The 576,716-nt window shown below is 42.4% G+C and overlaps 6 protein-coding genes across 9 annotated transcripts; 3 read left to right on the top strand and 3 right to left on the bottom strand.

Annotated features, from left to right (window-relative positions):
• Positions 1-54,423: 54,423 nt before the first annotated feature.
• Positions 54,424-156,123, top strand: RXFP1 (relaxin family peptide receptor 1). 3 transcript variants are annotated; one of them, XM_056119016.1, is made up of 19 exons: positions 54,448-54,531; positions 57,634-57,658; positions 99,225-99,362; positions 116,888-116,986; positions 121,191-121,296; positions 126,178-126,249; positions 128,507-128,578; positions 130,146-130,217; positions 130,304-130,375; positions 131,118-131,192; positions 139,648-139,719; positions 141,158-141,229; positions 144,431-144,502; positions 145,510-145,581; positions 147,068-147,139; positions 149,802-150,031; positions 152,259-152,669; positions 153,386-153,604; positions 155,545-156,122. In XM_056119016.1, exons 1-19 carry the CDS (start codon positions 54,529-54,531, stop codon positions 155,844-155,846), a joined length of 2,256 nt encoding a protein of 751 aa, XP_055974991.1. In that variant the 5' UTR covers positions 54,448-54,528; the 3' UTR covers positions 155,847-156,122. The 3 variants fall into 3 exon arrangements, with proteins under 3 accessions (XP_055974990.1, XP_055974989.1, XP_055974991.1); XM_056119015.1 differs by lacking the exon at positions 57,634-57,658 and having other exon boundaries at positions 54,424-54,531; positions 147,071-147,139; positions 155,545-156,123; XM_056119014.1 differs by lacking the exon at positions 57,634-57,658 and having other exon boundaries at positions 54,424-54,531.
• Positions 156,124-162,787: 6,664 nt separating this feature from the next.
• CUNH4orf46 (chromosome unknown C4orf46 homolog) lies at positions 162,788-168,538 on the bottom strand. Its single transcript, XM_056119019.1, has 2 exons — positions 168,261-168,538; positions 162,788-164,524 (listed from the first exon to the last, which is right to left on the bottom strand). The coding sequence occupies exons 1-2, from the start codon at positions 168,450-168,452 to the stop codon at positions 164,369-164,371; spliced, it is 348 nt and encodes a 115-aa protein (XP_055974994.1). The 5' UTR covers positions 168,453-168,538; the 3' UTR covers positions 162,788-164,368.
• Positions 168,539-168,992: 454 nt separating this feature from the next.
• ETFDH (electron transfer flavoprotein dehydrogenase) lies at positions 168,993-193,581 on the top strand. Its single transcript, XM_056119018.1, has 13 exons — positions 168,993-169,208; positions 175,143-175,283; positions 175,694-175,923; positions 177,575-177,656; positions 179,082-179,200; positions 179,921-179,998; positions 182,863-183,009; positions 184,141-184,281; positions 186,999-187,142; positions 188,824-188,992; positions 191,433-191,615; positions 192,109-192,330; positions 193,227-193,581. Exons 1-13 carry the CDS (start codon positions 169,175-169,177, stop codon positions 193,388-193,390), a joined length of 1,854 nt encoding a protein of 617 aa, XP_055974993.1. The 5' UTR covers positions 168,993-169,174; the 3' UTR covers positions 193,391-193,581.
• A 290-nt stretch (positions 193,582-193,871) lies between these two features.
• On the bottom strand, positions 193,872-206,437 carry PPID (peptidylprolyl isomerase D). The gene is made up of 10 exons (XM_056118962.1): positions 206,266-206,437; positions 204,528-204,668; positions 202,534-202,640; positions 200,604-200,792; positions 198,852-198,974; positions 198,594-198,700; positions 196,702-196,843; positions 195,117-195,203; positions 194,982-195,024; positions 193,872-194,379 (listed from the first exon to the last, which is right to left on the bottom strand). Exons 1-10 carry the CDS (start codon positions 206,348-206,350, stop codon positions 194,291-194,293), a joined length of 1,113 nt encoding a protein of 370 aa, XP_055974937.1. The 5' UTR covers positions 206,351-206,437; the 3' UTR covers positions 193,872-194,290.
• Positions 206,438-247,250: 40,813 nt separating this feature from the next.
• FNIP2 (folliculin interacting protein 2) lies at positions 247,251-383,446 on the top strand. Of its 2 annotated transcripts, XM_056118964.1 has the most exons (18): positions 247,251-247,381; positions 318,931-319,045; positions 322,722-322,841; positions 324,606-324,706; positions 324,810-324,881; positions 326,663-326,763; positions 326,946-327,035; positions 328,507-328,578; positions 338,171-338,300; positions 342,037-342,238; positions 342,735-342,823; positions 344,284-344,430; positions 344,537-344,706; positions 350,849-352,058; positions 353,604-353,760; positions 373,659-373,859; positions 377,509-377,624; positions 379,518-383,446. In XM_056118964.1, exons 1-18 carry the CDS (start codon positions 247,251-247,253, stop codon positions 379,594-379,596), a joined length of 3,303 nt encoding a protein of 1,100 aa, XP_055974939.1. In that variant the 3' UTR covers positions 379,597-383,446. The 2 variants fall into 2 exon arrangements, with proteins under 2 accessions (XP_055974939.1, XP_055974940.1); XM_056118965.1 differs by lacking the exon at positions 326,946-327,035.
• On the bottom strand, positions 382,398-546,638 carry SPMIP2 (sperm microtubule inner protein 2). Its single transcript, XM_056119022.1, has 5 exons — positions 546,566-546,638; positions 448,385-448,617; positions 421,696-421,754; positions 384,906-385,069; positions 382,398-382,456 (listed from the first exon to the last, which is right to left on the bottom strand). The coding sequence occupies exons 1-5, from the start codon at positions 546,636-546,638 to the stop codon at positions 382,398-382,400; spliced, it is 588 nt and encodes a 195-aa protein (XP_055974997.1).
• Positions 546,639-576,716: the final 30,078 nt, after the last annotated feature.

The raw sequence follows: 576,716 nt of genomic DNA, 5'->3' as shown, positions 1-576,716 counted from the left end.
CCGTGCATTTATGTATCCACACATATGAGCACATAGAAAATCACCTTGGGCCATGTAAATTAATATCCTTTATGGGGCTAAGGACCCAGGCAAGTAATGTAGTAATTACAGTGGAAACTTCAGATGTACTAAGTTGTTAAGGATCACTTCTTATCACATTGGTATTTTAAGCTTTGAATGGATCATAGATCAAGAATAGTCTACATAAAAGTAGAAACACCTAATAATGTGAAATGAAATTGTTCTGGTTATGAGAATCCTGAATGTCAGTATGAAATAGTCAAGGAACACAGGGTGCAACTTGTGGTGGACGGTTAATGATAAAAATGAGAAGAACTGGATCTCAGCACCCACAGCCTTCCTGTGCCCTGATTCTTGTGTCTCCCCACCCCCCTCCCCAAAAAGGAATTTTCGTGGAGAGCATAAAATAGTTAAAGAAAGCATTCATTCTTTAAGGTAGAGGAGACAAGTGAAGAAAGCTAGAACCCAGGTGGGGATGAAGTGTTTATTTAAGGAAGAGAGAAAGTACCAAAGGTACTCTCACGAGTACAGGGGACTGGGTTCCAGAGGAGCATGGAAGCTGTCTGTGTTTTGCCTCTTTATTGCTTCAGACTTCCCATCTTTCCTAATCCTCCATATTCTTTTTCCAAGTACCTAGAATTTAAGGTCCAGAACATGACTGGTCACGTTCATGGCTACCCATGATAACTATAAACTATTGAAAGAGAAAGCCTCAGTTTACCCTTGCCAGCTGCTGAGAGCAGTCCTGTTTTTGTTTTTTGGGTTTTTTTTTTTGTTTGTTTGGTTGGTTGGTTGGTTGGTTGTTGGTTTTTGCTGGCTCATCCTACGTTTTTAACCTCCTGCAAATTCCTGTGTTTTTTTTTTCTGATAAATAGGGATTTAACAATTATCCATGATAATATTCTACCCTGAGATTAGGCTCACAGGGAGACTAAAATAACGAACAATACCTGAAGGAGATGACCTGAAAGACTCAAAGGAGCCCGACATCCCTGAACATTCCCTGCATTCTCTCTAATGCTTATTGATTGATTGGTAAGAAATGCAAGGTCTTTTTAAAGACCTACACAACTTTTATTTTTAACTTTGTCCTATACTAAGTTCCTCCCCACCTAGGAAGTTCCTTTTCCTTTCTCATGTATTTGCCAATAAGCTTTTACTTTCTAACTCTGAGTCTGAGCATACTTAGTACATGCTTGTACTAAATACTAAATATTTAGTGCTCAACATTTTTATTCTTGAAAATTTCGAAGAACCTGGGAATCGCCAGCAAACGCAAAAACCTGCCACCAAGTCTGCATCATCTGCAGCACCATCATGGCACCAGTGTGCATGATTTTCATATGGTAATAATTACACAGATAAATAATGAGCTAGTGTTTACTTAGAGATCACCTGGGATCAACCTATGCTTCCTGGCAGTTTATTATTGTTGCTTGCCCTTCTCTGTCCTATTTTCCATTGTCTTGACATACCATTTGCTCTTTAACACCCTACCAAAATTACAGAAGTGCTTAAGAACAAACTAGGGGAAAAGACAGCTTTTGGGGGATACAGTAACTGCAAATTGTGTTCTGACTGTGGTTGAGTTCACCATTTCTCATACCAATTCTAATCATCATCCTGTTGTTCGTTGATTGCCTTGAGCAGACACCAGTAACGTCTCCTTCTTCCTAGCCCTGAGATTTTTAAAAAGCCATATTCAATACTCTTTCAGGGTTAGGAGAATGAGACCCATCATTGTTACTGGTATTTGGCATATTGAGTTCAAGACGGGAAGTTTGCCAGACTCTGTCAATTCTAATAACAAAGGAATCTTCCTTATCATGACCACATTCTAAAGTTAGATGGACCTACATAAAATTCCAAGCTTTTCTTAAATGCCATTTAAACTCTGACTTTAAGCAAGTTGTTTAGCTTCTAGATCTTAATTTCATTGTCTGAAAAATAGGGATACCATCTTAAATGTAAAGCCCTTGGCTCTAGTATTTGGCATAGAGTGGGGGCTCAGTAAATGTCAGCTAAAGTAATTAACATTAATAAATTTATATTTTTTGTATGGGAGGTTTTGGCTTAGGGGTCACAACCAACAGTGCTCAGAGCTCACTCCTGGATGTGTGCTCAGGGATCACATCTAGTGGTACACAGGGGACCATATGTGATGCTAGAGATGAAACCAGGTTTGGATGCATGCAAGGAAAGAGCCTTAACTGCTGTGCTCTCTCCAGCCCCAATAAACTTATATTTATAAGTATTCTACTTTTCTTTCACAAGGTTTCCTTTTATTCTACAATGAGCTAAACTGGTCTAGGCAGTTTTCAGTCAGTTGAGGGTTGGGGGTGGTCACTTTACTCTAACCCCCTGAACAAATGCAAATGCCAAACTCTTTAACTCTTAAATGCTGAACTCTTAACAATTTGAATGCAATCTGCATTTTGGCATTTAATTATGCAAACATCACTTCAATGTATACAGTCTACAGTATGTCTAGCAATTAGTTTGGTCCACTGAGAGTGACAAAATAAATAAGACCTTGCACACATAGACCTTACTCTAGACTGAATCTGTGGAAAGGACTTGAGCTAGCAGCATTATCAAGAGTAGAGGCAAAAAGATAGATATAAATCTATTCTAGAACAAGAGTCTACCAAACATATGTTGGTTTGGTTAGGAAAGTAAAGGCATGACTTAGTGAGTAGTTGAATAGAGATAGGCATCTTCCTATCTCTGGGTAGTTGTATGGCTAATTTTGTATGTCAACTTGACTGGGCCAAGGAATATCCAGATATCATACCTAGAAATAATCAACATTATTTGTAGGTATGTCTGTGAAGGTGTACACAGAAGAGGTTAACATTTGAATTGAAAGTCTCCATGCAATGTGCATCATCCAATAAGTATATATAATTTGTATGTATATATAATCTGTTAATGTAGCTATATCCCATTGTTTGTTTATCTAGAACATCTCAACTAACCCAATATCATAGTATATCTTCCCTATGCCCTGTGTTAGGGATAGATTTTGATGATACTACAAGTTCTACTGAATACATTTAGATAACATTTCTTAATCAGACACTGTATAAACCCCTATGGGTCCTCAGGATATTCCAAGAAGACCACAGGAAGACCACAGTTGAAAATCTTATATATAGGGGTCACAACACTAGAATAGGAGACCAACAGTAGGATGGCAGCACAGGAAGTAAATGTTGAAAGAGGGCCACAGTTGGGAAAAAAAGGTTGAGATACACTGGTTTAGAAGACATCCTAAATCAGGCAGACCATATTAACTACCTGCAGCAACATAAGAAGTGGCATGTTAACTTGAAAATTTTTTCATAGAATTTCTACCTTGAAGGTTCATGAGTCTACCATAAAAAATGAACACTGGTTTTCCATATTATCTCTCTAGACAAGTGTTAATTGTGTGTCTTTATGGTATATATTTTTAAATTTAGTATAATGAATGTCATGTGTTTATAATGGTGTTGACATTTATATAATGGTGTCTCTATACACAGTTACTTCAGCTCACCACCACCAAAGTGTTCAAGAACCACCCTGCTCCCCCACCAACCTCATGCATCCTTGTCCCATCTTAACCACCAAGAGAAAATTGTTTAAGTTTTCTCTAGGACACTAGAAGAGCAGCAATGACAATGTCCATTGATGTGGAAATTACGAAGCCTTTGTCAGTAAGAAGAATGCAAGCACAATTAAGGGCAGCGCCTTTGAGTCATTAGGAATTTAGCCTGAGGACTTCAAAAGCTTAATGAGCATTAAGCTGCAGGATAGACTGACATTTCCAAGATAGTAAAGACACCCAAAAAACCTTTTCCAGCAGGTTATAATCACTGCATCGACTCTCACAAAACCAACATTATTTTGTAAGTGTTTTCCTGTCAGGGAAAATGCAAATATAACCTAGAATACACTTACAATCTCTTGCCTTAGATCTTAATAGCTCATTGTTTTTCAAAGGTCAGGCAGTCCATTCTCATTGGTTATTCATTTACAGACTGAATTATACATCACTTCAGATATGGCCTGTAAGATTTATCATTTTATTTTAAGCATACTGACTAAATTCTCACCTTTATTCTCTAAAATGTGCTTGCATTTTCCTCTTCTACAGAATACCACATGTGCATAAAGCATCTAAAGAGATATGAATAAAATATCTGAAACATGCCGTTGATTTTAATCAAAGCTGATAATAGGAAAATGTCCACAGCACCCATTCAAACAGAATTTCAAGAGGTACCTGGGTTCAGTCAATGCAAGGCATGTGCTCTACCACTTGAACCACATACCCTGTCCCTCCCCCCAGGGAATATTGATCATGAAGACATATAAATTTTGGAGGGAAGGGAGTGAAATAGAAACAGAAGTATGTATATATACATATATGCATATATTTATGTATATATACATATATATATACTTACATGCACGCACACTCATATGTGAACTTTTTTCCACTTTTATGTTTCTATTTTCATGTAAAGTAGTGTTTCCCTTGGAGGGCAGGGACCTGACTGCACACCTCGATACCACAGATGCTACCCTGGATGGAGAACCATAGATTAACAGCTCATGGATGCTTAAAGGCTGTTACAGAGGCTACTGATGTGTGGAAGGGGAGTTTCTCTTCTCTCTTCTCTGGGGGCCCTTTAATGACTTCCCTCTAGTCTCATTGTCTCTTGCTATCTCAAATTAGGCAGTTAAAAAAAAAAAAAGATCAAATTCTAGGTACCCACATCATTAGATACCTGTCTTGACATGCAAAACAGCTTTGTAGATTCTGATGGTCTAAAAAAAAAAATCTATCAGGACAAATAGTACAATGAAGAGTGCTTGCCTTGCATGTGTGGCCTCCCCACAAAACAAACAAACAAACAAAAAAAATCAGCCTGAATATTTTCAGTGAACATGAGACCTGGTATAGCTAATGCAATGAGGGTTTCTATAACACATCCCCAGATGATCATTTTGTTAAACATTCACTTTTCCCAATTACTCTTTAATTTGATGGGATCAGAAAAATGGCTTTCTTCTTTTGTTTTGTTTTGTTTGAGGGCTACACCAGGAAGTACTCAAGCTCTGCTCTCAGAGAAGACTCCTTACTGTGCTTTAGGAACCTATAGGATGCCCGGGATTAAACCCAGGTCAGCCACCTGCAAGGCAATATTCCTACCTGCTGTACTATCTCACCAGTCCAAAAGGGTTTATTCTTGCTTTGCTCCATCTTATCACTTCTAAGCCTTTCATTCATCACTGTTCTTCCAGTTATCTTCATGTGAATTTTGTATTTATTATTTTCTTCATTCTAATTTTACCAGTTGAATTCTGAAATTTCAATTATCTGGGATAACTTAACAACTAGATTTAATATTTCTTGTTCTCCTCTACCCCGAGTCATTTCCCCTACTTACCCATGCATTTATTTATTCATCCATCCCTTCAATCTGCCAAGCACTGACTTTCTGCCATGGAGGTCAGTATATTTGCTTGCTAGGATTGCCATGACAAAGTATCATGGAATGGGCAGTTTAAACAACAGAAGCTCATTATCTTATAATTCCAAATTCTAAAATCACAATCTCAGCATCATCAGAGTTCAGTTCTCGGAGAGGTGAAGAAGGATCTGTTCTAGGTCTTTCTTCTTGACTTGCAGATAACTATCTTTTCATTATGCCTCTTTAGACCGCCTTCCTTCTGTGTCCAAATTTCCTCTTTGTTTAAGGACACCAGTCATATTAGGACTAGGGCTCACCAACCTTCTTCAATGATATCTCTCTTAACTGTTTGCATCTATTTCCAAATAAAGTCACATTCTGAGGGATATGGGATGTAAACTTTAAGATACCAATCAAATTGATATCTTCTTTAGTTCTCTGTTATATATAATTTCTCACAGGTACTTTATCCTTCTATCCTTCTCTAATGTAAGTCCCTCTCATCTCCTAGATTCTAAACTTCTACACTATTCAGGGTCTTGTCTAACATTTTTACATTACATTGACTCATCTCCCTGTGCTTATAAAGAAGCAAAGATTTTCTCATTCTGAAAATCCATTTTGAAGCACCTTTGAATATACCTAGGTGACAAGACATAAATCTCACTCAGCAGTAGATTCTGAGTAATATGGTTAGCAATCCCATTTTTTTCCATAAACAGCATTTAATTATTTGCTTCATATTCTGCTATCTTAGTTTCATCGCCTCAAAACTTGAAAAATTTTTTGACATGGATTGACAAATACAGGGAAAGGAACATGAATTTGATTTATATTTCACATGCACAGAAGTTTCAAGACATAAACAAAACTCAAATAAGTACTTAGACTAGGGGACCTGTCTACCATTTTAGTAAAAGAAAGGAACTTGGGTTTTGAGAGACAATAAATTGTAGGACCAAGTGAGTAAGAAATAGATGGATGAGACTAATGAAAATACGTATTACTGAGAAAAGTTTATTTTTGAATTTTTGTTCTGTTGGCCAACCCTTCATTCTGGTTATCCGCTTCATGGTATAGGACAATGTGATATAGGCAGTTAGACAGCGAAGTGTCCATGATAAAGCCCAACACTGCAGTGAGCCCAGGCCTAATAAAACTTTCATCAATAACAGACCCAGAGAAGGCTGGACCTCGCTCTGAGAGAAACTCCAGCAGGAACAAAAGGCTGGTAAAGGAATTTCAAAGAAGACCATTGACCACTTCCAACTCTATCCCCCTTGGCAACCACCCTAATGATGGATTTTTACCTAGGTAGAAGCCCTGCATGAAGGTAATTTAGAGAATCCCTTATAAAAGACACCTTGAATAAAGGAAGGGTGCATATATGCTGCCCAATCCCATGCGCTGCTTGTGCCCACGTGGCCAAACATTTGTGGCACCTGAGCACATGTGTCACCTGCATCTCCCTTCTTGAGAGATGTACTTTCATGCTTTCTTATCTAACTCTGGGATGTATGTAGGGGCTCTCTCTGCCTTTGGAGAAGCCTGTGTTCTCTCTTGAATGTGGTTCTCATTCTCACTTTCTCTCCCTCCTTCTCCTTCCCAAAACCTCCAAATAAAATCTGTTTTTACTTCAGTGCTGAATTCCTTTTTGAGAGAAAGACAAAGAACCTGTAAGGTCCAGTTTCCAGAAAAGTCCTAACCTTCCCAGCCAGTCCCTGGGTGACAGAGAGGAATCTGGAGAAAGCGACCATCTCCTCCCCTCCTCACGTAAGTCACTTAAGTTGGTGGGGGCCCACTGACTTCAAAGGGGCCCCCAACACAAAGGGATATTTGTGCTCAGATTTTAGGCAGAAAAAAGGAGAGACTTCCTACATATACAAATTTTCAACTGCTATCAATTCAAAATAATCCCTATAGAAATGTAGCATGTTAGGGGAGGTGGCATATTCTGATACCCTCTAGTTTTGATACATTAAATTTTGAAAAAAATTACTTTACATATTGTTTTTGTGTACTCATACTTCCATAGCTTGAGTGAAGTAATTTTCACTGTGCCCAGTATACAATTTTTCTAACCTATGTAAAGACTCATTAGATGACCTAGCAATTATGTCATCATATATTGTTCATCTATATATTAAATTCATAGCTGAGGCAATTTCAACTTTTAGAATTTAATGATATTTAAAATATGCTTGGGGGCTGGAGTGATAGCACAGCAGGTAGGACATTTGCCTTGCACGCGGCCAATCCGGGTTTGATTCCCAGCATCCCCTATGGTCCCCTGAGCACTGCCAGGAGTAATTCCTGAGTGAAGAGCCAGGAGTAACCCCTGTGCATTGCTGGGTGTGACCCCCCCAAAAAAATATATGCTTAAGATAATTATAGGATCAACAATATTCTAAGTATACATCAGTTATATTTTCAAGTTATTTATCTATATACTATCGCTCCAGCATAGTATATAGATAAATAACTTGAAAATATAACTGATGTATACTTAGAATATTGTTGATCACCTTACAAGCGGCCAACATGGCCAACCCGAGTTCGATTCCTCCGCCCCTCTCGGAGAGCCCGGCAAGCTACCGAGAGTATTCGATATGCCAAACACAGTAACAACAAAGTCTCCAATGGAGACGTTACTGGGCCTGCTCGAGCAAATCGACGATCAACGGGAGGGCCTTTACCTTTACCTTTACCTATCTATATACAATCATTTTCTCTTTGAAAATAAAATTCTCTACTTCAGATTTTAACTGCATAATTTTTACCAAAGAATACTGAGAAAGCAGGATCTCCCAGAGAACAACAAATAATACACATTCAGAGCCTTGGAAACTGGGAAGTAGAAAAAAAATGAAGAGAATTGCTTTTGCAGATAACTAAAGAGAAACTCATTTATGAGTGGTATTCAGCATAAAAGGTATTTAATTAACCCATTGAACCCTATATTTTTTCAGAGCTATCTCTTTGGATATGATTGACCTAATTTGATATTTAATCAGTAAGAAGATCAAAATGGGAAATGAGCTCCCAAAAGAACACAAGATTCATTCATTTATTCAACACTCAAAAATAGATATTAAGTCTCTGTTACATTGCAGACATTGTTCTAAGTACCAGCACACAACATTGAGTAAGACAGACCTCATTTTCATCAATCAAAAGAATAGGCTAACAAAGGAAGAATATACTTTAAGTATACTTTAAATTTATATGCTGTTACAGATACAAGAAGCTTAAGGTCACACGGAAATACTTGGAAAGAGTATCAATTACCATATATTGAGTTCTTTCCTGTATTAACAAAAAAATGCTTAAAATAATTCAGAGATTAATATGGGAAGACAATGGGACAATGGTGGAGAGACATTATAATGGAGAGTATGGGACTAAAATGGAATGATCTATGCAAGAAACCATCCCATCAATAGTATTGTAAACCACGGTGCCTAAAATAAAATTAGATTTAAAAATATTTTTTAAATGTGTCTGTTGTGGAAACAGGTTGCTAAGTGGGAGGGAACCTGGGGGACATTCATAAAGGGAAGTTGACACTGATGCTGGGATGGGTCTTGAAACATTGTATACCTGAAATTCGAGTATGAACAACTTTACTAGATCCTGGTTCCTAAATAAAAAAATTTTCTTATTTAAGTAAAATAAATTGAGATAAGATCTACAGAAGCATCTTGTAATTTGAATTTTTTTTTCAAAAACACTTGCATTTAAAGAGGTGGGTCAGGATAAGGGTTGGATAGAAAATTAGTATTTCATTCCTAACAAGTTTAAGGGGACAAAAAAAATCCAAAAAAAAAAAAAGCTAGCTTAGAATTAACTTCCAATAAGCACCTTTCTACTTCAGTAAATGTCAAAGAATAACAAAGGTCAAATGGAAGGTATACTTCCTTTTTCCACAAGTTATCATTGCATTTTATTAAGAATCTTAAGAACTATTATGAAAGAATGAAAGTCAGAAACTCAGTATAAATTGTGTAGCAAAAAATACAAAGTTCTAGGACGAAGCTACTTTTAAAAAATTTATAAACTAGGGGCTGGAGCGATAGCACAGCAGGTAGGGCATTTGCCTTGCACGCGGCCGACCCGGGTTCAATTCCCAGCATCCCATATGATCCCCTGAGCACCGCCAGGGGTAATTCCTGAGCGCAGAGTCAGAAGTGACCCCTATACATTGCTGGGTGTGACCCAAATAGCCAAAAAAAAATGTAAACTAGATATTCATCTTGAACAGTTTTTTTAATGTTTTATTGAATCCTGTAGATACACAGTTACAAAGCTGTTGTGATTGGGTTTCAGTCATATAATTCCAACACCCATCCTCCCGCAGGTGTACATTTCTCACCACCAATGTCCAGTTTCCCTCCCACTCCCCACAACCCAGCCTGCCTCTCTGGTAGGTATGATTCTTCCCTCTCATTCTTTCTCTGTCTTTCTGTGTCTCTGTCTGTCTCTCTGTCTCTGTCTCTGTCTCTGTCTCCCTTTTTCTCATATTAACTAAGAACTTCAGAATATGATAAGAACACACATGGAAGCAAATTCAAAGTAAACAAGTGGGAAAATGTTTCAGGAAAGAAACAGAATCAGAGGCTGAAGAGATAGTTCAGCAGGTATGGTAATTACTCTGCACACAGGCTTCTTTCCTGGGCACCACATATGGTCAGTCCCTCAAGCTTTACCAGGAGTGACCCCTGAGTGCAGATCCAAGAATTATTCTTAAACACTCTAAGCACTACCAGGTATAGTCTAAAAAAGAAAAAAATCAGAATAATCAAAAAATACTGGTAGCTAACAAAGAATTATATTAAGAATTTTATATTAATATAGTTTATATCTTATGACAATATAAAGTGAAAGCAAAGTGCCAGGACTTTGGCAAAGGAGGAAAATCAGGGTTGAAGGAATTCAGGGAATCAAGATTTATCACAATAGTTTATGAGTTAATATTTTCAAAATAAGTATATTGTTTGAATTCATCATAAGGAATAAGGTAGCCTAAATATTAACATGATATAAAAAAATTAATTGAAATAACTAACTTGAGAAGGCTGAAGTGAAAGTACAGAAGGAAGACTCTTGCCTTGCATATGGCTGACCTGGGTTCAATTCTGGCCACTCCATAAGGTCCCTCAATTCCCATCCAGACTCACCAGCAGTGACCTCTGAGCACAAAGTCAGGAGTAAGTCCTGAGCACCACTGGATGTGACCCTCCTCAAAAAAAATAAATTAAAATAGAGTATGTTTGTAAATGAGCTAAATTTGCCCTATCATGGCAGAAAGCTGAAAACTGATGTATAAAATTAATAAAGCAAGTAATGATGGTAGATGTTTTCTCTACGTCAAGTTGAGGCTGTAAGAAATAAAAAACAATGGAAAAAGTATCCTCTTAAGAGGAGGAAGAAGTAAAAAATGGAAGGAGGTATGACTAAAGTGTCATCACAGTTTCTTACCAACCATACATGTGTTTGTTTTTTTTTCCTTTTTTGGGGGGTCACACCCAGCGATGCTCAGGGGTTACTCCTGGCTCTGCACTCAGGAGTTACTCCTGGCAGTGTTGGGGGACCATATGGGATGCTGGGAATAGAACCTGGGTCGGCCGTGTGCAAGGCAAACGCCCTACCCGCTGTGCTATCACTCCGACCCCGGGTTTTTTTTTTTTTAATTAAAAAGATTTTGGATGCAGGAATTGGGATCGTTGCTCTCTTAATGCCTGGAAGATATTTCTGTGTCTACAAGCATACGAACTAGATGGTATGCCAACATCAACCCTCTTTCATAGGCATCAAGGGTCTCAAGAGTAACAAAGAGCTTTCTCCTTGTCAACAAAAAGCAAGCCATAGGCTATTGGGGAAATATTCTCTAGGACCAGGAAAGAGGCTGAAGAAGCAAACTGGAAAAGGAAGAGAAGTGGCACTGTAAACCACCCTCAGCACTTCAGAAGGGGAGCTCTCTGGCTGTTTGAAAGCAGCAGGATAGAAGCTAGTTCTGGAAGAATCTGACATGGGTGCACATCCCAGCACAGCAGTGGAGAGGTCAGGTACAGAAGTGCCACCCTGCAGAAGACCAAGTGGTTCTGCTTCTGGGGCTGAAGAATGGGCATTTAAGGAGGGTTGGATCACCTTTTGAGAACGACTTGGTCCCCAGTCTCCTCTCATCGAGGTTGAGGATCTTAAAGACTCAACAGAAAGTGGAGAGAAATGGAATCCTGGGAGAATCCAGGCATGAAGTTGGAAAACCTCAAACTGTAAAACTACAAACATTCCGATTAAATTAGACTCAATGTAATGTTTCGCTGAATAGGTTTAAAAGGGTATTTGAGAAAGATGAAGCTGGGTTGGAGTGATAGTACAGCGGGTAGGGTGGTTTCCTTGCATGCAGCCATCCAGGGTTCGATCCCTAGCATCCCAGATGGTCCCCTGGGCACCGCCAAGAGTGATTCCTGGGCACTGCCAGGAGTGATTCCTGAGTGCAGAGCCAGGAGGAACCCCTGTGCAACACCGGATGTGACCATAAAAGCAAAAAGAGAGAGAGAGACAGAGAGAGAGAGAAAGAAAGAAAGAAAGAAAGAAAGAAAGAAAGAAAGAAAGAAAGAAAGAAAAAGATAAAGATGAAGCCACTCAAAGCAAAATGTCTGACTCCAAGCAGGCGGAAGGGGTTCTGAAAGAAACTCTTCTGCCAATGGCTGGGAAAGAGAAAAGTTGTCACCTTCCACACTCGACTCAGAAGTGAGAATAGGTGACATTTGGAGCTGCCATACCTGTCAGAAACCATAAAAGGCTCAAGTGGCCACCACCAGGCAGCGGGAGCCAAACAGAGCACTGCCACCAGCTAAGTGAACCAGTTGAGAGCTCACAGTGGTGAGGTTGAAACTGATAAATTCGAGGAAAAGGAGGATGTTCCCAGATCCTCAGGGCTCCATCTCCAATAAGAATTAAAAAAAAAAAATAAAAACTTTTCTGCACCAGATGCAGCCGACCACTCTGTTCTACAGTGCTGAGAGGGCCAAGGGCCTGCAAGGAACTCTGAGTGCGCCAGGGCACGCTTTCAGGAGGGAAGACCAGGCTTCATCCTCACCAGTCAGGGTCCCCCAAGACCTGACCCAAGAGTTGCCCTTGAGCACCTTTGCTTGGTTGTGCCCCCAAAACCAAAAACAACAAGAGTGAAGAAAAGCTGCCTGTCCATACCTTCAGACCAAGCCATTTAGTCAAAACAACAAAGAACTGCTGTCTTTCTCAAAGTTCTCTTCCCAAAGCAGTGAGAGAGAGAGACAAGAGGGAGAGAGAGAAGAGGGAGAGAGAGAAGGAGGAGGAGGAGGAGGAGGAGGAGGAGGAGGAGGAGGAGGAGGAGGAGGAGGAGGAGGAGGAGGAGGAGGAGGAGGAGGAAGAGGAAGGAGGAGGAGGGGGAGGGGGAGGAGGGGGAGGGGAGAGAGAGAGGAAGAGGAAGGAGGGGGGAGAGAGAGAGAGAGAGAGTACAAAGTTGGCTTAGGAACATGGTAATCTTTACCTGGGACATCTATTACTTCAATCAGTTCCTGCCATCTAAAGGGACAGACCCCTACAAGCACCTGCGGGCAAGACAAACAAAAATGAAAAAGGTTTGAGAGAGTCAAGTCTGGCCTCCACGTGCAGAGAGACCCTCTGAGGCCGGGATGAGAGAGGCCGGTGTTTCTGGACCGGGGTACTGACCGCAGGAGGATAGCCAAGCCCTCTCTCAGACAAACCAGCGACACCAGGAAGCTGAGGCTGCCCACAAGCCTGCCACTGCACCTGCCATTCAGCAAGTGGCTCAAAGGAACATAAGAAAGTATCCAGTCCCCAGAACCCCTGGAGCAAGAAACCCAGAAGCTGGAGACTCCCAGTCTAGCTCTTCAGAGGAAAGGGGGAAACTGCACGTTCAGTGCAGCAGCGTCCTCTGAGCCGTTTCCATGAAGAAGAACATTGCCAGGCCACCCCCTCCCCGCCGCAACCCAAACCCTGATCCCTGCCTGTCAGGGACAGCTGGGGTGTGTGGCCGTGCAGGAGGCGTGAGAAGGAGCAACTGCGGCAGAATGGAAACAAGTGGAAACTGCCAGTGCCGCTGAGAAGGATTTGGGGAAACCTGGCAAAACTGGGAATCTAAAGGCAGGAGGCGGAGAGAAGATGGCAAGGGCGTGGTTTAAAGTAGTGAGTGAAATTTTTATATACAGGAAGTGATGCAAACTTAGGGACCAATAAGAACAGTAGGTGGGGACTTTGCCTTCAAGGAGCGGACCCGGTTCGATTCCCAGCATCCCATGTGGTCCCCAGAGCAGCGCCAGGAGTAATTCCTGAGTGCAGAGCCAGGAGTAACCCCTGAGCATCGCCGGGAGTGCCCGTCTCCGACCCCCACCTCTCACCACCACCACTAAAATAAATAAATAAAGTGGTGAAAACTTTAATGAAGATGAGAGAAGCCGCCTCAAATCTTAATTAGAAGCATCTAATTCTATAAATTAATTTAGCGTTGCATACAAACACCTCCAGTACATAATTTACTACTCGGAATTAGAAACTCCAGCATGTGGGATTCTGGAAGAAGAAGAAGTTGTATGGGGGACTGTCTGGGAAGAACTGATAAAGAGCAATCAGGAGCACTTGAAAGAGAATAAAGCTGGGGCATGACAGATTGCCAAGGTGCTGGGCCTAAAATTCATGCTACTGTCAGTGAGGCACTGTCCTTTATCAAAGTGATTCACACCAACGGGTACTCGGGCATAAACTATAAATTATGTAGAAGTCATTATAGAAAAGAGTTCCGACTTCCAAAGAAATTCCATAATGCAGCTTAAGTAAACCAATTCTAGACAATAAGAGATCACATAACTTTAATTCTCAATTTTAACAATGAAGATATATAGAAGTACTCTCGGATTGTATAAAGAAGGAAATATGCTAACTGACCTAATTCCCATTCCACTACATTTTCGAAGGACAGAAAATAGATAAATGATTGGTAGTACATTGTTACATTATGAATTCTGCTGTGGAATTCGGAAAAATATACAGAAATTTCAGGGCCTAAAGATATAAACTTTACTACAAAGAACTGTTTGTAATTTTTTTAAATAATACCAATATGATATCATTTACTATTCACATCTAAGAGAGCAAATACTGAGTCACTTTTAAAGGTTAATTTTCTTACCTTGTACTTATGGGGAATCTATTGCTTTGCATCTAATTCACATCCTGCACTGGATTATTGAACTACTAATCTCAGGGGCATCTATTGAACACTGTTGGCATTTAGAGAAATCCACTCTTCCCAAAATAGTCTACATATATACCAAAAAGCTGGACTACAACTGATAGCTTCTTTCTCTACTGGGATCTGTTTTTCTTATGATTTACTGAACGTTGTAGTATTTTAATGAGACATTTTGCATTGTTATTTGCCACATGGCAGATTACAGCAAAGTAAGCAGTTTTGAAAGAATAATAAGGGTGAAATATAAGTCCCTAAACAACCCTACTATATTCCATATCTTATGCTCCCTTTCCCAGACACGAGTTTTCAAATATTCATAAGCTCGGAATTGTATTAATTTTTATTGAAGACAGTACTCTAAAGTACAATTAAACCAGCGTTTTGGATGATGCACAGTTTTCTAGTACTAGGGTGTTTGAAAATAATAAATATGATTATAATTTAGTAATTTGAACATAATTGAAATTCCAAATTTTACTTAAGGGAAAGAAATTTCATATTAAAGGCTTTTTAAATGCATTTTAAAAAGATTTGTCTCTAGTATCTCTTGGAGATGCAAAGTATTTTGCTTTCTATACTCTTGTATTTCCTTCAACATGTGTATTCAATAATGCTTTTTAACTTACAGAATAAACACAAAGTCATGAACTCTCAAACTCTACTTCCAGCTTCCTGATCTTAACTTGATTTTTTTCCTTTCTTCTTTCTTTTTTTTTTCATTGAACTGCTATGAGATACAGAGTCACCAAGTTGTTCATGATTGGGTTTCAGTCAGAGTTCCAACACCCATTGCTCCACCAATGTACATTTCCCACCACCAATGTCCCCAACTTCCTCCTTCTCCTTCTCTGTCCCCTTCTAAGGATAATGAAAATTAATTAGTCCACAGAAGGTAGTCAGATTGTTTCCTCCGGTATGGAAGAAATGCACCATGTGATGCTAGGGACAATTAAGGCAACTTCTTTATATTCAAATAGAAGTTAGCAGTTCTTCTTGCTTATAAATATAAGTATGCATGTGCCACCAGCCTTCCTGTCTGTAAGGGCACATTCATAAATATTGGTTTGCTCTCTGACTTAGTTTACAATTAATTTGCTCTCTGACTTAGTTTACAATTATAACTTTTGAAACTTTGCTTCTCTTGGGCTATCTATTGAGTTCCTGCTATTCAGCTATGTGTAGTTGTCTTTTCCACTTTGGTACTGTTCTTTTCTGTTAATTTAACAATGCACTTCACACTATCATTTGCTACCAACACACATTTCACATATATATCATCAACTGACTTGCTGACATCTTCCCCATCTGCCAGAATCTTACACATCCTTTAATCTACACATCAAATACCAAGTCCTCAAATGCCAAACTACCATATCTTCTATATGTTCAACAGAATTTTGCTCCTCTCTATAACAGCAGAGGTCACTGTGACTTGATTAAAATTTTATTGTCAAGTTGTTTATACATATTTTATGATTCTTTCCATTTTAAACTCTGTAGTGTCAAAATATATCTTGTTCATATCTTATGATACTAAGCTGAATAATTTAATGCATAGAATGCTCATGAGATGAATATTTAAGTACAATTAAGTTTAGTGAGTCGTTTAATCACAGTTTCAAAGCAATTAGTAATTAGCAGTTATTTGACTACATGATAGGACATTTACTTCATACAGCATTTACTGTAGGTCACATAGTTTTATAGTGTGAATTTTTAAAAATAACAAAGTAGTAACACATTAATGAGACATTGAAATAGAAAAAGAATATTTGAGTGAGGGGAAAACACATACATGCATCACATATTTTCTGTAAGTTTTGATTGTTGGCTTTTATTATAACTTTATAATGTCACTGTCTCTGTCCTCCCATTGTTCATCGATTTGCTCGAGCAGGCCCAGTAACGTCTCCATTGGAGACTTTTGTTGTTACTGTGTTTGGCATATCAAATACATCATGGGTAGCTTGCCAGGCTCTGCCGTGCCGGCGAGATACTCTCGGTAGCTTGCCGGGCTCTCCGAGAGGGGTGGAGGAATCGAACTTGGGTTGGCCATGTTGGCTGCGTGCAAGGCAAACGCTCTACCGCTGTGCTATCACTCCAGCCCAGCTTTATAATATCTAGCTTTATAATATCTAGTATAAAAAGGAAATATTAATATCAACTTTTGTTACCAGATAAGCTTTAATTTGGTTTTTTCTTGTTTAAATTTTTTCATATTTAATTTTTCAAATAAAAATATTTCTAAAGTGGGTCACACCCACCACCTGGCCCCCTGGCGCCGTGTAATCCCATCAGCGGCCAAGACTCAGAGACTATAAAATCCAGATCCCGGACGAGAACAGCGCAGTCTTCTGCCCCCGCGCCTGGGTGTTCCTTCCCGGGGCCTCTTGGAGGGGAGTGGGTTGAGCTTTCCTCCCCGCCCCGACCAGGGCTCCGGCAGCCGAAGACCTCCAGGACCAGCCACCACCATGCTGAGACCACTCTCCGCACACATGAAGGTACTGGCAGAGGGACAAAGCCACGCGGGTTCCGGGGCCGAGACCTCCAAGCCTACTCGGATTGGAGTCTAGCATCTTCCACCCAGATCCTCCAAATTCCAGTAGGCGGGGGTCACACCCACCACCTGGCCCCCTGGCGCCGTGTAATCCCATCAGCGGCCAAGACTCAGAGACTATAAAATCCAGATCCCGGAACCGCGCGGACGCATTCGAGTCCTTGTGACATCTTTTCAGAACTTTTTTTTTATGACATCTTATTGTCTCATTCCTACTTTGGACAAACTTGCAGGCTATCGAATGTAGCCTGCCCACAGGGCAGAGTCTGGCAAACTCCCCGTGGCATACCAAATATGCCAAATACCAGTAACAATGATGGGTCTCATTCTCCTAAAGAGCCTTGAATATAATCTCAGGGCTAGGATGAAAGAGACGTTACTGGGGACTGCTCGAGGCAATCGATGAATAACAGGATGATGAAATAAAATGAAATGAAATGAATTTCAAAAGTAAAAGTTATAATACTCTTTTATGAGATCTATAGTGTAGATGGATGCAATACATATGACAATTTAACATAATTGACAGGAGGTAGTAAATTTTCCTAAAGAACCGCAAATGTTGACATTTTACATAAAGTCATTCAATATGAACACCAGGGAGGCTGTGAAAGTTTGGAAAGTATATTAGAATTCCAAGAGCAGCCACTAACATTAAAGTGACCTAACTGCAAATTCAATAGATGAAAGGAACTCTCAAATTATATTTAATTCACCTAAAAGAAAAAAGAGGAGCAGAAAGAAGAGGGGACAGAGAACAAATAGTAAAATTGTAGACTTAAATTTAACCACAATAATTTGATTAAATATTATTGAACTAGATATCCTACATGTAATAACATGGATGAATATAACGGGTACTATGTTGGTAGGTGATAGGTCCGTGACCTCAGCCAGCACAGACAGAGAGAGAGAAAAATGAAGTGAAGGAAGTAGGAGAAGTTTATTGGGGGGCGTTCCCGGCTAGACTGTATGGGGGTGAGGAAGGGGCATGCCCCTTGTCCAAAGTGGGGCATTTGATTTTAATTTTTAATTTGATTTTAATTAGAAGTTGTAGCAATACTTGATGATTTCCTATATATGACCTTGGAAGACAAACTGAAGTAAAAAGTAAGGTCAGTTTGATGTAGGAAGGTAGAGAGGGAAGGCCCTCCTCCCAAGGCAATGGCAAAAGGCAGCCCTGCAAAAATAGCAGGTAAAACAGGAACTAAGATCTGATAAGACCCTCACCTATCTACAGTAACAGACCCAGAGTAGCTCCTGCAGAAAGAAAAGGCCAGGAAAGGAATTTCAAGGAAGACCATCACCTTTCCCAACACCCCGGTAACCTCCTTAGCAAAGGACTTTGACCTAGGTAGAAGACGAACGTGAGGGCAGGTTGGAGAAACCCTATAAAGGCTACCTTGAACAAAGGAGGGGTGTGCATATGCTGCCTGAGCCCATGTGCTGCTTACGCCCATGTGGCCGAGCACATGTGTTGCCTGAGCACATGTGTCTCCCGTATCTTCCCTCTGAGATGTGGACTTTCATGCTTTTGTGTCTAATGCTAGTATGTGGATAAGGGTCTCTCCGCTCTTGGAGAGAGCCTGTTCCGCTCTTGGAGAGCGCCTGTTTCCCTCTTGTGTGTGTTTCTCTCCTTTTCTCACTCACTCCCCCTCCACACCTTAAAAACCCTCCAAATAAAATCTATTTATTTCACTGCTTGTCTACTCCTGAAATTCCTTTCTGCGAGGTGAGACAAGAATCCAGTATCCCTGGGTTCCGGGTGGCAGGGGCGGTTGGGGAGAAAGTGATCATCTTTTTCCTCCCTATTTCACATAAGTCACCCGTGGGGCCCATTGACATCAAGTTGAGGTGAAAATGCCATGAATATCTCAAAAAAAAAATAATGTTTATGTGAACTTGAGAGAAATAATGGCATGAATTAGAGTGGAGAGAAAGACAATTATATGGTGAAATAGACCTCTCTGAAGGAAAGGAAAGATTTGGGAAGATGGTAAATGTCTGCAACACAGGAGGGCAGAGAGAGGCAAGTGAGAGAATAAGGCTCTGAAGAGCAGAAATAAGATTTAAACAAGAAGTGTCAAGGGCTAGAGTGACAGTACAGTGGATAGGGAGTTTGCATTGCACAGGGCCAACCCAGCTTTCATTCATAACACTCCATATGGTCCCTCAAGCTTACTATGAGTGATCCCTGAGTTCAGAGCCAGGAGCACTGCCTGGTATGGCCCAAAACCATAAAGAAAAAGGAAAAAAAAAACTAAGTGTTATGACTAGTGAATAGCATTGTCACCCCATTGTTCATCAATTTGTTCTAGTGGGCATCAGCAACGTCTCCATTGTGAGACTTGTTACTGTTTTTGGCTTATTGAATATGCCATGGGGAGCTTGCGAGACTCTGCCATGTGGGCGGGATATTCTCAGTAGCTTGCCGGGCTCTCCAAGAGGGATGGAGAAATCGAACCCAGGTCAGCCGCATGGAAGGCAAATGCCCTACCTGCTGTGCTATTGCTCCAGCCCAACTAGTGAGTGGTACCGTGAAAAAAGAAACAGGATGGACTTCCTGTGCTTCTCAGACTGAGAAAGCATATAGGTAATTGAAAGGGAGTCATAACTATCAACTGGGAACCAGTTTATCTTAAGAGGAATGAAAAATATTCATTAAAGAAATAAAAATTCATGACAGAAATTAAGTAACATATGAGCCCCACTAAAATTGTGAAATGTAATCTACTGATTGATTTACATTTCCTGGAGATTTATTATTCAGTAGTTTTCAAGATGTGACTATTCAACCATGTTTAATGCAAAATATATACAAACTCGCTTAAAAGATCTCATTTTCACTGGCACTCATTTTCATAAGATGTCTTTCATAAACTGTCCCTTTTATGAGATCCAGATAAAGATCCATCAAAAGTAAACAACTCTAACTTACTCGCAAAGACCGCAGACCAAGTACTACTGCCTTGAGTTGTTTTTTTGTTTTCACTGATAAAGTCTTATATTCCACACAATTAGTCCTAGGAACGCCTGGACTTGGGAATCATGTATGCAGGACACCAGCAAAATCCTTACAGAAGGGACCAGAAAACACGTGTTCGCGCAAAGTGGGAAGCTAGCACTAGGTGAATGCCCCGGAACTTAGTGATATGGGTGGCAACTGAAGCCCTCTCCCACTGGGCTGGCAGGAAGCTCAGTTCGCAAAAACCTACCCTGAAGTAGTGATGCAGGGGCGGGGAAGAGGTGGTCACTGTGTCCGCCCACGACGCCCAGGTTCTTCAACATTTTCAAAAGTGAAAATATAGAGTAATAAAGATGCTCAGACTCAGAGTTGGAAGTAGAAAAGTTTGTTGGAAAGTAGGAGAGAAAAGGAAAGGAACACCTCGCCTAGGGAGGAATTTAGCATAGGACTAAATTCACTTTGGCTAGATTTTTGTGGAGGTTTTACAGGAAAACTGGGCCTTTGTGTTACTGAATGCAGGGAAGTTAAAGATTCTGCGTAGGCCCTTTTGAATGAAAATTGAGCTCTTTGCATAAGTATTGCCATTTAATTTAGCCATTGGGTGAGCCTGAGCTCTGGAGGGTAATTTTTTGTTGCTGGACATACAGGAATTCCCAGGAATGTTAAAAATGTAAGATGGGTCAATCAAAATGAGACTGTTCGTAGCAGCTGGCAAGGAAAATCTGAGGCTTCCTTTTTCAGAAGTTTAGCCCAGCAGAGAACTGACATAGTTCAGTAGAAGCTGAATCTTTCTATCACTAATAGAAACCTAAGTAAGATAGTTTTCACAGTAAACCACTAATGTCAACAGATTCTATTCTCACCTAGGGGAAAACTCAAAACCATAACCACTGAGCTCAGATGCAAACAGGTGAGATCTCCCGAGAGGAAAGGAGACAGCAAGGAATTTTATATTCTGGTGACTCCAGAATTTTATATTCTGGATCCTTGACCCAGGTCAACGATCAAAGGAAATCCAGCTGATACATCAATGTCACTCATTCCAGAACTCTTAAAAACAAAGAATTCCAAATCAAGAACTATAGTGCCTCCTATTGGAAAAATAAAACAAATACAAATAAAAAGATAAAATTCTTCAACAGAACAAATGGTAAAGAAAATACCTTAGAAATAAAACTTAATATTGTGAGTCTACCAGACATTTTTTAAATAACTGTTATAAATAAAATCGCTGAGATACATCAGGGCTGGAGTGATGGCACAGTGGGTAGGGCGTTTGCCTTGCCCGCGGCCGACCTGGGTTCGATTCCCAGCATCCCATATGGTCACCCGAGCACTGCCAGAAGTGATTCCTGAGTGCAGAGCCAGGAATAACTCCTGAGCATTGCTGGGTGTGACTCCAAAAAAATGAGATATATCAAAGGTACACATTAATATTGGAGAGAGAGTGCAGTGAGTAAGGTACTTACCTTAGGAGTGCATAGTGCTGAGCACAGCTGAGTGTGACCTTTAGCCCCCCAGAAAAGTACATATTAATAGAATAGGAAAAGAAATTCAGAAGTAGAGGGAGTTTTACCACAGACATTGAAGTTATAGGAGAAAAAGAATTCAAGCAGAGATGCTGGATATGGGGGGAAAAAACCCGAAGAGTGAGATGAACACATCAATGGAATTATAACAAATATATTCAATCTAGCAGAGGAAAGTTTAAGTAAAATTTATGATAAAATTCCTGTAATGATTCAAATGGAAGGGGATAAACAATAAGATATAGAATAAGTAAACCCTTTGAATAATATTCAATTTTATTAAAGGAGAAATATAAAAATAAGTCAGAACTCCTTCTGACTAGGAAAATACTAGATGATCTCACTCACATGTGATACATAAAGAAATAAAGGAAAGGAACAATGTTCAATGAAAACAAACCCATAAACTTTGATAACAGAATTAAGGCTACTAGGAGAGGGGTGGGGATAGTTGGGAATGGACCAATGGTCAGTGGTAGAGATATTACACTCTGGTGTCATAGTAGATGATACATCATAAATTTTTGCATTCTTATTAATTGTTACCTCAATTTTTACATGAATCAAAAAATTAAGTTCTGTATATCAATAATCTTAAATAAGAGTGTTATGAGCTTCCCAATCAAAAACGAAAAAAAAAACAGAGTGGCTATATAGATAAAAATTCATCTGACTCAGAAAAATAATGCAAGTTCTTGCCTTGCACATAGCCACCTGGCTAATTCCCTGACACCACACATGGTTCCCCAAGCCCCCTAGGAATGATCCTTGAGTGCAGAGCCACCCCTCTAACTCAGCAATGGAAGTGTTGCAGACAGGTAGATAGAAAGGGTGGTGGGAAGGGTGGACTTGGTGGTGGGTTTTTCAGGATATAATAAAAGTAAAATGCGATTTAAAGAAATTGCCTAGTCACCATCCCTGAAGCATTCGGACCACCAGAAAAGAATCTTCAAGAAAAACAAAGGCCATAATCAGTTGCAAAAGACCACCAGGAACCCAAGGCTCTTCTGTAGATAATGTTTCAGCAATGGAATCTTACCTACATAAAAATCCCCAAGTAGAGGTCGTTAGGGAAAAGACATATAAAATCTCTTCTGCAAGTGGATTCATTCCCCGTCTTGGGGATGTCCTCACATTTCAACTTAGAGTTTGTATTCTAGACTTCTCTCTGCTGGGAAAGCTAGCGTTCTTTATTGCACAGATAATTTGGCCTCTTTCCCTTGTATTTCTTGAAATAAAACTCTATTAGTTCAAAACCAAATTCACTTGGTTCATTCTTTATTAATATATGTAAGCAATTCACATCAGATATTGAGACAGATATTCATACTGAAAGTTTGGGAAAGCTATGGGAAGCAAATAATACAGAAAAGGCAGGAACTTTATAAAGAATACTATATTTCTTAATACAGTATTTTTAACTGTATAAAGAATACAGTATACTTTATGCTGTATAAAGAAGTTTGGAGAAAGATATAAACATACCATATAATGAAGTTTGGAGAAAGGCATGGAAAGCAAATAACACAGCAAAGACAGGAACTACATAAAGGATACTATATTTATACAGTATATTTTCTATTGTATAATGAAGTGGTATAATGCTTTCTAAAGTGCTAGCTATACTAAGTGTATAAAAGGTATAAAAACTCTGAAATGGTCCTCAACTACTACAATTGATGAAAATTTGCCTTTTGAGAAAACACGAATGGAAGCTGAACTGATTGAACTAATTGAAAAAAATGCGAAAGTGAAAGAGACTAGATGATTTTACACATATATGGATAATAGATAATCAACACAGATAGGCAAAAGTCACTCAGATTCTGTGAAACACAGTGGTCACCAGGGGGAAACAGATCAGGAGCAGAGGTGATGGTAGAGATCCTCTTGGTAGTGTGATGTTGATGTAGGCAGGCAGATAGGGAAGGCCCCTTCCCAAGGCAATGGCAGTAAATCTCCTAGGAAGTAATATCCCTGACCTCATGGAGAACTGGTGCCAGTCTGTAACAGACCCTGAGGAGGCTGAACCAACCCCCTCCAACAGAAGCTCCAGCAGAAACAAAAGTCTGGAAAGGAATTGCAAAGAAGACCATCACCACTCCCAAATCCCTTGGTAACCTCCCTAACAACGGACTTTGACCTAGGTAGAAGCCCTACTTGGGGGCAGGTTGGAGAAACCCTATAGAGGCCACCTTGAACAAAGGAAGTGTGCACATATGCTGCCTGAGCCCTTGTGCTGCCTGCGTCCATGCGGCCGAGCATGTGTGGTGCCCGAGCACATGTGTCACCCGAGCACGTGTCGCCCGCATCTCCTCTCTTGATATGTGGACTTTCATGCTTCATGTCTAATGCTGGATGTGTGTAGGGGCTCTCTCCACCCTCGGAGAAGCCCGGGCTCTCTCTTGAGATGTTACTCTCCACTCTCCCACTTTCTCTCCCTCTTTCCCTTCAAAACCTCCAAATAAAAACTGCAATTTCACTGCTCATCTACTCCTGAATTTCTTTCTGTGAGGCGAGATAAGAATCCAGCAATCCTGGGTCCTGGGTGGCAGAGACGGATCAGGAGATAGTGACGGTCTTTCTTCTCGCTTCACATAAGTCACCCATGGGGCCCACCAACATCAATGTCACTGGTGGTTGCATAAACACACACAATCAGGGATGTGGGTGTGTGTGACGCTGTGTCCTCATTGGACACATCCTCATCCTATTACTATAAGCCAATAGTAAAATTAATTAAATTTGATTGAAAAAAATGAACAAGTACAATCTTATGGAGAAAAGCGAATGAAGTCAGAGATGCCCCTGTGGAAGTGAGAAGCCGGAGGCCAACTCTGTGGGAACTCTTTCTCCTGGCGCTGCCTCAGAGCAGAGGTGAAAACAAAACACAGTGGGGAATGCCCCAGGAAAGGATTCTCCTGTGGCAGCGACCATCTCTCTGATGGCCGTAATAAATTCCCCTAAAGTTTCCCTTAAATTTCCAGCATCACTTCTCTGCTTATCTCATATAAAAGGTAAAGGTAAAGGCCCTCCCGTTCATCGTCGATTTGCTCGAGCGGGCCCAGTAACGTCTCCATTGGAGACTTTGTTGTTACTGTGTCTGGCATATCGAATACTCTCGGTAGCTTGCCGGGCTCTCCGAGAGGGGCGGAGGAACCGAACTCGGGTCGGCCATGTTGGCCGCTTATAAGGCCAACGCCCTACCGCTGTGCTATCGCTCACCCTTATCTCATATAATCATTGTTTAATCATTCTACATGATTAGCATTTCGTTTGTCCCTTCTTTGGGTGTATTAGGGACCTGATCCAGGGCCTCACACACTAGCAAGGCAAGTGCTCTACTTCCGAGCTACATCCAACCTCCTACCATCACTGTTTTCTATTCAACACTATATCACATATATTGATGTTTATGCATATATTTTTTCAGCTTTTTCTGCTCATGTTTTTATTATATTGCCTTAATAAGTTTATGGCCTAATTATATCATGTGTGAAACTAATCAGGATTCCCCAACTCCCTTCTACCATAATATTTTCAATATTTTAGGAGATACATGTGCGTGTATTTATGTACATATATTTATAATTGTTCAGTGGGCTAGGTTACCAAAATCAATATCCAGTTCTTCTGTATGCATTAATATGCAGGAGAAAAAGCTTGAACGGCTTCAAAAGATAGGCATACAGGCCTAAAATAAAGGAAGTGAACTGCTTAACTATCAATGAAAAAGCAATGAGAATCTCAACTCTCTCCGAATTAGGGAGGGTAAATCCATATTTTGTAACTGTTTTTTGGGAGGAAATCCCAATCCATTTTCGGGGGTCTAGGGTATACTTCCAGCAGTACTTAGCCAGCTGACCCACACACCTAATGCAAGGGCCAGAGGCTAAAGTCCTGCTCGGGCCAGGTTCCACCAGGGCTGTGCCTAATGGTGCCAGGGCAAGAGGGTGAAGAAGTCTCGAGCTACACCAAATGGTGTTGGTGAGGACTGTGTCACGAAGGAAATCACCTAGGATCAGCCATATGCCCCTGTGCTATATTAGCAATTTTTCTTGCTATTGATTTTATTGATTTCTCGGAGAGCCCGGCAAGCTACCGAGAGTATTCGATATGCCAGACACAGTAACAACAAAGTCTCCAATGGAGACATTACTGGGCCCGCTCGAGCAAATCGACGATCAACGGGAGGGCCTTTACCTTTACCTTTACCTTATTGATTTTGTTTTGGGCACACCTGGTCATGCTCAGGGCTAGATCCAAGGATCACTTCCAGCAGTGCTCAGGGGACCATATATTAATAACTTTTTAAGCTCTTACATCATTGTGAGGGGTTTGAATCAAGAAAGACAGGCATCTTAGTAAGCTAGTTTCTTAGTAAAAACCAATTTAGAACCGTAATCCATACAAAAATCCCAAATTAGCCAACTTGTTTCTCTGAATGGCTTCTAGTCTACTCCCAACCCCAATGCGAATAAAACCAAGGGGTGGGGAAGGTGAGGCAAGGCGAACCACCACCGTATTTACCCCCCCATCAAAAAAATAATCACACTGTTATCCTGTTGTTCATCGATTTCCTCGAACAGGCACCAGTAACGTCTCCATTTGTCCTAGCCCTGAGTTTAGCAGGTGTCAACAAATTAATAATGAAATAAAATATTATAGAGAATGGCAGCAAATCTGCAAATCTGGGCTGTGCAGCAGTAAATGGCATTTCTTGATTTGATCCACAGCAGAAGAAAGCAAATGGGAAATAAATGTTCCCCCGTGCTAGGTGTCCATGGAAATACATGGAAGGCAGTAGCTACACACATGTGCAACTGAACCGTTTGTAGATTTCAGTGTTTAGGGGAGCCTGTGAAATCATAAATTTGGTGGAAATTGACCAGGAAGACAGAACAGGAGACTCACTTTGGTGTTCATGTGTTCCCCGTAGTTTCCCTAAAGTGCCAAGGATTCCTTTAATCCCCTGTAAATTGTCTGAGATTTGTGGAGCACTTTCATTTTTTCTGAGATTTGTACAAGTCTCCATTTAGACCTCACCTTAACTTCTTTTAGAGGTAATGCATTCTCAAGAAAAATATGAACCTCATTCCCAGATAAATGCCTTTCTTTTCATTTTCAGAAATCTTTCATTTCAGAAATCCACGTCTGGACTGAGAAAAGATTACATCCCACGAAGCAAAATTTACACCTGTCTACAGAGAACCATGAGTCAAAGGTGGAGTCTAAAGGGGAGCTGACTGCAATAAGCTCCAGGCACGAGCAGCGGTGGCACCAAACGCCAGGCCTCATGGCACAGGGTAGGAGTGGGCACTCCTCCTTTCCCCCACCCCGATGAGACTGTGAGATGATGCAACACCCGGCCACCATCTACTCAAGCTCCCACATGGCCACGATCCAGAGACACACAAACGAACCTCTCACCTGAGCAACTTGCTGCAACAATCTCTTCAGACCCTCACAGTCACGGTCACGGTCACGGTCCTCCCATTGTTCATCGATTTGCTCTAGCGGGCCCAGTAACATCTCCATAGTGAGACTTGTTGTTACTGTGTTTGGCATATTGAATACGTCACAGGTAGCTTGCCAGGCTTTGCCGTGCTGGCGAGATATTCTCGGTAGCTTGCCCGGCTCTCCTGGAGGGGCGGAGAAATTGAACCTGGCTTGGCCGGGCCGGCTCTGCACAAGGCAAACGCACTACTGTTGTGCTATTGCTCCAGCCCCTTCAGATCCTAATTATTAAAATTTTAGAATTCCTAGAGTGCATGGCCACTCTCATGGCTGCATGACATTATATTGCATCCGAAACAAACAATACAAAACACATTGTCTGGCATTGCCTTTTCGGCAGGTATGAGTGGCAGTGGGTTTGATCTCAAAATATTGAAGGTAACTGAAGTAAAGAGAGCATTGTGCAAATTGTCTGCCACACAGGCAGGGGGAGCTGTGGAATTGAGGGCGGGGATGGGGCAGGGAGGCGATACTGGGGATTTTGGTGGTGGATAATGTGAACTGGTGAAGGGATGGGTGTTGGATGACTGTATGATCGAAACTCAACCATGAAAGCTTTGTTACTGTACCTCATGGTGGTGGTGGAGGATGGGCGGAGGGATGGGTACTTGATCACTGTATAACTGAAACCCAATCACAAAAATTTGTAAGTCTATAACTGTACCTCATGGTGTTTCACTAATAAAAAACAATAAAAATGTAAAAAAAATTTAAATAAAGAAAACAATAAATAAATAAATGGAAGCTGACTGCAAAAGAGAAGAGAGTAGAAGCAGCAGAAAGCCCCAGCTAGTTCTCAGAGAAGTGGAGTTTCATGTTTAAGAACATCTCATCCTATCACACAGGGCATAGCTCAAAAGTTAGTTCTCAGCAAGGCCTTCTCTTACCACTTGCCTCCAGCTCCCAGATTGATTTATCAAGTCTCTCACCACCAAAATAGAAAATTGCTTCCTAGTGGGCAGAACTCTTGGGTCTCCTATGACTGGACTACAAAGAATATAACACAATTACTGAGTGATCATTTGAGTGGCATTAGAAACAGGCTTCTTTTTACTTTATTTAATTTTTATTTTTGCTTGTTCTAAAAATAGATTAGATCCAGGTGGTCCAAAAACATTTTTTGATTAATGACGAAATGAACAGGTAAGCCAATCTTCCCATTTATTTTCTCAAATAATATGGCAGAGAGCCATCAAACCACAAAAAAGCGAGCAAATAACAGAACAGAATAACTAAAATAAGCAACTAAAAGATTAGTCACTGAGATTCAGGCTCATTGCCTTTCCCTTTAATAAAAATTATTACTTATGTGGTATACATATTTTATTCTACAGTGTAGTGTTCGATAGGAATAGATTTAGCAGTTTTTAGAAGTTGCTAAACTTTCTCCCTGCCAAAAAGGCAGCTGAAAGAGACAATTCAAATGGCCTCTTATAATACAAATGCAGCAAGTTACTTAATATTTGTGTTTTTAATGAGGGAAAAGGTAGCTGCTTTGTCAGCTAACATAGTGCTGCCACTAATTCCAACAAAATGTTATTTGCTGAGAATTAAAAATAATTACACTAGTGACTATGTACATAGTGCACATTTTTTAATATCCCACCAGCTTAATGCCTGCTATAATTAAGTTACAAAACAAGAAATCCAACCTCTTGCAAATTATTTTTCACAATTCTACTCAGATATTCAGAGGAACATTTGAGATATAAAAACATTGATTTTTACCTTCTGAGATACAGGTATAACAATATGATGGGAGGAAGCGAATTCAAATGGATTCACCAGAGCTTGGAGACAATGTGTTCTGCATTTGAATTGATGGTAAACTGATACATATTTTAAAGACTCATGCATGCCTCTGTGTGTGTGTGTGTGTGTGTGTGTGTGTGTGTGTGTGTGTACATGGTCACACGTATAGCCCAGGATTAGAAACAGCAGGGCTGCCAGGCTCAGATAGCAGAACACCTAGACTCTTGCTCAGTTCCTATGGGGCACTGGAGATTTGAGCTCATAACTGTACTGAGTTCAAGTTCAAGGTCACAACACAGCATGCTATGGCACCATGCCTCCAAGCCCCAAAGATTGACTTTAAATGGACACTTGGGAGAATTGCAACATTTTAAAATTGATCACCAGGTTCTCATTCCTGTACAGGTTCATAGAACCAAGAAAGGAAAAAGGAAAGTTTAATGTCTGTACAAGCAGAGGTCAGCAACGTGATTTGCAAAATGAAAATGTAAGCAGGCAGGTGCCATTTATGGTAAATTTTTTGCTTGCTCACACTCTTCCTCTCTCTCTTATCACACTATTTTCAAATTTTACATTATTGGCATGAATTTCATCATCCACCATCCTATTGTATAGCGCTGGATTTAAGTCAAGCATAAAAGCATTTTCTATTCTTAGAAAACAATGGAAAATCTCTCTCTTTCTCTCTCTTTATCTCTCTGTCTGTCTCTGTCTGTCTGTCTCTCTTTGTCTGTCCCTGTCTCTGTCTATCTCTCTGTCTCTGTCTGTCTGTCTGTCTCTGTCTATCTCTCTCTCTCTGTCTCTCTCTGTCCTGTCCATTGGTGGCACCTGTACCCAGTTCATAATCCACACCTAGGAGGGAAGATTTTTGAGTCTCACCCAGCAACACTCAGGGATTACTTCTGGCTCTGTTCTCAGGAATTACTCCCGATGGTGCTCTGGGGACCATAGGAGTGATGCTTGGGGGTTACTCCTAGTTTTGCACTCAGGAAATACTCCTGGCAATGCCTGGGGCACCATATGGATGCCAGGGATCTAACCTGAAGGCATATGCCCTAAGTGCTTTGCTATCACTCCAGCCCCCAGATTTAATTTTTTAGAAAATATAAAATTAAAGAATGTAACAGTGCTTACATTGTTCTTAAAATTGTTGATTTGGACTCAGAAAAGATCCACCTCCACCTATTTATTGTTTTTTTCTTAAAAGAAAAATAGTGGTATAATTTACCTATAACAGCATTGGTGTTGATTTGATACAATTAGATATTGCAATATAATTAACACTGTAGCTTTAGCTAACACTTTCCATTTCTTTTCTATAGTGAGAATAATTAAGATCCAGTCTCTTAGCAACTTTGAAGTTTATAATACAGTACTGTTAACTGTAATCACTATGTTGAAGATTAGATTTCTGGGATTTCTTCATTTTGCAGTTGAGCATTTGTATCCTTAAACATGTCCCTAATTGCCTGTTTTTCTGGATTTCCAAAAGTTCTAGCTTATGGATAGGATAGCTAAATGGACTGAGTGCCCATAAGTAGAACAAGCAGAACACGCTTTTCACATGGGAGTCCTCGACTTAGACCTTGGCATTTTATACCCCCCAAACCTCCGAGCAATGCCAGGTATAGCCCCCAAACCAATTAGAATAAGAGAAAGAAAAATGAACTGTTTTAGTTTCATTGGTGATATCTTATAGTACTTATCTTTATTTATTTCTACCTTTTAAATAAGTGATTTTGAATTAAATCCCAAGTCACACAATTTGTTTTAACTGCGAAGTTCTAAATGTCTTTTTTTTTTAAATAACAGCATATGCAAGTGCTTAAATTAAAATTATGATCACGGTGAAAAAAAACATCTTTATACACTGGACATGGAGTAACTACGGCAATGCCATTTGCTTCTGAACAAAGAAAATATATTCATCAAGAAAATCTAACCAGGGCTGGAGCGATAGCACAGTGGGTAGGGCTTTGCCTTGCGTGCGGCTGACCAGGATTTGACTCCCAACATCCCATATGGTCCCCCGAGCACTGCCAGAAGTAATTCCTGAGTGCAAAGCCAGGAGTAAACACTGAGCATCACTGGGTATGACCCGAAAAGAAAAAAAAAATCTAACCATAGTCTTTTTGTATCATTGGAAAGTAGTTGAATGGAGGAAACTACACATTAATTCAGAGGTTTGTTGAGTAGTGTGTTTATTTTTTTAATAAATCTGCACATTTATTTGATAATGTATATTGATATATGCATTATATATGTATATTGATAATGAAGTTTCTGCCAGGATGCAACATGACACTTGGTAATATTCCTTGCTCCTGCAACTATTAGAGTCCTTCTACAAGAGACCTTCATAGCTCCATATGCTTCACTGTATTCAAAATGGCAATGTGATATAAGAACAGGTGTTTAGCTCGGCATGAAGATGCAAAAAGGCCCAGGTTTGGATCCAACATTAAAGCTTGGCTCTAGGTCTTCATGACAGAACTTACTAAAATTCACTGGGCCTAAAATGTTCTATACAAATTATGGGATTATTTTTGATCCTACCCAAAAATAGTCAGTGTAGCTTCTTGTACACATTGATATTTTTCTCCTGTCCTCCCAATGTTTCTGACTTAAAGGAAAATTTAACGTGAGCCCGGCAAGCTACCGAGAGTATTCGATATGCCAGACACAGTAACAACAAAGTCTCCAATGGAGACGTTACTGGGCCCGCTCGAGCAAATCGACGATCAACGGGAGGGCCTTTACCTTTACCTTTACCAAAGTCTCTCACAAATTGTTAAGATACATGTTCCCAAAACAAGCAATTAAAAGGATAGAAATTTCTTTAATTTTAGGTCACTGATCCTTCTAGAGCAGTAGTTTATAACCTTGCTTGGACTGTGGCCCCTTCCAAAGTTATTTCTTTCCCATATCCACCTTCCTTCCCCAGGCCAGTCCTATGGGTTGGCCCTCAAGTCTCAGGCCATAATACAATCCCCAACCTCATCCATGGCTTTTTTGGTATATTCCCCCACAGGGAACCATATAACCTGGTCGAGAAACACTGTTCTTAACCATGCTTATTTCTTCCTAGTTCAAGAAATAAAGTCCAGGGACAATTTTTAAAAAGTCACCTTCATCACGGCCCCGGAAGCACAAGGACTTAGCACAGAAAGCCACCCGCTTGGAGCAGAAAAGCAAATGGACTATGTGTTAAACCGCGCCAGCATGCCTGCCCGGAGGGGAAAGGGTGTTGACCCGCTCACCAGCTCCTCTCTGGAAAGAAAGATGGCGGCCGCACAGGAGCCTTGTGGACAGCAGGTTTGAGCCGGGGGTGGGGGCGGCAGGGACCTCATGGGAAGGGGGGCATTCTGGGCCGTCCTTCACGACCGACCGAGGTCACCAGCTGCCCCCACAAGCGGCTCTCCGGCACGGCCACAACTCCAGAGCACAGAAACCAATCTCTTAACTATCTAGCTTTTAATAGAAATACTTCCAGGGTTAATAAGTAACATAGCAGAAATCCAAAACCGCGCAGCCGCAATAGCGGCCGTGGGACGTCATTTTATTCTTAAACCCAGCTGTAGAAAGCAAATCATTTCACAACGCTGTTTCAGCATGTCTGATTGGGGGGGGGGGGGGTCGTAAACTCTAAACAATAATGGTGCATCTTCTATCGAAACAATGTATCTAGTCAAAGTAGATAGAGTATTAACTAGAACTCATCTGCCTCACAGGAATTGGGAGGGGTGGGAGGTGGGGTTCTATTGGGGTTCGCGGTTAAAAGTATTAGTAAAGGGAAATGTGTTTGATATTTACATGACTGAGACCTAAACCCGAAAGCTCTGTAACTTTTCCCACAGTGATTCAATAAAGAAATAAATTATATATATAAAAAAAAAAGTCACCTTCAAATTTAAATTTTCCTGAATTTTCCTGAATTTTTTTTCTGAGGCTTTTTTACATTTTGACTGTGGTTTGTTTCCTAAATCACAAACTTGAAAAGCCATCTTAAGCAAAACTCTCATTGCTTTTGTCCAATGAACAGTACTGATGAGAATTCTTTAGCAACATCGATTAGCAACATTCTACACAATGCACTGATCAAAGATGCACTAGAACCTAAAGTAAGAACATTTCTCTTCATTATATTTTCATGCTTTGGGTTGGAGCGATAGCACAGCAGGTGGAGCATTTTCCTTGCACGTGATTGACCTGGCCGATCCATGTTCGATTCCTCTGCCCTTCTCGGAGAGCCCAGCAAGCTACCCAGAGTATCTCGCCCACACGGCAAAGCCTGACAAGCTATCCGTGATGTATTCGATATGCCAAACACAGTAACAAGTGTCACAATGGAGATATTACTGGGCCCGCTCGAACAAATTGATGAACAACAGGAGGACAGTGACAGTGACAGTGACAGTGATATTTTCATGCTTTAATTTTATAAAAAGCCAAATAGCTCAGCCCAACCTTTGAGTAGAGGAAGTGAGGATTCAATCCCTGGCATCACGTGGTTTCTCATGCACTGATAGAAGTGACCCTTAAACACAAAACAGTAGTCCCAAAGCCACTACCAGCTGTGGCCCCAAAAAATCTCAAAACAATGATAGAGCTTATAAAAATTTATTCTTTCTTGAACCAGTAGCTATCAAACATAAGCTTATATTAGAATTACTGGTAAGACTTATTAAAGTTCTTAGAGATCTAGTAAGAAACAAACACTGACAGAGAAAATAAATTTTTGTGACTAGTAAGGAAAATTAAAGCAATCACACATCTACCACTAAAACGTATCTCATGATTTCACAATACTTCTCAAAGGCTTTTTAATAAGTAAATTAACAGTATCCATGTTATAATTTGCCAAACAATCTAGCATTATCCTAAAACTGAAATTATAAGACTATTTTATTATAGCATAGTGGGTAGGGCGCTTGTCTTGCGGCCCACCCAGGTTCAATTCCTTCATCCCTCTCAGAGAGCCCGGGAAACTACTGAGAGTATCCTGCCTGCATGGCAGAACCTGGCAAGCTCCCTGTGGCATACTTGATATGCCAAAAACAGTAACAACAAGTCTCACAATGGAGACATTACTGGTGCCCACTCCAGCAAATCGAACAACAGGAGGACAGTGCTACAGTGCTATTTTATTTTAACTTATAGACAATTTTCTAAAACATATGGGTATTTCATTCAAGAACAACATGACATTGAAGAAACTATTCCCTTTTTAAGATAACTAATTCAAAATTGACTTCATGTATGTTTATAGATTTTCAAAAATTATAAAGCAGGTCAGAAAATACTCAAAGAGCAAAAATAGATTCTTTGGCTGTGGAAGACCCCAGTTTGATCACTGTCACCTTGTGCCCCCCCCAGACAGAGCCAAGGAAAACATCTGAGCCCTGAGAATAGCCCCTAAGCACCAGTAGCTGTGGCCCAGAAACCAAAACCAAAATAAAACAAAATCCAAACACACCAAACTTGCAAAGTAAAACTGTGACTATATAAAGCTAATTTTTTTTCTAAAATGAGATGTGAGCATTTAGGTGTGCTGGTTACCAATGATTTATAACTCTTATTTGGTTTTATTGATTTCTCTGCAGAGACCTATGCCAAACAGGCACTACACTCATCCCTCCACCCCCTATTAATCAACAGTCCTATTGATTCTTTAAAACAAAAAATCATGTTTTTTTTAAATTTCCAATTTGCACCATCTTATATGGTAATGTAATAAGCAGCATTTCATTCAAAAAATCGATTTACCTTAGGGTACTCAGTACAAATATTACATTCAAAAGTTAAACTAACTCTTGTAATAGACCAGAGCTCCACAATAGCTTCCTAAATTATATTGTAGTGAAAACAATTTTTTCATTCATTAAATATTTTAAACTATAAATTATTAAATATGTGTATATTTGATTATCACTGTCACTGTCATTGTCCTTCCATTGTTCATCAATTTGCTCGAGCCATCCCAGTAATGTCTCCATTGTGACACTTGGTACTGTGTTTGGCATATCGAATACATCATGGGAGGCTTTCCAGGCTTTGCCGTGTGGGCGAGATACTCTCAGTAGCTTCCTGGCTCTCTGAGAGGAGCGGAAGAATGGAACCTAGGTCCGCCAGGTCGGCCGCGTGCAAGACAAATGCCCTACCCACTGTGCTATCTCTCCAACCCTTAATATTTGATTATATATATATGAATGAATTTTAACTTATTTTAGACACATTTTTATATCTATGACTTTTTTTAGTTCTTTTTTTGTGTTTACTTACTTTTTTAAATTAACAGGATGTTTGCTTACTTGTAGGATGACATTGCTTTGTCCTTTCTCCCTTCTCCACAAGGAGCTTAGGTTTATCAGGTTACACCAATTACAGTGCTCCTGAGGCACTTCCATTCCATTGTGTTTATCTGTAAATTCTTCCCTATGCTCTCCTCCCCAACCAGTTAATCAGCTTTCCCCCTAACCAGACTCCGTTAACTTGTAAGGTTAGATCCCTCAGAAGTATGAATGAAATATTGCCTTTCTCCTCTCCTTATGTCTTTTGAATAGTTTACTTTATGCAATGTCCTTTTTGTATAGATACAGGAAGACCATTAATATTATGCTTTGTAGCTTAGGATTTAATTGGTTTTGAATATTATTCACTTCCAGGCATCTGATTTCTCAACTTAAGCCTCAGTTGCCCTTGGTTCCTAATACCCTAAAAGCAGGGTCCTGACGAGGGACTGAATGGACCCAAGGCAAGCCGTGAGCTACCCTGGCATCGATATGGGTCGGGCCAAAGTGCCACGATTCTTAACTATAAGAGCTTGATCATAGATAAATGCTGTCATGATCCAAAAGTAACAACGAGAGTAGGACCCTGCTAGGGGTAGAAAAGACTATCTGGCCTGAGCACTTTAGTCTGAGATTGAGATGGCCCTAGGAAGGCAATTCTATAAGTTTAAGGTATTTCTTACTCTATCCATACAAAATGATTTATATTATATATGCTTATATGTTTGTTGGACAAGGAGAGAAGAAACAAACCCATGAGATTCCGCTCTAGGATGGGTCGTCCTGCTGAGAGAGTATTTTTCCTAGAAGTAGCTTTCCTGAAGGGAAAGAATTCTCCCCCTATTGATTGTGACCACACGTATGTGTAATTGTTACCCCAACCCCTCATGCTTTGGGAATTAACTAGACTGTAAGAGTGGGCTGAGGGATCAGAATCAGAATCCAGACTCCAGAGAAGGAGAATGAAGGAGGATTGAGAAGGAGAATGAAGTAGCATGGGGGAGGAAGAAGCAGGAGGAAAGGCAGAGGAGAGAGACAGGAGTGGATGGAGAGAGGATTGGAATAAACTGCAACTGACATCAACCAGTCTGGCCCTCGTTCCTTCCCTTGCCTGCCCATCGCCATCGACCTCCCCGGGGTCGGGGAAGCGGCGTGAGACTACCAAACGCTGGCAGCAGCAGAGATAGACCGCAGCCGCTGCTGTGCTGTCTTATTTGAGTTTACACACTTACTGTTTGGATCTCCGAAAGCGTCTGAGGCATACTAACTAGTACAAATAAGCAGATTGTCACAATGACAAAAATTTTCTCAGAGGAGGTTACTTTTCAGAAATTTCCATTTTTTTATTGTATCATTAATTCACTAATCAAGTACAGTGTTAATTACTTGGCTCAGAAATTCATTTTAATGGTGGGACTAACACCCAGCTCTCCTAGCTTTCAAAAGGATACAAATTACTAGCATTATGTGAATGCTTAGCATTTTGGCAAAAATTAATAAAGAAAAATAAATTGTTGGAGTTTTTTTTTAAATGTTATTATTTATCCGAAGGGGTGGATGGGTTAAATCCAATAATAGCCATTAAGGATACGAAAGCTTGCTGTCAAATGACTAATTTGACATAATATAGCTGAACTCATCATCTCTCCATCCCTGTTCTTCTAACTCTTTAATGCACCTTCATCCAGAAAATCACTTGTTGCCAAGTATCAGAGCATGAAGTCATCCTGTAATTCGATTTTTAATCTGAGAGAAGAGGTCCACCATGTTAGATTGCCTCTGGTTCCATCCTCTTTCTAAGCCTCAATCTCCTTCTGGTTGTTCTTTTAGTCTCTTTTATGATCTCTAGTTCTTAAATAATCTGCTAAATTTTTATTTTTATGATTGTTAATTCATCAATAGTCTGCTGAATTTTTATTCAGTGACTTACTTTCATTCCTGGTGCTTCTAGTTTGAATCTTCATGACACTATTTGCCTTCTGTTTATAATTTGTCTCCCTGTGCCAGGTTTAAAGCAGAGAGAAGCATACATGACTCTTTGATATGCTTTCAGATTAAAGCATTGACAAAACTCGACTTCACATTTTAAAAAGTAAATTGCAGCCTATACACATAATGAGATACAGGAGTTGCCAAAAATCTGTCTTCATTCACTTTCTATACTCAGATTCAATTAAGTGCTGAGTTTTTTAATCTCTGGAAGATACAGGAGCTAAGAAATTCCCTCTAGTGATTTCATGATACGCTAACATGAGCAAGAGACTGGGATATGATTTATAAATCCCAGGAACTCCGAGTTGAACTCTAGTCAACCAAAAGAAGATTAATGTGAAATAGGAGACACATTTTTGTTTTCACAACTCAGATTTTTTAATTTCAACACCTTTTTCCTGCAGTAGCAGAGCCTGAAGAGTGTTATCTCACCAGGAGGAAAGTAAAATGACAAAACTGTTCTATTCAGACAGTAAATCATAAAGTTAATTGCATAATTGCAAATTTTAAATATTTGCATTGTGACTACTACAATAGCAGTTAATTTTCATGTTCTTCCACAAGTTCCATATACACTAATTCAGAGTCAGCAGAGACAGAGAAAGAGAATATTGTCAGACTATGTTTCGTTAATAGATTCATTTATTTACTCTAGTGATGAAGAGTATTATGGTTATTGTCACTAATATTACTTTTCCTTCATCACCAATCTTTCTTTTCTTTCATCCCTAAGTGTCCAGTGTCTCTCCTGTTACTTATGCTCATTAACTCTGAATTGCTATGAAGATGTCTTCAATCTTCCTTTTATTGCAGGCTTCTGGGTTGTGGTGGCTTGTGGATTAGCAAACAATCCTTCCCATCTTTCATTTTCTGGTAATGTGCCCAGTACTAGCTTAAATTATCAAGAAAACTATATGGCAGATCTTGTAGTCATGACTCACTCCCCTAGACATACAGGTAACTTCAGAGCAAACATAATACATAAGATCAGAGACTGGTATCAATAGTTCGCCAACAGAATAAGATGAACTTCCTAGCTTTGGTAACCAGAGGTTACCAATAGTCATTAGCTATTACATCAGCCACTTAATCACTTAATCACTTAACTTCCCGTTAGTCGTCAATTTGCTCGAGCGGGCGCCAGTAACGTCTCCATTTGTCCCTGTCGCGTGCTAGTGTAGTCCAATGGCATCTGTTCGCTCTGGGAACATGAAGAGCCTCAAACCAATTGTTCATGATCTTGATGAAGAAGTCTGACCATCTGGTAGGTGGGCGGCCACACGGTCTTTTGACATCCCGTGGAATCCAGTCGGTAACAGCTCTAGTCCAGCAGTCGTCTTTAAATCTCATTACGTGACCAACCCATCTGATTTTTGACACCTTGGCAAATGAGACAGCGTCCCTGATTCTTGATCTCGACGGATGTCGGAACTCCGGATTCTTTCTCTCATTTGAATGAAATGTGATATTCCAAGCATAGCTCTTTCTATTCTTCTTTGGGAGACCTGAATAGCGTTCTCATCCTGTTTGTGTAGGGCCCAGGTCTCTGAGGCATATGTTAATGAAGGAAGAACAGTGGAATCAAAGAGATGTGCCTGGAACCAGAGGTTCTTCATCCTCTTAGCTATTTCTTCGACATTCTTGAAGGCGTTCCAAGCCGCTCTCTTCCTCCTGCGCAGCTCGGGTGCTAGGTCATTTGTCATGTTGACTTCTCGACCTAGGTACACATAGCTGTTGCATTCGGAGATGGTCATTCCGTTGAGAGCAAATGGGGCATCAGGAACGAGGCTGTTTCTCATGAACATTGTCTTCATAAGATTCAGCTGTAGTCCTACCTTTCCACACTCACGGTCAAAGTCGGCCAGCATTTGTGCCGCTTGGCTGATGTTTGGTGTTATTAAAACAATGTCATCAGCAAAGCGGAGGTGGTGTAGTTGCCGACCATCTATCTTCACTCCTATTCCTTCCCATTCCAGTCGTCGCATGATGTTCTCGAGGGTGACACTGAAGAGTTTTGGTGAAATGGCATCACCCTGCCGAACCTCCACTACCCAGCCACCGCACACTCCAGGACGCTTTCCAGATCCGCATGGCAGTTCTGGTCAAGACTCACACACGACTGGAGACCCACAGAACAAGATAAGCGGAACTCTCTGAGACCTTGGACTCCAGGCTCAGCGGACCCAGGGACAGAGATTCTCTGCTTGCTCCCACCAACCACAGGTGACAAAGGGATTCTAATCAGGAGCCCCACCCTACCCTGCCCTGTCTGCTCCTACCAACCACTAGAGATCCAGGGATCGGATTGCACACAGAAGACCCACCCTACCCCTACCGGGACCAGATAAATACCCCACTGGCAGACCTCCACTACCGACACTACCTCCACTATCCAGCCGTTGCCACACTCCAGGATGCTCTCCGGACCACATCATAAGACACTAAATACCCATCTTCCGGAATTGTCATACCATATTTGATAGGGTTGAAATACGGTAACACCTACGAGGGTGATTAGAGGTCTCCCCAAAAGCCTCTATCCCTCTCGGAAAGACTGGCAAGCTACCGAGAGTATTCCACCCGCACGGAAGAGCCTGGCAAGCTATCCGTTGTGTATTCGATATGCCAAAACCAGTAACTACAACTGGTCTCCTCCACCTGACCCTGAAGTCTTCACCGACATGGCAGCACTGAGAAGGATGAGAAAGGAGAGGCTGATAAAATCTCAAGGCCGAACTAGGCTGCCACAACGAAGGAAGACAAAAATTATCGTCTGTACTTTCAATTCACGTATGCTAGCATCAGATGCATCCATCGAGGACCTGATGGTACAAGCGCGAATGATCAAGTACGACATCATTGGTCTGACCGAGACAAGAAGGCACGAATCTCACCATGCCGTTTTCGACACTGGAGAAGAATTGTTCCTCGGAACATGCGATAAAAGAGGTGTTGGAGGCGTCGGTGTCCTTGTCAACACAAACTTGGCCATGAGCATTGATTCATTTGAATGCCTAACAAACCGAATCGGACGTTTACATTTGAATAGATGTGGCTCACTGCCGGCAGTTTCTATCTTCGATGTCTACGCACCAACATCTCATTATGATGAAAGAGAAATCGAGAAGTTCTACATGGAGCTGGAGAAGTTCTATAAAGAAGACCACACCTTCTACAAGATCATTGTCAGTGATTTTAATGTCAAGATAGGACCGAGAAGATCAGCAGAAGAACTTCATATCGGGACCCATGGCCTAGAATGGAACGAACAGGGTGAGAGACTGTCTGAATTCATCATGTCGACCAAGACCATTCATGGTAATTCACAGTTCCAAAAGGCAGAATCTAAACGTAGGACATGGGAGTCTCCCGGTGGACAATTCCACAACGAAATAGACCACATCATATTCAATCGACGGTTTTGCCTGACCAATGTCACTGTTGTCCCAAAATTCTGAACGGGATCGGACCACTGTCTCCTTCGTGCAAAATTCTACTTCACAGAGTGGGGAGAAAGGGCTGCAAAGTTCAAAAAGAGAACTCCCAGAACGACCACCAACTGGGAGCTCTTTGGCACTATTGCGGCAACATGGGAAGATGCCATTGTTGACAACATTGACGAGGAATATGACTGGTTCAGCACCTCCATGAATGTGTGAGGAACGCCAAGAGAGAGATAGCCACAAAAAAACGCCTGTCTTCGAAAACTCTTGAGCTTATTCGCCAACGTGGTTTGGCGCATGCCTCAGGCAACTGCAAGCTAATGTCCCAGCTCGCAAAACAGTGCAGAGATGCGATCAAGGAAGACCTCAAAGAGAGAAGAGCAGAAGTGCTGGTAGATGTGGCAGAAGCCGGGAAAAGTATTCGTAACACCCGCCTGTCCTTCGCCAACTACAAGACCAAGATGACTGCCCTCCAACGTCCTGATGGATCCATCACATCCTCCAGAATGGCAATGGAGAAGATTATCCATGACTTCTACTCAAATCTCTTCAATAGCCATGTCCACTTGCCGACATACCAAATTCCACAGGATGGATATATCGTCCCCAACGTTCTCCCTTCCAAAATCCGACACGCCATTTCGTCAGTAAAGAAACGAACAGCACCCGGCCTAGACAAGGTCAGACCTGAACACCTGAAGAACCTGCCGTCAGTACTCATCAATACACATCAACCATGAAAGGAAATGTATTTAAAGTAATAACCAAAATAAGTAAAGACAGACCAAGAGAAGGACAGAGACAGAGAGAGAAGGTGAGAGAGAGGGAGAGAGAGGCGCTAGGGAGGCGATTCAAGTGGTAGATCACAGACCTTGCTTCTACAAGGTCTGGGACTCAATCTTTGACAGTGCATGGCCCCCAAAACACAGTCTGGAGTGACCCAAATAACCCCAAGCATCAGAAGATCTGACCTCAATAAATAATGGAGGTGGAAATAGAAATAGATACAGAGAAATGATGACCTCTACTGAATTAGATTTCTGTTACATTCACCCCCAATGAATCCTGGCTAATATAAAATGAGAAGAGGGTTTTCATATGTAAGAAATGCTATAATGTAGACATTACTGAGTAAAGAAGAAGCAAAGGGAATAGAGATTCTTTCATTCCTGATTAGGAAGTTGACCGCAATCATTTAATGTCTATATGTGTGTGTATCAATATATACTTATTAAACTACTCCCTCATGTATTTTAGGAATAGGGTACAGTGTCCTACTTTTCTTTTCTCCTCATAGTTGTAGAAATGTATATTAAGAGAGGATATTATCCATTTGTATCACTGGGTGATGATATTGTGAGAAATAAACCTTGGGAGGTTTTTTTATGCTACATAGCACAACCAGCTAGCATATACCAGCTGACCATAAACTCATACATAGATATGGTGTACTGTCCTACCACCTAAAAGAAAACATGTGTCAGTGGTGTAGAGGTCAGATGGAAGAAGGAAAGAAAGGAAACTGTTGTCCAACTAAACAAATAGTTATTCAGTAGTGACACAAAGCATTTGGTAATTTATTACCAATGATATCCTGGCAAGCAGACAGCATACTTAATGAATTTATAATCTAGAAAAACAAATCCTAGAAATGTAGTAGCACGTGATGGCTGTTGTCTGTTTCACAAGATTTTACAAAAAACAGATGAACCTTAAATAATTGGCCAACTTGCAAAAAGAATTTTTTAATAAGAAAGAAAACAAAGTCCAGAAAGTTAGGACTTAGAAGATCACAAGAAATGTGTGCTTCTCAAACACAATTAGGAAGAGATAATGACAAATTCTCCTAGCAACAAATTTTTTTTAAAAAGCCCTTATCTTTCTAACTAGTTCTTGTAGTAAAGATTACATTAAGGTTTTAGTCATTAAGTCTATTGCTAAAGTCTGTGAAGGCCAGTGCTCAGAAATATTACAAGGGTTTAGACGCTTGCAAGCATTTGACCTCAGCTAGATCCAGCATTATGTATAGTTCCCTGAGCAGTGCCAACAGTGGTCCTGGACCCCTCTCAAAAAATAAGATAAAATAAATCAAATAATAGGCCCACTAAAAATATGATTTAATCCTTGTAAAGAAAAAGCCCTTAAAATATAATATCATCAGCTGTGCCAAATGGCTCAGGAAAAAAAAGACAGGTGACTGTCCTGATAAAATTTAATATATTAAAGTTATCTTTACTGTTATTAAATAGAGAAAATAAAGGCATGGGAGGGGAGTGGGGCATAGCAAGTCAGAAATCATGTCCACCAAATTTCTCCATGAACAGAACTATCAAGTTATCTATTGATGTATAAAACTGATTCAAATAAGTAAGAATCCAAATAAGTTCTTGGAAAAATTGTACTTCTCTAAGGATTATGAGACTGTTTTTCTTTAAAGACATGGATTGTCCCAATTATGAAACAACATTGGCCACCAATCCAAATAAAAGCCAAACAGGGGCATTGAACTTTCCACAGGACCTAATGCTAGACATTATCTCTGATGCCCACCTTAGTTAGAAAAATATATAGATAGTGTAAAGGAATGTTGCACCTTCTTAATGCAGGCCAAACGCCACTGTGGGTGGGGGATGAACAGTCCTTCCCAGAAACAAAACTATGAAGGAGCTAATTAAGGAACATTCTCCATCTTCAGGATGAAAATCCTCATCTCATTTACCCAGCAGAATTTGAGAATTATCACACACTATCATTGGGGGTTCTCTTAATCTACCTCTTTTTATTGAGAATGTATATTATTCTTATCTTGTCCCTACTCTATCACTGCATGTTAAAGCTAGATTGCTTGTTTTTTTAGCCAAGAGAACTCACAGCTAGAAGTGACTTATATGACTGGATTTAACTTCTGAAATGTTTCCCTTAGGAGAGAGATCAGTGTGAGATGTCCACAGGTGACCAGAAAATCAGATGGAAATGTTATTAGTGTTGTTCAGATTACTGCTCTCTTTATAGGCACAAGGCTAGATTTTCTTTCCCTTACCATTTTGAAGATGCACTAATAAAATATTAACATATATGATAAGCATCACTTCTGGGTAGGAGAGTTGGTGTGAGACTTGTCCTGTTCCCTCTTCACTCCTTGGCACATGTCAATATGGCACCTTCACCAGCCTGATCATGAGAGTCTGTGGTCACTAATGTCTGTTGATGGCCATGCAAAATGAGAAACAATGTGTAATTGATTTAAACAATTGATATTTTGCGGTTGCATTTTATTATAGCATGATGGAAGTAATACTACTGAAGGATTTCCTAAAAGCAGAAGGAAAATAAAATAAGGGGCCTTTTTGGGAGACCTTTTCTACAAAGGTCATCGTAGGTCAGAAAATGATAACGTTTATAACACAGCAAAAATCTAACTCTGTAACTAAACCAAAAGTTAGTAGTAGAGAAAGAAGAACCCTGAAAGGAACCAGAGAAATGTAGAAACGCTGCATTCACAACTTTCCACTGAGATGTCTCACTGGAGAACCCCTGAGTTACAAAGGCAGCATAAAATCCATCAACCAGTGCCAGTCACTGGGATGTGGCTGACAGTGGGTGGAGGTTAGCTCAGCACAAGAATCCACCTAGTATCTTCATTGCCTTAAAGGAAAAAAACAGAGATAGCATCTTTGCCTGGATTCATTGACCAAGAGTCTAAAAATTTTGGTTAATAATTTGGGGACCCCTGAAGTTAGGATACTGAATGACCCACAGTTGCTGTCTGGTAGATGTGTTAAAGACTTGTGTTGCCAAGACCTTTTGTTTGGTTTAGATCAAGTCATAATGTGTAAGTGGTCACTTGATCACTTGACATCCTGTTACTCATCGATTTGCTGGAGCGGGCACCAGCAACATCTCCATTCATCCCTGTTGCATGCTGGTGTAGCCCAATGGTGTCTGCTCATTCTAGGAACACGAAGAGCTTCAAACCAATCGTTCAGGGTCTTGATGAAGAAGTCTGACCATTTCGTAGGTGGGCAGCCATGCGGTCTTTTGACGTCCCGTGGAATCCAGTCAGTAATGGCTATAGTCTAGTGTTCATCTCCAAATCTCCTTACATGTCCAGCCCATCTGATTTTCGATGCCTTGGCAAATGAGACAAAGTCCCTGGTTCTTGACTAGTGACAGAGGTCGGAACTCCCATTTTTTTCTCTCATTTGAGTGAAGCATGATACGCCAAGCATAGTTTTTTCGATTCCTCTTTGGGAGACCCCAAATAGTGTTCTCATCCTGTTTTTGTAGGGCCCAGGTCTCTGAGGCGTATGTTAATGCAGGAAGAACAGTGAAGCCGAAGAACTGTGCCCAGAGCCGGAGGTTCTTCATCCTCTTAGCTATTTCTTCTACGCTCTTGAAGGCATTCCAACCCGCTCTCTTCCTCCTGGGCAACTCAGGTGCCAGGTCATTCATCATGTTGACCTCTCGATCTACATAACTGTGTACACATAACCATCTCCCTAGTGCAAAATTCTACTTCATGAAGCAGGGAGAAAGGGCTGCAAAGTTTAAGAAGAGAACTCCCAGAACGATCACCTACTGGGAGCTCTTTGGCACTATTGCGGCAACATGGGAAGATGCCGTCATTGACAACATTAACAACGAATACGATCAACTGGTTCAGCACCCTCATAATTGTGTGAGGAATGCCAAGAGGGAGATAGCCACAAAAAAAAATGCCTGTCTTCGAAAACTCTTGAGTTTATTCACCAATGTGGCTTGGCGCAAGCCCCAGGCAACCACAAGTGAATGTTCGAGCTCACAAAGCCGTGCAGAGAAGCGATAAAGGAAGACCTCAAAGAAAGAAGAGCAGCAGTGCTGGCCGATGCGGCAGAAGCCTGGAAAAGCATTCACAACACCCACCTGTCCTTCGCCAACTACAAGACCAAGATGACTGCCCACCAACATCCGGATCACATCTTCCAGAAGGGCAATGGAGAAGATTATCCATGACTTCTACTCAGATCTCTTCAATAGCCATGCCCACCTGGCCCACATACCAAATTCCACAGGATGGATATGTTGTTCCCAATGTTCTCCCTTCTGAAATCTGACATGCCATTTCATTGGTAAGAAACAAACAGCACCTGGCTCAGACAAAATCAGACCCAAACACCTGAAGAATCTGCCGTCGGTACTCATCAATACACTGGCTTGGCTCTTCACACGCTACCTGTCTGAATGCAAGGTTCCGTCCCAATAGGAAAACAGCAGGACTGTACTACTGTACAAGAAGGGAGACATCCACGACATTGGCAACTATTGCACGATCTGCCTGTTGTCTGTCGTCTACAAGCTGTTCACTCAAGTCATCCTGAATAGGATTGGCAGAACACTAGATGAAGGACAACCATGTGAGCAAGCCGGGTTCCGCAAAGGATTCAGCACGATCGACCATATCCATACAATAACGAAGCTCATTGAACTTTCTCAGGAGTTCAAGATGCCATTCTGTCTAACGTTCATTGATTTAAAGAAGGCCTTTGATTCTGTCGAGACTGGAGTAGTCATTGAAGCCCTAGCCAAACAGGGCGTTGAAACTCAATACATCAGAATCCTCCATGAGCTGTATAATGGATTCACTACCAGGATCTCACCATTCTACAAGGAAGTGATTATCCATGTCAAGAGAGGGGTTCGGCAGGGTAATACCATTTCACCGAAACTCTTCAATGACACCCTCTGGAACGTCATGCGGCGACTGGAATGGTAAGGAATGGGACTGGAAATAGACAGTTGGCAACTACACCACCTCTGCTTTGCTGATGACATTGTTCTAATAACACCGAATATTAGCCAAGAGGCACAAATGCTAGCCGACTTCGATCATGAGTGTGGAAAGGTCAGACTACAGCTGAATTTCATGAAGACAATGTTTATGAGAAATAGTCTCGTTCCTGATGTTCCATTCACTCTCAACGGAATGAACATCTCTGAACGCAACAGTTATGTGTATAAGTGGTATCTGGAAAAATTTTTAAAAATGAGATAGTACAGTGGGTAGAGCACCTGCTATGCATGCAGCTGACCAGGATTCAATCCCTGGCATCCCATATGGTACCCTGAGCTCTGCCGGGAGTAATTCCTGAGTTCAGAGTCAGGAGTAAGCCCTGAGCATCATCAGGTATGCTCCAAACACAAACAAAAAAAGGATAAAAGCAGTATCATCCCCTTCACAAATTCTTTTTATCGCAGTAACATGGTTTACATGTTTATTTATTCTTATTTTATGTTTGCACTTCAACTTCACCATATTCACAACTAGAATGTCTATAATCTTTCACCACTGTCCTTTCCCTTCCCCCTTTGCAGTCTCAGTTTAATGTTATTGTTTTTAATGAAATAAAACGGATTCAGTTTAGAGGAATGTTCTGTGTTTGAACATTACATCTCCTGTAACCTTGTGGTATTCAGATGCCCTCACATTTATGAAATGGTGGTCTAAGATAGCGGAAACTAAGGCTTTCCTTGTTGTTAGTAATCTTTGAACTTGATAAATTTAAGGTTGGTAGCCTTATGTTATCTCCACTTTTATCAATTAAAGTTTTACTTAATAATAAAATTTTTATCTGTGTTTGACCAACAGATCCAAAAATTACTGATGGATAATAAACCTTTTTATAAGACTCTGTAGCTATGTTTAACATAATAAAATTTAACATTAGAATAGAATCCTAAAAAAAATTAAAAAATTTTTAAAAATTTTAAAAAAGAATAGAATCCTTTGTTTTGCTGCTATTTGGGGGGACACTCCTGGTGGTGCGAGGGGGCTGCGAGCGCCATGTATAGTAGTGCTTGAGGACACTTGAGGTCATGAGCTCGCTGACATGTGAGCCATATCTCTAACCCAACCTTATGGATTTTTAGGGAAATCTCTTTCACCATTCTCTGGATCTACCACTCAGTAATATGGCAGTCACTAGCCACATGTAGTCATTAAAAGCTTAAAATAAGACTAGTTAAAATTGAGATATGCTATGTGTGCAATGCACATGCTGAAAAATAGGTATTTCTGTCTATTGAGTTAAATAAGATATATTATTAATATTAACCTTACCTGTTTCTTTTTACTTTTTCCAATGTGACCACTAGAAAAAATTAACGGCAGAAGTGGCCTGCATTTTAATTAAACCAGACATCATTACTACAAAGTCAAAGTGTGTTCATGATTAACCGTGATTAAGATTGTGTTCTTTCTGGCAAGAATTTGCATGCTTTTGCAATCACACCAAACCACAATAGTTGACTTACATCTCTTACACAATAACCTCATCTCCATGACTAAAGTCTCTGCTCTTTCTCATCTTTTGCATCACATGGTATAAAAAGTCTTCTTTTATTAGTCTTTTTCTGTTTATATAAGTTTATTGCTCAGAAATTATTGCTTTTAAAAAAAGAAATTATTAGCTTTAATATCTTACATTCTTTCACCTAAATTTATTTAATGTTCAACATCCTCCAACAACTGCTAATACAGAACTCCCCAAGCCCACAGTACCATTTCTTGTATTTTCTGACATAAATCTGTCTTGGTGCACAGTTTTCACATTCTTATCTTTGCACTCACTTGTTTTTGAAGTAAAATGTTATTTCTTTCACTCTTTGTTGGTTTATGATCTCTTCCATCTCTCATACTGACAACAGATTTTATCCCTAAACAAACTATTCCTGATTCCCTTAAGCACTCTACATTAATATCCTTCTTGCTCTCTCATATCTCCTTTACTCTGTTATGCTTGTGGCATACATTCATTCACTGAGAATTGGTAAAAATATTTAAGGCCATTCCTATATGTTTATTCTGTTTCTAAATTAATTTGTATACTATTTGAAAATAGAATACTGAATTTTATAAAAGAGTAGAGCTGTAACACATTCGTGTTTTTTTTAACAAGGGAAGCAGCAGGAAATGTAAGAGTGCCAACCCAGTACTGAATTCGCTTTTTCTACTGACTCTATTGGAAAAGTCGTTTTGCTTTGTTTACTCAGGCATCCTTCTAGCTCATAGGAGATACCCCTTATATAAATCAGGAAGCCTCAAGTGACCCATTTAGAGGCACCAGTTGTGGACTGATGGAGCCTCAAAAAGAGATCTCTGGGATTGTCGAGCTCAAACTAAGAGTACTAAATCTCCTGTAGGTCTGACCTCATGGAATGAAGAGCAAACTAAATCATAAGCAAGTGAGCTGGGGTTAGAGACAAGACTGTGGCAGGGGAGTTGAAATGCAATCTTCAAATCTGAAGCAGCTGAATCCTAACTCTAATGACAGCACAGTGAGTTGGTGGAGAGAAAAAGAAAGAAGATGACTGACTGCTATAAGAGCACACAGGCTACCGGACATGAAACAAAAGCTTAGTGTCCAGCGACAATCACTGGCTCAATCAATAGATTATATTATTTCTTTCATATGCCACCTATATACAATAAGCCTGTGATGTGTCTCTCCTCAATTGTAGGAGTTCAGGGAAGCTAAATAAGCTAAATAAGATAAGGTTTGCTCGAGCGGGCCCAGTAACGTCTCCATTGGAGACTTTGTTGTTACTGTGTCTGGCATATCGGATACTCTCGGTAGCTTGCCGGGCTCTCCGAGAGGGGCGGAGGAATCGAACTCGGGTCGGCCATGTTGGCCACTTGTAAGGCGAACGCCCTACCCGCTGTGCTATCGCGATAAGGTTAATAATACTAAAATAATACTAAAAATACTATACCTAGTTAGCATGTAACAAATGTCACCAACCAGTTATACTGCATATAATGATGACTATGATGAGAGAGATGATAGAAGAAAGATAGGAAAATAGATATATACCAAGTAACTATTAAAGCTGTTCTCATCTTCAAACTATCGATGTCGCAAAGGATCACCAAATTCTGTTATGGACCGATTACAACTCTAAAAGGTGGCATACAAATTCACATGGGATTCGATCCACATTCAATAGTTGATTTTCAGCCAAAATGGCAAAATAGCTTCCAGTCAGTCATGTCTAAGACTTGTTTTTATTTTGCAAAAATCTGCATCTTTTGAAACACCTGTGTCATTGACTACTCTGCTCTAGATGCGCATTTTGCTTGCTATCATTCCCCAGAAGTCATTTTATTTCGTAACTGGTTAATTAATATTAAGTCAAGTTGCTCAAATTCTCTTTCACATGGCTTGAGACAATGAGTGTCTCAAATATGTTTCCCGACAGATGTTGATTAGAAATGAATCCACAAGGCTCACTCTTCAAGCCCCTGTTCTCCCTTGAACATGTATCTCACTTGCTTGCCTCTGTTTCTTTGCTTGCCTATTTCCACTCTGGAGAAGCTGGTGTTCTCTCTTGAACATGTACTTATCTCTTTCTCTCCCCTCATATCTTTCTATTTCAATAAAGACTATCTTGCTTCAAAACAAATAATTAAACAAACAGGAAAGAAAGAAGTGGATTATAGGATGAATCATTTGACAGGAATGCATTTCAGTCCCAAAATTATGCTTATTTTATTTTTCATTTGTTTATTTACCATAGGTTTATAGTATTATAAAAGTTAAGAATGCAGCCTTATACCTCTGTAAGTATATGTTTCACCATAATTGCCACCAAAGTCTGCACTTATTCTTTTTTTTATTGATTGAATCACAATGAAATACAGTTACAAAGCTTTCATGTTTGATTTTTAGTCATACAATGATAGAATACCCATCCTTCCACCAGTGCATATTCTCCACCACCGATGTCCCCATTATATCCCCCCTTTCCAACCCTCCCCCTGCCTCTATGGCAGACAATTTCCCCCATACTCTCTCTCTAGTTTGGGGCATTATGGTTTGTAATATAGATTCTAAGAAACTATCACGTTTGGTCCTTTACATTCAGCACACTTCTCCCATCCCCAACAATTCCTCCAACCATCATTGACTTAGTGATACCCTCTCTATTCCAGCTGTCTTCACTCCCAGCTCATGAGACAGGTTTCCAATATGGGGCCCTATGTCTACCGTCTTTGGGTGTCAATTCCTGGCCCTTATGTCTACTGCTCTTGAGTGTCAATCTCATATTATGTTATTTATATTCACAAATGAGTCTGCACTCATTCTTAATTTTGGTTTGAACTTGATTGGTTCTACTTTTTAAATATTTTTAATTTTTCATTTGAAGCACCACGGGTTACAATACTGTTAGTGACAGGGTTTTATGAATACATAACATAGATGGTTCCTGCTCTATGCCCACCACTAGAGTTTTTCCTCCATCAGTGACCCAAGAACCTCTCCCACCCAACCCACCCTCTAGGTAAACTTTCCGTTCCATTGACTTTGGTCACTTGTTGCTTCTTTACTCTTTATCTTTGTATCCCACATATGATTTGCTCTCTTCTAAGAAGTAAGACTCTGTTGGAAATTTTACTGACCTTTTTGACTGGCTGTTCACAGGTCTACAATCAAACATTGAATAAAATGGCTAATCCACTACTAGAAAGAATGATGGCAAATAGGCTTGATACATAGACAAAAGTCACTGTGTTTCAATTAGTTAATTTTTAAGGTAGGGTTTTAAAGAATGCATCAGGGTATTTCAGTGAAATTGAAATGGAAAAAATCACAAGTTATAAATTTGAATCTATGTGGATTTATATAGGTGATGGCTTTTTTGATTTCACTAAGTTGCTCTTAAAAGTAATTTTCAAATTGATTTTACTATTACTCAAAGAGCCTCAGAAAGATTTTAGGGAGAGGATTCATGATAAGAAAGGTGTCGACCTCTTTCAGTTTGTATGAGCACGAAACCTAAGGTGAAAAACCTTGATGAGCTCAGCCCTGTAGAGGCAATGATGCAATGATATCACTGATTGATTCTGTTGGGCCCTTAGTGCAAGTTTATAATTGAATAATGTGGGTAGGAAGAGGAGGATAAGAACATATATACCATCTGTTTGTTTTTCATCTTCAATATATGTCCTTAAACTGCAAAACAAGAAAGTAAAAAGCACATTTGAATTTAACTTTTAGGTAAAAAGAGTTCCATTTTAATTACAACTGATGAAAAGCAATAATTAACCATTGCCTGAGGAAATCCTTTACTACAATGCATTTATACACCACAAGGAACAAGTTTGTACACACTCCACCACCACCACCACCCACCCCTCCTCTGGCCCTTTAGTATTATCTAGAGAAAGGATTTACTTAGTTTACCATATTAAACTGTGAACTGCTATCTATCAGCATCTAGTAGATAAAGACTAGGGATGCAACACTCTACAATGCAATGGACAAAATCATTCTCTGGCAGTGCCAGGTACAAGGTATGTAGCCGTATACTTTGTTCACCCTTGTGATTTATCCACCAATATATCTAAACACATCTCATTGTTTGTGTCTGTGATAACAGCTCTTACAGCATGTTCAAAGCTAACGAAATAGCATCAGGCTAACCTTTAAAAACCTATCTATAAATATATATTAACGTTATTTCAGGCTATATCCACAACAATTTCCTTATATCTTTAACTCTAAGATCTCTGAGAAGGTTTTTATAGGTCCCCCATCCATAATGCTCTTGACTTTTAACATATGCACTGTAGCACTGTCCTCCTGTTTGTTGTTCATCGATTTGCTCAAGCGGGCACCAGTAACTTCTCCATTGTGAGACTTGTTGCCTGACTTTAATATATGTAACGTAAAATATGAAACAGAAATGATATAACTGTATAAACCTCTCTTGCTTTGGACCAGGGAGATAGTTCAAGTAGAATGCCTGTCACTGAAAAGGCCTTGGATTCAATTTCAGGTACCACAAGGCCCTTCCAAGTACCACTGGGTGCATTGCTATGTGTGACCTCAAAAAGAGAAGGAGGAGAAAGGGGTGTAGGGGGAGGAGGGAGAAGAGAGGGAGAAGGAGAGTGAAAAAAGAAAAGGAGAAGGAAAGGAGGAGGAAGAGGAAAGGAGGAGGAAGAGGAAGAGCAAGAAGAGAAGAAGAAAGAAAAAGCACTTCATGAAAATGTTTTTTGTATTTTACTTACCCTATTGCCCCACTTATTAAAAAAATCAGTACCAGGAGGATTACTCCATGGCTTAGAGGCCAGCTGGGCACTCTAGGGGAAAGGGCAGCTCAGATAGAGAAGGGAGCACCAAATAAAGGGTGTTTGGAGGATCCTCCCAGGAGGGGAGATACATGTTGAAAGTAGACTATGGACTGAACATGTTTGCCACTCAGTGCCTCTTTTGCAGACCACAACACCCAAAAGGAGAGAGAGAACAAAAGGGAATGTCCTGCCACAGAGGCAGGGTAGGATGGGGGGAATGGGGGTGGGAGGGATATTATCCATGGTGGTGGAAAATGGGCACTGGTGGAGGGATGGGTATTTGATCATTGTATAATCGAAACCCAAGCACAAAAAATTGTAAATCTACAACTGTACCTCATGATGTTCCACTAATAAAAATTTTTTTAAAAATTTTTAAAAAATCATCATCATATGAATAGCTGCATTTTAAGAATCACTTATAATGCAACAGGAGTTATTCCAGACATTCAACATGCATCCTGCTCATTGTCACATCTGCATTGTCGAGTAGATCATTTCCTCCAGAATGCCAAAGCTCCTTCACAGATCAACAATTCAAATCCAGAAAGACATTATTCTACCACACAACACAGTCTCTACTGGAGTAAAAGTCAAGAACTTAAGAAAAATTCCCATCTTTCTTCATACCCTTATGCTTTTCTTCTTTATCCCCTTTCCCTTCCTTTTGTTGTGATTGTAATAATAAGGGGTGGGGTTGCATATTTGGCTGTGGTACTCACTAAGGTGATAACACACTTGGTTGCAGCGCCTTCATACCTCAGCTGTGATGCTTTATAAACAACACCTAGTTGTGGTCATTCGGAGATCACACGCTTTACTGTAGGGTTGGGAGAACATATGACAGTGCCTTTACAGTCCCATTCAGCATGTGAGACAGTGTCAGGGATCAAACTTGTGACCTGATGCTTACAAGGCAGGTGATCCACAACTGAGCTTTCCCTGGGACCCCTTTTTATTTTTCTTTGAGCAATATACAATTATTCAAATGCCTAAATGATTACTATAGCGACACTTCAATTCTTGCCTTGTGCTTAATTGCATCAAAGTACTCTGCCCTGTTTAGCTCTGTTCTTTTTCTAGCTCTGATTCATAGGAGAAGATGGCTTTTTGTTTGTAATATATCTCTGGCTCACTTTCTTCTAGTAGCATCACTCTGATGAGTTCAGGCGTTTGTCAGTGCTCATACACACCCTCATTTGCAGACTGTCTCAGGAATAGGAACAAATTGTTTTGAGTCCGTAGAAAAGCCTGTGTGTTCTCTCTGAAACTTTTCTTTGCTTTTCTGTTTTGCCTGGCTGGTGTGTGTGTTCACACATGCATGCATGCGTGTGTGTGTGAGAGAGAGAGAGAGAGGATCTTAAGACTTAGAGGAGGAGGTGTGGATAAGAGATTCTGAGAGAGAAAGGAAGAAAAGAGGGGATGGAAAGGGAGAGGGAGAGGAAACGAGAGAGGGAGAAGGGAGGACTGCTTTTGAGCTTCTAAGACTGCAGACAGAAATAGCACACCACCATCGTGAGCTGTACAAGACTCAGAAACACGACCAAATTGTATTCACTTGTATTGATCAGTTGCTCAGAAAGGAGGAAATGACACCTGGACCTGTCTTCTTCTACATCTTGATTTTTGGAAAATATGGTAAGTATCTCTATTTCATTTTCTGTATCTTACTACTTTACAGAACAACCCTAAGTGCAAATGTTTATTACTTACCTCTCTGTTTTGAAAGGGGGGAAATCCATTTTATGATAAAATTTTAATCTCACTTTGGAATTTTTCTGCTTAATTCATTTCTGCTGTTTGTGTTTAAAGCAGAAATAGCTGGTCAGAGTCAACAGTTAAGCAAGACTAGCCTAACAGGCTGTGCTTTCTAACTAATTATTTTGTCAGTAATTTTATTTCCCAAGGGGTAGTCCTTACAGAGACTGTATTTAAGAAATAAGCTGTGAAAAAATCTTGAGGAATTCCTTACATTGGTTCTAGTTTCTGTGTAGTTGTACACTTGTCATCCTAATCGTCTGTGATTTGAAACATAGGTGTGTTCTTCATAGACACATTCAGAAAACTCCGTTTTTATTTGCAAGGGGGTTTTTTTCCTTCAAGGAAAAGCAAAGGAAAACACAAAGCAATGAAAACCATTGTCAGACAAGGAACCAAATGAACATTTTACTTTTGCTGTAATCACTGTCTTTGCCCTCTGGGTGCCAGTGTTTATATTTCTGAAAATCGTACTTTTTTTAATCAAGGGAAAGTGTCATTTGCATTAAAATTTATTTAAATTGCGCTGTGTAAACAGAATATTTTTTATTTCCTATATGCAATAAACGATGAAAAAATCAAAGTAAATCAAAAAACCTTTGGGGATACCTTCAGCACATGCACGACAGAGTCAAACTGAAATTTTTAAAACTTACAAAATGTTTACAATCCCCTATATCTTAAAACTTTGCAAAAGTTTGCTTCTGTATTAAGATAGTCTACTGAGGAGACTATCTAAATTGCCCAATTCTGGGGATGTGAACAATAATATTATTTTTCTTTCTCTCCTTCTGCCCATTTCATCTAAATTGTCAAACAGAGGAGACAGCCACACAACCAAGAAACAACTGAAAATCCTAAAGCAATATTCTAATTCTCAGTTTTCTCCATCTCTGTTTTTGATCACTGACATTCCTATTTTTTAACTAGAGGTGAGAAAGCCAAATTGTGATCACCACCAAAAAAGTGAACATTTCTCATTTTAATCCAAGTTTTTCACATTTTTGCTGAACAGTCTCACCTCCTACAGCAATAAGATATTTTTCCATCCCCTATTCTATTTCAGTGAGCTAAATTAATTGAATAAACAAAAAAAAACTTCCACAATAGACATGCTAGCATGTAGATTCTGGGGTATGTAAAAGGTGTTCAGTGCAGGCTGAGAAACATATTTGGCTAATGTATTACCAGTTGTTTAGATTAATACAAAAGTTCTGTTTAAATATTCTCATTTGTTAATAAAAAAATTTTTTCTTGTGCAGAAAATAAATGATAGGAATTATGATGACATATCAGAATCCTTCATCTTTTAAAAGGTATCCTGTGGTTTTTGTTTTTTAATGTCTTATAATGCTTTGTGAGTACTTGAGAGCTACAATTTCTCACTCATTCATGCCTTTCTCAGAGAAATAGGGAATGAAAGCAAAATTCTTTGAGGCAGAATGTGGCAAACAAGATTCTAGGCAACAAGTGCCAGTTATGTAGGTGAGATAGAGGCACATTTAACAAAAAGTTCCCTAAAATAGCAGCCTGTATCTTCGACTTAACTTTTGATTTGGTTTGTCACCTAGGAGAGAATTTCTTATGCATAGATAAAGAAAAACAATCAACAGCAGCTTAAGGATAAAGTGATTGTTATTTTGTTTGTTTGTTTGGTTGGTTGGTTGTTTTTAAATCAACTTTCCTGTTACCTTGAAAAGGCTATGTGACATCTGGAAAACAGCTAATCTGCTGATCTGCCATGTACTAGCTCTATGATTTTTTAACAATGAGCCTTAGTTTGTAAATGGTAATCGATATGTTATATTCTATCAGAATCCCTATGTTTGTTCCTTATTGCATATATTAAGGATCCTTGAATCTCACTAGAGTATACATGCAATGAAGCACACAGGAAGGAGAGACTGGCCGTTCAGTACCTTGTCCCTAGACTCGAGACAGCAAATGCCAAGATTTGAATGCTTTCAACATCGTTGCCCTTTCTAAAAGCCCATCAACATTCTTGGCCAAGATAATGTGAATAATTGGGTCTTGAAGAGCTGAAAGCTCTTTATCAACATAAGCAATTACTAGTCACCAAAACTTCTTGGTTTTTAATAATATTACACTGTTATTTTATGGTGATTTTACTATCAGAGGAAGCTGAGTAAAGGGTAGAAAGGACCTCTCTGTACTATTTTTGCAACTTGATGTGAGTCTAGAATTACCTCAATATTCAAAGTTAAAAACAATCCCCGGGAATAGTTGTACCGTAAATTCTTGTCAGCAAATGTTAGATGTTTAATACCATGAAGCAAAAATAATCACTGTGCTTGATAGTTTGTGTAGGCATGGAACAAATGAAGAAATAGGAAACAGAAGGGACCCACACATAAACTTGGATCACTTCAGTATTTGCTAAGAACCACCACTGCTGAGAAAGCCTTTGCCTTTAGATTCCAAAGAAATATTTATGAGCAAGCCTAGTCTTTGCATGGGCAGTGACAGTCATATCTTCTAGACATTCTCTCCTCTATCAATGAGAAGAAGGGAAATGGCTTTTCTAGAACAGACAATTAGTGTCTGAAAAATGAAGAATATTGGCATCTTTATCCTTTTCCAAAAGATGGGAAAATAAACTTCCCAGTCTACGGACCTCAAAATTACCTGATACTCCAACTTATAGTTTTGAAGGTCACCAAATAGTTCTGTACTATTCCTATAATAAATTTGAAATCCTGTTGCAAGTTTCAAATAGACAGCCAATACATGTACAGAAGGAAATCTGAAGGAAAGGAAAGGATTGCATTTGGTTTCACAAATTTTCTTTTACGTGCTAACACATAACTGAATTGCCTGGATTCTGTTCAATTGAATTGCTTGGTATCCTAGTTAGAGCTTTATTTTGCCTTAAAAAAAAGTGTAAGCATTCATACTATTTGATTTCCAGTCCTCTGATTATGATTATGAGAATCTTTGTTTTTATATTTACCATTTACTGAGAGCTTTCCATGGACCACCAACTGTGGTAAGTGCTTTACAAACGTTATCTGACTTTTATCCCTGCAATAACCTTACGAGATATTCTCGCTTGGCAAAATAAGGAGCAGAAAATGAGAAACATTAAGTGGCATGGCTGGTATCATCTCCAGTAGCTGATGCAAAAGGGAACGCAATCCTTGAAAAACCTCTGCTAGTACAACATGATTCAGCTTTAACACTTTCTAAAGCGATTCTATCTTAAACAGGACCTTAATAGATCATCTGATCCAGCCCACTACTCTTTCTGATAGTTAGATATTTTCCTATTTTAGAGATAAGCAATAAAGAAATATTGACTAGCCCAAGGTCACAAAACTGATAAACCCAAACAAAAGAAAATTTTCCACAGGGTAAAGTCAAGTCCTTCCTGGGAAGTGTGTGAAAACCATGCTTGGCATTTAAGGATCGCTTCTGTGAGCTCTTACCATCTGTTTTACATACATGTTTGCTTCTACACTGACAACAAATTAATTAGGGTATTATGTAAGTAACTCCAGATATGGGAAATAAGACTCAGCTTGAATGAACCCAAGAATCTTGCTTACAAAGCACTTTTGTCGGCACCTTACGCAGAGCTATCTTTATATCTAGGAAGTGAAAATAAATATTGACTTGACTCCCATATTAACTTACCTCTCCCTCCTCCTGGATATTTTCTCCCCTAACTAGCTCCACAACTCCAATTGCTCTGTTCCCAGGTATTCAACTGATCCAATGAAGACTTACTTTAGGGATAAGCAGGGGCAAATACTAAATATGAACACTTTAAGTTTTGCTCTCTAACACAGCAAAGATAAAAATTAGATATCATGTTAGAAGTTAACCTTTTCTTATTAAGTACCTTTGTTTTATATTAACCTGGACATTTGGTTTGAGGTTGAATAGATTCATTTTATAATTATGTCCATGTTCATACAATTAACAAGACTCACCTTATTGCTTAAACTTCTCTATTAATGAATGATCCTTTCCAAATAATCAGTGCTCTTAAAAATTTCTGGGGGCTGGAGCAATAGCACAGCGGGTAGGGTATTTGCCTTGCATGCGTTGGACCCAGGTTTGATTCCCAGCGTCCCATATGGTCCTCTGAGCACCACGAGGGGGTAATTCCTGAATGCAGAGCCAGGAGTAACCCCTGTGCATTGCTGGATGTGACCCAAAAAGAAAAAAAACCCTGGTAATTCTTAGAAAGGAGACCCACGGGGGAGGGGGGTGTTCACATGCTTCTCTGACCCACTGGGAGGGCTTGCTTCTGATCATCAAACCAGCTCTTCTCTCTACTGCTCTCAGCTTCCGTTATTCCTCAATTTCTCTTCCAGTTTGCCCCCAGGACCTCAACTTCTCATTCTGTAATGAACAACACAACTCTCCCTCCTGAGCTAGTTTTCAAATTCAATTCCATGCCCAGGAGCTAAATTTTACCAAGGGGCTGGTTCATTTCAATGTCACCCACATAATTAGCTATAAAAAGGTGAAGAGGAGCAGGGAAAGCAGCAGATAATCTGATATAAGATTCACTCTTTTATTAAAAGCAGGTAAGACTTTTATTTTTTTCCAGGTACGATTTTAAAGCAACTTTTTTTCTTAGAAGATAAAAATGCACTTGATTGAGAGGCCATACACATACATACCAAATTACGTGAGATAATTCCTTGATTAAAACATCTAATTATGTTATTGCACCCTAATAAATTTGTCTCCTGATCCTTATCTAATTCATTGAAAGAACAATAACATGGTTTCTTTTCCTGCATCCAGCAGCCTGGGTCTCAAAGGAATCACAATCTACTTAGTTTCCTCTTATGTCTCTCAAGTACCCTTTTAATATATTTTATAAAATTAGATGGCTTTGTGCTGAAAGGAAACTTAAAGTTTATCTAGAATACAGTGCCCTTGTTTTTCCTCATTAGTAGCGCTGTAACACTGTCCTCCCCTTGATCATCAATTTGCTGGAGAGGGCACCATTAACGTCTCCATTGTGAGACTTTTTGTTACTCTTTTTGGCATATCAAATACACCATGGGGAGCTTGCCAGGCTCTGCCATGCGGGTGGGATACTCTCCGTAGCTTGCTGGGCTCTCCGAGAGGGACAGAGCAATCAAACCCAGGTCAGCCACATGCAAGGCAAACTCCCTACCCACTGCGCTATCTCTCCTCATTGGTTAAAAAAAAAAAAATTGGAGCTTGATAGCTGAGTTCCCTTTTGTTTTCAGCTCTATTATCTTTTATTTGCCTTTCAAGGTGGGTGCTAAACTTCATATCTTTATGAAGAGAAGAAAATATCAGAAAAGTACAAGCATTGGCCTAAGATGGGGGAAAAAAGGAACTGGGATAAGATTATTAAAAATATATTTATTACCCACCAAAATTCTAGCACAAAGATGAAGGCATTACAGGTGAAGCAAGCAGATAAGGAGCTTATCTGTTTATGGCTGATTCAGGCACAAGCTCAGCACTGTGTATGGTCCCCTGAGCACTGCCAGGAGTGACCCTGAGTACAGAGCCGGGAGTAACTCCTGAACGAAGTTAGTTGTGGCCCAAAAATTAACCCCCAGCCCCTTGATTTTTTGTGGGTGCTTTTTTATTTTTTTAAGGTGAAGACTTTTCAAGTCCATTAGGTATGTTCATTCGTCATATAATTGCCAGACAGATAAACTTTTCAAATCATTCTCACAACCAAGGATAGAATAGTGTAGGGGAGGGAAAAGCGATTCTCATGACCTACGTCCAAGTCCATGCTTGTGGCAAAGAGGAATTTGAATGAAAAGGAATTTTTAAGTTCTCAAAACTAATGAAGACTCTGTAGACTTTTCCTTCTCCAGTCCATGTTCCCATGATATTCCTTGATAACTAAATCTCCTTTAAATATTACCCTGACCATCATATGTCATGCAAAGATGAAAACCATTCCAGGGCCATCCTTAGGATAGTGCAGCTCCTTTATACTGAATGTTGAAATTTAAGATTATGTAGTGGCACCAGGGTCCAATAGAATTCAAAGAAGTACTGACAACTTTTCAGGAGGAATTTATAAACTATACTTCAAGTGTCCAGAAAGATTCGTTCTTCCTCTAGACATACCCAGAGTGCTAGCACACCAAATACCTATGGTGCTAAACCTACCCTTTAGATTCTCTCAAAAGAATATTGTGTCTTCCTTATGGAGGCAATGCAATGGAGCCCCACTGCTATGTAAAGCAACCCAAAGGTATTAGCAATTCTACAGATGTGAGTAGATTCCACGCTGGAAGTAGATATTACCATATCCCTCTGATTCCCTGCATTTTCTGTGAGATGAGTCAGTCCTTGCCAGGTGTGCCCCTTCTCCCCCCAAAATGCTGTCATAAAGGCAAGTTGGCAGATAGGAGGAAACTGGGGAAAATGGTAGAGGAAAGAGGACACTGGGGAATGGATTTGTATTGAAACAATGTAGGTCAATTTATACTCCACAAATGAGTGTAGTCTGTCCCTTTCTTTCTGACTCATTTCACTAAGCATGATATGTGTGCCACACTAGGAGATATGGCGATCTTTAAAAAAATTATTTAGTCACCATGGATTATAAAGTTATTCACAATTGGGCTTCAGGCATACACTCATTTGTGGAGTATAAATTGACATAATATGAGACTGACACCCAAGAACAGTAGAGACAAGGGCCAGGAATATTACTCCATAGTTGGAAGCCTGCCTCATGAACTGGGGGAGAAGGTAGCTGGAATAGGAGGTGATCACTAAGTCAATGATAGTTGAAGGAATCGTTCGAGATAGGAGATGTGTGCTGAAACCAAACATGATAGCCTCTCAGTATCTATATGGCAAACCATAGTGCCCAAAAGTAGAGAGAGAGAGTATGGGGAACAGTGTCTGCCATAGAAGCAGGGGGAGGGGTGGGATGGTGGAGGGGGATACTGGGGATATTGGTGGTGGAAAATGTGCACTGATGGATGGATATTCAATCATTGTATGACTGAAACTCAAACATGAAAGCTTTGTAAAAAAAAAAAAGAATTAGGACTTTTGTAGAGGATAGTTGCTTCCGCAGTATACTAGAAACATATTACACAATATTTTTGTCATCATTGGGTTTATGAATACTTTGGGCTAATTTTGTAGTGTTGTAGTAAGATGGTTCTAACACCTGTTTTTCCCTGCTGGTCTCTATAGTTTGGCCACTTAGATATATCTTAATGTACATGTTTGCAATTGAAATGCTATCTAATAAAACATGGGAAAGGCCCTACATTGGCTAATTCTGAACAAAATGCCTAAGTGTATACAACTGAATTTACTAAAAGAAACTTAAAAAGCTTTCAGCAAAGTTTTTTTTCCAGACCCAATTGATATTACAAGTGAATGAACCTAACTGATTAAATTCTCAGGAATTGGCTTCCAAGATAAAATACAACTTAAGGGGTCAGAGAGAGAGTACAGTAGTAAGGTGCTTTTCTGGGAATCAAATATGGCCTCCTGAGCATCTTCAGGAGTGATCCCTGAGCTAGTAATAAGCCCTGAGCACAGCACGGTGTGGCCCTGAAAACAAACAAATAAAACTCACACAATTTAAGTTGTAAACTGTGACCCAACCTGGGTTCACAGAAACCTTGGTCTGTATCTTGTCCTTACATCCTCTGTTTCTCACCCCAGACTTTTGGCATTTTTAAAGGATTTTCCCTGAGTGAACTAAAACTGTTGGAATCATTTCAGTAGTCCTGAAGATTTGTGTTTTTTCATTTCATAACTGTAGATAAATTGTGGAAATTTCAAAACTGCCTCATGGCTGTTTCTACTTTAACGCTTTTCAAATGCTGATAAGAAGACACCATCCATCATGCTTCCTCTTAGAATCTCTTCACCTCGACTTAACCTTCCTTTTTGTGTTAAGATCAAGAGAGCTGGCTAGTTTGGTTTAGTTAAATTTAGATTTTTTTTTATTCCTGGCTTCTCATTGCAGTTCTTACCTTCGATCTGGTGAATTCACAGTGTTCAGTGTCAGTTCCCTGCAAAAAAGTTTTCTCTTTGTCTGTTGAAATACAAAAACTTTTCTCAGCAACTGAGAGCTCATATGCTGACCTGAAATAATATGGCAAATCATTTCTACATTAAATCCATTTTCTGGGGGAGGAGAGTCAAAATATCTCAAATAATGAGAGTGATGAAGCGGGGAAAAAAAATCGACGAATATTTCTATAGTCCTGACCTGCCTCTTTTCATCATCTTTTCTCAGTTTCTTTGCATATCATATAGCTAAGTCTTATTATGAAGGGACAGGTAGAGAGGCGAATATCTAGAGTAACTTTATCAGCTTCTTTTCCTTTTATTTATTTATTTATTTATTTATTTTTGCATTTTTGGCCTAATGGCAGTTCTCAGGACCTACTCCAGACTCAATGCTCAAAGGTCATTCTGGCAGAGTTCAGGGCACCACATGGAGTGGCAGCCGTACCAGCTACTATCACTGGAGACCTTTCGCCAGCTTCTTATGAGGTTTAACTCATTCTCTTCCACTTTGGCATCAATACCTTCTAAGGCATGATGTCATCACTTGCATATTCTTCAGCTTCCAGGGCCAGATAATCTACATGCCTCTCACCCAAACAGCACGGTTGGTTTACTTAATCATCAGTTCATAAGCATTCAGAGTTCACAACACAAGATTGATAGGTATAAACAGAGAAAGGCTGGGGTTATTGAATTAAAATGTGAACAGATAGGTCAAAACCAAATGTTTTAACATTATTATGTCTCCTCAACATTTTGCCTATGACATAATGATAATGAATGTGTAAGAGATGAATGAAGAATGAGTGACTATGGCACTGATCAAAAAGAATTGCAGTAACAAGGTATGCATTATGGAGGAATCAAAGAAAGAATGATTCTAGGCGGTGTTGTATAAAAATAATACTTGTGAACAAATAACACATCTTCGGATATCAGATAATTCAGTGAAATCACAGAAGGCTACAATATCAGAGTAAGAAACACTGATATGGGCTAATGATGATATTAGTATAATGTTTACACATTGTCTAGTTCTAGAATAGATTCATTTTTTAAGAAACTCATCACAAACAAGAGTAGTCCTCTTCATTCATCCTTCTAAAAAGATGCAAGACTAGTTTATTATCCATAACCTACCAAGTGTTAGTTAAACGTGACTCACTCTCTTTTCCATCACTCTTGTTACCTGAGAAATTTTGTCTCTCCTTCCCTGTATTTCTTTGTCTCAAGAGCCCAGGCCCATAGATTTTCTGTCTGCCTCTTATTTCTCCCCTCACTTATCTCTGGCTCCTAATTCACCAATATGCTCCTCTGCTGAATCAGTTCTTCCTAGACCTAAAATTTGTTTTCTATTCTAATTTTTTTCAAATGTCATATCTCAGCTTTCTAGACAACGGTGGTGGTGGTTTTTGCTGTTTTTTTTTTTTACCTCAAAGAGCAAGGAAAGAATCAGAGAAGGTTAAAAAAAAAAAGCAATACCAACTTTCCCTGTGAAGGAATATAAGGGTGAAGAGAAATGTTATTAGCTTGGTCTATCATTAATGTTAAGTCTATCAAGACAAGGTCTCATATGCAGTATTAAATTTTTCATATTTTTATGCCACAAATCTCATATTTAAAAAAACAAAATGTTATGACTTCATGAGTACATTCAAGGTTCATGACTACAATACAAAATGAAAGGCATATAAATTTCTAATTCAAAGTTGCTTATTTTAAATTTAGCCAATTTTCTGAAAAAGACGTTCTTTGGGTTAATTTTTTTTTTTGCTTCAGGGCCACACCAGCAGTGCTCAGGGCTTTCTCCAGGCTCTGCACTCAGAGATCACTCCAGGCAGTGCTCAGGAGACCATATGGGCAGTCGGGGACCAAATCCAGATCGACCTTGGGCAAGACAAGCACCTTACCCTCTGCACTATCACTCTGGCTTTAAAACACATTCTTTATATCACAATCATTTTTTTCTCATTTCACCCTTTGCCCTTACTGCCAACAAGAGTCCAGGTTTAGTGGCAGCTGCTGCAATGTCAAACGGAAAGAGCAGGTAGGAAGTTCAACGTTTACAGTTAAGTTCATGGGGTTCTCACTGCTCTTGGTGTCAGCCTCAGCAACTACCAAAGCATGAAAACTCTCTTCTACATTCCAGCTCCCAGGGCCAGATAATCCACGAGTTTCTCACCCAAATACCACTGCTTCACAGGACAGTTTGCTGGTAACCAGTGTTCTGATAGCACAGGAAACCCTCCACTCTCTCTTCAGCTTGGTGGAAGCCAAGAGAGACCAGGCTAATCAATCCTCATCTCCCGCTCACCCTCCATGAGAGCTACCAGGCTCTTCACATCAGTTGTGGCAGATGTCTGCCCCTCCCCCAGGCTGCATATTAGGATTAAGAACAAGAATCCCCAGGGGCCAAAATGATAGTACAGAAGAAGGTAGGGCACTGGTCTTGTAAGTGGCTGACTTGGGTTCAATCCGCAGCACCATATGTGGTTCCCTGAGGATTGCCAGCAGGCATCCTTGAGAACAGAGCCAGAAGTAAGCCTTGAGCACCACCAAATGTGGTCAAGAAAACCTTAAAATAAAAGTCTCCTTTGCTTAACAATCTTTCAAACTCTCTTGGTGATTTTTGCCTCCTCCTTTCATCCCCAAAAGAGGTTTGAGCAGGATGCTTTGTTCTCTTATTTAGACATCACCAAATTCAGGGAAACTGCTTTGAAGGCATCACACAAGCTTCTCCCTTGTAGGAATTGTCAATGCTCTGTGTTCTGTATTCGGTCTTGATATTCAAAACCAAGTTGGTACAATTCATAAAGGAAATAAAATTTTAAATTTTCTCTCTTTTCCAGCCACTGGCTTTTTCAATTCACTATCTTTTATTTTTTTCTTTTTTTGAATTGATTACTCTAGAAACATTCTCTTGTGCCCATTCTTCCCTAGACAATAAATATAGTCCAGCTAACCAGTTATAGCAAAAGTTTTAAAAGTGGAGGATGAAAAAGAATAAAAATTACTTGTGTATATGATAAAAACATGTAATGCTTGGCAGGCAGGAATTATAAACACATGGCACAGTAATCTGAATTTAGTAACAACTAAAATGGCATGTCTTAGTAAGATTTGAACTATTCTAACTTGGAAAATATAGACCATTACATACTTAAGCTTATTTGCCAATAATTTTAAATAACATAAGGAAAGATACACATGTGCCTTCACTTTTAAGAAATTTTATAAGGAAAATGTGAATTTTCAAAGATTAGACAATAGTAGACAGGGTGATTGACTTTTTCAAAAAGTGTGTCATCATAAGTTACCTTTTATTCATAATATATTTGAGTCACACAGAGCATTTTCCCTATTTTTTTTTTTAGATTTTTCTGTTGTTGTTGTTTGTTTTTTTTTTTGTTTTGATTTTTTTTTTTTTTTGCTTTTTGGGTCACACCTGGTGGTGCTCAGGGGTTACTCCTGGCTTTGCACTCAGGAATTACACCTGGAAATGCTCAGGGGACTATATGGGATGCTGGGATTAGAACCCAGGTTGGCCACGTGCAAGGCAAACACCCTACCCGCTGTGCTATCACTCTAGCCCCTCCCCTAATTTTTTTCTAATTTAAACATCATGACCTAAACTCCTATACCCTGTCAAGTATTTCCCTCCCACCTAAACCACTTTTATGTTGTTTTTTTACTTTTAATTTTTGCTATATTTTGCTACGTTTTCTTACCTCCTGTCTAGTCTAATCAACACTAATCACACTATTACAAATGAAAACATCCAACCAATAAATGTCATTCAAGTTGTGAAAAATTCCACATTCTTGTGTTTATATATTAACTTGCTTGCACAAATCCTTCCTCATAGAATGTCCAAAACAATCATTTGTGACAAATCGTAGGAAGAGACAAAGAAAAGAATGTTCTTCATAATGCTGTCACCCCACCTAGCAAATGCACTCTAACAACTGAAATTAATTGGTCGCAGGAAACTCTACTACTTCTAATTGTATTCTGAGTAAATAACTGTACATTTTAAATAATATCATAATATCATAATATTCTACATACTGAGATATACAAAGTTTGCTAGACCAAAGTGACTATTTTCTGATTATTGGTAAAAATGATCAATCTTGCTAAAGTTGTCATGAATTGGCTACATTACTGAAGTTCTGATTATATGATGAACACTTGAAAGTTTTATTTAATTAAATTCCTACCATGAACCCTAAAACGGAATGTGTTTTTTATCTCTAGATAAGGAACTAAATTTCAGAAAGGCTCATAAGTGACTAATCCAGGATTTGGACTGAGATTTATCCAGTTCCCAAATCTGGGTCTCTTCTTCCCACCTTACAAACCAAAATCATGATATGTAACAATATACATAATCTCCCATTTTATGATAAACATTTATATTTCTTTTAACAGATGAGCAAACTGACCAATTAAGTTAAATAAGGACAAAGGAGCTGCAGTGCAGGAACAAGTGGAGCTAAGGCAAAACCACAGAACCAAGAGGGGCTAAGGGGTGACCTGATGTTCTGGGGTGGTTTAAGCAGGGGCCTAATCAAATGCTTCAAAATAAGAGAAAATCCTTCGAGCCAGTTCATGGTGCCTTTGTGGGCCAAACTCAAGAATTCAGATGGTAGTGGTTAAGTAGAATAAATATTTTTCCACAGAATAGTACAAAAAAGATTTTTAAGGAAATAACTCTGACATCTTACCCAAAATAAGCTAAATTGCATGAAATTGTGTATGTATGTGTGTATGTGTGTGTGTTTGTGTGAGAGAGAGACAGAGATAAAGAGAGAGAGAGAGAGAGAGAGAGAGAGAGAGAGAGAGAGAGAGACCATGTATCAGTAAACAAGCCTGCTGTCTACTGGTTTACAGTCGTTTTAGGAGGATCTTTTCTCCCTGAAAAGTGCATAAAATAAAACATACTCTTTTATAAAATACACAAAATCTGTGTGGGTAACAATACATTGTGTTTGTTTAATACTCTTTTTCTGTTTATTGATATCACATTCCAACACCCATGAAAACTTATTCCTGAATGTGTTTTCCTCTCTCTGTGCCTATTTTTTTTACCACCCTTTTACTTCTCTTATATTATTTTCTAATTCACCAGTTTAACTGCATAAAGGTTTTAGGTGTGATTTGCAAATAAACAATAGGAAAAACTGAAAGCATCGAAAGGAAGGTGCGTACTATAGTGGACAACAGAGGGAAAAAAAGTGTTTATACACAGTCACTTGGTTCACATTGAATTCAGGAACTATGTAGGACAATACGTACTCTGATCAATCAGTAACTTTGAAATACAAAGCTATTACTAAGTATATGTCAACAAACTGAAGGGATTTTGTTCAGCAATAGCAAACTCACTACAAGGGAAAACAGCATTTATATAATTAATTTAAAACATTACAGTCATAGGGCCGAAGCCTAAGATTTTGTAAGAGTATAATTTTACTTTGTTTTATTTATTTTATTCAATAACGTTGCCCCTGATAGCTTTTATATACACATGCATGTTCATGACATTTTACTTGGATTTCATGGTAAGAAGGTCACAATAATAGTGGGAAGAGATGGTTCTGAACGGTAAGATACATCACTGAAAATGCACCAGAGATATTTCTTTCTTTTAGGTGAAGCAGGATGGTATCTGCTGAATAAAACTTGGATATGAACAGCGTAGAAGGAAAGAAATACGTGTTCAAGAGAGAACAGGGCTTGAATGAGTAAGCAAGCAAGTAAAGAGACATAGAAAGATGCATACTCAAGGGAGAGCATGGGCTTGAAAGAGACACAACAGACATGTTTTAAAGCTCAGCACTTTTTAATCTCCCTAAAATTTCTAGAAGCATAGTCATGCTCTCTAGAAAATTATCTTTTCCAGCACACCTTTAAAATAAAAACACCTTTAAAATAAAATCCTATCTTTTTGTTTGCTTTTGTCTTTGTTGGAGGGTAACACCGAACAGTGCTCAGGAATTACTCCTGGCTCCACAGTTAGGAATCACTTCTGACAGAGCCTGCAGGGCCATATGATATGAGATGTCAGGCTAAATCAGGTTAGCTACATGCAAACCAAGTGCTTTACCCACTACACTATCTTTCCAGCTCCAATCCTATCATTTTTATAAATAACTATAACTCAGGTACTGAAATAATAGTGATGTATAACTGAAAATGGTCTCTTTTTTTGCAAATACTATAGATTTTATATTAAAAACTGTTGCTAATAGTTTCTATGTGCTAGAAATGTCATAAGTCACAGAAAATTTTTAATTGTTTTAATCCACTGATGAAGATGCAGCTGATTCGCCTCTAGCTATAATAATTCAAATTCTTCCAATAGGTCAATTTCATTCTCATATGAATTAAATGCAGTTTGGAAATATGCCCTAACTCTTCAATAATCACAGTCTTGGAATCATATGCATTATGCAGCTGTACTGGTATACAACATAGGACTTATACTGATGGCTAAGAAATTCCAAACCTACAAAAGCTATGGTGTATAAGAACATAGCTGTCACTGTCACTGTCCTCCCATTGTTCATCGATTTGCTCAAGCGGGTCTGGAGTGATAGCACAGCAGGTAGGGCGTTTGCCTTGCACGAGGCCAACACAGCTGACCCAAGTTTGATTCCTCTGCCCCTAGGAGAGCCCGGCAAGCTACCAAGAGTATCTTGCCCGCACGGCAAAGCCTGGTAAGCTACCCATGATGTATTCAATATGCCAAATATAGTAACAAGTCTCACAATGTTACTGGGCCCGCTCAAGAAAGAAAAGCAGGTTTTGTTCATTAACTGAACTTAATCCAGATATAAATTCTGGATTTGAAATATAAAATACTAGTTCTCTTTGTGGTTTTTTTTTCTATCATTTGACACTTACAATCCTGGCAAACATGGTACTGTTCTACCACTAGCATTACAAGTGAGCTGCTAGTCCACATTTTGAAATATTTTATTTTTAATTTTATTCCCTTAAGTTTCTTTCTTTTTTCTCCTTTCTTTTTCATGTCCCCAAAAGATTTAAGGCCCTAGTATAGCTGTTTTATAGACCAACTGATAAAACTAGGGTCAGGTCTAGGATGCCAATTGGGCCCCAGATAGCTAAAGGAAAAATATGGACAGGTCACTGGCCGTAGCCATTAAAAAGATAGCCTCAGCTCCACTTAAAATACTACTCTTAAGTGTTTCAAATACATGGAGGATTACTCATTTTGTTAACTAATTTTTAAACTCCTAACTATGCCTAGAATCAATTGGCATTAGAAATTAATAGTGATGGAGTCAGGGACAAGACTTAAAGACTGAAGTGCATGCTTTCCAGTAGGAAGTCCCAGGACCTATCCCCAGCACAGCATGGGTCCTTGAATACCCCCCCTAAGTACCACACTGCCATAATAGCCTTTTTTTGTTATCAAAAAAAAAGGAAAACTAAAACTACAGATAGACCCCCCAACGCACACACAAAAAGCAATTTACAATCTAGTTATGATATTTTAAAATTCTTTATAATGTTGCAAAAAAAAGAAATCAAGAACAGTGTAATAGAATAGTAATTAGCAAGGAATGTGGAGGCACTTTAGATAAAGTGATCACAGCATTCTTTCTAAGGGAGAGATATTTATCCCAAGACCAGTGGAATGAGGAAAAATTCAGCTGTGACGCAGAAAGAAACAAACTAGACACCCAAGTATAGGCAACAGCTAATAGTATAGGCAGAGACCCAGAGACCAGCAAGTAAGACCAAAGAAGACAATCGATGTGGTGCAAATTGAGAACAGAAAAATAATGGAAAGAAAGAGCACCAATGAAGGAAGATAGCTTATTTGTGGTAAAAGCCAAAGGTGAAAGTTTGGATTATTTTTCACACAGCAGTGAAGAAGACCAACTGGTAAGCTCCAGAACTCCCGGAGAATTCTCCGGGCCCCATTCGGAGCCAATATCACCAGGAGGTCCCAGATGGGATAGGTGCTGTCTCCCCACCTTCTCCCGATGGAATCCTGGTGACCATGAGCTTCTACAAGCATGGCTCTGGTATGCACCAGGACTATTTTCCGAACCATGCAGCCGCTTATGTGGCCGCGCGACATTTCCTGATATACAAAGTGATCAATGGAAAGTAAACGACCTAGCATTTGTCCCTGAAAAACAGGCTAATGTTGGTGGGAAAATCTGAGCAAAAAAAAGAAAGTTTGGATTTTTTTCTAAGAACAATGAGATGACACTAGGAAATCTCAAAGAAGATATTTTCATGATCAAACTTTGCTTGGGAGTGCGCACACTCTGCATAATCTGGCATTATTTTTGGCTCTCTACTTAGGAGTGACCCCTGATGGTTCTCTGGACCACCTGTGATACTGGGGAGAAAACTGGGTCATTCACATGCAAAGCAGTTGCCTTGCCTCCTGTCCTATCTTTCTGGCCCCCTAACTCATTTTTTAAAGAATCCTCTGTCTGTTGTATGGAAACTAGGCTGCAAAGAGGCAGAGTGGAAGCAGGTTGTTCAAGTGTGGGACAATTGCAACTAGGAAATGACATTGATTCACACTGTGAGATAAGAGAAATGATCACTCAGAGTAACTGTAAAAAAATAAATAAATCAGCATTTGCTATGAGGAAAGCAAGGGACTAAGAGAATCCATTCTTGCTTAGAAGATGAGAGAATGTAGAAAGAATTGAAAAGGTTGGAGAGAAACTGAAGGAACTTGCTCTTTTTTTAACCTTTTTTAATATTAGTGTTTATTTTAATTGAATTCGCATAAGATAGAGCATTCCAAAGCTGTTCGTGATTGGGTTTCAGTCATACAATGTTCCGACACCCATCCCTCCACCAGTGTAATTTTCCAGCACTAACATCTCCAGTTTCCCTCCCACCTCCCTAAATCACCCCACCCAGCCTGCCTCTATGGCAGACATAAAGGAACTTTCTTTTGAAGGAGAGAACATATAGGAAAGTCATCCTATAGTCTATGATTTCTCCGCTAAATAATTCAATCTCAGAGGAATTGTTCTTCCTCTTAGCTGCCACAGATGAGTTTCCAACCCATTTGTTGGTCTATTAAGCTGAGTACAGATGGCAACTATTCAGTGAGCCCAGGTGGCAAGAGAGTATGACCAAAGAAGAGAAAATAATTTCCTCCTCACTACTTAACCTGTTGGCCTGAATTAACAATCTCCCCCCATCACAGGCTTCACTCTTAATTGGAAATGGCAGCCAGGACGGAAATAGAGAAGCAAGTAGTCAGCAGCAAAAGCTATATCCTCTGGGTAGCTATGCTCATAGGAAGTTAACTGTGAAAAGTTTAAAGATAGAGGTGCTCTGTTAAAGAGTAAGAAAAGTATGCATTAGTCCCAGCAAAATAGTAAGAAGGCATAAGCAATGTTTACTCAACTCCAGAAGGTCCAAGCATCAAAGAGAGCCACATGGAATCTTGCCTCTCAGTCAGTGTACAGCCCTCTTACAGACTGATGTTTGATTGGATAGCAAAGACTCTTCACACATCATTAAAACATAGATACATCTTGCATTAGAAATAACCTCGAAACTAGTACCAGGGAGCTGTAGTGATGGCACAGCGGGTAGGGCATTTGCCTTGCACGTGGCCAACCTCAGTTCTATTCCCAACATCCCATATGGTCCCCCAAGCTCTACCAGGAGTGATTCCTGAGTGCAAACCAGGAGTAACCCCTGAGTATCGCTGAGTGTGACCCAAAACAAAACAAAAAAAAACTAGTACCAATGGATGTAGACAGGAAAGTCATATTTTGTAGGTGTGATTTCTGTGAACAATAGTGAGGATTTCTCACATCCCTTCATCTTCATCCAATCGGGTTAAAAACAAAAGAAAACAAGAAACACGAAAGTCAGAGTATTTGCTGATTCTTGTCTTCTAGAAACAGAAGTTCAGAAACCTACACAAAAATCCACACTGGCAACAGCTGAAAATTTCAGGGAGTCGCTTCTTAACCGCCCATCAGCCACAGAAATGCAGTACAGATGTGGAGGGTGGTGGGAATTTCAGAAAAAAGCAAAAGCAGGGAAGCACAGCGTCCAGTTTTAAACATGCTTCTTTGATTTTCCTGAGTTATAGACACTTTATGTTGAAAGCATTCAAATGAAGCTCCTGGTAGTTGTCAGCAAAATGATAACCACCACAGGAATTCTTCAAAGAAAACAGGCTGTTTAGCTGGTGACCTTCGGGCATGCAGTCAACTGCCCATGCCCCGAGTTGCCCCTTAAAGGCATTCAGCCTTTTTATACTGTATTTCATCATAAATTGCTGCAGATTTTAGGCCAAAGAAAATTTTTGTCAAAACATGAGATGCAACCATTATGGGAAGTTTTTTTTTTAATTATTGTGTCAGTGTTACTTAAAAATTATCTTTTATTGGACTGTCTTTGGTACATTAGCATGTAGAATATTTGCCACTATTCATTAAAAACAAGGCAAAGATTATGTGATGAAAAACGTTCTTGTGTTTCCCATCCTAAAAGATTTTATTTCCACCATGCATCAAGAGGTCTTTTTGTCACAGCCTTTAAAGCCTGTCCTCTCCTAACCTGTGAGATACCTTTGTAATTATCCTTTAAAAGATAGAGAAAGGGGTTGAAGTGATAGCACAGCAGGTAGGGCGTTTGTCTTGCACGTGGCCGACCCTGGTTCAATTCCCAGCATCCCATATTGCCCCCTGAGCACCGCCAGGAGTAATTCCTGAGTGCAAAATCCCTGTGCATTGTTGGGTGTGTCCCAAAAAGCAAATTAAAAAAAAGGTGGGGAAAAGCTCAGCCTGGCAGTCGTAAATACAGAAGTGATACAAAACAATATGTCTTACAAATATGATTCCTAGCATTTAAAATATTCTTTTCCACCTGGTTATACCTTTCAGGTTAAAACACAGACACATCATACACATACACACAAGTATGGAGTCTAAGCAATATAATATTTTATTCAAAAACTGAGTTCAGATACACTCAAATATTAGCCCAGTGAGCTAAATTATCTTCAAATAATTTAAAAATTGTAATTATACTTGGAACCTTTAGAAACTGGTTTAGCACAATGATTAAAAGAGATAAAAATATTTACCAAATTTATTTGTTAAATAGCAATGCCCATTGTTACTCTTTTTCCTATATTTACTTCCTATCTCTTGCTAACATACACACAGGCACATTTTTTTTCTAGCTGAATGATGAGTATAAGCTGCAGACATAATGGACCTTCACCCATAAACATTTTAACACATATCTGCTAAAAATGATGTTTAACCTCCAGAGCATCACCAAATTCAGGAAACTATAGTAATCAAGAAAGATTCTCTATGAATATATTTATTATTCATCATTTGTCCTAATTATGTGCTTTATACATATTTTTAAATACTTTGTTTTTTAATCCTGGATCAGTTCACACACCTTGAATTCCACAGTCACAGTTCTGTCTTCTCCTTTTATCTGAAAACAGATTAAACAGATTAATATTGTGAATTTAGAAGAATATGAGCCTGTTTGTTGTTCCGATAGATTATTCCTCAACTTAGATTTGTTTGATCCAAGAACACTCCTTTATGAATAGCCAACAGTACAATATTTAGGCAAAAGGCAGTTATGAAGGTGTCCATAAAGATATATGGGAGGAAGGCGTCCTGCTGGGCTCAGAGGTTTTATCTATTAAAGAATCTCTTCGAATTTGCATCAATTTCTAGTGAAATTGATGACTCACAGGACTTCCTGTTTTTCACATCTCACTGTTGTTTTCATTGTTCTTAGTCAATTTTCAAACAAAATAGCTCGTTTATCTATCATGACTGATTTTCAAAATCACTGTGAAGACTTCTTGCTAAGTTCACGCCCTCATGTGTTGATAATCATTTCCAGGCTCCTTTCCTTGATATGCCTGTTGTTTTGAGGCTTGCTCCAGGGTTGGACTGCAACAAAGAGACAACCAAGTCATGGTGGCTTAAATAATAAAAAGTTTTTCTCCCATCAGTACAGTCTAGAAGAAGCGAGTGCTCTCTGGCATTAGATCAGCAGTTCCAACATACCCCCTTCCACCTTGTTGGGTGCATTAGCTATTGTGTTAAACACTTATCTCCTATCATGAAATGAAGACCACTGAAGTTCCAGATATGAATGAAGTTCTTCTTCAAGGGAAGAAAAAGGAGAGTCCTAGCCAAACTCCATCTTTCACCTTTCATCAGGAAATCAATGCTTTTCCAGAAATTACCCAAGACATACTTCTTAGATTCCCTCTGTCAGAATTTGGTTCTTCCTTAATCATGCCTTACCGCCAAGGTAGTAGAAGTCACAAATGGAACTATTGAATGAGCAGTTCATCATATCTTCTGGTGTGGAATATATTGTCACCACAAACAAAATGGAGATTTCATTAGTAAAGAGAAAAATGTATAATGGCTCTAGCCTTTATACAGTTTCTCCTACACCTACCATCTACTATGTGAATATAATCATTTCCTACTTTGCAATTCTATTTCAATTTTTTCTCAATTTTTCTTTATTTTTCTTCTCCCCCAGAACTTCCCTTTGAAGTAAACTCCGCTCTGTACTGAAAATTTAAGGACTTTTTTTTTCGATTTAGATTTGTCTCTTTCTTTGTTTCATTTTTTTATATCCCCCATATGCGTCAAATTGCCCCATATTTGTCTTGCTTTTTCTGATATTTCTCTTAGCAAAACATTTTTAATCACTGAATAGTATTCTATTATTTTTGCATGCAACATTTTTATGTAACCATGTGTCCTCAGGTTATTTCCAAATCTTGTTATTAACAATGCAGCATTAATGAACAACAGAGTGCATATATCTTTTTTAATTGGTGTTTTTATATTCATATAGATACCTAGAAGTGGAATTGCTGAACCATGTGGTAGGTTTATTTTAATTATATTGAGAAATATCCATACTGTTTTTCATAAAGGGTAGACCAATTACATTCCCTCCAATACAGAATTAGAGTTTCTTTTTTTTTCCTACACTCTTTCCAGCCCTTGCTCTTTCTGGACTTTTAGAAAGAGGTCACTCTCACAAATGTGAGGTGATAGTTACCTAAAGTTTGGAACTTGCATTTCCCTTATGATAAGTAATAATGAGCATTTTTTTCATATACCTGTTAGTCATCGTATGTCTTTTTAGGAGCATTTATCTATTTATCCATTTATCTATTTACCCATTTCTGCCCATTTTAAAAATCCAGTCCTTTGCTTTTGTTCAGTGGCATGAGTTCTTTATAAATGTTGGATATTATTCACTGTCAGGTGTATGTTGTGCAAATATTTCTTCCATCCTCCAGGATGCATTCTTATGAGGGTTGTTTAAATCATACAGAAGTTTCTGGTTTTATGTAGTCCCATTGTTGATTTGGTGCTTTTGCTTTCCTTGCTGGGAGAGTGAAGACCTGAAGTCATTACTGAGACCAAAGCAATGGAAAGTATAATCTGTGTTTTCTTCTATACATTTTATCGTTTGCAGTCTTATAGCCAAGACCTTAGTAATATAAATTAGTTTTTTCAAAATTTTATTATATAGTAGCCTCATTTCACTCTGTTTTTATGTGACTGTCCAGTTCTTTCAGTGTTATTTGTTGAGAAGAATTTCCATGCTTCATTGTATGCTCATGGTTCCTTAGCTATAAATTATCTGTGAATTTATTTTGGGACTCAATTCTACTTTGTTTATATTTTTGCTCCAATGTAATAATATTTTGATTACTGTTGTTTTGCAATATATTTGAAGTGAGGGAGTATAATTCCTCCATTCTTATTTTCTTTCTCTAGATTGTTTTGACTATTCAAGGTCTTCTGTGATTCCATACAATTTTTGTAATATTTATTCTATTTCCTTAAAGATTGTCATAGGAAGTTTATGGGAATTGCATTGAACCTGTATATTACTTTGATAAGATGTCCATTTTAATAATATTAAGTTTTCTCCATTAAGTAGGTGTTTCTATTTTGACGCTATTTTTTTTCACAGAGCAAAAACCTTTTTTGAAACAGTCCCATTTATTTATTTATTTATGTTTTTTTTGACAATGAATTCAACTCATTGAAAACATCTCTGACAAATATATTCTAGGCAGTTTTCTTAGATCTCTTTACGGATTCTGGCATAATCTTGTGGCCATTAATCCATTTTGTTAACTTTTGTGTATGGTATGAGATAAGGTACAATTTCAGTTTTTCACATGTGGTTATTCAGTTTTCTCAGCACCGCTTATTAAAGAGGCTTTCCTTCCTCAAGTTAAAGCATTTAAATTCTTTGTTATTAACTATCCATACATCTGGAGGTTTACTTCTAGGTTCTTTTATTCCACTCATTTGAACATCTACTTTTATTCCAGTGCCATACTGCTTTATCACTATTACTTTATAGTAAAATTTGAAACCAGGGTATCCCCTACCTTTTTTTATGTTGCTATTTGTATGGAGAGAAAGGGGTAGAGAGTTGGTTCCATACAAACTTTAATAGTAGTTGTTCTGTATTCTTGAATAAAGTTACCGGAATTTTGATAAGGCATACACTGAATCAGAAAAGTGCTTCTGGTAGTGTGGTCATTTTGACAATCTTAATTATTCCTATAGATGAAAACAGAGTGCTCTTTCATTTCTTTGAGTTATACTCCATTTATTTTAACAGTAATTTATAGTTTTAGATGTGTAAGCCTTTCATATTCTTTGTTAGGTTGATTCCTTGGTACTTGACATTTGGGGACACTATTCTACTTTTTAAAGTTTCTTTCTCTACTGAACATTTGCATATAGAAATGCAAGGGAATTTGGCATATTCACTTTGTCATTTGCCACTTTATTTTATTTATTATTTCTAATGTATTTTTGGTGAAGTCTTTAAGGTTTTCAAATGCATCCTATGCAAATAATAATAACTTATTCTCTCTTCAGCTCAAATGCTCTTCTTTTTTCTTCCCTAACTTTTGTAACGAGGATATCCAATACTCTGATGAATGACAGTGAAGAAAGTGGATATACTTGCCTTTTGCCAGATCTTAGAGGAGAAGTTCTACAGGCCTTTCACCCACTTTATAAATTTTATTTTCTTTTGGGTCACACCCGGAGATGTTCAGGAGTTACTACTGACTTTGCACTCAGGAATTACTCCTGGTGGTGCTCAGGGGACCATATGGGATGCTGGGAATAGAACCCAGGTAGGCCATGTGCAAGGCAAATGCCCCGCCTGCTGTGCTATCATTCCAACCCCTATAAATGTTGTTTATTGTAAATAGGATTCTTTATTTCTTTAAATCATATTTTTTGCATATACAAACTCATCAGATGGTTCCTATATGAAAAATTAACATCAAACTTTTTATCATTGATTTCTTTTGTCGGTGGGGGGCAAGAAGGTTGGGGGCAGGAAATCCTGTAGAACCTTTCAACCTTTCCTCGTAGTGTGCAAGAACTTGGTACGGACCACTCCCAACACTACTTGGACTAATGATTTAGTGTTCAGGTCCAGCAATAAATGAAGTCCATACCCAGTGGTTCTGTGGGTCACAGTGCTCAGGGGCCACCAGGGTTACACGTGGCAGATTTGGGACTCATGCAGTCCTACATATCAACTCAGGGGCTTGTACATGCAAGGCATGCAGTCCACCCCTTTCCCTTCTCTCCCCAGCTTATATCAAACATTGTTAACTCTTCTTCTTCCATCTAGTATCAAGTAATATTACAAGTTAAGAGTGCCTCTTCATTTGACATGTGAAGAAATTTGACATTCAGTGAAGAAACTTGTCTGACTTGGGCCATCAGTATCACTGTACACCCAAGAATGAAATATACCTCTACTAAATAGTCTAGTCTGCCACTCAGACTAGGTGTATTTTTTTTATTCTCTTCTGTTCGACCCACGTATTGTGCATTTAAATATAAAGTTTTCCATGAGATGTCATTGATTCATCGCTTATTCCTGGGATCTTATCTAAAGAGGAAAAATAATGAGAGAATTCTATTTCTCCTTTATGTCTTTGATTTACTCTTTAAATATGAAGGAAAGGAAAGTGAAGCTAGTGCAATAAGCTACTGTCTTCATCAGAAATTATTGCTCCATATGAATCATAAATTTGAACTTACAAAGCTGCTGTTTCAAATATGTCTGCCAAGAAGCAGTAGAAAAAGCACTATTTAGATGCATCATGCAAGGTATCTGACCTTGAGGGGAAGTACGTTGGAACAGATGGGACAATTCAAGCAATGGATACTCCAGTGAGAGGCAGGAGAGGCAGGAGTGATAGCCAGCTGGTAGGGAGCTTGTGTACAAAGGAGGTGGAACCCAGGACATTCCCTGCATGTGCAAGGTCCCTGGTTCAATCCATTCTTTATATGAAACACTGTAGCACTGTCCTCCGGTTGTTCATGGATTTGCATGAGCGGGCACCAGTAAGGACTCCATTGTGATACTTGTTGTTACTGTTTTTGGCATATGGAATAGCCACGGAGAACTTGCCAGTCTTCGCCATGTAGGCGGGATACTCTGGTAGCCTGCCAGGCTCTCCGAGAAGGACAGAGGAATCGAACCCGGGTCAGCCTTGTGCAAGGCAAACACCCTACCCACTGTGCTATCACTCCAGCCCCTTTATATGAAACTGAGAAAAAAAAATATTACCCAGACATGAGATAATACATACAGAAATCACATTTGAGAAAGTAGGATTGAAAATGAGTTCCTAAGTGAAAATCTCTTCAGAAGAAATTAATTTCCCTTCATGTATGGCTATGCACAGGGCTTCCTTCTGGCTCTGTGTTCAGGCATCACTCCTGGAGGTGCTTAGGAACCAGATACAGTCCCGGGTACCAAACTCAGGTCAGTCATGTGCAAAGCAAGTGCCCTACCTATTGTACCATCTCTCTGGCACAATTCAAAATGTTTTCAACCTGCCAGTTTATGTAGGACTAAAATGTACAGACAGTCAAGAAAGAGTTTTGTCTTCATTTAAAACATATAGTAAGGGGGCTGGAGCAATAGCACAGGGGGTAGGGTGTTTGCCTTGCACGCAGCCGACCCAGGTTCGATTCCCAGCATCCCATATGGTCCCCCGAGCACCGCCAGGAGAGATTCCTGAGTGCATGAACCAGGAGTAACTCCTGTGCATCACTGGGTGTGACCCAAAAAAGCAAAAGAAAAAAATCAAATAAATAAAACATATAGTAAGTATATGGAAATATAAAAGTAGAAAATATATAAATTTATTAAATAAATGCTTACTATAATGCTTATTATGGCCCAAAACTAAGCCCTATGCAAGTTTTCAATAACATCTCACAAGTTGAGATCATTTATGCTGGAACTTGAAAAACTTTTAACAAACCCAGGCCTTTAAAAAAGAAAGAAATCTTGTCTATTTCTGAACCCCTATTTATACTTATTTGCTCTCTTTTTACACAAAAGGCCACCATGTCTGAGTATATGCATTTTCAATTTCAACAGATTCAAGTGATAAATCACAAATTCTAATTAGAGTGCTGAGATTACAGACAAATTAATGATCGTTCCTGTGACAGCTGGTGAAAAATTGGGGAGAAAAGCTATAGAGTTGAAAGAACTCTAAACTGACTGGTTAAAGAAACTTTGGTACATCTACACAATGGAGTACTATGTAGCTCTTAGAAAAGATGAAGTCATGAAATTTACATACAAGTGGTACAATATGGAAAGTATCATGCTAAGCGAAATGAGTCAGAAAGAGAGGGATAGACATAGAAAGATTGCATTCATCTGGGGGATATAAAGTAACAAAGTATGAGATTAATACCCAAGAATAGCTGAGATCAGCACCAGGAGGATTACTCCATAACTTAGAGGCCAGCCGGGTATCCTAGAGGAAAGGGCAGTTCAGATAGAGAAGGGAGCACCAAATAAAGGATATTTGGAGGATCCTCCCAGGAGGGGAGATGCATGTCGAAAGTAGACTATGGACTGAACATGTTTGCCACTCAATGCCTCTTTTGCAGACCACAACACCCAAAAGGAGAGAGAGAACACAGGGGATTGCCCTGCCACAGAGACAGGGGGGATGGGGGGATGGGGGTGGGAGGGATATTATCCATGGTGGTGGAAAATGGGCACTGGTGGAGGGATGGGTATCTGATCATTGTATAATTGAAACCAAAGCACAAAAAATTGTAAATCTACAACTTTAAAAAAAATAAAATAAAATAAAGGGAAAAAAAAAAAAAGAAAGAACTCTAAAAGTACAGAGGAGTCTATAGCTAAATTTCTAGAACACAGATCAGTGCCAATGGTCATAATAATACCATCCAACATGATAACCCATTCTCACAAAGTTAACATGGCATACATTCATTTTCCAAAATGTGGGCATTAAAGCTAAACACAAACTCTTTACCTGAGTCACTAGCATGGAAGTATTTTTGAAAAGTTCTTCTCTTTTAAAGGAAAGAAAAGAAACAGGTATTTAGTTGGCTTGGAAAACGAAACTATGATTTTTGTTTTGTTTTTTCTTATTCTTAAGATGAAAGACATATTCACATGTTTTCAGGCTATTGGGAATGATCCAGGAAAGCCATAAAAGTTGAAAATGCTCTGGAAGAGAGCGTGTCACTGCTTTATGTATATGGCATATTGAATATATTGCTATGTTCACAGTACAGTGAATATACTGCTATATTCACTGTGTCTATCTCTAGAAGGAAGAAGTGGGGGGATTAAGAGCTCAGATGACCGGCTAATTCTAGACAGGAGGAAGGCGGGTTCATTCAGTGACCATGAGCTGAACTCGAACACTGCTTAAATGGTTACCTCCAATCAGAAAGGATTTGCGTGGTAAAAAATTTAGTAGTTTTTGAGCAGATAAGGGTTGAAATTCATGTCAGTGATCTGTAATTCTGGAAAAGTCCATACGAAATATATTTTGAATACCACAATGCTTGCTCTTAATCTGGTTTTAAAATACACATTCATGGGACTGGAGAGATAGTGCAGCAGGTTGGTCACTCGCTTTGTATGTTACTGAGCTGGGTTCAAAACCTGGCATCCCATGTGTTCCTTAGTAACATGTTCCCGTGTGTTCCAGTAATAATTCCTTAGTGTGGAGCCAGTAGCAATCCTGAGCACCACTGGACGTGGTCCCCAAACAAACAAATAAAAGAGTAAAATACACATTCAAGGGGCTGAAGAGTTATCCTTTGCATGTTGGAGTTACACTAAAAGTACAGAGGAGTCTATAGCTAACTATACAGAACACAGATCGATTTCAGTGGTCATAATAATACAATTTAATATGATAGTCCATACTCCCAAAGTTAACATGACATCCGTTCATCTTCCAAAATATGGGTATTAAAGCTAAACACAAATTCTTTATTTGAGTCATGCAAAGCATTCAACCCCCAGCACCACATGGTCCGCTGAGCACCAGTTGGATGCACCCCACAAGCAGAGAGCTGAGAATATCCCTCTGGCACCATGGGGTTTGGCCCCGAAACCAAAATAATTAATTCAATAGTTACATATTTACAATTACTTGTAATTTTTAAATATATCTTCAGTTTATACTGAAAAATACACAATTTAGACCAAAGTAAAACAGAAATAGAGAAATTCCTTGGAATTTCAGTACAATGTTATTGAGCTTGTCTGTTACTCTATAATTAAAATGAATTTATGCATCCACTACTGCAAAAGGCAGGAAATGAAATCTTTGACTTCTGGGTGATCCAATCACTCTTGCTTTCTTCCTATTTTATTTCTCTCACTATGATCCTGCTGAAGGTCTTGCCAGATGAGAGCTCTCCAACCCTCCAACCCCCACCTCTAGGAGTTCTATGGCCATGCCTTTTATTTCACAGAGACTCTCAGCCAAGAGGTGCTTTTGGTCATTTTATGGTAACCCGATGGGGTCTTCAGACTGAAAATCAGTCCTTGCTTCCTGTTCCCCTGAGGCAGTCAGCTCAGAACTGTTGCCTTGCAGAAGCATCTTCTCCTCCGCCCTCCGAGTGCCTGTTTGACAAAAATTCCTCTGCATCTCTTCCCCCTGCTCATGATATTTCTCCTAGTCTGCTTGTTCATTATGAGCATAATGGTAGAATTTAGGACATTTTTTGTTCCTGTGCAGGGTTTTATAAAATAGAAGAGTTTGAAGAAGGACACTCTCATCTCTGTCCTTATACACACCACTTCTCCATTAAAGTGTGTCCTACCCCATATCATAGGTCCATTGAGGCTTGTGTTTAAGGGGATCGTTCCCTGACTTGGTCTCTTCCAATATGCTTTATGGATGTTTCCCTTGACTCTGTTTTTCTGTTCTCATCTCTTATGGTTTGACAACTGTATTAGGTGCTGTGTTGAGATTCCACACCCAGTGTCTTTTATATTTCTGCTATAGATCTTTATTATGAGGTTACCATGAAGGTCACATGGACCATCTTAGGAATATGATTTTCTATTTTTTTTATAATTTATTTATTTATTGAATCACCATGGGAAAAGTTACAGAGCTTTCGGGTTTAGGTCTCAGTCATGTAGATATCAAACACATTTCCCTTTTACCAATACTTATTTTTAACCCCGAACCCCAATAGACCCCCACCTCCCACCCCTCCCAATTCTTGTGAGGCATATGAGTTCTAGTTAATACTCTATCTACTTTAACTAGATAGATTATTTCGATAGAAGATGCACAATTATTGTTTAGAGTTTACGACCCACCCCCCACAATCAGACATGCTGAAACAGCGTTGTGAAATGATTTGCTTTCTACAACTTGGTTTAAGAATAAAATGATGTCATAGCGGCCGCGCGGTTTTGAATTTCTGCTATTTTACTTATTGACCCTGGAAGAATTTCTATTAAAAGTTAGCTAGTTAAGAGATTGGTTTCTGTGCCCTGGAGTCGTGGCCGTGCAGGAGAGCCACTCGTGGGGGGCAGCTGGCGACCTCGGTGGGGCGTGGGGGACGGCCCACAAAGCCCCCCTTCCCATGAGGTCCCTGCCGCTCCCGCCAGCCCCGGCTCAAACCTGCTGTCCACAAGGCTCCCGTGCGGCCGCCATCTTTCTTTCCAGAGAGGAGCGGGCGGGCTGGTCAACACCCTTTCCCCTCCGGGAAGGCTTGGTGGCACGGTTTAACACATAGTCCATTTGCTTTTCTGCTCCAAGCGGCTGGTTCTCTGTGCTAAGTCCTTGTGCCTCCGGGGCCGTGGCCGTGCCGGAGAGCCGCTCATGGGGGGCAGCTGGAGACCTCGGTGGGGCGTGGGGGACGGCCCACAAAGCCCCCCTTCCCATGAGGTCCCTGCCGCTCCCGCCAGCCCCGGCTCAAACCTGCTGTCCACAAGGCTCCCGTGCGGCCGCCATCTTTCTTTCTGATTTTCTATTTTAAACTAATAGCATGCTAATCATGAGCTCATTCTAATGCTCTGTATTTTTTTCTTCTGTCTCCCACCTATTATGTTTTTGATGGCAGGTTTTCAACTCTTTGTTACCTTTAGTGGATTATGACAGTTTCAAATGATATTACTCTTTCATCTTTTGTCCTTCACGTTATCTTTATATGTGACTACTTCATGACATATTTACTTTTGTTGTTAAGATTTTTCCATTCCTATTTTTTTCTCATTAGCTTTTTTAAGTATATAAAGACCAGTTTCTAAAGTGCTAAACTATTTATTTTATTATTTATTTATTTTAGTCCAATTTCTTTTTTTAGTTCATAGATATGCTTTGCAAGACAGCTTATTGGTGATAAATCTTTTCGCTTTTGTTTGTTTGGTAAGCCCTTTACTTCTCCTTTGATTCTGAATGATAACCTTTCCAGCTAAGTTTTCTTGGATAGAAGTTTTGTTTTGTTTTGTTTTCCCTTTCAGCACTTTGAATATATCATGTCGATCCCTCTATTCTCAAAGTTTCCTCTGAAAAAATTACTGATAAACTTATGAGGGTTCCTTTGTTGCTAGCAAATTGCTTATCTCTTGCTTTTAATATTTGCTCTTTTTCTATAAATTTTGACAATTAATTAGAATATAGCTTGGTGGGAGCCTCTTTGTGTTCAGTTTGCTTGGTATGCTCTATGCCTGAATGAAAGCTTCTTGCTCTAGATTAGAGAAGATGAGAAGTTCTGCGCCAAAATTTCTTCAAATATATTTTTCTATTCCTTTCTATTCTGTAATCTCCTGTAGTCTTCTATAAACTTCTTTAATCAATATCATAAACTGGAATATAATCCCCTATGGTTGTTCATTTGTTCCACGTTATTTATTTGTCCCACATTTCCCTTGAATAAATTTCTGAATTGATTTGCTGAGGAGGGAACTGGTTTTTTGTTGTTGTTTTTATCCCAGGGTGTACCTTTCAGCAATTTGCAGACAACCAGGCCAGTAGTTCAATGTTACAGCCTGAGGGAGCTGCCTGGGTCCTGCTGTGGCAGAAATTACCCAGGCTCACTCACCCACCCCTCCCAAGCATTAACTGACAGTCTCCAGGGTGCATCCAAAGGTGCTGGGGATTGAATCAGGGTCAGCCACATGCAAGGTAAATGCCTTAGCTATGTATTATCTTTCTTGCCCTTTCTGGGGGTTTTAATCGTTTTCAATTTGTTTAGTTTCTATTTATCTTCTAGCATTCTTATTTTTATTAGTTTCATCACCTGGATTTAAAGATCTATGATATATTTTTAATTTAACTCTGCCCCTCTTGGAAAGTCCGGCAAGCTACCGAGAATATCTCACCCGCATGGCAAAGCCTGGCAAGCTCCCCATGACGTATTCAATATGCCAAAAACAGTAACAACTCTCACAATTTGTTGTGAGACATTACTGGTGCCAGCTCGAGCAAATCGATGAACAACAGGAAGACAGTGCTACAGTGCTACTGTTATATTCTTCAGCTCTATGACTTCTCTTTGCATCTTCTTCTATCTTGTTTCTTTGTTGGAGATCTTTGCTCATCTGAATGGGTTTAGTGAACAACTGTATAACCTTTATTTTGAATTCTTTATCTGGTGTATGTTTTTTCTCCATTTTATAAAAATTTGGGGTACTTTTTTTTGAGAATTTACCTTTTGTTTATTTTTTTGAGACCATACCTGGCAGTGCTCGCAGCTTACTCTTAGGTCTGTGCTCAGTGATCACAACTGGAAAGTTTGGGGGACCATCTGGAGCACGAGAGATCTAACCCAGGTTGACCATTTACAGGGCAAGCACCCTACACACTGTCCTTTTGCTCCAGCCCCTTTATCTTGTTTATTTGATACCAACCAATTCCTTCAGTTCTTTATTGACTTGAAACTCTGTTTTCCATCTTAAAATAGTCAAAAATAGGTCAGTTTTTGAAGCATAGGAAAAATAATAACTAATAATAATAACTATAACTATTAATAATAAGCATAGGGAAAATAATAGCTAATAATAATAACTATAACTATTATTAATAATAAGCATAGGAAAATAATAACTAATAATAATAACTATAATTCTATGCCCTACAATTTTAGCTTTTACATTGGAAATCCAGTATTTTAATATTGTTTCATAAACTAATTGATGTAGTAATTTCTTGATCTTTAATTGTAATTATCTTTCCTACAAAGCAATGAATATCACTGAATAAATAAATAAAGTGCCAAGACAACAAAAGACAGTATTTTAGGAAAAAAAAATGTCCCCAGTAGCATTATTCAACTGTTATTCCGTTAACTTATAAGACCCACACAAATGAGTTAAGTTTCTTTTAAAAATCAGCTCAAGTGTGATGGAAACATGTGCAAGATAAGATCTTATGAAAACTTTAACATGTTCTGTCTGATTTTCTAGGTGCTTTTAATTTTGTATTCACGAGAATTTAGCTACAACAGACATGTTCTTACATTCCTTTAGGAAATAATATACAGAGATTATGTATATGGCATGGACTGGGTAACTGCCATGACCAATATATCTGGTAACAATGAGTAGGCAATACTAATGAAAAGTCTATTTCTATTCAATTCAACATATTGATACCAGTTTTGTTGTTTAACATAAATTACAATGTGGGCATCAACGTGGTAGTAGATATGTATCTTACATTCCTGTGGATTATTAAGTATAGATTGCCGTCTTATCCTAGCCCCCGCCCCTAGGCACAGAGAGAATGATGAAGACATGGTTTCTGTCTTCACAGAGCTGACCATAGACATAAAATACATAAAATATCCTGTGGAAGCCAGAAACACAGTATAGGAATAATTTGCTTCCTTTCTTCATGGCTGACTCCAGTTCAAATTCACAATACCACATTGGGGGCCTTGGAGGAGGGAGGTAGGGACATTGGTGTTAGGTGTGGTATTGAAATTATGAGCATGAGAAAACCATAGAAATTTAATTGATTTTTTTAAAAATTTAAAGAGACATATGTGCAGATTAGAGAAAATAAAGACTTTCAGGAAAAGTTGATATCTGAATCCTGAAAAATGTATTGGATTATAGCAAGTAATCAAATAAATCATATCATCACTTCACAGCCATTTATTTGGTAGGCTGTGTCAACTTGTATGGCACATTGGGGACAAAACAACTCTGTCTTTGGATCAATTCTGTGTGAGATCTTCAGATACACATTGAGGAAGGCATAAATCTTGGGAAACTTCAGGCTCAATTTATCTGGAGCAGAAAAACTTATGGGAAAGCACCAAAAATAAGATTCAAAATGAGAGAAAGAGCTAAGATAATACTATGAAATATGGATTATCTAGATGTTATCAGGACAGTTAAATTATTTCACTATTTTTTCAGCTTTATTAAGAAATATGACATTAAGTTTTTAAGTTTTTCTATATGTGCAAAATAACTACATCATTCATTTGAAATCTAAAATTTCCTTTTAAATGATATCTTCTTTTAAACAACTGTTATGTTGTCCATAGATTCAAGGAGCAATTCAAATAGCCTGAAATTATTTGTAGTTTATTCCTTACTTTCAGTTCACTATTATTGGTATTATTCCTAAAGATAACCATTGTTAACAGTTTATTGCTAGCATTTGAGAATTTTGTAATCACAAGCAATATGAGTCCTTTGTCTTATGCAAATGAGATCAAACACTAGAGATTGCTTCTCTATGGTGTCTCTAATTTAATGAAAATCTTTTATCTGTGGATGTATTTCTCCCTCACTTTAAAAATTTTTGAATTGAATATATGTGTATATATAATTGAATATACTGTTTCAGTCTTGGACTATAGAATTTATTCAACACTCCCATGGTATGATTGATATTTTTACATCTTTTGTATTTAGATATTTGAAAAAGTTACTGATAATCATAACTTATAATAGAAGTAATTTTATTTTTATTATTGGTTTTTTGGGGTGGATCCACATCCAGCAGTGCTCGGGGTAGTCCTGGCTCTATGTTCTAAGAATCATGTGGTGCCAGATATGTACCAGCATTACTATGCAAAGATGCAATCTAGCCTTTTGAGCCAGCTCTCTGGTCTCAGAAGTTATATTAAAAAAATAAATTCAAAAATTTTGTTTGAATATCTTTGTTGGTTTTGGGGGGTGGGTTGGTTTTGGATTTTTATTTCCTAAGAAAACATTTTAGCATACTACCCCTACCATTTTGATATTGTAGATTATTTTCTAATAAAATAGGAATATTACATATTTCCATAGATCATAAAAGGATTTCAAATACTGGGAATATACAGATCTAATGAAACTCGTGGTGCTTGCAGAAGTCCTAACTATACCAGAAACACTATAAGCATTTAAATTAAATTTAGCGATTATATTCTTTCTCTATTTTAAATTGAAGCAAATAGAATTGCATTTAATGTAGTGGTTATATTGATTTCAGGGAAACCCTATTAAACATTTTCTATGTTAACATTTAGTGCTTTTATAGAATAAGAGCTATAATTTTATTGAGTCAGTATTTCTTTGAGTCTTCTAGACATAATTATATGCACTTGTATGATTCAAGTTAGGGCTGACAAAAAGTAAGCGCTACATTGCTTTAGATTAATGATAAATCATTAAAAACTTAGCTTCTAAGAAAAGTTTATTGAAATCCTTAGAGTCTTAGTTCTGAGACACAGATTCAAGATTTAGACATAGCCCAGGTCAAATGTGTCTCTCTCAAAAAAAGCCTCTTTAATAAATTGTGCTGGCAAAACTGGACGGCTACATGCAAAAAAGTGGGCTCAGATCCCTGCCTAACGCCATGCACAAAAGTAAGATCGAAATGGATTTATGACCTCAACATCAGACCGGAATCCATAATGTTTATTGAAGACAAAGTTGGCAAAACTCTCCACGATATTGAAGTTAGTGGTATCTTCAAAGACGTCACGCCACTGGCCGAGCAAGTGAAAACAGAGATAGACAAATGGGACTATCTTAAACTAAGAAGCTTCTGCACCTCAAAAGAAACAGTGACCAAAATACAAAGACAGCCTACAGAATGGGAAAGAATATTCACCAAATACACATCCGACAAGGGGTTGATTTCAAGGATATACAAGGTACTGGTTAAACTACACAAGAAGAAATCACCCAACCCCATCAAAAAATGGGGCGAGGAAATGAACAGAAACTTTCGCAAAGAAGAAATCCGAATGGCAAAAAGGCACATGAGAAAATGCTCTACATCACTAATCATCAGAGAGATGCAGATCAAAACAACAATGAGATATCATTTCACACCACAGAGACTGGCCCACATCCACAAGAACAAAAGCAACAGGTGCTGGCGCGGATGTGGCGAGAAAGGGACCCTCCTTCACTGCTGGTGGGAATGCAGGCTGGTCCAACCCTTTTGGAAAACGGTATGGACGATTCTCAAAAAATTAGAATTCGATCTCCCATTTGACCCAGCTATAGCACTCCTGGGAATATATCCCAGAGAGGCAAAAATGTATAGTCGAAGTGACATCTGCAATTGTTTGTTCATTGCAGCACTCTTTACAATAGCCAAAATCTGGAAAAAACCTGAGTGCCCGAGAACAGATGACTGGTTAAAGAAGCTTTGGTACATTTACACAATGGAGTACTATGTAGCTGTTAGAAAAGATGAAGTTATGAAATTTACATACAAGTGGTACTACATGGAAAGTATCATGTTAAGCGAAATGAGTCAGAAAGAGCGGGATAGACACAGAAAGATTGCATTCATCTGGGGAACATAAAGCAACAAAACGGGAGACTAACACCCAGGAAGGGCTCAGATTAGTACCAGGAATTTTGCTCCATGACTTGAAGGCCAGCCACATGTGCTAGGTGAGAAGGAAGCTCAGATAGAGAAGAGAGCACCAAATAAAGGGTGTTGTGAAGACCCTCCCAGGGTGGGAGAGACATGCTAAAAGTGGTCTATAGACCAAACATGACTGCCACTCAATGCCTCTCTGGCAAAACACAGTACCCAAAAGAAGAGAGAGAGAACAGGGAGGAATGCCCTGCCACAGCGGCAGGATGGGACGGGGGGGGGGGGGAGGATGGGGGGTCGGAGGGATGATAGGACCCGTGGTGGGGGAGGATGGGCACTGGTGGAGGGATGGGTACTTGATCATTGTATAACTGAAACCCAAGCACAAAAATTTGTGAGTCTATAAGTATACTTCATGGTGTTTCACTAATAAAAAAAAATGATAAATAAAAAAAAAAATGATAACCAGCCACAGCAGGCTTACCTATTTTTTTTAAAAGAATTTCCTCAAAGCCACATTATATAAAACTGCATTGTTACTCTCTAACTTTTGTCCTTAGCTTATATTGGGACCTAATTAATACAAAAAGAAGTCTCCAGTAACTACACAAAATCTAGAGCATTTTTCCCCTCTGCACTAGAGTTCACACAGACCCCAGGAAACGCATATAAAGCATATACACTTTTTTTTAGACGTAGGAGAATGGCAGTGAGTTACTCTTACAGAAAAAAAGAAATCCACTAATCTTCACTCAGTACTTAGACCTCACTTGGCAATCAGATTACATGACTTTCTGTTTTTCCACCAACCTAATATCAAAGGATTTCCAGGAGAAGGGAAAGATTTAAGTGCTTTATCAAAAATATTTCTACTACTGCCATTAAAGTTATTATTTTCTTCCAAGTTGCTTCAAATTTTTATTTGTAATATTTATGTGCATTCTTATGCTTTGGAGTAATTTTTCTGTTAGAATGTTTGCTTAAAAAGTAATAAATTTAAAAAAGGTAATAAATCTAAGGTCTAGGGAAATAGCTGAGGAATCAGAGTCATATGCCTTGCATGTACAGGGATCCAAGTTTAATTTCCAGCATTTCATGGCCTCTGAGCACCCTAAGGTGGTCCTTGGTGACCCCAGTTCTGCTGGACCTGAGCAGTGCTTTATCCCAGCCCTGTCAGTGAATCACGTGGCTCTGCTGACCAAGTATCAGAGTGGCCCATGGGCCTGATCACTGCTTGGAAAGCCCCTTCCAAATAAATAAATTTCTTCAATTATGATTAGTTTTATACTATATGAACCTACTCAAACATTTTAATCACAAAATTTTGATTTCAGGTACCATTGATGACTAGATATATTGGTACATTGTCATTAATTCCATACTATTAGAGCCAAATGTCCAATCATTAATACATGATCATTTTATCCGCTGAATCCCACGTTACTGGAGCTAAACTGTGAAATTTAGGGGTCAGGGGAAAAGAGATGGAGCAGAGACTCTCACACTATTCTCAGGTATCCCAAAGGCCCCACCGTTAATTCTCAGCTAACTACATCTGCCATCCAAAGCCAGGGTCCAAGGATGCGATTCTGTACAGTCTCTGAGGTGCTGGGGCTTACCAAGGCCACCTCAGCAGTGTTCAGAGGCCTCTGGCTGTACCCCATGATGTTCAGAAAGACCATATGGTGTCTAGGATTGAACCCAGGTTGGACACCCATAGGAATATGCTATAATCATTGACTGATCTCTTGCTCCCTTTGTAAGGACTTTAACAAAGTTCTGAACCTTATTTTGCTACCAATCTGTTGAAATTCTTATTTTCCTGGTCTCATTGAGTTACAAATTCCAAATACAGAACTATATTCAAGTATTTTTAATATCATTTATTTTTCTCAAAAAGCCTTCCAAAACCTATGTATAAATACATTAACTTATAAAAAAAAACACAGTTTTCTTATGAAATAAACCTAGCAACATTGTACAAAATTCATTTTCTTAAATTTTGTTTTTGTACCTGAAATAATTTGCTATTATCTTTAGGACTAAATGTGTTTAATTTTAAAATAAGTTTTAAATGATGCAAATAGAAACATTCTCTTGCTGTTATCTTTATCCTTTGTGGCATTGACTCACCTCATGTATGAATTGCCAACACACCAAATCTGAAGGCACATGTAGGCAACTCAAAAATGAGGTGGGAAAATGCCAAAAGTATATGAACTTAAAGTAATTTTCACTGAATTAATCTTGAACTGTATTCAAACATCAAAATTAAATATGATAGTGGATTAAACCACTAAGTAGGATACTCTTACTCAGACAAGTCCTCCTGCTGTTCATCGATTTGCTTGAGAGGGCACCAGTAACGTCTCCAGTGTGAGACTTGTTCTTACTGTTTTTGCCATATCGAATATGCCACAGGAAGCTTGTCAGGCTCTGCTGTGCAGGCAGAATACTCTCAGTAGCTTGCCAAGCTCTCTGAGAGGAGTAGAGGAATTGAACCCGGGTCAGCCGTGTGCAAGGCAAATGCCCTACCCGCTGTGCTATCGCTCCAGATGAGTTCATCTAATATAAATGTGAATAAATTTATATTCTGATGAATCACAAAATTTTTACATAGCTTCAAATACTCTACATAATGCTTACTAGTGATAAGTAAGACTAAGTTTACAGTAGAGAAGTTTGGGAACATCATTTTAATCAAGAAAGCAATGAGCACAGCTCATGTGAATCTCTTGCCAGTTACACAATGCAAACTAAACAGTAATGAAACATCAAAGAGCCAAACTCATAAATACTCTACAAAACAATCTATACTTTTTAAAATTGTCAAGGTCATGAAAGACAAGAAAAGTGATAGTTACAAATGGTGTCAGAACAATATAAATGTGACAATTAAATGTAAGGAGTAGTTGTAAACGATCTCCTTTTTCCTATGAAGAACTTTTGGGGGGATGACATGTGAAATAATAATAAATAGGTTTATATGGTTGTTACATGTCAATGTTAATTTCCTTATTTTAATAGTTCTCTTTAGTTATGTAGGAGAATGTCCTTGCTTATAAGAAATATAAGTATCAAGGATTTTTTTAGGGGTGATAGAGCATCTGGTCAGTGTATTCCTCCAATGATCAGGGGAGAAAACCATTGTTTCTACTGTACTTCCAGCTCTTAAATTTGAGAGCATTTAAAAATTATTAAATTACCTTTAAAAATCATAATGAAGATTTAAATATTCCTGTTAAATTATAGCATAAAATTTGAGGCCAACTTTATAAGACAACCGTGAAATAGATACATCTTACTCTAAATATAAATTTTAGATGCAATAAATTAAGACTTAATATTCTAGAAGTTTATTAGAAAAAAATTTAAATTGCAGGTATGATTATGGAAAGCACCTTCAAACAGTATCAGTGGTGCCAGAGCTGTACAGCAGGTAGGATGCTTGCCTTTCACACAACTGACCCTGGTTCGAATCCCAGCACCTCATATGGTTCTATGAACATCATCAGGAGTGATATCTGAGCACAGAACCAGGAATAAGCCTTGAGCACCACTGAGTGTGGGTCAAAAAACAGATGACAACAACAACAACAACATCAAATAGAAACAATGGCTATGGCTGACAGTTGAAAGAATTCTCTAAATCCTTGATTTTTTTCACATGACGTGAAGCAAGGAGTCTCTTCAACCAGTGGTGCTGAGAAAACTGGGCAGCTACATGCAAAAAAAAAAAAGTGAACTCAGACTTCTTTCTAACATCATGAGCAAAGTCATATCCAAATTGATTAAAGACCTCGAATCCATAAGATACATGGAGGAAAATGTAGGCAGAACCCTCCATGACCTTGAGCTTAGTTGTCTTCAAAGATGAAACACCACTGACCAAGCAAGTGGAAGCAAAGATAAACAAATGAGACATTAAACTAAAAAACTTCTGTTTCTCAAAAGAAACAGTGACCAAGATACAAAGACAGCCCACAAACTGGTAAAATGCATTTACCCAATACCATCTGGTAAGGGGTTAATATCCAAAATATATAAGGCACTGGTGGAACTTTACAAGAAAGTAACATCCAACCCCATCAAAAAATGGGGAGAAGAAATGAACAGAAACTTTCTCAAAGAAGAAATACAAATAGCCAAAAGATACCTGAAAAAAATGCTCCCATCACTATTCATCAGGGAAGTGCAAATTAAAACAATGAGACATCATCTCATACCATAGAAACTGACACACATCAAAAAGGACAAGAGCAACCAATGCTGGCATGGATGTGGGGAGAAAGAGATTATTCTTTATTGTTGGTGGTAATGCTGAATGGTCCAGTGTTTTGGGAAACAATATGAGCATTCATTAAAATGACAGAAATTGAGCTTTCATACGACCCTGAAATAACTTTTCTTAATAATTAATAATCTTAAAAAACCCAATCTCAGCACAGATCGATTTATTTACACCTGAGGTCTCTGTAACATGTGACATGTTAATCAAAGAGATCTTGTGATATACAAGTCCTTTATTTTATTGTTTTTATCAATTAACTGATACTGAAAATTTTTATACATATTTTCAAGTAGAACACTAATTGCAACACAGTCTCTTACACATAAATTTCACATTGATACATAAGTAACCAATGATCTATTTTCTTCTTTGATTTTGAACTCTAAAGCAACTAAGTACTATGAATGCCTCAAAAACATGAATTGCTTCTTTATGAGGATAGTACTTTGTTATTAAAATACCCCACTAAATCTTAGCAAGACATATTTATAGACATTTATCTTTCTCATGTTTTGATAGTAAACCACAAATATATTTTATATGAAAAGTTTTATTGACTATTCAAACTATTGTTTTCATTTCCTGACAGTGAAAAATTATTCTTGAAATTTTCTATGATTTAAAAACCATAAGAATTATAAGCAACAGAATTTTACTTATTACCGGTGGCTTTTACAGATTACCGGTGGCTTTTATACTTGATTCTTTAGGCATTCTAATGTAGTTATTCTTTTAAATTTATGTTAGTTAAAACACTATGACTTACAAAGTTATTTCATACTACAGTTGTTGCAGGTATACAATATCCCAACACCAATCCCACCATCAGTGTGATCTTCCCTCCACCAATCCTACTTCCACTATCCCCCTAAGCCAGCACAAAACAAATTTATATCCTATTGCTTGACCCAAGAAAATTTAGAGGAATGGCGAATACAATGATCAGAAAATAAATCAATAAAAGTCCAATTATAATAACTTATTGCAATATGAAGTTAACCTCTGTAAATGAAGAAATTAAAATCATCTAATACAATATAATATAATACCTAATTTACATAGGGGCTAGAGCGGTAGCACAGCCGGTAGGGCGTGTGCCTTGCAGGAGGCTGGCCCAGGTTCAATTCCTCCACCCCTCTCAGATAGTCTGGCAAGCTACCGAGAGTATCTCGCCCGCATGGCAAAGCCTGGAGAGCACCCGTGACAAATTCAATATGCCAAAAACAGTAACAAGTCTCACAATTTGTTGTGAGACGTTACTGGTGCTCGCTTGAGCAAATCGATGAACAACGGGAGGACAGTGCTACAGTGCTAATCTACACAGATCATTTTTTTACACCACAGAGACTGGCCCACATCCACAAGAACAAAAGCAACAGATGCTGGCGCGGATGTGGCGAGAAAGGAACCCTCCTTCACTGCTGGTGGGAATGCAGACTGGTCCAACCCTTTTGGAAAACAGTATGGACGATTCTCAAAAAATTAGAATTTGATCTCCCATTTGACCCAGCTATAGCACTCCTGGGAATATATCCCAGAGAGGCAAAAAGGTATAGTCGAAGTGACATCTGCCATTGTTTGTTCATTGCAGCACTCTTTACAATAGCCAGAATCTGGAAAAAACCTGAGTGCCCGAGAACAGATGACTGATTAAAGAAACTTTGGTACATTTACACAATGGAGTACTATGTAGCTGTTAGAAAAGATGAAGTTATGAAATTTACATACAAGTGGTACTACATGGAAAGTATCATGTTAAGCGAAATGAGTCAGAAAGAGCGGGATAGACACAGAAAGATTGCATTCATCTGGGGAACATAAAGCAACAAAACGGGAGACTAACACCCAGGAATGGCTGAGATTAGTACCAAGAATTTTGCTCCATGACTTGAAGGCCAGCCACATGTGCTAGGTGAAAAGAAAGCTCAGATAGAGAAGAGAGCACCAAATAAAGGGTGTTGTGAAGACCCTCCCAGGGTGGGAGAGACGTGCTAAAAGTAGTCTATAGACCAAACATGATTGCCACTCAATGCCTCTCTTGCAAAACACAGTACCCAAAAGAAGAGAGAGAGAACAAGGGGGGATGCCCTGCCACAGCGGCAGGGTGGGATGGGGGGGATGGGGGGTGGGAGGGATGCTAGGACCCGTGGTGGGGGAGGATGGGCACTGGTGGAGGAATGGGTACTTGATCATTGTATAACTGAAACCCAAGCACAAAAATTTATAAGTCTATAACTGTACCTCATGGTGTTTCACTAATTAAAAAAAAGATCATTTTTTTAACTCTGGTATCCAAGTGTATTGTATTAACTTTTATTTTATGCTTGGCTTTCATTATGGTAATAATCCTGTCTTCCCTGTCATTAATAAAATATTTTTTCTTTGCTAATATATTTTCAGGAAATGTATTATTTTGCTAATATATTTGGCATAAAATAGGAAATGTTTACAACTGCAAAATTTAATAAGAGTAAAGAGAATTATAAAAATTTAAAGGGGAAAGTACAAATAAGCCTATAAATGTACAAAGTGTTTTATCCCAAGAAAATAGTCCCAAGGAATATTGAAAAGACTAAAAAGACAGCACATTCAATGTAAAAGATGTTAATTCATTACTGAAAATGTATAAAATTCCTTACCAATCTATGAGTAGACAAGCCTTCCTTAGCCTAGCAAAGGCTACCCTAAGCACCATGAGTGAGCGCCATACTCAAGGCCACATGTTGTCCTTCTTACCATGCTATGGAATTTTCATTAATTTTCTATTTCGTGCATGCTGCTTTTTTTAGTTACAGTATGTGAAGGATATGTATGGGGAGGAAATGTATCTTTGGAAAAACAATGACAGTTTGTTAATGGTGGGACAGGGGAGGAAGAGAAGCTCCTTTAATGCTTCTTGTTCAAGGCTATGACTCCTTCAGCTGTTGCCCATCCATGAAGCTTTGTGTTGTTGCTTCAGTGTGAATGATAATCTTGCTGGATGAGTATTCTTGGTGAGGTGGTCATTTTGTTGAGCATTTTTTCCATGAGTATTTGTTTATTTATCATTGGTTTCATATAAAATTCTTTAGAACTTTGCTCAGATGGACTCACAAACAATGCAAAGATTCTTCTTAAAAAAATAATAAAAGTATCCAATTATTACAACTGGGAGATTTCATTGACTTTTTGTACTTTATCCCTTCATTTCATTCTGTCTCACAGTGTCTCACTTGATAGATCGGTTATGAAATCATAGGATAACTCCTTGATATGTAAGTTGCCTTATTGCTCTTTATGCTTTCAATATTCTATGTCTATCTTTGGAATTCTTCATTTTTGAGTGCAGTGGGTTTTGAAGTTTTCCTAGTTGGGTCTATATTTGCTGAGACTCTTCAGGCCTCTCAGATCTTAGTGTCTGTAATCCTTAAGTCTATGAAATTCCTTTCTGTAATTTCTTTAAATACTGTTTGTTCACCAAATTTTCTCCCTTGTTCCTCAGGGACCTCTATGATTCTTATATTGATCCTCTTGAGTTCATCCCATAGTTCTCTGGCATGCTGTTCATTTCTTTTTAGACTATTTTCCATCTTCTGTTGCTTTTTCTTCATCTCATCTTGGAGCTTCTTGATCTTCTGCTTGGCTGCTGTTGCTTTCCAGAGCTTCTATTGAGTTTTTTTTTTTAAATCACTTACCGTATTCTCCATTTCTGCTTGTAGTTTTCTCTCTTCAGTATTCTTTCTTTCTACATGTCTGGTTTTGCTAACTACCTGTGCTATTGTTTCTTTGATCTCATTAAAGATCCTCACAATGGAGTCACTAAGGTCGTTATCTGAGAATTTACTGAGATGGCTGGTGTTGTTTGGGTCCTCTGTGTTCTGTTTGCTGTGTTTCTACTGGAATAGCATGGCAATGTGTAGATTTCAGGAGTTGTGGGGCTGGGCTCCTAGCTATCTAAGAGTTCCAGTGTGTGTACAGATTCAGGTACTGCCAGACCTAGCCAGAAGGAAAGACTATAGGAAAAGTTTCAAAGTAACATTACAAAAGCCAAACAATGAAATCTGCATTTGGGTATATATGATATCTTTATTCATTGATTTCCAAAACTTGGATGCAACCAAGATTCCTTCTAGTGGGTGCATGTATAATATGCTGTGGTACAGCTTAACTATGAAGTATTAGTCATTATTTAAAAAAGAAATACAGACTAAGCCATGAGAAGACTGAAGAAGGAGCTCAAGAGAGGACACAATGGACACAATGGCTTAAAGCACTTGCCTAGCAAGTGCAAGGTCATGAGTTCAAACCCTAGTCCACTATGTATGCCTAGGTCATTAGGTAAATCTTTCTGTCTATGATCCCATAGAAGATACCTCAGTGACTTAGAAAGCACTTGGAACACACAATCTCTAGTGCTGTGCATGTCCCAAGGGAATTCTGTCTGCCTTATGGTCTGGGTTCTCGGGGGGGGGGGGGGTAAAATAAGGCATTAATATTCTTTAAATGCATATACACATATAATGAAGTCAATATGAAAAGGGAAGAAACTGTATTTTATTCAAATGCTATGAATACAAAATCTTGCGCAGTCTCCACTTATGAACTATTCAATGTACAAATGGCCATTACTTTTCTCTTAGCCTCTATATCCTCGTCCTCCTCTAATGCCAGATGATCTTTATTTTATGCCAGGGGTACAAAAGTAAGAAACTCAAGATTTTTAGCATGATTTCCAAAAGGCATTTGAAGAAAAGGACAGCTTGGTAGAACTTAAATTTTGTTAAAACAATTATAACTATTATTTTAATAGTTTTTTAATTGGGGGAGTACATTCCAGATGGGAAACAGCATGATAAAAGGCAAAGAGGAGAATGATGTTGGCATCTTCTTCAGACACAAGAAAAAACATCTATTAGTGGGGAGATTCTTGGAAAACAGTTGGCAGCAGGCTAGTAAACAGTGAGAGACACCACGGGGAAGGTTGCACATACCAGAATGGGAAGAATAAGCGTTTCCAGAATGTTGGGAGGGAAGCACATTTTGCAGTGCCTTCGTATTAACTCTCACCCACTCTCCTCATCACAGTTGCTCAAGGGAGTGGACAGGATGTCAGGTGCTCCCTCGGCTACTTCCCCTGTGGGAATATCACCAAGTGTTTGCCCCAGCTTCTTCACTGCAACGGTGTGGACGACTGTGGGAATCGGGCCGATGAGGACAACTGTGGTGAGTGAACTGCCTGTGTTCACAGCAGGAACAACCAGGGACAATGGGGATGAAAAGTGAAGTCGCTGAGACTTCTTGTAATCTGAAGAGAAATGGGTAAAAAATAAAGCAAAGTGGAAATAGAAGATGTGGGGTGCTTAAGGAAATCTTACATACATTTCATTAGCTTAAAATATCTATTAATTTTAGGGTGAGGGTCACTCCCAAAGGTGCTCTGGCTCTGTACTCAGGATCACTAGGGGGATCATATGCAGTGACAGGAATCAAAGTAGGGTCAGCCACGTGCAAGGCTAGATCCCCTGTATTATCTCTCCAGCTCCAAATATCCATTCTTGCATATTAGTATCATAGTCAATATGACAGGAAAATAATGATTTGCACATAGTCCCCCTTTGAAATCTGCAAACCTGCTTGTTTAATGTCAGAGAAGCAGAATGGTAAAAATCCTTGGAACCAGACTCCTGGGTTTGAATTCTGATACAACATTAACCAATCATGCAAACATAAGAATTATACTGATTATGCACACATTAGAACACTTCCCTCTTTGCTTTAGAGTCCTTAATTTTAAGAGTTTCAACAATGTGCTCACAATAAGAGAATGGGATAATTAAACAAGAAGAATTAGATTAAACAAGAAGAATTAGAAGCAAGCAGACACAACCAATACCAAGAATTAACTGCAACTACCCCTTCCTCTCTTTTACTTACAACCTCTATGGAGGAGAAATAAGAGACCTCCCGGAAAATGAAAAATTAAGAAGCCAGGAAGGTAGGTGGAGCAATGCCTTGCAATCAATACAGTTTGGTTCCCCGCTTTGCTCCTCAGCACTGATGTTGTCGAGCATCACCAGGCTGAGTACCAAATGGTCAATCTAGCACTGTAGGCTAAGAACCTCCTGGAGTGGCCCCAGGTTCTGGAGTAACACGAGGAAAAACCCCTATAAAAATAAATAGATGAAATGTAAAACATGTAAGTCCAGCCTACCTATTATTTAATGAACATTCCCTTTAATGGTCTTATAAAGTCAAGAAATAGGGCTCCGGAGTTTCAAATATCAAGAAAAGTTGACTTTCAGCTAGGAATTTGCTTAAATTTCTGAACTCTCAAAAAAACTCAAGTTTATTAAAGAAAAAAAAACACTTCAATTGTCTGGCTCTGAGTCTCTAGAAATATGAACTTACATTAATAATGTAAAGTGGGAAGAAGAAAATATAAAATAATGTAAAATACTGTAAAACTTAATTAGAGAAAAAGCTTCCATTGTCTGGTGCTGACTCACTAGAAACATGAGCTTAAATTACTAATGTATTGTAATAAATTTTTCCACTGATTGAGAAAATAAGGTACTAGTTTAAGAGAACAAGACATGCATAACAATTCTACATGCTGCATAAATCGTTGATGTGTTAAAGAGGCTTTGCCATTTACAACTCATTCAAATACTACAGACTTTAAGACACCATTTTGAAGGAATTAATTAAACTTCCTGGAACAATCTTTAAGTGGTAATTCAAGGGTAAGATCATTAAACAGGTAAACTTAAACTATAGTTACTTTTAATTTGGTTGGCTATTCACAGGTGTTTTCTTCTTTAAAATAAAACTGTCTTAAAATAAGTGAATAGTAACATTCATAATGGAGTACTATTTGACTAAATTTTGAAAAATGAAATCCTTCCATTTTCAACATGACCAGACCTAGAAAGTGTAATGCTTAGTGAAATGAGACAGATGGAGAAAGAAAATACCTAATCACACACACACACTGTCCTCCCATTGTTTATCGATTTTTCTCGAGCGGGTCCAGTAACGTCTCCATTTTGAGACTTGTTGTTACTGTATTTGGCATATTGATTATGTCATGGGTAGCTTGCCAGGCTTTGCCATGAGGGCAAATTGATTACGTCATGGGTAGCTTGCCGGGCTCTCCGAGAGGGACGAAGGAATTGAACCCAGCTCGGCCAGGCTGGCTGCGTGCAAGGCAAACGCCCTACCTGCTGTGCTATCACTCCAGCCCCAATACCTAATCATTTCACTTATATGTGATATGTAGAGACAACAAGCAAATGAACTCAGTAAAGCAAAAATAAAATTTTGGACTCTAAGACAAATTAGTGGTTACCAGATGGGATAGGCCAGAGAGCAAGTACAGTGTGTAGGGTGCCTGTCTTGCATGCAGCTGGCCCAGGTTTGATCCCCAGATCTCATATGGTCCCCCAAGCAATGCCAGGAGTAATTCCTGAGTGCAGAGCCTGGAGTAAGTCCTGAGTGTGGCAAAAAAAAAAAACAAAAAAACCATGACTGTAGCTACTGTGAAGTGATAATAATAAGTACATGTGACCATGAGTTATTAAGCGGATTCAGTGAGATCATGTGTCTAAGATGTTGAACTAAGTCCCTGACATAATCAGCACTCATCAAATGTTGACTGTGCTGCCATCCACTTGAGCTAACTTACAATTTTGTAGCATAAGTAGTAAACATTTATTTAGCTGTGAGTCAGGTTGGACTCAGAGATCAGCTGCTCTCTGCAAATGAACTTTCTCATGCATCGGTACCGTCTGTGCATGAATTTTTCTGTCAAGTGTGGGATTTTTGCCTGAGACAAAGGTAGGTGAGGACTCACCTCTGATTCTCCTACAGGCTAAGTGAGGCTTCTTCTTACTGAGGGAGCAGCACCAGGTATGGAGTGGATATATTCAAGAACTCACAGTAACACACTGAAACTTTCACTGCAGTCTGACCAAAGTAAATCACAGAGTCAACCCTGATTCAAGAGATTATATCAATGCTTCCTCCTGCTCAGAGAAGCGCTAGTTATTAAGGAGATACTTGGAGAGTGGAAAGGCAGTAACTGTAGCCACTTTTAAAAATTCTACTGCAGATGGAATTACAATTGTTTTTCCCACATATATGAATATCAATTCTCAGTAACTAAGAGCCCTCACCTACTTCACTTTAAGGAGTCTTGTCTATTAAATAATTTAAATATATCTAGGAAGCACCATAGTTTATATATTTACTTATTTTTCTTACGTAAAAATTAAAATAAGTAAATGCATATTATTTATTGAAAGTAGCAACAGATATTTGAAGGGATTATGTTTTTCTACACTATTTTGTGTTTATATACATATATAAATAAATATGTATATATATGTGTATATATAAAGGCAGATGTGGTGGTGATATTCTTAAATAGTTACTCAGAGATGCGTAAACTTTTATACATACACTGAAAGTGTATTTGGAAGAATAAATTATGTAGATTTGAATTGTAGAGCCATAATTATGTTCATCACTTTGAGTCCTAGTGAGCTTTATAGCAGAAATATGACTTTTGGAAAAACATTAAAGGCTTTTACTTTTTTGCTTAAAATTTGAACTCTAATGACAAACATGGTTTTGTGCTTATGGAAATAATTTTTATTGACTCAAAACTCTGGTTAAATTGCTAGCTCTCTATGTGCTGAAAGTAGATAAAGGACAAAACATGATAGTCTCTCAGTATCTATATTATAAACATAATGCCCAAAAGTAGAGAGAGAGTCTGAGGAAATTGTCTGCCATAAAGGAAGGGGGAAGGGAAGATAATGGGGACATTGGTGGTAGAAAATGTGCACTGCTGGAGGGATGGGTGTTCGATCATTGTATGACTGAAACTCAAACATGAAAGCTTTGTAACTGTGTCTCACAGTGATTCAATAAGAAAAAAAGAAAGAAAATTTTAAAAACTGAATTCCAAAAAAAAAAGAAAAAGAATGTATTATGAGAGAAGCATTGTTTCTGCCAAATATTAAAATATACATTCAATTTTAAAAATTGTTATCTCTCTTAGTACAAAGAGAGAGAGTATAGAATGTGAAAGATCAGGGACGCAGCTCAGAAGTAGAGTACTTGCCTTACATGTGTCAGTTCAGGGTTTGATTTCCAGCACCACAGAGAAAGAGAAGAGAGGGAGGTTGAGGGGGAGCAGATTTTAGTATTAGAGATTAGATGAGCTCTTGAATGAAAACTGATAAGTATAATAGAATAGTGACTGACATTTTTATGGCACATACTACATGTATGGGGACTATTAATGAATTTTTTATATTTTACTTCTTTTTCATAAATTTATGACAATCCATGAGGAAAGTCTCAATTTTATTCTCTTTAAAAAAGAGAAAATTGGGCTGGAGCCATAGTACAGTGGGTAGGGCATTTACCTTACCATTGGCCAACTGGGATTCAATCCCCAGTATCCTACACGGTCCCTTGAGCACCACCAGGAGTAATTCCTAAGTGCAGAGCCAGGAGTATCAATCCCTGAGCATCACTGAGTGTGACCCAAAAAGCCAAAAAATAAAAATAAAGATGGGAAAATTAAATCCTACCTACGCATGATAGAGATAACAACCAGTTCACATTCACAAGTGAATACAAAAGTAAAACATGATTTTCCTCTGGCCAAAATTATTTCTATGACATGTCAGTGTTTCCAAGCAGTAGAAACTGAAACCAAAGCTCTTCAAGGTCTTATTCATGTCCCTTCACTGGGATTGCAGTTAATTCACAGATTGCGCCGGTTGATGAAGAGTCTCCACAGGGGCAGGACATTTGTGGGGTTACCAAAACCTTCATGTGCTGATAGTGGGAATATCAGACATCAGTCCTTGCCAGAGGTCACCACTGTCATCTCGTGCATGTATTAGTCAGCACCTCTTCTACTTTTATCAATAGTGCTCTGAAACTCACAAGAAATATATTCATCTGGAGCCCTGCAGCCCTGTTACAACAGTATTCAGGTCTACAGAACTATGGTCATTTTCACTCTCTACCTCCTATGCAAGTGAACAATTAATTCCATGGGATAAGGCACACCTGCACATTCAACTTACATTAATTAAACTAAAAAGGTATCAGTGACAATTAGGCAGTTTTTGATAACAAAATGAACCTGGGAGCAGGCAAAAGCTTTTACTCTGAGAAACCTGCTCTGCCAGTTAGAAACTGGAATGAGACTCTCTATCTTAGGAAAGAAAGGGGTCATCAATCGCTTACATCAATGGTCCAGTGATCAAGAACAGTACAATCCATTCCTACAGGGTTTCTGAGCTTTGTTTGTATGGTTAGTAGTGTCGAATTCTCCAGGTTGTTGTGACCTATAATCTTATTGTGATCTACATATACATCAGAAGAGACAAAACATCAAGGAAGTTACATTTTATCCTGACCCTGCTTACAAGAGACTGGCTTGGGTACTACACCTATTTGATCTTCCTGTAATTACTGAAAGTGCAGCAACAGTGATTAAGAAATTCCTCATTTCATTTCCTCACAGGCAAGTCCTCATGAATTTTTCTGCCTGGCTTCTTCACAGAAGCAGTCAATTTAAGGGTGCGTAGGAGAGGGATTCTTTGGGGGGTTTTACATTTTTATTAGTTTTTTTAATTGACTCATGGTAAGTTACAAAACGGTTCATGGTTGGGTTTCAGTCACCCAAAGTTCCAACAACCATCCCTCCACCAGTGTACATTTCCCGCCACCAGTGTCCCCAGTATCTCTCCCACCACCCACTCTATCCCACCCCACCCAAACCCACCCCACCCCAGGCCTTTCTCTATGGCAGGCACTTTTCTTCTTTCTCTCTATCACTCTACCTTTGGGGCATTACGGTTTTGAACCTGTCAGACCAGGAAAGGGAGTCCCAAAATGAAATACAGTCAGATCAACCCCAAAATGAAATACAGTCAGATCAACCCCTTTCTCAGAAGTCCATTTGTGGAATCCCCCAGATTTAACCCAGGAAGTAGGTATGGGAGGTGTGTGTATATGTGTGTGGTATATGTGTGTGTGTGTTAGGGAACATGAGAGATACTCTCCCCTCTTCTTTATGCCTTCTTCGGTCCAAGTCTTTTCTATTTTTTTTTCCCAAATTTACTGTTGATGCCTAAACAGATGCTTAAAGTTGCCCTTTTGAAAGTCAGACACTGAATCTTTTTGTTATCTGCAAATTTCTGATTCCTTCCCCAAGGCAATGAAAGTAGAAAAAACTATATGTCAATTAGAGGGAAAATGGTTGGGAAAAGAGGAACTCAAAAATAAAACAAAACCCGGGACCAGAGTGATAGATAGTACAGCAGGTAAATGACTTGCCTTGTGAGGGGCTGACCTGGGTTCTTTCTCCGGCATCCCATATGGTGCCCTGACCACCAACAGCAGTGCTCACTGAGCACAGAACTAGAAGTAACCCCTGAGCATCACCAAGTGTGACCCAAATTAACAGACAAAATTTTTTTTTAAATCTGTGTTACTTTTTGTGTTCCTGCTACTATCTTTACACTACAAATATAGGTCAATTAAACTACACTTATTTGGGGTTTATTTTGTAATGATTTATATACACATATTTAAATAGGAATATAAGAATATTTGAAGCATATCCAAGAACTCTCAATAAATTCATTTATTATTTTCTTGGCATGGGGCCCCACCTAGCTCTGCACGGATTTATTCTTGGCTCTGTACTCAGTCATCACTCGTGGAGGCACCAGGCGTTGAACCCAGGTTGTCTAGGCAAGGCCCTAACCTCTGTAATATTTCTCCAACTCCAGAATTCTTAATTTTCATAAGGGCCACACGGAACTGTGTTGCGTGGGGAGGGAAGTGTGCTAAGGATCAAACTTAGGGCCTCACACCTGCTAGGAAGGTACTCAAACATTTGAACCATATCTTTGACCTCATTATTTTAAATTGAGCCTGCATCTAAAATTCTGGAACACTAAATATACAAACTTTTCCTAAGTAGAGATTTTTGTACAGCTACCAGCATAGTGATAATGCCAGGCAGTTTTATATAGAACTTAATTATTCTTATTTTAGAATATTCCATTAAGTTGAAGGGTTTTTTTTTAACTTTTAAGGTTAAAAACCTTAAACCTGGGTCAGAAACATAATATACAACTATGCATTTTATGTTTAACGATGACTGGTTTTCTATTTACTATTCTTAAAAGAGCATTGGAAATAACTAAGTGCCCAAAGCGTTAGCTTTCCTATAAATGCAGACCTTATTAAAACCTCAAATATTTTTGTCTGCATATATTGAACAATGCTTCAGCAATGTTTCGGTTAACTGCTCAAAGACTTTTTTTTTTCATAACACTTTCAAAGAGATAGGACATACAAGCAGTTTTCTTTAAAATATGTGTAGTGGACTGGGGCTATCCTACAATGGATAGGGTACTAGCCTTGTACAAGGTAGATCAGATTCAATTCCCAACACCCTACATGGTCCCCTGAGCCCTGCCAGGAATGATCCCTGATCGAAGAGCTCTGAGTACTACAGGTGTGGCCCCCAAAAAACAAATAAAATATACATGCCCGGTGTAGGGCTAAGGGATCATGAATAATGCAGTGTCAAAGTAAGGACAAATACTCATCTGTAAAGTATAAAGAAACACAGTAAGAAATTAATAAAGTCAGCATAGCAGACTAAGAGTCTGACTATAGGCCTGTATTTGCTGAATGCAGAGAGGAGACAGGAAATGGGAGAGGAACTAGAGGCAGTGGTAGGGAGATGCTAACACTCTGGAGGTGGGTGTGAAACAGTAATAGCATAGTCCTAAGAACATTAATATTAATGCTATTATACATCATACGACCTAAATAGAACTCCATCAATAAGCATTTTAAGTATACTGGGACTAAGGTCATACTCCTTCATTTCTTTGAGGTGTAGTCACAAAGGATGGAAAAGTACAAAAAAAAAATGCAGAGTGCATGTCAAATACAGATAGCAAACTGCCGTTATCATTAACACTCAAGGAAATCCCACACAACCACTTTGATGATTGGCTCTGCCTGACCTCATTAGAATCAAACCCAAGTTGATTGTAATGGCGGGTCTCTCGGTCCTCTTGAAGATCAGTACCTTCTGAGACAGACTTCACTGTGTTTCAAGAGTGGGAGTTCAGAATTAAGCAAATCTGAGGACTGGGTGCTGAAAGGAGGTCAAGCAATATATGATACACTATCAGTAATATTATTGTGAGCCACAGTACCTTGTAAGGAAAAGAAAAAGAAAATAGTTCCTTTCATAAATGTAGATTAGGGGGTGGGAGAGATCCCAGAGACACTGGTGGAGGGAAGCAGACACTGGTGAAGGGATTGGTCATGGAACACTGTACACCTGACACTTAATCATGAATAACTTGATAACTCAAGGTAATTGAGTAAAAAAAAAATGTTTAAGTAATAATAAAAATTATAAGCAAATCTTGAGGATCAGCAATGCTTAGCATTTCATATACGTCAGTTTGATAAATTAACCACTTGTTCATTCATTAATCAAGAAGAATGCTTATTTTGTAACCAGGAGACTAAACTCTTTCATTTATTTAAAGATGGGGCTACTTGAGACACACTGCATCCACACCCTTCTTTGTTCACGCCCTCCTCTCTGATACTGGTGTAAGGCCTTTAACTCACGATGATCACGACCATCCTGTTGTTTGTCGATTGCCTCAAGCAGGCCCCACTAACGTCTGCTTCGTCCTAGCCCTGAGATTTTTTAAAGAGTGCCATATTCAAGGCTCTTTCAGGGTTAGGAGAATGAGACCCATCATTGTTACTGGTATTTGGCATATTGGGTACACCACGGGGAGTTTGCCAGACTCTGCCGTGTGGGCAGGTTACATTCGGTAGCCTGCCAGTTTGTCCAAAGTAGGAATGAGAAAAGGCCTTTAACTACTGAGCATTAAAACTCCAAACAGTGGAGGAAAGAACCCAGGAAAGACTTGGCATGGTAGAGATGTTGGAAACTGTGCTCTGAGTCCTGGGGTCTGAAGGAAGGTACAGAATCCTGGAGGAAGCACCAACCACAGAAATGTGGAAATCATAAACATGAAACCCAGAAATTTACTCTTTTAGGGGACGGAGCAATAGTACTGCAGGTAGGGTGCTCCCCTTGCATGCATCCGGCCCAGGTTTGATCCGTGGTACCCCATATTGTACTTTGAGCCCTAGCTTGTCCTGAACCCTTAGTGCAGAGGTAGAGCCAAGAGTAAGCTCTGCGTCCCACTGGGTGTGTCCCCCCCCCAAAAAAAAAATAAGGAAAAACAAACAAAATAAATCTGTAGTTTTAACAAACACCACAAATATTAAAACACTCAGAGTTTTTGAATAATTTACTTATTCATGGGTACAATTTTGTTACCCAAATCAAATCACCTATGAATTTCATATTTTAACTATATTAAATGTATCTTAGTAGTCACTTAGTACCATTTATGGGTAGATAAATAAGTCAAATAGAAGGCAGTTTACAATAGTCCCTCTTGTCATAGAGGGAAATAAACCAAGGGCCCTAGAAAGCCATCCATTAGACGACAGCAGTGCTTTTTAAACTCTAGCAAGCATCAGACCAGCTAGAGGGCTTGTTAAAACATAGATGACTGGACCCCATCAGCAGTGTTCCTACAATGCCTCTTGGGATAACACTCAAGAACTTGATTTTCTCTGAAGTTCCCTGCAATGATTTAGCTATCCCAGGACCTACATTTTGAAAAACATTTATCTGAGCATACTCTTTATGCAAAGCAAACATTTTCCAAATGTGTTTATAAGGGCTTTTTTAAGGGCTTTTTAAAATTTATTTATTTTTTGCAGAAACAGACATTGAACCCAATTTGCATGCAGGCAACACGCGAGCTTTTGGCTGAGTCACACCTTTGGCTTCATTTATTTTTTAAATTTTTATTAGTGGGCTGGAGCGATAGCACAGCGGTAGGGTGTTTGCTTTGCGCATGGCCCACCAGACCAAGTCAGGTTCTATTCCTCCGCCCCTCTCAGAGAGCCTGGCAAGCGACCGAGAGTATCTCGCCCACACAGCAAAGCCTGGCAAAGCAACTTGTGACATATTCAATATGCCAAACATACTAACAAGAAGTCTCACAATGGAGACATTACTGTGCTGCTCAAGCAAATTGATGAACAATGGGAGGACAGTGCTACAGTGTTATTAGTGAAACACCATGAGGTACAGTTGTAGACTTACAAATTCTTGTGCTTGGGTTTCAGTTATACAATGATCGAGTATCCATCCCTCCACCAGTGCCCATTCTCCAACAATGATCCCAGTATCCCTCCCACCACTCCCCACCCCCCGCATCCCACCCTGCCTCTGTGGCAGGGCATTCCCTTTTGTTCTCTCTCTCCTTTGGATGTTGCGGTTTGCAATAGAGGTAATTTTATATTTCTATCGGGCCACTCAGTCGCGGTGCTAATGGACCACAGGGGATAGGCAGTACCCAGGATTAAACTCAGGCCTTGACACATGCTAGTCACATGCTCTACCATTTGAACGATAATAAGAATCATTTTTAAAGGGTCAAAGAAATCAATTTCAAATTAATTAATTTAAAACTAAGAAAGTTCTAAAGAAAGGCCTTAATTTTAAATTTGAACATGGAATTATTTGAGGTACACGACATGCCTGGAGAGAACAAGGGAGTCCTGTGTCTTTGTGTCTCGTCCTCAGTGTCACTTCTATCTGTATTCTTTAGGGACTGGTAAGTTAATTTAGTGAGTAAACATGTTTCCTTTAGGGATTGGTATTCTTTAGGGACTGGTAAGTTAATTTAGTGAGTAAACATGTTTCCTGAGTCCTGTGTGTTCCCTGTAAAACAGAGAATTCCTACGTATCTCTGGTTTATAATCTGTATATGTCAGAAATGCAGAAAATAATCTGGACCTGCACCAAGCCCCTGAAATCTGAGAGGATGTGAGAACATCTGATCTACAGTGGGTTGGTGAGATACTACCCAGGGGTGTGGGTAGCATATGAGCTGAAAGGTCTGAGGGGATCATGTCTTGAATATAAATTTGAACTCGATGGAAAGATAAAGTCAAAATTGAATCAACTTCACAAGCATCCTGCTGGTGTCTAAGAATTGCTTTCTGCTGGGAGAAAGTCTCAGCACCCACACCCCTCGTTGGAAAGCGTTTCCATGACTTAATAGCGTATTTGCAGTCTTATTTTAACGTTTTAGAGTATGTCGCTTGTTGACAATTAGCAGCTGTGCTAAAGATACCTCTGATGAAGATTGTTACCTGTTTATGGGATCTGTATTTTCCCAAAGAGTCTTCGGACATACACTTTCTCTGGTAAACAAGATTTTTTCTTTAACTTTTGTGTATTTACAATTCTAGTAAAGGTAAAGGTAAAGGCCCTCCCGTTGATCGTCGATTTGCTCGAGCGGGCCCAGTAACGTCTCCATTGGAGACTTTTTTTTTTGTTGTTACTGTGTCTGGCATATCGAATACTCTCGGTAGCTTGCCGGGCTCTCCGAGAGGGGCGGAGGAATCGAACTCGGGTCGGCCATGTTGGCCGCTTGTAAGGCGAACGCCCTACCCGCTGTGCTATCGCTCCAGCCACAATTCTAGTAATAATGATTTTTCATGGATATAATTCCAACTCGAGTGGGCCCGGTAACATCTCCATTGGAGACTTTGTTGTTACTGTGTTTGGCATATCGAATATGTCACGGGGAGCTTGCCAGGCTCGGCCGTGCGGGCGAGATACTCTCGGTAGCTTGCCGGGCTCTCCGAGAGGGGCGGAGGAATCGAACTCGGCCATGTTGGCTGCGTGCAAGGCAAACGCCCTACCGCTCGCTGTGCTATCGCTCCAGCCCCACACCCATCACCAGTGAATGCTAATTTCCTCCCATAAGTCCCTATTTTTAAAATCTTAACTCTCCTATGGCCAGAAGGATAGTACAGCAGGTAGGGTATTTGCTTTGCACACAGCCAACTCAGATTTGATCCCCAGCATTTCATATGGTCCCCCAAGCCTGCCAGGAGTGATTCCTGAGTCCAGAGTCAGGAGTAAGCCCTGTACACATCCTGGCATGATCTCAAAACTAAAAAAAAAAAGTAAATCTAAACTCTCCTCCAGAGTAATGAGAAGGCTTCTAGCTGATCAGGGTTTCAGAGCAATGCAGCCCTTCCAAAACAGCTCAAAGACTCATTTGGGAGAATTTAGATCCTATAAATAGATTGTTATGTATTTCAGTACAGAGATCTGAAAATTATGCTTATAATAAATGTCCCAGGTCCCAGAGTTTTTGAAGCCTGAGACAGGGTTTTCTCTGAAGCATCATTGAGGACAGTGATCCATTCAATCATTCATTCACTCAATTAGCAAATATTTGTTGAGCTCACAAGTTTACTAGAATGAATTTTTCTTGATAAATGTAATTCTTATCCACATCATCATTACATCATTTTAGCTAAAAATTGCTTTTAGCCAATACATGTTTGTCTAATCAATACTGCTTGTATAGTGCTTCCAATATGTACTAGAAAACATATCCCCTAATACAATATTTCTCTAGTGAAGCATTTTGTTATTGTTTTTTGGGTCACAACCAGCGATGCACAGGGGTTACTTCTGACTCTGCACTCAGGAATTACTCCTGGTGGTCAGGGGACCATATGGGATGCTGGGAATCAAACCTGGGTCGGCCTCGTGCAAGGCAAACACCCAATCCGCTGTGCTATCGTTCCAGCCCCTTAGTGAGGCATTCTTTACATTACAATGTCTCAAGAAAAACCAGAGAATAAAATTTTAGGATGAATATTGTTAAGGTTTGGAAATCTTTTCTTCTAATTATCCCATAATAGTCTCTTAAAATGTGAAAAATACAACATTTAAAATATTTAACACATATAACAAAAGCTGTTTTCTTTAAAATGCTAACTTCCCAACTTTGCAACTCCGATGTCATATTCTCAGCCTTATAGTGGGAGAAAGTAATGGGTGGGAAGAAGAAAATGCTTTAGGAAAGAAGAAATAAAGATAGAAACAAAAAACAAAAACTAAGAACAAAATCCCTTAAAAACCTTAAAAGCTTGTTTGTTTGAAGAAGTTTCTTTTAAGTAATTTTTTTTGTCACTTTGTACCATATATATGAGAGTTCCAGTTCTAGTGGCAATAGGATTGTAACTATCTCTAAAACAGGATTCAGGGCAGGTGTTGGGGTGGAGATGGGGGTCGGGGCAGGGCAATATGGTACAGTGGGGAAGGGGCTGCCTTGCTCACAGCTGGCCCAAGTTTGATTCCCACCACCACTTATGGTCCCCCAAGCAATGGTCTCTGAGCACAAAACCAGGAGTAAACCCTGGGTTCGGCCCGCATACATCCCCCTGGCATCCTCTACCACCACCACCACCACCACCCGCCACCCCCAAATAAAAGGACTGGACAGTCACGCAAATGTTTCTATACTTGAGAGTCTGTTGTCTTCAACTCACTCTGGAAAGAGAAAACAGAAATCACACAGGATTTTATTTGGAGGTGTCGGGGATTAAGGTAAAAAAGAGCTTTCATACTGAGAAGAATTTTTACAGAATCACAAACATTCTTTTTTTTTTCTTTTTGGGTCACACCCCACGATGCACAAGGGTTGCTCCTGGCTCTTGCACTCAAGAATTACTCCTGGCGGTGCTCGGGGGACCAGATGGGATGCTGGGAATCGAAACCAGGTCGGCCAGAACAAGACCAAACACCCTACCCTCTATGCTATAGCTCTAGTCCCAATCACAATCATTCTTCACAGAAGAATTTTTATAAGACATTAAGGAAGCAACAACTAAAAATGTGTTGTTACTGTCCACAAGGAGTCACGTCCATAGCCAGAAGTCTAAGATCCAGAAATATCTATGACAGCAAGAAGAGCCAATCTCATGCGGAAGGGGTACAGGGAGTGGCCAGACATGAATGCCCTTCTGCATCTCTGACGGCCACACCATGGGGTGCTGGGGAGGCCAAGGCTGGCTTAACCGCAGGCTAAGCGCCAGGCCCTGGGGAACTGAACAGCACTAAGCAGAGCCCAGGGAGGCTGAAATAAGACACAGGAGTTTAATCCAAGTTCGGGTCCCTCAGCACTTCCTAGCTAAGTAATTTGGCACTTAGAGTGTCCAGAAATACACTAAAAAATGGCACCGGCTAAATGGAAAGGATATTGGAGGCTGGAGAGATAGAACAGTGGGTAGGGCGTTTGCCCTGCATGCAGCCGACCTGGGTTCAGTTCCCAGCATCCCATATGAGCACTGCCCCAGAACACTGCCAGGAGTAACTCCTGAGTGCAGAGCCAGGAGTAACCCCTGTGCATCGCCAGCTGTGACCCAAAAAGCAAAAAATAAATAAATAAATATTTAAATATTTTAAAATAAATAAATAAATAAATAAATGGAAAGGTATTAAGGTATTAAATCAAGGGTTAATAGAAATCCTTGCAAAAGCCAACAAACAGAAAACAAGAGGTAAATTCAACAGAAAAAAAAATGGAGTCAGATGAAAATGACAGTGATTGAATTTAAAATATTATGTGTGGAAAATTCAAGGAATAATTCTAGGGCAAATCGTTGGCAGAAGTCCCCCTTTTTTTTTCCACAAACTAGGACTGTAGTAGTTTGCGATCTGAAAAACAAATTTAAATTGCATGCGAAAGCCCTTAAAACGGAAGATAGCTGGAGGAAGAGGCAAACACACAAAATCCACCAGTCCCAAATTGCAGCTTCTCTCTGACTATATAAATCCAGTCTTTCACATTTCCGCCTTCTGTCTCTCTGCCTAAAAATGTTCTGATGTTAAGGACTGAGAGTTACCTTGAACTGATTCCTGCATACCTAGTGGCTAGTATTTACCCTTTCGTGGGTTTTGCCCTTATCCACCCCAGCTGGAGTTTCATGCTAATTCTATAATTGGTAACTTGAGGTCCATGAGATATCTTCCTCTGAATTGTTACACTGCTTTGTGTTTTTATTTTGTATTATTACTTTGTATATTATTACTGTGTTTGGCATATCAAATACGTCACGGGGAGCTTGCCTGGCTCTGCCGTGCGGGCGAGATACTCTCGGTAGCTTGCTGGGCTCTCTGAGAGGGCCGAAGGAATTGAACTAGGGTCAGCCAAGTTGGCTGCTTTTGTGTATTTTGTAATCATCCACTATTAAAAAAAAGCTTTGAGACCAGTGAGGAATACTAAATAAAGAACAATATTATAGATACAACATTTAAGTTATCTGTGTCCAATTTCTTTATTCTTGGTGGAAAAATAAAAATAATCTTACAGGTATATATAACATTAATGTTAAAATTCTTAAAGAATTAAAATATGAAAAAAATTGGTTAAGATTTAGGAAGATTTGGGGAGGATTTCTTTCCCCATTGCTACCTTCATGGAGGAGTTACTGAGCAATAAAAATAAAAACAAGTAATCTTCATAAAAGGGTGAATCATACAAATGATATCTAATTGTCAATGGGCATATTCTGATAAAATTAAGTCTTTCTATTCTGCCCAGTTTAACAAATTTTCAGACTCATTTACCATGCTAGAGAATTTGGGAGACATGGTAAGTTTAATGGGAAAGATAATAAAATTCCATTTTACACATATTGAGGTACTGTAGTCAACCAAGTGCATATTATAGAGTAGAAAAAAGTGTGAATTGGTTGCTGAGGGGGGGTTGACTCAAAAAGCTCTAGCATATACTTTACATCCCAGATGCCTGTGTTCAATCCCTGAGCCCTAAACCCCACTGCCTAAGACCCAAAAGCAAAGTACAAGTTCAAGATATAGTTTGCAAGTGCTCTCATTAAAGTTGAAACCATGACAGGCTAGGACCATACACACTGCAGTGGGTAGGGGTTTTTGCCTTGCACATGACAGGTTCTATCCCTGAGCCCAGCCAGGAGTGATCCCTGAGTGCAGAGCCTGGAGGAAGCCCTGCAAACCACTGGATGTGACAAAAAATAAAAATCAAAACCGTGGTATAGTAAAGGCAATTTCACCAAACTAATGTAACTGAACATAGTTGCTTATCTGAATAATATAAATGTGGTAGAAGTAATTTGTCAAATCAATGCTAGCATTACTACTGATAAAAAATAAGCAAACTTTTTCAAATTAATTTTCATATGTTTATATGTTTCTTTTTTGCTACACTCAACTGTCCTCAGATGTTCCTCCTGTCTTGGTGCTTGGGGGTCTTTACAGATGATGCTCAGGAGACGATGTGCTACCCAGGATCAAACATGGGTCAGCCTCAAGCAAAATAAACACCTTACCTCCTGAACTGTCACTGGGGGGCATGTTTGCATCCTTAAAGAGTCTAAGCAGCATTCTGGGAAAAAAACGTTTTTAAACCTCTGGAGTAGATCACTCTTCCAGAAGAAAGGTGCTTTGACCAACTCTTAGGATCTCTATGGAAACTGCTCCTGTATTCCTGGTCTCATTCATTCTGTGATTGCCAGGATTAATTTTCTCTATGTTTACAAATATGAAAAGTCATAAGCCATCTTGTAAAGAAAAATAATTTTTTCTTTTCACCACAACTGAGAATATTTACCATTTTTGTGCTCCTGTTTTTTAAATGAAGTAAGAATTTAATATCATAATCAACAAACATAGAGAAGCACACTTGAATTAACACTCTTTTCTTCAATGACGACCACGCCCTGAAGTGCAGACTTGAGAGTTCAGTATGAGGAGCCGTGGAGTGATGGGGATCAAACTCAGGAACTTGTACATGCAGGGCATGGGCTCTGTCGTTGGAACTATCTGGTCAGTCTAGGATAATAGATCTTAACGTCTATGATGAATTTACGAAGGTTTGGAAAGAAATGAAATCATGCTGGTCACGGTTTCATTTGTTTTGCAATTTAACCAGCATGACCATTTCTTCATCTCAATACATTTTCATCATCAGTTTTAATGATTGATAAAGGAATCATAATTAATATACTAAAACTGTTTTTCAGCACATCATTATGAAGTTTTAGTACTTCCAGTCAATCATTTCTTAAAGTGTGATCCAAATACTATTTGTCAAAGAATCAGCAATAGTGTTATTTTGGTAATGGAAATGAAGGGATCCATCCCGAACTTAAGAAATCAGAATGTCAAGGTATGAACCCAGACATATGCACTTGTTAAATAGTTCCTGCATACAGTTTTATTCTCCTAAGTTTAAAAATCACTCATTTGGGAGCTGGAGCCTTAATATAGCAGGTAGGGTGCTTGTCTTTCAAGCAACCCTTCTAAGTTTGACCGCTGGTACCCTATATATCTCCTGGGTCCTGAAAGAGTGAGTCTTGAGCATCTCCAGGTATGAGCACTGTAGCACTGTTCTCCCATTGTTCATCGATTTAAATGAGCGGGCACCAGTGACATCTCCATTGTGAGACTCCTTGTTACTGTTTTTGGCATATTGAAGCATCATGGGGAGCTTGCCAAGCTCTGCCATGCGGGCAGTATACTCTCAGTAGCTTGCCAGTCTCTCCAAGAGGGACAGAGGAATCTAATCCTGGTCGACTGCATTCAAGGCAAACACCCTACCCTCTGTACTATTGCTCCAGGTGTGACCAAGGTGGGGAAATGCATCACTTGTTTATTTTTGAAGAGTAACTATTTTCTCCAATACCTCACAATATTTATTTTCTTGAATTTTTCTACTCTCTAATTTTTATCTTAGGGGACAACAATGGATGGTCAGTGGAATTTGACCGATACTTTACCACTTACTACAAAATCACTTCTCAGTATCCCTTTGAGACACAAACATCTGAATGCTGTAAGTAATCACAGGAAATGAGCTGTGTTCTTTATAAGCTTATGACACCATGTTTTCAGTAACTATATCCAATATATTTTGAAAAGTTTAGGTATAGTTTTCTAGTTTCAAACTCGGTTAGACAGCCATAGTTTGAGAATTTTATTTAAAAATGACTCAAGTTCTTAAGCGCAAAAATAATAAATTATGTCAGGTATTGTTGTGAACAAAACTATTGACCTTCATTCAGGGCTACTATTTGCCATGCCTCCTTTTTATAGCCATGATAAGCTTTGATATAAAGGAAGCGGTGAAATAAAAGTTGTTTGAAGATTGTGTTTGCAAGTGAAAAATCTTCTGGGGTGTAAGCTATATTTCAGATTTTTGTTTTTCCACTTGTGGGAGATGGGGAGCTAGATTAGCCCCAGGTTCAATTATGAGGTGCTTTCTGTTCGTTCACTTAAACAGCATAGACTGGAGGAAGGGATGCTAAGTGATTTCCTTTCTGAGAAGAGTCAAAATCAGGTTAAAGTTCTCTGCTTTTGATCTACAAAAGTCTTATACTGAAAATTTACATAAACATGACATCTTCATCTTTTAAGCTGCTTTGATCTACAAAAGTCTTACCCTGAAAATTTGCAAAAAACACAAGTATAGTAACATTGGAAATTTACTCTATCCAATTTTTATCAGAAAGAGCTATGTAAATTGTATCCTTTAAAATAGTTGATTGGTATTATAATAAATATACTTTTGTCCCATGGAATGTTCAGTTTCAGCCTAGTTTTCCAAAATCTTGACTAAAATAAATCAGAAATTGGGGTTCGGTACTATAATCTTCCCTCCATATTCTACTGTAAATGGCAAAATACAGCTTTTCAAATACTTTATTTGACTTTACTATTCAAGAGAAACATAGGTTTTTTTTTAAAAAAAGTCAGTGTTCTACAATTTGAGGGGATACTCAGGGTACCCAATAATCTTTCTCCACCTTATACATCTCTTAAAATACAGAGAAAAAATTACTTGGTAATTAAAAACATAAAAATGCTAGGGAAAGAAAATAGTTAAACTACTAATATATTGCAAAATATGAGCTTCACCATAATATGTTAAATATATGCATTTTCAGTTTTGCTGTGTATTCTTTTCATTTATTAATTTTAAATTTTACCTTTTTATTCTTCACCTTGTTTGCAAAAATATTTTTTGGCATTTTACAATAAAAATCTGATTGTTAACAGACTTAAACCATCAACATGACAAAAAAAAACCTCAATAGTGAATTGAAAAGGGAATGGGGAAGAAAAATAATATAATGAAATCTTCACTAATAAAGTTCACACATCCAAAACTTAGTTCTGAATTTCTGGTCACCCAGTCAAGAAGGGAAAATAATGACTATGTAACCATGGAAATCAAAAACAAACAAATGGGGGAGGGTTATTACTTTAAGTCACTAAGAGAAATAAATTTTTGCCTGATCTGAAGTCCAGGAGAACTTTGTCACAAATCTAATTACATGAAGGAATGGAGTTACACAATGAGTGATGTATAAAAAATGCAGAGATAATTTTCACCATTATTTATTAAATAACAAACATATCATTTTTAAAGAGTTATGCTTTAAACCTAATTGAAGGAGTGGTGGTAATAATTAAATATGTTTCCCAAACTTAAAAGCTGCATACAATGGAATGAAACTAAAAAATAAAATGTGAGGTTTCTGCTGCTTTGCTTATTTGAATTAGGTTATTGTTTAAGGATGTATTGAAAATTAAACTGAAATGACTTATAATAATTTTTGGCTGGGTGAAAGAATATAATATACTTACTTTTACAAGTTACATTTCAAGACAATATGATGGAAGATGCTATATTTAACATGAATCAATATATTCACAAGTTTAATTTTATTAACATGAATCAATATATTCACAAGTTTAATTTTAGAGATTGAAGAAGTATAAAGGTTTGGAAAGAGTTGTTGATTATAATTGCACCACTTGGAACCTACCAGTGTTTACTGCTGGTACTTTTTTTAAAATTATAAACAACTCTAAGGAAATAGTTCAGGTGGTTGAGCACAATGCCAGCATGTGAGGGTGGAATCCTGAGTTTGGTCCCCAGAACCACACACCCCAACCAATCAGCATCACACAACCAGGCCATGCATTTCAGGGAGTGACCCTGGATCCCTCAGCTCCCCTGAGTGTGCTCACTATAAAAAGTGGAGAAAAAATACAAATATTTTGTTTAGCAGAATAATTTCTATTACTATGGTGAGCTTTTGTCACAACAATAAAATTTCTGTTTATAGGTTCATAACCTGGCCAGGAAATTTTGCTTCAGGCAAATACAGGGTCTGATTATCATCAAAATATCATCCTTTGTGATTGAAAAAAAGTGTCTGGAAATTTTTTTAAATATCCTGGGAATAATAATACAAACATTTTTATGATCTTTTAATTAGCATTTTGACATAATCAGGCATCTGTGTTATGTTATGTAAGTGTACTGCAATGTATATTTAAGTGATATAGCTTTTCAAAATTCTTTAATTTTGGAAAACTTAAGAGATTTAAGCATTAAGGAATTTTTCTTTTTTTTAAGTTCCCCTCTAAAAGAAAGCCATATAAGTAATTATATGAATTATCTTATTTAAGTAATTATATGAATTATCTTATTTAAGCTCTATCAATAGACAAAAACACACTAGAATCAATACTAATTTCACTGTCTTCCATGTTACCTTCTTTATTCTCTCTTTCTCTATCTCTTTCAGGACCTTTATCACCTAACTAACCTTTGCCCCCACCCCCATGCCCACATATAAGCACTCACTCATCTTAAACTGGACTTTAAGAGATGGAATTAGTTTTCAGAGAACCATAAACACCATGATTGCTTACACCTATAAAACTGTTTAAAAATTTTTGGCAGAAACTGTTACAGAACCCAAATTACAACCTTGATGTCTAGATGTCTCCTGTTCTTATAAAGGAGAATGCAGTGGTTTGAGAGAAGGAATATCCATCACTCATTATCTGAGCAACATGGTACTAATATTTCAGAGCCAAGTGCGCTCAAGAGTATTAATCCATCAGTTTTGACACAGGAATCTTCTATTTCCTGTAAAACACAAATCACTATCTAGAAGCCTTACTATAAAGATTTTTTAAGAAGTTTGCAAGCAAAATCTTCTCATAAAAAAAAATTTTGGGTCCTAAGCTCTTTTAAAATCTTTTCAGTTAGCTATTATCATTTTAAACATCGATAATTCTATATAAAACATGGTATGTCTGGATTCTTCAAGGAAGTTGGTTGACTTGGCTTCTCAGATTCCTATTTTAATATTGTGACACAATGGAGAAACAATCTGGACAATGGTCTACACCTTGTTTGCCTGTTTCCTGTAGAGGTTTGTGTTTGTCAGCTCACCCATGCATGTTAAGTTTCTAAAGGCTGAAAAGCCCTCTTCATCATTCCCAGTAGTTGTCCTTTCCTATCAAAGCAGAAAGCAAACTCGCTACTAAAGAATATTTTTGTTTTCTTCTTTAGCTATATAAACACATCATTTATCTAGAACAGGTATTTAATTGGAATTAGAAACACCCAGTCACATCTTTAACGCCATCACTACAATCACAAGAGGACCAAATCTGTACATCCCATTCTCTTACTCTGTACCTTTCAGTGAGCTTGAATAACCACACAGTTTTGAGTTTTCCAAGGAAAATAAAAGTCTGTCACCATTAAAGTATAGTGCTTGGATCTCCTCTTCCTCAGCAGATAACCTGACATAGTTCTCCACAAAGGTTTGGTTATGCCATTTAACACCCGATTCCTAAGAAGAGCCTTCATTATAGACATTAGAGTTTCTCTCACTAGCTTGTCACCCTTGGATATAGTTGCTCTTTGAGGGTGAGTAAAAGCAGAATACTTCATTTTGGAACAAATGGAGAACAGTCTGCTATTTTAAAAAAATGCATGGGCTGGTAAGTGTGTTTATTTCCTTATCTTAATGTTGTAGCATCATTTTAACAGAAAATGAAAAGCTAACTTTGAAACCTTAAGTTAAAGCTTTGCCCAAATTGTTTAGGTAAGACATGACTTGCCTTTGTACTTAATAATTTTCTCATAGATTTTCATTTCTTTCTTTTCATCACCCCCCTCTTCCTCACCCCTCACTGTCCCCATTCCTTACTGCTCCCTCTTTATTCAGTGCTCGGGTCTGTGCCAGTGCAATGTCTTTGCCAAGGTTTAGAAATTGCCTGTGATAAGACCAAGTTACGAGCTATTCCATCAGTTTCTTCAAATGTGACTATAATGTAAGTAAGAAAAGAATGGCTTCATTTTGACAGCCAGAACGGCATCTACAAATATCATGTCATTAATAAGTTTTTGTCATTATTAGTACTGTATTTTATTCAAAATTATTGTTACATTGTTCCTTGGTCAATTAGAATAATTGATGATATTTATTTTGTATTTATTAAAGTCTAAACCCTACTGTAGGAATTTAAAGAAATTCTTTAAATTTCCTTTTTAGCAGTTCTTTGAAGAACCAGTATCAACCCATTTTGTCTAAATAAATGGTGCCACCAGTTATAATTATATGTGCTAGTTAGGAAAGAAAGCATAACCAATTGAACTGCTATGTAGATCAGGATTTCTTAAATTCTCTCATTTATGTTTCTTTTTGACCTAAAAATTTTTATAAGAAACTTGGTATACAAATCAGAAATATATAGACACTAAATCATGAATTTATTTTATAGCAAACATTTTGTAAATCCCCAAACATTAAATTAATTATCCACAGTTTAAGAAATTAGTTTATAGAGCTTTATTGTTTCATAAAAATTTTACTTGATACTTATTTCAAAAATTCTTTGAAACTTTATTGGACATAAATTTAATCCACTAATGTGTATAAAGAAATACAGATAAAATATTTCCAGAACTTCACATATTAAACTTCCCACATTTGACATTTGACTCAGAGATATTGATGCTGGTTTTTTCCTTAATAACACTTGCGTAGAAAAAAATTATGCTCATTATAGAAGTTTGTTGATACAGCACTAATTTGAATCTTTCAGAAAAATCAGCAATATATACATCAACAATACATATTTGACTAAAACTTTTAAAAGAAGTAGAGCATAGATATTTTCAAACATTATTATTATTTCTCTTATTTTTTATCAAGATTTTTGGGAAACTTTGTGGTTCTCACTTTGAGATTATAAGGACAAAAATAAAACAAAAATCTTTTAAATTTACCAAGGTTTACAAATCTCGATTTTTTTAAAACAATATCACTTAACACTGCAACTCGTATGCATCACATCTATGAATTATGGGAAAGAATCAAAACTAGAATTTCTGTATATAAAGTTACCATCAAATTAGCAGAATCTGGGAAATTTACCCAATTGATAGTAATCTGAGGAATTTACCCAAATAGATAATAAATTGAGAATATAAAACAGGTAAGCCACAAAAACTTCTTTTTCCAAAGAAGTGGCATTCTCACCTGAACTAAAGATACCATTCTAACCTAGCCTCAAATCATCATAGTTGCTTTAAATTACAATTAGTTCTACTAGAAAATAATAATCCCCCAAAAAAAATTCTAAGGTTTTGTGGAGAATTTTCCAGGAGTTAAATATATGCTACGTATAAAATTTTAAATGGATGCTTTCATCTTATTTTCAAAGGGAAAAATTCCTTGTATCAAGCTTTATTAGAAAATTCAAATCAAAGAATACCTTGATACTACCATTGTTATTTTACATTTTCCCAAAATTAATTTCGAATCCATTCTAAACAATGCAACTAACCTTCACTGTTTTTTATCTATTTTTAAAAAGAGAAGAAATGGTGATAGCTAGAAGAATAAATGTGAATAAGGCAATGTCTAGAGAATCCCTCACTCATTTGAGGTAATCCAATTTCATTTTAAAAATAAAACTGCTTTAAAAAAGAGAGAGAGAGAGAGAGAGAGAGAAATCTCAATAGAAGCCTACATAAGGACAGAGGTATTTCTAATGGAGAGTCATGAAAGCATGTGTGCAAACCAATGGGCTTTGAGTTATAAACCTTTTGTATAAAGAAAACTATCTGGGATGAAACGCTCATAAATAATTGACTTTAGGAAGTAAGAAAGAAAGAGAAGTACAAGAGGATTCCAAAGTTTTCATGATAAATTAAGTTGATATAAGAATGGGAAGACAGTGATGGAAAGAAAGTGGCAAAGAGTTAGACACCAATTTTCAAATGTTTTCAGTTTAAGGTTAACAAACCAGCTACCTCAGTAGCGATTTCCAGTAGGCATTTAGCAGATAATGGAATGACTCAGGAGTTTGTTTATAACACTTAAGTTTCATTTTCTTGATAAAAAACTTTCTTGTGCTTTGACAGAGCAGTTTGATTCAGATTGTCCGTTTCTACTTTCCTCTGCAGAACACAATCACCGCCCCCCACCGCCTCCTCCCCTCTCCTCTACCTTTCAGGGTTTTGTCTTGATCCATTAAATGATGTGAATTCCTCCGCCTCCTTTTTTGTTTGATACCCTAGGCTTATTTCTATGAATTAGGCTAAACAGTTTCCCTTCCCCATCCTGAAATTGTTGTAATAGAACTGAAGGTTGCAGAGTTGAGGCAAGGAGTTAGCCTTAAATGATATAAAATCTATTGTTATTCAAGGACATGCCATGAGTACCTTCTTTTCTTTGCTCTGTTTGTATTTTTTTTTTTTTTTTGCTTTTTTTTTCCCTTTTGTTCACAGCCAGCGATGCACAGGGATTACTCCTAGCTCTGCTCTCAGGAATTACTCCTGGCGGTGCTCTCCCCAGAATAATTTATATGGGATGCTGGGAATCCAATCCAGTGGACCCCATGCAAGGCAAACGCCCTACTTGCCGTGCTATAGCTCCAGCCCCGGGTACCTTATTTTCATACATAGAAAGATCTGTTTGTACTGAACCTTAAGGAAGCAATATTGCTTTTCTCTAGGGTATATGTGAAAGGCATTCAATATGTTTGGTGAATGAATGAATCAACAAGTACACTTTTAAGAACCCACCAAATTGGGGCAGAATTGATAGTACCACGTGTAGGGCCTTGCACAGACCAATCCAGGTTCAATACCCGACACCCCATTCAGTCCCCTGAAACCCGCCAAGAGTGCTCCCTCAGCACAGAACCAGAAGTAAACCCTGAACACCCCTGAATTATGGCCCCCAAACAAAACCAATAACACCAATTATATTAATATCTTTAAATAAAATCAGGTACATAGTAATTTATCCATAACACAATACGAATTAATAGAATCTAAAACAAGTGAGAGTCATTTGTAGAAAAGGAATTCCCAGTATAAGGATTTTCAAGATAATTCTCAATATAAGCCAATATTTATGAAGGAAATTGTATTTGATAATAACGCAGTAGGCAAGAGAGATTTGTTAAGTAGAGTACAATGTTTCTGAATCTTTTTTCCTTTAGTTGCTACCCCTTCCAGACCCTTTTTGGGCATTTTTCCAATGTCTTCCCTCTTAAAATTTTAATACTAAAGATTTACTAGATAACTGCTTGTGAATACCTGTTCTTTATCCATTAAGGAATTACCATTTTTTTCCTACTTAAGAACCAATTTTGGGGCTGGAGCAATAGCACAGCAGGTTGGGCATTTGCCTTGCACACGGCCGACTCAGGTTCAATTCCCAACATTCCATATGGTCCCCCGAGCACCACCAGGAGTAATTCCTGAGTGCAAAAGCCAGGAGTAACCCCTGTTCACCACCTGGTGTGACCCAAAAAGAAAAAAAAAGAACCAATTTTTTTCCCATTAGACCAATAAGACCCCTGCTAAAAGTGTATAGTCTTCTTCTACAATAATATTTCTCAAATTATATTCTAAAAATTATTCTGGGAACTCAGAAAATATTTTTCTGTAAGATTTCATGACCAGCGTTAAGCAAGACTGGTTCAAAACCAACATGACAGCAAATGCTGTTATTGCCTTTAGTGTAACACAGGGGTAATCTGAGTCCTTTCTGCCAACCTAGTATTTCCGTATCAGAGAAAGTCAACCTCTAGACAATATAGCCTATTGCTCATATATCAATGAGCATATGCAATCATATTACATAATTCTTTGATAATAAAAGTATAAAGTTTTGGAGAACCTCTACCAATTCCTTTCTTCCAGTTTGTATATGAGTCATGCAAGGGACCTCAGCTATGATCACTCTAAACTTACTGTTTTTGTTTTGTTTTCTTGGTTCATTTTGTCTTCATACATTACATTTTTAATAATAGTAAAGGATTTATTAAAAGTACATTTTAAATGCATAATTATGGATAATTTTTAGAAATTGTAATGAAATCACTTTTTGAATGAAACAGTTCACTTATACATACCACTGAACCGCTTCCCTTAGAAATAATTTTAAAGGCAATCTAAGAAGGTGGATTGTGAGCAGTGAAACATTGAGAAAAAGAAATGACTTAGGTTCTTGAATGTGCTTTAAAATGAAACCACTTTTTCATCATCGTTCAAAATATAGGATGCCTTCTTATAAGAATAAGAATTTTAAGGAGAGTATAAATGAATATGATTTTAAGGAGAATATAAATGAAAATGATTTCCCCAGTTTTATTCACTTTAAAACTTGGGAGGGGGAGGCAGGAAAACAGCTTGAAGTATTGGAGCTTATGTCTGCCATGCATAAGGCCCCAGGTTCAATCCCCAGCACCTCTCAGCCTCTCGAGTACTACTAAGGCCCTGGTGGGTCCAAGCACTGCTGAAGAGACAAAAATGATTAGTCAAAATTACAACATGGTAAACCTAAGTTTCAGAATTATTTTAAAGGGCCTTGAGCAATAGCACAGCAGGTGGGGCATTTGCCTTGCATGCCGCTGACCCAGATTTGATTCCCAGCATCCCATACGGACCTCCAGGACCTCCAGGAGTGATTCCTAAGAGCAGAGCTAGGAGTAACCCCTGAGCATCGCCTGAGCATTTTGGTGGGACCTAAAAAAAGAAAACAAAATCAACAGTCAAACTTCATTTAGATGCTACTATAAATACAGTAGGAGCTAGTGCTAAAGTAAATAATGTTTATAATTATCGATATTGTTGTGATTTGAAAGTAAAAAATAAAAAAGCTTAGAAAGAACTCAATTTTGCATTTGTTTTAGGTCACTTCAGTGGAACTTAATAAGAAAACTTCCTCCTGATGGCTTCAGGAAATACCACGAACTTCAGAAGCTGTGAGAAATAGTTTATTTTTATGTATCAAAATTAGCTAACTTTGTGTGTGTGCCTATTTCTTCCACTATGTCATTTGCAGAGAATAACCCCTCACCAGTGCTGGAATGTGAATATTTTCTGATCTATAGCACCACCTTATGTCCACATTTTTAAAAGGAGCTGGAACTTCCAATAAAAAGAAAACTGATTCAGTGATTCAATTAGTTGAAATAACATAGTAGTTTAGCATTCTGGCACCATAAACACTGAAGTAACTATTGAACTACCAATTTGTTTCAAGTAATAAGAGATCAAATGAGTCTAGTCTAGGATGAGGGATATAGCTCAGTGGCTTAGTGTATGCTTTGCACATATGATGTTTAATCTCTGGCACCAAAAAAGAAAAGAGATTTGAAAGAAAGAAAGAAAGAAAGAAAGAAAGAAAGAAAGAAAGAAAGAAAGAAAGAAAGAAAGAAAGGAAGGAAGGAAGGAAGGAAGGAAGGAAGGAAGGAAGGAAGGAAGGAAGGAAGGAAGGAAGGAAGGAAAGAAAAGGGAGCTAAAAATAATATCTAGCTGTTGGTGATACTTTTTGTTTTGATTTGTGGGTGGGGCACACCAGACAGTGCTCAGGGACTATTCCTGACAGTGTGCTGAGGGATCACAGCAAGGTATTCTGGGAGATCATGCATTACTGTAGATCAAGCCTGGCCCCTGGTGTGCAACGCATACACTCAGCTTTTTGAGCTGTCTCTCTTGCTGTTTTTGTTTGTTTGTTTGTTTTTTGTGGGTTTTTTGGTTTCTTTTTCTCTTTTTGGGTCACACCCAGTGATGCACAGGAGTTACTTCTGGTTCAGGCACTCAGGAATTACTCCTGGCCGTGCTTGGGGGACCATATGGGATGCTGGGAATTGAACCCGGGTCGGGCTGCATGCAAGGCAAACACCCTACCTGCTGTGCTATCACTCCAGCCCCTCTTACTGGTTTTTAAAAGTGTGACCTGACTCACTCTCCAGGTAACAAAGTTTATTTCTTGTTCATTGCCACAAGTAGAGATAAATAAACAAATGCATATTGAAGTTCTGCTGCATCAGTGAGAAGGTTGCATTACCTACTGTAAAACTGAATCCACATTTTTCCATTAAAAAATTAATGCATAATAAATTTAACAATAACTTATTAGTACCTATTTCTTGCATTTTAAAGAAATAGATCTTTTTGTAAAAAAAATTCTAATTAGTTGAGCATGCTGGCTTCTCCATTAGTAGTCTTAAGTCTTAATTTTTTTATTATATTTTAACTGAACACTATGAAGGGTAACAGTGACCTGCATATAACAAGAAAGCAATCTTGAAACTTCTTTGTCATCCCCACAACAGAGGCCTGATACACACAAAAGAGCAAAGTTTGCAATGTCTACATATTATGGCACTGCTTGTGGTCTGGTATGTTTTCTCTATTTCCAATGAACCCAAAATCAAACTTCCTCTATGTCTTCAGTTAGGCATTTCACTCACAGAAAATTCATATATTAAATTGTCACGGTCACAGTCATGGTCCTCCCGTTGTTCATCGATTTGCTCGAGCGGGCCCAGTAACGTCTCTATCATGAGACTTGTTGTTACTGTGTTTGGCATATCGAATACGTCGCGGGTAGCTTGCCAGGCTCTCGCCGTGCGGGCGAGATACTCTCGGTAGTTTGCCAGGCTCTTCGAGAGGGGCAGAGGAATCGAACTCGGGTCAGCCATGTTGGCTGCTTGTAAGGCAGATGCCTTACCACTGTGCTATTAGCTATTATATATTCACCTTTATTCCCAGAATTTTAAATGAAAACTAGCAAAATAATAAAAGGATTTAATCGTTTAAAAAATACATGGGGCTGGAGCAATAGCACAACCAGGTAGGGTGTTTGCTTTGCACGCGGCCGACCTAGGTTCAATCCCCAGCATCCCATATGGTCCCCTGAGCACCGCCAGGAGTAATTCCTGAGTGCAAAGCCAGGAGTAACCCCTATGCATCGCTGAATGTGACACAAAAGGCAAAAAAAATTCTTTTAATTAAAAAATACATAACTTTTGTTATATTTTTAGATTTTCCTAATTTTTAAAAATGGTGGCAAAATACAGATGTAAATTGAACCATCTTTCAAAGCTTTCACGCAAAGGCACTAAGTACATTCTCATGGTTGTGTTAGTGTCACCATCATCCATTCACTGGATTCTTGAATCTTACAAAACTGAAATGATTCTCTGTGTTCCTTCTTAACAATCATTTTCACAGGTGTCTGCAAAACAATAAGATTAGATCCATATCTGTCTATGCTTTCAGAGGACTGCACAGCCTTACTAAACTGTAAGTAACAGTGAGAGTTAGTTTGCCAATTGTACTTTTATAAATATATTAAGCATTATAAGATTGAAAGAACATATATTTTTTGATAAAGGAAGCTTTATTTTATTCTATTAATTGATTTTTTATCAAGGTAGCACTGGTTTACAAGAGTATAAATGTGCATTTTTTAAGGAGACAATGTTAGCACACCCTGCCCAACACTAAAGTTCAAATATCCCTGTACCACAATCCAGCACCATCCCCTTCCCCATTTCAAGTCCTCTCCCTGGCTCTGAGTAACCTCTGTTCTGTAGTAAGGATTTGTTTTCATTGGATATTGTCTAACCCCTTAATTTGGTTTTTATGCACCACACATAAATTAGATCATCTGCCATTTCCTTCTCCTGATTTGTTTTGCTTTTCATGCTTTCTTCCAGCTATAATGAATATGTAGGGGTGAATATCCTTGTTAATATTCACCTTGTTTTGTGTTCTCTGGATATAGAAGTGAAATATCACATTTGAATTTAGAGAACTTTCCATGATATTGTACTTAGTGATTGGACCAATTTACATTTCCACTAACAGTTAATGTAGATTTCTTTTTATTCATTATCCACACCACACTCATTCTAACCTTTGTTCTGGGAGCTGTTTTCATCCAAAACTCTTTCCAGTCATTCCTTTAGTTTAGTCTTCCTGTTTCCTCACTCTTCCAAGATCTATAATCCCCACCTCCAAGAAAGTCAGCTGATTTCTCCTCTTCAATAAACCAATCATTTGTTATACATGTCAATATTTTTCCTATGTTGTTCTAATAAGTTTTTCATATGTTCTCTCCTGTCTAAAGAAAGGGATGATATGCCTACTGCATAGTCATGGAGCTAGTACTCAAAATCAATTAGAGAAGGGGGCTGGAGCGATAGCACAGCGGGTAGGGCGGTTGCCTTGCACGCAGCCAACATGGCCGACACAGGTTCGATTCCCAGCACCCCATATGGTCCCCTGAGCACCGCCAGGAGCAATTCCTGAGTGTATGAGCCAGGAGTAACCTCTGAGCATCTCCAGGTGTGACGCAAAAAGCAAAAAAAAAAAAATCAATTAGAGAATAAATGAATAGATTCATGAAATCATCAATCATACTGATTGATTTAAGGAAAATTAAAAGTTTGCTATTAAAAGGTAAGTGAGAAAAAGAACATTCTGATAACCAAAGGTAAGGAAATATGATGATCAGAAGCAATTGCACTGAAGAAAATTTAAGATGAATGGCTTTTAATTTTCCTTTTCTTATTCTAAGCTATCACTCCACCCTTGCGCGCAGCCAGCCTGGCTGAGCCGGGTTCGATTCCTCCACCCCTCTCAGAGAGCCCGGCAAGCTACCGAGAGTATCTAGCCCGCACAGCAAAGCCTGGCAAGCTCCCCGTGACGTATTCAATATGCCAAACAAAGTAACAACAAGTTCTCGAAATGGAGACGTTACTGGGCCCACTCCAGCAAATCGATGAACAACGGGAGGACAGTGTTTGACAGTATTCTAAGCTACCAAAAACCTACAAATTTATTACAGTCCTTTTTCCTTTTTCAGATACCTCAGTTATAACAGAATTACCTTCCTGAAGCCTGGTGTTTTTGAAGATCTACACAGACTGGAATGGCTGTATGTTTAATTTCTGTGGCATTTTAAACTAGTTGCTTTTACTTTCTAAAAATATATTTACTGCATAATTTTTTCTGCACTGGCAGGATTATTGAAGATAACCACCTCAGTCGAATTTCCCCACTAACATTTTATGGACTAAATTCTCTTATTCTCTTGTAAGTATTAAAAATTAAGTCAAAAATGTTAATTAACAGAAAACATAAATAAAAGTGGTTTTATTTTGACAGTACTAAAATTGGATCTATTAAAATTTAAGACAGTCTAAAATCTATCTCTTAATCATATTTTTCACATAAAACCTTTAGTGTTCTAGAATGTCAGCCCATTCAAACTAAAGATGGCCTTATTTTATGAACTATTTTATAAAAATATTCTTAGGCCAATACTGCCATGACAGTATCACCATCACTGCCCTATATGAATCTCAGTTAAAACAGGGTCCAGAGCAATAGGACAGTGGAGAGGGCAGTTGCCTTGCACAGAGTCGATTGGGTTTGATCCCCAGAATCCCTTATGGTACCCCAAGCACTGCCAGGAGTAATTCCTACATGCAGAGCCAGGAGTAACACCTGAGCGTATACTGGATGTCACCCAAAAAAAGCAAAAAACAAACAAACATAAAAAAAATTGTAAAAAACTTCCTTTTTAGTACTTACTGGTGAAGAGCAAAAGTTTTTTTCATGTGCTAACATTGTTCCATTATTCATGTGAAAGCTCTTATTTGTTGAATTTTATTACTAACAGGTGTTTAAATATAAGGAGACTCGGAGGAAACATAGAGACTGCAACTAATGATTCGTGGTTTTATTCAAAAAATAACACTAATACCGTGTTTGAATTAAATTGAGAAATGAGTCAGAAATATGTGGCTTCTTTTGTTTCTTTTCTTCTTTTCAGAGTGCTGATGAACAATGCCCTCACCCGTTTGCCTGATAAACCTCTTTGTCAACACATGCCAAAGCTACATTGGCTGTAAGTTGCTATATCATCTTTTGAAAAGGCAACTAACTTTTCTTCTTTTCTTGGGTCTAATTATTTTGGATACTAGGCTTTATTTAATAATAATTTGCTAATGTGTCACTTTTTATTTTTCAGTTGACTTTAGCACAATTTTGCTTTACAACAAAACAGGCACGTCCTAAAAAGCTCTTGTATGCAAAAGTAGAATGTCTAAAAAAAGTAAACAGGGGCTAGGGAGTGACAGCACAGAGGTTAAGATGCTTGACTTGCACAAGGTCAACCCTAGATCAATCCCTGGCATCATGTCTAATCCCCAAGAACCATCAGGAGTGATCCCTGATTTTAGAGTAATCCCAGAGTGTGGCTCAGAAACCATAAGTATTTTTTTTCCAATTTAAATTAAAAAAAATAAAAACTTTAGGCATGGGGGTTATGGTGCCGCCAGCAGGTCAACTGTACCTGTGAGGCGAGTGCATCAGCAGCCTGATGGTGCCTTCAGACTTCCAGATACCCCAAAATTGCTGCTGTGCCTTTGGCCAGACCCCAAAAACTTGGGGCAAAGTTTACCAAGAAAGTAAACAGCCAAAAGTTAGGTATGTGGGAAACACACCCACAAACCACCTCTGGCTCAGCTATATAATTGGAGGCAAGGCCTCTCTGGTTCCTGATTGAACTGCTTAATGGCCATGATCCCAGAGACTCAGAAACGAATCTTGGAAACCAGCGGCTTTAGGTAGAAATGCGTCTGGTTCCTGCAGTAGGTTACCAGTGCTGGGTCAACCCAGGTGGGAATAGGTTTCGTGCCTTGGCCTGTTCCTCCTGGTGGCCCAGTGGCCGCCATCCTTCAGAGGCCACTGGAGAGTCAGGTTTGGGACCCCAGTGACGAGACACATAGGGCCTCACAGGATGCGGGTGGAGCCGGGCTTGTCCTCCCCACCCCAATGAGACCCCAAGTCATCGTCCATGAATGGCCTCTCTGGCTCCTGATCCAGCTGCTTAATGGCCATGATCCCAGAGACTCAGAAACAAATCTCAAAACCCAGTGGCTTTTGGCAGAAATGCATCTGGACCCCACAGTATGTTACTGTCACCGGGCCACTCCAGGGAGGAAAGGGTGTTGTCACTCCACCTGCTCCCTCTTGGCGGCTCGGTGGCCTTCATCCTTCAGAGACCATTGGACAGTCAGGCCTGGGCCCGCAGTGACGAAACTTGTTGGGCCTCACGGGATGGGGACAAGAGCCAGGCCTGTCCTCCCCTCCCCAATGAGACCCCAAGTCATGGCCCACGAATGACCTCTCTGGCTCCTGATCAAGCTGCTTAACGGCCTTGATCCCAGAGACTCAGAAACAAATCTCGAAGCCCAGCGGCTTTGGCAGAAATGTGTCCAGACCCTGCAGTAGGTTACTGTTGCCAGGCCACCCCAGGGAGGAAAGGGTGCTGTCCCTCCGCCTGTTTCCCCCTGGCAGTTCGGTGGCCGCCATCCTCCAGAGGCCATTGGACAGTCAAGACTCAGGAGCAAATCTCAAAACCCAGTGGCTCTTGGCAGTAATCCCTCCAGATTTAAGTGTTAAAATTTCGGAATTTCAAAATCACATGGCCCTACTGCAGCCACGCGATATCATATGTTATTCATAGCCAGCAATAGAACACAAATTGTCTATTGTTGCCTTTTTGGCATATCTGTTATTCATCGATTGCCTCGAGCAGGCCCCAGTAACGTCTCCTTCGTCCTAACCCTGAGATTTTTTTTAAAAAGTGCCATATTCAAGGCTCTTTCGGAGTTAGGAGAATGAGACCCTTCATTGTTACTGGTATTTGGCATTTTGGGTACGCCACGGGGAGTTTGCCAGACTCTGCCGTGTGGGCAGGTTACATTCGGTAGCCTGTCAGTTTGTCCAAAGTGGGAATGAGATGATGAGATGTCGCGCGGCTTCAAATGCGCAGTGTGCTTCTGGGAGCTGGGTTTTATAGTCTCTCAGTCTTGGCCATTGATGGGATTATATAGCTCCAGAGGGCCAGTTGGTGGGTGTGACCCCCCCCCCCCCCCGCCTACTGGAATTTGGAGGATCTGGGTGGAGGATGCTCAGCCCCGATCCGAGTAGGCTTGGAGATCTCAGCCCCGGGACCCACGTGCCTTTGTTCCCCTTCCGGTACCTTCATGTGTGCAGAGAGTGTATCTGAGTGTTGGGGTAAAATCTCAAATAATAATGGTGGGCCTGGTGTGGAAATATTGAATGTGATCAAAGTAGAGAGAGAGTAATGTGGAAATCATCTGCCCCACAGGTGGAGGGAGAGCGTGGGATGGGGGTATACTAGGGTTTTTGGTGGTGAAGAATGGGTACTGGTGAAGGTACGGGTGTTTCATTGTATGACCGATACTTAGACCCAAAAGCTTTGTAACTGCTCTCACAGTGATTCAATAAATAAAATTATAAAAAAATTTTTAAAAAAGTAAGGTAGAGTTTATGCACAATTCAATCAGCTAATCAGTGGCTGAATAAATAGCAGTACTCCTACAAAAAAAAAAACTTTAGGCATGGAAGAAAGAAGACAGAAGTGAGAACATCATGTATATAAAATATTCCCTTCTTCACCCTATCTATTCATTTTGTACAAAAAAGACTACATCCCTTCCATTTCATCCCTAAAGTCAGAATAATTAAAATACAAATTTTAAAGTATTTTAACTTGATTTTTAAACCATCTGTTAAAAAGGCAAACTAAAGAGATAAATCAGAGAAATAGTTGTTGATAAGTTCAATCAATTAATTGCATCTACAGTGTACATGGGCTGGAGCGATAACACAGTGGATAGGGCCTTGCATGTGACTGACCCGGCCAACCCGGGTTCGATTCCTCTACCTCTCTTGAAGAGCCCAGCAAGTTACCGAGAGTTATCTCGCCCACACAGCAGAGCCTGGCAAGCTATGCCTGACATATTCGATATGTCAAACACAGTAACAACAAGTCTCACAATGGAGACGTTACTAGGCCCACTGGAGCAAATCGATGAACAACAAGAGGACAGTGCTACAGAGTTACATAAAAATTTTCCCTTTTCTTATTTTACAGGAAATTTTAATGCTTTCTTGTTATATTTCTAAGTTCACTATAGATAATACATGCCAAATTAAAAATAGAGGGGAATTTTAGAGTCAGAAACATTTATTTTGGTGAGAAATGACAATGATTAATATGATAAGAAAGCCGATACAAGGGGTACAGAGGTTACGATGCTTGCAATGCATAACTGTTGATCCTCATTAAATATCCAGCATCCCAGGTGTCCTCCCAGTATGCCAGGAGTGACTCCTGAGAACAGAGTAAGGATTAAGTCCTGAGTATATCCAGGTGTAGCCTAAACTATCCCCACTATACTCCTCATCATAAAATAGAAAGCAAGTACAAGACATACTCTGAAAAGGAAACATAATAATTCAAAATATACTAGTTTGGATCTAACAAGAGAAAGACAAAATTCCTCAATCCCATTGTCAATCCAAGAGGGCATGTTGGTCTGAGGGTAGAGTACACCCATTATATCAAGCTAACGTATTCAGAAAAGGGTAAAATATCTTCACTATCATTTGTATTAATTGAATTTGAGTTAAATGAATGCTTTAATAGTTACTACATGTTCGATAATCCAAACTTACTAATTAAATGAAATTGATAAATACTTACATAGGTAAATAAACCAATTAAAATGAATGCATTGAGCCCAGAAGAAAAAATTGGGATATATTATGCACATATAATTATACACCTCTAATTTGCATTTCAAAAGCCACCAAATATCACTTCAGAAGAAAATGTAAATGACTAAAATTTGTCACTAAAGAAATGGACATTTAAAAAATCTCATTAGTAAAGTTATCATCTGTAAATCTTTTCTTTCTAAAAGAACTAATTCCTTATGCATTTCTGATAGTAAACAGCCCAATTTTAATTCCAGTCATAATGGTTTTTGTTTTACAAGTTTTTATTTTTTAAAAATGGTTACAATATTTTTGCCCTGAACATTAATTTCATTTAATAAAACTAAATAAAACTAGACCTTTTATTGTCTAGTTTTTGCTCTTAGAGAACCTAGCAGGCAACCGAACTGTGACAATTGTTACTGTGTTTGACATATCGAATATGTCATGGGTAGCTTGCCGTGACATATATACCTGACTGGGAACACCTGTAAAGGTGATCAGAGGCTGCCCCAAAAGCCTCCATCCCTCTCATAGAGCCCTTCGAGCTACCAAGAGTATCCTGCCTGCACGGCAGAGCCTGGGAAGCTACCCGAGATGTATTCAATATGCCAAACACAGTAACAAGTCTCAAAATGGAGATGTTACTGGGCTGGCTTGAGCAAAACGATGAACAATGGGAGGACAGTGCTCAGTGCTTAGTAGAAAAATACACATAAAGTAAAAGGCATGTGACTAACCAGTATGATACATTTGTAAATTACAACAATATAACATACTACGAATTAAAACACAGAAATTTCAAAGCAGCAAAATCTGTAAACATCACAATAGTACTTGGGAAATTCTAAAAGAAAGTAACTTGGGCCCAAATGATAGTACAGTTGGTATGGGGCTTGTCTTGCATGATGCCGACCGGGTTTTGATCCCCAGCATCTTTATGGTCCCCCACACGACACACAAACACACACACTGCCAGGGGTACTTCCTGACTGCAAAACCAGGAATAATACCAGGATCCAGAGCCAGGAATAATCCCAGAATCACAAGGCATTGAAATGAAATGTATAATAGCCAAAGGTCCATACTAAGCAAGTTGGACTAGAGCGATAGCACAGCTGGTATGGCGTTTGCCTTGCACGCAGCCAGCCCGGCCGAGCTGGGTTTGATTCCTCTGCCCCTCTCAAAGACCCCGGCAAGCTACCGAGAGTATCTCGCCCAGTTGGCAAAGCCTGGCAAGCTACCCATGACATATTCGCTATGTCAAACACAGTAACAATTGTCACAATGGAGATGTTACTGGGCCCGCTCGAGCAAATTGATGAACAACGGGAGGACAGTGACAGTGACTAAGCAAGTTTATATATTGACAAAATAAGGTAATATGAAGAAACTGAAAAAATAATGATGATAACTATGAACAAGGAACTCTAAGACATAGAAAGGATTGGGGAGATGTAAGGCAGGGTGCGAACACACAGGAATATCGGACCATGGCACTAGAGAGAGAGCACAGTGGGTGGAGCCTTCCCCTGCATGTGGCCAGACCTGATCCGGGTCACGTATTGTTTTCCAAGCACCACCAGGAGTGATCTCTGAGCACAGAGCCAAGAGCATGGAGTACCATCTGAGGTGTGCCAGACACACACACACACACACACACACACACGAAAAATAAAATAAAGAAACAGATGGAGGGATTAGCCCAAAGCAGCAGGGTTATCTATTCTTTTGAGACTAGGGAGAGGTAAGTGTGTCTATACAGGTAAGTTTATAGGAGTCTGGTTGAAAGTTGGGGCTTTTTCCTCCTTTAGTTCTTTTTTCTTCTTTCCTCCAATTTGCTCTTTTAAAGAGGAGCCAGAAAGATATGGGAGAATGCGGAGATTAAGAAATTCTCATGCTGCTAAAAGAAAACAAAATTGTCTGGGCAGGGGCGATATAATACAGTAGGCAGGGCGTTTGCTGTGCACACAACGGAGCTGGGTTGGATCTCTCACAACCCATTTAGTCTCCTGAGCACCCCCAAGAGTAATTCCTGAGGGCAGAGCCAAGAGTAACCCCTGACCATTGCAGGTTGTGACCCAAAAAGCTGACCAAATAATAAAATCGGGAAGAAAAAAGTAGGATCACTGAGATTTAGCGATTGTACTTTTTACTGTTCTTCAGCGAGAAGCAATTTTTCATTTCGACATTAGTTCTACCACGTATAAAAAGAAAATTTAAATGGTTGGGTTCAGAGGCATGGACACTAAGTAAAAAAAACTGATCTAGACACAGGATATAGACAAAAAATGGTCTAGAAAAAACTCTCCTTAGAGCTTGGACCTAAGGATACGAGGCAACTTTGCAAACCTCAGCTGATAAGTGTGTTGTGAGCCATATCCTTGCTTTACAAGGCCGAAAACCTCTGCTCTAGAGGAGAAAAAAACAAACCAATTCATAAATAAAGTTTAACTCAAAATCAAACTCAAATAACCATAACATCAGAAGTTTCTAATTTGTATTTTGATGTATGTCTCTTGGTGCTTTTTATAAATTAGTTTAACTAGAACTAGATTACTTTTTTTTTTCTAATTTACCATAGGGGCAGGCTAACATCAACTCTTTTAATATCTTGTGAAACTTTAGAGAGCTTCACCACCTGGTGGTAGATAATGGGAATGGCACTAAAGTAGGAACAGAAATGACTAGTCTGTGGTGAGAGGCCAACAGTCTTGGCAGTCCCCAATTGAAACAGCAACAGGAAGTACCCAAAGTGATTGGTTTCCAACTTAGTAGAGTAACAGCGATTTTTCTTTCGAAGTTTCTAGAATTCAGATTTAAGACTTTAATATGATATTCCATACACTAGAGAAAACCCATCTGCAAAGTTTTGAGTTAGAGTATGCAGTCTCTGTAGCACTTATTTTTTTCTCTAGATAACATAGATTATGAGCTAAATCTGAATGGTTTTGTGTCTTTCAAACAGGATATCTAGCAATTTGAGGTAGCATTTAAAAAAAAACTGTTTCTTCTTCTTTTTGTTTTTCTTTTCTTTTTTTTTTTCCTATTCTCTGTTAGAAATAGACCCTTTCCTTCTGTTGACTTGACTTGTAGACCCGGGAGGTTATAATCTTCCAGATATAATTTATAATATGGACTGTTTTTATTTCAGCTTCCAAAATAAAACTGACCCAGTCAAAAGTAGCCTAATCAGCAGAATAGTTTTTAACAGAATGCAGGCACTTATACCAGTGCTACTCATGGTTCCTTTATAGATTTTAGTAGCTGCAACACATTTCAGTTTATATATTTTAGTTGCCAGCATTGAGTGACTCTATATTATATGACAACTGGCATGCTAAGTTTTAGGATAGACCCAATAAATTTAACCACCAGCGCTTACTTGTAAAAGTATACCCCTTACCTCAGCTGAGTCTTTTCCTATAAATTTCCACTATAAACCTACCAATAAAAGGAGGACATTAAAGAAAATCTTCATCATAACTATGAAGAAGGGATAGCAAGACAAGTTTTTTTCACAAATTTCATTACTCAGACAAAACTCCTAACAGTCATATAACATCACACTACAGGGAGTTCAAGTAGATTCAATGTGCAGATCCCACGGCCTGCCTGGGCCTCCTGCTCTGGCCTGGGTGGTCATACATAAGCCAAATCAGGATGATCGCATGTTTTGTACAAAACACTTGGCAAGGAAAGAAAAACTGTGGCAATGACGGAGGGATGTGATCCCTCTGGAGATGAACGGGGTGCTGAAAGAAGGTAAAGTGATATGCATGATACCCTCTCAGGATTGTAAAGCTAATACAATTGCAAGCCACAGTGCCTAAAACAAAGTAAAAAAGGGCTTTCATAGAGGCATGCAGGGGTGTGGGGAGGAAACTGGGGACACTATTGGAAGGAAATAGACACTAGTGAAGGGACTAGTGTTGGAACATTGTCTGCCTGGAACTCAATCATAAATAACTTTTTAAGTCATGATGATTTAAGTTAAAGCATTATTTAAAAAATAAATGAATATATGAGTTTAAAAGTAGATGAGGATTTTTAAAAGTATGCGTTTAAGCAAAAGAAGTTAAAGGATAAAAAGTGTTTTGCCAGTAGTCATTTCAGAAACAATACTAGAATGGTCTTCAGGCTGTCATAAAATAGTATGTCACCCCTTAGAAACAATCATTTGTAGTTCTTGAATTAAAAATTTAGATTAGTATTTATTTAGTATGGTTCACTTTTAATTATCTGTTATCAAAGTCAGTATCTACCATAATAAATGTTTTCAATTTAAATCTTTATTCTCCTTTATATTTCTTAGGATAACATATATATCCATATAAATAAGTGCTATAGATATTAACTCAAAACATTTTGCGTTAAAAATTTTGCGAAAAAGAGACTATTAACTATGTTATTTCAAATATTACATAAACAGGAATATGGAAAAATCTGTCTGTCCTGTCCTCCCGTTGTTCATCGATTTGCTCAAGCAGGCCCAGTAACGTCTCCATTGTGAGACTTCTTGTTACTGTGTTTGGCATATTGAATACTCTCGGTAGCTTGCCAGGCTCTCCGAGAGGGGCAGAGGAATCAAACCCGGCTCGGCCGGGCTGGCTGTGTGCAAGGCAAATGCCCTACCACTGTGTAATCTATATAAAATAAATAGTATGGTGGAAAAAGGTTTTCTTTTTTGGAGGCAATAATTTTTAACCAATTTACTTCTGCCTATAATTACACTCAGTCTTATCATCATCTGTTTTTTTATGTTCCAGGGACTTTGAAGGAAACCATATCCATAATCTAAAAAATTTGACCTTTATTTCATGCAACAATTTGACTGTCCTGTAAGTAATGATTTATTTACTTTTAAAGTAATGTTTTATATATATGTATATGTATAAACACAATCATTCATGGCAACAAGCTAGAATAAATGCACAAAGTAATGATAACAGAAGTTTACACGTAACTTAAAGTCTTTTTGAAATTGAAGCATGTGGGGAAATTTATGGCAATTCACACCAAAAGTAGCTGTAGATTCATAACACACATGAATCACTAGAAAGGCACCATATTTTTTGAAAAGCTGTTTCCTTGTAAGTTAAGTAGTGTTCATTTTAATGGACTACCTTGAATCCATCATTGGGTCACAGTTTGAGGAACATTTGCACTCTGAATTTCTAATAACGCTCTCCCTGTGTGAATTATTTCCACAAAGATTGAGAAAAGAAGTTTATCACAATAAATGAAAAAATAGTGTATAATTGTCCTAACACTGAGGCTATGATTAGGATCCTCAGAGATGGATCTCAGATTGTTCAGCAGTGGAATTTCTCCTATTTCTCTCTGCTATTTTAAGTCCACATTGCCTCTTCCATAAAAGTAAAGGATGCTGGGCTTCCTTCAGAATAAAAATAGAGCTGCCTCACTGACAGTTTACTTTTCCAGAACAGTGATTTCAAACTGTGGATTGCAGTGCACATATTGGTAATGAAAGCAATGTAGTATGTTCAAACCTGCATTTTTAATGGTCTGGAATAGAATTGAAGTGAATTTTTGAGATTATGCTCAAAGCAGAAGTGATAGATAGTGTGGTAGGTAGAACTATCTTTGCACACAGTGAACAAACTATCTTTGCACACAGTTCAACCCCCAGCATCCCATCTGATCACTCAAGCACATCCAGGGGTTATTCCCAAGTGCAGAGCCAGAAGTAAGCCCTGAGCACAACTGGGTGTAACCCAAAAACCAAAAAAATCTATTTTAAAAATAAAGGAATAAAACTTTCTTATAATTTAGTTATTTGTGCAGAATGAACTATCAAGAGTTCTCGTCGGATTCAACAGCCCAAACTGGAAGTAATGAAGTGATCCAATTTAGGCTTTTTTCATAGACGATATCACCTCAATTCAGATCAGTGACTAAGTCAGTCTGAGAGCTATGGAACATGAGGTATTTACCTCACATACACACTACACCTACTTGAGTCGGCTTTTCCTGTGCTCTCGGTTGCATGATACACAGCCTATTCTCGATTGTTGAGGTTTTCACTCTCTATTCAGGCCCTTGTTTTAATAAAGATGTCGTCATGTTTTGTTATCATCGACAAAATGTTTGGCAAGCTTAGGACTAAAATAAATTAGGAATGTTCTCAGTTCATTTTAGCTATCGTGGCATGGGATTGTTTGTAAATTTCTTTATTTTAGCAGTCTGTTACCTTCCTCTAATTTGGGAGCTATAATCTCAAGAAATTACAGCTTATTTTTCCATTTTTACTTTCAGGGTTATCAGAAAAAACAAAATCAATCACCTACATGAAAATGCTTTTGTTTCTCTCCAGAAACTAGATGAATTGTAAGTTTGATTAAATATATATTGATAACAAAATGTCTATTTTATTTTACATTTATTATACACATATGCCTTTACATATTTGGGAAATATTTTTATTTTAAATTTTAACTATTTCTTTCCAGCATGATTTTTATGTAGTTTTGGCCTCAACAGAACTCAGATGGTGTACAAAATTATTTATGATGGGACTGGAGCAATAGCACAGAGGGTAGGGTGTTTGCCTTGCACACAGTCGACCCGGGTTCAATTCCCAGCATCCCATATGGTCCCCTGAGCACCGCCAGGAGTAACTCCTGAGTGCAGAACCAGAGTAACCCCTGAGCATCACTGAGTGTGACCCAAAAAGCAAAAAATAAAATATGTATGAGAGGAAAAACTTTAAAAAATAAAAATTGGGGAAACTGATATAATAAGGAACATAGTTATAGAAAAAGAATAAGCCAGAGTAAAATTGATAGGTAAAATACATACTCTCTCCCTCCTTCTCATTGCTAGAGAGGGACTCCATATTTTTCTTTAAATTAACCAAAATGGGCTGGAGCAACAGCACAGCGGGTAGGGCGCTTGCCTTGCACACGACCGACCTGGGTTCGATCCCCAGCATCCCATATGGTCCCCTGAGCACTGCCAGGGGTAATTCCTGAGTGCAGGCCAGGAGTAACCCCTGTGCATCGCCAGGTATGACCCAAAAAGAAAAAAAAACTGTAAATTAACTAAAATGTTAGGGTTCGGAGACCAGACAAATTTTTAGAAAATATCCCCATCTTGGGGGAGAGGGTTGGACTACAGCTCGCAGTTCTTAAGGAATCATCCATGGTGCCAGGATTAGACCTGAATCACAGCCTACAGTGTCATGCATGCTACACCTTAGCCTTGTACTGTCTCTCCAGCCCAATGACATCCTTATTTTAGACACACCCAATCTATAACAATAAAGAGAAAGATCAGTTAAAATAGCTAGCCAACACTGCCCCCCCCTGTTTTTTTTTTCTTTTTGGGTCATACCCGGCGATGCACAAGGGTTACTCCTGGCTCTGTACTCAGGAGTTACTCCTGGCGGTGCTTAGGGGACAATATGGGAATGCTGGGAATCGAACTCAGATCAGCCACGTGCAAGGCAAACGCCCTACCCACTGTGTTATCCCTCCAGCCCCATAATGCCCCTTTTAAGAGCAAAAAACACAATGCCAGAGAGAGCTAAAGCAACTCTCTGATAAACCAAATTCTTGTTGTCCAAGCATATAATATCTGCTTATCAGCAATAATATATATAAAAGAAGCATTGTAATATATATCCTTCAGACACTATCTTATTTTTAAATATTTAATATTGATTTTCCAATTATGTCTTTGCTAAAGTAGAAGCTAGCTACTAATTTGATTTTTTACATTTTCTGGAGCAAGTCTGGAATATGGAGAGGTCAAAATAATTTGAAAATTTGATGAAAACTTTGCTTTAGAGATGGAGAGATAGTACACAGGTAAGGTGCTTGCCTTGCATGGGAACCTGAGTTCAGTTCCCCACACTATATATACTCCCTGGAGCACCACCAGGGCTCATTCCTGTGTGCAAGGCCAAGATTAAATCCTGGTGTTTCCAGGTATGCCCCTACCCTACCCCAACAAAGAATATAACTTGAATATTTTGGGGGGTCCTTACCTTCACACTGAGATAAACAGAAGACACATACGCCCTAGGCAGAAACAACTGTCAGGAAACATTGCCTGCATTCAGTCGACAATGGTGAACATTCAGAAGTGACGCCATGCCCACTTAAATATATAACAACTTTCCTAAAGAAAAACTGAGAGAGCAATCACACATGTCACACATGTCGTGTGACCTATGTCACATGTCACTTAGAATCTATGCTAACAGTATCCCAATGCATGGTATAAGATGCAAGAATTTTACGTCAGATTTTGACCTAATAACCGAAACCAGCACACCCACCAGAAACTGCTGAATTTGATATCTGGAAATTCAATATCCTAGTGAATAGTTGTACTTTAAGTATGTTTCTATATCACCTTCTGAAGATGACCAATATACTTGACTTCCCATATTAGTAACTGGAACTGTGCCTCCAGTTGTACCTAAATATGAAGCACACATGTTAACACAGATTAGCTAATCAGTTAACACAGACTAACTGTGTTAATTAATTAATTAACACAGATTAACTCTATTAATCATCTTCTAGGTAAGAAGAATAGCTAGCCCAAGGCTAAGATGGCGGACATTCCAAAATCAACCAATATGGTTCTTATTCTTAAAGAGCTTGCACATCCTTCAAGATTGAAACATATATATGTACATATACATAAAACATTAATATTTTGTTATATGTGCTATATATGTTAAATGTTTTACATTTGCTATCATAAGTGAATGCAAGAAGTAAATAGGAAACAGAGAGACATCCTTATAGCGTCTAGTCACAGAGGGACAACATTTGAGTAAAATCTTAAAGGATTGATGGGAATTCATCAGGAGGACAGAAACTAGAGGTTATCAAGGTAGAAGGAAAAACCAAAGCAAAGAGGTTAGAATACAGAAATACTTTCAGGCCAGGGTGAAAGTTATTTTGAAAGTGTAGGAAAAGGTAAGAAACGAAGCATGAAAGATAGGCACCTGCCACAAGCTAACACAAGAGCTGCTGTCATGAAAAGCATTATAACTAAGCTCCAAGGTCATACCATGTTAGGCAGACCAACTTAAGGTAATATCACACTGTCCTGCCCCAGGAATGGATAAGATAGTATTTTTCATCTATGAAAGAAAGCTGCAGCTGAAAGAATTCCTTCCACTTGATAGTCCTAATAAATCCAAGCAAAGAAAGCTTTAAAGTTCCAAGTCATGTTCCTATTCTATCAGAAAAAAAGAAACGTAGAAAGGGAAAAGACAAGGGGGGTGGATATTTGGGGAAGCACGAAAGGCCATATCACATATATTGCTTGAAATCAAACACTGGGCAAATTTGAACCATATTAAATACAACCAAGTATTTGCCTTTAAGGGAGAGATGAAATACAATAAAATACTTTTTCCCATTACTATTCCTTTTTAAAATTCTGATTTTGGATAGTTTCTGTAATTTATCAACATCACTGTTTAAATGTTGAATAATGGTTTCCAAATGAATTGCACAACAAAGATTTAAATCTTGAAAAATGACATGTTTGTAATTATTTCCCTAGGGACTTGGGAAATAATAAGATTGAAAATCTTCCACCATATGTATTTAAGAATTTGAAGGAACTCTCGCAATTGTAAGACTGCTATTAATTCTGTCATTTCTCTTTTATTTCATATTTTAAATTGTAATTAACTGATTCAATGTAAAGTTAGAGTTTTATATATATATATTTTAGGTCTATAGTTCAGTGGCATTAAGTGACATATTTTCATTATTGTGCAGTCATCATCACTGTCCATCTCCAAAACGTTTTTCTCTTCCTAAATTGAAGTTGCGTATCTGTGACTCTCCATCAGCTCAACCACACTGGCATCTCCCACTCTGTGTTTAAGACTTTGACTACAGTAGGTGTCTGTCCAATACAGACAGAAGCATATGATATTTGTTCTTTATGACAAGCGAATTTCATTTCACATACTGTCTTAAAGGTCCATAAAGGAGTGAAGCACATCGTAATATCTTGTTCCTTTATAAGACTGAATAATAATGATTGTATCATATGCCATATCATGTTTACCATACATTCAACCCTCTGTGGACCCTTGATTGCTTCCGTCTTTTAGCTATTTTGAGTAATGCTGCTAGGAACATGTGTAAATATCTATTTAGAGCTTTGTTTTCAATTCTTTGGAGTGTATAGCTCCAGAGATATAATTGCTAACCCATATAATTCTACTTTTAATTCCTTTAGAAAATACCGCACTGTTATCTTTGGTGGCTAGATAAAATTTCAGTACCCATAATGAAGCAAGGGGCTCCAATTTCTCCGCATTCTCAACACTTGCTATTTTCTATTTATTTATAATAGGGACCTAATAAAGGTGAAATATTCTCTCATTATGACTTTGTTTTGCATTTCCCTATTTATTGATATTACTGAGAATGTTTTCAGGTGCTTGTTGATCACTTGTATGTCTTATTCAGAGAAAAAAATCTATTCAAGTTTTTTTGCTCAATTTTTACTTATGTGATTTATTGGTTTTGAGTCATAGGAATCGCTTTTCCACATTTAAGATAAAAGGCTTTCTCTTTACTGAAACAAATTTTAAAAATGACCTTTTACTGCCTTTTTTAAAACAGGAACCTTTCATATAACCCAATCCAGAACATTCAAGCAAGCCAATTTGATCATCTTGTCAAACTCAAGTCTCTGTAAGTATATACCAATGGGGACAGTTTTATAGTGAAATTATAGTTCTATAAATAAAATTTAAAGGGGCCAGAGAGATAGCATAGAGTGTAGTGTACTTGCCTTGCACAAACCAACCCGGGTTGATCCCTGACATCCAAGCCAAGTCAGGAGTAATACTTGAGCCCAGACCAGGAGTAAGCCATGAGCACCACCACTGTGGCGCAAGAACAAACAAAAAAAGGTTTAAATACATTTTTATATTAGAAACTTTATTCCCAGGAAATTAAACTCCACAAATTTCTGTTTGTTAGAAAAATAGCTATTAGGTTTCTCATATAATTATAAATTTAATAGTAGGTAATGATAAATCATTTTATATTTTTCTATAATAACCAGGAAGCTGCACTGAATTGTTTGCCTTGGTCTACTTAAGGCATCCTTGTATAATCCTTCCTCAATTAGCGCAAGGACTCTAGGAATTTATTACAGCCATTCTTATTTCAAGATGGAATATTCTCGATTATATAAATCCTTACTTGGCCCCACACACAGAAAGTAAATTTACGGTCTAATTATTGACTTTAAAAGACAAAGCTACATTTAGTTTGATAATTCCCTAAGACCAGAGAGAGGACTCAAAAGACTGGAGTTCACATCCTGTGTGTAGCGACTTGGGTTCTACCCCCAAAGTTGCATGGTCCCCCAGATCACCTCTGGTGTGACCCCTCAAAATAGAAAAAAATTCCCTCAAAACAACCCTAATATGAAACATTGCTTGAAATTAATTACAGGGGTCCAAGAGAGTATGGGGGTTAAGGTGTGTGCCTAGAGTTAGATTTTATTTTTCATGTTTAATTTTTTTGGTGGGATAACACAGTGAGAGGACCATAGTCCATTGAGCTGCCTCTCCAGCCCCAAGGTGTTTGCCTAGCATTCAGCTCACCCTGGCATGGTTCCCATAAGCCCAGAACATAAACCCCAGAACATCTCTGATACAGCCTTAAGGCCCCCCCACCCCAGCCTCTCTGAGCTCTAGTAATCCTTTGCACCACAGGGCTCAAATAGCACCACATCCTCAAGTGCTCATTTTACCATAGGCCTGGTTGAACAATAATCACCAGGAGGGATGTCCAGAGTTCTTAGGCACTGTGTGGGAAACAATCCCCAAATAATAAAATTTTTACATAAATTTCAAAAACATATAATTTCTCTGTTATTGCTACGTTGTCTAAAAGATAGTACTTGCTCATTTAGTGCACCTACATTTATTGATTGGTTATTATAACAAAAGCATCGTGACATAGTCGCTGAAGACACATAGTAATCAATTAAGGGAAATATATGTGTATAAGATAATCAAAAAGGAGTTATGGAATAACATAGGGCAGGGGAGTATGTATGTTTGGTACAGAATAAGTGCTAACTGAAAGAATTTGATTAAATTGTCTTTCATAAAAGTCTCTTGCATAATACATGTTCTTTTGATAATTGATGTTTTATTTTTAGCAGCCTAGAAGGAATTGAAATTCCAAATATCCAACAAAGGATGTTTAAACCTCTTATGAATCTCTCTCATATGTAAGCACATTTTTCTTGCTCTTCACTTTGATTTTAATCTTTTGTTTCCACATGTATTGTGCTAATACATCCATACTCAATATATTCAATCTATTAAATGTATTGATAGTCTTTATTTTATACTTTACTATTTAGTACTTTATGATGATTAAATTGCCTAAACAATAATTCATTCAAGGTATTCGTGTTTGATAAAATCAAAAATGATGTTTTGAATGTCAGAGAACATGAATATGAAGGTACATACTCAGTGTTAAAGTTCTCAGTTCTAATATCATGCATAGAAATGGATGTTGGAAAGAAAGATGGCGGCCGCACGGGAGCCTTGTGGAAAGCGGGTTTGAGCCGGGCTCGGGGAAGCGGCGGGGACCTCATGGGAAGGGGGGCTTTGTGGGCCGTCCCCCACGCCCCACCGAGGTCGCCAGCTGCCCCCCACGAGCGGCTCTCCGGCACGGCCACGACTCCAGGGCACAGAAATCAATCTCTTAACTAGCTAACTTTTAATAGAAATTCTTCCAGGGTCAATAAGTAAAATAGCAGAAATTCAATAATAAGTAAATAATAATTTACTTATTATTATAAGTAAATTATAATAAGAAATAATAAGAAATTCAATAATAAGTAAAATAGCAGACATCATTTTATTCTTAAACCAAGTTGTAGAAAGCAAATCATTTCACAACGCTGTTTCAGCATGTCTGATTGGGGGGGGGGGGTGGGTCGTAAACTCTAAACAATAATTGTGCATCTTCTATCGAAATAATCTATCTAGTCAAAGTAGATAGAGTATTAACTAGAACTCATCTGCCTCATAAGAATTGGGAGGGGTGGGAGGTGGGGGTCTATTGGGGTTCGGGGTTAAAAATGAGTATTGGTAAAGGGAAATGTGTTCGGTATCTACATGACTGAGACCTAAACCCGAAAGCTCTGTAACTTTTCCCACAGTGATTCAATAAATAAATAAATTATAAAAAAAAAAAAAAAAAGAAAAAGAAAAAAAAAAAAAAAGAAATGGATGTTTGCTAAATGAGTTAGCAATTTGTACAGACAATACAAGTGTTTCCAGATGAAGTAGTAATTAACATAAGTGATATAAAATTACAGATAATTTCCATAAAAAGAGGAATGCAGTGAAAATTACCCCCAACCCCCACTCAATATCCAAGCATAATTTGAGCAAGTCTGTATAGATGAAATGATAAACTGAAAAATGTTTTACTTTGTGTCCTATTTAACATTGAGCACATGCTTTAAAAACATTTGTTGTAATTGAAAAAAATCTTGTAGAAGGTATAAAATTATCTCCTGGCTCTGGTAGTTCTCAGTAATTCAACAGGTACCATATTAGCAATCTTGAACTTTGCAATCTCCTTGTATTTTAAGACTAACATAAGATTCTCTGTGATTTTTCTCCAGACATTCTGAGAGAGAATGATTACAAACATTTCGTTGATAATATACGTAAGGCACCCTCATTAAATTAAGCAAAGGGAATCTTACTGTAAAAAATATGAAACTCACAAAATCCAAAAAGAAAAACATTGAAGGTACAGACTCAGGGACCTAGGGAATCAAGACTACCAGTTAGTTAAATTGCTACCAAAATCTTATTAATTTGCAAAATCACGTACATTTTAAACAAAATTTAAATACTAATTTATTTGCTGAAAATTATCCTAGCCAATAACTTGTTCCTAAAGAGTCATCTACCCTGTACTATACTATGTCTGTCTTTTGACACTGGTTCAAGAATTGATCTTTGTTCCTCAGTAAATGGTGCTGGTTGTTGTAGTAGGAGGTGGAGGTACTTTTTTTTATCAATCTGGGAGGTTTCTCTACAAATGAAATAATTCACTCAAATATTTATTGAACACTGCTGAAATAAAACTTTCAAATACTAGAGACTGTGTGCTAAATTCAGTATAAGGGACAGATAACTTAACACGTAATTATAGATTACATTAAAAAGTTCTAGGGCAAAGTAGGTGGGGCTGTAACTCATTGGTAGAGCACTTGCCTTGCCTGTATAACACCCTGGGTTCAATTCCTGGCACTATAGAATAAATTAAATTTCAAACAATTTTTATAGTAGAAAACACGTGGAAATACAGAAGAGGAAGAACTTGCCTCTCTTCCCTTGATGGCAAAAAATGCAAGAAAAAAACCCTTTCAGGGTCTGAAGGGATAGTACAGGAGACAAGGCACTTTACCTTGAAATCATTCCCTGTTCTACCTCCAGCACTATATATAGTCCTTCAAGCACTGCCAGGTGTAAACTTCCGACAGATCTGGTTATGGCCCCAAAAAAGCATTAGTTGCAGTGACAATAGGACCCATGTAACAGAATCATTACATGAAACACTAGAAACCCAGTTTCCTTGGACAGTTTAATTCTGTTGATCATATGCTAACAGTTTAAGACACATTTAACACCGACATATTATGTGTGCTAATCTGCTATCCTCACCCACACATTCTCTTATAGTGAAATCAATTTTATGAGAATTAAGCATAACTTTAAAACTTCAGTACCCCTAATGTTTTATATTCCTCTTTGTCTCATAATAAGACATGTTCTTGTTGCTGAGAAAATATAAAAAATAAATATTAATAGTGACTTAGAATTTAATTTAAAATATTTTTCCTTCTCTTTGTACAACAGATATTTTAAGAAATTCCAGTACTGTGGGTATGCACCACATGTTCGAAGCTGTAAGCCAAATACTGATGGAATCTCCTCTCTAGAGAATCTCTTGGCAAGCATTATTCAGAGAGTATTTGTCTGGGTTGTATCTGCAATAACGTGTTTTGGAAACATTTTTGTCATTTGTATGCGACCTTATATCAGATCTGAGAACAAGCTGCATGCAATGTCAATCATTTCTCTCTGCTGTGAGTATCTCTGATTGGAGAGGCATTATTGTTTTAATATATATAATATTACTGCTGTCAGAAAATAAGGAAACAGGAGCCAAAGTGATAGTACAGTGGGTAAAGTTTTTGCATTGTACATGGCCGACCTGGGTTCAATCTCTGGCACCCCATAGGGTTCCTGAGCACCACCAAGAGTGATCCCTGAGCACAGAGCCAGGAGTAAACCCTGAGCACAAAGAAGTAAGAAGGAGGAAAAAGAATAAGAAGGAGAAGGAGAGGGAGAAGGAGAAGAAGAAGGAGAAGAAGAAGAAGAAGAAGAAGAAGGAGAAGGAGAAGGAGAAGGAGAAGGAGAAGGAGAAGGAGAAGGAGAAGGAGAAGGAGAAGGAGAAGGAGAAGGAGAAGGAGAAGGAGAAGGAGAAGGAGAAGGAGAAGGAGAAGAAGAAGAAGAAGAAGAAGAAGAAGAAGAAGAAGAAGAAGAAGAAGAAGAAGAAGAAGAAGAAGAAGAAGAAAAGGAGGAGGAGGAGGAGAAAAGGAGGAGGAGGAGGAGAGGGAGGAGGAGGAGGAGGGAGAGGAGAAGGAGGAGGACGAGGACGAGGAGGAGGAGGAGGCAGAGAGGTAGAAGAGGAAGAAGAGGAGAATCATGAGAATTTTTTTAACTTTCTCCTTTAAATTGTTGATGTGAATTCTACAAAAAAAAAAAAGCAAGAAACCATGACTAATGTGTTTCAAATGGCCTGTAATTTTTCCATATTCCCTCAAGCAAGCCTCAATCAACACAATGTTCTGCTGTTTCATGTGTTCTGTTTGATGTCATTTCTCCCTTTTGTAAACTAAATTTTCGTTACAAGTTATCCAAGAAACAAAACTCAGATATTGTCTTTTATATGGATATCTGCACATTTTTGAGTACTCTCAATTTACTTGATGAAGACTAACACACTCTCCTTAAATGCTGTGACCAGCACTGTACAATCGTGTGACTAACACACTCTCCTTAAACGCTGGACACAGCATTTAAGGAGAGTGTGTTAGTCACACGATTGTACAGTGACATGATTTTAGGAACTTTGTGTAAAATGCTTATAAAATTAAAAAAAAAATCTCACTCACTTTCTGATACTTGCTTTGAAAGTAAAAATGTATCAAAGGCAGAGTATCTAGCTCAATAGATAGATGCTTGTCTGGCATGAGTTATGCCCTGGCTTCAATTCAGTCATGGCATGATCCCCCAAGCATTGCTGGGAGTGACCCTAATTACTAAGCTAGGAATATCCCTTGACCACCATGGGGTGTGGTTCAAAAACAAACCGTAAATTCAAAAAAGTAAGTGCACCAAGCATAAAGTAATGTATAATCTTGACAACTAGTTTGGGGATGGATGATCATAAAAAAGGATAAAGAAGATGTAAAAATGAGAAGATGAGAGAAGAGGTTTGCTTAGAACAGATTGGAGGAAATAATTGTAGCCATCCTAAATTGTACTGACAGCATAGTACTTCACAACTATTCCTATATTCTAGGCTACAGACATCAACGTTAATAATCATTACTTCACTATAAAACTTTTGAATTACTTTCTCTAAGATTTTAAATAATATCCTTACTTGTTGAGCTAAAAGACGTTCAATGGATAATCTGAAATAAATAACATCCCCATCTTGGCGTTCAATGGAATCACATTTTTTGTTTATTTATTCAAAACTTCTAGTAGACTCCCTATCTGACTGTTTCCATATATTAGATGGAAAAAGAGAAACAATTATTATGTAACTGACTATGAATGGTACTATAGGAGTGTTTATCAAGGAAAGTTGATAAAGGGGTGCTTTCTCATAAATAAATGTTCAAAATGAAAATTGTCCAACCCAAATACAGAAGAAACATTTTTTATACTACTATGGGCTGGAGCGATAGCACAGCAGGTACGGCGTTTATTGTTGATGTGAATTCATGCGGCCAACCCAGGTTCGATTCCTCCGTCCCTCTTGAAGAACCCAGCAAGCTACTGACAGTATCCCGCCCACACCGCATAGCCTGGCAAGATCCCAGTGGCTATTCAATATGCCAAAAACAGTAACAAGAAGTCTCACAGTGGAGACGTGACTGGTACCCACTCAAGCAAATCGATGAACAACAGGAGGACAGTGCTGTAGTGCTTATATTACTATAGTAGTAATATTACTACCAATTATTCTATCAGATCTATTTAGTTCTCTAAATCTGTGAAATTTACTTATCTTTCTAGGTGCCGATTGCCTAATGGGAATATATTTATTTGTGATCGGTGCTTTTGACCTGAAGTTTCGTGGAGAATACAATAAGCATGCACAGATCTGGATGGAGAGCATCCATTGTCAGCTTGTGGGATCTTTGGCCATTCTCTCCACCGAAGTATCAGTGCTACTTTTAACATTTCTGACACTGGAAAAATACATCTGCATTGTCTATCCTTTCAGATATTTAAGACCTGGGAAATGCAGAACAATTACAGTTCTGGTTCTTATTTGGATTACTGGCTTTATAGTGGCTTTTATTCCGTTCAGCAGTAAGGAATTTTTCAAAAACTACTATGGCACCAATGGAGTATGTTTCCCTCTTCATTCAGAAGATGCAGAAAGCATTGGGGCCCAGATTTATTCAGTAGCCATTTTTCTTGGTAAGAAACTATTTATTCATCCTTTCATTCCAGTATTAGAATAAATCACAGCATGAATTAAACTATGTCTTCTAATGTTGTCAGATTTTTATCTCAACTATTCTAATCTGTTTTGCTCAATGATACTGGGGTGGATTCTCTTAGAATCCCTAAGAAAGATTTGCTTTTCTAAACTTCCCCTTTATCACATTCATTCCAACCTGATACAATTCAATAAGAAAGAAGATACTACACACTTGTGTCTCATGCAGTTATCCTAATTATGCTTAATCAAATATGTTTTAACAGTTGCCTCAAACAAACTCAAATGAGCCACATGTAAGTCTTTGAGTTAAGAGTAGACACACAAGTGTTTTTCTTTAAAAATATTCCCAGAGATAAGGCAAAATAATTGAATTATTAAAAAAAACTCAAGAACAAACTTAACAGGCCTAGGATAGTCAATTAATCACAATAATTTTAATTTAGTTTTAATATCCACTTCTTTATAATTTCATTTTAATTCATCATTTAAAATCAAACATTTCCTCATTCTTCATTCAACAATATTTCAAAATTTAAAATTTCGTTGACTTTTGGGTAACTCTCGTGAAGAACAAAATTCAAATTTTGTTTCCTTTGTGTCTTTTCCTTAATAGTGGGCAGTCAAGAATGTGTTGTGTTTGTCTTTAAAGAATGTTCATATACATAAATAATCACATTTGTGTCCCGCATAGGTATTAACTTGGCAGCATTTATCATCATAGTTTTTTCCTACGGAAGCATGTTTTACAGCATTCATCAAAGTGCTATAACAGCAACTGAAATACGGAATCAAGTTAAAAAAGAGATGATCCTTGCCAAACGATTTTTCTTTATTGTATTAACTGACGCATTATGCTGGATACCCATTTTCGTACTGAAGTTTCTTTCATTGCTTCAGGTAGAAATACCAGGTATAAACTTTTTTTCTCACTGTCATTAAGGAATAATATATCTACTTCTGCCATGTTGCTTTAAAAAATAAAATTAAGAGCCTGAAGGATTACTTGTTTCAAGAACTGTAAATCAGAATTATATGTACTTCAGGCTCTATTCATCAATAGAATGTTCGCAAGGAGGAAACTGGTCAGCTCTTTTTATAAATATAACACCGGAACAAAAATAAAAAGACATAAATAGACTGACGTGTTGACATTCAGAAAGGAAAAGAAGTCAAAATCACATTCAAATGTAATTCCTTTGCTTTTCTAATGTATAAGAAAATTTTTTTCCTGGAGTCTATGGCAATTTGAGATAACATCCCTGCGTATGAGAGATGACAGACACAAACTGATACTTAAAATTAATGTACATCATACTCATTAAGGGAGCTACCATCAAAAGCATAAAATAATTATTTGAGACTGAACTTTATCAAATTGTAGAGAAATTGAAACATTTTGTGTATCGATTAAATTATAATAAAAATCTGGATGTCTGCTATCACTTTATATATTATAGTGATTTTTTGTTTTTGTTTTTGATTTTGTTTTTTGCAGTCCTAGGGATCAAACCCAGGACCTCACACATGCAAAGGAGGCACTTGACCCTGAATATTGTAATTTTTAAGATCTTGTAATTTTTAAGATCTCAGGTTATCCAGTGATATTTTAATTTAAAAGGATAGCTGATAAAAAACCTTAAATATTTATCTGTCAGTCTCTCACACCACCGGAGGCATAGGGCCAGGGGTAAGCCCTGAGTACTTCGGGGTGCAACCCAGCACTCCCATAATAAATGTTTTGTTGTTGCTTTGCTTTTTGGTTTTGGTCCACACTCAGCAATGCTCTTAGCTTACTCTGGGCTCTACACTCAGGGATCACTTCTCATGAGGACCGTATCTGGTGCTGGGAATCAAACCCAGTTCAGCTGTGTGCATATTCTACCCACTATGCAATCCCTCCAGCCCTCCAATACAAAAAGTTTAAGGTAAAGGTAAAGGCCCTCCCGTTGATCGTCGATTTGCTCGAGCGGGCCCCGTAACGTCTCCATTGGAGACTTTGTTGTTACTGTGTTTGGCATATCGAATACTCTCGGTAGCTTGCCGGGCTCTCCGAGAGGGGCGGAGGAATCGAACTCGGGTCGGCCATGTTGGCCGCTTGTAAGGCGAACGCCCTACCGCTGTGCAAAAAGTTTAGAAAAAAATTTAAATACTTTTCTATCTTTACATACAAGCAGTTGTAGTTTTGTACAAATACAAAAAATAGAAATATTTAAAGACAAGTCTATATATTCTGAGAAATACTAATATTCAATCTGATAATCAAAACAAAAAATTAGAACCATATCATAATAATATAGAGCCATTTATTGGGTAGAAATTAGGTAAAGGTAAAGGTAAAGGCCCTCCCGTTGATCGTCGATTTGCTCGAGCGGGCCCAGTAACGTCTCCATTGGAGACTTTGTTGTTACTGTGTCTGGCATATTGAATACTCTCGGTAGCTTGCCGGGCTCTCCGAGAGGGGCGGAGGAATCGAACTCGGGTCGGCCATGTTGGCCGCTTGTAAGGCGAACGCCCTACCCGCTGTGCTATCGCTCCAGGGTAGAAATTATTTACTACTAAACACTTAGGTAATAAATGTTTCTAAGGAAATACTTTTGTTGACATATTCAAGAAAAGTTTCTTGCCAAAGAAACTGTTCTGAGCTTTTGGTAGGCAGTACCACCATTGCCCTTAAACCCATTGCACTCTGGAAGCCATCCTAGAAACACATATAGACTTGATATTTAATTATGTCACATCAAAGTGAGAAAATAAAGAGTCAAAAGGTTCTAGGGGAGAAGATAGGAAAGTGAGTTTCTATAACTTGCAAATTACCCGTGAACATGAAAGTATTTCATGTTTCTCTTCCAGGTACCATCAACTCTTGGGTAGTGATTTTTATTCTGCCTATCAACAGTGCTCTGAACCCAATTCTCTATACTCTGACTACAAGACCATTCAAAGAAATGATCCATCAGTTTTGGTATAACTTCAGGCAACGAAGATCTGTTGACAGCAAAGGAAGTCAGAAAACGTATGCTCCGTCATATTTCTGGGTGGAAATGTGGCCACTGCAGGAGATGCCACCTGAGTTGATGAAGCCGGCTCTTTTCACAGACCCCAGTGAATTGTCCCTGATTTCTCAGTCAACTAGACTCAATTCCTATTCATAACTGCCTCTGGGAACCATTTCTTCCTAGAGAATACTGTGTTATGCTTGCTAATGGTGTTACTGTTATAAAATGAATACCACAAGATGAATAATTTATAAAAATGACTAAAATAAAGTAGCTTATAACATGAAATTATTTAGGAGGAATAAAAGTGGCTGATGCCCATATCGTGAGAAATAAATTATAATGATGTGTATATGCAAGTACATATTTTGCTTAGAAAACTTAGAAAAATGTCCTTAAATCTCACTATACTTTTACTAGGTCTATTTTGTGTCTATTGAGTGTCTATTTTGTGCACAGCATTTTGGTAAATTCCTAGAAGGAGACAGTACAAAGTGTTTTCAATTTGCAGTGCTAAGTTCTATTTAACAGTAACAAAATATATATAACATCCGATTGTAGCTCTTATCTTAAGGTAGGGTTTTGCATATTAGCAAATGTAAAAATAATAGAAATTTCCATACAGCTGTAGGGTTTTCAATGACTCAATATAATAGTATCATATATGTGATGCTGTTTTCAAAATACAGATATTCCTGAAAGCCAAAACAACACATTTATTTCTATTAAAAGAAGATGCTCTAGTGTAAATTTGAAACAGCACTACTCTGTCATTTTCTGCCTACTTGTCTCTTTTGCTTTAGACAAGCACCATCATATAAGATTGGAAAATTTTGAATGAATCAACTAGAATGAAATAGACATTCAAGTAAATGGAATAGAACTGAGAATCAAAAAATAAACCCTCATGTTTACATCACACTCATTTACTTTGTTGGTTTTCAAAAACACATAGAGAAAAAAGACTTTTGGGCAGATAATACTGAAACAACTGGAAATTCGCATGCAAAAGAATAAAGTTATAGCCCTCCCTTGTACGAGATATAGGAATTAGGTCAAAGTGAATCAAGAACTTAAATGTGAGACAAAACTAAGATTAAAAGTAAATTTTTATAGGTAAAGTTTGAAAACTCTTAGAAATAACAACACTATGAACAACAAAAAGTAATTGAATTTCACCTAAAATATTTAAATATGTTTATCAGAAGGGTTTTTTTGTCATTTTGTTTTAAATTTATTTTTTATTGAGGTAGCATTGACTCAAAACGTGCAAGTGTTTATGCTTTAGGGTGTAATGTTATCATACCATATTCAAACCTGATGTATCTGTATTCCTCCACCACAGTCCACTGGACCCTTTTTAGCTGCCCCATGCCACTCCTTGGTAACCTCAATTCTGTGATCAGAATCTTGTTTTCACTGGACTCTTTTTCACTCTTCCAAGAGTGTTATTTTTTTTAAAAGTGAAAACACAACCCATAAAATGCGCTAAACTATCTGCCAGTCGTGTATCTTAGAAGAAAATCTATGGATAACATTACAGGGCTGGAGCGATAGCACAGCGGGTAGGGCGTTTGCCTAACAAGCGGCCAACATGGCCGACCCGAGTTCGATTCCTCCGCCCCTCTCGGAGAGCCTGGCAAGCTACCGAGAGTATTCGATATGCCAGACACAGTAACAACAAAGTCTCCAATGGAGACGTTACTGGGCCCGCTCGAGCAAATCGACGATCAACGGGAGGGCCTTTACCTTTACCTTTACAGACTTAATAGTTGTCGTAAATAAAGAACTCCAATTGCACAACAACTGTCACTGTCACTGTCCTCCCGTTGTTCATCGATTTGCTCCAGTGGGCCCAGTAATGTCTCCGTTGTGAGACTTGCTGTTACTGTGTTTGGCATATTGAATATGCCATGGGTAGCTTGCCAGGCTTTGCCATGAGGGCGAGATACTCTCGGTAGTTTGCCAGGCTCTCAGCGAGGGGTGGAGAAATCGAACCGGGCTCGGCCGAGCCAGCGGCGTGCAAGGCAAATGCCCTATCCGCTGTGCTATCGCTCCAGTCCTGCACAATAGCAAAAATTAAAATTAAAATAGCAATCCAATTTAAAATTGGGCCCAGGTCAGGGACCTAGGATAACACAGTGGGGTTGTGGATGGGGGGATGAGCCTGACTTGTAACTGCGTTTCCCAAGGACCAAGGCTAACAGCACTGCTGTTTGGGGTCCCCACCACCATGACAGATTCTGAACTCTGGCCCACCTGTAGGAAACACAGTTAACGTGTGGAAGCCCAAAGAGAATCACAACTAAAACCTATACAAAAGTGCATCCCCTTGGAACCACAGGAAGCCCTCCCCCATCAAGCATTCAATCACAGCCTGCACAAGCACCACCACAGAACTAAGTGTGACACGGTCTCCCACCCCATCTCACCACCATCTTCAGTATGTGTTTAGACACATGTGACCACCAGCAAGTACCCTGATTGACTATAAAAGCACCACAAACAAGCATGTGTGCAAATTCCAGTCACTGCAGTAACTGCAATGCAGGGAAAGGAAAGGAGAAGTCATAAATTATAGCTGAGAAAAGGCTTTGGACAGCTGTTTTTTTAAAAAAAGATACACAGATGAAGAGGCAAAATATCACAAAGCCCACAATGATAGTACTTCATGCCTACTAAGAGAGCTCTAATAATTTTTAAAAAAAGAAAACAAAAGTTGGTGAGGAATATATTTAAATCTTTCTACATGCTCGTGGGGATATAAAATGATAGAGTCACTGTAGAAATAGTTTGGTGATTTATCAAAAGTTTATCACAGACTAGTGATTTTGCCAACTGGTGATTTCACAGTACTGTGATATTGCTCACACAAAATAATTAGATGAACAAACTCGTAAAAACAAAAAATAGATTACTGGAGAGAAGAAGTTGGGAGGGAAAAGTCTCAAAGACAGTCTTCTCAGTGGGATAATAGTTCTGGAAAAGATTTGATGATTGACAAACAATTATGAGATTATTAAAAGTCATCAAACTGCAGACTCTTACTGTATATTTTTATAATTTAAACTCATTTAAGTTCTGTTTTTATTGACTTATCATGGATTTATATTATGGAATTTGGGTTTAGATTTACAGAAGTTCTATGCTTTTCTACCACCAAAAAAAGGCCTCTATCCATTCTTCCTATTACCCCTCCTCCTTTCCCTCCTGTAACCACCATGAATGAAACCATCCAGTAGTCTTTGACTTCCTTATTTCACTTAGCATAATCACCTAAAGATCAATCTGTTTGTCCAAAAGACATCATGTCATCTTGTTTAGTGTCAAAGCAGTATTCCATTACATACATATACTGCATCTGTTGCATTCATATGTCCATGAGCATTTAGGTTGATTTTAAGATTTTATGATTGTGAATAATTCTTCTATGAACATGAAGATGTGAGTATTAATAGTTTTCATAATCTTAAGATATGTCTGGGCTGGAGCGATAGCACAGCGGGTAGGGCATTTGTCTTGCATGCAGCCCACCCAGGTTCGATTCCTCTGTCCTTCTTGGAGAGCCTGGCAAGCTACCGAGAGTACCCTGCCTGCCTGGCAGAGCCTGGCAAGCTCCCCATGGCATATTCCATATGACAAAAACAGTAACAAAAAGTCTCACAATGGAGACGTTACTGGTGCCCACTCGAGCAAATCGATGAACAGGAGGAGAGTGCTACTCCAAGATATGTCTAAAATATATTGGGTAATATGAAAATAATGTTACTGGCACCCGCTCATGCAAATCGATGAACAAGGGGACAACAAGTGACAAGTGATTAAGTGATGAAAATAAAATGATAGGACTCTGTACTGTTTCCACAATTCCCTCATCTTCATTTGCCATTTATTTTCTCTTTTTGACACAGAAAAAAGAAACATATTCACCAGTGTGAAGTGATGTCACATTGGGGTTTTGATTTGCTTTTCCATAATAAATGATGTCACTTTTTCCTGTACCTATGGCCATGTCTACGGAAGCGTTGAGTTCTTTCAACTGTTTTTTAGCCAAACTACTTGCCTTTTTTGTTGTGTGTATTTATGTTAGGTATTAACTCCTTGCCAGGTGATGTGGTACTATCTTCTCCCAATAGCTGTGCTGAATGTTTGGCTTTGTGATAGCTTCTTTAGCTGTGCAAAAGCTCTATAACTATGGATGAGTCTACCTTAGTTCTTGCTTTTGTCTTCCTAGACAGTGGATTAAGTCTCCAAATGTATCTCTGATACTGAGATTCTGGAGTGTATCCAATTATCTTTTGTGTTTGTTATGGTTTCAAGTTTAATATCAAAGCTTTTAAAGCATTTTGTTAGTTTTGCATATAATGCGATTTTCCTGAAGACACTTTCTTTGTATGGTCTTCGCTCCTTTATTGTAGATTTGATCAGGGCTTCTGAAACATTTTCCACTGAGACCCCTTTGTTCCCAAAAAACATTTTGAAATGACCCAGGGTATATAAAATAAATATATAACAAATCAAACATTTACTGATACAAATTTTAGAAAAGAATTTCACATACACACCACACCTAATTGTGTGACTTCTCCCTCCTCCCCCAATATGGAGTCACAACCCGAAGTTTAAGCAGTTTTGGATTAGATGTCCACATATATGTGGATTTATTTCTAGACTCTTCCAAACCATTAGACTGTGTATTTTATTTCAATGTCATTTAATTATAGTGCTTTGTAATAATGTCCAGTTTCAACTTAGGGAATTGTCTTTTTTATTCTCTTCTCTCAGAATTGCTTTGGCTGAATCAGGAGCCTTGTTGATTATGTACATATTTTGGAATTGTTTCTATTTTTTTTGAAATTCTATATAGTTTGTCCCATTTTCAAAGAATAGGGAAACAGGAGTTACACTGTACCTATAGTTTTAGCTAATATGGCCTTTGAAGTTTTACACTTCCAACCAAGAAAAAAGGTAATTAATTTGCATGAAAGATGATAAATGGTTTTATTCTCTTACAACTATTTTTTTTTGCTGGAGCAATAGCACAGCGGGTAGGGCGTGCGCCTTACAAGCGGCCAACATGGCCGACCCGAGTTCGATTCCTCCGCCCCTCTCGGAGAGCCCGGCAAGCTACCGAGAGTATTCGATATGCCAGACACAGTAACAACAAAGTCTCCAATGGAGACGTTACTGGGCCCGCTCGAGCAAATCGACGATCAACGGGAGGGCCTTTACTTTACTTTACTTTACTTTACAACTATTTATTTCCTATAATTCATTTATTTATATATGTGCAGAAATGTAATAAGGGCTAGAGATAGTACAGCAAGTAGGGCATTTGCCTTGCACACGGCCAACCAGAATTCAATCCCTGGGATCCCGTATGGTTCCCCAAGCATGTCCTGAGTGCAGATGCAGGAACAACCCCTGAGAATTGCAAGGTATGATCCAAAATCCAACAGAAATGTAAAGACTTGTGTGTTGATTTTTGCAATCTGTCACTTTATTAAATGCATTGCTCAGTAGTTTTTTTCAGAGGAGTCAGGATTTTCTATATCAAATAACAGTTTTATTTTCCAATTCGGATCCATTTATTTCTTTTTGTTGCCTAATTGCTCCGATTAGAACATACAAAAATCTTATGTTGAATAATCATAGTGAGAGCGGACATTCTTGTCTTCTACAAGATCTCAAACATATCACCATTGAATATGTTGTGTATTTGTCATAATCTGACCCTTGTGTATTGAGGTATTGATGTATATCTCCCATGAATGTAATGGTATGTGATTTTTACCTAAAATAGCTAAAAGAAAAATATTCCTTAATTCCAGAATGTAAGTTCTGTATTTACATGTTTTAATCTAGAGATACAGTTGTGATTGACTTCTATTTATCTTGTTTGCACAACCAGCAAGTTCATAAAATGCTGACTAGTTATCCTTCTGATATCAAACTAAGCTACTTAAGTTTTCTGCCTTCATACTTTGAAAACTTTGAACAGGAATAAAATGTTTTCAGGTGTTTCAAACACACCAAAGTGAAACAAACATACTGGAATTTTTTAAAAAAATGTTTAAATATATAGTTGTATTGATTGTTTTGAAAGTAAATTACCTGAAAGTAAATTCTATCAAAAACATGTACTGCATTGAATCCTTTCTTTCCTCTCTTGGAATACTACATTTTACAAGAATGCAGTATACTTCCAACAAACTTATAATAATCAACTCTACAGTAATCATAGATGAGGGAGATAATACTTGTCTACAAAAAACATAACCCTACGAAAATGATTTGGCCTTCTGCTTCTCATTCCACGCTTCCATTCTTATAGCTCACCAAAGTCACTTCATTTGAATTTAATTTGGTAAGCAATTGATAATATGCCACATAAGTAGCTCCAGCTAACTTCCCTGGAGGGGCAAATGAAGCATTAAGTTAACTCAGACGTTTTACTGTTACAAATACAATTTGGATCACACTCCAGATCCAACACATTCCCTAAGTCAACCCAAAGCTATTTCTAAGTACAGGTAAAAAAGACCTCAATGTTTAAAAAACAATTTTAGGAGTTTCTAAGTCATTGTGTCAATAGATAAACTCATCCAAAGTAATTATTGACTTTAAAGATCAAGACAATGATAAAGCCGAAAATAAAGAAGAGGGACATATATCTGGAATCATCACGATCAATCATCAATCATCATATTTGCTTTTTTAAACAAGTAAACTAATTCAGAACAGTGACCTACACAGAGATGTTTCTTGTCTAAAGAATAAAATTTTCGCTATTTACTTCATTGTTTTAAACCTTTCTCTAAATCTATAAATTGTTACAATTTCCTTCACTTTCGTTGTTCCAGTAACTACATATAAAGCAATGATTCCCACATTTTTCACCTGTGGCTATGCTTTCCCCTGAACTGATAACTTCTACATACAATTGCCTACTAGATTCTCATTTATTAGAGATTCAGCACAGTGGAAATACATAGATTTTTTAAAAATCATTCATCTTTCAATGTTTGAAATATTTCAGTAAAAACATTTGAATAATAAATCCAAAGAAATAAAAATTATTTTTTTAAAAACAGGAATTTATTTTTTCTACATTTTAAAATATTACCATTTTTACAACACAAAAGTATTTTTTATAAAGAGATAAGCATTTCTTTGGTATAAGAGCACATTTTGTTTCTCTGTAACACGTTATTTTTCTACCACATATAATACAAGAATATGTTATTTTTGACTTTAAAAAATAGGGGCTGGGAAATAGCTCAAAGGACTGGAGTGTGTCTCTCCGGCATGGTATGGTCCCCCAGAGCTGTGGGGAGTAATAGCCCTTAGCACCACTAACCAAGGAACACCAAATCTCCAAACTGAGCACTCAAACTTCAGACCCATACAGTCTGGCTAAGTCCCCACCTCCAAGTCCTTACCCTGTAAAAAAAAACAATAAACAATCAAGAACTATGACCTAAACAAAGTATTTTTTCTTTGCCCATTCATCCTTTTCAGACCCATGTGGTAGGTTTTAGAATACAATCCTGGATATTATAGTATATATGCATACATATATTTATTTATATATATTCCATTACTACAAAGCATTAAGATACCAAACCAATGATACCCACAAGTTATTGAGAATTGATTTAACTCTTGAGGTATGACACAAACTATAAAAGACAGACTGGAGTGGGGAGGAAAGAGGGGAAGACAAAAGAAATATTAAGATACAGGGCATGCAAAATAGAAGCTTTTCATTAAAGTCAAACAATACAAAAACAATCACATCATTTAAATTCAAATGTATTTAAAAAAAGATAACTTGTTTTAGAATTACAAACAACATGCAAAGTTCAAAATAATATCAAGTGGTAATTTTAATAAAATACTTCAAGAAAATATAAAATAACAAACATAAGAAACATTATTTATAAAAACAACTAACAAAAAGTAAACAGGGGGAAACATGCATTCTTTTACAGATAGGATCTCACTTTTTGAAGTTTAAAAATTTTTCAGAAAACATCACAGAAGGGAAAAAAATTCTGTCTTAAAAAACCTACAATCAATTAGGGCAACCATTTTCCTTCAAGTCAAAGTGATTCCGATTCAAATAATTTTTTAGAAAAACTATTAACAATCTCCAAGCTAAAATCACAAAGGAAATAATAGGTTTTAATTGTTGTCAACTTTTATTCAGCAAACATTTCATAAATGTTGTATGACACAATTTTAGGGACAGGAAATCAGCACAATCATTGGTCCAAGTTCAAGAAGCTGGACCCAACAATGGTGAACCTTAAAGTTTCCTCCCTTGGTCAATAAAATAAACTCAGCCTTGAACTTTGCCATTTTTTGGCATCTTCTTGAAAAACGAGCACTGGTCTGCCTATTTTGCTACTGAAAGCATTATGGCACTATCAAGATTAGCTACTGTTGAAGTAACTTTCACAAAGGAGTCTATGGAAGTTTAAAAGAAATTGTGTAAAGATAAAAATGGGCCAATATAAAAAATAATATTTATATTCTTCTTTCACAAAAGTGAAGCAAACCAAAGAAGCATTTTCTTTCTGCATATACAGAACTGCTACAAAAGACTATCCTATAACATGGTGCGTGAGTGCAAATATCTTAAGTGAGGAAACAGGGTCTGTTCCACAGAGAAATCAGTTGTCAGGCTTCAAAGAATCATAGCCTTCTTTCAAAAGGTCCCGCCAGGTTTTAAGGAATCGTGCGTTTTCTGTACATTTGAAGGCAAGTGCGTCAACTTGAGCTGATACTGCAGATGTGGCCTCAACAAGCTTGGTTAACGAAAACGCTGCCTAAAACAAGAAAGAAAAAGTCAAGTAAAAAGGTTTGTTTACATTCTTTTGCCATTTGATAACTAGCAAATCAAATTAAGTTTAAAATAATTTTTAAATCTTAACAAACTGACAAAACTTTAGATATGCTTACAAAGCGAGAAAATGCAAACAGAATCGGAAATGAAAGCAGATACCAAATATCACAAAAGACTACAGAAGTCTACTGTGAAGAACTTAAATGTATTGGAAGAAATAGTTCAATCTTTAGATAAATACAACCTACCAATATTGAATCAGCTGGAATAAATACAACCTACCAATACTGAAACACAGCCTTTCAAAATATGAATCAGCTGATCACATCTGAAAATGAATACATAATCGAAAAACTTCCAAAAAGCAAGTCTTGAAGTAGCCTATCACTGAACTTCATGAAGTCAACTTATCCTGGATATCAAAAGCAGACAATGATGATACCAAAAAGAGAGAGAGAGAGAGAGAGAGAGAGAAAGAAAGAAAGAAAGAAAGAAAGAAAGAAAGAAAGAGAGAGAAGGAAAACTAAAGACCAATATCCCTGATCAAAACAGAACGTTCCTCAACAAACTTAAGGAATCAAATTCAACAATAATCAAAAGGACCGCATATCACCAAGTCATGACAGGTCTATACCTGGCACTTAGGGAAGTTCAACATATACAAATCAATAGCATATGCCCTACCAATAAAAGGAAAGAGCAAAATTTCCTAATATTAATAGATGTGCAGAAAGCATTTGATAAGATTCAGTGCCCGTGGATGATTCTTTAAAAATCTATAGCATGGAGGGTAGAAGGTACATAATCTCAACACAATTAAGGCCACTCACTATAAGCCCACAGTTAATATCATGCTCACTGGCAGAAAACTTTCGTCTTTTATTTTAAAACCAAGAATAAAACTGTTCACAATCACCACTTCTATTTAATTTAGCATTAGGACTCTTAAAAGAATTGAAAAATAAATAAAAGAAAATCTTTGTTAGAAAAGAGCAAAATTATTATTTGAAGGCAATCTATGTAGCATATCCAAAGAATTCTATTAAAAAGTCATGAGAAAGGAGCCAGTGAGACAGTCCAGCAGGCACTTCGCCTTGCACACAGTGGACTGGGCACAACATATGGCCCACAAGACCAACAGGAGTGATCCCTGAGCACAGAGGCAGGAGCAGGTTCTGAGCATTACCAGGTGTGATCCAAAAGACAAAACAAAAATCTAAGAAAAAGCAATATAAGAGAGTAACTGTTTTTTTTAAAAAATCAATAGACAAAAATCTACTGCATTTTCCTACCTAAAATAAGAAACTCTAGAACCAGAGAGATAGTACAAGGGGTAAGACATGCGGTGATTTGCATGCAGCCAGCCCTGGCCCAATCCAGGGCATCACCAGGGGGTACTCCTGAGCACTGAGCCAGGAAGAAAGCGCCCCCTGAGCTCCCTGGGTGTGGCCCACTCCATCCAAGGGAAATGAAAGCAATTAAAACACATGTTCCTGGGACTGGAGCTATAGCACAGCGGGTAGGGCGGTTACCTTGCACCCGGCCAATCAGGGTTCATTTCCCAGCATCCCATATGGTCCCCCCCAGCACTGCCAGGAGTAATTCCTGAGTGCAAAGCCAGGAGTAACCCCTGTGCATCGCCGGGTGTGGCCCAAAAAGAAAAAAAATTTTTAAAAAACTAGAAAAAAAACATGTTCTTAAGAAAGTCTTTAATATGAAGTAGGCTTTAAAGAAATACACCTCCTTGAGAGATAACAAGTATATATGAGAAAAAGACCAGATGGCTTTTATTGTTTTTACTACTACTGAAAATACAAGAGTCTTATTTAGGTCAACAAGTTGACTCGAACACCTTGGCACTAAGTACCAGAAGTATCTGAAGGACTTTACAATGAACTCTGATACTTGGGGAGTAAGAATACCATTCCACAAAGAAAGGAAAGAGAGAAAGAGAGAGAGAGAGAGAAAGATCTGCGAACACTTCAGACCGTGAAAATGTATAGAAAGAAAACAGAGCAAACAACATCAACCATATTAAAAACACACTTATTAACAAAATAGGAGATTAATACCCAAGAATAGCCGAGATCAGTACCAGGAAGATTACTCCATGGCTTAGAGGCCAGCCGGGCATTCTAGGGGAAAGGGCAGCTCAGATAGAGAAGGGAGCACCAAATAAAAGGTGTTGGGAGGATCCTCCCAGGATGGGAGAAGCATGCTGAAAGTAGACTATAGACCAAACATGATTGCCACCCATTGCCTCTTTTGCAAACCACAACACCGAATAAGAGAGAGAGAACAAAAGGGAATGCCCTGACACAGAGGTAAGGTGGGATGGGGGAGATGGGGGGGGGGGAGGGATACTGGGATCAGTGGTAGTGGGAAATGGGCACTGGTGGAGGGATGGGTATTTGATCATTGTATAATTGAAACCCAAGCACAAAAATTTGTAAGTCTACAACTATACCTCATGGTGTTTCACTAATAAAAATTTAAAAAAAAAAACTTATGCGCAGGGAAATACTTCTTAAACGAATGGTTTTTAAACAATGGTATAAAACTGGGATTCTTAGGTAACACATCTGGATTCCAGTGGGATTCAGTCAAAACACAGAGGCTGGATCAGCGCATTAGTCACTGTGTAAGAAAACAAAGTACCTGGGTTGGAGTGATAGCACAGCAGCGGTTGGGAATTTGCATCACTGGGTGTGAACCCCCCCCCAAAAAAAAAAAGAAAAAAGAAAGAAAACAAAGTACTCGGAGATGAAGGGCAGTTGGAGCGCTTACTCCACCGAGGTGGGGGGGGGAGCCCCAGGCTTCATCCCAAGCACAGCGCCCCGCACCCTACCCCACCCGCAACCCAGAGCCAAGGACACGGGAAGACCTGAGCATCTCTGGGTGCAGGAAGGGAGATTTCTGGGGTATTGGGATCCCTGAGATCATCCCCAACGTGCAAGGGGGAGGGCCTCCTCCAGTTTGGGGTGGGGAGGGAGCAGGAGGGATAAAGAGAGAGAGGGGAGGGGAGGGGAGAGAAAAGAGAAAGAAAAAGAGGAAGAGAGGAAAAGAGAAGTGGAGAGAAAGAGGGAGAGAGCAAGCAAGCGAGAAAGAAACAGGGGAAAGGAGAGAAGAGGGAGGTGGAGAGGAGAGAGAAAGAAGTAAGGCGAGAGAAGTGGAGAGGAAAAAATGGGAGGGAAGGAAGGGAAGAGGGAGAGAAGACAGAGAGGGAGGGAGAAAGAGGGAAGTAGAGAGAGAGAGCGAGAGAGCGAGAGCGAGCGAGCGAGCGAGAGAGAGAGAGCGCACAATACAGTTTACCCAGGAGCCGAGACTTGGCACGAACCATCAACTGGTTCTGGAGCCCGAACCTCTGCCCCGCCCACCCCCCCCCAAGCCGTGCGGGGCGCCCCCACCCCTACCCCATCCCCCACCCACCCGGCAGCGGGGCAGCCCGAGGCCGGCCGGGCGGACAATAGCGTTTGCAGCGGCTCGGGGCGGGCGGCCAAGTGGGGCAGAGGCTCCGAGTCGGGGCGGCCGGCACCAGCCCAGCCAGCGCGGGGGATGATCCCGGAAGGCGAGCACGGGGGAGGGGAGCCCCGCTCGGCCGCTCGTCCGTCCACACTAGGGCGGGCGGGAGCGCCAGGCCGGGGAGGGCCCCCCACCTCCCCTCCCCGCCCCCCACGGCCGGCCCCGAGAGACGGGCGGATGCGGTGGCGGCCACTCACGTCTCCGATCCGCATCTCCACTTCTTGCAGCGGGTCCAGCGCGCGGCCTGCGAGCCTGCTCGGCAGCGGCCAGTCCAAACTCCGGGGGACGCCGGGGGACGACCCCGCAGACGCGTCCGAAGACGACGGCGACGAGGGCGGCGAAGACGAAGGCGAAGCAGCCCGCAGCTCCTCGGGGTCGGGGTCGGCCATGGGGCGCCGTCGGGGCGGTGGGATCGCCTCCTCCGCCGCCGAACCGCCACCAACCGCCGTTCAACCGAGCGCGCCCAGCGCCCAGAGGCCCCGCCTCGGCCCTCTCCTTACCGCCGTCTCCCAGCCCGGGCCCAGACGCCCAGAGTTACTTTTTCTCGGGACCGACCAATCAGCTGTGGGTGAACTCAGCTCCCGCTGAGCTTCCCAGCGGGAGCGGGACGCGCGGGCGCGGACTACAACTCCCAGAATGCACGCGGCGCCCTTCCCTCCCCGCCCCGCCTCCAGGCCGCGCGCGCTGCCCCCTGGGATATGTAGTCTTTTCCCTCCTCCCACCCGAAGCCCTGACGCCGGCTTGGGATGGAAAACGCCGGCCCAATCCGCATGCAGAAGCGGCGGGTAGGGCTGGAGACTCGCCCTCTCTGGGCATTTTTCTTTTGTGTGTGTGTGTGTGTGTGTGTGTATTTTTTTTTCTCCCCCACTCCTGAGGGACATGACCCGGAAGCCTCTGCGTGGCGCCGGCGCAGAGCGAAAAAGAGGCGGGAACGCCGTGGAGCCGCAGCGGGTCGCCTCTGAGGAGAGACAAAGTTGGGCTGAGGCTCGGTGCTTCGCGGCGGTGGATGGCGCCCCCCGCGTCCTAGGGGTCCAGCGCCCACGGCGCGCCGCTGCCCTCCCAGGCCTGTCGGCTGGGTCCCGCTCGCAGAGTCCTGACCACGGCCATCATCATGTCGGTGCCCCTGGCCAGGCTGGCCAGCCCGGGTGAGAGGAAACTCCGGACCGGGGAGGGGGACGGGACGGAGAGCGGCGTGCATGGGGGGGGTGAGGGGACGATCGGGGGGTTCGCGCGACTTGAAGCGGGGCCCCTCTTGTGTGTGGGGGCGGGGGGCGCCCCAGCTGCCTCGGGGCTTTTCTTGCAGTCAGCGTTCGCGCCCGAACTGGAGCAAAGGTGGCGCCTGTGGGTGTCCCCTAGCGTCGTCCTCCCGAGCTTGTCCCAGTTGGAAGCATGAACTAGGCGAGAGGTCACGCGCCCGGGGAAGTTGTCAACACCCGCACCCGACGGACTCCTGACCTTGGGCTTTCCCCCAGCCCGGTCCGAGCTGACCCCGATCTCAACGGCCACCCCCGTTGTCCTCTTTCTTACCCCGTGGGGACGGGGGACCTCGGGTCATCTCTGCCCCGCTCGGTACCGACCCTGTCTGTGCCGCAGCCCAGCTAAGGATTTCGCTGTCCGCGCGCCGCCGCCTTCTGGTTAGGAACGTTCCGGTGTTGCTCGAACCCTCGGATGCGAGCAAGAGCCTGGGACGTTCCAGAGTGTCACGCCAAGGCGGGCAGTGGTCGTGGTTGTGTGGGTTCCCGCTTGGGTTCTCCTGGGGGAAAAGACTTCCTTACCTCCACTTTCACTTTTTCTAAAAAGTTAGTTTATGATCTATACGATAAAGTTAGTTTATGATTTAGGCGATAACACAGAATGGACATGTCAATATTGCAGTCCCCAAAAACGGCCTGGGGGGTACGTTTCATCCAAGGAGAATTTTGTCCCATTTGACCGCCATATGTGAAAAAATGGGAGTTTTATTTCAAGTGCCTGCTATTGGTTCCTCTGTTACTGGAGCTGACTCGAGGATAGGCTTTGTTTGGGGGACCCATCAGAATAATCAGATGCTTGCCACCCTGCTGTTTATTGGTTTTTTGGTTTTTTGTTTGTTTGTTTGCTTGCTTGCTTGCTTTTGGGGTCACACCCAGCGATGCACAGGGTTTACTCCTGACTCTGGACTCAGGAGTTACTCCTGGCCATGCTCAGGGGACCATATGGGATGCTGGGAATCGAACCTTGGCCGGCCCGTGCAAGGCAAATGCCCTACCCGCTGTGATGTCTCTCCAGCTCCCACCACCCTACTGTTAGGTTGAAATTATTCTTGGGCCAAGCAGGAATCGAATTTCACGGAAGTGTCCGTTTTCCTTTTCCTTGGAGGTTTAAATCATTGCCATTTTCATAGCCAACCATTTTCTTGGCGTTGGTTAACCAGGCAATGAGTGTGACCTTGCTGTTTGGCGATTTTGAATTCAGTGGGGTTTGCCATCTCATTTTTCTACCAAAATGTAGGTGTTTGAATGTTCAGATCTCTAAAGTGAAGATCGCAAATTTGATTGCAGAAAACAGTGAAGGTCATGACTTCTTTTTAACCCCGTGGAGGAAATGAGAACTACACAGTTCCAAATACAAGAAAATGATGAGTTGTACAGCCAAATTGCAGTTTTGTCCAATTTTGAATCATCACCCAATTACGGGTATAAGAAGAACTATTTAGTGTGTAATGGATAAATACTTATACCTGTACATATAAGAATACATAGGAAAAGAATATTTTAGGAGTATGCCATCCACTAGGGAATATAGATCAAAAATTACCTTTATACCATTTGGGTTATATAGGTGTTTTTTAACTTTCAGTCAGATGATTTTTGTCATACTTAGAAAAACCTCCCCGAGCATATTGTTTGTTAAAGAACTACAATATTTTCCTCACAATCATTTTTCAAAAATGTTAGAGGTTATTCTTCAGTTTAAATAGCTGAGTCCATGTCCCTCTCCAAATGTCCAGGTACTCTGCCTATGAATGACATCACTTGTCCTATCTCTGACATTGCCTTGTCCCATGAAGACTCCCTGTCTCATCCCACACTGTCTGCTCGCCTCCAGGGAATGATGGCCAACTCCCAATCCAGAGTGGCTCTGTCCTTAGTACGCTTTCCTCAGTCTCCGGCCCTGGCTGCATGCACATGGGTGACCCTGTGCTCTGTACCTGTCGCTGGGCCTCCCAGCTGTACCCCAGCAGTTCCTCTGCCCTGTCTGGGCTTTCCTAGTCTCCCACCCTGGCCACATGTGTGGATGAGGCTCCCGTGCTCAGTTTCTAGCCCTGCCTGAAGCTGAGCTTTCCTGGGAATCTGAGCCCCGCCTGGGCCTGTGAGGCTGACTGTGCTCAGGCATCTGGGCTGGCCTGGAGCCCTGCCTTCCCCTGCAGTTTGCGAAGGAGGGAGCTGCCAGGCGCAGCCTGGGAAAAAGAGTCAGAGAGCACCTCACCATCTTTTGAGTGAAACTTTTGTACCTTCTCTTTTTGAATAACAGCTTTGTTGCTGTAGTACTCATATCACAGTTTACACAATTAAAATGTTCAGTTAATGGTTCTTAGTTTATTCACAGGCTGGAGCGATAGCACAGCGGGTAGGACGTTTGCCTTGCAAGCAGCCGACATGGCCGACCCGAGTTCGATTCCTCGGCCCCTCTCGGAGAGCTTGGCAAGCTACCGAGAGTATCCCGCCTGCATGGCAGAGCCTGGCAAGCTCCCCGTGACGTATTCAGTATGCCAAACACAGTAACAAGTGTCACAATTGGGACGTTACTGGGCCCACTCGAGCAAATCAGTGAACAGTGGGAGGACAGTGACAGTGACAGTTTACTCACAGTTGTATGATCATTACCCCGGTCTGGTTTAGAATCACTCTCCAAAAAAAACCCTTCCTCATTTTCAGTAATTCTCCTCCAATTCCCTGATCACTCAGCAGCAATCAGTCTACTCTTGTTTGTAAATTATTCTTGATAATTCATATACATGGAATCACTTTGCATGTGGTAGTTGGGGGCTGACATTCCCAGCCTTAGTGTGTGAGAATTCTGGTCACTGATCTCTTTCACAGATTATAGGCATCCTAGTGGACCTAGAGAAACATCACCACTGGGATTTGGGTTTGCTTTCCCGGATAGTGGTCCCAAGCATCCTTTCATGGCTTATTGGATACTTCCTTTGGAGGAGTGTCTTTGCACATTGTTTTTTTTTTTAATCTTTTTATTATTAGAGATGAGTTCTTTATTCATTCTTGTCACAAGTCTCCTACAAGATAAATGGTTTACAAATACTTAGTTAAATTCCGTGGGCTATCATTTCACTTTCTTGATAGCACAAAGCTTATTTTGTTTGGTTTTCATTTCGTTTTGTTTTGTTTGGGGCTCCCACGTGGTGATCTGGAGTGGTTGCCCGGGAACCACTCCCAACAGTCCTCAGCCTCTTCAACCTGCTGGCCAGAGGCTTCAGTGCTAGGGCCCAGATGTAGAGGTAACAAAGTCCACTTACTGGATTACGGGCATTGATTTTCAGAGACCTCCAAGACTACACCCTCGAGTACTTCTTGTTAAGGGAGTGGCTGGCGCATGTGGCTCTAACTTGAAGTCTGCGTATGCTTTACATGTTTTATAACTGAACCCTGTGCTATCTATCTCCCAGCCCCAAAAGGGTTTGGAGTTTTTGAGCCACACACAGTGATGTTCAGGACCTACTCCAGCCCAAGATTTTAATTGTGTTGAACTACACTTGTCTATTTTTCTCTTTTGTTGGTTGCCGAATTCAAGTTCACAGAGATTCACACATAACTCTTTTCTTAAAGTTTTATATAGTTTTAACTCACATTTGACCCCTTTTAGTTTCTGTGTGGCATCATAACTTGTTATTTTGTAATAATTTTCACCTTACAAAAGAATTGCAAAGTTAATGCAGGTATTTTTATATTCTCAGCCCCTCTTCTAACATTGCTATAGTATAAGTAATGAAACTTAAAAGTTTTTAATATATGTCCAATATTATTAATTAAATTGTATATCATATTTAGGGTTCTTTCTTCATTCCAGGATACAGTCCAAAGCACTACATTATTTTTAGTTGCCACATATCCTTCGTCTACTTCAATGGGACATGTCTTTGCTTGTCTCTTATGACCTTGATACTTTCAGTGTGTATTGCCAAGGTACTTTCTAGAAATCTCTCTATATGAGTTTTATAATGTCTTATTGTTAGACTGAGATTATTGATGTTGGGGAAATATGTCACAGATATATCATCATATTCAGGGAGTATGTGATTTGATCATATCTTTCTGCTGCTAATGTTAAATCTGATCAGATAAGAGTTTCTGCCATATTTCTCCAGTGTGAAATAATGTCTTTCCCTTCTCATGTTGGAAGCTAGTCTGAAGCTTAGAGGGCAGTATCTAAAGCGAATCTCAGTTCTGGGCTGGAAAGATAGTACCAGGAGTAAGACATTCGCCTGGCACATGAACAACCTCAGTTAGATACCTGGTACCACATATGGCCTCCTGAGTACCATCAGGTTTGGCCCAAAAGCTAAAAAAAAAGAAAAAAGAAAAAAATATTGCTCAAATAAGTGGATTATATGCCTAAAATGGATCAGATGCTAAGTTCAGTTCCTGGGACCACATGACTCAAAGCATTATCACGTGTATTCTTAGTGGCGCTAAGCATAACTGGGCCCAAGCACCACTACACCACACAGTGCTGAACTTTCAGGCCCATACCACAAGGCTGAGTATAATAAGGAACTGCCCCTGTATTTTTTAAATGATCCTAAGACTCAGTTTATGACTCAGGCTTAACGATACTCAACCTTAAAGGCTATTCAAACTTAGAAACATTCCATTGTCTTTTTATAGGTTAAATATGACATCAACTAAATTGGATAGTTATATTACATTGAATATAATTTGAGGGGCTAGGTAGTATAATGGGTAGGAGGATACTAGCCTTACATGTGACAACCCAGGTTCAATCCCTGGCAACCCCGTATGGTCCCCCTAGCTTTGCTGGGAATGATCCTTGAGTGCAGAACCAGGAGTAAGCCCTGAGTACCACCGGGTTGTAACCCAAAAACAACAAAAGAAAATGCTATAATTTGAAAGTCTTGCTTTACAAGAAAAAGGAAACTCATTCATCAAGGAAAGAATAACAATATGCTTTAGTTTATATCACAGCTGAAAGCTCTAGTCACTGCCTGCATTGCTGATATGGTCAGAATATGAGCAGCATTTCCAAATATAAAGAAAGCATCATATACAACCACAAAGTACCTTGCCAATTACCTAGCAATAAAGAAATTGAGATCTCGAGAGTAATTGAGATCTCGAGAGAAGATAAATAGAAGATGAATCAAAAAGCAGACCTGATATTTAATCATTGTTTGTTTTTTAAGAAGATAAGGGGTGGGGCTGGAGCCATAGTACAGCAGGTAAGGCATTTACCTTGCACACGGCCAATCTAGGTTCGAGTCCCAGCATCCTGTACGGTCTCCCGAGCACTGCCAGTAGTAATTCCTGATTGCAAACCCAGGAGTAACCCCTGTGTGTTGCTGGGTGTGACCCCCCCAAAAATGGGGAAAAAAAAAAGATTGGGGGCTGGAAAGATAGTACAGGAGGTAAGATGCTTGCCTTATATGGGACCAGCTCTGGTTCAATCCCTGACACTGCATATGGTCCCCTGAGCACCACCAGAGGTCACAAGCACAGAGCCAGGAATAATCTGAGTACTGCTGGCAAATAAAATAAGTTATTTTATTATATAAAATAAACCTGAAAAATAAAATAAGTTATCTTAGAGTCAGAGAAACAGCACAAAGGCTAGAAGGTATGCTCTGCGTGTGGAGGAGGCTTGGGCTTTTGGCCTCTGGCACAAAATGGTCCCCTTTGTTTTATGGGGATCAAACTCAGAGTGTTACAAGGTAGCACAAAGAGCCTCCTCCCCCCCACCCCAAGAAAACAATGATGTCTTAGTCTACATCTGAAGAAAACTAATTGAAAAATAATAATAATAATAATAATAAAATAATAATAACAGTTACAATTTTTGTGCAGCTTATCAGTGCCTTCATGCCTTAAAAATTACAAAAAATTATCTACCTCTGTGTGCCATAAGATGGTCTTCAACTTCTGCAGTACCTCGAATTACTACCCATTACACTATTTATCCCCGGGATAAGGACAAGAGATGGGAAGGTAAGCAGTACTTCGTGTGCAATTGTTTAGACTCGGAAATACTTTGTACTATTTTATGGAAGAAAATTGTTTTTCATGGAGTATAGAATATATTACAGTTACATCAGATCTGCGGCTTCTTCAATAAGCCACTGTTTGCTAAATTTATAATAATCTCAGAGATGAAATTTGATTTTATGACAGCACCGGAATAGAAAAACCAAGGACAATGTGTGTCTAATGCAATAGTATACTTAGTATAATTTTAGTATGATTCTTGTACAAAGCAGGAGGCCAGTTTCTATAAATAAAGCTCTACAATGGGAAGGATATCTATAACCCAACACTTGATTATATTCGGTCGTATTCATCCTATTCAATTTTGGACAATTTGATACGCATGTATGCTTTGAAACTATGCTTCCTTGCAGGAGTGAGCATGGAGAGGTTTGCAGAGGAAGCTGACGTCGTCATAGTGGGTGCCGGGCCTGCAGGGCTCTCTGCAGCCATCCATCTAAAGCAGTTGGCTGCGAAACACGAGAAGGAAGTCCGCGTGTGCCTAGTGGAGAAAGCCTCGCAGATTGGAGCGCATACTCTCTCAGGGGCTTGCCTTGACCCACGTGCTTTTGAGGAGTTATTCCCAGACTGGAAGGAGAAGGGAGTATGAAAACCGTTTTTTATACAAAATCTAAACTGTGTTGTATCTTATTTCTTGTTTCCAAATTGCTGCACTATGACAAATGCTTTTCGCATAACTCTGTATCTTAAAGGATAATTGCAGATGTTTCTTTTATTTTCAAAGTACCAAAAAGGGCTGGAGTGGTAGTGCAGTGGGTAGGGCGCTTGCCTTGAGTGAGTGTGGCCCACCCAAGTTTCATCCCATATGGTCCTCGATCCCTGCCAGAATGATTCTTGAGCACAGAGCCAGGAGTAACCCCTGAGCACTGCTGGGTGTAGCCAAGAAAAAAAATAACCAAAGGGTAAAAAATTATTGAATCATATCAAGTATAATTTTAAAGACTTTTTTTAATAATCATTGTGAACTGATTATAGCTTCTACATATATGTATGAACTTAGTTTATATTTATGCACTGAGAAGGCATTATCTTTAGAAAGCTTTGGAATAGTTGTGCCAGATAAAATACAGCATTATTGAGATTCTTTTCTCATTTATTCTATTGTTGTATTTATCATTGTTTTCAGTAAAACTATTTAAATTGCCTGGAACATTTGTAATATCTAAAGCCAGGGAGAATAATCTAACCTAATTTTCTGAAGTAATTTAATGTAATTTCCCATGTCCTGAGCAGGAAGACCTTGAAATGATTCTCTGACAGCCAGATTCCAGTTCTGTTCTCATATTTGTTTGGCCTTTTTAAAACTTTCTACTCCAGGTGCCAGGAGATAACTCAGAAGCTCAGATGCATGGTTTGCATGCCTGCGGTCCAAGTTTGATTCCTAGCACCTGAAGGTTCCCAAGCCACTGCTAGGAGCCTCCCTAAGCACTATGCTGGGAATAGACCCCTGAACGTTGATAGATGTAGGTCAGAAACAAAAATATATATATATTTTTAATCGAATTTTATACATGTATTTTATTCTATGAAATGGATTATGCTTGTTCTACCTTTAAGCTAGGGTATTATTTGTGAATAGACTTTCAAAAGGTTAAAAAAATGTGAATATTCCTGTATTCTTCCCCTGTAAAATAAGTTGAATACCAAAAATTTTACCTATGACTTTTTTCCTAGATTATAAAATTCCTTTGAACTGGAAATAATTATGCCTGATTGACTTGCTCTTATTAATGTGACACAGAAGTAGATATCGTTGATTCATTATTGACATCAGTTCTTATTAGAAAAGGTTCTCACATAAACCCATGACTTGTATGTTACTTGTCTTTATCCAAAAGAAAAATAAAACTTCTCTTATGTTTTCATCAAGCAGGAAGTTACAGCTTGGAGCAGGCACCTAGGCTAAACTCCCACAGAGACAGGGAGGCAGGACGCCATCATCCTTGAAGTTCACATCTCAGAGATATCTCCAAGGCCCCAAGAAAGACTTCCCTGGGATGCAGAGCTGGCTTATTTAGCTTTTTAAAAGATTCCCATACATCCAAAAGAGACAAAGGATTTACAGTTGCAAGTTTTCTAAAGGAAATGCTCAAAAGTGAGGAAAGGAGTTCCCTTTCACTTTTAGTAGTTTTTTTTTTAATTTAAAAATTATTTTTATTGATTCTTTTTATTGCTTCCATTATCCTTTAAGTAGGAACTAAAACCTTGTCTTTTTCTTTCCTCCATGTTTCAAGGCTCCACTTAAGACTCTCGTAACAGAAGACCGGTTTGGGATTTTAACAGAAAAAGGTAGAATTCCTGTGCCAATTCTTCCAGGTAAGGTACGATAAATATTTATGAAATTATAAAATTGCATGGCTGGTAGGAACTACATCTGAGCTGGTAAAATCCTCTCCTTTACAGATGAAAAAACTCAAGCCCAGAGATTTGAAGGCTTCATCCAGAGTTTTATAGCAAGACAGTAACCCAGTTCTTTTTACTTACAAACTAGAGACAACCAGGGATTTTATTTTTTTTTGGGGGGGGTGGGGGGTGATGGGGTTAGGGGGTTGGGGAGAAGGAGTGTTGGCCTTTGGGCCATTCCAGCAAGTGCTCAGAACTTAACTCCTGGCTCGGTATTTGAGGATCATTCCTGGTGGTACCCAGACAAATATGCTGGAGACTGAAATGAAGTCAAAGAATGTGCCTTAACAAACCTTGTACTATCTCTCCAGCATCCCAACCAAGATTTTTAAATTTAGTCACTAAAATTCTTTGTAGGTTTTTGCTGCAAACTTTCAGTTTTTGTTTTTGTTTGGGTTTTTTTTTCTCAGTTGGAAAAAGGATTTATTATTATTAGTGAAACACCATGAGGTACAGTTGTAGACTTACAAACGTGCGTGCTTGGGTTTCAGTTACTCAATGATCCAGTACCCATCCCTCCACCAGTGCCCATTCTCCACCATCAACACCATCAGTGATCCCAGTAGCCTTCCCACCCCCACACCCCATCCCCCCACACCCCATCCCCCCTCACCCCACCCTGCCTCTGTGGCAGGGCATTCCCCTTTGCTCACTCTTTCCTTCGGAGTTTTGTAGTTTGCAATAGAGGTATTAAGTGGTCATCGTGTTCGGTCTATAGTCTACTTTCAGCACACATCTCGCATCCCGAACGAGTCCTCCAAACACCCTTTACTTGGTGTCCCCTTCTCTGTCTGAGCTGCCTTTTCCCCCAGCTTGTGCTGCCAGCTTCCAATCCCTGGAGCAGACCTCCTGGTACTTATTTCAACTATTCTTGGGTGTTCAACTCCCATTCTGTTACTTTATAATTCCCCAGATGAATGCAGTCTTTCTATGTGTGTCCCTCTCTGGCTCATTTCACTTAGCGTTATACTCTCCATGTAGAACCACTTGTGTGTAAATTTCATAATTTCATCTTTTCTAACAGCTGCATAGTATTCCATTGTGTAGATGTACCAAAGTTTCTTTAACCAGTCATCTGTTCTCGGCCACTCGGGTTTTTTCCAAATTTTGGCTATTGTGAACAGTGCAGTAAAGAACATAGAATTGCAGGTGTCATTTCGACTGTACTTTTTTTTTGCCTCTTTGAGATATATTGCAAACTATCAGTTTTAAAAGAAACTGAAAAAGATACTGTATATGACAGAAATTCTGCATTGGATGAGACTTTTAAAATGATGATTTGTTTTTTATATGTTTTATAAGAGAAAATCAGATTCATAAGCTAAGCTCTCTTTGTAGGTCTTCCAATGAACAATCATGGGAATTACATTGTGCGCCTGGGACATTTAGTAAGCTGGATGGGAGAACAAGCAGAAGCACTGGGTGTCGAAGTGTACCCAGGATATGCTGCAGCCGAGGTTCGTGTGGTAGTGTTTACTTTATTTTTCAGTTTTGCTTTTAATGTTTGTAGGAATAATTGTTTTTTTCTTTTGAATGTAAACCAAGAATGACATAGAAGTAAAGAAACAGATTTTTTTTAAGCCATAGCATTTTAGAATCTTAAAATTAAAGGGCATCTTTAAAAGTTCAAATCCAAAGAGTCTTTGAATTCTTTGACAATCAGGTGATTGTCAGAGCTGAGGCAGGGGATGGGCTGGTCGGTGGGTATCTGAAATTTCCATGTTTTTTGTTAATCTTTCATTATTGTTTAGGTAACAGGATTACAATAGCGTTTAAAAGGTAGAGGTGTTACACTGCTGCCACAAAATTGCCCGTGACCCAGCCTTCCCTCAGCCCATTCCATCCCCCTCCCACTATTTCTTGATTGGCAGTTTGCGATTTTGGTGCATACTTCTAGCTCATTTAACCATCACCCATGTGCTCTAACCCTCCACCTAAGCTCCCGTACTTCCATCAACCTAATTGTTTTCCTCAGCCCCCTCACCCCAACCTGGCACTTCAGGTCTCTAATTCAGTGTTCAAGGTTTATTATCAAATGCTACTGTCTATACCCTTCACAGACCATTTCAAAGGCTTCATCTACAGTTTGAGACACTTTGTAAAACTTGAAATGATGCGTATTGTTTCTGGTCTTGGTGGTCATGAATCCTGCAATAACAAGCATGTTTTCATTTTAGGTTCTTTTTCATGAAGATGGTAGTGTGAAAGGAATTGCCACTAATGATGTTGGGATACAAAAGGATGGCGCACCAAAGGTAAACATTTTCAGAGTATGTGCTTAACAAAGTGACAAGTAAAACATCAACTCTAGGAGCCTGAGCATTAGGGCAGGGGGTGGGGGGGGGGGGGGGCTCTTTCCCTATATGTGGCCAACCAAGGTTCAGTCCATGGTACCACATGCAATTTCCCCAAGTAACCCACCCCCCTCAAAAAAAAAAGTTAACTAATTCAGTCTCTACAAACTGCACGTTAAGTGAATGATAGACTATAGTAGTTACTATGGCAGTATGTTCTTACAAAAAATATAAAAATACATTAGATATTATTCAGATTATTCAGGCATGTATACATTCATGTATATAACACATTCAAGAAATTTTTTTTTGTTTTTTTTTTTTTTTTGCTTTTTGGGTCACACTCGGCAATGCACAGATGCTACTTCTGGCTCATGCACCCAGGAATTACTCCTGGTGGTGCTTGGGGAGCTATATGGGATGCTGGGAATCAAACCCAGGTCTATCGCGTGCAAGGCAAATGCCCTACCCACTGTGCTATCGCTCCAGCCCCATAATGTTTAAAGGGAAAGAGCATGAGTCTCACAAATATAAAATAAATATATAAGATTTTATTTCACTCATTAACTATTGGGGGAATCGATAATGTGTTACAGCCAGTTGAAGAACTCATAAAACTTGTAAGTCATCAATAACTACAGCTTTCTTCACTGATTTTTCACATCTCTCAATAAGCACAGTTTGCATTACTGTCAATAGCCAAAATGATAATCTTTGATGTGATTTCTGGTGGGGTGCAAGATACATCTTTTTTTTCAAATTAGAGTTCCAGTAAAATCCTTATAGTAGTGTTAATGTATATGGTCCTGATGTGAAAAGTTACTGTGGCCCACCACCACAAGAATGAGAAAATTTTCACATGATTTTGTTTCACTATCTATAAAAACGATTGCCTTTTTGTTCAAACATAAGCCTAGAAGATTTTCACTACTATTTCTTTTTTACTCCCAGCAGTGCTGAGGAATCCATGAGGTGCCAGATCAAGCCTAGGTTCCCACATTCTAACTTTGCAAAATAAGTTCCTAGGATATACAGTTAACATTCTGAAAGTTTCCTTAGAAAGAACAAGGAAAAACTGTGTTGGTTTACTATAAAAACAGAACAAAACATAAATTTAACCTCTGAATAAATGTTTATTCATTGACTTAATTTTCTTAGCTATAAATTCTTTCAGAGCAGAAATGATGGAGAATTACTCCAGGGCCTGCATGGTACCAAAACCTATTAGAGCCTCCATAAATACTTTTTATAGGGGTTACTCCTAGCATTGCTGAGTTGGAGGAAGGGAGCATGCAGTGCCCAGGGTCAAATTCATGGTCTCCTTAGACATGTGTGCTATACTTGGGGGGTCTCCCTAGGCCCCTCTGGAAGTGTTGGTTAACCCACAGTTTGTCCTCTCTGCCATTCTTCTTGAACCTGTACAATATTGGGTTGAATACTGGAATTTTATTATCTTTTTAAAAAAATTTTATTGAGATAAGATTGGCCTATAACACTGTTTTAGGAGTTCAAGGTCACACCCATCCACCACCAACATACAAATAACCCTTCATCAGCCCATTGAACAGCCCATATAATCTAGTCTAGAACCTCTTCTAGGAACTTCTGCTTCTGCCCTAGAAAGCAAGTGGCAAAGCTCTCGAGCCTTACCCACTTTAGTAAATGCTCCTAGTGTTTTAGCTTATTGCAGTAGAATCATGTGAGACTTTTAGCACTCAGCAAGCCAATAGGAGGGCCCTGAAGCTGGATTAATTTTAAAGAGTCATCTAAGAATTCTGCTGCAGAGCCAGATTGCAAATAACTTATTCCACGTGACCTCTCATAATAATAAAGTACTGTTTTTTTCTGGATTCTTCACCATGTTGTGATTACTATATATTGTAATTATTTAATTATAGATTGATTCTCTCAAAAGTTGTGTATTTAATATTGTAGTACATTTGAAACACAAAAAGTCTCCATTATGGTATTTCATTTTCTTTAATTTCCATAGTTGTTCAGATGTTTATTTTGAGTTCTGTACGTTGTAGTTACGAATTTTTAGTAACGCTTTATTTGGTATATTGCCTTGGGCAAGTCACTTTATAAATCAATGCGAAAAAGTTTGTATAAGCCAATTTTTGGTACCGATTGGCTTACATATTCAAATATTTTAATAGAGAAATATTTGAAGAGATAGATTTCATGAGATCTTCAGTGACCATATGTATTCCTTTATTTAGTAATAACTCCAAACATAAATGCAAAATACAAAGAATGAAAAAGGAAAACACTTAAGCTAAATTTTTTTTCTCCTTAGGAAAAGCTTTCAGTTTTGCAATAATACATTTAGCATTACTCTTCTTTTGAAGAGAAGTATAAATAAAGTGAAAAGGTAGATGAAGAGTGTAGTGAGTGTGTTTAGTGCGATGCTGTTTGTATTAAAAGGATATAAATAGACTCATTCCTGAAGATCTGGCATGATCCTCAAGAAAGCTATTAATAGTGATTTTTGCCTCGAATAGAACTGGAACTGAATCAGTAAGGAAATGACCTTTCATTTTCAACCTTATATTCATTTATAGAAAAAATGTGTTTTAAATGAGCATGCTTTTTTAAAATTCTCACAGACTTATCAAGTGCATCTTAAATTATTATAAAGACACAAAATTCATTTTTTAAAAATGTATTAGATTCTGTGTACAACAGTACTCTTACATGTATTTCAAAAGTTCTATATATTGTAATGCCTCTGTACTATACTGGATCGTAGTTTAATTCAAAACTAATCAAAATGTTAATATTTTAAAATTTATAAAATGTAATTTTAAATGGTTTTGTTTTAGACAACATTTGAGAGAGGACTTGAACTGCATGCTAAAGTCACAATTTTTGCAGAAGGTTGCCATGGACATCTAGCCAAGCAGCTATACAAGAAGTTTGATTTAAGGGCCAACTGTGATCCCCAAACATATGGAATTGGACTGAAGGAGGTATTAACTTGCTTTATCTGTATTTTTAATTGACAAATATTGTGACTGAAAATATTTTGAATATTTTTCAAGACTATTCAAATATTCTAATCAAATCCCATTTGTGTCCCATTTGTTGTATTACAACAAATTACATATTGTAATTTAATCTATTACTCTTTCAGATGTCTTAAAAATATTTGTAACTTTGTTTTTTATTGTAGCACCATCTGTTTTAATGACTTAACCTGTTTTCCATAAATTGTTATTCATAATTAATCCTGAATTAAAGATCTATTTGGTATTGTAGTGTGAAGTAGTTGAGTTTATGAAATACTCATATTAGCATATTTAATTATCCACAGCCTAAACTTCAGTTAAGTATGATAGATATTCCCAAACCTTATTGCCACATAAAAAAAAATTTTGATAATCAAAGTTTTTTTTTTTTACTTTTTTATTGAATCACTGTGAGATAGACCCTTAAAAAGCTGTTCATGATTGGATTTCAGTCATACAGCTTTCCAGCACCCATCCCTCCACCAGTGTACATTTCCCAGCACCAGTGTCCCCAGTTTCCCTCCCATAACCCCCCACCCCCTGCCTGACTCTTTGGCAGGCACTTTTCTCACCCCTACGCCTCCCTGCCCCCCTTCCCCCCTCTCTCTCACTCTCTCATTTTGAGCATTTGGTGTGCAGTATTGATACTGAAATGTTATTAAGAATATTCCTTTACTTATTTTTAACACTCAGATCTTGTCCAGTGTGATCATTTCCCGCTAGAATAGACATACTGGTCTCTTCTCTATCTTTACTCTCAGCCCCACACACACTTGTAGCACGTAAAATTTTATTACAACCTTTTGTTTAAACCGTTTATAGGTTAAATCTCAAGGATTCAAATTCTATGTATAAATAGATGCATTGTGTTATGCATAAGAGCATAATTATTTTGGTAGACTACACATGCTGTTTGATTTTGGGTGATATTTTATATGGGGAAATGTTTAGAATTTGAAAATAAGGAATGAACTGTTTTAGTGAAAAATAACATTTGTAGATACTTTTTTTACTTCTGGTTTTCATGAAGAAGTAAACTGAATATAATCCTATGAGTTGTCTCATAAAATACTCTTGGTGGGGTTTGTTTAGTTATGGATTATTGATGAAAAGAACTGGAAACCTGGGAGAGTGGATCACACTGTTGGCTGGCCCTTGGATAGACACACCTACGGCGGCTCGTTCCTCTATCATTTGAATGAAGGTGAACCCATGGTCGCTCTTGGTTTTGTGGTAAGTTGTGTTCCCATTATGACAACTTTTACTGTTAGAGTTAAAAGATCATCAGTGTTACAAAACGAGCATTTTGAATTCCAGAAAATGTAAAACACTTCATTCAAAGCTTGCATTACAGTTGTGTGAGTTTGTAAAATGGGCTGGTGGGAGAGATACTTAAGGCCTGCATGGGAACTGCCTTCTTCAGTCTCCAGTATCACAGATGGTCCCTGGCACAGCCAGATGTGTCTCCCAAAAATAAAACAAAAGAAAGAATTAGTATGTAAAGTGTTTATACTGTTAGACATAGTAGTCTACCAAAAAAAAAAAAAAACCTTAGGATTCGGGTATTGTGTAATCACAAAATAAATAAGTGAGCAATGGTGTGGTCTCTCTCACCCGCCACGTGCATTTGGTGGCTGTGAGCTACTTCCCCACCTGGCCTGCAGCCACTGCCAACAGACGCATGAAGGAGGGAACAGGGCCCCCAGGCTGGTTGGTGATTAGTCCTCATTTATTCCATTCTCCCCACGCGCCTGTTCCAGTCCTCACTAAGCGCCCCATCCCAGTCTCACACTGCACCTCATTCCCCTCATTTTTGTCTCCTCCTGTCCCCCAGGCTAGTCTCTCCGCGCTCCATCTTGCCACCTGAGTCTAGCACCCAACCTCCAAGCACTGTGGGTAGCAACTACACCTAGGTGAGGTAACACTGTCTGTGAAAGACGTTTCTTCCGAGGGAAGCACTTAAAAGACAAGACAAAGATTTCCTGCAGCCAGGAAATCTTTGACACACTCAACAGCAAAATACTATCTAGGGGTGTGTTTCTCCTTTCCTTACTCCAACAACCATCTTAGATTCACTTCTAAGAAATCTTTCTAGTCATTTTGTATGGACACAGTAAGGGATACGTTAAGCCTTTAGGGTGGCTCTCCTGGGGACATCTTGCTATAGATCCCAGACTACACTGCTCAGACCAGATTAATCTTTCCTAACCCTCGTCCTAATCCAATTGTTACTCTTAGAATCATGACAGAATTTGTCCATGACCGTGCTCTTAACTTATAATTAAGTGCTATGGCACTTGTCGTGGCCCGTTTTAATGCCAGGGTAGCTCACAACATGCCCTGGGTCCATCCAGTCCTTCGTTAGGACCCTGCTTTGGGGGTGCTGGGAACTAAGGGCAACTGAGGCTTAAGTCAAGAAAGCAGATGCAGAGGAGTGAGTATTATTCAGAGTCAGTTAACTCCCAAGTTGCAAAAGTATAGCATTAACTGTCTTCCTGTGTCTATTCAAAAAGGACATTGTTGGGGGCTGGAGCAATAGCACAGTGGGTAGGACATTTGCCTTGCACGCGGTCAACCCGGGCTCGATTCCCAGCATCCCATATGGCCCCCCGAGCACTGCCAGGGGTAATTCCTGAGTACAGAGCCAGGAGTAACCCCTGAGCATCACCGGGTGTGACCCAAAAAGCAAAAAGAAAAAAAAAAAAAAGGACTTTGTTCTGAAATAAACTATGCAGAGAACATAAGGGAAGGACAAAAGCAATATTTCACTTACAAATATAAAATTAGAGATTTATGAGAATTTGACTTTACAAGTCACAGCTACTGCTTAGGGAAAATACACCTAATACAATGGGTGATTAACCCGTTGGGGAAGCAGAGGACAGAGAAGAGATTAAAGATAAACACACAGGAATGGGAGTATTTCAGGAGCACTGTGATTGGTGTTACCCAATAAACCTAAGCTCCCTGAGACCAGGGAGAAATGACAAACCAATATTATCCTACAGATATAAACTTATTTTACTGAAGGAAAAATTGAAATCCAAACAAGTTAGACAGTTTTCTGAAATAAAGACATCAAGGCAGAGTTCTCACTTGAATCTGTCTGACTTCAAAATCCATTTCTGGTTTTGGGGTTTTATGTTTTGGTTTTATGGTTTTGGTCTTGAAGCCACACCTTCAAGGGATTACTCCTGTCAAAGTCCATTTCTACTATCCTGCCACTGAATTTGAACTCAGCAAGTTTAAACTGTGTTAAAACTTGTGTTTTTTCCTTTATGGCCACTTAAAATCCTTGCAGTAAATTGCATTCTGGACATTAACAAGGAATGGAAAAATAATGAGAACAATAAACCAATTGCCAACAGCTTTATATTTTAATACCATAATTTAACTTGTATAAGCTAATGTCAAATGTCTATATTATTGACACGTCTTGAACTTTGTCTTGATAGTATTCAATGTATTATTTTTGTGTAGTTATATCAGTGCTAATAGTTTTCAAGGAGAAGTTAGGTTGTTAATTTCAGCACTTTGATTTACATTTACAAAATATAATGTTTTTCCATCTTCCCTCCTCTGCCCATAAGTATATCCTTCTGTTGCAATTTTTGCCCCTTTAGTCCCGTATAGATTATTTCTTTATATTTTTACAGTTATTAAAATAGTATTTTTTGTGGAAACTTAGACTTTGCCTTTGATTTACAGAGCATAGTGATTTAGTATGTTCTGATTTTTTTAATTCTCCAGTTAGAAAAACTTGGTATCTTTTTGTTTATCCTTTTCAAAGCATTTGTTTAAATTTGGGTTCTGAATATATTTGAATACTTGTAAAGAAAATTTAATGTACACATTTTCTGATGAATATTGCTTATTTTAGAATAATGTAATTTGAAATAAAATGTCTTAATTGCATGTCTGTTTAAAATTTTATTTTAAAAATTTTTAAGGTTGGTCTAGACTATCAGAATCCATACCTGAGTCCATTTAGAGAGTTTCAGAGATGGAAACACCATCCCAGCATTCAGCCAACACTCGAAGGTGGCAAAAGAATTGCATATGGAGCCCGAGCTCTCAATGAAGGTGGCTATCAGGTAATTGCACAATTTTTCATTTCCTGTTACTACTTCTAAATTTAACACATTCAGAAAAAAGGAAATTATCTCAATTAAGAAAATTTAAGAAAAAATAAAGCACCCAGCTTTTATAAAATTGTCACACCATACCATACTTTTAATTACATATAAATTTAATTTTCAGAGTATATTGATTTTAGAAATAAACTCCACGGCTATTATTTTGTGTTTTGGTTTTGGTGCCAAAGGTCAAAGCTGGGGCATCTTACATGTCAAGCATACTCTCTATCACTGTCAGTTCCTTTGTGCTGCTGGTGCTCCAGCCTAACTAGGCTACATCAACAGTGTGGTCCTCTGGTCATTTATTTTCAACCAGAAAATTCAAACTCTGTGGTCCAAGGTACTTCCTTTATTCCTTACCTACAGAAGATATTCAAGAGCAGATTTCATTTTCAGTAAAGCTAATTCAGCTAACTACCTAGGTCACCTAAAATCTATGCCTTTTAGATGGCCTCTCAAGCTTTTTCTCTTAATATTCATGCAGAATATTAAAATATTTGATAAATCTTATCAAATATAGTGTATTAAGTATATACTAATTAAGCAATAAATTTAGTTCTAGAAAGCTGTGGGAAATAGTATTGTGAAAGTATTATTAGACACTGATTAGATGATCTAAAAATCATCTCGAAAATGAATCAGTGATTTTGAGTAATTTGTAAAAAGATGATTCCTTCTGGGACTGGAGTGATAGCACAGTGGGTAGGGCGCTTGCCTTGTATGCAGCCAACCCAGGTTCAATTCCCAGCATCCCATGTGTTCCCCCAAGCACCGCCAGGAGTAATTCCTGAGTGCAGAGCAAGGAGTAACCCCTGAGCATCTCTGGGTATGACCCAAAAAGGAAAGGGAAAAAAAAAGATGATTCCTTCTTTCTGTAGTATTCTAAAACAGAACTATTTCAGAAATTTGACCTTTTATTTAAAAAAAATCAGTTTAAGTGATGCTCTAAATATTTTATTACTGACAGTAGCTCACAGTCCAGTAAAATCACAGCTAAGATATAAATGGCATCACTAGAATCTTACAATTAAGTTTCCAAGTATGAGGTAACTTCTATTAATTGTTTTGTTCTAGAGTAGTAATTAGTTTGCAACAAATATTTACTGGCTAGCGTAACTGTTCAGGCCCATTAAATGCTTGAATAATGTCAATAAATACCTACAGCTAGTGTAATCTGTTTTTCAAAGTATGTAATATGAAATGTATATCATAGTTTTGTATTTTTAAAACATCTGCCTTAAGCACTTAAGCAACTCGGATAATGTGGGGTTTGGAGGTGATTTTTTGGGAGGGAAGCCATACCAGTGGTGCTCAGGGTTCACTCCTTGCAAGGCTTTGGCGTGTGATGGCAGAGACCAAGTCCATGACCGAGACCAAATTGGCATGCAAGGCAGGGGCTTTACCCACTATCTCTGTGACTCCTCAGATGATTTTTAGATTGACAGGAATAGATTATACACACAATCTTATTTAAATTTTCCTACTAAAGATTGTTTTTTATTTCACAGGGATGGATGAGTACATGTGCACATGCACACACACTTTTTTACTTCAATTTTTCTATTAAAGATTGTTTCCATTTTTAAAACATCCATTTTTATTTTGAACTAATTAATATTACATCTCTTTCTTTCTTCAGTCTATACCAAAACTCACTTTTCCAGGTGGTTTACTAATTGGTTGTAGCCCTGGTTTCATGAATGTTCCCAAGATCAAAGGTACCCACACAGCAATGAAAAGTGGAATTTTGGCAGCAGAATCTATTTTCACTCGACTAACTACTGAAAATCTCCAATCAAAGACAATAGGTAAAATTTTCCTGTTTAAAGTATAGATAATTACCAGGTTCTTCTTTGAGATACTTCAAAAGAAACTAATTAAGACTACACTCAGTATGTAAGTGTGAAAAACATATATAGTTAAAATTGTTCTTTTTAAATATACCTTGCAGTTGATATCAATAGATACTACATGTCCCTTTATATAAAGCATGAAGATGCTGCTATAGAGAGAAACTCCATAGCCCTCTCTCAGAAGAGACTTAACAGCAGTGTCTTTTTTTTTATTTTTTACTTTTTTTTGGGTCATACCCAGCGATGCACAGGGGTTATTCCTGGCTCTGCACTCAGGAATTACTCCTGGCAGTGCTTGGGGGATCATATGGGATGCCAGGGATCGAACCAAGGTCGGCCTCGTGCAAGGCAAACACCCTACCCACTGTGCTATCGCTCCGGCCCCCTTAACAGCAGTGTCAGTGATCAATGGTGTCTCGCCTATTTGACATTTGACATTGCATACATGTACCATAAAGAAACTTCTTGCACTTAAGCCTCATTAAACTCCTTACCTCAAAGACCTTCTGCGGATTGTTTTACTTTTGTTACTGGAGCATACTCTGATTTTCCCAAATTAAAACCCAAGTTCCTTCACCATCTGACGAGATCTCTGTGTGCATTCAGCTGCACTGACTTCTTCACTGAACATGTCAGGCATGTTCCCCTTACTTGGTCTTTGCTCATGGCTAACCCTGCATTTTCTTCACCTTTGTTTCAATCTCACTCTTGCAGTGGTTTTATGATGATGATCACAGCAAACCACTTAATTAGCTGCACCCAGGCATTTCCAGCCTCCCAGGCCCTATTTTTCTACAGTAATTTGCTTTCATCAACTTTGTTTCCTGCCTATGGTAGAAAACTCTAAGCGGGCAGGCACATTGTTTACTATGAATCCTAGACACCTGCCACATAGTAGCAATTTAAGAGGTATTTGAGAAAGAATCCTTAATTCGTTAGAAGTCCAGATAATAAACCTCCTGCTATATGCATGCAACTAATTATGATGTCAATACCATATTGCACCACATAATCATTGTGTCCTGTTTTTAAGAAATACTGGCACAACTTTTTAAAACTTTACGTAATGTTTACACTCGTTTGCAAAAACATCGGCATAAAAATACATGCCGGATATTTATATGGTAGCACTGTCCTATCCTGTCCTCCCATTGTTCATCGATTTGCTCGAGCGGGCACCAGTAACATCTCACAACAAATTGTGAGACTTGTTGTTACTGTGTTTGGCATATCGAATACATCACAGGGAGCTTGCCAGGCTTTTCCGTGATTTATATGGTAAAATGTGGTTTCTATGTAGCAGTAGTGGCCTAGGGGTGTAGGATAGGAAGGATCCAAGGTAGAACATTAAAAAGACAAGAGGACAATTCAGGTATAGAATAGGTGAAGCTAATGTTTGGGCAATGGAAATTTTTTTCTTTCTTCTTTCCAACAAAATCTTGAAGAAAACTTCAAGATTTTGTTGAACCACCAGCCATTCGTTTACCTTATCATTTACTTACTACCACATAGGTAGAATAGGAATAAGTATACCACAAAAAGACTTAACAGAGGATTAAAGGAAAGTGACATGGAGCTAGAAGACAGTAATTAGCCTGTGGCACACACAAGTTGAGAAACCTAAATCTTGCTATATATTAAATGTACGCAGCACCAGATTTTATGTCGTTATTTCCCAGAGCTGTCACCGTGATACCACAAGCAAGATAGCTTAAAGACCTAAGGGTGTGCCTGTAACTGCAAATGTTACTTACTTAAGTCTTTTTCTTCCTGTCTTTGCCTCACTGCTTTCTTTGGGTGTCTCATCTTACAAGAACACTTAAGTTATTGATTCAGGATCCTCTCCACTAAATATGACACCATATTAAATCTGTAACCATTGTAGCCAGTTCCAGATAATTCAGAATATATTTGTTGGGTGCCAGTATTCAGCCCACAAGTAGCAGTGTTTAAAGGATTGATCCAGAAGTCTTTCCTTTTTATAGGGCACATATTCGATATGCCAAACACAGTAAGAACAAGTCTCAAAATGTTACTGGGCCCGCTCCAGCAAATCGATGAACAATGGGAGGACAGTGACAGTGATACAGTGATACTTTGTATATTCACTGAATTTTCAAAATAATGTTCCATAACAGGTATCAAATAGCTTATTTTTGGGGACAGTGGCAACATTTATTCAGTTGTCTGTGACATCACCTTCAACTTTCTAAGTTCAGTTTCTTAAAAGATCCTCTTATCAGGTGGGGGGGTGAGGGCGGGGGGGGGGGAGGAAAGGAGGCTGTAATTTGACACTATTTTGTACTTGAGGATTTGGTACTATTTCATAATAAAAGGTTTATAAAAAGGGCTATTTCATGTCAATAAAGAATATTTTATTTCATTTTAATATAAGGGCTCCACGTAACTGAATATGAGGACAACTTGAAGAACTCATGGGTGTGGAAAGAACTCTATTCTGTTAGAAACATAAGACCATCCTGCCATGGATTACTGGGTGTATATGGAGGGATGATTTACACTGGAATCTTTTATTGGGTATTTAGAGGAATGGAACCATGGACTCTAAAACACAAAGGTAATTCAGAGATATTGGGGATTGAAATGTTATATAGTCATTGAAAAGTCATGGATACGGGCTGGAGAGAGTTCAGTGGGCTGAAGTGCTTTGCATGCAGGAGACCCAAAACACTGCCAGGGTAACCTAAGGACCGCAGGGTGTTAAACAAACCCCAAAAAACCATGAATCTAGAACACATTCTCTAAGAAAGTTGACTTAAATCTTTTATTTAAAACTCATTTTTAAGAGAATAGTGCATGGTTACAGGCAGGAGGTACCATCCCTTGTCTTTAAGGGAATTATTACTGGGAAGTTCAAGTATTTCTTTGGGGCAATTCCAATTTTTATTAAGAAGTTTTAAGAAAATTCTTTGAAGGAGGCTGTGTAGGGCCTTACCCCTACTGCAGTATTTGAACTGGAGTAGGCACCTGCAAGACCAGCGCCCGTCTTGAATCTCTCCAGCCCAAGAAAAGTACTAAGCATTTTGTTTAAAATCTCAAAACTTTCGAAGGTCGTGACTCTGATCAACTGAAGCCAGCCAAGGATTGTACACCTATTGAGTATCCAAAACCTGATGGACAGATCAGTTTTGATCTTCTGTCGTCTGTGGCCCTGAGTGGTACTAATCATGAACATGACCAGCCAGCACATTTAACCTTAAAGGATGATAGTGTACCTGTAAATAGGAATCTGTCAATATATGATGGACCTGAGCAGCGATTCTGCCCTGCAGGTAATGTGTTTTCCATCCCTGCCTAAAATGTATCACTTGCTTTCAATGTGTCATACAGAATTTTCCATAGCTCTTCCATTGCTTGAAAATTGTAAATGACACCAGTCTTTAACTTATTTTCATGGATCTTAATAGTTTAAAAATTACGTAGTTAAAATAGTGAATTTTACAAACTAGTTCAATTTTTTTAAAAGCCTTTCCCTGTCTACACTTACACTGATGTAACAGTTATCAGCACTAAATAATTCAACTTTTCTTACTGTTCATTTCCATTATGGCTGTTTATATACACATATATTCTATGCTAGGTTGTAGCCACATTTCATTCAAGAAAGCTCCTCCCAAAGTTTATTAATGTCAAGCTTTTAACTGTAAAGTGGGTCTCAATAAAGAATCATTTTCAGGTACTTGAAAATTGGTACTGGGGTTGGAGCGATAGTACAGTGGGTAGGGCGTGTGCTTTGCACATGGCAGACCTGGGTTCAATCCCCGGCATCGCGTATGGTCCCGCAAGCACTGCCAGGAGTAACCCCTGAGCATTGCTGTGTGTGACCCAAAAAGAAAAAAAATTTAAAAATTGAAAGTTGATACATTCTAGAGAACTAGAATTTAACCTCTTTGAGGGGAGAGACATTGACTCACTTTTGGGATTTCTATTAGGATTAAGGACTAACTCGGTCTTTTCAGCTGTACTGTACGCACATGTATGTATGAAAGAACTTGGCTCTAACTTCAGTTTGCTTGCTAATAGCACTGTTAAAAAACCTTGCCATACAATGGGTACACATTCAAAGTATAAAACTCCAAGATTTCTCAATTTCTAGGACTTAAATTTCTACTTTCAAGTTTCACGTTAAATGGTCAGTTACTTTACAGTATTATTTGTTTCCTTACAGGAGTTTATGAATTTGTCCCTTTGGAACAAGGTGAAGGATTTCGGTTACAAATAAATGCTCAAAACTGTGTGCATTGTAAAACATGTGATATTAAAGATCCCAGTCAGAATATTAACTGGGTGGTACCCGAAGGTGGTGGAGGACCTGCCTACAATGGAATGTAAACTGCAGCTTATTTCCTTTGCAGGCAAAAAGTACAGCAAGAAAACTCTTAACTGTTTAAAAGTGTCTTACGGAATACTGATCAGAATGTTCATAAAATTATCCACAAAATAAGATTTTTATACTATAAATGTGTCCAATTAAAACATCACCAGTATTTCTCTCAAATAAACTTTTAAGTGACAAAAATTTCCTTAATGCTTTAATTCTTTCAAGTAAATCTATACAGGTCTCGCAAAATAGTTGAAAGGGCTGGAGAATGCCTAACTTGGATCCTTGCACTGCACGCCCACTCTGCCATTCAGCACTGTGTGGCCCATCACATCACCTTGCCCTCCACATTGCACATCACTGGGAATGACCTTGAGACTTACTACCCTGGATACCCTTCCCCATCCCCACAAATGCACAGAGATTGGCAATCATCCACGACTTATGCTTTATTGGAAACTATATCCATTAGTTTACATTCTATACATGGCTGCTTCTGAGTTACGAGTATAGAACTAAGTAGCTATGACAAACTACACTGATCCACAAAGCCTTTTTGGTCAACCACTGATGTGCATATCTAGCTATAAGACACCAGCACAAGTAAACCACAGATACAACAAGAAGTGAAAGAAACAATATACAAATTTAAGCTTTAATCTGTTTATTCAGTAAGTGTCTCTTTCAGGTTTAAAATAAGCTGGACACGTTCTTTGTGAATAATGCAGATAGCCATTTTTAAAAAACAATTTCACTGTATTTGGCAAAGTTATTTAGTGAATCCTTATCAGTATTCCTGAACTGTAAACATGGCAAACTGAAGTATCAAACACATTATGAATCACACAATAAAACAAAGACCGTTATTTTTTACTGCTTTTATACAGCCCACTCATTAAAACTATTACTTATTAAGCAAACATTTTTGCATATGCTGCTTTCTCTTTCTCTTTTTGTGCCTTTATCTTCTGCTTGACTTTCAGCAACTCTGCCTGGATCGCTGCAAAATAAGTACATAATTACTTAAAACATCCCCAAAATTAAATTAACCAGCAAACTGATGGTTTCCTAAGATCAAACATTTCCTTAAATAATCAAGCCATGTTCACAGAAAATTTTAATCTAAGAAAGCAATCACAAATATGAAAATAATGAAATAAAGATTTAGGGAGCTCTAGTCGATTATGCAAACTTTTATTAGAGCAATAAATATCTCCCGTTGTCCAAAAATAAAAGAATCCACAGATATACTTTAGTATTACATGTAGTAACACTTATTTGTTCTATACAACAGCTAGAACACTTAGTGAAACACTTAGTGAAACTAAAACACTTCAGCTTAAGAAACAGGCCCAAACATTAAATCTACTGTTAACAACTTTTTTTTCTTACTGCTATACTTTCAACTAAAGTTAGTCACGAGCTAGTGACAAAAATAGCTTTCATATATGTTAATATTGGGGTTTCTATACTACAAAGAGACCTTGCTACCTTCTTTATTACAGTTGATCAGTGCCTGGCCCAATAAAATGCTTTAGCATCTGCTGAATAAATGAATAAACTATTAACAAAATGATTTACACACAAAAACTGCCAACTTACCTTTATCTTCTGGTGCTATCTCCTGAGCCTTCTTAAGATCAGCCTTTAATTGAAAAAAGAATTATAAAAATATTAAGGTCCTTATTTATGAAGGTCACTATCTTCTAAAAACTGAAATTACGAATGAAATTTTACCAGTGCTTGGTCATATTCTTTTAATCCTTGCCATCCTTGAGCTCTACGGTACAGTGCTTTGGTGTTTGATGGATCTATTTCAAGAGCCTACCCAAAAAAAAGAGATTGCATAGAGTATTACATATGCAACATCACAATTTATTGCCTAATTTCTCCTTCACTACTCTAACGAAGCTATACATAAATCTCTCTCGTTAAGTCAACTGGCATGTTAATTTTGTCTACCTAGAGAAAGTGGCACAGTGTACACAGTTCAATTAGGTTCTTGGCAGTGAGCTTGGTCAAATCATATAACATCTCCAATAGGAAACTGTGTAAGTAATCCAATGAGTTCCACAACTATGGGACCCAGGCCTCCATGACTCAATGAACCACATCCACTGATGTCAGAATCAAAAGGTGACTTCATTGGGACTCATCTCAGTCTTAGAAATGGCCACTCCTTTTCTACATGTAGCTAAGCCCAATATTCAGCACATAGCTTGAAACAAGAGGCAGTGACTTGGATCTGCTTTCTCACTGACGGTCTTTAAACATTCCACTATCTGGAGAACACACTAACAAAAGCAGTGTTAATGGCATTTAAATAAAACTACTTCAAATATGTTAAAAAGCCATATTGTTTCTGATGAGTGTGTATCTACTATTCTATGATCCTTTATATTCTAACCAATTATTTCTATAATTTCATATTCCATTAAACTTTTTCTGCTCAGTCTATCTCCTCTTTGGCCTCTGATAAAAATCATTTCAAATTAAATATATAATTTATCTCCTGAGCCACAAAGATAGCTCTTTGAGGTCATATTTAATCCCCAGCACCTTATAGTTCCCCAAATTCCACAAGCATCAACTCCAGCGGCAACCGAAGTGGCATACCAGAAGTAGTCTCTTGGCCCTGCTAGGTAAGTCCCAAAAACAAACACAAAAATGTATAGGAATACAAATAGATTATTCCTAGGTCACCAACATATCCTTCGATAAGTATTTTCTTCTGAGATATATTTCCTTATTTATTTCAGCTAAACTACACCTAACCGCAATGTCAAGTTATTTTATTACTACTTGCTGAGTATAGCTGATCTATACAATGCACATAAAATGCAAAAAGAATTGTGCAGTTTGCAATGTTTTTCCAAACTACAACAGAGTCCTTTTACTGAATGTCCACATGAAACTGATCTATGTGTTCTAACGTATCCATTCTCCCTATAAAATCCTGATGAACCTACACTGAGCTGATTTCCTGGCTTGGATTCCAGTATTTAGCATATAAGAAATGCTTAGTACTATATGAACTGTAACAATATTAATTAGTATGTGCTTTGAGGAAAAGCATCTTTATAAAGCATTTGGTAACACAAACTTTAAAAATAGATTGAGAACCAAAGGCCCATAATATTTAGATATAAGATGACTTTTAGGATCTATACAAGTATGCAAGACATTATAAGTACACTAGTATAAGTGTTATACAAGTATTTAAGTATAAAATTATATAAGATGTTATATGGGTGTTTCTGCTCCCTTTCCTTCCTAAAGTTTAACATTAAAATGAAGAATAATGAAGAAAAATGTCAGTTACCTCCAAACAACTGTCTACTGCTCCTTGCCAATTTGCCATCTTCAGTCTACAAGCCCCAATATTCAGCACACAGCTTAAAGCGACAGGCTGCAGCTTCGCACCCTGGGCTTTCTCAGTGACAGCCTTCGAACACTCCACATATCTGGAGAACACAGAAACAAAGGCAGGATTCTTCAGCAATACAAATATGATTGCTTTTCAACTGTCAAAAAAACTCACATCTGATAGAAAATATTAGTCTTCTCACAACTTCCCATACAGATTTTTCTAGAAGAAAATATTTGTTCCAACTTTATCCTGGGGTTCAAAGAGGTACCTAAAGACAGTGTACTATTAGCACTTTTTTAGGCTTGCATTTCAAGCCCCTGCTCTCCCTTGAACATACAACTCCCTTGTTTGTGTATCTCTTTGCTTTCTTGCTCCTTCAAGCTCATGTTCTCTCTGGGACACATTCCTTTCTTTCCTTCTCCAGATTACTTCTAACATGTCAAAGTTTCAAAACTTTACTGCAACACACACTTTTAGAACTCAGGTCCCCATTATATACTTTCTCTCCATGTAATTATGTCTGAAAGCAGAGTTCTCATTATGAGAAAATAAATAGGGAAAGGTGCAAACACAGTTTGAAGGAACCATATCTGGCTCTGTGCTCAGGGGACCATCCACGGTGTCCGGGATTGAACCAAGTCAGCTATGCAGCCCCCTGAATTGTAATTTAACATAGCTTCTAGGACCTGGTCACTAAAAAGGTCCTAAAAACACTGAGCACACCTGGCTCCTAATATCTGATGTTCACTGTCTGAAAGCAGAGTAGAGAAGGCTCCTAAAGTAATTACTAGGACCAAATCTGGTGGTGAGCTTATTTTTTGGAGGGGGAGAAGGTGCCAAAAAGAGAAAACGAATAGTACTCACAGAATACAAACCAGACAGATGTGGACCGCTCCTAGTATCAAATAAAATGACTGAATCGATTTAGATGGATACCAAGTAAGGGGGAAGGGAGCCGAATTCAAATGTGCGAGATAATGTTTGTCAGTTAATACTTGTGGAATTTATGACAAAACTAGAGAATTATTGCAACCATTAACATGAAATACTGAGACATGAGGTTGGGACTGGTTATTTGCACAGGATCACCTTTAGTTTGTGAGTACTTATTATTTCAAACTTTTATAATGAATACCTGGTTACCACCACTTTAACCAAGTGCCAAAAAAAATAGATCAAACTGGTAACATTTTCAGATGTGATATAGAAAGCACACTGTTAGCAAAATATTTACCTCAACTAACCTTGAGGAAGCACAGAGTATTCTGCAAGAGCACTGACTCTCCACAAATAGGAATGAATAAAATACATGGAGCAGGAACTAGTAAAAATTAGAGAAGCCCTAAGACAGAATAAATGATATAATGCACAATTTTGGGTCTGAACAAAAAAAAAAGGAATCATTTTAGAAATGATTATGGGCTCCATATTATTACATTATTTTGGTAATGTTTTACACTAAGGTTATATAGCACGTCCATATTTCTTTAAAATTATCTGCCAAAAATAGGAGTAAGTCATGGAACTGCAGCTTTCTTTCAAAATGATTCAGCAGAGACCACAGCAACAGATCGGTGGGTAGGTCTAAAGCGGCTGACCCAAGTTTGATATCTGAAACGTGGTGCCCTGAGCCAGCCAGGAGCAGTTTGAGAGTGCGGAGTCAAGAGTAACCCCTGAACACTACCAGGTGTGTTCCCAGCTCACCCTCCACCCTGAACAAAAAAATAAACTTCAGCAAAAACAAAGAAAAGCTAACATACCTCTTTAACTTGCCAAAAATAAACTGAATTTAAGTTTATAATTCAGCTTACAAGATCTTAAAAGTGATTTATTAAGAATATTACCTTAAAACCTTCGTGTATTTTTTAACAGCCATCTCCCAGTTCTGGGATTTGAAAAAAGTATTTCCAATGTTTTTTAGGTCTTCTGCTATTAATAAAATTTTATCTACCTGAAGGAAAGACAAATACATTGGCTTTTAGTAACATAAATATTAGGTTCAATCATCAGGACTGATATATTCTGTCAAATATATGAATCAAAGTTTCATTAAATAGTTTTACTAATATAAGTAAAGATTGACTAATCAAAAAAGTACTTACATCCTTTAAATCTATATCTGCATCTTCAGGGAAATCTGGGTGACAGTCACCAGAGCCATCTTTTGGAACTATTCCCCAATCATCCCCCTCTTTCAATTCTCCACATTCTGCAATAACGCACAACTGTAAAAATAATTCTCAATTAAAGAACTGAACTACCACGTTGAGTTTAACAAAATGTCCTCAGCTTAAAATCTTTATACTAAAAGTCATGTGTAATACTACTCAAGTCACTTCTGAAACAGATTCATACATTAAAAGGCTTACTTCTCTGCTCTAGTTACAATTATGCCTGCCCTTTATATGATTCCAAGTAGTATCATCACTTAATGTACAAAAATATTTTATGCTACTCAGAAATTCAGATTACAGAGTAAGATGAAAATTCTCTCATTATCTATGTAATTTTCTTTAGGTGGGGCATGTGTTTATTCATTATTCTTTCCTTGACACAACTGTCTTATCTCAGCCAGAATATTTAAGACTCCAAGTCCTACTCACAACTGCGGCAGCTACACTGGGGAACAGTACAACCATTTTAATTTGTAATTGGAACATAAACATCTTCAAGTCAAACAATCTAGCCTATTCCTAACCCATAATCATACAGGATGTGCAAAAGGTCAAGGAACATTAAATAATAAAATCAAGGTCAGAAAGAAACCCGCATCCACTGCTGGTTGGGAATGATGACTGGTTCAACTTTTTTTGGAAATTATGGGCACTTTTCAAAAAATGAATAATAGAGCTTCCATATGAGTCACCAGTTCCACTTCTGGGTATCTATCACAAAGGCCCCAAAACTGTATTCCAAAGGAGATATTTGCAGTTATCTTCACAGCAGCACTGTTCATAATAGCCAAAATCTGCAATTACTCCAGTGCCCAAGAGGAGATGATTGGATAAAGAAAGTATGGTATACATAAAGCAATGGAATACTACTCAGCTATACGAGAAGATAAAATCATGCATTCTGCTGCTGTGTGGACAGATCTGGAAAGGACCACACTGAATGAAGTTGGTGTGAAAGAGGGACAGATACAGAACTATCTCCTGCATACCTGGGATGTAAAGAAACAACAAATGCCCAGAGGCAACAAGTGAGAAATTGGTCTTTATAGGAAGGATATCACTGCGGGGGGAAGACACGACACAAGACAGAGGGTGAAGAGTTTATTATTATTATTATTATTATTATTATTATTATTATTTTTGCTTTTTGGGTCACCCAGAGATGCACAGGAATTATTCCTCGCAGTGCTCGGGGACCATATGGGATGCTGGGAATCGAACCTAGGTCAGCTGCTTGCAAGGCAAACGCCCTACCCGCTGTGCTATTGCTCCAGCCCCGGGACAAGGGTTTAGTGTTTGAATGTTCCACGCATAAAACCCAGTAATCAATATTGTAAATCACAGTGCCCAAAACTTTAATAAAAATTTAAAACAAAGACGACCAAGGTCAATCACCAGTGTCTATAAAGAATCTAAGTTTTCTGTCCTCTTTCTTCTATGTGTTAATGCACACACTGACACAACGTTTTGTATTAAGTACCCTAATAAAATTTACCAAGACTGAAGTTGAAATAATTAAAATCTTCAAATGCTTAAATCTTTGTTTTTGATTTCTAAGAAAAATGGCAGGTAAATCTTCCTGTACCTAACATTTTGCAGCATGTTAACTATCTGATCCTTTAACTGATATTCATTAAGAAAGCCAACTAACACAAGAGTATTTCAATAATTTTTACTTACTTTTGCAGGTTTTTCATCTTTCACTTCCACATTTTCCAGTATCTTTGCCACACCCATCCCCTTAATTACTTGGCCAAACACCACATGTTTTCCATCCAAATGAGGAGTTGGAACTGTTGTGATAAAGAACTGAGAACCATTGGTATTGGGGCCTGCGTTTGCCATGCTCAATAAACCCTCCTGATCATGCTGTAGAAATACAAATAATTATAAGAAAACAAAGATTAGCACAGTATACTAGTCTGAATCGTTTTTATTCATCAAATATATAAAAGCAGTAGTGTAAAACCATTTAGATCCAAAAACAATGTAATTTAACTTTTTATACAAACGGCAAATTTTCACAATCACTTTTTAAATTTTAAAAAACTATAGAGTATATTTGTTAACCTACAGTGCTGTATATCTGAAACTTATCTTATATGTCAGTTACGTCAATAAAAATTCACTTAAGACCAAAAAATAGGTTCAAGAATTAAATAAAATTAGATAAAAAAAACTTAATTTTTAATTAGAAGTGGTTATTTCTAAATTGGTCCTATTTAGAAGAAATTTATTAAACTTTATCTTTAAGAAGACACTACATAAGTTATACTTAAGATATTGCATTATTATACTTTGCCCTCTTTAATGGTTTTAAGACCCGAACCATCTTCCCATTTGATGCCTTTTATTTTAGATTGGTACATCACTTCCCTCAGGAAATACACCAAAGTGCTACATACATCTTGACTGCAAATGTCTGCCTTACCATCAACTTGTTCCAAAGTACTGTAAACCCAGTTTCTTTATGTTTACCTTGTCATCAGGCTTCCTAAACTTGATCCTAGTCACCCACACACTCAAACTTACAGGTTAGTCTTTCCACCTAAATGCCTTTTACACCTTTACATCTAAATCTAAATCACCTTTCAGGGCCACCAAAATTGCAGAAAGCAAGAACTATGTGTGCTTTCAATAGGCTACTTGTTTTAATCACATGATAATCACATATTTCAGTTTCACATCTTTCTGGCAGCTTCCCTCCCCAAAGAGTAGCTGCTTTTCCAGCCAATAGAATATTAGTTAACTTAGTCTAAGTACGCATTTTTCCTGAATATTATCCCTTAGTCTGAACCATATCATACTTCTTCCTATAGAAAGTATATACAAGGAAGTCTCGAACTAGTGTATTTCATACTTTTTTATTCTCCAGTTGTCCGATGTATTCTAATCCTGTCTTCCTGATAGATTGAAATTTCCATGTCACTCATGAAAACATTTTATCTTTTTATTTTTAAAAGTTCTTTGGTGCCAGTGACAGTATTATTAAATATATACTAGGTAGTCAATATATACTATTTAAGAGAGAGATGACATTTGTCTTTCAGATAATCCTAATTACCTTGTTCAAATTCCTCATTTCCAAAGATAGCACTTTACTTTTGTACTTACATGTCAATTCTTACAACTTGAGTGGTGCAATATACCCGATTACATCTTGGGATAATGAAGATAAGGCACAGGCACACTAATGTCCTTTAGGAGCTTGGACATTAACCATATCCGCTAGTTTGCAAATCCCCTGACATCCTGGATATTAGCGATGGTTTTGTTGCTCTTCAAATTCAAGCATAAACATGCACAAGTTACCATCCTTCACATAATGAGAACACTTTCCCTGGAAATAATCTTGCCAGGTGGTGGACACACTTAAAATTCACTGGCTTTACTGAAGCATATCAACACACTAAAGTAACTTAGGTGTGTTTGCCAAATGAAATCATTAATTGGATGTAACTTTCGTAATATAGATGCATACATGCAAATATTCACAAGAAAAGGAACATCTAAGCACACCTGAGATATTTGTAGGTGTCAATCCAACAAGTATCCCAGACATATAGCAACTGTTACTATTAGCAATGACATGCATTTCTGTCTACTTTACCTTGTAGTAGAAGTTTTCATCTTCAAATTTTTCACCATAAATACTTTCTCCACCTGTCCCATTCTGATTTGAGAAATCTCCACCCTGAATCATAAATTTCTTAATAACTATAAAAAAAGAAACAGTGAGAAATGAATCACTTCAACAATGTTAACTCATGAATATTTAAAACCTACTAAAATATGAGTCCAGTAATGTCACCATCCTTTCACCACATTCCTCCCCATAATTTTCATCTCTTCTCAGTCTTTTTCAGTTGAGTCCAAACTACTTTAACTGCCTGATCCCCAGTAATACTCGGAATTAGTTCACGTGACCCCTCTGCTATGAAACTATGACTGAGACCCCAAAGTTGGACATAATTTTTCTTCCGGTCTCCAAACTCTACCTTCATTTTATAACAAAAAATCAGTATCATGACTCTACCTCTATTTTATAACATATAACGTAATATAATGATCTGTCTCTTCCAGCAAACAACTTCCTGTAAGTATGGCAACTCTATTTTTATCCTTGTAACTGTATTTATGACAGGATACACCTTAATAATATCAACTGAATGTTATTCCCAGTATACTTGTTACCTTAATAAAAATAATTCAACAAATTATCACTTGATTCAGGATTCCTAAGACCACCCCATGAGGAAATTCCCTGGACTCATCACATGTTTGGCTTTATTAAGCAATGCCGCACACAGGTAGGTTATAAAAGAAAAGAGAGTTGAGGAATCTGTATGCAGGCTTCCTTATGCTTTCTTCCTCCCATAAAAAGTCTGTTTTTTTGTCCAAGAAAACGCATCAAGATGTGTAAAATATTTCATAATAAGCCTAGGTAACTATACAAAATCAAAGTTAAATTCCAGTTGAAGAAGAGAGGAAGGGAGGGAGAGAGGGAAAGAGAGAGGGAGAGGGAGAGGAAAGAGCAGGAAAAATTGATCGATCATGTGGGCTCTCTGCTTGGCATAAACCAAAATTCCAGACTCCCAACAGGAAAGCAGAAGCTCAGCACAAATCAAATTGCTTGTAAAAATAGCTTAGGCATAGTAAACACCCTTATGATTTAGTGAGCAGATCAAGTAACAAGCACCAAATTCCCAGGCTCCCGCCAAGGGCTCCTCATAGACATATTTTTCTAAGGATAGCAGTTTTTGGGTCTACTAGGTTGATACTTTTCTAAATATACTTCATTACATTATTTCAGTATTTTATTAAACATGTATATTAATGGCTTAAATATTTACAAACTAGTGCCATTTTTTCCTAAACAAATCTCTCTTAAAAATATTAGCACTCATAAAATGAACTTATTCACTAAACTAATATTTACTGAAGGCTCACTTACTAGTCGATGCTAAAGACAAGATCAAGTTTCTGAACTCAAGGAGTCTGCAGTCTATTGGAAGAAGCATCAAATCACCACTAAAGTATACTAGTAAGTATGATCAGCAGTGCAATATAACCTTAAAAATTGCAAATGGGCCAGAGTGATTGTACAGCTAGTAGCATGTCTGCCTAGCACGCAGACAACCTGGATCAGATACCAGCATACCCCATATGGTCCCCCCAAGCCAGCCAGGAGAACGCCCTAGGCACAGAGCAAGGAATAAGTCCTAGTCATCACAGGTGTGGCCCCCTCAAAGAAACCAAAAAAAAAATCACAAATTACACTAGGTTGATCAAGATGCTGAACCAATGTAACTTCTTACACCAGGCAGCAGTCAAGATACCTTAGGCCTATTTATAAATTATAGTCACTCTTTCTCCACTTAATTATATTGGGATGAAGAGGGCTGTTAAAGTAGTCCATGTCTCAAATAAACTTTAGTACCTTCCATAGTCAATTTCACCTTTCACAATCCTCCCTTATGACACTGAGCACATGTAGCCTAGGCTCAGTAAACTTCCACTTCCTACCCAATGACTGCTGCCCTCACTCTTGGAGAACAGGATTTGTTTATCTCTAAGGAAAATCAGCTTCAACTTTACACTTACTTCGATGGAAAGGGCATCCTTTGAAATGGAGCGGCTTTCCGGTGCTGGCACCGGTCCCTTTTTCTCCTGTACACAACGCACGGAAATTTTCTGCAGTTTTGGGTACAATATCTGCAAATAATTCTAAGACAATCCGGCCAACTGAAAGAAGAAATGAAACCATGTTAGTACATGAAACAGTCAAAGGACAAAAATGGGTAAAAATAATGGGCCACTTTTCTTATATTCACATTTAGTCTTACCTGCCAGTGAGAACAGTACAAAGGTTACAGTGCTTGTCTTCATGCAGCCCAACCAGTCGCAGAACTGCATCTCCTGGAAATGCCACCCAACCAACCCCACACACACAAACTGCCCCCACCCCCAGCATCACCAGATATGGACCAAAAAAAATCCAGTCTATCTAATGTGAAGTAGGGCATATCATAATGAATTTTAAACAATCAACTGTTTTTGTCCCCCTACATCTTATAAAGGACCCAAAACAGCCGCTTAAAATCTTCAGACATCCCGCAGAACAATCACTTTTTAAATCTGAGGGTTGGAGCGATAGCACAGCGGGAAGGGCGCTTTGGCCTTGCACGCGGCCAACCCGGGTTCGGTTCCCAGCATCCCATATGGTCCCCTGAGCACCGCCAGGAGTAACTCCTGAGTGCAGAGCCAGGAGTAACCCCTGTGCATCGCCAGGTGTGACCCCCAAAAAGCAAAAAAAAAAAAAAAAAAAAAAAAAAAAAAAAAAAAAAAACCTGAGTCATTTCTGGACTCGGAATCCCCAATCGCCAAGCGATCAACCAAAGGAAAGTCCATTATTCTAGGTGGTCGCGCCGGCCTAGTGTGGTTATTGCTCCAGCTATAGTCTGGGGGGTGGGGGGGGGGGGGACCCGCCTGGCCTGGGGTCGGAAGAGAAAGGTGAAAGAAAGTTCCAGACGAATCTAACGGCGACGAATACTAAGTGAGGCTCGCATTCATCTCCCAAAGCAACCTGAACCCTGAACGTCCACGGGCGTGCGTGGACCTGTCGCGAAAGCATCCTTGCACCCGAGGCGTCTGTGTTCCGGCGCGTTCCAGAACGGGAGCTGGTCGCTGACCGAGCAGAACACGCGCATCGCCACGCCGCTGGCGTTGCCTAGGCAACCACGCTGCCACAACGGGCTCTCATTTCCCCCTCCGGGGCCCAAACCAGAGAAAAAATGCCCCCCCCTTGGACCTCCACATTAAGAATCTTGGAAAAGGGGGTGGGGGGTTTGAAAAAAATGCAAAAAGCAATATGCGAGGACCACTCAAACGTACTGATGGATTTCGCGCGCACGACCTGAAATTAATCGGCGCCCTCCCCCCCCCCAAAAAAAAACGCATAGGCCAAGGGCTTCCTGAACGTCCTACTACATCTAAAAAAGACTAAGTTGGCTGTTTTAAAGCCAACTTGAAGCGCACGCACAAGCGCGGCGATGCGGAAGGCCGCCGCAATCTCGGAGCCAGAAATTTCCAGAAACTTCCACAGGACCGCCGAGCGCCGGCCCAACCCAGCCCTGAGAGTCTCGCGTTTGGGTTTTTTTTTTTTTTTGCTTCCTCCTCCCTGCCGCCCCTCCACCAGATTCCCGTCTGGAAGTCATTTCCCCGGGTCGCCCCGGCCCTGGGCCGCCCCCCACCCTCGGACGCCATCACAACCCTCCCCCCGCCCCCGAATTCGGCGCGCAGCCTCCTCGGGGTCATTTCGTGCAGATCCCAATCCGCTGACCTCTCTCCCCTCCGATGTCCACATCCAGGAAGACTCGGGGGTTGCTAGCATTGGAGGGCTTCGTCTCGGGGGAAGGGTGCGACATTTCGATCTGCAAACGCTGCGAGTAACCGGCCCACGGGACCTCGTGGCGGCGCCGAGAACGTCTCTCTCTTCTTACGGAGCTGGAGGCGGCGCTGATGAGCCACTTCCGGCCAGAGGCCCGCCCTCCCGAGCCTTCCGGAGCTTCCGGGGCGGTGCCTTCCGGTGCCGCCTCTGCGGCGTTTCTTAGCAACGGCGCGGGTGCCTGGCGTTGGTGCTGACCCTCCAGCTCGTCCTGTTTGCTCCCGGGCTGCGCTTAAGATCGCCCTCGCCCCTTTTACTTTTTAAGTTTCTAAGTCACTCCCTCTGGTTAAACTCCTGTCCTCCAGCCTTTTCATCTGTCACCAGGCCCCTCGACCTCCCACCGCCCATTGATTTTGTTCATTTCACCAGTTTCTTGCTCCTTGTCCTTTTCCACCGAGATGGACACGCCTTCGGAACAATCACCCCATAGCAACTCCTTTTGGCTGGTTTACCTGGGGCGCAGTGCCTGACACTGCCAGGTGGTGGTGGCTGGCATTTCGTTTAAACAGTGTAAGTGGTGAGGCTAAAACTGCAGACTATTGAATTGGGGTGTCTGATCTTTTTTTTTTTCGTTTTCAACATTGTATTTATTCCTATAGCAATGTAGCCTCCCCACGATAACCCCTAATTTTTAAGGGAAGTAGTATGTTCTGGTGTATATACATTGGAGCCGGTCATCTGGAAGCAACTTGATGCTCAGGTTTCCTTATTTTTCTTATAAGAAAGTTTAAACAAAAAGTGTAGTAATACAACACAGAGTTTGTTTCAAAAAAACAAGCAGGTTTATGTCCAGAACTGAACATAAGTGGTCGCTTTATGGAAGGGAAAATCCAGTGCTGCTTTTCCTCTATCAAATCTGCCACCAGTTATGGGGTGAATCATGTTCTGTTTACTGCCCTGTCTTAAAAGATTGAGAAATTATTTCTATTCATAGGGTACCAACTAGTCTAAAATACTATACACTGAACTAAATTCAAGTTCTGACTGATAAATCCTAAGCCTGTGATCGAAGAAACGACTGATTTCTCTGAACTTGCTTCTGTTTCAGTAAAATGGGAATAGAATCAATAAAATTTGTTTTATTAGGATTTTTTATTACAATTATTGCAATTTGTTAGGATTTGTATATATAAGTCCTATGTACATATTAAAAACTAAAGTAGTGTTATATGTTTGCTTTGTAAAGGCTAAAGTGGTCTTATGCACACTTTTTTTTTCTTTTTGGGTCACACCTGGTGATGCTCAGGGGTTACTCCTGGCTCTGCACTCAGGAATTACCCCTGGTGGTGCTCAGGGGACCATATGGGATGCTGGGAATCGAACCTGGGTCAGCTGCGTGCAGGTCAAATGCCCTACCCACTGTGCTATCGCTCCAGCCCTGCACACTATTTTAAAACTTTGTGACAAATAGTATATTATCTGTCTTTATGTCAACCAAATCTAGGGGAAGGAGAAGTAGCTCAAAGAGCTGGAATACATGCAGAGTGCTAGGGGCAGCACCGCTGGCGTGGACCTGGTAGTACTGAATCACACAACCAAGCTAGTATTGAGGTTACTTTCCCCTCAAAAGTGTTTAAATCTAGAAGCAAGGGACTGGGTAGAGTCATGAATGAAACAAATTTGACCAGGATTGGATTAACTGAGAGCAAGTAAAATACTACTTGTGACTATATGATGTGTAATCACAAAAGAAATATGAGGCAATGGGGCTGGAGCAATAGCACAGCATGTAAGGCATTTGCCTTACACGAAGCCGACCTAGGTTCGATTCCCAGCATCCCATATGGCCCCCCAAGCACCGCCAGGAGTAATTCCTGAGTGCATGAACCAGGAGTAACTCCTGTGCATCTCTGGGTGTGACCCAAAAAGCAAAACAAAAGAGGCAATTCTCTCCCACCACGTGCGTTGGTGACCATGTGCTGCTTCCCCACCCCAACCAGGAGCCACTAACTGATGCATGAGGGAGGGGACAGAGCTGCCAGGATGGTTGGTGTTCAGTCTCTGTTTATTCCCATCTCTGTCCCACCATTTATTCCATTCTCCCCGTGTGCCTGTTCCAGTGTCACTGCATGCCCCATTCCCATCTGACAAGGCCTCTCATTCCCATCTCCTACTTCCCCCCATGCTCCTCTCATCTCGCAGCCTTTGTCTAGAGTCCAATCTCCCAGCATTGGGGGTAGCAACTACACTTAGGTGAGGTAGCACAATCAACATATGAAAGCATTTCCTTGGGGTGTGCCCCCCCACACCGCCCCCCCCTCCCCGCAAGTAAAAGCTCTTCTAAGACAAAAATCTCCGGAGATCCATTCAAGGGTGTGATTTCATCTAAGGCTGTATTTCTCCTTTTCGTAGTCCATAGCCGTTTAAACAGTCACCACCTTGAGTTTACTTCTTAACAATCTTTCTTGTTATTTTGTGTGAACACAGTAAGAGGTGTATTAAACTTTAAAGGTAGCTCTCCTGGGACTATCTCACTATAGATCCCAGACTGCAGTGCTCACGCCAGATTAACCTTTCCTAACCCTAGCAGGCTGGAGCGATAGCACAGCGGGTAGGGTGTTTGCCTTGCACTCAGCCGATCCGGCTCGATTCCTCCGTCCCTCTCAGAGAGCCTGGCAAGCTACCGAGATTATCCTGTCCACCTAGCAGAGCCTGGAAAACTCCCCGTGGCGTATTCAATATGCCAAAAACAGTAACAAGTCTCACAATGGAGACGTTACTGGTACCCACTTGAGCAAACAGATGAACAACCAGAGGACAGTGCTACAGTGCAACCCTAGCAGGATCTTTGTCTAGTCACTTCATCTTGGGTCATGACAGAATTTGTCCAGGACCGTAACTTATTTTAAGTATTATGGCACTTGGCCTGTCCCGTTTCAATGCCAGGGTAGCTCACAGCTTGCCCTGGGTGCATCCAGTCCTTTTGTCGGGACCCTGCTTTTGGAGTGCTTGGAACTAAGGGCAATTGAAGCTAAGTCAAGTAAATAAGACAAATGTAATTTGTCAAGTAAATAAGACAAATATTGTTCGCAGTCAATTAACTCCCAAGTTACAAAAGTACAGCATTAACTGTCTTGCTGTATCTTACAAAAAGGACATTGCTCTAAAGTAAACTATGCAAAGGACATAAGGGAAAGAGAAACCAGTTTTTCACTTAAAATACAAAATTCAGAGTCTTTAGAAGGACTTTATAAATCACAGGTTCTGATTAGGGGAAATGAGTAATTAACAGATAGAGAAAGCAAAGCACAGAGAAGTTAAAGATGAATACCCAGGAAATGGGAGTGCTTGGGGAGCATTGTGATGTACCCAATAAACCTTGTGGCAGGGGAGAAAGCACAAACCAATGTTATCCTTTAATATTATACTGTCCTCTTTACTTTTAACTGTTTTAAATTTTCCATAATAATGTTTACTTAGTTCTTTTGGCCTGATTCTTTGTTTGGGGGTCATGCCAGTAGTGTTCAGGGCTTACTCCTGACTCAGTTCTTAGGGAACCGCATGTAGTGCCAAGGATCAAACCAGTGCTGACTGCATGCAGAACTTTGTTCTATTCCGTATAAGGTGCAGTATAAATCTTATACTGTATCTCCAGACCAAGTTTGTTTAATTTTTATGTGTATAACTTGTGAGGTGCTCACTATAAATTTTTTTGTAAAGTACCAACATCCCTTTTGCAAAGAAATATATTGGTGAAAATTCCGGACAAATCAATAGCACACTGATTAAATTTTCTATGTAACCAGAGTTCCATTATTACCACAAATGCTTACTCTCCACCATTTACTATTCTGAGCGGGGAGGATACAATAATGAAAAAACAGTTACTGTATTCTTAGGTAAACAAATCTAGGAGTCCTAATTGGAGAGAAAGAGGACTATACCTCTACAATGTAGCAGGATTAGTATTCTAATGGGAAAACAGCAATTACATTCAACACTCAGCAAAAGTCTTTTCTAAAGAAAATTCAGGAATCTAAAGTCAATCAGTGGGGTGTGTCTGCATAAATCGAGGTAAGGCAGAAACAAATGAAATGCATGTTCCAAGGAAAGGGAACTAGAGTTGAAAACTCACAACAAAGCCAAGAGGACTTGGAAAACCCTCTAGCTCTGTCTTCACTTGAACTTTTCATGAGAAGCCAGCTTTTCAAGTATTGTTTTGATTTCAGGACCTCTTGGGTCAACTGTTTAGTACTTGGATCAGAAGTGGTTTTTTGTTTGTTTATTTGTTTGTTTGTTTGTTTAGACTTTTGGCTCTTGGGTCACACCTGTGGTATTCAGGAGCTATGCTGAACATGATATTCAGGGTCATTCCTAGGACCTGGCGGATGTCAGGATCTAATCCAGTTCTCTCACATGCAAAGCATCAGGGCTATTGACCTATCTCTCCTGTCCCAGAAGTCATTTCATAACTTCCCACTTATCCCTGGATTCAAAAGGAAAAAGAACAATGAAGAGAATTAAAGAAGTACACCTGTAGAAAGTCCCTGATTCTTTCTTCCCTAACATCTATCCGCTTGTAATACTCATGTTGTTTACTCATTTATTTATTTCAGCTATCTATCCTCCCATTAGAATAAAGCACCAGGAAGACAAGACTCTGGTTTTGTTCTATTTGTTGTTGTTTCTGCTGTATCTGGGCTGGAGCAATAGCACAGCGGTAGGGCGTTTGCCTTGCACGCAGCCAACATGGCCGACCCGAGTTCGATTCCTCCACCCCTCTCAGAGAGCCTGGCAAGCTACCGAGAGTATCTTGCCCGCACGGCAGAGCCTGGCAAGCTACCTGTGACGTATTCGATATGTCAAACACAGTTACAAGAAGTCTCATGATGGAGACGTTACTGGGCCCGCTCAAGCAAATGGATGAACAACGGGAGGACCGTGACCGTGACCGAATCTGCTGTATTTAGCATGTCTCCCAGTGTCTAGCCCTAACATAGCAGGTGCTCAAATATTTCGTGACAAATGCATTATATAGTATGCTGGACTTTAAGGATGTTCGAGTTTATGTTCATGTTTCTTTATGTATATGCAGAGGTTTTCTATCACCTATTCATGCTGGTCTTTTCAAATTCCAGTATTGAAATGAATATAAAATTATTAGTTTTATATGAGTTAATTCCCTTCAGTTCCATAATTCCAAACCCACATTAATTATGGTTTCCTGAAGATCGAAGACAACTCAATACATAACCATTATGCTCCTTGAGAAGCAAGAGAAGCAAAATAAGCCACTCTTTTATTCTATTCTCATGCCCTGGCTGCAAATTGATGTCAGCCTGTCTCACATGTAGTGAATGAGAACTTGCTTTTTTTAGTTTTTTTGCTTTTTGGGTCACACTCAGCGATGCTAAGGGGTTATTCCTGGCCCTGCACTCAGGAATTACTCCTGGCGGTGCTTGGGGGACCATATGGGGAAATCAAACCTGGGTCGGCAGCCTGCAAGGCAAACACCCTACCTCCTTAGAACATGTCTTTAAAAATGTATTTACTTATTTTTAGTTTAGTCATTGTGAGATATAGTTACAAAGTTGTTTATGATTGGGTTTCAGTCATACAATGTTCCAACATCCAACAATCACCTTGTACATTTCACCACCAATGTCCCTCCCACCACCACCCATCCCAGCATGCTTCTATGGGAGGCACTCTCTCTCTCTCTCTCTCTCTCTCTCTCTCTCTCTCTCTCTCTCGTCCCCCTCCTCTCTCCCTCTCTCTTTCTCTTTTTCTTTCTCTCTCTCTGTCTCTCTCTGTCTCTTCTCTCTCTGCCTCTGTCTCTCTCTTTTCCTCCTTTTGGGCATTATGGTTTACAATACAGGTACTGGAAAGTAAATATATATATATATATATGTATATATATATATATATATATATCCATTTCAGCACTCATTTCTTGTCCAGAGTGATCGCACAGCGGGTAGGGCGTCCGCCTTATAAGTGGCCAACATGGCCGACCCGAGTTCGATTCCTCCGCCCCTCTCGGAGAGCCGGGCAAGGCAAGCTACCGAGAGTATTCCATATGCCAGACACAGTAACAACAAAGTCTCCAATGGAGACGTTACTGGGCCCGCTTGAGCAAATCGACGATCAATGGGAGGGCCTTTACCTTACCTTTACCTTCCTAGTAGTTCCTTGTCTGTCCTAATTGCCCTCCCCTCTCCATCGCTCCCCCCCAAATTGGGGAAGCAGGAGGTCTATATTGTTTATTTTGATTTTAGCTTAAAACAGTAATCAGCGAAGTACCAGGAGGATTACTCCATGGCTTCGAGGCCAGTCACACACGCTAAGGGAAAAGGCAGCTCAGCTACAGAAGGGAGCACCGAATAAAGGGTGTTGGGAGGTTCCTCCCAGGATAGGAGATGCTTGATGAGAGCAGGCTATAGACGGAACATGATTGCCACTCAATATCTCTTTTGCAAACCACAGCACTCAAAAGGAGAGAGAGAACAAAAGGGAATGCCCTGCCACAGAGGTAGGGTGGGATGGGGGGGATGAGGGGTGAGAGGGATACTGGGATCAGCGGTGGTGGAGAATGGGCACTGGTGGAGGGATGGATATTCGATCATTGTAAAACTGAAACCCAAGCACAAAAATTTGTAAGCCTACAACTGTACCTCATGGTGTTTCACTAATAAAAATTTTTTTAAAAATGGCTTATTTTGTGAATTTTTGTTTGTTTATTTGGGGGCCAAACCCAGTGGTACTCAAGGCTTATCCCACTTCTGGCGGGCTCAGTGAACAACATGGAGGGCCAGGGATACAACCCAGGCTGGCCCCGTGCAAGGCAAGTGCCCTACCCACTGTATTATCTCTCTGGCCCATGAATTTACGTTTTAATGCCATAACCTCCTAACTGATATTATCATGATGAATGGGATTAACTAAGTAGTATAGTACAGCACTTCTATTCTTCCATTAGACTTCTGAGACTTAATCTCTAATAAATACTAACTTGAGACTCTGTTGGAATTATTTTAAAAATACATATTTTAATTTAGACATGGTGATTTGCAAAGCTGTTACTAGTAGAGTTTCAGGGATACAGTGTTCCAACTCCACCCTCCCTGCTGTCAATTGATCCTTCAGTGTCCCAAGTATCCCCTCCCACCCCATCCCTCTTCTTTGAAACTTTAAACAACTTACTTACCCTCTCTTCTCCATTTCTTTAGCTGATAATTAAAATAATAATATGTATCTCTTAAGGTTCTTATCAAATGTAAATGAATTACTTCCACGTTTCAGTGTTCAACAATGGTAAGTACTCACCAAGTATAAGTGAATTGTGTTCATCAAAATATGTAGCTAGTACGGATTTCAAAATGAAAGTTAAAATTGCAAAGGTGCCTCTGCAGTATTTGAAGATGCCTCTGCAGTATAAGAAAAAGAAAAAACCTGAGACTCCTGCTAGACAGGCGTCTGGGTGTGAAAAACTAATCCAACGTTCCTCTCACTGTGTCGAGATATTTCACAGTAAAGTAACAGCTTTATATAAACTGTCATGTTATTAGAACCATCCTGAATAACAGAACTATACCTTTCAAAATACCTTTCAACTGGCGAACTGATCTCAGTAAGAAACCAGTTCTGTAAAATCTGTCCTGCTAAGTGGTTGCTTATTTAAACGGATTCTGAGTTCTGAAGTCAGCTTACCTAGATTTAGCATGAAACATAGGCACAGTCGTGTGCATGCATGTTGCTAAAGGTCAGAGCAAAAATTTCATGTGAGTAGAGAGGGGAATATTTACCCTTGGAGCCATTCTAATCATCAGGATTGTTATTGTCATCAGTACTATTATTTGTGTCTATTCCTATCAAGTATGATACTATGATATCAACAGATAACACCTCCCCCCACCCAACATTCTCTTTTCTGAATCTCTTTGGCATTACTCTACCCCCCAAACAAAAAGTGAGGCAATGTTTTAATAGAACAATGTGACAGCAAAAGAAAGCAGAGTGGAAAGAAAAAAAAAAACAGCTACTTCCTGACTTTGGTGTTGTAACAGATATGGCTTTAAAAAAATTTTAAAAACTGCATATAAATATATTTGGACAAAACATCTTTGGTAAGAACATGATCTTCCACTTACAGAAAAAAAAAAGAAACCATAAGTAAGCAAACACATCTTCTGTTTTAAGGAATGAGGAGTTCATGGATGTTCTTGCAAAGTAAGAGAGGAAACAATAGGGGGACAAATTTCCATTGTCTGAGGGATTGGCAATCTAGACTCATGTTCCCTAGTCAAATCCTAGGAAGTAAGAAAATGTACATAGGGAGGTTTTTGAGATCCAGGAGCAGGAAGTATTCCTTCGACAGTTCCTCTGTGTAAAGATAGTCTCAGTAAGGCAGAGGCTCCAAGAGAGCACACAAATTCTACTGTGAGTATGCGATGGAAAGTAGACAGATGCCCAGAGATTTCCTTGGCCCTAAGTAGATTTGAAACAAAATGATATCCCTGTATATGTAAGTGTTTGGTAGAAGAGGAAACCTGCCTCCTGACTCAAAGGTAGCTTGTACAAAGGGACGAAGGGAACTCCTAAGTTCAGCAGAGTTGCCTGAGAACTGAGAATTGTTAGTTTCTGATGAGACGCCTGTGTAGACATATGATATGGAGAGCCCAAAACCTACTTCCGTACTAGATTATCTCAAATTTAGGATCCAACCTTGAAGGCAGGGAGGGGGAAGAGCTAAAATTTTTAAAAAACAGCTAAGATTATACTATCAACATTTTGGAATGAGTCTTTCAGGGTTGAATTTACAGTTGTTTGAAGAAAAATTAGCATGATGTAGACACATTGCAATTGCAAGCTACCAAGAGTATCTCGCCTGCACAGCAGAGCCTGGCAAGCTACTCGTGGCGTATTCAATATGCCTAAAATAGTAACAATAACAGGTCTTATTCCCCAGACCCTGAAAGAACCTCCAATATGGCAGCATTGGGAAAGAAGAGTAAGGAAAGGCTGTTAAATCTCATGGCAGGGACGAATGAAGACATTACTGGCGCCCGCTCAAGTAAATCGATGAAGAACGGGACGACAGTGATATGGGTATGGACTGTGAATCACTGAGACCCTCAATGGGACATAGAAAAGTTTGAACTAACAGGCAACCTCTTTGTCCAAAGCATGAAATCAAGAAGCATACCAGATTTGGAGAAAGTTTCAAGATCCTAGCTGTAATACGTTAGTCAGTCTCTGATAGCAATAATGAACTACCAAAGGTGAGCTTGTAATGAAGGAGGACCGAGGGAAGTAAGCTCTATCGGGCTTCCTTCTAGGACTGTGGGTCTCTAACACCATGGGGGCATGGCGAGGAATCACATCCATTTAAGGACCAAAATATGGCTCAGAGATGAAAACACTTGACTCACATATCAGATGTCATAGGTTCCATTCCCAGCACCAAAGGGGTTAGAAATGAGTGGGGATTGTGGAAAATAAATCTCTGCATGTTTAAATTTATTAATATTAAACTAGTTTTTCTCTTATTGGGGCTTTTTTGGTGGGAAGGGGTATTCCCTAAATGCTCAGGAGCTCTGTGTTCAGGGCCAACACATGCTTGGGGGTGCTCAGGGGACCATACGTGGTGTTAGAATTTGAACCGAGGGTGCAGCCACATACTGTATGCAAGCACCTTAATCTGCACAGTAGCTCCTTGGCCCAGAATATTACATGTTTATACTATTGTGTTAAGTATTACTTCAAAACCAAATTGGAGACTGGGGAGAAAGCTCAAAGGTTGGAGCCACAACTTTTGTTATTGAGAAGCCCCAGGTTTGATCGTTGGAGGCTAATGGCCCCCCAAAAACTCCAAATCCAAGTACCATGCTGAGCACAGCTTGTAAGTATGCCAGTTGTGATCCCCGAACTCTCCAAAATTATCTCTGTCTATTCCTATTAAGTATGGTACTATGATATTAACACATAAAAGGTAAAGGTAAAGGCCCTCCCGTTGTTCATCGATTTGCTCGAGCGGGCCCAGTAACATCTCCATTGGAGACTTTGTTGTTATTGTGTTTGGCATATCGAATACATCACGGGTGGCTTGCCAGGCTCTGCCGTGTGGGCGAGATACTCTCGGTAGCTTGCCGGGCTCTCCGAGAGGGGCAGAGGAATCGAACTCGGGTCAGCCTTGTTGGCTGCGTGCAAGGCAAACGCCCTACCACTGTGCTATCGCTCTAGCCCCCCAAAAAACACACATAGCCCCCCCAAAAACTATTTCTGTCTATTCCTATTAAGTATGGTACTATGGCATTAATAGATAGCCCCTACAAATTAATTGCATGGAATCTTGACTTGAAAGGTTTGCCATGGGACCAGAGGGCTAGTACAGCAGTAGGGCCCTCGCCTTGCAGGTACTTTACTGTGGTTCAATCCCCTGAATAGTGTGTGATCCCCTGAGCACCGCCAGGAGAGATCCCTGAGGACAGAGCCAGGAGTAAGTCCTGAGCACCACCGGGTGTGGCCAAAAAAGCAAGAACAGAAAGACAAAAATAAAATAAAGTAAATAAAGGCTCACTGTGTAGTCTGCCACTAAGCTCTGTCTGTCTTCACTAGAGGGTAAACTTGCCTTTCGTGTGTCACCACCAGCGTCTAGCATAAATAATGTCTTGCACAGCAAAAAAGGAACATCCCATCTTCAAAAGGTGCCTATCAAGGAGGCAAGGGGTAGGGTGGGGTTGGAGGATGGGGAACAGTGCAGAGAGAACATGGGATACTGGTGGAGGGAAGTTGTCACAGGAGGTGAGACCAGTGTTAGAACACTGTATGTCTGCAATTCAGCTATGAATTACTTTGTAAATCTCGGTGACAGTAAATTGCTTAAAGAATTGTTAAAAGAAAGAACAACCAAAATATGTAATTGAGAAGACAAAGTGATGAGATAGTATCGGGGGAGTGTCCTCACTAAGGCCCCCAGTGGAAGTGTTACTTCTGATAACTGAGGCATAACCAAAGGTGAGAATAGAAAAGCAACTCTCAAGTTCTGTCTGCTGAATGTGCAATTAAAGAAGAAAATCACCAGTTTACTGAGCTTGAAACAACCAAGCCGGCAGATGCCACCAGGGGACAGCAGAGTCTCTGCCACACAGAAATCATCCCACAAGCAGAAGGAAATGGCATCACTGGCTCCATGCCCGGTGACTCTCCATGAGCCAGACTCTTCTGGAAGTTGGAAGTTGTGCCACTAGAAATCGAATCCAACTACCATAACTCAGGTAAGACAGGACTGGTGGATTTTCTTTTCCTGCAGAGCAATCATAAGATTAATGTTATTTATTAGAATAGCAGAATGTACTTAGAACAAAACCAATGATACAAATGTTTATCCCCCTCATGACTAGGGATTATTCAAATTCCCAGTTTTGAATACTTCATATTATTTAATACTCAAAATCACTATGTTCATAGGTAACCTTGCCCTCTTATTTAGTATCAGAAAAATAAGTGTGTAAGAGGTTAAGGAAATTTCCCAATAAAATCCCCAAATCACTAAGCTATGTACTAGAAAGATAGAACCTGACAATCTACCTTGACATCTATAAGGTTAAAATATTATGTGAGAAACACCATAACATATATAACACATGAGAGATGTAATACATGTAATAAATATAAAGGGTCTTTGGGATCATGGTGACTTCACTTGATTTATGCTTATAATTGGTTTTGATCATAAAATGGACTCATCTTTTAGAAGATGGTCAGTATCTATATAGCTGAGGCAAATAAAGCATTTTTTTAGTTAAAGAAATAGAAACAGGATCAGAGTAATAGTCCAGCAGATAGGGCACTTGCCTTGCTCAAAACTAACTAGGGTTTGATCCCTGGCACCCCATATGGTCCCCTGAGTCCACGGGAGTGATCCCTGAGCACAGAGCACAGAGTATGCCCTGAGCATCACCAGATGAGAATTTATAATGAGTGCTGAAATTGCAGACATCTCTATGAGTTCAGATGGTCTATGTTGATCTATTCTCCATCACCTGTTTTTACACAGTTTGATACTTTGCTGCTTCTAATCAGCAATGTAACTTAGTAAAATATCCGATTCAGTAACTTGAGGCTTTTCTTAATCTTTCTCACAGCATGGCATGTGCTTGTAAGAGTATATCAGAGTAACCTCATACGTGAGATGAATATTTAGGGTGTTTCCTAAATTCATCTCATGTATGACTATAAGCAATAAGTTCTTTTCTTACTATCACTATACTGTAATAAACATCTGCATACATTTACCAATTTTCTCATTTTAAAATATATCTGTGATAAACTCTAGGAAAGAAACTGCTTGTTTTGGTACATATGTACATTTATATTTTGATAGATATTGTCACACTGTTTTATGTAGTGATGGTACCAATATATATTCCCCCAAAACAATGTTAGAGAGTAACTTTCTCTATCACCTTCACTACAAGTGTGTTACTAAACTTTTTGATCTTTATCAGGTAGGGGAATGTGACTAAATTATAATTTAAATGGATATTATGTGTCCCAATGTAGTAAATACTGTTATTATCACCATTTTGTGTATGAGAAAATTAAGGCTTTCAGAGGATAGGTCACTTACTCAAAGTTACGCAGAAGATGCAAGATTGGAGATTAAAGTAAATGCTTTCTGTGCCTTTCATAAATTTCTTAACCATGATATGTTGCAATATTTTCCACTTTCATTAAGCCAGCCATGTGCCAGCTTCTCCTTGGATGAAATAGATCTTTTCCTTTTTACTATAAAAGAAGGGAAGGAAGAAAGGTAAAGGAAGAATGAGAGAAAAGGGGGGCAAGAAAGAAGGGAGAGAAAATGGAAATGAGAAGAAGGGAGGAAGGAGAAAGGGAAGAGAAGGGAAGAGGCAGGACAGTAAAGGAAGGGAAGTTTTCTGCTGACAAATCTGTAGAGATTTTGAGAGGAGCCTATTTGGAGGGGGAGCTCTTCTCTCTGACTGTTCCCAACTTATAGCCTTCCATAATAAAATAGCAATTTTTCTAAATAATGAGAGAAATAAAAGAAACATAGCCCAAAGTAATAATGCTTGAATTTAATTTCTTATAGTTTTCCATGGGCTGGAGCCATAGCACAGCGGGTAGGGCGTTTGCCTTGCACAAGGCCAACCCGGATTTGATTCCTCCGCCCCTCTTGGAGAGCCTGGCAAGCTATCGAGAGGATCTCACCCGCATGGCAAAGTCTGGCAAGCTATCCGTGGCGTATTCGATATGCCAAACATAGTAACAACAAGTCTCACAATGGAGACATTACCGGGCCTGCTCGAGCAAATCGATGAACAATGGGAGGACAGTGCTAAAGTGCTACAATAGTTTTTGATAATTCAATACTTCAAAGGATACATCAGTTGTATAAAGTTCCTTCCCCTACTCCAGGTCAAAGATTCTTACCAAACCACATTTGATCTGATTTCACTGCTAGTTGAGCATAGATGGATGAGTTTATACTAATTGAAATAAAAGTTCACTTTAGAATGGCGGTGTCACAATAACATGCTTGAAATCCTAAAGATAACGTGAGAATTGCAATGACAATTTTTTTTCATAGTTCAAGTGGGTGGCAAATATTCATAAACCCAATCTTCTTCACGTGAGTGAAACAAATACCGTGTTACTCCTCTCTGGCACGTTCAAAGTTATTGGACAGACTATGTGTGGGGTGGAGGAACTAGCTAAATGGGAAGCATGTGCTCACATTTCAGGCTACAATTTGGAGGCATGATTTATGCATTTATTGGGTGTGGGCTTTCTGCCTGTTACAGGTTTGACTTGTTTGCTGTTCTCGATGGCTTTGACTGAGGTCTCTGTCTGCCTCAAAGAGGTTTTAGCACTGTAGCACTGTCCTCCCATTGTTCATCTATTTGCTCGAGTGGGCCCAGTAACGTCTCCATTGTGAGACTTCTTGTTACTGTGTTTGGCATATCGAATACGTCACAGTGGAGCTTGCCAGGCTTTGCCGTGCGGTGAGATACTCGGTAGCTTGCCGAGAGGGGCGAAGGAATCGAACCTGGGCCGACCAGGTCTGCCGCGTGCAAGGCAAATGCCCTACCGCTGTGCTAAAAAGAGGTTTCACAAAGAGAAAATACTTTTTTTGAATTGTTTTTTAATTGACTCTCCAGGAGATAGAGCATTACAAAGCCACTCATGTCTGGGTTTCAGTCATACAATGTTCCAACATCCATCCCTCCATCAGTTACTTTTCCCACCACCAATGTTCCCAGTTTCTTTCACCACCCCTCAACTCCTTCCCCTTGAGCTTGCCTCTGGCAGGCATTTTTCACTTTTCTTCGCTCCCCCTCTCCCTCTTTGTCTGTCTCTCTCCCTCTCTCTACCCCTCTTAGTCTCTTTTGCTCTCTCTGTCTCTTCCCTTCCCCCCTCCGTCTCTCCCTCTACCTTCCTCCCACTCCTTTTGAGCATTGAGGGTTGCAATACAGATACTGAAATGCTATCATGTACATCCCTTTACCTACTTTCAACACTCAGTTCTTGTGAGTGGTTCAGTCTCCAGCACCATATAGACCTCCAAGCATGGAGCCAGTGCGGGCCCCTGAGCACTGCTGAGCATGGCCCCCAAGCAACAACAAATTCTGCACAGAAGGTCGTACCATCAACAAAGTTAAAGACAAGTGGATAAAAATTTATTTCATTTCTTATCACAGTGGACTGGAGCAATAGCACAGTGGGTAGTTTGCCTTGCACGCAGTCGACCCAGCCGACCCGGGTTTGATTCCTCTGCCCCTCTTGGAGAGCCCAACAAGCTACTGAGAGTATCTCACCTGCACGGCAAAGCCTGGCAAGCTCCCCATGACATATTCAATATGCCAAACACAGTAACAACAAGTTTCACAACTTGTTGTGAGACCTCACTGGGCCCGCTCAAGCAAGTCGACCAACAATGGGAGGACAGTGCTACAGTGCTACATATTACAGTCCAATTACTCATCTCTGTAGAGTACAAAGCACTTCTATGACTCAATAATAGAGAAAAAGAATCAATATCCTGAGAAAAGTGAGACATGAAAATATGGTTTTCTGAAATTGATGGCTCTTAAATTGTTGTTCCAATTCTCTAATGAGAGGGGCTAAAATGATAGTTCAGGAGGTAAGACACTTGCTTTGCCTGTGGCCTGATTCTGGTTTGATTCCCTGCACTTCATTGGCAAACACAGTCAGATTTCATTCCTGAGCACTACCTGCCCCCAAACAAAAGCAAACAAAGATCCCTCTCAAGGGAAGACACACACAGAACCTAGAATGTGGCTCAGTGGTGAACACATGTGTAAGGCTCTGAGTTCAATCCCTGACACCACAGAAAAGAAAGAAAAAAAAAAAGAGGAAACCTGAAGGAATAATGCCAGGGCTCAAAGAGTTGGCCTTGCAAGTATGTGGCAATGAGTTCAAATCCATGGTCTCCCATATTCTCCTAGTGCAACCCTGGCACTTCTGCTGGGTGAACTTGACAGGTCTGTGTTCTGTGATCACTGTTGTCTGTTGTCTATCTCTCTCTTACATACACACACAGAGGCACACATAGAGAAAAAGAGAGAGTGAGAGAGAGAGCAGGAGAAGAAAAGAAAGAGAAAAATAAAGAAAGCAAATTAGAACCACACTGTGATAGTGAAAAAGTTGGGAAATTGTTCCCAACAATTGGTCAGGTTATGGGCAACTTGCATGCTCATACATTAGTGATAAAAGTAATTTGTTAACCTTTTAATATTCATCAAAATACAAATATTTTTCTTTTTGGTTCATCGGTGCCACTTCTCAAGGAAGGTGATTTCTGTGTGTATAGGTGTGTGTGGTTTGGGGAACACACCAACAGCATTTGGGTAGGGGGGGTGGCAACTCTTAGGTTCATGCTCAAAGACTAGCCTTAGTGGTGCTCAGGGAACAGTGTAGCGCTGGGGACCCATGATGCAAGCATGCATTCCAGGCTGCTAAGCTCTCTCTCTCTCTCTCTCTCTCTCTCTCTCTCTCTCTCTCTCTCTCTCTCTCTCCTCTTTCTTTCTCTCTCTGGCCTGACTGCATATCTGATTGATCTGATTGAAAGGGGGTGGTTGGCACAAGACTCACGGAAAAGGCAGAAGCAGACAGAGGGAGAGAAAGGCATGCTGATAAAAGTACAAGGGACAGAACACCAAACACCAAGACAAATTGAAAGGGCAGAGGCCTGTGACAGAAACCTCAGGAAGGTTGGTGCGAATGAAGTGAAATGAGTGAGAATATTGGGAGATTCCGTGAAGAATCAGTGGAGCAGGGCAGGTAGGGTCTTGTTGGACCTTTGAAGGACTCCAGCTTCGACTCTAAGGACACAGGGGAATTTGTGATATTCTGAGGAGAGTGAGCTGCCGTGACCCACATTCTTAAAAGATCGGTCTAACTGGATAGAGAGACACCTTGGCAGCACTAGTTCCCCCCAAACACCAGTGTGTGTGGCCCTGAAACCACAGTGGAGGTGGAGAAACAATGGAGGTCGCTAGTATAAAAAAATGAAAAGGGGGCCACAGAAATAGCTCAAAGGACGGAAGAGTGTGCTTTGTATGGGTTTGATCCCCAGCATCACATGGGCTCCTGAGCACCAGCAGGAGTGACCCTTAGCATCACTATGTGTGGCTGCCCTAACAAGCCTATATATGTACACACACACACACACACACACACACACACACACACACATCCTTGCTTTGCTTGTTTAATTCCCAGCCCCAATAAGTAAATAACTTGATTAATTAAGTAAAAGCCTAGTGGCACTCTTTACAATAGCCAGAATCTGGAAAAAACCTGAGTCCCAGGTGACTGGTTAAAGAAACTCTGGTACATTTACACAATGGAGTACTATGTAGCTGTTAGAAAAGATGAAGTCATGAAATTTACATACAAGTGGTACAACATGGAAAGTATCATGTTAAGCGAAATGAGTCAGAAAGAATGGGATAGACACAGAAAGATTGCATTCATCTGGGGGAACATAAAGTAACAAAATAGAAGACTAACACCCAGGAGTGGCCGAGATTAGTACCAGGAATTTTGCTCCATGACTTGGAGGTCAGCCACATGTGCTAGGAGAAAAGGAAGCTCAGATAGAGAAGGGAGCACCAAATAAAGGGTGTTGGGAGTATCCTCCCAGGATGGGAGAAGCATGCTGAAAGTAGACTATAGACCAAACATGATTGCCACTCAGTGCCTCTCTTGCAAACCACAGGACCCAAAAGGAGAGAGGGAGAACAGAAGGGAATGCCCTGCCACAGAGGCAGGGTGGGATGGGGGGACGGGGGGGGGGGGGGTGGGAGGGATGCTGGGACCCATGGTGGTGGAGGATGGGCGCTGGTGGAGGGATGGGTACTTGATCATTGTATAATTGAAACCCAAGCACAAAAATTTGTAAGTCTATAACTGTACCTCATGGTGTTTCACTAATAAAAGAAAAAAAAGATAAAGAAAAAATAGAAGTTCTGCGTTGACAAAAAGAAAAAGTAAAAGCCTGCTAGCCTTTAGAGGTCAATGATTTAGTAATACTGGTGAGCAAGGTCTTTCCTTTGGCCAGATTCCATGACTGAGTGCAGATGAAGAAGATCTGGTTCTTGAGGCTTGTGTTCTTCCCAGTTCCGAGCCTCTTCTTCCTCTGTTCTGAACATAAAACAGTGGAATTGCTGGATCATATAGAAGTTCAAAGGTTAGTGTTTTGAAAAGTGTTCATACCGTTTACCCAGAGGTTGAACCAGGTGACATCCCCACCAGCAATGGATGAGGGTCCTTGACCTCCTTTCTCTCTGTGGTTTTGCTTTTCACCCTGTATCACTCACTCACTTTGGCACTGCCCCCAGGACCTGGACACTATTTGTAACAGTAACACTATATTCCCTCTGCAAGTATCTGTCTAGAACTAACACTCCTCCCTCTGGAAACTGCTGATGGTTTCTACACACAACTTAAACACAAATGGGCATCCCAGGAGTCATCACGAACAACAAGCAAAAAAAGGAAAGGAGGAGGGAAAGTGTTAAAAGTAACCGTGACAGGGGCTGGAGCAATAGCACAGCAGGTAGGGCATTTGCCTTGCACGCAGCCGACCTAGGTTCAATTCCCAGCATCCCATATGGTCCCCCGAGCACCACCAGGAGTAATTCCTGAGTGCATGAACCAGGAGTAACTCCTGTGCATCGCCGGGTGTGACCCAAAAAGCAAATAAATAAATAAATAAATAAAAGTAACCGCGACAGCAATAAGGGAAAAGAGTCTTTGGATGTCAAACATCACAGAGTCTCCTCTTCATGACAAAACTGGATCCCCTGGGTTGACTTCAATGCTTAGAATCCCAGAAATGTGGCTGGTATACTCAGCCAGGTGCCTCACCACTTTTTTTTTTTTAAGTTTTCGAAGAAAGGAGGATGAATTTAAATAGACAGTGATAACTCTGCAAGGGAGTGATTGTAAGAACCAAGGGAGGGTTTAATGTTCAGTAGGGAGGGAAGGGAGGCTGGGAACCGGAAGGCTTAATTGAAGGCTGGTGGTGCCAGGCAGCTGCGTCTGGGTGTTTTTCCAGAGGGAGGAGTGCTAGTACTAGAGGGGAGGGATCTTGCACAGCAAATACAGTGTTACTGTTACAAATAGTGTCCAGGTCCTGGGGGCAACTTCGGAGTGAGTGACTGATACAGGGTGAAAATCTTAGAGAGAAAGAAGGTCAAGAACCCTCAGCCATTGCTGGTGGGAATGTGGCCTGGTTTGACTTTGGAAAATCGATACACTTTTCAAAACACTAAGATGTGAGTTTCATTTCCACTTCTTGGCAGCTACCCCAAGAATACAAAAATTGGGGGGCTGGAGTGATAGCACAGCAGGTTGGACGTTTGCCTTGCTCGCAGCTGACCCGGGTTCGATTCCCAGCATCCCACATGGTCCCCTGAGCACTGCCAGGAGTAATTCCTGAGTGCAGAGCCAGGAGTAACCCCTGTGAATAGCCAGGTGTGACCCAAAAAAACGAAAGAAAAAAAAATTCTATTCAGGAAAAAAAAAATGTGCGTCCCTCTGTTCATTACACAATAGCCAACATATGGAAACAACCAGTGTCCAAGAACAGTTGACTAGACAAAGGAACTATGTTACATATACACAGTGGAAAACCCACTCAGCTATAAGAAAACAAGCGAATGTGAAATTTCTCCCTACAGGATGAAACTGGGGAGTATCATGCTGAGAGAAGATAGCAAGGAGAGTTACAGATACAGAATGATGTCTCCTAGATGGGATATAAAGTAGCATAGCAAGGAAGTAAGAAAAGGAACCAAAGCAGTTGGTTCACAGACCCATTTCATAGTGGTGGTGGTGTGGAGCTGGAGTGATAGCACAGCGAGTAGGGCATTTGCCTTGCATTTGGCCGACCGAGGTTCAATTTCCAGCATCCCATCTCATATGGTAACCCCTGTGCATCGCCAGGTGTGACCTAAAAAAAAAAATTGAAACAAACAAAAAATCCAACACATAAAGTAACAAAATAGGAGACTAACACCCGAGATTAGTACCAGGAGTTTTGCTCCAAGGCTTGGAGGCCAGCCACACATGCTAGGGGAAAAGGGAGCTCAGATAGAGAAGGGAGCACCAAATAAAGGGTGTTGGGAGGATCCTCTCAGGATGGGAGAAGCATGCTGAGAGTAGACTATAGACCAAACATGATTGCCACTCAATGCCTCTTTTGCAAACCACAGCATCCAAAAGGAGAGAGAGAACAGAAGGGAATGCCCTGCCACAGAGGCAGGGTGGGATGGGGAGATGGGGGGTGGGAGGGATACTGGGACCTGTGGTGGTAGAAAATGGGCACTGGTGGAGGGATGGGTGTTTGATCATTGTATAATTGCAACCTAAGCACAAAAATTTGTAAATCTACAACTGTACCTCATAGTGTTTCACTAATAAAAATTTTTAAAAAATCCAGCACAGTGGTGGTGGTGGTGGGGGGGGACAGGAGTGGGTTGGGGTGGGTGAGGGAAGGGGAAGGGACTGAGGAGGGTACCGTAGACAGTGATGGAAGGAAGTGAACACTCTGGGTGGGAGGCGGTGGTGAAATGTTGTTAGCGTAAAATAACATTTTAAAAAAATAATAAAAGGGGTTGGAGCAATAGCACAGCAGGTAGGATGTATGCCTTGCACGTGGACGACCCGGGTTCAATTCCCAGCATCCCATATGGTCCCCTGAGCACCGCCAGGGGTGATTCCTCAGTGCAAAGCCAGGAGTAACCCCTGTGAATCACCAGCTGGACCCAAATACTGTCATGTCACTGTTCTCCCATTGTTCATCGATTTGCTCGAGCGGGCCCAGTAACATCTCCATTGTGACAATTGTTACTGTGTCTGGCATATTGAATACGTTATGGGTAGCTTGCCAGGCTCTGCCGTGCCAGCGAGATACTCTCGGTAGCTTGCCGGGCTTTCCGAGAGGGGCGGAGGAATCGAACTCGGGTTGGCCATGTTGGCCGCTTGCAAGGCAAACGCCCTACCCGCTGTGCTATCACTCCAGCCCAAATAAATAAATAAATAAATAAATAAATATGTAAAAAATTAAAAATTTAAAAACATGTTCAAAGGAAATCAAGAAACGAAAGAAAGAAAAATTGAAGGTGAAGCTAAGTGGATATTGATATTATTTAGAATTATCATCAGGAAAGGTTGGAGAAAGTGACCCTAGGCCAGCTGCCAAGACCTTTGAGAAATGAGGGCAAGTCACGACGACGTGGGATGGATAGTGGGAGAACTAATGCGGTGTTCGGACTTTCTGGAAAGGAGGAGGAAGTTGAAAGGGGAAAAAAGCAAGGAGGCCCTTCTCTCTAGGTTGAATGTCAAGCATGGTGTGACAGAGATCAAGGCAAGCCCTTAGAGGGCAACAGAGGAAGCCGACTGGTCATCTTGGGGGAGAATCAAGGCTTCAGGCGCCACAGGACTTTGAAGAGAACCAAGAACACAGCTAGAGTGCCCAAGGGACTTGATTGCGTCCAGAGCAGGAACTACAGTGAGCGTAGACACGGGTGCAGGAAGGGAGGACAATGAGGTTAAAAGTCTCTGGGGACTGGAGTGAGGGGAGAGGGAGGGGACTTGAAAAATCCACTGACTTCTTGTGGTCTGGATGTTAACAAGGATAAAGGGAAAATGTGATTAATCTTCCTGGTTTCGGGGTAGAGAACAAGGCAGTGAGTGTTGGATGTGGGGGAGGAAGAAATTTCCTTTCTCTGGAAAGAACGTCTTTCCAGAAATTCTGAGCCCACATCTTGGCTCTTGCTACTGCACATAAAAGAGCAAGGAGCAGTCTGAATTCAAGCCAAAGGAGAAAGTTTGAGGTCATCTGCAAAGGACGGCCATCCCCTGAGGAAGGGCAGGGCTCTCCTCAGACTGCTGCTATTTTTGGCGGCTTCTCCTCAGCCTCCCTCTGGGATCACACAACTCAGCTCTTGTCCCTTGCACCCCAGACTGTTGACTCCATCCATGGCGGAAGGGTTCTTGCCACACAGAAGTTCCTGCAGTCTCGGTTTTCTCCCACTTGCAGTCTCTGACTCCAGAAATAAGAACCCTGTCTGTCCTGGATGGAGCAACCTTTCCAGTGCCTAGAAATGCACCCCCCACACACACACACACATGCACACATATCACACTCACACACCATTCACACACTTACACATATACATACACTCACGCACTCACACATATACACACATTCACACATATACTCACACATATACATACATACACTTACACTCACCAGTATATATATACTCACACACATACACATACATACTCACACACGCATGCACACATACATTCACACATACATACACACACACATGCACTAACACACTCTCTTCCATATATACACACACTCATTGGTCTATGGTAATGTTAACCTCCTTGCCCCGTTGGTAGGGAGCATGGAAACCATAATAAGGCCATTTATATTGATGATATTCTTCCTAATCACAGACCGAATGTAAGGTGCAGTGCTAGAAAAAAATGGGGGAAAAGACTCCATTCGCAAAGCCCTTCTCCACCTCTATTACCAATTATGTTTTTGGTTTAACACATTTATTTGGGAGGAAGAGGGGGTACCGGATGGGGAGGGGGCACGTCCCCGAGTGCTCAGGAGCTGTGGGGGGTTCTGTACTCAGGAGTGACCCCTGTCAGTGCTGGGAAGTCCAGATCAGTGTGGGGATCCAAGCAGGGGGATTGCTCGCCAAGCAAGCGACTGATGTGTCTTAGCTTTCTGGCCCTGACACAGTTCTGATTTAAAAGACCAATTCAGTCTGGGCAATTAGACAACAGCTACTGATTTTCACATTTTGGTTTGTAGGTGTTGGGCTTGGGGCCGCCAGGGGCGGGCAATGCCAGGGACAAAATTCCAGCCTGGCCCGCAGCAGCGCACACTTGTGTCCCTTTTCTCTTCAGAACTGTGCCCTGGGCCAAAATAGGAGACTAACACCCAAGAGTGGCCGAGATTAGTACCAGGAGTTTTGCTCCAAGGCTTGGAGGCCAGCCACATGTTCTAGGGGAAAAGGGAGCTCATATAGAGAAGGTAAAGCCCTCCCGTTGATCGTCGATTTGCTCGAGCGGGCCCAGTAACGTCTCCATTGGAGACTTTGTTGTTACTGTGTCTGGCATATCGAATACTCTCGGTAGCTTGCCGGGCTCTCCGAGAGGGGCGGAGGAATCGAACTCGGGTCGGCCATGTTGGCCGCGTGTAAGGCGAACGCCCTACCGCTATGCTATCGCTCCAGCCCTATATAAAAGGAGCACCAAATAAAGGGTGTCGGGAGGATCCTCCCAGGATGGAAGAAGCATGCTGAAAGTAGACTAGAGACCAAACATGATTGCCACTCAATGCCTCTTTTGCAAACCATAGCACCCAAAAGGAGAGAGAGAACAAAAGGAAGTTCCCTGCCACAGAGGCAGGGTGGGATGGGGGATGGGGTGTGGGAGAGATACTGGGACCCGTGGTGGTGGAAAATGGGCACTGGTGGAGGGATGGGTGTTTGATCATTGTATAATTGCAACCCAAGCACAAAAATTTGTAAATCTACAACTGTACCTCATGGTTTTTCACTAATAAAAATTTTTTAAAAAGTGAAGTTTATGTCAACCTCAATAGTCAGTGGAAATAGTGATTCCAGAAGCTTCACAGGCAAGAAAATCTTTGATTTATTTTTTTCTTCAGAGTTCTAGGTGATCTCAAATACGTACCACACTCCTCTGGATCTCTGATGGAATTGGCAACAGGAGCATCTCTCTAATATCCATGTCATCTTCTCTCTCCACGGAAGGAAAAGGCAGGGTGTCAGCTGTGTCCAGGTGAAATAAACAAACCACAATTTGTTACCCATTTTTAAGGAATTATAAATCTTTGCGGCTTTTCCTGGCATAACCCTCAAATTATTCCCGTTCTAATTATAGTTTATGAATCAAGCCTTTCATTCATTTATTGATTCAACCAAGTATTTATCTCCTTAGCAACGGTTCTAGCATAGCTTTCTCCTAGGCATTTGGGGGTGTAAGGGCAATTCACTCTCAACCCTGCAAGGATATAGAATCAGGCTGGAGAAAAGAAAGAGGGGGGAGAAAAGGAGAGGACAGGAAGACACACAGTGTTCAGATTATGTATTCTCCTCCATTCTAGAGAAAATATGTGAGACCCTTGAGAATGATATAATTTTCACATGGAGCATGAAATAAAGCTTGCAAAAATGGAGAAACTCACGAAATTTCTGGATCAGAGCAATCGAATATGTAAGTCTAAAGTTCCATGCACTTCAATAAACATTGCAGGGGCCAAGGATGTAGGTGAGTGGAGAGCTACACACCTTACGTGAATAAAACCTAAGTTCAATCCCTGGGATCCCCCTGCCAATTCCCAAACCCCAATTCTATTTTATTTATTTATTGGTATTTGGACCTGGCAGTGCTCAGTGCTGAATCCTCACTCTGAGCTCAGGGATATCTCCTGGTGGGCTTGGGTGCCACACTGATCTGGGCCCCCCAGCACTGCCAGGGGTCACTCCCTGAGATGTCAGGGATCAAATGTGGACAGCTGTGTGGATGGCAAATGCTCTACCTGTTATACTATCACTAAGGTTCATCAAACCTGATTTCAAAACTTGCCAAGTTATCATAAAAACTACCATCAAAAGTTAATATGAGTCAAAAATATTTGGAGGGGGTGAGGCACACATCTAGCAGAGCTCAGGGGCTACTCCTGGCTCTGTGCTCAGGGATTACTCATGGGGGCGTTAGAAAGGTGGGGACCATATACTTTGCTGAGATCTGAGACAGGCTCCACTGCATGAAAGTAAGCAAGCACCTTAACCCCAGCACTTTTTCTCTGGTTCCCCAAAATATTTTCAGAAGATAAGAATGAGAAATCTGCCCTTGGAAGGCGTCAAAATATCTTCTAAATTTGTAATAATTGAAAAGTGTCATCATCTACAAATTTTATACATCTAAAAATCTAGATGCTATGATATTTAGAACTTTATTATTCTAAGAAATGCATCCATTAAAAATCATATACATGTGTTTTCAAGGTACAATAATCGACTAATCAAAATTTTTCAAGTGTAAAGATTGTTTGACACAAAGATAAAATTACATGAGAGAAGTGAAGTAGAAATAATAATTAAAGAATATCAAAGACTGATGTAAAGTCTTTGGCTGTTAAACAAGAGGTATCAGATTATTGGAACATCATGAGTTTATTTGACATCCTTTTTCGTTGATGTTCTGATTTAACAAGTTGTTTTTTTTAAAAAATAAAGCATCCAGGGACTGGAGCGATAGCACAGTGGGTAGGGTATTTGCCTTGCATGCGGCCAACCTGAGTTCGATTCCCAGAATTCCATATGGTCCCCCAAGCACTACCAGGAGTGATTCCTGAGTGCAGAGCCAGGAGTAACCCCTGAGCATTGCTGGGTGTGACCCAAAAAGCGAGGGGAAAAAAAGCATACAGAGGATGAAGAAATAATACAGAGGGTAAGGTATTGTGTTGCACATGGGTTCACATATGGCCTTGGCATCACGTATGGTCTCCGGAGTCCCACCAAAAGTGATCCCTGAACATAGAGCCAGGAGTAAACCCTGAGCCCAACCAGACATGGGCCCAAAACATAAACAATTTATTCAAAAAATTAAATAAAATGTACATTAGTGGTGTTTATATACACTTGGAACCATGATTATTAATTTTATTCATTAACGTAGCTCAAAGAATAGCATTTGGCTGGGGCCAAGGAGGAAGGAGAAGTTCATTAAGTAAGCGCTTTGGTAGGCAGAAAGTTGCTCAAAGTTGTTTCCTTATTAAATCTAGAAAGAAGCTCAAGGGAGGTAAGTCAGTTCAGGAGCTATGAGAAGGAGCCATAGCCAAAAAAAGTGATACCAGTTTCTGGTCATGATTCTGAGTATCATGCTAAGTGAAATGAGTCAGAAAAAGCGGGACAGACATCAAATGACTGCACTCATTTCTGGAATATAAAATATCATAATATGAGATTAACACCCAAGGGCAGTAGAGACGAGGGCCAGGAAGATTGTTCCACAGTTGGAAGCTTGCCTCATGAGCTGGAGGAGAAGACAGCTGGGATGGAGAAGGGATCACTAAGCCAATGATTGTTGGAGGGATCGCTCGGGATGAGAGATGTGTGCTGAAAGTAGATAAAGGACCAAACAGGATGGCCTCTCAGTATCTGTATTGCAAACCATAATACCCATAAGTAGAGAGCGAGTAAGAGGGAAATTGACTGCCATAGAGTCGGGGGAGGGGTGGGATGGGTGGGGGAGGGAACGGGGGACATTGGCAGTGGAAAATGTGCATTGGTGGAAGGATGTATTGTATGACTGAAACTCAAACATGAAAGTTTTGTAACTGTAGCACATGGTGATTCAATAAAAAAAATACATCTTTAAAAATATGAGAAATTGTCATTTCTATTGATGTAATTGTCAACATAATTGTTCTACAGTATTTGTCTGGTGAGAGTTGAGTACAATGTAGTTTAGTGTACTAGAGTTAAGAGGTGACAGGCTAATGAGTTGAAATCACAGTTTAGTTGCTTATCTGTTTCTGAGCTTTGCATATCAGTTCTCTTATCTGTGAAATAGTAACAATATTACCTCATCAGGTTGCTGCAAGGTTAAAAGATGGTATTACAGGGGAATTTAAAATAAGATGTCTTGATACGTGAATAAGGAATATTAAATATGCAAATTGATACATAGCTTAAACAACAATAATCATGCTACATTTTAATTATTCATTCAATAAAATCTAACTTGTTATTGTTATGATGTCTCTTTCCAAATGTTTCTACTTTTTATGCTCACTAAAACTAAAGAAATTATACATGTATATTCTCAATGCATAACCTTTCAAGAAACATGAGTCAGGGGGCCAGAGAGATAGTATAGTGGGTAGGGCGCTTGCCTGGATACGACTGACCTGAATTTGACCCCTGACACCTCAGCTCTGTAAGGTCCCATTAAGTCCCCTGAGCTATTGGAAGTGATTCCTAAGGGCAGAGGCAGAAGTAAGCCCTGAGCCACTGGGTGTGGTCCCCCACAAAACAAAACAAAACAAAACAAAAACCCAAATAATTCCTTGAATAGGTAATTCCTTTTAGTAATTCATCTGAAAATAGTATTTTACTTTTTAGTTTAATTCAATACAATTCTTTTGAACTCCTGGTAAGTTTTATAAACACAATACAACTTTTAAAAGATTGGAACGTTGAATACATTTGAAAAGTGCTCTATTGCACCAAAAATGATTAAAATGTTGAATAAAAGCGTAAGATTGTCAAAGTTCCCTTGTTAAATTTTCTAGTTGGAAATTACTTGCACTATTTAAGTGGCACTACTATGTCCTTAAAGATGCAGTTGAGTGAGTACATATCAATGCTTATTTAAGTGAATAAAATTTTATTATGGGTTTGGTTAACACCACTGGTAGGGACAAATGGATTTATATGAAATTTTTTAATTAATTTTTTGTTCTGTTTTGTTTTGGGGCCACACCTGGTGTGCCCAAGGCTTACTCTTGACTCTGCACTCAAGGATCATTCCTAGCGGTGCTTATGGAACCATATGAGATGCTAGGGATCAAACCCAGATCAGCTGCCTGCAAGGTGAGCACCTTACCTCTATACTATCTTTCTGATTTCCCTTTATTAACTTTTTAAAGTCACTAGGTTTGTAGTGGATACACTGCAATAGTAATTCATTGGTATTTGCCTTGCTAGTGTTCTAAGCAATGGATTAAAAATTTAGCCAGTACGTTCTAGTCTGTGTGACTGATTAATTTTATAAAATATTTAACCACTACAACAATAATTAGTTCTATATTTGACTTTAAATAATTAATGGAAGCTCAATTATATTTGCAAGGAGGAAAGGAACACAGACAAGAAACACAAGTTTTAAGTATTTGGGAATTAGAGAATCAAAGAGAATCTCAGAATTATGGACTCTGTCCAATAAAAAATAAACACATTATCATTATAAGTAAAGTAAAAGTAAAGGCCCTCCCGTTGATCGTCGATTTGCTCGAGCGGGCCAAGTAACGTCTCCATTGGAGACTTTGTTGTTACTGTGTCTGGCATATCGAATACTCTCGGTAGCTTGCCGGGCTCTCCGAGAGGGGTGGAGGAATCGAACTCGGGTCGGCCATGTTGGCCGCTTGTAAGGTGAACGCCCTAAATACTCTGCATACAATTTCACAACATCTTGAGTCATCTTTATGAAAGAATATTTTGAAAATATCTGCAACTATTTTCCTTGATGTTCTAGGTAAAAAATCAGATTCTTGAGTTCTACTGAAGATGGAATTACATGGAATTAGGCCTAGAAATAGAATTTTTTTTTTTTTTTTTTTGCTTTTTGGGTCACACTCAGCGATGCACGAGGGTTACTCCTGGCTCTGCACTCAGAAATCACCCCAGCGGTGCTCAGGGGACCATATGGGATGCTGGGAATTGAACCCAGGTCGGCCTCATGCAAGGCAAATGCCCTACCCACTGTGCTATTGTTCCAGCCCCTAGAAATAGAATTTTTAACCAAACCCACAGGTGTGGCTATTTTAAAATAGGCTTTAATTTTCAATTATACATAAGTATGCACACACAAATGCATTAGTATGTATCATTCAAAAATAATAGTATTCAAAGACATAATAAAAACCAACTTTCCTACCCTCATACAGTCCCAGCTCTGCAGGTTAATAGCTTCAATTTTTCTAGCTACTGTTACTGATAGATATTTTTTAATTGAGCCACTGTGATATACAGAGTTTCAGAGATGATCATCCCTCCACCAGTGAACATTTCCCACCACCAATGTCCCCAGTTTCCCTCCTGCCACTCTCCCCACAAGCTGTCTTGATGGCAAGAACTTTCCTTCTTTCTCTTTCTGTCTCTGTCTCTGCATCTCTGTCTCTCTGTCTCTCTCTGTCTCTTTCTCTCTGTGTCCCTCTCTCTTTCCTTTGGGGCATTATGGTTTGCAATACAGGTACTGAGAGATTATCATGTTTGTTCCTTTACCAATTTTCAGCTCACAGTTCTTATCCAGACTGATCATTTCCAACTATCTTTATCATGGTGGTCTTTATCATGCCTTCTCCCCCCCAGCATTTGAGGTAGGCTTCCAAGTGTCGACTAACCCCCCTGTCCCTTGTTTCTATTGCCCTTGGGTATTTTTTAAATATATATCACAAATGAGTCATTTATATATATATATATCCCACAGATGAGTCCAATCATTCTATGTCTATCCCTCTCTTTCTGACTTATTTCACTCAGCATGATACTCTCCATGTCCATCCATTTAGAAGCAAATTTCATTAACTTCATTTCCTCTAATAGCTGCATAGTACTCCATTGTGTAGATGTACCATAGTTTCTTTATCCAGTCATCTGGTCTTGAGCACCTGGATTGTTTCCAGATTCTGGCAATTGTGAATAGTGCTGCAATGAACATAGAAGTGCAGAGAGCATTTCTACTGCGTGTTTTTGGGCCCTCAGGGCATGTTTCAATAAGTGATATTGCCGGGTCTCATGGAAGCTCAATTTTCTAACTTTTTGAGGAATGCCCATATTGTTTCCCAAAAAGGCTGGACCAGTCTGAGTTTGCTAAGAAGATGGCATTGGGATGGGTAGGAATGTGGAAAGGGACCTAAAGATAGACTGATGCTGACACATTGCTTTTGGATGTGGTGTATGAACTTTGTATGTCTCAAACATTACTATTGGGGCTGGAATGATGGTATGGCAGGTTTCCTTGAACACAGCTGACATGGGTTTTATCCCTGGCACCCCATATGGTCCTCTGAGCCCTCTGAGCTTGTCCTCAAGACAAGCACTTTAACCACTGTACTATTTGTCTGGCCCCTGTCTATAAAAAGTTTTCTTTGTCATAATATTTTGTCTTCTGGGCACACAGCATTTGGTTTACTACTCTTTTTGTACACTAATGGGCAATTTGGGGGCTGTGCAGGGTGAGTCTAGAAGGGAACCTGAGGACTGACTTTAATATGTAGAGATGACTAGCTCTAATGCTGAGGATATTGAAAAATTCCTGAAATGCACTGACTCTAGTCTTTATTTATAGGTTTTGAGTTATTCCTTTCTGATCATTTGATTAATACTACTTCATTGACTTGCCTCTGACTCTGGCTGAAATATATAATTCTGTTTCATATTCCCTTTGTATTTGTACTTATAAGTTAATGCTTTCCCTTCTCCCTTCCCTCCTTTCCCCCTCCCTTCCTCCTCCATCTTTTTTTTTTTTTTTTTTTTTTTGCTTTTTGGGTCACACCCAGCGATGCTCAGTCTTTACGACTGACTCTGCACTCAGGGATTGCTTCTGGCGGTGCTTGGGGTGCCAGGGGATTGAACTCCGGTCAGGCAAACACCCTACCTGCTCTACTATCACTCCAGCCCCTTCCAAACCCTCTTAACCAACAGGCTATTCCCAACTTAGAGCTTGGGGATCCATGACCACATGGTGCTGGGGATCAAACCCAGGGCTTCTGCTTGTGAAGGATTCACTCCAGCATTCTGAACTATCTCACCGTCACCTTCTAACTTCTTTGTGGTACTTTTTAGTAGACATGGAAGAAGTAAGGGGGAGGGAGACTACTTGTGGGGAAAAATTACAGCCTTAAGTGGAATTTCAAAGTAATTATTGTACAGCCAACACTCAGAAAGCTGGCTTGAATAGAATTGGTACTGGAATACCAAATAACAGATTAAACACATGAGGGGTTAGCAGAGTACTAGATTTACAATCATGAGACCCTCGTTCCAATCTTCCATTCCATGAAAAGAAACAAATATGTAAACAAAATAAGTCTATGTCAAATAAATAATTTAGGAACAGCAAACTATGACCTTGTGAGTGCTGAATAGTCAGAGTTGTAAAGTAAAAATCCCTGTCAAGCAAAAAAGGGAACAAGATAGAAAGATAGAAAGGCAAAAAGGTCACAAACACATCAACTGTAGCTATTTTTATCACAGTTGCAGGATAGATATTTTGTTATAGTCATCTTTGTGCTTTTCTGAATTTCCAAAACCTTATGCACTGTGGATCATTCCTGGTTGTGACTGTGTATGTAGGAGAGAGTTTTTGTACTTCTCCCGACACCCCATCTATATTGGTCTAATAATAACCATAGAGTTGGAAATACATATGTTAATTGAACAAGCTTTTACTGATACCAAAGTCGTGTAGGGGCAAAGGTTAGGGTTAGATTTCTGTAGATTTTAGGTGTCTTCTTTTTCAGTGTTAATTCTTAGAAATGAAAGAAAAGTGTAGAGATCATTAAATTTTGGAAATTTGCTACATTTTTAGCAACACTAGAGATCAGTCCTACTATGGGTTGCGTTTAGGGTAAGAATTGGGGCTAGGGTGAGGGTTGGGGATGTATAGAGTTTAGGTGGAAAGTATTGTTGTGTTTCAAGATAAAAAGTGAAGTGAAATTGGGGCTGGAGCGATAGCATAGTGGGTAGGGTGTTTGCCTTGCATGCCACCGAGCTGGGTTTGATTCCCAGCATCCCATATGGTCCGCCGAGCACCACTAGGAGTAGTAGTTCCTCAGTGTGATGCAAAAAAAAAAAAAAAAGTGAAGTGAAGTTTTGTTAAGTTTGGGCTAATTGGTAGGATTATTTTTTTTTCTAGGGCCAGGCATATCATACTTAGCTTAGGGCAAGGATTTTTTTTTTAAATACATTTTAGGTGTTATCTTTTTCTGCATTAATTCTTAAAAATGAAAGCTACGTGTAGAAAGATCATTTATTTTTATTTTATTGATTCTAAAGTTGCAGACATCACACCCTTAATGAATAAGCAAATATTTTCTGAATGATGACCTGAAATTATTCAAGATTATTGGGGGCCACCCAGCAGTACTGAGGACTTCCTTCTGGCTATAGCTTCAGGAATACTCTTGTCGAGACTCAGGGGACTTTGTGTGGTAGTGGAGTCAACCCCCAGTATTATCTTTCTGACCTCCTGACATTATTTTTTTTTAAGGCTTAAAATAAGGTAGTATCTTGTGGATAACTTCGTTGAGATAAGAAGAAATCGTATCCCATAAACATTTTTGCACCAGATTTGTTTAAAAAATGTCTGCCTGTTGTCTCTCAGGATCCCTGTGTGGAGGTGATAATGCAAAAATTTGCCATCCTTGACCACATCGGTCAGAGAAAGAATCTGTAGTCATAGGATCCTATGGGTTCTTGAAAACTACTCAGAAAAACATGACTGTCTGCAATGAAGAATCATAAATGAACGCGCATGCTCCTTTACTCAACCATCCTTTCCCCCACTTCCCTACTAACTTCCCTACTTCCCTCCAACTTTGTTTTTGTCACTATCCCTTTCCCATGTGATTCAGGAATATCCTCGTTAGCCAAAACTGCTCATGGGATACCAGTTATTCATTTGCCAGTGACGAAAACCTACATAATTTCTACAGAGGAAATATGATACTTGGAAAGAGGTCTTTCCTAACTTCTTTGGACACCATTACATTTGTACTTAGTTCCAGGAACTGTGGTAACTGTCTTGCCAGCAATGCAAAGATAAATTCAGTCCATACAGGAAATCAGATTTTGCTGGAGAGCAGATCCAGGAGAAACCTTAGGGAGGCAGAATTAAAAGTCTGACGTGTCATGCTTGGATTCTGTTTCTTCTTTGCATCTTTTGTTTTTATAAGGGAAACATTTCTCAGTCAGTTGGGTTTTGTAGTTTCTATCACTCGCAGCCAAAGGCATCATAACTGACACTGGAGAATTCATTTCAGGAAGGAGACTCTGGGTATGGGGTGTGAAGAGAAAATGCAGACTGTCCTATTAACATCATGTGATTCAGAAAGAGGAAATTCAAACTAAGGACAGGAGACTTAGCAGAACCAGTTTGGTGATGCCCAAGCAAAAGAGCTTCAGGGCTAAGCCAGGCAGTTGGAAAGAAAAGTCTGAGCTCTGTGACCAAACAGATTCCTAATGGGGCCTCATCACTGGCCAATAGTGACCTCTTCTCTTCCCAGAGAAGACAACTAGGAAAGTTCCAGAATTCTTCATTTACTTATTATTACTTTGGAGAATTCTTTTGCAAGGGTTGAGAGATTACATGAATGATGTGGGAATGATGTGGCTCATTCATTTATTGACCCATGCATTCATTCTGTCAGTCAATACATTTAACAGGATACCAGAAGTATTTGTCAACAAGACATAGCACCATAGCACATCTATCTTGCTAAGTTACATGGTTAATTTGATTTTTGTTTATTAACAATTACGAATCGAAATTAGGAATCGAAAGAGCTATGCTTGGAGTATCACGCTTCACTCAAATGAGAGATAAAACTCGGAGTTCCGATCTCCATCAACGCTCAAGAATCAGGGATGCTGTCTCATTTGCCAAGGCATCAAAAATCAGATGGGCTGGACACGTAATGAGGTTTAGAGACGTTAAAAGATCGCGTGGATGCCCACCTACAAGATGGTCAGACTTCTTCGTGAAGACCCTGAATGATCGGTTTGAGGCTCTGCATGTTCCTAGAACGAGCAGATGCCATTGGGCTACGCTAGCATGCAACAGGGATGAATGGAGACGTTACTGGCACCCGCTCGAGTAAATCGATAAATCGATGAGTAACGGGGTATCAAGTGATCAAGTGAACAATTATGACAAATACCTTAAGGACCATACAAGGGTGGTAGGCGTAGTTAAATAAGAAAGGAGAGGCCAGGGATCAGAGAGATAATATAGAAAATAAGGTGCCTTGTGTGCAGCCAAATTGCTCCTCAACACCATGTATGTTCCCTGTGCACCACCAGAGGTCATTCCTGAGCATCACTGGGGGTGTCCCCATTCCTCCACTCATCCCCACTTCCCCGCCTCACACACACACACACACACACACACACACACACACAGAAGGGGATGGAGAAATAGCACAGGAGATAACCCAGATTTTATTCCCGGCACCCCTTATGATCTCCCTACCACACTCTGCCCCAGGCCTCCTAAGCACTGCTTAGGAGATGCTTCATTCTCATTCCCACTGTTGCCATGGAGATTGAAGCTTCAGATGCATCTTAGTGGTAGTATGTGTTTTGCCTCTATGAGGACCTGAGTCTGATCCCTGACACCCCCCCAAAAGAAGATAACGGTCAAGGATGTAGCTCAGAAAAAAAAAAAATATATATATATATATATATATATATATATATATATATATATTTCCTTGGGCTGGAGCGATAGCATAGTGGGGAGGGCATTTGCCTTGCACGAGGTCGACCCGGCTTCAGTTCCTCCGCCCCTCTTGGAGAACCCGGCAAGCTACAGAGACTATCTCGCTTGCACGGCAAAGCCTGGCAAGCTCCACTTGAGGTATTTGATATGCCAAAGTCTCACAATTTGTTGTGAGACGTTACTGGTACCCGCTCAAGCAAATTGATGAACAATGGGGAGACAGTGCTACAGTGCTATATATTTCCTTGTACATATGAGGCCCAGGGTTCAATGCTGGCATCTCCTCAATAAAAATAGCAAACCTAAAACACAAAAGGAATGAAGACAGAAAGGGTCTTTCACTCTTTTCAGGCAGTGGAAGAGTGACATTGAACTGAGAACTGAAAGATAGTTGGAACTTAATCAGAATTGATTGGGTGGGAATTGAATATTCCTGACCTGACACAAGAAATGAAAGCCAGAATATAGCAAGTGAGTCTGACCATAATACAGCAAGTGAGTAGGAGGATAATTCGAGATGATTTGGGAGAGGAAAGAGACTTGATTGTACAGAACTTTGTAGGCCATGTTAAGTATTTTTATTTCAGGGGTCAGAGAACTAGCACAGGGGTTAAAGTTTTTGCTTGCAGTCAACCTGGTTTTGCTCTCCATTACCACAGAAGGTTTCTTGAGCCCCACCAGGAGTGATCCCTAAGCTTAGAACCAGGAGTAAACCGTGAGCAACTTTGGGTGTGACTCAAGAAACAAAACAAAACAAAATCCAGAAGAGTGTAAAGTAGAAGGCAACCAATCTCGTTGAAAATAATTAGCACACAAGGCTCAACCTGTAACAACATGTTAGTAATCTCTTATTATCCAAGGGCTTAATGGCTCCAGGGCTAGATACAACAATCTTCATGCATTTCCTTCTAAGGAAACTTTTTTGGATCATCTTTAGCAAATTATTCATAATAGGCAAAACAAAATAAATTATTTAGCGTCTGCTCTCGTGGCAGACTTGGGTGGTGGTTGGGAACCAAAATAATGGTGGAGGGGTTGGAAATTTGAATGTAGTAAATTACTGTGAACAACTTTATAAAAATAAAATCTAATTTAAAAAAATAACTCAGAAGAGAACAAGGGAGTCGGTAAGAAGAGAACAAGGGAGTTGGTAATGACACCGTGGAAATCATCAGTTGCTGTGATGAATTATCCAGTGAAAAAGAGTTCTGCTGCCAAGTACTACTGAATTGAGCTATGGTAGATTAATACTTGTCCATTGTGTCTAATTTTTGACTGAGTTTTCCCCCATCCCCCACTTCAAAATATTTATAAAGATCAGTATTTTGCGACATTAAAAATATTTACAGGCAGGAGTGATAGTACAGCAGTACAGCTCTGCATGCCGTCTACCTGGGTTCGATTCTTTGCATCCCCTGTGGTTTCCTGAGCACTGCCAGGAGTAATTTCTGAGTGCAAAATCAGGAGTAACCCCTGAGCATTGCTGGGTGTGACTCCCCCCGCCCCCCCCCCCCCCCGCCGCCAAAAAAAAAACCCCAAAGCATTTTTTTTTTTACTTAGAGGAGATGGGTTAGGGCCATGCTTGGTGATACACTGAAGCTCTTCCTGAGTCTGTGCTCAGGATGTGATCCCTGGCAGTGCTCAGGAGACCATATGTGATACTGGGGGGATTTGAACCAGGGTCACAGTCAATGTCGCTGCATGCAAGGCTAGTGCCTATAATCTGTATTATCTCTCAATTAAAAAAAGTTATAGTTTAGATTACAACAGTCTTAATGTTTATGGTTTTGATGTAGAAAGTCACTGTATCTTTACCACCATCAGTGCTCCAAATCCCTTACTACCATTCTATATCACTGCTAGTTTGCCTCTTGTTTTCCTTCATCCTTCTAAATTTTTATTTTCTTAAGCTCTTTTTTTTTTCACTCTAGCACTATCCTCCCTTTGTTCATCAATTTGCTTGAGTGGACACCAGTAGTGTCTTTATTGTGAGACTTGTTACTGTTTTTGACATATCGAATACACCATGGGGAGCTTGCTAGACTCTGCCATGTGGGCGGGATACTCTTGGTAGCTTGCCAGGCTCTCCAAGAGGAATGGAGGAATTGAACCCAGGTCAGCCACGTGCAAGGCAAACACCTTACCTACTGTGCTATGACTCCAGCCCCTTTTTTTTTTTCAAAGAACACAAAAATAAATAAACTCTTAAAAACACAGATAGAGCTTGTTCTGTCTTGCAAATACATGTAAATCCACTGAACCCCATAACAATTTTTGGCATTACTAATTTAATCTCTCCTGACTTTAAACATTTTGCTGTATCAGCATCCTAGGAATTATTTCAACACTCCTCAAAAATTAATGCCAACTCTACTTGAAAAGACAAAAATAAGAATACAGAGAAAATGAGAGGCTCCTGTGAGTCGACAGTCATCTAAATCTTCACTATTACATCATCTTATATTCTTTTTTTCCCCCTTTATTTTATTTTATTTTTTTTACAGTTGTAGATTTACAATTTTTTGTGCTTTGGTTTCAATTATACAATGATCAGATACCCATCCCTCCACCAGTGCCCATTTTCCACCACCATGGATAATATCCCTCCCACCCCCATCCCCCCATCCCCCCTGTCTCTGTGGCAGGGCAATCCCCTGTGTTCTCTCTCTCCTTTTGGGTGTTGTGGTCTGCACAAGAGGCATTGAGTGGCAAACATGTTCAGTCCATAGTCTACTTTCGACATGCATCTCCCCTCCTGGGAGGATCCTCCAAACATCCTTTATTTGGTGCTCCCTTCTCTATCTGAACTGCCCTTTCCTCTAGGATACCCGGCTGGCCTCTAAGTTATGGAGTAATCCTCCTGGTGCTGATCTCAGCTATTCTTGGTTATTAATCTCATACTTTGTTACTTTATATCCCCCAGATGAATGCAATCTTTCTATGTCTATCCCTCTCTTTCTGACTCATTTCGCTTAGCATGATACTTTCCATATTGTACCACTTGTATGTAAATTTCATGACTTCATCTTTTCTAACAGCTATCATCTTATATTCTTATTGTGCTGTGTATGATAGGAAATTGCCTATTGAAAATTGACAGGTTATTGTTGTTGTTTTTTAACTAAAGTTTTAGCTAATCATTGATGAGAATTCAGAACTTTCCTTTTCTTCCAAAATAGCAATGAAAATTGCTTGAGGAAACATTTCAGATAAAAAAAATGCAAAAAGACAGACTGAAAATGAGTTTTTAGATGATGATATCCTAAGTCAATTTTTTCAAATTCAAGAATTGATGACCCAACAACACATTTTAGAGATAAAAGTAATTCGTGTTCTTATCCTGTGAACCATGCAACCGGAAGGAGCTTTCAATATTTTATAAGACATGAAATATTTTACAAAATCCTGAGCCATTTTAAGAAAACAAGTGATATGTTCTGGTCTCTTGTATATTTTACATAAAATGCTTGCTATAATTTTAAGTCAACAGATGCTAAAGTGAATATATATACAAATGTGAACTGAAGAAAATGCATGGGGTAAAGATGAAAAACTAGCAATCATCTGCTTCTCCAAGCATTGATGATGCCATTTTCTTCTCTCTTCAGCTATCTATAGGTATAGCAAGCTGGTACAGTTCTTTATTCCGTTTTTGAGATACTAGGTATTGTTGGAGAGGGGCAGAAGTGGAGTTTGGTGCTGGGGATTGAACTGGGGTGGACTGCATGGAAGGAAGCAGCTTATCTCCTATACTATCTCTCTAGCTTCTGGCATGTTTTCTAAGACACAATTAGTGTAATGAGGTGAATGAAATGGATGGATGAAACTTAGAGATCAGTGCTGGGGCCTGGGACAGTGCAAGCCCCAGGAATGAGGCAGTGACCAATAGATAATAGGTGAAAAAATTTTTTTCTTTAATCCCCCCTTCTGCACACACACACACACACACACACACACACACACACACACACACACACACACACACACCCCAAATCTATCAATAATTTAGGGGCTATTCCTGACTCTGGCAGTGCTTAGGGTGAAGGATGGTGACGCTCATTGGTTGCCAAGGATCAAACAGTGCTCGGTTGGTCACAAAGCTAGTGCCTTAAACTTCTGTGTTATCTCTCCAGCTCCCAAATGTTTGCTTGTTTATTTATTTATTTATTTATTTAAAGACCTTGACCATCTGGAAAGAAAAGTACTGTGACTGGGTTGGGACAGCTGTCTTCAGGAATTTGCGAGAACTGAAGTTAAGGTTGTGGTACATTTTAACACCCAAAATAAAAGGAGTGGGCAGATCAGGATGAGGAAGAATGTATCGGACAGAGGAAGCAAAGAAAGAAAAAGGAGTGAGGGGAATCCTTTCGGTTCCTTTTTTCCTGTCTTCATAGAAATCTTGATCTTAGTCATTTTTAAATGCTCACTCTCCATTTGTAGTTGCCTGGTCAGGTACAAATTTTTGTTGGTTTGATTCTGGATTTCTGGGCCAGATCTAATTGTTCTTGGCAAACCACTTGGTTTAGGGGATGCAAATGTGGGATTCCCACATGCTAAGCAAGTGCATACTCCAGGTCTTTGAGTTCTCTCCTCACAAGTTAGGCTGGTCTGTCTCTTTCTCTCTCTCTCTCTCTCTCTCTCTCTCTCTCTCTCTCTCTCTCTCTCTCTCTCTTTCTCTCTCACTCTCACTCTCTCTGTCTCTTGTCTCTCCTTCCTTCTTTCTTTCTTTCTTTCTTTCTCTGTCTCCTTTCTCCTTTCTTTCTTTCTTTCTTTCTTTCTTTCTTTCTTTCTTTCTTTCTTCCTTTGTTTTTAGCAAAAGAAATTTAGATTAGTGTGAGAGTAGAGAAAGAGAGGAACACCTGTTCAAAAGAGAACAGGGATGGCTTTGATTCTTTGCTGCCTCTTTGGGAATGATCCTGCAGACTTGGAAGGTCTTTGGAGGTGAGGGACAATGGACAGCACCGCAAAGTCCTCATCAATATGCAGTTATGAAAGCCAGACACGTGGAGAGTATATAGTTTTTAGATTAAAGAATAAAGGATGTTTTTCTGATGAGGGATGAGAAACAGGTAGAGTGTTGCTGAGTTATATTGTGGTTTGGGACTTGCTTTTAAAGTTCCATCAGAAAGGCCAGTCATACCTGCTGTCTAGGATACTGACTCATATTGGCCACTTACTGGTCCATGTTCCCAGTAAGTCATGGAGGGAGGGAACCGAGTTGCAAATCACAGCTCTGGGAAGGATCTCCTTTTGCAGAAGGATGATACCATGAATACTCAATTCGCTGTGTCAACAGTAAAAAAAAAGGGAAGGAAAAATCTAGAGTTGCAGTTGCCTATGTCTTTTCCTTAGCTTTGTGAAATTTCATCATCGTTCCCAGTTTCATAGGCCAGAAATTCACAAAATGAAATTGATAATGCAAATTAAAATGACCTCAAACTCGGCTCTCACATACTCAAGGCAACCAATTGCTCTGCCGCTGAGCTATATCCCCTGAACTAGGAGATACTTTTAAAATATTCATGCTTGTGGAAATACATTTGCTTTTCGATGCTCCCAGAGTCTTCCTTGAAACAAACCCAAGAGAAGCCAGGTAAGTCGCTGTTCCCTGCTCATTAAAGGAGAGTCAACGTGCTGATGCTTCCTAATTGAACTCTTATTACACAGCCTCAGAAAAACTGGATGGCTAGCATGGTAAAAAAAAAAAAAAAGAAAAAAAAAAGAAAAAAAAAAGAAGAACAAGAAGCTTTGACTTTGGAAAGGTCTTCCAAAGGTTCTTTGGAGATTTTTACGCCAGAGACTGAAGTCCCAATCAGGACTGAATATTGGACTGGACAGAAAAGTGAACCCAAATAGAGCAACTGATTTCTCTCTTCCCCAAACCAAATATACATATATATGTATATATGTAGGTATATATGTGTATATACATATTTGAGAGAGTGTATATATAATACGCTGGAGCGATAGCACAGCAGGTAGGGCATTTGCCTTGCATACGGCCCACCCACCGAACCAGGTTCGATTCCTCCGCCCCTCTCGGAGAGCCCGGTAAAGCCCCGGTAAACGACCGCATCTCCCCAGCAGGGCAAAGCCTGGCAAGCTACCCGTGTTCTATATGCCAAAGCACAGTAACAAATGTCACAATGGAGATGTTACTGGGCCCCTTCGAGCAAATCGATGAACAACGGGAGGACAGTGACAGTGATATACATATGCATATATATATATATACATATATGTAGTTATTGTTAATGCTCGATGAGTCTTGGTCGCCAAAAATATGTTCTGGCCACAAAAGTCTTGGTTATAAAGTCGCTTAAACTTGAAGTCTATGTGGTGAATCCCATGTGCTTTGATCTTTCAGATAGAACTTGGCACCTGAGCACAATGTACGGCCCGAAGCACTATCCGATTCCACTGTGCACGTGATATTTAAGAAAAAAAAAAAACCAACAAAAAACCCCCAACCAAACCCAGTAGGGCTCCGGGAGAAACGGGAATCGGCGTGTAGCGGGAGCCCCTCGCAGCAGCCCGTCCCCCTTCCACCACGCACTCTCTCCTGCCAACGGGTCGGCTCACCTGCACGGGGCGCAGCCCCCGGGGGTGCCGGGGCTTTTGTCTCCCGAGAACAAAAGATGGGTGCAGCCGCTAGCCCGAAGGCACGACCCGGACCGGGGGCTGGTGGCCTGGGTGGCGGTGGGGACAAGGGTGGGGGGGTATGGGTGGGAGGGAGCTGAGCCGCGCCGCCCGCGGGCCCCTTTAAGCGCCGCGCCCGGCCCCGCCGCGCGCGCGGGTCCCCCCCACCCGGCTCGGGCCGCGCCTCCCGCCGGGTTACGTGGGCGCGGGGCGGGCGGCCGCTGGGCCAATGGCCGCCGCCGGGGCGGCCGCTCGCGCCGCTCCCGCCGCTCCCGCCGCTCCCGCGGGGGGAACTGTCAGCGCGCGCCCGGCGGCGGCGGCAGCGGCGGCGGCGGCCCCGCTCCGTTGCCCCGAGCGCTCCCCGGACTCCGTCGGCCGCGATGGCCCCGCGGCTGCCGCCGCCGCCGCCGCCCGCGCGCTGAGCCGCCGCCGCCCGCCCAGTGCCCGGTGGCGGCCGCCGCGGCGTCATGGCCCCGACCCTGCTCCAGCGGCTCTTCAACAAAAAGGGCAGCGGCGGCGGCGGCGGAGGCGGCGGGGGCGGAGGCGCGGCGGGGGCCGCTGCCCAGAGCCGGGCGCCCAGGGAAGGACCCGCCTTTAGGTGAGGCGGGGGCGGGGGGCGCCGGGGGTGCTGGTCGTGGGGGGCGATCCTGGCGCGGGGCGGGGCGGCGGGACCTCCCCCCTACATCTCCCATCCGACCTCCCCGCCCCGCTCCCCTGTGCGCTTCCCGGACGTGGCAGCGCATCGCGTGCACCCGGGTGCCCCCCAGCCTGGTCCTCGGGGTGGGGGGTGGGGGTGCCCGGTGCGAGTGTGCCCCCCGAAACCCCGGTGACCGGGGTGGGGGTGGGGATCCCCTTCTTCTCCCTCTCTCTCTCTTTCTCTCTCTTCCTCTCGCTGTCCCCCACCCCTCCTGCAAGTCAAGGGTTCGTTCCTCCTTTCCAAGAGTTCTCCGGCTGGCCGGGCCGATTGCAGGCGATTTTTTTTTGGGTGGAGAGGTGGGTTTCTCTGAACCCCTTCCCGGCCGAGCCTCCTGGACGCCCCTACGGGCGCCGCCAAGCTGGGAGCTGTCATTTCTTTCATTTCTTTCTTTCTCCCCCCCCCCCCTTTTTTTTCCCCCCTGGGCAGATCCCACCTATTGTGTACGTGACAGTGTTTGGAAGTTGGGAAGGCGCAACAAGCCCCGGGAAGGCAGGCTAGCTCTCTTCCTGCGGGCTTGCTGTAATCCCCAGCTCTCTCACATGGGCGAATGCAAGTCTGTAATTTCCACATCACTCTCGGAAGGTCGATGCCGCATGAGGAGTGCTGCTTGGGGGTGGCGGTGGGGGTGGGGGTGGGTGTGGGTGTGTGTGCGCGCAGCAAAAGAGATGCCCACTGAAATGGGTGAAATTTGCAGTTTAACCAAGCTGATGCATGTGTGGAAGCAGATCCGACGGGAGTCCATCCCTTTGCAGAGTAGGAGCGTGGTTGTTATTATTATTATTATTATTATTATTATTTGCTATCTTCTGAAATGCATTTAGGTTGGAGTCTCACGTTTGTTTCTCTGAACCCGGCGTTGGGGGTGGGGATGGGGTGTTGTTATAATTCCCATTTTACAGGCCGGGAAACAAAACCACGTCAAAGTTGGACAGTTTGCCCCACCCGAACCCTCTCCCCGCCCCAACTCTGCCAGGTAGAGTGCTTATTTTGACCCCAGTAGATTCATCACAAAATGCAGTCTTCAGACTCTTACGCATTCTGCTCACAAGCGCTAACTTTTCAAAGAAGCTTCAAAATGTCATATATTGACTTTCAGCACACTTCAGTTGAGAAGCTCATTTATTTACCTTTCACTGCCGCTCCGCCCCCCACTAAAAATGCGGCTTATGTTTCCAACTCTACCGGGGATAGGTGGTTTTGGCTAAAATATTTTAAAATGTCTTGCGAAGACAGTTTTATTAGGAACCAAGTTGAGACCCAGTATAATAAACTTTTAAAAATGTACGTGTGAAACTTTGAATAAATTGTGGCTTAAAGATTTATGTTCTAGATTTTGCTTTTCTTGAAATCAGTTTATTTAAAATATGCACACACAGCCTCTCACTTAGTATGTGAACATTATCTTCCATTAGCTTATGCTTGTGGGGTGTTTGTGTAGAGGGTTATGGGGGTGTTTGCAAGGTAAGTTGTGAGGACTTTAAAGTACCAGAGTTAAATTCTCATATTTCCTTTAGACTCACCCAATCCTTATAATTTGGGAGGGGAATTGTATTCCTTTCACCTCTGAGTAGGAGGGATGCTAGGTTTCTTCTCAGAGTGGTAGAGAACTTGAGATTCTGAGCATATGATTTCTTCTCCTCATGGCCAGTAGCCCAGAGCCAGCGGTAAAAGGCATGTGGGTTACAGGTGTTTTTATGTTGGCACCTCTTGTCCAGGACATTGAAATCCATTTTAATGTTAGTGCAGATAGGTGACTTGCACTGTTAATGTTTCCGGTTCAGTCTGCCCACTTGCCCATCACCATTTCCTTCATCCACAAGTTTAATTGAGTGCATGTTGAACAACAGGGAAAAAAAATGTGGTTATATTTAGGGTCTGGCCATATTAGGAAAATTCATTCCTACTTGGTGGGAACATTTTCAGTTTAACGTTCTGATTTCCCAACGGTGTAAAATGATGAGCACAACCACATGCCGAAGACCATTTTTTTTCCTTTGTTTGTTTTCCTTGACCTTATCAGGATTTTTGACACATTTTTGAGATACTGTAATTGTCCTTCAGTGAACTGAAGATCTCTGAATCTCCCATTGGGCACTGAATCTCTGTACCCAGTTGAACACCTCACCTGAGGAGGGCCCTTCACAAGCATCCCTGCTAGCGATCACTCTGGAAAAGAGAAATAACAGATGCCATTAATGACCCAGGCAGATGGGGACAGCTCAGCCGGCGCACACCTGTCGTATCAGATGTGCCGATCTTTCCTTTCTCCTCTTCTCTTTCCCCCGGCCTAACTCTTTGTAGCCCGCCTGAAAAGCCTTTTGAAAAAAAAAATGCCTTTCTTCCCCTGCAATAGGATGGCATTGGACTTGATTTTATTCACATTTTACTAAGTAGGAGTTAGCAGGTATGTTTTTGGAGGGAAGGGGTTAGGGATGTTCTTGGAAGCCCGCTCTCTAGTTGAATAGCTTTTGAGAAGTTAAGGTAAAAACTGGGTTTTTCTAGCATGAATTTGGATTATTCCACACTTTAAAGTACAGAATGCCCCGAGATTTAAGGTCAAATTACCCCGAGATTTCAGCATTGGGGGACGTTTTGAAGCTTATGTTGCCATCTGGGGTGAGGGTGGGGAACTCAGTAAAAATAAGATCCAGCTCCTTTTGGTTTGTTTTTATGCTGTACCAAGTGTTTCTAAGGGCTTACTCGTGACTCTCTGTGCTCAGGGATCACTTCTGGTGGCTTCAGGGGACGAAATGGGGTACTGAGGGTCAAAACTGGGTCGGTCATCTGCAAGGAAAATGCCAAAACTGCTGTGGCATCTCTTCAGTCTTCAAGATCCAGCTTTTGATTTGCTTGTTTATATATATATATTTGAGTTGGAAGTCTGTTGTATCTTTTCTTTTTCCATGATGGACTTAGATTAGACTAGTTACTTGAAACTTCTCTCACGTTTTGCCTGTCCTCCTCAGGTTTTGTCCTAGATCTTATTCTGATCAATCATTAAAGTTCCTTGTCTCCTGGGGTTTCTTAGTATTCTCTTACTCCCCAGTTTTCACGTACTATAATTGATAAGAGGGAATGTGGCCAATGTATGTAACATGTAACAGGTTATTTTCAGACCTTCATGCTTTCTGACATTCAGTTTTAAAAAGAGTATCATTATGGCTGGAGAAATGGTGCCAGGTTCATGTCTCGCCTTCCACCCCCAGCACCATATATGGTCCCTTAAGTACCACCAGGAGTGATCCCTAAGCACAGAGCCAGGGCTAAACCCTATACACCACCAGGTGTGATTCACCCCAAAACTGAAAAAAAAAGTTTTTTTTAGAGAGTGGATCATAATAGTCAAAATTCTTTGTTAAGTATGTTAAGTATGTGTATTGACAAAAAGCTCTTTTCATGTCTATGAGGAAAGAGTTTGCTACAAAAGGAAAAAGGTATCAAATAGAGATTAAAGGTACATGTTTGCGAGAAGTTTGGAACTCTCTGATGATGCAGCTTTTTTTTTTTTTTGCATTTTGGGTCATACCCGGCAATGGACAGGGGTTACTTCTGGCTCAGGAATTACTGGGTTACTTCTGCACTCAGGAATTATTCCTAGTGGTGCTCAGGGGACTATATGGGATGCTGGGAATCGAACCTGGGTTGGCCGCATGCAAGTCAAACGCCCTACCTGCTGTGCTATCGCTCCAATCCCGATGCAGCTTTTTTAAGCTTTTGTTTCCCCTCTCTCTCCTGACCCCTTTCTTAAGCTATTTGTAATGATATAAAATTGCACTGTGATCTTTGAAATTGGAGGAAATAGAAGTCTCTATTTGCTGGTCTTCAGAATGCTTTCACTTTTAATTAATTATTGCACGTGTGTGTGTGTGTGTGTGTGTGTGTGTGTGTATGTGTTTGAGTAACCTTTTCCCAAGAGAAGCATATTAGAACAACGGGAGATTATTTATCAGGTGGCTTAACCCAAATGCAGAATTGGATTTGATTACCTTGGATTTAAGGTCAGCATGTTCCGCTCGGAATTTTTATTTGTTCTGTTTTGTTTTGCTGGAGCCCGGGGCCTCATACACACAGATCCTGTTCTTTACCCGTGACTGATGTCCTTGCTCCACCAGGAGTTCTTAAACACCATATAATGCCCAGTGATATGGCTATGTGATGGACGTCTGAAGTTTTGTTGAAAGTGTTTTTATATGTCTGTTTGTTTGTTTTGTTAATGTCTCTGCTAAAGGACTGGAGAGATAGTATAGGGGTTAAGATACTTGCCTTGCATGCAGCTGACCCTGGTTAGTTCTCTGGCACCACATATGTTCCCCCAAATACCAAGAGTGATCCCTGAGCACAGAGCTAGGAGTAAGCCCTGAGCACAATTTGGTGTACACGCCTCCCCCAACCCCTTCCTTCCCAAACCCCTCATCGCTCTCATTCTGATGAAACAGGACAAGACTGATATCATTCTTCCTTCAGACAGTGAAGAAACTCTCTTCATACAGTTTCCTTGCCTCACTGCCAGCTCCTAGAATGTTAGCTTTTCAGAGCAGTTTTCTTTTCTGAAGTAGGGTGGAACACAGTCTTGCTCCACTCCGAGTTTTAACTTACATAACCCAGCACACGTGCCTATGTGCAAATAACAGCTTTGATTTCCATAACTACTTTGCAAAACCCTGTGAGCCCCCCCCCCCTTCCACCTGCTCCCTGTTTTGGATGAATCGGTGTACCTGGGACATACTATCTCCTTGTCCTAAAACATGGGGAGTGATTAGAGATCTTTGGCACAGGTAAAGGAGGAACTGTTCCATTCAAAATGGTGGGCTCTGTTAAAAACCTAGTTGGGGGGGGGGGTTGGGATGTAGCTCGGGACTTTGAGCATAATGCCTGGCGTGTAGGAGGTCCTGGGTTTTATCCCGGGTATTGAAAGCTAGAACAAAACAAAAGAAACAGTGCGGACTCAAATTGAGGAAACTTTTGATGTTGTCTTGCCACATGCCCCGCCTTATCACTGACACCAAACCAGTTTCTTTATCTCGCTGCTTCTCAGCAACCAGTCGGATAGGATGGAATTGGGAGGAGGCGGGCGTAGGCGTTTGAAAGTCCCGTGAGCTGTCTGAAATGCAGTGCGAGATGATGTGAAGGGCTATCAAGGGCTTTGAGGTTCAGGATTTCATCTCCACACTGGGATTTCACTTGACTTGAACCCTTTCCTCGGAGTTGACCCCCGCCCCCGATCTAGCCCAGACTCCCAGTAGTGCCACTGGTGGAGCTGGGGAAAGGCCCCGTGGTGTGGGGGATGGAGTCTCATTCCTGGTCCTCACACACAAGATCCTTGAGACATAACTGAAAAGGCATGTTTTCATTTGGCGGAAAGGGAGTGGGGGAGAGGGCAGGGGACAGGGAGCTCCCAAGCAGTGCTGAGGGGTCCTGGGGTACTTGAGGGGCCTCAGGGCTCATGACTGGGGCCCACGTGTGCTCTGCAGGGGGTGGTCCCTGGCAGGGATGGAACTCAGGGCCTCTTTATGGTGTGCTCCAGCCCATATTAGATTTTTCTTTGGGATGCTGGCAGCAATGAAGTGGACCCGTGTTTTTCAGAGGAGCCCTTAGGTTTGCTGGACAGGTTCTCACTCAGGCCTGGAGCAAGGTCTGGGCCGTTGAGGCTATGGGCCAGTGCTTCCTCAGGGTCGTTGGTGAGTTCTTCTTATCAAGTTATGAAATCACATTAAAGCAAAGGGGGAAATTGGTTAAACAAAATGAGTCAGCCATCCGATAAATGATATTTTGCAGGATCAAATCTTTTTTTTTTTAGATTTCCCAATTTCTTTTATTTTTTTTACTTTTTTTTATTATTAGTGAAACACCATGAGGTACAGTTATAGACTTACAGATTTTTGTGCTTGGGTTTCAGTTATACAATGATCAAGTACCCATCCCTCCACCAGTGTCCATTTTCCACCACCACGGTCCCAGTATCCCTCCCACTCCCCATCCCCCCCACCCCCCTGCCTCTGTGTCAGGGCATTCCCTTTTGTTCTCTCTCTCTCCTTTTGGGTGTTGTGGTCAAATATTTCTATGTGTATAGATAAATGTGTGTGTGTGTGTGTGTATGTGTGTGTGTATGTTAGGTATAGGCATAGCTCTATATGTGGGTGTAGATACACGGATATGTGTGTGTCTACACACCAAATCACAATAGAAAATGTAGACACAAGATACAAGCTTGTATGGCTAATACTTAAAAGTGGGCCTGTGATTGATTATTTGTGGCGGAGTTGAGGGTTAACAGCGGCGCACACCAGCATATTTACAGTGGTTGCCAAGGGCCGGGTGAATATTTTACAAGGGGAGTTTTGTTTTCTGTTGGTATGTTGGATTTTGCTCTAGTGAGTTTTGCTGCTTTGATGTCTTATTTTAAACGTTAGACTTTTAAGCGTTTCAGAGTATGAGGGAAGTGGTTAAGGCTGACACTGAACACTTCATTGGAATAACAACTTGAAGTTTTCTTCTTTGTTTATGTAACTGGTAGTTCCGGTTATTAAAAATAATATCTTGTGCATTTTAATGTACTTCAAACGTACGCTCATTACGACCGTTTGCAGGCTAATTTAACTGGAAATGTTGATAATTGTAGGCAGGACTGATGGGCAAAATATGTACTGGCCACTACTCACCTTCTACGCCACTTCACCCCACCGCACCCTGCTCCCCATAAGCCACTGTACTCGTCATTGGACCTTACTCTGTCATTTAGGGAGGGACTACATGTTGGTCTTCTGCATGGGATTGGGAGAGATCTAATTCAGATTTATTTGAAATATGTTCAGGGAAAGGTAACATAGCTTTATGGCATTGGGGCTGCTCGGATAAGTCAAGGAGCTCGGTTGAGCTTGATTTAAAACTACGACTTTCGTTTGGAACTGTGAATTGGTCACTTTCCACATTGTCCTCTGACTCATTCGATGCCCTTGAGAGACGGATCAAGGCTGGTGGTCCTTTAATGCACAGGATACACGTTAAAAGAGAGCCCTGGTTTTTTGTTGTTGCCACTTCAGGCCTTGTTTGTTAGGCTTTGCTCGTGAGGTCAGCTGAAGGAAGCCACTTACCCGTGGTTTCCTTTGCAAGGGAAGTTGTAAAAGTCCTTGCACTTATGAAACACATTGCCGGCCAGCATGACCCCCTGGTGGCAAAGCTGATTAGGGAGCTGGTAGTGTGCTCAGTTCTTCAGCCACTGTTTTTCTTGGGATGGGCGCAAAGGAACCAGTGTTTTACTCCGATTGTACAAGCCTCCTGCCTTGGCTGCGAACAGTTAGGCCTGCACTACGAGATTATGTCCTGGGACATACGAGTCACCCCCTCTGTGCAGGAGGCTGCGGGCCTGCCCAGGGAGCTCCTGCTTATGCTTACCGCTTACCGAGTGTTCTTTATCTCAGGTTGGTGAAATCCGATTATTATGTAAAAGAGGAAAAAACAAGGATGGACTTTTCCAGCTAACCGGGCATGTAAGAGTGATTTCCCTCGACCCCACCCCGTCTGCAAATGGAACATCCATGACTCACATCACAGGGCCACACAGGCACTTTTGTAACCGGGGCCTGAATGGGAGGCTGGGATGGGGCTGGAAGGAGAGGGGCTGGCGTCCCCCTTGTGTTCGGCCAGAGGCTGCCCAGCTGGCTTTATAATGGACTTCTGAAAAGGACAAAGCTCCTTTTCATGCATCATGCTACATGTATTTTTTTTTCTTTTCTTATTGCACTTTCTGTTTGGGCCAAAAAGAATACATGATATTAAATCCGATAAATGCAGCCATTAACACTGCAACGTTGTGGCGGAGTGTTGGGTGGCAGCGCACAAGGAGTCTTACGTAAGATTTGAATATTAGCTGGAGCCTGGCTCTCCGACTGCTGCATTCTTCTCTCTCTAGCCGGGTGCCTCTCATTTCTGTATATATGTACTCTTTCTAGCTGTTTGTCCTCCTCGGCCGCTTCGGTGTATGGATTAATTGGCAGATTCCTCTAGAATTTGCGTTGAACAGAGTGCCGTAAAGAGATCGAGGTGTGGCTGCTTCCTTCCTGGAATTTCATCATCACCCCGAGGGTCTTGTAATCCTCAATAAGAGCCTTTTTGCATTTCATGTCATTCATCTATCAATACACGAGGATGGATGTTTCATCTTCGCACCGATTTCTAGTTGAAGATGCTAGCTAATTTCATGCCGAGTGTCTTAAGTGAGGGTGGGCATGGGTCAGTAGAAATTCTTCTCCTGACTCTGAGGGGGATTGAGAATCTGCCTCCCCAGTGGGAAACTCAGACTGTTTGCCAGGAAGGATGGTTGCATGTTGGAAGTTAATAGTTTAATCGTGCACCACAGGTGAACGGCGTCCACTCTGTGTTTATGGAAGTCCTGTTCTAAGAAAATAGAGGCTTGAGAGCGAAAACATCAGGAAAGGCACTTGCCTTGTATGTGGCTGACTGGGTTTGGTCCCCCAGCCCCGCCAGTAGTGATCCTGAGTGCTGATGGGTGTGACCCCAAAGGTGTTCATGGATGCATGTGCATGCATGCACACACACACACACACACACACACATACACAGACACGAAAATCCAGTGCTTTTGTAATTTTAACTATCTTAGGTTACGGCATCTGATAGATTCTGGTAGAAATAGTTTAAGAAATATACTACTTTGAAGTTTCTTCTTTGATTTCATCATACTTGGAACCTTTTCATACTAAAGGCAGCACCCTAGGATGTAAGAGTCTATTTCTGCGCAATTTGATTCATGGCGCCCTCTGACAAAACAGTGTGTCTATTTGTGCATTTAAAAAAAATATTTTATCCACGAAAGTTTTCACAGAACAACTTCATATTTGACAGTTTAACAAACAAGAATTTGCTTGCTAGTATACATCTGCCATTGAAACAGCATTGAGTGGATTTTTGCCTTTTTATTGGATAAATTCTGCTCCCTAAACTTTTTAGTCTGTTGTCATGGCAACGTGTATTTCTTCACAAGCTGAAGACAGTTAGATGTCAGCATGCACATTCCTCAAAAGATGAAACAGGTCTAGATTTAGGATGTGTGAGGAAGAAGAAATAAAATCTAACCCGTTCTGCCTTTAACACCTCATAAATACACTTCAGGCTGCCAGCTCTCTGCTGTGCCTAGAAGATTATACATTTTCTTTTTTCTGTCTTTGAGTTGAAACCTTTGGGGCAGTGGAGAGAAATTTAATGCTTCTATTATCATTTCACTTTCAGTTGATTGCCCTTGTTTACTTCAAGTCTTTTTTTGCAGCATATTATTGAGGAACATTAACCGGAATATCTTTTGAATTTAAAGCCACATTAAGACAGTTGATTGATATAAGCACCTCCAGGGACAGAGATAGTATAGTGGTTAGGGCGTTTGCCTTGCATGCGACCAACCCAGGTTCCATCCCTGGAATCCCATATGGTTCCCTGAGCAGCACCAGGAGTGCAGAACTCAGAGTGACCACTGAGCATTGCTGAGTGTGCCCCCCAAACAAAACAAAACAAAGAATGTTCGGTTATGAGCCGGAGAGAGAGTATGGTGGGTAAGGCACTTGCCTTGAATGCAGCCAACCCCAGGTCTAATTCCCGGCACCACACAAGGTCCCCCAAGCACCCCCAGAAGTGATTCCTGAGCACAGAGTCAGGAGCAAACCCTGAGCACTGCTAGGTATCCCAAACCTAAACGAATCATAAGAAGAATGTCAGTTAACACAGACCTGGGAGTTCTTCTAACCCCTTGCACTATCGCCTTATCTGTGCATTTTTCTTATTCCTGCTCTGTAGTGTCAGAGATTGAACCGAGGACCCCACACATGTGAGGCATGTGCTTTCCTATGAATGCCGCCCTCACCACCAGCATCCCCCGCCAAGGTTTCTGTTTTGTAGCAAGTTGTGTTTGATAAATACCATTGAATGAATGAATTTAAGAGCTTTGAAACCAGATGATCTTGAAAGAATTTTTGGGTATCTTAATTTTCCTGAATCTGAGCTGTTGAATCAGTTTCTAATAGGGCATTTTTAAATTGTTGTATGGGGGCCACTCTCCAGAGTGCTTGGAGCCTCTGACCATTCCCCATAGTGTGGGAGGGTCCCTGCAAGACCAAATGGGGAGGGGGCTTGGGGCCACACCAGTGGATTTGTGGGGGAGGGGCATACAGTGATAGAAATCCAACCCAGGGACTTGTTATATCCACAGTTTTAGAAAGGAACATTTTATAGATAGCATTAACGAAAATCTTCCTTTATTTCATTAATCTTCATGAATTATTTTTCTGATAACAAGACCATAGGGTAAATACTCCAAAGCCTACCCCGAAAGTGAACTCCTAAAAAAGCACTCAGGTGTGAGTCCAGTTCTAAAATCTTACAGCTATTGAAAGCAGTGTATTGAAACAGTAATTTAAATATGGTCTGTGAAGCTCTCAGATTGTTGGCTGTGTGTTGATAAATGTAACTCTGATCAATACTTTTCAGGTTTCTTTGACTTCTTTAATGATTTTTTTTTTCTTTTTGGGTCACACCAAGCGATGCACAGGGCTTACTCCTGACTCATGCACTCAGGAATTACCCCTGGCAGTGCTCGGGGGACCATATGGGATGCTGGGAATCAAACCTGGGTTGGCCACGTGCAAGGCAAATGCCCTACCTGCTGTGCTATTGCTCCAGCCCCTTTGACTTCTTGTATGATTTGGTAAAGAAAAAAATACAGTATGAAATAGAATCCACATATAGGTTATTGCAGATTTAAGATCTAGCACACTTAATAATTAAAACAAATATTGGATATTCCGAGACTTACAAGATTGTGTTAGATCATCCCAAGAGATAAGTGCTTTAGAGAAAAAAAAAAATCATCTCCACTTTCCAGGTATGGATTTTCTCATTTGAAGCACGGGTCGAAGCTGGTGTTTGTGAGGCTGATAGATCTTTAAGAAGAGTGTTCCCCACACCAGCATGTCCTTTATGATGGCTGGCATGCTGTGCGGAAGTGAACAATGAGTAAACATTTCCCCCAGCGTATCAGGCGGTGACTGTTTGCTTTAGAATGGTACATTGAATATGCTAGTTGCCAGGGCAGAAGCAGGTAGCAGGAACGACTGGCCATGCCCAGGGAGGGAACACAGACCCCCCCAATAGCTGCTTGGTGTCCATAGAGACCCCATAAGCATGAATATCTGACCTCTAACTATGGGATCTCATGCATTGCATAGTGCCATATGTTCCTGAACATTTGTTTACAAATGAAATATGACTCTTTTTTTTCAAGATTAAAAATGCTTTTAAAAAATGATCCTCATTAAAAACGAAACGAAATCAAGTGATAACACATCGAACCTCGTTCTTACATCCCTAATCATCTTTCTTTTCAAAGTTACCTTGATTACACCAGATTCTTTTTATAATTTTTTCCAGGAATATTCTGTGTGATTCTAGGGGGGGTGGGGGAATGTTCTCTCTGCTTCACACAAAATGGTCATTGCTGAATTCACTGTTCTCTGCATTTTGCTACTAGGTGCATCATGTTCCTTGGCATAAATGCATAGTATTATACCTGGTGGCCCTTGAGTCTGGCTGGGCATTAAGGACCAGGAGAACATTAGATGCCCAGACTGCCCTCTTAGAGATCCTGACTGACTTCTTCCAGGTTGGACCTATGTGATCTGCTTTGTTACTATAAAAATTCAGACGGCCATTAAAAATAAAAGGGAAAACCCTTTCATTTGGGATTTAAAAATTGCAGCTGGGGGCACGAGAGTTCAGGCTCGAATTCCAAAACATGCCCTAAAGAAGGACACGTTTGGTTAAAGGATTCTTTGAAAGAGAAAAGGGCAGAATCAAGTCATGGAGGTAACTCATCCTGAAGTTATCTCAGGATGAAGGCTGAGGTAATAATGGTCACGTGAAGGAGTCACAAGGTAAAATTGCTCAGGTGGAGGGCCACCAGGTAAAAGTAGGTAAAAGTTTCCTTTATCAGTCTTTTCAAACAGGATATTCTTCTTGCTACTGTTGTCTTGGAATGTTGGTGGTTTGGCCTCCGCTGTAAAACAATTCTAATATAGTTGCCCATGTTTCATTTGAAATGACTGAGCTTTTCACAGTTTATCTGAAAACCTCCTCAGTAAATTCAATGTGCAGCTAATAAGCACACTGATTTCAACCAGGTCCCTGCTGATTGAGGTTTATGTGGTTTGTAGACTTTCTTTGTTATACACAGTAAACTGCTAGTGAGAGTTCGATTATATTCCTAAGATAAGGATCCAGAGTAGAGTTTTGTTTTGTTTTTGTTTTGAGATTATATTGAACACTTGTTTAGTTTTGGGGCTACTTCCGATTCTATGCTCTGACATCACTCCTGAAATCACTCCTGGGGTCACTGTGTGCTCTGGGGCTGGGGGATTTTATGTGGAGTCAGGGATTGAACCTAGTTGGCCACATGTGAGGCAAGCATGCTGTACTATCTCCCTGGCCCACATTGAGTCCTGTTTTTAGTTTTGGGTGCACACCCAGTGTGCTCAGGGCTTATTCTTGACTCTGCTCAGGGACCACTTGGTGGGAATTGGGGGACAATATGTGGTTCCACGGATCAAACTCAGATCAGCCGCATGCAAAGCAAGTGCTCTACCCCTTTACAATCTCTCCAGCCCCCATACTTTAAATATTGAATATTTTTATAGTTTCCAAAAAAAAATCCATAACAAAATGTAGCTAAAGAATTAGCTGTATTAAATTCGGAGCTTATTTGAAATGTGTAGGATGAATATTCTAAATGTTTATTACACTACGGTGAGATCATATGCTTGAATTATGAAGAATGCAAGTATGTTGAACCAGAATACCATCCATAAAAATGTGGAGGAAATGAGAATTCCAATAAATGAAATCCTGATTTACTTGAAATCCATTTAAATGTAATTAAATATACCCTGAGTGTCATGCTATTTATTTATTTATTTTAAGATTTTATTATTGAATCACTGTGAGATCGATTTTTTCAAAGCTGTTCATAATTAGGTTTCAGTCATGCAGTGTTCAAGCACCCATCCTTCCTCCAGTGTACATTTCCCAGTACCAGTGTCCCTAATTTCCCTCCCATTCCCCCCGCGCCCCACCTGCCCAAAGTAGAGTTTTTTTTTTTTTTTGACAGATAGCCCTTTAGAGATTTCAGAGATGTTTGTACTCTTTTTTTTTTTCCACCTTCAGGTCGCTCCCGGTGTGTTTGGGGGAGACTGTGCAGTGCCTCGTATTAAGCCTGGGACTCCTGTGTGCAAAGTGTGTGTTCCTGTTTTTTTTTTTTTTTTTTAATTCCCTTCCAGCCCTGATGTTTATACTCTGACTTAGGCTCCTACCAATTGCATATGCTTTGTGGAGATGTTTTAAAATTTCCTAAAGGAACCGTGTTGGTGGACCATGGAAAAACTTGGAGCCTAGATGATTGATTGAGTTGAGACTCATTTGTCTATGCAAGGCTGGAGTGATAGCACAGCGGATAGGGCATTTGCCTTGCACGTGGCTGACCCGGGTTCGATTCCTGCATCCCTCTCGGAGAGCCCAGCAAGCTACCAAGAGTATCCTGCCCGCACGGCAGAGCCTGGCAAGCTCCTCGTGGCGTATTCGATATGCCAAAAACAGTAACAACAAATCTCACAATTTCTTGTGAGACGTTACTGGTGCCCACTCGAGCAAATCAATGAACAATGGGAGGACAGTGCTACAGTGTCTATGCAAGCTGTTTTAAAGGAAAATGTTTCTATAGCAGTGGTGTTGGGTGGGGACATCCATCCAAACCTTGGTTCATGCTCTCCCTCACTCTCCTGGGATGTCAGCTTGCTTGGGCAGTGGGATAGTGAGGGTTGCCTTGGTGCACGCAGGGACAGCTGTGATGGACTCTCAGAAGGACTTGCCGAGCAGGTGCTTTCTCTCAGCTGCTAAACCATCACCCTGACCCCGTGGAAGTATTCTTTAGAGAGTATCATTATAGTTTTAAATACATAAAGACTCTCTTACCCGTTTCCTCACAGCAGGGGAGGCGAGACTCTGGTGCTGATTTCCCAGGATAGTGGGTTATGGAAGAGGGTTTCCAAAACCGTGTTATTCCAGATGTAAGCTGGGTGCAAAATCGCTTTTCCTGCAAGGTGCTTGTTGCTCGTGAAGGCTGGAGAGAACGCCTGTCAGGCGCATTGCACAGTGCTGTATACAACAGGTGTGGCCCAGTGGTAGCTGGTATAACTTCGATGCTCAGATGCTCTCTGTCTCTCACTCCCACTCCTCCAGCTCGTTTCCAGTACCAGTCCCATCTCTGCATCATCTCTAGGTCCTAGGGAAATGACAAGCAGTTCATCTTGACCCAAAAGTATTTCCTGCAGGGGCTGGGGACCACCGCAGTTTGCAGTCATGGACCAGTGGAGCAGCCTCCTCAGCACAGGCTCTTTAACTGGGCCCCACGTCAGGGCAGGTTCACTGTGCATGTCAGCACTAAGCAGGACAGGCCCGTGTTCCCTACTCTCCCCTCCCTCCCCATCCGAGGCTTCTCACCAAAGGGAGAGAACAAAAGAGATACAGGCTTCTAGCATCACTGCCCCACTCTCCACTTCCACCTTTATGGTTTCCCTTCCAACTGTTAGTAAAAGTCCATAATTAGCACACCTGCCAGAGAGCTGTCTCTGTCCAGCTGGATTTTCTCTTCATTTAAAAGTACTTGGGATTCAAGAAGATAGCTCACAGGGCTGGAGCACTACTTGGCACACACTTGGAGGCCCAGTTTGGTTCCGGAGGCTGCATGGTACCCTGAGCATCTCCAGGAATGACCCCTGAGGTCTTCCGGGATGACCAAAAACAAATACACGAACCAAAAGCAAGTATCTAAAAACACTCCTCCCCCAGCCCCCACCAAATACATAAAATCTTTTCTTTAGAGTTTTAGGTTTACCAAAAGATTACATAGGAAGGCACAGAGATTTCCTCGATATCATCTGCTCCCAGGTATGCATAGCTTCCCCATTATCAGTATCGCTCACCAGAATGATGGATGAACTGACATCAGTCCATCAGAATCTTGGGGCTTGCCTTCCTGCTAATGTCAATGTCTGTTGGCCCAGCCATCATTATATATTTTCATTCTCCTCAAAATCCTCTCAGTTCTTCAGTCATCTCTCCCTTCATCCCAGAAAATCTCTTGTCTCTTTTTAAAATATATATCTTAGTTCTCCCACTTCTGTTTTTTGACAATTTTGTTTCTGCGAATCTGGGAAAATGAAAAATCTTGCAATTGTCCCGTAACATTAATTTACTGAAAAGCTGCCTGACCCTCCTAATTCCATGGAGTCGGGTGCTACTCAGAGAACCCACTAATCTTTTCTTGAAAACCACAAAAAGACAGTCCAGTTCTAGTAGGTGTATATTCCATGCTTTTACTTCATTCAGTTCTCTTTAATTGCGGGCTGTGTTTCAATTTGTTGTTACCTCTGTGCTATGTTGTTCCTCAGGTCTCGAAAGTGAGCATTGAATTTTATAGGTTGAACCCATTAAAGTTAATGTAATGCTTCTTTGAGGTACTATGTTTGTGTTTCAGGGGTAGATACCTGGAAGTGGGATAGTTGTGTCGAATGGGAGCACTGTTGTACCTTAAAGGTTGGGTCAGGTGACATTCTTACCAGTAGTGAATGTGGGTTCCTGTTTCACCACATCCTCTCCAACATTTGTTGTTTGCAAGTCTTTTGATATATGCTATTCTTACTGGTGTGAGGTGATACAAATTGTTGCTTTGATTTGTATTTTCCTGATATCAAGTGATAATGAACAATTTTTCATAAGCTTGTTGACCTTCCATATGTCTTCTTCCTGGAAGTGTTCATTCCTCTCTCCTCCCCATGCTTGATGGGGTTATTGGTTTTTTGGTTGCTCAGCTTCCCATGTGCTTTACAGATTTTAAAAGTGTTAGTCCTTTCTCTGAGTATCATGTGCAGCTATCTTCTCACAATCAGTTGGGAGTCTTTATTTTAGCCCAAGATATGGAAACAACCCAGATGCCCAACAGCAACAGATGAATGGATAAGGGAGTTGTGGCTCATATCCACAGTGGAATACTATGCAGCCACCATAAAAAATAAAGTCATGCAACTGATGGCAATTTGGATGGAGAGTAGCATACGGGAGAAATAATCCAGAGCAGTGGCACAAAGAGAAATAAATGAAGAGTATGAACAATATCAGTTGATGATGAGCATTGGATACTGGAATATAGGCCTAAGAATGCCAGTTGGGGGAAGCAGAGGGGAATGAATAGGCCGCCAGGAAGTATTATGGGATCATTGTGGAAGGCCTCAAGGACATGAGTGGTGCTAAAGGAGGTCACAGTCAGTTGACACCAAAGTCATAACTGTTAATTAACAAGTAATGGGGGCAGGATGGGAGGGAAGGATCCTGCCCCCACTGGACCAGGGTGGACATAGGGATGGAGGAAGGGTCTTGGGCAATTTGATGGTGGTGGTGGGCAGTATCTGTGTACATCAATACCAGAAACACTAGTATAACCCTATTACCTAAACTAAAATTTTATATAATGAAGTTTATATATAAAATGCTAACAAAATGGTAACAGTGAGAATTGTCTTGAGCTAGCCTGATCTGCTAGTGTGGTAAGTGGCAGTTGAAAAGGTTCTTTTTAGAATGATGTCAAAATTTGCCCTTGACTGTCAGAATTGTGATCACAGTGAGTGGCCGCTCTATGGGACAGGCTGTCCTGACAGCGTATTTGTCCTGTGCTCACTCCCTCTGATTTCAGAGACCATGTGTGCAAGGCACTGGGCCTCAGAGCCCAGAGATACTTCTCGTGCAGGCGGGAAACTGTTATCCCCAAGGATAAAGTATCAGGTTCTCTAAATTTTGTATATCAGCTCCCACCCTTCTCTTTAGACTCATGGCTTCTGTTTTCTCCTTATCCTTAAAGAATTTTGTTTTTGTTTTTCTTTTTGTTGTTGTTATTGTTGTTGTTTTTGTTTTCGGGCCCCACCTGCAGTGCTCGGACTTTCTCCTGGCTCTAGGGTTACTAGGGGATAGAACCCAGGTTGACGGAGTACAAAGCAAGTGCCCTGCTCTATCATATTGCTCCGAACCTCTCATCATATTTGGGATTTGGGATCTTGACCAACTCTGCCCTAAGGACTGGGACAAATAGCAAATAGGCTTTGTTTCCTACCCCGCCCTGTTATTTTGACTGGCTAGTCTTGGCAAAGGTCCTTCCTCCTTAAAGCCAGGAAATAGGTCGTTAGGCACTTGACTTGCACGCTACAGACCCCAGTTTGATCCCTGGAACCACTTATGATCCCCAGATTACCACCATGAGTGTTCTGTGAGTGCAAAGCCAGGACTAAGCCCTGAGCACTTCTGGGTGTGGCCCAAACAACAATGATTCATTCCCGTGTCCCTCTTCCCATGGAGCATGCAGTCATCTGACCTGTGTTGGTTTAGACTCTGGGGTGTCTAAAATCCTCACTGCTGGACTTCTTTATCTGGTCTTGCCCAGTTCCTGAGCTTACTCCAATCTAGGCAGGATTTGAGGCTGGAATTTGGTATCAGAGCTTGGCAGACAATTAAGGGACTAAACGTCTTTGCTTACTCTACATTTTCTTGGGGACATAACTGGCATGCATGGAGAAATATACTTATCTATCTACATATATGTTTGTATATATATGTTATGTATATTATGCCATACCTATCTATCTATGTAGATAGATAGGTATGGCATAAATCAAAGGAAAAAGTGGGACAAAATGTTAAAGCAAGGAGAAAGCAAGGAAGGGGACATTGTAAACAAAAAGAATAAATAATTTTCAAAAAGTGGTTATGGAGGCCTGAGTACAGAGGGTAGGACATTTGCCTTGCATGCAATTGACCTGAGTTCGATCCCTGGCATCCCATATAGTCCCCCAAGCACCACAAAGAGTGATCCACCCAACACAGAGCATCACTCAGGACGGCCCAAGATGCCCCCAAAATAAAGAAGTATATAAGAAAGTGGTAGTGTACAAAATAATGTCCAAGTTTTCATCATGAACAGCCTAACAGAATGGTATGAGAATGGAAGTCCAGAAGCCTTAAGGAGGGAATAATTTCAGATAAGGTAAAAGGGCCGGAGAGCTAGGATAAAGGTTAAAGGTGCTGGCCCTGCATGTGACCAGCCCTGGTTTTGAAGGCCCCCATCCGCCAGCAGGTGTTGTCTTAGAGGCTCTGTCAGGGTGGCCCAGGTCATCCCCAGTGCTGTGGGCTCAAGCAGCACTCAAACCTCTGCATCATCTGCTGGCGTGATTGACAGGCTGATCAGGAGGACTCCTGGGGCCTCTTGGGCAATGCTTGGGGGTCTCCCCGCTCCCCCTGACCCCAGATGGATGTGTGTAGTCGTTTGGCTTTGCACTTGCCTGATTGAGGTGCAGTGGAACACACCCCTATAGCTAGTTCACGAGACAGTAATTACCGGAAATCCGGAGTTTGCCAGACAACTTCTTTTTCAGTTCCCGCCCCTGATATTGCTTTAGCCCGGATCCTGTCTTTCCACACTCTGCTCAGGTGCCACCTCCGGTTATCGTTGCTGATTGTTCCAAATGGACATGTTGGCGCATTTGAACTCCCGAACTTAGTGTTCACCTTTGTTTATAGCACTTAATGATTTCTGGGCTTTTCTGGTCCTGCAGACACTTAATGAATTATACTTGAGTGCAAGGAACATTGACCCTCTGTTGCCCAGTACAGCACTTAATTCACTATTGGGCATATGGTGAATACTGAAAATAAGTTTATTTGTTTTCAGCCAGTACTACTACTTAGAGAAATATACATTTACTATCTATCATGCTGAGTGCTGGGTTCTTTTTTTTTAATCTGTGCATAAAATAGCCCATCTAAAGCTCTCCTCTATGTCTTATATTTCAGAAATTTATAAGTAAGTATTATTCTATTTATGCCTCTGTGTTTACTTCATTTTGGTTCTTTTTCAGCACAGGGTTCTTGAGGTTTTCTTTCTTTCTTTTTTTAAACCCCAGAAATGCTTCTCTGGAGATCATTTTCTTGTATACCAGTTCTAGTTTAGGTTTCCGAGGTTTAGTGCCAAGAAATTTTTTCTTTTCAGGTCACACCCAGCAATGCTCAGGGGTTAGTTACTTCTGGCTCTGCACTCAGGAATTACTCCTGGCGGTGCTTAGGGGACCATATGGGCTGCTGGGAATCGAACCCAGGTCAGCAATATGCAAGGCAGACGCCCTACCTGCTGTACTATGGCTGAGGCCCCTAGTGCCAAGAAATAGACTTTTTTTTTTTTAAAGATTTGCTCTAATCTGAGAATAGTTTGAACACAGGCACTGCTGAAACTGACCAGTCCTTTGCGCTGGTCTGTTTGCTCCGAGAACCCTGAGCTCTGTTACAGGGTGTTCCCTGCAGCTGGGCATCTTCTCCTGTGAATGTTCAGTGCCAGCTATTGCCCAGCCTGACTTTAGGCCTCACACGAATCACTTGTGGGCCTCTGTGCTTCTGCTTCTCCTAACAGAGAAACATTTGCCTAGCCCTCCTTTTCTTTCCTAGCCCATGATAAATAGTCCACTGGAATTTATATCTTACATTGTTTATCTTCATAAGAACAAGTGATCAGAGACCTGTGTACTAAAGAGGTTTAATGTTTGACATAGTGAAGGTGTTAATAGCATGTTGAGGTTTAGATGAATAGATGAATAATAGGCCATTTGTTTTGGTTTCCCAGGGCTGGAAAAAAGACAGTTCCAGGGAAAGCTGAAGGAACTAGAAGGCACCCTCTGTTTTTTGAGCCTGGCACTGTATGTTCCCCTAAGCACTAAGCCTGGAGTAGCCCCTAAGCATCACTGGGTGATCCAAAAACTAAACCAGAACAAACTGTTGAAATCTTTCACCATTCCAGCAGCAGGGGGCTGTGGGAAACTGATCTTCCCCCTTGAACTTTGAGGATGATTATCTTCGCAAAAAAGTGGATCAACCAGAACTTGAAAATATTTACTTCACCCATAAATATGGTGGTCTTTCAGTAGGAATGAGAGTTGGCAATGGTTTTCTTTTCCAAAGAAAATAAGTTAATTTGGGTAGAGCCTTCTTCTTCTTGTTGTTCTTTTTTTTTTTTCTTTGTTTGTTTTTAGGCCTCACCAAGCCATGCCCAGGGCTGACTCCTGGTTCTGCACTCAGGAAACTCTCCTGGAAGTGCTCAGGGAAACATATGGGATGCAGGGATCGAATCCAGGTCTGCTATGTATAAAGCAAGCCCCTTCCCCTCTGTGTTCCCTTTCCAGCCCTGGGTAAAGGCATCTTCTGTGGCCTTTATTCAGAACCATTTGGGCTTCCTGCTCACTGCAAATGCAGTGTCATATGAATCAGTCAGTATATTATTCCTTGGGGTTGCCTTTCTCCTCTTTTTTTTTTTTGCTTTTTGGGTCACACTCGGTGATGCACAGGGGTTACTCCTGGCTCATGCATTCAGGAATTACTCCTGCGGTGCTCAGGGGACTCTATGGGATGCTGGGAATCAAACCTGGGTTGGCCGCGTGCAAGGCAAACGCCCTACCCGTTGTACTATCGCTCCAGCCACTCCTCATTTCTTTTTATTTCCCTATGCTTCTGTGTCTTGAATCTGGTGCTTCACGGGGCCAAGATGAGGTCACTGCTTCGTGGGGTCGGCATAGGAAGCAGGAGGCGTGGAGGGGATTTTCAAGTATTGCTTTTCAAGCATCCCTTTAAAAGGCTGCGATTCGCTTTATATTGGAGGCAGAAGCACCTGCCGCTCAGGTGATGACCACTCCCTGTCTCCCAGCTGTCCCAGTCAGGAGGACGCGCACTTGGGTGGTGAATCACTCGTGATCCTCCTCGTTCTCCCCCAGGGTAGTTAGCTACCATATATCAGGAACAGAATCTTAAATCTTCAATCATTTCCGATCTTCGTAACCTATGAGATTGTAGCGGCGGTGATGCCAAAGCAGAAGCAAGCCAGACCAGAGGTTTAGGATGTTGAAGTTAGGAATTACTCACGGTACAGCTCAGTGCCTTCGCCCCACCCCTCCTCCAGCCCCGACATCGTGAGAAAGAGGAACAGACAGTGCAATGTGCTGCGTCAAAGACCAGCCGCATTTCAGACACCTTGCAGCTGATAAAGTGCTCCTGTTTACCTGGGTTCTCATTTTCCAGGCAGAGTTATATTCTAGAATAGGAAGCCTGGCCCCCAGGCCAAGGACACTGTGCTGGGTACGGCCAGAGCCAGTTTGAGAACCGAGACCACTTCTCCCTGCGTCACATCTCACCCGATTTTTATTTATTTACTTGCTTTTTTTCTGGAGGGGGGTCACACCCAGTGATGCTCAGGGGTTACTCCTGGCTCATGCACTCAGGAATCACTCCTGGCGGTGCTCAGGGGACCATAGGGGATGCTGGAAACCGATCCCAGGTCGGCCGTGTGTAAGGCAAACACCTTACCCACTGTACTATCGCTCTAATCCCTCACCCGATTTTTAGACCTAAACCAGGAATAGCAAATTCCCTTGTTCTGCATTTATAAAGTAGTGTGAACTTGAAGCTAAAATAAACTTTTTTTTTTGGGCTTCGTATTGACCATAAATCTGTTCTCCTATATGTTGTTGAACCTTTGTGCTATTTTCATTAGATGCGTTTTCTTTTCTTTAACAGAACGTTTTGTTGTTGTTGTCGTTGTTGTTTACTGTTCTGGGGTCACATGGCCGATGTTCCTCCTCCCGGCTCTGTGCTCGGTCGCCACTCACAGCAGGGTTTGTGGGACTGTGTAGCACCTGGAATCGAACTGGGGCTTCCAGCACACAAAGTGCACTTAGCCCATTGGTTCTATCTCTCTGGTCCAAACACAACTCCTTTTTCCTTCCCCTAAATCATAGATTTGTACACTTCCACCCCTCACTCCCAACCTCGTGGCTGTGATGCATGTGCTTACCACTGAGCCACACCCCCAACCCCAATATGTAACTGTCCTCTCTTGCCCTCCTTCTTTTGACACTGTGGTGTCTGGGGGGATCGCACATGTGTTTGGTTGTCTGCTCGCTCCCCCTTTCAATCACAGAACTTGGCACCCTGCAGTCTGGTGCTCGCACCCTTCTGTCTGACAGCAGTGGCCCTGGCATCCCGGGCATCTCTGGGGATCTGAGTAGAGCTGTCCCCTGCTTGCTCTCTGTTGGAGCAGAGGCATCAGGCGTGGGCCCCAACGCTGACCTGTAACTCCTAAAACAATTGAGGCTGGGCTCCTTGGCAGAGTGCTCATCACGAGTTGGATTGCAGGCTCCGCCCATGCTGTGGAGTAAGATCCCTGGCACTGCTGTTGTGACCTCAGGTGCCACGACAAGTGTGGATGGCTTCCCACTACAGCCAGGTGTGTGTGTGTGTGTGTGTGTGTGTGTGTGTGTAGGGGTGGAGGTGGGGATAGGAGGAGCCTCGTAACCGATTGAACAACCCTGGCCACTGCAGTCCCCGCTCATTCCTCTTTGTTTTATTTTTTCTTTTTGGGTCACACCCAGCGATGCACAGGGGTTACTCCTGGCTCATGCACTCAGGAATCACTCCTGGGCATGCTTGGGGGACCATATGGGATGCTAGGAATCGAACCTGGGTCGGCCGTGTGCAGGGCAAATGTCCTACCCGCTGTGCTATCACTCCAGCCCCCTCCTCTTTGTTTTTGGCAGATGTTAGAGAGCCCGTTAGAGTGTCTCGGCTTTGAGCTTTCCCTGTGTGAAGGCTTATAAAGGGAACTGCCTTCCCTGCTCCCGTCTTTCACCTGCTGATGCCCACCAGGGCAGGGGCTGAAAGCATGTGTGGACTGTGGGCCCCAGCCGTAGGCTTTGCTCCCTAATCGCCTCACCTGAGATCTGTGTGACCTTGGCCAGGTGGGCCCCACCCCTCCGTACTGTCACCATGCTGTTTTCTGGGGGGCATGTTGGGAGTAATGGTAGCTACTGCAGGCTGTGGGCCTAGGCTTGTCCCTGCGAAGGAGAATCTGTGCAGGCTGCAGCGTCGCTGGGAGCCCTTGTTTCTAAGTGTCTCCCTAACACCTCCCATTGCCTTCATTCGCCTTGCCCTTCCTCAGAGGCATTGGGGCACTCAGCACTCTGGTTCTTCCCTGTGGCATATAGTAGCCGGACCATGGGCGCACTGAAGAGGTGGATGCATTCCCACAGGCCTCCCTTGCCCCCATCTGAGCTCACCTTGTGTGCTTAATGTTTTTGAGTTCACATTCTTTTCCCATGTATGAAGATCTTTGCAGCTTTTATCTGGGGCTTGTGATGTTGGCAGTTTCAGAGGGCGGGAGCTGGTCAGGATCCTCTAATTCCCTGAGGAGTGTGTGTGTGTGTGTGTGTGTGTGTGTGTGTGTGTGTGTGTGTGTGTACGCTTTTGGCCTTATAGCAGTCTCTGGCCTCACGTTGAATTCATTCGCTGGGAGAAGAGCCGGCGTGTCCAGACCTCTTACCCACTTGCTGTGTTCTTTAAGAAAAGGCTGCAGCGGGTCCCACACAGGGCTGGCCGAGCTCAGAAGGCGCACCCGTTGCTATTGACCACCGTTTGCATTTAACCTAGTAACTGTCTCAGCCTCCCGGCCCAGCTCTCTAAACACACACTCACAGGATTTCCCGGAATTCATCTTTTGTTAGCAATCAGGTGTGCCGCAACCGCAATGCAGTAGAGGGAGAAGCCTCTGGACTCTTTGCCTGCATATCTGCTGCCATTTTCAGTCAAGAGCAAAAACAGTATAAAAGGACAAACCTCAGTGCGAACAGAACTGTTTCTGATGGAAAGGAAGGAGGGTTTCTTTTCTTCTCTTGGGGTGCTGTCGATCAGGCCCAGCTCTGGAGGTTACCAGTAGGAGGACTGTTCTGGGGGGAAGGACCCGGGAAGGAGCCAGGGGTCTGCCACGCCTATGCCACTGTGGTTCCTTAGTTGAAGGCCTTAGAGAGTACCTCGTGGGGTAGAAGCAGTACCTTGGTGCTGTAGAACCTGCAGAATTTTCCAGGCACAGCAGCGAAGAACCAAGGTGAACCCAAACTAGATGTTTAGAACATCATCCTCTTAAAAACAAGTTGCAAACATGAAATTTGCCAATACAGGGATGGATGTGGAGAGTATCATGCAGTAAAACGAGTGAGAAGGAAAGAAACAGACATAGAATGATCACTCTCATCTGCAGGATATAAAGAAACATAGTAGGAGAATAACAGCCAAAGACAGGATAGAAGCAAAAGCCAGGAGGACTGGTCCTCAGTGGCTGGCTTGCCACAGTGCGGGGAGGACGGTCAGGTCAGAGAAGGGACCACTGTGATAATGATAGTGGGAAGTGATCACTCTGGATAAGAACTGGGTGCTGAAAGGAGGTAAAGGGATATGCACGATACACTTTCACTAGCAGTACTGCAAACCACAATGTCTGAAAGGAAAACAGAAAAAACAAACAACCAACATTTCTACCATAGAGGCAGGCTGTGGTGTGGGAAGGAAACTGGACACTGGTGAAGGAGAGGTTGCCTGAACATTATAGGACTGAAGCTAAATCGGGAACAACTGTGTCTCTTTGTATCACATGGTGACGCAATAAATTTTTCAAAAAGGAAAACAAATAAGAAAGCAAGTTGCAGTTCTTGGGCTTACTTGGTCTAACCGTCCTGCATCAAATCAGACCTAATAGAAGAATGCTAGTAATGCAGTTCAGTGAGCAGTGACGCTGTTCCAATCATGCTCCAACTAGAGACCTTTACACGTGTTCAATGTTTATACTTATTTATAGAGCCTTTTGGGTTTTGTTTTGGGGCCACGCCAGTGATGTGTAGGGCTGACTCCTGTCTCTGTGCTTAGGGATCTCTCCTGATGGGGATTACGTGTGGGGCCAGGGATCAAACCCAGGTTGGCTCTGTGCAAGCACCCTAGCTCCCGTACTATCATTCTGGACCATCTTGATTTATTTATTTTTTTGTTTATTTATTTATTTTGCTTTTTGGGTCAAACCTGGCATTGCACAGGGGTTCCTCCTGGCTCTGCACTCAGGAATTACTGCTGGTGGTGCTCGGGGGACCATATGGGATGCTGGGAATCGAACCGGGGTTGGTCGCGTGCAAGGCAAACGCCCTACCCACTCTGCTATTACTCCAGCCCCGATTTATTTTTATTTCTGTGCTTTTTGTTGGTGATTTTTCTATTCAAAATGGCTGCGTAGTAGGACACCTTGAAGATCAAGACTCAAGCATGAGAGGAAATACAGTGACCGATGGACAGAGGAAGGGACCACAACATAACTTTTATGTGAATACAAATTTATTGACTTAAAAATAATCGATGGTATACACAATAAAGAAGCTCTTACACTTCAAATAAGCGAAGAAGCAAACAAATAAATTGCCTCCCAACCAGAGCGCTGAAGTGTTTGTTCCAAAGACACAAGTGCCGTGGAGGCAAGGTCACACTGGAGGTGGAACAGTGTATGCTTGAGACAACAATATTACGAACAACTTTGTGCACCATGGTGCCTTAAAATTGATAATAAAGAGTGTCGTGATGTGCATTATAGAGAAAAATGTGAGTGACTGTAAGCTTTGTGCAGGCACGAGTTTGTTCAGTGCAGTCGAGTTTGTTTGCAGTATCAAGCATAAGTAGAGTGTCCTGAAACCAAAACATAGACAACAAGGTGAATTAATAGTCATTTGTTGCCAGTGTTGTTGTGGCCAGAGACTGGCAGGAACCTCGCCCTGCGCTTCCCCTGTAAGCAATGGTTCCTTATTCATGAATTCAGTTTTTACAAAGACTGTATAGAGCACAGACATTGTGAATAAGGAAGATCAGTTGTACAGTGGAAGCGCTGAGCCACACTCAGCTGTCAGAGAGTGGAAAAGGTAAATAGTGGCTGAACTGGGATGAGTTCTGGACCGTTCCGACTGGGGGACCTGCGAGGCAGAGAATCAGGAACTTTAGTTTCGCCTTGCTTGAAAGATAAGGTCGTTGAGGCTGGGAGACGTCGAAGGACTGCTGTGCAGAGAGGGAGGCTCAGATTTGATTCTTGTCATCTCACAGTCCCCTGGGACACAGCTGGACGTGGTTCCAAATTAGAAAGCAAGGAAGAAAGGGAAAGGAATAAAAGGGTTTGATATTGGAAGGAACCAGAAGAATATGTCATCAGGTTCAGAGTAAAGAAGATATCCCTATACGTTGCGACGTTGTAGTTAAAGTCATTCTGGGAAATGAGTAGGTATAGAATTAGAGGGTAATTTGGGGCCAGAGCCATAGTGTAGAGGATAGGGCACTTGCCTTGCACGAGGCTGGCCCCATTTTGATCATCAGCATCCCATTTGACCCCGGAGCACTGCCTGGAGTGATTCCTGAGTATAGAGTTAGGAGTGAGCCATGATCATCACAGAGTGTGGCCCCCTCAAAAAAAAACAAAGAAAAAGAAAGGAAAAAGGAAATGGAGGTTATTCAGGAAGGCAGGACACGGCACATTTGTCGTTGGATGGACCCTTCACAGATATCTGGAGCTTTGGGACAATGAGGAAGTGATGCTCAGATCAAAGGGCCCGGAGAGCTAACAAGACAATCAGTGTGACCACTGCGACTGCAAAGAGCCCTGAAACATGCCCTAGGAATCTTAGACGTCCAGGTCGGAAGATGGCAAATGAGTCTTTGCTGAAATCTAGATGGGTGACAAAGTTCTTTACCGCTCAGAATCTAAGGTACTTGAAGGGTTTACAAGTTCCATCTGCTTGGTACCTGGGGAAGGACACGGAGGAAGAATCCAAAGTTGTTTGCTGATTGGATTTAGGAAGAGGCGGCCAGGGAAGGGGAGCTGGATAGTCCAAAGAGTTGGCTAATAGCCAGGCGAGACTTTTTCTTCTCCAGCTTAGTTGATAATGTGCTCCTGGCGAGTTTTGCTCTTTCTCAGTGCCCGCTGTGCTTGGGTTTTCAGTTCCCCTGTCATGTGATTTTTTTCATTTGAGATTGGTGAGTCCATACACTTAGCCTTGGGTAAATAGAGGTAATGATTCCTCTCACTTCCGTTTGCGTCGGGGAGGGGAGAGGATCAGCTTCCTCTTGTCTGTCTTGACGGTTTCACTGAGGGCTCTGAGCACTGATTGATTCTGCCCACCACTAACTTCTCGCCAGCCTCCAGGAAGGTTTCATTGCTGTCCTCACTGGGCTTCGTGATGGGTTTGGAAATGGAGGAGAGACAGATACACTCCGCCCTCCGTCATTCTTACAAACTTTCCCGAGTTGTGTGGCCCAGGTTGGTCCACTGCCAGCCATGTTTAGCTGGTGGGCTCTTGAAACAGGGTTAGTGTAAATTGGTGTGCTCCTTATGTATAAAATTCACACCAGACTTGAAAGAGTTCGGGGGGGGGGGGGGGGAAGTGTAAACTTTTAAAATTTTATACTGATTACACATTGACATGAGATTTTGCATTATTACATTAAAATACATTATTAAAATTTATTTTACTTTTTTATTTGAAATGCGGGTATCAGGAAATATGTGGACTCTCCAACCCTTTTAAATATATCCCTGACCCCCTAAAGATCTCCTCCTCCTTTTCCTCCTCCTTATCCCCATCCTCTTCTTCCTCCACCCTCCGGGTGAGTCTGGGGGCCACTCCCGACATCTTCAACCAGTCAAGCATGCAGTTCAGAGCCAGGGCCCAGGATGCAGGCCCTGTGGTGTCAGGGAGCAACCGGTCGCACCCATTGGTTCTTGAGGGACTGTGTGTGCTGGGATCCCAAGTTAGCCACGGACAAGCCATGTGCCATCACCTCCGTCCTGTCTCTTGGATGCCGAGACCAAATTCTTAAGCCCACTTGTTTGTTTGGGGTTTGGGGACGAAACCTGCCAGGGCCTTGTGCTCAAGGATCACTCCTGGAGGCCTTGGGATACCATATGGGATGTTGGGGACCGAGCCTACGTGAGTCACATGCGAGGCAAGCACCCTCCCTACTGTCTTCTTGCTTCGGCCCAGCCCACTTGCTGTTGTAATGCGGTTCAGGTTGCTGCTGTGTGTCCGTAGAACTGTGTGGAGTCAACATTCATGACAGCTTTACTGGCTGGGTCATGACTGAGTGACCTTTAAGAGCAGATGCCAGGGCCAGAGACATCGTGGGAGAGGCTGGACTCAGGAGGCCAGTACATGTAGGAGGCCTGGGTTTGAGCCTTTCTACTACATGGTCCCCCAAGCCTTGAGCTGGGCACAGGCCCTGAGCACCTCAGGGTATGTACCCCCTCCCTCCGAAAAACAGAATGTCTCTCAGGATTGGCATTAGCTTGTGTTTGGGACTCACTAGATGTAGTTTCATTTTTAAATGTGTAGTCATTCTTCAAAAGCGCATTTGTGAGCCTCTGTCAAATCATGATCCCATGTTATAATGAAATTTTGTTGTTCCTAAAGGAACGACTTTTTAGAAGGATGGGTATTTGTGAGGTGAATTTAGCAAATGTGACGCAAGAGACGTTTGTTCTAATTTAAGGTTCTTTATTAGTGTCTCCCTTCTGCTCAGCGTCCTCTTCACAGCAAAGGCAAAACACTGAAGCAGTGACAGATAGCCCAATTCCTCAAGAGCGAGGCTTGCCGTTCGGCTTAGATGTTCCCAGCCGACATGCTGACATTCTGACACGTGTGATGAGGTGTGAGGAGAGGGTGTTATCTTACAGTAGTAGCGAGTGCGTGAAAATAGGACAATCATTTACTATGGAAATACAGACTCGGGTTCCTTTTAGCCAACTCTACTTCTGCACATACTCCTTATGAGAACTGTATGTTCCCCAGGATTCCATGGCCATGGCTGTGTGTCAGACCTAGAATAGTGTTCTAACATATACCTCATGGAAAAAGTTGAACTGCACTTGTTGGGGAGATGCTGACCTCTTTGAGAAACAAGTGGGAATGCCTTCTGAGCCATTGCATGGAGAAGTCTCTTCTTGTCCTTCTGTGTAAGGCACCAAAGCATCTTTAGACAAGGGTCACTGGGGGAAGTTGTCAAGACATCTGCCTGGGGTGTCAGTCCTGAAAGACTGGAGTGGATTTGGTTTGGAGAGTTCTAGGAAGGGAGTTTTACGAGGAGAAATGGTATGATTGAAGTAACCCAGGGGGTAGAAAAGGACTTTGTCAGTGAAGAGAGAATGCTTACATTAATTTAAAAGCTAATTATTTCCTAGACAAAACTTTCTAGCTTTTGCAGTAACTTGTTCTGGTTTATTGCTCCCAAAGGACATTGCAATGAGTTTATTTTTGAGAGCTTAATTGCCTGGAGCTTCCAGAAAATTGGCTATATTTTAGGAGGAGGAGTAGTGGCCCACACGGGGGTGGGGTGTGTGTGTAGGGAGGATTGGCTTTTTTAGGTAAAATTATAATTTTCCCAATGACATTATTGTGACCTCAAGTTATTTATCTTGGCTTTATGTTATATGTAAATCGAGAGCTATTATTTGTAGTTTAGCAGCTCAGATAGGATCATGAATACTTTTGGGCTTAAAATATATTTTTGAAAAAAGCCATATGTGTCTAGGCATGTACAAATTTTTTTAGAGGGACCTTCATATGCTCATAGTTTTTGCATGCATGTGGTACTGGGGATTGAGCCCAGGTGCCACGCGTGCAGGGCATATATATGCTTTACCATTGAGCCGGACCTCCACCCTTCACTTTTCTCATTTTTAATAACCCTCCTCTCGGCAAAGGTCATCATCACCTGTTTATTTGCAGACGAGGAACCTGAGACACGCAGCAGATGTCCCCCACTGTCCTGTGGCTGGTGCGTGCCCTGGTTCCTGGCCTTGGAGTTGCAGCTTCTTTCCCTGTGAGAACTCACATTCTGGGCAGAGCTGCCCGGGCTGGCATTGTCCGAATTCCTGGTCCTCGGCTCTGTCATGAGGAAGTGACTCAGAGAACGCGAGTCTGCTGATTCAGAGCCCAGGAGCCTTTCCCCACTCTCTTCATTTCCAAGCTTTCTCTTCTCATAAATGGATTTCTGTCAGCTCCCAAGTAACTCCCTTAGCCTTTATAGCTGGCTATTAGAACTCTTAAAACACTTTTAAGAGACTTTCTCATTTAATTTTCCAGTGATAAACTTATTCTATGAGACGCTATCATTTTTTTTGTTGGTATCAGTTGTCACCTTTCAGCCTCAATGAAGAGAGGAGAGAAGCGTCTTCTGTTACTGTATTTTTAGGGAGGGGAGAATTTCCCTAGAGGTGTTTGGGGGGGACTCTGTGATTCGGGGGACCCTCTGTATGCCAGGTATGTACTCTAGTCCTTTGATCTATCCCTCCAGCTAATCTCTCTCTCTCTCTCTCTCTCTCTCTCTCTCTCTCTCTCTCTCTCTCTCCCCCTCTTCTTCTTCCTCCTCTTCCCCCCATATTTTTGTTTTCAAAAAATTTTTTTTATAGTAGTGCTTCTTTTATCCGGGCAGTGCTGCTACCCCATGACCACCTCTCGGTGCCAGGGTCCCCCCCTCCCCACCCCATTATCCCAAGGCCCCTTCCACCCACGCCCATGTTGTATGCTCACACCACAGTTCTATTGACAATATTTCAGGGCTAACCTAACCCATTTTCTTCCTAATCTAACCTCTCCATGGATTTCCTTGAATCATGCTCGCAATTTAAAAACATTAAAATAAAATATAGTCAAGGCAGTGTTTTTCCGCTGATGTTGATATTTATCCGCATCTTGGTCTCCACAGTTAGCTCCCCGGCATCAAAGAGCCCAAGATGAGCTTTTGGGGCTGGGGGGCGGTGGGTGGTGGTGCTGTCCCACCACATAGATTCATAGCAGACTTGGAATGAGTGGGCACCGTTAAGAAGGCGGTTGCAACCATCCGACAGAGAGAACACAGGCCTTGAATTCGCTTCCCTGTGGAGGTTTTGGAGGCGGCTGTCACAGGTCACCCACAAAACTTTCTTCCGTTCTCCTGCATTCCTCTCATCAGCACCGAGTGCCAAAGGGGCTTAGTCCCGTGGTTCATTCCAGCAGGACCCTCTCCCAGCTTTGCGGCATTGCCAGTACTGTCATGCTGTCACCACGTCTGCCCTGAGACTGTCCTCCATGCCGCTGGCCGTTGAACCCAGGGCCTCACACGTGGAAGGCAAATGCTCTGCCCCTGAGCGACAGCCCCGGCTGGCCAGAGTTTGTTTTTTTTAAGTCAGTTTCACCAACTGTCCGGCCAGTGCAACCAGATTTCCTTTGAAACTGGAGAAAAGTGTTGACTTCTTTTTATTTTGTTTCATTCCACTGGGGCTTATTTAGTGACACAGAGGATAGATGACCAAGACCAAATGGTTCCAGGCAAATCCCAATAGCTATCCAAGTTAACGGTGATAGTGTTACTTTTTTTTCCTGCATTTTTGGGTCAGAACCGAAGATGCTTAGGGGTTCTTCCTGGCTCTGCACTCAGGAAATACTCCTGGCAGTGCTCAGGGGACCATATGGGATGCCAGGGATTGAACTCGGGTCTGCCACATGAAAGGTAAATGCCCTACCAGGTCTGGCCCAATGGTGATAGTGTTGGGGTGACGCCTTTGTTACAGACTTGACGGTGCCCTGCCCTGCACAGCAGTTGTATCCCCATGTGTTCAAGGGTAAAAGAAGATACTTTAATTAATTAATTAATTAATTAATTTAAAAAATTTTTATTAGTGAAACACCATGAGGTACAGTTGTAGATTTACAAATTTTTGTGCTTGGTTTTCGATTATACAATGATCAAATACCCATTCTTCCACCAGTGCCCATTTCCCACCACCACGGATCCCAGTATCCCTCCCACCCCCCAACTCCCTCATCCCACCCTGCCTCTGTGGCAGGGCATTCCCTTTTGTTCTCTCTCTCCTTTTGGGTGTTGTGGTCTGCAAAAGAGGCATTGAGTGGCAATCGTGTTCGGTCCAGAGTCTACTTTCAACATGCATCTCCTCTCCTGGGAGGATCCTCCAAACACCCTTTATTTGGTGCTCCGTTCTCTCTCTGAGCTGCCCTTTCCCCTAGCATGCCTGGCTGGCCTCTAAGCCATGGAATAGTCATTCTGGTACTGATCTAGGATATTCTTGGGTATTAATCTCCTATTTTGTTACTTTATATCCCCCAGATGAATGCAATCTTTTTATGTCTATCCCTCTAAAAGAAGATACTTTAAATGCTTAAAGCATGTCAGGTGCTACAAATGTAAGATGGTGGAACAGAGAAAGGCCTGTTCCCCCCGCAGTCTCTTCTCTAGGAGGAGATCCGTCTGACGAGGGATCCGTCTGTCCCCCGTGTGAGGGGGGACAGGGCCTGTGAGCAGGGCAGAGCAGCTGAGGCAGAGAAAGCAGCAGAGCTCCGGTGCCCAGTGCAGACAGCATCCGCGGACTTGCCTTGGCGTCAGTCTAGCTCTGCCTTGCCCGCTGCAGCCCCCCGGGCCGCGTGTGGCTCAAAGACTGCAGCAGAGAGGTAAGGATGGAGAAAGCCACAGCTGTGAGTGCTCCCTGAGGCTTTTTCTTTCAAGCATGCTTTGCTGCATTAGACAGTAGGGTAAGGACACTGATGGTTTTATTGAGGGTGGGGCGTCGGGAGGGTACACCGGAAACTGGCTGTATCCCAGGGCACTCTTCACTAACTAGGCCAGTCGAGTGACCTGGAGCATCTTCAGAGCACGTTCTAGGTTGCGTGTAACCGGTGTGCCCAGATCACAGGCTCTGCAGAGGAGAGGCGTGCAAAGGAGTTCAGGATGGATGACCCCAACCCAGCACCGCTCAGCTTCCAACTTCTTGAGCAGATCTGAACTCTGGAGACTTATTTTTTTTTTTTTGAGTCCGTTTTAACAACTGGTTTTTATTAGAGTTGAGGTGATGTGTGTATCGGGGTGTTGATATATTTAACTGTGTCTTGGTGTACACAGTTACCCCCACCTCTGCCCCCCCCACCCTCCACCACCACAGTGCCCACGCTGGACTTGTGATACTTCTGCTAAGGTCCAAATACCAGTGACAGCCAGACGGGCTTGGAGTAGTAGTTAAATTTTAAAAGTTGTGTAATTATTGTCCCTGATAGGTTCCCAGCTTGTGGGAGTCTTAAAAGAAATGGTCTTGTAGTTTTCATTTCAGAGAAACATGAGGGTGAATTGTGAGAACCATACACGGGGGATGGGGTGGGGTGGGGGGGACGAAAGGTAGACTGAGGTCTAATAGGGGCTATTAAAAGCACGGAGTCTTTATCTAAATTGCTGGCTTAGCTGGCCGATTCCAGAAAGGTGAATCATTTTACGGAGACAAAAAATTAAGCAATGCCCCTTGTCGGGGGCGGAGAGATCCCAGGGCAGAGCTTGGCAACCTTGTATTAGAAGGTCTGACTTGGCAGCCTCTTATTCATGTTAAAGTTGAGATGCGAAACGCGGTTTAATTGTGAGTCTTCTCCGGGGCGACTGTTCTATTTATTAGACTGCTGATCTCCCAGAGTCTCATCTTTCTTTCCCTTATCTCTATCTTCCTGGCGTGCTAGTATTTGGTCAGATAGGCTTTTTTTTTTCCTTTTTGGGTCACACCTGGCGATACTCCTGGCGGTGCTCAGGGGACCATATGGGATGCTGGGAATCGAACCTGGGTCAGCCGCGTGCAAGGCAAACGCCCCACCCATTGTGCTACTGCTCCAGACCATCAGATAGCCTTTGAATAGCACTTACGTAATGTAGCGTGTGCTTTTACTTTTTGATTTTCAGTTTTTTGTGTTGTGATCCACACGTGACTATGCTCAGGGATCACTCCTGACGGGGCTCAGGAAAGCATACGCAGTGCCGGGGATCGAACCCGGGTCTGCTGCATCTGAGACAAGCGCCTTAACCCCTCTACTGTCTCTCCAGCTCCAGAAGAGTAAATATATTTTTTGTCTTTGGGTCACACCCAGTTGCGTCAGGGATCGTTCTTGGTGGGGTTCAGCCATCAACCCTCGCTTGCCCACTGTACTGTCTCTCTGGCCCCATGCGTGGTGTTTTTCAACTCTCACTGTTAGATGAATTGCTTTGCTGTCAGGTAGCAAACTAAGTCGCAGATAAAGGGAACTTGTGGAGTTTTGTTTGTAGTTAGATGTTTTAAAAGGGTATAGAGCTACCGTGTGGTACTTTCGCTGGCTTCTATAAATATTAATGATAGCAATTATGTTGAAGCAGAAATAGCACGAGGAACATTGCAGGGGAGTACTTTGCTTTTCCTTTCAGCTGTCAGAAAATGTTTTGACTCTGGCAATTCCCTTAAAATAAAGTTTGCAGAATTGTTACAGAATAAAGAAATCAAGTGATCGTTATTGATTTGGAAGGAGGAGTTTTTTTTTTTTTTTTAAATTAGGTCGTTCTACCCATGATTTGTAAATAATACATGCCTGGTAGTGGAAAATGGAGAATGAGTAAGAGCCAAAGTACAAAACAGTCTTAGTCTCACTATTCAGAAACATTACAGTATTTTTTTCAAGTTCTGCTTTTATGTTTGACTTTTTAAAATGTGCGCATTTAATCAAAATGTGCACGCAATTTTGTATCTTGTTCTTTTTGTATGATAATGTATGATTTTCCCATTTGGGGAACTGAGAGATAGTACAGAGGTTGAAGGACTTGCCTTATATCCTGTCTACACCACTTTGAATCCCTGTCACTGCATATGGTTCCCTGAGTACCACCAGGAGTCACTCCTGAGCACAGAGCTAGGAGTAGCCCCTGACTTCCGACAGGTGTGTCTCCAAAACAAAACCAAAACAAAATAAATAAAAAGTGAGGAAAAATAGTTTTCGGGGTGAGTTTTTTTACAGATTCATAATTTATCTACGCATTCCGAAGTTTTCTTTAGCATGTGGGAATGTGGGAATGATAGTCATCTAGATTATAAATAGGAATGAGTGATCATCCTGATTTTTTGGTTTGTTTTGGACCCACACCTGGCAGTGCTCAGGAGCTACCCCCAGATTTGACCAGGGGTCCCTCCTGGCCGTGCTGGGGGGTCACGCTTTGCTAAGGATCAAACCTGGGTCTCCTACGTGCATAGCTCCTGCTTCAGCCTGTTGAGTGTCACCCTGGCCTCTGAATTTCAGTCACTTGCAGAGTCCGAAAATGACATGGTCTCCAAGGGAGGGCTTCCTTTTCAGTCAGAGCCCTCACGTGGGTCATTGTCACCATGTGGGTTTGGTGTGGCTTTTTCAAACTGTCCCTCTGCTTCAGAGTCAGGGCCATTCAGGGGCGGGGGCAGGACAGGAGGGCAGAGCGGACGTCCTGTGGGGTGGCCGGCTCCCACAGCCGCACGGGCTGTTTACCAGAGAGTGGGGCAGGGTTCATGGCAAGGTGTCCGACAGGACTGAGTCATGCGCTAGGCACATGACGGGTCCTGGCAGCACAAAGGCCCGCCTTAGTTCGGATCCAAACAGTGCGAGGAGCTCAGGGCTGGAGATGGTAGAGAAGGAGTGTGACTCAGTTTACCAGGCAATGCTGGCCTAGGGCCTCCGCCTGGGCCTCTCCCCCAACCTCGGCCTCCAGCTGGCCGGACTCAGAAGTGTGTCTCTGAGCAGAGCCAGGTGAGAGAGAGTTGCTGGGCTCACCTGTGAGTCAGGATGCCCAGACTGGAGTCCCGTTTCTGCAGCGGCAAGACACGGCTAAGTCATTAAGCTGCCTGTGACCACAGTCTGCTCGGGTGTTAAAACAGGGGATCAGCGCTGCCCGCCTCCCGCAAGGAAACGAAGCAGCAAGAACAGGGCCTGGCGTGCAGAGCGAGCACACTAGCTTGGAGGCCCGAGTTTGTACACGTTGCCTGTTTCCTGAGTGCTCAGCCTGGGTGAATCGATTCAGATGGTTGTTCGGGCAAGTGTGTTGGTTTCTGGCTGGACCTGGACCGGTGCCGGAAGGGTGACCTGGTCCTGGGGAGGAGTTGTTTGCGAGCATGGTTCTGCTCAGAGCCAGGTCACTGACAGACTTTGATTTCTTTTTTTTTTTTTCATTTTTGGGTTGCACCTGATGATGCACAGGGGTTACTCCTGGCTCTTCACTAAGAAATTACTCCTGGTGGTGCTCGGGGAACCATATGGGATGCTGGGAATCGAACCCGGGTTGGCCGCGTGCAAGGCAAACGCCCTACCTGCTAAGCTATCACTCCAACCCCCAGACTTCGATTTTTTTTTCTTTTTTTGCTTTTTGGGTCACACCTGGCAATGCACACTCCTGGCTCGTGCACTCAGGAATTACCCCTGGCAGTGCCCGGGGGACCATATGGGATGCTGGGAATCGAACCCAGGTTGGCCGCGTGCAAAGCAAACGCACTACCTGTTGTGCTATCACTCCAACCCCCACACTTCGATTTTTAATCCTGACTGTGTCCCCAGTGTCTGTTCTCCCCGACCCCCCTGGCTCCCAGGATGCATTCCTGTGCCCTCTCCTCAGTTCCCTTGTCCTGGTATGGCACAAGGGCCTTTACCTCTGCCAGCTCCTCCGTGAACTGTGACAGGTACAGAGAAAACCGCCCCCACTGTGCCCGCTGCCTGCTTGTGGTGCCGGCGTGAGAAGCATTTGCAGCAGCCTGCGACCTTTGTGTGCCTGTGGAGCCCACGACGGGAAAGGCACTGATAGCGAGGCTTGTGACCCGCGGTTGTTCACGTGGGAACTGTGTGTGGAAGGGAGGCAGCTCCCCAGGAGGAGGGACAACCACGGTGACTGCTGACCCTGCCCTGCTCTCCCCAGTCCCCTCCCTTATTTTTTGCTTTTTACTTCCTTTTACAAAAGATTTTTTTGTTTTCTCATGAAGATGATGGAAATAGGCAGAGAAAGTTTCTCTGTAGAAATATGTAGTACAGAAGAATTAGGTAGGGCTTAGGGGTATAGCGCACATGCTTAGCTTGTATATGGCCCTGGATTTGATCACAGCACCAAAAAGTAATAATAATTAATAAATAAAAGAATGGTTAAATTGGACTTTGGGAGGTAACTGTTTCATCCAAGAGTTTTTGACTGACTTTCTCACTTGTGTGTGGCCTTTGAGCTAATATTTCATGACAGTGATTGTAGCTGTAGCTTTCCCCCCCCTTAATTTAAAAAAAGCCTTTTACTGAGTGGTAAAGTAGGATCTAAGAATGTGAAGGAAATCTGTAACTTACTTCCCGGGATGCTTTCCAGACTTTCATGCTCCCGGCTCTGAATCAAGTCACGGGAATGGGGTTTGCTTCAGGTACCACACATTACAGCACGAGTCCTGGGACAGTGCGCTGGAAGGGTAGGGAGAGAGGTCCGGGCTCCATAGGGACCATGCCCTGATTGACAGGAGACCGTGGACCCGTGGTGTGAGTAGGGGAATTTTCTGTGTAATCATCCATGTACTTCCCTCCTTCCCCCAACACACTCCCCCCCTTCCCTGCCAACCACCTGATTCCCATGCTGTTTCCTTTTTCTCCTGTTTAATTACCCACACCTAATGATTGGTGGCCCAAAGGCCCTGGGAGGCTGGGCCTGGGACCTCACCCATGCCAGCAAGTGCTCCCCTACCGGGGCCATCTCCCGGCCGCCTTATGCCACTACTTGACTTGGAACGTAGCACTCCGCTTGAGGACCAGTGAGGACCGGGCTGCCGGCTTAGAGGGAGCACGAAGCGCCCTGCCTTGTGTGGAGCATCAGGGACAATCCGCCTGTGTTGTGGCATCAGTCGGGCCAAGGGAGGGTGGCTCTCAGGCACCGCATGTGTTAGGATGACAGAACCAAGTGGGAAAAACTAGAGAACCCGATTGTGAGTGGGGTCACAAATCTGCCCATGGTCAGTGTCAGTATTTGTGATTTCATATATGAAGCGCAGGGAGCGGGACATTCAGCAAGATACCTCAGCAACAGGTAGGAACCCATTGGCTAAGAAGTTTGCAGGGGAAAAGGAAATCGAATGGCAGGAGAGAATGGACTCTAGGGCACTAAAGGTCCGAGCATGGCTTTCTCTTACCTGCTCTGTGAGCTGTTCTAAAGTCTCAGAAGAGTGCTTGGTGAGAGAATATAATTGTTACTTTTTAAAAATTTTTTTTCCATCCACTGAGGAAAGGTTTTTAAATCCACTTAAGTCTATGGAAACGTGAAGTTGTGTAGAGGCATTGCCTTTAAGTATGATGATTGCAGCTTTGAGATATGTCTTTATGTTATTAATATTTTTTGTCAGATTTCAAGCTGTGAAATTGTGGGTTATTAAGGCAGTAGAAAATGTCATTTTTTCTTTTTTAAAGTCACAAAATCCTTTTTTTTTTTTAGATACCACATGAGGGGCCAGGGAGTGGGGATGGGGTATGTACCTTAGCAGTGGAGTATAGCCTTGCATAGCAGGAGATCTGATTTTGATTCCCAGCACAGAGAACAACAGCAACAACAAAATAGGTACCACCGTGGGTCCTATTGATTGGAGAGATTGCAAGATTTAAGAGCTTTTGTAGGAACTTTTGCTGTTGTACAATCAGAGCCTGTGCATGAGTTTAGGTGTGTTTGAGCCGGAGCACCTGCCTGTTCCGAGCTCACACCAGACTGCCGATTGACATCACTGTTTGATGTAAATATTTGGTGTTATTCAGCCATAACTGAATATGGAGCAATAGCAATAGCGGTAGGGCGTTCGCCTTACAAGCGGCCAACATGGCCGACCCGAGTTCGATTCCTCCGCCCCTCTCGGAGAGCCCGGCAAGCTACCGAGAGTATTCGATATGCCAGACACAGTAACAACAAAGTCTCCAATGGAGACGTTACTGGGCCCGCTCGAGCAAATCGACGATCAACGGGAGGGCCTTTACCTTTTACCTTTATTCAGTCATCAGAAAGGCACTGGTATTTGCCGTGGTGTAAGACCCCTGTGAGGGACAGCGATGAATGTCAGGGATTAGGCTCTATGTTCAGACCACGTCACCATCTCCGATGTGTCCTCTGGCTGCAAAGCAATTATGTGCCAAGTGTTAAAAATACGGTTTAAGAAAAGTGCAGAGGAATTTGACCGAGGAAAAGATCTGTCTTCTGGCCGGGATGTCTTCACGGGGCAGCTGGACTTTGTACAAAGGAAGGTGGTTCTCAGATGTCAGGTTCCCAGACCTCCAAGTAGCAGCAGAGACGGCAGGCAAATCCAAAACCTTGGCCCAGAAATTTGTGGACACAAACCAGGTTGGTTGACACTGTACCAAGGAAATGGTGGCTAGAAGTGGGGTGACTGAATCTGTGGAGAAACAGTGAATGGTGACAGGGTGTAGCCCTAGACAGCTGCCGCCGCGTGCAGGAGAGGGGAAGGAGTATGTGGAAGTATACTGTCCATTCAGCTCAGTTTCTCTTTGGGCATCTTGGTCACTCTTGATTGATCGTTTCATCCAAATGTCCTGTGTAACCAGCTTACTCTTTTCATCACTTCTTATTCTGATTGCTTAAAAAGTCTGAAGCAGGGGCTGGTTGCACACAGCTGACCTGGTCCTCTAGACCCTCCAGGAGTGATCCCTGAGCACAGAGTCACGAGTAAGGCCTGAGCCCTGTGGGCTGTGGGCCTAAAACAAATGACGCTCCCCCGCTCCTCCCAGGCATAAACTTTGCTCTGCCTTTGTTCTGATTTGTGGTGCCAGGGGTCAAGCCCACATGCTTTCAAGGCTTGTGCTTTGCTGTGGAACCACATCCCTGGTCCATGTTTTGTACTTTTAGAACAGTATTTGAATCTTGTCATGGAGTGAAGGGCGCCTATGGCAGCGCTCAGGCCACACCTGACATTGCTCATGGCTCCATCTTCAGTGCCATGGATTGAGTAGGAGCTGGCCACAGGCCAAGCAAACACCTTATCTCTTCTTATCTTCAACCCCTTTATAAGTGTTTGAAGTCTTAGGCAGAGGTTGAATATCGGAATGATTGAACACCTTTGTGGCTTACTACAGGTGACACATGTGCAGAATGCATATTTAAAAAAAGGAATTATGTCCTTTTATTAGATCCTGTATGAGTACCTTTCCTCGGTGAAAGGTGGAAATTCGAAAACTAAAATATTTAAAGGAATATGTAGGAAGTGCTATTTTTCCCCAATGCTTGTGAAGTTTGTAGAATTCAGGCATTTTGGCCTCTGACCAGGTTCTACCTTCTCAACATTGAAACTTTTTTTAATCTTGGGTGAATTTGCCACAATTGGGCCACTTATGTTAGGTGTGTGTGTGTGTGTGTGTGTGTGTGTGTGTGAGAGAGAGAGAGAGAGAGAGAGAGAGAGAGAGATTGAGAGAGAAAGAGGAAGGATGGGGTGAGAGAGAGGAGAGATGTAGGAGAGAGAGGAGAGGAGAGAGAAGAGAGAGAGATGGAGAGGGAAAGGGGGAGAGAGAGAGGAGGGGAGAGAGAGAGCATGATGCCTCAGTTGGGCCCCGGCATCAGTGCAGACCGGGCCCAGCCTGGGATTGTCTGGCCATGGGCCACCATCAGCAGCAGTGAGTGGGAACCTCACTTTCCCTTACACAATCAAAACTCATAAGCAATTTTCAAGCTACTGCAGAGGGAAAATCGAAGAATCCATGATCATTCTGTGGCTCTGCAGTTGTGCTTTGAGCTCAAAAAACTCCTTCCTGGAAAATGAATTCTTTCCTGTTCTGCCTTTGCCTTGGCAACATCAACATAGCACAGGACGGATGCAGAGCAATCTTATTATTGCTGTAGGTGCATGACAGTCTGCTCTATGGGTAGAGAGTATTGAAGATATTTGGAGGGTTTGTAAAGAGGAACTTCAAGGATATACGTAATAATGCCTTTCTCACATATCTGGTTGCTCTTAAAAATACACTTAAAATCTCCCCAATTGGAGGAAAGAAGGGGCTCATTAATTTTTAGGGATTTATTCATATTTTCTTTTGCCAGATGCATGGCTGGAAAAGAAAAGGAATTTGTACAGTCTCTTTGGTTTTTGGATCGAGACTTGACCATCTAGGGATCTATGGGATCGAGGGATCTATGTTTTTTTCTTTCTTCCAAAAGTTAACTTTCCCACAAACTCATAGAACTATAGAAAAATCATATTCCACAACTTTTTTTTTTTCACAGATGAACTATGTTAGTGTCCAGCATTAAACTGGACTCCTTCTGTCTTAGATTCTGATAGTTCAGGGCTTTGCTTAAATAGGTTCAGAAATTCAGTGTCAGAATGTTGAGGGCTTTGGGCTCCTCTCATTTATTATTATTATTATTACTGTCATATTGCTATTCAATTTCCACATATAGCTAGATGTGTATTTGCAGGTGAGCCCCGAGGCAGACGTGGACCCTGTCTTTCTCCCCACTTCCCCTTCTGTACCTCAGGTCCTGCATTTGTGTGTTTGGAGTCACTCTCTCTCTCTCACTCGCAGTCGAATTTTGCAAGGTTGCAGAGTAAAGACCAGTCAGCTGACACTCGCTCACATGAGAGCCATTAAAAAGGGTGATGTGGCCAATGTCAGAGCAACCTTGCAGCTGAAGGCAAGTCACTGCATTCGCCCAGAGCCATATGAATCAGTCTTGTGACCAATTACATGACAACTGCACAGTCTCCCACCGGGGAGCGCAGATGGAGTGAGTCAGCCTGAGCTGCTCAACCTGAGCCGTGTTTGGCTTTTGCTCACTGGAGTCCGAGCTGGGGAACGAAAGTAGGAAGTTGGATTCGGACTGGCCTGTGTGTATAATGGGTTTGCCAGAGCATGTTTTATTACCTGACGGGTGCAGTTGACTTCCTCCGTTTTTGGTGGGCTTCATCCACCTGACAAATCGGCATTCCTTTTTTTTTCCCCCTGGCCTTTTGAAAGAAGAAGTTAGTCGGCTGTTACCAAATGGCTTTTCTCACTTAGGTGTAGGGAGAGAAAGGATCACGTAGGACAGTTGGTCACTGTGGAAGATCTTTTCAGCCACAAAGGACTGTCTGCGTTTGTTGTCCAAGTCCATGGTGGTAAGAGAAGCGGAGAGAAAGTTAAAGCGCGCAGGAGATGTGTGGCGGCTCGGCGAAGACCACGAACCCCCCAGGGGCCCGACAGGGTGCCCCCTGCGCTGTGAGTGACACCGCTGGCAGAGCTGGGAGGACGTACAAGTCACTTTTCTGCACAAAGCTTGGCAGGCGTGCCAAGGTAGCCAGGGCCACCGATCATGCGGAACCGGACCACAGGTTTGAAACTTTAGTTCTCTTCCACACATCGCAGTCACTGTGTGCCAGGCAGGTGTCGTTGTGTGACTTTGAAAGTGGATTTTTCCAGAGTGCTTGTGCATGCAAAATGTGGCTTGATTGCGGTGGAGAGGGGTTGCTGGTGCTTTTTCTGTAGGCTATCCTGATCCTGCCCGTCGGTCTGCTTGCCGCCTGACTTTTTCCAAGCCAAACTTCAAGCTGTGGAACTGTGTCTGCCCCAGGTGGAGCTGGAGCAGGGCAGTCTGCAGCGGTGGTAGGGTCAGGAGTTGGGGGCCTGCAGTCCCCATCCTGTCCTTCGTCGTTTGGATGGTGGACAGCCTGGGCTGGGGGTTCTGTGCTTGCCACTGGAGACAGGTGGGAAGAAAGTGCCCTAGTCTCCTTCTGGAGAGGGTGGTTTTATGACTAAGGAGTTTGCACAGTGGAGCTCACTTAAAAGCAATAATTGGTCAGAGTTGTTAGATTCCCTTAGCTGGGATGGTTGGTCCATTTTGGAAGTGCTGGGGACCGGAGAGATGGTCCAGCGGGGAGGTCACCTGCCTCATGTGCGGCGGGCCTGGATTCGAACCCTGCCACCACAGATGGCTCCCCGAGTCTGCCAGCAGTTATCTCAGAGGACAGAGCCAGGAGTAGTCCCTGAGCACTACAGCGTGTGACCTAAAAACAAAACAAAACAAAACAAAAACAAAGCAGAATCAACAAACATGTCATTTTTGGAATAACTCATTCTCTTCATTTCATACTGAGTTTATGTCTCTCAACTGAATGATCCTTTGTCAAGAATTTACTGTAAAGCAATGAAAAGAAAAAACTCAGTGAGGATTGTATTTCCTTCTAAAATTTTATATAGATAAATAGTTAAGGACAGCGAAAAGGTTCAGCTGTGAGCCTCACAATTAGTGTAAAACTAAAGTTTCCAAATTTATTTTTTTAAATTCATATTTCACAGAATGTTCACCCTATAAATATTTTTATTGTGTAGTTAAAGGTAACTGCCATCTAGTTTCCATTATGGAGAATTAGTTTTCTTTACTGGAAACTTAAAAAAAAAATCTATAGTCCATTGCAATGTAAGTGCCCAGTAGAAGTGTGAAAATTCTTGTTTTGCTTTTGGATCACATCTGGCTGTGCTGAGAGCTTATCCACAGAAATCACTCCCGGCACAGCTGGTGGACCCCAAGGGAAGCCAGGGATCAGGGATTGAGCCCAGGTTGATCATTCTTAAGGCAAATGTCCCACCTGCTGTGCGCTCTCTCTCTCTCTCTCTCTCTCTCTCTCTCTCTCTCTCTCTCTCTTGCCCTGTGGAAACTGTTTCTTGAGCATTTGATCACGTGCTGCCACTTATTTAAAGTGAAAGAGGTAATGAAGGATGTGGTAAATTAGAAGAATACACCTGAGTGCTCAGATAAGAACTTCACTTTTATAATGCCTGTTTTTTTATCTGTTTCTTATCAAGAAAGGCCTGGGGAGTGATAGGGAAAAGTAACGGGCTGACAGTTCCTGTGTCCTGGACCTCTGCCTGCCCAGAGCTTGTAGACTGGAATTGTTTCCCGATGCTTCTGGGTCTCACTATGCCCTGGGTCTCACTGTGCGTGGTGCTTCAATTGCTTCAGATTATCTCAAAGGTTCCTTTCTCCTTTGTGATGACTCTAAACTGTGCATCAGGAACTTCTGTTTCCCTGCTGTATGTTATTCATGTAGCTCTAGATTTCCCAAATAGGTTTTGGAGATAAGGAGAAAGAGGTTATGTTCTTATACATAAACAGTTTTTAGTGCCATGGCAATCAAATTTTTTTAAAATGATTTTTGCTATGAGTTGTTCTCTTCAGACAATTTGCTATTTTTGAGGGAGTTTTAGTCCTTTTTATGTAAACACTTTACATACCAAATAAATCATTTTCATAGCCCCTATCTCTTTATTTTAACCTTCTTAATTAGTTCTCAGGGGCTGGAGTGATAGCACAGTGGGTAGGGCATTTGCCTTGCGCGTGACTGACCCGGGTTTGATTCCCAGCATCCCATATGGTCCCCTGAGCACCACTAGGAGTAATTCCTGAGTGCATGAGCCAGGAGTAACCCCTGTGCATCATCAGGTTTGACCCAAAAAGAAAAAAAAAAGGAAAAAAGAGAATTCTCTGTGAGGCTTATTTAAAAAATTTTTTTTCAGAAATTTTTATAGTGTTGACATTCATCCTTGTTAATTGACTGAGCCTCATTTCTACGTTGAACCAGTTGTCTTTGTGGACTCCATCCACTTTCTCTTCCCCTTCCTTCAGCTCCAAGAGCTTATTGAGGCTTGCAGTGCTGTGCTTAGCTTCCTGAGTTGCTTCGGGACCTGGGCCAGACGCACAGGTAAAGCAAATGATTGACAGGTGCTCCTGCTGACAGGGATCCAACTCTGGAACGCCCACGAGTTGTCTGTGCAAGTCAGGTGGCAGCGATCACTTTGGCTTGATTTCGGACTCCCTGTTTGCTCTTGGTTATCTTCAGTCTGAGATCAAAAGAAAGATGCCACCAATAAATTCGTGGTTGACTGGCAGAACCATCACCATGTAAGAGTGGCGCTGAGCAGGGCAGAACAAAACGATAAGTGATAAGTCTTCATCTTCTCACTCAGGTGGAAGGACACATTTTTCAAGATAGACATTTGTCCTCTGTGTCTTCTCATCCATTCTCTTTATACCCTCTTACAGGGGCACGTTTTTAGGGTTCAGTTTATTCATTAGCAAAATCCAGGGTGAGGGAATGCAGCTCAGTGGTATGGAGTGCAAGCCTTTAACAGATGAGACTCTGGGCGTGATCTTTGAAAAAAAATTGGGGAGAGGGCGCCACCATTAGTATTTGGGGGTCACCAGGGCTATTCCAGCAGTGCTCAGGAGAGCCATGTGGTGCCGGGGATGACACCCAGACCTCGTACATGTGAAACATGTGCTGCTGCTTGAGCCATATCCTCAGTCCCTCGATTTTCTTTTTTTAATTACAAAAGCTTAAGAGTTTTGATTAGTAGTCCTAAATGTTCTTGTTAAATCTCTTAACTCTGAAATATAATGCTGGGTGCGTGTTGTGCTATTCAATTAATTGCTTCCAGTGTTGCTTAAAATATCAACCATAACAAAGCCTCAGTAGCTTAATTTTTCAGACTTTTTCAGCAGTTTAAGTGAATTCATAGAACTATTTCTAGAAGGAAGCTGACTATTTGCCAAACTTCTCTGTGCGTTATTGCATCTCTGATGTCAAGAGAACTTTTGAAAGTATACTCAGCACCCATGCAACCACTAAAGAGGAATAGAAACCGAATACTCATAACTCGTAAGAGTTAATTGTGCTTTAAGTTTCATATCTTGAAATCTGAATTCAGGAGAGATTCTTCGTCCTGCTTTAGAATCACCGGGGCAAGTGAAGAAGTGATGGAAGTAGCTTGCTGATGTGACAATATGCATACCCTAATTCTTAAGAAAGAGAATATTGGATTGCTGGTGGTGTAACTTCACAAGAAGATAAGAACACAGCCAGGGTGCATTTCCCCAATGAGCTGTTTCACACAGACAAGTTGACCGTGTTCTTACTCCCAGGCCTTATTTATAGTAGGTAAGATTATTATTGACTAGGAAACTCAAAAATAGTCACAAATTGAGAGAGAGGGAGAGAGAGAGAGACAGGGGAGTGGCTAAGGCAACAGACTAAAGAATGTTGAAGATTGTAGTAAAGGGCTATTAAAGGAAAGTCAGTGTAGATTGTCGGGGTGTGGAAAGTGTTTTATAGAAACACTGAAAATCCTCCTGCTCTGCTACTAAGAAAATGGAGCTGAATGAAGTAAGTGGAGGAAAACAAAATCCAAACCCTGGTCAGCTGATAGTCTTGTGCTTTGTGACAAGTTTCGCAGGGAGCTTGTAAATTGCTGGGTGTGACTCCTGCAGATGCATTGGGTATTTCTGTCACAAGTTCTTCTGCCCTTCCTGCATTCCTTCCCTTTTCACAGATTTCATGTGCAGGGAGGTATTTCTTTGACTAGTTGAGACTTCCCCCCCCCCCCCCGCCTGGGGGGAGGGTGGGGGGTGGTTGGGACTTAGAGTGGGTGACTGTGGCTGAGTGACTGAAGGAAGGAACGCAGCGGTCGCTTAGCTCACTACAGAACCAGGTCTCATTTCACAAGCATTCATCTTTGTGCTGAGACTGTCTTTGGGGGTGAATCAGAGTCTAGAGGGCCCGAAGGGAGGGGTAACTCACTTCAGAGAAACTGGCAGCTGACGGGTACTACGGTCAGGTCTGGTCTGTAGGTATTGATGACCCAGGAAGGAACAGCCCTTGTCGGGAGACACCGTAGCTGTGCGTGGGCTGGATCAAAGCATGATGGTCCCTTGATTTCCCAAGACCCTGGATGGCAAAGCTTCTCTGCCTCCTCCAGCTTCTCCACAGCTCTGGGCTGAGCTGGAGTTTCCCCCCCCACCCCCCTCAATTGGCCCCTGCTTCCTGGTTCTCCTGTATTAAGCCCAGCAGTGAGTCAGGCATCAGTGTGGCCTCATCCTTGTGTTGTGGCAGTAACCCGTGCTGAGTAACTGGCGTCAATCGATGGGACTTGTGACCCATCGACGATTCTGATGAAACTCATCAAAAGGGAATCCAGCACGAAGTCGCGAGGCACTCCAAGGTTCTTGGCTGGTCGTCTCTTCCCTTTACATGAGATCACAAGTTTGTGGAAAATACTGGGCACTGGTGGAGGGTTGGGTACTTGAACATTGACTGGAACGCAGTCATGAAAGTTTGTAAGTCTGTAACTGCATCTCACGGTGATTCATTAAAATATAATAATAATAATAATAATAATAATAATAATAATAAATACTGGGTATCGGGAACACGACCCCTCTGTCAGCTTTTTGAGAGTGAAGGTGGACTCCTGGCCAGTTCACAAAGAGCACAAGAAGACTCTCGCTTCTTTGCCAAAGAGAAGCGCATTAAAACCTTGTCATTCCCCCTTTCCTTCACCATATCATATCTTTTCCCTTTAATGTTTCACCCTGCCCAAAGGCAAAACAAAACAACAAAAACCCAGCCCCCCCCCAAAAAAAAGAACCCACAAATAAACAACAATTTCATCTAGCTAAGCTAGTTTTTCCACTTACTTTTTAATTACCTCCACATGGGAATCTAGATTGTGGCCCCAGATACAGAGAGATTTGACCTGGAGGCGGGGGTTCTGGCCCTGAGGACTCATCTGTGCCCTGCATTTCATGTCTTTGGAAACCTTTGGAAACCTTAGATGAATGTCATCTCGTCTGAGCCCCTGAATCAGATTTCTGGGAGTGTAGCCCATGAAGCTTTTTTTTTTTTTTTTGTTTTAAACCAGGTGAAAGGGCCAGGGGATGGGCTGGTTCTAGTGAAATGTGGGAAGCCCCAGATCATTGCTGTCCCTTTTTGCCCTGAGAGTGTGGTCGGTGACTCACATAGCCCAGAGATGCTCAAGAGATTTGAAGACCCAGGGCTCACGAGGGGGTTAGAACCATCTCGGAAATGATCTCTTTGGAGGGAGCAAGCCACGTGGCTGTTTGAGGAAGTGGAAAGCTCCACAGAGGAACAGCAAGTACGGAGAACTCAAGGCCTGGGCTTGCCCCACTTACCTGCCAGCAAGAACTGTGTCGCCAGGGGCAAAGGATAATGCAGAGCCAGTGGGGAGATGGTCCTTCCTGGAACATGAGGAGGTTGGAGGGTGCTAGCTGAGTGGTGGCAACACCTGGAGAGTAGAGGAAGGGGGTAGTTGCCCCCACCCCACCCTTTCCTTGTTGGTCCTTGCTCAGGAGCAAAATTTCCTGGTGTTAGAGCCCCGTTTCTCAGCTCTTCGGCATAGTTCTCACAGAACAGCTGCTGACCCATCAGTATGAATTTCTTTCTTTCTTTCTTTCTTTCTTTCTTTCTTTCTTTCTTTCTTTCCTTCCTTCCTTCCTTCCTTCCTTCCTTCTTTCCTTCCTTCCTTTTTTCTTCCTTAAATTTCCATCTATTATTGTCATACTGGTCCCTTCTCTGTCTTATCTACCCTTCACCCCACATACATTTGTGGTTGATTCCAACCATTGACCAGTCCTCCTAAGCCCTGTTTTCCCTGGCTGTGGATACTAGTTTTCATATCACATGATATATGTAGCATCATATATATAATATATGATATATATCACATGATATATAGTATAACATCTGGATATATAACTGATATGTATATATGTATATAATATCTATGTCCAAATGTAAAACTTGAGAACTGTTCCCTCCATCTAGAGGAACACAATCACAATAGGGGAGGTCAGGGGGCATACTGGAGAATCTGGGCAACTGTGTATGGGACTGACCTTAGCTGGGTGGTTGGGATGGGTGGGGGGACATGACATGTCTTTTTTGCTGACATAGACACAAAACAACAGAGACTTTCAATATCTCCATCAAATAATGTGTTTTGTGGCCGGTCTTCACAGGGAATTCTACAATGCATGGTAACAGGTGAAAATGATTGATGGTTAGAGGATAAGCCCAGCCCAAATTCAGGACAAGTGCTTATTATAGAAAGTCCCTGTGTTTTAAACATCCCCTTGGGAAGTTAAATTTTTGAAAGTTTTAAGAAATTTTTTTGTTGTGTGGTACTGCTGGGATCAACACAGGGCTGTGAGGCCAGGCTTACACTGAACCATATTCTTGGCTTGGGCATTTTAATTTTTCTCTTCAACTAGACTTTTTTGTTAGTTGGCTGGTTGGTTTGGAGGCCATACCTGGCGGTGCTCAGAGGTTACTCCTGGCTTTGTACTCAGGAATAACTCCAGGAAGTGCTCATGGGACCATATGAGAAACCAGGGGTGGAACTGGGGTCAGCCGCATACAAGGCAAGTGCTCTACTCACTGTACTAGCTCTCTAGCTGCTAGATTATTTATTTTTAATTTTTAATTAATAGTATTGTTTTTTAATTGAATCACCGTGAGCCACAGTTACAGATAGTTTGAGTTTTAGTCATATAATGACCGAACTCCCATCCCTCCCATTCCTCCCATTCTCCACCACCATTGTCCCCAGTATCCCTCCGATCCTTTCCCTTGCCTCTGTGGCAGACAATTGCCCTCTTCTTCTCTCTCTCTGTCTCTACTTATAAGTTTTTTTTTTAAATGAGGTGATTTAGTACACAGTACAACAAAAGTCTCCAATGGAGGGAGACGTTACTGGGCCCGCTCGAGCAAATCGATGAACAACGGGAGGGCAATGACAGTGACAGAGGTGATTTAGATTCACAATGATGAAGTTGAGCAGAACGTTGAAAAAGTTCGACCTCTGGACTTAGCACCCCTGACCCATCCTCCTCCCCTGCTGCCAGCGCTCAGCTCCAGAGGCGTCTATTCAAGCCCCCAGTATCCCCTGCCACGGGACTATGACCCAGACCCTGGGATCTGCATTCTCTCTGTGTTCATTCTCTCTGTGTATGAGTCTGTGTATGTTGTAGTTTGCTACTTACCTTGCCACTCTTTTTATTGTTTCTGAAAGTGTTCATTGGTGCTTCTTATCAGAGAAACCCAAACTAAGCTGACAGGGAGAGATCACTGTACACTGCTGAGAGTGGCTTCTATCGAAAGAAAATAGCCTGCGAGGTTCATTCTTGGCGGTGTGCGTTTGATGGGTCCAGGCAGGTGCCTAATGAAATGTTCCATCACCAGGAGATCGCGCAGTTTCCACTGCCCTGTAATCCACCTGTGATTCGCTGCCCGTTCATTTCTCTCTAGGTCCTGACAACTGTTGATCTTTGTGCTGGCTCTATAGTTTTGTCTTTTCTAGTGTTCTTTGGTTGTAATTGTTGTGTGTGTGGTTCTTGCAGACTGACTTTGTTCATTTATTTATTTATTTTTATTTAAAAATCACTTTCTGTGGCGTAGAGAGTGCACGACTCATTCTCCAGCTGAAGGGCGATGCTGATTGTCAATTTTGAATAGAAGAGTGGAAAAATATTACCTCGTGCAAGTTTTTTGGGTGGTCTTAGGTTTGTAAGTTCTTTATGTAGTTATCAAAGAAGTGAAGGCTGCATTGGAGGTAAGCGTTTACTGAGTTTTGTAAGGAACTGTGAATTTCAAGTGGCGTGTCATTCATTTTGCGATCCCACCAGCACTGAATGTGAATTCATATAACTCCACATCCTCATCAGTTTTTGGTAGCACTGTAGCACTGTCCTCCCATTGTTCATTGATTTGCCTGATCGGGCACCAGTAACATCTCCATTGTGAAGCTTGTTGTTATGTTTTTGGCATATCGAATATGCCATGGGGAGCTTGCCAGGCTCTACCATGCCGGGTACTCTCGGTAGCTTTCTGGGCTCTCCAAGAGGGATAGAGGAATCGAATCTGGGTCGGCCTCATGCAAGGCAAATGCCCTACCCACTGTGCTATTGCTCTAGTTTTTGGTATGGTCTATTATTTTGGATTCTGGCCATTCTCCTGGTGCTGCTTGTGGGAATGGTGTGGTGCTGAGAGTTGAACTCAGGGCACACACTCCCGGATTATGGCCATTCTAATAGATGAGAAGTAGAATAAGTAGATAACTAATAGAATCTCATTGCTTAATTCACGTTTCTCCAATGACAGGTTCCAGGAAAGCATGTTCTTGTTTGTTTGATTCTTTTTAGGGGGAGGCACACCCCACAGTGGTTAGGGCTTACTCTTGGCTCTGTGCTCAGGAATCACTTATTGTGGTACTCAGGGGAACGTAGACTGGGTTGAAGGTTGAACCCAGGTCGACTGTTACAATGCAAGTACCTTACCCACTGTCCTGTCTCTCCAGCCCACTATTAAGAGTGTCTTTGATATACTTACTTGCTATTTATATATAAATTTTGGTGAGGTGGCTCATTAGTTTTTTTTACAACTATTTTATTATTATTTTAAAAATTGTTTTATGAGTTTCATATGTTTTGGCTGCCATGTCAGTATGCCTTTGGAATTTTTTTCTCCCACTCTGTGGCTTATCATCTCATTATCTGGAAAATGTCGCTCCCCAACCAGAAGTTTTTATTTCTAATGATGTCGAGCTATTTCTTTCTGCCTTTGTTGATGTCATCACCATACTCGGGGCATCCTGATGGTCGTCTGTGCCATCTTCTAGGAGTTGTATAGGTTTGTATTTTACCTCTGTGCCTGTGATTCATGTTGAGTTAATTTGGGTAAAAAATTTAACATCTGTGTCTAGATTTTCGTTTGTATTTTCGTTTGGGTGTTCAATGATCTGACATCTCTTGTTGAAAGACTAATAGGTCTCCATTCTGAGGCCTTGCCACTTTGTCAAAGCTGCACAGTTGATTGTATCTCGGTGTATCTGTCTCTTGCTTCTTTTTTTTCCATTGCTCTTTCTGTTCTATTTTACCCAGGCTACATAGTATTACTTACTGTAACTTACTGGTGAGTCTCGACATTATGCTTTTTATTTTTTTTCAAGTAGGGGCCATCCTGGTGCTTCGGGGATGGGATTTGGGCCACTCTGGTGACACTCTGTTCAGTGGTGCTGACAGACCTGGTGATGCTCTGGGGTTAGAACTGGCCTTTATGCATACGCCTGATACGCCTGGTCCTCACACATTCAGCTGCACTCCTGGCCAGGGTGTCTACCATGTAATTGCTGAGCTTGAAGCCTCCTAGCTGTGATATGGCTGGAAAACACTGCGGGAGTCAGAAACTCACAGAGAGCAGAGCTGCTAGGCCCATCTACCTTAAAGATTTTGGTCACATCTTGGTTTGGGTCACATGGTGTGCACGTCACATGAAGTGACCAGAAAGATAGAACTCACAACCTCATGCCTCGAAGTCAGGAGTCTGACCACTGAGCCATCTCTTGAGTTCCCCAATTTACTTATTTGTTTTTTCCTTTGGGGCTATACCTGTGGTGCTCAGGGTACTCCACCCTCAGAACTGTGCTCAGGAATCACGCCTTGCAGTGCTCAAGGGACCAGGTGTTGTTGGGGATCAGCCCTAGGGCCTCCTCTTACTTTGCACACATTCAGCCTAGTGAGCTATCTCTCTGCCCTCCCCCCAAATTTCGTTTTATGTTTGATCACGTCATGATATTGAAATATCGACTATCATTAAAAATTTTTAAAAACAATTTAAGCAATTTTAAAAAATTGTTTAAATTACAATTTAAACAATTTTAAAAATTTTTTAAAAACAATTTTTAAAAACAATTACATCCAGCAGAGGACTGGAGCGTTAGCACAGCGGGTAGGGCGTTTGCCTTGCACACGACTGACCCGCGTTCGATTCCTCTGTCCCTTTCAGAGAGCCTGGCAAGCTACTGAGAGTATCTTGCCTGCACGGCAAAGCCTGGCAAGTTCCCTGTGGCGTATTCAATATGCCAAACACAGTAACAACAAGTCTCACAATGGAGATGTTACTGGGCCCGCTCGAGCAAATCGATGAACAATGGGAGGACAGTGCATAGTGCTAGTGCTAGTGTTCTGCTGAGGAGTATTTATTTATTTGTTTTTATCAGAATTTTTTTTAATTGAATCATTGTGATATAGACCTTTTCAAAGCTCTTCATATTTACTGTCCATTTTATTATTGTACAGAGATTAATCTTCTCTTTTTTCAAATTTCTAAATTTCTCAAAAACTCCTTGGGAAAGAATTTTTCACATAGGAAATTTGGAGTCCCATCTTATTTCCCAGTAGGGGCAGGGGGTGGTGTGTGTGTGTGTGTGAGAGAGAGAGAGAAAAGAGAGAGAGAGAAAGAAGAGGAGAGAGATCAGGTGTATGGAAACTGCAGTGTCCACGTTTGTAGTGTACTACCCCATATGAAAACCAAGGCTTCATGCATCCGTCATAACACAGTGTCAAAGTCCCTTGGCCTTACCCTGAGGGGTGCGCCCCACAAAATTTGTTGTTTAGGAGTGGAGGATCAGATCGGCTGTTGTGTGTTCCAGTGGTAAATAATAAACGACCGTTTATGTCAGAATTCATTCTCCTGGGAAAGGAGCAAGTTGAGGTGAAGAACCGTTAGGAATGTTCCATAATTAGACTTGTCTTCCAGGAACCCCAAAGGAAAGGTGAGCAGACACCCCGAGTGCTTAACATCTTTTATAGGCAAACACCCATTTTAAATAAAGGCCTTTTCTCCTTAGGTAAAAAAAAAGGTAAAGGCCCTCCCGTTGATCGTCGATTTGCTCGAGCGGGCCCAGTAACGTCTCCATTGGAGACCTTGTTGTTACTGTGTTTGGCATATCGAATACGTCACGGGGAGCTTGCCAGGCTCTGCCGTGCGGGCGAGATACTCTCGGTAGCTTGCCGGGCTTTCCGAGAGGGGCGGAGGAATCAAACTCGGGTGGGCCATGTTGGCCGCGTGTAAGGCGAACGCCCTACCGCTGTGCTATCGCTCCATCTAAAAACAAAAGCGCTTTAGGGGCTGCAGTGGGGAAGGCACTTATCTTCTGTGCAGCCAACTCAGGTTTGGCCACCAGCACCCGAGTGATTCCTGAGCACAGAGCTGGGAGTAAGCCCTGAGGACCTCCAGGTGTGGCCCAAAAAACAACACCAAAAGTGTTTTTATCTCTGTTATCAGAGAGAGAGTGAGAATGCATTCACTTGGCTGAACCACGGAAATGCATGGTTTAACATTTTGCTACTGTCTCCTCCTTCCCCATCCTCCCGGGGTAAACAATTTGATTAGTTTCCTTTGGTTTCGCAGCGCTTGGTTTAGAACCTGCATTTCATTACCTGCCTGTAATGAGATTTATTTACCTCTGAGCTATGTCCCCAGATGTTAGTTTCTGATCTCAGCCATCACTCCTGGCGGGCTCGGGGGACCTCAGGTGGTGCCAGGGATCGAACCCCCATTAGCTGCAGGCAAGGCGAGCATCTGAACCCCACCCCCCCCCCCCCCCCCCCGCGCGTGGTTTCTGCACACTCCCTTCTCCCCTCCCCGCCTCAGTAATTTCTCACAAGTGACATTAACAGTTCTTATGTAGAGAAATAAGCAGATACCAAATAAATAAATAAAACCCCTCATACAAATAAGCATTTCTCTCCTTTCTTATACAAAAGCTTAGCCTGCTGTGCACAAGAGCTCGCTGTTTGCTCGGGTTCTGCAGTACTGGATTCAGTAGTACCGTCTGGAGATTTATTTTACAGTCACTCGCCCTCTCTGGCCCACAGCTGCTTGACATAGCATGAAGGTGTTTAATTTTCCTCCCACCTGGAGCCACCCCAGTGGTTTCTAATCTTCTGGCAGCAAACAGCCTGCACCCCGTCTTTGTATCTCTCCCCATGCAGGAGTGACATGAGCAGGTGGGGGCAAGGGTGCCTCCTCGTGAGTCTGAGACTTTTGCCAAATCCACCTCTGTTTCGGGGCTAGTCATACCATTTTGTGCCGCAGCCTATATTTCTCTTGGGGGCGGGGAGGGGCTGTCTTTTGTATTTTACCCTTTATGGGCCAGGTTTTTAGTTTGTTTAAAAGTGAGATTAAGAGTTAAGATTAACCTCATCTACTTAGACCTCCTTTTTTTTTTTTTTTTGCTTTTTTGGGTCACACCCGGCGATGCACAGGGGGTACTCCTGGTTCATGCACTCAGGAATTACTCCTGGCTGTGCTTGGGGGACCATATGGGATGCTGGGAATCGAACCCGGGTCGGCCATGTGCAAGGCAAACGCCCTACCCGCTGTGCTGTCACTCCAGCCCCTAGACCTCCGTTTTTTAAACTTCTGAACTGCCTGTACCCGAACCCCCTTTTTCACTGGCTTGTAATCCTTTCCCCTTGAACCGTGTTGAGCTTCCTAGTCTAGGGAGATGACTTCTTTGTGATAAGAGCCACTGTTTGGGAACTTTTTAAAAAGCCCTGGATATACAAAATGAGCTCTGTTTTTTTTAAAAAAAAAAAAACCCACAAAACAACCCATCAAAGACTCTATTGTTGCCTTAGGATAAACAACCTTTATTACTCTTTCTTTAAGAGAGCATGTGTCCTGTGTAGACGCAGGACTGATGTATATGTGCAGTTCTGTGTTCCGCCTTGAGTCTTTTTTTTTTTTTTTTGGTGTCACACCCGGTGATGCACAGGAATTACTCCTGGCTCTGCACTCAGGAATTACTCCAGGCGGTGCTCAGGGGACCATATGGGATGATGGGAATCGAACCTGGTTCAACCACGTACAAGGCAAACACCCTACCCGCTGTGCTATCACTCCAGCCAGCTCCCGCCCCCCTTCAGCCTTATACTGTATCAGCAGCATTGCTATTTTTCAGATGTAGCCTGTTCCCACAGCTCAGAGAAAAATGAAGAGGGCCATCCTGGGGGGGGTGGGGAGAGGGGGGGACAGACGGCGACTTCCTTGGTTTATTTGCCGCTGATGTTTGGGTCCTTGCAGACTCTGGAGTCAGGAGACACTGAATTAGTCCTTCGCGGGCCACTTTCCTGTTATAATAAACTTGTTCAAGTCCTCTAACTTCTCTGTAAAACAGATTATATAATAACAGGCGCTCACCTGGCGTTTGTGAAGGTCAGAGCAGGCGAATTCTGTGAGAGGGTTTGGCCAACTCTGCGTGCTTAGGTAATCATTGATGTGCGAGCTGAACTGCTGTCACCTCTGGCTGCCTCAGCCCCCGCCCTTCTGCAGATGTGTCTTCTAGGCCCTTTGTGATTGTGCATCCAAAACAGACAGTCAATGTGGCCAGAGTTACTGAGAGGGGGTGTAAGAGCAGCAGTAACAGCACTGCGAAGAAGCTTAATAAATGGGAAATGTGATTGCTTTATTATTTATAATTTTGGATTTTGGGCCACAACTGGTGATACTCAAAGAATACTCTTGGCTCTGCACTTAAGAATACTCCTACGGCTGGAGTGATAGTACAGTAGGTAGGGAGTTTGCCTTGCAAGCAGCCGACCCTGGTGTTCGATCCCCGGCATCCGATATGGTTCCCTGAGCACCGCCAGGAGTGGTTCTTGAGTGCAGAGCCAGGAGTAACTCCTGTGCATCGCCAGGTGTGACCCTGTCACTGTCCTCCTGTTGTTCATTGATTTGCTTGAGCGAGCCCAGTAACATCTCCACTGTGACACTTGTTACTGTGTTTGGCATATCGAATACGTCACAGGGTAGCTTGCCAGGCTTTGCTGTGCAGGCGAGATACTCTCGGTAGCTTGCCGGGTGACCCAAAAAGTAAAAAAAAAAATACTCCCGACGAGGCTCCGGGGACCATATAGGATGCCGGGGATGAAACCTGGGCCAGTCGGGCACACAGCAAGTGTCTTACCCGCTGTACTATCTCCCTGGCCCCTGGTTACTTTTTTTTTTCTTAGAAGAGAAACTTTGTCCTGCCCTTTGGGAAAGCAAGGAATGAAAGACAGGAAAATGTGGTATATGAATACTGGGAAGAAAGATCAATAAAATTCATTGTCTAAGGCCAAGTGACATATTTGTGACACACAGTCTGAATGCCTTGAATTCATTAAGGTGGTTTCCCTGTAGGAGTTCACCCACTGCCTCATGCCTCAGCTACCAAGAAGTCTCTTAAAGCAAAGAGTAATTAAGTTGTTTATCTTAAAGCAACAATAGATTCTTTGATGGTTTTCTGTTTTTTTTTTTTTAATGGGGTATTCCTGTTGTATTCATCAGTTTCATTGTTTTTTTTACAATTTTTTTCAAGAGATAGTCACAGAGTTCAACATTCACACAACATGAAGGTTTTACAAGTACATAGAGCACCCTAACTGCTGTGCGGGCCACGCCCTTTCTATTTAATCTCAACACAAGGTCAGTACTATTGCAGATTAGGGGACCAGGGGACAGATGGTCGGGTAACTCGCCTAATTCACATAGAGTGAGGACTTAAACCCAGGTGACCTGACTGGAACAGTAATTTACTTTCCTCGCGGTGCTGGGTTTTGGTTTTGTTTTTTTAATTTTTATTGTTATTTTTGAATGCCAGGATCTTACACATGCAAGAGGCAATCACTCCACTGTTCTTGCTCCTTACAGGGGCAGTTTTTTCCCCTCCCTCCCTCGCTTCCTTTCTTCCTTCCTTGTTTCCTCTTTCTCTCTTTTTTTTTGCTTGCTTCTTTCTCTTACATTTTTAAAAATTTTTTTCCCTTAAATTTTTATTAGTGAAACACCATGAGGTACAGTTGTAGACTTACAAATTTTTGTGCTTGGGTTTCCATTGTACTATGATTGAGTGCCCATCCCTCCACCAGTGCCCATTCTCCACCACCACTGATCCCGGTATCCCTCCCACCCCCCATACCCCCCATCCCACCCTACCTCTGTGGCAGGGCATTCCCTTTTGTTCTCTCTCTCCTTTTGTCTTTCTCTTACATTTTTGCCCTCATTCCTTTTCTCTCCCCTTCCTTCCTCCCTCCCTCTGAGGGCCTCTTGTGCAAGATAGACAGAGGCTCTGCCATGGAGCCCTGTTTGGGCAGATAAGTATTAAACAGCAGAAGAAAGGCCTTTCCCTGTGCTTTCCAGAGAGAGGTGGCCCTTCACGTGACACGGCAGTTTGAGAAATCTTAGGGTTTTTTTTTTTTTTTGTGCAGCCGTGGTGACTGTGATTACTCAAACATAGGTGTGTGGGCTACTGGTATGTAGGCCACATGTTGTGGTCGGTTGGGACCAGCAGTGTAGACGGTCTGCCAGTGATAGAAATCTCACCGGAGTCCATTTTGCAGATGAAAGATCTTACGTATAGGTCATGCTTTTGACTTTTAGAAACTTCTAGGCAAAGAGAAATATTACTTCATCTGCATCTGGAATGAGTCCATAATGCATTGCCTCGAATGTTTACTCCAAAATTCATGCATTTATCTCTGAGTAATATATCTCTCCTCCCTGGGGGAGGAGATGAGGAATTCATACCTTCTGGTAGAGATCTGAAATCTCGTTGCTGCAAGCTAACTTTGATCAGAGTTCACACATTTCAGTAATCCTAGAATGTAGTAGTGTGTGTGTGTGTGTGTGTGTGTGTGTGTGTGTGTGTGTGCACTCTCCAGGTTATGCTGAGAGAGTATAAACCAATGAGCTCAGTGAACATTATTAAAGCATGCATGAATATTACCTGTGAAGCTCCTTTTTTGTATATTCTGGAGATTTATTTTATTTTTTAATTTGGGGGCCACACCCAGTGATGTGCAAGGGTTACTTCTGGCTCTGCCTTCAGGAATTACTCCTAGTGGTGCTCAAGGGACCATATGGGATGCCAGGAATTGAACCCGGGGCAGCCACATGCAAGGCAAGTGCCTTACCCACTATAAGAAATCTGAGGTGAGTCCGTTTTGCAGATGGAAGATCTTACATATAGGTCATGCTTTTGACTTTTAGAAACTTCTAGGAAAAGAGAATTACTTTATCTGTGTAATGATGGCCACCGAGTAAAGCTCTTTTTTTTTTCTTCAAGGTACTGCAACTTCCTATATTCTGTAGTGTTCTTTTAATAATTAAAGGAATTGTTTTGGTAAATAACAATATTTTGAAACTCCTTTTTTTTGAGGGAAAAAGGAAGAAACTATTAATAACAGCACAGTCTGAGAAAGCCAGCTAGGGGGCTGTTTCTTGTGTGGTGGAGTGACATCCTTTTTGCCTCAAAAGGATTTGCTTTCTTCTTCAGAGCGGTCTAAAGTCTGCATGCAGAAGCTTGCCTGACAAAGGATGCAGGTGGTTTCCAGCCTTTCAGACCTGTGGCCCTGCCCCAGCCCGAGGGGTGGTGGGTGCTGGCAGGGACCTAGGAGAGGAGCTAAGGGTTGGGGGGTGACAGTTGTGCAGAGTCCTGCATTCAGGTTGTGTCCTCTCAGTTCCTGACTGAAGTCATCTCTTATGGCAGTTTCTGCACACATTAAAGAGCTCGTTTAGGACCACAGTGTGTTAGAGTTGGCAGCTGAGCACAGGCGCCTCCCTCGGAACAGACCAGATCCTGCCAGGAAGCCCGGCCCTCAGCCCTTGGACATAGGGCAGCAGGCCTGGGTGCTGTGGCAGGAGCCTCACAGACACTCGGGCTCTTAAAGTTTCACCCGCCGTGACCCTGGCCGCAGGAGAAAGGAGGTGCTATTTTCCTCTTTTTCTGCTCCATTGTTCCTAGGACCTCAGGCTGTGCCATGATTCAGACTGTTTTGCCCCGGCCTGTGTGACTGTGTCCTGTAAAGATGTAGGTGACTTTAGCACGTGGTTGTGTGGTTCCTGGAGCCAATTACAACCTTGTCTCCTTGGCGGCAGAAGCGAGCTGCAAGTTAGAATCTTCCTGGCATCAAACCTGAGGGCATCTGTATAGGGACTGGGTTTGGTCCGAAAAAGGGAGGCAGATGGACCCGAATGTTTGACCTTCCCCCAGCCTTGGGAAGTATTGCAAACTGGTCAGCAGGCTCTTACCTTACAGTTTCCAAATCCCCAAGTCCCTGAAAACATTTCTGAGCAGACCAGAGCTGACATGAGGCTGCTTGTAGTTTTTTTTTTTTTTGTCTATCCCACTTAGCATGAATATTCATAACTGGGATCAGTAAAATAGTAATTTGTTTGGTGTGTGTGTGTGTGTGTGTGTGTGTGTGTGTGTGGTGGGGGGTTTATATCTCAGAACCCCGAAAGAGGCAGTGTACAATGTAGTGTGAGATTCGAGAAGACTCAAAAAAAATTCAGAACTCCAGAACTTCTGGTGTCTAGGATGTAGGTTCAAGGCGTGGGTACCCGACTCTCTCTGTGCTTTATGGTGTAAAGTTCTAAAGGTGCCTTCGTTCTTGCCCTGTGCTTCCTGAGAGGACACATTCTGGAAGCTGGGCCCTGGCGTCAGCACTTTCCTAGTGCTGTCTGGCCTGGCAGCTCCTTCCGGCCTGCTGTGTCCTGAGCATCACGCCTCAATACCACCCCGTCTGTGCCGACCCCTTCAGTCTTCAAGTTCTCCCTAAGCCATGTAGATGTTGATCTTGGGGCCTGTAATTATAGGAGAGTTACCGGTTTGGCTGTATGTCGGCTCCACATACCTGAACATTTTGAGAACTTTATTTAAAAAAAAAAAATTAACTTTTACTTTAATTTTATTTTTATAAAGTAGTTCCAAGTATTTGATTACTTTTAGTATTCAAACACTAGGAGCCAAATCTTCATGGTACCGGGGCAGGCAGGGTGCTGGGGAAGGTGTGGCGGGAATGAATACAGGAGTGCGTTCTTTTTGTTTTGTTTTGGTTTGGGGCCACACCTGGGTGTTCTCAGGGCTTACTCCTGACTCAGCACTCAGTGATCACATCTGGTTAGACTCTGGGGATCCTATGTGGTACTGGGGATTAACCCTGCTGGACTGTGTACACAGAAAATGCCTCATTCACTGTTTTATCTCTTTGGCCTTAAAAGTATGTTTTTTGGACTTCAATATTGGATCACAATACTTCTTCCACACCATGCTGATGATTATAGTTTATTCTTTTATCCCATACGTTTCTTTAACAAAACCAATACCTTCGTAAAGATAAAAAAAAAAGTCACATAAAAAAATAAAGTTTCTTTAGCTAAAATAATAGTGGGGTACTTTTAGTTGGAATCTTTTTTTTTAAAATAAGTTTTATTGGATTACTGTGAGATACAGTTACATACTTGCATGATTATGTTTCAGTCATACAATGACTGGGTACCCGACCCTCCACCAGTGCACATTTTCCACCACGAATGTTCCCAGTGTCCTGCTACCCCCACCCATCCCACTCCCTGCCTCTGTGGCAGGTACAATCCTTCTTACTCTCTAATTTGGGGCGTTATGTTTTGCAATACAGCTACCATGAGGCCACGATGTTTGGTACGTGTTCTACTTTCAGTACACATCTCCCATCCCAGGCAATCCCTCCAACCATCACTTACTTAGTGGTTTCTTCCGTTGGAATCTTTTAAAATGATTCTTTTAGCAGCATTATGTAGTGAAAGCTTCTTATGAGAATTAGAATCCTTATGCACTATTTAAAAACTATACTCCTACTTCCTTCTTAACACTGCCGTCTTGGGGGCTCTTTCAGGGTCAGGGGAATGAAACCCATTTTATTTACTGTTTTTGGTATTTACGAATACGCCACGGATAGCTTGCCAGGCTCTGCGGGCGGGATACTCTCGGTAGTTTGCTGGGCTCTCCGAGAGAGATAGAGGCTTTTAGGGCGGCCTCTAATCGCCCTTGCAGGTGTTCCCATGGTTCAAACTATATCTGAACCCCATCAAATATGGTGCAGTAATAATAAAAAATGGGTGTTAAGTGTCTTATGATGTGTTGCGCGGTGATCCGGAAAGCGGCTTGGAGCGTGGTGGCAGCTGGGTAGTGGAGGTAGTAGAGGTTGGCAGATGAGGTATCTGGTTCCGGCAGGGTGGGTCTTCTGGGTGTGATCCCTGGGTTGCTGGAGGTTGGTGGAAGCAGGCAGAGGATCTTTGTTTCCGGGTCCCCATTGGGCTGGGCACGTAATGTGATTTGGAGACGACTGCTAGACTAGAGCCATAACCAACTGGAATTCGCAGGACGTCAAAAGATCACATGGCCGCTCACCTACGAGATGATCAGACTTCTTTGTCAAGACCCTGAAAGATCGGTTTAAGGCTCTTAGTGTTCCTGAAGTGAGCAGATACCATTGGGCTACACTAGCTAGCACCCTGCAGGGACGAATGGAGACATTACTGGTACCCGCTTGAGCAAATCGAGGAGTAACGGGATGTCAAGTGATCAAGTGACTCCTACCTTCAGGGTGATCTGGGAGGGGGCATCCAGCTCCTGCCCAAACAAAGCCTGGGCAGCTTTTCCTGCACCCCAAAGCCACCGTCGTCTCTCTGGCCTGACTGCCAGTTAAATATTCTGAATTTTCTGGAGCTCAAGGCCACATTTGTGGCTGTGTGACATATTTAAACTCTACAACACCGGCATCCCAGGCATAGAGCACCAGACCCCGATGGCATGTTACAAAGAAGTCAACCAGTCTGGACTAGCAGAAACATTAACACAAAAGGCTTAACTTGTAACAACAACGACTTAATGTCCCCATGATAAGATACAACAATTTTCACAAATTTTCTTCTACTGATTTTTTTTTTTTAAATCATTCAGTTAGCCTTTTAGTGTTTACAAGCAATATAAAGTAAATTATTGTGGGCCTGCTACAGGGGTAAGATTAAGGGGTGCTTGGGAAAATGGAGATAGTGGTGGAGGCAGGGTGACAATGGTGGTGTGATGACCGCTGGAATAGATCATTGAGAACAACTTTGTAAACCACAGTATTTAAATAAAGTGTTTGTGAGGCGAGGGTGGGGGAGGAGAATAAAAACTTAAAAGAATACTTTTGTTTTTCTTTGTCTTTTTTTTTTTTTTGCTTTTTTGGGTCACACCTGGCTCTGTGCTCCTGGAATTACTCCTGGCGGTGCTCAGAGGACCATATGGGATGCTGGGAATCGAACCTGGGTCGACCGCGTGCAAGGAAACGCCCTACCCACTGTGCTATTGCTCCAGCCCTAAAAAGAATACTCTTGACCATAGCATAGCATAGCAATTCATTATAATGAACTATGAAGCAAAACCAGGCATTCCGTGTAGCTAAGGCTGTACTTTTATGAAATAAGGAAAGAAAACAAAGTTCACTAATTAGCAATTGCTTTTCCTGCAACGTTGCTAGGTCAGTAAATCTAGCAAAAAGTAAGTGAATTCAAAATCTGTTTTCTTGGTGAATGTAACTGGTTGCTGGTGGGAACTTGCATTGTTGTTGGCATGGTGAACTCTAATTGCAATCTCAGGCATAATTTTCCCTTTCTTCCCACCCCCAGCCTTCCTTTATTTTCAGGTTATAATCATAAAGAACTCCTCACTGCTACTAAGCAGATCCTTTTAAAGGATTCTTATTTGTGTTTGGAAACCTTTTTGAGAGAGGGAAGAGAAGTGGTTGGAATTGGCAGGAAGCATGGAAATAAAATAGAGCTGAAGAGAGTCTGGGCAAAATCATCATAAATACAGTAAATTTCATAGAAATTATAATTTGTTCCTTGCTGCAACCCAGTATCTAGAGGATTGCTTACTATGGTGAAGTGCTCAGGAGCGCCTTGTGAAATGAACCGGTGATCATTGCTTCTGGTTTTGATTTTCTATTCCATTTTACCATCTCTGGGGCCCTAATGTTCTAAATCATACCTAACTTTTGAACACTCGTGTTCCTGGGTCACAAAGACTACTCTTTAAACTGTTCATATAAGCTACTCTTTCGATGACAAGGCTTTTCTTTGTAAGAAGCACCGCACTATAGCACTGTCCTCCCGTTGTTCATCAATTTGCTTGAGCGGGCACTAGTAATGTCTCTATTGTGAGACTTGTTGTTACTGTTTTTGGCATATCGAATACGTCTTAGATAGCTTGCCAGGCTTTGCTGTGAGGGTGGGATACTCTCGGTAGCTTGTTTGAAGTGTGTTTTCCGTAACGTCATGCTTCACCACAGGCTGACTTGGGCCCACTTTTAGCTGATGCCTATAAGAGTTCAATTCCGGAAGGAGTCAGACACCAAGAACTTGAAAAGGCCTTGGAGGACCTAGCAGCTATCAACCAGCCTATAGACTGAACACTTCCTGCTCTCTTCCTTGTTGGCCATAACTAAGGAAACCATGAGTGTGCAAGTCATTTCTGCCTCTCTATCCTGAAAATGTTTTTCTCAAACCATTTTAGTTTTCTTCGAAAGCACAGGTCCGATCATGCCATTTATTTTCTCAGAAAGTGAGGATTGGCCCCACAGCACACTAAAGAACAAGTGTGTCTTCTTTTGCACATCATTCAAGATCCCCTTCAGCTAAGTTGAATCCAAGTTATCTTAAGCCTCGTTGTCTCTGTCAGTCCTCTGTAGTAGATGTATTCCAGCCACTCAAGACTTTGAGCTTGTATCACTTGACGTTTTCTGTTTGGAGAGTGACTCTCTTTTGCTATTCCTCATCATGTGCCTAATCCTTGCAATATTTCTAACTTTATTTAAATATTGCCTCTTCCAGGAATGTATTTTGCTTTCCTTTTTTGTGGGGGGACGGCTTTTTTTGGGGGGTCACACCTGGGGATGCTCAGGGGTTACTTCTGGCTCTTCACTCAGGAAATTACTCCTGGTGGTGCTCAGGGGATCATATGGGATGCTGGGAATCAAACCCGGCTCTGCCGCGTGCAAGACAAATGCCCTACCCGCTGTACTATTGCTCTAGCACCCTGCTTTCTGCACTAGATCTGTTCATCTTGTTTTCCTGGAGTTAGTCCCATGAGCATAGGGATTCAGAGATCACTGACTTATTGTAACCCCCTCTGTGCCAGAAGTCCTTGACTTTCTATATCTTGCAGTGGCATAACTTCTGCCTTTCTCAGCATTGACTGTCTTTTCTGTGTCTGTCTCCAGATTTCTTCCTCTTGTGAAGACACCAGCAACTGGGTTAAGGCTCATCTTAATCTTATGACTTCATCTTAACTTGATTATGTCAGCAAAGATCATTCCTCAACAAATTTGTATTCATCCGTATTCATAGGTACTAGAAGATAGGACTGGGACATAAATTGAGTGGTGGGAATGGGAGGGAGACCTGATTCGGCCCCCAAACATTCTCGTACACGTTTTCAGGCAAATTCTATATTGAGTACTTGAGAGAGTTGCAATTATTGCTTGTCAGTCTTTCAGGTAGTTTTGAACTAATCACTGTTTCCCACTGTTGCTGAGTAGTTTTCGAAATAAGACCTGATATTAATACTAACCATATAAATCTTGGCAATATGGGATTTTGAAAGTAAAAAGTAGGGCCAGGGATGTGAAGCTCAATGGTAGAGCACTTGTTTTGCTTGCGTGGAGTCTTGGGTTCAATCCTTAGCACACACAAAAAACAAACAAACAAATAACAAAAGAACAATGCAAACAAGTAGGTACACACACTAGAAGGAGCCCATCGAGCCAATTTGGTTTACATTTCATGATAAAAAAAATGAACATATCCTTTTTTTTTGTACTTCAGATTATTACAGCTGATCATGTCTCTTAATGTTCCCTTTCAACAAAAGCAAAGTAATAAATAGTCATAATGCATTTCTCTAAAGAGTCAAGAGTCAAGGTATTTTAAGGCAAAACGCCCAAGCTTGTTATTCATTCATCTTTGAATCATGTCGATGAAGTACCAGGAACTAATGTGGTAGAAGCACCACGATAATTATTGATTGAATGTTAAAGCGAATGTGAACAAGAAGGACCTAGTGGTGGGAGTGGATGGTGGTCGGGAAAGGAGTTGATAGTGTACTCGGAGATTTCCATGGACCATTTTCTTTCATCTTTACAAAGGTCCCTACCAGGGATCTTTGGGGGACATTTCTCGAGAATGTACATCCAATGGGAGACAGAGCTGAGATTTGATTCCAGTTTTGCCTCATTCAGAAGCTACTCATTTAATCCCCTTTATCCTGCCCATAGTAACTTTGCTAAATTATTCCATTGTAATTTCCTCTGCAAATATTAGTGAAGGTGAATGTCAAACTTATATGGATGTTAAAATCATTATTCACACAAAAGAAGGGTAATAGCCCTTTCTCATATTTTATAAAATACTTTAAAAAAGTATTTGGGTAGAAATACTTCATCGGACATACGTGTCCTCTAATTTTTATTGTTGTTGCTCGTGGGGTGACATTGTGGTGCTTGGGGACCATGTGGTACCAGGGATCAAGCCCAGGGCCTCCCGCATGCAAAGCATGTGCTCTTCTTAATCCACATTTTTTTTATATATTAAAAAAAAGAACATGAAACATTTAACAAGGTGTTATGATCATTATTAAATTTTAACCCTTCTAGATAGGTTGATGCTATGTTGCCATCGTACCATGTTGCCTCTAAACAATAAAGAATTGGACATTATTCAGGGAAATGGGGGGCTCTCAGGCCTTACTCAAGAGGCCTTGGGGCTCACCAGTGACTCATGGCCAAGAAAGCTGGTGGTTCAATGCAAGGGCCCAAAGATGCCATGCTTTTTCAACCCTGTGATACCCAGGCCACTCTGCTCAAGGCATCTAGGACCATGCCCGGTCCTAGGGCCCTGGTCCATGGTCCTCAGGGCCCTGCAGGGCAGAATGTGCTGATGCTCTGTAAGGGACCACATGGTGCTGAGGATTGAGCCAGGGTTGGGTCCATGCTAGGCTACTCTCCTGTGCTAACTACTGTACTGTATCCTGACCTCTGTGGACACAATTTTTTTTTTATTTATTTATTGAATCACCGTGGGAAAGGTTACAAAGCTTTCAGGTTTAGGTCTCAGTCATGCAAATATCAAACACATTTCCCTTTACCAATACTTTTTTTTTTACCATGAAGAACCCCAATAAAACCCCACCCCCCACCCCTCCCAGTCCCTGTGGGGCAGATGAATTCTAGTTAACACTCTATCTGCTTTGATTAGATTCATTGTTTCAATAAAAGATTCACCACTATTATTTAGAGTTTACCCCCCCCCCCAAATCAGACATGCTGAAAAAGCATTGTGACGTGATTTGCTTTCTACAGCTGGGTTCAAGAATTAAATGTTGGTTTTGGATTTCTGCTATTTTACTTATTGACCCTGGAAGTATTTATACTGAAAGTCAGATAGTTAAGAAATTGGTTTCTGTGCTCTGGAGTCATGGCCGTGCTGGAGAGCCGCTAGTGGGGGGCAACTGGTGGCCTCGGTAGGGCGTGAAGGGCGGACCGAAACGCCCCCTTAGTGGACACAATTTTAAATGTCATGGTCTTGATTATTTTCCTTCTAGTTCATTGTTTGCATATAGAAATGCAGCAAATTTTTTTTGTGTATTGGTTTTATAGCCTGCTATTTAACTATATTGGTTCATTGTTTCTAAGAGTTTCTAATGGTCTACAGGATCTTTTATGCATGTTATCATATCATCTGCAAGTAGTGATTGTTTAACTTCTTTTCCATTTGCGTGCTTATGATTTCTTTGTCTTTCTCAATGGCTGTTGGCGAGGGCTTCCAACACTACATTGAATAATAGGGGAGAAAGTCTTCTTTGAAGGTTTGGTAGAACTCACTAATGAACCCATCTGGATCTGAGCTGTTCTGTTGAGATTTTTAACTAATGTTTTAATTTCCTTATTCATGATGGCCTGTTCAGATTTTCTCATTCCTCCTGAATTAGTCTTGAGAGATTATTTGATTCTTAAAAATGCATCCCTTTCTTATAGATTTTCCAGCTTAGTGGTGGTGAAAATGCTGTAACTTTACATCAAACTCTAAACCTTGACTCTGTAGTAACCAGATCTATATTATAATAACATAGAGAATATGTTTTTTATGAGAATAGCAAGAGAGACCACAAAAGAATTTTTTTGAGGTCAGGGAGATTACTCAAAGGTCTGGAGCTAATGCTCTGTATGTGGAAGACCTACATTCTGTCCCTGGCAGTGTGTGGTGTCCTCGGTACCACCAAGAACTCTCTCCCACCACCCCACGCCCTTCCCGAAGGACCATACTGGGAGTGGCCCCCAAACCAGAAAAGTAAAGGGAAGGTTGTTAATGACCATCGGAGTTTGATCTCCAGCACCATCCTTCCTGTTTCCCCCCACAAAATAGAGCTCAGCACCCTGTTTTGTAAATAACTATGCTGTTTCAGTAAAAAAATTGGTGGGAAAAAATAGTTTGAAAGCACAAGGAATGAGATCTTCGTTGCCTTTTCACTTTGAATAACGTCAGACTCTGTGCTCACTTTTGATCGTTTCAGAGGGCTTTCAGTGACCCTATGTGATGTGGATTCCTGGTCTTTGGGGGGGGGGGGGCTTCGTAATCAGCAGAAAACCTAACTCCAGGGCTGGTACTCACTTAGAAACAGCTGTCTCCTCTGGCCCTCAGGGGTTGGTCTTATTCCATTCCCTCCCTCTGCTGTCCTCCAGAAAAATAACCAGCAGCTTAAGAGTTACCCTGACGAGCCACTCACATCTGGGGACTGGCTCTCAGCCTTGCTAGGGGGTCACGTGCTGTATCCCTGAACCTGGCATGAACGTGAGCTGCACCTCTGAAGCCAGCAGAAAGGAAAAGTGACTTCCAAAATAAACTTACCCCATCATTATCAAAATCGGGAGGAACGGATGCAGCGTGTGGTGGCCCAGAACAATTTGTTAAGTCAGAGAAGGTACACCCAGAACTTTATATTTTCTGGCACAGGGATTTAAGAAAAACAAATCTGTTACCCTAAAAGAACATGCTCATTATTAACCAGCACTGCCTGAAAAGGAAAAGGACCCGCAATCCACATTTGGTTATTGGCTACCACTGGCAAGAGAGAGAGAGAGAAAAATAAATGTACCAGGCAGTTTCCAGTAGTACAGCACGGAAGTGTAGCATGCTCTGTGGAAGTCACCGACCATACAGAATCCCCCTGGCCATTTGTGAGATTGTTGTTAACATTCTCCTTGTGCGGATTGGAAGAAAGGAACAGGAAGCTCCTGGCGCTTGGCTCTGAATGCCTATGTGTGAATTCGCTTCCACTGGACTTAATTTCACGTGGGGCATTTGTTAGTCTGGCTGTCCATCCGTCCATCTGCACTTCAGCCCCCATCTTTCCCTGAGCATTCTTTGAGCAGCTGGCCTCCCTTTTGCATCAGTGCCTCTCCAGCATACCTCGAAATCTTAGTAATTCTGACCCCAGAGCACCCCTCGTACACAGCCCTCCCTCCACCCCTGCCTCAGTCTCTATCTTGTGAACTTTCTTTTTTGATTCTTTTAGGGTCACACCTGGCAATGCTCAGGGGTCACTCCTGGCTCTGCACTCAGGAATTACCCCTGGCGGTGCTCAGGGGACCATATGGGAATCGAACCCGTGTCGGTCGCATGCAAGGCAAACGCCCTACCCGCTGTGCTATGACTCCAGCCCCCCTTGTGAACTTTCAAGTCATGGGTTTCCTTATTATTTTTTGTGGTTTTTTTTGTTTGTTTTTGCATGTTTTCGGGGGCCATATACCCAGTAATGCTCAGCATCTCCTCCCAGTGGTGCTGCATTGGGGGTGTGGGGGAGCGGCCTGGCGTGGGGCATCCATTCCTGGGGAACAAACCCTATTCTTCTGCTTATGTGCTCCTGCACCTTGTGCCCTGGCTTTGAGGGCCTGAACTTGCATATTTAACTTGATTCCGTCTTCCTGCCACCCGCAGTCCCGTGTTCTGTCCCAGTTTCCCTTCCAGAGCAGCCAGAGAGTTGTTTGTTGGTTTTTTTTTTAATGTTGCTTTTCAAATTTGTTTTTGTTTCCCCTTCCCTCTTTGTTGCTGCAGGGCCAGGCTGGGGAGTGGGTGGAGAGGTGAGGGGTGGGTCACTCACCCTTGGTTGCACCTTGCCAGAGATCCCAAAGGTCAGTGCCAGCAGATTGAGCTTGGGCTCATGAGTGCCGGCGAGGATCAGACTCGGAGCCTCATGCTTGCAGGGCCGATGGCTCTGACCTCCCAGGGCCGCCTGGTGGCACTCGGAAACGTGGAGAGCCTGTTCCATTTCCCCGCTGTACCCCGGCCTACCTTCCCTGCCTGCCTCTCGCCCTCTCCCATTAAACTGCATCCTTGGCATGGACAGGCACCAAGTTCTTCTCAGCTGACCAGCTGCTGTAGCCCTGGCCTTCACTCTGGGGCCTGGGGTGCTGCGGACTCTCCAAATATGGGCCGGGTGTATTTTAGAGGCTAATAACTGGCCACAGCCCCAGCAGAACATTTGCCCCGGGCAGGCGCTCTGGTTTCATTTGGTACTCGGGGAGCAAGTCTGTGCTCTCTTTTAATGAGGGTTTTTATTAGCTTCTTGGTTTGCGATACACCGTGGATTTGGGGAGTCCCTCTTTACCCCTTCCCAGTGGGCACTGCCCTCCCCACACCCAGCCCTGAATTCTCAGCCCCTTCTTGTTCAGTGGATCACCGTTTCTGCCATCTCCAGTCCCCTCTCCTGCACCTTCCGCTAACTGATACCTTTTTTGTGTTCTTTTATTTTTTCCTTTTGTGTCACCCCCAGCAATGCTCAGGGGTTCTTCCTGGCTCTACGCTCAGGAAATTTCTCCTGGCAGTGCTTGGGGGACCATATAAGATGCTGGGGATCAAACCTGGGTTGGCTGCGTGCAAGGTAAATGTCTTACCCACTGTACTGTTGCTCCGGTCCCTTTTTTGTGGTCTTAAGAGTAGGCTTTGCTGTGGTCTTAGGTGACTGAGAACAGATATGGGCCTGGAGAGATAGTCACACTGTCACTGTCCTCCCGTTGTTCATCGATTTGCTTGAGCGGGCCCAGTAACATCTCCATTTTTGAGACTTGTTGTTACTGTGTTTGGCATATTGAATACATCACGGGTAGCTTGCCAGGCTTTGCCGCCCGGGAGAGATAGTGTGTTGGGCAGTTTCCTTGCACACGGCCAACCCAGAATCGATCAGTGGCACCCCATATGGTTCCCCAAACCCCACCAGGAATGATCCCGAGAACAAAGCTAGGAATCAGCCCTGAGCACTGTTGGGTATACTCCCCACCCCCTCAAAAGGAATAGATCCATGTTTAGAGCCATTTCATCCCAGTAGCTTTTAGTTTTTGCTTTTTTTTTTCTTTTTGGGTCACACCCGGCGATGCACAGGGGTTACTCCTGGCTCTGCACTCAGTAATTACCCCTGGTGATGCTCAGAGGACCATATGGGATGCTGGGAATCAAACCCAGGTCGGCTGTGTGCAAGGCAAATGCCCTACCTGCTGTGCTATCATTCGAGGCCCTAGCTTTTGGTTTTCTGAGGAGGAAGATTTGCTTCCTTTGCCTTTGCTAATCATTTTTAGCAACGTAGGCATACTAAGCTTAAGTGGTCGGTTGTCAAAAACTTCTCCATCAGAGGAAGATAAATAGAGACTAGTAGAGGACAATGATACCTTTGGAGACAGATACCCTCTCTATTTGGCTGGCGCATGGGCAGATGGGTGAGGAGAGAAGGTGCTGATGCCTCCGATGCTTCCCTGCTCAGTGGCAGAGGCTTGAGCACCGCTGCACCCCAGGGTGCCCGCTCTGCAACGTGAACCTCCAGATTCCTTTCTCTCTGCTTGTCTCTGCTCCTTCCATGGCTGTCTTTGTCCAAACTGGCTTCGGAAGGAGAAACTTTCTCTTCGGTGACAGGTGATTGAAGGTGATTGAAGGTAGTCTTCACAGCCTTGCTCAGAGACCCGGACTGTTTCGTGGCCCCTGGAAGGCCGCATATCAGCTGTCGTTGGCAACCCCCATTCTGTTTTGCTCCCTGCCAGAGAGGCACACTAACTGGGAAATGCACTTCTGGGTTTCCACTGCAGATAACTTAACTCTTCTCTCCCTTCCTCACCCACAGTTGGTCCTGTTCGGAGTTTGACCTGAACGAGATTCGCCTGATCGTTTACCAGGACTGTGAAAGGAGAGGCAGACAAGTCTTGTTTGATTCCAAAGCAGTCCACAAGATCGAAGAGGTAGGAACTCCCGTAAGAAATGCGGCTTCTGCCTTTTGGTTGTGCTTTTAACCACCTCTCTGACCAATAAGTCAGTAAGTTCATCCATAATCTTCCCGCTGGGCTATTTCATATGGTGCTGTGAATGGTTCAGAAGAAGCATAAGCAAAGGCTGTCTCCTAACCTCCACTGTTCATATGTATTTTTATTAATATGCTCAGGTGAGACCGTAGTGAGTCATAGTGCCAGGTGCTAAGCAGTCTGTTATATCTGTGACTAGAGGTGAAGTTGCCGGTGAGTTGCAGGCTGTTCAGTAGGATTTGGGGGCCATGTAGTGGGAAAACAGGACTGTAAAATTTATAAAAGTTTTAAAATGTATTAGTATGGAGGGTGGTCGGTAGACCATTCTGCCCAGTGTTTCCCAGGCACAGTAAGAAATAAACACACTGCACCGAGTTAATCAAATAACTTTTCTCACTCATAGAGCTTTCGTATACTGTCACACTTTGCCACCTTCCAAAAGAGCGTTTCATAGGCTGGAGGGATTGTACAGGGCTAGGTGCTTGCCTTGCATCCTGCCGTCCTCCATTCCAATCCCCAGCACCACATATATTCCTCCAAGTACCGCCAGGGGTCACTCCTAAGCGCAGAGTTAGGATTAGCCCCTATGCGCTGCTGGGTGTGACTCAAAGAGAGTGTTTCTCAAACTGTCAGGTCAAGGAAGCTGCTATTTTTAATTCCTGGTGGAAGGTAAAAACTGGCTGTGGGGTCTTGGGGCTAGGCAGGGGGGGCAGGGGGAGAGCAGAGCTGCTCTGGGTGATCCTTTGGAGCCAGGATGGGAAAGAGTAAGGGATGTGGTCAGGAGAGAAGTTGGGTCTAGTCCTTCCAACATTTCAGGGCGTCCATCAAGGCAGGATCCTTCCAGATCATGGCCTCTAGACCTTTCATTCTCGGTGATAGTTATTTAGATGCCTCCAAATTAGAGACTGCCACTGATGCCCCCTTTTCTATCCAGTAGCTTGTTGCCTCTCCTGACCAAAATCTGAGAGCTTGTGGGGTGCACAGCGAAATCAGTGCATGGGTTATACCACGGTCTTTGTCTCGTACGAAGGGGCTGTTTTCCTTCATTTGATAAGGATCATCTCTCCAGGAAGGAACTGTTTGGTTCAAGGCAGTTTAGCTGGGCGGATTTCACAGTGCCCTACGTGGAATTCTGCCAAGTAGCTAATTATTACAATAGTTGTTGGGCTTGTTGGCAGCGGGGGAGGAGAATTTTTTTCAGGTATATCACCTGTGGGGCTCTGTAGTAGATTTGTATCAGACTTTAGATGCACTTGACCCCTTGTTTGCCGGACAGGAAGTGGCTCCACCTTTATCTCCAGCATCATTTCCTGTTTCCCTCAAGGCCTGTGCAGATGGTTCCAAGGGCCAGTCCCTTCCCACCCCCAACCCCAGAGTACCCCTGAGCTTCTAGGAAAAAGTAAGGAGCGAAGGGAAAGAAAATTCTCATGGATTTCCCAAAGGAACTGCAATGGGATTCTTCAGAGTACTAGAATTATGACAATGCTGGAGGCTGGGCATAAGTGGTCTCAGAAACACCTCATTTGACCAAAGGGTAGCCCAGGAGCTGGGAGTTTGGGAGTTGCCCAAGGCTCTCTCTGGAAATGGAGATGGAGCCAGCTGTGCCCCAGCTGTGAGGCGTGTGGGGCAGGTGTGCGCTTCACACCGCTTGCCTCCCTGACAGGCCATGTGTGATTCTGCCACGCCCCGTGGCTCACCCCTGACAGACTGTGTTTCTGGCCTGTGCTGACTCACAACTGGATCTCAGGAGCCCGGAGGAAGTGCTCGATGCTGGGCAGCGCCCAGCCTGCTGGCCCTTGTGGCCGCAGTGACTTTGTGTGCCAGCGTGCTTGGCCTTTTCCTGTGTCCTTGGACCATTTTCAGCCCTCCGCTGCCTCAGCAGACCTGGAGCCTGGTGGAGCCTAAAAGAAATGGTGTTTGCATTGGGCCACCATGCCATACTGTTGCAGGGGAGGTGAGATTAGTTTGTAGGTCAAGTTCATGTTGTTCCAAGCCAGAGCGGCAAAATAAAACCAGTAAGACTCCCAGCAGAATCAACTTGGTATAGCGGGACCGGCCGCTTCTGAGGGAGAGCAGGATGCTCGGTGGTACAGGAGGACGTCGAGAAGTCGCCAAGGCGTATCTGTGTGCCTTTATGCATGTCGGAAGTCAGTGTGCAGAGTGAGGGACCTCGGGCTTGCTCTCAGGATGCCACAGCACAGTGGCTCCTGCTGCCCTGCTGCCCTCGTGATTTCCCTTTCCTGCCCCACGTCAAGGAGCGCTAGGGAAGCGTCATTCATGTGTCCCTGAAAACACAAGCTTGGGATCAGAGCGATGACGGCCCAGAGCCAGAGCGAGTGGCCCCTCATGCTCATTCCCCATTCCGCTCCCAGCACCGCCCGACCGATGAGTTGCAGCTATGGCTCCATGACCCCAAGCATCCTGCTCCCCGCCATCCGCCCCCCCCCCCCCCAACCTCCAAAGCAGGGCAGACTCATTCCGTCCAAAAGAACGGCTTTGCTTCATTTTTAGTTCTACTTACTGGGTTTAAAAAAAAAATCAAATTTGAGGGACTAGGGAAAGCTCAAAGACTGGAGCACGGACTCTATGTGCAGGAGCCCTGGGTTCAATTCCTGAAACCACGTCATCCCCTGAGCACTGCCAGGTGTGTGCGCCCTCCCACCCCCAGCAGTAAGACATTTCAACTTGATTGCCACTTTATTTCTCATGGCTTTTATGGATTAATGTTCTGCACATTGACTGGCAAGCTTGTAACAGCCCAGAGATTAGATCTCACTGCTGATATTAAAATACAAAATGTGGGTCTGGTGTGATAGTACAGCGGGTAGGGCATTGGCCTGGCACACGGCCCACCTGGGTTCGATTCCCAGCATCCCATATGGTCCCCTGAGCACCACCAGGAGTAATTCCTGAATGCAGAGCCAGGAGTAATTCCTGAATGCAGAGCCAGGAGTAATCCCCTGAACATTGCTAGGTGTGAACCCCCACCCCCCCAAAGAAAAACCAATAAATAAATTACTAAAAATAAATTAAAATACAAAAATATATTTAAAAATATATTTTTAACAAATGAAGTTTCAGTCATTAATTGGGGGAACAAAGCTTAAAACGGAACCTACCACCTTCTTTTTTTTTTTTTAAATTTTATTGAGTCACCGTGAGATAGTTACACGCTTTCATGTTTGGGTTACAATCACACAATGATCAAAAACCCATCCCTCCACCAGTGCACATTCCCCACCACCAATATCCCTGGCATACCCCCCCTTCCCACCCTCCCCCTGCCTCCATGGCAGACGTGGTTCCTCATAATCTCTCTCTATTTTGGGGCATTATGGTTTGCAGTACAGACCCTGAGAGGTTATCATATTTGTTCCTTTATCTACTTTGAACCTAGCACCTTCTGTCTATATACTTCTGTGAGTTTTTTCCCCCATCCAAATATTCCAGAATTGCAGGAACCGTGTTTTATTGTTACTCTTAAAAAGTGGGGGGGAGGGGGGCACGGCGTGTGGGGAGAGGGCTTCAGCTGTGGGGTGCGGCTGGCACGGGATTCCAGGGGGAGAAAGGCTTGCAGACACTGACTGCTTCTCCTGGCCCCTGTTGTCCCCGCCAGAAAACCGAGGATGTCCCCATCACCTGCTGCCCGGGTGGCAGCAGCAGCGGCAGCCTCTCTTTGTCGCACGGGTCCGGGGGATCTCTACAGCACGCTCGGGAGCAGCTCCCCCGGTACCAGGTAAAGTACCCCGCGGGGCACGCTCACTTTGGGTGCTTAGTAGAATGTTCCGTGGGGAAGAATGGGGGCTGGAGGCTGTGCTCCTGCAGGGTGCTGAGAAGTAGTTTGGGGCGGAAAAAGGTGCCCTTGAGTCAGGGGGCTGGGCCAAGAGGTTAGAGCGCATGCCCCAGTGGGTGGCGTCAACGTGCCGCATACCCGGGCCCAGCACCACCCAGTGTGTTGCATTGCTGAGTGTGGCCCTGGTGGTACCCTGTTCCTTCCCTAGCCCCACCCCCCACTCCACACACACACACACACACACACACACACACACACACACACACACACCCCTTCCCCCAGCATCACTATGCGTGAACCCAGGTTGCGGAGTACCGCTAGATTCATCCCCTTTTGATCATAAATGTGCCTTGAAGTGTTTTCACACTTTTGGGCCTAAGGGATAGTACAGGGGTGAAGGCGGTTGGTTGCCTTGTGTCCTGCCTTTCCCAGTTCAGATCCCCAGGACTACTTATGGTGCCCTCAGCACCTCCACTGATCACTCCTGAGCCCAGAGCCAGGAAGAGCTCCTGCGCACCACTGGGTGTGCCCCACGCCCAGTGTTTTTCTATTTGGGCTTTTATCTCTCAATAAAAACTGCGAACAAATAGAAGCCTTCCAGTATAATGACATTCCTCACGAGGAACTGGCTGCAGATGAGGTAAGCCGTCGTGTTTTGTTTCCTTTGTGGTCAGAACCAATTTAATAAACAGGTATTTTCCCAGTTTTGTCATACAAGCTCCGAGGATGTGGGGAATGTGAGGATGCTTATAGGCATTCTAGGAGAACTAAAAGTAGAAGGAAGGAAAAAGAAATGGCATGACTTTACTTGACTGTGAAGGATAGAAGGCTAGTAGTATTTTTTATGGTGTGTGTGTGTGTGTGTGTGTGTGTGTGTGTGTGTGTGTGGTATTAGAGGGTATGGATTAGGGTTATTGAGAAATGCACTGTAGCACTGTCCTCCCATTGTTCATCGATTTGCTCGAGCAGGCACTAGTAACACCTCCATTGTGAGACTTGTTACTGTTTTTGACATATCGAATATGCCATGGGGAGCTTGCCAGGCTCTGCCCTGCGGGTGGGATACTCTCAGTAGCTTGCCGGGCTCTCTGAGAGGGATGGAGCAATCGAACCCAGGTCGGCTGCATGTAAGGCAAGCACCCTATCCGCTGTGCTATCTCTCTAGCCCCTGCTTGAATAATTTTTATTTTTGGTTACACATGGCGATGCTCAGGGATTACTCCTGACTCAGCACTCAGGAATTGCTCTTAGCAGTGCTCAGGGGGACCATATGGAATTCAGGGAATCAAACCCAGGCTGGGGTGTGCAAGGCAAGAGCCTTACCTGCTATATTATCTCTCCAGCCCTGCTTAGATAATTCTGAACCATATTTCTTCCTGGGTATATTCTTAGTACCAAGTACACCCTGTTTCTTTCATAGTTTAATCTTTCGAGTTTATAAATGAGAATCTTTAGATTAAAGATGAATTACGATAGCGCTAGACTCCTCTGTATTGTGCACGAAGAAGAACCCGTTAATAATAATTTGGCTGATAAAGACCATCATCACAGTTGATTATGATTGTAATAAGATCAATGGCTGCTTTGAGAAATAGTTTTGAATTACCCATTCAGATAAAGCAGAGCCGAGAGATTAATGAGTGGGAGTTTTCCGTGGCTCCTCAGGGAACATACTGACTTTGATTTCGGTTTCTTTGCCCTGGCCAGTACACAAGACCAGCTTCTGACGTCAATATGCTGGGGGAAATGATGTTTGGCTCCGTGGCTATGAGTTACAAAGGCTCTACCTTAAAGATACATTATATACGGTGAGTGTGGGCTTCACTTTTCTACTGGTTGTGAGGAGTAGAATGAGTTGTAGCCTCCTCAATCCAAAATTACATCTCTCCTACTTTTTTTTTTCTTCCCCAGTTCTCCTCCACAACTGATGATTAGTAAAGTCTTCTCTGCTAGAATGGGCAGTTTCTGTGGGAGTACAAATAAGTAAGTGTGGGATTCTGTTCCTGTGGGGGATCCCCCCTCTCATTTTTATTTAAAGTGCTTTTATTTTGCTTTACACTTGGCAATACACAGAGGTTACTTCTGGCTCTGCACTCAGAAACTACTCCTGGTGGTGCTCGGGGGACCATGTGGGATACTGAGAATTGAACCCACGTAGATCGTGTACAAGATTATCGCTTGTTACCCGCTGGTTATGGCTCCAGCCCTCAAAGTGCTCTTTCTGAATAGAGTAATAATTACTTCAACAAGTCATAAAGGTCCACCAAAACAACAAACAAACAAACACTGTCTCCCATTGTTCATCGATTTGCTCGAGTGGGCCCAGTAACGTCTCCATTGTGAGACTTCTTGTTACTGTGTTTGGCATATTGAATACTCTCGGTAGCTTGCCAGGCTCTCTGAGAGGGGCAGAGGAATCGAACCCGGCTCGGCTGGGCTGGCTGCGCTCAAGGCAAACACCCTGCCACTGTGCTATCACTCCAGCCCACCAAACCAATTTTTTTTTTTCGTTTTTTGGGTCACACCCAGCGATGCACAGGGGTTACTCTTGACTCATGCACTCAGGAATTACTCCTGGCGGTACTCAGGGTACATATGGGATGCTGGGACTCGAACCCGGGTCGGCTACGTGCAAGGCGAACGCCCTACCCTCTGTGCTGTTGCTCCAGCCCCCACCAAACCAATTTTTTAAAAGCATTTTTCCCATTCAGAATGAGCATGAAAAAGCATTTTTGCCTTTGTCATGTGACCTCATGGACTTTATTTTTTATTGTATCCATCTGTTTCCCCCACTTTCCTATGACCAATCACCAAGTTTTCATCCTCTGGAAAAATGAAAAATATAGGGAAACAAAAGGAGGGGTCATATTTAATGAGGTTTGGGTATTTCCCACCTTTATCATTTTCGTTAAAAAAACTTATTTGCATATTTGTTTATTTCTAAAGGAAATATGAAGTGCATTTTTCCAGGCTGATAAGCACCTGTCTGGCATGTGGGTTTTCTATGCTTGGCTTCTCTTTTGAGCCTTCAGTATAGCCTCTCTAGTTGGTTGATACTTGGGACATAAAATATTTTTATTTTCCATGCCCGAGCTTTCTCTGCTTCTGATTTTATGTTTCTCTGCAGACTAAGAATACTAAGAGGACTAGTATCTAATTTTTAACTCTCACTCTGCCAAATGTATTTCAGGTTTTATTATTTTTTTGGTGGCGGAGTCTACTCTAGAAGTGCTCAGGGGACCATATATGGTACCAGGGGTCAAACTGGGGTTGGCCACATACAAAGTGCCTTTAAACCCTGTACTATCTGTGTGTTTAAAACACACAATTGTTGGGGGCTGGAGCAATAGCACAGTGGGTAGGGCGTTTGCCTTGCACGTGACCGAGTTCAATTCCCAGCATCCCATATGGTCCCCTGAGCACCGCCAGGAGTAATTCCTGAGTACATGAGCCAGGAGTGCATCGCCGGGTGTGATCCCCAAAAAAAGAAAGCAGCAAAAAAAAATCATAATAAAAATAAAATAAAACACACGATTGTGTGTTTTAAAGGTTGTACTACCTCTCCAGAGCTTGTCTTTTCCCCTGATCAGCTTCCCGGAAGTTGAAGTCCTTTTGGCAGGTGTGGTTCTTATTCATTTCCAAACAAAAGTTCAATCATTCACTGGTGAGTTGTCTACATCGGGGTACCTGTTGGCAAACAGCCTTATTCATCTCTTGACTTTTTTTTTTTTTGTCCTCTCCTTTCCTCCCCTCTTTGAATGTAGCTTGCAAGACAGCTTTGAATCCATCAACCAGGATCCTAATATGGGAAAACTGAGCGCAAATCAGAATAATTTGGGTCCTTGTCGTACTGGAAGTAACCTAGGTAAAAATCAGTCACCCGGGAGCGGGTTCTTTGATTCGACTGTCACGTTTTGTTGTTGGGTGTGTGTTTTGCCTTATTTGAGTTTGTTGCGGTGTTTTGGTGTTTTGTTTTGCATTATCTTTAATCTTTGTTTATTTTTGTGTGTGTGTACTCTTGTTCGCCCTCCACCTGTCTGTCTCCAGGTCTGTTGCAGGCTTGCAGCAGCAAACTGCTGCAGGGGGTGGCTGACGGAGGACCGCTCCGCCTCACCCGGAGTGCTTCTTTCTTTGCAGGTTTGTGTGGAATGCTGAGCACAGTGTGACCCACACACTTATTAATACATTCTATGCCAATTCTTCGGGAGAAAAAAAAATCCGATTTGTGCCTTCTTAGAAATTCAAGGGGCTCTTGCGATATTGGTTTCAAATGCAGCCAACTGTGTGTCGTTTTGAAAATTCCACCAGGAAACCTCTATTGTAAATGTCTTTGGTAATAATACCCCAGTGTAAGCTGCTTTCCATCTCAAAATGAGCCCTTAGTGTTTCTAAGAGGATTGTGTGTTCTTATTTTCCTGGGCCTTTTCTGCCGCTGTGAACCACACCCCGTTGCTCTGGTCCCTTCATCCACGCATTCGCCTGTGTGTCCTTCCCTGCATATACATCCTTCGGAAGTCACCCTAATAAAAGCATGGAAGGTCTCACTCCCTGGCCCCCTCCCCTTCACCCCTTCCTCTCGCATGGAAGTCACTGAAAAATGCTGCTTCTTGGTTCTCTCTGGGCAGGTCCCTCCTAAGACTTTCTTGGTCTTTCTCACTCAGAATGGCGTAGTCTTGGCATGATGCGCAAGAATGGGGAGCCTCCTTTGCTAACATTAAAGGTTGTGTCTGTGTGAAGTGATGCTCTTCATTCACCCAAGTTACCTCACACGCCAGTGACACCAGCACCCTCCTCCCTTCTCGAAGGAGTCAGGCATGTTCATCGATGCTTTCAAATCAGGATAAGAAGCAGGCTTCAAGAGAGTGTTGACCAATAGGGAGGCAGGGCCCTGGGATTTTTGTAGATTTTAAAGTTTATATAGCAACACGGTCCTCTTACTCAGCCACTATATCCTGTAGATCAATCAGAAGTGTTCCTTGAAGTCTACTGTTACTTCAGAGTATTTTCTAAAATTTTCCCTAACGGATCAGTTTTTCTCAAAAACTCGGCACTGAAATTGCACAGGGTTGCATATGGAGAAGCAGTCGAGAAAGAAATATTTGAAAATGAACATGAGTATTTTCTCTCTCCTGAGAGAGTGGGTTTATAAACAGGAACATTTTTTAAGAGGTCATTTTCAAGTATTTCTCTTCCCTAAGTTGCCTGAAGCTACTCCTGAAAGGGATCCTAAAGCATTTTGAAAGTGCAGTGCAATTTAAATTTGAACAGTAGCAAGGAAAATTGCCGAAATGTCTTCCCGTGAATATTCATTTCATCAACAGCACAATAGTTTATTATTCCTTTTCTAAAGAGGTGCACAACATTCAAAAAATATTTTTGCTACAGTAGGCAAATTACAGAGAGATGTTTGCATGATTCTGTTTTCTTCTTGCTCTCACCATTATTACCCTTTTATGTTTTTCATTTTGCTTTCTGGTTAATTTCTCTGTGAATTTATGCAAATCATCAGCAGTTGCAGACTTTGAAATGAAAAAAAAATCATGACATTTGTAAGCAAGCCCTTCTCTGGCAAACCCAATGACATGGTTTCCTTTTGCCTTTCTGTCAGCACACAGCACCCCGGTTGACATGCCAAGCAGAGGACAAAATGAAGACAGGGACAGTGGCATTGCCCGATCAGGTAGGTGACCCTTCCATTGGTTCAGCTGCGAACCATCCAGAAGGATGTGATGGTTCGAAAGTAGACAAAACAGATCGGAGTCATCATCTGGTGTTTGGGAGTTTGTTTTTCCATATTCCGGGGTAGTCTCACAGGTCTGAAGATCCAGAACTTTGACGCTCAACATCTAGGAAAAACTGCGCTGTAAAATTGATTCTTCCTTCAGATACCTATAATCGTATAAGACTGTTCCATGGAGAATTTTTTTTTCCTCCCCAGGGGGAAGTTTCTTTGCGTCAGTTCAATTGGGAATTTGTGTGCTGAGTATTGAGTATAAAAATGGAAAAGAAGGGTGGGGCAGGGGCCTGGGAGCAAGCTCATGCGCCGCCTATGTGACAGTGAGATCCTGACTTTGACTCTGGGGGCGTTGCACGCCCACCCGGGTGTCACCCTGATCATCATTGAGCCCAAGAAGCACAGCATGCCAGACCTGTGTTCCACAGCGCCACACTCCCCCTCAGGGCTGAGCAGCCGTTGTCACCCTGCAGCCATTCTGCCACCCCCCCCCGCCCCACCCCCCCCCCCCCAGCTCTGCGGTGTGTGGATTTTATTTAGGAAAAAATCAAAAACACTGGGGAAAGGAGCCTAAACTCGATACAAGTGTGCCTCACGATTGTGAGGCCCACTGAAGTGCACCAGCAAAGAAACTTAAAAATAAAGAAATAACAGAGAGCGAGGCCAGAGAGGTAGACCCCGGGGGTAAGACACTTGCCTTGCATGCAGCGCACCCAAATTCAATCCCCAGTACCAAATGTGGTCTCCTGAGAACCGCCAGGGGTGACCCTGCACGCAGAGCCGGGAGTCAGACTTGAGTGCAGCTAACTGTAACGCCCAGATAAACACAAACCAAACGTATCAGAGCAAGGAAAGTCTGTGGAAGCACGTCTTTGCCTGGCCGCAGGAAGACCTGCCAGTGACCCGGTCACCGCCCTCCTTCTCTGGGACCAGACCACAGTAGATTGTCCTGCAGATGCCTCTTCTCTCCCCTGTTAGCCCTGCGCTTTGAGGCTCGCTCAGTTGCCGCTTTTGTACCTGACTCTGCTGTTGGCTTCCAGTGTGTGGTTGTGAGGCGAGGTGGTTTCTGTGGCACACAAGAAGTGTCCTGAATGGATGCTCTGGAATCCGAGGCCCCAGAGGGCTCCGTGGCTTTGCCTGATGAGCATATACCTTGGAGCTCACCTCTGCCTTCCTCTGAAATCTCAGGGCTCCCTGGGTGTCCCCTGACACACGCTTACTCCACACAGGCGGGCCCCTGGGTGCCCTTCCTCCTGGCCTTCCATCAGTTCTCCTTCTGATCCTTTCACTTGACACAGCCCGGAGGGACCTTGTGTTTCTCCTGAGTAATCCTTGAGCCCCTTCATCCCCATCTATAAAACTCCATTTGATAAAAATGACTTGTGATTTGTACCGAATCCCCTTGGAGTTTATCCATGGCACGCAATGTCAAGGGCACCACATTTTGTTTATGGTTAAATAAATTTTACACTTTGTAGTATTTTCTGTCTTATTGGGCACCAAACTCTCAGGCAAAAACATGTCATTTTCATTGAGGACACCTGTCTCGTCTTCATTTACCGACAGTTGGGACGGAGCATTGCTGCTCGTGAAGGGGACGTGGCCGGCTATCTCAGCTCTTGGCACTCTTGTGTAGTTCCACGGCACAGAGTCCCTTCCCATTCTCTGTGGGGCGCTTGCGGTGTTCTCAGTCGCGGCAGTGGCTGTGCTCTGGAGCCAGGTTTGTACATCAGTCACCTCAAGGTTCTGTGTGAGCCCTGAGGATGCCAGCTTTGCCTCCTACCCTTGTAAAGTTCTACAAGAGGACTGGCTCTATTGTGGTTGAATTTCTAGGCAAGAAAAGTGTTTCCGCAATAACCCATCAGTATAACTGTGGAAAGCACCGTGGAGCTCAGTCAAACCCAGTCAGCACGGCTGTCTCGAGGGGCTGGAGAATGTGATGAGCGTGACATCATGTGGCATGAGCTCTTGACTGCTTTGTGAAAGGAAGATTAGTTAACACTCTCCTGGGGCTCATGTGGAGCAGGATGTCACAGAGCATGTGTATACGTATACATACGCTCCTGAGAGAAAAGATTGAGAGAGACAAGGAGTGACCCAGTAATACCAATAGAAACATCAAGCGGAAGTGTGCATTTTCCTCCTTTGGGTGTTTAGTTTATACTGTAATTGAGGTCAGGAGTTCACAGCTGTACATGTCAGTCTTGCTCCAGTTCTGATCCTACAGTGCCCCTTCCCACACCCCTGGCACCAAGCTGGTTTTCCTTGTCCTTTGAGAATCAGACGAGTAGAGGGGCCCAGACTAAGTGAAAGGGAGGGATGGACAGCAACCAGCTCTGAGTGAGGTGGTGGCCGGTTTCCAACAGGGAAGCAAGTGGAGACCATGCAGCATCGGCGAGAGCAGGGAGAGCAGGGCAGGCAGAGAGAACCGTTCCTTAGATCCTTCTCTTGAATTCTAAGAGTTCTCCAGCGGTGAGTAGTGGGCTGTAACCTTCTGGCTTAAGGGCCGAGTCGAAGCGTCAGCTGGTATTTGGAGCGTAGGTGCCTGGGCAAGGTTACGAGGACCAGGACTGAGACCAGGGCCGGGAACTTAGTTGTCACCATCATACAAGTGGTTCAACATTCACCATCAAGAGAAGCACACATCCAGACTGCGGCATGCTGGAGTGAGGCTCATTGTCACAGCAGGGGTCACCATCGGAGGCAAGGACTTCACAGGTGGCCCCAAACCCCCCAGCGGCTTATGATAAGCTTTGGAGAGAGCTCAGAGGGCACATCGGGTTTTCCCTGCTGTCTGTGGAGCCTGTTGACCTTGTGTGTGGCAAGGCCCATCTGTAAAGGCTTGAATGGGTTTATCTGACTCTTGGCAGCACAGCTGGTGCCTCTCTGGGAGCCTGTGAGACTGGGCAGGGAGCAGTTCCCGGTCTGCTCCCACTCACTTCCCTGTCACCACCAAAGTTGTCAGGAGAGTCGTTCTCGTCACTTCCAGCATTCTGCTGAGCTTTCCACCCTGCCCCTCCCAGAGGCATGCTGCAGAGTCAGGAACAGTCAGGGTGTTACCTTGGTGTCTTTGCTTTATCTTATGTAGATGAACTTGGCCGCCAGTACTGCAAATCGAGCAGAGTTCTGCCACTTTCTCTGTACTTCACCTAGATCAGGTTGGACCTTTGGTATCATCCTGGAATGGAGATTTGTTGTCGTTACTTTCATCAGTTTGTTGATTAAGTGACTGTTCTGTATTAGATTATAATACTGGATACATGTTGTTATATCTGAAACCACAAGACATTAAACACCAAGAATGAACCTAATATGAACTATGAACTCTGCGTGATAATAATGTGTCTATAGGTTCATCAGTGTGACAAAGGGTCCTTTCTAGTGGGGGGTTGATAATCAGGGCAGGCTATTAATGGGAGTGGAGGGCAGGGACTGTCTGAGAAATCCCTGTCATCCATTTAGTTTTGCTATAGCCTAAAACTTTCAAAAATTAAGGCCAACTTAAGTGAAATCAGAGTAGTAAGAGCATTTTATTGGTCCTTTTACTTCTGAGTTTATTTTTGTTTTTATTTTTTGACTTTTTTTTAGGGGAGGTCACACCCAGCAATGCTCTGGGGTTACTCCTGGCTCTGCGCTCAGGAATTACTCCTGGCAGTGCTTGAGGAACCATATGGGATTCCCGGGACTGAACCTGGATGGGCCGTGTGCAAGGCAAACACCCTACCCGCTGTACTATCGCTCCAGCCCTTAGTTCAGAGTTAATTAGGAATTCTATTAAAGTGTAAAGTACCTATAATGTTTTTGAGAACCCTTTCTAAAATCACTTGTTCATAGTTGGAGAATTAAAATGTGTAAATAAAAATTCGACTTGCCTTACTGCCATGTTTGACAGTGAAAATTTCCCATTAAAAATTAGAACTTGGGACTGGAGCATTAGCACAGCGAGTAGGGTGTTTGCCTTGCACGTGGCGACCCGGTTTCGATTCCCAGCATTCCATATGGTCCTCTGAGCACCGCCAGGAGTAATTTTTGAGTGCATGAGCCAGGATTGACCCCTGAGCATCTCCGGGTGTGACGCCAAAAAAAAAATAGAACTCAACTGATTAATATTTTTGATACTTCTGTTCTCTTGTGATTAGAAGCACAACTATTAAGCTTTAGGGAACTTTCTATATTTCCAAGCATGTAAGCAAAAGCTGTAAGAGAAGAGCTGTCAGTGCGAGCATGAACAGAGGTCAGGACTGTGTTTTGAGGGGTCAGATAGAAGTTGTGTTCACAGTCAGAGCCACACCACCCCCAGGAAGCAACAGCCAAGTTTTTTGAAAGGACGTTGTTGGGGGAAAGAAAAGAAATGCCGGACTTGTAACTTGGACCACAGGAACTTGTATTTATTTATTTATTTCAACAAAGTCAGACTTTGGCTTCTCTTATGAAATTTGTTTCTCTAATGCTTTTGTCTGTCATAATTATTGAGTGAAACAAGATACCGCCATTCCTCACAGAATCATTTGCTTGTTCTTCGTGTAGCAACAGTTTTTAAGCATCTTCAGAGCTGGATGTTTTTCTAGGTTTTGAGGAGAAATCAGTAAACAAATCAAAGATCCCTGATCTCGTGGAATTTATATGTAAACGAAGGACGAAAACACAGGTAGCACTGTAGTACTGTATCACTGTCCTCCCTTTGTTTATCATTGATTTGCTCGAGCGGGCACCAGTAAGGTCTCCATTGTGAGACTTCTTATTGCGTTTGGCATATCGAATATGTCATGGGGAGCTTTCCAGGCTTTGCGTGGATGCGGGATACTCTCGGTAGCTTGCTGGGCTCTCCAGTAGGGGTGGGGGAATCGAACCCGGGTCAGCCGCATGCAAGGCAAATACCCTACCCACTGTGCTATCGCTCCAGCCCATGGAATTTATATGTAAATGAAGGAAGAAAACACAGGTAACAGACTATAACACATAGGCAAACATGTGTCCTAGAGAAAGAAAGCATCGAGGATGCTGAGGGAAGGCTTCTCTTAGAAGATGAAATGTTGGTTGAGACAAATGCCGGTGGTGTTGGGCTTCTTGGTGTTGGTAGAGTGAGTTTTGAGACCTAAGGTGGGGACAGGCTCTGGAGACACATATAAAAGGAATTGGAAGGGATCTGGAATGTGATGAGGAAAAATGAGGGTATTTTGTTTTGAGGGGAATCCACTCTGTCCAGAGTTGGCCCCTACTACAGAAGAGACAGACGAGGAAGAGTGAGTCGCCCTGTCCTTGCCCCCAATGCCTGTCCACAGGTGAGATGAATTTGCCACGTCTAAGCCTAGTGTTCTGGCCAGAGTGTGTCCTTGCACTGAGTACTGACCATAGCCCTGCTGCCTGCTTCTCATTTGCTGTAATGACCAGCCTGTCAGCCAGCCTTAAAACTCATCCTGTTGAAGACAGTGTCATAGCTTCTGGGTCCTTGACTTTTGTGCCACATCTTTTATCCCCAGCATTTTTTTTTTCACCCCAGTGCCTTTCCACATTCTGTGGTCACCATGCAGTTCCTTGGGGGCTTGTGTTTCTTCCTCTCCTTTACAGTGTGAGCTGTCGGGCAGAGACCCTCCGATGCCGCCACACTGTCAGTTCTGATTGAGTCTGGCAGGCTTCTGAGTGAGGCAAGCGAACAGCTCCTCGTCCCGTTCCACCAGAGAAATTCCTGGTTGATCTTAAAACTAATTCTCCATGTCAGCTGGTACTTTTTATGTCGAGGGTGACTGGCTCTTGTCGATATTGAAGTCTTGGTTGGGATGTCCCATCAGTTCAGGGTTTCTAGTAAGCTCTCAAAAGAGCCACAGTTGCTGCATTTTTTTTTGTCTTTTTAGAGAAAGCAAAACACCTATCTTGTGTGACAGAGGCCAGGAGCTAGCAGTCAGCAGGTTTCATACCTTTGAACTTCTTCCTCAGGGATAAGTGGGTACCCCTGAGCCAGGAAGGATGTTGGGGAGGATGAAAACATAGGTTATTTTTTAAATTTATTTTAAATGAGGGGCATGCTTACAGTGATATGCGATCTGATTTTGGCTAACTTTAATTTTGACTAACTTTCATTTGTTAATGTACAGCATTGAAAAAAAATCTTGGCAATCTACATGTATTAACATTTCTCCCCTCATTGTCAAAGTATTCTGGAAAGCACAGTGATACTAAAAATACTAAGGAGCGTTAGACTTTGCACATGTAAAGCTGAAAAGGAGCCTGTGAATAAGTCAACAAACGTGGCACATTTTGAGGACTGAGGCGCAGCTGATTGGAGGCAGAGCTGGGGTAACCTGCCCTGGGATCTGAATCACCCAGACAGGGCTCTTGCAGCTCTGTTTTTTTTTTTTTTTGAATCACTCTGAGATACAGTTTCAAAACTTTCATGTTTGAGTTTCAGTCATACAACACTCATCTCTCCACCAGGGCATATTCTCCACCACCAATGTCCCCAGTATACCCCCACTTTCCAACCCTCCCCTTGCCTCTATGGCAGACAGTTTCCATCATTCTCTCTCTCTCTACATTTGAGCTTTATGGTTTGCAATACAGATACTGAGAGGCTATCACGTTTGATCTTTATCTACTTCCAGCACACATCTCCCATCCCTCACGATCCCTCCAACCATCATTGACTTAGTGATGCTGCAGCTCTGGTCTTAAGCTTCTTAGGTTATTGTGATGCACCCCAGAATCTAGTGCTGCCTTTCAGACACTGGTGCTCACCAGCAGTCAGATGCACTCAGTGTGGGTATTGTGTCTTTCTTGTTTCCTAAAGTTCATAAAAATGGTACAAAATGTCCTCATGTAGGTCTATGAGGCAGAGTTAACTAGCATCAAATCATCACTTTAGTATTTTACTTGTGACCCATAGAACTACCCTCCAGCATTTTATAACGAGGAAAACAACATTGTGCTTTCAAAAATTATTTTCCGTTTACTTCCCTTCCCTTTACATGTCTCTATCACAAGACCTTGATTCTTTTTTATTATTAACCGATCAGAACAAGTTACCATTTAGTACTCTGAAATAGCTTTCTTAGATTTCCTTGGAAATTGTCTGAGGGAGTGAAAAACATGTATTGTCCAGGCACTGGCTTGAGCACTTCCTGTCCTGATATGTTTGATCCTCCTAGGAACCTTATGAAATAGGCTGGTTTTCTTTCAAGTTTTGCTTTTGTCTCCAACCCATCATGATCCAGTAACAAACATCTTCATGAGAAATAGAAGTTTCATCAGTTGCTATTAATCCTATAAAAATACCATTATTTTCTTTTTTAAAAAATGATGTTTCTGATCCACTAGAGAGCGATTACGCATTCCTTTACTGTTCCCATTTCACAGATGAGCTGGCCAGGAGGTTCGGTACAATGACCAGTGTCCTAACTGGTGAGCAGCAGAGCTAGACTTTTAACCTGGAGCCTAGTGCCCGACTCCATGTAACTGCACAGAATTCTACAGTGATGCTGATGAGCCCCATGGTACTCTAGATGCAGAATGCACAGGACCTCACTTCTTCCCACAGGAAGGATGTTTCTGTCATGACACCATCACCCTTCAACCCTGTCCTTCACCCCTTCAGAGGCTGGTTTGTAAAGTTGAGACAGGGAAAGAGAAAGAGTGTGAGTCTGGAGGTTCATGATTCGGGAATGAGGCTCTTCCTGACCATGTAAAGAGGCTTTGAGAACTTGGGGATAGAAGCGAAAAAGGTCAGTTGGAATTTTCTTAAAGTAATTGTCATATGACTTTGAGGAGTTCTTTCCTCTCCCTTCAGAATTGTCCGTGGAGACCAGGGAGATGGCTCAGTGGGGGTGGTGACTTGCATCTAACAAGGCTGCAGGTTCTACCTGTCTCCTGCTCCGCATAGCAGCCCCGCAACGCCCAGCACTATGAGGCACAGGAACTGAACCTTTGGGCTCGAATCTGTAGGAATGGAATCTGGGCCACCACCGGGGTGCCACTGCTCCACCTTCAAAAGAAAGAACACTCCAGGGGTCAGAGAGATAGGACAGTGGTTAGGGTGTTTGCTTCGCACACAGCCAATCCTGGTTCTATCCCCAGTATCCTATTTGATCCCTCGAGTGCCACCAGAAATGATACCTGCGTCTAGAGTATCCCTGAGAACTGCCAGGTGTGGCCCCAAAACAAACTTCCCCAAATTGTGAATAGAATTACCCATGCTCTGCTACTTAAAATGTGAACGTGACTTTGGAGATTGAAGTCAAGACTGACACCAGGTATGTGCGTAGGTTTACCACATCGCGAGTACATGCTGTGTGTGCGGCAAATGTTTGGCCTGCTACCCTGCAGACAAGGGACACAAAGACACTTTGTGCCCTACCAGGGAATTCTTACGACCATTGATCAGATGAGAAGGAATGGATCTTATAGTTGTCTGCTCTGGGAAAATCTTGACTTGTGATTCATCTCAATTAAGTGCCCCAGGAAGTGCATTGCTGTCCTTATCGGTGGGAATCCCCGTGAAAGCAGACAGCGTCCGTCTGTTCACTTCTGTATTCCCGTCGCTGAGCAGAATGCCTGGACCACTAGACACGCCACATTTGCTTATCAGTTACTCCCTGAGAGCCACAGAAATCTTGTGAGGACTCTTGTGAAGGCTCAGCTTAGGGAGGCAGCTTATGTCCACCTGCGTACAAAAGTATAAATAAAAAACGGAATCGCTTGTATACCAAATTTATTGAAATCAGTTCCCTTTGCTCGGAGATTTGCTGGTGGAAATGGTGACCAGGCAGCCATCACTAGAACCCTCTTTCCTTCTCCACTTTGTAGAGTTACGTGTTCATGTTGAATTCCTTTGTGCAAGAGAAGGAAAATGAGAAAAAGTCTCTCTCCTCCCAAACCCAGAAGTCTGATGTGGGGAGGCCCAGGGGAGGGGCAGGAGAACCCTTTACCCATCCTGAGCCCTTTTATCCCCGCTTGTGAGGAGTCTGGGCGGCCGTGATAACTCCACTGGGACCCAAGGGCCGGAGGAAGCCAAGAAGCTGGGAGGCAAATAAAGTAATCCAAGCAGAAGATAGATTTAAGATAGAGGATCCTCTTTTATAGCCGGGAGCGGGGAGGAAGGAGGCTGAGTATTTGGAGGTGGGGGGAGGGGCAGGAGAGTAGACCCAGTAAGGAGGAAATACTTGTTTCTAGATTTTACCTCACAATGCAGAGCAAGGAAGCAATCGCTGGGAGGAAATCTGTGTGAGTAAACATTGTATGTGATCTCAGTTACCAGGTAGCAATATAAACAGGAGGCCGGCCTCAGCAGCCTGTCATATGTACTTTGATTGAGTAAGCAGCTGTCACATGTCGCCCCGCTCACCCAGACCTCTGCTGTGTCTGAAATGCCCGCGACTTGTAATTGGTCTTCCCCGGGAAAAGGGTCTCTACCCCGCGGCCAGCAGGCGTTGCTCCGGAAAGAGCAGTCACAGTCTCCCTCTGCTGGATCAGTCGGGCAGAGGCTGGGCCTTTACTTGGCAAGGGTGGCGCTGCCCCAGGACTCACCTTGCAACCTCCCTCTCCGCAGCCTCGCTGAGCAGTCTCCTGATCACGCCCTTCCCGTCGCCCAGCTCCTCCACGTCCTCCTCCAGCAGCTACCAGCGCCGCTGGCTACGAAGTCAGACCACCAGTTTGGAAAACGGCATCATTCCAAGGAGGTGAGTTTGACGGTTTCCTCTTGTGGGAAAAGGTCCCCGGTAGGCAGCTTGATGACACTGCAGGACCGTCGCCCTCACCCGCTGTCTGTGGAAGCAGCCTCACTTCTAGGGGTTGCTTTGACTTAGTTCGAAAGACATAGGAGTTAGAAATTTCATGGAAAGCATATGGAAATGCAAGGCATATTAAGTAATCATGGTCTTCAATGACATGTACATATTCATAAAATATGTAAATGCTTGTTCCTAAGTCTCTACAACAGTCTTTTTTTTTTTATAATTTAAATATGGGACTAAGGCCCGCCCTCCCCTTGACTGTCAGGTGAGTCCCTTGGTCTCCCACTCAGCTGACGTTGTTGCCCCAGCTGGTCTGATGCAGCTGGTGGCATGCCTTCCTGCAGGTGGATCAGGCACGGGGCCATACTCTGCTGAATGGGGCTTCTCTCTGTTCATTCATTTGTTTAGTTAAATAGGGGCTGCACAGTTCTGGGGATCAGACTTGGCCTTACATATGCTAGATGTGTGTCCTCCTCGAACCACTTGATCTTTTTTTTGCTTTTTTGCATCACATCCAGCGATGCACAGGGCTTACTCCTGGTTCTGCACTCAGGAATTACTCCTGGTGGTGCTTGGGGGACCAGATGAGATGCCCGGGATCGAACCCGGGTCAACTGTATGCAAGGCAAATTCCCTATCCACTGTACTATCTCTCCAGTCCCTCGATCATTTTTAACATCTGAGAAAAAAGCGAGACTCAAGGACAGGGATGCGGATCTGGACCTGGCGCTGTCCCTGGGAAGCCTCCTGACTCTGAAGCAGACCCCCTCACTCTGCTCCTATGTGCTGTTGTCAGTTCTGAGCTGCTTTCTGTTTGTTTGCAGAGTGATCTGTGTCCCTTTACCCGGCGCCTAGAGAGTGGAGTTAGGGCACAGTGTTTGGGTGCAGACTGATATTTAAAATCTTTACATTCCGAACAAAACCCTCATGGTACTCAAGTTTTTTATTTACTTTTATATTTGTGTTAATTTTAAAAATTGGATCGCAGTGAGATACACAGTCACAAAGTTGTCCATGATTGGATTTCAGTCATATCATGTACAAAAGTTTTAAAAAATTTGACACTAGGCCAGAGAGATTGTACAGCAGGTACTTGCCTTGCCCTTTGATCCCCAGCACCACAAAAGGTCCCCGGAGCTCCACCAGGAGTGATCCCTGAGCATATTCAGATGTGGACCCAAGCATAAAAGTTATAATATCACATGACTCGGTTTATTCGAATTTGTATGGTTAGTACAAGGCTTCAGAACTAGGCTGGTTTGCTTTAGAATTCTACAGTCGACCCAAAATTGTCATGCTATATTAAGCTATGGCAGTTTTTTAGCTGTTCGGTAGGTGGCGCACTCTGCTATGCTAAAGCAGAGCTGGTCCATAGGTCATGAATGGTGTAACCCTGCGCCAGGTTCATATTTATTACAATTTGATTATTAAAGATTGCATGAATGCACTGTTTTTCTACATTTTTAAAAAGAAGAAATCTATAAAGTACCAGACAAAACCAAAAGAATTGTTAGAAAGTATTGGTGTGTATAAGCTTCCCATTTTCCATATGCAATAAAAATGAACTCATGTAGGAGAACAAAGTTATAATACAGGTGGTTTGGGGAAAAAGAGTGAGCATTTGTGAAATTATTTAAAACTGTAGAATCTTGAGCCTTTTTCCCCAAGGATCCGATTATTCGGGCCTGGGATTTCTCAAAGAAAACCTTGCTGTTTTATTTATTTTATTTTATTTCATTTTATTTTTGCCTTTTGGGTCACATCCGGCATTGCACAGGGGTTACTCCTGGCTCTTGCACTCAGGAATTATTCGTGGTGGTGTGCAGGGGACCATATGGGATGCTGGGAATCAAACCCGGATCGGCTGTGTGCAAGGCAAACGCCCTACCCTCTGTACTATCGCTCCAGCCCCCTTGCTGTTTTATTGTAGTGCATTCGATGCAGAACAAGTGTGGCAGAACACAGAGACCCCTTCTGCCGAGGCGGGCTTATAGGTAGAGCCTGGATTTCCTGGCTTCCCAGCCGCATTCACATCTCTCTCATCTTTCATCCAGTAGAGGTAAATAACAGCACTCTGAGCTTAGAACAACATGTCTAGCTCCTTTTCTTTAAAATCAGAATCGCTCTCCTGCAGTGGAGTGAGCACAGGAGTGAGGGCACTTGCTATGCATGTGTCTGGATCCAAGTCTGCCCCAGCACGGCTAGTGGTATCCCCTGAGTACCACCAGGAGTGATCCCCAAGTACAGAGCTGATGGGACCTTCCGATTGTTGCCCTGTGTAACCCCTAAATCTCCTGTCTCAACCAATTTTTTTGGAAGGGGGATAAAATAGCTTTTATGGCCATAACAGTTTGATAGGTGGGTGTTTTTTGGATATGTCTAAATCTAGAGGAACAACAGAGATGGTGAGTAATGCAAAAGAAAACAAGTTTAGGATTAAGAATTCTGCCAAGCGTAAATAATTGTTTTATTGTTTACAGTTTTTTTTAAAAAAATGGAGGAAGCAGCATTTTCCCATATTTGGCAGAAATGTAAGGCTAAATGTTGACGTTTACAGGAAGAGAAAATGGGAACCAAAGAGATAATACAGATGCCTGCCTTGCACGGGTCAAGGCCTGTTGTTTCATCCCCAACATCCCGTATGATCCCCCAAGCGCTGCCAGGAGTGATCCCTGAGCACAGAGCCAGGAGTTAAACCCTGAGTACAGCCAGATGTGACCCAGAAACCAAAGAAAAAATATTGTGTATCTACCCCATGCTTTCACTTGCAATATGTCCTTTTCTTTGGTGTCTTTGTATAAAAAAAATACTTGCTGTTAGAAATTCTAAGGTAGTAACGCTGGTCTTTTGGAACAGTTAAATGTCAAATATGATTTGGCCATATTTGTGAGGCTTACCCATTAAGATAATTGAAAATTGACTCAACATTTATTTTCTTTATAATTCTCTTATTGTAGGAACAGAGTATTTTGAAAGAGTTGTAAGTTTTTGGATTTTTTGTTTGTTGGAGAACTTGATTAGCTAGGAAGAGAAGTGTCTCTTTCTGTTTGAAGGATATGCCAGAGTTTACTGACTCGCATGGCTTAATCTGAGCATTTACAGAAGTAAACTCACCTAATGGTCTTAATTGCCCTGGAAAAGTAAACTTCAGTTTACCTTGATTAAACAGAATACCACGTAGGATAATTTCTCTTCTGACTGTCTTATCTCTCTGTTTGTCTATCAAGAAAATAAAAGGCCTCTGTTTTGAATGGAAGAGTTATGTTTCATTTCCCTCCCCCCCTTTCTAAATGCCTGTAATCTGATATAAAATGCTTTAAGGACTTAGAACCTAACAAGGGGACATTTGAGATTGCTTTAGTTTTAACTTAAGTTTCTTTTCTTACTAGGGTAATATTATGTGGCAAGCTGATATTTTTATTTTTCTCAACAGCCTTATAGACGAGTACTACTTAGAAGAAGATAAAATTTTGCTTAAGATTCTCTGAGTGTTCTGGTTTAGTGTTTTTTGGGATTTTTTTGGGGGGGTTGAAGTGTGTGTGTGTGTGTGTGTGTGTGTGTGTGTGTGTGTGTGTGTAATGTGCTGAAGGTGATCCCAGGGCCACCAAGCATCAGTCTCAGCCACTTCATTTCCTTTCCATCGGCACGTGGCAGCTGTTTTTAAGTTTCTTTTTTCCTCTAGGTCAATCGATGAGACGTTCAGCTTGGCTGAGGAAACGTGTAGTTCTAATCCAGCCATAGTTCGGCGGAAGAAAATTGCAATTAGCATCATCTTTTCCCTGTGTGAGAAAGAGGAAGCACAGAGGAATTTCCAGGACTTCTTTTTCTCTCATTTCCCCCTGTTTGAGTCTCACATGAACAGACTGAAGAGTGCAATTGAAAAGGTAAATGAAAACAAAGAATGTCGTTAAGTGGCACTTGGAGAAGCAGTCATGGGACTTTTAGAATGGGAGCATCTTGGGGCTGGAGAGATAGTACAATGGTTAGGGCACTTGCTTTGCAGGCAGCCCATCCAGATTTGATCCCCGGTACCCTCTAGGATCTCCCAAGCCTGCTAGGTGCAATCTCTGAGCACAGAGCCCACAAGTAAGCCCTGAGCACCACTGGGAGTTGCCCCCAAGATGGTGTCGCTGTTTTATGTGTCAGGTCACTTTCCTTGAGAAGGGAAACTGTCCTGCAACACGGACAACGTTTGAGGCTAGTGTGTTGACATTTAACTAGTAGGTACTGCATTGCCTTGGGAAAGGAAGTGCTTGCTGGTGATCCTACCTTGAGACTTTTGGTTTTGTAGTACTCTCATGTCATCAGTAAGCCCCGTAAAGAGTTAAAGCGGGATTTCATTTCAGTGAGTGATTTGACTTGTCTTTTCTTCGAATGAAGGCCATGATCTCCTGTCGGAAGATAGCGGAATCCAGCCTCCGCGTCCAGTTTTATGTCAGCCGTCTAATGGAAGCTCTGGGCGAATTCAGGTAAACGGACGGTGTGCGGCACATCCTTCGCAGGGGACATTTCTGGGCGCGTAGCAGTGACACCCACAGCGTGGAGGGGGCGGGGAGCTGCCAGTTCCTTAGCCCTAAGGGAAGCGGGGATCAGATGGAGCCAAAAGCCAGATTCAACTATCAAGGACTCCCACACTGTGCGGCTGTCAGTGCTGGGAGGTTCCCAGCGAGCGGCTGGGGGAAATGAACCGTTGTCAGGGGCAGAGATGTTTCCGTTTGCTCAGACAGTTGTGGCTTCCACTCGGTGTCCTCTTGTGAGTGTCAGGTATTCCCGCTCTGTGATCCCTCTCGTGTGCCTTCGCTGTGGGTTCCTAAGTGATCTAGGTAGTCTGCAGAGTTTTCCCGAAGTCCTGGCACGTGATATCTGGGTGGAAAGCTCAATGCTTCAGGTCAGAGGTGAGCTGCTTTCGGACTGTGATTGAGCAGGGATCGTTGTACCCTTTCTTTCTTTCTTTCTTTCTTTCTTTCTTTCTTTCTTTCTTTCTTTCTTTCTTTCTTTCCTTGTTTTTGGTCACATCCAGAAATGCTCAGGGATTACTCCTGACTCTGCTCTCAGGAATTACTCCTGATGATGCTTGGGGGACCATATGGGATGCCGGGGATTGAACCTGGGTCAACAAGGCAAACACCCTACCTGCTGTACTATCGCTCTATCCCCATCATTGGAACCATTTCTTAGAGCCTGTTTTCTCAGTGGGGAATCAAATCCCGCTGTGAAGGAGTCAGGGGGTAATGAGCCAGAGGATTGCTTCCTAAGAGAGAGAGGGCAGCCTTCCCAGGGTTGAGCATGTGCCCCGAGTTCAAGCCCTGCACCGCTCGCACACCCCTCTTTACACCCCTAAGAGTAGCCCTGGTAGTCTTCAAATGCCACTGAGTGTGAGTGTGACATTCACAAGTCTTTTCTACTCTTCAGACTGCTAAAACATTTTTGGGTGATGTTTAAATTCCGTGCGGGTGAACCCTGTGTGCCCCTTGGAGGCCAGGTCCGAGTTTGGGAATTTATAGATAATGAATTCACTTGGAGGCAGGGCTTTTTCTTGCCTCAGCAGCCTGTCCTCCAGAAGAGGTGACTGGGAAGATTGCTGTGTTGATGTTGGAAGGGCAGGCAGGTGTTGGACATCCCGCTCAGGCAGTGTGTCCCGGGCAGCCCTGAGCAGAACACCCAGCAGGGCTTGAGGGGTCATGCAGTGTCAGGAATCGCTGTCTCCCTCCCCCGACTCAGTAAAACTTTATACAAGAATGGTGACAGATTTTACCTGAAAATGAGGGTTTGTTGTTCTGTGGTTTAAATATTTCATGAAGGATTGCCACATCAATCCACATTATTGTCTTTTTTTTAATTTTAATGATCACCCTTTTATGCTAAAGGATATAGGATATCCAATCATATGTGTGAAACTTTTGTGTCTCTTTATCTTTCTGTCCTGTAGAGGAACTATCTGGAACTTATACTCGGTTCCAAGGATAGCCGAACCCGTGTGGCTTACCATGATGTCTAGCACTTTGGAAAAAACCCAGCTCTGCCAGCGATTTCTCAAGGAGTTTACTTTCCTGATCGAACAGATCAACAAAAACCAGTAAGCTCCGACTCCTGCGAACCCGGTGCGTGCCCCGCACGCAGAGTGCGGGCTGCATACCTCTTCTGGCGTCCACTCCCGTATTTTCTTCCTCTGTCGCCACTAGGTTTTTCGCCGCCTTACTGACCGCAGTGTTGACCTACCACCTGGCCTGGGTCCCGACCGTCATGCCTGTCGACCACCCTCCCGTTAAAGCCTTCTCCGAGAAGCGCACCTCTCACTCGGTCAACACGCTGGCCAAGACGCACCCCTACAACCCTCTCTGGGCACAGCTGGGTTCGTACCTCATTGGGCTGTTCAGAAACTGTCTGGGGGTGCGTTAGGGAAAACGCTCGAAGCCTTGGTTGGTTTTAGCCATCCCGTAGTAGCACTTCACATGTGAATCCTCCTTTTGTGTGTTTGGGGGGTAGATGTAGAGATGGGAGGGGGAGGCAGGGGATGGATGTCCTCTGCTTTTTTTCATGGAGATGGGAGTGGGTGGTTTGGGTGATGCTTGGAGCTTCTTCCTGACTCTGTGGGACCGGGGGTTCCAGGGGTCAAACTAAGGCCCGCCGCATGAAAGCAAGCACTTTATCCTCTTCATGCTCTCTCTGTCTCTCTGTCTCTGTCTCTGTCTCTCTTCCCCTCCCTCCCTCCCTCTCTCCCGCTTTCTTGCTCTCTCCTTTTTCCTTTCTCCCCCTCCCTCTCTTTCTTGCTCTCTCTCCCTTCCTTTCTCCTATCTTCTCTCTCTCTCTCTCTTCCCCTCCCTCCGCCTCCCTCCTTTCCTGTTATGTTTTGCATGTCCCCTGAGACGGATAGGGTGTGCTACCCCCCAACTGAGGACCCAGCAGGATGACCGAATAGGAAAAAAAATTAAAGAAAAAATGAAAAGGCTGTCATTTTATCACCTTAAAAAAAATAATTGGCGCCACACCCGGCGGTGCCCAGGGCTTACTCCTGCACTCAGGTATCATTCTTGGCAGTGCTCAGGGGACCATACGGGATGCTGGGGAACTGTGTGCAAGGCAAATACCCTGTCTACTGTATTATCACCACCTTTTGAGTGTTTGCTTAAATTGGAAACCCTTGCCTCTTTCTCCACGGCTTTCTTCCAGTCAGTTCGTTGGTGGCATTTATTTCCAGAGTTTCACCCTTTGGCACGGTGAAGGAATGTCAGGTTTGTCATTGCTGGTTCTGGAGTCTGGCACCCCAGTTGCATGTCGGGGTTCGGGTGGGAGAGGTGCAGTTCCTGCTCAGCAGGCATGTTAAGTCTGAACCGGCCCCGGGTGAGAGCCGGGTGGTGACGGTAAGAAGCACTCTGCCGGCTTTGGGCGTCCGCTGTGTCTGCGGCTGGCTGTGAAACGTCAGGGGACTCCTTTGAAGTCAGTCGGAGACAGCGCAGCCACGCAGAGGGCAGGCCGTGGGCGCCAGCTCCATGCCGTCGATCAGGGCCCAGTGACTTGACCTCCCGAGCGTCTGTTTTCATCAAAACAGGCTGATAAATAGTTCGTCGCTGCAGTGGGAATTAAATCAGTTCTCACGAACACATTTGTTATTTATGTTGCGGATGAAAATACTATTTAGGGCAGCCCTGAGAGAGACAGAGAGTGAGGGGAAGGGTGGGAATTGTGGGGAGTGCTTAAGGAAGGAAATGTGACAAATGGCATTTTCCAGCCGGGGGGCAGGGGCCAGGCCGAGGAGAGCACGCTGATAGCGCGGGAACGGTGGCTGACGCGGTGAGCCAAGCATGTGCTTAAGTGCTTCTTCACACAGGTTAGTTATGTTCTCAGGCCGGACCATTCACCTCAGCCCTCGCTTTGTGGATGGCAGAGATGTTTTGCCCTGGCGTCCTGGGTTATGAAATGTCTGAGAAGGAGAACACATATTTCGTGGCTAAGGGGACAGTAGGTGAATGTTAATGAATCAGCCGAAGATTTTCTTGGATGGTTCAAAGGGGCTTAATCCAACCAATCAATATTGGGCTGAGGAAAAATTCAGAGCATACCTACCTCACTTGAGCACACAGTTCTTCCCGGGGAAAGACAGCATGGTTGCGCCCGTTACGGAGCAGTATCTTGAGACTGTGGCTCAGTGTTACAGGGCAAGGGGCTGAGTACTGAGGAAGTGGTACTGCGTTCTGCTGCGTCCCCCCACTGACAAACGGTGCTAGGTGAGCAGCGGGCATTGTGTTAGAGAAGTTTATTTATTCACTAGCTAGGCTCCTCCCTGGAAATTCAGTTCATCGAGAGCCACTATGCCATGTGTATGGGACAAGAGGGCAGAGTCCCTTCTGTGATCTGCAGTCCTTTGTCAGGGGCCAGCACGTGTTGTTGAAAGTCTCTGATTCTTCCCTTCCCCAAGCAAGCCAGTCTGGCCGTTGACAAGACCAGTGAGTGGCTGAGGCTGGGTCCGGAGCCTGTGAGGACCAATTTGGAGGACCAGATTGAAAGGATAGTTGTTTCTGTTATTCGGGGGGGGGGGGGGGAACACCACAGGATTTAAAAAAAATTGAGTAACAGTAATAATACTAGTAGCAGTAGTAGAAGCAGCCACAGTAAGTATTCTGCAAGTCACAGTCAGTAGGAAAAAAGCAGTTGCTGGGAATATACAATCATGTGACTGTCATTTGAACCCAGACTCCAAAACTTGATAACAGTAGTAGTAGCAGTAAATAGTCATTACATTGCAGTAGCACTGTAGCACTGTCCTCTTGTTGTTCATCGATTTGCTCTAGCGGGCACCAGTAACGTCTCACAACAAATTGTGAGACTTGTTACTGTTTTTGGCATATCAAATACGTCACGGGTAGCTTGCCAGGTTTTGCCATACGGGCGAGATACTCTTGGTAGCAATAAATGGAAAATATCAGTTGCCGAATATACAGTGTTGAATAAGCAAGAATGCAGATGCAATTTTAATGCAGGCTCACATGCTATGGAAAAGAACCGAGAGTCATTTCAAAGGCTTGACAGAGACCTCTGCTGTGGCTACTTCCTCCTGCTTCTCTGCATTGCTGGGCAGGGACACGAGCTCATGTAGCCAGTCCCTGTGACACTCGGCTCAGCCTCTGCCTGGTGTGTTCTCCGACCTTCCCATGAGTGGCCACTGCCTGGTCGAGGTCACGGAAGCCACTTAGCGGGTCTCGGTCCAATATAATTGGAAATATCAGAGGAGCACATGCCCATTTTGTCAGCTGTTTATCTCAGACGACAGGTGAGGCTGAGGAAAACCTGGGATGGGGACCCACAGCTTGAAAGCCTGTCTCAGACCACTCGTGCAGGGAGTTCCAGCTTGTCTTTTTCTGATGCCGGTGGCTTCAGAGAAAAGCAGAAAAGGTTTTACTCCTTAGGAAAAGCACAGGGGTCCCTCGTGCACATTAACACAAGTTTCAAAACTCTTGACAGTTCCGCCTTGTTTTTCTTCAGAAGGTTACATCACATTATGTCGACTACAGTTGAAATTGTGGGGAAAAAAAATGAAAATGAGAAAATGAAAAAAAAATGATTAGAAGAAAATCCAGCCTTCCATGTTTTAAGAGCTCAAAGTCAAACAGTGCTCCATGTGCCAAATTAGAAAAATGGTTCGGAGTGAGTGAAAATGAGCACCCCGCAAATCACACACACTGTTGGTGGGAATAGAATGACGAGGCCAGGCCTTCCTCTCCACCCTTCTCTGTTTTCTCCCCCTTTCTTTCTCCCTCTGTCTCCATCACCCTTGATGCTGTCACCAGAGCCATTCCCTCCAGGTTCTCAGCGGCTCACTTCCTCTCCATCCATACCCTCATCTCCCCTCTCTGCCTTCTGCGTTTATACTGTTTCTCCTGTATTTTCACTCTCTTCCTCTTCCCTGGCTCCCCCGGGGATCACACGTGTTTGCCCAGTTTCTCTCAGGCCCAGTTCTCTGGCGTTTGGCACCTCTGTCTACTCCCTGTGTTTTTTCTTTCTCCACCCTGCTCTGTTTGCCTCTCTTCCTCCCTGCATCCCTAATTTCTCTGTCCCTGGCTCCTTCCTTGGGTGGGGGGCCTCTATGCCTTGAGGCCCTGTGGGTCTCCTGGCCCTAGCTAAGGTGGCTCATCCTTCCTGCTTTCATGTTTCGTGAAGGCTCTCACCTGCACACACCTTTTACCCCTTGCTTTCTTAAAGTGTTTGTATGTTTCACCTTCACCACCTAATCCAAGTTCAGCCCTGTAATATCTATTCAGTCTCTTCAGAGCAATTCAGTTTATAAAATTTTACTGGTGATTACGAAGGAATCTGTCCTCAGTAACTTTGCCAGTTCAGGACGCACAAATTGACTTCCTGTTCAAGAGCCAGCACATCTAGACTATGGATTGATTTTTTAAAATGTTAAGTGGCGCATGATTTTATGAAATCTGACCCTCAAGTAACAGCCCAGTTCCCGCATACAGCACTCGCATCGCGTAATTTAAGTTGATATAAATTACATTGTCTTCGTCTTTCTTTTACCTTTTCCCACATGCGTAATTATTAAAACACACACTATCAAAAGCTCAAAAGAGGATATTGCTATTCGGGGTGCCAGGTTTTGGATCTGTGATGCTTATCTTTATGAACGTGGAGATTGGGTTAAAGTTGGTTTCCTCCCTCCCATGAATTCCAGGAGTGACCTTGATATCCTGTCACAGTGGGCAAGATGTAATCATAGGGAAATAACCGTCAGAAGCTCGTAGCCAAGAAAGTTTTCTCACGCAGAAATACTAGGCCTGGCATCAGTTATAACTCGGTTATTCTTTTGCGTGTAGCTGATTTCTCAATCGGTCGCTGAAGCCTGAAAGATAATGCCCCATTATCCCGAAGTCTGTGCTTGTTGATGCTTTCTGGCCTGCCTTAACTGTTCTGGGGAGCAGAGCCCTCCCCTGGGGAACATGCTCGCTTGAACAGAGGAACTTCCTGACGGCCCCCAGGGGAAGGGCTTTGTCATGGTTCTCAGAACTTTTTTCCCTGGGTCTTGCCTCACCACTTTAATTAGTTTCATCTCTCTGTGCTGTGACAGCCTCTCTGCCTCCCTCTCGTTCCTATCCTAAGTGGGCTCTGAACTTCCAGACGTCTTATTTTTAACTGTTACCATGTGCCACCTCTCCTTCATGTAGCCTCCTTGCAAGTCTTGACTTGCTGTCGCAACATTCTGATCATTCTTTTAAGCGTGTGTAGGTCAGGGTGGGTTCCTCGGGAGTCCAGAGAAGGCAAAGTCATGAAAAACCCTCAGCACCCTGCCTGCACTGCCGGCCAATGTTGGTTTTTTTGGTTGTCATTATTAATGTTAGCATCTCAGTATGACTTGAATGAGGGTCATCAAGTGCAATAGTAATATGATCAATGTCATCATTTTTTTATTTCGGGGGGCTCCCAAATGGTGTGCGGGGGTGCTGGGGACCACTCCCAGGAATCCAGTTTCATGCTTAGGCACCAGCGGCTTTGTGCTGCTTGGGTCCAGTGACTCTGGGGACACCAGGGCCACACCCAGCAGAGCCTGGGGAGACTCGCCACTTGAGCCAGGGTCAAACTTGGTTCCCGATGGGCGTTCCCTGCCCCCCCCCCCCGCCAACCCCCCTGTGCTCTCTCCCCAGCCCCAAATGTGGCCATTTTAATGGCCCTGCATTTGACAAACGCTTTTGATGAAAAGCTTTAGACTGATGGGACCGCTGACAACATTGGTCCTTTTTCCACATTGAAACCAGATGCGCGTGGTTCCTTGGTCGCTTTCTAATCCGCTCCTCTGGATGTAACTTAAAGCATCAGGCGTTTTTTTTCCCAGTAGAAATTTTCAAGTGTTGCCATGTAAAGAAGGGACTCAAATTCATTATTCACAACTAAAGGATTTTCCTCTCAATCAGTCACTTCTTGGTGCATGCGTGTACGTGTGTGTGTGTGTATGTGTGTGTGTGCATGTGCATTTGCGCGTGTGTGTGTGAGTGTGTGTATGTGTGGGTGTGGGCATGTGCATGTGCGTGTGTGTGCACATGCGTGTGAGTACGCATGTGTGTTTGTGTGCGTGTCTGTGTGTGTGAGTGCGCATGTGTGTGTATCCTGAGAGCATTGCCCCCAAGATCTATTATCCCGGGGTTTCTCTGAAAAGTCTCGACCACTGTAGGTTCCGAGTGACCGTCCGTGATTGGTCTGATGTGTGATCAGTTCTGGCTTTCGCTGGCCCACCCGGGGAACTGCAGGGAGGGGAAACTAAGCCACACAGCAGAAGTGGGGTTCTCTAGCCCTGGACCCCAGCATCCAGAGCTGTGGGCTATAGCTGAGAGACCCACTTCCTGTGGTTGAGGCAGAGCCAAAGCACGGTCACCCTGGCCGGTTCCCTTTTGGCTTCAAGAAAGCACCAGAAGCAGCAGGCCGAGCAGGGGACTAGGTCCTCTGACTTTCCCCTGCGCTGGCCACGCTGACCTCAGCCCCGTGTCTGCTCTCCTCGGCAGGCGACCTCTATGGGGCCATCGGCTCTCCGGTCAGGCTGACCCGCACGGTGGTGGTGGGCAAGCAGAAGGACCTGGTGCAGCGCATCCTCTACGTCCTCACCTACTTCCTCCGCTGCTCCGAGCTGCAGGAGAACCAGCTGAGTTGGAGTGGGCCTCCCGGCGACGGCGACCCGGCGCTGAACGGGAGCAAGATCACCACCGCCCTGGAGAGGGGCGAGGTGGAGGAGTCGGAGTACGTGGTGGTGACGGTGAGGAGCGAGCCCGCCCTCCTCCCCCCGATTCTGCCGCCCACCCCTGGGCCCGAGGGGCCAGCTGGGACCTCAGAGGGCGCGGACACGAGAGATCCGTGCCCCAGAGCCGACAGAGAAGGGGACAAGAGGCCGGAGCTGAGCGCCGAGGCCTGCGACCCCGGCTCTTCGGAGCCAGAGCCTGGCCACCCTCAGAAACTCTGGGATGTGTTCTGTGGGGAAGGTACCCAAGAGGCAGGGCCAGAGGATGCCGGGGGGGTCCCCAGCTGTGAGTCCCCAGGGGTGTCAGGACGGACCACCCCGTTGCAGACTGTCAGCCAGGGCCACCGAGAAGACCTGCCCAAGAAAGTCCCAGAGCGCTCAGGGGCTCGGCCTTGCCCAGACTGGCGTCCCCAGGTGGCGCTGCCCGTGGAGAAGGTGACCTTCCAGATCGGCAGCTCCATCTCGCCGGAGTCGGACCTGGAGAGCCGCGCCCGGAAGATGGAGGCGCTGCTGCGGGGCCAGGGACCACAGCCCGCGGCCACCCCAGGCCGGGCCGGTTCCTGCCTGCAGAATGCACTCAGTGACAGGTGCGATTGTGCACCTGATGGGCCTTTCCCCGAGGACGGTGGCGCTCGGACTGGGACGGCCGCCGATGCCGTGTGGCAGCCCAGCCAGCCTACCCCAAGGGAGCGGACGGCAGGAGCGGCCCCAGAGGCCGCCCAAGGCATATCCATGCAGGAGGCCAGGGGACAGTCGGTGGCCGCCCCGCGCAGGTGTGCCCAGCGGGACACGGGCTTCTCAGCCGCCGCTCGCGTCCCCCGTGGGGAGGCCACCAGGAAGGCCAGGGACATGCCCCGGAACGAGAGCTCGGACAGTGCCCTGGGGGACAGTGATGATGACGCCTCTGCCTCTGCCCCACTGGACCCTGGCCTTGGTGACCTCGCTGAAGGAGCTGCAGAAGTGGAGCTGCCCCTGCCGAGGTAATGCTGGCCGACTGGACGGTGAGGTGGCATGGGCAGGCTGGGAAGTGGTGGCCTGGGTCCAGGTGCTGTTCCCTTCAACCCACCCATTTCCATGGTGACATTGACGACTGCCAGAGGTTTGCCACACTGGCCTTTGTTTGATTGTGTGTGTGTGTGTGTGTGTGTGTGTGTGTGTGTGTATCCCCCTCCGCTCCCACCCCTGGCAGGATGGGGGGGGGTTGTTTGTTTTTATTGGAATGCTGTGAGATACACAGCCACAGAGTTGTTCATGATCATGTTTCAGTCACACAGTGTCCCAACACCCGTCCTGTCACCAGTTGTACCACCACCCATGTCCCCAGTTTCCCTCCTGCCACCCCCACCCCCTGCCTGCCTCCATGATAGGTAACTTTTCATCTTTTTTGTTTTTTCTCTCTCGCTCTCTTTCCTTCTGAGCCTTATGTTTTGCAGTCCAGGCTCTGAGAGCTTATCATGTCGATCCCGTTACCTGCTCTCAGCACTCAAGTTCTTGTGCACCGTGATCATTTCCACCTCCCGTTGTCACAGTGCTCCCTTCTCTACCTCAACTGCCCTCCCCCACCCTCCCACTTGTGGCAAGCTTCCAATCGTGGGCCAGTCCCCGCCAGCATGTCTTAAGTGTCACCAAACCCGATCTTTCAGCGAGCCTGGTGAGCGTCTGTGCAAGGAGACGAGCGGGTCCCTCTGCAGCCCCGGTGTCACTCTGGGGGCCCTGGCTTCCCTGTCCTGGGCAGTGCGTGGCTTCAGCGCTGGTGGGTCACACTTGTCTCACAGCACCTCTCCCGCTGCTTGGGCCACGGGGCTTGGCGGGGAGCAGCCATCGGCCTTAACGCACCATCGGGTCGATTAGCTGCTCTAGGAATGATGGGGAACTGTGAATGGAGATTCCTTCTTCTTTCCCTGGCCCGGCCACCACCCCATGAAGCTCTGCAGAGCTCTGGAGGCTGGAGTTTTGACCCAACCTGGCATTTTCTTCCTTCTCTGCCTGGTGGGTGTTTGAGAGGATGCACAAGCCTCGAGCCTTCCATCACCACAGTGCCCCTCCCCCATCCCCTCTGCCTTGTATTTCTCTTCCCACTTACCAGCCGATTGCCTGAACAGACCACCTTTTTCTTTCCTTTTCTTTCTTTCTTTTTTTCTTTTTTTCCAATTCTGAGTAATTGGAGGGCTGGAGAGGTAGCACAGTGGTAGGGCGTTTGCCTTGTGTGCAGCCGGCTTGGCCGAGCCAGGTTCAATTCCTCCGCCCCTCTCGGAGAGCCTGGCAAGCTACCAAGAGTATTTTGCTCGCACAGCAAAGCCTGGCAAGCTACCCGTGATGTATTTGATATGCCATACACAGTAACAACAAGTCTCACGATGGAGACGTTACTGGGCCCGCTCGAGCAAATCGATGAATAACGGGAGGACCGTGACCGTGACTGAGTAATTGGAAGATTTTATCCCACTTGTCATGCAGGAAAAGGCAGACATTTCCAATCGGATGTGTAAATAGGCCAATACTATTTCCCTCTTCCTCCCCCCCAGGTCTCAGAGCATCAGTAGCCTGAATGTGAGAAACTTTGGGCGCTCTCTGCTGGCGGGGTACTGCCCCACCTACATGCCGGACTTGGTGCTCCACGGGACCAGCAGCGACGAGAAGCTGAAGCAGTGCCTGGTGGCCGACCTGCTCCACACAGTGCATGTGAGTGACCCAAGGGGGCATCTTTGGCTGCTGAGAGTGTGCCAGCCCGTGGGCCTCAAAAGGCCAGGAATGGCAGCACCGCGCCTGGAGAGTCTGGCGAAGGGATTCTTTTTTTTTCTATTTGTGTCATACCCAGCAATGCACAGGGGTCACTCCTGGCTCATGCACTCAGGAATTACTCCTGGCGGTGCTCAGGGGACCATATGGGATGCTGGGTATTGAACCCGGGTCATCCGTGTGCAAGGCAACCGCCCTCCCCGCTGTGCTATCAATCCAGCCTCCCGAAGGGATTATTCACAGGGAGGGGGGCAGGGTGACCGGAACCAACAGGGATCAGCAGAGGCCGGAAGCCAGGACCATGCACCTGGGCCTGGAGGGGGCACGGGAGGAAAAGTGGCTGGGGGCTGGAGGAGGTGGGCCTGGTGGAAGGAGCAGGGGCTCGGGTGCCGCCATGCCCTCTCCTCCACCCCTCACACCCCCCTCAGACCTCACACTGGCTGAGCACAGCTGGAGGGCAGAGAGCAACATCGTAGCTGATGCAGTTAACAGTCCTGCCATCTCTGTCCAGGGGTCGACCTCAGGAGGTCTCGGTCAGGCAGAGGATGGATGGGGGCAGGTGGGAGGCGCAGAGAGGGGCTGGGCGCACCGCACCACACAGATGGCCAGCCAGTTAGTTCCATGCCGTCACGGGGAGGACCGCGGGGCTGTCACATATGGTTCGCGTTTTCTCCTTCCCTCTCCCAGTCCCTGAGCATGATTGATGGAGCTGGCTTGCCGCTCAGATCACTGTGCCGGCGGCGCGAGGATGCCGGAGGAAAGAGCTAACAAGTCTTGCTGGAAAAATCGCCTGGTTGGTTGGTGGCTGTCCCCAAGTCCAGTGTGACAGTCACAGAGCAGGGGAGGGAAAGCATGACAGGCTCACAGTCCAGCTCTGACGGGGCTGCTAGGCGCAGGCAGGGGGCAGGCGAACAGCGACTCGCCTTGGGCAGCCGTGTGTGTCTTACGCAAGGGGGGAAAAAGTCCTCCTGCAACTTGGCTCCTTGCCTATCTCCTCACCAGACAAGTATTTCTGCAGAGGTGGGACCGAAGGCTTTGATGTTGTCTTTGGCCCTGAGCATCTCCTTTTGTCAAGACTAAACATTCTTTGGGCGCAGGCTAAACAGGCGGAGGGTATTTGTGGGAAATGGTGAGAAAAGGCCCGCAGTCGTGGAGCAGATGTCCTCAGGAGCTCCCTTAAAGGGGGAGAGGCTGCACCCCAACGTTTCCGGCCCGCGCCCTGCGATGTGGGGAACAGCTCCTCACCGGCGTAGTCAGTCAGTCTTGGCCTAGGAGGGACGGCACTGAGGTTGCTTTTGTCATTCCAAGGAATGCCCTCGCCGTTTATTTGTGGAGTCTTGAGCTCTTGAGACTTTTGTGTGCACACTCTATGCTTGTTTTTCCACGGTCCGTACGGAGGTGACCTTAGCGTCAGAACAGTGACCCCCTTGTGTGAACAGTCTTCAATCCAGACAGCTGTGCCTGGCAGCCATGTACAGAGTTAAGGAAGAAACTGAGAGGCCCTCCTTCTCGGGCTGCGCCCCAGGTTTACATCTAATAAGCAGAACCCAGGCAACTCTTTTCCTCCCCTCCTGCTGTCAGTTTGATCTCTGTCTCTCTCTGTCTCTCTATCTCTGTCTCTGTTTGTCTGTCTGTCTGTCTGTCTGTCTCTCTCTCTCCTTGGGGGCTGAGGGCACACCTGGTGGTATTGTTCAGGGCCTCTTCCTACAAGGCTGGAATGTGGGGGATTGAACCAGAGTCAGCTGCGTGCAATGCATGTGCCCAGTCCGCTGAACTAGAGCAAGACCTCTGATAGTCAGGTTTCATTTAAAAAAAAAAAGTGTTAATTCAATTAAAGAATCATAATTTACAACATTACTGAGTGATAGCACAGTGGTAGGGCGATTGCCTTGCACGTGGCCGACCCGACAGACCCGGGTTTGATTCCTCCGCCCCTCTCGGAGAGCCCGGCAAGCTACCGAGAGTATCTCGCCCACACGGCAAAGCCTGGCAAGCTCCCCGTGATATATTCAATATGCCAAACACAGTAACAACAAGTCTCACGATGGAGACGTTACTGGGCCCGCTTGAGCAAATCGATGAACAACGGGAGGAGAGTGACAGTGTCTGATAGTTGAGTTTTAGGCAGACAGTGTTTGAACACCACCCCCTCCCCCCCACCCCGTGTCCCCTCTCTCCAGCACCCCGCCCTTCCTCCCCCACCTGCAGCCTTGGCCGGCAGGTTTCAGAGGCCGGTGGTTGCAGCTTAGATTCTGCGTTTTCGGTGTTGCTGAGCCTGTACCGCTCTCCCTCGTCGCCCGTATAACGGAAGCCTCAACACCCCCATTCCCACATCACTTCCCTTTCTCATCATTCTCAACCCCACCCCACACCCCCCGCCCTTGATTTTTTTCCTGCTCTGTGTTTCTCTTCCCTAAACTCCGGAGTCAAGGGTGACCTCGGCCTCCCTCTTTACCCCAGTGCATTTCTTCATCCACTCATTCTGTACGCCCCTGATGAGATCATCCTGTGTTGGCCTTTCTTTCTCTGGCCTACTTCACTCAGGATGAGCTCTTCCCTTCCAAGAAGGTTGCAGCAAATTGCATGACTTCCTCTTCCTTGCAGCTGTGTAGTGTCCTGTCCGTCTGCTTGCCAAGCACATGGTGCTGCTCACAGGACGTCGCCTTCGAAGCCACGCTGTGCTGCCCGAGCGCCCTCCCCTTGCTCGCCTGCCTGTAGAAATGTGACCCATTGCGTGGTCACCCTCCCTGAATCAATCTGAAAAAGTATTCAGGACTTTTTTTTCTTTCAATATCTGACAACTTGCATGTTGTTTTATTTTTTGATTGAGTCACTGTGAGATACAGAATGATCATGGTCTGGTGTCTGTCACACAGTGTTCCAACACCTGTCCCTCCACCAGTGCACATTTCTCATCACCAATTGTTCCGTTTCCTTCCCGCCACCACCATCCCCAGCCTACCTCTATCCCTCTATAGCAGGCACTTTCTCTCTCTCTCAGATCTCTCTGTCTCTGTCTCTGTCTCTCTCTCTCTCTCTCTGTCTCTCTTTCGCTCACTCTTTCTCTTTCTCTCTCTTTATTCTTTTAGCTTTTTGGGTCAGACCCGGCGATGCACAGGGGTTACTCCTGGCTCATGCACTCAGGAATTACTCCTGGCAGTGCTCGGGGGACCATATGGGATGCTGGGAATTGAACCCGGGTTGGCTGCATGCAAGGCAAACGCCCTACCCGCTGTGCTATTGCTCAAGCCCCATCTCTCTCTCAGTGTGTGTGGTATGCATGTGTATGTGTGTGTTGCGTGTGTGTTGCGTGTGTGTTTTGCGTGGTGTGTGTGTGTGTGTGTGTGTGTGTGTGTGTGTAAGTCTTAGTCTCAGACCCAGTCTGTCTCTCCTTTTGGGAGCATTATGGTTTAAGTTGCTCTTTGTATATATTAGGTTTTCACAGTGATTGTCTCGTGCTAAGATATCTATTATTTGCGAGGGAAAATGCTTTCCTCTCTTTGTATTCCATGCAAATTTTCCATACCTCCTTATTTTTGCTTCCTTTCCTAAAGTGTTTACCGACTGTAACTCTGCCTTTCCTTTCATCTTCCAATCTTCCCAAGAGATGGAAAGTTATTGAGCGTGATAACCTACATGGCATCAAAATACGAGTACATCCGAAGTGCAGCCATGCATGGGTGTGAATGTGGAATTAGGAAAGGTTCATAAGAATATCTTTGGAAGTTTAATACATTATGAATGTATCCAATTAGCCTGAGTGGATTTTTAATTTGACTTGACACATTCATCATTGTGAATTTTGCTTTTGAAGTTCCATTTAAAACTGTCTCCTCAACCTGCAGCTCTGGTTTGCAGCAGTATATAATTAAATTTTTTTTGAAAAGTCTTACTTCAGTTGTCATGTACAAATATTTATTGAAAAATAAATTAGGAGGGCTTTTTTTTAAAAAAAATTATATTGAATTTAGTGTTCCAGAAAGCCTGGTAATTATTTGAATTCTTGAGTACATTTCCACAGAAAGAAGCAAAAATCTAAGAGCTAAAATAATAGCTTATTGAGGATGAAAAGTTCAAGACCAATTGCATTATCCTCACTTGCTTTCAAAAATCTATGTTGTGGATGTTTGTTAGTTTTCAGTATTCAAGCTAGACTTCTTTGAGCTTTGATATTTATAATTGTTTTTAGAGAAGGATTTTTAATAACTGCTTTAAAGAATTGATTTAAATTATTGATCTCTTGTCTAGTCCTATGCATGGTTGGATTGTAATATTTGTCTTGTGTAAACGTGGGTTTTATGGCCCTAATGGAGTTTGTAGAGTTTAGTCTCTCATAGATGGACTGTATTCGAGAACTTCCAATACTAGGAATTTCTTTGGCTGGGGTTGGATTTCAGGGGAAGGAGATTCTCTCTTACAAAAAAATTCTACACTATTCTTATCATTTATTTCCATTTTTATCATTGGCTTACATATGTTAAGATACTGATGACCTTTGACTATTTAAGCACATGTTCTTATTTAGTCCATCTGCTTCTTTTCTGTCATTCAAACTATTTCTCTGTCTTCTAACGTATAGGTTAAACAGCTGCCTTAAATTAAGCTAACGTAATATTTAGTTTCACTTTTTTTCCCCTGCCACCTCTGAATGTGCATTCTTTCCTCTGTTTAACTTTGCACTTTAGATGGTTAAAGGGAGTGGTGGGGAGATGGTTTTTCCTTTCTTCTCTTCTGTGTGTTTGTGTGCCTGTGAATTCTGGCCAGGATGATATTGATCTGACAGTGGGGGTGGGAGGTAGGGTCGGGGGGGATGGTGGCACTTCAAGTATGGAGCTGAGGAAGTTTGCCAAGGCAGCTTGACAATATTGGTGACTTGAGTTCAGGTCTTCATATTATCCACTCATTTGCTAATAGACTGAAGTAAACCTTTTGGCATCACTAAGCCTCAGGGAGGGGAATATGTATTTGAAGAAGAGATGAAATCCAATAAAGCGGTTAAAGGTTCAGACAAACTTGAATTTTAATTGTGGCTCATCCTTAGTAGCTGTGTGGCCTTGGGCAAGTCTCTTTAATTTTTCTCAACACGAGCTTCATCTATGAAACAAGCAGTGCTTATTCTGTAAGTCTGATTTCGAGAGTCTGTGACAAATAATGCAGATGCAGTGTTCGCACAGGGCTTGGTACATCATTAAGTATCTAATAAGTATTAGCTACTAAAATATTGCGTGCAGGGTCAGAGCGATAGCATAGCAGGTAGGGTGTTTGCCTGGCATGCTTCCGACCGATGTTCAACATGGTCCCCCTCCTCCCCTCCACGAGCACTGCCAGTAGTGGTCCCTGAGTACAGAGTCAGGAGTAAGCCCTGAGAACTGCTAGGTGTGGCCCCCCAAACAAAATAAATCAGTGAAATATTTTTATTTTTATGTAGGAGTACTGCAATTTATTCAGCCAAAATCAGTGAAATATTATATGGAAAAGTGCTTTGCAAAAGACAGCTCAGATAGAGAAGGGAACACCAAGTAAAGGATGTTTGCAGGATTCGCCCAGGATGCAAGATGCGTGCTGAAAGTAGATGATCGACCAAACACGATGGCCACTCAATACCTCTATTGCAAACAAATCCCTAAAGGAAAGAGAGAGCAAAAGGGAATGCCCTGCCACAGAGGTGGGGTGGGGTGGGGGGATGGGGTAGGGGGTGGGAGGGCTACTGGGATCATTGATGGTGTTGATGGTGGAGAATGGGCACTGACGGAGGGATGGGTACTTGATCATTATATAACTGAAACCCAAGCAGGAAAATTTGTTAAGTCTACAACTGTACCTCATGGTGTTTCATTAATTAAAAAAAAAGTGCTTTGCAAATGAATTCCCTCAGAAGTACCTATCAGTGATGAAGAAAGAAAAGCTCTCCATACCTTACAAAGAAGTAACAGTGACCACTTTTTCCTTGTGAAATTCCATGAGCTGGCCAAGGCAGATCTTAACTCAGTCGAGAAGGTCATCAAGACCAAAATTAACTTCACAATTCTGTAATTTTTTTTTAAAAACTCGTATTCTAGGGCTTTAGGCAGTTTGCAGGATAATCTATAAAACAAAGTTAGCAGTTGGCTATAACAGTCCCTGTCATTTAATTTCGAGAGCGGCAACAGATTGACTCCAGAAATACCGCGCGGAACTCAGTAGCACAGATAAGGAGCTTTGCTGAAGCTTGACTGTGATGTGTGTTCATGAATACCTAATTAAGCCATGCAAGGAAGGCTATGAAAGAAAAGTCACATCACATGATTAACCGATTACTTCAGCAACACAGACAGCATTGAGTGCCTCAAATCGGCATCCTTTAAATCAATAGTTTTTGCAAAGGAAACATTTGTGAGGGACAAATCTGCACCTCTTACCATTTTTATTTCCCTGTATTGGATAATGTGCATCACTGTATCTTAAAACTAGAATACTGTGACCCCACATGTTTGGGTGTGTGTGTGTGTGTGTGTGTGCGTGTGTGTTGGGGGATCACTGTATCACTGTCATCCCGTTGTTCATCGATTTCCTCGAGCAGGCACCAGTAACGTCTCCATTCGTCCTCGCCCTGAGATTTTAGCAAGTGCCACATTGGAGGCTCCTTCAGGGTCAGGGGAATGAGAACCATCATTGTTACTGGGTTTTGGCATATCGAATACGCCATGGGGAGCTTGCCAGACTCTGCAGTGCAGGCAGGATACACTCAGTAGCCTGTCGGGTTCTCTAAGAGTGAGAACTAGACAATAAGAGTTCGCTTCCGGGAGCTGGGTTTTATAGTCTCTGGGTCTTGGCCGTTGATGGGATTACACGGCGGGGGAGGGGGGGGGCGGGGGAGGGCAGTTGGTGGGTGTAACACCTAGCTACTGGAAGATGGGGGATCTGGGTGGAGGAGGCCCAGTCCCAATCCGAGTAGGCTTGGAGATCTCAGCCCCGGGTCCTGCACACCTGGGTTCCTCTGCCAGTTCCTTCATGCATGAGGCTCATCTGAATGTGTGGAGAGTGGTCTTAAGCATGGCTGTGACTGGTTGCAGAGGTCTTCAGCTGCTGGGGCTCTGCTTGCGGCAGGGAGGGAAACTCAACTCGCCCCCCTCCAAGGGGCCCCGTGAGGACAGCCAGGGCGATGCAAACAGTATTGCTGAGGGGCTACTCCTGGCTTGTTGCTTAAGAGTCACCCCTGGCATTGCTTGAGAGGCAAGCATCTCATCTCCTACCTCCTACACTATCTCTTCAGCCTGCCAACACATTTGTTTTTATGGATAGACGTTTGTTCACCACACACACAAGCATGTATGCTGGGTTTTGATACGCATATGTATTTCTTTCTGTGTGGATTGTAGTTTTTTTTTTAAAAAATTGGGAGGTGAGAATTACTGATATTTCTTAGAAAATACCATCTGTCATTTGAAACATCTCTGATTCTCTTCCCCTCTCACTAGGAACTGTGGCCTTTTTGGGCAGGAGCGATAGCACAGAGGGTAGGTCATTTGCCTTGCACACAGCCGACCCAGCCAACCCAGGTTCAATTCCTCCACCCCTCTCGGAGAGCCTGCAAGCTACTGAGAGTATCTCGCCCGCATGGCAGAGCCTGGCAAGCTACCCGTGACGTATTCGATATGCCAAACACAGTAACAACTGTCACAATGGAGACATTACTGGACCCGCTCGGGCAAATCGATAACAACGGGAGGACAGTGACAGTGACAGTGACTGGGCCCGCTCGAGCAAATCGATGAACAGCAGGAGGACAGAGTGACAGTGCTATAGTGCTGACCTGGCTAATATCCCTTGCCCAGTACCTTTCCCTCTCCCCACTCAGCTAGCACATATTGCAAGCTTTCTGTGACACAGGACACAGGTCTGGTCATTTAGTATTAGGGCTGAAGAATTTTTTTTTTTTTGCTTTTTGGGTAACACTCAGCTCAGGGGTAATGCTCAGGGGTTACTCCTGGCTCTGCGGTCAGGAATTACTCCTGGCGGTGCTCGGGGGACCATATGGGATTCTGAGGATTCGAACCCGGGTTGGCCGTGTGCAAGGCAAACACCCTAATCGCTTCAGCCCCTAGAGCTGAAGATTTTAAATGCTTCAGTTTCCTCAGTATTTAGTTACCCTATTTTTGTTGTTGTTGTTGTTGTTGTTTAATGATGTACCTTTGTCACGCATCTTTACCTGCGTCTTCTTTTGCCTTAGCAGAGTTTGAGCAAACCTCTAGTGGTTTTTGAAGGCCCACTTCAACTGTCCCTTCTTGGCTGAGACCATCCCGGGCACCTCCAGCCATGCTCATCCCAGCCTCCCACCCACTGTTCTCTCCCATGTCTCTAACTCCCACGCGGCCTGCAGGCACCTGGATGCCAAGCAGGGACTTTCCTGGTGCCTGGCACGAAGAGAGCTCAGGGAGCGGGGATGAGTCCCCAGGGGCCAGGCCAGAGGCATGTGCATTTATTTCCGCAGTAAAACTGACGATTATTGTGTCTCTGTATCCTGAAGTGGAGAGAAAGAGCAGATGGTCTTTCCCCGCCCCTCCCCCCACTGAAGTAAAGGAGAGAGTGATGTGTTTATCCCTAATGCTCCTGCTTCTCTTCCTTTTCTTTACCTAGAGGAGAACAAAAAATCTTACTATAGGGCTCTCACTTATCTTACGTGTTATAAGCATTGGGCACATCGAATTTTGATTTTGCAATTATTTTCACCCTCCGCAAACCATTTGACGCTCTCTACCAGTCTCTTAAAAAATCCACTGATCCTCTCTCTCTCTCTCTCTCTCTCTCTCTCTCTCTCTCTGAAGTGAGTCACTTTTTCCTTCTTTTTTTTTGGGGGGGGGGCTCACTCTCAAAAGTGCTCAGGGCTTACTCCTGGCTCTATCCTCAGGGGTCACTCCTCGTAATGATCTGGGAACCATATGGGGTTCCAGGGATCAAACCTGAGTCAGTGCACGTGCCTTGGCCATTGTCCTATCACTCTTGTCCCCCCTTTTTTTTCTCATCTTGAAACTCCCTTTCTGCAGCAAGGGACTGACCTGACAGAGAAGCTGTTCCCGGTGTTACGTAGCATGTCTGCCGAATCTGGGCTGGATCTGGGGGCCAGGCCAGGAAACTTGGGGTTTGCAGCCATAGCACAGGTATGCAGAAGGTCTGAAGATTCCTTCGCAGCCCCCCTTACCACAACCACCTCATCAGATCCACAGGTTCTTCTGTCTTCTCGATGTCTTTGCTCTTCAAGGAGCCTCACTTGTCTGTGGCTGCCGGGGGCCCTGTGCAGTATCCCTGCGTGCAAAATCAGTTTCCCCTCGTCTCCCCCTGACTGCCATATTTCAGGTCTTTAGTGACTGACAGTAAGCCCGTTTCCTCCAGAAGACACATACAACAAATGCTTGCAGATTTAGGATAAGATCATGTAGCTTTTTGTTTTCCTTTTTGGGTCACACCCAGCGATGCACAGGGGTTACTCCTGGCTCTGCACTCAGGAGTTACTCCTGGCAGTGCTCAGGGGACCATATGGGATGCTGGGAATCGAACTCAGGTCGGCCGCGTGCAAGGCAAACGCCCTACCCACTGTGCTATCTCTCCAGCCCCGGATCATGTAGCTTTTGAGGGGACATTTCCATAGATTTTTTTCTCTTGATGAATTCGGAGCCTCTGATGGTGCATCCCGAATGTTCCGGCTCCATGTTTGGCCAGTGGTGGGGCAGGAAGGCTGGAGATGGCTTTTGGGAAGAAGGAGAAGGAGAGTCGGACCCAGAACATTTCCTTAAGAGTTGGAAAATGCTTCCTGAACCCCACTTACATTCTTGGGACTGTGTTAGCGTCTATCTGTAGATACTGGGTGGCTGGAGGGGCCTCTGAGGCAGGATGCTAAGTGAAGTAAGTCAGGCTGAGGACACATCTGACCTCACTGACGTGTTGACTCTAAAACCAAGCAGACTGCCCCCATCAGACTCACTGAGATCAGTATTGTGGTTTCCAGAGGCGGAGAGTGGGGAGCCAGTCATCGGGAGAAATGGCTGGAAGGTACAAACCTGCAGTTGCAAGTAAGCACAGGGGATGTAATGAACATCCTGAGGAGAGAGTGACGCTGGGGTGTGATAAGGTTAGAAGCTAAGCGTCATTCTGAGCCTTCATTGCGAGGGGAACTTGCTTGCCTTCCCTTTCTTGTCTTTGCTTCTAGCTGTATGGAAGAAGGGCTATTGGGTGGACCTACTGTGGTAGCAATTTCAGTCTGCATAGGTCTGACCCTTCTGCTGTATGCCTAAACTCAGAGCATGATTCTCTCAGTGAAATTGGGGGAAACATAATTCAGTGCCCAGAGATCACTTTATTTTTTTTTAAATTTGTTTGTTTGGGGGCCACATCCGGCAGTGCTCAGGGGCTTACTCCTGACTCTGAGCTCAGGGATCACTCCTGGTGGGCTCAGAGGACCATATGGTGTGCCAAAGATTAAACCTGTTGTGGCCGCATGCAACACAACCAATCTAAATCTTGTAGTATCACTCTGACCCCTGAGGAAAATACAACGCTTTAAAAATATATATATAAGAGAGGTGGAAACATTCCAGCAACAGGTTGTCCTCAGTTAATGCAGAGACGCCTCTCTCTCCAATAGTGGCAATGACAGGCAAAACTATTGCCTCTGCCACCCCAGCCCCGTCGTCATAAAGCGACTGTGTGGGAGGAAGTGGGAATCTTTCTGTGCCAGAAACAAATGGAAACGAACACCAGAACCAGAGTGCAGGCTGGTGGAGCAGCCGCCCTCCTCGGTTCTGCCCCGCTGGGGCTGTGCGTTAGATGTTCTGATTCCTCAGTCGGGTAAATCATCAGCAAAACCACTCAGGATGATAGAAGACCAACTGGGAGAAGGTGCCACACTCCCTGAAGAGAAGACATGGCAAGCGATCATCAAGGAGATTGACATCAGGCCAGTAAGATCAAAAGCTCTAGCAGAGACTGTTGTCCTGGGAGGACTTCCTGGAGGAGGACAACTGCATGAGGGAGCCAGAAAGAGCAGGAAAGGGAAAGGTGAGGAGAGAGCAGAGCAGGTGCAGGAACAGGCCTTGCTCAGAGGTGTTTAGAGACTTCTGACCGACTGGGTTGATGAGCGGCTTCTTTTTTTGCGGGGGGGGGGGGGGGGGGGGTGGTCACACCAAATGAGGTGCAGAGGTTACTCCTTGCTTTGCTCTCAGGAATTATTCCTGGTGGTGCTCAGGGAACTATATGGGATGCTGGGAATCGAACCCTGGTGGGCCGTGTGTAAGGCAAACACCCTACCCACTGTATTATCACTCCAGCCCCAACTAGCGTCTTCTTAAGCCAAGACTGTTGCCTTTGCTGCATTGGAGGTTTTGTCTGTCTCTGGCTTAAATGGCTGTCGGGGAGTCCATGGTTAGTGTTTGGTAAAAGCATTATTTTCCAGGACTTTAGACACAGTGGGTGATAATGAGACACCTTTTCTCGGAATGGTGGTGGGACAATTTTTGCAGTGTGGTCAGTGTGTCAGCTCCCCGTGGGTGACCCTCATCCACCCAGAGGCCATCGTTAAGTGGCTTCCGTTATGCCCATGAGCTTTCTATCCCGGTAGATGCCTCAACCAACAGAGTCCTGCTGCGAAGGTGAACTTCACAGCGTGAATCATCTGCGTTTCTTTGTGTGGCTAATGAAGGGCTTTACTTCACAGCCAAGGGAAGACTGATATTATGCTATCACACAGAGTGAGAAATCCTGGCGAGCTGGCATTCTGTCATGAAGTTTAGCTTAATTAAAGTGATAAAACTTACCAGACACCCTGAATAGCAAATTGACTGATTAGCAAATTGACGCGCAAATGAAGCCAAAGAAACGTTTTTTTTTTCCATCTAGAATATGTCAGAGAATAATAATAATAGTAAAAAAATAACCACAAAGGGAGGGTCTTCCGCTCACCTGAGCCATTAGTCACTGACTCCCTTTGTGTTGAAAAGAGGCCCCCTGGGGGGGGGGGGGCTGGAGCGATAACACAGCAGGTAGGGTGTTTGCCTTGTAAGAGGCCAACCTGGGTTCGATTTCCAGCATCCCATATGGTCCCCTGAGCACCGCCAGGAGTAATTCCCAAGTGCATGAGCCAGGAGTAACCCCTGTGCATCGCCGGGTGTGACCCAAAAAAAGCAAAAAAAAAAAAAAAAGACATGCAAAGAGGCTACCTGAGACCCAGCCTGCTTTCCTGTGGACTTCAAGGTCCCCAGTCTGTCCCTGCACTGCTCGGGTAGGCTGCAGCTCTCTGAAGACAGTTCGTGGAGAGCAGTGGGCTCTCAGCTGCCAGTGCCCACTCTGGAGATGAGCTGTCCCTCGCTGATCTCCTCAAAAATGTTCCTGCCCCGTCCGTGCTGGTCAGTGCCGGCACCGTCATGGAAGCGTGACTGCCTGGCAAGGGTGACTTCAGGGTGACTTCTGTCTGTGTTCACCTGAGACCTGTACTCACACCTCTTGCAGTTTTCTAGGCATTTCCTCTGTGACAGGATCCTAGGATTAGAAAGGAGAGGCCTGGCAGACGAAACGTGTGACTGAACACCGACGTTCTATGTTTGGCATGCCAAGATCCTGTCTGTGTTGTCGCCGGTGTTCCTGTCTGGGGAGCAGGAACAAAGGCCAGGTGGATGGACAGAGAGCACATATGGGAAGTACATGTGACTACATGATACTCTCCTGCTCTCGAGTTAAAAATAGGTGATCGTGTGGACTCTTAGTCATTTAAATGCTGTATGGGAAAGAGAAAGGCGTTAGTAATTGTGCAGATGACTTAATAGGAACTGGATTGAATCCAAGATTGAAGACATCTGTGTAGAGAGTTGTTCAACATGGCCAGATATTTCGCACAGGCTTGAGTATCTTTGTTGTGCGTGTGTCAGAGGTTGCAGAAGAAAAATAAAATGTGATTTCTCTCTTGAGCTTCGTGTAGGCAGCCACTGTGTCGACACAAAACATAAGCTTGAGAACCAGGTAACGTGGCAGTGGATCAAATCCCAAAGTAGGTCAGTAAAGGCTCTCAGAAGTCAAAGAATGAAGGAGGGGAGCCTTGTAGAGGTCAAAGGGGGAACCCAGGCCTCCTTGAAGGGTTGGAGCATTTAAGATTGCAACGGAGGCGTTCTGGGAAGAGTCTGGGGGAATGGTTATAACTGGGTGGGAAGGAAGAGGTCATATCTGTATAGGTAAAGATGTACCCAGACTGAGAGCTTTTTTAAGCGTGGAAAGAAGAAAAGGCCTGAACCTAAGTGTTGGCATGATGTGTGCTAGAGTACTTTTTTGAGCTCGTGGGGGCAGTGATCTATTATTTTTTGAGGTTGGGGGGATTGGATAAAGTTCATTAACATGACCAATACCCACCATCTGTCCACAGTCTCACTCTTGGTGGGGTCTAGGCTTGAGGTTTGAGTGGATGTCATTGAAACAGAAGGGTTGGCATAAGAGAATTGGACAAATGTTTGAATACTTAATAGACCTTATTCACTGTACTGCATGTTTTGTATATATTTTACTCAGAAACCCCCCGTGAGTTAAATCATACAGAAACTGCAAATTAAATACGACCAGATTTTACAGGCACAGACGTGGAGGCCCAGGCTCGTGAGTTGGCAACTTCTCACTGCCAACACGTGGCTGCATTCGAGGCTGATCTTATCTGCCTTAAGCAACCTCTATGTTTGGTCACTGCCCTTTGTTGCAACCAGAGAACCCCGGCTCAGCCGAGGATGCAAACCATGTAGGCATTTCTTGTTCTTCCGTAGTGTAAATTTAGCAAAAATCACATGTACGTGAGCCCGGCCACCATGTTTTATACTCCCGCTCCCACTGGTGTAGAACCTCAGAATGTGTCAGGCATCTGAGAGTCCCAGGAATCAGGACTGCAGATCTTTATTTAGTAGGCTATGAATGAATTAGATTTATTCTGTTGTTTCTCCAAAATGTAATAGCTAGAGAATATTGGGAAACCTTTCAAGATCTATGAGACAAAGAATTTCACGTGTTAATGTGTGTTAAGAAATGTTCTCTGGGGCCGGAGAGATAGCACAGGAAGAGTTAGGGCACCGGGCCTTGCGTCAACCACAACATTTGTTGGATGAACCCTCAGTGCTGCATGTGGTCCCCTGAGCACTGTCAGGGGTCAGTCCTGAGCACAGAGTCAGGAATAGCCCCTGAACACTGTGGGTGTGCTCTACCTCCCCCCCCCCCCCCGCCCCGGAAAAAATAGACCAAAAAAAATCTTCACTGGCTAGTAGTTCAAACAGATTAGACATAAATCAATGATTCTAACTTCTCATAGAGTAGAGCAAGGCAGAAACTGCTGGCACAAGGCAATTTCTTCATTCCTTCGAAGCAAATTGCCGCCCCCCCCCCGCTCCCCCACCGCCACACAGGGGTCACCTGTAGCTCCCTCTTGTTCCCCAGCCTCACTTCATCCCCATCGCTCAGACCTTTCTGAGCTGCTGCCTGATGATAACTTCCTGCGGAGACGTGAGCCTCTTCATGCAGCAGCCTGAAGAGGTGGCAGGGAGCTGGTCTCCGTGGTACTTGGTGAAGATGGGCATGCACCAGAGGATTAGTGCATTACGCTTTGTGTTTCTCTACATCCTCGTTTTGCCATGGAGAAAGTCAAAACACATTGCGGGCTCATTGTGTGAGGAGAATCCGACACCCTGCAGAGGAGACATTGACTTGCAAGTCCTTTCCCTTCGGCTCATGGCAGAGAAGGGAAAGGGAGAAGTTGCCGGGTCCATCCAGGTCATGATGTTTTCAAATAAGCATTTTTTTTTTTTTTTTTTTTTTTTTGCTGTTTGGGTCACACCTGGGGATGCTCAGGGGTTACTCCTGGCTCTACACTCAGGAGTTACTCCTGGCGGTGCTCAGGGGACCATATGGAATGCTGGGAATCAAACCCGGGTCGGTCGTGTGCAAGGCAAATGCCCTACCCACTGTGCTATCTCTCCAGCCCTCAAACAAGCATTTAAAGTAAAAATGCCTGTTTTAATATTTCAGATTCTCACTCAGAACTCAAGCCCAAGAGAGTATGTGTGTTGAGTCAGTAGTGTTGGGAGAGCCTTTGCCAATGCACAGTGAAGATTATCTTTGTTTTCTTTTTCTAATGGTAGCACTGCAGTGCACTGTCATCCCATTGTTCATCACCTTGCTCGAGCAGGTGCCAGTAACGTCTCCATTCGCCCCAGCCCTGAGATTTTTACAGCCTCCCCTCTCGTCTTTCCCAACTCTGCTTGGAGAGGCTCTATATTGGAGGCTCTTCCAGGGTCAGGGGAATGAGACCCGTTATTGGTACTGTTTATCGAATATGCCACAGGTAGCTTGCCAGACTCTGCCGTGCGGGTGGGATACCCTTGGTAGCTCACCAGGCTCTCTGAGAGGGACAGAGGTTTCTACAGGGTTTTTACAGGAAAAAAAAAAGCCAGGAAATGCTGCATCCAACAATGCTGAAAAAAGCTTAACTTGGGGCTCTGTGGGTTTCCCCAGCACTGCCCTGAGCAGAACCACCCTCCATTTACCCCCCAGAGCGGACCCCCAGAGCCCTCGCACAGAGCGAAGAGTAGCTCCTGAGCATTGCTGAGAGTGAGCCAAAAGCAAAACATTTAACAAGGCGTAACTTTAAGAAGAATCTGTTTTCTTTTCATTTTTAATGTATTACATATATATTCTTTTAAATTTGTTTTTTTTGTTGAATCACCGTGAGATACACAGTAACAAAGTTGTTCATGTTTGAGTTTCAGTCATGCGAAGTTCCACACCCATTCCTTCATCAATGCGCATTTCCTGCCACCAATGTCCTAGTTTCCCTCCCTCCTGCCCTCCGTCCCCCTCCCCAGCCTGCTCTATGGCAGACACTTTTCCTCTCTCTCTCCCTCTCTCCTTCCTCTCTCTTTCTCTCTCTGTATATGTGTGTGTACACACACACACACACACACACACATATATTATGTACGCGCACACACATATGTATGTGTGTATGTAAGTGTTTTCTAAAAGAATTTTATTTTGAATACCAGGTACTAGGTGGTGGAGTGTGTGTGTGAGTAGGGGAGTGTTTCTATGACAAACGCAAACATGACTTTTGGGATCCTCGAGTTCTTTACATTCTATGAGCTGAGAGATGGACTGATAAGCCAAATCATAAATATGTTTAATCTGCCCTCTCTTCGGGGAGGTTGTGTTTGCTTTGGAGAGGAACCTCAGAATCACGGGGAGTTAAAAAGCCTGAGCACTGGCGTGGAGGAAGTGGAGAGTAGATCCGGCTGAGCTGCCCCCAGGTGGCCCTGAAATGAAACCGAATATTTGCTGCTGGTGGTATTTTTATCCCTCGCCAGCATTCCTGTCTTTTTTTTTTTTTTTAACTATTTACATTTCCTTTTGCTTGCCGGCCCTCTTTTAAAAAGTGTTGATTCAGTAAATAAGCCAAGACCTACCAAGTGATTCGTTCATTAGTGGCCATTGGATGTCCCTGCAGGGAATTTTGCCTTGAGTATTTGGTAGCCTGAGAAAGTCATTCTTGAAGATTTTTTTTTAAGGTACTATTCAGGGGCTGGAGCAATAGCACAGTGGGTAGGGCGTTTGCCTTACAAGCGGCCAACATGGCCGACCCAAGTTCGATTCCTCCGCCCCTCTCGGAGAGCCCGGCAAGCTACCGAGAGTATCTCGCCCGCACGGCAGAGCCTGGCAAGCTCCCCGTGACGTATTCGATATGCCAAACACAGTAACAACAGAGTCTCCAATGGAGACGTTACTGGGCCTGCTCGAGCAAATCGACGATCAACGGGAGGGCCTTTACCTTTACCTTTACTATTCAGTGAGAAATGGGTTTATTCTTGGGACCAGATGGATAGCACAGCAGGTAAGGTACTAACCTTGCACATGGCCGCTCTCCCCAGCACCATATATGGTTTCCCCGAGCACAGCTCAGTCCTGAGCACAGAGCCAGGAGTAACTCCTGAGCACCACTGGGTGTGGCCCAAAAACAAAAACAGAAAAGAAAATGGGTTAATTCCTGAGGAGGCCCATTCACAGCGTATGGAGAATTAGTATGCACAACTCTAGCTGCTTATGAAGTCTTCGATATCGGTATTGATAACAGCCTTCAGGAGTTTGGGGTCCCCCAATATGTTCTGACCGGGCCTCAAGCTAGTTCCTCACTGATTCCTGTGGATGCTGTCATTGGTGTATAGCCCTCTCTTATCTGGGTCTGCCCCTCTGTCCACACTGCCTCTCTCTGGTCCTGTCCCTCCACCTCCCCGCTGTCCTCCTGGCCGCTGACACATGCTGTCATGTCCCTGGGCCTCTGGGCTCCAGGCCCCTAACCCTTGGCTCCCTGTCCCTTCAGCTGTCCTTTGATCTTGGACCACATGCACTTCATGGGTGATAAAAAATCTTCTTTTCCCTCTCTCCATGGGAAACTCTCATGCCAGACTCTCCTCTCCCCGCTTTCTAAAGGACCAATTAGACAAACTAGATTTCCTGGGCGCCCCCCTCGCCCCCCCCCCCCACTTCAAGCACATCAGCACCCTCTGAAAATATCAGGCAGGTTCTCATCTGTTCCTGGAGCTGATGTTGGTAAAATAATCCTGTGTAGTGCTGGGGAATGCAGGATGCCGCGTCAGCTCTGTCATTGCCGCTTAGCCTGTTTCACTGGGATTGACCGAGCACCAACATTTTTCAAATGCCATTTCCTGTGCTAAGGGCGAAAACTGCTGGGAGAAGCGATTCTGCTCCCAGAGGATGGACCATTTCCATCCCTGTCTGTCTGTCCCAGCCCTCGGGCATTTGTCTTGTTTTTTCTTCCAATCTCTACCTAGGATGGCACTTTGCCCCAGTGACATTAAGACTTGGTTTCCTATTCCCCTCTGTCCCACCCCCCCCCCCCCCCCGAAGGGGAAATTTTCTCAACCTAGGTATTTCCCCCTTGGAAAAATCATTGTTCCTACAAAGTTTTCATGCAGCCTTGCCTGTCCCTGCCTCGCCTCTGTGAGGAGCAAAACCAGCTGTGAGGCTCATGTTTGGGTTCTGTCTGCAGCCTTCTCACTTCATTACATTCATTTTATTTCTTTTATTGGTTTTTTTTGGGTCACATCCGGTGATGCTCAGGGGTTACTCCTGGCTCTACACTCAGGAATCACTCCTGGCGGTGTTCAGGGAACCATATGGGATGCTGGGGATCGAACTCAGGTTGACCGCGTGCAAGGCAAATGTCCTACCTGTTACACTATTGGTCTGGCCTCCAGTGTGTTCATTTTTTAAACTCTCTGGTGACCATTGTCCCCTGCCTAGCGTGTGCATCCAAGTTCCTTCATTGCAGACAGCAGAACCCCCACTCTTGCTCACTTAGGCAGGAGGACTCCATAAAGTGAGCTCGGAGAATCCATAGTTAGCACTTCAGACACTAGACTGGAAATAGTCAATCGAGACATGAGGCAGTGCTGTAGGCCCAGGAACTAACTCCCCTCAGGTGTCTGGGTTCATGGCGAACCATGCAGGAAAAGGATGGCGGCTGCTGTTTCCGACCTCCCATCCTGCTGGGAAGTCCCAGGAAAGAGCCTCTTGTTGACTCTCTGGGCTTGAGTCAGCACATCTGGGTAGAGGTCGGGCACTCCCACCCCCGCCCCAGGGAAGAAGAAGGGGTTGAATCAGAGAAGGTGGCTGGCTCTAGTTTCCCTCTGCCAAGAGGGCCTGGGGGTGGGGGTGGTGATGAGCATACACACAGGTGCTTTGGGTCTCTAGTCTGTCTCCATTCTTCATGCATACTCCGTCCATGCACTCGTGGTGTCATTGTGTCCACCTGGTGCATCCTGAGTGTGTGTCTCAGCACTGGTGAAGTTACACTTTAGCTTTGAAAAGGCAAGTGCCTTCCTCTCTCATCCAAGGATCAGGCTCTTCCTGTTTGGTTGAATTTGGGCCTTGAGGCCACACCCTGCAGTCCTCAGGGCTTACTCCTGGCTCTGCACTCTGTGGGGTGTTGGGGAACAAACCCGGGTCAGCTGTGTACAAGGCAAGTACCTTACCCACTATACCTGCTCTCAGGTCCCGGATGTTTGTTTCCCCCTTCATTTTGAGGCACTGATATGTAAGGATTTTTGCATTTTGAATATTTCATCCAGGCGCCATAGTTTTGAATACTTGAACGCATTTCGATAAATAAATTCACTTCGACGTCTGATTGATAGCTAGCTTGGGGACTAGATTTATGTCACACCTAGTACTAACTAAATATTGCTTGTGATTCCAGCTATAACTTAAAAGTAATGCTGAATATTCCAGTCTAACCTTGTTAAAAGAAAAACGGCAGTAGAATCTGACACTTTATTATAATGTCCAGTAGAGTTGTGGTCTTGAGAAAGTGAAATGTAATTGCTCCAATCTCTAATCACATTATTTTTTAATGATCCCTTTTTTTAAATGATTCTCTTATTTTAGTCCCTCTTTCAAAAGCTCTTATTATTATGACATCTTATTATCTCATTCCTACTTTGGACAAACTGGCAGGCTACCGAATGTAGCCTGCCCACACGGCAGAGTCTGGCAAACTCCTCGTGGCATACCCAATATGCCAAATACCAGTAACAATGATGGGTCTCGTTCTCCTAAAGAGCCTTGAATATAATCTCAGGGCTGGGATGAAAGAGACGTTACTGGGGCCTGCTCGAGGCAATCGACGAATAACAGGATGATTTGTGATTTGTGATTTTTTTCAAAAGCTCTACGTTTCTCTAGCTCCCAGAGTCATCTTCTGAGCCATTCGTCCAATGTTCAGGAGAACCATACTGGGTGTGGGGAAAGCTGACCAATTACGCTTCTCAATTTTGCAGCATCCGGTGCTGGATGAGCCAATCGCTGAGGCCGTCTGTATCATCGCCGACACAGATAAGTGGAGCGTACAGGTCGCCACAAGCCAGAGGAAGGTGATGGACAGCATGAAACTAGGCCAGGACGTCCTGGTCTCCAGCCAGGTGTCCAGTTTACTTCAGTCCATTTTGCAACTTTACAAACTTCACCTCCCTGCTGATTTTGTGAGTATCTGTTCTCAGATCACTGGGGAGGGGGGAGGAGGGGAGATGCAGTTCACAAGACACGCAGTTCATTGACCCGTAGTTGAATGAATATAAAAAAATCACAGATTCCAGGGCTTTGTTTTGCTTCCGTTATAATTGGGTGTTGGCAGGAGGAGGGAACGGAATGCATCGTGAAACTGGCACAAACGTAGATGTCAGGTCCTGGAGCCCAGCCCTGACACAGTGAGAGAGCCAGGCCTGGGCGGAGTGGGGTGGGGTGGGGATGGGGTGGGGGCTGCATATGAAAGGCCGAAAGACCGTGCAGAATCATCCTTGGGAAATTCGATCCTGATAAGCCAGCCAGCCTCTGAGGGCACTGTGTCTTTCTTCTCTGGCTCAGGGGCCATCGTGCCAGCCCATTCCTAAACTTGCATTCTCTCCTCTGATCTGCACAGAGGATGGAGAGAGCCCCATACTCCTCATGAGCAGTTGAGGCTGTAAGAATAAGAGCCCAAAAGCGTGCCCTGGGACTGCTCTCTGGGTGAGGGCCAAGTGGTGGCAGGGAGCGCTGCGTCAAGCTGGGTTCAAGTGCAGGCTCTGGGGCTGCAAGAGCATCCTTTGCCTTGCACGCAGGTGACCCTGATTGGAATCACTGGCACCACATATGGTTCCCTTGAGTACTGCTGGCTGTGCCCCAAGTCCTCTCCCCCCCCCCAAAAAAAATGGTCCAGGCTTCCCCAATGGGGACTAGCATGATGGTGGGCAGCCCCAAGTGCCTCGGGTCATAAAAGGCAGTGCCTGTCCAGCCGAGAGCCTCAGAAGAGTGGCCCCAGGGTACCGCTCTGTGACCCCTCAAAGTGCCGGGCTAGGCCATTCCAGCTCCCAGTGCTCAGTCATGCTCTGCTACTTGGGAACCTCCAGTTCCCTGCAAAGCCGCGGGGAGCGACAGAATCTATGTCCTGTGGTTATGAAAATTTTCAGGAATTCATGCAAACCACTTGTAGCCGTGTTTAAAGTTATAAATGCACAGGAAACAGCTATTAAAATTGTTTTCGTGATCGTTTCATGAAACAAGGAGTATAAAGACTGATGACACCTTTTCTCTCTAGAGTCTTTATTTGGGCTGTAAATGGAAGCTCCCTTATGGAATATCTGTTCCCGAGGTAATAGGATATGCACTGGGGGGTATCAGGATCTTATTTCTGTTCCACATTTCTAGGCAGTTTTTCTTCTTAGAAAACAGGCTGCATCCTACTGATTCACAGGCCGAAGTTGCCATGTCTGTGAGGGAAGAAAGATATACTAGAACTTACACCTTTCCCCTATTATTATTTAAATACTTATTACCAAATTTTTGTATTCTATAATATGTAGCACATGTTAAATTTTACATCTTAGTTATCTAATAAATTACTATAGCCAATAGTCTTTTTACACTTCATTGGACAAAAGCATGTTTAACCACTTAATATGAATGATTTGTATAACCTGACAAAACCAAGATCAAAGGAAATTTTATCTGCAATTTAAAATTCTCCTAAAAAAAGAACTTGAGTGAAGCACATGATTCAATGGCTGTTAGGGCCTCTAGTAGGAAAGAAAAACGTAACTTTCTGAAATACCACGAATTAAATACTTTCTAATTTTTTAAATCCATGTCAGGAATAAAATCCCTGTAAACGGAGAAGAGAAACCCAGAGCAATTCTCTTTTGATTCTCAGTTTCTATGCATTCCTTATCCAAAAGTCCAGTGTTTTGTTTTCACATTGCAATGTACAGCTTTCCCGGTGGCTGACAAAACACTAAAAGATAAAGAATTCCATTTTTAAAATATTTCACTCCCTAAAAATTTTCGTGTTTTCTCCATAAGGCACTGAAACTTAAGAGATCATTACATCACTTCAATCTGTTTAGTTGGGGCAACATGTTCATGAGAGTTGGTGAAATCTGCCTTGATTATCTCTCTAAGTCACTTACCCGTTGGGTTTCGTTAGCCAACAGAATGCGTGTAAGATCTTAAGCCAATGAGAAACCGGAAGGATTGCAGCTGTAATAGATTTGTTTTCCGTGTTGCCCATCAGCCCAGATGGTCAAGAGGAGCATATTCAAAGGCCTCTGTTAATCTTTTTATGTGGGGAATCAGGGGAATTTAATGGTGTAGAAGAAATTTGTGTCTGCTGGAGCCAGCCTTGCCTGAGCCTCACGTGTCTCCCTGAAGGTTCTGAGGGAGCACTGCCTGCCTGAGGCAAAGGCCGCCTCCTTGGGAAGACACAGGGGGTTGCTATTCTCTTAAAAAGGAAATAAAGGGGCTGGAGCGATAGTACAGCGGTAGTGTGGCTGACCCAGGTTGGATTCCCAGCATCCCATGTGGCCCCCTTAACACCGCCAGGAGTAATTCCTGAGTGCAGAGCCAGGAGTAATCCCTGTGCATCGATGGGTGTGACCAAAAAAGGAAAAAAAAAATAGAAAAGGAAATTAAATTCGCCACAAGTCCCGGGGAATAAATATCCTGGAAATAATCTCCTTTTCTGTATTGTTATTTATGACCAGGTTTAAAAAAACATGTTTGTGGTGAAAAAAAAAAAAGGTTTGAAATAACCTTTGACATTAATTCTATTTCTGGGAATGTATTATACCAAGATAATCCAATTAAGGCAAATAATAGCCACAAATGCTGTTCTATATGTTGTTATTTCTAGAAACATGAATGCAGATTGGGGCCAGAGTGATAGTGCAGTGGGTAGAGTATTTGCCTTCCATGCGGCCACCCCTGGTTTAATCCCCGGCATCCCGTATGGTCTCCTAGCATTGCCAGGAGTAATGCCTGAGTGCAGAAACAGGAGTAGCACCTGCATCGCCAGACGTGATGCTCATTAATTAATTAATTTAAAAATAACTTCAAAAATGCAGATTGGTGTGTAGTCTAGAAAATAACACTAAAGCAGCAGAGCAGTAGTACAACAGGTAGGGTACTTGCCTTACACATGGCTGTCCCGGGTTTGCTCCCCAGTATCCTATATGGTCTGCCCAGCAAGTAGGAGTGATTTCAAGTGCAAAGCCAGGAGTAACCCCTGGGCACCACCAGGTGTGGCACAAAATGAACAGATTTTAAAAAATGCTAATATCAGTCTCAAACTGATCATAAAAATTACATTGAAAAATAATTTTTAATAATATGGCAAAAAATTATTAGAAAGTTTAAGGAAATTATTGCATTTAAAAAATAATTCAAGGGCCAGCGAGATAGGACAGCAGGTAAGGTGCTTGCCTCACATGTGGCCAAACCAGGTTTGAACCCCAGCCCCCTATGAAATCCCTTAAGCCCTGCCAGGAGTGAGTGATCCTTGAGCACAGAGCCAGGAGTTAGCCAGGTGTGGCCAAAAAAAAAAAAAGAAGAAGAAGAAGAAAAAGAAGAAGAATTTGAACTATGTGGAAAAACTTAAAAAAACAACAACAAAAACTAGATGATATAGATGAATCTCAAAAAGTTACTGAAAAAAGGTGAACTTGTTTTCCTAAATGCTAGACTTCTGCTTAAAGTCTGAGTCAGTGTATGTGAAAGAGGTGAGCTGATAGCAATATGTTTTGGAATGAATTCGAGTCCTAGCTTTCGTGTTGGTAGAACTGAGATTCTCGTCCCTCACTCTGAATGTCGCTGGCTTTGCAGTGCGTCATGCATCTGGAAGACAGACTCCAGGAAATGTACCTTAAAAGCAAGATGCTGTCTGAGTATCTCCGAGGGCACACCCGAGTCCACGTGAAGGAGTTAGGTGTCGTGCTGGGGTGAGTTTTGTCAAGTGACATTGTTTCTCCTTAGGCTAAGGTGTCCACTGGCACTGTACCCCCTTTGCCCCCTAAACCACAGAAGTCTCTAGGCCTATCAGCGTGGGCCTCTTCCTGAGCAACTACATGTTCCTTATAGTGTTCTGGGTAGCTTTGCACCTGAACTTTAGCACGATCACACCGATGTGTACCATCGGGGGCTCACTCTTGGCTCTGACTTAATGAACCCAAACCACAGTGCTGGTGTCCGAATGTTAAATAAACCAGTGGGGTGAGTCCTTTCCTCCCTTTCATTAGAAGTCCACAGAAGAGCTGGGCTTCTGTTAGAAATAAAATATTTCATCTGCCTTTGCCGCCACTTCTCTTAGAAAAAAAAAAGTCTGACTTTTGTTTTACAACTTAATTTTGCAAACAAAGAATTAAAAAAGGCATTATTCCTAGGGACAGTTGTCCAGTGATGACAATTCCTCCTCAGTTGAGGCAAGAAAATAAGAGTGTCGGGACTGGAAGAGAGTATAGATAGTGCAGAGGGCAGGGTGCTGGCTTTGCTCACACCTGACACAGGTTCAATCCCTGATACCCCAGATGGCTCCCTGAGCCATCCAGGGGTGATGTCAGAATGCACAACCAAGAGCGAGCCCTAGGACAGTCAGATGTGTCCCCAAACAAGAACCATAAAAAACAAAAAAGAAAATACGGTGTATATAATATCCACCTTGAAATCCTCCCTCAAGCTTGCTAGCCATCATTATTATCTCAAGCCTCAGCCCTTTGCTTTGTTGTCCATTTCAGCCTCACAACCAGGATATGACTTATTCCATGATGTGGCCCTTAGCATTTCCTGTCACATTTGTCTTGCTTACTTCACTTAAAAACATTTTCCTTTTTTTTTTTTTTTGAGGCCTTTGCTCTCATAGGTAGCTTGCAGCTCATCCTCTGTCAGGTTTCAGTCTCCCTTGTATCTGGCTCGCTCTACCATACTCATAGACTGGCCTCACTAGGCTGCCATTGCTAAGAGTGTCCCTTAAATTTCTAGGACGGTTCCCAAGTCCCTGACTCTGACTGGTGTCCATGTGTGACTCTCCGGGACAGATCCTAGGGAGGCTATCTCCACCTTCCTCATCTCTAAGCCCTCTTGCTTAGTACATTGTTAGTGGGCTCCTGGTCCGCCAACCTGAGCAGCTCTGGCTGCCAAAATGGCTGGAGAAAAAGGAAGTGAGATCTGTGGAGAGTAGTACCCTTGAGTATTGCTGGCTCCCTTCCTTTTTTCAGTTCTCTTTAAGGTCTCTGTGTTAAGGTAGCCCTCGTGACGCCCAAGAGGTCCTAACCTTTTCCCAACCCTTGGCAACATTTCTGCTGTTAAGGGAGGCAGCTGTTCCAAGTCTTCCATTGAGCTTTGTCCCTAGATCTGGAGTCTGTTAGAGAAGCTTCCCTCGCAGAGTGCCAGTCTCTAAGTTGTGTCTCTGAGTCCTTGAACAAAGCCCCAAGGTTTCTGAAAATCACCACGGTGTTTTCCCCAAGACTGCTTCACATGCAGCTGCAGACTTGGGGAGAGGGGGCTGGAGGAATGGGGAGGGACCCCGGAGACAGGGAATCCAGGGAAGGGGGACACTTACAGTCAGGTGGCCCCTCTCAGGAGGCTGGGCTTTGTGTCTCATGCCTACATCGGACACTTCCAGCTTCTGTCTAGATCCAGCGCCGGTATGACTGCAGAGAGCATACGAAAGGAACAAGTTGGTCATCTCCCCCGCCCTTTTGCTTTGGCAAAAGTTTTCAGCAAAGCTCTAGCAAGCTGAGGACTTAGCAAGAACATTTTCTGTAAAAGTCACACTGTGTTCAAAAGTAAAATTGTTGTGTTGTTGTCGTTGTTGTTCTCCCCTCCCCCATGTTCAGAATCGAATCGAATGACCTGCCGCTCCTGACCGCGATCGCCAGTACTCATTCTCCGTACGTCGCGCAGATACTCTTATAAGCTAAAGCTCAGGGCAGTTCTTCCTTGGAAGAAAAAATAAATAAAATGAGACTCTCGACCGAAGGAGAGAGAAAGGAATACGCCCTCGGTGACAGCCAGAGCACGAGAAGGGCAAGCCGTCATTCCACCGCTGTTTGTTGCTTTCACGCGGGTGCGCCTCTGGGTTGACCTTGGACACCTTGGATTTACCTAACAGAGCAGCATTTGTGATTCTTATGACTACTTTAGGCCTTTCGTCACCGGGGAATCACAGAGAGCGTGGCCTTTGTGGCAGGGGAGCACACAGGCACTCTGCGGAACGCTCAGCCACGGGTACAGGCCGGCTGGGGCAACTGGGAGGAATTCCTCCCACGTGACCATGACCGAGCCCCAGACAGACCCCATTCCACTAAGGAGAGGTTGCCCACTTGGAGGCATGAGCTTCTCCAAGCCGGAGAGAAAACCAGAATAAGGACTTGTGACTCTGGGTCAGACTTTGCTTTTGCATGAAAGGTGAATTAAAAGGAGCCACCCTGTGCCATCCCCAGCTCTGGCGATGCTGCACGTTGCTGCCTGGCCTGCGACATGAGAGAAGCCGGAGTGCTGGGAAGAGACCCTGGTCTTGGGTCCCCACTGTGTTCGTGTCTCTGCCGAGTTGACAGACGCAGCCGCGGATGGGTTCCAGACGGGTGTGCTGGTGCAGTCGACCCCAGAACTGATGTAGCATCTTAACCCCATCAAGACGTAGTTTTCTAGAGTGTGCGATCTGATGCCCTGTGTTTTACCCTCTGCTTTAGGGCTCTCAGCAGCCTTTGTAGGAGAGGCCATTTACCAAAGTTGTTTCTGTCGACTCAAGAGAGTTTCTGTTGCTGATTCCTCCAGCGGACTCCACTTTCTCCTCATAGTAGTTAATACATGAGATGATACTTCAAGAGGCATGACTGTGCAGGTAGCAGATGAAACCTTACAGCAATTTTGGGGTGATGAATGAAGGTTATCCATTTGAATATTGACCAACAATTCATATGTAACCTAAATTTGTACATTATCATCTCTGTGCCTTTGATGTACTTTTGAAAATACCTTTGCAGAAATTTGACGTTCCCAAGATATGAAAGCTGCCAAAATGAAGAGTTGCTTATTAACGTAGCTCACTTAAATACACACACACACACACACATACACACACACACACACACACATATTTAAATTTTCTGTTAAAAGCCTAGTTTACTGACCATGAAACACACTATGTGCTGGCATTCAGGGTAAACAAAAAAGACTTGAAGCTGTTGATTATCGTTAAAAGACGAGCCAGTCCAGGAAAGCAAAAACATTATGAGCACTTGGCCATTCCTGAGTTCATTCTAACCCAGCCTGATTTCCCTTCACTGCTCTATACACTTATTCCCGTCCTTCCCATGTATCCACTGTACCCAAGGATATAAAGTACCTGCCCTTCTGGGGCTTAGAAGGACTTCACATTTCCTGTTCGATAAAATTCCTCATCCTGAACTGAACGCCAAGTTCCAGAAGTCTATCTCTTTATTCTTGAGCAAGCACAGGGCAGCCATCAGTTTGAAAGACGAGAGCCGAGTGAGTTCCACTGGAGGAAAAGGAGCATTTTCTTTCTGAGGCACAGGTCCACGGTGTCTTTTCCCTCTTTTGTTTCACCATGTGAAATGTCGAGGGAAGTTATCAAAGCTCTTAAGGTCTTTAATTTTTTTTTTTCTTTTTGGGTCACACCCGGCGCTGCTCAGGGGTTACTCCTGGCTCATGCACTCAGGAATTACTCCTGGAGGTGCTCGGGGGACCATATGGGATGCTGGGAATCGAACCCGGGTCAGCCGCGTGCAAGGCAAACGCCCTACCCGCTGTGCTCTCGCTCCAGCCCCAAGGTCTTTAATTTTTTATGTGATGTCTTTCATCAAATGGAAGTTTTGTGTCCTGTCTAGTAACCCCCTGGTTTGGTGTTTGAACTGCTCCTAGTCCTGGCCCACACACCATTGTCGTGTCTCCGTACCTGTGGGCCTGCCCACAGCTCAGCTCTCTGGTCTCTGCTCCTCATTCCACAGGAGCAAGTGGTCACGGCCAGCGTCACACTCTGAAGCCCTGGGTCACTAGTCCCCCGTTCCTTGTTTACACGTTTTAGGCACTTTCCCTCATTCAACCACCTTCCAGGGTTTCCACAGACAACAACTAAACAGAGAGTCGCTTCGGTGCTGACAGGCAAGTTGAAAATCAAACGCATTTCCTTTTGAGGGGAGCGGGGCTGAAAACAGCTGATTCCAAACGCCGTCGCAAAAAGATGTAGCCCCGCAGACTGGATTTTGCCTCTTCCTCTCATGTTCTAGAACACACTCTTAGAAAAATACCTGCAGGTGGAGAGCGTGTGGGGGTTTGTCCCGGCAGCACTCAGAATTCCCGTCAGAACTCAAGTCTCCGTCTGTTGCCTACAAAAACAGACCAAGAATGTCGCTGCTCTATTTTTTTTTTTTTAAAAAACCCTCCTTCAACGAACATTCGAGTTGTGTTTGTCTTAAATCCAGCCTCTTCCCAAGAGTAGAGAAAAAGAGGAAACTCATGGAATTGCACTGCGAAACCCCTACTCGTGGCTTCATTCTCTGTTAGCTGGAGAGGCGAGAGAGGGGTCCCGCCCTCATCTAAATTCACCTCAAATGGGAAAAAAATTGAGAGAGAAAGAGAGTGAGAGAGAGAGAGAGAGAGAGAGAGAGAGAGAGAGAGAGGGAGAGAGAGAGAGAGAGAAAACTACCTCAGTTGACAGGAGATTCCACCTTAAGGGTTTCTTCCGCTTTTAAGTCTTACTTGTTGAGTGTTTGTAGCTTCTTGCGTTTTCTTTCTTTTTTGTTTTTTTTTGGAACTCAGCTAGGGAGGCTTGACAGAGCAGACAGTTGAGCGTTCCTGTGACAGCCTCTTTCTAGCCTGTTGCAGTTTGTACTTTTTTTTTAATAGATTGATGAGTGATGCGAATGTAAAAGCTAGTTGTGTATGTTTAAACATGACAATGAAAAAATTAAAACTTAGCTTCCATACTTGTGCATAATTCCAAAGTATTTTATTTTTATCAGTGTTAAATAGCTTTTTGTACAGGCTTCAATCCATTTTTCTGGAGTGTGCTGTTTTTTAATGAGAGTAACTATAATCTTTTCACAGCCCATGGAACCACCGTTTACATACACATCACAACTTTTTAAAACCTACCATATTTTTTCAAAGTTAACTTTTTTGGAGGGGAGGAAAATCCCACTTGCTAAATGATACTAAACTGTTGTTAGGCTCTTATAAATTAGGTCCTGAGATTTTGTAAAAAATTAGTTTGTAGCTTTCTAGGTTCTTCACTAGCAGTTGTATAATAAAAATAAAGAATACAGAGTGACTCCCAAATTCTTTGAAATGTCTGGATTTTTCCACTAATACGTCCTTTTGAGAGTACTTTGTTCATGCATATTTTCACCATTAAATTGAAAAGGCTTTAGCTTCTCTTGCTAAATGTGAACCATTTTTTTTATTGTGTTTGGGAGAAGGGGATATTTTAATATAATATTTGCCCAAATCAGACAGTTCCCTCGGTGTATTCAACTTTGAAATGTCAAAATTTGGCAAACTGTATAACTTGGAAGCAGAATTCAAACATGCTTAAATTTAAGTGGTATTTCAATAAAGGGGGAAAATTGGGATTTGTTATGATTGAAGCACCATTCGTACAAATTGATAGGACTTTATATTTTTGATCAGTTATGTACGTATCAATGTCAATAGGGGAAATCTTTCTTAAAACTTGTTCTTGTATTACTTTGATCCATTTTTTTTTCTGTGGCATTTTGGTGCAATAAAACTTTTGAATTTATCTTGAACATTTCCTAGCATTGGTATGATTTGTTACACTGAATCACACTGAAAGGTCTTGTTATGGATAATTTATGCCAACATGGGTTCACTTTATGTCAGTGACATTTTAACAGGCGTGTTTTGGAAATGGAGCGACATTCTGGATTAGCACAATGGTGGGTGAAAGTGCCTAGGGTGTGTGTATGTGTGTGTGTGTGTGTGTGTGTGTATGTTTGTGTGTCCTAATGAACACCAGTGTAGTTGAAAAAGCCTGCTTATAATTATCTGATACTTAATTCTGACTTAAATAAAAGAACAGCATACTTTTGACATAAATTTATTCCTTGCTAGATTTTCCAGGAATGCCACTATTGCATAAAGCATGTAGTTTTCAACCAGTTTATACCTGCAGACTAGCATGAATTCACAGCCCAGGGCCCTGCTCCACTGGCAACCCTTTACTCCATTCAAGAAATTTTGCCTACTCGGTAGACAACCAGTTACCTTAAGTAATGAGAGGCCTGATTAACCAATGCTGAGTTATGTCAATTTAAACACCCTTTGTAGGGGCCTGAACGATAGGACAGTGATGCGGATGTTTGCTTTGCACACACCCAGGTCTGATCCCCGGTATTCCGGTGTTCCATATGGTCCCCTGAGTACCGCCTGGAGTAATTCTTGAGTGCAGTGCCAGGAGTAACCCCTGAGCATTGCAGAGGGGGGAGGAAGAAGAAAAGACCCTTTGTAGCAAGAAAAATCCAATGTAGTGAAGTTCAGAAATCTTTTTGCCTAACCAAGACGTTCTTTCTTCTGTCATGGAAATTTGCGTCATACTCATAGGGAAATCTGGCATCCATTTTTCTATGGGATTATGCAGAAGGCCCTTAGGAAATAGTAGTTGATTTGAATATATAATTAAACATTCTTTACTTGACTGTCATGATACCTAGCAAATGTTTAGAACAGATAATAATATTCCCACTTTTCTAATTAGAACCCTCATGAGGACTTTATGTAACTTTGCTCCAGATAAACAAAAATGGGGAAAAAACTTGAAAGGGAAGTGGTAGTTCTTTCTCTGCTAACTCCCTGGTAAGATTTTGAGCGGGTTGTAGATTTCAAGACGGTCCATAGAGTGGGAGCTTTTTCAGTCTTTAGCGATCAAAAGGAATCTAGTCATTTTTGCAGTTTGAGCAGTACAATAAATAACCTCCCTAAAAGCTGAAGCCCACAACCTCTTATTTTCATCAGCAGTAACTAGAGTAACCAACCCACCCACTGTATGATCATCACTTTGGAAATCCAGTAGAAATTACAAAATGCTTACAGAGACTAAAAGGAGCTATAAAACATTATTGTATTGCTATTAAGTAGTATTCTCGAATTCATGTTAAAAGAGCTTGATTTTTATGATGATATGTAAATGAGCATACCTCCTCCACCTCGTCCTCCTCCTCTTCCTCTTTTGGCTCGCTTGAGCTGCTTAGGTGGTCTGGAAAGCCGTGGCAAGGTCTCTCTATCCTGCTTAATGAGGACTGCATATTTGGAATCTCGTTCATTGTCGTTCTCAAATTCACCCATATGCCAGGCAAGAGAACCACGACTGAATTTTCCACGCTTATCCATAATAGCAGGTTTGGGTTGCCTGCAATAGGAACAAATGGGAACAATCTAGAAACATCCATTTTAAGATACCTGAGATACATCTGTGCCTCCTGTGATTCAAGGTGGTTTCAAGGCAAGTGACTCGGGACACGTAAGGACTGACAAATTTATGGCTCCTTCCCCCTGCACTGGCTGGACCCTCGTCTGTATAAGCCTCGTGGATGAATTCACCCCCCGCCATTGGTACTTTCCATTCACCTAGACTCAGTGCTGGGCAGTTGGAGATGGCATGTGGTGTATCCTGCATTTTTCTGCAGGACATGGATGCCAGTTTTGGATTCTCCGAGCAATTTAGGAAAATACCAACTTTGAGATTTCAGGTTTTCTCTTTGTATATTGTTAGAGATGGAAGACCTGCCAGCATTCTCTTTCCCTAGTAAACATGGTGTCAATTCCAACTTCCTTAAATTGAATTGTTAGGAGTCGTGCCTTCCCAATATAAAAACGTCTGTGTGTGTGTGTGTGTGTGTGTGTGTGTGTGTGTGTTGGGGGAATAGGGTTTTAAGGAGAAGGATTTTCCATCTCATTTAAAAAGGCTTAGGCCCAGGGAGATAGTGGTACCAAGTAAGTGGGACCCCTGTTTGATCGCCAGCATCACACAAAGCACATCCGGGTAGCCCTGGAGGTCTCTGAGCATTGTGTGGTGGCCCTGGTGGTCCCCAACACGACAGGGGCCACACAGTTGGGCATCTTCAGACCCTCATACTGGAGCCAGACCAGTTGTTTGTTGATCAAGTGATCCTTGGTATAGCCTCAGGGGCCCCTGAGCACTGCTGAGAGGGGTTCCTTCCCATTAAAAGGTTGTTGCTATTCTGCAGTGCCTCAGACTCCTCCAACCCTCTGTGTTTAGGCAGCTCTTGGCCACCCCAAGAATCCCTTCGAAGAATATCAGATTTATGGTTTCCTAAGTTCTTTGGATAAATTTTTGTTTGTTTGTTTTTCCCTCCAGCACCAGGGGTTAAACCTAGACCCTGGGCATTCGAGGTGTGTGTGCTTTACAGCTGCTATGCCACATCCTGGCTCGAGGGTCAAGATTTCCGTCCCATCTGTATTGCTCTTCATTCATCCAAGAACAGGTGACACATTACAAGGAACTGAAAAAGCAGCTTTAAGAGAGAGTCTTTGGGCCTGAGGAGAGAGTAAAGGAGATAAGATGCCTGGCTGGCATACAACTGTGGCCGCAATCCTGGTTCAAATCTCCAGCATCCCTTGGTTCTCTGAGCACTGCCAGAGTGTAGACCACACCCCCACCCCAAATAAAAACAACTAAATCTAAAGAGTCCTTGGTACCAGAGAGTTTATATACCAGTGAACTATCAGATAAATAAATCAAACTCTTTGGGAAATGGGGTAAGGAAAAATAAAGCCTGATGAAGCACAGGGGCTGGAGCCATAGCACAGCGGGTAGGGCATTTGCCTTGTGAGCGGCCAACATGGCCGACCCGAGTTCGATTCCTCCGTCCCTCTCGGAGAGCCCGGCAAGCTCCCAAGAGTATCTCGCCCGCACAGCAAAGCCTGGTAAGCTCCCCGTGATGTATTCGATATGCCAAACACAGTAACAGTTGTCACAATGGAGACGTTGCTGGTGCCCACTCGAGCAAATCGATGAACAATGGGGGGACAGTGACAGTGACGAAGCACAGGAGCTACCAACATGCTATTTTTGTGAGGGCAGGCGGGAGAGGAGGAGGTGAGTCCAACACGAGGCTACAGGAAGGGAGCAAGCCTGCAGTCATCCCAACCACGATGGTCACACACTCGCTTCCCACAGGCCCCACCTGCCGTGTCACTGCAGTGGGCATGCCAGGGACAGCGACTTCAGGACAACGTCCTCACTCAGTCTGGCTTGCAGAGGTATTGGTGCAGTTTCTGGGGATGGCGACTTTGTTTTTTTTTTTTTTCCAAAAACATTTGTAGTTGAGGTAACACAGTTACAATAGAGTTCTGATTTACTAGTCACTCCACCAACAAAATCCCACAGCCCTTCTACATTGTTTCTTTGATAAAATAGCCATCTCCGGGTACCTTCCTGGTCTCGTCCTCTTACACACACACACACACACACATACACACACTACTCATACATGTGCCCCACCCCACACACACCATGCATATATATGCCCACACACACACATCACACATACACACATCACACATACATGTGCCTCCCCACATACCACACATACATGTGCGTGTGTGTGCACGTGCACACACACACACACACACACACACACATCTCTCCCACCCTTGTGAGGAAGCCTTCTCCGCCTCCCTGGCAGACATCAGGATTTCTCCTGCCACCACCCGTTATCTACCTAGAAATGGGAAGCACTGAAGTTTCCAGCACAGAGCGACCCTACCCTGAAGGCAGAGCAGCTGTCTCAGCGGTCACCCACTGCCCCACTGCCTCGAGTATCCTGCGCTCAGCGCACCCAGCTCGCCTGTGGGGAAACCAGGTGGGGAGGAGGCAGATCAGGCCAAACTCTGGGAATTGTGTGAAAGGTGATTTCCTGTCCTCCCAGACCGGCCACACACTTGCCGCAGCCCCTCCTCTGCCCTCCCACCCAGGGGAACAGACGCCCACACTTGGCCTTGTCAGAACTAGGCTGTTTACAAACGCAGATTAATAGCTGGAAACCATTTACAGGGCCAGAGAGCTACTGGGTAGTATCCAGGAAACAGGTATTGATTATAGTTCGTATTAGCTTGATGAATGGTTCACAGGAAAACCAGTTCATGCAAATAGCCCCCCGCCCCCATTTTCTTCCCAGTCGATCAGAGAAATAAATACACTATAGTTTAGAAAAGAAAAAATCCTTCCACCTAACCTTCGTGTATTAAGTTCTTTACAATCTCTTGTTTTAAACGCAGACTGTCTGATGTTCCTGAATTTTGAATCGCCAAGAGCTACAGAAAGTTAAATACTAGTTATAACACCAAGATTTTCAAGGTCTTTGAGCTATGCTAGCGCATCAAGTAAGATTAGAAGCACCCAACAGGGTACCTAGAAACGTATAGCAAAGTACAACGAGGGAAAGCAAGGGGCAGAGAGTTTAGAGAGTTTAGCCTTAGAACACCAGATGATCATAATGGTTCCGTGTTTGTAACATATGGTCAGAGCAGCACGCATGCACACACAGCACCCAGATATCAAGCACGGTCACACATTCTCAGCAGAACATGCTTACAATTAATTACTGTATTAAGTAAACCCTGAAAAACCAGATCTTTCTCTTTTTACAATTCAAAAACAGTAACAAATCTGTCCCTGAACAATGTGGAAGAACAGGGGTCATAGACAGTACAGGTCGGCTTGGCATGCAGCAGATCCAAGTTAGATTCCCCTCAGCACCCATGATCTCTCCCAAGCATCACCAAAGGAATGACCTTTACACACAAAGCCGGGAGTAGCACCCAAGAACCTCCATGGTCCAAGACCCCCACACCTCCAACATACATTACTGGCATGATTCCCATCATCCCCAAATACCTTTGAGTGTGTAACTGCCTACAAATACTTTTATTGTGGTTATTATTTGAATAACCTCCACAGAAATATCAAAATCACAGACAGAAAATGAGTGGGGTTGGAGCAATAGCACAGTGGGTAGGGCGTTTGCCTTGCATGCAGTCGACCCGGGTTTGATTCCCAACATACCATTTGGTCCCCTGAGCATCTCCAGGGGTAATTCCTGAGTGCGGAGCCAGGAGTACCTGTGCATCGCCAGGTATGACCCAAAAAGCAAAAAAAGAAAATGAGTATGTTTGTATTACTCCCGGCTAATTCCCAGACATCATTCAAGTCTTGTTTGATCGTCTCAAAAGTCTCCTGTCTAGAATTTCACTGGTGCTGAGTGTTTGCAATTCTTTCATCCCCTTCACATGGTCTCAGTTCCTCCTGACGGTCACACTGCCTTTATACTTTGGAAACACAAGGGCCGGACACTGCTTTTGCCACTGTTTGTTGATCTGGGCTTCTCTTCTGCTCCCTCATGATGAGATTAGGTGCATCTTTGGCGGGGATAGCACTGAATGGTCTTGGTGCAACGGTCCCATCACAGACCATTCACTGGGGTGGCTTGATCAGGGCGGTATCTGGCACACTTTTGCAGCTAGAAACTATGATTCTCTTTTGTTATTTGAAACTATCCAATCATTGCAACAGTTGATGGCCATATGAAAGTTGATTTTTAAAAATTATTTTATATCAGTAAGTTCTTACGCTACAGCAATAGCACAGTGGGTAGGGTGTTTGCCTTGCACGAGGCTGACCCAGATTCAATTTCTCCGACCCTCTCGGAGAGCCTGGCTAGCTACCAAGAGTATCCTGCCCTCACGGCGGAGCCTGGCACGCTCCCCGTGGTGTATTCTATATGTCAAAAACAGTAACAACAAGTTTTATTACTGGTGCCCGCTCGAGCAAATCGATGAACAATGGGTGGAGAGTGCTACAGTGCTACAATATGTTCTTATGGTTTCTTATTTTATCCATGGGTAATAATTCATTAGTAATGTTAATTTTGCTTCTGAAATTGTCTCAGATTTGGCTTATTGGAGACCTCTCTATTTTTTTCTTTTTCCTTTGGTTATGCTGGGGATCGAACCCTGGCATTCCACATGCAAGGACCTCACTGAGCCTTGTTCCCACACCCTGCTTCAGTCTGGCTTCTGGGTCCATTGGCCTGTACCCACCATTCTTGGAACACTCTTTTCCTTTTCAGCACACACAAAAAAGTGCTCTGTGTTCACTTACCTTCCCAGTCCTGGAATAATCCCTATCTTGAAGGAACACTAGCTCCTTTTCATGGAAAATTCTATTTAGAAGCCAAGGTCTGGAGACCAAGAATTCTTCTTCTGAAAGTATCTGATAGGATATATATCAGATGATTGGTATCATTTTCTACTCTTTTAACACCTGAGGTTTGATTAGATGAACTATCCAAGATGAAAGAGTTTAAAAGCCTTGGAGCTAGGGTTTGAAATCAGAGTTGTCTAATATTAAATATGCTAGTGCCTCATCTCCAAAGTGTAGATAATGTTTTAACACCACTCCTTATTTATTTTTTAATAAAAATAGAAAAATAAATTTATTGTTGAGGTTGGCATACATGTTGTCCATGTATCACTACCATCCACACAAATATTTTAATTCTGAACCAACAGTGACTAATGATTATATAATGAGGTTATACAGCATGATGAGTTTAACATTTTTATTTTTTAATTTTTTTAAATTAATTTTATCTTTTTTAATTTTATTGAATCACTATGAGATAGTTACAAGCTTTCATGTTTGGGTTACAATCACACAATGATCAAACACCCATCCCTCCACCAGTGCACATTCCCCACCACCAGTCTCCCCAGTATACCCCCCTTCCCCAACCTCCCCCTGCCTCCATGGCAGACAATATTCCCCATACTCTCTCTCTACTTGGGGCATTATGGTTTGCAGTATAGACACTGAGAGGTTATCATGTTTGGGCTTTTATCTACCTTCTGCACACATCTCCCATCCTGACTGATTCCTCCAGCCATTATTTTCTTAGTGATCCCTTCTCTATTCCAGCTGCCTTCTCCCTTCCACTCATGATGCAGGCTTCCAGCCATGGAGCAATCCTCCTGGCCCTTGTATCTATTGTCCTTAATACCCACCCTTTATGACATGACCTTATACCTAGTCTCTGTTACTCCATATTGAGTTGGCTTCCAAGTCTCATTGAGTCTTTCTCAACTCTCCCATCATATCTCTCGAATTCAGGTTCGCATCATTGTAAATATTGAGATATCACTCACTGGTCTTTCCTTGGCTGCTGCCTCTGCTCCATCATTCAACAAACAAATTTCTATATTCATTACATATTAGGTATTATTTGCAACTCACAGATTTCATTACATCGCTTTCTAGCTCCAACTTTTGTTAAAAGTTGTTTTGTTTGGGGGCTATACCCAGTAGTGCTCAGGGCTTACTCCTGGCTTTGTACTCCAGCATCACTCCTGGCAGTGCTTGCGGGGGGTGGAGCGTGGGGGAACAGTTGTAGTGCTGGGGTTAGCAGCATGACACGCAAGCACATTAACCCCTATAATATATTTGTTCCCTGACTTAAAATCTTTACCACCTATAGAATGAGCATGCAATCTCTAATATGTCACTCAGAACACAACCAATCTGGACCAGGTACCACAATTCCAGCGTGTCCTTTGTACAATGCCATGTTTTAGCCATCTCAGACACTCACGTCCTCAACGTATCAGGAAAGTCTCTCTGTGGCTTTGACTCAGGGACCCTTTGTGGCTGTTCATCTAGTCCTGCCTCCTCCTCCCTGCTCTCCCTTTGATTTCTCATGAAAGCTTCAAAACAGAATCCTAGGTTGTCTCTTCTGCGTAGCATTCCTGAGTGCTGCTCCCTCCTTCACTGGGCCCGAGTGGGGACACTTAGTTCCCCTCAGTGCGTTGTTCACCAGGTTCCATTTAAGACCCATGAGGCTGGATGCTCACCCTCAGGCAGTCTGTGAGTCAAGGGGAAGAGCTGTTTTTCAAATGTTCGTTGTATGGGTTTCCCTTCCTTCCCTTTGTTGTTGTGGTTGCGATGTTTCAGTGGTACACCTGCTTGGCTGTGGTGCTCAGCAGGAGCTGTGAGTCTCATTGCAGTCCTTGCACATTTTTCTGGTGGCAGTGCTCCCTGGGGGGGGGTCACTATGGTGCTCCCACTCTTCAGCAGAACTCGCCTTCCTGGCCGTGGTGCTCACATAGCTTTATTGTGGTGCTTGCTGGTACTCACATATTTCTGTTGTGTGTCCTCACATACCTGGCTGTGCGCTGGAGATCAGAGAACACACACTATTGTGGCACTGGAGTCCCAAACTTCAGAACCACGGGGATCATACTTGGCGCATGTGGTGGCACAAGGGCTTGAACTTGAGGCCTCATATTTTCTTTTCTTTTTTTAAAAATTTTTATTAATGAAACACCATGAGGTACAGTTGTAGACTTACAAATTTTTGTGCTTGGGTTTCAATTATACAATGATCAAGTACCCATCCCTCCACCAGTGCCCATTTTCCACCACCATGGTTCCCAGTATCCCTCCCACCCCCCATTCCCCCCCATCCCACCCTGCCTCTGTGGCAAGGCATTCCCTTTTTTTCTCTCTCTCCTTTTGGGTGTTGTGGTTTGCAAAAGAGGCATTAAGTGGCAATCATGTTTGGTCTACAGTCTACTTTCAGCATGCTTCTCCCATCCTGGGAGGATCCTCCTAACACCTTTTATTTGGTGCTCCCTTCTCTATCTGAGCTGCCTTTTCCACTCTCATGTGTGGTTAGAGGCCTCACATTTTCAAGGCAGGTGCTAGTTGCCACTGAACCATTCCACCAGACCCAGGAACTATTTACTTTTGTTGTTTTTAAATCTTCAGTGCCTAATCTCTCTCTCTCTCTCTCTCTCTCTCTCTCTCTCTCTCTCTCTCTCTCTCTCTCTTTAACCTAAAACATGATTCTAATTAACTTTACTTTCTCCAATCAAGATACAAAAATTTCTGGGGGTGGGAGGTTTGGAGGGAGAGGTATTGGGGATCTTGGAGGAGAGAGGCAGGCATACTGGTGATCTTGAAATGACATACACAGGAATACACAATAATGACATACATTATTGGCTGTATTGTAAATCAATTAAATGTTATCCATTTTTAAAAATTAAGATGCAAAATTCCACACACTTGAGCGGAACATGCATTAGTGAAGTCCCCTGGAACCCAGGTAATGTGGAACTTTGTGACCTTGGACTCTGGGCTCAACAGGACTCAGGAACAGAGATCCCCTACCTGCTTCCCCCAGTCTCCGACGATCCAGGGGTCATACCCATAAAGCCACCTCCTGCCAGTGCCAGATAAAGTCCTCATCAGCCACCCTCCAGAACTCACAGCTGCTTCTCCCAGAAGGGAGCATAAAATGAGGCTCCGATAACCATGCCATCAGACTCTGCGCCAGGCTGTTTTCACTCGGGGCACTCCAGAGGGGGGCAGATGAGATCCCTCTTTGCCCCAAGGGACCTGGCCTCAGCAACCAACTACCCAACCACCACCATGCTCCAGGCCGCTTTCCACACGTTTGGGCTGAGCCTCACATATGAGTGAACATATTTCTGGACACATCATAAGACACTTCCTACCCATTTTCCATAATTCTACACCATATTTTATGGGGTTCAGATAGTAGGCAACAAATCATAGACGGATATATATATATATATATATATATATATATATATATATCTAGGAAAGCCCAGTAAGCTGCCGAGAGTATCCTGCCTGCACAGCAGAGTCTGGCAAGCTACCTGTGACATATTCGATATGCCAAAAACAGTAACAATAACTGGTCTCTTTCCCCTGACCCTGAAAGAGTTTCCAATACAGCAGCGCTAGGAAAGACGAGTAAGGAGAGACTACTAAAATCCCAGGGCTTGGACGAATGGAGATACAAAAACAGGGGCCAGGGTGATAGTACAGTGAATAAGATGCTTGCCTTGCTTGTGACCAACTGAGGTTTTATCACCATTACCCTATAGGGTCCCCTGAGCCCCATGAGGAGTGACCCTTGTTTGCAGAGCCAGGAGTAAGCCCTGAGCACAACCAGGCATGCTCCCCACCCACCCATAAAAAGATACTGCTACAGATTTTACTGACATTTCCAGTGAGATGTGACTGTAGGGGCCAGATAGATAGGACAGGTATTAAGGTACTTGCTTTACATGTGGCTAAATCTGACTTGATCCCCAGCCCCGCAAATGATCCCCCAAAGCTCACCAGGAGTGATCTGTGAGAACAGAGCCAACACTGCTTGATGTAGCCAGAACAAGCATACAGAGAGAGAAAGAGAAAGAGAGAGAGAGAGAGAAAGGGGGGAGGGAGAGAGACAGAGAGAGAGTGAGGGGAGGGAGGGAGACAGAGAGAGAGAGACAGAGAGAGACAGACAGAGACAGACAGAGACAGACAGAGACAGAGAGAGACAGAGAGAGAAGGGGGGCTGTAAATGGCAGAAACTTTGAGTGAAGTGGCATAAATTTTAAATTTGCATTCTTCCAGTATTTGGAGTCTTGAAACTACGCTTCTATTATTTTTGGGGGGAGGAGGTGGAGCCGCACCCTGAAGTGCTCAGGAGTTACATCTGGCTCTGCACTCAGGGAAGCAGAGGCCGTGCTGGAGAGGAAACTGGGGCTGGCCTAGGGAAGGGAGCCTCCTCAGCCCTGTGATATTTGGCCCAGGATCTACAATTTATTTTAATTTGACTATATTTTATTTAGTCACCATGATCAGTTTCAGGCATGCAGTGCCCAACTCCTGCCCCTTCACCAGTGTCCACTCCCCTCACCAACGTCCCTGCCCTGGCCTTTGCCTCCCACCCACCATTCTCTCTATGAGAAACACTTTTTTTTAAAAAAAAAAAACTTTTGGCAAAAGGCTAATAAATTTGTCTTCATAATGATGGCTTGAGAATTGACTAGTGACCTGGGCAGCCAAGAAGTGAGGTGAGGATGCAGGAGAGACTCCCACAGCGTGAGGAGGTAACTAACTGGGCCTCACCTGTGTCACTGTCTGCAAGGGCAGCAAACTTGCCCATCACTTTGAGGGGACACTGACAGGGTACTGTTGGGCGCCTGCCCTGGTTGGTCTTCTTCCACCTTTTCTGTGACTCAGGCTGGGCCAGCAAGAGCCTGGCTGCCACTTTGCTTCGTGACCAAACACACTCTAGTTTTGTTGGCAAAATAACCAGCTTGAATTCGTGTGTTTATTCCAATTGACCAAAGTAGCTGGTGATTCTGAAGACTCACCCCTCAATGCCAGGTTTGCCCAGGCAAATCTTTTTTTCTATTCTTTGACATCTCCTGGATTCCCTCTGGTTGACTAAAAATAGTTCTAATAAGTGGTACAATTACCATCTTTTGGTTTCCAAAGTTAAACAAGTCGGTTGACGCTCCAGTGAGTCAGTCGGGTTGCCTAATATAGACCCCAGACACAGTTCTTCACCGAAGTTGTAAATAGAGAAATACGTGAAAACTCCCCGTGGAACTTCAACTTTTCCTTATGGCAATGTACGGTGCTTTTAACTCTGTGTATTTTGAGCTTCTGACAAACTCTGGAGCCTTTTCTCCTCAGGGTGGGAAAGCCTGATTACCTGGGATTAATTTTGTTTTCATTTGGGGGCCACCCTGGGTAGTGCTCAGGCTTCCTCCCGACTCTGTGCTCAGGAATCACTCCGGGATACCGGAGATCAAACCTGGGTCGGCCATGGGCAGGGCGAACTTTCTCACTGAACCGTTGACTTCGGCTCTCTGCATTTCGGGAAGTGATCAAAGTTGATGGCACATGGACCTTTTTGAGAAACACTTTTGGAAACCACTTGGCAGGAATCATACTTTCTGAGAGCCTTGTGATTTTTCTTTTTTAAAATTTTTTTGGGGAGATTTGCAGGCAAACAAGCCTCCCTGTTAGTTTAGTTTAGTTTAGTTTAGTTTATTTGGGGAAAAAATATCTGCCTGTCTGGTAGAGTTTACACCTAAATGCAGAAACAGCCAAAGAAATACAATGAGAGCTTTGGTCAGATTCTCCCTTTCTGAAATGACCTTCCTTGCTCGGGCGGTCACGCACGGCCAGTCTCAGAGACACCAGCTGCTCCGCCCTGCCCTTCCCTTTACTCTACAGCTAGATCTCAGGCCTGCAGTGCACAACACTGGGAAAGGAACTATCGACCCTTTCTCCCCTTCCCTGTGTTGCTACTTTACAAAGAACAGGGGTGCAGGCACTTGGTCATGGTGCTGGCCAGGGGTCCCAACTATGGTGGCACTTGCCCCCTAGGTTCAATAGAGCTCACACGCTGGGTTATTGTGCCCAGAGAGTCCAGGAGAGCAGAGAGTAGAGATCATGCAAGGTTTGTGCAGTGCCACCAACTATCAAATTCACAGTCTCAAGCTTTCAAGGCAGCTGTAGCCACTGACTCAATCCCAGACCCTCTTTTGCACCCTCTTTCCCCTTTTTTCCCCAAGGGGACTGCTCTTGGGGCCAGAGAATCAATATAGAGATTAAGGTACTTGCCTTGCACACAGCTGATCCTGGTTCAATCCCCAGCATCACCCCCTAAGTGTCACCAGGTGTTTCTCCTGAGCTTAGGGCCAGGAATAACCTGAGCATGGTTGGGTGTGGCAAAAAACTCAAAGAGGAAAAATATGGGAGGAGATGGGAGGGAAGGGGAAGATGGGAGAGGGAGAGAGAGGAGGGGAGATTAGGGATAAAGGAGGGGAGGGGAGTGAGTGGGAGAAGAGGGGGAGAGAAAGGGGGAGAGGGGAATGGAAGAGAGGGGAGGAAAGAGGAAGGAAAAAGGGGAGGGGAAGGGAAGGGAGGGGAGGGAGAGGGAGAGGGAGAGTATGGGAGAGAAGAAGAAGGTAGGGAAATAGAGAAGGGAGGAAAGGGAAGGGGAGGAGAGAGGAGGAGAGAGAGGATGGAAGGAGGGGAGAGGAGAGAGGACGGAAGGGGAGGGGTTAGAGGGAAGAGGGAGAGAGAGATCTTGAAGGGAACTGTCTCAGATGACTGGGAACCTAGGGTTGGCCCAGGTGGTTTTGGACCATGTCTTCAAGCAAGTGCAGCATTATTTCTTTGTTTCTTACACACATTAATCTTTCTTCCCTGGAAGCCCCTACAGAACCATCAATGATGATGCAGTGTCTTGTTTTCAGAGAGTGTCATCTTAACTCTCTGAGTTAACATTGATGCAATCCTGGATTTAAAACTGTCATGTACATGACCATCCACGGCCAGGAGTGCTCAGGTGCTGGGATGCTTGTATGTGTTTACCGTGGCCAGTCAGATTTTTGTCTTGTGTGAGGTGTTTGGGGACCTCCTGGGGCTGGTGGCAGATGGAGCTGGATAGTAGATCAGGGCAGTGTGTGAGCTGTGTCACCACCCGAGCACATCCTGTGCCCTCTAGTGGAATGGTCAAAATCGCTTCCTTGGGGCCGAGAGATAGTACAGCAGGGGGCATTTGCCTTGTGCACGGCTGACCAGGTTTGCTCCCTATGAGGTGCCCCGAGCTCCGTCAGGAGAAAGCCCAGAGCACTGCCGGGTGGGAACCCAAAGCAAAACAAATCCCAGTTGGATTCCCTTTTTTAAATTTTTTTTTTTTAATTTAGGAGTATTGCTGGGTCTGGAGCGATAGCACATCAGTAAGGCATTTGCCTTGCACGCAGCACAGCCAGCCCGGCCGAGCCGGGTTCAATTCTTCCGCCCCTCTCAGGGAGCCCAGCAAGCTCCAAGAGTATCTCGCCCGCACGGCAAAGCCTGGTAAGCTACCCGTGACGTATCCAATATGCCAAACACAGTAACAACAGGTCTCACAATGGAGACATTACTGGGCCCGCTCAAGCAAAATCGATGAGTAACGGGAGGACAGTGACAGTGACATGTACATGAGTTCAAGCATGGAATTACCTTGATATTTTTCACTTAGAGAAATAAAATGACTACACAGTTATGTTTAGCAATGATTACTAGAGCAAAGTGTTGATAGTAATGGGATGCAGCCTAGGTTAGCTATCAGTCAGGAGATTGATGGGAATTAAAGAGGTATCATTTTTGTTATGGGACTGTCCCTCCCAAACAGGCCACTGCTAGTGATACTCAGCCAACAGGGATGGCAGTGCAGTGCTTGGGCTTGAGGAGACAGAACTGTGCTCAGGCCATGTAGTGCCAGGGACCCCAGGACCACCCTAGGGGAGCTGGGTGACCAAGTGGTTGTTGGGGTTTGAATTTGGGTCCCAATGTACACACCCCTGGCTGCCGCACAGACTCCCTGCCCCCTTCGAAGAACTTAAAGGAAACATGGTTAGTAATTCATCCCCCTAGCACCATCTAGAAATTCAACTAGAAGCTGTGTGTTATGTTTACTGCTTTAATGTTTGGTTTTCAGGGGGCTAGAGAGAAGAGGGGTTAAGGTGTTTGCCTTGCACAGGGTCAACTCTGGACTAACCCCTGCACCCTATATAGTTCCTCCAGGGAATGCCAGGAGTGATCCTTGAACACAGAGCAAGAAGTTCTGAGCACTGATGGGTGTGGCCCCCAAACTTCCCTCCCAACCCCCCACGAAGGGACCACCAGACCATAACATCATTATATGTGCAAATACTTGCTTATTTGCTGATGTTTCTATTAATGAATGAAATGACTGCTAAAGGTCTTTGATTGCAAACGTCTTCCAAGGTTAATCATTCCTTACAAAACAGAGAAGAAAAATTCTTAAACCCACTTGTGTACTTTATTCTTACTTAGTTCTCTTCCTCTCCAAATAATGCCTAAGGTCAGTTTTTCATCCCCAACAATTGATAGGCAAATTTATTGAATGCGTCGGTGTGTATCTACAGGTACACACTACCTTACACAGTAGCACTGTAGCACTGTCCTCCCATTGTACATCAATTTGCTTGAGTGGGCACCAGTAACATCTCCATTGTGAGACTTGTTACTGTTTTTGGCATATCAAAAATATCACGGGGAGCTTGCCAGGCTCTGCCGTGTGGGCGGAATACTCTCGGTAGCTTGCCGGGCTCTCTGAGAGGGGCAGAGGAATCAAACCTGGTCAGCCACATGCAAGGCAAATACCCTACTCGTTGTGCTATCACTCCAATCCACCTTGCACAGTAGACAAGATTATTGAAATGTATGAACCAAGCTGTGTAATTCCACTTTCATATGAAACATACCCTCAAGGTTAAAAACAAAAAAAAGTTCTTCCAAAGAAGTGTTTGGGAAAACACAGGAGGAAATCCTGTGTTTTAAGAGTAACTATCTCAACAGTAGAACTACTATTTATAAAATGTTTAACTTCATTTTTTTTTAATTATAATTTAGGTAATATGGTTATGAGAGTGCTAACATTTACAAAGTTGCTGCACACCCCTAAAGTGACCCAGACCCCTCACCAATGTTTCTGTTCCCCTTAGTTTGTCTCTTCTTCCCCTCCCCCACACTGCTTGATAATAAATTTTATAATCGAAGGCCAATGGTTTGTCATTCTTCAACACTATCTACTCCTTTGTTTTGTCTCTATACCACAGATGAGTGAGATCATGCAGCTTAAATGCTATATTTTTCCAGAAATAAATAGAGATACCAAATGTAAGTCCATTTATTTTTTTCCTTCAGAATGAAAAGCCAGTCTTGAAGGTGGGGGTGTGGGAGGGGAGGGACATTTGAAGCTTGTGCAGGTCTGCAAAATTATATATACCATATGCTTCAAACTTCGGATTGTGATTATTTCGATTTGATTTATTGCTTTTATTTCATAGAAAACATAACCACTTTATTGGAAAGGCTTGTTAAATATTCCACCACTCTGTTGAAGGAAGAATTAATTGAAACAAGAACATCTCACATTACCCTAAGTGAACACTCCTTCAGTACTTTGCCAGATTGTCTTTCCGGCGCTGAAGAATGTGAAAAATGCTGTTCTTGCCACAGTGATGTCACCAGCATGTGGCTTTTGTCCTTATGGGCACCAGCTGGGCTTCCACTTACAGGGGCTTAACAATACAAACCGAGCAGACTGTCTTCCCGTGCAGAACAGACCCTGTGGCCAAGAGTTTGTCCATGGTATTGAAATACACAGAGGTGTTTATTGACTTTAATTCAGTATTTTTTAAATGATTTCATTATTTTTAAATGATTTCGACAAAGCGGCTATTGCTCATGCACAAAGTCCCCAAATTCTTAGCAGATTTGCAGCGGATTAGATTGCCCAAAACCACCCATGAAGAATGTTGACTATTATTCCTGATGTTACAAGAGAAAGGTGGTAGATTTTATAAAAGACATCTCCCGGAAGTTCCGGCCACTTCAGCAACTCAGAGTTCCTGAAAAACCAAGTGCAGAATGGCTAGGTTGCTGATTCTCCAATCCAAAAACCAGGGGGAGAGACAAGAGCCGCATTTTGCTCAGTGACTTGGCAGCAGTCCAGGTGAAGGTTAGCTGGAAAGCTTTCACAGTATTGATTCCATTTCGTTTTGGACGAGTTTTTCCATCCAGATGGTGAATCTTGACCATCATTGAGGGCAACATGAATGCAATTTATTTTTAGTTACTTTGGAAATTTAAAAACTACACAGCACACAAAGTAAAGATGCTCATGAGTTCTTTTTTCATTTCCTCCTGGCTGTTCATACCTCATCTCTCTTAAATTAGGTTGCTAAGACTGACTACCAACCCAGTGAGTTACAAAAAAATTAAGTATTTTCTCTGTATCCTGCCCCTGTGCCTGGCTGTCCTCACCGGGGCCCCTTGGAGGGGGGCGGGTTGAGTTTCCCTCCCCACCCTGAGCAGAACCCCATCAGCCGAAGACCTCCAGAACCAGCCACAACCATGCTGAGATCACTCTCCACACGCATGAAGGTACTGGCAGAGGAACAAAGGCATGCGGGTCCCGGGGCTGAGATCTCCAAGCCTGCTCAGATCGGGGCTGAGCATCCTCTACCCAGATTCTCCATCTTTCACTAGGCGGGGGTCACACCCACCAACTGACCCCCTCCCCACCCCCCCACAGCCCCATCCCCTCACCCCCCCCGCTCCGCGTAATCCCATCAACGGCCAAAACCCAGAGACTATAAAACCCAGCTCCTGAAAGTTCGCGGCCGAATTTGCGGCCACGCGACATCTTATTATCTCATTCTTGCTTTGGACAGCTTGGCAGGCTACCGAATGTAACCTGCCCACACGGCAGAGTCTGGCAAACTCCCCATGGCATACCCAGTATGCCAAATACCAGTAACAATGATGGGTCTCGTTCTCCTAATCCTGAAAGAGCCTTGAATGTGGCATTTTTTAGAATCTCAGGGCTAGGACAAAGGAGACGTTACTGGTGCCTGCTCGAGGCAATCGACGAACAACAGGATGATTGTGATCATGATCGTGATACTGGAGCTGAGATGTCCAAGACGAAGGTGTGGCAGGTTGTCTGCTCCCCTATTCTTTGGGAGGTTACCCCTCTGTGTGCCTGTGTTCAAACCTCTGCTTTGAGAGAGAGAGAGAGAGAGAGAGAGAGAGAGAGAGAGAGAGAGAGAGAGAATTTCAGCAGAGTTCTGGAAGTTTAGGAGCCCCCTTGGTGACTCTACATTTACCCGGCTATCAGGTGAACTGACTGTGCCATCAGCTCAGCAACAAGGTCCCAAGGATTCATTTCTGCTTGGGGCCTTCGGTGTCCAGGGTACTCGAGCCATCCCAGAGATGCTGGAGGCCTCCAGGGCTTCCTCTGCCATGCTCAGGGGACCATGAGGTGCTGGTAATGGAACCCAAGCAGGGTGCAGGGACCCTAACAGCTAGATAGCTGCCCTACCCCAAATCTTCCCTTCTTACAAGAACTCATTATATTGGACTAAGGGCTATCCTAATGGCTTCAATTTAATCTAATTGCTTCTTTGAAGACCTTATTTCCAAATACAGTCACAGTTTGCAGTCCTGAGGTCAGGAGTTGAACAAATAAAATGATGGGAAGGGCACCCTTCATCCAGGATAACTGCTTTTGGGGGGGGGAGGCAGCGTGCTCTTTCATCAAGATGTGCGGAAGATGGAGTCATTTCTCTTTGTGGTTGGGGTAGCCAGTGATGATTTGTGCCTAGATTCCAGAATTTATTAGGGGTTTCAAAGAAACGATGTCCTAATTCTGCTGTTCCTTCTTCATTAAGTAATTCCTTTGATCTTTGAAATCTTGCCTCCTCTTCTATTTGGTTAATACAGAAAAGGAAAATTTATTATTTTGTTCCTTCTTTCTGTTTACTTGTCTTCCAAATAGTAAGTTGGTGCATTGGAATCCTCTTTTGTGATCCGTTTATTACATTTTTGTTGTTGTCGTTGTTGCAGGGGGTTTAGGAGGGCCTCCCAAGTCATAATAAGGGGGGGGGTCTGTGGGGTCCTCCTGGCAATTCTCTGACAACCAATCAGGGGTTCAATTAAAGAGCCTGAGAATGTGATACTGGTCCGGCCCTGTTGTGCTGTGAATTCTTCGGACCACCCTAGCAATCCTTGGAGGTCTCCACAGCCACATCCAGCAGGTGATGGGACCAAATTACGCCAGGGATCAAACCAAGGTGAGCTAATTGCACCCTAAACCGTGTACTATATCTCTGGTCTCTTCTGTGTTTTGTAAATGACATTATGAAGTCATAAATGTATCCGTGTATACACAGTGTATACATCATTTGACTGTGTACATGTATGGTAAATTTAATCCATTACAGTTATCCCCTCCCTTTTGCCCTTTTTTTTGGACCATACCCTAAGTGATGAGGGGCTACTCCCAACTCTGTTCTAGGGGGTGCTCCCAGCAGTGATCCAGCCCCCAGAGCTCTTTCCCCTGCACACTACTTTTTCTTCAAGTTGTTTTTCTTTAGCCAATGGGATCTTTTTAAATTGGACCCCTAAGTGTCTCGGATAGGAATGTAGTAGTCTTGGAAAGCATCTCTGTTCATTATGACATGATGTATTAGGCTCATGTTTTCAATTTCCTTCTCTAGATCCGTAGTCGGCCATTTCTCCAAGAAGCCCCAATTCTTCATTATTGGTGAAGGTCTTTCAAGAGTAGAATTGGGGTGTGAGGGGAACTCGCAGTTACTGAGTTGGTTCCTATGTCTGGGTCCTTCTAACAAACAGAGCTATGAAAACAATGAATGTAAACACACACAGTCACACCTGTATGTGCACACACACATATCTTCTAATAAAATTCAGGGTCTTTCCTCTCTTTAATCTTGACTTTTGTATTTCCTCTCTCTCATCCCACGGATCCTGACACTCATCAGACCATGAATGACTAAGCATATGATATATTACTCATTTGCTTTCCCCACGTGACAGGGAAATTCTTACAGTGCACCATGCTTTTGGCAGTCATTTTGACTTTAGAGTCTCCCACCCCCCGCCCCCTCGCACTCACCTAGAGACTTCTACTCAGATTACGGTGCTTTAAACTTCTTCGTGCTTTACATTCCTTGCTTGTGAGATAAACACACATCATTTTTATTTCATGTGTATTTCAATTCATTTATTTTGTAAGAGGAAAGACCTGGGCACATCTTACACAGGGTTTATGCAGGTTCCCAAATCCAACCAAGTGTGGAGGCAGTATGCTTTTCTATTTCTTTCCTTGTCGTTACCATATGTGACTAGCCCAGGAAAGGGCTGGGTGGTGACATATTTGGGGGAGGAGGCGATGTCTGAATCATGTCTTACTGAACAGCTGCAAAGAGCGACTTCAATTCTGGGAGAAACTGTCTTGAAGGCTCGAGTTCTTCTCAGTGAAGAAAACATTTGTTCTGCCACCCACCACCTCAAGCATCTTTGAATTTTAATGAGTTAGCCTTTAGGCTGCTAGACAGGAAATAAACCACAGTCTTCTGCACAAAGCTGGTCATCTTTATACATTATTTTAGAGAATAGACGTGAAAATGATGTGTGATAATGGGCCCCAAGGTCAATCATCTTAACATGCTGTGTTCCAAGCATAGAATCTTTGACTCTACAACAGGGCGCCAGAGTCCTGGGATCAAGGCAATTACCTTGCATGCTGCATGCAGCCAACTCTGGTTTGAACCCCAGCATCACACATGGTCCCCTAAGCTTTTCCAGGAGTGATGCCTGAGCAGAGAGCCAGGAATAAGCCCAGCTGGACGTGACCCCTCTCTGCAAAAGTACAAAAAAAAATTCTCTAAATACAGTAGTTCTAGAAGCTCAGGAGGATCTTATGGATCTTTCCTGATTCACCCATTTAGCCTCCCAGACTCAGCAAAATAGCTCAAAAGGCTGTAGCACATACTTTGCATGTAGAAGCCCTGTCTCCTATCCCCACCACTGCATGATCCCCTGAGCAGGCTTTAGATCCTCTTAAGCATTCTGCATTGTAATAGGCATGGCCCTTGTTTCACTGTTAAGAATCAAAATCCAGCACTGAATGATGTCAGGGACAAAGAGATGGTGAAGTTTGGTTGATTCTGTATTTCCATCACTGCATCCTAAGAGACTCGAGGGCAGCCTTTCTCAACCTTTTTCTGATTACAGCCTGGGTCCCTGTCCTGTTGGTTGACCCTCTGCTCTCATGCCAAAGTCCTGTTTTATGTCAATTTCATCTGTGGCTCTTGGAATATCCTGGGGCCCACCAGGGAGCATATGGACCCCAGTTGAGAAATGTTCTACACAAACTATGTTTTTGTGTTTCTTCCCATCACCTAGGTGATAGACTCTCTGAGTGCAGGGTTTGTGCATTATTTGCTTGGTCCTATGCTGGTGAAATAAGGAATAGAAGGTAAGCTGTTGGAAACTAAATTTAAATTCTAGAGGATGCACAGAGATGACCGTGAAGATCATATTATTTGTACAAAACAGCATTTCCAGAGAAAAATGATGAATAGTTCTACTCATAGACTCTCCACCGTGGCTTCATACAACAGTCTTACCTCTCTGATCACAGGCAAATATAAGCAATATTCCTGGATATTTTATTCTTGATTTAGCTTTTCCGGGGGTGGGGGGGTGGCTTGGCGGTTACTCCTGGATGTGCTCATGGTTGATCCCTGGTGGCGCTGGGGGCACCATATCTGGTGCTGGGGATCAAAACAAAGTCAACTACATGTAAGGCTTTGCTGCTGATATGTCTCTCTGGAGGGCCTCTATTTACTTTGGAAGTAGTTAATTGTTTATTTAGTCCATCCAGAATTGATTTTCGTGTATGTTATGAGGCATATTGTAATTTTATTTTTTCAAATTGGTTAGACGGTTGCCTCAACTCTGAATTTTCTTGTATTCCATGTGTTCTATATATGCTATATGTCTTCAGTAGGACAATCAGATAATCTTGCTGATAGGAACCTGTGAGGAACTTCAAATTTGCCTTCAGCCTTCGATCAAAAGCAGCCTTTTCACTCTTTCTCCACACATACCCTCCCAAGACCTTCCGTAGCTATCCCAAACCTTCCTTCCACCTCCAGACTCTCCCTCAGATGATCTCACTCCCAATATTTTTATCCAATAGCCTGTGCAACAGAGCACGCACCACTGCATTGCACACTGGCAGATGATTAAAGGAGGCAGGGGAGACAGTTCAAAGGGCTGGAACTTAGGCTTTGCAAGCAGGAGGTCCAGGCCCCATCCCAGGCACTGCATGGTCTCTGGAGCACTGCCAGGAGCAACTCCTGCGAAGGAGGCTGATGCAACTCCTGAGTACCTCGGGTATGGCCAAACACAAAAGATGAACGCAGGACTGGGGAAGAGAACTCAGGGGCTGAGAAAGGGAATGCAGATAGTAACTAGGCACAGGGGCTGGGGTGCATGCATTGCATATCAGAGCCTGGTAAAATAGCACGATACACCTCTGGGTGGATCCTCCCAAAAGAACAAAAAGGTGAAACTCAGGCATGTTATGTTATGGTTTTTATGTTAGGGATCACCATAACCCCCCTGCTGTCATTCATCAGCAAAAAACAAACACTTCTTGGAGAAAAAAAAAACCCTAAGACCCTAAGTTCTAAACTTTAGCCACCACCATCAGCACCGTTAGGCTTACACAGACAAGTACACTCCATCTACACACAAGGAAATCCTACCTCTTCCTGTTGGTCTGTCAGCCTTTCTCCCCATCTGGACTTCCATATTTCCCTATGTCCCGGGAACTCCTACCCCAAGACATGGCACTACCAGCAGAACCCTTTTCTAGATAAAGTTTCTCATACCTTAAAAAATATCCTTCATCTGTGCCCAGTTACTATCTATATTCTCTTTCTCAGCCAAACTTTTAATTTGGGGAATTAGAGAGGGAGCTTTGGGGACACACCTGGAAGTGTCAGGGGGCTACACCTGACCCTTGTGTGACCCCTAGCAGTGATGTCAGGGATCAAAATGGGGGTGGATCAGGGGGATGGGGGTGGGAGGGAAGCTGGGACCCGTGGTGGTGGAGGATGGGCACTGGTGGAGGGATGGGTACTTGATCATTGTATAACTGAAACCCAAGCACAAAAATTTATAAGTCTTTAACTGTACCTCATGGTATTTCACTAATAAAAAAATTTTTTTTTAAAAGTGGGGGTGGATCACGTCCAAGGCAAGTTCCATATCCCCTGTGTCTCTCTGATTTCATCTTCCAAGTTTTCAAAACCAATGCTAGCACTTCACCTCCCATTCATATTTTAACCCTTTATGCCGTCACATTTCTAACCCTTTTTCTCAGATTATTTGTTTTCTCGGAAATTTATTTCTGAGATTTGTTTGTTTCACATCAAGATCTCCAATGACTTCCTATTTACTTTCTTCAATAACATTATTTACATCTTATTTAACTTTGGATGCCCAGTCCTCCTTCCTCCTTTCCTTACTTTATCTTATTTCATTCACCTCCTCCCCTCTCTCTCTCATACACACACATGTTTAAATTTCCCACCATTTTGCTCATATTTTTGTGGCTTTCTATGGTCATCCACTCACATATTTTCAAATATAATCTAAATATGGTGACAACAACAAAAAAAGTTCTTCCATACTCTAATATCTGAAGTACTAAGAGATTACAGAACAAGGCCCAGTGAATTTGTAGTATCTCTTTCTTACATATTGCAGGCATCAATCTTCCATAAATTTACACAAAGCCTATCTACAGGAAGGGTCACAGTTTACAACTAACTGAATTTTCCCTAAGTTAGGCATCAAGGGAACGTTTCCCTCTCAAGAATTACAGCCTCTGAGTACAGGGGACAGTGCAGGGGGTTAGGGGGCAGGCCTTGCATGCAGCGGACCTGGGTTCAATCCCCAGCACTACATATGGTCCCCTGTGTATGTCCAGGAATGATCCCTGACCACAGGGCCGGGAGTAAGCCCCAAGCACAGTTGAGTGTGACCCTAATACTTACCCTTCTCCCACCAAAAAGAAAAATAACAGCTTAGAGGTCAGGGGCACATGTGCAGGTGCCTGGCCCCATACAGCTCCCTGAGCACCACTAAGTATCGCTCTGTTGGTCCCCACAAATCTTGGGAGTGGCTCTAGTGGTCCCCAGCCCTGGAGAGTTGAGTAGTTCTGCTGAATCAGCTCTGCTTGGCAGAGCACTGCAGAAAGTGACATCTGAACTGCCTGAGCACTGCTCGGGTGGAAATCGTTCCCCCCTCCCCAGCCAAATAATAACAGAATACCATTTTACCTGTCTTTCCTTTCAAAGATAGCAATTTATTTTTAATTCAATTTCATTTTGGTGTTGGCGATGAAACCAAGGGCCTTCCAATGGGCCCGAGCACGGAGCCACAAGCTCAGCCTGCGAAACCGTTGCTAGACTTGCGCTAAGAGGAATGTTCACTCCTCGTTTATTAGAGCTTACATTTCTCCCGTGGCCCCGCCACAATGAAATGATCAATTAGGCTGGTTTTGTCTGACTCTCCCAGAGAGCCCGCAGGAAGGCAGGATGATGTCTGCTCTGTGATCATTCCCAAATTCCCGGGAGCCTGGTACACGGCAGGACGAATACACGGACTTGGGCTCTCATGCAGCAGCTGGCTACAGCTGCAGCCTTTGGAGAACCCCACTCCCCACCCCGCGCCCAGGGTGGGCAGAGGCCAAGTGGTGGGTCCCGGGAGGAACTTTAAAGACAGTTTCTAGGTGATGAAACCAAAGGGCTGAGTTGGAATCGGAGCTGATGAGCTCAATAATTACAGAACTTAGCTACTTCAGGCTTACTCAAACCCCTTCAGTGTGCCAAGCGCTGACAGCCTTAAAAATAGAAAGCCACCAAGATTTATGGATGCTTGAAGGAAAACAACCCCGAGAAAAAAAGGCATTCAATAATGTACCAACATATTTTTAAATAGTGGCTGTCATTAAGTCTATGCAAGTTTAGCAACTGGTGTTGGCAGGATTTCATTATGGAATAAACCAGGCAACTTTCTACCCTAGAAAGGTATTGCGGAACGCAGGCGCACCTCCCGCCGTTTTGAATCAACAGAAAGCTCTGTTGATTCAGGCCAGCCAGTATTTCTCTAGAACTCAAAGTCCTAGTGTTAGGAATATTTTTTTTTCAACTTAGCAACATTAACTGCTTCAGTTCTACTTGCTGGTGTCTATTTTTCGGGTTTATAACAGGTTGTGATTTTTATCAGCATACGATGCTTGCACATGTACGCTGCGAAGCTCCCCTTTCCCCATGTTAGCAAGCTCATCTAAATACATGTTCACAGGTAAACATGGAAATAGTCCCCAAATACTTAGGCTAGAAAATTACTCTCCACCCTATTCCAGCGTTCCTTACTCCAAAGCAGCCACATTTAGTTCACTGGTTTCTGTGGCACTTACTTGACTTAGTATCTGTCTTCCACAGGCTTCCTCTGGGGACCCCACTTGTCACTGTCTGAATGGATTTTACCAGGGACCTCGCATGGTCCCATGAGGAACTTTCCTTTGGCAGCAGCTGGGGAATTCCTTAAGTCTCTCTCCTTTACTGGGTCTCTAGTTTCCTTTCCCTACTCCTTTGTCTTTCCTTATTTTATTCTTTTGTCTTGCCAGAGGCTATTCTCCACTTGCTTCCTAGGAGACATTCTTTTTTTTTTTTAAAGCTACTGTCACTTTCATGGCCGACCGGAGTTCGATTCCTCCGCCCTTCTCGGAGAGCCTGGCAAGCTACCGAGAGTATCTCGCCCGCACGGCAGAGCCTGGCAAGCTCCCCGTGACGTATTCGATATGCCAGACACAGTAACAACAAAGTCTCCAATGGAGACGTTACTGGGCCCGCTCGAGCAAATCGATGATCAACGGGAGGGCCTTTACTTTACTTTACTTTACTTTACTTTACTTTACTGTCACTTTATTTTTTTTTCTTTGCTTTTTGGGTCACACCCAGAGATGCACAGGGGTTACTCCTGGCTCTGCACTCAGGAATCACCCCTGGCGGTGCTCAGGGGACCATATGGGATGCTGGGAATCGAACCTGGGTTGGCCGCGTGCAAGGCAAACACCCTACCTGCTGTGATATTGCTCCAGCCCCGACATTTTTTTAAAAAAAATTGTTTTAAAAGTCACCGTGAGCTTATTATTAATCCATGAGAAAAAAGTTCTACCCATTGCATCAATATTGAAAAAATAATAATAAAAGTCACCGTGAGATACACAATCACAAAGTTGTTCACGATCGGGTTTCAGTCATACATTGATCCAAGACCCTTCTCTCCACCAGTGTCCATTTCCCACCACCAATGACCTCAGTTTCCCTTCCGCCATCCCACTTCCCTAACCTAACTCTGTGCTCAACGTCAGGCACTTTACTTTCTCTCTCTCTCTCTCTCTCTCTTCTCACTCTCACTCTGTCTCTCTCTCTCTCTTTCATCTGCAACACAGATATGGAGAGGTTATCGTGTTTGTTCCTTTACCTACTTTCAGCACGAAGTTCCTGTCCAGAGTGATCATTTCCAAATATCTTTGTCATAATGGTCCCTTCTCTATCTCAATTGCCTTGTACCCCAGCACTTGAAGCAGGCTTCCAATAGTAGACTAATACTCCTGGCCCTTGTTTCTACTGTCCTTGAGTATTAGTCTCATATTATGTTTTTAATATTCCACAAATGAGTGTGATCATTTTATGTCTGTCCTTCTCCTTTTGACTAATTTCACTCAGCATGATATCCTCCATGTCCATCATTTATAAGCAAATTTCATAACTTCATTTTTCCTAACTGCTGCATAGTATTCCATTGTGTAAATGAAACATAGTTTCTTTAACCAGTTTTCTGTTCTCAGGTTCTCAGGCACATGGGTTGTTTCCAGATTCTGGCTATTGTGAATAGTGTTGCGATAAACATAGAAGTGCAAATGGCATTTCTGCAGTGTGTTTTTGGGCTCCCAGGGTATATTCCCAGAAGTAGTATTGCGGGGGTCATATGGAAGCTCAATTTCTAGCTTTTTGAGGAATGCCCATCATGGTCACGGTCACAGTCCTCCCGTTGTTCATCGATTTGCTCCAGCAGGCCCAGTAACGTCTCCATCATGAGACTTGTCATTACTGTGTTTGGCATATTGAGTACGTCACGGGTAGTTGCCAGGCTCTGCTGTGCGGGCGAGATATTCTCAGTAGCTTGCCAGGCTCTCCAAGAGGGGCGGAGGAAATCGAACTCGAGTCGGCCATGTTCGCTGCGTGCTAGGCAAATGCCCTACCGCTGTGCTATCGCTCCAGCCCATATTGTAAGAAAACATTCTTTTTTTCTTCTCCTTCTTCTTTTTGGGTCACACCGAGCGATACACAGGGGTTACTCCTGGCTCATGCACTCAGAAATTATTCTTGGCGGTGCTCGAGGGACCATATGGGATGCTGGGAATCGAACCCGGGTTGGTCACGTGCAAGGCAAATGCCCTACTCACTGTGCTATTGCTCTACCCCAGGAGAATATTCTTGAAGGCACATTTGTATTTAGCAAATCCATGCCTAAAAGATGTCTATTTATTTTTCTATCTTTCTTTCTTTCTTTCTTTCTTTCTTTCTTTCTTTCTTTCTTTCTTTCTTTCTTTGGCTTTTTTGGTCACACCCAGCAATGCTCAGGGGTTACTCCTGGCTTTAGACTCAGGAATCACTCCTGGCAATGCTCGGGGGACCATATGGGATGCTGGGAATCGAACCCGGGCCAGCTGTGTGCAAGGCAAATGCCCTACTCACTGTGCTATCACTCTACCCCAGGAGAACATTCTTGAAGACACATTTGTATTTAGCAAATCCATGCCTAAAAGATGTTTATTTTTTCTAACTTCTTCCTTCCTTCCTTCCTTCCTTCCTTCCTTCCTTTCTTTCTTTCTTTCTTTCTTTCTTTCTTTCTTTCTTTCTTTTGATTTTTTGGGTCACACCCGGCAATGCTCAGGGGTTACTCCTGGCTTTGCACTCAGGGATCACTCCTGGCAGTGTTCGGGGGACCATATGGGATGCTGGGAATTGAACCCAGTTAGGCCGCATGCAATGCAAATGCCCTACCCGCTGTGCTATTGCTCCAGCCCCTCTAACTTTATACTTGAGTGTTTGGCTGAACGTAGAATACTAGGTTGAAAGTCACTTTCTTGGGGTCAGTGAGATACTACAGTGGGTAAGGAGTTTGCTTTGTATGCTTCTGACCCAGTCCAAACCCTGGCACTGCATACGGATTCCCAAGCTCACCGGGAGTGATCCCTGAACACAGAGCCAGGAGTAAGCACTGAGCACAGCTGGGTGTGACCCAAACACCCCCCACCACAAAAGGAAAATCGCTTTTTCTCTTTTTGGTGGGAAGGGGATGGGGAAGTGTGCTCAGGGACCTGGAGGGCCACACCTGGGGGACTCTTGACTTTCCGAGCCTAATTGCTTTCTGCTCCGAATTGCGAATGCAGTTCTGCTTGGACTTTGAGGAGCTGGGGAGCACCAGGGTCACCCTAAAGTTAAACTTAGAGGGCTTGTGTTACCAGGGAACATACCAGGGAACATACCAGGTAGCCCCCCTGTGCTCTGTCCACCTTCATTTTCTCATATGAAAAATCATTTGATTGATTTGCCATTGGTTCATATCCTATTTTGGAAGTGCAGCTTCACACTTCTACGAGTGTTTAAAACTCAGCTCTCTCTGCCAATGTTCCTGTCACACCGTCACAGTGACCTGTCTCCCAGTCTGCCCACCTACCAACATCACTGCCTGCCAGACCGGGATTCCATTGGCCCTGGTCTTCTCCAATTCAGCGCTGCTGCCGAGAAGTAGGCATTGGACTGATTCCTAATTCTTGGTATGGACCCTACATTACCTTTCATCCAGAGGTAACTTTGACTGGTCTTCACCCCATTCTAACAGCATTTTATAATGTGTACTTTGGTGTGAACTTTGGTTTGTTTTGATGGGACTTTTCTGTCTGGAAACAAATGGTTGTTCCTTCGAAGGAAACAGACTGCTACTATTGATTTTCCTCTCTTTCTTGTCTTCAGAGGGGCACACCTATTGGGACCACACGCAGTGGCAAGCAGCAAACCTGAGTTGGCTGCATGTAAAGTAAGTGCCTTAACCCCTGGACTATCTCTCTGGGTCCTTCTTTTCTTCTTTTTAATCTGATTTCTTTCTGGACTCTTTATTAACCAGATAATAGACTAATTTAATTGATATCTTGTTTTTATATTACCCCCTTCTTTTTTCATCTCTATTTTAGAGATATTATCTCAGCTAAATATATGAAATTTCTATTCTATACTGAATCTCTGTACTGAAAGATGACAAAATCAACTTTATAATGTTGATTTTAATATATGGATCTTGCTATGTTTATCAACATGCCTCAATTTCTAAGGAAATAGGTTACATTTGTAAATAGAATGACCTAATTTGCTCAGTCTAGTGACAGTTTAGTCTGTTGCCTTGGTGATCCACTTGATTAACTTTTTCTTTTACTCTCAGAAGTGTAATATTTGGGAGCAATAAATTATATGGTCACCCTATTTATCGAACACTTAATATGTACTGAGTGTTGTTCTTAGAGATGTGTGTGTATAACATATGTACACAACAAGCCCATTGAATAAGTCCCTTTTTCAGTCATCTGAACTAATAGAGAAGTATGGTCACCGGTCACAGTCACCATCCTCCCGTTGTTCATCGATTTGCTCGAGCGGGCCCAGTAACATTGTGAGACTTGTTACTGTGTTTGGCATATCGAATACATCACGGGTAGCTTGCCAGGCTTTGCCAAGCGGGTGAGATACTCTCAGTAGCTTGCCGGGCTCTCCGAGAGGGGCGGAGGAATCGAACTTGGGTCAGCCATGTTGGCTGCATGTAAGGCAAACGCCCAACCCGCTGTGCTAACACTCCAGCCAGAGGAGTATGATAAATTTTTAAATAATTGGTACATAGCTAAAGAGATAGAATGGGGGTTAAAGTGTTTGCCTTGCACATAGCCCTGCCTCATTCAATCCTAGCACCATATGTGGTTCCCTGTGTACTAGAAGTGACCTCTGAGCATAAAGCTAGGAGTAAATCTTGAGTACTCCTAGGTGTAACCCAAAACTCATTTTAAAAAATGGTTGATTTGCTGGAGACACAGTACAGTGCATAAGGCACTTGCCTTGCACGTGACCTACCCAGATTTTGTCTCTGGCACTGCATGTAGTCCGGAGAAACACTGAGAGTCATCTCTGAGCACAGAGTCAGGAATAAAAGCCCTGAGCACAGCTGGATATGACCCCTCTCCCCGGTCAATAAATTAAAAGCTTGTGCAAGTTGTCCCACCAAAGTGGTCTTTAAATATCTTCAGCTGGCTACTGCTTCATCACTGCTTACAGACCCCCTATTTGGGGGAATATTCACTTATTTCTGAACTTGCACTACTTTGAATATTGTCAGACTTTTTAGCAACCCTTTCTAAATCTTTCTTATTTCTGTGGGAGGGATAAATTCCCAGTGGAATCAGCTTTCTCTGTTCCCAATGAAGATCTCCTTCATGCATGCTCTGCCTGGTGTCTCTGGCGGATGATCACTAAGGAATGCTTGAACTGAAAAGGCAGAGAAAGAAGTTCAGGGGGTGGGTGGCACTGTGACCAGAGCTGTAACCCAACAATGCACAGGTAAACAAAAAGGAAGGAGAGACTGTAGCTCATTCTGCCTCTGCGACACTCCTTTTTCTCTTCTCTGCATCTGGGCTACTTGTCCTAACTCTGAAATTTGCAGCCTCCCGAGTGGTCTGATGGTGGTGATTCACAGGAAACTGAAGCATTCCTTAAGACATTATTCTTAAGACATATCCATAAATCAGATAGGAAAGAAAATAACCGATATTACTCACTCCCAGTTGGCCACAACACAATCTTGTAGTGACCTTCAATTGGAATGATCTCAGCAAATCTTTCATCTGCATGGGTAAAAAGTTCTCCCAAATATAGCCAGAAATTTCCCTTTAAATATTCCTTTGAGAGATAGTTTAAATTCCGTCTTGCTGGGGTTGGAGCTATAGTGCAGTGCTGTTGTCAGGGTCACAGTCCTGCGGTGACTGGGGGTCCCCTGGTGCATTTGGGGCTGATGACCATCCTGTCAGCAGCTGAGGGATGAAGGAATGGGGGCCACACGCTGGTTGGTGATCAGTGGCCATTTATTCAAATATCTCAGTGTTAATTATAGAGAAATCATGAAGGGTGGGGGGTTTGCAATTACACATAGGTGTGGTTGAACATTAACAGTACAGCAGGGGGTTTGCCTTGCACTTGGTCGACCCAGGTTTGAGTCTTGGCTTCACATATGGCACTCCCGAGCCTTCCAGGAGTGATCCCTGAGCCAGGAGTAAGCCCTTAGCATCTCGGGGTGGAGCTCCCAAACGAACAAAATTTCATCTTAAGAAGTTCCATGACTTGAACTCATTAATTTTCTCCAATTTGTGCCTTTGAAGTACAATGAAGGTCTGGGTTTTATCTGACTGCAAGTGTGTACTGAGCAGTCACCAATACTAAGTACTAGCACTACAAGAGTCTGTAGCTAAGGAACATATTTAGTTCTTGTGTTGGTTTGTTTGCTGTGTTTTGTTTTGGTCTCCCAAGGGGGATCAAGAGACTGAGGGTCCATCTGGTGATTCTCAGCCTACTGGACCCAGGGCTCAATGCAAGAGCCAGAAGTCATAGTCCTGCTCACCCTGCTGGTGACACCATTGCCCCGGCCCCTTTGGTGGTGCTCAAGGGGTGATGCTGAGGGGTCACATGCTACCTGCAACAGACACTGAGTGCAGCACCCCAATGGTTTGAATGCCTCCTGGCCCCAACACTTTTTTCTTCAAACAAAAGACTGCCAGTTCCCTTTATTGCCACGCCTTCTCCTATGACCTCCTCTAAGTGGTCTATGAACTCTTCGTCCATTTCCTATGTGTGCCTTTTGACACTCCTTGTTGAAAACTGAACTATTGTTTGTATATACTGGAAAACATCCCATTGCAAACAGAAAAGACCATATAAAAATGAGTTAATCCTTGGGTCATGTACAAGAATGCTAACTTTAATTTGGGAGAAAAAATAAAATGGCCAGCCCGCTCCCAGTTACAGAAATTGTTCTTCATCAATGTACCTTCAGCTGAAATTTTTGCTTGGTATTTATGTGTTTGGAAAGTCCGTGTGCTACTGGGAAGTTAAGGGGCCAGGGGCACGGGAGAGATTGTACAGGATCACAGCACATGCCTTGCATGTGGCCAATCTTATTTCATCCCCAACACCATATATCCCTGCTGTTGCCCCTGTCCCTGGCATCACTGGGTACAGCTCTGCAGACCCCCAAGTGTCTCATGGATGGCCTGGGCTGATTCTTAGAACCACAGGACCCAGGCACCGAAGCCCCGACTGTGCAGATTGAAGGACCCCAGGCCTCCTGAGTACCATCTTAGGCCACCCCTACCAAAAAATGTAAAAAAAAAAAGAGTCTCTGAGACAAAGAGGGTCCTCATTTATGTTTGTTGAAGTATTTCTTCATGGGTCTTTAGGACGCAATAAACTCTCCCACATTTATGCAGTGTATTTGTAAACAATTATTATAAAACATCCTGCTTTCAAGAAAACTAAACATTTTAAAAGTCTGCCACAGAACAGAGAAAATCCTGTAATTATCCTTTACTGGATTTCTAGTCTCAGAAACAGTGGACGTTTGCCTCCATGATGTCAGCAGACAAAAATTCTTCAGTATTGGTTACGTTAACTCAAGTCATCTTAGGCTGCCTACAGTGCTTTTTCTGCAATCAGTGATAACTTCCATATTACGGAGGTTAATGTTTCCCTTAGGTTTTCATTTCCTTGTACTAAACTGCTCTCTTTGAATTTCATTTCTGACTTTTAGTCAACCTTTTTCTGTGGTTTCCGAGCCTACTTTCTTCAGTGGCTCTTTGCCACCTTATCCTTGAGATGTTCCCAAGGCTTAGTCCACTTCTCTTCTTACTCTTCCTAGTAGTTCTCAGCCCTAACTGCATAGCAGAGTGACTTATTTATGTGCTGGAGCAATAGCACAGTGGTAGGGCATTTGCCTTGTGCACAGCCAGTCTGGCCGAGCCGGGTTCGATTCCTCCGCCCCTCTCGGAGAGCCCAGCAAGCTACTGAGAATATCTCGCCCGCACGGCAAAGCCTGGCAAGCTACCCGTGACGTATTCGATATGCCAAACACAGTAACAAGTCTCACAATGTTACTGGGCCCGCTCGAGCAAATTGATGAACAACGGGAGGACAGTGACATTTATTTATTTATTTATTTATTTATTTTTTACTTTATTTTTTCTTTTTTGGGTCACACCCAGCAATGCTCAGGGGTTACTCCTGGCTCTGCACTCAGGAATTACATCCCATGAGGGACCCTATGGGATGCCGAGGATCGAACCCAGGCCGGCTGCGTGCAAGACAAATTCTTTACCTGCTGTACTATCACTCCAGCCCCGATTTTTAACTTTTTTATTTTTTAACGAATCAATGTGATATAGTTACAGATTTACAAACTTTCGTGATTACATTTCAGTCATACAACAGCCAAGTACCCATCCCTCCACCAGTGCCCATTCTCCACCACCAATGATCCCAATAACCTTTCCACCATCTCCACCCCATCCCTCCACCCACTGCCTCTGTGACAGGCACAGTCCTTTTTACTCTCTCTCTCTCTCTCTCCCTCTCTCTCTCTCCCTCTCTCTCTCCTTTTGGGTATTATGGATGTAGCAGAGTCACTTACTACCACTTTAAAAATGTCCAACCCCAGGGCCAGGAGGATTTATCAAGAGCTTGAACCAAGCTTTGCATGCAGAAGCCCTATTCAATCCCTGGCACCACAAGGTCTCCTGAGCACCACCGAATTCAACCCCTAACCCCTAGTCAGGAGTAGCCCCCACACACTGCTAGGTAGAGTGAAAATAAATAAATAAATAAATAAATAAATAAATGACTCAAGCCCAGATCCAGGCTCAGATCAAATGAATCAGTCAACTTGGACTGTCATATAAGCCCTGTTTACCTTGATCTTGCAACTTAACCTCTGAAATTTAATGTCTTCACCTGCAAAATAGAGATGCTATTCAGATACATGTCATCTGATGCTCAGCATTGCAGCAAATATTGTCTCCAGTTCTCCTCCACTCACTGAAGGCCTCACTTTCTTTGAAAGTCCAGCACAAATCCTTCCTTCTCACAGGTCCTGAAAACATAATTTATTTGGCTTCTTTGTAAAGTGCACTAAAATCTCAAGGCAGGCCTAATTAAATATGAAGTGGACTCTGGGCTGATTTTCCAGCAGCTATTCTTGCTGCCTTTCAGTTCTTTTTCCACACAGCACTCCAACATTCCAGAGTGATATTTCGTTTGTTTGTTCTTAGTACCTCAGATGAAACCCAAGGCCTTCTCCACGCGAAGTGTGTGTCCATCACTAAACTCAAACAAACAAACAAACAAACAAAAACCCAACACACAAACCCTCCAACAACTGACATTTGCTTCTTATTTTAAAATATCCCATTGAATTATTATAGTTCTTACACCAAAATCAAAATTTAGCCTGATAAGGTTCAGTGAAATCTGACCCTCACCTTGCCACCTGTCCATAGTTGCACTAGTCCTAATTGGATGGACTCTTGCCCAGCTCACACTGCTTCCCTCCTCAGGATGATCTCCAAACTTCTCCAAAGCCAGGTTAACAGTGACTTCCTGGGGAACCTTCTCTGACCCTCTGTCCGGGTAGCTTCTAGAGAAACCTCTTTCCACAGCCCATAAATGCGCTTTGTCATGAAATACTTTATCATGATCTGTTAGACTAGGGCAGCATATCAACTTTTTCTTAATAGGACTCTATCTTGTTTGATTTGTAGCCACAAACACAAATGCATGAATTAGGTTTGTTTTTACAGTGTGGGGAATCAAATCCAGGGCCTTATGCATATAAGGCATGTGCTTTACTGGTGAGCTATATCCTCAACCCTGTCATTTAAAGACACCTATAAAAATTAAAAAAGAAGGCCTGGGCACATTGCTGGTATAGAAGTGTGGTGTATGCATATATCTAAAACTCAGAGCCAAACACACTGTAAGCAGGAAACCCAAAGTTCAACAACAAAACTTAAAAATGTGCCTTTCTTGGAAGCAGGCAGGGGTGGGGAGTTGGGAGGGAACCGGGAACATGAGTGGAGGGAAGTGGACACTGGTGATGGAACTGGTGCTGGAAAACTGTAGGCCTGAAACTCAAATGAACCAGAAGTAAACCCTGAGCATCACTGGCTGCGGTCCCAAAACCGAAACAAAAAAGGAAGCCAATTTAGGGGCTTTAAGAGTGTGTGGCAGATAGGGCTATAAAAAGTGAAGCAACCTAAATTCAATCCTCGTCATCCCATATGGTTCCTGAGCCCACCAAGAGTGATCTCTGAGCGCAGAACTAGCCAGGAATAAGCCTGGAGCATGGCTGGGTGTGACCCCAAAAAAACCCAAAAATGAATAAATAAAAGATACCAGTTTAAAGAAAAGCATATCTTAGGTTTGTCTCGTTCACCGCTGAGGCAACAGAATCTAAGCTTCCAACCCTGGATAGGTTGAATTAATTGAGTGAGCACCATTGACTGAGAACTGGGAGCTAAGCACAGATCTTTCCAGAGGCAAGATGCCCCTCAGACCAAGTCCACAAAGGAAAGGGGGTGGGGCACATTCTGTTCAAGAGCATCTTTCTAGTTCAAGAGTGATGTAGGGAAGCCTCTAAGCTTAGGTATGATTTTAATGTCAAGAGGGAAGAAGTATTTAGGGCGTTGGCATATCACTAGCTAGAAATAAGACATGATGGGCTGGAGAGATAGTAAAGATAGTACAGGGGTTAAGGCGCTTGCTTTTCATGCTGCCAACCGCCACATATGGTCCCTGTACCACCAGGAGTGATGTCTGAGTACAGAGCCTGAAGTGAATCCTAAACACAGCCGGGTGTGGTCTAGTCCCATTCCCCCTCTTCCTCCCAACACACAAACCAATTAATAAAAAAAATAAATAAAAGGCAGAAACCACAGTTAAGTCCAGAAGGTCATCCGTAGATTTTTGAATTAAATTTGTTTTCTAGTTGCAATTGTCTTCCCAGATACTATACTTGGGCTGGAGCGAATAGCACAGCGGATAGGGCTTTTGCCTTGCATGTGGCCGACCCAAGTTTGATTCTTCCTGGGTTCGATCACCAGCATCCCATATGGTCCCCGGCAAGCTACCGAGAGTATCCCACCCGCACTGCAGAGCCTGGCAAACTCCCCATGGCATATTCCATATGCCAAACACAGTAACAACAAGTCTCACAATGGAGACATTACTGGTGCCTGCTCGAGCAAATCGATGAACAACGAGAGGACAGTGCTACAGTGCTACAATTGTCTTCCCTAATAATTTGTCACTCGATATGTAGAAATTGGTTTTGTTATTTTTCTTCACATACACATAAACCCAATTTCCAGATGAATCCATAATCCCCTAAGTAGGAGATATTTACATAAATATTTCTCATACTCATTATGCGGCATAATCCATATATTTCCTAGAAGTGAATATAACCAACATTCTTTTATCCAAGAAAAATGTGCAAACACCATTGTTTCTCAGATACTTTCTCTAAAACCCCACATTTGATGTTTAAATAAATATAGTAGATTCTCACACTTCTATCATCCATGCTTGCAGAAGTTACTTTTTCAGTAACCCTCAATGCATTTCCTAGCTTGGAAATAATTGGATGGGGATTTTCAGATAGATGCCTGCAATATTATCTGAAAAACTGAAGTACAGTATGCTAATCAGAACATACACTTTGCAGATAATGGATTATGACTTTTTCCTGTGCTTTAAAATATCAGGCATGCCTTGTCAGTTGAACTAATTTCCCAATGAGCTCCTCACAGCCCAAGAATTATTTTGTAGTCACTTTGAGGCTTTCATGGAATGTTGGAAGACTTGTCTTTTGTCGGTGCAGTTCATCCTTGTGGTGTAGCAGAAAAAGACTAAAATTTGTTAGTTTTGCACACATGAAGAGCTGTGTCTTTCAACCATTAGAAACGAAAATGAGATGAAAGCGTCTTTAGTAAACCTCACCTCCAAAATTCTCAGGGTGAAAACAGACATCATTGAATCTGTGGCCTCAAAAGAGCAATAGTGATTGATTCCTGCCTCTTAGAAACCGAAAGTCCATGTTGCCTCTAGACGTTGACAAGCCCATGTTTTGTTCTTTCCCCATAATTTGGCACACCTTGAGTTAGACATGTTTAATACAGATACGTTAGGTGCCTTCTTAAGATAGCATGGATTCAAGCAATTATGTGACTTCAGCCGGACTGCTTTTATTAACCACGATTACCCATTATGAAGGTTTCTGGGCAGACAGCATGAAGTGATATCTTTGTAACAACAACAAAAAAATATTTTGCGTTGGTTTTTTTTTTCCACTGAGAGAATTATTTATGTAGCTAAAGCCAACCTACTCGTCCAGTTGTTATTCTTAATAACAGGCTTGGTTCTATTTTTATTTTGACAGTTTCTTACTTTCATCTATGCCTCCCTTAATTAAAAGTTAGTCGATAAAGAAAATTTTATACCTTTATTAGACATAAAAATATTAATTTTACAGACAAACTATATGGAATCAGAAAAGAAAGGGGCCGGAGTCAGAGAGATAATACAGTGGCTAAGGCATTTGTCTTGGGACACATAAATGACCTGGCTTTGATCCCTGGAACTCTGTATTGTCCCTCTGATGCCTGACAGGAGTGATGTTTAAGCACAGAACTTGGAGTAAGCCCTGATCACTGCCAGGTATGGCCCCAAAGCCAGTTAAAAAAATAGGGTTGGGGTGATAACTCAAGGCCTGGAGTTCACGCATATGCGTAAGGCTTGAGATCCATCCTTCCTACCATATGGCTCTCCTGAGCTCCCCTGGGGTAGTACTCGTGGTCCAGTACTGCTCGGCCTTGGCCCCATGGCTTGACTGGCCTGAGCATTGAGACTTCTAAAATTTGTTAGTTTTGCACACGCAAATAGCTGTGTCTTTCAAAAACAAAAATGAGATGAAATGGACTTTAGTAAACCTCACCTCCAAATATCTAAGGGTTGCAAACAGACATTACTGAATCTGTGGTCTTGAAAGAGCAATGATAATCAATTCCCAAAGCAGGGCCCAGTCTCGTTAGGAATAGCCCTCAGCCTCTGGAGCACTGCTGGGGAGTCCCTTCTCAAAACAAAAGGAATAAAGAAATGAAGAGAGACACTGGTGACAGTTCACAGGGCTTGTTTTGTATGCCAGATCTCTGCGTGACCTTCAGAGCAGCCCCCAAGAACCAAGCTGGGAGTAACAGCTGAGCCACACAAGGCGTGGCCCCTCAAAAGAACAAACGACAGCCAAAATGTGAAAGGCAAGGGAAATTTTAAAAAGTTAACCCTGGGACCAGAGACATCATACAGCGTATAGGGTGTTTGCCTTGCATGTGGTTGATAAGGGTTTAATTCCTGGCACCCCTCTATGATTCCCCAATCCCAACAGGAGCTATCATTGAGCACAGAGCCAGAAATAAAGCACTACTGGGTGGGGAAAAAAGAAAATAAAATATATTAATATGTACTTACCAAGGATTTTGATATCGATGGCCTATCTTCTCAATTACACCTTGACTTGGTTCCTTATACTGTAAAACAAAAAATAATTACTGTATCCAAGGTAAATGTCTAAGGGTCTGTGTTCCTAATGAAAAAAGTAAGTCAAGTTTGGAGTTATATAGAAAAATAGGTTTAGTTAAAACCGGTGGTCTTTGGGGGCTAGAGAAATAACATAAAAGTTAAGGCATTTACCTTGCACAGGGTCAACTCAATTTGACCACCAATATCCCATATGATTCCCACAGCCCTTTCAGGAATGATCCCTGAGCAGAGAACCAGGAAGAAGCACTGAGCACAGCCTAGAGTGGCCCCTAAACCAGAAACAAAACAGTTTAAAAAGTTCTTTGAAGGCAACTTTACAGATGAAACTCAACTAGCTAAAAGGCACATAAAGAAAAAATGTTCGACATCACTAATCATCAGGGAGATGCAAATCAAAACAACAATGAGATATCATCTCATACCACAGAGATTGGCACACATCAAAAAAGAACAAAAGCAACCGGTGCTGGCAGGGATGTGGGGAGAAAGGGGATCTCATTCATTGTTGGTGGGCATGCTGACTGGTCCAGCCTTTTTCGAAAACAATATGGACATTCCTCGATAGACTAGAAATTGAGCTCCCTTATCATCCAGCAAAACCACTGCTTGAAATATACCCTGGAGGTCCAAAAACACACAACAGAAATACAATCTGCACTTCTATGTTTATTGTAGCACTACTCACAATAGCCAGAATCTGGAAACAACCTAGTGCCCGAGAACAAACAACTAAATAAAGGAACTCTGGTACATCTACACAATGGAATACTATGCAACTGTTAAGAAAAATAAAATCATGCAATTCACTTATAAATGGACAGACATGGACAGTTTCATGCTGATTGAAATGAGTCAGAATGAGAGGGATGGACATTGAATGACTGAACTCATTTGTGGGACATAAAAAGCATAGTATGAGACTAATATCAAAGGACAGTAGAATCATGGGCTAGGAGAGTTGGCCTACGGCTGAAAGCCTGACTCAGGTCTTGGGGTAGAAGGGAGTTGGAATAGAGAAGGAAACGCTATTACAATGAGAGAGAGAGAGAGAGAGAGAGAGAGAGAGACAGAGAGAGAGACAGAGAGAGACAGAGAGAGACAGAGACAAAGAGAGACAGAGACAGAGACAGAGACAGAGAATAATTGTGGAAGAAAGAGAGAGAAGAAAAGTGCAGGCCATGATTCATTAAAAAATATATATTTTTTAAAGTGCCTGCCATAGAGGCATGCTGAGGGGTAATGGGAGGGAAACTAGGGTCATTGGTGGTGGGAAATGTACACTGGTGGAGGGAGGGGTGTTGGAACATTGTAAGACTGAAACCCATCACGAACAGCTTTATAACCATGTATCTCACAGTGACTCAAAAGAAAAATATTAAATTAATTTTTTTTAAAAAAAGGTCTTTTGATTCTTAAACTAATAAAAAATGCACAAAATAAATAAACATGACTATGTGTTCTGCTGCCCCTCTCCACAATAGAACAAGAGTTGGGCAAGAAATTATAGCTCATCATCCCTAAACTCATTTGTGGCTCTATAATTTTTTATCTTAATAAGCAGGCATTCTCAATTATGACTTATCATTTAAACCCAAGTAGTTGAGCTTTTTTGCTACACCTCTTCTCCCAAGAATCAGAAAATGTGGAGAAAATCACTTGGAAATAGTTGTATTACCAATGACAGCTCAGAGTGCAGAGTAGTTTTGAAGACTCCCTGCAGAAAAAAATAATTTATAGCGTGGGTGAGAGGTGAGGTGCTGCCTTGTGTGCTCCTCACCCTGGTTCTTTCCCCTTCCTGTCAGGTGACCACTCAAATGCCATCAGGGCCCACTAGAGCCCGCAGAATGAGAAAGAGTTCCTGAGCCCTACCCTCCCTCTTTCGCCCCACCCCAGAGAAATAAAATAAAAAGCCTAACATAACATAGGAAAACTAGAAAATATTTGATAGCCTAAAATTTCTTCCCACATTAAATAAAAATTCCGCACATCCTCTCCTTTGCATCGAGGTGATGTTTTATTACTGAGAATAAGTGACCCTCTAATTCTGTAGTAGCTAATGGATGGCACAGCTTACAAATGAGCATGGGTGTAGGCAGGGGTGTCAGATTTATATTAAAAAGCATTTTCAATTTATCACCACTTCTCAATTTTCCATGCTAGTTTAGACAATGATATGGGTTATCAAAAGAACTTCACTTCACACTTCAGTTTTGGAATACCTTTTTTTTCCTGATTTTAATGTTGGAGGTTGTATTCACAGCATCTCAAAAAGCAGCACAATTATATATTTTTTGTTTGAGAGCTACAGTTGGTGATGCTCAGGGGTTACTCCTGGGGGTACTTGGAGAACCATATGGGAGGCTGAGGATTGGAACCCAGATTGACCATGAGCAAAGCAAGCGCCCTACCTCCTGAACTATCTCTCCAGTCCCATTAATTTTTTTTAAATGAATTATCGTGAGGTACATTATATACTTATAAACTTTCGTGCTTATGTTTCAGTCATACAATGATCGAAAAGCCATCCCTCCACCAGTGCCCATTCTCTACCACCAATGGTCCCAGTAACCCTCCCACCACCCCCACCCAATTCCCACCACCACACCCCACCTCTGTGGCAGGGCATGCCCTGTTGCTCTCTCTCTCTCCTTTTGGGTGTTATGGTTTGCCATGGAGGTATTGAGTGATCATCATTTGGTCTATAGTCTACTTTCAGCAAGCACCTCCCATCCTGAGCGGGCCGTCCAGGCACCCTTAGTCCCATTAATATTAATTTTAACACCAGATACTATTTTTTTCTATAGAGCCTTTTCAGTGATACTTTTCCACATGTACTACACCCCCTTTAGTTGTCTTCCTGACTCCCTAGAGAATCTCTTTTCTAAAACTTTGCTTCAGGTAGGATGTTAGGCACTTGCATGGCATTTGACCAATCCCAGTTCTAATCCACAGCACCACATGTAGTCCCTGAGCACTGTCAAAGATCACTCCTGAACTAAGTCAGAAATAGGCCTGGAGCACCATTAGGGGTGCTCAAGTAAACACACACACAAATCATTTTAAAACTTCACCTCTTTTCCCCAAGTTGTGGTTTAGAATTATTTTCCTGGATGGGTATTTGATCGTGGTATGACCGAGATCCAAGCACAAAAATTTGTAAATCTACAACTGTACCTCATGGTGTTTCACTAATAATAAAAAAAAAAGAATTATTTTCCTAATCAGATGTTTTAAGTTATTTAAATTATTTATGTTGGGGAAGAATTTTTATTTAATCAAGTCATTTTTCTAAAAACCAAAGACCTAATTCACTACTGGCTCTAGGATCCCCATATGTAAAGATATAAGGAAAAAAATTAAAAAACCAGAGTTAAAATCTTAGACCGGCCATTCATTGGAAAGATAAAAAAGTATTTATCTGCATATAATAAAGAAGATCACATTTTTATGATTTTTTTTTTTTTGCTTTTTGGGTCACACCCAGCGATGCTCAAGGGGTTACTCCTGGCTCTGCACTCAGGAATTACTCCTGACAGTGCTCGGGGGACCATATGGGATTCTGGGAATCGAACCCCAGGTTGGCCGCGTGCAAGGCAAACACCCTACCCGCTGTGCTATTGCTCCAGCCCTAGTTTTATGATTTTTGATTTCTGATACATGGTGCTCTGGAAATTGACCCTATCATATGATATAATTTTAATGGCAGTTTGTTTTGGTTTTCTGTTTAGGGACCATATCAGGCAGTACTGAAGGATTATTCCTGGCTCTATGTTCAGTCACTCAGCAATAACTTCAAGGGATCTTAGAGAAACAGTAACAACTGATTTATGTCTATTTTTTATATTAAGGAAATCATGTGAATCTTTTAGTGTTTTCTGGAATGTTTTCAATGAATGAAAAGTAGTTGAAAAGGATGATAGTTGCAAATTAGTAGAAAATGAGAATTACTCCAAATTGGATATTTTGTTTTGAGGCTATATTTGGCTATGCTCAGGTCTTAGTCCCTGCTCTGTGCTCAGGGGCGACTCCTGGCAGTGTTTGGGGAAACATATGTGGTGTTGGGAATGGAACCAGGGTCTGCCTTCTATACTATGTCTTACCTCCTATACTATGTCTCCAGCCCCAAATTAGATATTCTAATTTAACATGCTCAATTTTGCTTCTGTTGTTTTTGTTTTCTGATGCCGGGGATGAACCCAGGCCTTATGTGTGGGGCATGCGCTCTACCATGGAGTCATAGCTTGGGTGCCCAGTTATGCAATGTCTAGATAAACTGAGGCACTAACTTTAACTTATAATCAGCCTGAATTCGACACAATTCCTGAAATGAGTTAGAAACCGTTCAGTTTGGGTTGTTCATCATGACATTTGGGACCTATTCTAACTGACAATGAAAATCGTTACTTAGTACTTTCCCTTTTAATCCTAAACCATGTTGTGTCTGGTCCTGATATACTTAGGAAGTCTTTTGGGGATTGATTGCTGGGAAATCCTCTTATTTTGTCATTAGAATTGACTCAAGATGCTTTCCTTAATATATCCAGTTTAGGCTTTCCCCTCCCAGATAGAATTATTTGCCGTATCTGTAACCATGGGCAATCTGTCTCCAGTAGAATGAACTCAATGGCGATGCAGCTCAGGAATGCCTTGACACTAGGGTTTCTCTTCTCTCACCTCCTTCCTGCCAAGGATTGCTCTTAGCACCAAACATTTGAGTGGAAAATTCCCTAAGGCTACCTTTTCTTATGCTAATGTACTTTTTTCTTCACTTGCCTCAATTTGCAAAATATTATTGTTAACCCCTTAGGTGTCCTTCTTCCCGCAGCCACTCTGAAGCAATCTCATTGCAGCTGGATTGTCCAATTGCATAATGTTGCCTACTCTTGACTGGAACCATTGAAGGGAGAAAAGGGGCATAAAGGCCTTTGTGTGAATGAAGTATTTGAAGTATTCATTATATATTCAGAGCATGGGCAGAAACAAAACAATTCTTTCTGAAAATATGTTTAGGGCATGGATTTCGTGATGCATTTCTCTTATTAAAAAGCAAAAAAAAAATGAATAATGCAGAGACCCGTACTTTAATTTATGCCACATTCTGTGAGGGTTTGATTATCAACATGAATTGTATCCTGATCTTTTCTCTTTAAAACAGTAGTGTTTTTTTTTTTGATAATTTGAATTAGCAAATCAACTTTCAGCAAATAAAACCAGGAAATAATAATAATAATAAAACCTTGGCTTCTGTGAGTTTGTTTATGAAGCAGGATCTCTATTTTCTGTGTAGTATCTAAATAGTGAACAACACATTTCATTATGTTTTGGCTATGTTCATAATAATACAACTCAAAGACCCATATAAGCAGAAAATACAGTATACATGGACAATCATATTTTAAACCTCACTTTCTAAAACACTTTACTAGATAAAATAGACCTAAGTATTTCATATGTAAACCTCAATTAATTAAATATTGGTCAAGTATTATTGTTAGTGCTGTAATAATAATCTCTGTAAAATTCTAAAATATTCCTAAAGATTAGCAACCGTGGTATATACAACTTCTAGGTATTCAGTCAAATATGAAATATCTAGGTGTTGGTATGAAGAGATTTTTTTTGTTTATTTTTTTGATCTGGGGCCCAGACCTGGCAATGTCAGGGCTTACTCCTGGCTCTGTGCTCAGGGATCACTTCTGGCAATGCTTAAGGGACTATATATGATATATCAGGGATCAAACCAAGGCTGGCTGTATGTAAGGCAAGTGCCTTACCTCTGGACTATCTCTCCAAGCCCTGCTATGAAGAGATTCGTGGGAGATTCTATCAAGATCCCAAATAAGGGCCAGAGAAATAGTACACAGAATTAGGCACCGGCCTTGCGTGTGGCTGACCTCAGTACTACCCCCAGTGCCAAGGCTCTGACTCCCTGAGTCTTACCAAGAGTGGTCCCTGAGTACTGAGACAAGAGTAAGCCCTGAGCATGACTGCATCTGGCTTAGAAACAAAAGCAAAACCCCTCAAAATGCCAAATATGATTTATGAAAATAATTAGTTGAGCTCTAAAAGGAATTGGGAATGACGTAGAGCCAGGAGAGGCTCTTCGACAAATGGTTTTAGAAAATCTGAATAGCCATTTGCAAAAAAGTAAAGCTGTATCCATCTTGCACATCACTAAAAAACATAACATAAAGTGGATTAAAGACCTTGAGACTTGGCAAGAATCTATAAAATATATTGAAAAAATATATAGGTAGAACTCTTCAGGATATGGACCTCAGAGGTGTCTTTCATGGTTCAGCTCCATTGGCAAAGACGACCACAAAAATAAACAAATGGGAATATATCAAATTCTAAAGATTTTGCATGGCAAAAATACTGAAATAAGACACCCTACAAAAATATTTGTACACAGTACATAAGAAAACAGGCTAATATCCAAGATACACTCACAAAGTTCAACAACAGAAAAATGGATAGCCTCCTTCAAAAAATGGGGAGAGGAAAAGAGAAATCCTGAAAAAAATAATGGGGACTGGGGATGAACTGACCTATTCCCCAAGAAGACATATGGAATGGTCAGTAAGCAATGAAAAACTGTTCACCATCGCTTACTGGCAGGGAAATGCAAATAAAAATAATCATGTGATATCATCTCACACTGGCGAGAATGTCATGTATTCAAAACGACTCGGCATAACCCGCGATGTGACTCAGTGGGAGAGCATGGGCCAGGCAGGTGTGAGGTCCTGGGTTCTATTCCTGACATGAAAACAAAAACAAAACAAACCCAATATGGGGGACAGAGCAATAATACAGTGGGTAGGACATTTGCCTTGCATGAAACCTACCCAGAATGGATCCCCAGCACCCACTATGGTCCCCAGGAAAGATTCCTGACCACAGAACCAGGAATAAGCCCTGAGCACTGCTGAGTGTGGCCACAAAATAAAACAAGGCTGGAAACAGTGTTAGTGAAATGTGGTGAGAAAGGAACCTTCCTTCATTCATTGTAGGGGGGAATGTCATAGGGCTCAGCCTCTGCGGAAAACTTCTTTAAAAATAAGAGTAGAGGGCAGGAGAGATAGTAGAGAAGGTAGGGCACTTGCCTTGCATGCGACCAGCTAGAATTTAATCCCAATATCTTATATGGTCCCCTACATGCCACCGGGAGTAATTCCTGAGTGCAGAGCCAGAAAGTAACTGCAGGCGGTGCTTGGGGGACCATATGAGATTCCAGGGACCAAACTCAGATAGGTTTCATACAAAACAAGCACCTCACATGCTGCCCCTGCGAGATCTATAATTGGCTAATGTTTGCTTGCGAATTACAGTGTTTTATTTTTTTCATTTATATAACAAACAGATTTGTCCTCAAAAGTCTTATGAATGTTAGTTTGCCTCATTTATTCTCAGAGAGAAGGCAATTATCTGCTATTTTCTCCTATACTTCAAAGGAAATAAATGTTTTCCTTATTGAATCTATAACTCAAGATGTATTAGGAATTTCTTTGAAGCAAGACTAGAATTTATTCTGCTGGGCATTGTTAGGATTTGTAATGAATAACCAATCAGTTAGTCAAAGATCAGCCTTTTATCCAGCATTGGGTGATGACCACTAATAGGGTCTGAAGTCTGAGCTGATTCTATTCAAGCTGCAAAAAAAAAAAAAAAAGCTATATAAGATCTTCCCAAGTCTCTCTTTGTTCAGCATAGTTTCTGAAATAAAATCAAGAGCTCTTTTTTTCAACTGTTCTCACCCTTGGAGTTCTCTAATGTGTTTGGCACTGCTGTGAATTCAAAGGTTAAAAAATCTGCTTCTCCCAAGTTACCAGTTTAATTAGCTTTACAACATGGAATTAAGCTAGGGGTGGTAACTCATGCCTTGTAAACAAATAACAGTACAGCTAAGTTTCCATATTTTAAAAGGTAAATAATTTTCAAATGATTTTGTTGAATAAACTAGGAGTAGAACAATTCTCAGTTGAAAGTAGACTCAACATTTCCTTTTTCCCCTCATCTACAACTTGATTTCTCGATCAACTTGAAAAATGGCACAATTTCAGGCTTCATCACCCATCTTTTATAAATGAGCATCTACCCCCTGTTAGATGCTGTTCATAGTCAACGAAAACAGAGTTCAGATCTTAAATTGCTTAAGGCGATTTGGAATGTGACAGGGCCAATCGATGACAAGAGCCAAACTAGAAACTTCAACTAGGAAGAAGGCACAGAGGGGCCAGAAAGATAGAGATTAAGGAACTTGCCTTGCATATGGCTAACCCTGATTCTAGCCATGGCATCCCATGTGGTCCCCCATGCACTGCCAGAAGTGATGCCTAAGCACAGAACTAAGACTAGCCCAGAGTACCACTGCATGTGGTGTCCAGACAAAAACAATCAGTGGAAAGAAACTGTCCCGTGAATCTTCCCAACTAAAGGAGCTGATAGTAGATTTTTTGTTTTCAGTGCCATTTTCTTTAAATCAAGAGACATAGGAGGTAATAAGGAATAAGGGCCTCCGATATTTAATGAATTCTTTCACCTTGCTCAGTTAAGATTCCTTGAGAGGTTAGATTCAATCCTGGAAACATACATTTGGATGGCTAAACTCGTGTATTATGTATTCTGTGCATTTTTATCAATATGCTTTAGGAGTAATGTACATGAATAATAGGAAAATACATGATTCTAAATTTGCAATGATTTAAGAATTTATCTTGAAGCTCTTAAAACTTTAGACCAAATGCCATAGTTAGAAAAGAAATGATGGGGCCAGAGAGATAGTATAGTGAAAAGGGTGCTTGCCTTGAATGACGCCAGCTGAGGTTTGATCCCTGGTACCCTATTTGGTCTCCTGAGCACTGTCAGGAGTAATTCCAGAGTGCACAGCCAGTAATAAGCCTCAAATACTTCCAAGTGTGGCCCCCACACCAAAAAAAATAAAAAAAATAAGAAAATAGCATTTTAGCACCTTGTGCCTGGGATATTAGACTATGCACAAGTTCTAGAGGGGTTTTTTGTTTATTTTGTTTGCTTGTTTGTTTTTTCTTTGTGGGTCACACCTGGCGACGCTCAGGGGTTACTCCTGGTTCTGCACTCAGGAATTACTCCTGGCGGTGCTGGCGGAACCATATGGGATGCTGGGAATCGAACCCGGGTCGGCCACGTGCAAGGAAAACGCCCTATTCACTGTGCTATAACTCCAGCCCCAGTTCTAGAGTTTTTTGACAATACCCTTGTCCAAAGAGCTGGCTATAGACATAACTTTAGCTTCATTAGAAGTTGAAGCAATCTTTTCTCTTTTTTTGTTGTTCTTGGTTTGTTTTTGTCTCAGGGCTTTACCCAGCACTGCTCAGGGCTTTTTCCTGGCTCTGGATTCATGGATCATTCTTGGTTAGTCTAGGGGGGTCCATATGGGTTCCCAGCAAGTGGTGTCAGGGATTAAGTTTGGGGCCTTATGCATGCAAGGCATGTACTCCAGATTTTTTTCAACTATCTCCCAACACAACTTTTTTTCTTAGTTTTGTATCTTTCTGTCATCATGAAATAAGATTTCTTGAAAACTTCATAGCCCACTTTTTCAAGTCCAATGGTTTAGGAAAACATCTCAGCTGCAAACTTCTAGGGTTCTGGGAAAGAGGATGGAGCCATCTGAGCACCAAGTATCCCATGTATGAAGGTCTGTTTTCACTCCCACTGACTGGACAGCGAGTGACTCAGTTTTGGAAGCTTAAGTTGGAACTAGAATTGGCCACTGTCTCTGGTACTGCTGGGGGCCTCCACGCCTGAAGCGAGTCCTGCCCACCCCAGGCCAGTAGCACAGCTGACTCACAACTGACAGACAGTTGCTTTGCCTGGCCAGCTCAGTCTCGCCCAGTCCACAGTCCACAGTTGGATGCTTCCAAAGCATTTCCAGCTAGCAAGGGCCCACACAGCCTATGCAGATGTTCAGCAAGCTTGGGGCTAGAAGCTACTGCTGCCAATGAAGTCCAAGTGGTCATACAGATTGTTCTTCACACACAAAACTGTGCACATGCAGATCATTAGGTTCTGGTGAAAGTGACCCCTCCAATGCCAGCCAAGCTAGCCTGATAAGAGGGCTCAGGGACTGTGGGACATTTGCCACATAAAGCCTACCAGTCCGCGACATTTGAAAAGTCTGCTTCACTGCTATCCTAGAATGCACACAGCCAAATTCCCAGGTCACTACCATCTGGGTCCTTTGAAACTGGCACCAAAATACAGATGCAAAAAAGAAGTGGGCGGCCACCTCGGAGCTTTTTGGAAAGCCAGGTATGAGCCAGTCGTGACGGGGGCGACTGAGACCTCATAGGAAGGGGGGCGTTCCAGGATCGTCCTTCACGCCCTACCGAGGTCACGAGTTGCCCCCCATGAGCGGCTCTCCGGCACAGCCATGGCTCTAGAGCCACAGAAACCAGTCTTATAATTATCTGACTCTCAGCAGAAATACTTCCAGGCTTAATAAGTAAAATATCAGAAATCCAAAATTGCACGGCCTTGATAGCAGCTGCGCGTCATCATTTGATTCTTGTAACCAGCTATAGAAACAAATTATTTCAGAATGTCTTTTCAACAGGTCTGATTTGGGGGTGTAAACTCTACATAATCATAGTGCATCTTTTGTCAAAACAATGAATCTAATCAAAGTAGATAGAGGGTTAACTAGAATTCATCTGCCTCACAGGCATTGGGAGGGCCGGGAGGGAGGTATATTGGGGTTCTTCTTGGTGAAAAATAAGAACTGGTGAAGGGAAATGTGTTTGATGATTGCATGACCGAGACTTAAACCTGAAAGTTTTGTAACTTTTCCCACAGTGATTCAATAAATTAATAAATTAATTTAAAAAAAAAGAAGTGAAGGTATTCAGCCTCATCAATGGAAAGATCTGGAGTGCATGACTTGTATGCATAAGGCCCCAAACTTCATCCCTGGAACCACATGTCACCCCACCCCCGACCCCCACAGCCAAGCACTGCTAGGTACAGCCCTGCTGCCCTCAGCTTCACTGGACTTGGGCAGCACTGCATTCCTGTGCTCTGGCTGCCAGGATCCAGCATGCCAAGCTGCCTGAAAGACCCTCTAAAACTGGCACAGACTCAATAGAGGTAATAGGGACTGCATCCCTGCTCATCTTTAAGAACTGCTGAGAAGTTGCCCTCAGTGATAGGACGTGGGGATGTGATAGGACGTCCTTCACATCCTGGAGTGATAGGACGGTGGGGAGGGCATTTGCCGGCTGATCCAGGTTCAATCCCTAGCATCCCATACAGTCCCCCAAACACTGCCAGGACTAATTCCTGAGTGCAGAACCAGGAATACCCCCTGAACATCACTGGGTGTTACCCAAAAAGCAAAAAAAAAAAATGCCCTCAGGCATACGGGACACATATGAATGAACTTTATTGTGACTAGAAAGATACTCTCAAACAATCGTAGCCTCATCTGATAGAACATACAGCACTACCCACGTCTTCAAAAGCAACTGGCAAACTCAAACCCTCTGGTAGTAATGAGCATCAGCTCACTAAAAAGCTGTTATTGGGTCCACATGACCATGATCCCCAGCCACTGCTCAGATCCTTTGGACTTTGCCTTCAGGTCTGCCAGCCTAGCGGAAGCAACTCTGAACTTAGGGTTAGAGTCCAGGCCTGCCTGACCTCCGTACAGCAGCTGCTACAGGGCACCTGGGAGCACAGTCCTCGGTGGACTGGACAGCCAGGTCCACCCAACCTCAGAGCCACATGAGCCCAATTGGTGGCTCCTATCAATCTATGAAACAGTGCCTTCCCCCACCCCTCACACACAACGCCAGATATAACAAAGGAATGATGGTATTCAGCCTCACCAATGGATAGGGTTAAAGCCCCAAAGTTCTTAAATGCACTGGATTTTTTTTTTAATTCCTCAAGGAAAATTTCCAAACAATAATTATGTCATTGTTTAATAAAATAAAGAAAGGAGAAGAGAACATCAGTCCACTGAGATAAAGTATAAAAGAAAGCACCGAATAAAATCCAAAAAGAAATGAATGCGTTAAAGTAGAGTAACTAAACTTAGACAATGCATTAGCTTTTGACTCAATAGCAGAAAAGAAAAAGCCAACAATCAAGTCAAGGGAGAAATATAAGATATAAGGTATAAGGGAGAGAGGGAGGGAGATAGAGGGCAAAGGGGGAGGGAAAGAATTTTTTTTTTTTAATGAAGTCTTAAGGGATTTACGAGACAGCGTTAAGAGGAACAACATTCATGTTGTAAGCGTTCCAGAAGGCGGGGGAGAAGAGTTGCTGGGAAAAACAGTAGCCAATAAATTCCCCTATCTGAAGAGAGACATAAATTCAGATTCAGGAAACCTAAAATTCAAAACAAAACGTAACCAACTGAAGGACACCAAGACACGTTGTAATTAAAATGGCAAGAACCAAAGAGAAAGATAAACTCCAAAATCAGCAAGAGAAAAGTAAAACACTTACAAAGGAATGCGCCCCCTCCTCCTCCATTAAGACGGCATATTTCTCCATTGAAATTCTACAGGCCACCAAGGAATGGCATGATATATCCAAAGTCTTAAATGAATAAAACCCCAACCAAGAATCCTCTATCCTGTCAGCTTGTTACTCACATCTGAAAGAGTGATAAAAATATTTTCAGGCAAACAATAGTTAAAGCAAGCTTTATTTAAGCCAGCTCTGTGAGAAAACTCTATGAAAGGCAAGGAAGCCCCATGATATATATAAAAATACAAAATTGAAAGAGAAAGAAAGTAATAAAAGGAACAACCACAAAGAACTAAAGCTGACTTGCTTTTTATTTAGGAGAGGCTTGAACTACTGGTAATGTACACGGCCAGAAAGATGGTACAGCCGATGAGGTGCTTGACTTGCACACAGCTGACCTGGGTTCAATCCCTGGCACCAAACACAGTCACCGAGACTGCCAGGAGTGGTTCCTGAGCATAGAACCAGGAGTAAGCCCTGAGCATCACCAAGTGTAAGCCCCTCCACCAAAAAATATTGAATAAATGTCAACTAAATGGTAACATCTAAGCTAACATAAGTAGAAAAAACTAACAAGAAGAAGTGAATGGAAGCTGATTACTACTGGTATCAAAGTATTCACTGTAGCACTGTCCTCCCGTTGTTCATCAATTTGCTCGAGTGGGCACCAGTAATGTCTCCATTGTGAGACTTGTTGTTACTGTTTTTTAGCATATCGAATACTCACAGGGAGTTTGACAGGCTCTGCCATGTGGGTGGGATACTTTCAGTAGCTTGCCTGGCTCTCCTAGAGGGATGGAGGAATCGAACCTGGGTCGGCCACATGCAAGGCAAACGCCCTACCCTCTGTGCTATCATTCCAGCCCTATCAAAGCATAAATGGAGAAAATAAAGGAAAGCCAAATAAAGGCAAACTGAAAAAATCTCATAGAAAAAAGGCAATACATTCCCATAGGTCAATAACTTCTCTAAATATAAATGTATTAAACTCCCCGCCAAACACCTGGGAGGACCAGGAGACAAAACTCCACCTTCTGCTGCTTCTATTAGAACCATCATGATAAATGTAGGCACAAGCCAATGTCTGAGCTTAGTAATCAGACAGCATAGGCCTAGCCACAGCAATCAGACAAGGAGAAGTGAAAAGGACTCAAGTTAGAAAAGAAAAGTTATGATTCCAATACAGGATAATTAAATATATATACATATACATATACATATGTGTATATATAAACCCGAAAGACCACCAAAAGTCATTTTAGAAGCAGTAGACCAAATACAGTGTCATAGCTAAAGAAATCAACACACAACTCTTTTTCGTTGTTTTATGCAACAATGAAGTAGAAGAAAACATCCAATATGATTAAGTTCAAGAGCATCAGGTAGGAATCAGCTTAACAAAGGAGGTGAAACACATATCAAAAGATGTAAATCACTATGAAAAGAAAATAAAAAAATGGAAAAATATTCCATGTTCATGATGGATGGGAGGAATTAAAATTGTTAAAATGATCATTCTACCCAAAGTATTATATAAATTTGATATAATCCCTATCAAATTTCAAATGGCACTAAGGAAATAGAAGAAATGATACAAAATTTATATGAAACCTCGAAGTCCTCCAAATATCCAAATAAATTCTGAGAAATAAAGAATATGGGAGGCATTATATTCCATGACATTAAACTGTACTGCAAACCTATTGTAATAAAAAAGAGAAAAAAAAACCCTTGGTGGTACTGAAATAAAAGCAGGCTCTCAGAACCATGAAATAGGACTGAAGGCTTCAAATAAACTCTCAGATACAGTGACAGTTATTCTACAACAAAGAAGATATGGATTAAGGAAAAACTTTTCTTTTATTATTATTTTTAATTGAGATACAATAGTTTACAAGAGAATTAAGTCATTATTTTTATCCCTAGAGAACTACAAAACTCAGCAGCAAAAATACAAACATTCTCATAAAAAAGCAGGAGAGGAATGAATAGACACTTCCTTCCAAGAAGACCTGCATATGGACAGGACAACAGGCATATAACAAATGTTCATCTCTCTGAAGATGATAATGATAAGGAAATGCAAATCAAAATGACAAGGAGATATCATCTTATACCAGTGAGCATAGTGGTATATATCAAAAAGTCCAGTAACCTGGGTAAGGGATGGTAGAGCCTTGCATTGTAGTGGTCCCCTGAATATACCAAGAGCAACCCTTAAACACCAAACTGGAAGCAGCCCTGAGCACCTCCAAAACCAACGAGCCAAAATAAAAGAAAAAACTGAAAAAGACCAGGAATAAACAGTATGGCAGGGATGTGATGAAAATTCCTCCCTCGTTCACTGTTAGTGAGAATGCAGTCTAGTTCAGTCTACTATATAAAATACTATGGGTACTTCTCAAAAATATTAAAATAGAACTTTCAGATGATCCCATCATTCCAGTCTTTGTCATTTATGCAAAGATCACAAAACTTAATTCAAAGCATATATACACAGCCAGTTCATTTTAATATCATTTACAATAGTCAAGATCTGGAAAGAGTCCAAACATCCAATAAACGAGTGGGAGTGTATGTTTTGCATGCAGGAAGCCCAGACTTGATCCCCAGAATAACAAGTTCCCTCAAGCAACACCAAGAGTGATCCCTGGAGTAGACTTTGCTAGATATTGACCCCCAAATAAACTTACCCCCCAAAATGAAATTGTAATATATATAACTCAGGGGGAAAGTACTGAGCTATAAGAAATCTTGTCTTTTGCAACAGCTTGGATGGCACTGGTTGGTGTCATGTTAAGTGAGATAAGTCAGTGAGAAAGACAAATGCTGGATGAGCTCACTCCCATGTGCTGTACAGAGAAACAAAGTAAGGGAATAGCCAGTGTCCAATGCAAATAAACCCTCGGATTCCACAGCAGATTAGAGATTACCAAACAGCGGGTGGGCGGGATGGGAGGGGGTAAGCTGTGGGGGTTGAGGAGAGGCGTGGGAAGGCTGGAAAGGTCAGAGGGACAGCAGTAGAGGCTTTGGGCAGTGTGATAGTGGTGATAGTGCAGCAACTTTGTGCCCCAAGAACATCAACACTAATCTGTGTTTCCTCAATAGGAAGAATAATAACAATTGGATATAAAAAATAGTGAAAGTTGAACAACAAAGAAAAATGAAAGAGCTTATGGTAATACATAATTAGTCATGTTAAGAAGCATAATTTGGGGGACTGGAGAGATGTGGAAAGGGCCTTGCATGAGGCCAACCCAGTTCAATCCCCAGCACCTCATATGGTCCCCTGAGACTTGACAAGAGTGATTCCTGAACACAGAGTCAGCAGGTAGGGGACAGGGAGGAAAAGGAGGAGGTGGAGGAAAAGGAGGAGGAAGTGGTAGTGGAGGATGAGGAGGAGGAAGAGGAGGAGGAGGAGGAGGAGGAGGAGGAGAGGGAAGGAGGAAGAGGAAGAGGGGGAGAAGAAGAGGAAGAGAAAGAGGAAAAAGAGGAGGAGGGGGAGGAGGAGGAAGAGGAGAAGAAAAGGAGGACAAGGAGAAGGAGGGGGTGGGAGAAGGAGGAGGCAGGACGAGGAGAAAGAGGGAGATAAAGAGGAGGATGAGGATGAAGAGATGGAGGGGAGGAGAAAAAGGAGGACGGGAAATAGGAGGGTAAGGAGAAGGAGGGGGAGGGGGAGGAGGAAGAAGAAATATAACTTGGGGCTGGGAAAATAGCTCAAAGGGCTGTAGTATATGACTGGTATGCACAAGGTCCCAAATTTGATCCCCAGAACAGCCCTGGATGTGACTTTGGAGGCCCCAGCATCACTGGGCCCAAGTGTTGAATGGTCTGGTGACCTAGCTGGTCCCAAGCAGCACCAAGTTTAGCTGTTGTGTCAAATGAACACTTCTGGATGATCTTCCCTCCAAAAACATAAGGAAAGGTAAAATTTTTAAACAAGTGACATTAGCATTCAGATCCATAGTCAAGATGATGTTGAGTTCTATAAATGTTAGTAACCACCATAGAGTATTTTTAGCCTTCCCTAATTAAGGAACAAAATCATCCTCTGGGCTCTAAATTACTTTGAGTTCTTTTTCTTTCTTTCTTTTTTTTTCCCTAACGTTTTCTCCTCCTAAAAACATGTGTGAAAATTGAGATGTATCTGCTCCCCTCCACTGAATTTTCCAGTAATTGTCTATAAAGTCATGAGCAAGCATGCCCTGTGTTTAGTTGGAGACCAGGTCATTGGGGGCTGTAGCACCCAGGGATTGGCAGAGTTGCTGGAAATCCACTTAGATTCTCACCATCCCACGCACATTATTTTGTGCGGAGCTGCTTTAAACACAGTTCAGAAAGTGCAAGTCATTGCTATGTGGCTCTTGTGTTGTTTCCTTGTCAGGAAACATGAAACATAAAATATGTTTTCTAGGGGATGGAGAGACAATCCAGAGGGTAGGGCACTTTCCTGGCACACGAGACACACGGGTTTGATCCCTGGAATCCCATAATGTTCCCTGAAGCTGCCCTACTCCTGCCCCTCAGGAGTGATCTCTGAGTTCTGGTGGTTGGAACCCAAAAATTAAAAATAAATTAATGAAAAAAAAAGTATTTTCTAGAAGTTGCACTCAGGTACTTTGACTGGCCTTGGTTAGCTCCCCAGCATCACACTGGGTCTCCGGAGCACCATCAGGGCTCGCTCCTAAACACAGAGCCAGAAACAATCCCTGAGCATAGCCATGGATGGCCCAATTTCCAAATACACCTATTTTTACAGTGGAAATATGAATAAGATTTTTATAAAGAAATTCTTCTTTCAGTTGATTAAAAAATAATCCTAAGAAACCAAGTCTTGTAAAATGAGGAAATGTGAAGTCTGTGTTTCTGGTTATTAGTGGTGTTATGTGTGATTTTGATCCTAGCATTAATAAGTTCTGATAACCCACTACCATCGGACCAGCCATGGTCAAACGGGATGACAAGTGATACAAGTGATGTATTATTTTGAAAAAAAAAAAAAAAAGAGTTCCTTGGCCTCCCTTAGTCCAAGTTTTGCCTTCCTCACACATTTGGCACTCCTTCCAAGTATCAGAAATTCATTACTTTATGCATTCCTACGAATGAAAGTTGCTAATGTAATTATTTTATATTAAATCACTAACTGTTAGGAGGCAAATAACTAATAAGTACAAACCGAGAACACATCCATCTGAGAAAGAAGAGTAACAATCCCAAGATGTACCTAATTTTAAAAAAGCTATTTTCTCTTTTGATTTTATAAGTTGGTTAGAAAGGAAGCTTCATAATCATTTAAGTATCTGTATTGATGATAACATCTGGAAATTAAGCATGTAAGACTCTTCAACTTTCGATGAGAGTCCAAATTGGTAACTGTTATTTGTCTACATAAATGCAAAGGGAAAGGAGAAATTTAGGATAAAATATGAAAACAGGGACTGGAGCAATAGTAATGTGGGTAGGACATTTGCCTTGCACGCGGCTGACTCAGACTCAGTCCCCAGAATCCCATATGGTCCCCCAAGCACTGCCAGTAGTAAAGATAGGAGTAACCCTGAGCATTGCTGGGTATTCCCCCAAGATCATAAATAAAGACATGCATATATACATACATAAATAAATACATAACAGAGACTGGAGAGATAGGAAGAAAGAACAATAAAAACCAGAAATTTTGGAACACGTGATGCCTACTTTTTCCTCCATGTGAATTTGAAAACGTCCCCGGGCATTGCTGTGTGGGAGTAGACGGCATGGCAGAATGGGCTGGGGCAGGCTGAGAGAGGGAAGTAGTAGGTGCGGGTCCCTGGCACTTCACTGAGGTGGCTGCTTTTCAGCAGAATGCCAAAGCGGGCATCAGGTAAGGTCGCAACATGTTCCGTGCTGATTAAATAAAAATTCCAAAGGGCTACTGAGACTTCCCATTATATCATTTCTCAAGTGTGTGGGTAATCGCTACAATATTCATTCTAATATTAAGAATGCCTACATGTCTTGGAAAATATGACGCAGAGTGGGAAGATGGGGGGAAGCGAGGGAATCACAGAGAAAGCGTGTCTCACAGAGAGTCCATGGCCATGGACTTTAGACATCCCTGTCTTACAGAAAAATGGGAGCTCAGATGTTCACTGTCTTTGGGCTGTTCTTGAACTGCGTTTCTAAGTCCTTGAACCTGACATACTGACTCCACCATCTACTGTAGAATCACAAACAAAACACATTGCATGTCACCACCTCAGTTTCCTCATCTGGAAAAAGGGAACTTAACCACAGTATCTTCTACACATATTTAATATTTGCTCACAGGTAGTACTTTTGTGCTGACATTCTCTAAATAAGTTCATTGTGAGAAAAATGTTAAAGAAAGCAATCAGCCTCAAATTGGGTTTTTCAGTGACCATCAAGAAACTGTATTCTGGTCTGGAGAGAAGGCACAGGGTTTAAGGCATATGGCTGATCCCAGTGTGTTCCCGTCACACCACTTGGACTTCTAAGAATCCCTGGAAGTAGCCCTGAAGGCACCCAGCAAGGCCAGGGTGGTCTGGGGAGTCCCCAGCATAATAGAGATCAAACAGCTCCATATCCTTGGACTCACCTTGAACCCCTGGTCCAGTTTTCCAAGAGTTCCCAGGAGGAGTACCTGGATTTCCTGAGCACTTCTTGGGAGTCATTCCACCCCCCATACATAATAAAAGGGGAAAAAATCAGTAAGTCTACAAAAGTGTCACAAGGCAGTCCTGTGTATTTCCTAACTGGAATTGTTGGCATTTAAAAATGAGGTAGAAGTTTATTTGGTACATTTACACAATGGAGTACTATGTAGCTGTTAAAAAAGACGAAGTCATGAAATTTACAGACAAGTGGTACTACATGGAAAGTATCATGTTAAGCAAAATGACTCAGAAAGAAAGGGATAGACATAGAAAGATTGCATTTATCTGGGGAACATAAAGGAACATAATAGGAGACTAACACCCAGGAATGGTCGGGATTAGTACCAGGAATTTTACTCCATGGCTTGGAGGCCAACCACACATGCTAGGGGAAAAGGGAGCTCAGATAGAGAAGGGAACACCAAATAAAGGTGTTGGGAGGATCCTCCCAGGATGGGAGAAGCATGCTGAAAGTAGACTATAGACCAAACATGATTGTCACCCATTGCCTCTTTTGCAAACCACAACACCCAATAAGAGAGAGAGAACAAAAGGGAATGCCCTGCCACAGAGGCAGGGTGGGATGGGGGGGTATGGGGAGTGAGAGGGATACTGGGATCCGCGGTGGTGGAAAATGGGCACTGGTGGAGGGATGGGTATTTGATCATTGTATAATTGAAACCCAAGCACAAAAATTTGTAAGTCTGTAACTGTACCTCATGATGTCTCACTAATAAAAATTTAAAAAATAATTTAAAAAAATGAGGTAGAAGTTTTAGGGCTGGAGCAATAGCACAGCGGGTAGGGCATTTGCCTTGCACACGGCCAACCCAGGTTCAATTCCCAGTATCCCATATGGCCCCCTGAGCACCGCCAGGGGTAATTCCTGAGTGCAGAGCCAGGAGGAACCCCTGTGCATTGCTGGGTGTGACCCAAAAAGCAAAATAAAAAATACATTAAAAAAATAAAAATGAGATAGAAGTTTCAAAGCCTTAAGATTATAATTCTATGCCCCAAAGTAGGGAGGGAGAGAGAGAGAGTGAGTGAGTGAGTGGGAGAAAGAGGGAGAGAGAGATGGGGGGAGGGAGAGAGAGAGAGAGAGAGAGAGAGAGAGAGAGAGAGAGAGAGAGAGAGAGAAGCCCCTGCCATAGAGGCAGGAAGGGGGATGGTGGAGGGTTGATGGGAGGGAACCTGGGACACTGGTGCTGGGAAATGTGCACTGGTGGAGGGATGCGTGTTGGAATACCATATGACTGAAATTCTACCTTCAACAACTTTGTAAGGGTCTATCTCACAGTGATTTAATAAAAATAAATAGATGAATACATTTTTAAAATTTAAAAAATAAAATTTAGCCATTCTTTGAATTGTTCAATGCCTTCTAATAGCTCTTTGTGAATACATTTGATGTAAGGGATCCATGAAAAAATTAAAAAAACTGTGCTGAGTCTTTGATTGAAAGAAAGAAAAAGAAAAAAAGAAAGACTGTAGTTTTTCTTAGATTAGATTATATAAACTATTGCCATGTCTCATTGTGTCCTTGTTTTACTTTCACAATCCTAGCTTTGATAGTTTTCAAGTTGTAACATTGGTTGTGACATGCTATGATTTATTAACTGATGTCTTGCAACTCACGCAGCTTAACACAATTTCTGTAAGAAAATGTAAATCGCCTTTGACGGTGAAGAGAGAGCAAGAGCAGAAAATGACAGCAGGAAGCAGCCTATAAGATTGCGATATGGGGAGAACAAGCAGGGCAGGGAAGTTACCCAGGCCTGATGAACACATAGTAGAAGTCTCCTAAAACCAAATGACTGGGGCTGGAGAGAGAGAGCACAGCAGGGAAGGTGGTTGCCTTACAGCCTGCTGACCCCCATTCAATTCCCGGCACCACATACAGTTCCCCAGGCCCCACCAGGAGTGATCTCTGAGCACCAAGCCAGGATTAGCCCCAGAGCACAGCTAAGTGTGGCCCCAAACCAAAAACAACAAAGGCCCCGCACCAACGGCCTTTCTCTGCTCCTGCTTTTGCCTTTCCTCCCGCTGTTGATGTTCTAGATGATGAGGAGTGACTCGTAAGCTTGGTAGTTGTGCTCGCCAAGGTCACATGGTTTTACTGGTTCACTGGGGTGGACAGTGGCCGTGTCTCAATTTGGGCTGTGGTGCTTGCCATCCTTTATCTGTCGGACTCGCCAGAGCTCATGCCCTTCATTTGGGGAGCACGCGTGCCCTATCTGAGGTGCAGGGGGAAGCTGCCTGCTGCCCCAGGAAACTCCAATAGCATGGCTGACAGGCCCAAAAGCTGCCTCCAGAATCACACTTAGTGTTAGGGGGCAATGCCACAGATCAAATTTAGAGCCTTGTGCCTGCAAGGCAGATGCTTTAGCCACTGAGCAGCCTCCCACCCCCCACTATACAGTTTAGCAGAGATTAAATCCCTTAGGAATGAATGCGAGGAGTTGGAGAGACAGAGGAGGGGAAAGCACTTGCCTGTACGAGATCAACCCGAGCTCAATCTTCAGCACCACATAGGAGTAATCCCTGAGCACAGCTCCAAGAGTGAGTCCTGAGTAATACAAGGCACAGTTTCCCACCCCCATCCTACCCCTGAAAGGAATGTCATGCCTTAAATATGAGATGGTAACAAAAGCAATGATTCTTACTTGTAACATACATATTGTACTTCACATGAGTGTGTGGGAAATAGTTAAATGTCCAAAATCCAGAAGAGAAAACAGACTGTGACTTTTACTGCCATCTGTGCGCTGGGGTAATTTTTCAGGTGTCAGTCAACCTGGAAGTTATTATCTATATCTCTGCTAGAATCCAGGTGATCCAAGGGTATGTCTAGTGCCCAAACTAGAAAGATCATTTTCAGGTAGGAAGCAGCTGCTCCAGGCACTTTCCCAAGATCTTTAGGGGCTACAGAGCTTCTTTTGTTGCTTGTCTTACATATACACTGAGCACCAAATCCGGAAGAACTATTATCCGGGCCATAAAACTGCACTAGATAAGAGTTTGGGCTTTAAAATCAATCTGAGTAATTGCAGTGAGAATAACTAAGAGGTTTCTGCAGTCAGACAGAGGTACCATCTTGATTTGAACTATTACAGACAAGGCGGTATGTGGAAGGGTCTTCTAAAGACAAGGAAGCAAAGAAAGAACAAGACACATACGGCAACATTTCCTTGAGTTGCGTCATATTGAGGAATTTGCCAGCCAGTGAAGAGCGGCACGAATTAATCCTACAGACGCTCATGTAATATTTGTCACAAGGAGCTTGTGTTTATGCATGGAGTTCTGTGTATCTATCACTTAATATCTCGATTCATGCTTCGTGTTACTGATCAAAAGCAGCCACCGAAAGCACATTGTTGATAAGGAATCAGTGGAGGCTCGACTCAAAAGCATTTTCCATACAAGCCTTGAAGACAGAGAGAAAACTGTAGCTTTGGGCAGAGGTGAAGATTAGCCATTTTAATGTCAAAGTTTAGGCTTTATTTGGAATTACATTATATATGGCTCTTTGCTGATTCGTACAGTTATTCTCATTAATCTTCTTTTGGGATTAAAAAACTTAATGCAAACTTTGAAGTTCAGGACTGGAGAGATTGTATCAGGCAGAAGTCCCCTGCCTTGCTTGTTACCAATCCCAGTCTGATCCCGAATGCCACTTATGGCCTCCTGAACTCCACTAGGAATGCCTGAACACAGAGACAGAAGTAGACCCTGAGCACTCCCATGGATGGCCCAACCCCCTCCCCCTCTCAAAAGAGAGTTTTAAGTCCAGGAAATTCTTTAAAGTGTTGTTTAAGATAATTACTTGGGGGAGTTGGAGAGACAGTACAGTAAGTTAGGGCGCTTGACTTGCAGGCAGCAAACCCAGGTTTTATCCCTGACACTCCATATGGCCCCCTAAGCCCCACTAGGAGTGATCTCTGAGCACAGAGCCAGGAGTAAGCCCTGAACACAGCTGGATGTGTCCAACCTTCCCCCTCACCACCAAATTTTTTTTTTAAATAATCTGAGACAAGTTGGTCCTTACAGCAATTGCTTTCAAAAATGACAAGGCCCAGAAAGCGCACAGATGATCAGAATGTTGCTTCCAGCAGCGTCTGAATGGGCCACAGATGGGGGGAGAAAATTACTGTGTGACAGTCATTGCAGCACTTGGTACAGTAGGCAGGATATGGAAATAACCTAAATACCCAATGGCAGATGAATGGATACAGAAGTTGTGGTTATACACAGACAATGGAATATTATGCAGCTCGCAGAAAAGATAATTCTTGCAGTTAATTGCAGCTTGGAGAATATCATGTTAAGCAAAATAAGTCAGAGAGAGAAGGACAAACACCAGATGATCTCATTCATATAGAGAAAAACAAAACAAAGAAGTAGTCTTGAATGACGACAAACCCTTGGCCTTAGATTACAAAACTGAGATTACCAAGGAGGAGGGGTGTGGAGAAGGGAATAAAAAAGATGGACAAATGGACGATGATGCAGGGCCATGTGTGTTAGGGAAGTGTAATAACTGTATACATCAGAACTACGAATGCTAACACTATTACCTAAATGACGGTAATTTTTTAACAAGTTGATTTCGTGTCTTACTCTCCATCCCACAGGAGTAAGAGGACAGTTCTATGAAGCAGAGCAGCAATTCAGGCCTCTGGGTGAATTACGAACAAAAGAAACAGAACAAATACTTTCTTGGAAGACCAACTCACAATTGGCATGTCTTGTAGACTCGACACTTCTTGTTCCAAAAAATCAAGAAATGCCTGAATGCGCCTCATCTGAGCAAGACAAACGTGTTCTCGAGTTAAAGATGAAGAAGAAAGAGAAGTTTTGCACAGGCAAGATGGGCAGACAGATTGGGGCCTGTGCAAAAGGAGGGTGCTCACCCAAAGAAAAGCAACGTGGCGACAAAAGTGCTGGACCAAGTTCCGACCAGCTGACTTTGGGGCTGTGCTTGTCTCGCTGGAAGCCAGCTTTGCTATTGAATCAAATTTCTGATCTTCCTTTTTATTGCCTAGTTGGAAGAAGACACCGTTTCAGAACCTGATCGGTCATTGTATTTAGCAGACACCGAGCGACATTCACTGCTACCCCCCTAGAACTAAGAGCCGAAACTTGGACGTCAGCCACGTGCCAGGCCTCATACTTACTTTGTTCCTCGTGTTCTCTTATTTAATCCTCACGGCCTAACAACAATAATATTCAGCACAGAGAGGACTTGATATGTGCCAGGCACTGTTCCCAGAACTTGACAAACAATCATTTGTTTAATATTTACAACGGTCCAATGAGGTAAACACGAATATGAACAGAGAGCACAGAGGCAGGGCGGCCTGCTGAGGAGCATGCACAGCTATTAGCTGCAGAATTGGGACAGGCTGGGGGGCTTGGACAGCGTGCAAGGGATGGAGCATGTGCTTTGCGTTGCCCTGGGTATGACCCTCAAACCTGAGAGAGAGACAGAGAGAGAGAAAGGAAGGAAGAAGGGAGGGAGGGAAGAAGGGAGGGAGGGAGAAAGGAAGGAAGGAGGGAGGGAGGGAGGGAGAAAGGGAGGAAGGAGGGGAAGATGGAGGGAGGGAGGGAGGGAGGGAGGAAGGGAGGAGGGAGAAAGGGAGGAAGAAGGGGAAGATGGAGGGAGGGAGGGAAGGAGGGAGGGAGGGAGGGAGGAGGGGAAGAGGGAGGGAGGGAGGGAGGGGTAAAAGAGGGAGAGAGGGAGGGAGGAGGGGAGAACAAAAGAAAGAAAGGAAGGAAAGAAGAAAGAAAAAGGAAGGAAAGGAGGGAGGGAGAGAGGGAGAGGGAGAGGGAGAGGGAGAGGGAGAGAGGGAGGAAGGAAGGAAGGAAGGAAGGAAGGAAGGAAGGAAGGAAGGAAGGAAGGAAGGAAGGAAGGATGCAGCAGCTGACCTGGTTCAATCCCCAGCACTCTGTATGGTCCCCAAGCATTGTCAGGAGTGGTCCCTGACAGAGCCAAGGGTAAAAACACTGGTGTGAATACTGGTGGTGGGTGTGGCTCAAGACTCCAAAATGGTTTTTTTTTTTTAATTTTTAAAAAGAAAAAGACATTGCTGTGTAAAAGAAGAAAAGCTAGAGGTCACTAGCTCAGAGTCAGTTCTAACTTAGAGTCAGGATCTGAACCCAGTTCTGTCTAGATTTCAATAATTAAGCTATTTATACACCGTGGAATACCATGCAACTCTAAGAAATGATGAAATCTTGCATTTCACTGTGATATAGATGGAAATAGAAAGTATCTATCATGTTAAATAAAATAAGTCAGAGAGAGAAGGACGCTGTGTGATATAATTAATCTAGGGTATAAAAAAACAGTATCGAATAATGACAAGCCCTTGGTCCCACATTAAAAAACTGAGTTGACCTAGTGATGGGCAGAGGAGTTGATTAGATTTTAGGCAGTGGAGTACGGTGATGCAAGGTCATCAGTGGAACTGGTAAGTGTATAATAACTAGACATCAATACCGTACATGTTAACACTGTTGCAAATACATTTTACCTTGAATATAGCAGTTTGGAAAAAAAATCTAAATTTTCAGTCACTTTCCTGGACTGCCCTAGGTTAGACCAGAAAAAAAATTGCCTTCTCCTATTTATACTTTACCCCCAAAAATATAGCTGCATAATATAAGCTTTAGGATTTAAGGAAATTGGAGGTTGCATACTTAATATGTTTACTTTTTATATATTAAAAAGAAAGTCTGAGTTTTTAGTTCTCCAATCACCAGTGATTGTTTTGTTTGTTTGTTTGTTTGTTTGTATTTTTTAAACTGGGATACTGTCAGGATTATTCACGCCTGCAGCTGTATCACTGAAAAGACTCAAGACAAAGTTTCTAAGCTATGTTACAAAGTCTCAGGTATGGATGACCTGATTTACCAGCATCTCAACAGCGGATTTTAAAGCTCTGAGATTTATTTTCTAATTTGGTGGATTGCGTCCTGCCCAGGCTGCAGCTTTGATTCCTCCCACTCCTTGGGAGGGTTAGGATGCAAGCCATGAGTAGAAGTGTCTGGGATAAACTGGAATCTGAACGCGTTCCATAGCAAAAAAAAGAATGCTTTTGGATTACTCAGGGTTTCATTCCCTTCACACCCCTCCTCTCACAGATTAAAGAGAATGAAGTAGCATTAATGTACAATGATGTAGCAATAAATGTAGCAAGTACATTTAGTGACACATTTATCTTTCTGTAAAACGGAAATCCCCCTATCTCTCAATGACACACACAGAATGCTGTGTTTTTCTGTGGAAGTAAACTCAAGAGTTCAAGGCAGACAACCATATTCTTTGAAAGTATGGGGACCAATTTGACTACAGAATTCAGAAATCGGGGGACCAGAGACAAATGAAATGGAGCATGTTCAAGACTATTAAAGGTGCCAGGATATTTCAGAGAAAAGTACCATACCTTGATATGAAAGCCAGTCTGCAGCCTTGTTCTGTTGATAAAATCATGCATTGGTATTCCCCAACCAATTTCGCCAACATGCTCGTGCTTGTATTTGGCTGGCAAGTTTATGTCGGGGGAAGGTCTCCATAAATAGTTGAGATCTCCAGTTTTTTCTACTGTCGTGTGCTTTTCTCCTATGTAGGAAGTGTACCGGCAAACTCGAGGTAGATGATCCGTTACATAATCCGGGCCTGAAGAGAAAGAAAAATGAGTTAGAAATTAAAAATGTACCATTTTTTGTTGGGAGGATCCTCCCAGGATGGGAGAAGCATGCTGAAAGTAGACTATAGACCAAACATGATTGCCACTCATGCCTCTTTTGCAAACCACAACACCCAAAAGGAGAGAGAATAAAAGGGAATACCCTGCAAAAGAGGCAGGGTGGGATGGGGGAATGGGGGGTGGGAGGGATACTGGGATCTGTGGTGGTGGGAAATGGGCACTGGTGGAGGGATGGGTATTTGATCATTGTATAATTGAAACCCAAGCACAAAAATGTGCAAGTCTGCAACTGTACCTCATGATGTCTCACTATTAAAAATTTTTTTAATAAAAAAAACCCGAAAAATTTGAAATAAATACTAAGACGTGAAAATGATCCAAAAAAAGTACCTTTTTAAAAATGTTTTATTACTTTAAAGGACAAATAATAGTCAGTGTTTATGTAGCATTAATTGTGTCCTATGTATTATTTTAGGACTTTAGATATGTCAATTCAACTAATTCTTATAATAACAAATGAGATAGTATCATTTCCTCTTGTTTAAATATGAGGAAAGGAAATCTCGTTCACTGATGGTGGGAATGCCAAAGGTCCAGCCTCTATGGCAAATGATATGGAGATTTCTCAAAAAATGTAGGAATGGAGCTCCCATTTGACCCACCTATCCCATTTTTAGGTATCTATCACCCAAACACAAGAACATTCCTCCAAAGAGATAACACATACCTCATTGTAGCTCTTAATGTAATAGCAGGGATATGGAAGCAACCCATGACCCATGGTAGAACAGAAAATGAATGTGGCACATATCCATAAATTAGCCATTAGTAAGAAAATCTTGCAGTGGCAGCAACTTGGATGGAATTGGGGGGAATCCCATTAAGTGAAAGAAGCCAAAGGCAGAAGAATAAATACAGGATGATCTCACTGAGAAAGAAATCAAGGGTCTAGACAATATCAAACAATGATAAACCTCAGAGACAGGAATACGAACCTGAGCATGCCAGGTTAGGGGGTGCAGTAGGGGGGTGGATAGACTTTGGAGAAGTAGCACAAGGGCATTCGAGGAGGGTCTTGGGCACCTGATAAGGGAGGTCACAGTCGGCACTAAAACCCTAACTATCAATGAACAAATCATGGGGCTAGGGTGGGAGAGAAGGAACATTTGGACCAGAGAGGACAAAGGGATGGGGAAGAAGGGTCCTGGGCACTTTGGTGGTATGGTGGGCAGTAACTTTATACATTAATGCTATAACCCTAAACTGTGAAAAAAATTAATAAAGATGGGGGAAAGGCCCAGGGATAACTCAGCAGTGGAACACCTGCCTTGTGAGCATGAGACCATGAGTCTGATCCTTGGCACCACCCGACATCCCCAAGCTGGATGGGGAAGAAGCTCAAGAAGATCAGCAGTTCAAGATTTCCATCCCCAGGGCACCACAACCAGGTGTGTGAGCGCCACAATGAAAGTGAGCAACCACTGACAAGGACAGACAACCACCTGGTCACAAAAAAAAAAAAAATAAATAACAAAGAGGGAAAAAAAGAAAGTCTACTTGGAGCAATAGCACAGCGGGTAAGGTGTTTGCCTTGCAAGCGGCGACATGGCCAACCCCGGTTTGATTCCTCCGCCCCTCTCGAAGAGCCTGGCAAGCTACAGAGAGTATATCGCCCGCACGGTAAAGCCTGGCAAGCTCCCCGTGACATATGCCAAAAACAGTAACAACAAGTCTCACAATTTGTTGCTCGCTAGAGCAAATCAATGAACAACGGGAGGACAGTGAGTGACAGTGACCCCCCAAAATAGTTATGAAAGAGTTTGCAGGCTGGGCTCTTCACTGCCCCCAACATTCAGTTTTCTGGGGGAGATTCCTCCCAAGCAGGAGGTTTAGGGGCCAATGATTCTCAGCCGACAGGACTATTGGCTCAATGCTACTCAGACTCTGCAGGGCCAGGGATAACAGGACACTGCAGCAGTGCTGGGGGACTCCAGGGATACACGATGACGTACAGGGCCCATGTGGCATGGGGATTTGAATGCTTGCCAGGTTCATGGTAGACTTGCTGTCACTAGTAATTGCCTGTATACGCTGAAAATTCTCAGGTGTCCTATTTACATGCCTGCTTTAGGTATCAGCTAGGCAGACTTTGAGATGAAAATCTGGAAATTATTGTCTGCCATAGAGGCAGGGGGAGGGGTGGGATGGGTTGGGGATACTGGGGACCTTGGTAGTGGAAGATGTGCACTGGTGGAGGGTTGGGTGATCAATCATTGTGTGACTGAAACTCAAACAGGAAAGCTTTGTAACTGTATCTCATGGTGATTAAATAATAGTAATAATAAAATAAAATTAACATTCTGAATTTTAAAAAAAGTAACGTGGAGTTCGTGCCCAATTCAATCAGCTTAACCAATGAATGGCTGAATAAATATCAGTACTCCTACATTAAAAATTAAAAAATAAAAAAAAGAAAAAGAAAATCTGGAAATTCCCCCAAATGGACCAGACTGTCAGGTGACGACAACTTTTGACACAATATCACTGAACGAATGCTGGTGTTTTGTTTTATTTCTATTGTGGTGGGACCACACCCAAGAGTGCCCTGGTGACCCTATCGTGCCAGAGATTGAACCCAAGGCACATGCTCTATCACTTCAGTTCAATCCCTGACACCAAATATTGTTTATTTTAAATGAAAGAAATGAACAAAACAGGAATCAGTGGATGGGGAAAGTATGTGAACCAGGTAAGACAAGAGAAGTTCCAGGCTTCGAGAGAAATAATGAAGTGGCTTAGATCACCTGAATGGTAAGATCAAAAGTTCGACTCCTTGTGCTGCCACATGCACTCACAGTGATCCTGCTAGCTCTGTGGTCTGTGGTCCCTGGCATTCCAGGTGCTTCTGGCGACCCCACAGTTGGATATGTGTAAACACCCCAACAGCACATAAAAGGGATACAACACACTGTCAAGCACAGCAACCAAGGCAGATGTGAGTTTCATGACCAATAAGTGGCATCCCTGACAATTATGTGTCTAAATCCCACAACCGTGTGTGTGTGTGTGTGTGTGTGTGAGAGAGAGAGAGTGTGTGTGTGTGCACGTGTGTGTGTTTGTGAGTTGTACTCAGGGCTGCACTTGGCATGATGCCCCAGTAACTGCACCAATCAAGGGAAGGGAAAGTAGAAAACAAAATAAAGCTTAATTTTTAAGGTTTTTGTTATCGTTTTTGTTGTTGTTGTTGTTTGGGACCCACACCCAGTGGTGACCAAAAATTACTTCTGGCTGGCTCTGTACTCAAGGATCACTCCTGGGGCTATATAGGGTGCTGGCAATCAAACCCAGGGCTGCCACTTGCAAGGTAAGTGCCTTCCCCGCTGTACTTGGTATGGTTCCTAAAGCTTAAATTTTTGAAAAAGAGAAGGAAGTGAGGATGTTAATATGTAGAAGGAAACAAAGACCATGTAGAAGACTCATCATGAATCAAAGACAGAGAAGATGCCGGCCCAGAAGTCACAGGATTCCGCAGAGCCATAGGGGCAGAGAGTGAATCACTGAGCAGAGAATGAACTTTCCCCCTGTTACCAGAACTTCACCGAAGATGAAGAAACAGAAGCTGTACTTGGTCACCACCGGGGTTTCTCCTGACCAGTTGACTCTGCATTGTGCTCTCAGATCAGAGAGCCCAGAATTTGTACAAGAACACAGCATGGGCTACGATTTTGGCAGCTACTTGGAAGGAATGTTCTAGATGCTAGCAAGTTTATCTTTACAAGGCACCCTGAGCTTTCCAAGGAAGCCAAAAACTCGAGAAATTTCTCTTGAGACACACGATGCGGGCAGATGTTTGCAGTGTTTCCCAACCACTGTGATGCCTGGCATGTAGCTTGTGGCTAATTTCCCTTGACAGAAATATCGTGGCTTCAGTTTTATTTGCTTCAGATTTTCACTCAGCTCTGACTCCTCTGGTGAAATACGGAATGATGTGAGCTAATAAAATGGTCCCTGACGAGTGCTGAGGTCTCAGCTCCAACCCTCTGGTTTTAAAGAGTCTTTTCTCAAAGAGAACGGATCACTGAGTCAATGATGGTTGGAGGAATTGATCAGGAGGGGAGATGTGTGCAGAAAGTAGAAAAAGGATCAAATGTGATAGCCTCTCAGTATCTGTATTGCAAATCATCATGCCCCAAAGTAGAGAAAGAGTATGGGGGAAATTGTCCACCATGGAGGCAGGGGGAGGGTTGGGATGGTGGGATATTGGGTACACTGGTGGTGGGGAATGTGCACTGGTGGAGGGATGGGTGTTTGATCATTGTATGACTGAAACTCAAACATGAAAGCTTTGTAAGTGTTACAAAAAAAAAAGGGAGTCTTTCCTCTCCTCCAGACAGGTCATGGTTTGGACTGTGCTCATCTGGCTGGAATTTCAGGGCATGTTGAGGCCAGTGCTTTCCTGTACGTTTCGTTAAACGCTGCTCCCAAGCATGTACCACGTGGCTGCATCAGGAGATGCTCCAGAACTCAAACATTTGGGAACATTGCTTGCTGTGTTACCTTTTCAATAGTCATAGCAAATGAGAGCATATTTTAAATTGTCTAGTACTTTTCCTACTCGTATGTGGGATATAGAGAGACCAAGTACGGGGACAAACCAAGGAGAGCAAACATGCCAACTCAGCACTGCACACTCTGTAACTCAGTTACCAGAAGAGGAAGTGGGAAGATGAGACACAAGGGATCCAGTGCACTTTGGTGGAGGGTTATTGTCCTTTGCCGGTGTCCCAAGATAACTGGTTTTGCTTTGTGGGGACACACCTTGGAGTGCACAGGATTTGTTCCTGGGGTTCTGGATTTATTACAGGTTACACCTGGTGGTGATCAGGGGAACACGTGTAGTGCTGGGGATTGAACCCAGTCAGCTACGTGCTAGGCAAGTGCCCTACCCACTGTACTCTCTCTCACTCTCTGACCTGTAACATTCTTGAAGAGTCATGAATTGTATTCTTAAAACATACACATTTGGGTAAACTAATGTTATATCAATATTTTTTTTTATTGGGGACCTCCAAGCAGTGATCAGGAGGCGTGAGGTTTTTTTTCTGGTGATTCTTGGCTAAACAGGCTGGGATTTCAATGTGAGGGCCTGAGTGTTTCCTGGATTCTGTAGTGTCATTTCACCCCCAGTCACCCCAACAGGCTGGGGGGTCCACTTAGCAGTGCTCAGGAGCCTCCAGGGCTGTACTCAGTGTTTTTATAGCAGACCATATGGTTCAAGAAATCAAATCCAGAATGGTTGCATGCAAAGCATCTACCTCAACTCCTGTACTATCTCTCTTGCCTCAATTGAGAATTTACTTTTGTTCTAGAAATTTTATGATATATAAGCCCAATTTTTTTTTGCAATGATCTTTCCAGCACTTCACAAACATAATTGAACTGGGATCTTTTTGCCCTGTTGGGTCACATATAAACATCCTACAGCTACCAACACTGTCACTGTCACTGTCCTCCCGTTGTTCATTGATTTGCTCAAGCGGGCCCAGTAACGTCTCCATTGTGACACATGTTACTATGTTTGGCATATCGAACACGTCACGGGTAGCTTGCCAGGCTTTGCCGTGCAGGTGAGATGCTCTCGGTAGCTTGCTGGGCTCTCCAAGAGGGGTGGAGGAATCAAACCTGGGTAGGCCAGGTCAGCCGCATGCAAGGCAAATGCCCTACCCACTGTGCTATTGCTCCAACCCACACATTTTTAGAAATGATTCACTGGGTAATGTTTGAGGGACTGTTAAAATTTGGCTACCTCCACATATTGCAGCCCAGACAAGAGCAGACATGTATCTGTAACTAGTTTCTTGGTCACTCTGTGTTTCACAATCAGTGTTTTTTTTTAAACAAAACAAAAAAACAATTTACTTGGGGCTGGAGGGATAGTCCTGCAGGTAGGGTGCTTGCTAGCACGTGGCTAAGCAGGGTTCTATCCCTGGTATCCCACATGGTCCCTCAAGTGCTGCCAAGAGTGGTTCTTGAGTCCAGAGCCAGGAGTAACCCTTCTCAGCAGGAGTCGCCCCAAATAAGAGGGTCTGGCCTGGGGGAAGTGGGCCTGTTTTTTTAAAAATAAATTTTTAATGAAGTTGTTACTTGCCAGTTTAGTCAAACATGCTTTGCTTTAGATAACACAGGGAAGGGGCATTTTCTCTAAAACCAGAGGAAGGTGGGTGGGGGGGTCATAGCGAGAGATTCGTGAGATTTTTTTCGAGACCCTGGACTTAGTGCTAACTAAGGACTTGTCTTCTCTGTGCTTTGCAAGTAGTATGATTGGGTGGGTATGGCACAGGACCTCTGCAGAGACCTTGTTCTGAACCCACAGCTGTCTCTGGGACCCCAGCTTGCTCTAGCCAGGCCCTTGTTTCCCAGCACCCCCCTCCCCTAAATACAGAGAGAGAGAGAGAGAGAGAGAGAGAGAGAGAGAGAGAGAGAGAGAGAGAGAGAGAGAGAGAGAGAGAGAGAGAGAGAGAGAGAGAGAGAGAGAGAGAGAGAGAGAGAGAGAGAGAGAGAGAGAAGCAAGCCTTTCCCACCTCCTTCCCCTCCACCACGCAGACTCATCTTCCTCTTGAGTAGCTTGGAAGTATGTTTGGCCTTTGATGACCCATTTCCCTCTTCCCAGCCTCATCTTTCACAGCTTATCCGGGCTGGGTTCCTTGCTACAAAGTTCTGCTTTCTGGGAGCCTTGAGTGTTCCTTTCACAGCTATCATCTCCGGGAGCTACTGTTGCAACCCCCCTTTCCTGTTTCTACTTTTCTCTTCTCAGGCAAGTTTTGTTAGTGCTTTCCTGATCTTCCCCATAATATCAGCCCTCAATAGCCAGCAATGAAGCTGGCAGCTCCTGGGTTAGTAAAACCCTCTCGCTTACACTCTTGAATCAAGTTTTCCTGCATCATTCGATCAGCCCGAAGTCTCCACGGGTGACACCTGTGAGGCCAGAGAGTAGATGTGCATCTGATAATGCCTCTGCCAACCCTTATGGGTCCATATTTCTCCCTCCGGGAAAAACTGGTAGTGCAAAGTGATTTCACTTCCTCTCTCCTATCTCCTTCCCTCATGCTCAAGGTGACGGCTCATTATATCTGAAATTCTAAAGTCACAATAAAAGGGTGTGTGACTTGTTTAGTTGGTTGATTTGTTCTGGTTTTCTGGTCACACCCAGCAGTACTCCTGGCTTGGTGCTCAGGGGTTGCTGTAGGTTGTGTTCTGCGGACCAGGCAGACCAGGAATCAAACTTCTGCCTCATGTATGCAAGGCTAGTGCTTTACCACCAAAGTGCATACCTGGTCCACTGATCATGTTTTTTCCATTGTTTTGTTTGAGGCACGGTGGTTTACAATCCTGTTCATGATAGGGTTACAACACAGACGTTTCTCAGTACTACACCCTCCACAGGAGTGTCTCAGGGAAGGCCTGACCTCTCCAACCCCTTGGAAAGTTTGAATCTGTAGATCAGTTCTCAGGTTTTGTTGCCTTCAGCCTCCTGTTATTCCCTTACTATGGCTGCTCATATCCCACATATGAGAGAGACTATCCTGTATCTGACCTGCTCTTTCTGTCTGACTTATTCAGTATGATTCTATCTAGTTCTATCCATGTGGCCGCAAACTGCAGGATTTCATCTTTTCTTAGAATTAAGTCACATTCCACTGTGTATTTTTATGCCACACTTTTCTTTTTTCCTCCTTTTTTTACGGAGATGCACAGGGGTTACTCCTGGCTCATGCACTCAGGATTACTCCTGGCAGTACTTAGGGATCATATGGGATGCTGGGAATCGAACCTGGGTCGGTCACATGCAAGGCAAATGCCCTACCCACTGTGCTATCAATCCAGCTCTGCCGCACTTTCTTTATCTTCACTTTTATAAAGACATATGTATGACCAAAAAGTATATTTTTAAAAATTCTCTTCATCATCTATCATCAGGGAAAGCCAATCAAAGCAACAATAAGCTATCCTCTCACACCATTGAGACTGGTACACATCTAAAAAGCACAAAAACCATCAGTGTTGGTGGAAAGAAAGGGGGAAAAGAAACAGCATCCACCACTGGTGTTGGAAGGCTGACTGGGTCAGTCTCTCTGGCAAAAATATATGACACTTCTCAAAAAAGTAAGAATTGAGCTTCCTAACAATTCCACTTCTTAGTCTCTATGTCAAGAGCCCCAAAACTCGATTCCGAAAGAGACACTTGGGCTCCTATGTTCTTAATAACACTATTCACAACAGCCAAAACCTGGAAACCCGAGTGACCTAAAATAAATGCCTGGGTAAAGGGTGTGGGTTTGAAGCTAAACTGCTATAGGTTCAAATCCTATCTCTGTGTGGTGTTGACTTTGCATCCCTAGAAAATTAATCCACCTCTGAGATTTGGATTTGTCAGTGTAAAACAAGGAAAGAGATGCCTGTCTTACAAATCGGTTGAAAGGAGAGAAGAGAATTGATTTTATGTAGAGAAGTGCTAGTTCTGAACCTGGCATATATACTACACACTTCATGCTGATTTCTCCGCACTACTCAAAAGTAGAGTGTTCTTATGAGAACTGCCCAAGACTGGACTATTTTTAAGAGAAGAAAAATTGCTATACTGATAGAAAAAAATTTGAGTGTATCCAGACTCAAATACTAACCAAACAAATCACACTAAATAATACATAAGACCTAAAAATAAACACCAAAAAATACAAAAAAACTGTATCTAGGGAAAACAGGGATGCCTTGACAGGTCCACAGCTGGGGAAGGTGTTCAGAGGTGCCTCTATGCTGGGAGAGTGCTGAACAGCTGCCGCAAAACCTGTGCTGAATGTCACGCTTTTCACCTTTCGTGGCAAAATTCCACTTTGGCTTTTCTTTCCATTAGCAAAAAAACAGGCAGTGAGGCAGGTCTTTTGTGAAAGGGAAGTGACAGAATGTGAACTTTTGAGAAGCATGAATGGCTGTATTGTTTGTGTCTTTGCCTTCTTTTATTTCCTTTTTTTTGTTCTATTTTGAAGCTTTGTCTTATTTATTTCATTTAAAAATATTTTAGAGACGCCCAAGGGATAGTATAAAGGTTACGGCACTTGCCTTGTATACGGCCAACCCCAATTTGATCCCCTGCACCATATGACAACCCGCATGTACCCAAGGACACAGGTTCTACTGGTTCTGAAGTAAGGAGTAAGCCCTAAATACTGCAGGATGTAGCCCCCAAATAAAAATATGCATATACTTAGAAGGGAGCCATACCTAGTGGTATTCAGGGGCTACCTCTAGATCTGTGCTCTTGAGGTGCTTGTATTATGTGGGTGCTGGGAACAAATGTGGCTCAGACACATGCAAGACAAGTGACTTCATCCTTCTTCAACTTCTCTGACCCTTAAAACATGTTTTTTAGGATATTTCAGTGATAAATAATTTATTTCTTGTAAACAAACAACTGGAGCTATAGCACAGCGGGTAGGGCATTTGCCTTGCATGCAGCCGACCCAGGTTGGATTCCTCTGTCCCTCTTGGCGAGCCCGACAAGCTACTGAGAGTATCCCGCCAGCACGGCAGAGCCTGGCAAGCTCCCTGTGGCGTATTCAGTATGCCCAAAACAGTAACAACAAGTCTCACAGTGGAGACGTTACTGGTGTAGGCTCGAGCAAATCAATGAACAACAGGAGGACAGTGCTACAGTGCTAAATAAGCTTCAGATCCTTTCTTGAGAGCTCTTCTATATCAAGAGTTTGCAACCATGTCCTGTAAAGCAGCAGAATACCTTTGACTTGGTGGAGCATACAGTCTCTGTCTCATTGGCAACTCAGTTCTGCCATCCTAGGGCAAAAGCAGCCATAGGGGATATGCAAATTCATGAGCATGACTATGTTCCAATAAAACTTTATGACACTGAAATTGCAACCATATAATATCTATGTGCTAGGAATTCTAAATTTTCTTTGGCTTTTTCCCTTCTCTAAACAGTTTCAAATGTTACCAGCTTTCTTTATTTCTTTTCTTTTCTTTTCTTTTTTCTGGAGCAGTTTCACACACATATTTGGCCTACTGCCTTCTTTCCAGAAAGAGAAATCACTCTATGGTTCCTTGAAAGTTTGCTTTTTTTTTTTAAAGTAAACACACAGAAATCACCTTCCACAATTTCACCTGAGGCTGCTACAGCCAGCAGGATGGGTCTAGTATCCTCAACCCCAGAGAGACAGTACCACTCACTCTGGGAAGCACTGTTCAAGAGCCCCATAACAGGTAGCAGGATGAGTTTGATCCAGGAGCTCTGGTTGACCAACCTCTATTCAGGATTGTGGGAAGATGGTGGACACTGAGGAATGGAAAGTCGTAGAGGTTGGGAAGAGCACAGATGGGAGAATTGGGGAGGTTTTTTTCTTTTTTTTTTTTCTTTTTTTTTTTCCCTTTATTTTATTTTATTTTTTTTAAAGTTGTAGATTTACATTTTTTTTGTGCTTTGGTTTCAATTATACAATGATCAGATACCCATCCCTCCACCAGTGCCCATTTTCCACCACCATGGATAATATCCCTCCCACCCCCATCCCCCCATCCCCCCTGTCTCTGTGGCAGGGCAATCCCCTGTGTTCTCTCTCTCCTTTTGGGTGTTGTGGTCTGCAAAAGAGGCATTGAGTGGCAAACATGTTCAGTCCATAGTCTACTTTCGACATGCATCTCCCCTCCTGGGAGGATCCTCCAAACATCCTTTATTTGGTGCTCCCTTCTCTATCTGAACAGCCCTTTCCTCTAGGATACCCGGCTGGCCTCTAAGTTATGGAGTAATCCTCCTGGTGCTGATCTCAGCTATTCTTGGGTATTAATCTCATATTTTGTTACTTTATATCCCCCAGATGAATGCAATCTTTCTATGTCTATCCCTCTCTTTCTGACTCATTTCGCTTAGCATGATACTTTCCATATTGTACCACTTGTATGTAAATTTCATGACTTCATCTTTTCTAAGAGCTACATAGTACTCCATTGTGTAGATGTACCAAAGTTTCTTTAACCAGTCATCTGTTCTTGGGCATTCAGGTTTCTTCCAGTTTCTGGCTATTGTAAAGAGTGCTGCAATGAACAAACAAGTGCAGATGTCACTTCGACTATACATTTTTGCCTCTCTGGGATATATTCCCAGGAGTGGTATTGCTGGGTCAAATGGGAGCTCAATTTCTAATTTTTTGAGAATCGTCCATACTGTTTTCCAGAAGGGCTGAACCAGTGGACATTCCCACCAACAGTGAAGGAGTGTCCCTTTCTCGCCACATCCACGCCAGCATCGGTTGCTTTTGTTCTTTTGAATGTGGGCCAGTCTCTGAGGTGTGAGATGGTATCTCATTGTGGTTTTGATCTGCATCTCCCTGATGATTAATGATGTAGAGCATTTTCTCATGTGCTTTTTTGCCATTCGGATTTCTTCTTTGAGAAAGTTTCTGTTCATTTCATTGCCCCATTTTTGGATGGGGTTGGATGTTTTCTTCTTGTGGAGTTTAACCAGTATTTTGTATATCCTGGATATCAACCCCTTGTCAGATGTGTATTCGGTGAATATCCTTTCCCATTCTGTAGACTGTCTTTGTATTTTGGTCACTGTTTCTTTGGAGGTGCAGAAGCTTCTTAGTTTAAGATAGTCCCATTTATCTATCTCTGTTTTCACTTGCTCGGCCAGTGGCGTGGCATCTTTGAAGATACCATTAGCTTCAATGTCATGGAGGGTTTTGCCAACTTTATCTTCAATGTACCTTATGGTTTCTGGTCTGATGTTGAGGTCTTTAATCCATTTTGATCTTACTTTTGTACATGGTGTTAGGCAGAGTTCTGAGCCTATTTTTTTGCATGTAGCCGTCCAGTGATGCCAACACAATTTATTAAAGAGGCTTTCCTTACTCCACTTCACATTACTTGCACCTTTATCAAAGATTAGATGAGCATATGATTGAGGAGAGATGTCAGTGTATTCAACCCTGTTCCATTGGTCTGCAGTTCTGCCTTTGTTCCAGTACCATGCTGTTTTAATTATTACTGCTTTGTAGTACAGTTTGAAGTTCGGGAGGTTGATTCCTCCCATTTTCTTTTTCCCAAGAATTGCTTTAGCTATTCGTGGGGGCTTCTTGTTCCATATAAATTTCAGGAGTGTTTGCTCCATTTCTTTGAAGAATGTCATGGGTATCCTTATAGGGATTGCATTGAATTTATACAATGCTTTCGGTAGTATTGCCATTTTGACAATGTTAAGTCTTGGGGAGGTTTTTTTCAACACATACCCTCTATTGCCAAAACTCAGGAAAGACCCAACTATGGTAAATGTCATTAGAAAATGGAAATTGTGGGTCAGAAAGATAATAAAAGGGTTAAGGTGCTTGCCTTGCATAAGGCCAACCCTAGCTTGTACCCTAGCACTGTATATCATCTTATCCCCTGAGCACTTCCAGGAGTGATCCCTGAGCACGAAATCAGGTGTAAACTCTGAGCTCTGCTTGAGTATAAAAAAAAATCCTCCCAAAGGAAATAAAAGAAAAAATTTTGTGCTTGAGATAAAGGTCTCTTTCTAACCTCTTGACAGCATTTGCATGGGTACATTTAATTAACTTATTCATTTATTCTTTTACTTATTTTTTCAGTTGTTTATTATACAAATATTTATTGAGCTGTAGGTACATCTCACTGATCTTGTGTGTTCAGATACAGACCTGAGCAATAAGGCAAGTCCCAAAAATCTTTGTGTTTGATCCCTGGTGTTTCCTGGTGGTCCCCAACCCTGTGGGGACCCTACAGCCTAGCTCTATGCAGGTGCAGTTCTTAAGCACTACAGATGTGACCTCCCACTTTTTAAAAAATATTTTAATTGAAATATATTTAATTCATGATAAATATTTTAATTGAAATATATTTAATTCATGATAAACTGATGGTGTACAACACACTAATTTGGTTATATACAAATATATATATATATATTTGCCATTGCAGTGATAATTAGTATTTCTATAACATAAACATCATTTCTTTTGGTGGTCAGAATAATTAATGTGTATTTTTTTGTTGTGTTTTTTTTTGTTTTGGGAATACACACCTGGTGGTGCTGGGGGCTTACTTAGGCTTTGTGCTCAGAGATCACTGCAGCAGTCTTGGAGACTATATGTGTGCTGGGGCTCAAACTCAGGTCAGCTGTATGCAAGGCAAGCACCCTACCCACTGTACTATAATGTACATTTTAGGAAGTTTGATCATTATAATACACAAAATTATTATCTATATTCGTTCTATGAATATAGAATATCTTAGCTTTCTAGACTCACTTAATAATCAGTACAAGTGTGTACCCTTTAAAAAATAATTTTATTTTCATAAAGTTGTTCACAATAATGGATTACATTCAATATTTTGACACCAATCCCACCACCATTACACCTTCCCACCACCGTTATTTTGAATTTTCCCGCTACCACTCAAACCTGCCAAAAAGGCAGGTGCTAGATAATTTATTTTACATTGCTTGTTATGAATAGCATAAGGTGTTTCCCGGCCATGAGAGTGGCTGTGTGCTCCTAGAATTCTGAAATTTTAGATAATTAGGGGAGATGGGTAGGACCAGCCCATCCTCTATCCCTAGAGGCCTGGAGTTTGCCATCACTGAGCCTGTGTACCTACACTTCTCACTGGGTTCTGGAAACTGGTGGCCACCAGGATTCTTAGGGGTCAGGTCGAGGGAAGATGCTTGCTCCTGGTGAAGTCAGCCTGGTTTAAAATCCAGAGGCATCTCTGCAGCGAGCTGCTTGGTTCTGAGATTCCTTTGTGTGTCTCTGGATCATGGACATTAAGGAGCTTAAATGAAGTGTGTACCCTTAAATGACTTAAATGACCTATCTCTGACATTCCCCCTGTCCAGCCCCAGCTCCTGGGAACCACTAATTTATTCTGTTTTTATAAGTCTGGATTTTATCTGGGTCCACATCTAAGTGACATTATACAGTATTTGTTTTTCTCTTCTGATTGATCTCCTTTAGCTTATTGCCCTCAGGGTTCATCTGTGTGGTCACAAAAGGCAAGAGGTCTTTCTTTCCCATAGCTGAGTAATAATATTCTACTGACAGATGGTCTCTGGAAAGTCTTTCAGTGCCAGCAAAGTGCTATAAACAGTAGGTCCTCAAAGAATCTGAGTTAAATGTTGAAGTAAATTTTAGGGAACCTTCTCAGTAGTGCTTCAGGGTGGGGGAGGGAGGTGCTGAAAGCCTTCCCCCATAATATCAGCCCAGCATGACCACCCTTACATTTTAGAGCTTGGCCCAAATGATGCAATACTACTTATGGCATGGGGGTGGTGAGAGCTGCCAGGGCCATGCTCAAAGTACCCCGGAGGACCCCGGGAGTAGAGTCACGGTGTTTAGGGAGTCATGGGTGGAATTCACGACCTGGCACCTGAAAAGTACAAGTTTCACCCCCCTAAACTGTCACTTTGTTCCCTGGGAAAAATTTTATTTTTTACTGGATAAATGAGAGAATTCAAATATTAAGACAAAAATATATACAGTCATATTTACCTATCTGAAGAACAATGAACCCCAGGGCTACCTTAAATCCTCTTACTCCAGACTTTATGACTCAAGGGGTAAGGTCAGAGGAAGCAGTGGTTTTCACAACATTTAGCTTTAATGCAGGCAGAGAGAAGGATGAGAGCTCATGTTAGTACTAGTTCATTCTATAATATTGCCTCATACGGCCAATTCTGCACTTCAATGACCAAACTGAAATATACCAAGGAAATATAAAAAAAGAAACCAAGTAGAACATAGACACGAGTGCTTTCATAAGTGTATGTGAAAATCTGTTGACATTATGGGCATAATCTGGCCATTGCAGATGCGCCATGCTGAACAGCTGGGCTTGTTGGGAAAATCAAGCCAAGGCAAAGGTCAGAGGCCGGTGGTGGGAATAGGAAATTAGGAAATCAAGTCTAATGGACACATCTGACATCTGTCTCTGCAGGGAGGCGAGAGGATGGTTAGGATGTTAGAGATGAATCACAGCTTTTAATGTGAATAGGACTCTGCCCTTCTGACACTGGACACAGAAGGGACTCATAGACTGGGAAAAAAATTTAAATGCCACGTTTTAATCCGGTTGGTGCAATTATGTAACGGGTCTAACTACTGAGCCAACAGAAAGGTTGTTTGTCAAATTTCTATGAGAGCTAAAGAGAAACCAGACAGTCATCCTTGCTATATGCGTTTGCTCTTTCTCAAACAATTAACCTCCTATAGACAATCTGGAGACATTAAAGGGTTATTCCAATTAACTCCTGGGATTATTATGTCATTAAGTAACAAAGGATTATGCTAAGAATCAGAAAATAGGACTCAGAGTCGTGAAGCATTAGAGAATTCACTTGATCCTTAGGCACAGTTCAGCCAACAACTCAGCTAGTAGAGATGGCGCCTTTCCTGCATGTTGGGCTTGGGGTGAGTGTGAATGAATGGTCTCTGTTCTCAGCTTCCTTGAGTGCTATGAATTGTTTGTGTCTAACCTAATTCATTTTAACCCCTACAGCCCAACTTTCCTTTTTCTTTTTTTCATACCCATCCCTCCACCAGTGCCCATTTTCCACCACCACGGGTCCCAGTATCCCTCCCACCCCCCATCCCCCCATCCAACCCTGCCTCTGTGGCAGGGCATTCCCTTTTGTTCTCTCTCTCTCTCCTTCTGGGTGCTGTGGTTTGCAAGAGAGGCATTGAGTGGCAATCATGTTTGGTCTATAGTCTACTTTCAGTATGCTTCTCCCATCCTGGGAGGATCCTCCTAACACCCTTTATTTGGTGCTCCCTTCTCTATCTGAGCTTCCTTTTCCCCTAGCACGTGTGGCTGGCCTCCAAGTCATGGAGCAAAATTCCTGGTACTAATCTCGACCACTCCTGGGTGTTATTCTCCCATTTTGTTACTTTATATTTCCCAGATGAATGCAATATTTCTGTGTCTATCCCTACAGCCCAACTTGAGGCCCTACAGCCCAACTTGAGGGCAACAGGAGACACAGCCTTTGGAAGGTGATTCGGCCATGAGGGCAAGGCTGTATGAATGACATTAGTGCCCCTCTTATAAAATAGATGTCAAAGCCCCAACAGCTCTCCCTCTTACCGCCCGCATTCGGTGGACTCAGCCATTCCCTTTTCTGGGGTGGCTGATGCCATAGGCAGACGAAAGAGGAAACAGGGCTGCGAGGCTGGTTGGTGATCAGTTGCTGTTTATTCCATTCTCCCCACGCACCTGTTCCTGTCACACTAACGCCGCCCATTCTAGTCTCACACTCCCCCTCATTCCCATCTCCTCCTGTCTCTCCCACTCATCTTTCTGCACTGCCTCCTGCAGCCGCATCTCTTGTCTCTCCATGCTCCTGCTCCTGCATTCTTCCTCTGTCCCCCTTGCTAATCTCTCTGCCCTCCATCTTGCTGCCCTCTCCAGTCTCTCCCCAACCCTCGCATTGGGGGTAGACCCCACAACCCCTCCATCAGGTAGCACAATCAGCATATCAAAAGCCCTTCCTGATCAGGCTTAGGCTCAAGGGAGGGAAATACCACCTAGGGGTATTCCTCCTCTCCTAAGTCCAATAACGTAATGAACATCTTAATGAACATCTTAATTCTACTTAATATTAGTTATTTTGTACGGACATAGTAAGAGAAACATTAAGCTTGTAAGCTCTCCTATGGATATCTCGGTATAGACTCAGACTACAGTGCTCAGGCCAGATGAATCTTTCCTAACCTTAGCAGGGTCCTATTCCAGTTATTGTTTTTTGGATCATGACAGAATTTGTCCATGACCATGCTCTTAACTTATAGTTAAGTATTTTGGCACTTTGGCCTGGCCCATTTTGATGCCAGACTAGCTCACTGCTTGCCCTGGGTTCATCCAGTCCCTCATAGGGATGCTGCTTTTGGAGTTCTAGGAAATAAGAGCAATTGAGGCTTAAGTAGAGAGAACAGATGCCCAGGGGTGAATATCATTCAGAGTCAATTAACTCCCAAGTTACAAAAGCATAGCATTAATTGTCTTCCTGTGTCTATACAAAAGGGACATTGCTCCAAATCAAGTATGCAAAGGACTAATACTTACAAGTCACAGAGCACAAAGAAAGAAGTTACAAGTAAACACAGAGGAATGGGAGCACTATGATGGGAGTAACACAATAAACCTAAACACTCTGTTAATGTTATCCTACACCCTGCGTAATGTACACTGTGAGGTTGTACAGAAACACAGTCACCTGTGTGCAGGATGTCGGCTTTCACCAGGCACTGAATCTGTCACTCTGGAAATCTTGGTCATGGACACATTCCTGTTTCGGAAACTGTGAGAAATAAACTTCTGTTGTTTATAGGTCCCCTCATCTATGCTGTTCTATTACCATAGACCCCCTATCCCTAGAGTAAGATCCCACACAATTCTGTAAGACCAGGTTTCTTTAGAAACCCTGGCCTGCTCTCACGACAGATAGCAGTGCCACTTCCTGAAGTTTCTGCGTGTAGTTGGATCTGTCTCTCATGAGTGCGGTTAGGTTTCCTGACTATTTTTCTTTTGTCTTTTAAGGTCACACCCAGTGATGCTCAGGGGTTACTCCTGGCTCTGGACTCAGTAAATCGTTCTAGCAGTGCTCAGGGGACCAGATGGGATTCCAAGGATCGAACCCAGGTTGGCCATATACAAAGCAATAAAAAAAAGTCCTCCTCGCTGTACTATCGCTCTGGCTCCCAGTTTCCTGACTATTTTATGAGTGTCTTGTTTCTGCTTGTCAACAACAACTCTCTGTGAGTTCACTGTCGATTAGAACTGCCTTCTGTTTGTTTTCCAGAGCATGCTGGGTGGCTTAATACACCAAGTGCATTGAAATATTTGTTGGAAAATGATGATTGAATCATAAAAATTGCTGATGTGATAAAGATAGAGAATACTGTATTGTGTGTGTGTGTGTGTATGTGTGTGTGTGTGTGTAAGGACAGAAAGAAGCAAGATGAAAAGTTTAGTAAATAGCTTGGCATTTTTACTTGGAACATAAAACTGACAGCCTCATCTGGACAAAACCCTGCAGAGACACCTTCTTGGAAATAGCAGAAGAGAATATGGGAAGCAAAGCTCTTCCCTCAAGGGGAGCCAGAAATCAGCTCATTTCACAGAGAAATAAAAACCTCACTCACTCACAGCCCAATTCACCTGAGAGGAACATGCATCCAGATATTTGAAAAAATTTCCCCTTGAATAAGTTCTCAGTTACTCTAACCCGAACTCAGACAGGACAAAGACTGAACGATGTTTTCTATAAGTAATAGAATGTCTTTGATTTAGTCCACCCCCCACCAAAAAACATCAAGTTTGTAACCAAGTCATTTTTCAAAAAATCCCCCTGATAACCCCCAAACTATTCTTTATTGGTTCATCTCACTTGAAGAGCAAATATAAGTAAATAACCTTAAATAACTTTCTTTGTGACTGAAAGTTTTCCAGCATACACATGCATGAAAGAGTCCATTGTATTTTAAGGAATGCTCAAACATTAATGGAAATAAGTTCTAGATGTTTCCATGAAAAAAAATAAAATAATGAGATATAGAACTAATGAAAAAAAATAGACTTGGACAAGCAGTAAGAAATCCTGTTGAATTAAATAAATTAATGGTATACAAGTTCTATCAATATACTCTGTATTCTCCAAGTACCTGGGTGCCTACAGACCAGAAAGGGTCCCCCAAAAAAGCTGTCACAGGTTCAAAGAGGAAGCATTTGTGTGCATTTTATCACTGGAGAAGTCTTTCCTAGAAAACCTCAGGTGAATTCTTTCTCGTTTCATCGACCAGGACTGACTCATTCATCTTTTCCTCAAACCAAGCATTGACATTGAGGCTGGGATTTCAGTGACAGGCCTGGATGAATCAGGACTTAACTCTGAGTCATGTCGGGCCAGGATAGACACCCAAATAAAATGGAAGACTTAGAAAGGAATAAAAGTAGGCAGGCTTAAAGAGAAACATTCATTACAGAAAAACAAAAACAAACATCAGCTCTGTCAACATTTTGGGGCTTTTAGGATACTTTAAGATCACATGAAACGATGTTCAGTCACTATTATTAATCTAATTCACATATAAATTATAATGTGCTTGGTGTTTATGCAATCATGCCTGAGTATATGGCTTGGTAACAAAACAATAAGAAGCAACGGGGGCCCAACTAGGCTTCGCTCAGAATTCACCTTCACAAAGTACCAGGGAGAGAGAACAGTTGTCAGTCTTTGGCTTTGTTAAAGCCTTTTGGTGGAGAGCAAAGATTGTCGAACTTTTCTGCCAAGTGTTTGAGCCTTGCTGGCATGGCATGATGTTGAAGCCCTTCACCCCATCAGAGCAGGTGGAAGCAGCCACAGATGAGGACGTGTCAGTGGTGGTGTGGGCTCTCAGGGTCATTAGGTCACAGGTCACAAAGCATTTGTGGTTTGTTCTTTTTTTTTTTTTACAGTTTTTACAAATTTAAAGTCAGGGTTTTTCTTTTTAATTTTTATTAGTGAAACGCCATGAGGTACAGTTGTACACTTACAAATTTTTGTGCTTTGGTTTCAATTATACAATGGTCAAGTACCCATCCCTCCATCAGTGCCCATTTTCCACCATTATGGATCCCAGTATCCCTCCCACCCCACCCCCATCCCTCCTGTCCCACCCTGCTTTTGTGACAGGACGTTCCCTTTTGTTCTCTCTTTCTTTTGGGTGCTGAAGTTTGCAAAAGAGGCATTGAGTGGCAATCATGTTTGGTCTATAGTCTACTTTCAGCATGCTTCTCCCATCCTGGGAGGATCCTCCTAACACCCTTTATTTGGTGCTCCCTTCTCTATCTGAGCTGCCTTTTCCCTAGCATGTGTGGCTGGCCTCCAAGCCATGGAGTAACCTCCTGGTATTAAAGTCAGGTTTTAACTGCACAAGAGCAGACACTGAGGCTGATTTGACCTCTGGGCAGCAATTTAATAACCTCGGATGTAGAGGTCTTCAAGAATGGCTGTTGGTAGTAGGGGTGGGGTCACACCTGGTCATAAAAAAGGGTTCTTCCGAGCTCCGTGCTCAGGAGTGATCTCCAGCAGTGCTCCAGGGACCAGGGATTCAAACCTAGGTCAGCAGCATGCCAGGCAAGCCCCTGACCTCCAGTGCCACCTCTCTGGTGTAAGATAAAAAAGAGCTTTTTAGCTTATACCACCTCCAGGCATACTTTATTTTCTCTTTTCATTAGAGGCAGCCAGTTGAGTGTGTCAAAATGAAAAATACATAGTTCAGCTATCTACACTATTTTGCATATCCATAGAAGAGTACACTTTTGATTTATACAATAGTTTTTAGGGAAGAGTATTACTTTATCCTGCTCAGTTGAAGCTAATTCGCCCCTATCCTATCCTGACTTAGTGACAGCTGTCTTAAATGAGGAGTGCAGAGATGCAAACACGTTAACCTGCCAGGGAAAATTTTTTAAAAAATGGGGCAGAGAACTAAATGGACAGATTAGAATAACAACATTAGGCACGAATGCCCTGCTTGTACCCACACTGGTGGGAGCTGAGAGTATGCTCTGCTCCATTAGTGCTCTGAGTAATGATGGTAATTACCATCTAATCCTGAAAGAAGAGCATAACTAACATTGGACAGGGAGCAAATAGCTACTCCAGCTCTGGTGCTAAGGGTTATCAAATGTACCATTGACTTCATCCTAGGTTTGCTTCAAAAAGAGAACAGAAGTTTACCACTCTAAATATAGATGTTGATAGTGAAGGCATATCACAATTGCAAGAGAAAATATAATGTGTTAAAATAATACTTTTTATTTATTTTATTTTTTTAATTAATTTATTTATTGGATCACTGTGGGAAAAGTTACAAAGCTTTCAGGTTTAAGTCTCAGTCACGCAATCATCAAACACATTTTCCTTCACTAGTACTTATTTTTCACCACCAAGAACCCCAATATACCCCCCACCCAACCCTCCCAATGCCTGTGAGGCAGATGAATTCTAGTTAACACTCTATCTACTTTGATTAGATTCATTGTTTCAACAACAAAAGACGCACCATTATTATTTAGAGTTTACATCCCCAAATCAGACCTGCTGGAAATGCATTGTGAAATAATTTGTTTTCTACAGCTGGTTACAAAAACCAAATGATGTCGCGCAGCCTCAACAGCGGCCACGCAATTTTGGATTTCTGATATTTTACTTATTAAGCCTGGAAGTATTTCTGCTGAGAGTCAGATAATTATAAGATTGGTTTCTGTGGCTCTGGAGCCATAGTCGTGCGGGAGAGCCGCTCGTGGGGGGCAACTCGTGACCTAGGTAGGGTGTGAAGGACTAGCCGGGAACGCCCCCCTTCCCATGAGGTTTCAGTCGCCCCATCACGACCAGCTCATACCTGGCTTTCCAAAAAAGCTTGAGGCGGCCGCCATCTTGCTGTCCAGAGGGAAAAAGGCGAAATACTTTTTAATCTATGTAAATGGAGTGATTTTTCTCTCCATTCCTTGGATAAACAGTGGATTGAGGAAGAATTGTTGATGGATGTGGAACTAGGAGAGGAGAGACACAGGGACAATGGCGGAGGGAAGAGACGCTGGTGGAGCGTGTGGTGCTGAAATAATTGATGCATGAGACCCGCCATCAGCAATATTGTAATCCAAAGTCCTAAAAATAATTATTTTTAAGAAATAGAAGTGGGGGGGGGGCTTGAGCGATAGCACAGTGGGTAGGGCATTTGCCTTGCACGCAGCCAACCCGGGTTCGATTCCCAGCATCCCATATGGTCCCCCGAGCACTGCCAGGAGTAATTCCTGAGTGCAGAGCCAGGAGTAACCCTTGTGCCTCACCGAGTGTTACCCAAAAAGAAAAAAAAAAGAAAAGAAAAAAAAAGAAGTGGGGAGGGTGGTTTGGGGAGTGGGCGGGGAAATAAACCACACTTTTGTGTCAATTAAAAGTGACTGTGGACTGAATTTGGATCCCTTTTCTCATTAAAAGTCAAGTCAGTACAATTTTAATTATCATGAGTTGTGACTATTTCAAAAATTAAGTTGGAGTACAGGAGAGACAAATGATATTTTTACTTCTAGAATGAATTTAGAGGTTTATTATTTGCTGATAAGAGAAAATGCTGGGGAAAAACCCTCAATTTTAATTATTCAAACACAGAGTTTATGAGTTTTCTTTTTTTTTTTTCAAAAAGAGGATTTTCCCACTCTGGAAAAGACCATATTCTCTCTTGAACATTCCTCTCTTTCCTCTCACATGTCTCTAAGTAAATTCCTTTCAGTAAAAACTAGTTTGCTCTCCCATAACAATATGGGCATCTCTCAAAAAACTAGAAACTGAGCTTCATGTGACCCAGCAATACCACTTCTGGGAATATACACTGGGGGCACAAAAACATACAGCAGAAATTCCATCTTCACATCTATGTTCCTTGCAGCACTATTCACAATAGTCAGAAATCCAATCATGAACAGCTTTGTGATTGTGTACGTCACAGTGATTCAATTAAAAAAAAACTAGCTTGATTCACACAATTTTTTTTTCCTTTTTGTTTTTTGGGTCACCTCCGGCAATAGTGTTACTCCTGGCTCATACACTCAGGAATTACTCCTGGCGGTGCTTAGGGGACCACATGGGATGCTGGGAATCAAATTTGGGTTGGCTGTGTGCAAGGCATATGCCCTACCCACTACAAAAAAAAATTTTTTTGAAAAAAACAAGAAAAAATTATTTCCTTCAAGATAGTAGGAAGTGACTTTAATCTAAACCAGAGCAATTTAGCTTGTAATTGCTATTTCTCAATCTTATTAATTATGTAATAGACAATAAAAATGACTGAAAGAAAATATGCTGATAAACACCAACATACATATTTGCTTACATGGGTCAAATTTTAGGTATTGAATCTAAAAGGTATTTATACATTGAATCTAAAAATATTCGCATAACCCAACTCATAAAAATTTTGATCATTTTTAGTTTAGTTTGAAGCATAATCATTTTAGGCTTTACTTTTAGGTTTGTGGTCAATTCCAACTAAATTTTTATATATGAAGAAAATACTCTAAATTCAAGTTTTGTGTGTGGCTAGCCAAACGATCTCGCCATGTTTGGTGAAAAAAAAATACCATTCTTCACTGAACTGCTTTGCACCTTGATCTTAGGTATGCATGTGTGTATCCAAAAATGCATGTACACAAGGGGCCCGTTAACAGGGTCCTGTGTAAAATGCCTTCCTTACGGTAGGCTATAAGCAGAAAAGTTTCAAAGTCACTGATCTAATTAATGGCCACCATTCTTTTCTTCTTTCGCAGTTGGTCTCTAAATCAGATTTATCAATTTATATTCAGTCCTTCCTACTTCTTCAATTTCCACTGATCCTCTAGAATTTTATTTTCTGTGAGAGCATATTTATGATCATCTCAGGAAAGCATGTTTTCCCTGCTGTTTCCATTCTTTCCTCTTCCTTAGGAATCAGGAAATGATGAAATGCTGTATTTCTCCTCAACAAGTTTATAGCACTCTCTCTGTGTAATTCAAACTCTGCCCTTTCATTCAATATTTCTTGTGGTTTGCAATTACTTTACAGCAAACCATTTCCTTTTTCATTTGTTTTGCTTTATTGAGAGGCATCGTGGTACGGATGAAAAAGAGAATGAACCCTACTTCATCATAACTATTTCATCAGAGGTTTATAACCTTTTTCCAAATACTCTTTCTCAGGTTCAGTTTACCTGAAAAATAAAATTACATCTAACCACCTCATATAGTTGCTGGAATTTTAGAGAGCTATTGTCTGTAGCATGTGTGTGTCACATCTAGACATGACCCTGGTACATAACAGACTGAAGGTAGCTATTTCCTTAGTATGAACCTTCTTGCCATTGCTCTTATTTTGCATTTCCTTCCACGAAATACCTTTTTCTATGCTAATGCCATTGTAGCATAGAAAAAGATACAAGATTCGGCCTTACAAGATTAAATTCAATGCCTGGAATGATTGTACTAAGTCATATTTAATGACATTACACAGGCAGTGTCATCGTACCAAACAGATGGGAATCAGATTTCCCTTGATCCTATTTTACTCCAAAACAGATTTTTCTTCCACAAAGGAGATCTTAAAATCTCCCTCTTGTTGTCAAGGTAGCTGGCAGGGTGTGGGAGGGGGCTGTTTCTCTCTAATGAGACTACAAGCGTTAGAAATACTAACCAATCAGCTAAGGCCCTTAGGTTCAATCCCCTAGAATCTAAAAGCCAGAAACATAAATTCATAGTGACTTCTGAAAGAGAAGAGGTAATAATTCCCTAACCTTTACTAAGTCTGTTTTTATTTTGTTTTTAAAATGTGCTAGAAAGACAGTACAGAAATGAAGACACTTTACTTGCAAACTGCTGACCCCAGTAAGATTCCCAGCACTGCATCTGACCTCCTGCCCTGGGTAGAACCAGAAGTAAGCTGTGAGCACAAATGAGTTTGCCCCAAAAACCAAAAAAAAAAAAAAAAAAAAAAAAAGAAAGAAAGAAAGAAAGAAAGAAAGAAAGAAAGAAAAAAGAAAATGCAAAATAACTGTATCATTGTCACTGTCATCCTCAATTTACTCGAGCGGGCGCCAGTAATGTTTCTATTCGTCCCAGCCCTGAGATTTTAGCAGCCTCTCCTTATTCGTCTTTCGCAATGATTCGAGGCTCTTTCAGGGTCAGGAGAATGAGACCTGTTCTAGTTACTGTTTTTGGCATATTGAATATGCTACGGGGAGCTTGTAAGGCTCTGCCCGTGCAGGTGGGATGCTCTCAGTAACTTCAAAATGCGAAATAAGTTTGAAATGTTTGGGCACGTAAAAAAGAGAGATTCAGACTGGATCTCTATCTGCTGAAGAGTTAGCACCTATTTGGGGCCAGGAAATTAGTTCAAAGAGCTGGATGATGTTCTTTGCTTGCCGGAAACCTCTGTCTGATCTGTGGCACTTCATGGTCCCCCAGGCACTACAGGGTCTGAGCTGGGAGTAATCCCCACGCATCACTGAGCTGGTACCAAAAGTCAAAACAGCAACACAAAATATTATTATTTGTTGAGTCTATTGTGAAGAGGAACGGAAGACTGAATCTACTTTATATTTTTGTTTTTGTTAAATATTAAAAACAGAAGCCAGAGTGATAGTACAGAGATGAAGCTACTTGACTTTTATGCAACTGACCCTGGTTTGATTCCCAGCAACTGTGTGGTCCCCTGAACATCTCCAGGAGCAACCCACAGCATAGGTTCAAAAACTACTAAAAATAACCAAGAAGCTACTTACAAATTCCTAGATTCCTAGAGTAAATGAATCCTACTTGATGATACATAATTGATATCCTGGCACCTACTATGATGGTTCAATTTGGGGGTTTGGGGGATGAAGGCCGGAGCCTCTCCTGATGATTTCTGGGCAACTGGGCTGGTGGTTCAATGCAATGGCATAAGGGTATGATGCTGCTCAGGCCTTGCAATGCCAGGGATATCCTGCGAAGCTGGGGGCCTCCAAGGTTACACCTGGAAGTGCTCAGGAGGTCTCCAGGGATGCACCCTGTAATGCTCAGGGGACTGGGGGATGCCAGGGATTGAGCCATGGTCAGCTAAGTGCAAGGGATGGGTCCTAACCACTGTACTACTCCCCAGGTCCAATTGTTCTAGCTTTTCACTATTTCACAACTTCAACAAACGTACTCGTCTATATTTATATGCAATAAATATTCTAGCTGTTCTTCACTATAACTGATTCATCATTATTTCTCCTACTCATAAGCCATGACCTGGTCAGAGCTCCCATTTCATTCAGCCTTCAAGAGTCTCCCCAATACCTCCTGGGACTCGCAACAAACCATCCCCATCACTGTTCACTGTATCCCCAAAGGAAGGCTCATCAAGAGTTTCCATAGTTATTAATTATGACTCTTAGAAGCTTTCAAGAAATTGGGTCTGCGTGGTGACTTGTCTAGTGACACTCAGTTTGTGACAGAGGTAGAGGAAATGACTGAATCACAAGTTCCTCCCAGGCCTCCTGGTTCTCCGAGGAGTTCAGAATGAGCACATCTCAGGCACCAGCGTCACTCAAGGATGAGGCTGGGGCCCAGAGAGATGTGACTCAATGGACTGAGTGTATGCTGTGCATGCAGGAGGCCTGGGTTTGATCCCAGTCTATGTGGTACTCCCACATGGCCAGAAGTGATACTCGCTCCGCCCCCACCTAGCACTGAGACAGGAGTAACCCCTGAGTACTGCAGGATAGAGCCCCCAAACAAAAAGTACAAAAACTCCAAGACATGAATGTGAAGTTCAGCCAGGATGATTGGTCAATGCATTACTCAGATTCTCTGTACAAAGATGACACACTGGGAAACTGAGGTGTAACTTTATCAAACCAGCAGCAATCTTAAAGTTGCAGCAAAAAGAAAAATCCAGGGTTATTCGAGGATGAATTTCTAAACAGGATTTATCCAAGCATTCACCCAGAGGAGACTTACTCTGAATTTAAAAAAGATTAGCAGGACTAATTTCAATAAGCTGAGTTCAGCTTCAGAGAACTGACCCAGGAGAGGGTATCAAAGAGCTCTCACAAGAGTGGAACCTCCTGGGTTTGAACAAACCCTTGGCTACAAGTCAAGCATTTGGGGGTCAGAGAGTGAGCTCAACGGGCTGAGCACAAGCTTTGCCTGCAGCAAGACTGGGCATCCCATGGTCCCCAGTAACCTCCAGCACCCTTGGAATGGCCCCCAAACCAACCCAAAATAGCTTCAGAAAGACACAGAATAGAGAGAAAGTACAGGGGGTTGAAGTGCTTGCCTAACTCACAGCTGACTCTAATTTGATCATCTCCAATACCAGATATAATCTGTCAAGCCCCACCATGAGTGATCACTGAGCATAGAGCCAGAGTAAGTCCTGAGTACTGCCGGGTGTGGCTCCCAAAGAAAACCAAATTACAGGCCAGAGTGTTTCACTGGCTACTTCATTCCAAAACCTTGTTAAAAAAACATCAATTGGGATGCTTGAATATTTGGGTTTTCCAAACTATTATTAGTCTGAATTTTAACAAGTCTTGAGCTGTACCTGCTACAATAGGAGTCACTCACTCACCACAAGTGGCTGTTGTTAAAGACTGAGACCAACTTGAACCAGCTATAAAAACATACTAGATTTCAAAGAATGGTGCAAAAGAGAATGAAAAGCACTCATAATTTTTATACTATTTTCATAATAAAATTGTAGCAATTCAGATCTGTCACTGTCACTGTCACTATCCAATTTGCTTGAGTGGGCCCAGTACCAGCTGTATTAAATAAAATGTATTATTAAAGTTACTTTAACTATTTTGGTTTAGAAATTATGACTAATAAAAAGTTTTTCCTTATATCTGGGGCTGAAGCCATAGCACAGCGGTAGGGCATTTACCTTGCACGCAGCCAGCCCGGCCGAGACGGGTTCGATTCCCTCGCCCTTCTCGAAGAACCTGGCAAGCTACCGAGAGTATCTCGCCCGCACGGCAAAGCCTGGCAAGCTCCCCATGATGTATTCAATATGCCAAACACAGTAACAACAAGTCTCACGATGGAGACTTTACTGGGCCCACTCGAACATTATATCTAATATTTACATTATATTCCTATTGAACCACGCTGGGCTAGAGTTGAGAAATTTGTGAGAGTCTATGACGTGTAATTGTGATGAATGATGATGATGGCTCATTAAAATTGGTAAAACTTGTTACTATAAATGCTAGGGAGGATGAGGTCTTTAGTGCACGTAACTCACCCAGGAGTCAGACAAAAGCAGCCTAGAAGGGTCCATTCAGAAACTCCGAATCAGGACGAATCACGACCATCCTGTTATTTGTCGATTGCCTCGAGCAGGCCCCTGTAACGTCTCCTTCATCCTAGCCCTGAGATTTTTAAGAAAGTGCTATATTCAAGGCTCTTTAGGAGAATGAGACCCATCATTGTTACTGGTATTTGGCATATTGGATACGCCACAGGGAGTTTGCCAGACTCTGCCATGTGGGCAGGTTACATTTGGTAGCCTGCCAGTTTGTCCAAAGTAGGAATGAGATAATAAGATGTCATAAGATGTCGCGTGGCCGCAAATGTGTCCGCGCGGTTCAGGGAGCTGGTTTTTATAGTCTCTGAGTCTTGGCCGTTGATGGGATTACACGGCGCCAGGGGGCCAGTTGGTGGGTGTGACCCCCGCCTACTGGAATTCGGAGGATCTGGGTGGAGGATGCTCAGCCCCGATCCGAGAAACTCCAAAGGAAACTAATTTGAGCTCCTGTGTTTATGCAGGGGCAAATACACCTGAGCATGTGGCTAAGTGTGCCACACCCTGTGGATACAATATCATGTTCAGCTTGTTACTCATCCCTGAAACTTGCCCCCCAGGTTTCTATAGCTAATTGTTCACAGTTGGTTCCCTCTTAAAGTGAGATCATGCTCCCCACAGGATATGTGGCAAATGCTGACGTCGCAAGAGTTTCTAAGATTTCACTCCACGTCATACTCACTTTAGGTTGCTTTATGACTTTCTGCAAAACCCTGAGCACGGAAGATGAATGATTGCCAATGCTAAGTGGTGGCAAATGAAACTTTCCCTTCTAAACTAGTTGTGATCAAATCAATACAAAAGAAATTTAAAAAGCAGATGGGGTTGAGTCAGAGACCAATAATAATCTGATAATAAAGTATCAATAGAAAAATGTCAAGCATTGGTGTTTCTACCTCACAGAAACACAGAAAAGAAGGGGCTGGAATGGCAATAAAAAATCAATTCTTGGACTGAGTGTTAAAAGTAGGTAAAGGAGGAGGGCATTACCAGCTCGTCCTTCACACCCTATCGAGGTCACGAGTTGCCCCCGACAAGCGGCTCTCCAGCATGGCCATGGCTCCAGAGGCACAAGAACTTTATGCAGATCCGGGCAGCTTGTACAGAAAAGTGAATGGACTATGTGTTAACCTACAGCACCATGCCTCCCCAGGAGGGAAAGGGTGTCTTGTCCCTTCCGCCTTTAACCCCCCACCCACCCCCGGCAGCAAGGTGGCCGCCACCCCAGAGCTTATTGGAAAGCCAGGTATGAGCCAGCGGTGACTGGGCAACTGCAACCTCTTGGGAAGGAGGGCGTTCTCAGCTCGTCCTTCACGCCCTACCGAGGTCACGAGTTGCCCCCCATGAGAGGCTCTCCGGCATGGCCATGGTTCCAGAGCCACAGAAACCAATCTCGTAATTATCTGGCTCTTGGCAGAAATCCCTCCAGACTTAATTAGTAAAATATCAGAAATCCAAAATCGGCGCAATCCCGGCCACGCGACATCATATGGTTCTCATAACCAGCTATAGCAGATTATTTCACAATGTCTTTTCAGCAGTTCTGATTGTTGGGTGGAAACTCTAAACAATAATGGTGCATCTTTTGTTGAAATAATGAATGTCATCAAAGTAGAGAGAGAGTTAAGTAGAAATCATCTGCCTCACAGGCATATGAGGGGTGGGAGGGGGGTATATTGGGGTTCTTGGTGGTGAAAAATAAGTACTGGTGAAGGGAAAGGTGTTTGATCATTGCATGACCGAGACTTAAACCTGAAAGCTTTGTAACTTTTCCCACAGTGATTCAATAAATAAATATAACCCAAAAAAAGTCGGTAAAGGTATACTCTTGACAGCCCTTTAGTTATCAATATTGTAGACCACAATGCTTCAAAGGGGAGAAAGACATGGGACAGGAGAGGAACCAGTACCTCTTTTCCCCCTGCCCCATGGGACTCTGAGACGATACCCACAAACTGCCACTGGCTACTTAAGCCCCCACACGGCCATGATCCAGAGACACACAAGTGAATCTTGGAACTGAGCAGCTGGAGGCAGAGATCTCTCCAGAGCCTAATTATTGAAATTTTAGAATTCCTAGACATTATAGTCTATCCATAACAAGCAGTGCAAAACAAATTGTCTAGCATTGCCTTTTCGGCAGGTTTGAGTGGCAGTGGGACTGGTGTTAAAATATAGAATGTAACCAAAGTAGAGAGTATTGTGGAAATTGTCTGCCACACAGGTTAGAGGAAGGGTCGGATGGGGTGGGATACTGGAGAATTGGGTGGTGGAAAATGTGCACTGGTGAAGGGATGGGTGCTTAATGATTGTATGACTGAAACTGTAACATGAAAGCTTTGTGACTGTATCTCACGATAAATCAATAAAAAGGGGGGCAAATTAAAAATTAAAAAGGGGAGAGAGAGGAAGAAAGAGAGAGAGAGAGAGAGAGAGAGAGAGAGAGAGAGAGAAGAGCCTGCTAAAGAGACAGGCAGGGGGTGGGGGTGGGGGTGATGGGAGGGAACCTGGGGACACTGGTGCTGGGAAATTTACACTAGTGGAGGGATGGGAGTTGGAACACTGTATGAATGAAATCCAATCATGAACAGCTTTGTAAGGGTCTATCTCACAGTGATTCAATAAAAAGTTTAAAATAATCTCTTCTTGAGAAGTGTAGCGTGAAAGAGGAGCCTTATGATGGTCAGGGCATTCTAGTTTCAGGACACCAGCTAATGTTTAAACATTGTTTACCCTGGACTGCCAGTGATCTAATATTATTCTGTGAAAGTATTGATGCTAGTACTATTTCTTCAAATCTGAAGCATTGGATTTTATATCTTAATCTTCTAGTGGTAAATATGTATTTAAATACAATAATTACTGTGTGGTTGCTATCAGTTCACTGAGAAATGTTCTAGATTAATTTTTTTCCCAGTCATTATGTGTAAAAGCACCAGAAATGGTTACCTGGAACACCCTGTACATATTGTGCTATACATCTGTGTCTCTAATTTCAGGGGTTGTTTGTTTGGTTTGTGTTTTTTTTTGGGAGGGGCACACCCAGCAGTGCTCAATCTGACTCCTGGCTCTGTACTCAGGGATCAAACAATGACCTTATTCACTGTCCTATCTCTCTGGGTTTCATTCTTTATCCATAAAATACAGGTAATAATATTTATGTAACAGATTTTTAAAAATATTTCAGTTGATATAACATTATAGCATGTTTTGTGTAGGCATCATTATCAATCAACATTATAATAAAAACAGAGTAGGTTCATTATTTATTCATTAATATTTTTTATTGGAGCCATACAAGTTATGCTCCAGACTGTTTTCTGGCTCTGAGCTCAGACATCACTCCCAACAGGGCTCAGGGAACCATGTGTGATGCCAGGAATTAAATCCGGTTCAGTCATGTGCAAGGCAAGCATCTTACTTGCTGTACTATCTCCAGCCCCAAGTAAGTCTATTTAAAACGGTCACGGTCACGGTCCTCCCGTTGTTCATCGATTTGCCTGAGTGGACCCAGTAACGTCTCCATCATGAGACTTGTTACTGTGTTTGGCATATCGAATACGTCACGGGTAGTTTGCCAGGCTCTGCCATGTGGGCGAGATACTCTCCGTAGCTTGCCAGCCTCTCCAAGAGGGGCGGAGGAATCGAACTCGGGTCGGCCATATTGCCCGCTTGTAAGGCAAATGCCCTACCGCTGTGCTATCACTCCAACCCATTTAAAACAATTTTTAATATAAATGTTTGGGGCCAGAGCTATAATACAACGTGTAGGGTGTTTGCCTTGCATGCTACTTACCCAGGTTCAATCCTTGGTATCCAATATGAGCATAGCTGGGTGTGGCCCAAAAAACAAACAGGAGTAATTCCTGAATGCAGAGCCAGGAGTAACCCCTGAGCATCTCCAGGAGTGAAACCAAAAGCCAATAGATAAATAAATAAATAAACTATAAATTTTAGCAGTAAAAATGTTCTCCCCTGCCTTTTTTTTTTCATATTGAGATGACGTGATTTGCAACCAATCACATATTTTTGTCTTATTCTTCCAAGGCTTCTTCACCACTAACCACTGGCATTAGTAACCTCCTACCTCAGTTTCCTTGTCCCTTCTCCCTACCAGCAGGAGCCTTCCTTAAGCACATGGGGCCTAAGTGATAATACAGCAGGTAGAGCCCGTATCTTGCATGCAGCCAACCTGGGCTTGATCCTCGGCATCCCTTATAGTCCCATGAGCCCATCAGGAGTGATCTCTGTGTGCAGAGCAATGAGTAAGCCCTGAGCATAGCTGGGTGTGGCCCAAAAAACAAATGGACGGGGGGGGGGGAGGGGGGGAGGGCGGGGGGGTAGGAGGGGATAATTAGACTCTTTTTACTCAGATTCTTTTTACTCTTTTTACGTTTACTTGTATAATTACAAAATAAGGTGAGAACACAGTTGGCAATGCAGAGTCCCAGGGGAAGTTTAAGGGAGAACTAATTTGGCCCCAGATCTAAGGTCCAAAAAAGATGTTCTTAGCAAACCTGAAGGAAGTGACTCTCCTAACTGCAGAGGGACAACACCACCACTGCAAACAGGCTATGCTCACTGTTCTTTCGGTTCCATCTTTGTCCAAGCTTGTGCCTATCTTTCTAATTTACTATTCTTCAGCTGCGTGTTGCACATGTACACAGATTTTTTGCATGTCAGCCCTACGTTTCATTGTGCAAAACTTTTCCTCCTCCTTCTCCTCCTTCTCCCCCTTCTCCTCCTCCTCCTCCTCCTCCTCCTCTTCCTCCTTCTCTTCTTTCTCCTCCTTCTCCTCCTCTTCCTCCTCCTTCTTCTCCTTCTTCTGTTCTTGCCTCACGCACCTGTGCTCAGGTTGACTCCTGGCACTGCACTCAGGGGTCATTCCTGATAAATTTCTAGAAACCATATGATTGGCCAGGGATTGAACCCAGGTTGGCCCCATGCAGGGCAAACACTCTGCCTGATGTACTATTTTTTCCACCCAATAGTCCATAAGTTTTCTTAACAATAGATATATAATGTTCTCTAATGTATTAGGGCTTACTCGTAGTTCTGCACACAGAAATCACTCCTGGTGGGCTCATGGGACTATAAGGGGTGCCGAGAATCAAGACCAGATTGGCTGCATGCAAGATAAGGGCTGCTATATTATCATTTAGGCCCCATGTGCTTAAGAAAAGCTCATACTGGTAGGGAGAAGGGACAACGGAGCTGAGGTAGGAGATTACTGACAGTGGTGGTTGGTGGGCCACACTCAGTGGTGCTGGACTTACACCCTGAATCTTACCCCTAGTATTCAGGGATCACTCCTGGAGGGACTCTGGGAACCACATGCAGTACTGGGATTGAACTGGATTGACCTCATATAAGACAACCACCTTAAGCCCTGTACTGTCTCTTTGGCCCCTATCAATTATTATTTTTATTTGGAAAAGTCAAACAATTTATTTTCACAATATTAACAAAAAGAAACCACGGTGCTTTTATTAAACTTTCAATTGGTGGGGCCAGAGAGAGAGTACAGCAAGTAAGGTGTTGTGTTCAATCCCCAGAACCCTATATGGTCCCCAAGCACAGTTAGGAGAAAACCCTGAGCACAACTGGATATGACTCTAAAATCAAAAATAAAATAAAATCTTATTTGTATTTTTTTCTATAACTATATCTGAAGTATTAATTTTAAAACATAATTCAATCAAACTGGCATGGAAATACACATAGCACATAGAAAGAAGTGTGAATTTTAGCATATCACTGTTCTAGTAGGGTTATCATATTTAAAATGTTATGCATTCCATGTGACAGATTTTTAAAAAGATAAAATGAGATGACTGGGGAGATAGTTCAAAGAGCTGGAGTGCATGCTTTGTATGTGGGAGCCTTAGTGTGGTCCCCAGCACTGCCTGGCCCCCCAAGAATCATTAATCATGACCCTCAGGCAACACACTGGGAGTATCCTATAAGTGTGACCCAAAAATAACAATTTAATAGAGTTGAATGAGGTCATTTATCTAAAGAACTCAGAACAATGTCCATATATTCTAAGCAGTCAGTAAATGTTTGATGATGATGAACTAATACATACATTCATATTCATTTGGTGATTATAAGCCTATGTTCATTGTCACATTCTAATCTTGATATACATTTATGAATAGGAGCAAATGTTGACTATTTCCTACAGCAGATAATATGTACGATGTATTTTAAGGTTTGTTTTAATCCAAAAGTACACTTCATTCATGAAGTAACATGAACTTCATTCTTATTAAATCCTTCCAGCACAATATAATTGAAAAAATATTGCTGTGGGTATCTAGCAAGGATTTAAGAAATAGTTATAAAGTGTATGAATTTGAGTAATGCTGCTTTAGACATTAGATCATCCAATATTTTTATTTTAGCTTTGCGTCTATAATAGTGGTTTACTGGTAAAATGTTTAACAACTGTTTCTAGAGGACAAGGTTATGATTGTAGAATTTAATATTTTCTATGGATCAAATATTCTCACTCTGGCCAATTTCAACGTCAATGAAGGCATAATTGACAAGAGTTGCCAGGGGCTGAATAGATGGTCCAGTGGTTAGTATGCTTGCCTTGCACACAGCTGATACAGGTTCAACCCCTCATGTACCATATGGTCTCCTGAGCCCCAAATGGGAATGAGCCCTGAGAGCAGAGCCAGAAGTTAGCCCCTGAATAGTCCTGGGTATGATAGGGTGGGGGGAGGGCGTTGGAAAGAGTTGATTCCACTGAGCACATGAAGTACAAATGAGGTGGATCCTTCCCACTACCCGTATAGGTACCTAATATATATATTTGCATTTTGGGTCACACCCTGCCATGCACAGGGGTTACTTCAGACTCTGTACTCAGGAATTACTCCTGGCAGTGCTTGGGAGATCATATGGGATGCTGGGAATCAAACCTGGTTTGGTCATGTGCAAGGCAAACACCCTACCCGCTGTGCTATCACTCCAGCCCCGATGCCTAATAATTTTTAGGTATAGTAAGAAGGTACTAGATAGAAAGGTGGACAGACTCTGTTGGTAGATTAAACATGACTATTGGCAGTATTTCAGATCACGGTGCCGAAATAAAATACTTTTTTCCCGTTCTGCTTAAATTAGTACCTACATAAAATACTTTTCTTGTTCTTCTTCGTCTTCTTCTTCTTCCACTTATTCTTCTTCCTTCTGTTCTTCATTCTTTCCTTCTTATTCCTCCACCTCATCTTCCTCTACCTTTTCCCTCCATCTACCCCTGGCAGTGCTCATGGGCTAAATCCTGGATCTGCATCAGGAGACTAGATGTGGTGCCTAGGATTTCAATCAGGGTAAACTGCATGCAAGGCAAGCATGTTAATCTCAGGCCTCAGAGTTTTGATTCTTAAAAGTGTATAATTAAGGCTTATAAAATGATAATTCATGTAATATTGGGATCAGAACTGGAAAGAGCTTAAATGGTAGAGCACATGCCTGTATGTTCACGGCCCAGAGCTAGAGGCCTGGAGCTCTTAGTCACTTCAGCATTCAGGTCCTTCACCTCCAGCACTGCTGGGAAGGAACTACAATGCTATCCCACATATAACAGAAAAAGATCCCTGCAAGCACATTAGAAAATTGGCCAGAGATGTGGTGTACCAGCATTGTATCCCTAAAACATAAATGTGTACACTCTTGTAAAAGCATGTTAAATTAAATGTTTAAATTTAAAAATTCTAAAGAAACAGTACCCAAGTTTCTCTGCTGGGATGTACCCAAGTACTCTGCTAGGATGACAATACTGCAGGAAGTGCACCCTGGCAATGCACTTTTGGGGAAGTGATAAAAATTGAGGGGGCTGGAGTGATAGCACAGTGGGTAGGGCGTTTGCCTTGCACATGGCCGACCCGGGTTCAATTCCCAACATCCCATATGGTCCCCCGAGCACTGCCAGGAGTAATCCCTGAGTGCATAGCCAGGAATAACTCCTGTGGAACACTGGGTATGACCCCAAAACAAACCAAACAAAATTTAAGAGATTTCCTTGCTCTGAAGTAGTCCCAGAGCATAAAGATTCTTCGACATGCAAAACTTGAACTCTTCGGAGAGAAGAAATTGTGGCACTACCAAAATGCAGAAATCTAGGATCCCAACTAGAGAAGGGTGGATCCCTCAGAGAAGAAAAAGTTACAAAAGACTCCCTAAAATTATTAGAAGACCATCAACAGTGCAAGGGATGAGATTTTGAGAAGACCAGAAATAGCACAAGGATTTCTTTGACAACACCTAGGTTATTTTTTATGTATGCAGAGAATTCCAGGAAAAAAAATACCTGAAGGGGCTGGAGTGATAGTACAGCAGGTAGGGAGTTTGCCTTGTACCTGGCCAACCTGGAGATATATAGTCCCCTGAGGACTACCAGGAGTAATTCCTGTGTGCAGAGCCAGGAGTAACTCCCCAACAATGCCTAGGTGTGACCCAAAAAGCCAACAAACAAAAACAAAAAAACCAACCACCTGGAGAAATTGTCTATAAGCTTCTCCTGCTGGCATTTGATGCTTGCTCTTCCAAGTCTGTGTTCTCTCTTGAACACCTTTGCTGGCTTGTTTTTTCCACTCTGGAGAAATCTGTGTTCTCTCTTGAACGCTTATTCCTCTCTTTCTCTCCCTTGTCTTTCTAAGTTAATTTCATTAACTTAAAAGCATCTTGCTTCACTATTTCTTTCATTTCCTCCTGAAATTCTTTTCTACATGGGAAGACAACATACCCAGAAAGCCTGTGCCACGAGTAGGACTGATTTTCTTTCCTTCAAAGAGCAATTTCCTTCTTCGGTCTGATTCCACAACTCCCCCAGGAATTGAGCAGCAGGGATCGTCCATCCCCTGCAGAACAAGTGGACTCCAGGCACAACTTGATGGTTGCCTCAGGGGACTGAACATGAGCATCCATGAAATGTAGGTGCTCCTAGCTAACTTCACTAATTCTGTCTCAAGTCTGACATATTCTCCAGTGGCGGAAGTGGGTCTAGCAGAGTAGTGGAAGCACTCTCCTCAAACCTACATCTCTCACTCCCACTTTACTGAGCCACCAGCCACAGTTGCTAGATCATTTCATCTTCAAATATTTCCACATTTCAGCAGCTATTCAGAAGCTCTGTGAATTGGGTAAGTGCAGCCGGTTGTGATTCCTGATGAATTCTGCAGTACACCATTGAGGAAAATTCCTACACTAAAACAAATCAATGTCTTGTATTACTGGACAAATTAATAAACTTGGGTTGCCAGTCAGTTGTTTGGAATTCATGTTAATACAAGCCTAAGCCCATTTATAAATTATCCATAATACTGGCAGAGACATACACATTTCCAGAGTGTTCTTAGGGACTTTGATTAGGTCTTTTAGACATCAGAAAGTATGACTTCATGTCTTGGGTAACGTTACCACTTTAGATGATCTTTATCCAACTGTCAAAATAGTCCTAACAGTAGAAGTACATAGCACAGCGGGTAGGGCATTTGCCTTGCACACAGCCCACCTAGGTTCGATTCCTTCATCCCTCTCGGAGAGCCTGGCAAGTTACCGAGAGTATCCCTCACGGCAGAGGCTGGCAAGCTCCCATGGCATATTTGATATGCTAAAAACAGTAACAACAAATCTCACAATGGAGATGTTACTGGCCCCGCTCAAGCAAATCGATGAACAACTGAAGGACAGTGCTACAATTATTCTTCCATATGTTGAAGTGAAATATGCTTTTCTGTAACATACAAAAGTCGACTCTAGATCCAAGTCAATAATGTGACAGAGACTGCTCTCTTTCCATTGAAAGTCAGAAATTATGTAGTATTTTTCATGATTTCAATCCTGGAAGCCACTGACAGTGACTAAAGAATATTGACACTTTGGTGGTAGGTATGGTATAGAAACACTGATTCCTAAGAGATAAACACGAATGCTATTGTAAACCATGCTACCTCAACAATAATAAAATATTTTTAAAAATATAAATCCTGTTTCAGTGCATCACTGGCAGTTTACTGGGAAAGACCACACAAGTAGTTTTGACAAATGCTACTTTCCCTCTTCCATCTGAAGTGCTTTTGACACGGTTCTTGAATGTTTCAATATCCTACCTCTTAAAGGTCTTCAAGTGCATTCAAACATGGGATGAACAACCTAAAATTATGCTATGATGTGGTCAAATCAGGGGAGAGTTGGCTGGTTATTGAATACAGAAGTTTGATCATATTGGCTTGTTGGTAAACAAGGGAACTGAACCAGGCTCATCCTGAGGGTACAATCGACCTCTATTCGAGTTTCACAATGTCCTACTATCTTGACTCCATTATAGGAGTGTTGTTTTCCACCCTATGTGTAAGATTCATGTAAAACTAGAGGTTTTTTTTTGTTTGTTTCATCCCCTATTTCTTTTTTTTCCTGTTGCTTGGGGGCCATGCCTAGAGGTGCTCTCTGCTTGGGAATCACACCTGGCAATGCTGAGGGATCACTCCAGGTTCTGTGATGACACCAGGTGATGATCGGGGAATTATATAGAGTACCAAGGATTGCCGCTGTAGCGTGCTTGCCTTGCACGCAGCCAACATGGCCGACCCGAGTTCGATTCTTCCACCCCTCTCGGAGAGCCCAGCAAGCTACCGAGAGTATCCTGCCCGCACAGCAGAGCCTGGCAAGCCACCCGTGATGTATTCGATATGCCAAACACAGTAACAACAAAATCTCCAATGGAGACGTTACTGGGCCCGCTCGAGCAAATCGATGAACAGCGGGAGGGCCTTTACTTTACTTTACCAAGGACTGAACTGGGGTTGGCCATCTGCAAGACAAATGCCTTAACCCATAAGCCATCTCATCATCCTTTTAACCCCTAATCCTCAGGTACCATATTTTAATTCAAAATTGCCATCTAATATTTACTCTGTCTTTCTCCTAGGTTTATACCTTCCATTTACACAAGCCTGCTTGGATCGGGACTGGGCCTCCTCCACCCAGATCCCCCATTTTCTAGTAGCTAGGCAGTTATACCCACAAACTGCCCCCAGTCCCATGAAATCCCATCAACGGCCGAGATCCAGAGACCATAAAACCAAGCTCCTCTTATAGTCTAGTTCTCCTTCTCGAAGAACCCGGCAAGCTACGAGAGTATCCTGCCCACACGGCAGAGCCTGGCAAGGTCCCATGGCATATTTGATATGCCAAAACCAGTAACAATGATGTGTCTCATTCCCCTGACCCTGAAAGAGCCTCCAATGTGGCTTGGAAGGACAAGTAAGGAGAGGTTGCTAAAATCTCAGGGCAAGGACGAATGCAGACATTACTGATGCCTGCTCAAGCAAATCAATGAATAACAGGATGACAGTGATACAGTGACACAGTATTTAACCCATAGTAAGTTTTCTGTGTTGCTCTTCAGATCAATGGGAAACCTTGACCAAAAAAAGAACTCCCGCTCTCCTCCAATTGATCATTAGACATAAAAGTTTAAAGCTAGAATAAAATGCCCCAGTCAAGTACTAGTTAGATATTGATCTTCACTTCAGTCTTTCTTTCAACTATAGTAGCTCAAAAATTTTAAATGCTATAATCATTATAAGTAGTTCCTTGAGAATTCTTAGAATACCTAGCAGATATTCAATATTTGACAACATCCCCATTTTTTGCCATGTACAGAAGAAGACAGTTTAGATAAAATCCTAACTCATGAAACTGGATTAATTCAAGTACTTAGGAGCATTATGCTGGAAAATACTGCAACAAAATATAGATCTTCTGCAATTTTCTATGGGTTAATTATTTTGTGTTTATGAAAAATTTTTCTCAAGTTGATAACAATTAGAAGGAAAGAATTTTAATACATAAGCCGTATGGTATATAACCTCTACATACAATACTGTGCTCTGCTTCTTACAGGAAATCAAATTCACTTTATACATTTGAATAATGTATTGGTTGTCCAAAATTTAGTTATTACTACAGATCCCTCGCAGTAATAAAATATCGTATTTAAAATTTTTATTCGCTTGAAATATTTACTGTTGGGGGCAGGAGCAATAGCGCACCAGGTAGGAAGCTTGCCTTGCAGGTTCGGTGCCTGGCACGCCATATCCCCCAAGTCCCTCCAGGAGTGATCACTGAGTGCAGAGCCAGGAGTAAGTCCCAAGCACTGCCATGTGTGACCCCAAAACAAAACAAGATTTTTTTTTAAATTTTAAAAAACTACCGTTTTATTCCCTCCTTTCTTTTTGTTGTGATGTTGGCATGATACATACCTGTTGTGGCACCGGAGTTCCCAAACAGCAGTGCCCAAAAAGATATATCCATTTGGATAGTTCCAAACAGGTGTATCTGGATTCTTAGATGCTTTATTCATAACAGTCAAAAGCGAAAACAGAACTCCAGGGTCAATTGATGAACCAATGAATAAGCAAAATATGTATTAGATAGGCCTGCATTTTAAAAATCCCAGAGGCTGAGTGTGTTGAATAATACAGACATTTTCTGAGTTTTGAAGGATGAAAATGTAACATCAAGACCAAAATGATGTCAGGGATAGTTTCTAGTAAGATTTCTCTGTGCTTTGCAGAGTTCTCTTCTCTGTCATTTTATTTTTTCCTCTATGCACGTGTGGAGAGAAAAACTTGAGGGTTTCTTCCTCTTCTTATAAAACCATCAACTCCATGGAACCAGGACCCCAAGTTTACAGCCTGGAGCTGTAGCACAGCAGGTAGGGTGTCTGCCTTGCACGAGGCTGACCCGGGTTCAATTCCTCCACCCCTCTCGGAGAGACCAGCAAGCTACCAAGAGTATCCCACCTGCACGGCGGAGCCTGGCAAGCTACTGTGGCGTATTCGATATGCCAAAAACAGTAACAATAATGGTCCTCACTTCGTGTTCCTGGAGTGAGTAGACATCATTGAATTACACTAGCATATGACAGGGATGAATGGAGACATTACTGGCACCCGCTCGAGCAAATCCATGAGCAATGGGATGACAAGTGACAACTGACCCCCTCACAGTGTGCAAATAACAATCACTTATGTGGATGATTGTCCTGAAACACAAACACTCAAACATAGGTCCAACATGAGTGTGACAAGCCTTCAGTCAATCATTCAGGGTCTACTTCTGTTTTAGGCATTTTTTTTTGCAAATATACTTGGTGGGGATTTCATCATCTTCATCTATCTTTCCACAGATAAATCACCATTTAATTATTCTCATGTGTGGTCATCACCATGAAAGTAATCAAGCTATTTACTGAATTATTGGAAAAGCAATTTGGGGACTTCCAAGTCCTGCAAGATGATCATAAACTGAGTGATTTTGATCATCGACTCTAAATGAGTAGAATTGGAACATTCCAGATTTGTTTGGCCGTTGGTTTCTTCCTTTTCAAGAATAAAAAAAGGGGGGAGCTGGAGAGATGGCACAGTGGGTAGGGCATTAGCCTAGCACTTGGCCAACCCAGGTTCATTCCCACCATCCCATATGGTCACCCAAACCAGAAGTAATTTCTGAGTGTAGAGCCAGGAGTAACCTCTGTGCATCGCTGGGTGTCACCAAAAAAGTGAAAGAATATAAAACAATGCAGGACATGGGGCTAGAGCGATAGTACAGTGGGTAGGGCATTTGCCTTGCACGCGGCCAATCCGGGTTCGATTCCCAGCATCTCATATGGTCCCCGGAGCACCTCCAGGAGTAATTCCTGAGTGCATCAGCCAGGAGTAACCCCCGTGCATCGCCAGGTGTGACCCAAAAAGAAAAAAAATGCAAGACATTCTGAATTTAAATATACTATAAGAATCAATCTGTAGAAAAACAATGTAGAAAAACAGTGCTCTGCAGGCTGTGGAAAGAATTCCCTTGCATGGGCTGGACAAGTAGTACAGTGAGTGGGGTACTGGTCTTTCACGTGGCTGACCTCCTTTTAAGCCCCAGAACCCCCAAAAGTCCCCTGAGTCACTCCAGAAATTACTCCTGAGCACAAGGGCAGGAGTAAACCCTGAGCATTTCCAGTGTGTCCAAAACCTTAAAAAAAAAAAAAACCTCTTAGCAAAGAAAGTAAGAAAAATCCAGTATCTCATACAAGCTGGTTAAGTACTGACCTCCCATAAAGCACTCTGAAAAAGTATCACACTATTGCAGAAATAATTCAGGTATTAAAATACAGATGATTTTTTAAAGAAAAAAAATAAGCAAAAATTAAAAGAATAGCACTGCACTGTAGCACTGTCCTCCCATTGTTTATGGATTTGCTCGAGCGAGCACCAGTAACGTTTCCATTGTGGGACTTGTTACTGTTTTTGGCATATCAAAAACGTCATGCGGAGCTTGCCAGGCTCTGCCATGCGGTGGGATACTCTCAGTAGCTTGCTGGGCTCTTCGAGAGGGACAGAGGAATCGAAGCCCGGGTCGGCTGTGTGCATAAACAAAATACAGACACTCTTGCATTTAAAAAATCTATTTGCAAAGGCTTGGATTTGATCCCCAAACATGGCTCCCCAACTAATGTCAGAGAACCCCTGACTGTTGGCCCTGAGCACTACCGGGTATGACCCAAAACCGAACCAAAGCAAGACTCTTTTCAAGTATATCAAATGATTTAGAAACAAAATTTAATTTTTATCACATCGTCCCTTTTATGTAACAAATACTAGGAACACTGATATAATTTCTGGATATCAATGCTTTTGAAAATATAACAAAAATTTTAATACATGCTATGCAAAAGGAAAATAGTTTAGAAAGAAGAGAGTTGGAACAAAAGATCCTGATCCCATCACTTAGTTCCATTTGTAAAGCAAAAGCTAGGAACACTGAGGTGAGAGTAATAGTTTAGTGGATAAAATCCTTGCCCTCCATGAGGCTGGCTCACATTAGATCCCAGAAAACCCCTAACATCGCCAGGAACAATTCCTGAGTACAGAGAAGGTAATAACCACTGAGCATCACTGGGTAAAGGTAAAGGTAAAGGCCCTCCCGTTGATCGTCGATTTGCTCGAGCGGGCCCAGTAACGTCTCCATTGGAGACTTTGTTGTTACTGTGTCTGGCATATCGAATACTCTCGGTAGCTTGCCGGGCTCTCCGAGAGGGGCGGAGGAATCGAACTCGGGTCGGCCATGTTGGCCGCTTGTAAGGTGAACGCCCTACCCACTGTGCTATCGCTACAGCATCACTGGATATGGCCCAAAAACAAACAAAGAGAAAGCTAGGAACAATGGTGCAATTTCTGGATATCTTAATATTTTTGCAAATATGGTAAGACAGAAGTTTTGATGTTTGCTAGAAAGAAGAGAAATAGTTCAGAAGGAGTAAAGCTGGAACAAAGAAACTCAGATTTGTGATGCTTCTCATTGTAATTTATGTATTAATATAAATGATGCACTAAAATGCTGACAAAGAATAAAAATTAGAAGTTAGCACAGTTAGACTGATTGATTATAGCTGCTTAAAAATATATTAAGTCCTTACACGTGCAGTGTTATGTTGATAGATGAGGAGGAGGCGAAAGAATAAAGCTTGGCTTGGCCCATGGAGAATTTATAATCTAGCTTAGAAACTAGTCCAGCAAAGTAAACAAGTAGAGAAGGTTGGGTGATACAGTTGTTCAGTGAGGGGGAGAAAAAAATGAAGAGAAGGGCATGCTGAGTGAGGAGGAGTCAGGGAAGGGGTGGAGCTGAGCAGGATTTGGATGGATGAAGCCAACACACAGGCTTAAAAATTTAGAATTTGTGACTTTAAAAATAAAATGTAGATGGACTGGACTCATCAGATAGTATAGGAGATGAGGCACTTGCTCCCCATGTAACTGGCTCTTCTTCCATCCCTGCGGCCATATAAAGCCCCACATGATGCAAGGAGAAATCCCTGAGCACACCCAGATATAGCCCAAACCTCCTCTCCCTGCGGGAAAAAAAGAGTAAATGTATAATAAAATACATGTGAAATGTGGGGGATGGGCAACTTACGTTCCCCTACTGTGTAAGAGAAATGCAACGTAAAGCAGATTTCCAAAGCACTGCCAGGTCCTACTAATGAAGCCATCATGACAAGCTCTGGGAAAGGATGAAAACCCACCCTGGGGCTGGAGGTGGCTGGTCGGGAGTATTGCACGGTAAGCACCGACATGCCCGCAGGGCAATCAAGTGCATTCAAACACCACAACTGCAAAGTGTGCGACCCGCTCGCTCCTAGCTTTTACCTTTCCTGATGCAAAGTAAGGGCAGATTCATCCTGGCTCCTCTTTTGCTTCTCTCTCTCTCTCTCTCTCTCTCTCTCTCTCTCTCTCTCTCTCTCTCTTTTCTTTTTGGGTCACACCCGGCGGTGCACAGGGGTTACTCCTAGCTTGTGCACTCAGGAATTACTCCTGGCGGTGCTTAGGAGACTATATGGGATGCTGGGAATCTAACACAGGTCGACAGTGTGCAAGGCAAACGCCCTCCCCGCTGTGCTATTGCTCCAGCCCCTTTCCATTCTCTCTTAAAGAGGCCTTCTCCATTTTGTCATCTTTTGTCTTTTTCTTTTCTGACCTTTTGTTGGTAACTCTTCCTGGCTACAGCTACGGATTCAAGGTGGTTTGTGAGTCAAAAAGGTAAAAGCCAGGAGTCCTTCTGGCTCCCCATGTTGCTTTTTTTGTCACAGCAGTCTGCCCCCAAAAAGGAGGCACTGAGTAGGTGGCAGCTGGGCCCCTGGAGGAAGGAGGGGTTCAATGCATTCCTCTTGAAGGTGTAAGATAACCTTTCTGGGGCCGCCCACAGTGCATCTGTGATACCTTCACTTCTCCATTTCTGTCAGAAAACGGATCTCTGTCTCCCCAGAGGAGCATCAACAGCAGAACGCACCATCCCCAGCACTCTGGAGCTGAGTGTATAGGGACTGAAGGGAGTAGGAAGAAGCTCTATGTTTAAAACCTGCGTCTGGGGCCGGAGTGATAGAACAGCAGGTAGGGCATTGCCTTGCACGAGGCTGACCTGGGTTCGATCCCCACTATCCCATATGATCCTCTGAGCACCACCAGGAGTAATTCCTGAGTATCGCCAGGTGTGACCCCCAAAAGGGTTTTTAAAATCTTTTTTAAAAAAATAAATATATAAAATCTATTTCTGGATGCTTCTCTCAGCAGTGATCTATTAGCAAATGCATTATCTACATCGCTGAGAAAATGGTGTCCGAGAAATGTTGAATAAGGAAGAACTTACTATGGAAAATTTTTATCCTTGCCACCAATGCACAACTACTCCAAACAAAGAGGCATTAAGGATTCTGAACCACAATGTGTTTCTAATGGGAGATGAGTATTATCTTACTATAGGTATTATCCAGTTTAAAAACAAAGATCCAGAATGACTCTCAGGATAGGAGAACAACCGGAAACACATGTTAGCACCTATAAATTTTTATGACAAAGAAAAATGTCTTGGTCTGCAAGCATCTCAGGAATGCGACCAATGGTTTACATGCCCCTTCCTGCCACACTCCTTGTTTGTTTGTCCTGTTTGTTTTTAAGCATGCACTCAGTGTTAGATTGATTTCGGTGCTATGCTGTCGTCCTATTCTTTGAAGCTAGAAGCGAAAAAGGTGAAACACACACACACACACACACACACACACACACACACACACACACATTGCCCAAAGAAGCAGCTTCACAAGACAGCCAGGATGCTAGCTGCCCTGTGTGTCTGTTCCATGTGAAACCCAGAAAGGCTCCTGACAGACTCATGATGGACTTCCTAGTTGTCAGTTAAACTGCATCACAAGGGCCTCAAGAGATAGTACAGGGGTTGCACTCAGTTTCCTCCCCAGCTCTGCCTTCTCAACCAAGCACTCTCTCTCAGTGAGAACAGGTAATGTTCACTGCTGAGCTAAACACCACCAGGCTCAGAAGTTGATGCAGCTAAAGAAGAGTCATGGCAGGTGCTGGAAGAGCTGCAGGTGTGGCCACTGTCTCTCTCCAGCCAGGAGAACCCACACAGCACCATAGCATATGGCCTGCCTCACCGCTTCACGGCCAGACCAACTTCCGGAGCAGACAAACAATGCCCATTTGGAATTGGAGAACTAGCACAAGGGTCAAAGTCTTGCATCGAATGCAGCCATCCCCACTCTGATTCCCAGCACTATGTGTGGTCCCTGAGCATCAACAGAAGTGGTCCCTGAGCATAGAACCAGAAGTAATCCCTGGGTATTACCAAATGTGAACCTCCCCCCAAAGGAAAAAGAAGAAAGAGGGAAAAAAATAATATATACTGCTTCATTTTTGCTCTCTAGTCTCACTCGAAATGTTTCTCGTGGTCCAGACTAACCCAAAACTATGCAGAGAAGGAAATCTCTGGGAGGTAACGTTGTACACTACCAACTCATCACATTTAGGTTGTGCAGACTCAGTCTAGGTATTGAGGGGTTTGCCTGTTTGCCCTTTACATAATTCACTTCCTCTGAGGCAATGTATATTACTTAATAACAGAAATTGAAAATACTCATAGACAAGTAATCATCACAAGACAAAAAAAGATATCCAACATATTAAAAGAGAAAGGATATTTTAATTGTCATCTCAAAACAAGTATGACGATCTAGAATGTTAGTCTGCCTCCCAACCCTACTGCCTTGCAAAAATCCGGAACATCTTGAACCATGGAAACAGCTTGAAGGTCAGCTTGGGTTTACAATGAACTCAACAAATGGACTGATAATAATGATCTTTTTTGAGTGGGGGAGGAGAGGAGGTTTTGAGCCTCATCCAGTGGTCCTCAGCGGTTGATCCTGGCTCTGTGCTCAACTTTTAGCAGTGCCTGGGGGACCATAAGTGGTTTTGGGAACTGAACTAGGGTCAGTCACATGCAAGACAAGTGCCCTAATTCCTGCACTATCTCTCAGGTGCCACAACCCAATTATCTTTAGTCAAGATAAGGAGGAGACAGAGGTAGTGAACATTGCTTGCCTAGAGCTTAACAAGATTTACTCTGAGTCAAGGTGAACTTCTACCTGTGATAATTGTGGGACAGATAAAATTTTTTTCATATTTCTCTGATTGCAAGGCAGAAGGTTAGTCAATCATATTCAGTATATGGTGGAACACTTGGCACCAAGTGCTCTGACATCCCTTACAAGTCCCACTGAATTCAGATCATGAAGTCTACCTGTACCTTGAAGTGAATGTCTTGAGTTTGAAGAGCTTGGACTGGTTAGGGCAGCAACTAGATTCAGAATTTCATCATTTTAGTAATAAAAAAAATCAGTTAAATGGCTTGTCCTGAATAAGATTGAACAGTCGAACAGTTGGCCATCCTAAGGTCAAAAGTGTGTATGATTGGAACAAGATGGCCTCAGTCTGGACAACAGAAGAAGCTCAAGTGAGGAGAGCAAAGCCAACCCATAAGGATGGGGACCACAGCCATGTCACTGTTGGATTTGCTGCCGAAAGTAGAGCTGTGGTAAATGAGCACTGTACAAACACTTGAATTTCAGAGCTCTAATCAGAATGAGAGGGATTACACTCTCTCGTGTAATCCCATCAGCGGCCAAGACTCAGAGACTATAAAATCCAGATCCCGGACGAGAACAGTGCAGTCTTTGCCCCCGCGCCTGGGTGTCCCTCGCCGGGACCCCTTGGAGGGGAGCGGGTCGAGCTTTCCTCCCCGCCCCGACCGGGGCTCCGGCAGCCGAAGACCTCCAGGACCAGCCACCACCATGCTGAGACCACTCTCCGCACACATGAAGGTACTGGCAGAGGGACAAAGCCACGCGGGTTCCGGGGCCGAGACCTCCAAGCCTACTCGAATTGGAGTCGAGCATCTTCCACCCAGATCCTCCAAATTCCAGTAGGCGGGGGTAACACCCACCACCTGGCCCCCTGGCGCCGTGTAATCCCATCAGCGGCCAAGACTCAGAGACTATAAAATCCAGATCCCGGACATCTTATTATCTCATTCCTACTTTGGACAAACTTGCAGGCTATCGAATGTAGCCTGCCCACAGGGCAGAGTCTGGCAAACTCCCCGTGGCCTACCAAATATGCCAAATACCAGTAACAATGATGGGTCTCATTCTCCTAAAGAGCCGTGAATATAATCTCAGGGCTAGGATGAAAGAGACGTTACTGGGGCCTGCTCGAGGCAATCGACGATTAACAGGATGATGAAATGAAATGAAATGAAATCAGAATGAGAGCTTCGTGTCCTTTGGCAGCAGTTTAAAAAAAAAACTGTGAACAAAAATGGTCTGCGTTTAGACCACAACACCCATAAGGAGAGAGAGAACAAAAGGGAATGCCCTGCCACAGAGGTAGGGTGGGGTGGGAGGGATGGGGGTGGGAGGGATACTGGGATCCGTGGTGGTGGAAAATGAGCACTGGTGGAGGGATGGGTATTTGATCATTGTATAATCGAAACCCAAGCACAAAAATTTGTAAATCTACAACTGTACCTCATGGTGTTTCACTAATAAAAATTTTTAAAAAAGAGATTCTAGATAATAAAAATAAAATGGTCTGCGTTTTTTGAATTATTTTGTTCTTCATTCTTCCTCTATCAGATACTCCCAAAGAGATATCACAGGGAGAGGGTGGGGAACAGTCAGAGCTTAAGGGTAGATCAGTGAAGTGGTGAAGGTAGGAGATAGAGGAGCCAAATTCTTGTGATTCCTTGAGAGAACAAACGACAAAAATGATCAGAATGGTAGACTTGTCACTGAGGCTGCCTCGGATGGGAGTACGGTCCTCTAGGTTTCAGTTTGTGTCTAATTGAGATATGAGAAAGAGAATGCAAATGAAAGTATCTCTGACCTTGGGCCTTTTCGGGCTAGGCAGTAGCTACTTTCTTTCCATTTTATCTAGGGGAGAGGGGGTGAGCCTATCCTGACTTCTGGGACCTCTCTACTTGAAGCAAACAAAAACAAATAGTCCTAACTTTTGGTACAATGCATAATCTTTTCTTTGGGGAATCAGCCCCAAGTCTACGCCTCAGCTTCAAAGCCTTTTAAGACAAAGCATTCTGTCATCATCACTGGTTGTTTTACAGTAGTGAACGAGTGGTTATGCACACAGATTGTGTCTATATTTGTTATGCCCTCATGCAAATATGTCTGGAAACTCCTAACCAAATCTGGAAATGATGTTTAGAGACACTTCGATGTAAAAGACTGGAAATACCACTTCTTGGCATCTGATTCCCAGACACAAGAACTTTAATTCAAAGAGTATATGCACATGCATATCTGCAATCAGCATAGGATATATGCTTTTGTAGTGCATCAACCTAGCCAGGATACGAAAACAATATAAATGTCCCGGATACAGATAAATCGATCAAGAAACTGTGTTACATAAACACAATGGAATATTATGCAGCTATGAGAAACAATAAAATCATGCTATTTGTTGCTACATGGATAACACTAGAGGGTATTATTCTGGATGAAGTCAGAAACAGAGGGACAGATACAAAGTAATCTCTCACATATGTGGGATCCAAAGTTGCTTAGTCAAGGGGCAACAAATGGCAAAAGTAAACGGAACTGGAGAGTTGATTGAAGGGGAAGGAAGGAGTCTGTGAAACATTGGTGAATGGAAGCAGACAATGGCGTGGGTGTGATACTGGAACAAGTATCGTTTCTGCATGAAACGATCAACAATATTGTAAATCACAGTAACCTCAATGAAAATGAGGTGGGAAACTGCATGCACTTGGGGGAGGGGTGGGTTTGGTCATATCCAGTAAGGCTCAGGGCTTACTCCTAGCTCTATGCCCAGGCATCACTCCTTGGCAAGGTTAAGGGGGCCACATTGGGTGCTGGGGAATCAAAACTGGGTCAGACAAATGCAAGGTAAGTGCCTTACCCATTGTCCATTGTACGATCCCTTGCGCTGGGGTGGGGGGAAATGTTTTTTTAAAGGTTGGATGTTGGAGGCCAGAGCAATAGTACAGCAGTTAGATTGCTCACCTTGCATTCCAATTAACCCAGGTTCGGTCCCTGACACTCAACAGAAATGATGTCTGAGCACAAAGCCAAGAGGGAGCCTTAACAGCTCACATAGAGAAGGGAGCACCAAATAAAGGGTGTTTGGAGGATCCTCCCAGGAGGGGAGATGCATGTTGAAAGTAGACGTGAACTGAACATGATTGCCACTCAATGCCTATTTTGCAGACCACAACACCCAAAAGGAGAGAGAGAACAAGGGGGAATGCCCTGCCACAGAGGAAGGGTGGGATGGGGGAGATGGGTGTGGGAGGGATACTGGGATCCATGGTGGTGGAAAATGGGCACTGGTGGAGGGATGGGTATTTGATCATTGTATAATCGAAATCCAAGCACAAAAAAAAATTGTAAATCTACAACTGTACCTCATGGTGTTTCACTAAAAAATATTTTTAAAAAATTTAAAAAGAGTGAGCCTTAAACAGTAGCCCCAGGTGTGGGTCAAAAAGCCTAAATAGTTTTGTTGTTGTTGTTTTTTTTTTTTAAATACTGGCTGTTGGGTGTAAATATGGGACTTGCAGTGACATCCTCCAAGGCCATTAAAGCAAGAGACAAGTACTGATTGCCGAGTGGAGAAACGACATGAAGATGCTGATGGACAGAATGATCACAGGCCTTAGACCCCAAATCATCACAAAGGCAGACTTGGAGTCGACTTTATGGATGGGTCGACCTGCCACGGTCCAGCTCCCAGAGGGCCTGGGGGAGAAGCCACAGGAAACTGCTCACTCCTGGCCACGAGCCAGAGGAAAGGGAGCACTCCCCGCCTGGGTCCCGACAGCAGCCTTACCTTACAGACACTGTTTCCAGCGTCCCACCTCTCCCCGCCGGAAGCAATAGAGCCGAGGCTTTACTGCACACTCTCATTTCTGTCTCTATTTTCTGAGTAATTATATACTGAGGTCAATGAGTAGCTTTTTTTTTTTTTTTTTTGGACTCAGTTCATGGAAGTCTGACACATTTTGCTTTAGAAACTAGAAAAAAAGTCCGTGAGAGGTAGAAAGGAGGCTTGCTAGGAGGGTGGTTTGGATGCGTATGTGCGTCCCCGCCGAGTAGAGGAGCGAGCAGAGCCTGGTGCCACTACACGTGGGAGCCCATGGGCGCCCAAAAGACACGCACGGCGAGGGTGGGGGGAACAAGAGTGAGTTGAGGTGGATATGCTGGTCTAAGGGGCCACGCTCTCCCCCGAGAGAAAATGAATGAGCTCTGCCACGTCAGTCCCTGGGGCTGGAGGATCTGAGCTTTTCAAATGTCTTTATTTAGTTCATGTCTCCATTGTTCTGTTTCCATTTTGTGGAGAGAGGGTGGTGATGACTTAGTCTTGTAAATTGAAGTTGGAAAGTCTGGAAATCCCTCCAAGAAAGAGATGTGGGAGGTAGTATTTCCTCCAAGGAACAAAAGAATGTACCTAACCTGATTGCGCTGAGCATGTATTCCTGAATCTTGCCTGAACTGCAGAGAGCTTTGTTTGCATAAGTTTTGACTACTTAGATTCCTCATTATCCTGTCATCAGCCCGTAATTCACTGAGCTGAAAAAATACAGTTTTATATAATCATGTACAGGATGATATGGTTAATGCATTAATTTGAATTACATAGCTATTCCCATCCTTCTGTATTTTTTAAAGTGTGAACTTTTAAAATTACTTTAAAAGTGGCCAAAGAACTAGTACCAGAGTAAAGACCCTTGCTGTGCATGAGTTCAACTCCAACTCCATCCTCAGTACCACACAGGGTCCCCTAAGCATTGTTAGGAGTGATCCTGAGCACAGAATCTAGAGTAAGCTCTGAGCATTTCCAGATATGGCCCAAATACCTCACCAAATAATAAAATAAAATTACTTTAAAAAAATCAATAGGGGCTGGAGCAATAGCACAGCGGATTGGGCATTTGCCTTGCACATGGCCAACCTGAGTTCAATTCCCAGCATCCCATATGGTCCCCTGAGCACCACCAGGAGTGATTCCTGAGTGCAAAGCCAGGCGTAACCCCTGAGCATCGCTGGGTGTCACCCAAAAAGCAAAAAAAAAAAAATCAATAAAGGTCTGGAGAACTAGTCAGAAGTTTTGACATTTGCCTTATCACTGTGAATCTGGTATAGTCCCCAGCTAGCACATAACAGGTTGCTCCTGAGAATACAGGCAGGAAGAGCCAGTAAGTATCATAGGGTATGGCACCCAAACAAACAACAAAAACCAGGACTGGTGAGCTGAGAGTCGGAGTATTATTAGTGAGCAAGGCACTTGTCTTGCTCCCAGGCCGCCAGAGTTTAATCCTCAGCATCGTATTTGGTCCCCAGAGCACAGAGGCAGAAGCAAGCCCTGAGTAGCACCTGTGTGCTTCTATACTTAAACACAAGAAAAGGAGTGGTAAACTGAGACTTCTGACTGCAGGGAAGTTAGAAAAAAAGCATGGGGAGTGAGAGTGAGTTTCCAGGAGCAGAAAGCAAACATTTTGAGGACACTATTTCCTTGCTCACATGCAGGTCGGTTCTAAGGGCCCAGGAAACAAATTCCAAGTCTGGGGCATTCATTGCTCTTTTTTAAGGAATCCCTGGAGCTACACTGAGTATACAGCTGGTCAGACTCTTGCCTTGCACACAGGGGACATGAGCCACCCTGGGTTCCCCAACAAGCCAGACGTGATCCCTGAGCACAGATATAGGAATAAGCCCTGAACACAGCCAGCTGTATCCCCCAAACAAGAAGAAACAACAACAACAAAAAAAATCCTTAAGTATTTCTGATGCGGGTAGGATTTTGAGAACCAGTGCCCTAGATTGGGGGGAACTGTGGTTAGCTTAATTACTCTTTCAGGGGAATTTAGTTTTACTGGCACCAAATGTGACAACCAAAGAAATGGCCTTCCTCAGACTTCAGGGCATTCTCTCTCTTCCTATAACTGCATACGCCTCCACCCCCCAACCCACCACCAACCCGCCCTGCCAACTCTAATTATTTGCTGGGTCGTTGCTGAATCAATTTGGGAGCTAATATATATGTTAACTATAAGGGTTTTTTTAATATATAAAATTATAAGTTATTTTACTTATTCATTCAAAAAAGTGACGATTTTTCTATCACGGCTAACCTGAGTTCGATTCCTCAGCCCCTCTGGGAGAGCCCGGCAAGCTACCGAGAGTATCTCGCCCGCATGGAAAAGCCTGGCAAGCTACCCATGACGTATTCTATATGCCAAACACAGTAACAACAAGTCTCATGATGGAGACGTTACTGGGCCCACTCGAGCAAATCGATGAACAATGGGAGGACAGGACATTTAGTCTCTCTCTAGTCTAGTTCCCAAACAAGGCTCAGGGAACTCAGGGCAATTCTGGATATACTCAACCCCGCTGGCCAGATGATGGAATACAGCCACGCAATGCTGCTCAGGCCTGGGGTATTGGGGGGCATCAAAGCTATACCCAGTGGTGCTGAAGATGTGGGAGTCTTGTGAAGGGCATGAATTCAAGACCTTAGGCAGGCCTGCCTGTGCTCCAGCCTTTGAACCCAACTCAATCTTGTTGTTTTGTTTGTTTTGTGTCCATAACCAGTAGTGCTTAGGGTTTACTCCTGACTCTGAGCTCAGGGATCACTCCTGACAAGGTTTGGGGAACCACCTGGGGTGCAAGGCCTTGAACTTGGCTTGGCTGCCTGCAAGGCATGCTTGATCCCTGTTGTACCAGTGCACCTGCCCATCTAATCTTACTCATATCCACATATACAAGACAGACCCAAGGAGCTTCTGCGCTTATTCTAAATTACTTCCATTGTCCTGGTTCTGCCTTTAGGTCCGGCCACTTCCATTCCCTGGGCAGTTCATGTTGCTGCCCAGAATAAGGCTTAGAAATAAACCAGGTCGAAATTTGCTTATAAATGGATAGACATAGAGAGTATCATGCTAAGTGAAACGAGTCAGAAAGAGAGAGACAGACATAGAAGAACTGCACTCATTTGTGGAGTATAAAACAACATAACATGAGGCTGACACCTAAGGACAGTAGATACAAGGGACAGATAGATTGCTCCATAGCTGGAAGTCGGCCTCATGAGTAAAGGGGAGAAGGCAGCTGAAATAGAGAAGGGATCGCTAAGAAAATGAGGGCTGGAGGAATCGGTTGGGATGGGAGATGTGCGCAGAAAGTAGATAAAGGACCAAACATGGTAAATGATAACCTCTCAGTGCCTGTATTGCAAACCATAATGCCCAAAAGTAGAGAGAGATTGGGGAGAGTAATGTCTGCCCTGGAGGTAGGAGGAGGGTGGGAAAGGAGGGGTATACTGGGGATATTGGTGGTGGGGAATGTACATTGGTGGAGGGATGGGTGTTTGATCATTGTGTGATTGTAACCCAAACATGAAAGCTTGTAACTATCTCATGGTGATTAAATAAAATTTTAAAAATAAAATTTTAAAAATAAATAAATAAATAAACCAGGTCTGGGGGCTGGAGTAATAGCACAGTGGGTAGGGCATTTGCCTTGCATGCGGTCAACCCAGGTTTGATTCCCAGCATCCCATATGGTCCCCCAAGCACCGCCAGGAGTAACTCCTGAGTGCAGAGCCAGGAGTAAGCCCTGTGCATCGCTGGGTGTGAAGTCAAAAAGAAAAAATAAGGAAAAAAGAAATAAACCAGGTCTCCTCTTGCTTCCACAGGAAGATTTCCTAAGGCTGTTCCAGGTCCTGTCCAAGAAACACAGGCAGGCTTAGCCTCTGCGGGGAAATGGACCAGTAGGACCCTCTGCTGATTCACCCCTAAAACAGAAAGACTGCAAATCAGTCTTCTGATTTTCTTCCCCCTCAAATCACCTCCGTGCCTACAATCCTGTAATTCCTGAAAATTATTTCCTTTCATTTAGATCCTGGGACCCCAAATAAATGTTCTGACCATATCAATGACTCGAGGCCTCTCTCAGTGCTATTATTCTCAGAGGCGTAGATAATTTCTCGCCATCTCAGACTTTTCCCTGGAGTGTACTTTTCTAAAAGAAAGGTATCGGTGGTCAAAGGGGCCTTTTAATAGGCGCGGTGAAAGATTCTACCTTTTCTGAGATAATTGCTGGCAACTGGGGTTAGCAAGACACTGAGGCATTTTATCCTTTAGCACTTGCTGTGAGTGAAATTGACTAGGATCGGACCCAGCGGGAGTCCCGGTAAGTGCCTGCTAGCTGGAGTTCAGCCGGCTGGAGGCGAGGAAAGGCAAGGAAAACAGACTTCAGGTTAAGAGACAAAGGTGATACCTGTAGTGAAAGACTTCCTACCCAGAGCACCCTAAGGCGATCTTTCTATTCTCCCCGACTATAGAATGACACATCGTTTTCATCAGCCAGATTACGTAAATTAATGAGGTGAATAGGTGGTATTCCAACATCTGCTGGTCTACCCTAACATCCTTTTAGTGAAGCTTGATTGCTATTGAATTTTTAAGATCAGGTTCATTGGGAACTCCAAAAGACTGGTAGTAGGCTAAAAAAAATCTTACTTTCTATGGACTCTAACTATTTGCATCACAAACACTTCAATCTTTTGAGTCTGAGCTAGTCTATTTTTTTTATTACTAGTGATCTATATAGGGCCAGAGCGATAGCACAGCCGGTAGGGCATTTGCCTTGCAAGCGGCCGATCAGGCCAACCCACAGGTTTGATTCCTCCCCCCTGGCAAGCTACCCAGAGTTATCTCGCCCACACGGCAAAGCCTTGCAAGCTCACTGTGATGTATTCAATATGCCAAACACAATAACAAGTGTCACAATGGAGACGTTACTGGGCCCGCTCGAGCAAATCAATGAACAACGGGGGGCAGTGACAGTGACAGTGATCTATATCAGATAATAATATTTGTTATCGTGTGTGTATGCGTGTGTGTGTGTGTGTGTGTATGTGTGTGTGTTTCAACACATGCTGGGTACTGTTCTAATTATTCAAGTAGATATTAATGTTAGTATTTTACAGAGGTTTAACTTGAACACAGAGAGGTTAAAGTCATTTAAGTTTCAAAGTCATATGTATACAAAATCTGCATTCTTAGCAAGAGCCTAGATGATTTATATGTACACTAAAGTTTAAATATCATGGCTTAAACCATCTTAGGTTCTTCTGCCTCTATTAAAAAAAAAAAAAACCCTGCTTACAGGGCCAGGAGATAGTAAGCAGGTAAGGTGCTTACTGACCTCCAGGTTCAATTCCTGATACCCCAATATGGTCTCCTGAGCCCACCAGAAGTGATCCCGGACCACATAACCAGGAGAAAGCCTTAAGTATGACTGCATGTGGCACAAATAAAACACAAATAGAAATTTAGGAAAATGAAAACGTGCTTGTAGTATGGAACAATGAAAAGTGAAGTGCACCCATTGTATGCGCTTATTATTTGATTGTTTTTGGTCACACCTGGAGGTGCTCGGGCTACCATATGTCGTGCCAGGATTTGAATCGCTGTGGCAGCTGCAGTCATACCCAGGCAAGTGTCTTAACCCCTGCACCATCTCTCCTGGCCTTATTCTATAAAAGGAAGGATTTTAAGAGGATTTTATGTCTTCTCTCTAGCATCTGCCTCTGAATAATAAGCTTCTCAAAAAATAAATAATAAGCTAAAGCCTTTTTTTTCCTTTCTGGGGGGATGAAATCCAGGTCTCATTGTACTTTACCACTTACACATATTCCTGGCCCGTTAGTACTGCTTCTTAGGGGGAAGGAGTCCTTGAATTCATATTATTTCACAGGGACTTTCAACCATGAAATCATGAAGAGAAAACCATACAAATTAGGCCCTATTATTCCTGGATTACAGAGGGTAAAACTGAGATCAGCAAAGCTCAGGGGAAAAGTTATGATGTCTGAGTTCATGGTTGTTGAGGGGTTTCCCAAGGACTGGTCGCTCCCAGTGATGCTCAGTCAACAGATACGAGGTTCATCGCTATAGCCTGAGGAGGAGAGGCAGGACCATGAGAGCAGGTGGCCAGGGGATCTTTCCTTACCCCCACAGTCTTATGGGGTTCTGGGGGCCACTCCTGCCAATACTGGTTCAGGTGCTTATCCTGGTGACACAAGATTGGTCAGATGTGGTGGTACTGGTAGCACCAGGCCTGCACATGGGAGTTGGGGGCCTAGGCAGTGCTGGGATTTGAACGTGCAGCCTTAATGTATGTCTTCAACTGTTTGAGCTATCTCTACACCCTGTTCTTGTTTCCTTTCGTGTGTGTGTGTGTGTGTGTGTGTGTGTGTGTGTGTGTGTGTGTTTTGAGTCACATCGACCAGTGCTCAGAACTTACTCCCAGCTCTGTGCTCAGGGATCACTTCTAGCGGGCTCAGGGGACCATATGTGGTTGGGAATCAAACGCTAGTCAGCTGCATGCAAGGCAAGCTCCCTACCCATTGTACCATCGCTCCAGGCCCTATTCTTATTTTTTAAGCAGGATCGTCATGCTTGTGTCTAATCCCTAGAAGGCTGCAGTGCCTGGCATATTATAAAGAATCACATTACTATGACAAAGAGTGGAAGCGTTGAAGCCCTGCTTCAATTTTTTAAAAAAAATTATCAGTGGGGGCCGGAGTGATAGCACAGTAGGTTTGCCTTGCATGCAGGGGATCTGGGTTCGATTCCCAGCATCCCATATGGTCCCCCAAGCACTGCCAGGAGTGATTCCTGAGTGCAGAGCCAGGAGTAACCCCTGTGCATCACCGGGTGTGATCCATAAAGGGTAAAAAAAAACCAGAAATAAAATTAAAAATAAATAAATAAATAAATAAATAATCAGAACTGGAGATTTTTGTCTAGAAAACAATATTTACATGGGAGGGCACCCAGGAGGGACCCTTGGGACACTGATGGAGGGAGGCAACCACTCTGGCGATGCATGTGGCATTGGAATGATGATTGTATGAAAAGTATAATGAATGGTTTTGTACATCTCCCTACCTCAAATAAAATAGTAAAGTAAAAAGTTAGTTTAATTGATAGGAATGTGCTCTATTAACATGTAATATTAGTCCAAAATATTAAGCTCTCAATTTTAAAAAACAAATCAGGAGGGGGGCTGGAGCAATAGCACAGCAGGTAAGGCGTCTGGGTTTGACCTGGGTTCGATTCCCAGCATCCCATATGGTCCTCTGAGCACCGCCAGAAGTGATTCCTGAGTGCAGGGCCAGGAGTAACCCCTGTGCATCGCCGGGTGTGACCCAAAAAGCAAAAACAAACAAACAAACAAACAAATCAGGGGCCAGAGGTAGGGAGGTTGAGGAGAGAGGGGTGTTCTGGTGGAGGGTGTGGTGTTGGGACATTATATATGTAAAACCCTATCATGAATAGTATTGTAAATCGCAGCATCTAAGATATTTTAAATTGTTTTTTTAAAATCCTTATGTTCATTTAACCCTAAACATTTTTCCTGATTAAAATATATTTACAAATTTGGGTAAGAGGGGTAGGTAGTACAGGGACTAAGGCACTTGCCTTGCAGGCTTCCGACCAAGGTTCAATCCCTGGCACCACATATGGTCCTACAAGCACCAACGAGAGTGATCCCCCAAGCACAGAGCAGGAGGAAGTCCTGAGCAGAATTGGGTGTGATCCAAACACCTCTCTCCAAAGTTACATTTATAAGATCTATCACGATCACAAGCACGATCATCCTGTTGTTTGTGGATTGCCTCGAGCAGGCCCCAGTAACGTCTCCTTCTCCCTAGCCCTCAGATTTTAAAAAGTGCCATATTCAAGGCTCTTTCAGGATAAGGAGAATGAGACCCATCATTGTTACTTGTATTTGGCATATTGGGTACAACACGGGGAGTTTACCAGACTCTGCCGTGTGTGCAGGTTACATTTGGTAGCCTGTCAGGTTGTCCAAAGTAAGAATGAGATAATAAGATGTCGCATGGTTGCGAATGCAGCCATGCGCTTCCGGGAGCTGGGTTTTATAAGATCTATTTTAGTCGCGGTCACGGTCCTCCTGTTGTTCATCGATTTGCTCGAGTGGGCCCAGTAATGTCTCCATCATGAGACTTGTTATTACTGTGTTTGGCATATCAAATATGTCACAGGTAGCTTGCCAGGCTCTGCCATGCGGGTGAGATACTCTCGGTAGCTTGCCAGGCTATAAAGTCTCAAAATTTGGAAAATTAAATCAAGGCGAATAAATCCTATCCTCTTCTGTTTATGTGATAAAGGTGTTTACTATTAACAAAATGGAAAAACTAGAGAATGAGACCAAGTTTGTCTTAGAAGGCCCTCTTCTTTGGGTGGGGATGGGGTTTGGGTTCATGCTGGGAGGTGCATAGGGGCTATTCCTGACTCTGTGCTCAGGTGTGATTTGGACCAGGGACCCTGGATGCAAGGCAAATGATACCTCCCATACTATTTCCTCGGCCCTTTCAAAGTTTTATGTGAAGGGCTTGACCTGCAAATCACAACTAGTAATGATTGAGACCAAGCATTTCTCAACTTGAAGCCTCCATTTCTCACTTAACACCCCCTGTAGGCCTCCAGGATATTCCAAGGGTATTTACATGATATTGCAATCCTGTGAATGGGGCTCATGACACAAGACTTGGGGATCAACTGGTAGGAAGGGGAAAGAGAGGAAGCAGAAAGAGGGAACAATTTCAGAAGGGGGCAATGGTCAGAGGTAGGCTGAGGAACTGTTTCAAATGAGCAACAAATGAAAGCAAAATTGATTTGGAATTGCTGACACTTGTAGATAAATTGTGACTCAGAGTAAATCACATGCTAGAACCACAGAATAAAATGCAGATTAGTCGACCAAATGTATCTGTGTCATCCAAATAGCTAAGCTTTTAGCCTGAATTATTTTTTTTTCAGTCTAAACTATTTGCTTCATGAATTACAGAGATGAGACTTAAGCTGGATTTGGACTATTTCATTCTTCAAATGGAAAACCGCTGGCAGTTCAGTGTGAAGTCATTTTCTATTTTTAAAATAATTGAGTTTGAGACATAACTATTAGTGTGACAGTCTCACAGGGGAAAGAGAGAGAGAGAAAGATGAATAAATTGGACTGAAATCCAGGCTAATGGAGCCATGCTTTTCAAAATTACACATACATTTATGTACTTCCCCTACCACTTAAGAGTTTCATTCATCATATTTGTTTTTGATCATTTCTTAGTAGGCATAAAGTATTTTTCTAATGGGAACTCCATGACGTGATCACTCCTTTCTAAGGTGGAATCTGCAAAGTTTCTGGGTTACATGAGCAGATGTTCTAGTGTATAGATGACAGATAACAAAATATATATTTTAAGTCAGTCATCAATCTGTAAATAATGCACATAAATTTGTGTATTACACATTGTATAAATGGAGTAGACAAAGGCTTCCATCACTCTTATCACACCAAGTAGCCTTGGACAAATCATTTAGCATTCTGAACATCAGTATTCCATCCCAAATATTATGAATGAAATTATCTGCTAAGGTAGCTAAGTTAAGATGCCTTTCAATTTCTGGAGCCCAGGGGTGGGAGAGATAGTACAAGAGGTAAGGTGCTTGCTTTGCAAGCAGCCAATTCTGTTTTGACCTCCCGGCATCATATATGGTCCCCCAAACACTGCCAAGAATGATTCCTGAGTGCAGATCCAGGAGTAAGCCCTAAACACCCACCAGTGCGGTCCAAACAACCCCCCACCCTGCAAAAGAATTAATTTAGCGATCTACACCGTCTTCCACAAGTCTCATTCACTTGGACCAAATGGGAATTCATACAAAAGATCTAAATTAGGGGTTGGAGTGATAATATAGTGGGTAGGATACTTGCCTTGCACAAGTCAACACAGATGCAATCTCTACAGCTCATATAATCCCCTGAGCCCTGCCAGGAGTGATACCTGAGCACAGAGTCAGGAGTCATCCCTGAGCACTGTCATGTATGTGTACACCTACTGCAAAAAAAAAAGGAAAGAAAGAAAGAAAGAAGGAAGGAAGGAAGGAAGGAAGAAAGAAAGAAAGAAAGAAAGAAAGAAAGAAAGAAAGAAAGAAAGAGAAATCCAAACTAGGAATTGTATTCATTCATTTTCTTTTCTTTTCCATTTTGGACTTTGGACACACCCAGCATTACTTGGAGCTTATGGGCACAAAGGAGATTTTTCAGGCAATGAAAATGCTGTTTCTTGTTCTAAAAGGTAGATGCTGAAACTCACCCCTAAATTATGTCCCTACTAAAGTATTATTATACATCAATCTTTTTTAAAGTTTATTTTTTAGGGGTATAGGGGCATACTGGCTTATCTCAGGGCTTATCTCTGGTTCTGTGCTCAAGGAACTCTGTGGTGCTGGGGATCAAACCCAGGTAAACTGAGTCAAAGACAAATGTCCCACCTGCTATACTATCTCTCTGGATCAAGGTTGGTTTTGTTAGTTTGTTCTTAGAGTTTGAGGGTTGAAGAGACTAGTACAGTGGACAGGACACCTTCCTTGATGCGGCTGACCCAAGTTTGATCCCTGGAATTCCATATGGTCTCCCTAAGCCCACCAGGAATAATTCCTGAGAGAAGATTCGTGGGTAACTCATAAACATCTCTGGGTTATGGGGAAAAAAGTTGCTATTAGTGTTTGAAGCCACATCTGGTGGTGCTCAGGGCTTATTTAGCAAGCCCTGTACGATGTGACCCTCAATTTCATTTTTAAGTTTTAAATGCTGGACTCACTGATATTTCAAAAAGAGACCTCTATCCTTTGTTGGGCTGGAGTGATAGCACAGCGGGTAGGGCGTTCGCCTTACAAGTGGCCAACATGGCCGACCTGAGTTCGATTCCTCCGCCCCTCTCGGAGAGCCCGGCAAGCTACCGAGAGTATTCGATATGCCAGACACAGTAACAACCAAGTCTCCAATGGAGACGTTACTGGGCCCGCTCGAGCAAATCGACGATCAACGGGAGGGCCTTTACCTTTTACCTTATCCTTTGTTAACTGCAAAGTAACTAAATTCTTAGGTCAATCTATAATTTTGGAGGTCACTTTTAATAGATGCCACTTCTCATATTCATTAAAAGAAATGAGTACAAAAATAAAATAGCCCAATAGCCATATGGCTTGGTTTTGTGTTCTGTGAGGTAATTAGTCTTGTTTTGGCCTTTATTTGGCATTATTTCTTAAGACCTTTCCAATTGAATTTTTTCTTCCTTTTAATGCCAGACCAGGATGTGTTAATTTATTTGAGTTAAACAAATGAAACAATTGATAACATATAGTGTCCTAATCAGAGAAAAGGAATATAAGCTCTGGAACAGAGAGGATCTTTAATTCAGGCTCCATTTTATGTCCTCCAAGCATGTATCCCACACTTAATATTATATCAGGTTCAATGCATATTTGTAAAATTAAATTTAAAACATATAATAAAAATTTAATATAAAATAGTTTTTTTCTTAAATTTTTATTAGTGAAACACCGTGAGGTACAGTTGTAGACTTACAAATTTTTGTGCTTGGGTTTCAGTTATACAATGATCGAATACCCATCCCTCCACCAGTGCCCATTTTCCACCACCACCAGTCCCAGTATCCCAAAGACATGTGTAAAATTAAACTAAACGAGACAAATTAGCTAAGTAGTAAGATATGCTAAATATATACGGCATCATCACATAGAATAATGAATTTTCAATTTGAAAAACAACTCTATTGTAATATTGTTATTTTTGTAATATGAGAGTAATGTTCTCTGAAAGGAATAAAAAGAAAATTTTAATTTTCAATTAAAATTTTGATGAAATAAATTAGAAGTCAATAAAAATTCTATAAAACTCTTAAAAGTACACTGAATCATCCTCGGAATTGTGTAAAATTTGATGGGAAGTGGTGGTGGGAGACTCAAGGAATGAAGGGGTTGGCTGGGGGTGAAAGTGCTCCCCTCCCCAGACCCAGAAGGCTCAGGGACACACTCCTGACAATATTTGGTTGACTGTGTAGGACTGATGGCTCAGTGCTGGTGTTCAGTGATGCTAAGCACCAGGGGTGCTGGGAACCACAAGACCAGCCTAGTCATGCCGAGTGGGTGTGTCAGGGAATGTGGTAATGGGGACTGAGGTAGGGGCATGCATTCCAGCCTCCGAGCAATCTCCCAAGCCTCTTCAGCCATTTTCTTATCATCTTAGAGTACTGTTCACTTTTTTCTTACATTCCAGAATTCTAATCATTTGCAGGGACTCTGCAAGATGGCTCGTTTGCTTGAAAAGCACAAAGCTGCAATTCAAACCTCAGAGCCACCATATGCTTTAGACAGACCAATGGTCTTGATCTCCAGAGAGTCAAAGAGTGAACCAATAATGAATGAAAGATATAGCAAATAAATGAAAGATTTGTGGTAGAGGTGTGCCTTGCATGCATGAGATCTAGGCTCGATCCCCAGCACTGGAAAAAAACCCAAAAAATCCTATGCTTTGGAACCAGAGAGATAACACTGAGAGTAAGGTACTTACTTGCTTTGCAGATGGCTGAACTCAGTTTGATCCCCAACATTGCATATAGTCCCCTGAGGACCCCCAGAAGTAACCCCTGAGCAAAGCCAGGAGTAAACCCTGAGCACCATTAGGTGTGGCCCCAAAACCCCAAAAATAAAATTTAAAAAATTTTCAAAGATTATTTCCTATGGCATTTTGTTGCTTTTTTATTAACAACTGACAGAACATCTTGCTTTTTTATTGCTAAACAATATTTATGTGCCATATGGATTAAATCAGCTATTTGTTTGCCTCGCATATAACCACCACTGTCAACATTTTAATGAGAACACAGGCTTTCCATTAATAAAAGTTCCACATTTGGAAGGAAAGTGTCCAAGTGCCATTAAATTAGAAAGTACTAAGAGTTGAAATCATTGTTTGAACTGCTTAAAAGTCAGGATGTTGTGTATTGACCACAACAGCATCCAAGATATCGCTTTCCTAAACACTTCAGTGTGACTGTAATGAAGCTTCTAAGAATCAAATTCAAGTTACAGAATATAGAGAAGGAACAGATTAAATTACATGACAAGAAAGCAATAGTAATCCAGAATATTGGGCATTCTATTAAATAAATGAAGCAAGTTTTGCAGCAAGTGAGTAGCAAGATGAAAGGGAAGATGATGGGGAGAAAATATGAAAACCATTGGTGGAGAAAGGTTGACACTGGTAGTGGAATTGGTGTTAAAATATTATATACCTTGAGGCTGGAGCTATAGTAAAGTAGCTAGGGTGTTTGCCTTGCATGCAAATGACATCGGTTTGATCCCCAACATCCAATAAAGTCCCCCAAGCACTGCCAGGAATCATTCCTGAGTGCAGAGTCAAGAATAACTCACTGAGTATCCCTGGGTGTGATCCAAAAATCAAGAAAAAGAAAAAAGAAAAGAAAGAAATATTAGATTCCTAAAACTCAATTATCAATAACTTTGTAAATCACAATTCTTCAATTAAATTGAAAAAAACAACAAAAAGACTGAACCATCTTCAAAGGTACTTAGAGAGAAAGCACAGTCAAATGCAATTTGTGGCCCTTGTTTAGAATCATAGTCTCAAACCAGCTATAAAAATGTCTTATGTCATTATGAAATTGATATGCACCCCACCATTGAGTTTTATCTCTAGTTCCCAAAGTATACTTTTTTGATGGTATGAAACTAATTCACCTTATGTACAATATCCGAGTTATGTGAAAGTTAACTCAGCTATCATGAGAACTGTGTATTGCTATACAAGGGGTCTAGGGCAAGACTGAAGTTTCATAATACAATTAGCTATGTCCTATAGAATCAACATAGGTGATTAGTGTTGTATCCATTAGGAGTATTAACGATGACAGTGAAGGAAGAAGGAGTTTGAGTCTCCTTGTGAAAATAAACACAGAAAGTCTTTACCTGTAAAAATCATGCGCTTCCCCACATTCTCAGAGATTGACTCTCGATACGCTACACATGCCATGGTAAAAGTTGTAAGAGTGCCACTCTTTCTTCCTCAGCTTCCCAAGACTAGTTTATTGGCACCAGGAATAGTTAAAGACTCTGTGGTCTCTACTCCTCTACTCTGTAACCTGAAGCAGCGGTTGCTAAGTGTTCTTTATGACAGGGAATAGAATGTTCCTTCTCAGAGCTAGTATCCTAGTCTCCAAGCACAGAGATGTAATGGTAATATGGCTGGGACTTGCATCCAATCCTATCTTTTCCTTATGTGTTAATATCAAGTCAAAACAGACCTGTTCAGTTACAAAATCTTGAACAGGCTTATATCACAGATAACTAAAGACACTCAATTCTTTCAACCATTCCCCAAGGAACTGATGCAGAGGGTGGCACTGAAAATTACAAAGTCATAGAGAGATAGCCCAGGGATTAAGGTGTTTATCTTGCATGAGTTTGTTTCCAGTTCAATCCCCAGCACCCTCTGATCCCCCGAGCAGCAGCAGAAATAACCCCCAAGAAAAGGCAGCTCAGATAGAAAAGGGACCACCAAGTATGGGGTGCTTGGAAGGCCCACTCGGTATGAGAGATACGTGCTGAAAGTAGAGTACAGACTGAATGACGGCCATTCAATACCTCTATTGCAAACCACAGCACCCATAAGGAGAGAGAGAGAAAACGGAATGCCCTGCCACAGAGGTGGGGTGGGGTTGGGGTGGTGGGAGGGATACTGGGATAATTCATTGGAGGTGGAGAATGGGCACTGGTGAAGGGATGGGTACTCGATCATTGTGTGACTGAAACGTAAGTACAAAAGTTTGTAAGTCTGTAACTGTACCCCATGGTGATTCATTTAAATAAATAAATAAATGGAAATGGCCACCCAAACATACATTTAGTTCTGGCTCTACCTGCTAATATTTCCTTAAATGTAATCTGTGCCTTGGTCAAATAATCTACCAGTGGTTTCCATAGTGGAGCATGTTCTTTCATCTTCTAAACCCTTACTCTGTAATTCTATCCAGTGTGTGTACATCATGTCCTCAGAAAAGGCAAGCTTGCATCCTCCCAAGAAGATGCTTCAGACAGTCATTTTTTTTCCCTTCATGCCCCTTACTTGGACTGGAGCCATAGCACAGTGGGTAGGGCGTTTGCCTTGCGTGCAGCTGACTTGGGTTCAATTCCTCCATGCCTCTTGGAGAGCCCAGCAAGCTACTGAGAGTATCCCGCCTGCACGGCAGAGCATGGCAAGCTACCCATGGTGTATTCGATATGCCAAAAATAGTAACAACAAGTCTCACAATGGAGATGTTACTTTTGCCTGCTCAAGCAAATCGATGAACAACGGGAGGATAATGCTACAGTGCTACAGTGCCCCTCTACCTGCTATGGCTTCTGTTTCTAATCCCCCCCCCCACCTTTAATCTACCACTTTGTTTCCCACAAGAATGTACATCTCCAAAACTTATAGGGAAAATAAAAAGGGATTATGGGGAAAGCATTTTAATTCATATTTCTAGAGACTGCCATGCAATAGATACATAATAGATGTTTGTGGGTTGAAGAAATAGGTTTCTTTCATTTCAGTCAGTCCAGAAATATAATATTGATCACGTGAGCATCCATGAAAATCCTAATTTCAAGTGCCACACTAAATGTATGGAATTTTTTTTTTTGCTTTTTTGGTCACACCCAGCGATACTCTGGGGTTACTCCTGGCTCATGCACTCAGGAATCACTCCTGACGGTGCTCGGGGGACCATATGGGATGCTGGGAATCGAACCTGTGTTGGCCATGTTGGCTGCATGCAAGGCAAACGCCCTACCCGCTGTGCTATCGCTCCAGCCCCATGTATGAAATTTTTTACTGATAAAATAATACCTTTTTGTTTTCTGAGGGAACTCAAAATAAAACCATTCCATATTAAACAGAGTCAGGGAGCAACAAATGGCCAAAGAACTAGAGTGGGTCGACAGACCTGAGCTTACCTGGGAGTGGATGGGAGGGTTGGTGGGAAGGATCCTTGGAGATATCAATGGTGGGAAGCAGGTACTCTGGAGATGGGTTTGATATTGCAGTGATACCTGCAGTAAGCTATCATTCGTAGTATTGTAAATCATGATACCTTAAAAAAATGGAAAGGAAAAAACATTCTGTATTAACTAGGAAGCCAATTGCATTGATTGTGGTGCTGGGGATCAAACTCAGATGGACTGAGTCCAAGACAAATGCCAGAAAGGAATGACAGTGACCAGCAAAGAAAGGCACCGACTATGCTGTCCCTTCAAGAAAGGACTGTGGGTCTAGGAGAAGCAACCTCCCCCACCCCCTCAACTTCCAGAGCACCTGACCTATGACAGAGAGGCTAGTGGTGGACACATAAATGTGTACCCATGAACGCTTCTACGGGGAAGCATCTCACTTTCACCAACTGGCCTCCATCTTTGTTTTGTTATGGGTCTTCAGTGTCATATTCACTTGTCCTGTCCTGCCCGTACTTTGCTCTGGTATCCTTTGGCCATTTAAGAAGGGTTACTACTCTTTCTGTTTTCCTAGTCATTGCTATTATTGTCAAGGATTATTCAGTCTTATCTGAAAATTCTCTCTGAAAAACTCCCTATTTGGTTCCTTGGAACTACCAGTTTCCAAGTCAGCCCCGACTGTGACTTCTGAGTGGAAGAGCAGCACAGGATCTTCGGGCATGCCACACTGCCAGGATGAGAGACCAAGGGGCAACCTGAAGGAGGAGAGGACTTCTTTAGCAACACAAGCGAAAAATAGAACCAGAAAACCAGCTTTGCCAGAGGCTCCCATTAACCCAGCATTGCAATTTCAGATTCCTACTTTGCCTTAGCAACATTTCAAGCAAGTGCTCTGTATTCACCAATACAATAGTGGATTCAGTTCATGGCTCCAACCTGATTGACTTTGTAAATGCAGAATGTGTTGATAATAGGGACTGACTATAAATTACATCTGACCTTTCTTCTACATGGGGGCTTGCACTCCTAACTCTCCTGTTGTACAGGGGTTCACTGTATTAATTAGATGTGGACCTCTCTGTTCTGTGTGTATCAGGTTAGCAATGTCATTAAAATTAAACCCAAGTAATCATAAAATGTTGTGACAGGTACTAGACTCATTAGAGGGATTAAAAATGATCTCCCATGGCCACCGGCTGCATTTCTATTAGAGAAAATCCTTATTGTTTATGAATCAGTAGCAGCCTCCTTTGATGAAACTCAGGGTTTGCTGCTTGGCACAAATAAAATCTGGGCCATTGTCTTGTTCCACTAACTTAACCACCACTTTCAAGTTTATAACCACTTCAACATCCAACTGGGAGGACTAAGGCAGTGACTCTGCAAAGAGGTCTAATTTTAACACTTGGGAAAGGGTCAAATCTTACATCTGAATGACATAAAAGTGATATGAATTACAAACAATTACAATTCATCCGGACCATATGTCAGAATTTGTTAAAATTACATAAAATCCAAATACTAAGTATACCTTGCAAACTGGAGAGCTTGGCATCCTGTACCACTTTTTCTTAATGCTTTTAGGGTTTGGGGGGCAAGGGAGCTGGGAGTTAGGTACCAGTCCTGACTCAGAGCTTACTCATGACTCCTGGTGGAACTCACGGGAGCATATAGGGTAGGAAGGTTCAAATCCAGATCAACTGCATGCAAGGCAAGATCCCTACCTTTGTACTATTTCTAATTCTCTTGATGCTTCTAAACACCAAATATTTAGGGGTCCTTTCACTCTAGTCCTGTTTTCTGGAAGTAATCGGTAAATACATTGGATGGGTTTGGCTTCAAAACACCATGACTCTTTTGTGTAAAAATGTTTGCTTGATTTACTGTTTGAGAATCACTCTGCCTAGCTCCAGGGCAAAAGAGATAATGCATGGCAAATTTGAGTCATGGTACCTGGCACATTAGCATGTTCTCAATAAATATTTGCTATAATAATAGTCCCCCTCCCCTTCACCCTTACCACTTCCCATTCTTCTCCTAGAAAACACACAGAACCAGGGTAAATTCAAACTATGGCCAGCAGAACCTTAGTTTCTTGTTTGGTTTGGCAAGATCAACTCATGAAGGGTCTCTATTTTTTCCTACTACTCATTTAGCTAGAATGCGGGTAAGTTGGCAACGGGAATACTGAGTGCCATTTCCTGCACATCCAATCAACCCAATTTCCCAGTTGCAGTTCATTTAATTGGGGATTATAGCATGTGCACACATCTAAAATAATTTTTAAAAATTAAACCCACAAACATCCTAATTGTCACTCCCTAATGGCTACACTATACACTAAGAAACAATAAATAATTAAAGTGTGTGTTTTGGCCACAGTAATAGTTATATCTTTCAAATGTGTGAATTATTGTTAAGAGGAATCTCAGCTATTACTGAGACTAAGCCCCTCATTAGCTGTAACCCAAGGTAAGAAGCAGAAGCAGGACAAAAACCCAACCCCCAAGACCTCTGCTCAGGGATCTTTTATTTCTAACAAAAGAATCTGTGATCTTTTCTCCTGCTTGGTGCAGAGGATGTTGAAAACCCTTGGGGTTTGCTCTAATGGTTTGTGTGGTCTTTCTTTTGCCACCAGCTTAATTTTCTGATGCAGCTTTCTTTACTGAGCTATGAACGCTGATAATTGGACTCTTGCTAGGTGCCAGACACTACATTAAATACTTTCCTCAAAGTTTTCTCATTACCTACACAGCGACTCCAGGACACAGAATTATTATCTCTGATTTATTGAAGAGGTTGGTGAGTTCCAGCAAGTTTAATGTCAGGGTTTTGTTCTCTGGTGCTCCCATGACAAAGGATGTAGGTCCCCCAACTTGAACTGGTTATATCTGAACTGTTAAAACTGATAGCCAAGCTTGATCTCCAACAAATATATTTGTGGAAATGCTCTCTTGAGATGAGTGAATTTCTCCCACATGCAAAAAAATGATGATGGGTGGATACCAATCTTTCTATGTTCTGTGCAATACTCCAACATATAAATGAATGCCAATGGCATGAGAATAACATAAGAATAACACCCTAAGTGTTCCTCTTAGAGTACCCACCGCCTCCTTGGTTACCGCATTCAACACCCTTCCAAATGTCTCTTCTACTTCCACCAGTATAAATCTCTAAAGGTCCCCAAATATCCATACTTCCTTCTCTCTCCAATAGGCTGCTCCCAATTCAGTTCCCATTTGCCTGTTGCTCAAACACATTTTGTTTAAGTGAATGGAGTGCCCCTCCATACTGGTCCTTGCCCAAAGTGACATTCTACTCATCTCTGTTCCCCGGCTCAGCCTGTGACCCCTGGGCTCCAGGCTCCCCTTCTGTCACCTCTACTACCATTCATGCTCCAACAGAGAGGGAGACAGTTCCTTCCTCTGAGACAAAGTTTTCCAAAGTATGTGTTGTGCAACGGAGAGTTAGGAGGAAGGGGGCATAGCTGTCTCAGGTGCAATTAGAGGGTGCTTTCTTTTTGCTTAAAAAGTCAATTTCCAGAGAGGGGCTAACTTTTTTTTTCATTTATTGGATTTTGGGTCACACCCAGCATTGCAGAGGGATTACTCCTGGCTCATGCACTCAGGACTTACTCCTGGCGGTGCTCAGGGGACCATATGGAATGCTGGGACTTGGACCCTGGTTGGCTGCGTGCAAGGCAAATGCCCTACCCACCTTGCTACTGCTCCAGCCTCCCCCCTTTTTTAGGGTTTCTTAGAAAAGGGCAATCGATCAAATTGTTCAAGAACCTATAAAATCTTGGAGGAGACAGATATTTTCAGATCCTGAAGGAACAGGTGGCACAAGGCTCTGAATTAACTTTTTAAATTAAAACAAAATTTCTAAAGGGTCCATGCCAGGCAGTCCTGGGGACCTCTGTGTCAGGGATTGAAACAGAGGTCTCATTACAGAAAATGCTCTACCATTTGCATTATTATCTCCTCTGCCCATGCATACATTATTTAACACTAACAACTCACAGTGATCAAAATCAAATGGTAGGCCAAGAATAACAAAAATACTTGAAAATCATTTGTTTTCTTACTAGAAAAAGTTCAAGCTGGAGCTGAAGAAATGGTACAGGTTAAGGCATTTGCCATGCATGTGGTTGATCCCGATTTGATCCCAGGTATTCATGTGGTTCCCCAAGCTCCACCAGTGCAGAGCCAGGAGTCAGCCCTAAGCAAGGCTGGGTATAGCACCCCAACCCCGCCCCTGCAAAAAAAAAGAGAGAGAAGAGGTTTAAGTCATCATGGAATTATTTCCATGTCTGGGGCTGTATCTTCTGATGTTCAAGACTACTTCCGGCTCAGTGTTCACGCAGGGTGGTGGTGGGGGGGGGGGGGGCGAGAGGGGAGAAGGGGGGGAAAGAAGGGGTCAATTGACCCTGCAGGGAATCATAACCATAACCATAACCATAACCATAACCCTAGCCTCGTGCCTACAAATCACTCATTGCAGCCTATCCAGCTGCAGCCCAGAATTATCTACGCATCAGACCCGTTTTACCTCCATCTTATACATTGTAACAAAACTATGAGCATTTTTAAGTAGATGCGATCACAGACACGTTATTTATTCTGGACAACTGACATTTTCTTAAAATAAGTGGAAAATTGTTCTCATAGCAGCTCACACTAGAGTTTCTCTTGGGCCGAAACGTGCTTTCCTGAAGGAGAAGCCTGCAGGGCATGTCCTTAAGGAACCCAGGCAACAGAGAGAGTTGTAAATTGTTTCACGAGAGAAATGGAAGGAATGTGGGGTGGGGAATGGCCCCGAGAGAGAAGGGTAGGAAGTAGAAAGCGAGAGACTGAGACAGGAGGCTGCAACTGGACTTAAAGGGTGTGCTAGTTATCTATGGCCACATAACAAATGATCCCAACGCTTGGGGCTTAGAGCAAATATTTATCACCTTGCAGACTGTGTGCTGGGAATGCGGGTCCTACTTAGCCTGGTGTCTGTATTTCAGGGTCACCCATGAGTCTGCAGTATTGGTGTCAGTGGTAATTGACATCTCATGGGCAATCCCGCTGGGGCAGGATCTGAATCCACACTCATTTACTCCACTGACGGAAAGAATCTGGTTGCTGGGTGCCTCTCTCCACAGGGCCGTCAGCTTCCTTCAGATGGACAAGTCAGAGAGTGGGTTCTCAGCACAGACCCACAGAGCTATAGTAATTGCTTAAGTGACCGCCCGTCACCCTGGCCACATGGGTGTTTGCTAGAAAAGGGTCACTAAACCTGGCCATATGGAAGGGGAGCACCATGCCACATGCATGCATGCCAGGAGGTAGTTGGGGACTGAGACACCCTCAGAGGCAGCCCCGCCAGGGCTATTTCAAGAGCCTGCTGGTAGACTATTGACCTTTCCATTGTTTGCAGAGTTACTTCAGCTTCTGAAACAGCAAAACAGACTCTTGCACCATCCGTCTTGCACCAGTGAAGCTAGAGGTTGTGAAGAGGTTGGGTATGCAGCCAGAGTGATAGATAGCACAGTGGGTAGGACCCTCCATCTCTGTCCCCCCATCCCTTACCCACACACAGTTCACCACCAGAACGGATCCCTAAGTCAGTCAGGAGTCAGTCCTGAACACTGCAGGGTGAAGACCCTCCAACCAAAAAAAAATAACAAATAGAGGTGGGAGGTAAAGTGAGGAGGGTCTTGGAGGGTGGGTCAGAGTGCAGCTGGTTGATTGGTTTTATTTGGGGGACACACTTGGCCATACTTAAGGCTTGCTTCTGGCTCTGAGCTCAGGGATCATTCCTGGGGGTTCTGGGGGACCATATTCAGTGCCAGGGATCAAACCTGAGCTGATGGTATACAAGGGAAGTGCCCTGCTGCTGTACTGTCGCTCCGAGACCATGTACAGAGTTGGCTATTAGCCAAACATTGATTTTTTTTTCTCCTCTCAAGTCCACATTCCTGTATTCTCTGAGGCTTTACTGACTTCAGCTCCATCAGTTCCTGGAGACCAGGAGTCTTTTGGAATTATAGACTTAGAAAAGTCGAAGATATACGCAAGCAATGTTTTTTATGAAAGACCTCTATGTATCATCCCACTCCCAGTACTACGGCCTTGTGTCCCCCAGCATTGCTGGGTCTGAGCACTAAAGCACCCCGCATGTTGGGAGAGTGTCATGGGGAGCAGCCCTGAAGCTCCCCCCAAAGAACTATATAAAGTAGGTTATTAGTTTTTATTGATTTTATTTTATTTATTTATTTTTTGTTTGTTTTTTTGGGGTCACACCCAGCAATGCTCAGGCAGGGGTTACTTCTGGCTCTATACTCAGAAGTTACTCCTGGTGGTGCTTGGGGACCATACCGGATGCTGGGAATCAAACCAGGGTCGGCTGCGTGCAAGGCAAATGCCCTATCTGCTCTGCTATTGCTCAAGTCCCAAAGTAGGTTATTATTGACCAATTATTAATCAACTCTGAAAGACATATATTCAATATTCAACAGAATTACTTATTCCTAAAAGGAATCCCAAACATGAACATAAACATTTATTTATGACTAAAACTATTTACTTACTAATTTAAGCCATACTAAAATAAATTTTTAGAAAAGCAATAGTGTGTGTGTGTGTGTGTGTGTGTGTGTGTGTGTGTGTGTGTGTGTGTGTTTAACTCCCTGGATCCTTTCTATTTTCTCTGATATGTATTAAGGGGAAATTCATAGTAACTTTTAAGTAGAAGACATTCCTCACATTCCTCCGTATTTCATTAGCTGATTGATAACATTTTTTTTTTATCTGCTAATGCTTATCATCCATTCTTAGGAAACCGAGTCCCCCACAGCCATCTATCTTGATCTCTTTATCTGCTGTCACTAAGTCACATTACAACAGACTCTTCCTAAACTGAAAAAAGACCAAGATGCTCTAGATAAGCACCCCAACCCCCAAGTCCCGTCCCCTATCCCCCAAAATAACCAGCCCTCTGCAGCACTTCCTGCTGGCCACCGAGCAATTGCTACAGGAGAGTAACGGAAACTCCGCAAACTAGCTTGCAGTTCAGCCTTGCCAGTGACGTGATTGCGCACAGCACAGCTACTTGGCTTCCCGGATCTGGTCTTTGGTTTCCTGGCGTTCTGTGTGATCTGAAATAAAATTCAGACGTTCAGGAAGACTCCGTTTCCGATATGAGAACCACTGATGGATAGCAAAGCACAGAATAACACCCCACAGAGAACACAAAAAGAAGAAAGCCAGTGACAACACACAAGGAGTACACTGGGTGAGACTTACCTGTGCTCAGGGCGCGCACCTGGGCCTGGGCTAAAAGATGCTGTCGTGTCCTTCTCGGGGCCACCTGCAGTTGCTCCGGTTTTCATCATGCCCCTTCGGAGCATGATGCTAGAGAACCACGCGTGGGGCTCAGAAGTAGTCACTGGCTGATTTGGGAAACCACGCGGAGTCCAGGGAAAGAACGCGGTGCCCAGGGCGCTGGGCCGGGCTCCTGCAGAATCCCTTTCCCAGCCAGGGGGTGCGGGGCCCGCTGGCACGCTCACAAGCAAGAGCGAGTGGAAGGCGTCAGCGCGCTGTCCGGCAGCGCGTGTTTCCCACGTTGGCCAGCCTCAATGTGCAGTGCCCCGGAAAGTGTTCCAAAGAACTTGCTCTGTATTGGGCTTTGTCTTTTCATCTTTCAGACAGGCAGCCTCCCTCGGCGCAGAGCCTTTTCCTTTCCATAGGCATTTCTGCTGGCACACAGCCACACGGAACTTGCAAATAGCAGAGCCGAGCCACGGAGAAGACGGGGGGGGGGGGGGGGGGGGGGGGGGGGGGGAGGGGTCTCCCCGCCCCCGCACCCAATTCAATGCAGAGGACTCCGCCTTCAGGATGCCTTAGGACCGGCTGCCTTGCTTTGCTTCAGAAGATTCTGCAACAACCAACTTTTTTGTTTTTTAACTAAGGCTTACTAAAAGATGCAGCGCCGAAATTACTTAAATTATTTTAAATCAGAAGGCAATGCCTAATCCTTAGTTTGAAGACATCACCTCGTCAGATTTAAACAACTCGAATGACTTGAAGTCGAATGTTGAACATTTAAAATGTTATAGCAAAAAGGTTCTCACTACTTAACCCTCAAATCATCACATCACAGAAGACAAATGAAAAAGCATTTTCTGACTATTGTCAATTTTCACAGGTTTAAGGGATTTCTGAGAAATTACTGTTTGGGGAAGAAAACATGTTAATTGGTCACTTTTCAATGTTCTACATTAAATGCAGACTAGCTTGTTGTAGCTTAAAAAAAATTAAATAAGGAGAAACAGCCGAACCAATTGGTCTTTTTGGAGTTCTGTTTTATTATACGTGAAAATCTAAGATATTTTTATCAATTTTTCTGAAAACACCACAATAAATACGTTTGTAAATCGTTGAAAGAAGCTTGAAATATATAGACGGCCTCAAGATTAAGAGTCTGATTAAAGGATGGAATGCAAACAAAATGATTTTAGACAGTCACTTACAGGATTTTTCATCAAAATTCCTTGAAGCTATTTATCAGCTGGAATGTTCTGGAATTTTGTGCTTCCTTCGGGATATTGGTCACCTGTTCTCAATTGTTTTTTAATTAGGTAAGGATCTACTTTAAAATGAGCTAAAACTCATGAATTTTATGTCTGTCTGGAGCAGAGTTCAACTTCCACAGAAGACTCCTATTTATGTGGCACTGATCATTTTATTTATTTATTTATTTATTTTTATTGAGTCACTGTTAGATAGACCCTTACAAAGCTGTTCGTGATTAGATTTCTGCCGTATACTGATCCAACACCCATCCCTCCACCAGTGTACCTATTCCCAGGTTCCCTCCCATCATCCAGGACCCCTCATCCCCCAGCCTGCCTCTTTGGCAGTCACTTTTCTTCTCTCTCTCTCTCTCCTTTTGAAATTTGTTGTTTGCAATGCAGATACTGAGAGGTTATCAGAAATATCTGTTTACCGTGGGGCTGGAGTGATAGCACAGCAGGTCGGGCATTTGCTTTGTACTTGGCTGACACGGGTCCGATTCCCAGCATCCCATTTGGTCCCCCTGAGCACCACGAGGAGTAATTCCTGAGTGCAGAGCCAGGAGTAACTCCTGTGCATCACCAGGTATAACCCAAAAAGAACAAAAAATCCCTTTACCTACTTCCTATTTTTAAAACTCAGTTCTTGTCCTCCGTGATCATTTCAGCACTGATCATTTTATCTGTCACAAAAGAGGCAGAGAATAAATTTAATGTTGAAGTCCCAACAGAAAATAGGTCTTGAGGTAAAAATTTCTTTGGACTCCCAGAATGAGAAGCTATTGATAGTCACTAGGCAATCTTGGGACAGCATCAAGCTACACAGACATCATTTAAAATTGTGCAGGTGTTGGTAAGAGGTGTCCTTCAGTGTGAACACATCATTACTCTGGCCCTGGGTTGCTTTCTTTTTACACCAGGGAAGCAAGGGAAGAAAGATAACAATGGCATTAATCACACCTCTCAATTTGACAATATTTATATTTTGTCTTTTTACTGCAGGGGAAACTACTGTTTCTTTATTATTATTCTTATTTCATGGGCCGACAGCTCTGACAAAGCAGAAAGACAGGTGTGAGCATCTACCTTTGGGGTTTATATGCGGAATTGAAGAAATAGCATTTTCCAAAAATAAGCCTGGCAACGGCAGAACCTGGCAAGCTCCCCGTGACGTATTCGATATGCCAGACACAGTAACAACAAAGTCTCCAATGGAGACGTTACTGGGCCCGCTCGAGCAAATCGATGATCAACGGGAGGGCCTTTACTTTACTTTCGAGCAAAGCCTGGCAAACTACCCGGGGCGTATTCGATATGCCAAGAACAGTAACAATAACAGGTCTCATTCCCCTGACCCTGAAAGAGCCCCCAACATGGCAGCGTCGAGAAGGACAAGTAAGAAGAGGCTGCTAAAATCTCAGGGCTGGGACGAAAGGCGATGTTACTGGAGCCCGCTCGAGCAAATCAGTGAACAGGACGACAAGTGATACAAGTGATGCATAAAATTTATGGTAGTGTAGTGGTCAGAAATAAAGGGAATTGGGAGAGAAAGGATTACCAGATACAGAATTGAATCTCCACCAAAAAGAAGGGGGGGGGGAACAAAGAAACAGTGCAACAAGTACTTGTAGTTTGCCTGTGCACAGCAAAATCGGAGTTTAATTCCTCATACCAAGTATCCACTGATCACTACCAGGAGTGATCCCTGAGCCCAGAGTCAAAAGTAAACCCTGGGCACAGCCAGGTGTGGTCCCAAAGAAGAAAACAAATAAAATCCAGAATTCAACCTAGATTCAGATATGCTTAAGAGAGAGGTATATAAAGTATTCTATTGCTAAAAATCATAGAGATCCTTCCAACATCCTCAAAAACGAAAACAAAGTGACTGTATAACAAGGTAATAGCTTTTGCCTGCTTTGAATTATGTGCAGATGAATAAAAAGTGGTTTTCTGGATGAGGTGCCTAATGTATAGATTCTTTTTTTCTTTAATTGTTTGAAACTGTTTAAGAATTGGTATAGGGTGGGGGTGGGGGTGCGGGCCTTTGTCTTTCTTCCACATCTAATACCACTAGACTGTCAGCTGCTTAGTAGAAAGGATTACATCACCATCTCTCCCCCTGCAAGCCTCCCCACAGCGCCAGCAACTTCAGACACAATAGGAACAGAGAAATATTGTTGCCTGAATTACTAAGCCACCACATTCAAAAGCACTCTCCTTACCAAAAGCAAAGTGAAGACTGTTTACATTGACATTATTTCCAAAATCTTTGAGCTAATTAAGGAAATCTTATCTGCCATGAGCTGAAACATCTATTAAAAATGAAAATGATGGGAAAGGGAATTCTTTCTTTTCGGCTGCCTTTGTTGTTCTCTCATTTATTTGTTTCCATAATGGCAAAAACATTGGCCTTGTAATAATATTCAGGTTTTTGTTCCCAGCAAAATAAAACTGCCTGTGATGTCAGAAGGGCTATGTTAAGTCCTAGTACCCAGCTGTGTGCAGAAATACCGTGACCTACCGACATGCTTCTTTTAGCAGTTCTTTGTGGGCTCTGACCGTCTATTTCATTACTGTTTAATATTTACTAAATCGTAGTCAGTTCCCAGCTTTTCATTTCCTCTCCTTCCCAGAAGGGGCCTGTGCTGGCATTTTCTCATCTTCCAGCTCCTTTTCCCTGCCCCCAAGCCCCCCAGCTACCTCCAGTCTCCCCATCCCAGCTCAGGATTCTAAAACAAACAGGCTTTTCTTGCAAATGCTTGATTTCTACAGATCCTACAAAAATATAAAACAAAAACCAAAAAAAAAAAAAATCCCTCAGGAGGAGGGAAATAGACGAGATCAAAGTGGAATCTAGAGTCAGTGATTCAGCAGGAAGAAGGTCTCTGGAAGGCAAAGCATCACCTTTATACAGCCTCTGGTCATGACGCGGGATGGAGCTTGCCCTACTCAGGTTTAAGGTAGGAGTTTCCATCTGAGGCCAGAGGCTGTATTTTGTCCAGAGTGTGGATTTCTTTTCCTGTTCCTTTTCCAAAGCACAAACATTCCAATATCAGACATTGTATCCAAGTATAAAAAGGTCAGCTTCTTTTGAAAAAAAAAAATCGGAGTCCAGCATCCTGAATGGAACCACCAGCACTCACGATTTAAGGAAATCATAAAATAAACACAAAACTGCACATTTTTAAGAACTTATTTTATTGAATCACTGTGAGATAGAACATTACAAAGCTGTTTATGACTGGATTTCAGTCATACAGCTTTCCAACACCCATCACTCCACCAGTGTATATTTCCCAGCACCAGTGTCCCCAGGTTCCCTCCCATCACCCCCACCCCCACCCCCTGCCTGCCTCTATGGCAGGTGCATTTTTATTCTCTCTCTCTCTCTCTCTCTCTCTCTCTCTCTCTCAATCTGTCCCCCCCCCCCCCGCCTTTTGGGGTATTGGGTATTGTGGTTTGTAATATTGATACTGAAAGGTTATCAAGAATATCACTTACCCACTTTTAACCTTCATATCTTGTCCAGCATGATCATTCCCAGCTATTATTGCCATACTGGTCTCTTCTCTATCTTACCTACCCTCAGCCCCACACACACTTGTAGTTAGTTCGAGCATTGACCAGTTCTCCTAATCCCTATTTTCTCTGGCCATGGCTATTATTCTTCTATACCATGAATGAATGTAGGCAATCTATATTAGTACCTATGCTGCTGACTCATTTCACTGAGCATGATACTCTCCATGTCCATCTATTTATAGGCAAATTTCATGACTTCATTTTTCCTGACAGCTGCATAGTACTCCATTGTGCAGATGTGCCATCCTTTCTTCATTCACTCATCTGTTCTTGGCCACTCAGGTTGTTTCCAGATTCTGGCTATGGTGAATAATGCTGCAATGATCATAGGCATGCAGATGGTGTTTCTGCTGTGTGTTTTTAGGTCCCAGGAAATATTACCAGAACTGGTATTGCTGGCTCAAATGGGAACTCATTTTCTAGGGTTTTTTTTTTTTGAGAAATGTCCATATTGTTATCCAAAAAGACTGGACATTTTATGCACACAGTCAAAGACCTATCCTCCCAGATGATCACAGAAGGCACCTACCCAATTTTGCAGGGGAAAGCAGTCAGAAAGTGGTACAAAATTTGGGTTTACATAAAGTTCAACTTGCCAGTGACGTGGTAAATGAGGGCACAGTGGACAGGGACAGTGGGGAAAGGGCTCCAGCACTTTTTTGGTGTGTGGTGTGTGGTAGCGGTGTGCATTAAAGCCATGAGTGTGAAAAACTACAATAATTAAGACTCCATAACAAAAGGCAGAAAGTGAACAATCCCAAAGATGCTACTCATTTCTACGTAAGGAAGCTATCTAATGAAGTACAATGGGGCAAAGGGAAAAAAATGTATCAAAGTCTCTGTTTTCCATGAATGTAAGCCTTCTTCCCGTCTTCTGAAGATGGGGTGTACTGTTCCCATCTGTCCTCACAAGGCTGTCATGAGGATTTTTCTTTTAATGCTTTGAGTCAGCAGCTGGGGGATGTGGCACAGCGGTAAAGCACATGCCTGGCATGCGTGAGACCTGAGCTCAATCTCCAGTCCTGCCAAAACAAACGAAACCAAAGAAAACAAAAACAATGAAATGATTTGAGTGAAAGTACCAAGGACGCGCTAAATTCCATGGTTGCCACTTCTTTGCTCAGGTCACCTACTCTCTAGGGCCCCTTTTAAAAGCAAGTTGGCAAGGGTGCTCGTTACCCTGATTTAGAATTGCATGAGCACATCTGGGAGGACCCTACGAGGGACAAGTTTGGGACTCCCTGGCTGGGACCCAGGGGCTCACACTCTGAGCTCCTTCCCCTGTCTCCTTCCACTCCCGGGGATCTCACATGGCTCCTGAAGGCTGGAAGTGTGTTTAGCTCTAAGATGCCCTCCAACCCTCATGGCTTAAGTCGTTCCTGACTGATACAGACCACACTGCTCCCTGTCCCGGCATTCACTCACAGCAGATGGATGCTGAGGTCTTCAATGATCTCCTTTCCTTTTTCCTCACTTCCTTCCTTCCTCCTCTCTCCTTTCCTTCATCCCTCCCTCCCTTTCTCCCCTCTATTTTCTCTTTCTGGTCTCCTATTAGAAATGAATTCATACTCTAGCCATGCTTATTGAAATTTGTCATCATCTCTCTCAACTCTTCTTTTATACTATTTTATTTTGTTTTTCAGTTTGGCGACCTTACCAGGCAGTTTTCAGGGCTTACTCCTGGCTCTGTGTTCAGGGATCACTGCGGTGGTGCACAGGAGACCATATGTGGTCCCTGGAATTGAACTTGCATGGGCTGTGTGCAAAACAAGTGACTTACCAATGGTACTATTTCTCCAGCACTTCTACTCTTCCTTAAAATTCATATACTAATGATATCTCCCCCCATTGCCATTCATGCCCCATCATTTATTGACGATCTCTCTTTAGTGATTTATGTTGGTTTTGGGGAGTACACATGAAGGTGCTCAGGACTTATTCCTGGCTCTGTGCTCAGGGATCACTCCTGGAGGTGCTCGGGGGACCACATAAAGAGCCAAGGGATTGATCCTGGATCTACCATGTGCAAGTCAAGCATTCTACCTGCGGTACCACCTCTCCGGCCCCAGCAGCTCCCCTTCATAGTCATTCCAGACACTAGAGCCCATATTTCCCTGTTCCAACAGCATTCTTGTCCTCTTTCACTCCTGAGAACCTCCAGCCCTCCTTCAGTGACCTCTTAAGCTAATGTTCCAAAATACATTCTTCCTCCTCATGTGCCTCAGTGCCCAGAAAATTATTGCTTCACATTCTTTTTTTTTGGGGGGGGGGGTTCTTATGGCCATACCCCACTGTGTTCAAGGGTTCTCTGCTTAAGAACAACCCAGGAAGTGCTTGGGGGAAACTTTCTGTGCTCGGAGTGGGCCTCATGCAAGGCAAGTGACTTACCCTCTATACTCAAGGCTCTGCTCTACACAAAACAGGTAACACACTGAGCCTTGATCTTACTTATGGTGGTCAGTGGGTGGCCACCTCCTCCTTTGCCCCTCCGGTCTGCCTGTCTTGCTCAGCTGAGCTGCGGCCTCTCTCAGACTCACTTGCTTCCTTGCTCTGGTAGCTGAACATCACTGGGTCTTTCTCCAAACCCCTCCCATCCTGTACAGAAAACGCTTCAAACCATAATAACCTCTGCAGCCTGAGCTCTGTTCCCACTGGGTCAGCAGTTTTAATTATCAAAGAGGATATTGAACACTCCAGGCTGAAGCCTATCTACTTAACTTATTCCCTGGTGCTAGGCTGACCTAAGAAATCTGCATGACTAAAAAGGCTTATCAGTGACCCTTCCCACCCACCCTTCCCAATAGAGTTGGAGTTTGCTTAAAGACTGCCCACCAGTCATCAGATTCATGGAGTCTGTGTTCAAGCAATTAGTGACTTCTGTTTCTGGAGAGAAGATCCTAAGGCTTCCTTAGACCTCCCTAGGAAAGGCATATTTTTCAGGAAAGACGTAAAAAGTTCTGTGTGTGGGAAAATACACAGTGTGCCAGAGTGATATTAGAAAGATTAAGGTCAGCACTAGAGCGATAGCACATTGGGTAGGGTATTTGCCTTGCACGTGGCCAACCCAGGTTCGATTCCCAGCATCCCATATGGTCCCCTGAGCACCACCAGGAGTAATTCCTGAGTGCATGAGCCAGGAGTAACCCCTGTACATAGCCAGGTGTGACCCCAAAAAGAAAAAAAAAGAAAAGAAAGATTAAGGTCTTGCCTAGCTGTAGCCTTTACCCTGGGCAGAGCTCAGCACCACTGGTGGTCCCAAGCACTGAGGAAGGGAGGAAGAAAAGAAGGGAGGAAGGAAATTTATTAACACACTGTCTGTATATCTACGGCATTACCTCTGTTCCCATTCACACGGTGCTTCAAATTGTTCTCTTCATACTCTCTGAGGCTTCCCTTTTGATTTCCAAATCCCATAGGGAATTGAACCTATGAGTCAACTTCAGAAGTTTAGTCATTTGAAGTCTTATCATTCCTTGCCTCAAGGAATTTAAAAAAAAATTCTTGCAGCCTGAGCAAGAATTAAGAATTTCACATGGTGAGCATTATGATCAATTATATCTGATCAGGTTCTGAATTTCAGACTAGATAGATAGCAGAGAATCAGAGGGCATTCTTCTGGAAAAGTTTTGTAGAAGAAAGCTTTTTTTCCCCAGAGGTGACTTCCTGTTCCCACTGTGACTGTTTGCCATTGAACACTATCTTATTCACACCTGTGTCAGCCAAGGGAAGAGCCCTGGGTTTGCTTAGATCTCCTCTTGCCTGCAGTGATAACCAGCATTCCCACACCTCCCCCTCCTCCCCATCCTCATTTCCTTTCCCACTCCCAGAGGTATGTTGTATTTCATTTTAAAGTGCTTAGAGACTACAGCAATATGCACTATATAAATAATAAATGGAATGCAATTGGATTGGAATCATCTTGCACCCCTGACTTTGGCTTATATCCCAAAACAGGCAGATTTAGACATGCAAAAGCTGCTTCTTTGACAGGCTGCAGGGTTGGGTTGGATTTTTTTTTCCTTCTGCTCCCTTTCTTAAAACCATCATTTCACTTACTTATTGGGATTTTTGTGCCTGATTGGAGGTGAGGGGAAGTTCACATCCTCTTAGCTCTTTTGTTGTCGGTGAATGTGTTCATGGTGGAATGTTGCTTCATGGCAAAGAGAAAGAATAAAAGAGAGGCAAGAGAAACTGCTTGAAGTCTAATAGGCTAGAATTAAATGAACTAACACTATACAGGTGCTTATTTTATGCCAGGCATTGTGCCAAGTTGCTACGCAGCTACAAAGAACTTTAAGGAAAGGGTTCCATTTTTCCAAAGACAATGGGCTCCCCACTTTGCCTTACAGAAAACTCTAGCAAACGCTAGTAGGAAGAAGTTCATTTCAGTTGGGAAGATCAATTAAGAAAGGCATCCCACCTGGTTGCAGATGGGATTTGGGAGATTTTGATGGAGAAAATAATAGAAACAGAGAAATGGAACCAGAAAAATCTCTGGTGGGTATGAGAATTCACAGCTGGCTTGGCTAAAGTAGAGCTTGAACTGGAAAGAAGAGAAAGAGGATGGACTTCAGTGAGGCGCTTCCTCCCAGGCCTTTTGACAAATGTTTACCCTGTCTTCCTGTAAAACAGAATTGTTCTCACTGAGCCAATGACCAAAGCAGAAGCTCCTGGTAAACATTGACACAGGTAAGAAGGTGCATTAAGCCTATAACTGTACCTCATGGTTTTTCACTAATAAAAAAAGAAAAAAAAAAAACCTCCCCCCCCCAAAAAAAATAAATAAACACAAAAAGTGGAAAAAAAAAAAGAAAAGTTAAGAATTTTCTTTGAGTGGGAACAAGCATTGCACTATATATACACATTACATAATCATGTTATACACCTTCTGAAAAAAAAAAAGAAGGTGCATTTGGGTATCCCAGGAACTATCCTCCTTCCATCTTACTGCCCTTCACCCATCTGTGCAAAGGCCTCAGAACCTGGATTTGAGATTTGGAATTTATGTATGGCCAGTTTGTGCCGTTGAAGAGTCTTTCCACAAGGGAGAAATTCCATGAGATCAGAAAAGAAAGCCATCTGCACATTTGTCTTCAGTTTGGTTCTTGTGTTTTATCTAGAACAAGAGGTCCAGACGAAGCTGTTAGCTAGCAAGAAATAGTAACTTTCATTCCCAGAACACCCTTTTACTCAACTTGATGAGTGGTTATCTGAAATAAGATTTTAGATCATTCTCTAATCATCTGAAATTAATCTGAGTGTTTTTATTACCTATGTGTGCAGCAGTTGAGGCAATTTTTCTCCTTTCATGTGGTTCCCAAAAGATGAATTTCAGGTTCCAGAGAGATAGTATGGTGGGTAAGGTCCTTGCCTCACTTGCAACCTGCCCAGATTTAAACTGTGGCACTACAAATGGTCCCACAAGTTCTGTCAGAAATGATCTCTGAGCTCAGAGCCAGGAGTAAGCTCTGAGCACCACCAGCTGTAGCCCCCAAAATGAAACAAGACAAAACAAAACAAAAGAAGGGAGTACTTCAATAGAAGAAAACTATGAAACAAAACAACTTACTATTTCATTATGCAACAAAAAAAGAATGTATTTCTTTTTTTTTTTCCCCTTTATTTTATTTTATTTTTTTTAAAGTTGTAGATTTACAATTTTTTGTACTTTGGTTTCAATTATACAATGATCAGATACCCATCCCTCCACCAGTGCCCATTTTCCACCACCATGGATAATATCCCCCCCACCCCCATCCCCCCATCCCCCCTGTCTCTGTGGCAGGGCAATCCCGTGTTCTCTCTCTCCTTTTGGGAGTTGTGGTCTGCAAAAGAGGCATTGAGTGGCAAACATGTTCAGTCCATAGTCTACTTTCCACATGCATCTCCCCTCCTGGGAGGATCCTCCAAACATCCTTTATTTGGTGCTCCCTTCTCTATCTGAACAGCCCTTTCCTCTAGGATACCCGGCTGGCCTCTAAGTTATGGAGTAATCAAAAGAATGTATTTCAATGTAATGCATTTACTAAAATGAAAGCTTTCAGCGTCATGTGATAATATAATATTTATGACATGATGCTGTGTGTGAAAAGCTGAGAATATAATTATAGTTGGGGTTGGTGTCAAATCTGGCAGTGTGCGGGGCTATTCCTGGCTCAGTTCTCAGGAGTGACCACTGCTCATGCTCGGGGGACCATATGTATTGTCAGGATCAAACTAAGGTCAGGGGCATGCAAGGCACATGCCTCCCTTCCTGTATTATATCCCTGGTCTGTGATTATAATTTTTTTTTAAGTCAGAATATGGGGACTGAGTACAGAGATTAAGATGCACCAGCATACCCTGGCTTAGTCCCTGACACTGCCAAGAGTGCACCATCAGGTATGGACCAGACTCCTCTCTGCCTGCCCAAAATCAGTATATGTATTGAGAACTAGAGAAGAATTATATTGGAAATGGTCATTTTTAATACTTGGGATATTTTTAAATACTTTGTATTTGGTTTGTTTATTACAAGGACTAAATCTGGGTGTTTGAGTGCCCAGGGCCTCTCTCGGGGGTGCCTGGGACCAACAGTGCTCAAGGACTATCAGGGCCACACCTGGTGATGCTCAGGGCCTCAGGTTCTCAGTGTGGGGGATGGGAGACATTTGGTCCAGGGATAAATTCAGGATCTTATAATACTAGGCATGTGCTCAACCAACCGCATTGTCTCCCAGCCCTTGTTTTGTCATTTGATTATTTTTCTAATAGTTTTATTTTCTAAAGGTCATGATTATATATAGACAGAAACATTCAGAGTAAAAGGGGACAAAAAAAAACACCCAAGAACAGGAATATCAAATCACAACTGACATTTTTTTATGCTGAGTAGTAGCAAAGGAAATAGAGTTTTTGTTTGTTTTGTTTTGTCCTTGATCACTGAGTATTTATATTGCTAAACCAGAAATATTTGATATTGAATGAAGGGAAGATATAGACATTCTTTTTAAAAATGTATGACTTGTATTTTCAATCAGGAAAACATTCACTTTATTTTTTTTTCAATTGTGTTTGTCTTCATCGATTGGAATAGACTTAAAGGCAATGCTGCCTAAAGGCAGAGAAATTAATAAGTACTTTAAAGTCTCTTTCAGGTATACAATTCTGTGACTATCATTCTAGAAATTCCCAGCTATTATAGAATAAAGAAAATAAATAGCTATGAAGGGAATAAAGGAAGCATGCTAAGAGTGACTTATTCCTAGTTAAAAGCTTAATTATGATACAGAGAACAATATACCTTTTCATTTTATGTGGCATATTCATGAAAATACAATAATATAAGGTAACTGAAACACGCGCCTGAATAGTACATTAAAAAGCACTTTCATACCCATTATCTTTACGGTTTCATAGAAAGTAAAAAACTGATCCACAAATGGCTAATAATACCATTAATTTCCCTTCCCACTTTAATTTTAGGATAACATTATAACAAAAATGCAGTAGTTAAGAGAGTAAGTGCCAATGCCATTGTGATAGGTTCTTTATAGAGTAAGATGTTTCGAACGTGGTCTTAATCTGCGAGATTTTCTGTTCTATACTGGATAGCAGGAAGGCAGCCATATATCAAAGAACAGTAGAGTAAAATGAAGAACAAAGAGAGAAAGACAATGATAACTGTCAGCAGACACATATGAATTCCAGTCACAATACCGGCGACATGTCAAGACCTCCCACAAGAGGCTGTGGTCTCCTCTTTGCCACCAACCCAAATCATCCTGGGGTTCCAAATCCTAAAATATGAATGTCAGTCTAGGTACATAAAAACACAGGGTCAGGGGCCAAAGAGAACAGGAGTTAGTGTGCTTGCACTGCATGCAGCTCATCCCAATTCAATCCCCAGCACCACCTGGTCTCCAAGCACCCCAGCACAGAGCCAGGACTATTCCCTGCACAGCGCTGGATGTAGTCCAAACCCCCCCCCCACTTTGATGTCTATATATATAGAGAGAAGAACTTGGAGAGGGAGATCAAATCAAATGTTTTTAATTTAGTGTGAAGTTGAGGAGAATTGATTTCTAGTTGGTTAACTTATTAACTTACATTACATTTATTTCTAAAGAATTTCGCTCCCTCAGCAAATAAAGGGTGTTGGGAGGATCCTCCCAGGATGGGAGATGCATGCTGAAAGTAGACTATAGGCCGAATATGATTGCCACTCAATGCCTCTTTGGCAAAGCACAGCATCCAAAAGGAGAGAGAGAACAAAGGGGAATGCCCTGCCATAGGGGTGGGGTGGGATGGGAGGTGGAGGGTGGGAGGGATACTGGGGTCAGTGGTGGTGGAAAAAGGGCACTGGTGGAGGGATGGGTACTTGATCATTGTATAACTGAAACCCAAGCACAAAAATTTATAAGTCTACAACTGTACCTCACGGTGTTTCACTAATAAAAATTAAAAAAAAAAAAAGAATTTTGCTCCCTTTCCTGATCATTATTGCTGTTGTGGGCACCGGGGATGACACACACTGGCTACACATGTGGTTACACACACTGGCTACACATGTGGAGCCCCACTGTGGGGCTCCCGGGTTTCACAACCCCAGGCCCAGGTGCTCACACACTTTTAGTCGCGCTGCTATCTGGGGGCTGCACACATTTTTCCTTATAGTGCTTGTATACAGCTGGCCCACAGCGGGCCCAAGGGTGTGTCCTTCATGGTACCAGAGAGCAGAGTTACCTGACACAAGCCCTGTGCATCCATCTCACATACAAAGCAGGGGCTCTGCCTCTGAGCCAACATCCTGGGGACCCTGGCAAGAACTGATTTTAAAATGCAAGTGATGGGGGCTGAAGAGAGGATGCCGAGCAAAAGGGACTCTCCTCGCAGAGAGCCAAGCCCTGTTTGAAACTCTCATGGTGTGTGGTGCCCTGAGCAATGCCCTGAGCACAGAACCAGGAGTAGTTCCTGAACCCTGCTGGGTGTGACCCCACACCAAGGTAATACTACTACTAATAATAATGTAGCACTGTAGCACTGTCCTCCTGTTGTTCATGGATTTGCTCGAGTGGGCACCAGTAATGTCTCTATTGTGAGACTTGTTGCTGTTTTCAGCATATTGAATATGCCATGGGGAGCTTGCCTGGCTCTCGGTAGCTTGCCGGGCTCTCTGAAAAGGATAGAGGAATTGAACCCGGGTCGGCCACGTGCAAGGCAAATGCCCTACCCACTGTGCTATCGCTCCAGCCCAATAATAATAATAATAATAATAATAGTAATATCAACCAGTCCAATAAAGAAGAGATGCAAGCCTAAGTACCTGTTGGGATCTATTCTTGCTTTTCTAATCTGGAGCTAAGGCTGAGACTGACCAAGCCCTCTGGTAGATGTAACTGAGCAGCAGTAAAGCTGGGACCAAAAGCCTAATATTTCCAACTGGGGCACGGATTTAGCCGGAGAGAATCTTCTTCTCTCTGACACTGGAAGAAACATAATAAGCAGGGTGATCTTAAACCAAGAAAAGTGGGTAGAGATAGTATAGATAAGGTTGGTAGGGGTAGTGTGGACAGGGAGGATAAAGCATTTTCTCAATCGTATCTGGAAGGGGCTGTTAGTATTGAAAACTAAGTGAATTCTTGGAGTGACCTGCGCAGTGGAAACTGCAGCAGCATCTTGGCATTTAACCCTGTGTAAAGCCGACCAAGAGGCAGAAACTCCTTCTGAAATTCATTAACCATGAATAAAGTCTCCTCTCAAATTCCTTTTCATAGGCCAGGTCCCTTTCACTATATAGAACATATCCATACTGGATATGTTTTATGGAGGGAAAGAAAAACAGCCTGAGAACAGCAGGAGAAACTCTGGAATTTCGCCTCTGCTGGGATCTGGACAGTCTCCACCGCTCTCCACTGTGGGGGCTGGCCCCAAACTTTGCCTCCCTTGGTCCCTCATAGCCCCCTGGTTCAGTTCTCTCCCCACAAACACAGCAGTCCCTTTAGCTAAGACTATGGACTCTCCTGGCCTTTGGCTTACCCAGGGGTACTTACTTGTTCCTTTTTTTTGTTTTTGGTTCTGGGCCCCTCTCAGTGTCGCTCAGGGATTCCTCCTGACTCTGTGCTCAGGAATCACTCCTGGTGGAGCTCCACGGCCCATATGGGATCAAATCTGGTCCAGCCAGTGTGCAAGGCAAGTACCTGCTATACTTCCTGTCCCGCTTTCAGATATTTGAGAAAGGCAGTCCAGGGCTCTTCACTATTCTTTTGAAACAAAATGGCAAGCTTGTAGGTGAACTGAATGTACGGAAATAGAGTTGGAACAGCAGTAGGAGGGGCTGGAGAGAGCAGAGGGAAAGGATAGGATGCTTGCCTTGCATGTGGACACCCAGATTCGATCCCCGGCTCCCCATAGGACCTCCCCAAGCACCAATACTAGTAATCCCTGAGCACAGAGCCAGGAGCAAGCCCTGAACACAGCTGGAAGTGGCCCACAGCCCCTTCCACTCCTCAAAAATAAGAAGGAGAGCAGGAGCACTATGGAAACTTGAGGGCTTACTCTAGGGAAGCTGTCTAAGTTTCCTGAAAGGAGAACCTGGCTATAATGGGGACGGGGAAGAGTGAACAGCAGGACAATAGGAGAGAGAGAGAGAGAGAGAGAGAGAGAGAGAGAGACAGAGAGAGAGAGAGAGAGACAGAGAGACAGAGAGAGACAGAGAGAGACAGAGAGAGGAGAGAGAGAGACAGAGAGACAGAGACAGAGGCAGAGAGACAGAGACAGAGACAGAGGCAGAGAGAGAGAGAGAGAGAGAGAGAGAGAGAGAGAGAGAGCTGGTTGCTGGTTCAGAGAGACTGTGATGAGCAGAGAAGCCAACAACAGTGGAAAGCACAGTTCCTGTCTGCAGGAACCACCGGCTCAGCTGCAGGACACACGGGTGTGATGAGAACTGCACCAAACATCCCTGATTGCCAGGAGGAGCCAACCCCAGCAGGGATTCTGCAGAGGCTCACATTGTCCCCTGGGTTCCCACCAAGAGGCTATTTTCATGATCTTTGAAAAATGATTCTAGAAAAGCTTTTCTCCTGCCAGTTGGCTAGGGCCTAAAAACATGAGTTGTGTGATTTGAAATGAAGATAATAACTAGGTCTGTTTGCTATATTAAAAACCTGGGGCCTGAGCAATAGTCCAGTGGGAAGGGCACTTGCCTTGCATGTGCCAACCCAGTTTCAATCCTCTGGTGGTTCTCTGAACCCTCCAGGAGTGATCCCTGTGCACAGAGCCAGGAGTAAGCCCTGGGCACTACTGGGTGTGGTCTCAACACCAAATCCCAACAAACCCTCCCAAACTTGAAGTTGTTTCATATTTTTTTCTTAGTTTAGGAGCCATTTGAGGAAGAGGGACACAGCCAGCTATGCTCAGTGACTAATTCCAGCTCTGTCCTCAGCAAGGTTTGGGAGTCCAGCCAGGGGCAGAAGTAGGCAAGGTGAAAACCATAACCCCTGTGCTATCATCTCTCTAGCCCTATGAGATACTCTAAAACGCCCACCCAGTATGAGTCATTCTAAGAGGGCAAGGTACTCTCACAAATATGACTTACTGAATTATCACCCCTTTGAGGCAAAGAAATCCATACGCGGGATGATTAACTGAATCTCAAGGCCAGGTCTGGTGCTGAGTTTCTAAACTCAAGCTTTTTTTTTTTTTAATTCCTCCCAGCCCTTTCTTTTTCCTATAAAGTGGTGTCTCTCTTTATCACCTCACTTGACTCTCTGGACTAGTCTTAATAAGTGCTCGTGATTCATTGTCTACTTGGTTGCCGATCCATTTATCTTAATTTGTTCAGGCTGATTGCATTTTTAAATGGTCTATCTCCCAAATGAGCTGATAAGAGTATGAGGGCATTACCATCTTGGTTTAAGTTCATCTATTTATGACTCAGCCCCACTAAGATAGCCGCAGAATAATACGTGTTAGGCTGTCTTCCCAAAGCAGTTCCATTCCTTTTGTCTTAAAGATCAACAAAAGTAGAGACTGAGCAAAAATAGGTTTACAATATGTACTGAAAGCCAGACTGACTCAGTAGGTTATTTAGCTTCATTGTGTTCTAAAAATAAATAAACTTGTCTTTAACAGGGTGATATTTTCCTTGTCTTTTTCATTGAAATTTATTCTTAAGCTTTCATTTTTGTTTAAATACTTGGAGGGGCATTGTTGAAAGACAGCTCTAAGAGTGCTATCTTTGATATTTGTAATTTCTGACCATACATTATTAATAAGAGTGATGAATAAACCATGACTCCAAAGAACTATGAACATTTTTGAATCAACAAAACTGGTTTAAATACTAGCTAGGACAGAATTCAAGCTGAGTATCTATGGGTTTCACTTTTCAATTTTTTTGTTATTTTTATTTTTGTTCTCTCTTACAAAATGATTTGTGTCTGAGAAGATAGTAGGATTGATAAAGGGCTTGCCTTGCAAGCAGCTGGCCAGGGTTCGATCCCCAGCATCACTTATTATCCCCCAAGCACTGCCAAAAGAGATCTTTGAGCTCACTGTTCAGTTAGTCCTAAGCACAGCTGAGTGTAGGTCCAAAAACGATTTTTTAAAAATTTGGTTTGCTCTTGATTTATAATATTATAGTATTTAAAGGGAGTTTCTTAAGAGACAGATGAGCACCACTCAGAAAGGCCAAATCAAGAGTCTTTATTCCAGAGCAGGCGACTGAGGTCAGACTATCATTCTGAAGAACATTTGACCCTGATTCCAGTCAGGGATGAGTCTAAAAAGGCAAAAATCACATCCTTGTCAGACAATGGGTCAGACAATGGATGAGGGACTACAAAAGCTGTGACCAGCAAAGCAAGTTTCACAAGTAGAATCAGCTAGTCAACGTTAAGCTGGCTTAAGGTCTCTGAGAACAAGGGGCTTATGTTCTCATAATGTTATGTTCTCATGGTTATGGGGGACAATCACAGTTAGGGGAGGGGCTGTGATTCTGGAGCTCCAAGGTTTTTTTTTTTTCTTTTTGAGTCACACCCGGCGATGCACCAGACAGGGGTTACTCCTGGCTTCATACCCAGGAATTACTCCTGGTGATGCTCAGGGGACCGTATGGGTGGTGGGAATTGAACCCAGGTGGACTGCGTGCAAGGCAAACGCCCTACCCACTGTGCAATTGCTCCAGCCCCAGCACAGTTTGTTTATGGGCTGTGTCAATGGGTTACTCCAGACAAAGGATAAGTTTCCTTCCTGCTAAGAGAGGAATAAAGCTGGAGTCCCTTATATCAGGAGTTCAGTAGGCTTTCAAGGGTACAGTTAATTGCTTCAATAGTACAGGAGTCTAGACAGTAGGCACATCACAGTTCCAGTTGCCTGCCCTCACCAATTTTTATTTTGTTGTTTGTTTTATATGTGTATATTATTATTATTTTGGTGTCTGGGATTAAACCCAGGGTCTCAGACATTCAGGGCACATATCCTGACACTCGGTTGTAATCTGGTATTGTCATTTTTCAGATTTCAGCAAACAAAAAAGGTAATGCAGAGGGCTGTAGTGATAGTTGAATTCCCAGCATCATATATGGTCCCCCGAGCACCACCATCATTACTCCTGAAAGCATCCTGGATCTGCACTCAGGAATTACTTCTGAGTGCAGATCCAGGAGTAAACCCTGAGTATCACCAGGCTGTCTCCACTCTCCCAGATGCAAAAGTTGAGGCGGAGCTTGTTGATGCCAAGTTCCCTCATGTTCTCCTTTTCAGCCCGGTCCTGCACCATTATGGAGAACAGGTAGGTCATTTTTTTATTATGTGTATTGAGGAGGAGGGGTGGGCCACACTCAGAGATTCTCAGGGGTTGCCCTTGGCTCTGCACTCAGCCCTCCAGCAGAATTTGTTTTTAGAACTGTGTTTTAAGATATTTTTCCTGACAAGGCTAAAGCAATAGTACAACAGGTAAGGTGCTTGTCTTGCTCATGGCCAACATGGGTTCAATCCCCAGCATCGCTGATGGTCGCGGGTCTCACCAGAATTGATCCCTTCAACACAGAGCCAAGAGTAAACTCTGAGCACCAACAAATGTGGCCCTCTAGATAAAAACCCAAAAATAACCATAAGACCTGTGTTAATTCTATTGTAAACATGTGAACCAAACTATAATAATTAAATCAAAACAATGAGGTCACTAAGATTAGGTGAGCTGCGGGGACAATGTACAAGGGAACGTGGGGATATTGGACACAAGTGGTGTTGGAACATCATATAACTGAAACTTTATTAATAACAGCATTGTTAATCACAGTGCCTGAATTTTTAAGATTTTAATTAAAATTAAGAAGATTTGGGGCTGGAGCAATAATACAGTAGGTCGGGCACTTGCCTTGCATGTGGCCACCCAGGTTTGATCTTCAGCATTCCATTTGGTCCCTCAAGTTCTGCCAGGAATGATCCCTAAGCACAGAGTTAGGAGTAAGCCCTGGGCACTGTCAGGTGTGAGTCCAAAACCAAAATAAGTAAATAAATATTAAGATTTTTTTAATAGGCCCCAAACATGAAACAGCTCTGGTTAACAACCCCAAAATCGAGCTAGGATAAATAAAGGACCATCTGCTCTGCCCTTCACATCAGTGGATGTAAAACCAAGAACATGAATGAGGTCTCTCTTTGCCCATTGCCAGGGGTGAAAAATTAATATTTTTAAAGGTGCTAATTTTATTCATGAGATTCTTTTCTAATGAATTAATCAACTTCCAAAAGGACTAATACAATCATCATATTATCATATCAAGGTATTATGATTTCAATACATAATTTTGGGGTAGTGGAACACAAACAGTCTATAAGAAACTGACAACTAATTTGTCAGTGGGTAGGGTACTTGTCTTACACACAGGCTACCTGGGTTGATCTCGGCACTGCTTATGGTTCTCTAAGTATTGTCAGGTGTGATTCCTTAGCACAGAACCAAGAGAAAGCCCCAAGCAGAGCCAGGTGTAGCTCAAACATAAAAACAAAAACAATTATTTTGAAATTTTAATTTAAATAAAGTCCTAACTGGTAGCATATATTTTGGTGGAATGGAATCTCCATTCCACATTCTAAAAAAATATCCTAAACATTTCTAGGTACATTCATCGTAGTGTAGCTTTCCTAAAGTGAGAAAGAATGTCTTTTCATGAATTTAATAAAAATTAAACATTTTGGGGTATATATATATATATCTTTTAAAGTGAATTTTTCTACATCATAGAATATAAGCTTCACAATGATTGTAGGTGTTTGTTTGTACTTTAGAGACTGACGATATTCAAGCACTGCTTTCCTTTCTCTTTGGCCTGGTTGGAAGAAAAATTATATCATGTTAATTATGTTTAGAAATCACTTGAAATAGAGTAACCAAAGGGGATTTTTTCTCCCCATTGTCTTTCTAATTGAATAGATTCTAATTTAAAATCAGTCTAAAATTTTAAAGAAATATAACTGTTGACTGATTAAAACAGGATAAGATACAGACCATTCATTTGGGAAATTGATTTGTACTGTTATCTGTGAGTTTCCCCAGACAGTGAAATATCTTATCCGAAAAGATCGCTTGACAATGAAATTGATCCAAAGGATCTGTTAGAGAAATGAGTTGTTACCTTCCTCAGTGTGTAACAAAGCTACATCTGAATAAGTGACTGCACCCTCCTGTGTTATCAGAATAAAGTTAAGCTACATTACTATGGTCACAATTGTCCTTGTCACCACGCTCCCAACTATGTGGCGACTTGTTAGCCACATTTTGCAGCTTTTGCACTCAAAAGCAACCTCCTGCCTGCTTTTTTAAACCTAGCCAGCTATCTTTGTCCTCTCAACATTTTTTCTTGCTTATTTTTTTCTTATTTACTGTCTACCTAATGAGTAGAATCTGACAAATTACTCATACCAATCTAATAACCTTCCAGTGCAGTGGCTTAAAATGAAGCCAGATTATTAAGCAATGAAAAATGACTTCAAAATAGTTTCTCAAGGGAAATAGTCGATAACTACTTTGAGTTTTTATGACCACATGTTTGTGACAACTCCCTCCCTCATAACCTTGAGAGTTATGAAGATCATCCCAAATAAGTGACTATAAATCTTTTATAGCATCTTTATATGTTATGCCCTTCTTCCCAGAGTAAAGTAGTTGCCTTGGAAACGATGACAATGGCTAAATACAGACAGAAATATTTGCCGTTATATATGCCACATGTTAAATATGGCTCTCTGCTCTCTCTGCTTCCTTCAAAGCAGAAAAGAGTTAATCTGGAGAGCAACATTCTAAAAATAATACTGAAAAATGTTCACGTGACCTGAGCATAACTGTATGGTCCCTGGCCCCCTACTCACACCTCAGTACCTCTGTGATGATCATTATTTTTTAAAGAAGACCTTATTTGTGAGTGTTGCTTCTTAAAATTTTGCTATACTTTGAGTCTTATTATCTATATTTGACAAAGGTACTGATGCAGCAGGGAAAAAAAAGGTATTTTTCCAGATCTCAGTATGGATTAAAATGCCCCTAGATTATGAGTTCTTGGGCTCTGGGCTCCTGCAAAAGAGAGACTTAGAATTCATTAATCTGCACAAACTCAGGACCCCCAAAAAAGCAGTTTCCTTACCACCAGAAAGCTAGCTCAAAGGGCTCATGCATGCTTCGCATGTTAGGGGCCCACTTTGAGCTCTGTAACTGTCATAAATGATCCAAAGCACTGCCAGGTATGATCTCAAAACCCAAAACCAAACCAAAAAAAAAATTTTTTTTTTTTTTTGCTTTTTGGGTCACACCCAGAGATGCTCAGGGATTGCTCCTGACTCTGCACTCAGGAATTACTCCTGGCAGTGCTCGCGGGACCATATGGGATACTGGGAATCGAGCCTGGGTCGGCCACGTGCAAGGCAAACAACCTACCCACTGTGCTATCGCTCCAGCCTTCAAAAATCTATATCTTTAGAGAACATTTGGCCCATTAAAGTTTAAAAGTGGGACCCAGAGATGATATATAGTGGCTAGGATGCATGTCCAGCATGCACTCAACCTGGGTTTTAATCTTAGCATCACATGGTCCCCCAGGGTCACAAGGTACAGCCCTGGAGGCCTGGGGGCATCATAGTGTGTGGTTTGGGAGGCCCCTAGTATCAGTGGAATGGGCCCAGGTTCCCCTACACTGAAGAGCCCAGCAGCATCTCCCCGAATCCTTACTCTGAACTGTCAGCCCAGTTGACCTTGCAAGAATCAATGACAGGGTCTCCCAGAAATCTAGGTATCAGTTGGAGTCCCTTCCCTCCTCCCAATTAAATAAATCTGTCACTGTCACTGTCCTCCCATTGTTCATCAATTTGCTGGAGCGGGCCCAGTAACATTGTGAGACCTGTTGTTACTGTGTTTGGCATATCGAACCAAATAGATAAATAAAATAAAAGGAGACTTCCCACTAGAATGAGGAATCAACAAAGAAAACTTGTCAACTTGCTCTGAGTGGAAGGACATGGGGTCTCTCTTTGGGATTTGAATGTATATACTACACTTTCACAAACATCTGTTAAGAAACAGACAGCAAATATTATCCGGTCTGTAGCGAAAATCCCTCTGCTATGTAGAACAAAGGCTGTTTGCAAAGGAAACAGATAAGTCTGTGTTTTAATAAAACTTTATTTACAAAACTATTCCTGAATACAAAGTATATTAGGAAACTCTTCCTTAAGTCCTATTGATGTCGTTTACTAGAATTCTTTCTCTTTAGACCCTTTAAGTGATAAAATTATCAGTAGGAGTTATAAAAATGATGTTACTCAAGGTATTAAAGGGTGATCTTGGAATACGAGAAAATAAGAATCTGTGAGAAACCAATGTATAGATTTGAAAGAAATAAATATAAATTTTATAAATGAAAAAACTAATGAAAATGAACAGTAATCAAAATAAAATGTCAGTAAAAATTATAGGATAAGAAAATAATATATAAATTATCATTTATATTAGTATCAGTGGAAAAGTTAAACAACAAGAGTGAGATCTGAGAAATTGCACATTTGGTCTTAATAAATCACCAAAATACAAGGACTGTTTATGGAGCTAACATGAGAATAAAACTTTATAATTTATTTATTTGAAATGAATGTATTTGTCTGATTTAAAAAATGATCACCCGTGCTGTAATTTGGAGAGATGAAAAGATGGCAATTAGTAAGACTGTGACTTTAGTGATACCATGAGGAGAATGTTCAATGGGTTCAAAGAAATGATAGCACAGCTAGTCAGCAAAGCACAAGAAAGTATGACAGTCAAAATAAAAAAAAACTACTATAATCAGAAATGACAGAAATGAAGTACATGGTAGGAGATATAAAAAAAATAGAAACTCTGAACAGCAAAATACTAGAACAGAAGCTGAGCAAAAGATCAAGGAGCTCCAAAATGAGGAAGAGGAAACTGCTAGAAAACAGCAGATGGTAGAAAATAGTCTGAAAAGAAATGAACAACATTCCAGAGATCTATGGGATGAGTACAAGAGGAACAATATTAGAATCGCCAGAGTCCCTGAAGAACAGGAAGGCAAGTGTGATGAAGAAACAATAGTCAAAGAAATTATCAATAAGAACCTCCCAGAATTGAGTATTACAGGCACCAAGATTGAAGAGGCCCAACGGGTCACAGTGAAAATAGACCCAAAGAATGTTCTATCCAACTAGGTCATCATTTAGATTTGAAGAAACTATACAAAAACTTCATGGACAGGGACTTTATAGCCTTGAAACCAGTCTTGCAAGAAGATTTTAAAGAACTCCTTTTAAAGGACAGGAGAAACTTCCTATCATGTGCCATTGAGTATGGCACTCAGGAATGCTGCGTGTGGATTAAGATTACTGGACGAAGAAAGGTTAAATAACATACTCCCATTAATGATCACAAATTGACTTTTTTAGTTGGTGTGACTCAGGAGAGGGCACAGCTGAGGGTCTCAGGCATGCAGGGCCCACCATTAGTCAGGAGACCATGGATCAGTTTGACTCCACAGACATCTGGAATGCTCCTCCGATTATTGGCTACCATGTCTCCAATTTCATCAGCATGAAACACAGTGAATACCCAATTCTCAGAAAAACAAATTTTCAAGCGGCCAGGGAACATGAACTAAACCCAGTGTAGGGCCTCAATCACGTAAGCAATGACTGACCACTATGTCCTATATATGTCCTACATACCTGTGTGCAGCTAAGTTAGACATTAGGGCATGAGATAAGAATTTTCACCATCAAGGGCTATCTCCAAGATCCCTTTTAGCCAGGTATCAAAGCATCAGGTTGCTTACAATGATATTTACAGTCGCTGTATCCCAGGTCCCTTGGGGGTGGTAAAGGGAAGGGGGAGTCCTGGGTGGGGTAGGGGAAGGGCTACAGTCAGCTTAATTGGCTGCAGAATTATATTCATGTCTTATGTCTCAGTACAGCAGAACCTAGTCAACATTATTCTAAGACTGAGATGCTATTCCATAAGAACACAAACCTCGTAAATAAAATTTATATCACAACGGGGATTTTAAAGGGAGTGTGTGTGTGTGTGTGTGTGTGTGTGTGTGTGTGTGTGTGTTACAACTTTACCTAGAGAGAAGGCCTGAATTTGAAGGATAATTAAACAGGAAGGACTTTGGGGAAAAAATGGCTAAGACTTAAAAAATACACATATGTAATCTGTAGCATCTAAAGGAAGGAATATTCTGAGAACAAGGGAACCCTTGAGGACTCACAAATCACACCTCTAGAGATTGTATCTATTGCTTTATTATTCTGATTTTCTCTGTTTAACTAAATTCAAGTCTCTTGATGATTTTAAGCAGGAGCAAAAATATCCCCCATCACATCTGTGTCTTTTTCCTCCTTTCTATTCAAGTTCTGGATTCATGGAAGGTGTCCAGTCCATGCTGGTCGAACACATAATTGGGCAGCATTTCTCAGTATAATTCATGACTCTTGAACTTATAAGTCTTCTTGGTGGCTCCTCTTCAGGACTAATAATGCAGTGCTCTCATGCAGTGATTCTTTTATCTCCTAAGTTACCTCCATATGGCCCCCTCCTGGAAAACATTTCCTCCTAAGAAAGGATTCAAAGTCTGTGCTGGAAATGTCACTCACATCGAGGATAGCTCCATGGTAGATGACATGGCCTGTCTGAATGACGCCCTGGAGTTAATCCCTAGCATCAAATTAATTAGCTAATTAATTAAAATTAAATCATAGGGCAAAGAGTACAGGGATGAAGGCACTTTCTTTGCATGCAATTGACCCTTATTTGATTCCCTGGCACTGTATGTGGTCCCCCAAGTCCTTCCAGGAGTGATCCTTGAGCACAGAACCAGTAGCCCTGAGCACCAATGGGTTTGGGTCAAAACTCTACCCTCCTCCGATTAAATCCTAATTCTGAACTCTTGGAATGCTTTTGAAAGTAAGCAATGGCAGAGACCTTTAGGAAATATAAATGGATGGTTTTTATTATTTTCTATCAAGCATTGATACACCTTGATGCAATATCAGCATGTGGCAGAGACTGAACTCCGGACCTCACACAGTACTCTATGTACCGTGTACAGTACTCTATGTGCTGTGTACTATACAAGGCCATTTTTATCACTGTAAACATCATAGGCATTTGTTTCTTTCAGTTGTTTTAATTCTCTATGATGCAAGCCACCTGAGATGCTTGATATGAAAAGAATCATCCCTGACTACTCCTTTGAATTTTGTCTTCGGTATTTTTAGATGCTGACATTAAAGAGTAGTTTCCACCTGTCTCTTACAGACTGTTGGAAGGCTTTGGAACCACAATAACAGAGACCGCTTGTGTAAAGTGCCACAGAGAACAAAGCAGGGAGTATTTCAAGCAGCATTACTCTAAAGGAAGACATTGATGGTTAACTTCTTTCAAAGCACGAATAAAAATGGGTACACTTACAAAAACTAACAATTAATCATGACAGAAGGACTCAGATGGGGGAAAGTTCAGATGGTTCTTATTATAACCTTCCTCTACCATGAATTTCCATGACCTGCCATAGTAGAAAGTATCAAACTGAAAAAGAGCTGCAGAGATTGAGAGAGAGAGAGAGAGAGAGAGAAAGCTATGATCTTCCATGCTATCAAATTGTTTAAAATAACAATATCATCATGATCACATTTGTAATACAATGCATACAATGGAATCAAAATTTTACAGGAGGCAGAGAGATAGCACAGCAGACAGGGTGCTTGATGCGCCAGGTTCAATCCCTGGCACCCTAATATGGTCCGCTGAGCCCTGTCAGAAATGCCCCATGTACAGAGGCAGGAGTGAACCCTGTGTGGCCCCCCTAAAGGATAAAAACAGAAAACTTTGTGGGGCCAGGGTTTGTGACACAGTGATATGTGTGAGGTCCTTCTTTAATCCCCAGGACTACAAAAAAAAGGAAAAGCTTTTGAAATTATAAACATCAATAATTGTGAAGTAGCGGCCAGTGAGATAGTACAGTGGATAGGGTGCTTGCGTTACATGCAGCTGACCCAGGTTTGATCTCTAGCACCATATTTGGTCCCCAGGAGTGATCCCTGAGCTCTGAGCAAAGAACCAACCTTGAATACAATTAGGCGTCGCTCAAAAATAAAACAAAAGAACAAAAGAATTATCATGTGTATAATTGAGCGATAGCACAGCGGGTAGGGCGTTCGCCTTACAAGCGGCCAACATGGCCGACCCGAGTTCGATTCCTCCGCCCCTCTCGGAGAGCCAGGCAAGCTACCGAGAGTATTCGATATGCCAGACACAGTAACAACAAAGTCTCCAATGGAGACGTTACTGGGCCCGCTCGAGCAAATCGACGATCAACGGGAGGGCCTTTACCTTTACCTTACCTTACAATTTAATCAATTGTTCTCATGCTAATGAGAATGCTCTTTGGGTCTCTCAAAGAGGAATCGAAAGAGCTATGCTTGGAGTATCACACTTCAATCAAGTGAGAGAAAGAATCCGGAGTTCCACCCTCCATCAACGCTCAAGAATCAGGGACAAGGTCTCGTTTGCCAAGGTGTCGAAAATCAGATGGGCTGGACACATAATGAGATTTAGAGACGACCCCTGGGACTAGAGCCATTACTGACTTGATTCCACGGGACATCAAAAGATCGCGTGAACACCCACCTATGAGATGGTCAGACTTCTTCGTGAAGACCCTGAACGATCGGTTTGAGGCTCTTCATGTTCCTAGAACGAACCGATGCCATTGGGTTATGCTAGCAGGCAACAGGGATGAATGGAAACGTTACTGGCCACAGCTCGAACAAATCGATGAGTAACGGGATATCAAATGATCAAGTGATAAACTGATTTTAAGGAAATAGAAGACACTACAAATGGCAGCATGAAAACGTGGCTGACCATGGCTTAGGGGGCCAGAGAGATGGTATAAATGTTAAGGCCCTTGTCTTGTGTACAGTCAAACCTGGTTGGACTACAAAGGGTCTACACATGATCAGGGGACGGCAAATGGTCTCTAGGATCTCCAAGAGGGATCCCTGAGTACAGATTCAGGTGCTCCTGAGCACTACCAGGCATGGCCCCCCAAACCCCCAGAAACCCCACAATAAAATTTAAGTAAATTTAAAAAATCAAAAAAAAAAACAACAAAAAATGATGGTTTATGGGTTTTATTTATTTTTATGGTGCCAGGAATGCAACTATAGTTGTACAGAAGCAAAACATGTGTTCCTCCACTGAGTGGCACCCTATAGGCCTCTTGCTTTCTGTTATTTAACTTTACTGGCTTTTAGGCCATGCCCAGTGGTGCTTAGGGCTTATTCCTGGCACTTGCACTGAGGAATCACTTCTAGCAGTGCTTGGGGACCCTATGTGGGGTGCCAGATAGAGATTAAACCCGGATTGGCTGCTTGCAAGGCAAATGGCTTACCCTCTCCAACCCTGTTTCAGTTGTGTGTTTTTAAGGCTCACTCTAGTTTTACCAGCACATCGTCTAATGTAATCTTGATGATTCCACTCTCGGCTTATGTTGCCTTATCAATTCACTAAGCTTTGACCTACATGGAGAAAACTCCTCTGAATATTGATGAAGTTTGGATGCCGTTGATCCTAGGCCCTTTTAAATCTAAAGACACATATGCTTTGAAGAACCTTAAAATATTAATATGAACCAAATGATACCTCTGTGAATATTTTGCTAACTTTGTAGATCTTTCTTAGCTTCTTCATACATGTTTTATTAGAGACTCCTCAATTTGGCAATCTATAATGGAGAAACCACACACAGGGTGCTCTAAAATGAAGACAGACTTTTTATCACTTAAATGTGTGTATACCCCAGAATCAGAGCTTCCAGTGCTCTGAAAGCTAAGAGTGATCGCTCTCTGTGTCATTGAGGTGGTGGCTATTTGTTTTTATTTTGTTTGGGTTTTGGTTTGGGGGTCACCCCTGGCTGTGCTTGGAGATCACTCCTGGCGAGACTCAGGGGACCATATGTGGTGCCAAGGATGGAGCCCGGGTTGGCTGTGCCCAGTGCAAGCACCCAATGCACTGTACTAGCAGCTCTAGCCCTGGCGAATGTTTTCATGAATGTTTTAGGAGGGAGTGTTGCCAAATGAGGTGTCATCACCTCAGAACCCTGTATGGTGTGCTGGAACCATTTGTTCTGGCTCAGGGCCATGTCCCAGTGGGCAGTGATGATGATGAGCAACTCCTGGCAAAAGGGTTTGCAGAAAGAACAATTGAAAGAGACTGTTGGTTGCCCTGTGGATTGGTTCCAAGGCACATTTTTGTCTCTGGATGATCAAAGCATGGTCTGATAGGCTATGAATGCAATAATTGGTATAATTAGCCAATAATTTTGCAGCAGAGTTATTAGCGCTAGCTAACTCGTTTGCATGCTAATGTTTGTTTGGGGTAGGGGGGTGAATAAAGGTTTTTTGAGGCTGACTTTTTTAAAAAAATGGACTTGAGTTCTGCTGGCTTTAGTTGTTGGAGTCATGTGAAGGAGATAATGCTGAGCTTGTGTCCTCAGAGAAACCTGTGACGAGGCTGGTGCAAGGCGCATGTGGTCCCTAGCTCTCAGTGGCCTGGAGTGCCTGTCCCTGTATGATGTTGTAAGGAGAACCGAGGGCAAGGGGGACAGTAGTGGGCTGGGATTTACAGATCTGTCATTTGGCCACAAGAAAGAAGAGTCAAGCCACCTGCCTCCTTTCATGATAGAAAAGCGACACAGTGATTGTCACAAAAGTCAGGCACACAAAAGGCAGCAGCAGCAGCAGCAGCAGCGCACTCAGCTGTGAAAAATGAGTGAAGCTAGCACCTGGCCCTGAGCCCTGACAGGGTGGAAGCCAACTGAGGAGCATCCCTGATACGTGAGTCATCAGCCCAACCTCATTGGCTACCTGAGGATCCTTTTGTTCTGTTTTGTTTTTCACCCTCAAGGAAAGGATTCTTTCCCTTTGGGAAAAGGAATGGGCATGTCCTTTGGTGCTCAGGGGTGACTCCTGGCTCTGTGCAGAGGAGTGAGGCTGACAGTGCTCAGGAGGCTTTGCAGTACAGGGGATTGTGTCAGGGTCACAGACACCTCAGCCATATGCAAGGCAAGTGCCTTACCTGACAACCTTACCTCCTGCACCATCTCTTGGGAACGCAGAGAGAAGGAACTTTTTTTTTTTCATTTTTATTTTTTTTGGCTTGAGGGCCACACAGGGCTTATTCAGGGCTTATTCCTGGTGGTGCTCTGGTGAACACATGGAGTGCCCAGGATTGACTCAAAGTCAAGGCCAGGCCTAACTCTTGCACTCTCTGCCCTGCCAGCCGCTCCCCCCCCCCACCCACCCAAAATTCTCCCTGTTGGACAGCAGTAGAGGGAACTGGACACCTTCACTCCTACTTTTCAAAATATGGAATTGTAGTGGAGGGTGATGTGGAAAATCAGGACATAATCCAGCGTTCTGGGTGCAGGATAGGAAGTATCTATTTTCCCTTAGAAAAAACGGAGAATTAAAGGTTATGCAGTGCAGTGAGCTGGGTTCTGTTAGGAACTTAAGTGCCACTTTGAATAATCTTTCCTAGGAAAATTTTCTGAGAGAAAAAACGACGTTTGATAGATGGAGGACAGCTTAGATTTGGATCTTTCTTTTGCCTGTCATCTTGTCGGGAAGTGTCCTTTCAATGTTCTCCAGCCTTCCTTGGTGATTCTTTCTGTGTTTTTTCTTTTGTGTTTGAATATTTTAATAATGTTCACTATTCGTCTTATAGATTAGAATTTCGGTGTTCTAAGAACTTCAGAGAATTGCCACACCAGAAATAATTGATATGCTTTAAACTAAACTTAGAATGTTAATAAAGAAATGTGCTTTGATCAGTTCAAAAAAAAGGTAAACTCTGTTGGCTTGCTATTTTTGACTATAGCACTGTAGTTATGTCCTCCCATTGTTCATCAATTTGCTCGAGCGGGCATCAGTAACATCTGTATTGTGAGACTTGTTGTTACCGTTTTTGGCATATCGAATACATCATGAGTAACTTGCCAGGCTTTGACATGCAGGTGGGATACTCTCCTTAGCTTGCCGGGCTCTCTGAGAGGGGCGGAGGAATCGAACCCAGGTCAGCTGCATGCTAGCCAAATGCCCTACTGGCTGTGCTATCGCTCCAGCCCATTTTTGACTATAAGAAGGCAAACCATACTTATACTTATGAACCATTTCCGATCTTTCCAAGGACTTCATTAGCTATGTTCACAATGGTACTTCCAGGGAAGTGGGTGATACATATTGTTATACTCACACAGATTATTGCAATGGATTAAGTGCTACATTTGTCTTATTTTCTGCCTTTGTTCTTTTCTTGAATCTACACAATGACATACTTATGGAGGAAGGCTGCCCTATTTAGAAAATACAGTTTTCTTCTCTATTATTTTCCCTAATATTCATTCAGGCATTATTCAGCAACAATAAAGAATAAGCCCAAGTCCACAGGGAATAGTAAAATAAAAACACTACAATTAACCACTGATGCCTAACCATACCTGTAATTTTAAAGCAAGACGAAAGTTCTCTCTCCTTTTTACACAGTCCACTTCCGTTCCTCTCCAAAGCCAGATAGTATTTCTTCTCCACCTCCTCACCCCATTCCAGGAAATTATTTGGACTAGAAAAGTCTCCAGTATATGTCCCAAAACAAATTAAATATGAGTAGAGGATTTCTGAAGACTCCTACTGATAAAACGTCCCATTGATTTTGATGTAGTTATTGATCAGGAGTTTTCTAAGTGCATTTCTGGACACTGAATTCTTTAAAATAACTGCATTTGAATATTAAAAATCACATCGGCTTGCAAAGATTTTGCTATTGTTTAGATCAGGACTTTGATTTAGTTGCATGAGGCAAAAGCTCCAATTCATTCAAGTGAAGAGATAACGCAACGCATTTGTTCACACAGTGGTGAGAGCAAATGGTCAAAGAGAGGACAGGACAGGGACCAAGATCAGGGACTGGAACTGGGCACTGGTCTCCAGGAACCTCTTTCGAGGACCATGTGACCATTTTTACTGAATTCTACTCTTCAGAAGATTCTGCTGGAGAGTAGCAAAGAGACCAAAGGAACCCCAAAGTTTGATTGTTCAGAAGAAGGCAACCTTTGAGGCGGGAACGGTAGACAGCAGTTAGGGCACTTGAGTTCGGTCCTTAGCATTCCATATGATTCTCTGAGAACTGTCAGGAGTGATTCCTGAGTTAGTGCAGAGCCAGGAGTAATCTCTGAGCACTGTCAAGTGTGCCCAACTGCCCTGCCCCCACTTAAAAAATAAGAATAAGAAGAAGAGGGCAGCCTTCACCTCTCACTTGGGAAATTCTGAGTGAAATATCTCTATCATGTGGCTTCACCACAGGAACGATTTTAGTAGGGAGGACTAATAGCATCTTTCCACCCCTGCCCCACCCTTGGGGGTACGGATGTAGTGAAGCAGTGTGGAATGGGCGTGTTTCCCAACAGAAGGAAAATGATTAAACCAGAGCAGAAGGAATATGCTACAATTGAGAGACAGATTATAATTTTACTGTATAGTATTCTGTATCATTTGTATTAAGAGTCTGTAATCAAGCAGATAACCTGAGGCTCTCATATTGATTAATTTGAAGCAACCTTGGGACTATTTACAAAGGTGTGAAGAGGAATTGATAAATCTCGGTGATACTGCTGTAAATCAAGGGGTTGCCTCGCTGAGGTCTAATCAAGGGGCAAGGACCATTTCCTCTACAGGAAGGGCCAGGGGTAGTAATCACTCCAACCTTCTCTCTCATATTGGACTCATGTGCCCTGTTGGTTGAATCTATTTAGAAGACAGTGGACAAGGGAGTCCATTGATCCAGCGCATCAGTGGAGTATCATGAAAAGATGAGAATGAAAAAGGGCAGAGATCTTGGGGGCACAAACAGAATATTTTTAGCACAGTCTTTTTGGGCAGCAGTTTCCCCAATTGGTGCTCAGAAAGCCTGGGCCCCCTCCAGAGATTCTCAGTCAATCTGGCCAATGGTTTAAGGCAAGGGCCTAAGAACACAGTGCTGCTCAGGCCCTGCAGTGCTGGAGATCACTCAGCGACTCCAGGGCTGTTGGCAGACCCCCAGGTCACACCCAGAGATGCTCCTGAGACCAGGTGGTGCTGGTGAACTGCATACAAGGCAAGGGCCTTGCCCCTGTATTATATCTCCAGTCCCTCAGCCCAGTCTTATGCAGAGACAAATACACAGGGGCCAGAGCGATAGTACAACAGGTAGGGCATTTGTCTTGCACATGGCCAACCTGGGTTCGATCCCCAGCATCCTGTATCATATAGTTCCCCAAGCACCTCCAGGAGTAACCCCTGAGCATTGCCAGGTGTGACCCAAAAAGCCAAAAAAGTATATATACACATACATTTAATATGATAGAAAATGTTATGCAATTAAATATCCAATACACGTTATATGTTAGCACAGCGGGTAGGGCGTCTGCCTTGCACGCAGCCAACATGGCCGACCCGAGTTCGATTCCTCCGCCCCTCTCGGAGAGCCCGGCAAGCTACCGAGAGTATTCGATATGCCAGACACAGTAACAACAAAGTCTCCAATGGAGACGTTACTGGGCCCGCTCGAGCAAATCGATGATCAACAGGAGGACTTTTACTTACTTTACTTTACTTATTGATAATATATGCTTATCATTATACTCTATCATAAGAAAATATTCTAGGAGCTGGAAAGGTAGTACAGCAGGTAAAGTTTTTGCCTTGCATGCGGTTGACCAAGGTTCAATTCCCAGCATCTCATATGGTCCCCTGAACCAGTCAGAAATGATTCCTGACTGTAGAGTGAGGCATCATCACTGAGCACCACACATACACACACACACACACACACACACACACACACAAAAGATAGAAGGAAAGAAAGAAAAAATATTCCAACTATATCATTACACACACGTATATGAGCCTAGAAGAAATTCAAAGTGACAGAATGCTGTAATAAAAGGTTTTAGAGACTAACTTAGATGTGATACTTTGCTCTAGTCTTGATCCTTCATCTTTATTTGTTGGACTTTGGATAGACCAGAGAAATTCTCTCTGCAGAATGGATGTGTCACAAACTAATATTTTGCAGCCTACAGTATACACAGAGCTCGAATATCCAAATAGCTCCAACTTAAAGTGATAGAATTAATGACTACTGACCAGTTCATAATATGGCTTTTTGTTTGTTTGCTTTAGGGGGGATGGAGTACATGTTTAGGTATTACTCCTAGCTCTATGTTTAAGAATTACTCCCAGTGGGAGCTGGAAATCAAATCCCAGTTTAGCCACATGCAAGGCAAGCTCTCTACTCTCTCTCTGGCCCTTGCCATTTTTTAAAAATATTCTGTGGATTCTCTTTAATATTTCTAGTGAATTCTTTGGTTTTCAGTTATGAACATTTATGAGCATTGGATAATGCTACAATTTCTGGTAGTAGGGGAAAAACATCTGGTTAGGAAGACTGACTGTTTTTTCCATGTCGCTTAGAGATTTTTGCCACTCACTTGAACTTTTTGACCAATAGTTAGTTCTCTGTAGCAGACACAACAAAGACAACAATGATGGTGATGCTGCTGCAAATGTTTATAGAGCACTGATCGATGTACTTCACACAGATCAATTCTTTTCAATAACTATGACTCAAGCACTGTTATCTTCATCTTATAGGTGAATGAACTGCAATTTTAAAAGGGTTATAAAAATAAGATAACAGGGCTGGAGAACTTATTTTTAGTATACTGTAGGGGGTGAGGCACTTGCATTACAAGCAGTCAATCCCTATTTCATGCACAGTACCATATATGGACCCCAGAGCACTACCAGGGGTCCTTTGAGCACAGAGCCAGGAGTAGCCACTAGACAACACTGTTTTGGCTCCAAAACCTCAAGTAAATAAAGTAAGGTCACACTACTAATTAAGCATTAAAACCCCAGTTTCAAATTCTGGTGTTTCTGGTTCTCAATCCTGTCCTGCTCTCGTCCGGGATCTGGATTTTATAGTCTCTGAGTCTTGGCCGCTGATGGGATTACACGGCGCCAGGGGACGAGAGCAGTGCAGTCTCTGCCCCCGCGCTTCGGTGTTCCTTCCCGGAGTCCCTTGGAGGGGAGCGGGTTGAGCTTTCCTCCCCGCCCCGGCCAGGGCTACGGCAGCCGGAGACCTCCAGGACCAGCCACCACCATGCTGAGACCACTCTCCGCACACCTGGAGGTACTGGCAGAGGGACAAAGCCACGCAGGTTCCGGGGCCGAGACCTCCAAGCCTACTCGAATTGGAGTCGAGCATCTTCCACCCAGATCCTCCAAATTCCAGTAGGCGGGGGTCACACCCACCACCTGGCCCCCTGGCGCCGTGTAATCCCATCAGCGGCCAAGACTCAGAGACTATAAAATCCAGATCCCGGACGAGAGCAGTGCAGTCTCTGCCCCCGCGCTTCGGTGTTCCTTCCCGGAGTCCCTTGGAGGGGAGCGGGTTGAGCTTTCCTCCCCGCCCCGGCCAGGGCTACGGCAGCCGGAGACCTCCAGGACCAGCCACCACCATGCTGAGACCACTCTCCGCACACCTGGAGGTACTGGCAGAGGGACAAAGCCACGCGGGTTCCGGGGCCGAGACCTCCAAGCCTACTCGAATTGGAGTCGAGCATCTTCCACCCAGATCCTCCAAATTCCAGTAGGCGGGGGTCACACCCACCACCTGGCCCCCTGGCGCCGTGTAATCCCATCAGCGGCCAAGACTCAGAGACTATAAAATCCAGATCCCGGAACCGCGCGGCCGCGAATTATCTCATTCCTACTTTGGACAAACTTGCAGGCTGTCGAATGTAGCCTGCCCACAGGGCAGAGTCTGGCAAACTCCCCGTGGCCTACCAAATATGCCAAATACCAGTAACAATGATGGGTCTCATTCTCCTAAAGAGCCCTGAATATAATCTCAGGGCTAGGATGAAAGAGACGTTACTGGGGCCTGCTCGAGGCAATCGACGATTAACAGGATGATGAAATGAAATGAAATGAAATCCTGTCCTGATAGTTATAAAATAACTATCTAATAGACTGTTCTGACCTATTGTTTTTATTCTGCCTGAATATGCTTACTTTATGGTTTTTTTGTTTGATCACACCTGGCAATGCCCAGGGGTTACTCCTGGTTCTGCACTCAGGAATTATTCCTGGCGGTGCTGGGAATCAAACCCAGGTCTGCTGTGTGCAAGGCAAATGCCTACCTGCTGTGCTATCGCTCCAACCCCCTACTTTATGTTATTATTATGCAGCATTCAATGAGCTATAACTGATTTCATAGTCATTTCTCATTATTTTATAATTGTCCTCATTTCTATTCGTTGGAATAATATATGTATACATATAATGTCTCATTATTATCAATTAATATTTCTTGAAATTTCTTTGAAAATAGATGTTCTTTTCAGGCTGGGGATATGGTCCTATGGCTGGAGTGTGTGCTCTGCATGCAGGACCCCTGGGTTTGTTCACTAGCACACCTGGTCCCAGAGTATCTCCTAGAGGAACCCCATAACTCGCTTTCTAGGAGTAGCTAGCCCTGAGCCCCTGAGTGTGACCTAAAAATACACTCCAAAAAGTGATGTTAAGGGGCTGGAGCAATAGCACAGCAGTAAGGCAATAAACCTTGCAGATTGTGGACCTTGGTTCTATCCCCAACAGCACGTATGACTCTCCAATCCCTGCCAACAGTAAGCCCTGAGCACCGTGGTATGTGGCCCCCAAACAAAATAAATAACTAAACAAACAATAACCTCTCAATCCTCAATCTCCTTCTCTCTCTCTCTCTCTCTCTCTCTCTCACTCTCTCTCCTCTCTCTCTTTCTCCCTCCCCCCCCCTTCTGTTTCTGACTCTCTCATTTTCTTTTTTGGGCCATTCCCAATATTGGTTTGGTGGTGGGGGTTCTTTTTGTTTGGTTTTGGTTCTTGGTTTTTTGGGGTCACACCCAATGATGCTCACGGGTTACTCCTGGAATGACTTCACTCAGGAATTACTTCTGGTGGTGCTGGGGAGATGGGGGGGGGGAACCATATGAGATGTCAGTGACTGAACCTGGGTCTGATGAGTGCAAATCAAATGCCTATTCGCTGGCCCCTCCCAGTGCATTGTTTGGGGATTGTTTCCCCGAATACAAAGCATGCTGACTGGCCCTTTGAGCAAGCTCCCCGACCCAATTTTTTTCTTTTAATGACTTCTCCTCGGAGAATGTGTTTATATTTGTGAGTTGGGGGCAGAATCGGTTTGCTTTTTTTTGGCTTTAGCCAAGAATTTAAGCTTTGTAATAGCTTTTACAAACTATTATCATGATTTAATAAACTTTATTTAAATAGAATATAAATAGGCTATTCATATCCAGCTGTATCTGAAACGCAAAATGAATTTTTCCTTTATAATTTAAAATCTTACAAAAACAATCCCATTCACTAAAGCAGACTACATTATGCTCAGAAGATCAAAGTTTACTGCATGACTCATGTTACACTTTATAGTCAAGCATGATATGAAGTGATCTTTAATTACCTAGACAAAAACTTCTTAAGTAACAGAATGATGGTGATTAACAGTTGGGAAAAAAAAAAACAACAACCAAGGGCTCCAACTAAATGAAACAAAGCAGCATCCTTCCCAACTAGTGAAATTTATAAATACAAAATAGTCCTGTTGTTGTAACAAGCAAGTTGTGCCTTCATTATCTTGTTCCTTTACTAAAGAGTCTAATCTGTACATAAAGAACAAAGAGTTAAAAAGTGAAGGCATCAAGGCAAAAAGTTCAAAATCAGTATTTGAACAAAGAAGCAAAGCAGAGGCCTGGGGGAGACAGATATTCACAAGATAAATCTCACTTTTTATTTTGCTTTTGCTTTAAAATTTAAGCTAAAAGAAGGGGGGGGTGAGAGGGGAGGAGACTAGAATGAAGAATTCTAGAATGAGAGACATGAATACATTTTGTGAAATGAAATTTCTCAGCAATTATCTTTTATTCCATGATTCCTGCACAACCATGAAATCTCAAGGGCTGCTCTGAAAACCCAGAGTCATAAACTGGACTGTAAACAGGTCCCAGACAATACCCATTAAATCAATGAATTCTTGGAGCCAGAGCAATAGTACAGCAGGTAAGGCCCTTGCCTTGCACATGGCTGACACAGTTTCAATCCCCAGCAACCCATACTGTCCCTAGAGCATTGCCAAGAATAATTCCTGAGTCAGGTGTGGCCTCCAAACACACACACACACACACACGTACACACACACACACACACACACACACAATTCTTGAGCAATCAGTTTAGAATGTAACACTAGAACACTGGTTCTACAGAATATTTTTATTATCAGGGGTTGAGGGGGCCATGATATTGAAATTGTTTTATCCTAAATGAAAATAACACCCTAGTTGAGAAATATTTGGGGTTCGAGTGCTTATTCTCTTATTTTTGTGTAAGATGCAAGTACCTCTGGTGGAAGTACTTCATGAAGCTGGTCAGTGCCTTTTAAATTAGAAATGAGCTTTTGAGAAGCTATCCTAAGCCTCGGAATGATAGCACAGCGGGTAGGGTGCTTGCCTTGCTCTCAGCCAACCCTGGCCGACCCAGGTTCAATTCCTCCACCCCTCTGGGAGAGCCTGGCAAGCTACCAAGAGTAGCACGCCTGCATGGCAAAGCCTGGCAAGCTACCCTGATGTATTCAATATGCCAAACACAGTAACAACAAGTCTCAAAATGGAGACATTACTGGGCTAGCTCTAGCCAATCTATGAACAATGGGAGGACAGTGCTACAGTGTTACAGTGCTATCCTAAGCCTAGTATTATTCAGTGACAAATGAAGAAAAGGGGAGGGAAAGAAAACTCAAGCTTGGGACAGGACAAGACTGGAAGTAAAACCATAACTTTGCTGCCTTGTGGAGACAGAGCTGATCAGAACACAGCTCAAACATGTCTTAGTTGCTGGATCCGCACTGCAACTTATAAACTGTTTTGTCATCTAAAACCAACCTAAACACATTAAAATATATTGATTTTTTGTTGTTGTTCGCTTGTTTTGTTCTCTGCTATACCCGGTGGTGCCCAGGGCTTATTCCTGACTCTATTTAGGAATCAATCTCTCCTGGCGGAGCTCAGGATACCATATGGAGTGCTGGGGATCCGAATGGAAGTCAGCTGAGAGCAAGGCAAGTGCCTTCATAACACTGAGTGATCTCATTCATCTTCAAACAGCTACTTTTTATTGTTTGGGGGCCGTACCCAGTGGTGCTCAAAGTTTACTCTTGACTCGGTGCTCAGGCATCACTGCTGGTGTGGCTCAGATGGCCAAATAGGGTGTTAAGGATCAAACCCAGGTCCGCTACATGGAAAGCAAGCACTCTACCCAACGTACTATCTATCAGCCCCAAAACATATTGATTTTTATTTAAGTTTTTTGGGATGGGGGGAGATTTTGTGACTGCTGTCTGAATGAGAAATTGGTTTAAACCGTGTATTTATAACAATTTGTGAATACTAAACCATGTATTTATAACAATTTGTGAATACTAAATTTTACCTTAGGCTCTACTTTAAGTTGTATTCTATAAATGAAATAAACGTATTCTATATGTATTCTATATAGAATTTATTATATATAGAAATGTATTCTGTAAATGAAAATAACCACAGGACATACTTTTTCACCTTTTATTTATTTTTATTTATATTGTTCTATTTTATTATTATTATTATATTATATTATTATATTCTCTCTTGGCTTTGGGGTCACTTCTGGCGGTACTCAGAGACTGTTCCAGGGTCGATGTTCAAGAGTCACTTCTGGCAACACTGAGGAGACCGTTACTGTTCAGGGGATTGTGCCTTGGCTTCCTGCTCACAAGCAGGCCCTCCAGATTGTTGAGCTTTCTCTCTGACCCATATTTTCCCCTGTCATTTATTAACCTTTGTTTCTATTTGCAGTTAGATTTCTGGTAATAGAATGAAAAATACATTTCAAAAGAGTTTTGGGGGATTGTTCTTAGATAATACAGCAGTACCTTTCACTTCTTTAAGTTATTTAAGAAACCTAGCTTCTAGAGGATTTAAGAGCTAGCAGAGGGCTTATGACACTCGCCTTGCATGTGGAGATTAAGGGTTTGATTCACAGCACTGCACAGGGGCCCATGAGCACCAGCAGGAGTGGTCCCTGAGCACAGTTCCAGGAGTAAGCCCTGAGCATCTTCAGGGAGGCTCAGTGCCTTCAGTGCGATAAGCTCAAACCCTATCCCACTGCCAAGTAAACACTTCTATAATATTTAAATCTCACTTACAGCTTCAAAATTGTGTTCGCTTTGTTTCATCATCTCCCATAACATTAAAGCAGTCACCTGTTGGCTACACATCTTGAGAACCGGGGACATAGTTCACAGACTGCAGTACTAGCAGCACTGTTTCTGGGTTCAACCTTCAGAACTGCATGACCACTGAGAAGCACTGGATTCAGCCGGGTGCTTCTCCGGAGTAGAAAAGCAGAGAGAGATACATGTTCAAGGGAGAGCACGGGCTTAAAAGAACAAGGCTGTTTTATTGTTCTTTTTTTCTGAATTAGGCCAGAGAGATAGTACAGCGGATAAGTGCTGACCTTGCAACCCGCTGACCTGGTCTCAACCCCAGCAACATTTACGGTTCAGAGCACCACCAGGAGTAAGCCCCGAGACAAAGAGTCCAGAGAACTCTGAGTACCACTGGGTGTGGCCCCAAACAAAATGAAACACACATGAACACATGCAATCAAGCAGAAGGGGAGGAGAGATAGAAAGAGAGAGAGAGAGAGAGAGAGAGAGAGAGAGAATCCCAAGATCTGGGGAGTGGGCAGTTAGAATATTTGTCTAACAAGATTGGAGTATTGAAACATTTTCTAATAAATCAGATAGAATCTTAGTAAAATAAATGTAATTACATTTTTCCAAATGTAATTAATCTTATAGCCACCAAGCAAAACTGCAGAAACGAGTCTGATTATTGATTGGCAGGTTGAGAATCAGTTCAGCGGTGGGACTGATTTCCCTTTCAGCTTGCCTGACTACCTAATAGCATAATCAGAACTGAATTTCAAGACTGGAGCGATAGGCAGGTGGGTAGGATGCTCTTTTTACATGCTGCAGATACAGGTTCAACTTTATACCACATGTGGTTCCCCAAGAACAGTCAAGAGTGATACCTGTGTTCAGAGCCAAAGGTAAGCCCTGAACACCCCTGTATGTGATATTCCCCCCCAAAATCCATAAATTTCTTGGATCCTGGAATTTTAAATAAGATATAATAATATTTCTATTTAAATGTAGTTTGGGGGTGTTTGTAATCGTCTGGGAAATAGACTCAAAATGGTGCAATTTTCTCTTTTTAATTGTGTGCTTCACTCTTGTCAATGTTAATATGTATTATGTGTGCACAACAAAGTAAAGCTACGAATAGGACATGCCCTGGAAGAGAAAATGCTTCAGATTTCTTAGATGCTGTCAGAAATTGTCTTATTTCTTTCATATTTCATTAATTCAGCAGAGTGCCTCATGTATCTTAAGTAAAAATTTTTATGTAATCTTTTGAGGTTAAAAATGCTGTGTTCTGCTAGAAATCATTTTTTTCTGAAGATTGATTAGACTTTGTTTAAACCCAGAGCTTTGAGGAGCAGTCATATTTTGAAAACATGTCAGTTTGTCATCCTCATCATCCCTCTCAATTCTGGAATAACTATGCAAACTAGGACAAGTTCACTTTAATTAATATTCTCATAAATCTCTCCAGAGTGCATTGTAATTTCCATTACTTTTAAAGTGCTCCTGGAGCCACAGGGGACTACAACATTCTCACGCTTAACCACAGAGTTTCGTGTTAAGTGCTATAAACGTTAATATGGTTTTGGGATTGGAGAAAATGGTTCAAGGTACTCAAAGATGCTTGGTTGAAAACCAAGGGTTAGGCTTTTGGGCATGTGTTTTTATAAATTTGGTAAACTATTGTCAAGTCTAAGAATGTAAATGATGATGAATGATCCTTTTGTGTGATATTAAGAGGCAAAGCCTCGAAGATAGGGACAATTACAAAAATTAGTGGGCTGTCTCTAGAAATTGTAGAAAAGCCATTCAGTTTGGATCTCTACAGTGCAAGCCTGTCAAATGTATTTTGTGTTATAGAAGCTTCTCAAAGAAACTAGAACAAGGGCTGGAGAGACAATACAGAGGGTACGGTGCTTGCCTTGTATCACCTGACCTGAATTCAACCCCCAGCATTCCACTTCGTACCCCTAGCACCACCAGCAGTAATTCCTGAGTGCAGAGCCAGGAGTGACCCCTGAGCATTGTCAGCATTGCCAAGCAAGCCACAAAAAGAAAAAAAAAGAAACTAGAACAATGATTGATACCTGAATGTAAAATAGGGCTAAGGTTACACTGCGTGGACTAAGGGACAATTCATCACCTACCTTGTCATATAAAAAGTTGTATTTGCTTTTGTTTCGGCTTTATTTGTTTGTTTGTTTGTTTTGGGTCACACCTGTGGTGCTAAGGCCATACACCTAACTCAGGGTCACCTGGCAGTGCTCAAGATACCACATGTGTTGCCAGGGATTGAACCTGTGTTTGTGTCGTGCAAGAACCAGCCTCACCCTCTTGCTGTACTCTTCCAGCTCTGTACTACCTTTCAACTTTTCCATAGGGAAAAACTACATAAACAATGAAACTAAAATGCCAAGTTTTGAAAGAAACAAACATTTATGTTTGTTGAACTAAAGCTTTGATTCATCAAAGAAATCACATTTTCAGTAGATTGTTTTAGTCACATATTTTCAATAAGAGGAGTTACAGACATACACACACACAAACACAAAGGCCTGAGTTCAATCTTTGCCAGAAATATCAGCCAAATGCTGATTTCTTTCTTTGGAAGCCCAGCCCTTTCAAAGCCAATCATCTGGATTCTTTTGATAAATTTCTTCCATGACATTAGCTTCCTAGCAACTCAGAAATGGTTTGGGATCAATAAAGTGATATTTCTTATATTTTCCTAATCAATACGCTTCTTCTTTTATTAGGGTCAGAGAGATAGCACAGAGGTTATAAGGCAATTGCCTTGGATGTAGCTGACCCTGGCTCAACCAAGCTCTGCACAGGGACCTCTGAGTACTGCTAGCAGACATCCCTGAGCACAGAGGCCGGACTAAGGCCTGAGCACAGCTGGGTGTGGCCAATCCCTCACCTCCAAAATAAAATTCTTCCTTTATTCATCTAATTACAGAAAACAATTTTTTAAATGTAGTGTGATTATCTATACTGAGCCAGGGCCAGTGTTAGGTTTGAAATGTACACAAACAAAAATACATGGGCCAGCCCTCTATGAGTACAGAGTCAATTAGAAAGGCATGATTAGAGTGTAATGTAAAAAGTGTTATAATAACAGTCCAGAGAAGTTGCTATGTGAGCATGGAGCAAGAAACCTTAATTGACCTGTTAGAGGAAGGAGGAGGCAATGAATCAAAAATAATGATAACTAATTGTTAAAAATTGATAACAGCAACAAGAGCAAGACCAATAGTGATCACATATCAAGCAAGTGTTAAATATAATCATTATATTTATAGCAGGGTAGAGGAGGCAGGCTAATACAGATTACCTGGGCGGAAGCTGCCAGGTATGTCAATACAAATATTGGCTCAAAACATTACTGCAGGTCTACCTAGCTAGTTTTTGCCATTGCCACAAACACCCTTTGCGATTGCTTCTCATATGATATCCAGATAATATTGTCTCCATTTTAAATAGGCCCTGAGGATGGTAGAAAGTAGGTGAGTTGCCTGAGGATAACCTGCTAGTGTGTGGTGGCAAGGCCAAATCTAGGTTAGAACCCAGTTGTCTTGGACTCTTGCTTCATCTAGTATGTAATACCACCTGCCTACAGAATTTGCTTATAAGGTCTTGAAGGAACAGAAGGAACTTCACAGGTGAATCTGAAGAAAAGAGAATTCTAAGCAGGAGGTGCAGATGCAAAGGATCAGGAAATCCAAGAGTTTGGCAAATTCTCACAGGCCCAATTGTTAGGCATGATTGGAGTAGAAGTTATGTGTGGGTGGAAATTTGTGGGAGAGAAAACTAAACAGGTATACCCAGATCAGAACACTTAGGGCCTTTGAATATTGTACTTGGCTTTGGACTGCATGGATTAAGTGTTTGAAAGCAATGGGAGAACTTTAGGCTTTGGAATGACACAGTAGACTTGATTTGTTCAAAAGACCATTTTGGGGGGGGGGGGGTAGAAAGATAATATAGTAGGTAAGGTAATTTCCTTGCATGAAGCTAACCGACTTGATCCCTGACACTACTGAGAGTGATCCTTGAGTAAGGAGTAAGTAAGTAAGCCCGGAGTAAGTCATGAGCACAGCTGGGTGTGACCCCAAAGCAAACAAAAACGAACAAGCAAACAAATATGAAAGGAAAGAAAAGAAAAAGAAACAATAAAAGAGTATTCTGTGCAACTTTCCAAACGGTTTCTAACAGAAGGGAATTCATCAGGACAAAGAGCCTTCTTTGAGTGAGTTTCTTGTTGCATAAAAACATTGTCCTAGGATCAACATGACTAAATGGAACACCTTTTCTGCAAAAGCACAAAAGCATCATGTTCATTTTGTTTTGCTTTGCTTTTTTGGCCACACTCTATGATGCTCAGGACTTAACCTCAGTGCTATCTCTCCAAGCCCCCAGTATGTTCCTTTGATTTTGGGTTTTTTTTGGGGGGGGTGTCACACTAGACTGTGCTGGCTTACACCTAGCTCTGCTCTCAGGCATCCTCCTGGCAGAGGTCAGCGGACTGTACAGAATGCTGAGAATTAAACTTGGGTTGACCATGTGTAAGACCACAGCCTTATTCACTGTACTATCTCCTGAGTCCCAACAAATTATTTTACAAAAGGTTGAAAAGGTACAATATATGCTCATCAGAGCAATGACCACTTTTGCTACTTCTATGAGAATATTCTAGAAGAATAACTCTAAACTTCCAATGTTCCTTCCTCGGGGGCTTGGGGAATAGGTTGAAGACCCTTGGGACAGTTTAGGGAGGAGAATATCTAAAATAGTTCAGTGGTAGTTAAGGGGTGGGGAGGGTTGGATGTGCAAGTGGACAGCATTTATTAAGTGAGTGAACTTGGTTTGAAAGAGAGCATGTGAGTCAAAACTGATTCCTGGTTGTGCCAAGCAACTGGGTAGATGGTGATGTCATTCTCTGATACAGACATACTTGGTGGGAAGACTTTGGAAGAATGATTTTGAATGAAGTTTAATAATGAAGATTTTTACATTTAAATGTCAAATTATTTCAGAATATTTTCTTTAAAAGACTATATTATTAATTGACTTACTTCTGTCCCTTGTATTTCTGGCCTTTTCATTTTGTTCCGTTGGTCTCTGTGTCTAGAAAATTGATTTATCTAATGGAGCATACTGTCATAAATGTGGCTATATGAAAGTCTTGGAACAGGATTGTATGAGTCTTTTAGCTTTGTTTTTTCTCTAACCACAAGCGTTTTGCCTTTCTATATAAATTTTAGAATTAGAATATCAATAACTGAAAAAATTTGCATTTTTTAAAATTGAGATTTCATTGATTCAATAAGTAAAATTGGAAACAACTGACATTGTAATAATATTATCTTCTGCTTTTTGAATACCATATAGATACCCATTCTACTTAAAAATTTTTATTTCTTAAGATATGTATTTCTGGGCCGTAGAGATAGAACAAGGGTTCAGACACTTACTGACTGACTCCAATTCAATCCCAGCACCACATGTGATCCCCTGAGCACCACCAGGAGTGATCCCTGAGCACAGCTGGGTGTGGTCCCAAACAACAACAACAACAACAACAAAATTAAAAAAATGTTTTCTTGGAAGGCCAGAGATATAGTACAGTAGGTAAGGCACTAACTTTATAAGCACTAGTCATACTCAATCCTTGGCACCCCATATGGTCCATAAGACCCACCAGGAGTGATTTTTTTTTATTAGTGAGACATCATGAGGTACAGTTGTAGACTTACAAATTTTTGTGCTTGGGTTTCAGTTATACAATGATCAAATACCCATCCCTCCACCAGCGCCCATTTCCCACCACCACGGATCCCAGTATTCCTCCCACCCCACCCCCCTTAGCCCCCCCATCCCACCCTGCCTCTGTGGCAGGGCATTCCCTTTTGTTCTCTCTCTCTTATTGGGTATTGTGGTTCGCAAAAGAGGCAATGGGTGACAATCATGTTTGGTCTATAGTTTACTTTCAGCATGCTTCTCCCATCCTGGGAGGATCCTCCCAACACCTTTATTTGGTGTTCCCTTCTCTATCTGAGCTCCCTTTCCCCCTAGCATGTGTCGCAGGAGTGATTTTTGAGTACAGAGCCAAGAATAAGCCTGAGCACCGAAGAGTTGGAATGCCCCCTTCCAAGAATATCCCCCCACCCCCCCCAAAAAACAAAATCTTTGACCTTCTAAATGGTCATCAGAAGGTCTCTGGGTGGGCATGGGGGGGCGTCCCTCTAAAAGATTCTCAGCCAACCAGGCGAATAGTTTGACATGAGGACCCAGAAATATGGTCCTGATTAAAATTTTATATTTCTTCTGTACCGGGGAGAGAGTTTAGCAGCAAAGCACATGACTGGCATGCGCAAGGCCCTGAATTCAATCCCTGGCAGTGCATGGCCTCTGAAGTGCTGATGCAGAGTGTCACACTGGAGTCTCTGAGCACCATTCACCCCTGCACCCCTCTGGGAATGACTCATTCCTCTGATGTGAGTGTCACAGGACTCTGCATCCAGCTCTCACATACATCCATTCAGATCAAACCTACTAAATTGGCAGGCTCTGTTGACCACATGCAAAATAAGCATCTTACCTGCTGTGGTCAACTATGACCAATCTCCTGTGTGCACAAGTCTGAAGTTCTCGAGTTTGGTCTGTGCTGGAGTTTCAACTATTGTCACATTTCTCAGCCAAGAAACAGAAGAAGAAACAGGGCTGTGAATAAAAAGTTACTTAACTACCAACAGATAGTCATTTACAATCTTTGGTTTGGTTTTGGTGTGGTTTTTGGGTCACAGGCAGCGTGCTCAGAGATTACTCTTGGCTCTGCATCCAAAGCGCTTCTGAAGACCATCTGCCTTGCTAGGGAGAGAATCTGGGTTGGCCACACGCAAGACAAGCATCTTACCGGCTGTACTATGTTCGGGTCCCATATACTCAATTTTGAGGATTATATTAACCCAGTAAGAAAGGTATTAATTCGTAATTGTATTTAATAGTGTTGAAACCTAAGGCTCAGGGAGGTTGGGTTCTTTCCTCCAAGTCACAGAGAATTTCAAATTTAGGACTGTTGATATGTAATGTCAAGGTTTTACCATTTTTTGTCATTTTACCACTTACAATTCCATTTGCCAATTCTGCTGAAAAGACATGCATGTATTGTTTTCTGTGAGGGTAAATGAAATAAAGTTTTATCAATCCTATCACCTGCTCTGTTCCTGTCGCATTGATAGATCTGTTTGTGGGGTGCCTGGCCAGGTTGGGGTGGAGTCCCATGGGTTCACGTTGGTCTTTAACTAGACTTAATTATCTCTGGACTCTTAACAGACAGGTATGATGACACAGCTCATTCCACCCAGGTGAGATAAGCCTAAGGTGGAATTGAATTCTGTTTCCATGTCTTACCAGCATTTATCACTAGTCCTATTTATGTTATGTGGTAGCAAAAGGCTGACCCAAGAAAAACACAGCAGATGGACACATTTTTTTCATCAAGGCCCACCTGGATGGTTCTATTTTCTCCTGAGCCATAGTTTAGGCATTCACCTGCCCTTGTATCTCATCACATACAATGTTCAGTGTGCTCCCTTCTCTCTCCCATTTGTTTAGGCGTCCATAGGCCCTTCTCTGGACACATTTTGCCGTTTTCTGTACCCTGCTTCAACGTCCATAAAAGCCATGCATTTTCCTCCTTTGACTTCCCTCCTTTCCATTTCGGTCATGGTCACGGTCCTCCCGTTGTTCATCGATTTGCTCGAGCGGGCCCAGTAACGTCTCCATTGGAGACTTTGTTGTTACTGTGTCTGGCATATCGAGTACGTCATGGTTAGCTTGCCAGGCTCTGGCGTGCGGGCGAGATACTCTCGGTAGCTTGCCGGGCTCTCCGAGAGGGGTGGAGGAATCGAACTCGGGTCGGCCATGTTGGCCGCTTGTAAGGCAAACGCCCTACCGCTGTGCTATGACTCCAGCCCTGTATCGTCCATTTCTGTATTGAAACATAATGGACCTTCTGAAAGTTAAAACTGGAATAACAATACAACCAGTTAGCCTCATTTTCTTAAGGGGCCTTTAGCGTGTGTTTCCCACGTCCTTGTTTGCCCTTCGCTTCCTTTGGCTAATTTAGATCTGCATGCTGAACACACAGGCGCTTTCTCTTTGTTTATGTACATATGGTGCCTAGCACTAGTCTTGAATTTAACAAATATTAAATAGTCATGACTTTAGAACGATTATTAGTATTGGCATTTAAAAATCACAGCTGGCTAAGCCTACAGTTGTTTCTTTTTTCACCAATGACCTTGTCTCATTGTGACAGTCCTCTTGGAGACAACCAGAACACACTTGTGTTTACCCTTCTGTGCCTCTTGGAGACCTGGGCTGGCAATAATTGTAGCTGCTCTGCTTCTGTGGAACACATCTACAAATTCTGCGCTGCCCACTAGTTTGCTTATGGATATAATTTTATGTTTGTTCACCTTCACATAACTGAACTAGCTTCAACACAGTTTTGTGCAATGCTTCATTATGATCTAGTTATCTTCCTGGGTTTATTTTGCACGTTTGAACTAGAAGATTTTTCCCTCCTCTTTGAGTTAGTAACATGAGCATTTTATGGTATTCAATGTTGGTTTTCAATATCATTGCATAAGTCTTCTTACATGTTTTATTAGTGGCCTTTATATTGCTAGATTTTATTTTATGTATTTTGGGTTTGGGGGTCATAAAATGTGGTGCGGAGGGGTTCCTGGTGGTTTCTCATATACCCTTCCTGATGATTTTGGTCAGGGGGAACAAACCCTGGTCTTATGCAGGCAAAGCTTGTGCTCTAAACTACTATGCTCTATCTCTGGACTTCTATAATTAGGATTCAAAATGAAACCTTTCATTTTACTTATCGTAAGGCTAAAAGAACTTTATCTCAAGATAAAGCCCCATTGGGGCTGGAGCGATAGCACAGCGGAGAGGGCGTTTGCATTGCACGCAGCCAACATGGCCAACACAGGTTCGATTCCCAGCATCCCATATGGTCCCCTGAGCACCGCCAGGAGAAATTCCTGAGTGCATGAGCCAGGAGTAATCCCTGAGCATCACCAGGTGTGACCCAAAAAGCAAAAAAAAAAAAAAAGACAAAGCCCCCTTAATCTGTATGTCCTACCTAAGTCCCTCTACAGGTTCTTTTAAAAATCAAGCACTGAAATGGGCACTGGTGGAGGGATGGGTATCTGATCATTGTATAATCAAACACAAGCACAAAAAATTGTAAATCTACAACTGTACCTCATGGTGTTTCACTAATAAAAAAAAATTTAAAAAAAAATCAAGCACTGAAGAGCTAGCACAAGGATTAAGCGCTTGCTTTGAATGTGATCAAGCCCAGTTCAATCCCCAGCATCACATATGATCCTCTGAGCACAAAATTGGGAATAAGTAAACTCTGAGTACTGCCAAGTATGACCCTCTATTTAAATAAATAAATAAATAAAATGAGCAGAGTATACTTCGTCCTCGAATTGCCTGTCTCCTAAGATTGGGATGTGTAATTTCTCTTCCTTTATGAGATTTTCTTTTTATCCCCTCTTTCATACTTCTCAAATAAAATTATTTATTTCATTAATAAAAAAATCAGCAGACTGATTTTTTTTAACCACAGTTCCAGAGGGCAATTTATAAAAATAAATGCCGACACTTAGCAACAATGAAATGAATTGATGGTTGATCCAAAGTTAAATAGTGCATTTCCTTTGGGAAAGGTCAGCATTAGCGTCTCACAATCAGGAAATAGGAAGTTACTTCTCTCAGACTAGACTGATACTTCAAGTGCAAACAGATCCGTGGACGAAAGAGGTCGGATCAGAGAGAGGGATAGACTAGTATATCTGGAGAGAAGAAGCATTTTGCTTATTAGCCTGTTTTTTTATCTGAAAGGCTATTTATTGTTCAAGACGGAATCCAGGTAGTAATGTTGATAAATTAGGGTAGACTAGAGAGAATGGATTTCTTTATTTAGAATCAGTTCCAAAATGCCTGACCATTTCTATGACATCTGCTTTAGCATGTTTTACTCAGGGGGCAGTGTCCTCAAAGCTGCATTTAACGATGCCTGTAAAAATCAAACCTTAGTCTGATTCTAATCATGCTTTTGATGCACTTCAATACCTTGTCTCTAGAGCCTGGGTGTGTGAGCACACTGGGTCTGTGCCTGGCTAGCTGTAACCGTACTCTCCACCAGGGACTCTCTGCTATGCTATTTGCAGGTGAATACATTATTTCCTTGCAAAGTGTGCTTGCTGAGAATGATATGGTGTTTAAACTACAGCCTCCCACTCTCCCGAGAGATTCAAGCAAACTTGACTACAGGGTAAAAATAACCACATGAAGCCATGTGAAAAAAATGTTTGGTGGGGGGGGGGAGGGGGAAGGATGTGAAGAATGGCTTCAATCGAATTGAACTTCTCTTTGCTCTGAAACTTACCTTCAGAGGGTCGTAAGAACCAGGGAAAATAATAACAAGCAGCCCTTAAGCCTCTTGTCTTTGCCAAACAGGGCTGTTTCCTGGATCCTTTCTATAATCCTGCTTGTGAGGTGAGTAAATCTAGCACTTGCCTGGCACAGGGCAGATGCATCACTGGCCAGGGAAGGTACATATTGGTTTTGATTCCCACTGGTATTCCCTGTACTGAGGCATGTTCCTCGCACACGGCACACAATAAATATTTATTGACCAAGTGGACAACAGGAACTCGATGTACTTTTTGAGAAAAAAGAATACTTTCTCTACCCATCTAACAATTTAGTAGCTATCAATTCCTACATCTTGAGCAAGAGTCCCAGGAATTTCTATTCTTTTTTCATTTTTTATAATTTTATTTATTGAATCACCATGAGAGCAGTTACAAAGCTTTTGGGTTTAAGTCTGGGTCATACAATGAAACACCCATACCTTCACCAGTGCCCATTCTCCACCCCCAACAACTCCAGTATACCCCCATCCCACACCCTCCCCCTACCTGTGGGGCAGATGATTTCCACATTACTCTCTCTCTACTTTGATTACATTCAATATTTTGACACCAGACCCACCATTATTATTTGGGATTTTACCCCAACACTCAGATCTACAGAAAAGGCAACAGTAAACAATTTGTTTTCTATTGCTGGTTATGAATAACATATGACACGTGGCTGCAGTAGTGGCCGTGTGATTTTGATATTCTGAAATTTTAACAATTAAGTCTGGAGGGATTTCTGCCCAAACCTGCTGGGTTCTGAGATTTGTTCCTGAGTCTCTGGGATCATGGTCATTAAGCAGCGTGATCAGGAGCCACGGAGGCCATTTGTGGGCAGTGGCTTGGGGTCTTGTTGGGATGGGAAGGAAAGGGCCAGCTCCACCCCCATCCCGTGAGGCCCCACGTGTCTTGTCACTGAGGGCCCAAACTTAACTGTCCAATGGCCTCTGGAGGATGGTAGCCACTGAACTGCCAAGGGGGAACAGGCGGAGGGACAGCACCCTTTCCCCCCTGGGGTGGTCCTGCGACAGTAATCTACTGCAGGGTCCAGACACATTTCTGCCAAAAGCCGCTGGGTTCCGAGATTTGTTTCTGAGTCTCAGGGATCATGGCCATTAACCGGCTTGATCATAGCTAGAGAGGCCATTTGTGGGCGGCGACTCGGGGTCTCGCTGGGGTGGGGAGAAAAGAACAGAATTTCTATTTTAAATCATTTAACTCACTTTAAAAATTGACTTCAATGCCTAGCTTACATGATATATCTAAGGATGTGTTAGAATTTGCTCAAGGGGGCCCAGTAACGTCTCCATTTTGAGACTTGTTGTTACTGTGTTTGGCATATTGAATACTTGCCCGATAGAAAATATCATAGTTTTTCCGTTACTAGTAGAATGACATTAAAAGTCAGATCTGGAGATGTATTGCTCTACTTACAACCCAAACATTCTGTCTCATAATATATCCTCTGTATTTTTTTTTCTTTTTAGGTAATATGATAGTGGAGACTGTATAAAAAAACTTTATGAGGCAGCATAAAAGATGGCTTGCTTTGATTATAGTTTGTTGGTGCAGTTTGGTTTAGGATAATTAGAAAATCGGTAAATCTGTCTAGAATTCTGTCATTTGTGTTGTACCTAGCAAACCATTAGTGCTCAAATGTTAATGCAACAGCAATCCATGCCAAATATCAGATGTCCTAGATGCTAACTGGTGATAAGCATTATTGACATACGTAGATAAGTAGGTTATTAATAGTGAGAACATTAGCTTTAATTAAGGTTAAATGATAGTTTAGAAGTTGTCGGTGAGTTAGTCATTTTGTTGCTGGATAAGACATACTATTATGCCTTACCTGAGGTCACTGATGAAAAAAAAATAGAACAAGTTGGGCTTGCACATAGAATTTAAGATTCCCTAGATGGAAAAATTTGGGGATCATTTGAGGTTATCACTGTTCACTGACCATGCTTTGAAGATCTCACCGAATCTCTTACCTGGAGGCTCACCGAATACCTTCAGAGTCATCAAGCTGCTGTCTTACCTCTTTCAAGTCTGATCTTCAAGGCTGGATAATGACCCCACAAATTGCTCAGGGGCAGCTTTTGTGAGATGCATGATGCATTTTGTATAAGCATGCTCTGTGTGTGTGTTTGAGGGGTGGATGGGTCTTTCTATGTGTGATGGAGCTCAGGAAGGAAAAGGGTTGCATGTTTCAGGCAAAAAACTAGTTGTACTTATGACACCATGTTCCAGTTAATTTATAGTTTTAAGTATTTATGATATGCTACCTGGATCACCTGTTAGCTAGCCCAAGGCCCTTCCAAAGTTAAAGGCAGGTCCGGAAGTAGGGCAAGTAATGTAACCTATTTATGTCTCTGGTTCCTCATCTGTAAACAGTATGCTAATGACTGTTCTACAAGCCTCAAAGGAGTGGGATGAAGAGAATGATTTAAATCATATGTTGTTTTGTTAAGGACATAGTCTAGGTACTTTGCAAGGAACTATGCATTCATACCTACTATTGGATGCTTTATTCATTTAGTTTTTTTGGCCACACTGGGCAGTGCATAGGGGCTATACCATGCTCTGTGCTTTGGGAGTTGAGTCCAGAAGTTGCTCCCGGAGGTGCTTGGGGGAACATGTAGCACTGGGAATCAAACTGGGTTTGGCAGCATGCAACATCAGTGCTATGGTTCTGGCCGCTAATGGATAGTTTTATTTTATATATTGGGTCACACCTACCTGTATTCAAGGGCCATTTCTAGCTCTGTGCTCAGGAGTAAGCCCTGACAGTGCTCTGGGGACCGTAAGTGATGCCAGGGATTTGAACTTGGGTCTGCAGGATGCAAAGGAAGCAAGTGTTTTTCAACTCCTGTGCTGTCTTTCTGGCTCCTTATGCATAGTTTTCTGCAGGGGAGTCACCTGAGCAGAAGAGGAGATTCACTCTGGTTGCAGCACTAGGAAGCTGATTGCTAGAGGCAGGGTCAAACAGGGCGCGGAAAAGGTTATTTGCAAAGGTTGGGCCAAAGCTACTGCTGACTGGGCTCAGGGTGAGAGCAGGAGAGGTGGTGGTAGAAGTTACAGTGTAGATCTGGTCCTCTGAAGAGTAAGCCGACAGGTTTACTGTTATTTGTGGGGATGAGAGAAAGGAGGGGAGGAAGACTCCGAGGTTTTTCACCCAGGGAGCGGGGCAGGTGTCGATGGCATTCATGGGAGTGGGGAAGATAGCAGAAAGGACACATTTAAAGAGCTGGAGTCTGTTTTGCACATGCTAATTTTGAAATGTCTATTAGACACCAGATGGAGGTGTCAGGTATATTTTTTCACTTCATTGAATGTGATCCCCCCCCCCCCCCCTTTCTTCTCTCCCTTGACTGTAGAGCTGAAGTGGCATTATTCGTGCTCCTCTGCGGAGGAGGTGGTGGACTATGACCCAAGAAAGGATGCTGGGGCTCAAGGAATGAGCAAAAAGAAGAGAAGGATTTTCAGCAAGAGCGCAGAAAAGGGTCTGGTATCACCAACGTAAAGTTCCTTCTCTCAGCCAGCCATGCCATTTAATGCCACACCAGGGACTTAAGGAACCCAGAATGTTTGCTTGCCACCTACTATGGGCATTTAAAATAAACTAGGTGTGAAAAGGCATGTGTGTGAACGTTGGAAAAAAGTTCAGCGTAGTAGGTCATCAAAGGACCTATGCTCTTCTAAGTATAGCCTCCATCTCGACATCAAAACATGAACT

This window comes from Sorex fumeus, unplaced genomic scaffold (genome assembly GCF_029834395.1).
Source record: "Sorex fumeus unplaced genomic scaffold, SorFum_2.1 ptg000039l, whole genome shotgun sequence".
Taxonomy (NCBI): domain Eukaryota; kingdom Metazoa; phylum Chordata; class Mammalia; order Eulipotyphla; family Soricidae; genus Sorex; species Sorex fumeus.
Note: the sequence above shows the minus strand (reverse complement) of the source record. Positions and strands in the feature narration are given on the sequence as shown.

What these genes read in the sequence shown, in the direction of transcription:
- RXFP1 (XM_056119014.1), top strand. Translation starts at nt 54,483, where the DNA reads ATGACACCTGGACCTGTCTTCTTCTACATCTTGATTTTTGGAAAATAT. An exon ending in CTCCAGAAACTAGATGAATT is followed by an intron (nt 141,230 to 144,430) that starts GTAAGTTTGATT and finishes TTATTTCCCTAG; the next exon opens with GGACTTGGGAAATAATAAGA. An exon ending in GCTTCAGGTAGAAATACCAG is followed by an intron (nt 153,605 to 155,544) that starts GTATAAACTTTT and finishes TTTCTCTTCCAG; the next exon opens with GTACCATCAACTCTTGGGTA.
- FNIP2 (XM_056118964.1), top strand. Translation starts at nt 247,251, where the DNA reads ATGGCCCCGACCCTGCTCCAGCGGCTCTTCAACAAAAAGGGCAGCGGC. An exon ending in CAGTGGCATTGCCCGATCAG is followed by an intron (nt 328,579 to 338,170) that starts GTAGGTGACCCT and finishes CCCTCTCCGCAG; the next exon opens with CCTCGCTGAGCAGTCTCCTG. An exon ending in GAAGCTCTGGGCGAATTCAG is followed by an intron (nt 342,824 to 344,283) that starts GTAAACGGACGG and finishes TCTGTCCTGTAG; the next exon opens with AGGAACTATCTGGAACTTAT.
- ETFDH (XM_056119018.1), top strand. Translation starts at nt 169,175, where the DNA reads ATGTCGGTGCCCCTGGCCAGGCTGGCCAGCCCGG. An exon ending in CAGACTGGAAGGAGAAGGGA is followed by an intron (nt 175,924 to 177,574) that starts GTATGAAAACCG and finishes CCATGTTTCAAG; the next exon opens with GCTCCACTTAAGACTCTCGT. An exon ending in TGGTCGCTCTTGGTTTTGTG is followed by an intron (nt 184,282 to 186,998) that starts GTAAGTTGTGTT and finishes AAAATTTTTAAG; the next exon opens with GTTGGTCTAGACTATCAGAA.
- SPMIP2 (XM_056119022.1), bottom strand. Translation starts at nt 546,638, where the DNA reads ATGGTAGCCAATAATCGGAGGAGCATTCCAGATGTCTGTGGAGTCAAA. An exon ending in CCATGGTCTCCTGACTAATG is followed by an intron (nt 448,618 to 546,565) that starts GTGGGCCCTGCA and finishes CTTTCTCTTCAG; the next exon opens with GCCCGGATTATGTAACGGAT. An exon ending in AGACTGGCTTTCATATCAAG is followed by an intron (nt 421,755 to 448,384) that starts GTATGGTACTTT and finishes TTTGTTTTACAG; the next exon opens with TATAAGGAACCAAGTCAAGG.
- CUNH4orf46 (XM_056119019.1), bottom strand. Translation starts at nt 168,452, where the DNA reads ATGGCCGACCCCGACCCCGAGGAGCTGCGGGCTGCTTCGCCTTCGTCT. An exon ending in TGGAGATGCGGATCGGAGAC is followed by an intron (nt 164,525 to 168,260) that starts GTGAGTGGCCGC and finishes TTCTTGTTTTAG; the next exon opens with GCAGCGTTTTCGTTAACCAA.
- PPID (XM_056118962.1), bottom strand. Translation starts at nt 206,350, where the DNA reads ATGTCGCACCCTTCCCCCGAGACGAAGCCCTCCAATGCTAGCAACCCC. An exon ending in ATGAAAACTTCTACTACAAG is followed by an intron (nt 200,793 to 202,533) that starts GTAAAGTAGACA and finishes GTATTTCTACAG; the next exon opens with CATGATCAGGAGGGTTTATT. An exon ending in GATAGCACCAGAAGATAAAG is followed by an intron (nt 194,380 to 194,981) that starts GTAAGTTGGCAG and finishes CTTATTTTGCAG; the next exon opens with CGATCCAGGCAGAGTTGCTG.